Source organism: Giraffa tippelskirchi, chromosome 6, assembly GCF_054371585.1.
Source record: "Giraffa tippelskirchi isolate mGirTip1 chromosome 6, T2T-mGirTip1v1.2.pri, whole genome shotgun sequence".
Classification (NCBI taxonomy): Eukaryota; Metazoa; Chordata; class Mammalia; order Artiodactyla; family Giraffidae; genus Giraffa; species Giraffa tippelskirchi.
In genome coordinates, this window is record NC_137280.1 from 164,717,799 (window position 1) to 165,268,483 (window position 550,685).

The window sequence follows — 550,685 nt, forward strand, 5'->3', positions numbered from 1 at the left end:
GCACTGAAAATATTCTCAATGGTAAAGTTTGTCAAATAGTTTTCACCTCCTTTGAAATATTTCCTGCATTTTATTCACCATCAATCATCAAGAAATTCAAAATGCACTTCAGGGGAGATAAATAAGCCTTTCTGTCATAAGCATATGCATTCCACAAACTTCCACTCTAAGACTTCAAGTTCAACTTTGTAAGTGTGTGATAGCTTCCCCTTGAGAAATAGGCCCCTAAAATGAAACTGTACTTTTATCCTTCACATTTTTTTTCTGTAATACTATTTTACCAGTTCATGTCCATGTTTTATAATTTGAAACAGGATCTCTTCTTTCTAAAGGAGCATATAGAAGCATTTGATTTTCCCTTGCTGAAATCTATACATGGTGGTTCTACTTTTTAGATCATGAAACAATGTTCAAGTACATAATTCAAGATTAAATGACAGATATTTTTAATACTGATGATCATTATTCTTTTTACCAAATCTGTACAACACAGCTGTGCTTTACCACGATATGGAGGAATATGGTTAAACAAATAATGATATATCAACCAGTAAAATACAGCATTTTCATTAAAATTATAAGTATGTAAAATGTGCTAATAGTTTAAACGGAAATACATATACAAAATGCTGCTCATTTTCAAAGTAACTACAGATACAATGTACATGCTATTTTAAATTATTACAGTTTATTTATTAAAACTCTGCTTTCATCAGAAAAAGAAATTGGTCACTTTGAAGAATATATAGCACATAAAAGATAATATAACATGCTTTTATGAACACTATCCTTTCCATAATTTATCTGGAACCATGTTATAGTTTAGTTATAGTCTCTTACAACTGAAAGTTAATAAGATAATTAAGTATTAGGGCTGTAATATATAACATGATGACTGTAGTTAACACTGCTGTATAATACGTATGAAAGTTGTTAAGAGAGTAAATCCTAAGAGTTCTCATCACAAGGAAAAAAGTTCTTCTCTTTTTTGGCTTTTTCTTTCTACTGTATCAATATGAGGTAATGGATGCTGATTAAACTTATTATGGTAATCATTTCATAATATATGTGAGTAAAAACATTATTTTACATCTTAAACCTATACAGTGAATTATTTGAATATTATTTGAATATCAGGAGACTAAGGGCGCTGGTGTCCTTAGTAATTACACTAATTACTAAGTGTAATTCTCTGGATTGTGGGGTCTTCCTTTTGAGTGTAAATCCATTAATGTAAATCAACAAACATGGCAACCTAGTCTATGTAGGACACTGTTTCCATCTCCCTTCTACAAAAAAAAAAACAAACCACCCTTAATAATGATTAGTGTCTGTTTCACACTTTGGGGATAATTGTTCCCCCTTTGGTGAAACAAGCTTTTCCTGATTCCAACAAAGCACAGCACATTTAGAGGTAAATTACAATTGCCTGAGCAAATCACATTAAGGCCTAAATTTATCTGAATAATCCAGACAGCTAACAGAAAATAAATGTTTCCAGCTCTTAAGAACTAGCCTTCTCAATACCTCAGCAAAGTATTTTAACCCAATGAAGGGGTTCCAGAGAAGTGAAACTAAAATATATATCATCACAATCTTAGCATTTATTCCATACTAATCGCATTTCAGTCAAGGTAAGTACGAGAAGAAAATGACTCAAAGTTTCTAACATATTTACCGGTCAAAGTCACCTTCGGTTTGTTTCTTGCCTTTAATAAATTAGCTTCATCTTCCCTAAAAGAAGTCAGCTCAGCCTGTGAGAGGCCTGAGGAGAGATTGAAGGCCGTGAATAAGTTCAGCCTCTTCCAGAGGAGTCCTTCTGATGCCAGAGAAGCAACAAAGAAAGGAGAGCAGCTGTGGGCGAGGGTCCAAACAAGGGCTTCAGAGAGGCAGGGAGCATGGTCAAGGATGACCAGTTCAGCCAGAGGTCCACTGGCCCCACACAAAGTGCCCGGTCTGCCTGATGGTCATCCCCGACCGGCGTCCCTTGTATTATTGGATCATACAAACACCAGAGGAGAATTAACCCACTGGTGCCAGTCTCAGGCATCTTCTTGAATACCAGCTTATAGACCGTTTTTATCTGCTGAGTCCCCTGGACGTTTTTCAGGAAAAAAGTAGACTATCTTCTTTTTCTTTTTTTCCTTATCCTTTGGGTATTTTGGGTTTTCCTCCAACGGGATTAATACCCATTCTTTCCACAAAATTCAAAATACATGGTCTTTACTATACATAATATGAACAATGCTTGTGAGAGATCCATGGTTTAATTTCTGGCCTTTGTCCTAAAGGGCAGGTCTAATTCGCTATTATTGCTCTAAATTTTACAATTAAAAAAAATTTTGTTAGACTTTAAGCTTCGGGAAGCTCAGGGCCATGCCCACTTTGTTCACCACAGCAGAGGCCTCACTTAGCAGAGTATTGATGGAATAGTGGCTCAACGCTTAGATTCTTGAGTCAGGCTACCTGGTTCAAATACTGTTTGCCACTATGAGCTCATGATCTTTGGACAAATTAGGGAAGTTCTCTGGGGATCAGTTTCCTCATTAACAAAATTGGGATAATGATGATTTAGTGTCTATCTCAAAGAACTGGAAAGACAATAAGATAATCCATGCAAAGCATTTTTCATAGTGCCTGTGACAAATATGTAACAAATAATAACTATAATAAAAACTCATTATATGCTGGATATTAACGAAACATTTAAAAGGGCTTCAATGGGGCTGTTTGGTCTTCTTTGTTGCAAATAAACTAGGCTGATATTGCAAATATACTTCAGAGCATACTAATTGACATGTTACATTTCTAACACAGCATCATATTGGGTGTTGGTACATGTGCTATAATCCTCTTTTCATTGATCTTCATTAAAGTGAAGAATATGAAACACTGACATAAGCTACTTTTTCTGGTACCTGTGTTGCCATTTTCTTACGGCTTTATAATGCCTGATGTGTCAGGAAGATAAAGTTTACACTCATGATACTGAGTCATGGGTTCTTATCTTTGGGTAATTTTCCAGTTCTTTGGGACTATTTTAAGTATTTCTTCTATGAAAACTGAATTTATCCTCTTGAGTAAAATTGAATTTACACTTTGGAGTATTTTTGAGTAATAAGTATTGTATCATAGGGGTTTCTTTTCTTTTCCTTTTAACTTTTAAATTCACTTCCATGAGGAACTATCTTGTAGTAAGTGGATGCCTCGGAGAGAGAGCTCTTCATGCCTCGGCTCTTTACTCACTAGAGCAGTCCCGGGGGCTGGTCTCCTTGCCCTAGTGCCCACATCATCTGGGTCTCCTTTTGACTATTTGCTGACTTTTTTTTTTCTTAGTTGCTTCAATGTTTGCAGCAACCAGAACTAATCTTCACTGTGTTTCTCTACATTTGATAAATTTAAAGGATTTTCATGAGGGAAGTAACACATCTGTTTGCATCATTGCCAATAACTAGATGCTGAGTCATTTTTGGTTCTCTTTTCTTTTCACTGTATATTCTGTTATTGCTTTCTTGTTTTGATATTCTTCTATTATGGCGTCACTAGCACAAGTAACAAACCACCCCATTCTCTGGTATTGACTATGAAATCGACAGTCTCCATTTCCATTTGAAACAGGAGGAAGTTGTTTATAAGTATGAAAAAAGCATTTGACTAAAATAGGATTCCTGTCATTATAAAGGGAGATGTAAAATATGCATAGCTAAACTCCTCCTATTATTTCAGCTGAACATTAAAATCTACTAGACTATAGAGTGTGTTCTCTTTAAGCAGCAACAGGGATTTTTTTTTAATACGATTATACTTAATGGTATTTCCACTTTTATCATCTCCAAACGGCTTCAGAAAATATTCTCATATCTGCACCCATAAAATCAGTCCCACAGTCCCCCTTTCAACATTTCACTTGTGATTTTAAGGTCCAAACCAGAATTGAGATAGCCATGAAATTTCCCCCACCCTCAACCATGCACATCCAAAGAAAAACAACAAGTAAGGAAACCAGTGTCAGAAGACCTGGGTCTTTACCTCAGTTCTTGAAACAACCATCTATATGGTCATTAGCCTCTCTGGGTCTCAGTTTTCACAACTGCAGAATGAGAGAATTGGGCTCAATTCTCTTTGAGCACCACCCTTCTAGCTATAAAAATCCATAGCACTAAAATAATTTTTAACAGCAAATTCACTGAAGCAACTTCATTACAGACTCAGTCCCAAGTCAGTCTCTGCCTAGACATTAGGAAGACTTTGTCTGGTCAGGTTGTGGGGAGGGAGTAGAAGATTGGAGACTTAAGAAAAAAGAAGACTGAAGTGACTACATTTACGTGCAAGCAAGTACATTTTCATTTGGTATCTGAAACAAATTGAGATGGGCAGGAGGCATTGATTATTTGGTCCAACTCTACTTCTCTACCTTGACAGTAGATTTGAGTGCTGGGACAGTCTCCAAGATCAGATCCCTCCCATGGGTCATGATACCTCAACTAAGGGCTTTCCAGGTGGCCCTAGTGGTAAAGAACCCACCTGCCAATGCAGGACACATAAGAGGCACAGGTTTGATCCCTAGGTTGGGAAGATGCCCTGGAGGAGGGCATGTCAACCCACTCCAGTATTCTTGCCAGAAAAATCCCACGGACAGAGTCGGACACGACTGAAGCAACTTAGCACACGCACACACACCTTAAGTAAAGTTATGAAATTAAGCTTCAGTATTATGTCCCCTGCTACTGCATCTCACTTTCTGAGACTCACAGCCATTCCACTCACTGAGCAATGAAAAGTGTTAGTTGTGTCTGACTCTTTGCAACCCCATGGACTGTAGCCCACCAGGCTCCTTTGTCCATAGTATTCTCCAGGCATGAATACTGGACTAGGTTACCAGTCCATTCTCCAAGGGATCTTCCTGACTCAGGGATAAAATTCAGGTGTCCTGCTTCTTCTGCATTGCAGGCAGATTCTTTACCATCTGAGCCACCAGGGAAGCCCCACTGAGCAATGCCTACAGTTATTTCAGTAACTCAGTGCAATCTCTCCTGTTCAAATGCAAGCATCCGAAGGTGAGTGTATTCAGGTTTTCCTCAGGGCACATGAATTTATAGACCCTTTCCACAGACAACATTTTGATGAGAAAAAAGAAGAAAGAGTATTTTGCCATAAATGGATAAAAAGTGGGTAACCAAGAGGGTGGAAGGCAAGAGAAACTGGCAGTAAACCCAGATGTTCAGTTCACAGTAGATCTGCACAGGCACCACGGTGGTTACGAGGTACTGTTCTGCAAAGGATAAGAACAGCCTAAAACCCGCCTTGGAGAAGGGTGAGAATCCATATTTAACTCTCTTTAAAGAGAGTTGGTAATAAGGCTGGGCAAGAAAAGTGCTGAGAAGCTAAAATCTTATTATCTATCATTATGACAGGGTGAGGGGTGGAAATTTGCCAAATAATTCCAAAATCCAATGCATTTCTTGATTTTAACTACTTTAAACCACCTATTTTAAAGGCTCTAATCTTTCTAGGCCTATTAGTAGGGTGATCATAAAATTTATCAACCCAGTGGGGACACTTTCAAGAATGAAAAGGAATGCTATCATTAACAGCACCAGGACGTGTGTTAACCAGAACTATCTCAGGAAAATCACATGTATGGTCACTCACAGTAATTCTCCTATGTTCTTGGATGGGGTATTCCATATAAAGTAACTTTTCCACTATGATCCAAGTCATGAACATTCACTTCACCCTGTTGAAATGCAGTGACGCCCAGGGATTTAAAGTGTACACTCCCTGGTGGCTCAGACGGTAAAGCATCTACCTGCAATGCGGGAGACCAGGGTTTGATCCCTGGGTCGGGAAGATCCCCTGGAGAAGGAAATGGCAACCCACTCCAGTACTCTTGCCTAGAAAATTCCATGGATGGAGGAGCCTGGTGGGCTACAGTCCATGGGGTCTCAAAGAGTCAGACAAGACTGAGCAACTTCACCTTCTTTCTTCCTTTCTACCACTACACGAATGAACCCCACACCGTAGTCAGCAACAGAATTACCGGAGGGCTTATTAGATTCCTAAGCTCCACCCTCAGAGTTTCTGCTTTAGTAATTCTGGAGCTGGATCTGAGTATTTTTATTTCTAAATTTCCAAGTGATCCTGATGCTGCTGGCCCAAGGACCACACTTTGAGAAATACACACTATACTTAGTGATCTCAGATAGCTGTGTCTTTCTTAGTTCTTGTGCCTGCATTTTGCAGTCCTTCAGCATCTGGTCCCAGCTGACCCTCCCCCAACTTGTTTGTCTGCCCATATAACCTGTCCCTAATGAGCTGTCTTCTAATTCCTTTTATTCCTTTGAAGGGTGCTTTTTCTAATTTCCTGTTGATTAAGAAAATAAATATGCAAGTTTGTTAGCATGCTCAGTCGCTCAGTTTTGTCCGATTCCTTGTGACCCTTTGGACTTTAGCCTGCCAGTCTCGTCTGTCCATGGAATATTTTTCAGGCAAGAATACTGGAGTGAGTTGCCATTTCCTCCTCCAGGGGATCTTTCCAACCCAGAGATCAAACCTGCATCTCCTGCATTGTAGGTGGATTCTTTACTGCTGAGCTGTTGGGAAAGCCTAAGTTTATTAGAACCCTCTTTAAAATAAGTGCACAAATAGGTTCATTTTTCAACCATTTCTTCATTCAACCAACACATATTTGAGTTTTCTCCAGGTTATCACTCAGAGTAAAGGCCTGAGTCACATCTATTTTGGCTACTCACATACCTTGCTTGGTTTATTTTGTCTCCCAGCAGAGCTCCAAAGAGGTATTTTTTTTCACACAAATGCAGAGTAAGTGAGGGATAACAGCAATAATCACTTAAAGGACATGTAACTTAAAGGATATCTATTAAATTTTAAAAAATGGTTAGATGATATCGCTACAGAGATATTACTACATAACCTCACTTTACAGAGAGACTGTCATTGATTTTTCACAAAGATTTTTTTGGCCAAGTCTCTATGAAGATATGACGATAACTCATAATGTCCAGGCCATATTTGTCATAAACTCTACTCCTATCAAATTATCGTTATCCACACAACACTGTCATCAAGTTACCCCAATCCCCCTAGTTCATCCCAGGCATACTGCAGTGTCAGTTAATGTTTAACTGAGACACAGGATTCTGCTAGAAATAGAATAGAACAAACCCAGCTTTTAAATAGCCCTTTGTCAGAGACAGCAAATCTACTTTTAGCTAATAAATCCACTTTTAGCTAATCTGAGGACTTTGTGGCTGGGAAGCTATAATTATTTCTTTAGTTTTTCATTACCCTCCAACAGAAATTCCTTGACACCAGGAAGTTGTTCTGATGAAAACTGACGTGGGAGTGATGTGTAAAAGAGCAAGGACTCTCACCAGCTGTGGGGAAAAGAGAGTCCTCAGTGTTGGGTCCTTTCTAGTCCAAGACATCAAGACAGAGAACGAGGCTGTCCAGTTGAACCTCCTGCCCTTCATCCTGTGCTAAAGCTGTCAGCACGGTGCAGGGCAATGAGCAACTAGGAGGGAACTGGACTCAAAGCTCAGGCAGAGCTGGACTTAGGATTCTTCTCTGTCACCCACTAATGTGATAAAATCCCCAAGATTACCACTTCCTAGAATTGTCCTTTATTTGAGCTAAACAAAATGAACCACAGCCTGAGAGTGGTCCAGGGACCTTACCCAATATTTCTGAGGATTTTAGGAGGAGAGACATTCACGTTCCCACTCTTTCTTGCTCTATATTCTTGCTCCAAATTCAATTCTCCATCCCCACTCCTATCTTCTCTTCTGTAACGCTCCTCTTTCTCTTCCTCATTGCACTCTCAACATGGGCACACAACCAAGGCACTTCCAACACAAGACTCTTCAGTGAAACAAGGTTTGACTAAGTTCTGACTGCAACCAAGAATAATCCAACACAGCACAGAAATGGAGAGGAGTGCTTTGAATTCAATCCTTCTGGACTTCCCTGGTGGTTCAGACCACAAAGAATCTGCCTGCAAAGCAGAAGACCTGGGTTCAATCCCTGGGTTGGGAAGATGCCTTGGAGAATGTAATGGCTACTCACTTCAGTATTCTTGCCTGGAGAATCCCATGGACAGAGGAGCCTGGTGAGACACAGTCCATGGGGTCGCAAAGAGTTGAACACGACTGAGCAACTAACACTTTGAATTCAATGCAGATCTCACTGTCCCTAAAATGCCTTGACCATTTACAATCAGACAGTCTTTCTTCTCCAGGTTCTGACTTTCTACCAGGTGTCTGGCCACACTCAGCCTCCAAGCCCTCTTTCCATTCTCTTCATTCCTCTGTCTTTCAGAAATCCTGTCCTCCTTTCAAGTCACTAGTGTGCAATCTAGACATTTCAGCTACTTGCTTATGCAGAGCCATTTGGTTTCTCAAACTCCATCTTTGACTGGTTGTTGGGTCCTTTAATTATTTAAAAACAAGCTCTCTACTGCTGAAATTAATTAAATTGCTATCCTAGAATGTTAATGCAATAACCATAGTCACCCTTCCAATACCAAGTTTTCCCTTTATGTGACGGTAGCCACAGGAATGTGTACAAGCCAATTAATTCATGAGTCTTAGCTTACTCATCTGCTTCATTTGGTTGTTACAAAGACGAAATGTAAAAGCCCAGCATAACACTTGCCAAATGGTAGCTGCTGACATTATTAAGCATCATAAATTTCTATTGGAAAGGGTGATTAATAACAGTACCACTTAAGTAGTATTTGCCAAAACTCACAGCCAGTAGCTGATGTGCCAGACTAAAGCTGAGACCACACTCTGACACAAGGGACATCATTTCCTGATCCCCTGGATGCCATGTTTTTTTGAAAAAAATACATAGTTAGGAATATTAGGCAAATCATCTCATCCAAGAAATAAAAATATCACTACCACATCCCAGCAGCAAGGGATGGTATTCTCTCTGCTTCTGTTGTTTATGTCTTTCTCTCTCAAAGCAGAGTAGAGCTGGACAGAGGCCCGGCTATGTGCTACCTGTGTCGGCAATCCACCGCCTGCTATGCATCTGCTCTGAGAACAGACTGCAACACAGTGTTACAAGGATTTTAATCTCTCAATGAAACAAGAGTTGGTCTATAGATAATCTTCAAATTATTTCAGTCAACAGATGAGTTAATGTCAGTTAATGTCAATGAATTGAGTTAACTTCAACAGAAAAGTCAAATTTAAGGCAAATGTTGGACTATAAAGAAAGATGAGCGCTGAAGAATTGATGCTTTTGAACTGTGGTGTTGGAGAAGACTCTTGAGAGTCCCTTGGACTGCAAGGAGATCCAACCAGTCATCCAAAGGGAAATCAATCCTGAATATTCATTGGAAGGACTGATGCTGAAGCTGAAACTCCAATACCTTGGCCACCTGATGCGAAGAACTGACTCTTTTAAAAAGACCCTGATGCTATGAAAGATTGAAGGCAGGAGGAGAAGGGGATAACAGAGGATGAGATGGTTGGATGGCATCACCGACTCAATGGACATGAGTTTGAGTAAACTCCGGGAGTTGGTGATGGACAGGGAGGCCTCGCGTGCTGCGGTCCATAGAGTCACAAAGAGTCATACACGACTGAGAGACTGAACTGAACTGAAACTTCAATCAGGTCCCATCAGTCTAATCCTTGTTCCCAGGTTATTCTCATATCAAAATGATGCAAGGCTTTCCCTGAGCAAAAATCCATCTTTCTGTCTCTCTTTCCCATCATTTTTCCCAAGTTCCAAGATAATTCCTACTCTCACAGACCTTCCCTTGTACCATAAACAAAGCTCTCACTTACAAAGGAAGTGGCCTCAGTGCTCTTGACTTCGTGGTACATGTATCAAGCATCAGCAGTGTGCCAGGCTCCCTGCTACATGCTTTATATGCATAATTTAATTTCACAGCAACACAATGAGATAGATATTATAACCCCTTTATATACAGAAAACTGATACTCAGAGAACATAAGGTACTTGAACATGGCCACACAATCAGTAAGTGAATAAACAGGATTCAAATCCACGTCTGTCAGATGTCAAGTCTCATCCTTTTCACCAAAAAATTCTCTGTGTGCGAGACCATCAACCATCAACTCAGAAAAGATTTCTAATTAGACTCAAAGAGCTCTAGAATTTTTAGTGTGGAAATGCTCACTGCCTAAATTACTTTAAAATGTATTTACCTTTACCCAACTGGGCATAGTGTGACATTCTTATGGAAGACAGAAATACTCCACCATTTTTGGCTAATTCGATAAATTATATGGTGCAATTTGATAATACATGAGCAATTCATATGTTTAGAGCCCTAGGAACTGCCTCAACAATGGAGGAATTCCCAGCCCTTGTTCCTTCCAGTCCAGCCTACATCATGGCGCCCTTTATTGTTCTAAGGGTCAATTCTCATTATGACATCTCTTTTCTGAAAAACTATCCTTTACCCTCTGAAATGCCTCTGCTTAGCTTTCAAGCTCTTGTATAATCAGGCCCCATTGTAATGTTTCTGCTTCATCTTCCACCCACCCTCACACCTAGTGGTCCCCTTGTCAAGCAGAAATACTGAAGACATCCCTCACATGCACCAAGCCTCTGCTCGACAATTTTTAAAAGTCCCAGTTTAGAGTGGAAGTCAGCAACAGAAATTTACTGCAGTGAGATACCACTTTGCATCTACTAGGACTGCTATAATCAAAAGCGTGGAAAAGAACAAGTGATAAGATATAGAGAAACTGGGAACTTCATGCATTGCTCGTGAGAACGTAAAATGGTACAGACACTATGGTTTCTCAAACAGTTAAACATACAACTACCATATGACTCAGCAATTCCACTCTTAAGCATATATGTAAATACAAAAGTGTTGAAAGGAGGGACTTGAACAGATATCTGCATGCCAATGCTCACAGCAACACTATTTACAACAGCCAAAAGGCGAAAGCAAACCAAATGCCCATTAGTAGATGAACAGAGAAGCCAAATGCGGTATAGATATACAATGCAATATTGTTCAGCCATGAGACGGGATGAAAATTTGATTTTTGCTATACCATGAATGTACTTCAAAAAGATCATGCTTACTGAAGTAAGCCAGACACAAAAAGCCATGTATTTTATAATTTCACTTACATGAAATATCCAAAATAGGCAGATCAATAGAACAAGATCAGCGGTTGCCAAAGACTAGGATGAGGGGTTATCAAGCATGATAGCTTAATGAGGAGGGAGTTTCCTTTTGGGATGATGGGAAAGTTCTAGAACTTGATAGTGCCAATGATCACACATCAGTGTAAATGTACTAAATAGCAGTGAATTGTATACTTTAAAATGGTTTAAATGATAAATTTTGTTACTTTTATCACAATAAAACATTTAAAAGTTTATAGAAATGACTCTTAAAAAAACTGCTCCATTTATTCAGTAACTCATTTATTCAGAATGCTTGCCCTGAGGAGAAAGGGATCTCAAGTCTAATGTAGTAATTGTTATATGGAATTGATTAAAAAAAAAAAAAAGCCAGTGTCAAAGAACTAGGTCCTTTTGTTTTATGATTAAAACTCCAGACATAACGACGGACATGGTACACAGCTGTGAAGTGGTGGTATTAATATTTCAAGAAAATTTATCAAATTGGTCAAAATGAACTAGTTTCAAGTCAACTCAGTAAACAATCATCCATGAGAAATATCCAAAGGGTTTTTAAAGTTTTACATCTATATTCTTGAGAAGCTCCATGGAGCGAATCTGGGGCCCAACCCCACCATTTCAGATATTCATCCATTGCCACCAATTATCTATTAATCAGGGGTAAAGAATGAAAGACACTTTGTAGTCGATGCAAATTCAAAGAGAAGGACAGTCTTGATAAAGTCTCACTTTTTTTTGGCAACCAACCAGAAAAATTATTCAGCAAAGCAAATCCAGTACACCAGTTTCTATAAAAATGGATTTCCCTTTCAGACAACTTAAATGAGCAAACATAATCAAATGAGAAAATGTGCATTTCTCCTACCGTTCAGGGCAATGCTGTGCATAAAATCTGCAATAATTTCAGTTTCAGCCATTTATTAGGAAATAAGATATTATTCCTGGAGTCATTGCAGACAATCAGTTGGAATAGAGCTGCCAGGAAAAACACTGTACAATTTAATGTTTGGCACTCTTTCACTTTTTTTTTCTGATGGTTATTGCTTTTTGAACACCATTTCTGACTCTAGGGCTTTTCAAATTTATTCACTCAAATATTATTATCTGAAGCTCTGGTATGAGGCAGGACAGAGCATATATTGCATGGTAGAAATAGCAATGGATTTTGAAGCTGGAAGATTCAGATTAAAATCCTTCCTCTGCTTCTTCCTAATTGGGGAAAAAAGTCCCTTAAACTTTGTCCTTCATCATCCCCATTTATAAAACAGGAATGATAAAATAATCTGTTGTATCTATTTCACAAGATTGCTCTGAAGATTTAAGTGAGATGGTGACCGTGAAAGTAAATTGTAAGGGGTGATGCTGACAATAGTGGTGATGCTAATGGTAGTGATGCTGGTGAAGAAGGCAGAGCACCATAGCCCCTGACTCACAGAAATGACGATCTGCTAAGACATTCGCATTCTACTAAGGGCACAGATTCCACTCATTTTGTTCTCATTCCAGGCTGAGACGTTTTCCCTCTCAAATAAACAAAAGGTAACTTACTAGAGGAAAAGTGGGGTGAAGTTTACCTTGTGGTTAATAGTTAATAAAGAATTAAAACACAAAGTTGAAGTATTTATCTATGTTCCTATTTAATTGTAACTGCTTCTACTAAAAAAAATGGATCTTCCCTTCAGTTAATAATAATCATTTGAAATTCCTTCTCATTAGGAATAGTTTTTAATATGCCACCCATGTAAAAAATTTTATAGAAAGTGAAGTTCAAAAATACAGACAGACTCATCGTACATATTGTTTGGCATTGCTCCCTCATCCACTATAGGTCTGAAACGTCTACCATTAGAAATTCATGCAGGGTAGAGTCTTTCTCAAAGACAATAAAGTTATGCAGTCTCTTTGCCCATGATGTTCTTTTATAGAAATGGATTCTAAAGAAATATTTATAAATGTCCATCAAAGTTTAGATGTAAAGAGTTTTAACACATGTTGTCTACAATATCATAAAATTGGAAATAAACAAAATGTTCAACAGGTATATGGTCATAAACTCCAAGGTTTCTAAGACTCAAAGGGGTTGTTTTCTTTTTCTTCATAAACTTCGGCATTACCTACAGTAAGCTATCCATTGATTTCATCACAATAATATACACAAAAAGTTTTATTTTATGAAAATAAATTGATGGTCATTTTGATTGCTATAATGAATTTGGTAAATGCATGTATTTAGTTCCTTCCTGAAATCCCACTAAAATGACAGTAAAGGGACTATTTTAAGGCATAAACCTACTATAACAAAGGATAAATAGGGATGCAGCAATAGCCACAAACTTTTGGAAGCTGGAGAGCATATGGATCATTGACAACAGACTTTACAGACTTGAGGAAGCTGAACTGTAAATACGCATGGGAAAATCCAAAAAGGAACCAGATGTACATCATGGATTCTCCCAAAGGCCCAGGAATTAACAGCAGGAGGCACCTCTGGAATAAAAGGAGGGTATCAGCAAGAGAAAGGCAGCCTGCAAGTCTGTCTAATAAGCTAGGAAGGAGGTTTAATAGGAAAAGAACGTATGTATACCTATGGCTGATTCATGCTGATGTATGGCAGAAACCAATACAATATTGTGGAGCAATTATTCTCCATTTTAAAATAAATCAGAGGACTTCCCCAGTAGCTCAGACAGTGAAGAATCCGCCTGCCATGCAAGAGACTGGGGTTCAGTGTCTGGGTTGGGAAGATCCTCCTGGAGAAGGGAATGGCTACCCACTCCAGTATTCTTGCCTGGAAAATCCCATGGACAGAGGAACCTGGTAGGCTACAGGCCATGGGGTGACAGTCAGACATGACTGAGCAACTAACATGTTCTTTCTTTAATAAATTTTTAAAAAATGAAGATGCTAGGGCTCCTGGTCTTCCTTTTCCCCATTCTACACAGGCCAGCTTCTCCTCCTCTCACAAACCAGCAGAAGGCAACACAGAACCCACCCAGCAAATGGAGAATCACAAGATCCTGACGACAGGGAGAGAGACAGTCCTCATGACATGAACACTAGCCTCTAAGTTCCATGAGGGCACAGAATGTTACCTGCTTTATTGACAACAATTTCTTTTTTTTATGATTTCATTTTTTTTAATTTATTTTTTTATTTTAATTGGAGGCTAATTACTTTACAATATTGTAGTGGTTTTTGCCATACATTGACATGAATCAGCCATGGATGTACATGTGTATTGATGACAATTTCTATCACATGTGCCTGTAACTTTGACATATAGGAGGTAAATATTTGTTGAACGTATCATATGAGCCCCAGATACACATTATCTCCTGGCTTCTCAATTACATGGACTAATAAATTTCTTTTCATGGGTAAGCCATTGGAGTCAGGTTACTGTCATTTGCAACCAAGGTTGTGATATATCTGAGATATCACTCTTCTAAATAAATCTACCTTTGTCAAAAATCCAAACCCCCCAAAATATGTACTCCTTAGCTATTCCCTCCCTAGAAAAGCCCATACTCATTGCTGCTAATGCTAAGTCGCTTCAGTCATGTCCGACTCTGTGCAACCCCATAGACAGTAGCCCACCAGGCTCCCCTGTCCCTGGGATTCTCCAGGCAAGAACACTGGAGTGGGTTGTCATTTCCTTCTCCAATGCATGAAAGTGAAAAGTGAAAGTGAAGTCGCTCAGTTGTGTCCGACCCTTAGCGACCCCATGGACTGCAGCCCACCAGGCTCCTCCATCCATGGGATTCTCCAGGCAAGAGCACTGGAGTGGGTTTCCATTTCCTTCAAGGGGGAGGCTAATGAAATGCAAAAGCCATATCAAAGAGGAAGTAGGGTTAAGAAGTTGGAGGAAAAAAATCTTACTCTTTTCCCAATCTATCAAAGTCCCCCTTAGTTTTTCCCCATACTCATTAAGTCGCATAATATTCCACTTGCCGTTGTGATTGGCAAAATGTGGTTGTCTGCGACTTGAAATTAGAAATCATAGCTCTTTGTTTCCTGGGTGTTAGTTACAACTAAATCTAACCACTCACTCTTTTCATAGTTTCTTCCCTTATCATTGCTAAATTGTTACTCTTGGAAGCTTAAAGAAAAAATCTTACCGAAAGCTGATTTTACTTTGACACTATTGCCAATAACAAGAGAGAAAGCAAAGACTGTGTGTGAATTCCTGGCCTGTAGAGACAAAGGGCTGGAGAGTTCTTCAGAGCCATGATGTGGGGATCAGAAGCCACCTCTGTTTGTTAACTGCCCTCACCCATAGGAAAAGTAAACTTCCTCTGATCCTCATGACAAGAAATAGTTTCACAACTTGGACCAAGGAGTCTGAGGAAGTTAGGTCCCTACCTTCCCATTCCTTCAATGGTCACATTGCAAAGTCTTCACTCTCAGGTCCTTGAGAAAGACATTCCTGGGTTGTAAAACTGGCAAGAGGCTTTTCAAAAGATTTATTTCTCAAAGGGGCTGAGAAAGGATTTATAATGACAAATTTTCTGAGGTAAATGCTCTAGGAAATGTGAGGTTGGGGCCCCGAATCAGGAAGAAGCCTGTCCAAAGTTTCGTGAAGCTAAAGGGAACTGTGAAGCCATCTTAATCAAGAGCTTGATGAAGCAAACTACCATTTCTTATGATTCACAAAACATCTGTCCGAGTGTTGCTGTTTCACTGGGTTTCCTAAGAGAAATAAAAACCTTTCATTTTATTTATTCAGGAAAAATTTGTAAGGAGAGTTAGCCTCATGCCCAGCAAATGAAACTTCTTTACCATCTGAGCCACCATGGAAGCCTATGTGATTAAGTTAAGGGTCTTGAAATTAGGAGATTATCCAAGAGGGCCCAAGGGACAATCAAAAGAAAAGATGTGACAATGGAAGCAGAGAGATGGACTGATGCACTTCGAAGATGGAGAAAAGGGCCATGAGCCAAACGATACAGGTGTCCTCCAGAAGCTGGAAAGGATACAAATTCTCCCCTGGATGCTCCAGAAGAAGCACAGCCCTGCGGACACCTTAATGCTAGTCCCATAAGACCCACTGCAGGTTTCCGATGCCCTGAAATGAAGTGAAAGTCATTCAGTCGTCTCTGACTCTTTGCAATTCCATGGACTACACAGTCCATAGAATTCTCCAGGCCAGAATACTGGAGTGGGTAGCTTTTCCCTTCTCCAGGGAATCTTCCCAACCCAGGGATCGAACCCAGGTCTCCCACATTGCAGGTAGATTCTTTGCCAGCTGAGCCACCAGGGAAGCCCACGTCCTGAACTGTAATAAATAGGTGGCTTTCCCAGGTAGTTGCCAGAGACAGCAGAAGGGCAGATGGATCTCAATGGTTGATGCCATTTCCTGCTCACCCAGTGGCATCGTGATCAAGGAGGTACTGCTCAGCCACAAGCTGGCATTTGTGTGCTGTGAGGGCATCAGCATTTCCGGCAATTTCTACAGAAATAAGGGCAGAGCATTCAAGGTATGCTGCCCCACAAGACCAAGAGAGTAGGCTCCCTGGACCACCTCGAGGTGTTTGATGGGATCCTGCTGCCCTGTGAGAAGAAAAAGTGGATGATAATTCCTGCTGCCCTGAAGGTTATATATGAAAATCTGTCTACCTGGGGTACCATGAGGTTGGCTAAAAGTACCAGTTAGTGACAGCCACCCTGCAGGAGAAGAGAAAGGGGAAGGCCAAGGTCCATTATGGAAGGAAAAACGGAAACAAGAGAAAAGAACATGGAAAGAAAATCAACAAACACGCCGAGGTCCTCAAGAACCACGGACTCCCAGCCTGAGCTCAATAAACTGGTCATGCTTCGTGGTTGGCCTGACCTCCCCTTCCTCCCTTCCTGCCCTGGATGTGGGGATCTGGGGGCAGCCATCCAGACCACAAGGCAGGCTAGGACTTAGGAATCTGGGGGCCCAGAAGGGACCTCAATCACTGTCTCTGTGTAAGAAAGGCCTTTCTTTTAAAAATTTACTTTAAACAGCTCTAACAGTTGTGCAGACAAAACTTGTCTACGATCCACAAGTTCATGACGGAGTATTTAAAAATCAACAGCAGGAACAACCTGAGTTCCAATTTTTGCACAGCGAGCTGGAAAAAGTAACTGGAAGAGAACCCTGCCTTGTGAATGAGGCATCTGTTTCAACTTCCCACGTGGTCAGATATCATCCTCTGTAGCTGTTAGAGTGTGAGAAACGCTGGTGGGCAGTACAAGCCTGGTGTCGCACAGAGGTATTTATGGATGGAGACGGGGAAAACGCGCAACCCAGGGGCTACAGGCATTGCCCTTGATCCTTACCGGTATTTTGAGAACCAGAAATGAATCAGTTATGAATGAATGAATAAATGCATCTGTGTCATTTTAAGTCCACCAAGTTTGTAGTCATGTGTTACAGTGACAGTAGGCAACTAACACAGTTTCCAACTTCAGGTGAGTCTCCAAACTCAGAAAGAGCCACAGGGACATTTCTCAGCATTTCTCAGATTTACCTTTAGTGATCTCATCTCTTCCTCCTTCTTTCAAAATGTAATCTTTCTGAAGGCTCAGTTCCTGTCACTCTTCACTGACTCCTTTCTTTAGTCTACAGACAACCCCAGGTTAAGCCCAATCTCTTTTCTTAAAGTAACTCTTCAAGTTTTGGCCCTGTCTCTTTCCTTTTTCAGTTTTTGAGAATAGTCTACACATGTCATGCCCACATTTAAGGCTTTAGCTAAACCAGCTAAAGGATGCAATAAGGGGGAATCAGAGGCAAGAATGTATGTGAGAGTGGGACAGGGAGCATTGGGGAGGGAGGTCCATTATTTAAACAAGATCCAGTTGCCAGGACAAGTAAGTGAAGATGGGTACATGCCAAGAAGTTGGAGAAGCTTCAGGGAGAGGGTAAATCTATATGGAAAAATATTCTGTACAGGTTGGGTCAAAGTCCAGAGAAGCCATAGAGAAGGGATTCAGTCCAGCTAAGCCAGCAGGGCATGCAAAATTGGCTCCTCTGTAACTCAGTTGTGCATGACTGCCCTTGTTCCATGGACAGACAGGCCACTCTTTCACAGCAGAGCCTGGCTTCCCCAGCCTTACTGCTCAGGAGTGAGAGTCGCATGCCTCTAGTGAATGGACAACACTTCTACTTAAATAGTTAATGCTTAGATGCCCACAACAAGTCAACATTTCTAGATAAAATAACATTGAGGTAACATCGCCAAGTTAATTCCTGAAGTAGGAAATGGCAACCCACTCCAGTATTCTTGCCTGGAAAATTCCATGGACAAAGGAGCCTGGTGGGCTGCAGTCTGCAGTCCATGGAGTTGCAAAGAGTCAGACAGGACTGAGTGGCTGAGCACACACACACCCAGTTAATTACTTCAAATGATTTTTCTCTTAAGGCATGTTCACTCTGTACAATATATAGCCAAAAAGCTGCAAATCAGGTTTCCCAAAATAATAAATTCTGACATTTGTGCATTCCACTAATAGGATGAAATTGTTAAGAACATGCCCTTCAGAATTAGACTATGTGGTTTGCAGTCAAGTCCCCCAAGCCAGAAACAAAATCCATGTCTTAATGCTGGAAATCATGAAGATGTTATCTTATGTAGCAAAGGGAAATTAAACTTGCAGATGGAATTAAGATTGCTAATCTGCTGACCTTAAAATAGGGTTATTTTCCTGGGTATGCAAGAAGGCAATGTTATCACAAGAGCCTTTAAAAGTAGGTGAGGGGGGAGGTGAGAGTGACGCAATGTGAGAAGAACTCAAATTACCTTTGCTGATCTTGAAGTTGCAGGAAAGGGCCCAGGAGCCAAGGAAGGCAGGCGGCCTCTAGCAGCTGGAAAAGGCAAGGAAACGGATTCTTCCCTGGAGGCTCCAGACAGGAAGGCAGCACTGCTGACACCTTGATTTTAGTCCAGTGAGACCCTTGTTGGACTCGTAACCTATAGGAACATAATGAATTTGTGCTAAATTTGTGGCAATTCGTTATGGCAGCCAGAGAAAACTAATACTGACTATACAGTTCAAATCCTGACAATCATTTATCACTGGTGGGAGTTAGGGAGTGTTAATTTTTCTCTTCCTATTTATCTGTAAAATGAGACTAACAATACTATCTACTTAAGGATTAAATGAGATAATACATATACATTCTAGAATAACCCCAGACACAGAGTAAATGCTCAAAAGATGTCAAATATTGCTATTGTTGTTTTGTATTTACCTTGCTTTTTATCATAAGATTTCACCTGAAAACCACGCTTCAAATAATGTTTTTCCTACTTCCACTTAAATAGCACAAGAAAAATGCCCACTAAATGTCTAATAGCCTTAAGATTCTGAATCGCGTGGAGTAACTTCCTTAGGATGTTGCTTTCAGCTGTGAATATATAACTCATCTTGCTTGTTTCTAACCTGCTAGAACAAGCTGTGCTAACACCGTATTTTAAAAGCGCCTTCTTACTTCTTGAGGACTTAATTACAATGCTGCTGGTTGACAAGTTTGCATTTTAAGCCAAGACCTTGAAATAAATACAGTCATTTCAGTTCTTGATACAACTGAGTGAAAGTACATTCTCTGATTAGCTTGTCAGCTTCAGGGTGCACCATTACAATGGGATAAATTTAGTCATACTCACCAATGACCTGAGACTCATTACAGATTTTGGAAGCTTCTGAACTTTTCATTCTTTTTAAAGTATATCGTGTTTGATATATTTGGTGTGTTTACAGTACATCTAGCCATTTTATTTGAGAAATGTAATAAGCGTTTTCAGTGTTTGATTAACTTAATTCATATTTTCATAAGGGAAAATCTTTGTTAGAATCATAAAACATAAAATCCTTTTATTTTTAATAAATTCTTAGATCTCCTAAGAGATAGCAACCCTAAATAAAATCCATCTTCATTCATCAAAGCATATAAAAGAGCTGGTCTTACATTAGTCTAAAGAGTCCCACCCTTATACTCTCAACTGTGATTAATAACAGAAAGCTTTTATTATGACTGACAACAAATATACATAGAAAATATCTCAGAACATTGTTTAGAAAAGAAGTATTAGTCATGCACCACATCTTTGTTAATTTCAATGGTAGCTGAAAGAATGGATTGAGCTTCCTGGCTTGCCATTCAGCCATTGATTTATTCATTCTTTCAACAAATATTTACTAAGCTCATGCAAGGTCCCAGGAATTGTGAAATGCCCTCAAAAGCTAAATCACATATTGCTTAGGCACATTTGTGGCTATATTTGCTAAGTTGATTTTTAAAACCCGCAAAATTCAGAATAGACTCTAAAAGACAGAGATGGGATGGGCAAGGAATATTCAGGTAGTCCCAAAAATATGGGGATGCTGTTGGAGATCCAGAATGAATGGTAGGTCCTCAGGTGTTTGTTCTATTATTATTTTTATAATGTACATACACTCTGCTTATGTTCTTTTCATGTATCAAATATTTATTTAGAAAAGAAACAACCAATTTCTGCCTTGTGTGGTCACTTAATTATTTCTCATATCTTACACTGTAAACATAGCCTCTCACGTCTCCATATTTAAGAGTCTGTCACCTCTTTATAGGAAAAAAAAATCAAACCGTATGCACGTAAATTTTTAAAAATTCTTAATTAAAGAGCATTATGAATTCACATGTGATTGCCTACCTTGAATTCAAAAGCTCAAGAATGATCACCTTCTAATGAGAAGAGCAATGGCAATACCTCATGCCTAATGCATAAGGTGCAATGCAGGGCTGAAGAGCTGAAAGGTGTTTCTAGACCCATTTCTACCACTAGCTCATTGTGTGATCTTATGCAAGTAACCAGATATTCTGTGGGATTTTTTTTTTTTAATTTATCGGTGTCAAAATGTTAGCACATATAGCCTGTCTCGCACATATAACCTGGGTTTTTTAAATATATTTACAAGTATGAAAGCATTTTGAAAAGTTAAGAGCTATGTTAAAGAATACTATGATGAGCAATTGTTATTACAAGTACGTGAATTTAATCAACATTTGTAAAGGAGTATGTGCCTGTGTGAAAGTCACTCAGTCATATCCAACTCGTTGTGACCCTATGGACTGTAGCCTACCAGGCTCCTCTGTCCATGGAATTCTCCAGGCAAGAATACTGGAGTGGGTAACCATTCCCTTCTCCAAGGGATCTTCCCAATCCAGGGGTCAAACCCAGGTCTCCTGCATTGCAGGCGGACTCTGTGCCATCTGAATTACCAGGGAAGCCCTATAATCCAATACTAGTAATAAGATGCAAGAGCACAGTGTGGCAGAAAGAAGGTAGATCCGAAGCCAGACAAGCTTGGGTTCAAACTTTGGCTCTGATCGTTACTGGCTGTGTCTTCTCTGTCAAATAAGTTCATTCTTTTGAACCCCTGCTTCTTCACCTGTAAACTGGGATATTAATACTAGCCTCATACAGTAAATCCTACTACTCTGCTGGTGGGAAGAGAAACTGTACAGTTTCTGAGGAGAGATAAAAGGCAATATCTATCATGTGAAGTGACGTATTCTTTGAACAAGCACTTCCAATTCATTAAATTTATCACACAGCTTCACACAAGTCTGAAATGACATTACATGCACGATTGTTCAATATGGGACAGTACAGAAGTTTAGAAATAACCAAAACACACAAAAATCATGCACTGGCTCAAAAATGCACATCCATACAAAACAAAATTATAGAGCTATAAACCTAAATGGGAAGGAAATCTAAGAAAGAGAAGATATATGTGTACATATAACAGGTTCACTTTGCTGTACAGCAGAAACACACTGTAAAGCAACTATATGCCAATAAAAATTAATTTTGAAAATAATAATGAGGAACTTTCTATGTGTTTATATGGAATGATCTCCACAATAACTCGTTCAGTGAAAAACCAAGATACAAAAAGTATGTAACATGTCGTGATTTGTATGTGTGTGTTTAAAGAAAAATATTAGTTTTAATATGCACAAAATATTTCTGTAAGGACACACAAGGATCACATCACTTTGGTAACCTCTAATGAGGGAATTTAAGACACTGGAGGATGGAGGTGGGAGGGAGACTCTCTGTGTACCCGTCTATACTTTTCACATTTTGAACCATCAAACATACTGCCTATTAGATAAAGAATAGATGGATAAGTGGATGGATGGATAACAATATCTTGCATAAACTAAGTGTTGAAAAACTCTTAGCTTTCATTCTTCACTCCTTATCCAATCCCTACCTACCTAAACCATTTTAAAACTAAATGTATACATTTTAACTCTTTAATACTTTTGTCAATAATTTCATATATTCAGTTCCCTAGTTTCAATAAAATAAACAGCAAATATGCCAGTCAAAAATTATATATATATATTTCTCTATGGCATCAATTTCAGAAAATGAAACACAGAATACTGTATCTTTGAGCAGATTCTGATTCTTTAAAAACCATTTCAAACTCAAAGTGAACTCAAGTACATTAAAAATGAGAGAACAGGCTCGGGACACCTCTGTCTCTCCCAAAAGGGAACAAGGTGAACTCTTACTGCTGAATCCGAGCCACGTCATTGTGCGAATTCAGCCGCCTCTCCCACCTGACCTTTACAGCCACTTCTAAGTTTTGAAAAGAAATTCCCTGATGGAACTGCCAATAAGCAAGGAAACGTTCCAGGAAAGGGATGAGGCCAGCAAAGCTACAAATCCAATACCCCAAGAGGTTGGGAGGACAGACAGAGCCATTTGATTTTATTATATTTCCAATTTTTATTCCAATTTTTCTTTATGAGTAAAGCCATCTCCCTTCACGTACAACTCACCATCCTTCAACTCTCTATCTCCCAGACCACTTTTAGAATTGTTTTTTGCAGTCTTAAGATACTGGAATAGGTTTGAACCCAGCTGGTATTTTCTATTTCAATTCTCAGGTTACTTGCCTTCTGAGTACCTTTCCATCTTTATGAGTGTTGGTTCTTTAAAAAAAAATAGATTGAGATATCACTGCTATTTTCTCTTGACTTCATTTACCACATCTCTCACGCCCTTGGCAGGCTCAGTAAACATTTAACCATAAAGATATAGAGATGTATATGACATGGGGACATGAAAAAAGTAAATAACAACCCAAGACAAGGATGCTGAAGGGAAAGCAGCGGAGTCTCACCCTAAGAGCCAATGAATGGAGAGAAGAGTGGGTGCTGTGGGCCCAGAAGAGGGGTCCTCCGGGACTGGGCAGGCTTCCTGTTGGGCACTGAAAGGACAATGGATATGCCACATCAGGATAATGGGCACGTTCAGGTAATGTAGTGAAGAGGTTAGGACATCGCCGTTGGGAACAACAGTGTGAGTAAAGGTATAGAGAATGGAAAATCGAAACCACGTTTGACCAGGAGCTGTCGGCTTGAAGCAATATTTCCAAAGTGTGGACTGTAGAGCCTGGGAAGTATTAAATGAATCTGGTTGACACCAGGAAACTAATTTTCGATTTTAACAGTTAAAAAACCACACACTTAAGGAGATGGCAGGCTTACTGAAACAAGAAAGGGTAAGGCATGCCCTGCACTGTGCCTGCCTTCGGCAGTCAGCACTGCATCACACCCCAGGGCCCTCAGGAGGTGCCCCAGAGACCCTAAGTGAAATTGAAAGTTGCTCAGTCGTGTCCGACTCTTTGCGACCCCACGGACTATACAGTCCAAGGAATTCTCGAAGCCAGAATGCTGGAGTGGGTAGCTTTTCCCTTCTCCAGGGGATTTTCCCAACCCAGGGATCGAACCCATGTCTCCTGCATTGCAGGTGGATTCTTTACCAGCTGAGCCACCAGGGAAGCCCAAGCACTTGTGTAAATCCGGGGACCGAGGACACTGCGGTGGAGTGCAGCCATAAAAGAATCTTAAGACTAGAGCAGCCACTGCACTTAATTTCCCCCATTCCCGAGGCTCGCCCACATGTCCTCCCCTGCTCTGGGGAGAAGGAGGCTAGGTGGGGACTGTCACCCACACTGAAGGTGCAGCTGGGCCCCAGCGACATGCCAAGCAACTCAGGGTAGTAAATTTATTTCCATTTCAAAAGTGAGTCATTGTGGGGGGAAAAACTGTAAGGAATCATTTATAATCACAAGAAGTCGACATGGCAAAAATCCTGAAGATGATATTAGCAGTCTAGAGCAGGCCTAACAAAGTATCACACACTGAGTGGCTTCACGACAGAAATTTCTTGTCTCTCAGTTCTGGAAACTAAAATCTCAACAACCAGGTCGCCAGCAAAGTTGATTCCTTCTGAGGGCCAGGAAGGAGATAGTACAGGACAGGGAAGCCTGGCGTGCTGCAGTCCATGGGGTTGCAAAGTTGAACGCGACTGAGCAACTGTATGTCAACAATCTGTTTTCTTATTTATAACATGAAGAAATTGAACTATATTAGTGGTTACTAAGTTTTTTGGATTTTATGCAGTACAAAAGTTTCAAACAACAAAAGGAGACATGAGAAGTCTTGAAACTTAATTTTGCCAAATGGGGCAGGGATTGGCTGATTTGTCACTAATCCAGCTTCATCTTCCTCCTGAGCACACAGCTGTATTTTCCAGCTACATTTGCTGGTATGTTTGGCCACATGGTGAGTTCCAACCAATGAAACAGGAATGGAAGGGATGTGTCTCCGCTGCAGGCATGGTCAATAAAAACCTGCCTCCTGAGATCTTCCTTCTCTGTCTACATTTGCCAGCTGGATGGAGAACACTCTGGGGATCTACATGAGAGCAGAGCTACGAGAGGAAAGGAGGCTGGATCCCAGGGTGAACATGAGCAGTTCTTCCCATAGTCATATTTTACTTGTGGAAGACATGAAATATATTGGGTCAATCCATTGATATTTGGGGATTAAAGCAGCTTATATACCAAGTAAGGATGCTTTTAAAAATCATCTACTATCACAAAGAAAGGATATTTTGACACCAAAATTGTAGGAAGCATACAATCTTAGGAACAGGATCAGTTCTTCAGATTGAAAAGACAGCTCTCTGAAAAACTCATTGCCTTAAGCCTGATTTTTCTCATTTCACCATGAATGAGTGAAAACTTCATTATTGGCAGTCATTGGTCCATGAACCAACGCCGAAGTTCTAGGACAGATGACTCTCCACTCAGTCAGAACTCAAGTAACAGGCTGAATTCCCTTGCCCATGTAAAGTTGTCAAGAAGCAGCCTGTCTTCATCTGCGTTGCTTTGTTTCCAGCAGGCTCAGTTCTCACGTGGGCTATCGTGAGCATAGGTCCAGGGAGAAGAAAAGCCTGTTGCTTCCTGAAAAGCCTCAAGATCAGTCCTGATTGGATCAGCTTGTGTCCTGTGCATGCGAGCTGTCATGTCCGACTCTTTGCGACCCCATAGAATGTAGCCCACCAGGCTCCTCTGTCCATGGGATTTCCCAGGCAAAAATACTGGAGTGGGTTGCCATTTTCTCCTCCAGGGAATCTTCCCAACGCAGGGATCGAACCTGCATCTCCTGTGTCTCCTGCATTGTCAGACAGGTTCTTTACCACTGCGCCACAAGTGCCCACCCCAACCAAACATTGCAGCCAGGAGAACAGGATGTGTGTGTGTGGCCAGGCCTGGGTCACATTGAGAGCTGTTTCCTCAAGGAAAATGTGCATGTTCTGTTACCCAAAGATAGGAGAGTCAAAAGAGCAGATACCTACTACAACTTCCAACGCCTCTCCAGCTCTGAAATCCTGTTTGCGATTGGGGCAATCTGCCGTGAAGAAGCTTAGAGATTATCACTGTAGCCTAGAGTATTGTATTCCTCACAGCTGGACATCAAAATGCTGCATAAGACCTTAAACAAGAATTCTGCCCAGCTTTTCAGTGGCATGTAAAGCAAAACATGGGAGAAGCATTGGTCTTTCAATGAAACACTTTGAAGATCAAGGGGAAATAAAAACTACTTAAGCAGGCAACATATTTCAAATAAAATGTATTCTCATCCTTACCAAGGCAGATGCAGATGCCAAATTCTTGGGCGAAGGCAGGCTTATTAATTTAAAATGTGAACTCTGTTTTTATTGAGTATAAGAACAAAGGAGATAAATTTGAGATAATTAAAAACTTAGTTTCCTCATCTATCATAATGTTTTTACATGCTGTTGGTGTCATTTTCTGTGAGAAAAGATTCAAAATAAAGACATCCAGTACCTAGTATTATCAAGGTCACATAATTTGTTCTTCTCCTGAAATGTACTGCCCTCCTTCCTTTTGAACTTGGGGATTCTTAGTATAATTAAATGTGCTTTTACTTTACCCAGATTAGCACAAAGTTTGAGGCTTTCAGTCCAACTCCTGTAGAATTTAATATCTCTCCCAGTCTTTTGAGAGACCTATGCCATTATTTTGGTTCCTTTCATTCTAATTACACCAGGAGGCTGGATTTATTTTTCTATTTCCATAATCTAGCGTAGTCTCATAAAATGCAACACAGCATGTATCTTTCAGAAGTAACTGAACTCTGAAGAGCCTTCAAACCTAGCGCACATAAAAACCACAATATTATTCCCTGTTCCCCAGTGTTTTTCAGAATATTTTTCTTTTCATCTCTGCTCTCATTAATCCAGTCAAGAACCTTTCAATATGAATTCTTTAATACGGGGAACTCTACTCAGTACTCTGTAATGGCCTATCTGGGAAAATAATCCAAAAAAAGAATGGCTATAGGTATTTGTATTACTGATCCACTTTGCTGTACACCTGAAACTAACAAAACATCGCAGATCAACTTTATTCCAATATAAACCTTTAAAAAAAGGAATTCTCCACATAGTAATGGAATTGTTTCTTTTCTTTCTGTCCTTATTTTTCTCTCTCAGGAAAATTTGAAGGCTAATTCCTATCTTTGTTGCAACAAGGCCATTTCTGCTCTGAATTGCTGTGTAACACTGTACTTTCATATTTTTTTTCCTCTCAAAAAGGGAAAGAAAAAATCTCTAGTCCCACACATCCACTTGCTATCTCTAATGTATCCCAAGGCAGGCATCAAGTTCTGTTTTGGAAATAAAGCGTTCACAATTATTAAGATGAAGATCAAATGTAAAGATAAAATCAAGCTTTTCCTCCCATCCAAGCACCAACCAGGCCCAATCCTGCTTAGCTTCCAAGATCAGATGAGATCAGGCACATTCAGGGTGGTACAGTCATAGACAAAACATAGTTTTTTCTAAAGAGATGTGACAACTTTAAAGTATTGTCAACCATGAAGATATAGTTAACCATTTATTCTTTTAACAAACATTTACCGATTCCCTGAATGTGCTGGTCATTATGGTCTAGGAGTCAAGGACACAGCACTAAATCACACACTAGATCCTACCCCTCTTCCTCACCAACATTACATTCCAGAGAAGGAAGCAGGAAATAAGCACTCAACAACAAAATGTCATGTTGTGAGAAACAAAATGGGTAAAGGAGTAGACAGTGACCAGAACACCTACAGAAGTCCTCTCTGAGGACATAGCAAGCGCAGTGAGCCCTAGGCGAGGAGTAAAAGTCAGCCACGCTGCTCAAGGATATGTGGACACCTTCCAGGCAGAGGGAACACGTGTGCACAAGTCTAGAGCCTGGGAAGGTTCACCAAGGTCAGGGGATAGAAAGGAGGCCAGTGCAGCTGAGTCATATCTTCACTCACCTTACTGATCACCAGTAAATCCAGTTGAGAGACATTATTGCTTGAGTCTAAAGCACCATTTTAATTTCCTGGGACGTAACGTATGCCTTCACTTTGGTAATGACTTGTTTTTTCTTATGCAGTTAGGTAGCTCTGAATTCTCTGAATGAGTCTGTCTTCAACAGTAGAGAAGTCTATTGAGAGTCAATGTATTGTAAGCTTCACTTACCACTCCGGTGGTCAGAAAGAGTTAATACACCTTCCAAAATGTCCGGTTTACTGCCAAGAAATCCTGTCTACCCTGCGAGAATCTGGCTGGGTATTTGTAGCCATCTGGTATTTAAAATAAAATCGATTGTGCAGAACCGATCAGTATTTTTAAAACATAATGCAACCAACACAGGTTTTAAACGCACGCATCTGTTGAACTAAGCTGTCCTCATCTTTGCCTTTTAGTGTCCGGGCTTTAAAAACATTTCAAACCACCTAACAAAATGTCATGTGAAAAGGACGGAAGGAGCAGGGTTTGATTGTCTCTTTTGAGGTCAGCAGGATCCTAGCGTCTGTTCCATCTGTTTCCTGTAAGCACTCAGGGCCAATTAGGACTCAGCAGATCTGAAGAGGACAAAACGCTGAGTGCTGCCCCAGCTCCGTGGCAACTGGGAGAGGAGGCTGCCTCAACAAGGAATGGGGTAACCAGAGGATGGACAATGACATCAAGAAGTCTTAAGTACAAATTCTAAGCTGCCACTGACTGGCATTAAGACTTTAGTCCCTACGTAACTTACCTAACCTCTCCAAACTTCATTTTTAGCAACTGTAGAAAACAATAACTACTCATTCGACTTGTTGTGAGAATTAAGTACAAGAGTGTGTATAAAGTGCATGGCACACAGTAGTTGTTCAGCAATAGCAGGTGTCATTTTCATTAGTCTTAATAATAAACTTCATTTTTCAGGTGAGTAGAGGAACACCCACTAAGCCATTCCCCATTCCCATAGAGAGATGGCAGGAGTTGAGGGTATATAAGTCACAGCCTACCCAGACAAACTTGTACCAGCTCAGTTCCTATCCTGTCCCTCTTATCTAAGGCTAGGGACCTCAGAAGGACCGTGGGGTTGGGGCTCCCACTGCTGCGAGGGTCTCAGATTTAGACATGTAAGGTAAATGCCTTGCAGGATGATTCCAGAACGACATGCTCACTGCCCTGTGCCTTCTCTCCAAGGATCTCCTGGATTCCCAAGCAGAAGAAAAAGTAGTTGATAGCTACTTTCTTCCTCCATCAATTCCAAGATAGCTCTGTTAAAACCCTCCTGTGGCTCAGCTGGTAAAGAATCCGCCTGCAATGCAGGAGACCTGGCTTCAATCCTTGGATTGGGAAGATCCCCTGGAGAAGGGAAAGGGTACCCAGTATTCTGACCTGGAGAATCCCATGGACTGTATAGTCCACAGGGTCATAAAGAGTCAGACACAACTGAACGACTTTCACTTTCCAGGGTATCCAGAAATCTCACACTTTTAAAGAATAAAAAATACAGTAGCTGCTCCTCACACAGTATAAAGGTCTGAGATGTCCTGTCCTAGATACAGTGATAAACACTTGAAATGTACAAATGATTTCAGATACTCATCACTTGATGGTGCTATCTGCTGTTCAAAATGTAGCAGTAACAGCCAACCAACTTTACTAAAAAAAAAAAAAGTTTCTTCAAATCAAAACAAACTCTATTAAAATGCCAAATTTCTTGCAAAGAAAGAACCCAGGACTTGAAGCATTACTTTAAAACAAAAACACAGAAAAAAGTAATCCTAAGCTTTCTGAAGCTCCTCCTACTTGGTGCTCACACCCTCTTGGATGAGGCCTGAAGATGGGCCTCTAGGGGCTGGATCCCAGCACTGTCCCATGGGGCTCTGCCTCTGGATGTAGCTGCCTCCGCCTGGAGATGAGAACACCAGAAGGAAGCCTCAAGTCACTGGCTGTCTTCCAACCGCTGTGTACTGTTGGCCTGCATCTCAAGCCTTTAGCCCCAGTTAAAGGCCTTTCCAAGCCTCTCTGGAAAGGCATCCCCAGCAGAACCTCTCAAGGGCGTGTCCCTGAGCCATGGAAACTGCAGAGAGTCCAGGCCCAATGGCTCCAGAGTTTCTTTCTCCCTCTGAGCTCACCTCCTGCTAGCCTGTTCCTTCCTCCTTTCCCTCAGCCCTCCTGTCTTTTCCACAACCTTCTCTTGGCCGCCTCGAGTCTGAGCATCAGCTGTTCTTTCTAAATCGGAAGGCTTTCCCCCAGAACCAGTTCTGTACTTTGCAGGGCCCAAGGAAAAATGTAAAGGGAGGCAGAGGTTCTCGTTCAAAACGTACTGAGTCTTTAAAGATGGCGGCAGCAGCGCTTACTGAGCCTTTAAAGATGGCGGCAGCAGCAATTTCTACCCAGCTCGGGACCCTTCTAAGCTTGGAGACACGGAGCAAATCCGCAAAGGCTGGTGCTGCTGCGTTTTCTTCCACGCTTCATCATCATCGTCATCGAGGTCAGCATTTCTAGTTGTTCTATTTCAGTTCCTTGCTTATTTTCTTTGTAGCACATATATCGTGAGTGCAGACATTCATTCATTCATTAGCTTACATTTTTGGATCTATCCCCCCACCCAACAACAAACCCCATTTTAAACCATAAGCTGAGGTCTAACCTTGGCCACAGTTGGATGCTCAGTGTCTAGAACTGTGTCTGGCTTATGTAGACGCCAATTCCCTGGTGGCTCAGACAGTGAAAGCATCTGCCTACAATGCAGGAGGCCCGAGTTCGATCCCTGGGTCTGGAAGATCCCCTGGAGAAGGAAATGGCAACCCACTGCAGTGTTCTTGCCTGGAAAAGCTCATGGATGGAGGAGCCTGGTAGGCCACAGCCCATGGGATCACAAAGAGTTGTACACGACTAAGCAACTTCACTTAAGTTCAGTTCAGTTACAACACTTTGCGACCCCATGGACTGCAGCACGCCAGGCCTCCCTGTCCATCACCAACTCCCGCAGTTTACTCAAACTCTTATCCACTGAGTTGGTGATGCCATTGAACCATCTCATCCTCTGCCATCCCCTTCTCCCACCTTCAATCTTTCCCAGTATCAGGGTCTTTTCAAATGAGTCAGTTCTTTGCATCAGGTGGCCAAAGTATTGGAGCTTCCACCTCATCAGTCCTTCCAATGAATACCCAGGACTGATCTCCTTTAGGATGGACTGGTTTGATCTCTTTGTAGTCCAAGGGACTCTCAAGAGTCTTCTCAAACACCACAGTTCAAAAGCATCAATTCTTCAGCGCTCAGCTTTCTTTATAGTCCAACTTTCACATCCATACATGACCACTGGAAACACCATAGCCTTGACTGGATGGACCTTTGTTGGCAAAGTAATGTCTCTGCTTTTTAATATGTAGACACCCAATAAAACATTCTACCTGGATGGATTGCCTTACACTCTGTTTTCTGCTTGAAGTTACTTTTAACATTGAAATTGTCAGCACATTAAAAAAAAAAGAAAAGAATTAACTTCAGATGTGTCAGAGAGAAGGTAGGAACCTGGGAGAATAATTTAGGCTGGAGCTGAGTCACCTGCAGCACTGTTCTGTCCACATTTCCTCTGCTTTCCCCAGATACGACTTGCTTTGTAGACTCATTCAATTCCTTTTATGATTTCTGATCTACCCAAACTTTTTCTTCTTTGTGTGTGTGTGTGTGGGGGGGTGGTATATAAAGGAAACAACCTAGTCTCTCTGTGAAGCATATTTAGAAAAGAAGAAGATGGAGGTCGTGATGTCCCTGTGGGAGGAGTGAGTGAGGAGTTACCCTGACACTACGTGGTGTGCACGACAACACAAGGCTGACACTAACCACACTGAGTCAGCACAAACCTCCCCCTACCCGGGGTGCGAGGATATCCCCAGTAAGACTGCCTGCACCTCAGACACCAGAGGCAAGTGGCGTTTCCAGGCAGTCCCCAGTTCTGACCAGGTGGCTACAGATTTGGTCTATCTGGAAAAAAAGAAGTCAGGTCTCCAGCAGGTTTGAAGTGGTTTGAGAGCAGAAAAAAGGGAGACTAGCCTGGGTTCTTATTGTGGTTGGGGGTTGGGGACGGGGCGAGGGCTTCTGTGGTTTGAGTCTTCCACAAGTGCCAAAGGAGGGAACCGCAGGCTTTCTTACCTGCTTGTCCGGGTCTGGAGTACATTGGGAAGAGGGAGGGTGAGGTTTAAAAGCTATCAATAGTCCAACATGGAAAAATGGAGTCAGATTCCTCCTGACACATACGAAAATAGACAAGACTGCACCACAATCCCCATGGACACGTCACGGAGCTTCAAAACTTATCACGTAATTTTCTGTTTCTTCTAAACTGCCTCCTCCTTTCTCACCCCATCAGATGATTTTGAGATAAACCCTAAGCATCAAACCATTTTGTTTGTAAATAATTTATTACATAGCTCCAAAATACTGACTTTCTTTTTCAAATATAACTACAATTCCATCACAAGACCTAAAAAATTAATAGCAATTCCCTAATACCATCAAATATTCATTCTGTGTTCATATTTCCACAAATGGCATACAAATATTATTAAGATTCTTTTGTTAGTATTTGGATCCAAAGAACATAATTACAATTAGTTAATATGAGTTTTACACCTATAATAATTTACAGTTCCCAACTATATCTAATTATTTTTTTCTTGAAATTTTATTGCTGAAGAAACCAGGTTGTTTGTCTTATAGAGTTTCTCTGGCCTCAGCCGTTTGTATCCTCAAAGTGTCTTTCTAACATGTTCTTATCTCTCTATTTTCTACAAATTGATAGATGCCTAATCTCATTCAGGTCAATTTTTTTTTTTTTTTTTTGAGCAAGACAACTTCATCAGAGTTGCTGTGTGCTTCCATTAGGAGGAATATGATATCTGGTTGCTTTTTTGCATGTGATGTTAGGAACCATTGATAGTCGGCTCACAGGTCCATTAATTCTTTGATTGTAAAATAATAGTTTGCTAATTCTATCATTCCTTCTTGATTAGTTAATTAAGTTTTCTAAGGAGTGACTTCTCTTTATCAACCACTTGGTTACTCTGAGATTTGGTTCATGTAGGAAAAATACAATAAATGCTTGATTCTTTCCCTGTGTTTATCATTATTTAGAATGCCCTTGTGCCCTGGAAAGGCAATCTCTGACTTTATTGGAAACTTTTAAAAAAAATACTGTTTTCAACTGATGGATTTTAATGTATTTGATTCTATTATTCTTATTCATTATCAAATTTTCCAACTTAAACCAGTAAAGATCAGTTCAGGGTTGCTCTTAAATTAACTTGACACAACTTCAATAGTATTTGAGAGCTTTCTTGTTTGTTGTGTCAAAGCTAATTTTGAGTGTTTCCTTGAACCAGGTTATTTCTCCAAGATATTCGTGTCCCTTCAAAGGGAAATGGTACCTCAATATCACAGTCTAAAAGTATTCATTGCTGTTGGGTTCGTTGTAGAACTGTTTTATGTTCCCTTTTTTTGCATTCCCATTCTTATTTCAGATTGAGGGTTTTTTTTAATTTTTAGCTCCCATCTTTATTAATTACAAATAGATGGGGAAACAGTGGCTGACTTTATTTTGGGGGTCTCCAAAAATCACTGCTGATGGTGACTGCAGCCAGGAAATTAAAAGACGCTTACTCCTTGGAAGGAAAGTTATGACCAGCGTAGACAGCACATTAAAAAGCAGAGACATTACTTTGTCAACAGAGGTCTGTCTAGTCAAGGCTATGGTTTTCCCAGTAGTCATGTATGGATGTGAGAGTTGGACGGTGAAGAAAGCTGAGCACCGAAGAATTGATGCTTTTGAACTGTGGTGTTTGAGAAGACTCTTGAGAGTCCCTTGGACTGCAAGGAGATATATCCAGTCCATCCTAAAGGACATCAGTCCTGGGTGTTCATTGGAAGGACTGATGTTGAAGCTGAAACTCCAATACTTTGGCCACCTGATGCGAAGAGCTGACTCATTTGAAAAGACCCTGATGCTGGCAAAGATTGAGGGCAGGAGGAGAAGAGGACAACAGAGGATGAGATGGTTGGATAGCATCACCGGCTTAAAGGAAATGAATCTGGGTAAACTCCGGGAGCTCGTGATGGACAGGGAGGCCTGGCGTGCTGTGGTTCACAGGGTTGCAAAGAGTCAGACACAACTGAGCAACTGAACTGAACTGAAGTTATTAATTTCATAGCTTTAACCATATTTTAATGTCCTTTCAGTGGTTACTAGAGGTCATAACAACAATCTTTGACTTAGCAAAGCCTAACATAAAAGAGTATTTTATCTCCTTGCAGATGATGCAAGGACCTTACAACAATTTGATTTCATTCACCCCTTCTCTTACATCATCTTATATAATTTAATAGTATATGGATTTTATTTATATGTTTATATGTATTATTTTTTCATAGTCAATAGTCACTGAGATTTACCCTTTTCAGTGCTCATTTCTTTCTGCATCTCTAAGCTTTTGGGGGATCTTGATCATTTTCTACTTGAATAGCCCTATTTCTTTTAGTGCAGATCTTTTGGTGATGAATTCTGTCAGTTTTTATTCATCTAAGAAAGTCTTTATCGTATTTTCATTTTCCCTATGTTGAAAATTATTTTCTTTCAGTAATTTGGAAAATACTATTCAGCCTTCTGAAATTCAGTGTTTTCTAATTTTTACCCTGGCTACTTTAAAAAACATTTTTATCTTCATGATTTCTTTTCATCAGTTTTACCATGATGTCTCTAGGTATGATTTTCTTTGTGTTTACCTCACTTGAGGTTTGTTTGTAATGCTTCTCACACAAATGCTTGATGTCTTTCATCAGCTTTGGAAAAATCTTTAGCTATCATCTCTTCAAATATTTCTTCTGCCCTTTTTCTCCTGCCTCTGTAATTTCAACAAAATACATATTACTTTTTTCTGTATTTTTTTGCACCTTTCATTTTTTTTCAGTATTTCCAACCTTTTGTTCCTCTGTGCTTCATTCTAGATATCTTCTGATTAATTACTCTGCTTATTAATTCTCCCTTCAGTGGTACCTGATCTGTTAAGTACGAACTTCGAAACATTAATTTTAGATATTATTAATATATTTCTCATTTCATTTTATTTCCAGTTCTTTGCAAAAGCTTCAGATCCTGTCTTATTTCCTTAATCAAATTATGCATATAGTTTTGAATTATATTATGTAGCTTATCTGTGGATCTGTTTCTGTTTATAGTAACAGTTACACTGTCTACTTTCTCATATGCCTTTTCTTGTTGAGTGCTGGATACTGTGGTTGAAAATAATAGATGTAACTTGAGCCCCATGATGATGTTATCTTTTGCCAAAGAGAATTTACCGTTACTTCTGGTAGGGACCACGAACACTACAATTCTGGATTTGCTTAACAAAATAAGGGATTGAAATTATTTGAAGCTGGGCTTCAGTACCTGAGAAGACTAATTTCTATACACCTTTACTTGGGTGGTAGTGGATGGATCTATGGGATGCCAACTTAACATCTAGAAGTTTATCAGAGACCCCCTTCCTTCCTTCCATTCCCTCCATTCCCCAGCCACGTGAGTCTGTTGAAATACCTGCTCAGCTTTATAGGTTCACAACCAACATTTCTAGATTTGACAAGTACCACCATGGGAAAAGCAACCCCAAATCCTGAGCTGACTTTTCTGGGATTACCCGTCCTAAATCTTTACCCTACAATACTTTGCAGATTTGCTGGCTCTATGATGCCTTCAAAAAGATGATTTTCTCCCAAAATTTCCCTTGTCGTTAATGAGAATGTTAGTCCAAATTACCTACTCTGGCTTTATTAGAAGCCAAAGGCTGTTTATGCTTTTAGATTACTAGTATAGTTAGGGGGGAAAGTTAACTAAAGATATTCTTTCTGTGAAAAAAGAGACTATTCAAAAGCTTTAAATCTGAAAAACTAGGGGTATATTAAATGATTTTAAGTGACAAAGGAACTTTTTAATTTTAATAGTTATGTATTAATTTTTCTGATTAACTTTTCTCTGTGGAAAGTTAAAAAATGAGTTGATTTAAAGAAAAATATTAATGAAACAATGAACTATCAGAAAAAGAAATTAAAGAAACAATCCCATTAATAATCACATCAAAAAGAAAAATTACCTAGGAATAAATCTAACTAAGGACAAAAAAGACCTCTACTCAGAAAACTATAAGACACTCGTGAAAGAAATTGAAGATAACACAAACAGATGAAAAAAGACACCATGTTCATGGACTGGAAGAATTACTATTGTCAAAATAACCATACTACCCAAGGCAATCTACAGATTCAGAGCAATCCTTTATAAAATACCAAGGGCATTTTTCACAGAACTAGGACAAATAATTTTAAGTTTTATAGAGAAACACAAAAGACCTCAAATGGCCAAGACAATCTCAAGAATGCAAAACAGAGTTAGAAATATCATGCTCTCTGACTTCAGACTACAGTATAAAGTTACAGTAGCCAAAACTATATGGTACTGGCAAAAAAACAGACACATAGATTGATGGAGTCTATGAATAGAGAGACCAGAAATGAACCTATGCACTTATGGGCAATTAATCTATGACAAAGAAGGCAAGAATATACAATAGAGAAAAGATAGTTTTTTTAGTAGTGGTGCTGGAAAACTGACAGTTATGTGTTAAAAAAATGAAATTAGAACGTTCTTTGACACTGTACCAAAAAAAACCCTCAAAATGGAAGGTCAGAAACCATAAAATTAGAAGAAAATATAGGCAGAACGCTTTTTGATGTAACAATAATTTTTTGACCTGTCTCCTGAGGCAAAGGAAACAAAAGCGAAAATAAGCAAATGGGACCTACTTAAAAGCTTTTGCACAACAAAGGAAACCACCAATAAAATGAAAAGACAACCCACTGAATAGGAAGAAGATATTTCCAAATGACATGATCAGTAAGGGATTAATATCCAAAATATGTAAACAGCTCATATAACTCAATATCAAAAAAGCAAAGAATCCAATTAAAATATAAGCAGAAGATTTGAATATACATTTTTCCAAATAAAATGTACAGGTGTCCAGCAGAATCATGAAAAGATGCTGATCATCAGAGAAATGTAAATGAAAATCACAGTGAGATATCACCTGCTGCCTAACACCTGTCAAAATGACTATCATCAAAAAGATCACAAATAACAAATGTTGGCAAGAATGTGGAGAAAAGGGAAGCCTGTACACTGTTGGTGGGAAGTTAAATTGGTATAGCCTCTGTGGAAAATAGTATGGATGTTTCTCAAAACTCAAAACAGAACTACTATATGATCCAGCAGTTACACTCCTGGGTATATATTTGAACAAATTAAAAATACTATTTGGAAAGATACATGCAACACAATGTTAATAGTAACACTATTTACGACAGCCAAGATATGGAAGCAACCTAAGCGTCCGTAAACAGATGAATAGACAAAGAAGTGACACATGTATGTATGAAAGTGAAAGCAAAAGTCACTCAGTCCTGTCCGACTCTTTGTGACCCCATGGACTATACAGTCCACGGAATTCTCCAGGTCAGAATACTGGCGTGGGTAGCTGTTCCCTTCTCCAGAGGATCTTCCCAACCCAGAGACGGAACCCAGGTCTTTTGCATTGCAGGCAGTTTCTTTACCAGCTGAGCCACCAGGGAAGAGAGAGAGAGAGAGAGAGAGAGAGAGAGGCAGGCAGGCAATGAAATACTAGTCAGCCATAAAAAAAGAAGGAAATTTTGCTGTTTGCAATACCATGGATGGACCTGGAGGGTATTATGCTTAGTGAAATAAGTCAGCAGGAGGAAGAAAAATGCTGTATGGTATCACTTATATATAGAATGTAAAAACTAAAATGAATGAACATAACAAAATGAAAAGAGACTTACAGATACAGAGAATAAACTAATGGTTACCAGTAGGGAGAGCAAAGAGAGGAGGGGCAAGATAGGGGTATGGGATTAAAGATACAAACTACTATGGATAAAATAAATAAGCTACAAGGATATAATGTATAGCACAGAGAATATAGCCAATATTTTGCAATAACTTTAAATGGAGTATGATCTATAAAAATTTTGAATCACTATGTTGTACACCTGAAACTAATATCATATTGAAAACCAATTATACCTTAATAAAAAATAAATAAATAAGCACTAACAAAAGCAAATGTGGTAGCTTAACGTGCCAAAAATCACTGATATCTTTCACAAATAAGTGTACTTTGAAGAAACTGAATTTTTTAAAAATGATGATAGGGAACATAGGTAAGTGGGAGACATACTCCTTCTTTAGGCTTCATTCAAAATTTAAATAAGAAAATCTAGAGCCCTAGCTTGAAACCAGGTTAACATCTTCAAACTACATTGAATAAACATGTCTGCCTATCATGATTCATTTCTCCAAGCCATATAGCTCAACACTTTGCATAGGAAATGAATACTTTAGGAATCGTTATTTATTTAAATATGTTAGTTCACAGAGATATGCCTTATAAAGACAAGTGTGACTGAGTATTCCTTACAAGGATATGTATCACTGATTCATCCTAAAATGTCCACCAAAATAATGCAAACCATTCTGTAAGATCCTCCCTCCCCTGGGAAGACACAAGCAAAAGATGGGCAAAGTTCTGCAGGGCCTTTAAAAATGGCTTCTATCAGTTTCATCTGGAAGGGTCCCAGTTCCTTTCTTCCAATTGTACTCATGGAGTTTTCTCCCCAACTTTCAGATTGCTCAGCATCAAATTTTGCTTGATTATCATGATAGATAGTGTTTTTGTCTTCCAAGGTTCACCTGCAAAAATCACCTCTTTCCCATCCTCCATGGATTCCTAGTTGGATTACCAATCACTGTGGCCTTGGTTCCCTAGGTGTATTAGTTTCCCATTGCTGCTGCAACAAATTACTGTAAACTTAGTGGCCCAAGCAATACAATGCTTGATATCAGTGTTACAGTGCTAGATGTCAGAAATATTCAAATCAAGCTGTCACAAGACTGCATTCCTTCTGGAGATTGCAGGGCAGAATTCATTTCCTTGCTTGTTCTACCTTTTAGAGTCTATCTGAACTCATTGGCCCATGGCCATAGTCTCCATCTTCAAAGAACCATAGTCTCTTCCAAACTCTCTTTCACTCTGACCTTGATTTTCATCATCACACTGCCTTCTCTTTGATTCTGATCCTTCTGTCTTCCTCTTTATAAGGAATCTTGTGACTATACTGAGCCCACCAAAATAACCCAGGATACTCTCCTCATCTCCAAATCCTTGACTCCAAATCCAAATCACATCTGCAGAGTCCCTTTAGGTTTTTATGGTAACATATTCACAAAGCCCACGGATTTAGTCTATTACACTGGACCAGTCCAAGTACCAACAGCCCTGGCCACAAAGCTTTTTCAAGAATGAGCATATAGCTCAATAAGAGAATTAAAGAATTATCTAAAGATGATGCTGTGAAAGTGCTGCATTCAATATGCTAGCAAATTTGGAAAGCTCAGCAGTGGTCACAGGACTGGAAAAGGTCAGTTTTCATTCCAATCCCTAAGAAAGGCAATGCCAAAGAATGCACAAACTAATGCACACTTGTACTCATCTCACACGCTAGCAAAGTAATGCTCAAAATTCTCCAAGCCAGGCTTCAATAATACATGAACTGTGAACTTCCAGATGTTCAAGCTGGATTTAGAAAAGGCAGAAGAACCAGAGATCAAATTGCCAACATCTGCTGGGTCATCGAAAAAGCAAGAGAGTTCCAGAAAAACATCTATTTCTGCTTTATTGACTATATCAAAGCCTTTGACTGTGCGGATCACAATAAACTGTGGAAAATTCTGAAAGAGATGGGAATACCAGACCACCTCACCTGCCTCTTGAGAAACCTGCATGCAGGTCAGGAAACAACAGTTAGAACTGGACATGGAACAATAGACTGGTTCCAAATCGGGAAAGGAGTACGTCAAGGCTGTATATTGTCACCCTGATTATTTAACTTCTATGCAGAGTACATCATGAGAAACGCTGGGCTGGATGAAGCACAAGCTGGAATCAAGATTGCTGGGAGAAATATCAATAACCTAGGATATGCAGATGACACCACCCTTATGGCAGAAAGTGAAGTAGAACTAAAGAGCCTCTTGATGAAAGTGAAAGAGGAGAGTGAAAAAGTTGGCTTAAAGCTCACCATTCAGAAAACTAAGATCATGGCATCCGGTCTCATCACTTCATGGCAAATAGATGGGGAAACAGTAGAAACAGTGAGAGACTTTATTTTTTGGGGCTCCAAAATCACTGCAGATGGTGACTGCAGCCATGAAATAAAAAGATGCTTACTCCTTGGAAGAAAAGTTATGACCAACCTACATAGCATATTAAAAAGCAGAGACATTACTTTGCCAACAAAGTTCCGTCTAGTCAAGGCTATGGTTTTTCCAGTAGTCATGCACAGATGTGACAGTTGGACTATAAAGAAAGCTGAGCACTGAAGAATTGATGCTTTTGAACTGTGGTGTTGAAGAAGACTCTTGAGAGTCCCTTGGACTGCAAGGAGATCAAACCAGTCCATCCTAGAAATCAGTCCTGAATATTCACTGGAAGGACTGATGTTGAAGCTGAAACTCCAATACTTTGGCTACCTGATGCGAAGAACTGACTCATTGGAAAAGACCCTGAAGCTGGGAAAAATTTAAGGTGGGAGGAAAAGGGGACGACAGAGGATGAGATGGTTGGATGGCATCACCAACTCAATGGAGATGAGTTTGGGCAAACTCCGGGAGTTGGTGATGGACAGGGAGGACTGGCGTGCTGCAGTCCATGGGGTCGCAGAGAGTCAGACACGACTGAGGACTGAACTGAACTGGACTGAAGGTTGATATGTGGATGTTGAGAAATTTAATCTCTTTCTAGCGGTACTGTTTATCTAAGACACTATCAATGTACATCTTTCCTGACACATGGAAAGAGACTGAAACAGATTCAAATGTCTAGAAATTTCAGAAGCAAAGAGTGAATGGGTGTGTGAGAGAGGATGACATTGGCCAGACCCTTAGTGATATCCCTCAACGTTCCTTATCACATAGATTCTGAAATAGTGTTTCCACCCACAGATAGCTCAGTACCATGGTTCATTCCTTCTCTTTTTTTATTAAGGTAATTTGAATTATTTTCTTACTAATAAAATTGCTTATCTGTCAACTGATCTTTAATCTCTAGATCAGATGCCAAGTCAGTATATTACCCTGGCCTAACTAATTCAAACTAATCATAGGGAAAACATTGGATGAGACAGAGGATGAGCTGGTTGCATGGCATCACCAACTCAATGGACATGAGTTTGAGCAAAGTCTGGGAGATAGGGAAAGACAGGGAAGCCTGGTGTGCTACAGTCCATGGGGCCGCAAAGAGTCAGACACAACTTAGCAACTGAACAGCAACAACAAGGGAAAACACTGTTTTGTACTTGAGATCACAATTTCTGGTGCTTTTCTCCACATGAGAAAAAAAAAAAGGAAAAGAAAAGCTACATGTGGCATCTTTCCAATGAGAATATAACTTCACTTTCCCTCCTTATGCCAATGTTCTCTTCAATTGCACACTTCTTTATCAATTAATAGCCTTTGTGTTTTTAGCCTTAATTTCTTCCCAGAAGGATGCATTTATTGAATCACCCAGAAACTCTCATTTCTGCAAACTGAGTTGAGATATTGTCTACAAGGATCTTAACTGATTTCCTAAAAGAATTGTATTCTTTGCAGAAAACAGAATTCTGAACAAAATTTGAACATGGATTTTTTTTTTTTTTTTTTTAAGACTCTAAGTTGCTATCATAAGATGCAATTTTTTTTCTCCATTTGGGAATTTTCTTCACAGAATAGCTGACCCAGTGGAGAAATAAATATGTTTGGGTCAGTTAACTATGGAATTTCACAGGTGGTGCAGTAGTAAAGAATCCACCTGCCAATGCAGGAGATGCAGGAGTCACGGGTTTGACCCTGGGTTGGGAAGATCCCCTGGAGGAGAAAATAGCGACTCGCTCCAATATTCTTGCCAGGAAAAATCCCATGGACAGAGGAGCCTGGTGGGCTATAGTTCACAGGGTCACAAAAAGTCGGCCACGACTGAGCACACGCATGCACACGCATATTAACTACATAAGTTGTGAACCATGCCCCACCCCAACACACACAAAGACACATTTTAAATTGTTAGCATTCTATACTCTCAGTCACATTTCTAATTTAAGATTACATTTTACTTGTGATTTCTCAGGGTCATTATGTAATCAGCTCAATACGTCTACTTCAAACTTTTAAGCAACTTAAGGCTGCCAGGAGGTCCAATCTGGCTTTCTGTGGTGGCTTGGGTACTGCCCAGCCCAAACAACAAGTCACTGGCACCAGTGATTTGGGCTCTGTTGCCAGCATGTTTGCTGTTAGTCAACAACATTTTTATCTGACTTCTGCTAAAATTAACTTCACTTGGAATACAGTCTTTCTGTTTCATCAGTATAATTACTGGCCCTAGAATGTCTCCTCAAAGCTGTTGTTTATAATGATTCATGTAGCAGAAAATATACAACTTGGTTCTTGAGAGTCAAGCAATGACAATTCAATCCTGGAGCTGAGAAAATGTAAAAAGGATCCATATGTAAACCCAGCAGTACAGAAAATTTCTTTTTCTTTAAGAGAATAATTTTGGGGGAAGGAAATAAACACACACATGTGCACGCACACACACACCTGTGCCTTGAAGCATCTTTTATTCTAAAAACCTATAAACAATATCTATTTGGTAGCTCATCCCAGTCAGGTTAATTATAAACTAGGTAAATAATGTGTGAGGGAAAACTGAGGGATCCTTCTTGCATTATTTCGGGAGTAATGATGCTTCTCCAATTGCTTTCTCTGTCTTGGTGATTGATGTTTCATCATTACCACTGCATTCCTTTAGTGGCAGGGCTGGATATGGCTAAATGCAATATCTGGGGAGAGTTAGCACTCAAACCTCATCTTGCTCTGTATAGAGGATGGGCAGATGTTTAAGCACAAAGTTCAACTGGCGGCAATAGTTCTGAAGTCTGCCTGCACGCTGAAATCCCACCTGTGAAGCTGAAATCACAGCTGAGACGGCTGCACCTTAGACCAGTTGAACTAGAATCTCAAGGAATGGGGCCTGGACACCAGGAGCTTTTGAAGTTAAAGGGTCCCATGTAACATCTAAAGCGGGACTATGATTATGAAGCAGGAGGGTTTAGCTTGAGGAAGAGATGGAGAGGTAGGAGGCCAGGAATAGAGTGTGAAGCACCCTGAAAAGCTTCACCCAGGAGGAAAGGAATGAAAGAGGGCTGGACAGAGATGTGCTGTGCTGTGTGCTTAGTTGCTCAGTCGTGTCTGACTCTTTGCAACCCCATGGACTGTGCAGTCCATGTTATCCTCCAGGCCAGAATACTGGAGTGGGTAGCCTTTCCCTTCTCCAGGGGATCTTCCCAACCCAGGGATCAAACCCAGGTCTCCCACATGGCAGGCGGATTCTTTACCAGCTGAGCCACAAGGGAAGTTCCATTGGTTTGGGGTGGATCAAACTGGGCCAATCAGAACCCATATTCTTCAGATCCAGAACTGGTACAAGACTGCTAAACTGATCAAATAAAAGTACAGACCTGCTAGTAGTCATCTGACCATACAAGGGGAGAAGCTGCCAACCTAGAGGAAGCAGAACCAGGATCGAATGAGCCCACCCTAATGACATCCTATGACCACTGGGTCTTGCCTCAGATATAATCTAGAATGTACAGTTGTGAGATCTAACAAGTTCTTTTGCTTGAGTCATTGCAAGTTGAACTTTCTGTAAATTACAACAAAGAGAATAGATACATGTATATATATAACTGAATCACTTTGCTGTGCACCTGAAACTAACACAACATTGTTAATCATCCATACCCCAATGTAAAATAAAAATTAAATTTTTTCTTGTTGAAAAAAATTTACAACAAAGAGAATTCCAAGTTATAGACAATGGTGAATCCCATATGAGGCAAGGGAATCCTCTGGGTCTCAGGGTCAGATCTGTTACTGTCCCTACCCTTGAGGTAAACTTAGTTGAATGAATGAGGTAAAGGTTACTATAACCTATGGGAAAGAAATTGAGATGTTCACTGTGTTTCAAGGGCTATTTTAGTTGTAAATAAATATCACAAAGAAGAATATGCCTTTAATTATTTTCCTAATTTTAAGAAAATCTACAGTCTTTGTTTTTTCTTATTGAGTTAATTTGAGCTAGACCAATGACACTAACCATTATCTATCACTTAATCTCCTATGGTAAATGAACCTCCCAAGAAAAACTAGTTAACAGTTTTTAACTTTAGGAAAGAACACAGTTTTCTGCAACAGACATTCTAATAAATTGGTTTCTATGTATAGCATAGTCTAGTCCTGGACTTAAAACAATTCTTGAAACTACTCAAGTCAGTATCTCAATATTCTAGGAAAACTGAAGGTCCTTCATAGTAAACAGATACAAATATTCACTTTTATGAGACATAGAATATATCTCTAATATACAGATGAGATATAGAATAAGTTTATATTTAACTTAAATTTTAAACTGTTCTGGAAATATTTGTTACTTTCACTTTAGCCAAGATGCAATAGTTGATTCAAGACTTATATTTTCAAATCTCATGTATCAACAGACTCTCATTCTTTCCTGGTTCTTTATAAACAATTTCTAATTGCAACTGCAATTCCATCAAGTTTGCTTATACTTTTTAACCAAAATTGATTTAAATAAAATAGGGCTTACAGTTTTCCAAGTCTGTACCAATCTTGTGTTTTCTGTATGAGGCAAGTAACATGTAGGATAGGTTTTAGGGATAAGACCTCACAGAGTGGAGGGGTGACCTTAGGACCAAAGTCAACAAAGTCCTAGGCACAAGTCCAAACTATGACATGCAGGCGTCCCGGGTCAGACTCATCATCTGGCCTACCCCCTCCTTCTAACTGATATTCCTTAAGTTTGTTCAAAATTTCAGTTCAGTTCAGTCACTCAGTCATGTCCGACTCTTTGCAACCCCATGAACCGCAGCATGCCAGGCCTCCCTGTCCATCACCAACTCCTGGAGTTTACCCAAACTCATGTCCATTGAGTCAGTGATGCCATCCAACCACCTCATCCTCTGTCCTCTTCTCCTCCTGCCTTCAATCTTTCCCAATATCAGGGTCTTTTCAAATGAGTCAGCTCTGTGCATCAGGTGGCCAAAGTATCGGAGTTTCAGCTTCAACATCAGTCCTTCCAATGAACACCCAGGGCTGATCTCCTTTAGGATGGACTGGCTGGATCTCCTTGCTGTCCAAGGGACTCTCAAGTGTCTTCTCCAACACCATAGTTCAAAAGCATCAATTCCTCGGTGCTCAGCTTTCTTCACAGTCCAACTCTCACATCCATACATGACTACTGGAAAAGTAAATTTGTTCAAAATTTACTGACGTGTGAACTGCCAGAAAGCAGTGTTTGCTTGTTGCTTGGTCCACTGTTGAGGGTATTGGTTTAATTTCCACTTGAGGACAGTTCTTTCTTCAGCAGGAGTGGGACCAATTCATGTTTCAGTCATTATGTAAGAGGTCATATGTCGACACTTGATGTAACTGGTGCCATACCCCTGACCTATCCAAACTATATCTCAGTATACCTTAAAAACTCCTGACTTGGCTGACCTGCCTTTGGCTTTTCATCCCTGGTTTGGAGTAGGCCCTTGCTTACATTGGATCCTAGTACAGGAGTGGCTGTTGTCCTTGTAGGACTCCACCACCTGAGATAGGATGTTCTGCCATTAACCCAAAAGGAGCCCACAGATGGCCTCCAGGACATCTTTATTCCCTCTCATCCTGACATGTGCCTTTTATTCCATCCCATAGACTCAGTAAGATCATGGCAAGCAGTCAGCCGATCTCTCACCCTGAACTTTCCCTAGATACAATCAGACATCAGTCTACTGTGTCCTCCTCATGAAAGGGGATGCATAATCACATTTTCCATGTGATCTCAGGAAGCCCTAAAAAGCCTTCTGACTTCCCTGTGGGAGAAGTGCCCTCACACACACACACACACACACACACACACACACACACACACACACACATAAACCCTGTCCCCTTGAAGCATCCATTTCCAAGGAAATCCTTCTCACAAATTCTTCTTGATCCCCAACAAATGGACCCTTTTTTACCCTTGAGGTAGATGAGATGTGTTAGAATCATGTAACTGAATTTAGGATTTTAACTTGGAAATTCAGATAGGATGCTCTGCTTCACAGGTCATAGTGTTATCGGAAATCTATCCCCAGAGGGTTCAGCCAAAACTTCCATTTGAATTTCCTGTTCCCAGCAAGGACCTACAGCTAGCCTTACATAGCAACACCAAAGCCTCATAAAGTCATCTGCACAAAAAAATCAGAAGGTTCTTTACCAAGCACTTTTAGAACAACAACCCTTCTTCTTGTCTCCCCAGGAGAACAGTCAGATCATGACCACCTTGTGCTCTATTTCTCATCTCTAAGGTTACACTCCTTTTTTGGGAAAGCTTGCCAAACAGCATTACCTTGACTCATTCTAAACACAGAACCACCGTGGCTGCCTGAAATAACTCCCTCTTTGATCTACCTTAATAGAGTCAGATTCCGTCTCCCAAAGAACGCTCCATGTCCTGCAGATTGAACAGTCATGAAAGCTCAGTTCAACAGAATTTATTTATGCAGAAAGACAAGTTACCTCTCTGCTCTAGGGTTTGGTAACCTGAACTATGAATCTTGATATTTGTATCTTTTAGGAAACAGAAACAGAACAGATAAACCCATCATCTGACATTATTTGAGGCATGGATTTTCTAAATACTGATAGAGGCAATAATTTTGAAACAGCAATTGTAAAAATAATGAATACTTATCTCTTTAAGAATCAATACTGACCAGGATAAAGAACAGTGCTTTAAAAGTCACTTGAGTCCCACTATATAAATTGTCCATAATTAACAGCAGGTAAACATCAGTTCAAACATTTTTTCTGTACAAAAAAAAACACAAACAAATATAAAGATAGCTAGTTTAAGTAGCTAGATAGAAAAATGAAGAGCACTGTCCCATTCTTTCTTTTAAAAACAAGCATAAAATCTAATGTGACATCAAATACTTCCATGCTTCTTTCTAAGCAATAGGTATTTTACCCTCTATTTCATTTACTTGTGGAAATATCAGGGCTCTGATTCGTCTCTTAGGAGAAAAAACACACAAACAGCAATCTCCTTCAGAGAGTGCAGGGAAGGAGCCAGATTAGAAATCCAAGGTGGATTCTGAAATTTTCAGAAGAGCCCTAGCAGATCCTGGAGCAGACGGAGACCAGGAGAGACTGAGAGCCGAGGATGGTTGGAAACAGGAGAAGTTTGTTGGTTTGTTAGTTTGAACATGGAGAAAGTACAAAGAGATTTGACCTCTCACGCTCCATTTGCCAACTTCTGAATTGTGGTCTTGTTTTATTGATTGTTTTACTTATATGAAAGATAAAATTTTGTCAGTGACTATCCATGGCCCTATTTTCAACAGAAAACACTTGCCCGATGCTCCATCAGGCTCTGGAGACACAGGGATGAATCCAAGACCACCTGTGTACTCAAGATATTTCCAGTTCCATGGAAGAAGCAGCTCATCAGTGAACAACAATGAGAGGTTGGCAAGTGCCAAGTTTAAGTCACTCACAGAGGGTTACCAGGGTTAACAACAATAGCAACAGGGAAGTATCCTGGGCTGAGTCCCTCTAGGCAGATGGAGTGGCGTGTGCAGAACATATGGGAAACGATAATATGCGATTTACTTTTGGAATGGGAACTTGTTCCAGAGGCAGAGACGGCTGCTTGGTCGACATCCCTGATTGGGTTTGTGACTCTCATGTACATGCCCATACGTGCCATCAATTCTGTAAGCTGAGTAACAAGACGGGAAATGTCTGTGAGGGCTTACCCAGGTACCGATCAAGTAACTGACATCCTGAGCCCATCTTGGTATTTCGGTTAAATGTGCTCCACAGAGAAAACCATCTCACTTTCTTGTCTAATTCCACAAAGAAATTGCATGCCTTCTATGTGGAGGATTCTCTAGTCAACCGAAAACAATCCATTCTCTTCCTCAGCCACCATCATACCTATGCCATTAATCTCTTCATTGGCTCCTACTTGGAGCATCCAGAGGAACAATGCTTTCATTGTTTTCATGGGAAATTTTCAAATGAAATGGGCCTTGAAGATATCCTTACATAATCTTTAGAACACTTTTCTAAGAATTCTGGAAAGGGAGCAAAAAAGAAATCCAAAATACTTACAAGAAATGCCTTCCCCTAGCCAGGTTATTTTCTTCAGGCTGGTTCTTCCTGACCATCAGCAACACCTGGAACTTGTTGGAAAAGTAAAAATAGAATGCCCCGAGATAAATCCATGTACCTATGGACACCTTATCTTTGACAAAGGAGGCAAGAATATACAATGGAGAAAAGACAATCTCTTTAACAAGTGGTGCTGGGAAAACTGGTCAACCACTTGTAAAAGAATGAAACTAGAACACTTTCTAACACTATACACAAAAATAAACTCAAAATGAATTAAAGATCTAAATATAAGACCAGAAACTATAAAACTCCTAGAGGAAAACATAGGCAAAACACTCTCCGAGGTAAATCACAGCAGGAGCCTCTATGACCCACCTCCCAGAATATTGGAAATAAAAGCAAAAATAAACAATTGGGGCCTAATTAAACTTAAAAGCTTTTGCACAACAAAGGACACTATGAGCAAGGTGAAAAGACAGCCTTCAGAATGGGAGAAAATAATAGCAAATGAAGCAACAAAGAATTAATCTCAAAAATATACAAGCAACTCCTGCAGCTCAATTCCAGAAAAATAAACAACCCAATCAAAAAATGGGCCAAAGAACTAAACAGACATTTCTCTAAAGAAGACATACAGGTGGCTAATAAACACATGAAAAGATGCTCAACATCACTCATTATTAGAGAAATGCAAATCAAAACCACAATGAGGTACCATTTCACGCCCGGCAGAATGGCTGCTATCCAAAAGTCTACAAGCAATAAATGCTGGAGAGGGTGTGGAGAAAAGGGAACCCTCTTACACTGTTGCTGGGAAAGCAAACTAGTACAGCCACTATGGAGAACAGTGTGGAGATTCCTTAAAAAACTGGAAATAGAACTGCCATACGACCCAGCAATCCCACTGCTGGGCATACACACCGAGGAAACAAGAATTGAAAGAGACACGTGTGCCCCAATGTTCATCGCAGCACTGTTTATAAAAGCCAGGACATGGACGCAGCCTAGATGTCCATCAGCAGACGAATGGATAAGGAAGCTGTGGTACATATACACAATGGGATATTACTCAGCCTTTAAAAAGAATACATTTGAGTCAGTTCTAATGAGGTGGGTGAAACTGGAGCCCATTACACAGAGTGAAGTAAGTCAGAAAGAAAAACACCAATACAGTATACTAATGCATATATATGGGATTTAGAAGGATGATAATGATAACCCTATATTCGATACAGAAAAAGAGACACAGATGTATAAAACAGTCTTTTGGACTCTGTGAGAGAAGGCGAGGGTGGAATGATCTGAGAGAATAGCATTGAAACATGTATATTATCATATGTGAAACAGAACACCAGTCCAGGTTCGATGCATGAGACAAGTGCTTAGGGCTGGTGCACTGGGATGACCCAGAGGGATGGGATGGGGAGGGAGGTGGGAGGGGGGTTCAGGATGGAGAACACATGTAAACCCCTGGCTGATTCATATCAATGTATGGCAGAAACCACTACAATACTGTAAAGTAATTAGCCTCCAACTAAAATAAATTTTAAAAAAATTCATTTTTAATGAAAAAAAAAAAAGAAAGGTAATTTCTCCAGTCCCACCCCTCCCCCGACCAGCTGAATCAGGACCCCCTGGGGCTGCGAGGGGTGTCACTGTTCTAAAAGACTCAGGTGGTTCTGATCCTGGCTCAAGTTGGACAACCATCGTCCTAGAGACATAAGTAAGGCCTGGAAAAGCCCACAAACCTACACATGTTCTCATATAAGACTGTCAGTTATGTTACAAAAATGATAATCATTTAAATGTACTTCTTGGGATCGTTGCACAAACCCCTTATACTGACCATATCTTACTTCATGTAGTCACAGCCACAGACTCACCAGAGAGGTGCGTAAAGGGTCATCTGTTTCCTCCAAACTTCTTTTTTAAAAAAAAATAAAGGGCAATTTCCAGACTTTTTTTTTTTTTTTTTTTTTTTTTTTTTTTTACCATCTGACTAACAGAACAAAACCAGGCAGAGAAATCCCCTTGGAAATGATAGTCATGCTTCATTGCTGTTTGGCTTTTAGTTCTTCATTCCTAAGGACTTCTTGTATTTCCTTTTATAAACACTTTAGACATTTGTTTTGATAACAAATGCAATCCAAGTGAGAATAAACAAATTTATTATCTTTTAAGACCTCCCCCTAGGCATGCATGCTAAGTCACTTCAGTCTTGTCTGACTCTGTGTGACCCTATGGTCTGTAGCCCGCCAGGCTCCTCTGTCCATGGGAATCTCCAAGCAAGAACACTGGAGTGGGTTGCCATTCCTTTCTCCAGGGTATCTTCCCAACCCAGGGCCTGAACCCATGTCTCTTATGTCTCCTGCATTGGCAGGCAGGTTCTTTACCGCTAGCGCCACCTGGGAAGTACCCATGTTCCTTTAAATAGAAAAAGGTGCTAAATGTCTTCTGGGAAAGAAGTCCTGTTGGAACTGCTGATAGTCTCCAAAAGATGAGGATGGTACCTGGGCTGAAGGCAACTGGGAGGGATCTTCAGCAAGCAGAGGACTGTTGAGACACTGTGCTGAAGCAAATCTTGTCAACAAGATACCAGCCGATTCAGTTAGAGCTAGGAGAATGCCCCCCATCAACACGGACCCAACCATAGTTACTGGTCTGTTTCCTGCTGCCAGAACGGCTCCTTTAAGGCCGTGTGATGGAGTTCCAGGGACCATCTTTCCCTCTGACTTGAACCATACTGCAGTCAGTCACAGAAAACAGACCTCCCCAACCTGCAAAGCTAGCTCCCAATGGAGGAGCTCTGGTTTTAAGAGCTGTCAAACATCCTCATAGTCTATGTTTAACTCCCGCCAGAGAACTGTGAAAAGCTTTGAATGCTTGAAAGGTTACCACCACCCATGGTGCCTACTGCAAAGGCCCCCCACAGTCATCCTCAAAGTGCCAGGGGCAGGGCTCATGCCCATGCTCTTCCATCTTGACTCTGAGATGCCAGGCCCAAGCCTCTTCTTCATTGATGGGAAGACTGAGGTCCAGGGAGGCCAGGGAACCTGTCCAAGGATAGTCACAGAGCTGATCAGCGGAGGACAAGTCTAGTCTCCAGACCTAACACAAAATGCAACGTCTGTGCACATATATTAACATAACTGCACGAATACGTCCAGTTCCTCTAGCAAAAACTAGGGATTCAAAGAATGGAATGGATTATACTGAAAACAGTTCTATGACATTTGTTTGTTTACTATGACTTTATCTTTATTCTGCTCATCTACTGCCTGGACATAAACACACACAGTCTCACTTTTCCTTAACTTGTCAGGATCTTCGATTCTTTCTCTTTTTTTCACTAATAATTATCAAAGATTATAATTGTACAATACTGAGAGATATAGAACAAAATACAATTATTGGAGGACAATTGCTCTACAATATTGCTCTGGCCTCTGCCACAATATTTTTCTTAATGGCAAAGTAATACACATCTATTAAAATTGGGCAAAGAAGACAAAAATCAACTGTAATTATACCGAAAGTGCCATTAACATTTCAGTGCTGCATGTATGTGTAAATATGTGTGTATAGAGAGTGCTTATATAGAATAGTATGTGTTTTGCTGTGCTGTGCTGAGTCACTCAGTCATGTCTGACTCTTTGCAACCCCATGGACTGTAGCCCGCCAGGCTCCTCTGTCCATGGGGTTCTCCAGGCAAGAATACTGGAGTGGGTTGTCATGCCCTCCTCCAGGGGATCTTCCTGACCCAGGGATCAAACCCAGGTCTCCCGCATTGCAGGTGGATTCTTTACTGTCTGAGCCACCAGGAAAGCCCACAGAAGAGTATACACACATGTAAAGAGAAAGAACATACATATGGAATTTATATTGTATAATACATAGAATTTATATCTTGGCTTTTTTTTTTAACTTAACATTTCGTTAGTGAACAAAAGCACATTTTAGGGATTGATTTGTATTTCATCAGAACCCATTTAAATTTTCTTACTTTTTTACATTTAAGTTGTTTCCAGGGTTCTGCCCTTGTAAATAGGGAGGAGGATAATATGAAGTTTCAATAAAATGCAGGAAAGCAGAACTGTGTAAGCAGGTCAACATGGAGTGCCAAAGAAGGACTCTTGGCAGCTAGAGACCTGAAACACTGGACCCCTATCGAGAAACCAAGATGGGGAGGAGGAATATTCTTGGGGATATGGAAACCTCTAAGGAAAACTGACCACTCACAAGTGTTCCTGGGCATAGCCCTGCATACAGATGTGGCAATTCTGGAAAGAATACATAGGCTCATCCAAGACCAACGCGTCTACTCACCTCCTTGTGTTGCACAACTCATAGAGACAAACTGCTCTTCCAGAAGACTTCAGTCAAGAACTCATTTATTTGGAAAGGGCAATCAACAATCAATTCAATTAAGACAAATCTTCAGAGAATTCTTGAAAGATAATATACCTTTTTTCCTTTTACGATACTGTTTTAGTTTCAGGTATACAGCAAAATGATTTGTTTTTTTTTTTTTTTCAGACTATTTTCCATTGTAGGTTGTTATAAGAAACTGCATATAGTTCCCTGTGCTGTACAGAAAATCCTTGCTGCTTGTCTATTTTATATATAATGGTGTGTATCTGTTAATCCCATACTCCTAATTTATCCCTCTCCCCATACACCTTTTTTCTAAATATTCCTAATGAACGCCTATTGTTTCCTCTTATCTGAATAAAGCCCCCTCTTTTTTTTTGACTCAGTGCAAAAACTTGGTCTCAGATAGTGATGGATGACCTATTTATACCATATAAAACGAAAGTATATTGCTTCTAGCCTAAAAGGCTATGTTTAGACTGCTCAGCTGAAACGTCTTCTAGTTATAAAATATTTATAAAGTAATTTTCTCATGTTTTGCCCTTTCAACAAGTTTGCCATCATAAGGATAGTGTTTGGGTAGGAACTACTTCTGTATTTTACTAGTTCAACCATTTTCTCAAATAAATAGTAATCTTTTCTTAATGGGCCCTTACTCAACCTGATAATAATTTCATCCAAATTTTAGCAAATCTTTCAACACTTCTGTTTCAAGTGATTTTTTTTAAATTCAAATATCATTCTGATCTTCAAAGGACTACTTTAATTTTCATATTTCTCTTTTTAACTCTTTTCTTGTTTATAGCATTTCCAAGACTGGTCTCATTTTAGACTTTGGATTTTAAAGTGAAGTAAAAGTGTTAGTTGCTCAGTCGTGTCTGACTCTTTGTGACCCCATGGACTGTAGCCCACCAGGCTCCTCTGTCCATGGGATTCTCCAGACAAGATTACTAGAGTGGGTTGCCATTCCCTTCCCCAAGGGATCTTCCCAACCCAGGGATCAAACTCCAGTCTCCTGCATGGCAGGGAGATTCTTTACCATCTGAGCCACCAGGGATTGTAAATGGTTTTTTTTTTTTTTTTTTGATTAATTTTTTTTTAAATAAATTTATTTATTTTAGTTGGGGGCTAATTATTTTACAATATTGTAGTAGTTTTTGCCATACATTGACATGTATCAGCCATGGGTTTTCATGCGTTTCAAAGAGAAGATTCACAAAGATGTGACCTTGCAGAGCTCCAATGAATTGAGACAATGGTTCTTTTCTGAAAGGCCACATATTCCAACCATAGAAGCCACTGACCGCTAAAAGAATGTCAGGGAAAGTCCTTTCTGAGCTTTTCACTGGGATTTTTCTCAGAAACAAATTTTCTGAAGCAGTATTTCTGAAAGTATGTTCTCTAATTTCCCTAGGATGATACGAACCGCTTCTTAATTGAAAACAAAATGAGATTACCTGGTTACATGACTTTTGGAAATGAAGTTAAACAAAGTTAAGCAGTTCCAGCTGCTAAGGTACATGCTGAAGAAGGAACAAAGGGAAACTGTTTTAAACTTACTTGACCATGAACTCTCTTCTCAAGGAAAAATGATTAAATGCCTCAGTGAAGAATTTGAAGACACCAATGCTTCAAAAGTAAATTGTCTCTGTCTCCATGTCCTGCCCCAGTTACCTACACAGTCTCTGTCTCCATGTCCTGCCCCAGTTACCTACACAGCTTCTTACTGACTGTTGTCCAGATTCTGCTACCTCTTCAGCTCTGTATCCTCCATGGATTTCCATCAACAGGTACCCACCCTATGTGTTGGAAAGCCTTTTCTATAGTGAAAGAAGGTAACTGTTTTATTTTCTAATTCCTGAAAAAGGACAGGTAGCTGCCCCTAGCATGTTCCACGACACTATCTCCTCATACATTTCCTCCAGATGTCTTTCCCACATGTACAGAAGATCCAACCAGTCCATCCTAAAGGAGATCAATCCTGAGTGTTCATTGGAAGGACTGATGTTGAAGCTGAAACTCCAGTACTTTGGCCACCTGATGCGAAGAGCTGACTCATTTGAAAACACTCTGATGCTGGGAAAGATTGAGGGCAGGCGGAGAAGGCGTTCCATGACTGAGCGACTGAACTGACACTTAATTTTGAGTTAACATCAGTGGAGTTTTTTCCTACAGAATTTAATTGCCTCGCCCACCATTATTTTCAAATAGTGATGACTTCTTCCAATAGGAACTATGGACAAGTTACATGAACAGCCAGGGCCCTCCCATGGCAGAAGAGAAATCTACTCCACAGCAAGGTCTCTACTACCTCATATTTCTAATCCCTTTATCTCTGTCTCCTGAACCAGAATGCAGGTTTGTTGGCTTCCTGATAATTGTGATCTAGAACCTCAACAGTAACAGTTTTGTCCTTTCTCTGAATCAAGGGATCCTGGAATCTAAAATGAGAGAAAAGTACATCTCCTACGTAAACCATGCTTTTCTGATTTGCTTCCGTTGTTCCTCCCTTGCCCTGCCCTGGATAGTAATACTGTGTCCAAGACAGCATCACTTCCTGCAAGGTCCTAACCACCAGCCAGCATCAGATTCCATAGGACTCCAGGGTGACACAGATTTCCCAAGACTAGAGACCTTCCTTGCAAAAGTCAGGAAAATCCTGGACAAACTGAGGTTGGTCACTCTGTTCTCAAATTAACCACCTCGACAGCAGTCTTTCCTGGTAAGGGCACGGAGTCAGGGTAGCAGAACCTCCTTTCATGAGATTCTCATTTCAAAGCTCTTGCCTCTAGGGAACTGGTAACCAGCTGGAGCCAGGCCAAGATAATGACCCATGGGGAGTCTGGCTCCTCACTCCCTCTCTCCTCCCCTTCAGCATCCCCAACTTCCCATTGAAGCCTCCTCTTACCATCACTGTGTCCTTCAAGCCTTGATCACAGAACACCCCATCTTCATTTTTTATTTCCTGTATCATGCCTTACTGACATTTCATCCTAGTTAGGAGAGTCACCTAGAGACTTTATCCCCCTTGAGTCTGAACAGAACCGGGAGAATCAGATGCCCCCTGAGGACAACTGGCACATCCATCTCCTTGCAGGAATGCCAATGCTCTTTCTACCTGGTTGATATCCCAGACCAGTTGGGTTCATAAACCTTCCTGGTCTGGTGCAGTCCTTCCAGAATTATCTGGTTGACTCAGAGCTTCCTGAATCCACCTTTCCCCATTTACACAGAGAGATACCTAGCCGTGTTCTTTCTAAGACTGCATACAGAATAGAGAAAACTGAAGGCACACCTCTCTCTTCATTTCTTTCTCCCTTACAACAGGTCTCTCAGACTACAAGCAGTAACAGGTTCACACTGCAAGAACATGATTCCAAGAGGACAAGTCACGGTTCTTCCGTCAATGAGTCTTAAAGGTTAAATGAAAGTTGCTACATGGAAAATGGATCTGGGTTCACGTTCCAAGTGCTGCTTCTCCTGTTCCCCATGGCATGTGGGATCTTAGTTCCCTGACTGGAGATCAAATCTGCATTGGAAGGCGGATTCTTAGCCACTGGACCACCAGGGAAGTCCTGAGGCAAGAAAGATGGGTTTATATGAAAAGAAGTGATATGCTGAAACTCTTTCATGAAGACTTGAATCTACATTTTCACTCATTTATATTAACATTTCAAGCCGTGTTCAAATGGTCTGTAATTAAATTGCTATATGTGCTCACTTTAAGAACTTTTTGGTTACTTGGAACACTTCCATTCCATAAAACTTGAAAGTCTAAAGTAGGAAATTTTTCCAAAGAGGTTTGACTTAGCATTCTAAGGAGTCACCCAGCATCTCACTGTTTTTGTTGTCTGCTTTGCCTTTCATGGTTTTGCTTCATCATAACATTACCCCTGACAAAATTTGGTGTTTGTCCCAAACTAAACTGTGTGAAATCCTCAGGGCTTACTTCTTGATCCTCCCTTGTGTCCGGCTCCTACATCTGTGCTCGGATCTCTGTCTCACAAGTATAGCTCAGTCACAAAACCCTGGCTGGTCACTGGTTTCCAAACACAAACAAACAAAAATACTATTTTTCCCAAGCATTTAGTGAATCTAGCATCAGTTAAAGATTTGCAGTCAAAGGAGGGGTAGCCTAAAGCCCTAACTGGTTCACTCCCTTTAAGCAATGCTGTCTCCTGCCTCTTCCACACACATCTCACAATTCTCTTCCCTCCAGGAGTAAACATCCTCACTGGCTTCCTTCAGAGTGGCTCTTCCCTGCCTCTCTGAAGCCAGGGCACTAGTGGACAGGCCCCCCAGTGGAGAATGGAGGCATTTTTCTTTAATAAGTGCTTGGCTCTATCTTAAGACATACTCACCACACCCAGTCTGGGAGGGGAGGGACCTCTGCAGGGACTGAGGCCTGGGGAGAGGCAACGCCATCCCCAGCCCTCCCACCAGCTGTGGAGGCACTCCTGGCCCTTCCACTGTGGTGGTGTCCTGCCCGGGGAGATGGTAAAGAGTACTTTGCTGACAAAGGTCTGTCTAGTCAAAGCTATGGTTTTTCCAGTAGTCACGTATGGATGTGAGAGTTGGACCATAATGAAAGCTGATCAATTCCAAAGAATTGATGCTTTCATACTGTGGTGCTGGAGAAGATTCTTGAGAGTCCCTTGAATAGCAAGGAGATCCAACCAGTCAATCCTAAAGGAAATCAGTCCTGAATATTCATTGGAAGGACTGATGCTTAAGCTGAAGCTGAAGCTCCAGTACTTTGGCCACCCGATGTGAAGAGCTGACTCACTGGAAAAGACCCTGATCCTGAAAAAGGTTGAAGTCAGGAAGAGAAGGGGGCGACAGAGGATGAGATGGTTGGATGGCATCACTGACTCAATGGACATGAGTCTGAGCAAACTCTGGGAGATGGTGAAGGACCAGGAAGCCTGGCGTGCTGAAGTCCATGGGGTCGCAGAGTCAGACACAACTTAGTGACTGAACAACAACAACAACAACAAACTTCCTAGTGACTACTTGGATGACTTTCTACAGTCTCCATCACTTGGTCAGTGCCATGGTTATACCTTTTCAGTGCTATCAGGTAAATATCTTGTTCTCTTTCAATTTGCATACATTGAGAACTTGCATTATTAAACAGTTTTATTACTTAAATGTACAGTTTTATTTATTTCTAGAACACAGTAGGCAAGGAATTACCCACTGAAATTCGCAAAGATTTTGTTGAAGAAAATGTAAGATAAATAAGTAAATACATATTGTGTGTGTGTATGTGTGTGTGTGTGTTCAGTTGCTAAGTCCTGTCCAACTCTTCACAACCCCATGGACTGTAACCTGCCAGGCTCCTCTGTCCATGGGATTGCCCAGGCAAGAATACTGGAGTGGGTTGCCATTTCCTTTCTCCAGAGGCTATTCCAGACCCAGGGATTGAAACAAATACATACTAGACCTTCATAAATAAATCCATTCGTCCAACTTTCTTCAAAGTAGTTGAAGACTTTCCTCATAACTATCTTCAATATCCTTCTTCAATTTTATTTACACCATAAATATTAGTATTGAGACTTGAGGTTTTTAAAGAGAATTTACAGGGACTTCCCTGGTGGTTCAGTGGTTAAGACTTGGGTGCTCCCAATGCAGGGGCACAGGTTCAATCCCTGGTCAGGGAACTAAGATCCCCATGAGCCACAGCACAACCAAAAACAAACAAACAAACAAAAAAGGAACATACCAAAAAAAAGTTACCAAAAACTTCAATCCCTTCCACCCCCCATAAGAGAGTCCATGCGACAAATTTGAATTGCACTTCCAAGTCCACGCAATTGGCCCACTGCAGTGAACACTACTCTGCTCCTCAGCTTTGGCTGAAGCCAGAGTGACTGGACCCTCTAAGGGACTTAGTGACAGCGAATGAAGAGTTACACGTGAACACCAGCTCTGGGGCTTTCAGCATGAACCAAGATGGAAAGAAGGTCTCCCTGACAACACAAAGCTGTCCGAATGTTGGGGAATGAGGATAAGAAATTACCCACTTGGGCCGGTTCATAGTCTAAATTTCACTGTTTCTAACCAAGAGCAATTTAGAGTTAGATGCATGATGAAGCCACTTCTTTAAAAAATAATTTAGTCACCAGCATAATTACAATAAATAACAGACTAAAGCCATAATGAAATTTAGCCCAAAATTGCCTTTAGAGAGACTATAACAAGCAACTGGAGAGTCGCCTGGTTCAGAAATAATGATGTTTGTTTTATTAACTGGTACGTATTGTTCTGCCTGACCTATGTTTGATACAGTAATGAGAAAGGGAGACGAGAGACATAAATATGGACAGAGCACGGAACTCTGTCTCCATGACATCAAGTCAAGAACTGCCTCCTTCTCCTCTGTCTTTCACCACCATCTGGAAGAGGCTTGTGGAAGAGCTAAGCCAATCTCAGCTTCTGTACACAGCTCTGATGCCTCTGATGACATTTCCTTGAGTGACATCTTGTCCCCTGCAGAGACACTTCTGCCTCTCCATTACTTCCCAGTCCATAAGTGACCCCATAGAATAAATCATCTGTAATCCACATGTCATCACAGATGAGAGAGAGGTGAAGTCTATAGTGATAAGCACCAATGTCTTCGTGGAAAATTTTTAAAACTCACTGAAATAAACAAAACTGCTTTTGTCTTACAAATATTATTTGTATGTAGTTTACCACCATAAAGTGCATCCATTTTAGTATATAGTCAATAATATTGTGACAACTTGGTATGGTGGCAGATGGTAACTGGACTTACTGTGGTGATTATCTCATAATGCATAAAAATATTAAATCAATATATTATATACCTAAAACTAATATAACAATGGGATGACCCAGAGGGATGGGATGGGGAGGGAGGTGGGTGGGGGGTCCAGGAAGGGGAACACATGTAAACCCATGGCTGATTCATGTCAATGTATGGCAAAAACTATTACAATATTGTAAAGTAATTAGCCCCCAACTAAAATAAATAAATTTATAAAAAACAAAACAAAACAATGTCTGTCAAGTATAACTTGAAAAAAAAAAAAAAGGATCCATTTTAAGCATATAGTTCATTATAGTTTGATGGATGCTACACACCAAGGAAATCAGCACAATCAAGACAGAAAATTTGTACCATTCCAGAAAGCTCCCTTGTGTCCTTCCCTATAAATGCCCACTGGAAGTATTTTTTATTTTTTAAGTCATAGAACATCTATTTGAACATTTTAAAGTTGAGGTAGTGTAAAAGAGAATCTGTTCACTTGCCAGAAACAACATTCAGATCTTCAATTCTTAACATAAAATCAGATAACACTTCTCTAAGTATAGTGGGAACACAAACTAGCTACTAATGAGAAGACATTGCCACAGAGCTCTCAAACCTGGCTAACATTTGAAGTTTAACATCCCCCAAAAAAATCTGAGGAGGAAAGAGGCGTTTTAATCTACGCGACATTTTCTGAAGATACACAGATCTCCTACCAAGGCTGCATGGTAGGTAGTTCACATGAGTGAGAGGGCTGAGGGAAGGAAGAAGCAAAAATGAAAAGGAAAAAAAAAAAGACTTCACTTGAAAAATATGTCACTTACGCACTTTTGTTGTAGAAGTGTATATGCATAAATATGGAAATTGAATTTAAAATATAAGAAATAACTGGAGAGACTCCTCAATTCTTAAAAAAATGTTAGAAGTCTCCTAGTGAAACCTCTTCAAGACGTTTCTTATTTTTTTATGTCAGATCAAATAATGCTGTCTTCCATCTTAAAAAATAAACACGGACTAAAGTCTGAAACAAATTATTGACTGATGGAAATTGAGTCTGAGACCTGGAATGAGAAGTGCTTTCTCTCCCTGAAGCTGAATATTCTCCTCTGAAAGTGCCTCCCTGTCAGCTTCTCTGGGGATCAATAGCAGATCAGACAGGAACCGTCTCTGCTGCTTTCTAAGAGATGTGGGAATTGAACAAGTCAGGAACCCAACCACAATTCCTCATCTCAAATCCCATACCCAGCTCTGGCCGGTGGAAGCTGTGAAGGCATTCTGGAATTAGCAGGCATTTTTCAGCCTGCTCACTTCCAAAAAGCCTGCAGCCAGGAAATTGTTGATTTCTAGTATGATTTCTTAACAAAACGTAAAAGCTGGTGCACACCATTAGAAAATGAAAGTAGGACTGAAATTTTATCTCCAAAGTGACATCATTAAGGAAATCAGGGGAGAAAACAATTTTACAACAAAGGAAGAGTTGTCTCAGTCTTTTTTCAAATATAAAAGCAATTCATATTAATAAGAATACAGTAAACTAGAAAGAAGGGAAAAAATTATGCATAATCCTCCCAAAAGCTGTTAAAACTTTGATAAAAAATTTTTTGGAATTTGTCTTAACATAGTTGAAATCAAGCTATATGTAACATTTTGTATCTCAATTTTCCACTGAATGTTGTAAATATACATTTTACACATCATCAGTAATCATTTATAAACACTATTCTTAATGGTGGTCCTAATTAAGTTCTACAGAGTAATACTCGTAGCATTTCTCTCATCTTGGACAATTAAGATAAATACCAATTTTTAGTTATTTTAACACCATTATGAACATGTTTATAAGTTTTTTTCTATATTTTTGGATAGTTCCCTGGAGTATATTTTAAGATGTACAAATTCTACATTTGGGTATAGAAATTTTATGTCTCCTGTTACACATTTTCAATTTGCCTTGCAAAAATATAATTTTTTTCAGGGCAGTTTGGCAATGTGTATCAAGATTCTCACAATATTCCTACCCTTTGATACATTATTTTCTTAGAGAACAATCAGAGGTATATGAAATAATTTTGTATAAAATTTTATCACTGTATTATTACCATTATCCAAAAAGTTGGCCACAACCTAAATATCCAAAAATGAAGAAGTTAAATAGAATTATGGTTAGCCAATTATTAAAATCCTATTTTTTAAAAAGTATGTAATAACAGGTAAAATATAAAAATATAGCATATCATTAAGACTAAATGGAGAAGTCAGCATATAAAATTATACATATAATATGATCTTCAGTACACAAACACACATATACATATATACACACACATACATGTATATGTTCATAGAAAAAAGGCTAAAAGCCCATCAAAGTGTATAATGATTATTTCAACAATAATTTCAGAGAAGGTGACTGTATAAGAGTTCTGCTTGGCTGCCCAACGCCTCTGTTTTCCTCTATAATTACACTCACCATACTTCATCTTAAATGCCTATGCCTATGGACTTGTTGTATATTGCCTTTTAGAATATCAGAGAACATTTTTTATGTTTTACTCATTGCTGTATGTCTAGAAAAAAACTTAGAAATCACCCAATAAATGTTCGAATGCTTATGTGACTGACAGAGTGAGTGATTGAATGACTGAATGAATTCAGCAGAAAGCTTGAAGTATCTAAAACACAAGGTGACTGGCAAGGGGCAGAAGAGATGCCATAAAGAAGGGCGGGGGCAGAAAAAAAAGGATGAAGATCTAAAGGGACTTCAAAGATCAGCAGCTTGGCAAGATAGAAAGAGCGCAGACTTCAGTCAGCCACATTGCTGTATGACTGTCAGAAAGTTCCTCAACTTGTATCTATATAATGGGATACTATGCTCATTTAGTTGTTACGAGAATTAACTGAACTATAAATATATAAATTCACATACACCATGCCCTGCACATGGTAGGCATTCAGTAAATGTTTTCTCATCCCCTAAGGTTCCAGTTTGGACTATTTATTTTTATGCCTATGAAAAGCTGACCACAAATTTCTAGGGGAAAAAAAAGTGCACTGGACAAAATTATTTTCACTTTAACTTTTAAAAAGATAGCCAAGCTAGAAGAAGGGCAAAGGGAAGATGTCCAAATCCTTACAAGGTTAGGCATCCTAGCCGTAAGAGGATGTGAGTGTGTAGCACACGCTGAGGGAATGGGCCCCAGAGGTAAGTTTTGCACAGAACAGAATCTCATATATTTTAATGGTGGGACATAAAGGTATTCCCAGAACAAGCAAAAACTTCCCTCATGAATTTCATTACCCTCTCTACTGATGAGACCGACACTTACAATATTAAAGTCTGTCCTAGAGCCATTTGGCTAAATGTGTGGACGTCTAGGGCCAAAAATACATTCATTGATTTGGGGATTAGAATCTATTTATACGCTTTTCAAACTGATATTTCTGTTCACCTTGAAGCTCTGAGGCTGGCGTGAGGCTGGAGGTTGGGGACACTGGTCTCACCACACGACAAAAACAGGCTCCTGGAGGTCATTAGAGCAGCAGGCCCTGTGCCTGGAGAGCTGACGCCCTCAGGATGTGGAACTCGGGTTTTTGAAAACAAGCTGCTGAATGCAGGAGGCGCACTCACCTGGCAGCGCAAGAAGCATCCTTTCAGAAAAAGAGATTTTTACAGAGAAATGAGGGAAATAAGTCAGGTGACTAGAGCAGCAAGAATAAATATTCCTGTGTCGTCTCCCAGAGTTTCTGTAAACCAATTTAACAATGAGCACAAGCTTTGCTTGCCTCCACAGAAACTCGGGTCCCTGGATCTGGTAGCAACACAGTAACTTGCCACTCCGATCGTCACTGTCTTTGAATGATTAGCTTACCTACCCTTTGTCACTATCGACCACAGTAGTTTTTTAATAGTCACTGTGTTTTGTTTGTCCTGGACTCTGTTTGCACATGTGAAAACATGTGGCAGACTCTATACAAAGATGAATTCTTGTCTCCAGAGTGTATTTTTTTTCCCCTTGGCATTTTATTCCATTGCAAATTACTGAAGTTGCTATATTTTAATGCATGGTACTTAATTTGGTGAGTCAGTTGACTTGGCTGACATTAGCCAAAGCCAGGTAAGGATTGTGGGGGTTGGAAGCAGGAAACACAGCGGAGGGAGGTGGGAATTCACCTTAGCAGCTGGACTGCAATTAGGTATCTGGGGAGATGCAGTTGTTCAGAGGTGGGGGAGACAGAAGTGGTAAGGGAACCAGAGAAGGGACAAAGAGGGCCTTGCTGAGAGGTGGGAGGAGGAGCCGCAAGGTATAAACACCAGATCGACAGGCTTGACTGGAAATGGCCTGTCGGCACCTGAAGGGAGACTTCTGGTAAGGTGTGGTTCAGGCGGCTTGGAGGAGGTGCAGATGGTAATTAGGACCGGAGGAAGTTGTTTTGAAAGGAGAAAGCTCCTCCAGCACCACTGCAGTGGAGGAAAATCCACACAGACACGGAATCTAAGATGCTGATGAATGGATAGGCAGACTGGCAGGCAGGTCTGCTGATAGTTTACAGGAATCTAGTAGCAATTTAGAAATACCAAGGAGTCTCCCCAACCAAAAGTAGGTTCCTTGCAGGTTTTGCAGGGATGGATGCCACCTTTAGAAATTACATTCTTTGTGTTGTTCAGTGTGTGGTCCTTGGATTTCTAATCAAAACAAGCTTCTTTGAAACCTGTGAGGGTGTGAACTCCTCCCAGGAGTCAACAGTTTAAGAGGCTCTCCAGGCAAATTTTATACACACTGATGTTTGCAATGCCTGGACTTAGGCAGTGTCCCTTGTTGGATGCGAAGGCCATGCTGAATTGATTAGACCCTTTCTAAAAGAGAAACTGGCTTAAAGTCAGACAGGAAGAGGACAGGACAAGAAATGTTCGGTGATGGAGAGAGAGAGACCTTTCCTCTCTCCAAGTGTCAATAGGGACCTAGACAGCAAGAGCCCCTGGAGGTGTCCGTGGGGCTACTGGAGGGGCGGGGGGTGTTGGGAGGCAAGACATCAGTCAGACTTTGCAGTTGCCACTCAAACCTTAGGGACCTCCAGTCTGTGCATTTTGCAAAGTTCAGGTAAGATGCCAGCTCCTCTACAACTCTCACCACATTCATCTGCTGTCATCTGTATTTCTGAACTCCTTGGCAGAATTTTGTCCACACGTCTTCATGGACTTCATTTATTCATTTATTTAACATACACTTATTGAGCACTTACCATGGGCCATATACTATTCTAGATGCCATGGCAGAGCAGCGAACAAGGGAGATAAAATTTTCTGCCCCCCTGGAGCTAAGAATCTGCAGAGGAAACAATTAGTAAGAAAGGTAAGTGCAAATTAGATAGATACATGCTAAAGAGGGAGATAGAGCAGAAAATGGGAAGAGTGTATATAAGAGGAAACGGTAAGTTTTAGAGAGTCAGGGGAGGCCTCTTCGGAAAAGTGATAACCTGAATTAAGACCAGCAAAAAAGCAAGGGAGTGAGCAGAGGTCCTCAGGTCCACAGCAGATCTCTCCGGGAAGCAGGGCCTGAGGGCTGTTAGGACAACAGGCGAGAGGTGACCTAAAAGGAAAAGGAAGTCAGGGGGACATTTCCAATGATCACTGGCTGCTGCGGCCCAGCGCTGATTGAGGCCAGCTCAGCAGAGGACACAGCACTCTGCAGACCCCCTGAGTTGGGACGGCCACTGGCCCACAGACACTCGTGGGTGAGTCAGAAACAGGCACACTTTTCTCAAGACCTTTCCTTGACTTTCACTTGTGAGAAAGCTGGACTAGTATACTTTCCTTATTAGAAGAAGATCTCTTCTTGACATCAGCCTGAAAATTCGTCAGGCAACAGACTGAAAATTTTGCTATGCCTAACAAACATGAAAAATCTACATCGGTATTGCGTGAATGGCGCCCCCTAGGGTGGGGAAGTGCACAACAGCACACAGCGGTTCTGTCTTCACTGACCACCATCTCAAGATTATTCCTTTATGCCTACATTTAAAGTAATTTAATCAGAGCTTCCCTGGTGGCTCAAGTGGTAAGGAGGCTGCCTGTCAATGCAGGGGACACGGGTTCAATCACTGATCCAGGAAGATCCCACATGCCCTGGTGCAACTAAGCCCATGGGGCCACAATTACTGAGCCCACGTGCTGCAAGGACTGAAGGCCATGTCCCCAGGGCCCGTGCAAGGCAAGGGAAGCCACTGCAATGAGAAGCCCATGAACCTCAGTGAGAGAGTAGCCCCAGCTGGCTGCAGCTAGAGAAAAGCCCACACAGCAATGAAGACCCAGGACAGCCAAAAATAAATGAGTAAATAAAATTATATTTAAAAATTTGTCTTCTGTATGCTTCCCTGATAGCTCAGTTGGTAAAGAACCTGCCTGCAATGCAGGAAACCCTGGTTCGATTCCTGGGTCACGAAGGTCCACTGGAGAAGGGATAGGCTACCCACTCCAGTATTCTTGGGCTTCCCTGGTGGCTCAGCTGGTAAAGAATCTGCCTGCAATGTGAGAGAGCTGGGTTTAAACCCTGGGTTGGGAAGATCCCCTGGAGAAGGGAAAGACTACCCACTCCAGTATTCTGGCCTGGAGAATTCCATGGGCTGTATAGTCCATGGAGTCGCAAAGAGTCAGACACGACTGAGTGACTTTCACTTTCACTTATGCATATTAAAAAATAATACCAGAACATAATGTCATTTTTAAGTTTTTAAGGTGGAAATTGAACATCATTGGCTTCTTTGCTTTAGGCTATATTCTTGGTAGCCCTAGATAAGGAGGCATTTTTGAAGACCATTGACTTCTGAGAAGGATATTCCTACACATTTGGGCAGGCAGGAATTCAAGGGTACATATATTTGATGTGTACTGTTCTATTAAAAGACAAGCAGCCATTTAGAGAACAGACAAGTTAGACTCTCATTTCATTTGGGGCCCATTTTTCTAGCAAATCCTATGGATTTGCTGAATTTAAAGAGAGAAGGCATTGTAAGAAGTTGTTTAACAAGGTCAAATCCAGTCTTCCTCTCACACAGACTCTCATTTCTTGGATAATTTCCACCTTGTGAAATAATCACTAATAATAGCTGCCTTTTAGTGGAGCCCCAGCCTGGCACTGAGCTGAGTACTTTAAGTGAATCTTTGCACTGAATCCTCTCAACCACCTTATGAAATCAATATTATTAGCTCCCCTTACAGATGAGAAAACTAAGGCCTGGAGAGGGGAGGTAATTTTGCCCAAAGTAACTAGCCAGTAGATTGAGGAATCGGGGTTCTAACCTTTAACACGATCACCACCTGCTCGGTCACTGGTGTGTCAGTCTCACTTGGCACTCTCTAAAAATGATGATGAGCGGCGTCACCAGCACTTTAGACTGCTTGCAGACCGTGAAATATTATATCTCTAAGCTTTAAGGACTTAGCGCTAGAAGGTACACTAGTGAAGCCAAAATCATGCATGTGTTTATCTATGGGATCGGAATTTGTCACTTAGTATTCTGAAAGTCATGCATGCCCACAGAGCAAGGCAAACCAGCACCATCATGTGAAAAGTGACTCAGCTAGTAACATCATTTCTGTATATGAGGGCCAAGTGGTATTAGCAAATATGCAAATTCTAATTTTAAAAGTCAGGAAAATATCTCAGAGCTAAAACAATCCACATCTTTTTGAAACAAGCCAAACAACCAAACAAAGCCTGTCTACCCATCCACCTGTCACTGCAGCATTCTTTGTAATGCTCCACCTAGTGGCCTGGAGAAGTTCAGTTCAGTCACAGTCATGACCAACTCTGCAACCTCATGGACTGCAGCACGCCAGGCTTCCCTGTCCACCACCAACTCCCAGAGGTTACTCAAACTCATGTCCATTGAGTCAGTGATGCCATCCAACCATCTCATCCTCTACTGACCCCTTCTCCTCCTGCTCTCAATCTTTCCCAGCATCAGGGTCTTTTCCAATGAGTCAGTTCTTCCTATCAGGTGGCCAAAGTGTTGGAGTTTTAGCTACAGCATCAGTCCTTCCAAAGAATATTCAGGATTGATTTCCTTTAGGATGGACTGGTTGGATCTCCTTTCAGTCCAAGGGACTCTCGAGAGTCTTCTCCATCACTGCAGTTCAAAAGCATCAATTCTTTAGTGCTCAGCTTTCTTTATAGTCCAACTCTCACATCCATACATGACTACTGGAAAAACCATAGCTTTGACTAGATGGACCTTTGTTGGCAAAGTAATGTCTCTGCTTTTTAATATGCTTTCTAGGGTGGTCATAGCTTTTCTTCCAAGGAGCAAGTGTCTTTTAATTTCATGGCTGCAATCACCATCTGCAGTGATTTTGGAGCCCAAGAAGAGTTAGCTGCCTTAACTAGCATACTTGGAGGAAAACTTTGGAGTATGGAAGCATCTCATTTCTTTGTTTAATCTGATGGAAACTGGTCTCTTTAAACTGTGAAGGGGAAATAAGCAGAAGGGTGTAAAATATCAGTCTAAAAATAACCACTTCCCACCCATTGAGACAAAGAGGTGGGGAGGACCTAGAGATTTTTACTACAATGAGCATTAAGGAAAACACTTGAAGCCCCTAAACCTAGGATCTAAAGTGTAAGGACCCTAACCCTATTGACATCACAGTCCTTCCTGCAGTCACAATGCCACTGGGCCACCCCAAGAAGATGTCCCAGGAACATGAAGACTTTAGTCAGGATGCAATCAAAATTCCTTAGTACTTTGGCTTTCAGAGAGAGAAGATAAAAACCTCTGTTCCCTTTCCAAAAAATAAAGTCAGGAAATCAAGCATCATGAGTTCAGGTATTTATCTCATGGATTACTCAAGGACTCTACATGTCTCATTCTTTGCTAGCTTACCTATATTTCTTATTACATGCAAACAAGGTAATAAATCCCGAAGTAAATACTCAGAAGGCTTCGGTACAATGGAGTGAGGAATCATTGCCTATTATCAGTTTGACCCAGATGAGCGCCTCTTAGCAGTTTCCTGACTGTCTCATGGCAGTATCCGAGGCAATAAGCTATTCTGCAGGTGTGATGGGGATCTGGGGGAGAATGGGGGAGGAGAGGACGGAAGGAAAGACGTGTGAAACAAATTGGAAGCCTCCCCTTAAGTTTCAATGTATGTTCAGAAACTGCCATCAATTAAAAAATAAACGATTGCCACCACTGCAAAAACTTCATTTGCCGGAGTTCCTGATCTGATTCAGCATTCTGGTTGCCTAGAGACGGATGTAAACAAAAGTGCCTCCCCGACTGCCGCTGCCAAGGAACAGCCAGAAGAACTTGATGGCCCCCTTCCTGGCTCAGCCTGTGAGCAAGAAAAGAAAGCAAGTACTCTTAGATATTCATATTAAAAATAGGATATTTTGTTCAGCTTTATAGCTTAGTGTTGCCTAGAGAGATCTCAGGAGTCCAGGAAGAGTTGCTTTCCTTTTCACTCTCTCACCTTTCCTATTTGTTCTGCTTTGAAAAAAAATGACTGAGGCCAGCAGAAGCTGCAAAGAAAAATGATCTCAATTTGTCGGTACATTCATTGGACTGACTTTTAATAGGGGGAGCTAAAAATTTGATCATTATTTATTTTTGTGAAGATTTAAAAGGAAGTCAAATTGTGGATGTTATCTCTAACAAAAAAAAAGAAAATAGCTAAATAAAATTTTTATTGTTTTGTGCTTGTCATATCTTCCCCACTAATTTAAAAAAAAACACTCAAATATGCAGCGTTTTCAGACTTTGCTTTGTAATTCTGACTAGCAGATACAGCCTCTTGTGATGGGACGAGGACTGGAAAGCTAGAACAATGTCAAGCAATGACTTTGGGTATCTACTGGCTGTACCACATATTGGCTGCATGACTCAATTACTTAAAAACTCTCTGCTTCCTCTTATGCGAAATGGGCTGATTAGGGCTGTCCTAAGATGTGGAGCTTGAAAGAGCCTCTAAGGCAAAGGCAGGTAGGAAGGACCCAGCCTGACCATTATCATCACCTACATGATGTTGAGTAAGTTCCTTGCTTCTCTGATTCTCAGATTCCTCACCTACAAAAATAATCATCTTAAATTCTTTCTCGAATAAAGAAGGATTTCAGTTACTTAAGGTAACTATTGTTATCTGTAAGTTAATGATTCTCACTTTACAGAGCTGTTTCAAGAATGAAATTACATCATATGTGTGAACATATTTTATAGTCCATTCAGTTGTAAAGCATTATTACTAAAAAATGAAAACTAATACTTCTAAATGTCCTGTGATAATCACAAAGTTGTTTATGAGGCAATTTTCATATAATTATGCTTAGTTTGTAGGAAGAGCTGACTCCTATATTCAATTCAATTCAGTGGGATAGCTGACTCCTATATTCAATTAGCAAAAATATAAAAACTTAGTCTTAAATACCTAAAAAAGTGCACAAAGAGTAAATAAGTTACGCCCCAATGTTAACAGCTTTTGCTCTAGAATTATGGTTTTTTTCTGTATCTTTTACTTTTTCTATATTTTTCCAAATTTCCATGAATTGTCAGGTTTAACATTTATTACTTTAAAAGTATGTGGCTTGTAGGTATGCTTTTAAGAGAATGCTGTTTATTGTCTTCCAAAGCAAAACTTAAAAATGAGCAAAATAAAACAGATAAAAAATAAATAGATAAAACAGATATGTATCCAATTGCTTTACTTCAAAAGAAGAAAGGAAGACAATAGCCCCATTAGTCATTGTCCTTGGACACAATATTCATCACACTCTTTCTTTCCACAAGTACTCACAAAAGACTAGTAGGTGCCAAACATACAAGGCCAGGGACCAGCCCACAAACAAGCTCCCACAGGCTGGTGTGCAGCCGCGGAGAGATGAGAAGGAAAGAGCTGGCATTAAGTAGGTGAGCCCATGGCACAGCACTGTTCCAGCCAGAATCCAGAGTGAAAACACAAACCAGGGTAGAAGACCAATCCTGCTCTCTAGGGAGCTGGGATGGTTTCCATACCACAGACATCGGTGTGCTCAGGATATTAGTATAATAAATCCATTCTCTAGGGAAGACCTGGCTTTGGAGCACCAGACTCAGGGCAAACTCCACTCAACATTGGACAGAGAGGGTCTGAAGCACAATTATATGCCTCACTGACTCCATCTGCACAGCCTCCAGCTTTTTCTGGTTCCTTCCACTGAGTGGTCTGGCCAGGAGAGCCTGTTGTCAGGTGTTGTTCTATATTAGCCTCCTTGATAAGAAACTTACCTTTCTTTTTTTTTTTTTTAAGTTTTATTGGAGGAGAGAGGTCTCCAAATAAGTTTATTTAGCCCTAAGTTAAGAAGTAAGGTGTGGTCATTCTTAAGAAAGTGAAATCGCTCAGTTGTGTTCAACTCTTTGCAACCAAAAGGACTGTAGCCTACCGGGCTCCTCCATCCATGGGATTTCCCAGGCAAGAATACTGGAGTGGGTTGCCATTTCCTTCTCCAGGGGATCTTCCCAACCCAGGATTTGAACCCAGGTCTCTCGCATTGCAGGCAGACGCTTTACTGTCTAAGCCACCAGGGAAGCCAATCATTCTTAAGGCATTTGCAAAACGAATGATTTCTGTCGTGGGTTTTAACATACTCTGCTCACCATTCTAGTTGTTAGTAACAAAAACCAAGAAAAAATACCCTAGGAACATATTTTATTTAAGTTTTTAACTGGAATACAACTCATACTCTCCAGATTGAATCCAGTTCAGTGACAGGCTATTAAAATGAAGGTAAATTCATTTTTTCTTTTAATTTTAAAAAATAAAGGAACATTAATATTTAAAACACTTTCAACATAAGCAAAATAGTAAGTACATTTGGTAACCTCTTTCCTCCTAGAAATGCTACAAAATTAAATGAATTTTCATGCAAGTAGAACTTTCTAGTATCATTTTATTGAATTAGTAGTGTCCATACAGCCAATTATGTTTAACATTAGAAGTTATATACATATCTGTGCTCTATACTTTTATTTCTCATTGACTATAAGACTCTGACAAACAAATTTCTTAGAAAACAAAATTATTTGAATAGATGAGTTTTCTAGATTTTGGCTTTGTCTTTTAAAATTAGCTGATTCCCATTGGAATTCACCAGGTCAGGAATAATTCACTCTATGAAGACATCTTTAGTAACTCAGCCAGTAATCGTTTTCTATTTCATTAAAATACCATGTAAGAATAATCTATGGTTTTGACTTTTCCAGAAAGTTTTTCTTGACTATGGTACCAAATATATGAAATGCAACTGTCTAGAATCTTCCCAGAATTTGATTTGGGTTTTAGCCTCTAGCGGTACAAATGGGGCATGTGCAAGATTAACTGGGGTAGTGATCTGTGGCCTATAGCATTGATTTTGTTTTAAATTAAAACATCATAAGAAGGATAAGATTTCCCTGTAAAGTAGCTAACAACACATTTTAAACCCATGACCTTTGTTTCAGGTAAGATTTTCTCCAGCCAAAATGTCAACCAAGAATTCTACAGATCTAGTTGAATATGTTGACAAGTAAGTCTGAATTACAACAGTTTTAACTATCATTGATGATTACATTAGAAATTAAAGGGCCTGAATGAGATCTTTGAGTTTATCTAAACTAGTTCTCTGCTTTCAGAAGGACCACATTAAACCATGCCAGGAAAGCGAACCTCCCTTATTCTTCTCTGATTGACAAAAAGTGCCAATTTTACTGCTTCCTCTTTAAATAGCCCTTATAGGTTTATATAGATTTATAAATAAAATAACACAGGCAATGAAAGACATATGACAAGATAAGATATACTTAACTGTGACTTTCAAAGTAAATCAAATGAAAATGTTAACATTTCAAGATAAAAACTCAGGAAATTTTGAAATATATTAAATCAATCATCAGAACGTTTTTGTTTCTGCTATTTACAGTGCCACACCTGAATCTCATCCAGGGAAGGTATACAGAGAGTGGCAACTCTGGGGACTTGGAAATTTACAATTAATACATGCACATTGTCCAAAAGATCTTAGTTTGGACAAGTCGGGATCACAGGACAATGCATATTAGTTTGAGTTTCCATTTGAGGGATGTGATCTGATGTCTCCATTAAAGTTTTCAGGACACTTGGGATTTAGTGTCAGACCTTCCAATAATTTTCTGCATGACCTCATGCTTAGTCCCCTGTGTCTCTGGGCTCGTTCTCTCATTTGCCAAATGAAGAGGTTGAACTAGAAACTCTACGACCCATTATATACTGTACCTTTAAAATAATTCTGATCCTAAAATATACATCATGACCATAGAGGGTAAAAAAAGATTGAACAAAGTAAATGATTCCACACGAAAAGTATAAATACTGGATTTTCATTTTTTAAATTACTTTTAACAATGAAGCCAATAAAACTTTAAAAATCACTGATATTACAGTGGTTTCCAAAGTGCCACAGTGATAAAGAACCCACCTGCCAATGCAGGAGATGCAAGAGATGCGAGTTCAATCCTTGGGTAGGGAAGATCCCCTGGAGGAGGAAATGACAACCCATTCCAGTCTCCTTGCCTGGAAAATTCCATGGACAGAGGAGCCTGGTAGGCTACAGTCCATGCGGTGGCAAAGAATTGGACATGACTGAGCATGCATGCATGCCACAAATATTCCAGAATGTTCACCATTAAGAATTTCCCTGTTTCTTAGTGAACTGAATTTAATGCATTCCAAGTAGTTCAACCACAGTATTTCAGCCCTTCTTTTCATGCTACCGCTAATTTGTATTTGTTTATGGGATAATGAGGCTATAATTTAGAGAAAATGAGACCAGACAAGAGGAAAGGGTGTTTTTTTAATGTTTAAAAATAAGACATGTGGATAGATGGTATTTTTTCTTTGTTAAGGACAATGAATGAGGCATGCACAAAAATAATGACCATATTGGATATATCAGCTAACATTTCCATCCAAGGAGAACACAGAGGCCTATTCCCATCTGACTCTCCACATGACAAATAGAAAATAGAAATCATTCTTCCGTCAAATTCCAATGTGAACCCAAGTGCATTTTGTTAGCTCAGACTGGTGATTTACATCATAGAAGATGAGAGAAATTTCACGGAAGATGGCAATAAAAGGAAATCCAAAGAAATTTTTGCCATTTCTTGGATTCCAGAGAAAGCAAAATTAAAACAAAGGGAAAGAAGGATTCAGTGGTTCAAAGCAAAAGCATGATGACCTCAAGATTCATTTCTACCTTGATCTCCCCCACATCCCTTCTCTTGCTGCCTAAGTCATATACTAAGAGCCTTCTATGTACCACCTGAGATAGCTGGTTTCCCTTTGATCTCTCTCCTATAATCTCCCAGAGCAGGCTGAAAACTCCCTAAAGGCAGGGACTCTCTGGCCTTAATACTTTTCAACACACCTGCAACAGCCTATCATGATGCATTGAATTTCAATTCCTACAGAACTGTAGTTGACAGAAGTAGTGGAGAATAATGGTGGAGCAATTGAATCTTTAAGGTTCTGCTTAGAGCAGCAGATTTCTGATTAACTGGAAAAGCAAAATGGCATTTGGGCATTTCAATCATCAGTCGGATGTTTTGAATGGACGTAATGAATCCAACAAAATAAACATAAACACGATAAGTTTTAAAATAATTTCCTCCTTCAAGTGATAGTATGCATTGAGTGGTAACAAATGTATTGATATGTAAGCAGAGTACTTACACAAATACAAAACTCGTGAAACAGTCTGAATATATGTTACATATTCTCAGAGGTTCTGCCTTATAAATCTATGTGGGCATATTTATAGGTAATACTAAAAACAAATAATAAAAACAACTGAAAAGAGTAAAAAAAAATCCAGCAACAAGAGGGATAAATGCCTGTTCTATGAACAGAGCTTGGCTACAGATAAGCACATTAAAAAGGCAGGCAGACCAAGCGTGTACACGGCTCTTCTCTGCCTCAGGCAGTTGGAGCAACACCCACACACTATTAGTGCTTGCTAAATGTTAGGTCGTATTAATAATCCATGTAGCAGGGGGAGGCAGAATGCTTGCAATCATTTCTAGGACAATTATGGTGACATTATATTAAAGGCAGTAAATAATTCTGATTTCCCCATGTGTTTATAGATTCACAACGAACAGACATCCACTGATTTCACGAGAGTGCAGTCAGTGCTCATTTAAGTGTAATTAAGCAGAAAAGCACTAACACCTTTTTTCTTTTTCTTCTGCTGGTAGAAGGAGCATTGCATGGTGGCTAGGCACCAACTCTTGAATCTGCCAGTAATCAGCTATATGACCTTAAGAAAATGAAAATGTCTTTTCTCCAGGCAGTCTCTGCCTCCTCCATAAAATGGGGTGGGGTTTTAAGTGCCTGAATCCCAAGGGCTGTCTCAGTTCTAGGTAAGATTCAGAATTCATTTCTAGAATGCAGATTAGAGTCACCACTATTTGCTATTCCTCGACTCTGCCCACAAGTTACACTCATAAGCACTCTTTTATGTAATAAAGTAAGTGGTTAAGATTTAAGAGCATACATATTCCCCCAGAGGATTCATTTGGAGTGGAAAACAAATTCTGCTCATAAATTACTTTTTCATTTTCTTCAATTGAATCTTCTGAAAAAACAAAAAGGTATCTCACCACAAAATCAAATGACTCTTAAGGTCTCTTCTATCCTTTAGGTTCCTGGTCTTCAAAAACTAGTTATAGCCATTTATTCATCTAGCAAATATTTACTGATTATATACTAGATAGCAGGCATGATACTAGGCCCCTGAACAGTCTTCAGTGAACAGAACAAAGACCCTGCCCTCATGGAACATTTGTTCTAGGAAGAGGAACAGATTCACATCGTTAGGTCATCTGGCCAGGGTAGGCCTCATTGAGAAGTTAGCATTTGAGCAAAAACCCGATGAGGGAATGGACCACAGGGACATACAGGGGAAAGCAAATTTGCTAAGGCTGGAACACTCCTGCGGTGTGTCAGAAACAGCACAGGGGCAGAGAGGACTGGAATAAAAAGGAAGGGAGTATAACCCTGAACTGTGATGCTCTCTGGTCCAAAGAAATGAAGTTGTTTTGTACTAAGGAGCTGTCCAGGCTGGGCTATAGCCAATATGTATCTCAGAGATGCTCTCAGGAGTACATTTGGGGATGATGGGGGTCTGGGTGATGGCCAAAGAATGGTATTTAAAATTTGGATACATAAAACTCTCAGTGAGCCAAATGGGCAAAATAATAAATGATTAATGAGCTCTACTTGTAAGTAGAATAGGGCATTCAGGGCCTGGAAAATAGTCATGTTCAATGCTTCTTCCCAGTACCATGGCAGACATTTTATTATACCATGATGCATCGCTCTCGTTGCCACACGAAGACAGGTATTTCACATCAGGGTACACGAGAGAGGAAGACAGAACACTGTCGGCTGAATGTTTCATGGGATAGGTCGTGTTAGGTTGGAGATCTCTTGGGTTTTATTTGGCAGGATCATATCCATCTTTGAGGGCAACTAGCTCTCAGGTGAGAAAGCTCAAAATAGTCTGCATAGCTTATGGAAAAAAAAGACACACAGGGCACTCTGGGTTGGGAGCAGGTTGTTTCTTACCTGGCAGATCCCCTCCCACCCTGCACAGGTCTCTGGCCCCACTGACCACATGCAGCGTTAATGTTTCCGGCTCTTAAGTGAACTTGCTCAGTCGTGTCCGACTCTTTGTGACCCCCATGGACTGTAGCCTATCAGGCTCCGCCATCCATGGGATTTTCCAGGCAAGAGTACTGGAGTGGGGTGCCATTTCTTTCTCCAGGGTATCTTCCTGACCCAGGGATTGAACCTGGGTCTTCCTCATTGCGGGCAGATAGACGCCTTACCGTCTGAGCCACCAGAGTAGGGTTCCGGCTCTCACTCTGTGTTAATCATCTCACTGAATCTTCACAGTAACTCTAAGAGGTGGAGAGTGTTGCTGTTTTAAAGATGAAGTCACTGGCGTTCAGAGGAGTCAAGTACTTGCCCACGGTCACACAATGCAATGACAGACCAAGATTCTAACACAGAAATCTGTGTCTACATGATCTCAAAGCCTATTTTCCTAACCACTTGGCTATCCACACCCTCTGCTGGCTATCTTTTCAACACACATGCACCCTGGGACATCTTAGAATCCTGGGACATCTTTGCCTCCAGTCCATCCCTTGCAGCGTGGAAGATGTGAACGCAGCCACATCTGATCTTCCTCCATGGTGTCCATCCATGGGGTTTCAGCAGCCTGGATTCACATCTTAGCTAAGCCTGGGAGGCACTGCTGTCAGCCACAGTGCAGTCTTTTATTCTGTCTCTGGCATCATCTCACTGAGCACCCCCACCCCCATGATGGGCAAGACTCTGGCCATAGGTGGACACAGCCACAGGAAATGGGCGTTACCCACAACACCCTCATGTCAATCAAGGCAGAACTGCCCACATGAAGCTCACTCCCTCCCATCCCAGGAGGCTCCCTGAATTCTCACCACACTCAAGAGCTAGTGTGAGAACTGAGCTGAGGTCAGACAAAGGCCAGTCTCAGTTCTCTAGAGCAGAGAGCATGCCCCTCCAACCCCTGGACCACAGAAAGGATCCTTAGGACTCCAAAGAGAGATGTGAGCCAAGCACAGGAAAGATAACTGGGATGAAAAATTACATAACGTTGGAAGCAAGCTAAATATATATATACACATATATATATGCAGAGGAATATAATTATACATATGTAAGCTATATATAACATCATATATAAACATATATATCTTGAATATATACTTATATATGAAGAATATACACGTGTAAATATGTATGCCAGTTAAATATATATATAGCTTTATATCTACAAATATATATATTTATCTTGAGTGTATATATATATATATATTTATATTTCAGAGGAATAAATATATCTTATCTCTGAGAATAACTCAGGGATTTATATAAATGTAACAAGGAGAAGTACTAATTGGTCTAAACAAAGCTGCTGCAATGTAGGTAAAAGAGTCAAAGGGGCAGTCTAATATTTCTTGGCTGGATTACTGATAATCTTCAAGCTTTAGTTTCCATGTAAACTGAGAAAAATTTTACTTATACCAAGGACTGGTTGTGGGGATGAGATGAATGGATGTTTGTGAAAGTGCTCTGTTGACTATAAGCATTATGGAGAAATAAAACCGTGTGATAATAAATTCCTTATATTTCTCTTGGGCTAGAAACTCCCCTCAAATAATTTAGCATTTGTATTAGATTCCTAGGGCTGCAACAACACAATACCACAAACAGCAGACGTTTTGCCTCACAATTCCAGGAGTTAGAAGTCTGAAATCAAGGCGTCTGCAGGTTGATTCCTTCTAAGGGCTGTGGGGAGACTGTTCTGAGAGAAATTCATCTCTCTCAGCTTCTGGTGATAGCCAGCAATCCCTGGTGTTCCTTGACTCACAGATGAGTGACTCCAATCTCTGCCTCCGTCTTCACATTGTCTCCCCCTGGTGTCTCTGCCTTCACGGGGCCGTCTTATAAAAACATCAGTCAAACTGCATTAGGCACCCACCAACCCCAGTGAGTGTGACTAATCACATCTGCCATGACCTTCAAGGTCACATTCTGTGGTGCTAGGAGTTAGGACGTCAACATATCTTTTCCCATAACACCATCTAATTATTAATAATAATCATAATAAGAACACACATGTGTGACCCTTGTAGACATTACAAAGCACTTTAGATACATTAGGGCTTCCCTCATAGCTCAGTTGGTAAAGAATCCGCCTGCAATGCAGGAGACTCTGGTTCAATTCCTGAAAATCAAACTGGGAAGATCTCTGGGAGAAAGGGATAGGCTACCCACTCCAGTATTCTTGGGCTTCCCTGTGGCTCAGCTGGTAAAGAATTTTCCTGCAGTGCGGGAGACCTGGCTTTGATCCCTGAGTTGGGAAGATCCCCTGGAAAAGGGAAAGGCTACCCACTCCAGTATTCTGGCCTGGAGAATTCCATGGGCTATATAGTCCATGGGATTACAAAGAGTAGGACATGACTGAGCGACTTTCACTTTTGATACATTAGGTAAATTGATTAACTTCAGCCAACTCAGGAGGGCAGGAGTCATCTCCATAAGACAAATAAAGGAGATCTCTTCTGACTACTTATTAAGGGTGAAGGATATTAAGTGGCAGAGGCAGAACTTGAACCCCCAGTCTTCCCACTTCACATAGAGTCTTATTTCCCTTGGGGACTCACATAAATAGCACACAAATCCCAACTATAGTGCGGTAATGTGGGTCAGGGTTTCAAGAGCACTACAAAATGCTGTAAGAACTCCAGGTACCATCAAAACAACTCGCTGCTGCAGTCCACGTGTTTCCCTGTGTCACCCAGCTGTCCACCAAGCCCCCATCCACACGGAGACTCAGGAACACCTGCCCACCTGAATGTCTCCCCCAGAAAGCCAATCACAACAGGTACATTATGAAGTCTGTAATTTTACTGAAAACGTTACTGAACACGGGGAGTTTGCCTCATACTACGTAACTTGAATCTGGGAAAAGTCCGCAGCCAGTCTCTTTCTCCAGCCTCTTCTCAGAGGCATCACTGTTTAGAGTCCTTTCCTTTCCTGGTTCCTCCGCACAGGCCAGTGTTGACCTAATCCCACTGGGCTACTTCTTTCTGTTATGGATGATTTAAAATTGAAATTGCCTCCCTCACTCACCTACAGCTTTCAGCCCTGTGTGTAAAACTCAGCAAAGGAGGCTTCTAGAGCCACCAAAAACATCTGACCGGGCAACAGTTAGGAACAAGCAACCAGGAAATTGTAGAAAATACATTCTCAATACCATCACTCCACGCACATACTCATGGATTATTTTTGTGACGCAGCAAAGTATTCTCTGAAATGTCACTTTATTTCACTATTGTTTGCCAGACTCTATGCACTGAGAATGTAACTAGTCATAGAATAAATCCCACAGAAGTGAAAATTCTCTTCAGTTATGCCCCCTTTGTATTCTAGAAAGGAGTTTCAATTTTCCAATTTCTGTCTCTTGAATGTTACAGGTTGCTGAAATGGTTTTCCAAATCTCCTAAGTAAATTTAGTGCTCTAGTCACAAGAACAGAACAGGCAGAGACATGAAAGTCACTATGTACCAATGCATCTGCCAGCAACAGCACAGCTGGTGTAAGTCACACTGAACCGTAGAGAAATAGAACTCAGAGTTTGTGGAAAATCTGTTCAGACTCAGTTGTCAGCTACATAATCAATGATTTATGTAAAGTCCAAACATCCCTCTGAAAAGGCCCCCTAGGAATACTTCCTCCTGTGGTTAGTAACTCCATCTGTGCTAGTCTGGAATATTCAGTTCTATCTTTCCTTTCACAGTTAAATTTAGATACACAAGTCTCACTGGTATGCTATACTAATAAAGCAGTGAATTTTTCAAATTCAGGGTAACCACATCTTTGTTACTAGTGAAAAGCCTCAGTTTTTAAACTTTCGGATGATCTGATGTTCTGAACAACAGTGTTACCAGGAATCTCTCTTAGAAGACAGAATGTTCATGTGTTGGATGCTATTCCAGTCATTGGTTTACGAAAGTCATTTGGAAAGCAATATTCTCTTTCCTTATGGCAGAAAAATAGGAAATATATATTTAAGCTCTCTTTATCTGATAGGAATCACACAAGTAGAGCTAAACAGAGCATCATTTGGTGCTTCAGGTTGCCATTTCCCTCTCCAGGGGATCTTCCCAACCCAGGGATCGAACCCAGGTCTCTCACATTGCAGGCATACGCTTTACCATCTGAGCCACCAGGGAAGCCCATTAAACATCATTAACAAACAATAATAGTAATAATACTCCAATATATATCTCACTCTATCTCATAGTATGAGATTTACTATATCTTAGGCATGAAAAGAAATTTCAAAAAGGAACATTCTCCATTAAAACATAAAAGTTTTAAAAATAAATTTGAAGAATTAAAAGAAAATAACTACAGTCCATCATTTATATGTCACTTAAATCTCCACAGCTGCAAGCAAGCACATTCACATAGTATTGGTGCTGCCCTCCACATGCCAACGAGCAACAATATTGAGGCCAATCCTGAAGGCAGGACCACAGACTGGCATCTGAGCAGAGGTGGCAGTGCTGTTCCGCTGGTCCCTCTACTGTCTTAGGTCTGTTTCCTCAGATATAATCCTGTGGATAGAATGCCCTTTCTGGATACACTCCTGACACCAGCCGACAGCACACCCAAGGAGTGAGGGCACACAGGCCCCTGGTGAGCCTGCACTGCAGTGCAGCTATAAACACTGGTCCCACCACCCCCCACCACCCGATCAGTCTTAAACAAATCAGCGATGCTCAGCCATTAGAATATATTCATCTAAGTGTTTATTTAAAGTACAAATTCTTTTTAAAGTTTTTAAGCTATAGTGGCTTCATTTTTTAATTTCTTTTTATTTTTTTGGCTGTGCCTTGAGCCATGTGGGATCTTAATTCCCTGACCAGGGGTCGAACCTAAATCCCCTGCAATGGAAACATGGAGTCTTAACCACTGGACCACCAGGGAAGTCCCCAAAATACATATTCTTGTTCTTCCCCTCACCCTCAAAATTATGACTTAATAGGTTTATGGTGGTGCCAAAGAATCTTCATTTTGACACCTTCCTTTCCTTCCCCACCCCTGTGAAAAGTTTCTTTGCAAGAAACACTGAATCAGACTAAGTTCCTTGAGGAACAAAACCTTTGCATATTATACATGGACCAGAGTAGACATTTAGTAATATTGACTGACATATTTCTATTTCAACTGACATTTTTATTGGTAAGTTACTAGATATAGATACAGTGGTTTCAGCTACTCATTAAAACTCCAACCAAAATGGCTTATACGTAAGGATATTGATTAGTTCACATTAAAAATATAGAATTAGGTTAATTTGGAGGCTTAACAACATCATCAAGCACCCAAGTGTTTTCAGTTCTTACCAGCTATCCTTTTTCCCCCTCATGATCACAAGATGGCTTCAGCAGTTCCAGGCATCACACACAGACATGACAACAACCAGCAAAGAAGAGGAAAGTTTCTTTCTGGGTATCTCTTCTTAAGGGCTTCCCTAGTAGCTCAGTTGGTAAAGAAGCTGCCTGCAATGCAGGAGACCTGGGTTCAATCCTGGGCTTGGGAAGATCCCCTGGAGAAGGAAATGGCAAACCACTCCAGTACTCTTGCCTGGAGAATTCCAAGGACAGAGGAGCCTGGTGGGCTACAGTCCATAGGATCGCAAAGAACTGGACATGATCTTTTAGGATAATCTCTTCTTAAAGGCAAGCAACCTTACTCAGAAACCCCACAGTAGGTTTCCCCTTGTACCTCATTGGCCAGTATTGCTTCACAGGCTCCTACCTAAACTGATTGCATTTCAGCCCTGAATAATTGGGCCACCAAGAGTAGTTTGTGCCCCCCGACCCGCCCTGAAGGACCTGGGAGGCAGGAGGATGAACCAAATCAGGCAGAAGCAGGGATAGCTATTAGGAAAGTCACCAACAGTGTCTGCCATACTGAGAACACCTAAGAGAAAACAAACTCTAGACCTTGATGGGAATGCAGCATGATTTACAAAGGTCTGTATAGAAGCCACATGGACTATGCAGTCCAGGGAATTCTCCAGGCCAGAATACTGGAATGGGTAGCCTTTCCCTTCTCCAGGGGATCTTCCCAACCCAGGGATCAAACCCAGGTCTCCCGCATTGCAGGTGGATTCTTTACCAGCTGAGCCACCAGGGAAGCCCAGAACAGAAGATCGGGGATGAAATACTCTTTCACTGGCAAATCCAGGCTGCAGGTTGTCTGGAGAACAGTAAGAAGCATCAGCTCAAGGAAGAACAAGGACTAGATCTGCAGTCCACTGCTAGGCTATGTGTCACCGTCCACAGGGCCTGACATCCCCTTCTTCTCTGCCTGTGACTCATCAGTCCCAGCCAGGGTAGCACTGTCAGCACAGCGAGGGTTTAAAGGAATGGGTTTTCTATGTACTAGGTTCTATCTGGTAATTTTCCAGAAAAACATTTTTGAGCCAAGTGAGTGCTAGATGGAATCTGACTGATGAAACCCTTAGCTAAGCTGTCTCTGCTCCTCAGAAGTGCAGGTGGTAGGAGAGATGAATCTCACCCAGACCGACGCTAAATATTTCATACGGCTCGGCAAAGGAAACTGTACACCTTGAGGCTCTAACAACTTGCAGCTTTGCGGGAGCTTTTTTTTTTTCCTCCAGTTTTCTAACAACGAAGCCTTAAGGAAACAGTCCAGCTAGACAGACCAATCAGTCAACAAATAGTTATTGGTCACCTACTACGTGTCAGGCACTCTTCTCAGTGTTGGGGACACTGTGAAGAACAAGTCAAACAAAGTGCCTGCCTTCAGGGAACTGTCAGTCTCACGATGGAGGGCAGAAAATACACACAAACAAGTGAATTAGATGATGTCAAGGTAATGACAGATGTTATGAAGACGAAATGGGCTATTATGGTAGAAAGTGACTGAGCGGGAGGTTTGTCTGAGGAGGGGGGCGCTGAAGCTGATGCCCAAAGAATGGGGAGAAGGAAGCCATGAAGAGACTGTGGGGAAGAGCTTTCCCAGAAGGAATAGCAAGTGCCAAGGCTCTTAGCTGGGAACTGCGTGGCGTGCCTGAGGAACAGAAAGAAGGCCTGCGTAGTTGAGTGAGGGTGAATGGAGGGAAGAGCGGGAGGAGATGGGGCCAGGAAGGAGGAAAAAGATTTTATTTCCAGAGAACGGATGAGCCTTCAGAGGGTTTTCAGGAGGCAAGCTCTATCTTCACATTTTAGAACGACAACTCTTAGCTGTTGTGTGGAAGACGCACTCTTCACTAGGAGGCAAAAGTAGAGGAGAAAATAGCCGCCATGACCGAGAGAAGAAGAAAGAACTAGAGAAAGACAGGATATGAAGCCTGAGGACACTTTCTGCGTGTCATTTCTGTTGTCACTCTTTTAGGCCACATCAGGAGCGTTAATTAAGGTGTGTCCTCTGCTTCTGTTTTTTATATCTTAGAATGACAGGAATATATGGGAGTAGCGGTTAACATTTGATTTTGGAGGCAGACATGAGTTTTTAATTCTGACTCTTCACATTTCTGAGTTGTATGACTGCTCCTACATCTGGCTGGTAAATGTTTTCAGTCTTCTCTCCCAAAGCACTAATTCATTCTTCAGCTATCTCCTGTCTGTCATAGTTATCCCACCATTTTTGTTTCTTTAACTATTTTCATGTCTAATATTTCTACTTGTTTGTTTTCTTGTTTTTTTTTTAATTTTTCTAATATCTCCCCGTATCTTCACTTTTAATATTTTTATTCACTTTTTAAAAAAATTTCTATTGCATTAAAGTGAAAGTCATTCATTCATGTCTGACTCTTTGTGATCCCATGGACGGTAGCCTGCCAGGCGCCTCTGTCCATGGAACTCTCCAGGCCAGAATACTGGAGTGGGTAGCTGTTCCCTTCTCCAGGGGATCTTTCCCACCCGGGGATTAAACCCAGGTCTCCCACACTGCAGGCAGATTCTTTACCAGCTGAGCCATGAGGGAAGCCCAAGAATATTGGAGTGGGTAGCCTATCCCTTCTCTGGCAGATCTTCCCAATCCAGGAATCAAACCTGGGTCTCCTGCATTCCAGGCAGATTCTTTACCAGCTGAGCTACCAGGGAAGCCCTCTTATTGCATATAACTTAGTAACTCTCTTTTGTAGGAATCTATAATCCAGTAGTCCTGGAAGAGGGCATGGCAACCCACTCCAATATTCTTGCCTGGAGAAGTCCCATGGACAGAGGAGCCTGGCAGGTTGCAGTCCCTGGGGTCACAAAGATTTGGACATGACTGAGTGACTAAGCACTGCACATAATCTAGTAGATTGTTAATTTGTTGGCTAATTTGTTTTTTGAGACTGTGCTCATCAGAGTTGTGATATTTTGGCCTGTGGGTTCATTTTTTCCCTGAAGATATCAGCCAAATCCTGTTCACCAATGAAGTCTTGTCAGCTCCAATGAGCTTGGGCGGTGGGGTGTGCGTGAATGCCAGACTAAAACCATCATCAGCCACCCCCTGTCCTACGGAATAACTTCTACCATCAGGTCTTCTCCTCTTGCTCCTAAAAAAGAAGCAACATAGGAAGAGCAGTTGCTTTCCCATCCCTGGAACATGTAGATGTAGTGAGATCTTATATTATTTGAAAAATGTTTTGGCTTTGCCTTCTTTTCAGAGCTAATCTAGGACAAACTACTGTATAGGAGAAGAAGCTCTTAGCAAGATTTCTAGGGATCTGGAAACTTTCCCCCCTTAATACTAAGAGCATTTGATTGGGGTATAATTAATATGCATTAAAATATGCAAAGTCTGTATCTCGGTGGATTTTGACAAATACAGTTAACCATGTAACAACCACTCAAATCAAAATATAGGACATTCTGGAAGCATTCTGATATTTCCAAGAAGCCAGTTGGATGACTGTGACAGGGTGGTGGTCTTTGAATGACCAAAAATTTCCCGGTACTCCATTTGTCAAGAGGTGGATACTCACTCACTTTGAATATAGGTACAATTTAGTAACTTGCTTCTAGGGAATGAACTCAAGCAAAAGATACAAGGTACGACTACAGAGACTAGGTCACAAAAATAAGCAAAGAAAATTAAATAAAGAAAAATACACAATAAAAGTAACTTGTTCTCCAAAATGTTTGTCTGTGAAGGGAAGAAGTAATTTGCTCACTCCAGTAGGAGTTATTGGGATTTTATATGTTTCTTTATCCTAATAACTAAATAGCCCTAGTCTTTGTATTTTCCTGTTCTAATTTATTTTTTTCTTTTACTTTTTGTTGAACTTCTGACTCTTTTGTTAATCTTTGCCTTTGACCTATCATTTCTCTCAGCAATTAGAAGCTCACTTCTCAATATAGGATCATCAGGCATTAAATTTATGTGGATCCAATTTGGCTTGTTAGAATAGCAGGTAAAATGTAGAACAATTCCTGCTTGAGAAACATGAAAAATGGATGATACAAGATCAAGGCTTAAGTCAGACCCAGTTACCAGATGAGACATAAACCAAGATTCTCACCGTGCAGGGTTTAAAGTCCTTCCAAACTTCTCCTCTCGGGGGAGAATATACCGGAGTACAAGGGCAGCTGCAAGTTCTGGTCCTGGCTCCTCTAGCTCACCCTTGTAAAGTCCCAGTGTTGTTTCCTTTTCTGGACCAGGGGTCACTCTTTTCTTCCCGCCATTCCAAACACCCAGAGAAGTCAGCTAGAAGACAGACTGAACAACCAGGACCGCACCATAGCTTTCCTCCTTGAGCAAGCCTTCCGCATCAAGGAGGACATCTCTGCCTGTCTTCAGGGGACCCATGGCTTTCGCAAGGAGGAGTCGCTTGCCAGGAAGCTCCTGGAAAACCACATCCAGACCATCACCAGCATCGTCAAAAAACTCAGCCAGAACATTGAGGTAGTTCTTTATTTCCCATGTGTTGGCACCATTGCTTGACAAAGATTATCAACCGTCAGGGGCAGTTTTCAACTAGAGAAATGAGTCCCTGTTATTTAAGTTTAAATGATTACCATTTAGTTACCTCAGAGGGAAAAAGTCAATATTTTAACTGCTCGTGTCATTCAACTTCTACTTTTTGTAGAAGGAAATTCTGTTCAAAAATTGTTGAATGTCTCTTTGTGACAGCAAAGACAATTGTTTAACATTAAATGTCAGACATTGTGCTAAGGTGCTTATTTTAGTATAACTCCCTAAGAGTCTATGAATGTGATCATTTCCAATAGAGGTTTTCCTAAGGTAGTCGTAATGCTCGTTCATAGACACATCACATATGACCCCCCAAATCTGTGACCCCCACTTCCCGCTCCTCTCTCCTTCACTCTGGCCACACTGTGCTCCCAGTGCTTCCTAGAACACCCCAAACATGCTCCGGCTTCAGGGCCTTTGCACTCGTTATGAACTCTGGGGGATCATCTTCTCCTAGACACTTCTGTGAAGTATTCTTCATTCCCGTCGGGTCCCTGATCAGAAATCACCCTGTCAGAGAGCATTTCCCTGACATGCCAACAGTCACAATCTCCCTTAAACCCCACCCTATTTTTATCCATAGTGCTTATCACAAACCACCATAGTCTATGCTTATTGTGATTCCACTTCTAAGATATAATCTCTGTGAGGGCAAAGATTTCATTTTGTTCACTGCCAAATCCCACACCAAACTGATGACAATGTATGAGAGGTCATCAGTGATCTGTCTATATTTCCTGAACAGATGGATGAATGAATGATATTTAAGGTATTAAAGGAAAAATAGTATTTCTGATCAAAAGAGAAAATAATTGTGTTAAATCAAGATGAGTAGATTCTTACCACAGATCTTTCAGAGTTTTTAAAGTACCAATGAGAATGATGAATCTCAGATAGCAACTTTCAGGCAAAAGTTCCAGAGGAGAAACTTAAAAAATCTGGCCTAATATGTGTGGAATTATGAGAATTGACAACAATGCCCTTGCACAATACCTGCCCTTAGATAGAATAGTAGATTAGACAAAAACAAAAACCATGAGATTGATCCAGCAATGACTTACTCATGACTTTGTATTTAATCCTAAGGATATCTGTTAATTTATTTTCTATCTGTAGACCCCAATAACGCATTTGAGGGAGTGTGAAAAGTTAAAAAATCTTGATGAAACAGATCACAGAAGAAATCAAAAAAGAAATCAAAATATGCATAGAAACGAATGAAAATGAAAACACAACAACCGAAAACCTATGGGACACTGTAAAAGCAATGCTAAGGGGAAGGTTCATAGCAATACAGGCATACCTCAAGAAACAAGAAAAAAATCAAATAAATCAACTAACTCTACACCTAAAGCAACTAGAGAAGGAAGAAATGAAGAACCCCAGGGTCAGTAGAAGGAAAGAAATCTTAAAAATTAGGGTAGAAATAAATGCAAAAGAAACAAAAGAGACCATAGCAAAAATCAACAAAACTAAAAGCTGGTTTTTCAAGAAGATAAACAAAATTGACAAGCCATTAGCCAGACTCATCAACAAACAAAGGGAGAAGAATCAGATCAACAAAATTAGAAATGAAAATGGAGAGATCACAACAGACTCCACAGAAATACAAAGGATCATAAGAGACTACTACCAACAGCTATATGCCAATAAAATGGACAACTTGGAAGAAATGGACAAATTCTTAGAAAAGTATAACTTTCCAAAACTGAACCAGGAAGAAATAGAAGATCTTAACAGACCCATCACAAGCACGGAAATCGAAACTGTAATCCGAAATCTTCCAGCAAACAAAAGCCCAGGACCAGACGGCTTCACAGCAGAATTCTACCAAAAATTTAGAGAAGAGCTAACACCTATCCTACTCAAACTCTTCCAGAAAATTGCAGAAGATGGTAAACTTCCAAACTCATTCTATGAGGCCTCCATCACCCTAATTCCAAAACCAGACAAAGATGCTACAAAAAAAGAAAACTACAGGCCAATATCACTGACGAACATAGATACAAAAATCCTTAATAAAATTCTAGCAAACAGAATCCAACATCATATTAAAAAGATCATACATCATGACCAAGTGGGCTTTATCCCAGGAATGCAAGGTTTCTTTAACATCTGCAAATCAATCAATGTAATACACCACATTAACAAATTGAAAGATAAAAACCATATGATTATCTCAATAGATGCAGAAAAAGCCTTTGACAAAATTCAACATCCATTTATGATAAAAACCCTCCAGAAAGCAGGAATAGAAGGAACATACCTCAACATAATAAAAGCTATATATGACAAACCCACAGCAAACATCATCCTCAATGGTGAAAAATTGAAAGCATTTCCCCTAAAGTCAGGAACAAGGCAAGGATGTCCACTTTCACCACTACTATTCAACATAGTTCTGGAAGTTTTGGCCACAGCAATCAGAGCGGAAAAAGAAATAAAAGGAATACAGATAGGAAAAGAAGAAGTAAAACTCTCACTGTTTGCAGATGACATGATCCTCTACATAGAAAACCCTAAAGATTCTACCAGAAAATTACTAGAGCTGATCAATGAATACAGTAAAGTTGCAGGATATAAAATTAACACACAGAAATCCCTTGCATTCCTATACTCCAATAATGAGAAAACAGAAAGAGAAATTAAGGAAACAATACCATTCACCATTGCAACAAAAAGAATAAAATACTTAGGAATATATCTATCTAAAGAAACAAAAGACTTATATATAGAAAACTATAAAACACTGATGAAAGAAATCAAAGAGGACACAAACAGATGGAGAAATATACCGTGTTCATGGATTGGAAGAATTAATATAGTGAAAATGAGTATACTACCCAAAGCAATCTATAGATTCAATGCAATCCCTATCAAGCTACCAATGGTATTTTTCACAGAACTAGAACAAATCATCTCACAATTTGTATGGAAATATAAGAAACCTCGAATAGCCAAAGCAATCTTGAGAAAGAAGAATGGAACTGGAGGAATCAACCTGCCTGACTTCAGGCTCTACTACAAAGCCACAGTCATCAAGACAGTATGGTACTGGCACAAAGACAGAAATATAGATCAATGGAACAAAATAGAAAGCCCAGAGATAAACCCACACACCTATGGACATCTTATCTTCGACAAAGGAGGCAAGAATATACAATGGAGAAAAGACAATCTCTTTAACAAGTGGTGCTGGGAAAACTGGTCAACCACTTGTAAAAGAATGAAACTAGTACACTTCCTAACACTATACACAAAAATAAACTCAAAATGGATTAAAGATCTAAATGTAAGACCAGAAACTATAAAACTCCTAGAGGAAAACATAGGCAAAACACTCTCTGACATAAATCACAGCAGGATCCTCCATGACCCACCTCCCAGAATATTGGAAATAAAAGCAAAAATAAAGAAATGGGACCTAATTAAACTTAAAAGCTTTTGCACAACAAAGGAATCTGTAAGCACGGTGAAAAGACAGCCTTCAGAATGGGAGAAAATAATAGCAAACGAAGCAACAGACGAACAATTAATCTCAAAAATATACAAGCAACTTCTGCAGCTCAATTCCAGAAAAATAAACGACCCAATCAAAAAATGGGCCAAAGAACTAAACAGACACTTCTCCAAAGAAGACATACAGATGGCTAACAAACACATGAAAAGATGCTCAACATCACTCATTATTAGAGAAATGCAAATCAAAACCACAAGGAGGTACTATTTCACACCAGTCAGAATGGCTGCTATCCAAAAGTCTACAAGCAATAAATGCTGGAGAGGGTGTGGAGAAAAGGGAACCCTCTTACACTGTTGGTGGGAATGTAAACTAGTACAGCCACTATGGAGAACTGGAAATAGAACTGCCATATGACCCAGCAATCCCACTGCTGGGCATACACACCGAGGAAACCAGAACTGAAAGAGACGCGTGTACCCCAATGTTCATCGCAGCACTGTTTACAATTGCCAGGACATGGAAGCAACCTACATGTCCATCATCAGACGAATGGATAAGGAAGCTGTGGTACATATACACAATGGAATATTACTCGGCCATTAAAAAAAATACATTTGAATCGGTTCTATTGAGATGGATGAAACTTGAGCCCATAATACAGAGTGAAGTAAGCCAGAAAGAAAAACACCAATACAGTATACTAATGCATATATATGGAATTTGAAAGATGGTAACGATAACCCTATATGCGAGACAGAATAAGAGACACAGATGCATAGAACAGTCTTATGAACTCTGAGGGAGAAGGTGAGGGTGGGACGTTCTGGGAGAATAGCATTGAAACATGTATATTATCATACGTGAAACAGAACACCATTCCATGTTCGATGCATGAGACAAATGCTCAGGGCTGGTGCAATTGGATGACCCAGAAGGATGGGATGGGGAGGGAGGTGGGAGGGGGGTCCAGGAGGGGGGTCCAGGAAGGGGAACACATGTAAACCCATGGCTGATTCATGTCAATGTATGGCAAAAACTACTACAATATTGTGAAGTAATCAGCCCCCAACTAAAATAAATAAATTTATTTTAAAAAAAATAAAAAAATAAAAAATCTTGGTGAGCCATTAAAAGGCACTTTATTGGTATTTAGCACATTCTGAATTGACGGCAGTGCCTAAAGAGGCAATGTTACTTCTCAAAGTGGCCAAAGGTGTTTCCAGGCATAATGAACTGTCATGAAAGTAAGGAGAGATACATGATTCAGTGCCAATGAGATGATGAGAAAATCAAGCATAGCACCAGCACTAAAAGAAGATCCTAATTTAGGAGTCAAAACTTCTTGGTAATTGAAAAGATAACAGCATTCTCAGAAATATCAAAAGGCTTCTAGAATGTTCTATATTTTTATTTTGGTGGTTGCTACATAGTCAATTATATTTGTCAAAATCTATCCAGAAATATGCTTTGATTTATATATTTTAATAAATATTAATTATATCCCAATAAAATACTCTTAGCATTAAGGGGAAAAAACATTTCCAGATACTAGAAATCTTGCTAAAAGCTTCTTTTCCTATCTTGATTAGTTCTGAAAAATACAAAGCCAAAGTATTTTCCAAATACTATAAAATCTCAAAATATTTGCAATCCTGTTAAGGGTTTGGCATATAGAAGAAAAATGACAAAGACTGGTCTGATTGTGCAGAAAACTGAATTAGGAAATATTTAAAGTTTGTAGATAGGCTTGCTCTTGGAAGAAAAGCTATGACAAACCTAGACAGCGTATTAAAAAGCAGAGACGTCACTTTGCCGACAAAGGTCCCTATAGTCAAAGCTATGATTTTTCCAGTAGTCATGTATGGATATGAGAGTTTGACCATAAAGAAGGCTGAGTGTCAAAGAATCGATGCATTTGAACTGTGGTGTTGGAGAAGACTCTTGAGAGTCCCTTGGACTGCAAGGAGATTAAACCAGTCCATCCTAAAGGAAATCAGTCCTGAATATTCATTGGAAGAACTGATGCTGAAGCTGAAGCTCCAATACTTTGGCCACCTGATTCAAAGAGCTGACTCATTGGAAAAGACCCTGATGCTGGGAAAGATTGAGGGCAGGAGGAGAAGGGGGCGACAGAGGATGAGATGGTTGGATGGCATCATTGACTCAATGGCTATGAGTTTGAGCAAACTCCAGGAGACAGTGAAGGACAGGGAAGCCTGGCGTGCTGTAGTCCATGGGGTCGCAAAGGGTCAGACACAACTGGAGTGACTTAGCACAGCACACAGCACAAAGGTTGTAGATATGAAATTAAAACATTATGAAGAAGAAACTACTAAACTACCTTTAGTAAATAACTAAGACTATAAAGTAATAAGTATTTAGATAAACGGTTGCTATTCAAGTATTTTTTAAAAACCTAGTAAGTCAGCCCATTTGTAAATTGGCCAGCAAGATAGATTCAAGTGTTGGCAGAAGTTTGTCTTGGGTTTTTAAAAGAAATGAAATAAAATTTGTTTAACCAACCATAATTGTAGTTCAGTTGCTTGTTCTTTTATAAAATCAAAACATTTCTTTCTTAAGCTGGCAGCTCATTAAAGATTTAAAGTCAATTTATTTTTAATTTAGGAAAAGAGACTTTCATGAACAACATCATTTTATTGTGTTTTTTCCCCAAGTTACATTAATAAAAGCAATACTTGTTCATTGTAATTATTTGCAAGTTTAGGAAATAAATTTAAAGCCTAGGAAAAATTTCTCATAATTTCACCACCAAATGGCAATCTCTACAAACACCCAGATACATCTGCCTCTGGTCTTTCCAGGCATTCCCCTTAGGAAGCTGAGGCTATTGTTTGTAAGCATACCTTTAATATAAAATTATATCATAAACTCTTTCATAAGTCATTAAAAGCTCTTTGTATGGTGCATACATCATGGTTTGCTTATTTATTCTCTTAATATTTAAATGTCTTTGTGCATAAATGTATCTATATTTGTATTATTTCTATTGTATATGTTCTTAGAAATGGAATTACCAGGATAAGAACACTGTAAAAACTCTTGACACTTATTGTCAAATTGGTTTCCAGAATGTTTATATCTATTTATACTTCCATTAGCCTTATACAAGAGTTCCACTAGCTTCCATTAGCTTTTTTCACTATACCTATGCCAGCATTGAGATTTATTGATTTTAATCACTGCAATTTGATGGGATAGAAATGACATCTTTCTTTTTTTCACCTTTTAAAAATGACTATAACAGTTTACATTTTCTCTGTTGATAATCTGTTAATATCTTTTGCAGATTTAGTGCTTTTTAGTTTTTATTTATGGGTTTTTTATTAAAAATAATAAGCAGGGATGCTTCGGTAAGTGTTTAAAAATCAGCAGTTTTTTTTCTGGGGGATAAAAAACCTGGTTTATAGTGTTTGCCTATTTCCATGGTGTCAATACACTCACTGATTGATTTCAAAAACCAACTGATGGGAGCTTTCCAAGTGGCTCAGTGGTAAAGAATCTGCCGGCCAATTCAAGAGACACGTGTTTGATTCCTGATTGGGAAGATCCCACCTGCCGTGGAACAACTGAGCCCATGCACCCCAACAATTGAGCCTGTGCTCTAAAGCCCAAGATCCACTAGTGAGCCCACGTGCCACAACTACTGAAGCTCATGAGCCCTAGAGCCGTGCTGCAAAACAAGAGAAGCCACTGCAACGAGAAGCCAGAGAGTAGCACCCTGCTTGCCGCAACTAGAGAAAGCCTATGTATAGCCATGAAGACCCAGCACAGCCAAAAATGAAATAAAAAATAAATAAAAATATTTTAAAAACCAGTTGATGTTACTAAACAAAAAGATGGGAAGAGACATACATATGCAATCGGCTCTCAAGAATAGACGTATACTGATTGCAACACACAGTTGAAACCCTCGGCGGTAACTCTTGTTACAAATGTTCCACTAGTTTGTTGTTTATATCTTAATTATATTTATAATGAATTTTTAAAAATTTTTATATAAGGTTTAATATTCCAATATTTTGCTTTTTGATGTCCCTCATTACTTTTAAGAATAGAAATTTCTCTCAGAAATTTCAGAGATGAAATAATCTCCTCCATTATCTGTTTTATGGCTTAACTTTTTAAATATTTTGAATCTATTTTTTTCTAAAGTCTATATATATTCATGCATGATGTGAGCTATATATCTAAACTGATTGTTTTCTGAGTGCATGTGTGCATGCTGAGTCGCTTCAGTTATGTCTGACTTTTTGCCACGCTATGGACTGTAACCTGCCAGGCTCTTCTGTCCATGGAATTCTCCAGGCAAGAACACTGGAGTGGATTGCCATGCCCTCCTCCAGGGGATCTTCCTGACCCAGGAATTGAACCCAAGTCTCATGACTTCTGCATTGGCAGGCAGGTTCTTTACCTAGGTAGCACCACCTGGGAAGCCCTGTTTTCTGAATAAGTAACCAGAAATCTCAACAGCGTATAAATTCCTTCCTCATTGACTTTGAGTCTGATATATGGCATATTTCTTTCTTACATTTACCAAGATCTTCACTAAATTTTAGCTATGCACAGTTATTTAGCTGCACTCATTACAAAATGCTGTACTATTTAATACGGCAAGTTTTCTTTTATCACTATTCTTTACCAAAACAAAGTAAAACAACACTGTTAGAATCTGAATGTTTGTATCCCCACCAAGATTCCTATGTGAAATCCTAAGGTCCAACGTGATGGTATTAGGAGGTACTTGGGTCATGAAAGTGGAGTCCTCAAAAAGCAGATTAGTGCCCTCATAAAAGAGATTTCACAGAGCTCTCTGGCCCCTTCCGCTATGTGAAGATGAAGCAAGAAGTCAGCGGTCTGCAGCCCAGAAGAAGGCTCTCCCCAGAACCCAACCATGCAGGCACCCTAAATCTTGGACTTCCAGCTTCCAGAACTGTGAGAAATAGATCTCTGTTGTCATATAGGCTTCTTAGTCTGTGGTTTTTTGTCATGGTGGCCTGAATGAACTAAACACCTATAGGTATGCAAAAATAAACAAGCCAAAACACATACACACACAAAAAACCCTCTAGCTGGTGTTCTTGACACTTGTATATCTTCAGCCAAAGCTATATTTGCTCTTGGCGTGTCTCAATCTGCCAGTTTACAAACGGGCAAGATTCTGTACATAGTCTTTGAAATTTTCACAATTCGTTTCCTATAAAAATCCTTCTTTTCCTCCAAAAATTCATAATCATAAATTTAACATGGTTCAGGCCTTGGTAACATCTAGTAACTAACCTTTTATGTTCCCCTAAATCACAAAGTTTTTTGTGCTTCAAAAAGTCCTAGTCTCTTAGCACTTTTCTGAATAAACATATATTACATTTTACATGTCTTAACTTTACACTGGTATTTGTTCGAATGTCAAGCAAGATAAAATTTTCTTCTATGGACAAGCAAAAAAATTCTTAGTTTTTATGTATGAGTGCCAAAAATTAAAACCCACTGTCTGGGGGGCCACCAAGCTGGTGGAATAGGGTAGTCGGCTTCATTTCAGAACACTAAGGCATAATGAAGACATGATGATGGATACTCAAGGCAAAATCTGGATACATTCAAGCCATAAATTTCTCATGTCCTCTAAAAAAGTCTAAGACAATAAACCTTTTTCACTCCATGTAAGTGAAACAGTTTGATTCAAATTTGCTTGTTAGTTGTATTAGCTGCATTGCGGTTCCAACTCAACCTATAAAGGGCCTTGCCTAATGCCATATGAAAGGTCCCTTTTTCTAAACCTGACCACCAATTCTGAAAAAGGTTTTTGTGAAAAGTTTTTATGTCGAGGATGGTCATGTCCATACAGCACAGTAAATAAGTTTGGTTTGACCCATATGGTATTTATAAAAGAATTTGAAGAAGATGTCAATGTTTTAAAATTCAGAAATTTAACATACAATCTGGATTTTCAGCTTCTGCTAAGACACTGTTGAACCATCGTGCCCACATGGCAACTGTCAGCAGGACTCAAGCCATTACTGCCTCCCTCGGATATAGCAGGGATGGCTTCCCATACAAGACTCGCACTCATTTGCACTATCAGCCTAAGTAGGGAAATGCATTCAATTTTAAACCTCTACTTTAAATGATATTTTCTTATCATGTGTGATGGGAAATTAATGGGAGCTTTAACTCAAATATTGCAGATGATAGAAGAACAAATAAAAGCTCGGGATCTGGTGGCCACAGGAACTAATTTCGCGGTACAGGACCTAAACAACAAACACCTTCAAGGAGTTGGAGATCTTCGAGGAAGAGTAGCCAGGTGAGAAGAAACGTGTTAACTAATGCTTAGCAGTCAGTTTTGGCCACTGCATTCTCATCCCTAAGTAAGTTCTAAGTTGTAGAAAACAAAATACTGTCTTTAAGCTAAATGATAAGATAGTAACTGAAAAAGTGTATCATGAAATTTGAAAGTCTCATGCTACCTGTGAGATCCAAGGGTTCTATTAAGAACCTCTTATACAGAATGCCTAGTTTGGTTTCATCTGCAAATGACAAATCTTGTCTTTACAGCCCTCAGCTGTCCAAATGCCAACATCTATACAAAGACATGCCCTTAAAACCACATACAGAATCCCCAGATTCCCCCAGAATCCCCAAATTCTAATGATTTAAACATTTAAGATATATAAGAACTGCATATAAAAGCCTAGCAAAGGGATTTAATGGTCAAGGGAATAAAATTTTGAATGATATCTTTTATATGAGACTGAAAAAATTCATGGTATACAGCTCAGCAAAAATTTGTAGGTATTGACAATGGCAGGACCATTCTGGTTGACACATCAAAGATGACCCATGAGTGGCTGACCATGGACACCTTTCCATCTCTCCGTTTCCTGCCAGCATCTCATTCCTCTCTCCAGAAACACCTCCACTTTCATCTCATTAATCTGCTCTGAATAATTAGGCGATTAACACCAAAGACAAACCTCTCCTAGGGTATCCATCCATTCAATTCAACAAAAAATGTACCAAACACTCACCAGTGCCAGGCAGTGTTCTACGATTCAGGGATTCAGCAACATGATCATCTTCCTATAACTTCACAGTCTACCTGGGAAAACATAAGCAATAAGGTGAGTGCTGTAATGAAAGCCTGGGGTGCCATCAGTTCAGTTCAGTTCAGTCGCTCAGTCGTGTCTGACTCTTTGCAACCCCATGAATCGCAGCACGTGGAATATGCAAATCAGATTGGGGCATAAGAATGGCTTCCTAGAGGAGGTGACCCTTGAGATGAGTTTTGAAAGACTGTAGCAGTTAACCAGACAGGGATAGGAAATGTACTTCACATAGGAGGAATGATGTGTGCAAAGGCACTGTGGGATAAATTACTGTGACGTGTTCAGGGCTTCCCTGTGAGGGGGCTATTTTAGTTGTGGTATTTAGGGAGAGATGGGAGATTGGGAGATGAAGCTAGAGAAATGATCCAAAGTTGGATGATGAGGGATCTTTGGCCAAAGTAAAAAGTTTGAATTTTATGTAAAAGGTTATAAGTAGCCATGGGAAGATTTTAAGTAAGGGGATGACATTCACCAAACTTTTCGTAGTAGCTGAATTGGTAGAGTACAGAAATAATATATGAAGATGAAAGAAAGCCTATTGAAGCAATCAAGGTGAGAAGTTTTAGTTTAGGCCATGCATGTCCAGAGCAGGTAACAGACATTAGGAAAACAGAATCTACAGGATGAGTACATGTGCGTGTGTGTGTGTGTGTGTACACACATGGGTACTATATTCATACAAATATACACACATATACAAGGTTATGTGTATATATATCTTATTTCTAAAATGCATAGAATTATATATACTTTATTATATAACATTTGATAAATAGAATTTTTACAATATTTGAGTAAATGATGAAGGAAGATAATAAAACAACCCACCACTCTACTTAGATGCGCCACAATTTTACAAAAAAGATAAGCACCAAAAATCTCCTTTGAATCAAACTTGGAATCTGGTTCAATTTGGTGATGCACTGATAACACTATCCCAGGCAAGAATACAGGAGTGGGTTGCCATGCCCTCCTGCAGGGGATCTTCCTGACTCACGGATCAAACCCCCTTGTCTTACATCTCCTGCATTGGGAGGCAGGTTCTTTACCACTAGCGCCACCTGGGAAGCCCCTGGGTTTTTTAGATTCCACATATGAATAAGACCATGCAACTTTTTTTTTCTTCCTGTGTCTAGCTTATTTCATTTGGCATAATGTCCTGCGGATTTATACATGTTGTCACAAATGGCAAAGTCTCCTCCTTCTTTGAGGCTAAAAATTTTGTGACTCCACGTATATCACAATTTCTTTATTTCTTCATCCCTAAATGGCAACCCATTCCAGTATTCTTGCCTGGAGAATCCCATGAACAGAGGAACCTGGTGGGTACATAGGGCCGCAAAGAGACAGACAAGACTGAGAGACTAACACACACACACACAAGAAGACACTTAGGTTGCCTCCGTATCTTGTTTATTGTGAATATCGCTGCAGTTAACATGAGAGCACATATTTCTTCCATGTATTCATTTCATTTCCTTTGGATACATATCCAGTATGGGGATTTCCAGATGACAGTTCTATTTTTAACTTTTCAAAGAGCCTCCATACTGTTTTATATAACGACTATACCAATTTACATTCCTGCTAACAGTGTGGAAGGATTCCCTTCTCTCCACATCTGCACCAATACTTTGTATAATACTCATGCAGATGACACCAACCTTATGGCAGAAAGTGAAGAAGAACTAAAGAGCCTCTTGATGAAAGTGAAAGAGGAGAGTGAAAAAGTTGGCTTAAAGCTCAACATTCAGAAAACTAAGATCATGGCATCTGGTCCCATCACTTCATGGCTAATAGATGGGGAAACAGTGGAAACAATGGCTGACTTTATTTTTCTGGGCTCCAAAATCACTGCAGATGGTAACTGCGGTCATGAAATTAAAAGATGCTTACTCCTTGGAAGGAAAGTTATGACCAACCTAGACAGCATATTAAAAAGCAGAGACATCACTTTGTCAACAAAGGTCCGTCTAGTCAAGGCTATGGTTTTTCCAGTGCTCATGTATGGATGTGAGAGTTGGACTATAAAGAAAGCTGAGCGCTGAAGAATTGATGCTTTTAAACTGTGGTGTTGGAGAAGACTCTTGAGAATCCCTTGGACTGCAAGGAGATCCAACCAGTCCATCCTAAAGGAGATCAGTCCTGGGTGTTCATTGGAAGGACTGATGTTGAAGCTGAAACTCCAATACTTTGGCCACCTGATGGGAAGAGCTGACTCATTGGAAAAGACCCTGATGCTGGGAAAGATTGAGGGCAGGAGGAGAAGGGGACGACAGAGGATAAGATGGTTGGATGGCATCACCGACTCGATGGACATGGGTTTGGGTGGACTCTGGGAATTGGTGATGGACAGGGAGGCCTGGCGTGCTGCTATTCATGGGGTTGCAGAGAGTCGGACACGACTGAGCGACTGAACTGAACAGGTATGAGGTGACATCTCATGGCTTTGATTGGCATTTCCCCAATGATTTGTAATATAGAGCTCTTTTTCATGTACCTGTTGGCCATCTGTCTGTTATTTTTGGATAAATATCTAGTCAGGGTTTGGCCCATTTTTAAAACCATGTGCCCATTTAAAACCACTTGATTTTAGGAAAAGGTCTTATTTTTCCTTAAAATATCTGCCTTTTATGATAATTTCTTAAATCTAGTGATTTGAGACAGAATCTGGCTAAAAGCCAGGAGATTTAAATTCACTATTCCTCTTTTTCCTTTCCATATTTTTGCAGGCAAGTGACCCATGGACCAGCTGAGGCAGAATAATTACTTTCCTCCTACATATGTTGACCTTAATTCCAATTAGCATTTTGGCATAAGAGTGAACTAAGTTGATTATTTTAACATAATTCCTAGCAAACCTTTTACTGCTTCATGAATCAAACTCAATATTTGATAACAACAATGTACTTTTGAGTTTTATACCTTATTTCCCACTCCAGTATAGTGTCAGTTTAAAAGCAAGTACTTCCAATGAGACAAGGTTCTCAAAGTTCTCTGCCTGATTTTGATATCTTGTACTCTATTCAATAGATTAGTCTCCTATACAAAAAAGAAAAAGGCAAGCGTGTGAAGGGCTGCCATACAGGCAGCTGTGACAGTCTATAGAAGCAGCCAGAGAGACCAACTCTCTATCCATACTTAACTATTTGAGACCAAGGCAAATCTGCCTATCAGTTCAGTTCAGTCACGTCTGACTCCTTGCGACCCCATGGACTACAGCACGCCAGACTTCCCTTCCCATCCAACTCCTGGAGCTTACTCAAACTCACGTCCGTCGAGTCGGTGATGCCATCCAACCATCTCATCCTCTGTCATCCCCTCTCCTCCTGCCTCCAATCTCCTGATGCCTCCAAAATCCAGCATCAGGGTCTTTTCCAATGAGTCAGTTCTTCGCATCAAGTGGTCAAAATATTGGAGTTTCAGCTTCAGCATCAGTCCTTCCAATGAATATTAAGGACTGATTCCCTTTAGGATTGACTAGTTGGATCTCCTTGCTGTTCAAGGGACTCTCAAGAGTCTTCTCCAACACCATAGTTCAAAATCATCAATTCTTTGGTGGTCAGCTTTCACATTTCAACTGCATATGAAATAACTAAATTGTGTTGATGTGCAATTAAAAGCGTAAGACATGCCCTTTGAAGAGGCACTAATGATATTATTTGGATACTGTCAACTTTTGAAAAAGAATGCGGAGTTCTTGTTTAAAATACTTTTACTCCACTCATCTCACCTGAGACATCTCCATGCCAGTAAAAATAAAAGGAGGAAAACAAAAATGTCACCTTTAATACAACATGAATTTGCTGCAACCAATAACGACAAACAGAGCATGCATACCAAACACAGAGACATGTGGACAGAGTATCCTCCTCAGACCCGAAATACCATGATTTCCTCCAAACCAAGAGGCATCATCCACAAAGGCATAGACCAAATCTTTTGAATACAGGAGTATTAACCTAGGGGATGGGGTGAGTCACAGGAGAAATAGGAAATATCCCTTGAGAGATTCAAGGCAGCAACACAGGATAGCAGAGAAGGCAGCGCTGAAGAGGCTCTCATGACATTATCGTCTGGGACCCCCCTTCTTATCAATTTACGCCTAAGAGAAACTGACTGAGGTGCAACAGGCTGAGGAGAGAGAAAACGTGGTGGTATCACGTTGAAGAATCTATGATGATGGGGATGTGCTGGGAGATACACCGATCTGGTCGTCGAGGAGAAAACGTGGAGATGCACCCCTTCCCTGGGCCTAAAGGAGCAACAGACTTGATAGCAACGAGCCTGAGTAGAGGAGCAGGGCTACTTCCCCACGAAACACACCCTCGCTGATCGGCGGGTGGCCAGGACCACAGAAGATGGGAGAGTGGGAGTTACGAAGAATCTGTGCGTGAAAGCCACCACCACCACCATCCAGGGAGAGATGGATCGATAGACAGATGGATAAAAGCACAAGGCTGGTGAGTACACCTCAAGACAGGAATTATCCGGAAAAATACAGGAACAGTTCAAATCCAAGTTTGAAACTTGGATTCTTGAATTCTTGTAAACTCCTGGTTTCCAAGAATTCATGAAGAGCAAAAGAAAAAGAATGCTGATTGAACTGTCGCACATAATTTTGCTCCTTCCAAAAGCCTAAGTCTAAGTAAAAAAAATATTTTTCTCTTTAAAACATAAACCTACAAAGACAAGGAATATCAGCCTAGAAATGTTGGAATCTAGCAGACAGACATGTGGAAACTGACTTAGCAGGAGAAATGAGACTGATTTTCTAGCCGTGGGATAAGCCGATGATGACCTGGTTTTACCCCCACGGAATTCTCACAGGCTTAGGGGTGGGCTGCACCAGGCACCTCTGAGAGTGTGGGTGAAGGTGGGCACTTGCCTCCAGGGAGAGGAACTAAGAGACACAGGGAGAGACGGAGCCAGGAATTACTGCGGTGTGTTCTTAGCCTTCTCACTATAACTGACTTTCAAACTACAAACATGCTTTACTTTGATTAAAAATAAGCGATAAAAAGGTTTTCCCCAAAAAAGAGATTATCAACTAACAAACAGAAATAGATAAACCAGAATTGCTCAGGCATAGGAGAAAGAAAAAAATTAAATATTACAGAGATTCAATCTACTTTAGAAGCCCCCTCCCGCAAGAGAATACATACAACTGAAAACAAATTATTTCTTTAAAAACCTGAGCAAGTCCCACAAACAGAAAGAAAATGCTTCTTCATATAAAAATGGTTATGAAGAAATGATGTATAGGGCAGAAAACAGAGACTTCATTCAGCAGAGAACTAAGAGGAGCTCCTAAAGAAGAAAAATAACAAATTCTTCTTCAGAAAAAAAAAAAATATATGGATATAAGAGAAGAAAGATTTCTTGAAACAGAGATTAAAATTTGTAGATCAAAGGGGAAATCTGCAACACCAGAAAAATTTATATGAGAACAATTAAACCAAGGTATCCTGGTTTGAAGTCACTGATTATCAAAAAGAAAGAATCACTAGAAGAAAGCAAAGCGAAAAAGAGTCGTTAGACATCTAGGTAGACTAAACAGATCACATTAAGAAAGGAAAAAAACTTAGTCATCTCAGACTTGCCCACGTCAAACTCGGTCAGGTAAAAAGGGAGAAATGTCTATCCTGTTCTAAACAAAAGAAAAGTGACTCAATAATGTTTTCTTAACCAAATTACCTTTCAAGTAGAACAGAACAGACAGGCATTCTCAAGCATTCAAGAATGTAAACAGTCCAATGCTCATGGCCCCTTCGTTTGAAATCTAGATGACAAAATCTGGTTAACCAAGGAATAAATCAAAATAAAGATCTCAGATAAGAAATCATAGTTTTAAAACACTGGGACTGCCCTGGGGGTCCAGTGGCTAAGAGTCCACACTCCCAGTACGGGAAGTCTGGGTTCAATCCCTGGTCAGAGAACCAGATCCCACATGCGGCAACTAGGGGTTTGTGTGCCTCAGCGAGAATCAAGTATCCCGTGTTCCACACCTGGGACTCAATGCAGCCAAATCAATGCATAAATTTTAAAAAGACTCTCACTGAACATAGAGTCTAAACATGGAATGAAGGCTAAAGAGTGGGAACTCTAGTGGCAGAACACACTGTAAACATTTAATCTGATATTTTTTAAAATAGAAAAATATTAACAAAAACTGTTGGAAGAGCAAGTATACAAACATTTATTTTCCATTTTTTTTTTTCCTTTGGCATAGGGTCAACGGAGAATGTCCAAAGTTGAAATGGTAGTTGTAAAAAGTACAATGATTCCAATCTATGATAGCTTTTTATAACTTCATTTTTAGAAATATCTCTTGTAGCAGGGGTGTGTGTGTATATATATATATATATACACACACACATACATATACACACATACACATATACGCATACACCTGAAGTTCAGCAATTGCTTCATTTTTCACTACAGTTACCTTTCCTTAGGTTAAATTAAGCTAAAATTCAATGTAATGTTTTTAACTAAAACTCATACATATAATCTGAATATTCTAAACTTATTTTATTTCTTCCTATCTCCATGTGTCTATATATGATATATGTATATATTATATTGGTGAATGAAATAGTAACCAAATGTTAACAATGATTATTTCTGAAAAGTGGGATTTGGGATGATGTTAATGCTTTTCTTTGTTCTTTTTTTGTATTGTGTGTAATTTTTTTATAACAGGAATTTGTTATTTTAATAAAAGAATTAAATCACTTCAAAGGAGAGGAAGAGAAACTTCTTTTGAAATATGGAATAGAGCCTTGAAAACCCATCAATCCTTGACCTTCGAGTGGAGTTAGGCTAGTTGGGTAGGAATGGGATGGGGTGAAAATAATTAGATGATAACTCTCAAGCTGAGGAAATAAATAATAACTGCTGATCTTGTGTGGGTGCTTCCTCCATGCCAGGCACTGGCTAAATGCTCGGCATTCATTATCTCCTTTTATCCTTAAATGACCCTATGCAGGACCACCCTTCAGGACAGCCACTTAGGGTTTGGAAGGCTGAGCACACGGCATTCCAGGAGACACTGTTCATATTACCCCCACATGTCTGGCACACCCTGGAGTTTTGCAGGGGACAAACTCTGCAGCTACATGCAGGGCCCGCAGCATTGGTCCCCCCTTTTCTCAGATAAGGAAAACTGAAACTTACAGGTGCTAATGGAATTGTCCCAGATCACAGACCTGGAAAGCAGCAGAAGCCAGACTCAAAGCCTGGTCTACCTGACTAAATCCTGAACCACAGACCTACATCACACAAACCAGCGGTCCCCGAGTGGGTAGCAGGTGGGCTGGGTGAGAGGTGGCTGGCAGTGGTGGTAGCAACAACTATTTCCCTGTGCGTGCTAAGTCGCTTCAGTCGTATCCAACTCTGTGTGACCCCATGGAGTGTAACCCGCCAAGGCTCCTCTGTCCCCGGGATTCTCCAGACAGGAATACTGGAGTGGGTAGCCATGCCCTCCTCCAAGGCGTCTTCCCAACCCAGGGATCGAACCCCCCTCTCTTATGTCTCCTGCATTGGCAGGCAGGGTCTTTACCACTAGCCCCACCTGGGAAGCCCATTCCCATATTGCCTTTGATTCCCATGTAGCCTTTGGATATCTCAATGTGGACTAACATAAGAATATTCTAACCAACAGTGAGGTTGTTATGACTATAACAGTTTATATACACAAATGTGTGAAATGACTTTTCCCCGTGACTTAGGTGCTTCCATTTTAAATCAGATTAATTCCTGATTTTTCCTCCTGGCAGTCTGCCCACTGCTCACCAGTTATCTGGTATCCTTTCAAGAGGTTTCTCAAGAGGTTAACTCACCTTTAGCTCAAATTTGACACCAAAATTAAGAAAAAGAAATTCATTTTTGGATCCTAAAGAAAATGTTGACAGCCACAGAACAATGTTTATAGCACTTAACATGACAATATGAAAATGTAGTTCCTAATAAATGTTATTTGATGACAGTCAAAATGGTTACTTGATAAAATGACAAACTTCAAAGTGATGTCTGGTAACTCATTTATTAATACACAAAACACAATCCTACAGCGCTCTCTGTCCTACCCTTTACAGAGACATGAGTGCATTGAAACTGATAATACAGTAAGTAACCTGCTGTCTCCTAAGGGAGGCCTTGAGTGGAGTAGTGGGTGGGATTCCCTGACATGCGGGGAAGATGGTTAATCTGAATTTCAATGCCATTTCACTAGGGTTCCTCCCTGAAAATGCCAAATGCCACCTTACGCACCAAAGCTTCATACACAGGTTAGTGTGGATTCTTTTTGTCCTAACCTAAGACAACACTTAACTGAGGCCACTCAAGGAGCAGGAGTTTTCACTGGGGCTAAGAGAAAAGATGCTGTCTTTTGAAGATGGGTTGGAAACCTCTAGTAGGCTGGGAGACTTTATCTAGCCAAAGGGAAATTGATGATCTGGGAGCCAAGAAAAGAGGGCTAAAGGGAAAAAAGAGAATTCAGAACACAATATAGAAGAGGAAAAAGCTTCAATTTTGCTTAACCACAGGTACCAGGGAGTATGCCCCAGACATCAAAATCTATTGGAACTCCTATAACTGAGTTAATATATCTTATGGCTGAAAATCTGTATCTACCGAGTTTCCCCCAATGTCTTCATCTACTCCAACTCAGTGCTTTAATTTGGGCCAGTGTTTCATTCAGGAAAAATGAGGAAAATGAGGGAGATTTCTGTATATGCCCCTACATCTGCCAAGTCACTATTCAAAGAAGTTTAGAACTTTTGCCATCAAATGAATGCATAGATTCTACTACAGTGTTAAAAAATGTTATTGATCTCACATCTAATTTTCATCTTGCCACAGATGTGATTCCAGCATCGTGAAGCTTTCCGGAGATATTCACTTCATTAGAAATGAGCACCAGCAACTTGAAAAAGCAATTCAGGAGATGATGTCTTCCCTACAAACTGTTTCTAAGAACTTGGATATGAAGGTAACTGAAAAATTTGGAAACTCTTACGTACTACTGCTAGAAGTAAGGGCTTCTCAGATGGCGCTAGTGGTAAAGAACTGGCCTACCAACTCGGGAGATGTAAGAGATGTGGGTTCGATCCCTGGGATGGGAAGATCCCCTAGGGGAGGAAATGGCAACCCACTCCAGTGTTCTTGCCTGGAAAATCCCATGGACAGAGGAGTCTGGCAGGCTATGGTCCATAGGGTCACAACTGAAGTGACTTAGCATGCATGCATGCCGGAAGTCAGATCATTATGACTTACCAAAATGCTCAGTCAAGCAGCAATTATTCAAAAGAACTCTTCCTCCAAAGGGTTTAAATATGACAGCTCATCCATATACACTATGTATACTGCCAGGTTTATCAACAAATACTTAATGAGTGCCTTGAGGAACCTGGTGGGCCATAGTCCATGGGGTCACAAAGAGTCGGACAGGACTGAGAGACTAATACTGTCATATTTTCTTATGTTCCAAAACAGCCATTCATTGCAAGCATATGCTACCTGATTCTAGGGTTGCCATCATTTCCTTACTTTCTAGGTCCCTCTCTCTTTTCTTTTTCTTCTTTTTTTTGGCCTTGCCATGTGGTATGCGGGATCTTAGTTCCCCGACCAGGGATTGAATCCTATTCTTGGACTGCCAGGGAAGGCCCTCCGTGTACAACTGGAGAGAACAAGCAAAGGAATTTTCCATAGCAGATATTACTATTAAAGGTTCAGCATAAACCTGAGTTCATCATATTACATCCTAGCAATGGGTTATGTTTCTTACAAAATAATACACAAGTCCTTTGGCCTGGGTTTTAAAGATCAGCTCTACACTGGCCCCTGTGTATCTCTACAGCTCACCCTCATGCTTCCTAGCTCACCCTTTATACCAGTGACGCTGAACCACCTGTAGTTCACTCACTCCAGAATACTGCACTGCCTCCATGTTCTCTGTGCTCTTTTTGCCTGAAATGTCTAAAGAATTCACCTGCAATGTGGGAGACCTGGGTTTGATCCCTGGGTTGGGAAGATCCTCTGGAGGAGGGAACAGCAACCCACTCCAGTATTCTTGCCTGGAGAATCTCATGGACAGAGGAGCCTGGCGGGCTACAGTCCATGGGTTCGCAAAGAGTCAGACATGACTGAGCAACTAAGCACAGCGCAGCATTTTCACCTTCACAGGCAATGGTTTAATGAAAAGAGCCAATGCAAACTCTTCGATGCCCTACTTTGCCATGTACCTGGTGTGAGACAAGCACATCTCCTCTGAAGGCATTTGGGCAGAACAAAGTGGAAACCCTTTGGAAACTGGGGGATATGAAAGCCTGGTGCTTGATTATTTGTTCACGAGAGTCAGTTTATAGAAAGCAGAAGGTAGACAGGAGGCACAAACTTTACAGCAGTCCCATCAGGTTTTTCCATCTCCCTACAAACCCACCTAAATAGTCCTAATAGTTTCGGGGTTGATTATCTTAGTTTTTCAAGGTAATCATATCAACAACAAATCATAACAGCTTTATCTCTAGTTTTCTGATGTAAAACTTCATTACTTAAGGCTTTGACCACAATTTCCAGAACACTGTTACATAAAAGTGGTCAAAGAAGGCAGCTTATCTAGTTCCTGATTACACTGGAACTAGATATAGGCTATTGGTTTGATTTATTCTTAATTATATTAAGAAAGTACCCATCAATTTACTTTACTTAAATTTTATTAGAACTGAACATTTAACTTTATAAAATGCCTTTTGGACATTAACAAATGCCTAATTCAGCATGATTAGTTTTTTGGTTTGGGTTTTTGTTGTTAGCTTGTTTATTTTTTTGGCCTTCTAATGTGCTATGTCAAAGCATTTCCCAATGCTGAAACATTCTGGCATTTCTGTAATGAAAACTGTACAGTCTTTGTAATAACTCAGTATTTAATTTTGCATCTAACTTCAAAGGTGATATTAGATTCTAGTATGTATTACCTTAAAAAAACTAAGAGAGAAACATGATTCAAAATCAAATCTATTTGAGAAAATACATCCTGAGAATTTTCACTTCCATTTCTGTCACCAGTAATCACACCTATTCATGCTACTCACAGGGAACCATTTTTATTAGCCTATGATGAATCCTTTCCATATGCCTTTATAGGTAGTTCAGTCCAGTTCAGTTGCTCAGTCGTGTCTGACTCTTTGCGACCCCATGAACTGCAGCACGCCAGGCCTCCCTGTCCATCACCAACTGCCGGAGTCTACCCAAACCCATGTCCATTGAGTTGGTGATGCCATCCAACCATCTCATCCTCTGTCATCCCCTTCTCCTCCTGCCCTCAATCTTTCCCAGTATCAGGGTCTTTTCAAATGAGTCAGCTCTTCGCATCAGGTGGCCCAAGTATTGGAGTTTCAGCTTCAACATCAGTCCTTCCGATGATCCCCCAGGAGTTTATAGGTAGAAGCAAATACAAATTCATATTCTTATTCCTCCTTTTTACACAAAAGATAACATATTATAAGTGTATTACTATGCACCTGTTTTTTTCTAAACAAACATATCCTAGAGACCCATCCTATCAGTACATGGAGGGCTTCCTCATTCTTTTTCACAACCGTGTACTCTTCCTCTGCATATAATAGCTCATTTAATCAGTCTCTCATGGATCAACATTTGGATTCTTTTCACTAATTTGCTCTTTCAAACAATGCTATAGTATGTAACCTTGCACTTATGTCATTTTGTATGTCTGAAGAATAAATACCCAGAAGTGGGATTGCAGGGTCAAAGGTACTGTGCTTGTTCTCTTGAAAGATCTTGCTCTCTGCAGAGTTTTTACCATATTACATACCCACCAGCAATATATAAAATGTCCTATATCCCCAATGCCTCACCACTGAGTGTTGTTTGACTTTTGAATTTTACCTTTCTTAAAGGAAAAGACATCTCTGTTTTAATTAGCCTTTCTTATTACATGTTTTCATTTATTTAAGAGCTAGTTGTATTTATTTTCCACTAAGCTACCTGTTCATATCTTTTATCCACTTCTCTATTGGACTACTGTTCTCTTTCTTTTCAATTTCCAGAAGCTCTTTATATGTTAGCAAGGTGAGTTGATTCCCGATAGTGTGAGCTGCAAATACATTTTTACAGTTTTTCATGTGTCTTTCGACTTTTGGTTTGTACATGGTCTCTATTTATAGCTGAATTTATCAGTCTTCTTTTTATGTGTGTATGTGGCTTCTGAGATTTGAAGTCACAGTTAGAGCTTCCTCACACAAAGGCTTGAAAGAATTGCTTATATTGTCTTCTAACACTTTCAGGGCTTTATTGTTTATATTCAAATTCTTGATCCATTTTGGAATTTTTTTCTAAAATAGGATTGCCTTCATTATCATTTTAATTATTGAGACCCTGTAGTGTTTTTAATATCTGATAGGGCTAGTCTCTCCACTGTTTCTTTTTTCCCTTTTCCTAGTGATAATTGTTTTTGCATATTATTTTAAGATTAGTCTACATCCAGCAAGTAAACTGACAGATAACTCTGCTTTAATTGTAATTGAAATCATGTAAAATTTATAAATTAACTTTATAACTCACATAGCATAATGCTGAGTGTTTTATCCAAGAACATAGGGTACTTTCCATTTGTTCAGGTTTGCTTTTATATCCTTCAGGAGTGGTTTCAAATTTTCCTCATGTAGATTTGTCATTATCTTAAGTATATTTTGAGATATCATCTTTTTAGTTAATTGTAATAGGGGTTTTAATATATCTTTTAACTACTTGTTAGTTGTGTATTATAAAGGCTGTATTAATTTCATACTTATGAATTCTCTTCTAGATTATAGTAATTTTTCAGTTGGTCTTTGGTTTTTCCAGGCACACAATCATATGATTTGTAAATAAAATCATTTGGCCTCACCTTTTTCCATTTTCATACACATAATTTCTTTTCTCTGTTTTGAATAATAACTCTGGTACAATAGTAAATAATAATGCAGGGACAGAGGGCATCCTGGTCTTGCTCCTGACTTCAACAGAAATGTCCCCAGTGTTTCTCCTCTGATGGAAGAAATACACTTTCTCAATAAATATGTTTCCTGGTGACTCAGACTGTAAAGAATCTTCCTGCAATTCAGGAGACCAAGGTTCAATCCCTGGAATGGTTAGATCCCCTGGAGAAGAAAATGGCTACCCACTCCAGTATTCTTGCCTGGAGAATTCCATGGAGAGAGGAGCCTCGCAGGCTACAGTTCACAGGCTTGCAAAGAGTTGGACACAACTGAACGACTAACACAGCAGCATTCCTATTTTACTAAGGTTTTGAAAATCAAGAAAGTTTATAAAAATAAATGCCTTGTGATATAATGGACAGCATAATGACTATAGTTAACACTACTGAGTTGCATACTTGAAAGTTGCTAAGAGAGCAGATCCTATGTTTAAAATGTCCTAAGTTATTTCACTTGGAATTTATTTGTGCTCATGTCAGAATTCTACCTAGAAATTCCTGAGGCCTGATCTTAGATGACTCAGGTGTTTTCTTTGCAGAGCCCAATTGTGCATTGCAGCATTTATTCAATAGCATTTGGTGAGCCTGTACCATTGGTCATCTATCGTGTCCTGAGGATATAGTGGTGACAGAAGATAGAATGGCTTACATTGTAACTGGGGAGACAAAGTAAAGCAACAATCAAACCAACAAACTGATAAACCAATGCCAATAGCATGCTTTTGTTATATCATTAGATGGTTTCTTATCAAAAAGATTATTATAGACAGCAGAATGGAACACGCCCCCATTGTTCTTTCCCTGAAGGTAGTGCTACAACTGTTGAATCATTCCTTTGACAAAAATCATTTTCAAATGCAAACATGTTTTAGGCTCAAGTCTTTATTGCAGGCTCCTTTAGGAACAAAGTATAATAAATGTAAGTGCTAGTGGTTTTGTTCACACACAAAAAAGCTCCCTTTTGTACTTTCATTAGGTAATGCAGCTCTTAGAAAAGATAGAGGCTTCCAGTTCTGAGCAAATCTCAAATTTAAAGATGGTCCAGGGGGATTATCGCCACGAAATGAACCTTTTGGAGTTCAAGTAAGTGAATGGAAGATTTTCAATTCTGTTTAATGCATTCCAAAGGGTTTTGCCTAATGAAAGCATTAGCACTGAATAAAATCCTATTCCAGGAATTTGAACCTGGCCAAGAAATAAAGCAATACACTGATGCAGAGAATATTTTATACTAAAGGGATTCATACCATATTTTAATAGAAGAAATATGCATATTAATTTGCCATTCTTATTTGCATAATATCTCAACTGAAATGACACTTTCTGATAAGAGTATCATTTTAACTTATCAATTGTACACTAAAATGCCTCAATGTAAAGCACAATTGAACTTACATAGATTCCATGAAGTTATCAAATAATTTTTTTTAAGTTTGATTCATTAGCTTTTCCTTTAAGATTTCTTCTAAGACCCTCTGCTTGCTTCTTTTCAGTATCCCTATTTGAATACTATTTGTAATCCCACATTACACTGAGTTTTCCCCTGTACAATGGAGAAAGCAATAAAGGAGACAAGATTCCACATTCAAATTATTGGCCTCCTTATCGTCAACTCCTCCTTTCTTATTTAAATAACCTCCATTTCCTGGCATCATAGTACCAGCAAAGGAAATTCTAGGTACTTAGATGATACCACCTTGTTGTTGAGTCACTCAGTCCAGTCTGACTCTGCAAACCCATTGACTGCAGCATGCCAGGCTGCCCTGTCCTTCACTATCTCCCAGAGTTTGCTCAAACTCATGTCCATTGAGTCAGTGATGTCATCCAACCATCTCGTCCTCTGTCTTCTCTTTCTCTTCCTGCCCTCAGTCTTTCCTAGCATCAGCATCTTTTCCAGTGAGTCAGCTCTTCACATTAGGTGGCCAAAGTATTGAAGCTTTAGCATCAGTCCTTCCAATGAATATTGTGAGTTAATTTTTTTTAGGATGGACTGGTTTGATCTTCTAGCTGTCCAAGGGACTCTCAAGAGTCTTCTCCAGCACCACAGTTCAAAAGCATCAGTTCTTTGGTGCTCAGCCTTCATTATGGTCCAACTCTCATATCCACACATGACTACTGGAAAAACCATAGCTTTGATTATATGGACCTTTGTTGGCAAAGTGATGTCTCTGCTTTTTAATATGCTATCTAGGTTTGTCATAGCTTTTCTTCCAAGAAGCAAGTGTCTTTTAATTTAATAGCTGCAGTCACTGTATGCAATGATTTTGGAGCTCAAGAAAACAAAGTCTGTCACTGTTTCCATTGTTTTCCCATCTATTTGCCATGAAGTGATGGGACTGACTGAATGCCATAATCTTCATTTTTTGAATGCTGAGTTTTAAGCCAGCTTTTTCACTCTCCTCTTTCACCCTCATCAAGAGGCTCCACCCTTCTATTCTTGTTCTTTCTCCTCTCTGTCCCACATCACTTGAGTTTAATGTCTTGGTCAAATCATAATCATGAATATACTTTCTCTCCATTTTCCTCCATCTCTACCATATTTCATTAAATCTAAGTGCCACCGACTATAAAATGTACCAATATATGCTTGTACCTCTAAGACTTGAAGCTAACAACTAAACAATGTATGCTAAGTCGCTTCAGTCATGTCTGGCTCTACAACTCTATAGACTATAGCCCGCCAGGCTCCTCTGTCCATGGGATTCTCCAGGCATGGATTTGCCAGGCAAGAATACTGGAGTGGGTTGCCATTCCCTTCTCCAGAGCATCTTCCCAGACTCATGGCTCGAAATTGGATATCCCACATTGCAGACAGATTCTTTACCATCTGAACCACCAGTGGTCATCACTAAAACTCAAAGAGAAACAGATGTCTTGGGTAAACAGAAAATACCTACTTTCTTCATTCTCTAAAAATGCTTGTCTAGGTTCTTAAATTCTAGCACAGTGAGGGTGTTCAGTAAATATCTATGTCATGATTGATCTAATCTCTTCAGTTTAGAATTAAGATAAAGTGTCCAAAGGAGAAATAGAAAAGTAAACTGTTTCTAGAAGTACAGTTTAAGAATGGATTTTATTGGGGGAGAAAAGGAACTTATTATCTGGAGTGGAAGACAGGCTTAAGGGGTCAAGAATATTAACAAACAGAAAAGAGGGGAAAAGTAAATGTTTGAGAACTAGGGATGACTGCTTTGCTGATGTTGTTGCCTACTTTTTCCACTTTCAGTCCTGTGGGAAATTGGCTTATAGATGAATCATCTAAATAGTTAAATCTGAATCTGGACACTTTTATAATAATATAAACTGGAGTCCTTTCTCACTTGGAATAATGAAGTCTTAAAATTTCATTAGTATTATAGTACTTAATAGTTTACAAGCCAGATTTTTCCCCAGGCAAATACTTATTAGTCTATAATTCAATAACACCATAGATTTTTATTTAAAATTTCTCCACTTATTTTTTAAATTAAAAAGTAGTATCCATTCATTGTAACAGATAAAATAAGGTATAGATAAAAATAGAGGTCACCATTCAGGCTTCCTAATGTAACCAGTACAAACACCAGGGATATATTTTTCCTCCCTTTCCCCCTTGTAGATATAAATATGTAACAGAAAAGGGAGATTTTATGTATATACTATATAATATGTAATATACTTAGCATAGATTACATACAGAGAGAACATGGGTTTTTAAAATAAATCCTATACACATTACTCAATAACTTTTTTTTCAGTATATATTGGGTATCTCTCTAGATCAGTGAATATTATTCTAGCTTTATTTTTCACAGCTGCATAATATTTTAACTTACAGATATAATTAATTCAACTATCTTACTGATGAATAGATCTTTTCCAGTTTATACCTACCAATTTATACAAAAATTTCCAGTTTATACAAATAAAAATTATTCTATGTATATCCTTAAATTTCCTTAGATATAGGTGCTTTTATTTCTACAGGCAAAATTCCTAGGTCAGAGTTTATGTTCATATTAATTTTTATAAATTTCTTTCTAAAAATGTAGCAATTTACTCATACAAGCAATGCCTGACGGAGAAGGCAATGGCAACCCACTCCAGTACTCTTGCCTGGAAAATCCCATGGACAGACAGAGGAGCCTGGTGGGCTGCAGTCCATGGGGTCAAGAAGAGTCAGACACGACTGAATGACTTCACTTTCACCTTCATGCATTGGAGAAGGAAATGGCAACCCACTCCAGTGTTCTTGCCTAGAGAATCCCAGGGATGACGGAGCCTGGTAGGCTGCTGTCTATGGGGTCGCACAGAGTCAGACATGACTGACGTGACTTAGCAGCAGCAGCAGCAATGCCTGAGAAGGACTTTCTGTGCATTCTTATCCACACTGAATATTATTTTTAATATTTGCCAGTTAAAGGATGAAAAATAGCATCTCTTTCTTTCATTTGCATTCCCTTCACCCTTTGAATTTCTGTGAATTGCCCATTTTTTTACCATTTATTTTCAACACTTTCTTATCTACTGGTAGGATTCCTTCACATTAGGGATATTAACCCTTTGAGCTACATATTACAAAATATTCTGCTCAAAGAGAAAGTGAGGTAGGTAGGGCTTTTTTTTTTTTTCAATCAGAGCATTTCTCAAAGCAAAGTGGGTGGAGTATAGTATTTGCTTTACTTTTTTAAGAAAAAAGAAAACTGTTTCTGAGCAAAGAGACTAAAAGCTTTTAATAACATTAAAGGGTAAGTTTAACTGAGCAATTTTTCCCATTTAGAAACTTTAACAAATTCAAGTTTGATGGTAGATGGAACATATTTTATTAATATATTGAACTTAAAAGCCACAATATTGTCTGGGGGTTTTCTAGTGAGTTCATGGGGCTTTGGCAAGGAAGCGATCATTTGATCTGACAAAGGATACGCACAGGCTGTGTCATCTGGACCTCTGCACTGAGCCTCCCCTTTCCTGAAGGGCCTTAGTCAGATGTTCAGCTAAGTAATGTCCTCAGCCAACAGCAGAGTGCTTACAGAGCAGGTCTCAGCCATCATGAACTATGGCTGCCTGTCAGCAAGGGGCTGGCAGAGGCAGCGCTCCCTCGATAGCACTTGCTGCTGATGCTGTTCAGCTGATACTGAATTATAAGAAAAAGCATTTGGCCAATGAAGCAGATTCATGGTCAAGTCTTACTACATAGCTTTGAAGGTGCTGCCACAGGAGAAAACAAATCAGAGCAAGGACCTGTCTCATTCCTCTTCGTAGCCTCAGCACCCAGCACATTTAGGTACAAATAGAAGCCAAAGAACAAAGGAATGTTTTGAGCATCTATAATACTTAAGTTGTGTTTCGGAAAATCCAAAGATATAATCATGACCATAGACAGTAGGGGAGAAAACACATAAATAAGTGAAAAGCTCATGAACAGGTAAAGTGAAAGTTGAGATACTAAATGAAATATATCAGTAGGCAGAAATAATAAATATTCATTGTCATTTATAAACACCTACCAATCACTAACAGCTTCCCAGGTGGTTCACATGGTAAAGAATCTGCCTGTCAAGGAGACGTCGCTTCAATCCATGAGTTGGGGAGATCCCCTGGAGAAGGAAATGGCAACCCACTCCAGTATTCTTGCCTGGAAAATCCTATGGACAGAGGAGCCTGGCGGGCTACAGTCCATAGGGTCATAAAGAGTTGGACACGACTTGATGACTGAACCACCACCACCACCACCACCCACCAATCACTAAATGCTTATGCAGCTCACGTGCACTCAGGTCTGCCAGCTGGGACTTATAATCATTTCAAACACAAGGTAACTCATAATCATGGAAATTAAACAATTTGCCCAAAGTTACACAGTTAAAAAGTGTCGGACTCCAAATCTCAGGCTATTTGTGTCGATCTGTGATGCCTCCATCTCATAATTCCACACATTATAGTAAACTAATTGTGCTATGACCAACCTAGACAGCATATTAAAAAGCAGAGACATTACTTTACCAACAAAGTTCCGTCTAATCAAAGCTATGGTTTTTCCAGTAGTCATGTATGGATGTGGGAGTTGGACCATAAAGAAACCTGGGCACTGAAGAATTGATGCTTTCAAACTGTGGGGTTGGAGAAGACTCTTGAGAGTCCTTTGGACTGCAAGGAGATCAAACCAGTCCATCCTAGAGGAAATCAGTCCTGAATATTCATTGGAAGAACTGATGCTGAAGCTGAAACTCCAATACTTTGGCCACCTGATGCAAAGAACTGACTCATTGGAAAAGACCCTGATACTAGGAAAGATTGAAGGCAGGAAGAGAAAGGAACGACAGACGATGAGATGGTTGGATGGCATCACTGACTCAATGGCCATGAGTTTGAGCAAGCTCCAGGCGTTGGTGATGGACAGGGAAGCCTGGCGTGCTGCAGTCCATGGGGTTGCAAAGAGTCAGACACGAATGAGCAACTGAACTGAACTGAATTGTGCTACTGAAATTTAGGAAAGGGAATGATCAAGTGCTCAAAACTGATGGTGTGAGGCTATGAAGATACTGGAATTTAAACTCAAGTACAATTGGGAACAAACAATAAACAAAGTCTTTCTATCAGAGTGAAGTTGAAATTGCTCTTTAACTAGTGTCATTCACTAGAAACCACAGAATACTGAGAAGAAATTAATTCGAGGTTATTAGTATAAAGGGCTTCCCTTGTGGCTTAGCTGGTAAAGAATCCGCCTGCTATGCAGGAGATCTGGGTTTGATCCCTGGGTTGGGAAGATCCCCTGGAGAAGGGAACAGCTACCCACGCCAGTATTCTGGCCTAGAGAATTCCATGGACTGTATAGTCCATAGGGTCACAAAGAGTTGGACATAACTGAGCGACTTGCAGTCAGTCACTATTGGTATAAATTTAGTTCAGAAAAATGTTTCTTGAAATTTATTTCTTGTCTGTGACATGAAACTTAGATTCTTAGATTCAATCTCTAAAGAAATAATAGTACCTAATCTAAAGGACTTATTCAGATAGGATTCCAAAAAAATGAAGACATCTTCTGTGTTTATAGCCCACCAAATGGCACTGAATCTTTCTATATTCTCGTGTAGTTAAAACCACCATCTGAATTCTCAAAAGCCTGGTAATAGTAACAGCTTTCAAGAATTCAAACTATTTATGTCTCCTAAAAACATTCATTCAACAGATTGCTGAATGCAAGACCACTGGGTCTGAGACAAAGGAGAGCTGGTAAAACTAGCCAGGATGGAGCTATGTCCTCAGTGATACATGTCACCTGCAACCAGGAAGGTCACCGGGATGCTTGTCCCAAGCCCCGCTCTCTGCCCTCACCATTCACTCTCACCACAGCCGTGGGTTTCCCAGGTGGTTCAGTGGTTAAGAATCTGCCTGCCAACACTGGAGACACAAGAGATGAAGTTTCGATCCCTGGGTTGGGAAATCCCTCCGAGGAGGAGATGGCAGCCTACTCCAGTATTCTTGCCAGGATAATCCCACGGACAGAGGAGCCTAGCAGGCTACAGTTCATGGGGTCACCAAGACTCAGATGTGAGGGAGCACACCTGTGCACATGCACGTTCATGCACGCACGTGCACGCGTGCACACACACACACACACACACACACCCCTCTCTACCCTGGGCTCTCGTGGTGTCTATAGAGCCCCATTAAATTTTCTTTTACTCTTCTGTAACTTTCTGCCTTATAATTGCCCTTGGTGTGCATTTTAACCTGATTCCATCAGTATTAAAAAATGTTAAAAATCAGCCTTCATCTCATGTTTGTGCTAATGAGGTCTCTGGCCATAATTTAAAAGTCTGATTTATGATTTAAGGAAAAGGAAAGAAAAAGTTACCTATCACTCCATCTATCCATCTATCTATCTACTTACCTATGTAACTACATCTAACTGAAATACTCCCATAACCAGTGATATAGAGGATTTGAGAACTAAAATGTGTCACCTAAGATAAATTCATCCTATTGAGATTATAACTGTATGTTCTATAATTAACAGAACAATAATTCTTATATGGCAAATCATGTCCACTATGTTAGGGAAAAGTCAAAAGAAAGGAAAACATTATATAAACCACTATTTTTATACTTTTTACCTTTCAAGGAGAATGCTTTTAAATAATGCCTTTCTATTTTAATAAGCTAACAATAGACAGGATCTGACCTCTGACTGTTACCAGGAAAGTGAGTTTCCAGTTATAGGCAAAACCTTGTGATAAGAAGATCATAAAAAGTAATTCATTCTTTATAGTTTATTTTAATTTCAGAATTTCAATTACTGCCATGTCCTTCCAGAGATATTACCTGGGTACATTTAATGGTTCCTTCATTTTCAGAGGGATTTTAATATTTTATTACTGATGAGAGTAAATGTTCTCATTTATTTACACAGTGAAGGTGAGAACTGAAGGATGGATTCTTGATGGTAAAGCTATCTCTTAGTTATCTGGGGATTTACTCTCCCACTTAACCATCACAATTAATCCTTCCACGAGAGAGAAGGGAAGATGAAAATCAAAGTTTAGGTCTCTAAATAGCTTGACAAGTTTATGATTTGCTATTTGTTAACAGCCCTAATAAAATGTATTCAATGAGAAAGAATAAATCATCTATTCAGCCTCTGCTTAACTGAGCATTTCTATATTCCAGGCATGGTTCACAGCCATGAACAAAGCAAAATCCTTGTCTTCATTTTCTAGTGGAGAAGACCTACCTATTATGTATCATATGATTGGCATTTTGAAGAAAAATAAAGAAGGGTAAAGGAATAGGGAGTGTCAAGAAAAACTTCTGTGATAAGGTGGTGCTTGAATATAAATCTAAATGAAATTAGGGCAGGAGCCATTGTATATTCTCAGGAAGAGTGTTCCAGACAGAGGCAGCCATTGGCTAAACAGAGATTGTCCACCTATCCGTTGAGGGGCTTATTTATCTGAGATCCAGTATCTGTCATTAGCCAGCAGCACAAGTGTTTAAAAAGCATGCTTAAACTAAGAACAGGAAGAATAATCAACTTCATCTTCTTCATGATTGAAAAACTTACCTGCATCAAGGATAAGTTTCTACGCTGACTGTTTCTATGTGAAAAATATTCCTCTCTGTATCAAAAAGTGTTCATTCAGAAAGATGGAGACCAGAATTTAGCTATTACGCTACAACACATATAAGTACTGGAAAAGTAACTACCTTTCCCATTTCTGGATTTAATAATCCAAATCTAAGTTTCTCAACCTTGGCACTATTAGCATTTTGGCAGGATAATTCTTTGTTGTGGGGCTGCCCTGTTCACGGTAGGATGTTTACCCACCACAGCTCAGTAGCACCTCCCATTCGTGACAACCAAAAACATCTCCAGACATTGCTAACTGACCATGAGTCTACATAAAAATGGAAATGACCTCACTAACATCTTTTCCAACTGATAGTTCAAACACTTTTTCAGGAGAGCTAAAGAAGCATGCAATATGGTACTTGTCTAGCACACCTTAGGCAATTTCCAGTGATAAATGTCACACACCAAATTAGCTGCATGTAACTTTTCCTGAAATCATTAGAGTAACTATTATTTCAAGTCACCCCACAGTTGAAGGCAGTCTGAATATTTTCAATAACAAATGGCATGCCCTTTTCCTGCAATCTAATATTTAGCCTAGTCTAAACAGAATTTGAACGTAACATCTTATCATGAGCAAGTCACAAGCAGAAAACATCTTCAGAAACCACTCCCCAGGCCCTATCACCCCTCTTCTCAATCATTTCAGATGAGAACACCCCTCTCACACTCTCAGCCACTCTGCAGTGAATTTTCAAACTGATGCCACATGATTCCAGTCCTTTTAATTTTAGCAAACTCTGGGAGATAGTGAAGGATAGTGAATCCTGGCGTGCTACAGTCCATGGGGTCGCAATGAGTTGGACATGACTTAGGGACTGAACAACAACAATGACATCTACTTCTGTGGTTTAAATCCTTCACTCTGTTATTTAACACTCCTATTGTGCATCAACTTGATGTGAGCAGTTCCTTCCTGCACACTTCTTGATTTGTCTGATTTTGCCCCACTTGAGTAACTCAGCATCTCTCTAAATCCACCCCCCACCCCCGCAAAGAATAAAGAATCCACTAACAGAGATCCATTGGTGACACACGGGGATTTCACTGAAGTTTTGCTGGAAGCAGAGATGTCACCGAGGAGCATCTCCCTTGGACATTCTGCTTTCCAAAATCCTTTGGGTCTCTCTCCTTTCTCCCTTCCCTATTTCTCCCTGTGACTGTCCTCTCTCACCCAGTTCCTTCTCAGCTTCAGAGTGACCCTAGTAGAGAAAAGATTTGGCCAACTACTGCCCTTTGCCAGTCTGCCCATAGCTAAGAATGGCTTTAACACGTTCTAATCATTTTTTAAAGGAAAAAGTATCCTTTATGACCTCACATGAAATTTAAACTTCATTAGATGATAGCCACCTCATTTGCTCATTATTTCTTTATAAAAAAAAAAAGCCTATAATTTGTATCATGTGGGGCTGCTTTCCCACTGTGCCGGCAGACAAATGGTTGCAACAGAGACTATATGGCCTGAAAAGCCTGAAATATTTACTATGTAACCTTTCAGAGAAAAGGTGGTTTGCTAACGTCTACCGTAGAGTAATACCAGCCAAGTGACTTGTTGAAGTAATTCTTCTGTGCACACACACTGTGGCCTGGGCACTGAGAGGAGATGGCACACACCTTTCTGTGTGTGTGTGTGCGCGTGTGTGTGCGTGTGTACGCTCCTGCCACTGCGTGGACGTGCATTTCAGGGTGTGCAACAGGGTGCTGTCGGCAGGAAGGGACCCAGCGTGTGCTCCCTTACCCACCCCTCTATCACCCCTAGGTGTTTGCTGGGCACATGGACTCTCATCATCCAAAAAAAAAAAAAAAACGCAGTTTTCAATAAATGTCGGTTTTATGCGTAAATTTACTTACCAAAATAGAACTACTTTCCCCCCTAGATTTAATTCCCTTTCATTGAATCTATATGAGGAAATGGAGAACCATCAAAAACGGACAGAAAACCAGGTCATTAAATACGAACAAGAGCAGCTCAGCCGCGCAAACCAGTGTCTGGCCCTCCTGGAGGAGAAGCTGGTAAGGGCTCTGTTATCCCCTGTCTAGATGTGAGCGGTGAGTCCGAGTCTTGAGAGCCACGCTTGAAACCTCACAGTAACCTTCAGCGCCTCAGTAACTGACTTTTTAGCCTGGAATAGGAATCCAGAGGCCTGCCTTCTGGTCCTGTCAGCTACTCCCCAATTCTGTGAACTCGCAGGCCTCCCGGTATCTCTCCCTGTACCAGAATAACACAGAGAGCTTTCTAAGGTACAGATTCCTGGTCCCAACCCAGAGCTGAAGCATCAGACCCTCCAGAGCCTCCCCTGGGGATCTGCTCCCAGATAAGCTCCTTGGGCGATGCTCAGATACGATAAAACCTGAAAACTGCCTTAAACAAATCGTTTTTACCTCTCTGGAGATCCACTGGTAGATCAGAGGTTTTCAAAACTCCTTCTCCAGGTCAGACCTTGTAGAGACACCCCCACGCTTCGGGGTGAGGCGACAGGCACATATCGCAGGCTCCCTTCTCCAGCCAGCAATGCCGGCCACGCTGCTAAGCCCCGACAGGAGGGCAGCACGGCCAACCTTACAGGTGATTCAAGTAAGACGATTCTGGAACTTCAGGAGAGCGGCTTTCGGCAGCCCAGGAAAGGACGCTCCCATTACCCAACCTGAGCTTGTTGACATGGTTGGAGGCAGGAGTCCCAGAGAGGGAAGTCAACATTACAGCTTTATCACTCATAAGCTGTTGAAGGACGTGTGGTCTGATCTGCAGCCAAGCAGCCCGCTGGTTCTGGTCAGGGTTTAGGCAAGACTCCTCCACCAGTTCTAGGAGGCACTAGATGAGAACGCGGTCATCTGCGGGCAGAAGGCGCCTATCACAAGGAAGAGAGGCTGGAACCCACCATTTGTGAGGCAAGTGGGACCAAAAAGCATCAAAGGGGGCCAAGTCTCCCACATTTCTCTCTTCCCTGGAGGGGAGTGAGGAGGGGCAAAAAAGCTCGTTTGTCTCAGGCTATCTCTGCAGCCCCCACCCTGCTGCACGTTAGAATCACCTGGAGAGAGCTTGTAAATGCCATCAACTCCTGGGTTCAACACAGCCCCATTAAATCAATTGTGTGTAGGGGTAGGGTGGGGTTGGGGGGTGGATAATGGGCCAGGTGATTCTAATAGAAAGCAGAGATGGAGAATCACTATTCTGTTTGAAGCCTGTTCACATAGAGATAGGAAGCTCAGGGAATAAGAACGTCTAATACTTAGGAGAATGTCCCAGGAGCTCAAGTCAAGCAGGATGTAAAATGCCTTCCTTGGCAACACTTCTTTAAATGCTACAATTCCAAATCCTCCACACATTTCATAAGGACCACAGCCCTTTCTCTTCTCCCATAGCATGTAGAATTTCAGAAACTACCAACGAACAAGGCCAAATAAAGGAATTAACCTACAGTTGTGAATAGCTTTAGATACAAGGGCACCTGGTTTGGAAACGTATGTTTATCACAGGAAAGCAAACTTGTTAAAACGCATTCTCTAAGATGAAATTCAAATCCACAAAGGTTTTCAGCAGTTTTATCACAAGACCTCTTTTGTAGGATATGTCTGAAAAAAAAATGGAAGAAAAATTACTGAAGCTTTCAAGCAAGTTAGAGAATTTCATTAACACAGAGAAGTATGAAGCAGATCTAAACAAAATGAAGCAAACAGAAAATAAACTGTCCAAAAAGATGATCCAACTGGAAAAGCACATCTGGGATGAATTAGAGAAAACGCAGGATGAATATCAATCAGGTGAGCAGATACCTTTAACTGAGTCAAGAACATCAGTCCTTTCTTATCCAGTCCCTCAGGGTTTTCTACTTTGAGCTAATGGCCAGGGAGCAATCCTGTCATCAGTCAAGTGACATCCTTTGTATTTCATCGGCTTTCCTAAATATCCCATAGAATGTCAGCATACCACCGGGAGGGAAGGTAAATATGCAAATTTAGTTTCTCATTCACAGGTTGCAGGGTCACAAGTTGCCATTGCTGTGAGATTTATGTTTTAGTCTCTAAGATCATAGAATCTTAAAATTGTCAGACCTGGAAAATCCTTGAAGATCATCTAGACCTTCCTTGTGGTTAGATCATGAAATTAAGAGTCTAGGTCAGATGTCCCTCACTGAACTGCAGGTAATGAGCCTGGACAGTTGTCAAACTGGAGACATGACCTTTAGAAGTCAAGGGAGAGAAATGAATGAGCAGAGTCCAGTACAATGACTGCTTTTCTTCTTAAGGAGGCTAATGGCAGCAGTGTCAAGCTGAGCTAACATCAAAGAGGATTAATTTGAAAGGCTCATCTAATTTGTCAAAAGGAAGGATGGGAGGATAGGTGTAGCAGAGCAGCCATCTGCCTCGAGCCACAATTTTGAGAATTACCAGGAATCAGAAGGTTTCTGTATGAGAGACAACCCCAATTTAACTGACCCAACTTTTAGGGCTCTGCTTGCTATTTACCCATTAAAGATGGAATGTACTCATTCTGTTAGTACAATCCCAGTATGAACTAAAGAGTAATTTGTAACCTTGATGTTTCTGTGTTTTACTAAATGAGAGCTTAACAAATGGGGACTCCCAATCAACAGTTTGCTTTTATGCCTTTAACAAAAATGTGTTGAGAAATGACTATGCAAAAGCCTCCAGTGAGTCAGCAATGGGCTGTACTCTGAGAAGCTTGAGGTCTGGTAGGCTGTGGTCCTGAGTGGCTGGACTTGTATAACTGAGACACAAAGTGCTGGGGGCAGGGATGGGGGAGCAACTGGCAAGGGACCATTCCTTAAGTCCTTCAAACAGGTTGCTTTCAGAGAAGGTTTCACATCTCATCTGTGGCCTCTACCTGCAATTTTGTAACAAGAATAAAAAAAGAGATCATCCAAATTTCTTGTCCAAGTGGACAGAAAGAAAATGTTTTCAATTTGTTTCTTGAAATATAGAATTATTTCATTATGCAATCTATGGGGATGGAGGGGAAGGACAAGAATTGAAATTTCACAATGAAGCCAGATACTAGTTGATACACGGTTGCTAATGCATTTTGATGACATTATAAGAAAAGATTATTATACATTTTTAGACTGGTCTTAATGGTCACAATGATCGATTGTGACAGGACTGCTGACTAGTAACTTCTGTTAAAAAATTTTTAAAGATCCAATGCTTTGTTTAGCTTCAATATACCTATTTTCATATCCTCTTCCAGGATTTAAATCGATTCATGACTCTCTCAACTCCCTCCAACGAATACAGAAAACAAAGATGGATTTAGAAAACTATAAAGTACAGAAAGACCTAAAGAAATTGCAGCGTAAGATAGCGGAACTGCAGGAATCATAAACTTTCCAGTCATCTTCTTTTTCACCAGCCAGTGGAGTGGTTTCCTGGGAAAAGTTGGGGAAAAAAATCTCTTTGAGATGTTTACTGCTTCTATTTCTTACCACCTTTCTAAGGTAATGAATGTACCAGAAAACCCAATAAAGTAGGAAATTTTATGATGTCTTGACTAATTTATTAGTGAAAAAGTTAGGGAATTTCTTTCCATACATGCCTTTATGTTTTTATTTGTCCACAAATCTGTATGTTATTCCTATAGGCCTGGTGAAGTAGGCCTGGTGTAATATATTAAAGAATGGCGGAAACTGTGGAAAATTGGAGACAACTTACTTGTCTAAAAAGAATAGCAACTATGCAGTTCCAGTCCATTATTTACATGTATATAATCCATTATTGTCCAAAATTTTATTTTTCAAAAAAACAAAAAATCTGATTTTATATGAAACCATTTATAAGCATTAGCAACTAGTTCTTAAACTATGAGGGAAATGTCTCTGGGGCAGATACAGCCAAGTGAACTGTCAGACTGCAACTTCTAATGCAGAGGTTTTAATTTTCTAACAGTCCCAATATTTATACCAAGTCTAACTTCGGTGTATTTAAAATATTGATTCATTGTACTCAGTATGTATCAGAATTATGAGCAAGTAAGAGTTAACCATCTAAAATAATATAAGTTTCCATGAAAAACATCCAACATAATTTTATCCTGGTGCTAAATTTAGAAGCACTGCAAAAATATGAATTAGTTTCCCATAAAGTTAAACTATCTCTAACTTTTGTAGATATAAATGTTAAATGGAGAACCTGATATTGGACAGTAAAATCAGGAAAAATAAAAACAAACTATTCATGTTTTGTACTATGTAGAGAACTGCATACTCTTACATTATTGGGGAGTCTACAAATTGGTAGAATAATTTAAAGGGTAATTTGGAAACATTCGTTAACATTTTAAAGTGTATATAGCCTCTGACCCTGGAATTCTACTGCTAGAAACTCATATTACAGGAGGAAAAAACTTCCAAAATATGGAAAGATATATGAATAAGGATGTTCATTATAGCACTGTTTCTTATAGAAAAAATGAAAACTACCCAATCAAAAGGACCTGACTGACTAAATTAATATCACCACCAACAACAAAAAAGTGCTATCTAGCCCTTAAAAAGAACACAGAAAGAAATCCAAGATACTTTGTTAGGTAAATAAAGCAAATTGCAAAGCTATATGAATGTGACCCCACGTGTGTCAAAAAAAACCTTAAAATAAGTTAAAATACACAAGCAGTATGCAAAAAAAGTAAGAATTTACAGCAGACTAGCAGAATTATGACAAATTCTGTTCTTTACACTAAGTGGTTATTACTGCTTTTATATTATTACAATAGCTGTTACCAGTAAAAATGTTTTAAAAAAACAATCACAACAACAAACACACAAGGAGGCTCACAGAGCCACTCTTTGTAATGAACTTTCAAATAAGTGGTTGCAGGAAAAGTTAAGCTAGAAATTCACACAGATTAAGAGCCAAGTCAGATCCACGTTTTACTTTACACATTTAGCAGCAAAAACAATGACAACATACAGCAAATAGAAAAAAAAAAAGTTGATGCATTTTTTTCATTGTAAGCTAAAATGCTCTAACTTGTAATTCAAATAATAGGGCAAGATCAAGCCAAAAGCTTTCCTAGAATGGGTCTTTTGTATTGGCATTGACAGGGTAGAACCATGAAGAACTGAATGTAATGCAATCGAGTAGGGAGTCAAAGGATCCTCTGCTAGGATTCTTCACTGGGGACCCCAAGTTGGGGTATTCAGAGGTTTGCAGACACTAGATGGCTTGAAAACTATGCCTTATGAGAAGGTGGATCACATTTAGTAGGGCCCTGATGCTCGTAAAGATTGAAGGCAGGAGGAGAAGCGGACGACAGAGTATGAGATGGCTGGATGGCATCATCGACTCGATGGACATGAGTTTGAGCAAGCTCCAGGAGTTGTTGATGGACAGGGAAGCCTGGCGTGCTGCAGTCCATGGGGTCTCAAAGAGTTGGACATGACTGAGCAACTGAACTGAACTGAACAAAAAGCCTATACAGCTTTAATTTGTTGTTAATGTCTCGTCCTGATGAGTGGGCTCAGTATTGATAGGAATATTCCTGGAAGCCATTGTTACCTCTGGATAGCAGCAACTTAACTCCAAAGAGAAATGACTGTGAACAACATACACATAACCCTCTGACCCCAACATATCCCCCAGTTCAGTTCAGTTCAGTCGGTCAGTCATGTCGAACTCTTTTCGACCTCATGAACTGCAGCACGCCAGGCCTCCCTATCCATCACCAGCTCCCAGAGCTTGCTCAAACTCATGTCCATCGAGTCAGTGACGCCATCCAACCATCTTATTCTCTGTCGTCCCCTTCTCCTCCCGCCCTCAATCTTTCCCAGCATCAGGGTCTTTTCCAATGAGTCAGTTCTTTGTGTCAGGTAGCCAAAGTATTGGAGTTTCCACTTCAGCATCGGTCCTTCCAATAAATATTCAGGACTGATTTCCCTTAAGATGGACTGGTTGGATCTCCTTGCAGTTCAAGGGACTCTCAAGAGTCTTCTCCAACACTACACTTCAAAAGCATCCGTTCTTCGGTGCTCAGCTTTCTTTATAGTTGAACTCTCACATCCATACATGACTACTGGAAAAACCATAGCTTTGACTAGACGGACTTTTATCAGCAAAGTAATGTCTCTACTTTTTAATATGTTGTCTAGGTTGATCATAACTTTTCTTCCAAGGAGCAAGCGTCTTTTAATTTCATGACTGCATTCACCATCTGCAGTGATTTTGGAGCCCAAAAAAATAAAGTCAGCCACCGTTTCCATTGTTTCCCCACCTATTTGTCGTGAAGTAATGGGACAAGATGCCATGATCTTAGTTTTCTGAATGTTGAGTTTTAATATACCCCCTACTCAACGTTATTTTAGCTGGTTCCGAAGATGTCCGTGGCCACTCCAGGGGCACATGACATCAACAAAAGTGGGAGTGGAAAGAGTGGTCTGAATCAATGGATTTATTGTAGTTAAAATGAGAATTTTACAACAGCCTAGTAAACATGTTGGTAAAGCTCATGAAAAAGTTGGCTTAAAGCTCAACATTCAGAAAACTAAAATCATGGCATCCGGTCCCATCACTTCAGGGCAAATAGATGGGCAAACAGTGGAAACAGTGGCTGACTTTATTTTTTTGGACTCCAAAATCACTGCAGATGGTGATTGCAGCCATGAAATTAAAAGACGCTTACTCCTTGGAAGGAGAGTTATGACCAACCTAGACAGCATATTGAAAAGCAGAGACATTACTTTGTCAACAAAGGTCTGTCTAGTCAAGGCTATGATTTTTCCAGTGGTCATGTATGGATGTGGGAGTTGGACTATAAAGAAAGCTGAATGCAGAAGAATTGATGCTTTTGAACTGTGGTGTTGGAGAAGACTCTTGAGAGTCCCTTGGACTGCAAGGAGATCCAACCAGTCCATCCTAAAGGAGATCAGTCCTGGGTGTTCATTGGAAGGACTGATGTTGAAGCTGAAACTCCAATACTTTGGCCACCTGATGTGAAGAGCTGACTCATTTGAAAAGACCCTAATGCTGGGTGGGATTGGGGGCAGCAGTAGAAGGGGACGACAGAGGATGAGATGGTTGGATGGCATCACCAACTCAATGGACATGAGTTTGGGTAAACTCCGGGAGTTGGTGATGGACAGGGAAGCCTGGTGTGCTGCAGTTCATGGGGTCACAAAGAGTCGGCTATTACTGAGCGACTGAACTGAACTGAAAGCTCATGTAAGTGAAGGGTCCTGGAGCTCAAGAGTCAGCATTTCACAGCAGCTTCAACTCTGCTCCGAGAACCAATAGAGCCCTGGGTTTCCCTCCTTCTACATTTATTTTGCCACAGGCCCCAAGAGATAACAAAAATGTACAGTTCCCCTAAGAAGCTCAATATATGATGCTTTATTATTTATCAAACACCAACTCTCAATCTCTGGAAAATGTCAGACATCTCTCCACAAATACAGGAGAATGTTTGAATATGTTCAAAGCATTTTGCTTCCCTATAGAAAATGAAGAACAATCCCACACCTTATGTTATTTCAGGTATCTTCCTTCTCAGCCCTACTATGAGATGGATATACTCACACATGAGAGCCAGGACAGCAATAAGGCTCAAGGTCAAAGAAACAGTGTCCCCAGAGTGCTGTGGACACCATCAACTCTCTCCTCTTCTGCAGAAACTTACCAAACATCAGCTCACTTCTATGGTGTCACCAACAATACCAGGAAGAAGCGTCCAAAACTACCAAGAAGGAGAAACTTGATCCATAATATATATGTGTTTACCTTATAAATGGGGTCTCCAAACTTTTGTGAGATAGTACTTTTTATATTTTCAAAGCCTTCATTCATTCATGTGCCAGGCACTGGGGACACAACACAGAACAAAATAAAAATGGACTCTGCCCTTAGGGAACTTACAGTCTAGTGGAAAAGACCAACAATCAAACCTGCAAATACTCAAGCAAATAAGGAGTACAGTGGAAGGACACGGGAGAGGCACCGAACATAAACATGGGGAATCAGACACGGGGTCTACCAGAAGAAGGAAAATATAAACTGAGACCTCTAAAATATAAACAGATGTTAGCCAAGGAAAACGGGCTTGATTGGTAGAGGTGGGGGTCAGGCAGAGTGAACGTGAAAGTTGCTCAGTTGTGTCCGACTCTTTGTGACCCCCATGGATTATACAGTCCAGGGAATTCCCCAGACCAGAATACTGGAGTGGGTAGCCTATCTCTTCTCCAGGGGATCTTCCCAACCCAGGGATCAAACTGCGTTCTCCTCATTGCAGACAGTTCTTTACCAGCTGAGCTACCAGGGAAGCCTTAGGCAGAAGGTGCAGCCTAAGCAAAGGCCTGGAGGCCAAAAAAATTCAACCCAGGCCAGGAGTTGAAGAAGTTCAACAAGGTCAGAACCTAAAGAGTGTGTGGTAGGAGGTGGGGGAGGGCGGGGGAAGGTGAGCAGGAAAGAGCAAGTTGGAGAAGTTAGGGGAGTCGGGTGCCTGATCACAAAGGACCATATAACTCATGTTGAGGAACATGGGCCTTATCTTCAAAAAAAAGTCCTTTGAAGGATTTTGAATGGGAGAGTGACACGATTTGCATTTAAGTGAAACCCCTCTGGCTGCAGATTACAGACTACAGACACAGTGGGAGAAACAAATTTGGGTGAAAAGTAGGGAGATAGTGCAGGAGAGTGACTATGCTGAGTTCAGCTTTAAATTAACTGATTTGAAGATATGATGAGATGTCTCAAGGGCTTCCCTGATAGCTCAGTTGGTAAAGAATCCACCTGCAAAGCAGGAGACCCCAGTTCGATTCCTGGGGCAGGACGATCCGCTGGAGAAGGGATAGGCTACCCACTCCAGTATTCTTGGGCTTCCTGGTGACTCAGCTGGTAAAGAATCTGCCTGCAATGCGGGAGACCAGGGTTCGATCCCTGGGTTGAGAAGATCCCCTAGAGAAGGGAATGGCTACCCACTCCAGTATTCTGGCCTGGAGAATTCCATGAACTGTACTGTCCATGGGGTCGCAAAGAGTCGGACATGACTTTCTCTTTCAGTTGAGATGTCCCAAAGGAGGTGTCCAGTGGTTAGTGAGATGTAAGGACCTGGAGCTTGAGACAAAGAGCGGAACTGAGGAGTTAGCACAGAAATGGTTAGTGAAGATATGAGTGAGGAAGGAAGAGATTGCCTAGTCTTGGGAGGGCGGGGTGGGCGTGGGAGACATGAAGACTACATGAGAAACACAGACCAGGGAAGAACCTGAGGACACCTAACACTAAAGGAACAGGCAGAAGAGGAAGCTTGGTGAGTGTAGAAGAGGAAGCATCATAGTCTGAGCGTTTCAATCTTCCCTGGGAGTTCCTGCTAGCATATGCCACCAACCATCAACTTGGGAGTTCTACCAGCAATAGAACTTCAGATCAGATCTTCAGCTTCAGATCTCTCCTTGTCAACGAGGCCCCTGTTCTACGATGTAAATAGAAAGTTGGATGTATCACACAACTGAGTAGAGAAAGGTTATAAATGCTTTCCAGACTGCTCTTCCATATAAAATAAATGTGTCACATCTTATCAGATGCAGAGACGGAGGTGAACCCTCCCAGAGAGAGGTAGGATTATTGTCAGGAAAAAAACAAGAGGCTGTTTCAGCCCCTGTGCAGCTTGGCATTCCCCTCTTCAGGAGATTCGAGTCACACACATTTGTGGTTAAGTTCTGCTGTTTAAGATCTTCCCTTTATTATATAGTCATGAAATTTTCTAATTCCATAGACTAAATTTCCATAAGCCCAGGTTCCTTGGTAGAGCTTTTCTTACCTAATTTGCAGATGGTATTTGTGAGATGTGAGGTAAAAATGATTGGTGTGCACAGTAGGATGTCATAAACCAGGCCCTCCTTTACGATCCCCAGAGACGGAAACTGAGAAAACAAGCCAAACAAAAATCCAACCTTCCAATGCTGGGAAGTCTGGAGGGATCTTGAGGTCTGACACACCTGAGTTTAAAAGCAGCACCCCAGTCCCTGTATGTGCAACTTTGGATATGTTCTCTAACTTTGGAGTCCGTTCACTCATTTTAACATGGGAACAATGCCACTAAAAATAAAAAAAATTTAAAAAACTGAGACGTTACCAGCTATCAGAGACAACTCCAAGCACTTTACCTAGATTAACTCATTTAATCCTCCAAACAGATGTGTGTTACTGAGGCATAGAGAGATGAAGCAATTTATGTAAGTATGAAGTGCTAAGTATCCAGTGCTGCCAGTATGAAGTGGAGCCAGAATTTGAACTCATCAGTGCAAGAGAATTTACTCTTAAACATTCTGCTATATTGTTTCTTTAAATATATGTCTGATCCATTGTAGGTATTACACCTGATAAAGGTACTGATTAATAATAATAAACACAGTTTTAGATCTTAATGGAAAAAAAACAAGTTCCGTAGTACTCTTTTATGCAGCTCTGAATCGAATCAGTTCAGTTCAGTTCAGTCACTCAGTCGTGTCCGACTCTTTGCGACCCCATGAATCGCAGCACGCCAGGCCTCCCTGTCCGTCACCGACCCTCAGAGTTTGCCCAAACTCATGTCCATTGAGTCGGTGATGCCATCCAACCATCACATCCTCTGTCGTCCCCTTCTCCTCCTGCCCCCAATCCTTCCCAGCGTTAGGGTCTTTTCCAATGAGTCAGCTCTTCACATCAGGTGGCCAAAGTATTGCAGTTTCAGGTTCAACATCAGTCCTTCCAATGAACACCCAGGACTGGTCTCCTTTAGGATGGACTGGTTGGATCTCCTTGCAGTCCAAGGGATTCTCAAGAGTCTTCTCCAACACCACAGTTTAAAAGCATCAATTCTTCAGCACTCAGCTTTCTTCACCATCCAACTCTCACATCCATACATGACCACTGGAAAAACCATAGCCTTGACTAGACGGACCTTTGTTGGCAAAGTAATGTCTCTGCTTTTAAATATGCTATCTAGGTTGGTCATAACCTTCCTTCCAAGGAGTAAGTGTCTTTTAATTTCATGGGTGCAATCACCATCAGCAGTGATTTTGGAGCCCAAAAAAATAAAGTCTGACACTGTTTCCACTGTTTCCCCATCTATTTCCCATGAAGTGATAGGACCAGATGCCATGATCTTAGTTTTCTGAACGGTGAGCTTTAAGCCAACTTTTTCACTCTCCTCTTTCACTTTCATCAGGAGGCTCTTTAGTTCTTCTTCACTTTCTGCCATAAGGGTGGTGTCATCTGCATATCTGAGGTTATTGATATTTCTCCTGGCAATCTTGATTCCAGCTTGTGTTTCTTCCAGCCCAGCGTTTCTCATGATGTACTCTGCATATAAGTTAAATAAGCAGGGTGACAATATACAGCCTTGACGTACTCCTTTTCCTATTTGGAACCAGTCTGTTGTTCCATGTCAAGTTCTAACTGTTGCTTCCTGACCTGCATACTGGTTTCTCAAGAGACAGGTCAGATGGTCTGGTATTCCCATCTCTTTCAGAATTTTCTACAGTTTATTGTGATCCACACAGTCAAAGGCTTTGGCATAGTCAAGAAAGCAGAAATAGATGTTTTTCTGGAACTCTCTTGCTTTTTCGATGACCCAGCAGATGTTGGCAATTTGATCTCTGGTTCTTCTGCCTTTTCTAAAACCAGCTTGAACATCTGGAAGTTCACAGTTCACATATTGCTGAAGCCTGGCTTGGAGAATTTTGAGCATTACTTTCTAGCGTGTGAGATGAGTGCAATTGTGAGGTACTTTGAGCATTCTTTGGCATTGCCTTTCTTTGGGATTGGAATCAAAACTGACCTTTTCCAGTCCTGTGGCCACTGCTGAGTTTTCCAGATTTGCTGGCATACTGAGTGCAGCACTTTCACAGCATCATCTTTCAGGATTTGAAATAGCTCAACTGGAATTCCATCACCTCCACTAGCTTTGTTCGTAGTGATGCTTTCTAAGGCCCACTTGACCTCACATTCCAGAATTTCTGGCTCTAGATGAGTGATCACACCATCGTGATTATCTGAGTCGTGAAGATCTTTTTTGCGCAGTTCTTCTGTGTATTCTTGCCACCTCTTCTTAATAGCTTCTGCTTCTGTTAGGTCCATACCATTTCTGTCCTTGATAGCCCATCTTTGCATGAAATGTTCCCTTGGTATCTCTAATTTTCTTGAAGAGATCTCTAGAATCAGTGTTGTTCAAAAAGGTCCCTGTACTGTGTATATTGTGTTCAGTCACTTTAGTCATGTCAGACTCTTCTGTGGCCCCATGGGCAGTAGCCTGCCTGACTCCTCTGTCCGTGGGGTTTTCCAGGCAGGAATACTGGAGTGGGTTGCCATGCCCTCCTCCAGGAGATCTTCCTGACCCAGGGATCAGACTCGAGTCTCCTGCATCGCAGACGGATTCTTTACCACTGAGCCACCGGTGAAACCCAGAACCATACGCTGTGTATATTGGTTTGCAATAAATCTAGCACTGGACCAAAGCAGTAAGAAGTGCACACTATAGATGTCTCCTGGAACAAAATTATACTAAGTTCCTCTACTTTAAAAGCACTTCTTATTGTTTCTGGGGACGGAGGCTAACAGCTACAGAAACATTTCGGACTCTGACTGGAGGTGGGTGAGGTGCTGGTGTCCGTGTGCAGTGAAGCGTATTTCCTCCAGAAGTTCTGGCCAGCAAAAGCAAACCCAAGAGCTATAAATGCCAGGTCAAAGTCATTAGTATTCAACTACCAAATGCTTCTCCAAAAAAGCTATGTACTACATTCACAAGAGTAACATTCAGGGTTGGGCTTCAAGTGCACAAGGCCTACATAGAAGGATAGGAATGATGCTGGATAAACCTACTCCTGCAGTCCAAGCCCACTCCTAAACCAAGGAACCTACCTAGTCTTTATTCTTAAATTCCATTGCTTAGTGCTTAGAGGCTTTTACATATTCACAACAGCACAGTCCTCACAACACAAAAGTCCTCAAAAAGAACAAACACACACCCATGAGCCTTTATGGATACTTCTCTGCAAGGACTGGATGATAACTAAGGAGAGCAAGGCTTTTCAAAGCCAAGGAGGTGCTAGGTACCTAAGACATAGGAGGGTCAAAAGAAAGTTGATGGGAGAGAGGTTAGAAAAGTCAAAGAGAAAACCAAGGGCTGGCACCTGGGATGTTATCAAAGATAAACTGAAATAATTAGCTCACTGTTGGCCTCAGTTTCCATCAAGTTCAAAATCTGGCAAGAGTGGAGTATTCCTTATCATTGCATAAGTTTGTTTACATGTGAAGCTTGAGAAAAAATAAACTTGCAAAGTTAGTCCTTTGGAAGAGGTTCCCTTCTTCCTAAGGTTCTTCCTAGAATTCAGACAGTGGTAGCAGGTAAATGGTAGCATCAAAATAGACCCTGGAAGGAGAACTCAGTCACAAACACCTCCACTTATGTACATATCTTTTGATGACAGCAAATTATTAACAAAATTTGATGATAACATTGGAAATGATCTTGGAAGCCAGATTCTATTTGCTTAAGTTTATAGACAACTTTAGAAGAGTGAATCACTTGTGCCCTCTCTCTGTAAAACGAGGTTAATATTTACCGTAAAAAAATTATATGAGAATAAAATGAGGTGACCATATAAAGTGCTTGGCATATAGTAGGCATTCATTCCACTCCTGCCAGTAAGTCCCTGACAGCTTAGGCCCATGCGGTAGAGACTACTACCCCATCGACATAAGAAGTTCTCCTGTTGAAGTCAGTGGTACAGTACTAGATCCTCTGCAACGCTAGATCTTATTTGGGCTTTCTTAGACGCTACTTAATGTGTACAAAACCTTATTGCTGCCGACATATTTCTCACTGTTCATAGCTATCCACCACTGCCTGAATTCAGGTCAAATGAGTTAATAGATCATTCTGCATAATAGTTCTTTGACAGAAAAGCCATCCAACCACATACAGAGCACTAGCTCTGAGGCAATATAAGGCTGACCTCAGGCAATTCTGGAATATATTTGTTTCCACCTTATTGAAGCTGCTTTATGACAATATACATTTGATTTCTCAGCAGTGATTTTCTCTGTAATCTTCTTTCTACACAAACTTCTGTTCCATCTGGCTTTTCTCTTATGCCTATAGACCCTTGTGTCTCAAACATAAGAGAAATCAACACCACCAGGAATGTACATAGGCAAAAAAAAATCCCACACAATTCACTCTGCCAAGATATAACCTGCAGTTGTCTTTTTTCCATACCACCTGATTTCTTTACAGGCTAATTTCCAAACTTCTAAGACCAGGAAATATTTTTAATATTAAAATTATTTAGGGCCTCCCTAGTGGTCTAGTGGCTAAGAATCCACCTGCCAATGCAGGGTGTGTGGGTCTGATCCCTGGTGGGGACAATCCCACATGCCACAGAGCAACTGAGCTCAGGTGTCACAACTACTGAGCCCATGGCGCAGCAACTACTGAAGTCCTCGTGCCTAGAGCCTCTGCTCAGCAACAAGAGAAGCCACCACAAAAAGTCCACACACTGCAACAAAGAGGAACTGCCACTCACTGCAAATGCAGGAACAAAGACCCAGTGCAGCCAAATATAGATAAATAAAAATTAAAAAAAAACTATTTGTACACGATTTCCCCTTTCTTGAGCTATAAATTGGACAAGACAATTAAGATTAAAACTTTTAAACCAGACATGATAGCTTTCCAAAATAACTCCCGATCTCCTGATACTAAATTATGCAGCATTTTTCTTTCCACAGAGATTAAGCAATGACCATATTTTATATGATCAAAGGGAAGGAAAGAGCATTAAAAAGGCAGAGTTGCAAATACTCGAGTTATTTAAGCCATCTGGGAGTCAGACGGACAATATGCTTATTCTACTTAATGAGCGTCCATTGGAGTACAGATGAAGCAGGGAAAAGGCTAACAAAGTTTTGCCAAGAGAATGCACTGGTCATAGCAAACACCCTCTTCCAACAACACAAGACACAACTCTACACATGGACATCAACAGATGGTCAACACCAAAATCAGATTGATTATATTCTTTGCAGCCAAAGGTGAACAAGCTCTATATAGTCAGCAAAAACAAGACTGGGAGCTGACTGTGGCTCAGAACATGAACTCGTTATTGCCAAATTGAGACTGAAATTGAAGAAAGTAGGGAAAACCACTAGGCCATTCAGGTATGACCTAAATCAAATCCATTACAATTATACAGTGGAAGTGACAAATTGATTCAAGGGATTAGATTTGATAGAGTGCCTGAAGAAATGTGGACGGGGGTTCATGACATTGTACAGGAGGCAGTGGTCAAGACCATCCCCAAGAAAAAGAAATGCAAAAAGGCAAAATGGTGGTCTGAGGAGGCCTTACAAATAGCTGAGAAAAGAAGAGAAGCTAAAAGCAAAGGAGAAAAGGAAAGATATATCCATCTGAATGCAGAGTTGCAAAGAACAGCAAGGAGAGATAAGAAAGCCTTCCTCAGTGATCAATGCAAAAAATAGAGGACAACAATAGAATGGGAAAAACTAGAGATCTCGTCAAGAAAATTACAGATACCAAGCAAACATTTCATCCAAAGAAGGGCACAATAAAGGACAGAAATGGTATGGACCTAACAGAAGCAGAAGATATTAAGAACAGGTGGCAAGAATATACAGAACTATATAAAAAAGATCTTAATGACCCAGATAACTATGATGGCTTAAAACTCAACATTCAAAAAACGAAGATCATGGCATCCGGTCCCATCACTTCATGGCAAATAGATGGGGAAACAATGGAAACAGTGACAGATTTTATTTTCTTGGGCTCCAAATTCACTACAGATGGTGACTGTAGCCATGAAATTAAAAGATGCTTGCTCCTTGGAAGAAAAGCTATGACCAACGTAGATAGCATATTAAAAAGTAGAGACATTTCTTTGCCGACAAATGTCCGTCTGGCCAAAGCTATGGTTTTTCCAGTAGTCGTGTATGGATGTGAGACCTGAGCACCGAAAAATTGATGCTTTTGAATAGTGGTGTTGGAGAAGACTCTTGAGAGTCCCTTGGACTGCAAGGAGATCCAACCAGTCCATTTCCTAAAGGAAATCAGTCCTGGGTGTTCATTGGAAGGACTGATGCTGAAGCTGAAACTCCAATACTTTGGCTACCTGATGCAAAGAACTGACTCATTGGAAAAGACCCTTATGCTGGGAGAGATTGAAGGCAGGAGGAGAAAGGGACGACAGAGGATGAGATGGCTGGATGGCATCACCGACTCGATGGACATGAGTTTGAGCAAGCTCTGAGGGTTGGTGATGGACAGGGAAGCCTGGCGTGCTGCAGTCCATGGGGTTGCAAAGAGTCAGACACGACTGACTGAGCAACTTAACTGAACTGAACCAGATGGTGTGATCACTCACCTAGAGCCAGATATCCTGGAATGTGAAGTCAAGTGGGCCTTAGGAAGCATTACTATGAACAAAGCTAGTGGAGGTGATAGAACTCCAGCTGAGTTATTTCAAATCCTCAAAGATGATGCTGTTGAAGTGCTGCACTCAATATGACAGCAAATTGGGAAAAATCAGCAGTGGAAAATCAGCAGTGCCTACAGGACTGGAAATGGTCACTTTTCATTCCAATCTCTAAGAAAGGCAATGCCAAAGAATGTTCAAACTACTGCACAATTGCACTCATTTCACACGCTAGCAAAGCAATGCTGAAAATTCTCCAAGAGAGGCTTCAACAGTACATGAACTGTGAACTTCCAGATGTTCAAGCTTGATTTAGAAAAGGCAGAGGAACCAGAGATCAAATTGCCAACATCTATTGGATCATAGAAAAAGCAAGAGAGTTACAGAAAAATATTCACTTCTGCTTTGTTGAATACACTAAAGCCTTTGATCGTGTGGATCACAACAAACTGTGGAAAATTCTTCAAGAGATGGGAATACCAGATCACCTTACTTGCCTCCTGAGAAATCTTTATGCAGGTCAAGAAACAACAGTTAGAACCAGACATGGAACAATGGACTGGTTCCAAATCGGGAAAGGAGTACGTCAAGGCTGTATATTGTCACTCTGCTTATTTAACTTATATGCAGAGTACATCATGTGAAATGCCGGACTGGATGAAGCACAAGCTGGCATCAAGATTGTGGGGAGAAATATCAATAACCTCAGATATGCAGTGGAGAAGGCAACGGCACCCCACTCCAGTACTCTTGCCTGGAAAATCCCATGGACGGAGGAGCCTGGTAGGCTGCAGTCCATGGGGTCATGAAGAGTCAGACACGATTGAATGATTTCACTCTTGCTTTTCACTTTCCTGCATTGGAGAAGGAAATGGCAACTCACTCCAGTGTTCTTGCCTGGAGAATCCCAGGGATGGCAGAGCCTGGTGGGCTGCCGTCTGTGGGGTTGCGCAGAGTAGGACACGACTGAAGTGACTTAGCACCAGCAGCAGCAGATATGCAGATGACACCACCCTTATGGCAAAAAGCAAAGAGGAACTAAAGAGCCTCTTGATGATAGTGAGAGAGTGAAAAAGCTGGCTTAAAACTCAATATTCAGAAAATGAAGATCATGGCACCCGGTCTCATCACTTCATGGCAAATAGATGGCAAGACAATGGAAACAGTGACAGACTATTTTATTGGGCTCCAAAACCACTGCAGATGGTGATTGCAGCCATGAAATTTAAAGATGCTTGCTCCTTTGAAAAGTTATGCCCAACCTAGACAGCATATTAAAAAGCAGAGACATTACTTAGCCGACAAAGGTCCATCTAGTCAGAGCTACTGTTTTTCCAGTAGTCATCTATGGATGTGAGAGTTGGACTATAAAGAAAGCTGAGAGCTGAAGAATTGATGCTTTTGAAGTGTGGTGTTGGAGAAGACTCTTGAGAGTCCCTTGGACTGCAAGGAGATCCAAACAGTCCATCCTAAAGGAAATCAGTCCTGAATATTCATTGGAAGGACTGATGCTGAAGCTGAAACCCCAATACTTTGGCCACCTTACGTGAAGAACCGACTCATTAGAAAAGACCCTGATGCTGGGGAAGACTGAAGGCAGGAGGAGAAGAGGATGACAGAGGACGAGATGGTTGGATGGCATCGAATCAATGGACATGAGTTTGAGCAAGCTCCAGGGTTGGTGATAAGACAGGGAAACCTGGTGTGCTGCAGTCTATGGGGTCACAAAGAGCTGGACACGACTGAGAGACTGAACAACAGATCGGAATGAAGTATAACCTTTTTCACCTGCACACACAATTCCATTCAAGTATTTATAGAAGCTGGCTTCCATTAAATCATTTTCAAAGTAAAGGTCTACTCATGTACCTAGAACTGATTACCCACCTTTCTATGGTGAGGATCTTTGAAAAGAGCTTCTACCCTAAGGTTTGTAAGCACTGGTGAAGGGGGTGTGGCTGGGGGGAGGGGCAGCACAACTGCTCACTGAAAACCAGAGTCGCGGCTTTGCATGTGCTGCACTAAGCAGATTACTTCAGTGTTTTGCTTTAGCTCACTCTGGACTTGGAAAACTTTGGTAGCTTTAGAATAATGGAATGCTTCCATTAGAAATCTAGCTCAAGGCCCTGATTTTACACATTCACATTAAAAATTAAAAGGTCAGGGACTTCTGGTGGTCCAACGGTTAAAGGACTCTGCAGTTCAAATGCAGGGGGTGTGGGTTCGATCCTTGGATCAGGGAACTAAGATCCCATGTGCCACGTGCTGTGGCCAAAAATAGAAATAAAATATCACTAATTGCTAAAAAAAACACAAAAAACCTAAAAGGTACAACTCAACTTTTTACATCACATGACCAGCCAAAAGTATTTCACTTCTCAAGTCTGGAAGTAGGGTATATAAAGCATTTTCTCAGACTTTCACCTTAAAAATAACAATAACAAAAACTATCACATGGAATGCATAAGAATGGGTTAGAAAGTTCTGTAGATCTTTTTGGTGCTGAACTATGACATAAGCCTTATAGGTTGTAAAATAGTTGGAACTAATGTACAGAACTAATTTTTTTATACTTTATTTGCTGCTGAATGCTGTGAAGTTTCACTTATAGAAAATAAACATACACAAATATGAAATGTAACGTTTCAGATTGCAAGGTAATATGTAGTGTTTGTAAAATACTCATATTAACTGGTGGTGTTTTGACTTGCATAGTTATAATTTGTTAAAATGACTTCATTTTAACATCCACTGATGTAGATTAATAATCTAGGTTCAGATTTAAAGACTGATGGAAAAATGGCACATGTATACTTTTGCAAGTTTTAGGAGTTTGCTATGTTTTAAAAAGAGTAATTTAACTTTTGGGGTTGTTAGGAAATGGGTTTTCTCACAGTCCATTGCTGGCAATTGGCAGCTGTAGTAACATCGGCACAGAGCATTAACTGTACACCTTATTAACAGTGAGGTGAGTAACTCTGAATACAGTTGTAGAGAAAGAAAAAAAAGACTTATCCAGGCACATCCCCATTCAATATTGAAACTGAGTTTGAAATATATCCCTTAGGTTTTGTGAGTATAATCCAGTGCAGTTTCTTTTAAACAGAATTAAGAGAAGCATAATATGTAATCAGCTAAGTCGGTGATACTGTGTTCTAAGTAGAATGTTGCGTGTGAATACTTCAGATACTTATTACAGAAATAAACAGCCACATATTCCTAAGAGCCAAGTACTTTTCACAGTAACCATTTTTAATAACTCATTATCTTGTATCTGATGACCCCCCTTTGGGCAACAATTTAGACAATGATCCTCAACTGCAGTGATCTGGTGAAATTCAGATTCAAAGGTACGAGTATTCATTTTAACAGCAATCACAGTGAGCGACGTACTGATTTTCTACTGCTGCCCTAACAAACTACCACAAACTCGGTGGCTGAAAAATATAAATGTATTATCTTACAGTTCTGTAAGTCACAAGTTCATCATGGGTCTCACCAGGCTACGATCAAAGTACCAGCAGGGCCGCATCCCTTTCGGGAACTCGGCAGGAGAGAATGTCCTGCCTTCTCCAGTTCCTGGAGGCAACCCTTATTGATGTGGCTGCTGCTGCTGCTGCTAAGTCACTTCAGTCATGTCCAGCTCTGTGCGACCCCATAGACGGCAGCCCACCAGGCTCCCCCGTCCCTGGGATTCTCCAGGCAAGAACACTGGAGTGGGTTGCCATTTCCTTCTCCAATGCATGAAAGTGAAAAGTGAAAGTGAAGTCGCTCAGTTGTGTCCGACTCCTAGCAACCCCATGGACTGCAGCCTACCAGGGTCCTCTGTCCGTGGGATTGCCCAGGCAAGAGTACTGGAGTGGGTTGCCACTGCCTTCTCTGCTGACGTGGCCCTCTTCTTCCATCTTCACAGCTGGCAATCTTGAATCTCTCTGACTTCCTGCTCGCACGTCTCTCTGACAGGCTGTCTACTTTTAAGAACTCTTATGAGTAAACTGGATTCACCCAGATAATCTAGGATAATCTCCCCATCTCAAAGTCCAAAACCTTAAGTCACATCCGCGATGTATTCAGATTTCAGGGGTTGGGACACAGACACCTTATTCTGCTGCCACAAACAGAAATAACAAGATAATTATTTTTCCATTATTTTTCTTCTCTCCAGAATAAATATAACTTAAGTATTTTTGTCATAGGGATTATATATAGGGAAAGTATGTGGTAAATCATGAAGCCCAAATGAACCTGTGTACCAATTCAAACTCGTGATCATGACATAACAAATTATTTCAACAGTCCGGGGATATTGTATGTAATCCAACACCTTTTTTTCAGTGGACACTCCAGTTTCAATGATCCCTCTCCTGGCATCATTTCCCTTCATTAAAATAAACAGGTATTTCAATTCTAAGTTCAAAATACAAGAAAAAAAGTTTTAACTATTATAACACTGTTAAAGAGATTCTAAATTTCTTCAAAACGTTGTGAAATTTAAAAATAGCATTTACAAAAAAATAAGAGTTGTATAAGGTATTTGTTCAGGTAATCAGAATTTAAAATACTGTTATTCAAAAAGTTCCTAATCATCCAAAGAGAGGAAAAACCCATTATTATATAGTATGCAGACAGCTAGACACTATGAATGGTCTTTAGGTCCAATAGATCTAAGTGATTACATTTTCTAAACCAAAAGTTATGTGTATGCTGTAAATAAAGGTATTTTCTGACTTTTTACTTTTGTTGCTGTTGTCCACTCAGTCATGTCTGACTCTTTGCGACCCCATGGACTGCAGCATGCCAGGCCTCCCTGTCCTTCACCATCTCCCAGAGTTCGCTCAAACTCATGTCCACCGAGTCAGTGATGCCATCCAACTGTCTCATTCTCTGTCATTCCCTTCTCCTCCTGCCTTCAATCTTTCCCAGCATCAGGGTCTTTTCTAATGAAACACCTCTTTACATCAGGTGGCTAAAATATTGGAGCTTCAGCTTCAGCATCAGTCCTTCCAACAAATATTGATGGATTTCCTTTAGGATGGACTGGTTGGATCTCATTGCAGTCCAAGGGACTCTCAAGAGTCTTCAACACAACAGTTCAAAGGCATCAATTCTTTGGTGCTCAGCCTTCTTTGTGGACTTTCTAGTTTATCTGTATAAAAAGTACCAGGTGGCTCAGTGGTAAAGAAACCATTTGCCAATGCCGGGGACATAGGAGACACAGGTTTGATCCCTGGGTTAGGAAGATCCCCTGGAGAAGAGAATGGCTACCTACTTCAGTATTCTTGCCTGGAAAATTCCATAGACAGAGGAGCCTGGCAGGCTACAGTCCGTGGGGTCTCAAAGAGTTGGACATGACTGAGCAGAGACTGAGCACCCATGCAAAATAAATATATATCACTTAAACATGAAAAGATCTGGAGAAGGAAATGGCAACCCACTCCAGTATTCTTGCCTGGAAAAGTCCATGGACAGAGGAGCCTGGTGGGCTGCAGTCCATGGGGTTACATGACTGAGCACGCGTGCATGAGGGTAGAGGGAGATGGGTTGGTAGCAATAAACTTGTAGAACTAAAAAAAAAACCAAAAAAACATGAAAAGATCACTCTACCTGTATCTGATACACAAATGTAACTTTCTAAAGCAAAAAAAACAAAAACAAAACAAAACAGGCAAAACAAAAAACATCTCCTGCAAATTGAAGGTCAGTTTATAATCAGCAGCTGAATGCTATGTCTTACAACAAGCAGTTTGGGAGTCCGAGTTTTCTATCCAATAAAACTAAAGTGGCAAAAAGGAAGACCTGTCCAGAGACAAGGGTCAACTTTGCCAAAACAAAGTTTCCACATTTTTTAATGCAAAAAAATTAAAATGAATCTGAAAGACACACTGATTCATAAATAAAATATGCTTCATTTTTGTGTTCCTATAAAATTCCCTGAAGCAGATAACTAATTTTCTGTGGAGAAAACAAATATGTGTATCTTTTCATATTTGTATATGACTTAATACTAAATATTTACCTAACTAAAGTTTCATACCAATTTAAATAACCACATCTATTAATTCCTGTAATATACGAGTATTTTTGACCAATCCTGTTTTGTGTAAAGTCCCAGATTAAATGAAGCTTGTCAACTCATTTGTAAAGTGAAAAAAGAGCAGAGTAATTTAAAACCAAGGTTGTTTTTTTAATCCTGACCAGAAATTAACGCAAGGGGCACTTTAAGAAATATGACAAGTGATCCCAAACAGACTGTACTCCAAAAGTTGACTCATAAGCTAAAAAATGACTTTCCAACTGGAAGTGACTATCAGATGCCAAGCTAGCCTATATGTATCTAATCAATAATAATTAATAATTATTAAAGTTGACTAATAATAGTTAATAACAGCAAATGGTAAATAAAAATTCCCAGAAAATACACTATACTTCTCAAAGAGATAAAAATAATGAAACACTTACTATGAACGCTAAATATTGATATGTCATGAAATAACTTTTAATGTACTCTAATTAAACTTACATATAAACTCTGAAAAGAAATTTCAGCCACTTCTTAGAATCAGGTAACACTGATTCACCTCAAATTTTCTCTGCTTTAACTATGCTGTTTAGCATCACTCTTCTTTACCAACTGCGATTAAATGACAATGTTTAAAAAACTTCACACAGGTCTGGCATAAAGTTAGTTCTATAAATCATATGGTCAGGAATGACTTGAGACTCACAGTAACTGGGGAACAATTTGAAGAGAAGGATGTGGATGAGAGGATGAATATACAGCTATGCAAAAAAAAAAGAGAGAGAGAATTACCTGAGATAGTATTTACTACAGAACTTTCTAATCTTATTTTCTAAAAAATCTGTGTTTGAAGTTCCTAGAGGCCAGAACTAGGCAATGGAGTCAAAAGCTTACTCCTTGATTATAGGCTTGGAGCAAAAGCTAGCCAAGTCCACACTGTAGGTGCCAGTGACCTTGTGAAGCAGTACCAGCCCAAGAAAGCAAGTGGAGAACAAGAACTGACTCATAAACAGTGCTGCGATGGACACTGAGGTATACATGTCTCTTTCAATTCTGGTTTTCTCAGTGTGTATGCCCAGCAGTGGGATTGCTGGGTCGTATGGCAGTTCTATTTTCAGGTTTTCAAGGAATCTCCACACTGTTCTCCATAGTAGCTGCACTAGTTTGCATTCCCATCAACAGTGTAAGAGGGTTCCCTTTTCTCCACACCCTCTCCAGCATTTATTGTTTGTAGACTTTTTAATAGCAGCCATTCTGACTGGCGTGAGATGGTACCTCGTGGTTTTGATTTGCCTTTCTCTGATAATGAGTGATGTTGAGCATCTTTTCATGTGTTTGTTAGACATCTGTATGTCTTCACGCTGTTTACAATAGCCAGGACATGGAAGCAACCTAGATGTCCATCGGCAGACAAATGGATAAGAAAGCTGTGGCACATATACACAATGGAATATTACTCAGCTATTAAAAAGAATGCATTTGAATCAGTTCTAATGAGGTGGATGAAACTGGAGCCTATTTTACAGAGTGAAGTATGTCAGAAAGAAAAACACCAATACAGTATATTAATGCATATATATGGGATTTAGAAAGATGGTAACGATGACCCTATATGCAAGACAGCATAAGAGACACAGATGTAAAGAAAAGACTTTTGGACTCTGTGGGAAAAGGCGAGGGTGGGATGATTGAGAGAATAGCATTGAAACATGTATATTATCATATGTGAAATAGATCGCCAGTCCAGGTTCCATGCATGAGACAGGGTGCTCAGGGCTGGTGCACTGGGATGATCCTGAGGGATGGGATGGGGAGGGAGATGGGAGGGGGGTTTGGGATGGGGAACACATGTATACCCATGGCTGATTCATGTCAGTGTATGGCAAAAACAACCACAATATTGTAAAGTAAGTAGCCTCCAATTAAAATAAATAAATTAAAAAAAAAGAACTGACTCATACACGTGTAAGCAGATGGACAAGTCCACTGTGGGGGTGAAGGCTAATGTGCCCTCGAAGGAGTAGGAGGGCGTGGGCATGGGGCTGCGTGGGCACAGGGTTGCGTGGGCATGGGGCTGCGTGGACAGCCTCTCTAGCACAGCCTTGCCAAGCCTGAGGACCAAGCTGTGAAAAGCATGAATCGGTTTGACAGTTGTGAGGACAGAACACGCGGGCAGAGAATGGCAAGTGCTTGGTCTTATGAAAGAAAGAAGTAAAGGGCAGGGTTATCATTGCATTAATTCAGTGGTTCACGAGTGTCAATGGCCCAATATTAGAATTTCTTAGGCATGCCTTTAAAATGCAGAGTCCTAGCACCTATTGTTAAAGATTCAGATTGAATAGGTCTCAATGATGATAATATTCAGCCAAATACAGGCATTCAATAGATTAACCTGTGGAGTAAAATTTAATTACAGAATATTATCAATTTGTACTATCTCACAAAGTAACACTGTGAAGCTGATGGTTCAGAAAAGCTACATATATAAATTATACCACCCATTTTCACACAATAAATAATTTATGTAAATAGATGAAACACTCTAAAACCACAGATCCAAAGCAAGCGACATATAGCTTCTTCAAATTAATATAAATGGCTTTTTGAAAAAAAAAAAAAGGAAACTATACTTTCAAGTCTTCAAATTGGAAATTCTGAAATTATATCTGAATTGATACTATAAAGAAAACAAGACACCATTTTTGTTTTTATTTAAGAAAAGTTCATCTTTTTAGCATAAATGAAGGAATTGCATGATCGGTTAAATACTATCAGCATTATTTCTGAAAAATTCTCGCCCACTTTTGAAATGCAGCCTTACACTTCAGTGTTTTGAATTCTACCAACATATCCATTAGCAGTCTGTGCTGTGCTTAGTCCCTCAGTCGTGTCCAACTCTTTGCAACTCCACGGACTGTAGCCCACTAGGCTCCTCTGTCCATGGGATTCTCCAGGCAAGAACACTGGAGTGGATTGCCATGCCCTCCTCTAGGGGATCTTCCCAATCCAGGGATCAAACCCAGGTCTCCCACATTGCAGGTGGATTCTTTACTGGCTGAGCCACCAGGGAAGCCCAATTAGCAGTCTAGGACTCACCTAACATTTATATTATACTTCTTCAACAGAATCCAAGATGAACCACCAGTAAAACAGATTATAAGATTATTTGGATATTGGATGAATTGGTCTGCTGAACTCTAGAATTCACAGAAGGAATTAAAACTTTTGTTTTTTAACAAATAAAATTCTGCACTGTGCTAATCTCATTTTGCATATAATTTAGCAAATGGCTATTAAGGCTTTATTGTAAGGGATTACAAAAAAAAGTCCTATTGTGCACCATGCAAGATACAGAAAATAATGATTCACAAATAACTAACGAACAACTAAGGGAATCATGGTTTTTCCTTTCATTATAGACTTCTCAAAATCAAAAATGTTTTCAAGTTAAAGTTATATTAAGAGTTTATGGGAAACTACATCCCCAGCTTAAGAACTTAAAGGTCTTTAGATTTTAAAAAGGAATGGATGATTATAACCACAGCTTTTTAAAATGTTGCTTTGGGGAAAAGTCTTGATTCTTTGTTTCATTCTTTCTAATAGCTTTTTCTTTGCCTGCTTACTATAAAATAAAGCACTGTTATTCTGAGGCCAATTTCTGATTCAGTTCCAACGCTCTTGTATCTCCATGAGTTTTGGCATTGTTTATCAGCACCTGTGGGAGATCACAGATAGGAACATTAGTATTCTCTTTATTAACAATACCTATATCTAGATTCATAGAAACGAAGTAAGCCATAGGGCAGTAGGCAACATCAAACTACACAAGAAGAACTGACTCTGTGCAACCTTTCAGTCATTTTTGCTGAAATAAATTTCAAAGCTAACATCACACAAGCACTATTTATTCAAATACTCAATAGTAGAGATGTCAACATTTTGATTGTTACCGCTGACAGCAGGGCATAAAGTTAAAGGTTTTGATTGGAGGCTTTTTTTACAACACTGTTATCTCTAAACCCATACCCCAAAGACCATTTTATGCACAGGGCTGTCCAAATGACACTGCTCTCCTTTAAAACCGCAGCTTAAGATCAAGGTTTGAGGTTCTAAGTTCAATTAAGAACCTTTCCATATTTTTCCATATTTTCCAATTCCACAAACTAGAAGCTTTGATTTCTGTTGCTCATTCGATTACTAAAACATTTTTTGGTTGTTCATTTTCAAACACTGAGAAGGGTCTGAGATGTTGCTCTATTTGCAACCTAACAAGCTAGCCTGCCACAGTTTCACAAATACTGCTAGAAGACACAGGACACGTGGGTCAGAGACAAATGTCTTCATCATTCAGGGTGTAGCAAACGACACAAGTATCAGTGTATCTGCATCCATTCCCCTCACCCTCTAAGTCTCACAGGGGTGACGTGGATGGATGCATGTGGTTTCCCACACACACAGTGTGTTGCATGACAAGAGGGGAACCCTGAGCCTAGGAGACTTGAATCTTTTATAATTGGCAGTAAACATGCCTACCCTGTGCTCTAGAGGGAGACACTTTTCTCTTCTCCCAAGGCTGTGGGTGTTAAAAAAAAAAAAAAAGCTTCTCAGTTTTCATTGTGTTTTAAAACTGTTCGCTGAAGTTGTAAGAATTTAGACCTAATACATGTCTTACGTACTCTATCTTTTTAAAAAGAATCCACACACACACAGCTGACCCTTAAACAGCATGTGGATTAGGGATGAAGACCTGCTATATGCTCAAAAATTCACATACAACTTATAGTCAGCCATGCATGTAGGCAGTTCTTTGGTATCTGTGGATTCAACTAATCAAGGATCATGGAGTATTGTAGTATTTATTACTGAAAAAAATCTGAGTGTAAGGGGAACCACACCATTTAAATACACATTCTTCAAGAGTCAACTGTATATGTCTACATATTTAGAAACGAGAGCCATCCCATGAGAAGTGGAGTAGAAACTGTCATGTGCATTTTATAGCAAAGACAATAAGAAGCAAAATAATTTTTCCAAAGATAATATGGACATCCCATTAACTTCTGCTATTTCTAAACGTATTCTCTCTCTCTACTGCCTCCTTTGCATTGGTTATAAGAAATACTACCACCAGAACCCAGAACCTTCGCCTATATTTTCTTATGCTACCTAGCACTTTAGAAGAGTGTATTTTCTACAGGTTAAATTGGTGGTTCTCAACCAGGGGTGATGACACCTGAGATATTATTAGGCAATTTCTAGAAGACACTTTCAGCTGCTGTAAGTTGGGTGGAGGACGCTGCTACTGGCATCCAGTGGTTACAGTGGTTAGGGATGCTGGTTAGGCATCCTACAAAGCACACGACAGCAACACTCAGCCCTCATACAACAAAGGTCCACGATGAAATATTTTTAATAAAATCAGGGTCTTACATCAATGAGCTCGTAGTCATTTTTGGCATGTAAGTGTCTCAGAAGGTACCAACGTGCTGTTGAAACAATAGATTTGGGATATCCAGGCTGATACACAACTCTCTCCAAAAGTCGCCGTGTCTCTCTAGGAAAAAGATACTCACACTTTTAGTCCAAAGCATACAAAGATACTTCATCTACTAGTCTCACACATAATATTATCTTTCTCATTCTTCTGCAGACGACATGCTGATTACTTCATAAATTTTTTATACGTGTAACAAAAAGGGTAATAATAATGGTTAACATTTATTAAGTATTTATTATGTGCTATGCCGTAGTATGCCAAATGTTTTACACATATGGTCACACTTAACATTTACAACCTTGTAAGGCTAGTTGCTGCTTACTCTCACTTTGCAGACAAATAAGGCTCTTTCCAAAAAGAATGGGAAAATGAACCTTTTTATGAGCACTTCTGACTGCTCTATTTCTAATCCTTCTTCAAAGCAGGCAGAAAATAAAGATACAAAGATAACATACATGGAAACAATTTGAAATATTTAACATCTACAATAGAGGCTAAGTGTACAATATCAGACTTTTAGCATATGCTTTCATGTACTAAACCTGTACAGTATGTGAACTTATGTAATAACAGGCTGATTTAGAGTTGTGTTCTAATTTCTTCTTTCCAATTTTAATAATATTTATGACTCCAAAGACTTCTGTATGGGTAGAAATAACACAAATTGTGGTAACTTCGGGACTGCTGAACAAGATTTTGTAAGTAGCAACTGGTTAGAAGGAGGAGCTAAAGAACTTGTTCTTAAGATGTGTTTACATAGGAATCAATAGTAAAGCAGTATGTTTATTTGAGCTGCCTTTGCTGCTCACAGAGATTACAGGAGGCTGGGGGTTAAGGCTCTCTAAGTCAGGAGCTCCAACCAGTCCATCCTAAAGGAAATCAGCCCTGAATATTCATCGGAAGGATTGATGCTGAAGCTGCAACTCCAATACTTTGGCCATCTGATGTGAACAACTGACTCCTTGGAAAAGACCCTGATGCTGGGTAAGATTGAAGGCAGGAGGAGAAGGGGAGGACAAAGGACGAGATGGTTGGATGGCATCACCAATTCAATGGACATGAGTTTGAGTAAACTCCAGGAGTTGGCGATGGACAGGGATGCCTGGAATGCTGCAGTCCATGGGGTCGCAAAGAGTCGGACACGACTGAGCGACTGGAACTGAACTGAAGTCATGTATACTGAGCTTCAGCAGAAAGAGTTCATTAGGAACTTCAAATTATAGCCTAAAACATTTCTTGGTGAAATTAGTCATATAAAAAAAATGGCAAAATAAATATATAATAGAAATGAAGATGGGACTGCTAATTAGTCATAGGTCTTTAACTCTTCCTTCACTTCTATTTTGTGATGTTGATGTGACCTTTGCCACATATTTGTGTGTTGAGCTCTATGTCTACAATACCTAATTCTGTTCCAGTAATATATGCTCCTAAACTACTGTTTTACTTATGTTTTGTATTATGTGTGATATCCATTAGACTAGATATTATTCTCAGAATTTCAAAATATTCTTGCCATTTTTTTCATCCATATAACGCTTAAGTGATTTTCTTTAAATTTATTTCTGACCTCATACCCCCCTTCCAAAGAAAAGATTGCTAAAATTTCTACATTTAATTCTGTGAAGCTTCTGGATTTTCTAGGTATAAAAACCACATTATTTATAACATCTCTGCCTTTTCAATATTTATTACTTTTTTCATAGCTTATTGTGCTCTGAAAGAACTTATGTCAATCTAGCTTTGAACTTGAGCCTTTTGGATTTTGCTTGTTACTAGAATCCACATTTATACTGTTATCTCATCCTAAAACACTAAAGAACAAAAATACCAAGGCCTTCTTCACTTGAAAGACTATCATGCAAATCTCTCATATTCTATATCTGTGTACCAAATTACTTTTTTAAAAAAAATTTAAGACTTTATTTTCTTCCTTATTGGGTTACTAGAATCAGCCTTTCCAAAGCAGAAATACATATATGAATAACATCAAAGTTTGTTAAATTCATTCTAAACTTTTGTTTCCTAGAAAGAGTAAAAGTGAAGAAACATTTTAAGAAAAAAATGAACAAAGATTCTTTATACCTTGCTCCCATTTTGCGTTTGAATTGTAACAAAGCTTGTAAAAGGACAGCCAGTGGACAAAAGCAAAGTTTCAGGGCCTCAGCTGTAGCTTCTTGAACTAAGGATGGCCAGTGATTATTGGAAACATTAGCCTATAAAAATAAAACACAAATATTAAATCATTGCACTCATTTAACATGCTAGGAAGGTAATGCTCAAAATCCTTCAAGCTAGGCTTCAGCAGTACATTGAGAACTTCCAGATGTAAAAGCTGAATTTAGAAAAGGCCAGCGATCAAACAGCCACCATCCGCTGGAAAGCAGAGAAAGCAAGGGAATTCCAGAAAAACATCTACTTCTGTTTCATTGACTAAAGTTTTTGATTGTGTGGATCACAACCAACTATGGGAAATTCTTAAAGAGATGGGAATACTAGACCACATTACCTGCCTCCTGAGAAACCTGTATGCAGGTCAAGAAGCATCAGTTACAACTGGACATACAGCAATGGACTGGCTCAAAATTGGGAAAGGAGTACATCAAGGCTGTATATTGTCAACCTGCATATTAACTTATATGCAGAGTACATTATGTGAAATGCCAGGCTGGATGAGTCACAAACTAGAATCAAAATTGCCAGGAGAAATATCAATAACTTCAGATATGCAGATGTTACCACTCTAATGGTAGAAAGCAAAGAAGAACTAAAGAGCCTCTTCAAGAAGGTCAAAGAGGAGAGTGATAAAGCTGGCTTAAAACTCAGCATTCAAAAAACGAAGATCATAGCATTCAGTCCCATCATTTCAAGGCAAATAGATGGGGTAAAAGTGGAAACAGGGACAGATTTTATTTTCTTGGGCTCCAAAATCCCTGTGGATGGTGACTGCAGTCATGAAATTCAAAGACACTTGCTCCTTGAAAGCTATCACAAACCTAGACAGCGTATTAAAAAGCAGAGACATTACTTTGCCAACAAAGGTCAGTATAGTCACAGTTATGGTTTTCCCAGTAGTCATGTATGGATGTGAGGGCTGGACTATAAAGAAGGCTAAGTTCCGAAGAATGGATGCTTTCAAATTGTGGGGCTGGAGAAGACTCTTGAGAGTCCCTTGGACAGCAAGGAGATCAAACCAGTCAATCCTAAAGGAAATCAACCCTGGATATTCATTGAAAGGACTGATGCTGAAGCTCCAATATTTTGGCCACCTGATGCAAAGAGCTGACTCGTTGGAAAAGACCCTGATGCTGGGAAAGATTGAGGGCAGGAGAAGAATGGGGTGACAGAAGATGATAAGGTTGGATGGCATCAACTACTCGATGGACATGAGTTTGAGCAAACTCTGGGAGGTAATGAAGGACAGGGATGCATGGCGTCTCAAAGAATCATATACGACTTAAGAGACTAAACAACAACATTAAATCATTAGACATCTGACAGGCTTACTTTAAAAAATACAATCAGCTCTTACTTGTTGAGTGTCCAAGTTGCCACATAAATGCTATAGGGAGTAAAATTCTACAAAATTATTAAGACCTGATTCCTGACCTTAGGGAACTACAAAACAAGGCTGACAGGGATTAAGAAAGGATTCAAAAAGGAGATACCATTTTTAAAACACTAAAATATTTGCTAAAAGAAAACACACTATTCTATGAGTGAATGAAATCTATCAATTACTAAGCCCCTGGTCTACCAAATATACAAACCTTAATTCTTTAACTGGTAATGATAAAGTTCCACATTTCAAAAATTGTCTAAGGAGAGAAGAAAGCCTAAAGTGAAATACGTTAATAAAATTCCAATATAGGAAACAAGGGCAAAGCCAATTAGAGATAAATAAATCAAAGTCAACAATTTTGAAAATTTTATTCAGAATTTCATTATGTGGGGAAAATGATAAGATTACTTCAGTTTCAAACTTTAGTTTCTTATAGTGTGTACTGAGTCAGAAATAACATAGATAAGTATTTCCTAAGAAACAGTAACTAAAAATAAAACGGTGAACACTCTACTGAATTATACAGGAAGAAAAAAAATGCATTTAGAATCTTTTGTTAAAAACCTCAAACTGTAACCAAGATTTCCTAATTACAGGTGTCTAGAATACACATTTTAATAAAGTCAATATAATAAGTGAATACACTGCTGTAGTTCAGTCGCCCAATCGTGTCTGACTTTTTGCGACCCCATGCACTGTAGTTCCTTTCAAATACTAAATTATTCTTTTCAAATGTTAGAGCAATGAACTCTGAGTTCAGTACAGCCAATAGTAATTTGTGTAATCAAGGAAGAGGAAGTCATAGGGATAATGAATTTCAAAATAGAGACCAGAGGTTGTGAGACATCTTCTATAAAGATGGGAGCAATGACAACTTGCTCCCATCTGGCAAAGAATTTAAGGCAAAGCCCATACTAATAAAATTATTCCTAGTACATTTTTAAAAAGCCAATAGTACAAAACTCTAACTGGGTGGCTTTACAATGCATTGCCTAAATTCCAAGAGTTCATATAAAGTATTTTGTAAAGTTAGTGCATGTATGGGTTGGCCAAAATATTTGAGTTTTTCTATGTTATAAAAAAATTCAAATGAACTTTTGGGTCAACCCAACATTATTATATAATAGTTTCTATATGTGCATGCTGTGTGTGATTAGTCGCTCAGTTGTGTCCGACTCTTTTTGAGACCCTATGGATTGTAGCCCACCAGACTCCTCTGTCCGTGGGTTTTCCCAGCAAGGATACTGGAGTGGGCTGCCATTTCCTTCTTCAGGGGATCTTCCTGACTCAGGGATCGAACCTGCATCACCTGCATCTCCTGCATTGGCAGGCAGATTCTTTACTGCTAAATAACTAGGGAAGCCCTTCTATATATAACCAGTATATTAAACAATGTGATTGGAATAAACTTTTTAAAAAATATACATAGATTTATTTCCCTGCGCCTGGTCTTAATCACCACATGCAGGATCTCTGATCTTTAGCTGTGGCATGTGAACTCTTAGTTGCAGTGTATGGGATCTAGTTCTCTGACCAAGGATGCAACCCAGATCCCCTGCTGTGGGAGCATGAAGTCTTTGCTACTGGACCACTATGGAAGTCCCTAGAATGCACTTACTTTTGTTTCCCATTATGGTTTTAAAAGTTATTATATGAGGGAAACTTTTCCTTATACATAAGGATGTAAATTACAGTAGATCCCATGACTCTGAAGAAAAGTGAAAGTATACATAGAAAGTATACATAGAAAAGTGAAAGTAAAGTCACTCAGTCGTGTCCGACTCTTTTCAACCCCATGGACTGGCTCCTCTGTCCGTGGGATACACAGAAGAACTGTACAAAAAAAGGTCTTAATGATCCAGATAACCACGATGGTGTGATCACTCACCTAGAGACATACATCCTGGAATGCGAAGTCAAGTGGGCCTTAGGAAGCATCACTAGGAACAAAGCTAGTGGAGGTGATGGAATTCCAGTTGAGCTATTTCAAATCCTCAAAGATGATGCTGTTGAAGTGCTACACTCAATATGCCAGCAAATTGGAAAAATCAGCAGTGGCTACAGGACTGGAAATGGTCACTTTTCATTCTAATCCCAAAGAAAGGCAATGCCAAAGAATGTTCAAACTACTGCACAATTGCACTTGTTTCACATGCTAACAAAGTAATGTTGAAAATTCTCCAAGAGAGGCTTCAACAGTATGTGAACTGAGAACTTTCAGATGTTCAAGCTGGATTTAGAAAAGGCAGAGGAACCAGAGACCAAACTGCTAACATCCAATGGGTCATAGGAAAAGCAAGAGAATTACAGAAAAATCTCTACTTCTGCCTTATTGACTATGCTAAAGCCTTTGACCATGTGGATCACAACAAACTGTAAAAAATTCTTAAAGAGATGAGAATACCAGATCACCTTATCTGCCTCCTGAGAAATCTGTATGCAGGTCAAGAAGCAACAGTTAGAACTGGACATGGAACAATGGACTGGTTCCAATTTGGGAAAGAAGTACATCAACGCTGTATATTGTCACCCTGCTTATTTAACTTATATGCAGAGTACATCATGCGAAATGACAGACTGGATGAAGGACAAGCTAGAATCAAGATTGTGGGGAGAATTATCAATAACCTCAGATATGCAAATAACACCACCCTTATGGCAGAAAGCAGAGAGGAACTAAAGAGCCTCTTGATGAAAGTGAAAGAGGAGAGTGAAAACGCTGGCTTAAAACTCAACACTCAAAAAACGAAGATCACGGCATCTGGTCCCATCACTTCATGGCAAATAGATAGGGAAACAATGGAAACAGGGACAGACTTCATTTACTTGGGCTCCAAAATCACTGCAGATGGTGACTGCAGCTATAAAATTTAAAGATGCTTGCTCCTTGGAAGAAATGCTATGACCAACCTAGATAGCATGTTAAAAAGCAGAGACATTACTTTGCCAACAAAGGTCTAGTCAAAGCTATGGTTTTTCCAGGAGTCATTTCCAACTCCATACAGAGTTGGACCATAAAGAAGGCTGAGCACCAAAGAATTGATGCTTTTGAAGTGTGGTGTTGGAGAAGACTTGTGAGAGTTCCTTGGACTGCAAGGAGATCAAACTAGTCAATCTCAAAGAAAATCAGCCCTGAATATTCACTGGAAGGACTGATGCTGAAGCTGAAGCTCCAATACTCTGGCCACCTGATGCAAAGAGCCAAATCACTGGAAACGACCCTGATGCTGGGAAAGACTGAAGGTGGGAGGAGAAGGGCATGACAGAGGGTGAGATGGTGGGATGGCATCACCGACTCAATGGACATGAGTTTGAGTAAGCTCCGGGAGTTGGTGAAGGACAGGGATGCCTGGCGTGCTGTAGTCCATGGGGTCACAAAGAGTCAGACACGACTGAGTGAATGCACAACAACCATGACTCTGACATCCATTCACAGTATTAATCAGAATGTTCTCTTCTCTTCAAAACTTCGATCTTCATTCAAAGGTAATATTCACACCCTCCTCCCATCTCCTCAGCTCCGAGCTAGGGTGTGCTTACAGACAGCAGCACATGGCTTGTTCCTCTGCCCAACACTCCCACCTTTTCTTGCTAATTGTAGTTTCAGGCCTCAACTGAAACATCACTAGTCTGACAGGTGCCATTGTAAGGTGCTGTCTGGCTCCTTAGGCCTGATAGATACTTAAAAGATCTTTGTCTCATCATCTGGACTTTCCTGGTTCTTTCAGACTTCCAGCTTTGTGGGTAGCCTCTTACTGCAGAACTGACTTTGTCATCTGTGGGGCTCAATGCAGAAAGTAAAACATGCAGGGCCCTTTGTGTCAACATGGTGACTGCAGAGTGCTAAACCCAGGGGGAGGCCTGTGCAAGAGCACAGGACCAGACGCACAGCTCCAGGATGCCAGGTGAATGGACTCTGCTCCACTCCCTCTCTTCACATGCTCTGGCAATCTGGAGACCTCCAGCTTCCTTTCTGCTGAGATTCCATCACTCCTCTACGTGGCTCTGCAGGTCAGGACCTAAGATAATTCCAATGCCAGTCCATCAGCCCAGGTGGCATCACCCATTCCTGGATTGAACGAACTCCAGGAGTGCTGCCCACCTCACAGTGCAGCAACTCTTTTGTAAGATGGAGGGCATCTTGTAGCCAAGCGTGCACTCCTAACTACCTTTGGGATTCACCCACTGCTGACCACTGTCTCCCAGAGCAGGCAGTCAGTTTCCAAACCATGAGCAACTCTGTTCCCAGCAGGTGGAGAGCTGCAGTTTTCAAGGCATGTGTCAGACACCTGTCCGTATGCTTCTGGACATGTGCCTGCACGACCTCCGAGGCCACACATCACAGCCTCCCTCTCTCTGGCAGCATCCCCTTCCTCACCTGGGGAGCACCTGTGTGTGTGTGTGGAAATGTGCCAGGGAGATGATGGGGGAGGCAACAGCTTTCTGCAAAAAGATTTCTTCACAGTCCTCCAACTCTACTCTCCTAATCTTTATATAGCTTCCTTATGGGTTAAGTCTTCTACCTGCTTCAGAAATCTGTATCTTGATTTGCTATCCCTCTTTGGAATCTAAGATATTTAATATCTTATCAGAACCTTTCAGTTCAATAATCTATTCATATATTATCACACATAAAACAGCCTAATTTTCATATACACATCCTCCATACCCTGCCAGCTGTTTACCAGAGAAATACAACATCTCCTTACAATAACTGTTGGGTATCAAATCTTATAACAAGCAAATCAAATATGGACAGCACTTTGAAGTTTACAAAGGCATCTGTGTTGCTTCATTTGATATTCCTAACAACCTTAGGCAAAGTAGTTATTACCATCTCCACTATTACCAAAAAAGTTAGGAGGGGAGTTCTAGACAGCTTAATTGGCTGAAGTTTTCACAGGCAGAACCAAATTTCCTAGAGAAAACACTTTATGTGGTGGTAGCAGTGGTGGGGGGATGGAGGAAGGTATACACGGGTATTATTAAACTGTAATCTAATCTCGCCATCTGAAAAACAGGATTCTTATGAATATAAGTGAAGTTAATACATATAAAGCACTAGAACAGAACCTAGCACAGGCTAAGTGTTCTGTATGTTTCCTATTATTATTGCTGTTTTTATTTTATTCCAGGTCAGATTTAATTTCCCAGCATGAAGAACAAACAAATCAATAAACAAAAAACACATCACTAAATAATTCTTATTAATGAACAAATAATAAGTTAGACTAAAAGGGCTAAAAAAGAGTAAAAGGGCTGAAACAAAAAATAAGTTAGACTTCTCCCCACATTCAGGAACAGTTATAGGTGCCACATGTTGCTTCCACAGCCCACCAGCTACCAGTGTCACAGAGACTTTTGTTAAATATAAATATGGGACAAACAAAACAACATTTTCAGTGGTCCACAATTACCATTAACCACCATTTCTTTCTGGCCAAATTATCTCAAATTTGACCACCACTATTACCTGCCCATTCATTCAAAATTACTGGTGGAAGTGCTCCTATGTGTAAGGCAGAGCGTAAAGCAAAAACATAATGAAGAACAGAACATGGCCCCAACCTAAGGAGCTCTGAAATGTGCTCCATAATAACAGCACCAAAGCTAAACACACTTCCTAAATTTTGTACTTTTTTGTCAAAATGCCTAGTGAAAGCAAGTAAATAAAGTTGGCAATGGACTACTATGGCATAAGCAACAGTTCATTCAGTCCTGTCTAGGAAAATTTAATTTTAAAAAAATTACATTTTATCTTTTAATTACAGAAGTAATATGCGTATGATAAAAAATTCAAACACTAGCAAAGGAAAGACAATGAAAAATTTTCCTCCACCAATCCTTAAAGACCCCCTAATACCATTCTCCAAAGTAACTGCCATTCTCCAAATACCATTCTCCAAAGTAACTGCTTTTGTATCATTTCATATCTTTCTATGTGCCTTTTAACATGCACATGTACACAGTGTCTTTACAGATAAACATTCTCAAAACTATATACTATACATATATACACTCAAATAGGATATCATATACACTGTTCTGGAGTTTGCTCCTCCAGACACCCACATAAATATTTACCTTGAAGAGTTTATAAGACCTTACTTGGTATCAGAAAATACATCAAGTCAAAAATTACTAGGAATCCCTCTTACAGAACATCAAATTGAACTGAGAAATGACTGAAATGCTAATTACTGGCATCTTTGTCCCTAACGGGTAGCTGGGTTAATTCTAACTTAAGTCACCAAGAAACAAAAATGTATGTATATTCTTTCATAATTAACCTTTTAAGTTGCAATCTTTGTTTTTTTCTCCTAAATGATGGCAATCAATGTCCTGCTAGAGTCTATGAGTTTATGTTATGTTACTCTTATGCCCATCAAAACCCCAAACACAAAGTCTACAAGGAGCCCACAGTAGAAGGTGATGAAATGATAGGAACTGAATGGCATATCACTATGTAAAAAGCTTTTATCTTAAAGAAAAATAAAAGAAGCAGTTTTCCACATCATAACTATAACGAGATCTTACCATGCAGACTTCCAGTGCAAGCAGTGCTAGCCTCAACAGGCTTGAGAGCTTCCCACTCCAGCTGCCCTGTTGGGATGCTACTTGTAGGCTCTTCCTGTAACACATCTCTGCAGCACCCATCATTCCTTGGGACTGATATATGTGTGCCAGCCACTGACAAATAGCAAGAGAAAAGGACCCAAAAGGTTTTAGTTCACTGCACAGTCTACTTCTAACAAATTCAATAAACTTTGGAGTTAAAAATTTAATTTAATTATTGATAAATTTTGTGCCCCCAAAACAAAAAATCACAGGTTAAGAAAGGGGACAGCCCCATATAACCCAGCAATCCCACTACTGGGCATATACCCTGAGAAAACCATAATTCAAAACAACACGTGTACTCCAATGTTCATTGCAGCACTATTTACAGTACCCAGGACATGGAAGCAACCTAGATGTCTATCAGCAGATGAATGGATAAAGTCGTGGTACATATATACAATGCAATATTACTCAGCCATAAAAGCGAAGGAATTTGAGTCAGTTCTAGTGAGGTGGATGAACCTATAAAATAAGTCAGAGAAAAATAAATATTGTGGAATCAAGAAAAATGGTATTGTTGTACCAATTTGCAGGGCAGGAATAGAGAACAGACTTATGGACATGGTGGGGCAGAGGGAAGGAGAGAGTGGGATAAACTGAGAGAGTAGCATTGCAACATATATATTATCATATGTAAAACAGATAGCTAGTGGGAAGTTGCTGTATAACACAGGAAGCTCAAACTGGTGCTCTGTGACAACCTAGAAGGCTGGGATGAGTTGGGAAGTGGGAGGGAGGTTCAAGAGGGAGAGGATGTATGTATTGCCATCTTTCCCATTCCATTACCGACAGCTTCCTGGCCACATCTAGTCTGAAGTCTTAAAAAGTCTCCCAAGATGGCAAATCAGGAACAAAATCAAAACACAGAATGATTGTTCATATGTGGCAGACACATCATGTAAACACTAACTAAAAGTTCACATAACTGTATTAATTCCCAACAAAGTAGACTTCAAGACAAGAAATGTTAAGAGATAAACTGGGCTGTTTCATAATGATGAAAGAGTCAGTCAACAGGAAGATATAACACTCCTACGTTTATATATCCCAATCACATAGAATTTATGAAGCAAAAGTAGATAGAAATTTAAGGAGAAATAGAAAAATCCAGAGTCAGAATCGGAGATTTCAACACATCTATCTCAGTAATGATAACAGAAACAGACAAAAAAAATAAATAACTAAGGATGTAGAAGATTTAAACATAATTAACCAGCTTAACTTAAATGACATGTTTAGGAAATTGAGATACTCTGCACAAATTCCTTGCAACTCACAAATGCTAAGAAAACAAGAAATCTTAAAAGTCCTATATGTATTAAGAAACTTAACGTGGAGTTTAAAAAGACACAAACTTTCCCATAAAGGAAATTCTTGGTCTGAATAGCTTCAATAGTGAATAGCTTCAATAGTGAATTCTTCCAAACATTAAGGAAATAATTGTCCTTACATTTATTTTTATTATTATATATATTAATTTTTTGGAGAAGGAAATGGCAACCCACTCCAGTATTCTTGCCTAGGGAATCCTGTGGACAGAGGGGCCTGGTGGGCTGCTGTCCATAGGGCTGCACAGAATTGGACACGACTGAGGCGACTTAGCATGCATGCATGCATTGGAGAAGGAAATGGCAACCCACTCCAATATTCTGGCTTGGAGAATTCCGTGGACAGGAGAGCCTGGTGGGCTGCCATCTGCGGGGTCGTACAGAGTCAGGCATGACTGAAGCGATTTAGCGGCAGCAGCATAATAATTTTTATATATTATAATAATTTATATGTAACAATAATAAATACATTATTGTATAATAATTATTACTTATTACATTTATTATTATAACACAAACTCTTTCAGAAAAACAAAGAAAAATGGAATAATAACAGAGGTAGCAAAACCTAACAATGACCTTGTGAGACTGAAAAATTACAGGCCAATCTCTCTCATGAATATAGGTATACACATTGTAAACAAACGTATTAACAAGCCGACTCTAGCAATATATAAAAGAAATAAAACATTATGATGAAGTAGGGCTTCTTCTAAGAATCAAAGTTTCATTTAGTATTTGAAAATTCATGCAATCTACCACATTAACAGAATAAAGAAAAAGAACCATTCTCATGGACCCCCTCCCCAAATCCACTCATTCACAATAAAAAACAAATATCTCTTGAAAAAACTCAGAAAAAGATTTCCTTAATCTGAAAGATAAATTGAACAGCCATTTTAGAATCTGTTGCATGCATGAATGCTGAGTTGCTTCAGTAGTATCCAACTCTTTGCAATCCTATGGACTGAGCCCATCAGGCTCCTCTGTCCATGGGATTCTTCAGGCAAGAACACTGGAGTGGGTTGCCATGCCCTCCTCCAGGGGATCTTCCTGACCCAGGGATTGAACGTGCATCTCTTTCGTCTCCTCCATTAGCAGGCAGGTTCTTTACCATTAGCACCATCTGGGAAGCCCTTAGAATCTGTTAAATGCCTATAAAAACCTAAAGCAAATACTGTAGCTGAAATTATAAATGCTTTCTATCTGAGGCAGAGAGTAAGACAAATATGTTCCCTTATCACCACTTCTGCTTAACATTGTATTTGAGACTCTAACAGTGCAATAAGTCAAGAAAAATTTTAACTTAAAAATATTAGAAAGAAAAAGTAAAATTTACTCACAAAGGAAATACCTGTATACAGAAAACCCAAAACCATTTCAAAAGAATAAGTGAATTTAGCTAGGCTGCTAGAAGGTCAAAATATAGACATCAACTATATTTCTAAATGTTTGATGCTAATGTACAGGAAAAAAAATATGACTTGCAATGGAACAACAACAACAAAAAATCAACTACCAAGAAATAAATCTAACACAAAAATGTAAAAGATCTCTATGGTAAAAATTTTAAAACACTGCTGAGAGAAATTCAGAACTTAAATAACGAGAACTATAACAGCTCAGTCAGTAAAGAATCTGCCTTTAATGCAGGAGACCCAGGTTTGATCCTGGGAAGATCCCTTGGAGAAGGAAATGGCAGCCCACACCAGTATTCTTGCCTGTTCCAAGGACAGAGGAGCCTGGCAGGCTACAATACAGTCCATGGGGTCGCAAGAGTCAGACATGACTTAGCAACTAAACCATCACCTCCATAACACATTTATGAATAGAGAAACTCAATATTAATACTTTGTTAATTTTAATTTTCCCAAATTAAACTATAGATTCATGTAACTCCAATCAAGACCTCAGTTGGACTTTTGTTTGGCAGGGAGAGTAAGGGTAAATGACAATTTACATGTAAATGCAAAAGACCTAAAATGATAGAGGTAAACTCGAAGGAAAACAAAAAAGTCAGAGGTCTTAATATTACTTCCACACATCAAAACTAATTATGAAGCTATAAGCAGTAATAGACAAATAGGCCAATGAAAAAGAAGGAAGTATTAAAGAGCCCTAAAAGACCACACATACCCAGTCACCTGATTTATGACAAAAGAATCATGACAATTCAGTGGAGGATATAATGATCTTTTCAAAGGATGGTACTAGGACAATTATACATCCATATGGAAAAAAATGAACCTTGACCCTACAACACTCACGAAAATTAATCCAGGATGGACCATAGACCTCTTTATGAAAGATGAAAAAACAGTTTCTAAAGAAAAACAGAGAAAATCTTCATGAACTAAAGTAGAACACCCCAGTAAAGCATTAACCATTATAAAGTAATAAACTGGACTTCACTGAGATTAAGAACTACGCATCAAAAAATAACATTAAGAAAATATTTGCAGTACAAATACCCAAAAATGTGCTTGTAGCCAGAAAATATAACGAAAGTCGCTCAGTCTTGTCTGACTCTTTGCGATTCCATGGACTATACGGTCCATGGAATTCTCCAGGCCAGAATACTGGAGAGGGTAGCCTTTCGCTTCTCCATGGGATCTTCCCAACTCAGGGATCAAACCCAGATCTCCCGCACTGCAGGCAGATGCTTTACGAGTTGAGCCACAAGGGAAGCCCAAGAATACTGGAGTGTGTAGCCTATCCCTTCTCCAGCGGATCTTCCCAACCTAGGAATTGAACTGGAGTCTACTGCATTGCAGGCAGATTCTTTACCAACTGAGCTATGAAGAAAATATAATGAATTCCAAGAATTCAGCAAGATAACAGCCCATTAAAAACTACAGTAAAGAAAAGGTACTTTAAAAACAAGACATCCAATGATCCAATAAACATATGAAAAATGGCTCAACAACATTTGTCATCAGGTAAATTCCACTTAGCTACCAGGGCTTCCCTGGTAACTCAGCTGGTAAAGAATCCACCTGCAATGCAGGAGACCCCAGTTTGATTCCTGGGTGGGGAAGATCCACTTGAGGAGCGCATGGCAACCCACCCCAGTATTCTTGCCTGGAGAATCCCCATGGACAAGGAGCCTGGTGGGCTACCATCCATAGGTTCACAAAGAGTCGGACACAACTGAGCAACTAAACTCACAAATTCCACTTAAAACCACTGTAAGATACTATTAATATTACCTACATATCCACTGGAAAGGGAAAATAATAACCTCCATCTAGCAATATCAGCAATTGGAAGGCTTATAATTTGCTGGTGGAAACATAAATTGGATAACCATTTTAAAAAACCATTTGACAGCATCTACTAGTGCAGTAGTCATATATGGATGTGAGAGTTGGATGGTGAAGAAAGCTGAGCGCTGAAGAATTGATGCTTTTGAACTGTGGTGTTGGAGAAGACTCTTGAGAGTCCCTTGGACTGCAAGGAGATCCAGCCAGTCCATCCTAGAGGAAATCAGTCCTGAATATTCATTGGAAGGACTGATGTTGAAGCTGAAACTCCAATACTTTGACCACCTCATGCAAAGAGTTGACGCACTGGAAAAGACCCTGATGATGGGAAGGATTGGGGGCAGGAGGAGAAGGGGGCGACAGAGGATGAGATGGTTGGATGGCATCACTGACTCGATGGACATAAGTTTGGGTAAACTCCGGGAGTTGGTGATTGACAGGGAGGCCTGGCGTGCTGCGATTCATGGGGTCGCAAAGAGTCGGACACGACTGAGCGACTGAACCGAATTGAACTGAACTAAAGTAAATACACATGTACTCAAAAAAAGGGGGAAAGTGCTAGTAGCTCAGTCGTCTGACTCTTTGCAATCCTATGGACAGCAGCCCACCAGGCTTCTCTGTTCGTGGAATTATCACCCAAAAAAAGGCATATCCCAGCAGCATTTTGACAGCCAAAACCTGGAAGCACAGTTGACCCTTGAACAACATGGATGTAACTTACACTCAGTCTCTGTATCCATGGTTCCAAGAACTGAACCAAGCATGGACTACTGAAAAATATCCATGTATAATTGGACCCATGCAGTTTAAATCCATAAGCTCAAGGATCAACTGTAATTCAAATGTCTATCAACAGTAAAAGGGATATCTAACAGTATATTCATTAAGATAAATGGAAAAAAAACCAAAAAACTATGGCTACATGAAACAACTAAATGAATTTCCTGGACGTGATGTTGAATGAAAGTAACCAGATACAGAAGGATAGTCCATATATATCAAGTTCAAAAGCAAGCAAAATTAGATAGAAGTGATATAAGTCATAATAGTGGTTCTGCTGCCCCCTTTTTTTGACATAGGGAGAGTCACAAAGGGAGAGGCATGGGGGAAGCCACTAGGTTGCAGGAAGTCACAGAAATTATGATGCCCAAAGATGACAGAGGGCCAAACAGGATGGCAGGTCAGATCTTAAATGGTTTGTAATTATGGAGAAGAGGTAGCTAGGAGATCATGAACTGGAACTATTTCAATATGGAACAGAAATCTCATCTGAGGTTTCAATTTTGTTTGGATCTAGCACAGGAGATAATGGAAGACAGATAAGCCTGGCGTGCTACAGTCCATGGGGTTGCAATGAGTCGGACACGACTTAGAGACTGAACACCAACAACAAAGCACAGACTCTGAAGACAGCAGTTCATGAGTCATTAGATGTATAGTTATAGGGAGAGTTTGGCCATGGAATTTGGCATATTCTATAAAGCAAACATAGAAGTCTAATAGTGTGAAGGTGAACAGTATGTGAAGTAAGCACTGTACTTAAGACAAATTAGTGATCTTTAGCATGATCTTATTTCAACAATATACCATTGCTTATATGGTACTTCCATTAAACTGTTGAACAGTGAGTATTTGCTGATAAGTTTTTAAAAGATTTCTATAGTAATTATATTATCTAAAGTTCCTCTCTCATGTTTCAGATGAGGATTCTGGAGCTTAGGTGGGTGTACTTGGACTAAAATCACATAACTAATTAGTAGCAGATTCAACTTCAAAACTTTTTGTTAAGGATTTGCGTTAATACCAGCAACCATGTCCCAATCTTTTGACAGCAGAATACACATAAATGAAGACTCTGCAGATGCAGTTAAAAATCTGGCCTCCGTGCAAGGTATACTAATTCCAAAATGGTAGTATAATTGAGGTGCCTATTCAGTAGGGATGTAGGGAAGAATTTTGTTTCTAGAATCCTATTCATTTTTATTGCCAACTTATATGCAGAGTACATCATGAGAAATGCTGGGCTGGAAGACACACAAGCTGGAATCAAGATTGCTGGGAGAAATATCAATAACCTCAGATATGCAGATGACACCACCCTTATGGCAGAAAGTGAAGAAGAACTAAAGAGCCTCCTGATGAAAGTGAAAGAGGAGAGTGAAAAAGCTGGCATAAAGCTCAACGTTCAGAAAATTAAGATCATGGCATCTGGTCCCATCATCTCATGGGAAATAGATGGGGAAACAGTGCAAACAGTGTCAGACTTTATTTTTTGGGGCTCCAAAATCACTGCTGATGGTGATTGCACCCATGAAATTAAAAGACGCTTACTCCTTGGAAGGAAGGTTATGACCAACCTAGATAGCATATTTAAAAGCAGAGACATTACTCTGCCAACAAAGGTCTGTCTAGTCAAGGCTATGGCTTTTCCATTAGTCATGTATCGATGTGAGAGTTGGACGGTGAAGAAAGCCGAGCGCCGAAGAATTGATGCTTTTGAACTGTGGTGTTGAAGAAGACTCTTGAGAGTCCTTTGGACTGCAAGGAAATCCAACCAGTCCATGCTAAAGGAGATCAGTCCTGGGTGTTCATTGGAAGGACTGATGTTGAAGCTGAAACTCCAATACTTTGGCCACCTCATGCGAAGAGTTGACTCATTGGAAAAGACCCTGATGCTGGGAAGGATTGGGGGCAGGAGGAGAAGGGGACAACAGAGGATGAGATGGCTGGATGGCATCACCGACTCGATGGACATGGGTTTGGGTAGACTCCGGGAGTTGGTGATGGACGGGGAGGCCTGGCATGCTGTGATTCATGGGGTCGCAAAGAGTCAGACACGACTGAGCTACTGAACTGAACTGAACTGAACTGAACTGATGGTTTCTTGCAGGAGCTTTATATGTACAGGATTTAATGGCCAGTTAGAAATATCCAACCTTAATTCCAAGGTGTCTTCAGTCCTGTACTGCTAGAGAAAAAGGCTAACACCATGTTTATCAAAGTGAAAGTGAAGTCGCTCAGTCGTGTCTGACTCTTTGCAACCCCATGGACTGTAGCCTACCAGGTTCCTCTGTCCACGGGATTTGCCAGGCAAGAGTACTGGAGTAGGTTGCCATTTCCTTCTCCAGGGGATCTTCCCGACCCAGGGATTGAACCCAGGTATCCCGCATTGTAGGCAGACGCTTTACCATGTGAGCCACCAGGGATATGTTTATCATGTCTTGCAATATTCCTTTTTTCCCTAAAATCATACACAACTGTGAAACTAACACACTTCTGGGCCAGATTAATTCAGAAACCAAGACAATTTGCCTTCAATTGTCAACAGAAGAAAACACCAGAGCATCTTAAGATATAACCTGACACTTGCTCAATATTCCACTATATCTAAAGCTAAGTTCTTTCAAACCTTGGTGAGGTCAAATATTTTAAAAGCATAAAGGTAAGGTATAAAGTAGTGGCAGTGAATTCTAGCAAATAATCATATGGCTCTCTGTCCTTATCTTTAGTTTATCCTGACAATCATTCTTTCTAGAATTAATTTATATGGGCTTCTCTGGTGGCTCAGCAGTAAAGAATCCACATGCCAGTGCAGGAGACGTTGGTTCGATCCCTGGGTCAGGAAGATCCCATGGAGAAGGAAACGGCAACCTACTCCAGTATTGTTGCCTGGGAAATCCCACAGATAGAGGAGACTGGGGGCTACAGTTCATGGGGTCACAAAAGAGTTGGATACACTTAGCAACTAAACAACAATGGAGGAGACCACTAGGTTGCAGGAACTACTCTCTACCTCGATACATGTGTGTGCTCAGTCACTAAGTTGTGTCCAACTCTTTGCGACCCCACTGACTGTAGTCTGCCAGTCTCCTCTGTCCATGGGCTTTCCGAGGCAAGAATACTAGAGTGGGTTTTCACTTCCTTCTCCAGGGATCTTCCCAACCCAGGAATCAAACCCAACTCTCCTGCGTCTCCTGCATTGGCAGATTCTTTACCACTGAGCCACCTGGGAAATCCCTACATCTTGATATAAGTAGTGGTTAAAAAGGTATATATATATAATATATGCTTATTTAACTTATATGCAGAGTACATCATGAGAAACGCTGGGCTGGAAGAAACACAAGCTGGAATCAAGATTGCCGGGAGAAATATCAATAACCTCAGATATGCGGATGACACCACCCTTATGGCAGAAAGTGAAGAAGAACTAAAGAGCCTCTTGATGAAAGTGAAAGAGGAGAGTGAAAAAGTTGGCTTAAAGCTCAACGTTCAGAAAACTAAGATCATGGCATCTGGTCCCATCACTTCATGGGAAATAGATGGGGAAACAGTGGAAACAGTGTCAGACTTTATTTTTTTGGGCTCCAAAATCACTGCTGATGGTGATTGCACCCATGAAATTAAAAGACGCTTACTCCTTGGAAGGAAGGTTATGGCCAACCTAGATAGCATATTTAAAAGCAGAGACATTACTTTGCCAACAAAAGTCCGTCTAGTCAAGGCTATGGTTTTTCCAGTGGTCATGTATGGATGTGAGAGTTGGACGGTGAAGAAAGCCGAGCGCCGAAGAATTGATGCTTTTGAACTGTGGTGTTGGAGAAGACTCTTGAGAGTCCCTTGGACTGCAAGGAGATCCAATCAATCCATCCTAAAAGAGATCAATCCTGGGTGTTCATTGGAAGGTCTGATGTTGAAGCTGAAACTCCAATACTTTGGGCACCTCATGCGAAGAGTTGACTCATTGGAAAAGACCCTAATGCTGGGAAGGATTGGGGGCAGGAGGAGAAGGGGACGACAGAGGATGAGATGGCTGGATGGCATCACCGACTCGATGGACATGCGTTTGGGTAGACTCCGGGAGTTGGTGATGGACAGAGAGGCCTGGCGTGCTGCAATTCAGGGGTCGCAAAGAGTCGGACACAACTGAGCGACTGAACTGAACTGATATATATAGAAAGATTTTTACATTCTATTCTTTGTGAATTATATCATGGTATAAAAGAAACCACATACGCTATATCTTAAGACTTTACTTACTGCATAATTTATCCTTTAATTTTTCCCTTTTAGTTTGACAAAGTGTTTTTCCCCTAATAAAGAACATGAGATCATCAATATCCAGTTGACCTTAGAATTAAAGTATCTTAAGTCTCATATGGCAAATTTACTCTGAGAAGGGGAAAAAGCACCATCTTTCTTTAAGGATTAGAGTAAAAAGGAAGCTTAATGTGCATAATCCAACTATTTTACACCATTAGATAATCTTTTTAAGCAGGACATCAAAACGTTCATAGAACAAAAGATCAAATGAAGAACTGTAGTAAAACAAACTTCTATAAAACCTGTGTCAAAAAGTCCCTTTTACACTGTCTTGGGGCACAGAAAGAACTGTAACAAGTTGAGTAATTATATATGCTTCTTGTATTTCGTATCAATAAGAACAAAGTACACAGTGATCATTATGTATCTGTCATTGTGGTAAGCAGAGCCAGCTAAAAGGGCTGACAGTTTATTGATTCAGGCATCAATCCTGAAAATAACTATTTCTGAAGGCACTGAAAACCCATTAAAATCTTAGATACAGGTTACCTGAAAAGGAGCTAAGGAAAAACTACACACATCCCCTCTCAAGGGAGAGTTAAGTACCACTATGGCAACCTTATTATGTTTGCAACACTTAGCTCTCTTATATCAACTCCTTATAAAAGACATTATTTTCAACACTGTTTTAAATGGAGAAGATTTACAACTAACGATTTTAAACGCTTTGAAGCCATGCAGCAGCAGATCCTTAATGAATAATCAACTTTTTTAGTTTCTCTAACTATCGTGGTTAATGAGAGATATTAACCACATATTAACTACTGTGTGAAAATGAGAGATACACAGTGGGTTTAAAGGCAAGATAAAAATGGGGCACCTCATTTAACATCACAGAGCATTTTAATTCAGGACTCACATAACAAAAGAGGAAATTTACCTGCCAAGCTAGAACAGAGGTTGAGTTGGACATGACTGTTTTTTGCAGCTCTTCAAGTACAGCATCTGGGAGAGGTTTTCGTGACTCCAGGAGTGGTTTACATTGAACTTGTCTCAAGAGTAAGATAACAGCAGGTTGATCAGGGTTACTTTTTAAATTCTAAAAATCAAACCCCAAACAGAAATACGTGAAACAGGTTCTAAAATGTAAAATGTAAAAGGCAATTAAGCTATCCTCCATACTGGAAAAAAAAACACCTGAATTTAACCTTTTCTTATTTAAAAATAACAGCAAAAGTAAAAAAAGAACACTGATCACCTTGGGAATATCAAACTCTATACTTATACTCTAAAAATCAGTAATACTACTACTGTAGTTTATAAATTGTTACTCTTAGATTCAGTATGTCCCTTTGACTTGGTTTATTTTAGGTGACAGCCTGAAAAATTTAGGTTCTGCATATAAATAGCTGAACTAAGAAAATATAAAATTAACAGTGAAGGCTAATATTATCCCTTATTTGGAAGAAACTGTGTTATGTAAGAGGGGCTTCCCTGGTGACTCAGAAGTAAAGAGTCCGCCTGCAATGTCAGAGATTCAGGAGACATGTGTTTGATCCCTGGGTCACGAAGGTCCCCTGGAGGAGGGCATGGCAACCCACTCCAGTATTCTTGCCTAGAGAATCCCATGGACAGAGAAGCCTGGTGGGCTATAGTCCATGGGGTTGCAAAGAGTTGGACATGACTGAAGCAACTGAGCACGTGCATACTATATAAGAAAGAAAGAGCTACAATTTTTTTCCTTTCTCAACATCTTAATAAAGATACACATTGTCCTTCCTCCAGGCACAGACTTCTTACACACATTTCCCTAAGCCAGTTACTTATACCTTAAAACACATACATACACACATAAAAGTATTGTATGTGTGTATATATATATTTACAAATGTATATGCTGTATATGTGTATATATATTATAATTATATATACAATATGTAATATATATCTGCAAAATACACATACGAGAAGTTAAGGATAGTTCTCCAAGCAAGTCCTTCCACTATGGTTTTAGACATATCTTTCTTTATTGTCTGTCTCTCAATAACCTAATCCTTTATCTTTTATTATTAGATCATAGTTCTAAATGTCCTTATTTCTGAAAGGTATGTGATTGCTTTCTTCTAAGTAAGAGACTAGAACCTTAAAATGATGAAGAAAGGCTCATAAAAGTATCCCTTACTCTGTCACAGAGAGTACAAAGCAACTGCCAATTTATGCTCACTAAACATTCACTGTATTATACCGCACTGTCCTGAACCTAGATGGAATTTCTTAAATAAAAGAGATAATGTATGATTCTGCTTTTCAGAGAGTTCAAGGACCAAAAGCATCTTCAAAGATCCATTCCTCTCTCTCTGTAAAATTCATAGTGATCTTTCAAAAAACATTTCTAGAAAGACAACACAATCTCCCAGGTAAGTATTTATGAAAAAAAAAAAGGTGTTTTCAGGAAAAGTGATGTTTAAAACTCTCCTTACTCATTAAGTTATTTCTGAGTAGGTTTATAAAACTGATTTGTTCATTCAATAAATATTTATTGAGCCTCTACTATGGGTCAGGCAGGGTCTAAGAATTTACTCACAGAGACTACAATCCAGGTAGGTAAAAACTGACTACTCAATAATTCCAGTTGCCCATTTAACAATCCCCAGAGTCACTTTACGTGGTTCAAAACTTTGGAAAAATGCAGGGATGCTGGAAAACATAGCATTCTGAAGAGACTAACTAGAAATCAAAGGAAAATACTACTTCCATAAGAAATACCCCAAATAAATAAATTAAACTTTGAGTCTCGAGTCGGACACATGTGAGCTTAAACAGTAAGTCTGTCAATTTCTACCTGTGAACTCTTATGCAAATTACTTACCCTCTTTAAGCCTTAGTTTTCTCTTTTGTAAAAATGGGTATAATAATAAATACCTACATCACAGGATTGTTGTGAAGGTCAAATACAAACCGCAAAATGTATTAACTAGCCTATAGTAAGTACTCAGTTAATATTGGGTATTATCTTCATCATTATCACCACCACCACCACCACCATCACAACCAAATGCTCTCTAAATAATGTGTACTCTATTTTTGAAGTTATTTTCCAAGTAGGATAAGAATTCATCAATCTCAATTCCATAAAAATACCTTTGTGCAGAGGGCTTCGGCTTCAGATATTCTTCCTGTGTCTATTAGACCAGTGACAGCTTGAGAGACAGACCACCTTTCAAGAGACTGGTTGTAATTTTCAAAGAATTCTTTGTCTTTAACTACAATAAAACAAGTCAATCTTAAAACTTTTTTCTGCAGTTTATAATGTGTTCTCTGAGAAGTAATTAATTATTAAGTATGACAATTAAACTTACCATGCAATACAACTTTTACACATACCACTGGAATATCACAGACTATCTCAACATGAGACAGGTTTCTGAAAAGTTTCATAGTAGGAATATTTGTGGCTGAATAACTTAAGACTTTATATTGTGACTTATGTTTAAAAAAAAAAATCACTGTCTTCAGTAAAAGTGAAAATGATTCAATGAAAAAAGTAAAGATTTATTGCAATATAATTGACATATGATAAACTGCACATATTCAAACTATAAATCTGATAACTTTTGACATAAGCATCCATCATGAACTTATCACGACTATCAAGATAATAAACACATCCACCATCATGAATAGCTCCCTCCTACTCCTCGGTAATCCTTCCTGTCCCCAACCCACCTCTCCTCCTTCCTTCTGTCCCCTGACAATCACTAATCATTTTCACTCATAATAGATCAGTTTACATTATCTGAAATTTCATATAAATGAAATCATAAAGTATAATCTCTTTGGCATGTTTCATAGCATTTAACATGGTAAATTTTACATTCATTTTCAAATATTAAAGCAACCTTGCATTCCTAGAATAAACCCCACTTGATCATGATGTAGTACTATCTTTTTTGGCTGTTACTGGATTTGAATCGTGAAAGTTTTGTTATAAATGTCTGCATCTGTAGTTCCGTAGTTTGCTTGTAATGCCTTTCTCTAGTTTTGGTATTTATGTAATGGTGACCTCATAGCAGAAGTTAGAAAATGTCACCACCTTTTCAATTTTCTGTAAGAGTTTATATAGAGCTGGTATTATTTTTTACTTAAATGTTTGGCGGAATTCTATCTGGCCCTGGAGTTTTCTATATAAGATTTTTAACTATAAATTCAGTCTCTTTAATAGATATAAAGCTATTCAGTTTATTTCTTCTTAAGTGAGCTCTGTGTCTTTTAAGGAATTTATCCATTTCATCAGCGTTGCCAAATTTATGGGCATAAAATTGTTCTTAAGATTCTCTTATGAGCCTTTTCGGGCTTCCCTTGTGGCTCAGTTGGTAAAAGAATCTGCCTGCAATGCGGGAGACCTGGGTTCAATCCCTGGGTTAGGAAGATCCCCCGGAGAAGGGAAAGGCTACCCACTCCAGTATTCTGGCCTGGAGAATTTCGTGGACTACAGTCCCTGGGGTCACAAAGAGTCAGACACAACTGAGCCACTTTCACTTTCACTATGAGCCTTTTAATAGCTATAGTGATGTAGTCTCTCTCATTCCTGACAATTTTTTCCTGATGCCTGGCTAGAGGTTTACCAATTTCATTGATCTTCTCAAAGAACTAGGTTTTGCTTTTGTTGATTTTCTGTTTTCTATTTCACAGATCTCTACTCTTTATTTTCTTTTCTTCTGCTTACTTTGGTTTAATTTCCCTTTCTTTTTTCTACTTTCTCAAGGGAGAAGTTGAGATCACCAATTTGAGGCCCTTCTTATTTCCTAATGTAGACATTTAATGCTAAAATTTTCATATAAGTATTTTAGTAGCATCGCAGAATTTTATATATTGATTTTTCACTTTCATTCAGTTCAAAATACTTTCTGATTTCCCTCCTGCTTCATTCTTTGACCTGGATTATTTAGAAATCTATTATTAAATTTTTGAATATTTGAGAATTTTCCAGATTTATTGTTATTGATTTTTAAATTAATTCAATTGTATTAAGATAACATACTCTGTATGATTTGAATTTTTTTTATTTATTTAGATTTGTTTAATGGCTCATAATATGATGTGTGGTGAAAGTTGCTCAGTCGTGTCCAACTCTGCAAACCCATGGACTACTATACAGTCCATGGAATTCTCCAGGCCACAATACTGGAGTGGGTAGCCGTTTCCTTCTCCAGGGGATCTTCCCAACCCAGGGATCAAACCCAGGTCTCCAGCATTGCAGGTGGATTCTTTACCAGCTGAGCCACCAGGGGAAGCCCCATAATATGATATACATAGGCAAATAGTCTATGTATACTTGACAAAAATACACCTTCTGCTATTGTTAGGAGTACTTTCCTATAAACAACAACTGGGTCAAGCTGGTTGATATTGTTCAAGCTTTTACTGTATCGTTACTAATTTCCTGTCCAATTTTTCTATCAATTATCAAGAGTGTTGAATCTCTATATTATGAATTTGTTGGTCTCTCTTTTCAGTTCTACAAGTTTATTTCAGTTCCATAAGTGTATTTTTCCATAATTTTTCATTTTTTCTACCTATTTTATTGGGAAAAACCACATGGATTTTATGTGTTTTGAAGGTTTGTTACCTGGTGCCTAAACTGTCCTATTGATAAACTGATTTCAATGTGAAATGTCCCTCCTTATTACTAGAAATATTCTTTGCTCTGAAACCTTAATTTGTCTGAAATTTCTTTTCTTAAATATTTATTTACTTACTTGGCTGCACTGGGTCTTAGTTGTGGCACTCCAGCTTTCTTCTGATTAGTATTGGTATAGTGTACCTTTTACCATTCTCTAACTTGTTAGATCATTTTTATCTTTTTTTTAAATCTTTTTTTAAATAGATATATAGCTGATTTACAGTGTTTCAGGTATACAAAGAAGTGATTCAGTTATACATATCTACATATACACACACACATATGTACATATATATAAAACATATATATTCTTTTTCACATTCTTTTCCATTATAGATTACAAGATATTAAAGGGCTTCCCTGGTGGCTCAGTGGTAAAGAATCTGCCTGCGATGCAGAAGATGCAGGAGACCCAGGTTCAATCCCTGGGTGGGGAAAATCCCCCAGAGGAGGGCATGGCAACCCACTCCAGTATTCTTGCCTGGAGAATCCCATGGACAGAGGACCTTAGTGGGCTACAGTCCATAGGGTCGCAAAAGGTCAGACACGACTGAAGTGACTGAGCACACACGCACAAGATATTAGATATAGCTAACCTGTTTTATAAGGCAGGTCCCTGCTTCTCTATTTTATATAAGGCAGGTCCTTGTTGCTTATCTATTTTATAGATATTTTATAGATAGCATGAGATTACCTTTGTCTTAAAATATAGGTCTATATTTTGCTATGTTTCCTTTAAGCAGTACATAGTTAGCTCTTGCTTTTTTAGCCAATCTGTCAATCTGTGCCTTTTAACTGGGGTACCTAGACCATTTATACTTCACTTGATTACTGATATAGTTGGGTTTAACTCTATTGTGCTGTTGTTTTCTCTTTATTCAATGTTCTCTTTTCTTCCTTTCTTGGATTATTTTTTATACCCCATTTTTTTCTACTTCGGTGGCTTATTACAAAGTTATAACTCTTTTTTTTAGCGTCTACTTTAAGGCTTAGAGTATTTATCGTCAGCCTGTCACCATCTAACTTTAAGTACACTTGGCCCTCTGTATCTGTAGATATGGAATCCCTGGACACGCAGAGTCGACTATTATACATCATTTTATATAAGAGTGGATTTTGATATTTGAGGGGGGTCATAGAACAAATCCCCCATGAATACTTACAGATGACTAGTATTTTATCACTTATAGTATAAAACCTTTATAACAAAATACTTCCATTTTCTCCTCCTGGCTTCTGTGCTACTGTCACATGCGCTTTAAACAGCTAATTACACGTTAAAGAGACTTCTATCTTGTGTCTTTTGTGTATCTGTTTCTATTGATTGGTTTTTCTCATCATGGGTGGTATTTTTCTGCTTGTTTGCATGCTTATCAAGTCTTACCTGGATACCAGACATTGTGAATTTTACCTTGCTGAATGCTGGATATTTCTGTTCCTATAATGTTCTTGAGCTTTGTTCTGTATGCAGATAAACTCCTTAAAAATGATTTGATCATTTTGTCTTGTTTTTAAGCTTTGTTAGATGAAAATATAATAGCCTTTCATGCAGGGTTAATTCTGCCTATTACCTTTTGGCAATATCCTTCTGAATACTTTATCTTGAATGTATCATGTATTAAATGCTTTCTCAAACTTACTTGAAGCAGAAACAGCAGACAACAGTGCCAAGTATAAATGCATCCTCTTTGGCTGAGTGCTGCTCACTAGGGCCAGTATATCATCAGCATGACAAGCTGCCATCAGGCCAGCCCAGACAGCAGGATCACCTAGACGTAAGAAATACAATTAGGAAGCTTGTCGATAATCAACATGCTGCTGAAAAACTACCAAAACTGAAAGTAAGAGTTTATAAACACAAAAAAATAAAATAAAAAAATGTTATCTACAGAAAAGTTCTATTTTCTTAAAGAAAAATTAACTCATAAGACACAATACTATATTCATCCTTCAAGATTTGCCGTTTTTTCCAAACACATCAGAGGATAAGAAATACCCTATTAAACTCTTCTTCCACTGCTGGTTACATGAGCAGTGCCTAGAGTACTATGCTGTTGTGGAAAGGTTAATTATAGTCACATTCATTGAATTCCAAGGACAAGTCTCAGTTGTGTTCATCACTCCGTCCCTATACAAAAGGCTGAGTCATAGGAAAAGCTGCTGCTGCTGCTGCTAAGTCGCTTCAGTCGTGTCCGACTCTGTGCGACCCCATAGACGGCACCCCGCCAGGCTCCGCCGTCCCTGGGATTCTCCAGGCAAGAATACTGGAGTGGGTTGCCATTTCCTTCTCCAGTGCATGAAAGGGAAAAGTGAAAGTGAAGTCGCTCAGTCGTGTCCGACTCTTAGCGACCCCATGGACTGTAGCCTACCAAGGCTCCTCCATCCATGGGATTTTCCAGGCAAGAGTACTGGAGTGGGGTGCCATTGCCTTCTCCGATATAGGAAAAGCAAGGTAACACAATTTCTCAGTTCTTAAGAAAAGTTTGAAGCAAACAAAAACCTCAAGACAACTCCATTTTACCTATGTTCTAACAGCCAAACATGAAAGTCACTTTATCATTCCAAGTGAAGCAATTTTGATTATATATCCCTTCATTTATTTGATCTTTTTTTCCTTCCTTCACACCTTGATAGCAGCTTCAGGGCAGTGGGTTGAGAGGTAATTAAAGAAATTACGAGTACAGACTCTTTTCAAGAGTTAATTGTGAAAAAAGACAAGCTGAACTTGGATTTGGAATTTAGGTTTTTTAATTTGCTTGGTCTTTTATTTCACAAATCATATTTTACAGGTTAATATTCTCAGTCCATTTGCCCTTTAAAAAAATGGATAATTTTAAAATCTTACAAGAGGTTCCAGTTAACAATACAGTCATTTAAACATACTCCTTAGCTCTAGATTTTAATTTTTTCTTATCTAACTGCCCCACCCAACATATACACCTTCTATCAAATGTCTGAAGTAGATCTATTTCATTTATAGATGGTCAGTATTACTGTTAATTATAAAAGAATCATTAGAAATGTTATGCAGACCAAAAATTTTTACAAAAAATTAAGTAGATACCTTGATATTACAAAATAGTTTCTGCCCAGATAATGACTACCTTATTTTAAATATCATAGAACATAATCAAATCTAGAATAAGAAAATGGGGACCATTTCCTAGAATTTATGATGTGATCTGAATACTATATAATGAAAGGCACATGACTGAGTCTTAGGTCTGGATTTTAGGTCTAACAATGCCACTAATTAACTGGGTAGTCACCTCTCCTTTGGAACATATACTTGTATAAAACAAGGCATCTAAATTAGATGACGGCTCAGGTGCCCTCAGGTCTAATATTCTGTAATTTCAACTGAAGTGGACTCAATTTCTATATTTCTAAGATTAAATGAACAACTCATTTAAGGATCTTAGGGTATTCTATAGTCTAGACTTTGGGGGGAGGGACAGATATTAGCTGAAGCAATTTCTCTTGCCACAATTCAGAAGAATTGCTGTTTTCTCTTCTAGAAATAACCAGCAACTCAAATTCCTTATGAAACAAGTGACATTATACATATATACAAATATGTATACATATACACACATATATACATATACTAGAAATCTAAAGTTTTTCATATACTTGGCTAAACATATCTTTTAATATCACAGAATCATTAATCTAACAGATATTGGATTTCTTTCCCTTCAATTCTAAATTCTTGAGATTACATTTAAATTTCTGAAAAGATTCCTTGGAGTACCATCTATCAAAACTTGGTTTAACTAAAGATCAATAGAGCCTAGGTATACAGCCACTACACATAACTACAATTACATTCACTTTCCTGGGCAATCTCACCTTTCTTAAGTGTATCTCACTTACATAATCAAAGACTTACATCAATCATTCTAGATCCACAGTAAGAATTCTTGAGAGCAATTCTATACCTAATAACTTGTTTGAGAACACTTTTAAAAATCAGAAACTTACCTAACATGTAACACAGACAAAACCAAATATTTAGGTTTCTTTTTATTCTATTTCAAAAATGAAAGAAAAATAAACAAGGACAGGTCTACTTGTTTTATAAAAAAAATCTCTGAAGTTTAGTTCAGATCAGTTCAGTTCAGTCACTCAGTCGTGTCCGACTCTTTGCGACCCCATGAACTGCAGCACACCAGGCCTCTCTGTCCATCACCAACTCCTGGAGTCTACCCAAACCCATGTCCATCGAGTTGGAAGTTTAGTTACAAGCTTTATAATTTATTGTGAAGATGACATCAAATCTGTTCTTTGTACAATTTGTCTCCCCACAGTCCCTGTCCAAAAGCAATAGCATTCTGATCAAACAAATGTTTGAAGTGCTCTGGTGGAATATATTGTTTAAAGCTATGTTTACATATTATTATTTTTAATATAAAACATATAAAAATATATATATGTTTTATATTAAAAATAATAATATGTAAAAACACACCTCATAACCCTACTTTGCCAGACTTTCCAGTCCTCTAAAGCATTTTTCCAGTAGTAGTAATGGAAGAATGCTGATGCCATCTATAGCAGTTCCTTGGGCCTTTGGTGATCAATGGTACACATACAGTTCTCATTAGAACTAAGAAGAAGTTAGTTCAGGTGAGGTCCACACCCTGTCAGTTCTAACAGTTACCACAGAATACATATCTCCACTCTTCAAGAAACTAACTACACATAAAAGTAACTAAACATATTTATTAAGTAATTTAGTAGCTATAGATAAACCTCATTAAACTTGACTGATGGGAAAACAGAAATAAAACTACTTCTTGAACGTATATAATTTAGATTTTCAATAATAGTTAATGACCTATCTTTAAAGAGATAATCCTCTGAGCCTACTTCAATAACTAATTATCTCTTAAGTATCAGTAACTGAATGCAGATAATCAAATAATATGCAAGATCTTACAATATTTTAAAATTCTCTCATTTCATAAAAGTACAAACTTTGCTTCACAAATGCAAGATGGACAGAATCCTATGCAATGAAATGGATTATATTTTATTTACCTGGAGAAAGGAGAGCTGCCTTCTGAATGGTCTTTAGTGCAGTATTTTTCTCATCTTCTGCTGAGTTGCTTCCCATCGCCAACTGATTGACTGCAGTGTACAGTAATGCCTTCTACATAAGAGAAAAGAAGAGTGTTAACCGATTCTCTTTACAGCTCCTTGACTTTCAAAGTGATGAAAAACAATACTATACTGAATATGATGTGACCCCTGACCTTAAGAAAAAAAATTACTCATTCATCAATATTATTTAACAAGTAAAACAGTCGCCTGAATTGGGGCAAACTAACCTTTCCATGATTTGAGTCCAGAATATGAGACACGTTTCCTGCCACTGCACCTCCCTATAATAGTAAACAAATGATTACTTAGATAAATGCATAAACTTTCATGAAAAAGTAAAAATTAAGACTGATAAAATTTTTACCTTAAGTCATTTGAAAGGTTCGGTTTTATCACATTTATATTAACTTTTAAACTTCCTGAGAAAGTGAAAGGGTTAGTCACTCAGTCATATCCAACTCTTTGTGACCCCATGGACTGTAGCCCACCAGGCTCCTCTGTCCATGGTATTCTCCAGGCAAGAATACTGGAGTGGGTTGCCATGCCCTTTCCCAGAGGATCTTTCAAACCCAGGGATCAAACCCAAGTCTCCCGCATTGCAGGCAGACTCTTTACCCACTGAGCCACCAGGGAAGCCTTTAAGCTCCCTAAGCACCAACTTATTACCACTGTTTCAAAAAACCAGTTAATGTTATTATAAAAGAAAATCTTTTCTACTATGAGAAACGGGCTTCCCTGGTGGCTCAGAGGGTAAGGCATCTGCCTGCAATGCGGAAGGCCTGGGTTCAATCCCTGGGTTAGGAAGATCCCCTGGAGAAGGAAATGGCAACCCACTCCAGTATTCTTGCCTGGAAAATACCATGGATGGAGAAGCCTGGTGGGCTACAGTCCGTGGGGTCACAACGGGTCGGACACGACTGAGCAACTTCACACTTTCGCTATGAGAATTTCAACTCTGCTCTTTTACAATTTTCATTAAAGGTCCAAGAATTACATGATTTCACAGTGGTAACAAACAAACATACAATTTTCTAACAATATACAAGACTGTGAAACAAAGACTCAGTGAAAAAAAGAGAGTCCACAAAACTTATTTTAAGATAAACTAATATAACTTCACTCCAAGAAAATATAGTATTTTTTAAAACATCTATAGACCCTAGCAAAATGAGTAATTAAAGTTCAGAGCATCATGAAACTCATCACAGCCTCAATAATCTACTCAATACTAAAAATAAGGAAAATCTATGCAGAATCTGAGGTTTCATAAAGTTGGCTTGAAATTCTTAATTTTTAAAAATTCAATTATATGTTTTACCTGGTAAAGAAAGTAAGTTGTAAGAATGATCTCATTTTAAATTAGAAGTATACTTCTAATGTATACTTCATTTTACATCATTAAGCATATCACAAATATTTTTAAAACCATATTTAGCAAATAAAGAAAGCTAAAAATAAACTTTTGAAAAACATGCCAATATAAAACAAATACAAGATGAATTAAAAAGAAGGACAACACAGCAGAGCGGAAGGAAGGTTCATGAGTAAGGTCTGAAAATGATCCATCACCACAACTACTAACGGTGATTTTGCTCAAATTATTGAATCTTTATGTCTCAAGTACCCTCCTCTACAAAATAAACTTAATTGCAGTTACTTCATAATGCTGTTGAGATTAAATGACAAGATAGATAAAAATGCCAAGCACAGCAGTTGGCATATAAATGCTTCATTCCAGAGCCTAATAATGATGGTCTTCCAGGTTCTTGGAACAAAACATTCACTGAAAATAACAAACTGTAGGATAAAACTTTGCTACTCAAAGTATGGACTATATACTGGCATAACTGATATTCTCTGGGAGGCTGTCAGAAACACAGAATATCAGGCCCTACCCCACATCTACTGAATTAGGTTTAAACAAAATTATCGAGTGATTTCATTTCACGTTAAAGTTTAATAAGCATTGGGATAAAATATAAGAAACATGTATTCTTAAAAGCATTGGCTAGCTGACAAGATATTAAGGATTTTTCAAGCCAAAACTAAAAGGGAAAACTGAAATCCACAGAGGTAAGTGAAGGAAGTCAGTTTGAATTCCTAACAAATTTTAATTTTCAGTTTGAAGGACTTGTAGGTGAGAAATTAGAGCGCAGGGCTCACAAAAGGAGCAAGTATATAGGAAACCTGCATCAAAATAAGCTGAGATTCCCCTACTCCTGGCCAAGGGGCTACATACTCAGATCTAAGGTCAATCAGAACTAGACCAGAATTCAAGTGACCCTGAAAATCCAGGCACACAGTAGCCTGTATGGTCCAGCAAGCTCAAGCTATAAACCTTCTTTAAGGTGGTTCCAGATTGGTGGAGCTCCCAAGTATTGGTATTAAAAAGTACAACTTCTTTCTGCAGAAAGGTACCTTAATACTAGGCCTCAAATTATTTCCACAAACAATCTTCAAGTTTACACAGTCAATCAACAAACAAGGCCAGTATGAAAACCAATAGAAATAAAAACATATGTACATAGACTTCAGATATTGGAAATACTAGACGGTAAGTGTTCAAAACATAGTAGCTACTACCATTATGTTTACTAACTAGTTATGTAAAGTATAAAAGGCCATATTAACCATAAAAATTAACAAAATACTTTACTGACTCCTGAAAATATATTGCTGTTACAAACTAACAACAGTGAAAATTCCCTTTATGGAACATCAATGACTTCATATTTATATTTACATTTTTAGACATAAGCACTGTTCAAGTTGCTATTTTCTTATCTTTAAGAAACTTTTAAATAAAATTATTTTGGGGTATTCTGAAACACAATAGCAATGCTTCCGAACTATGCACTGTGGTTAGTTGCTCAGTCGTGTTCAACTCTTCAAGACCCCATGGACTATAGCCCACCAGGCTCCTCTGTCCATGGGATTCTCCAGGCAAGAATACTGGAGTGGATTGCCAGGCCCCCCTCCAGGGGATCTTCCCAACCCAGGGATCGAACCCAGGTCTCCTGCATTGCAGGCGGATTCTTTACTGTCTGAGCCACCAGGGAAGCCCAACTTAATCTATATATATTCAAAAGAGTCCGCCTCCTTCTTTGTATATATAACACCCCCAGCAGCACAGCAGCACATGGAAGAAACTCAGTGTACCACTTGTTGAATAACTAATGGAAAACTTCATTACATAACAGAACTCCCTTGCTGTATTAATCATTTTCCAGAATGATAATAGTAGTACTTTAAAATTACATATTACAAAATAAGCTACTTTACGTTTGGTCAGAATTTAGAACATTACTCACCTTTGCATTTCGTTGAGTATACTGGGCAACCACTCGGGACAACAGGGACCAAAGAGCAGGATCAGCTGGGTTACTGTAACAATCATCAAAAGCAGCGGGCTTAGAGATGGGAGTTACTTTAACCACAAAAAGTACCAAAAAAAAAAAGCCAATCAACATTTTACTTAGTACATGAGTTAAAAATCTTTTAAACATCTAGAACAAGTTCAAATTAATTGTCCATGTGTAGTTGGAAGTGTCTGAATTTTTAGAAAGAATATTTTATCTCTTTATTAAAATAAGAAAGAAAAATCAGCAATGTGGTGAATACAGAGCCATGAGATCCAATTAGGAAAGGTTAAAGAAATTTAATATGTCAAGTTCAAGGCAAACACAAAGATCAGAACAATGGAAGGAAAATAAACTACAGATATAACACTTTACTGTTGAAAATAAAACAAAAAACCACTATGACTAACGACAACAGTTTTCTACTTTCCAAATGTTGAATATATTACTGAATGCTGAGTGGCCAAACAATTCCTCAAACCATTAAAGTGAACAGTATCAAATAACAAACTAACAATAACTTGAGAGTTTGTAAGAATTTTCATACAAAAAAGATTTGGGCCTTAATCTGAATAAAGGAAAATTTTCTGTTCTTTTTTTTATCAACTGAATTTTGTATTTAAATCACTAGATGTGAAAAAACTGTCAATTACCTGGTCCTATATACGGTTTCATAAAACCACAACCTGGTTTCCAAATATATACAATTACCTCATTGTATAATCTTAGTTGGGAAGATCCCCTGGAAAAGGGCATGGCAACCCACTCCAGTATTCTTGCCTGGAGAATCCCATGCACAGAGGAGCCTGGTGGGCTACAGTCCATGGGGTCGCAAAGAGACACGACTAAAGCGACTTAGCATGCACGCACATAATTTTAATAAGGTCCAAATATCAAAGACAATCTCATCAAGGACAACTGGACCCCAGGTTCACAAGTACAGAATTTACCTATGAACAGCTTTGGATGCTTGTCTCTGCACTGCCACGCTGCGGCCCTGCAGGGCATAGATGGCTGAAGTAAGAAGGCTCCTCTGATAATCACTGTTCTGTTTGCTGTGCTTCAGTAACTCATTAAGTGCAGCCTTGGACAGTGTCGCATCCTGCATTGCCAATCCCAGAGCACACAGGGCTTGAAGGCTCTCTGTTGTTGGTTCCTTTAAGATAGAGCTGTAAACATATTTTTATTTGCCTATTTGCCGTTAGTGCAATAGTCTGTAATTATTAGAACACACTGACCAGCAGAAAAAACAGTGTACTTATAGATTCACCAAACTATGGCCCAGCTTTAAGATAAATACAAAACTAAGTTCCGTGGTTTCTAGGCACCGTCATTTCCCTGAATCTCTGAAGCAGTTAGAAGGTACCAAGGGCCTTCACAGAGCATCAGTAGCCAAATTCCTTTTCTGGTCATTTTATCTACGTTTATAAACAGATACACAGCACAGTCTCTTTGGGTCTCACAGTTCTAGGTAAATAATTAAAATAATTTTGCTAAAATATTTTGGTTTCAATAAAATCCTAAAAGGTATGAATAATAAAGAAAAATCCTTAATCTAAGATCTGATTTTTATCATTGGCAAAAACATTCTGTTTTACTGCTCTGTGATATTTGAAACCAGATCTAGTATATATATAAGTACAAATAAATCTATATCCACCACATTCCAAGCAAGCATATTTATAATTGAAGGAAATTTAAATTTAAATTTTGTATGTAAGCATCCAATTTTTTTTTCCTTCTTCAACTGTGAAATTTTATGCAGGTAAAAGTCACTAATGTTAGGAATCCTTATTAATTTAAATGAAGAAAATGAGCTCTTTACAAACTTAAAAGAACTTCTAATAATTATGAATGTGTACTGTAATAAAACAAAGAAATTTTGAAAAATTTGTTAAACAAAATTCATTAAAATATAATAGAAATACTTACAACATTACAAAATATCACACACCTACCACTATGTCTTTCTATTATTGGGGGTGGGAGGATAAATTGTTTAGAATCTGACTTGGACAAACAGGTACAAAATCATGAATTTTCATGGGCAGCTCTGGAGTAAACGTAAAGTATCCACAGGAACTCTTTTTTACCATAAGGGCTAATGGAGGCATCTGAATATGGAATAGTATCAATTAGTAAGTCATTTCCATCAATACAAATAATCCACACTGTAAGCTGGACAACAAGGAGATCAAACCAGTCAATCTTGAAGGAAACCAATCCTGAATATTCATTGGAAAGAAATATTCATTGGAAAGACTGATGCTGAAGCTGAAGCTCCAATACTTTGGCCACCTGATGCAAAGAGCTGACTTATTGGAAAAGATCCTGATGCTGGGAAAGATTGAAGGCGGGAGGAGAAGGGGACAACGGAGGATGAGATGGTTGGATGGCATCACTGATGCAATGGGCATGAACTTGGGCAAACTCCAGGAGATGGTGAGGGACAGAGAGGACTGGTGTGCTGCAGTCCATAAGGTCACAAAGAGTCAGACTCAACTAGGCGACTGAACAACAACTAACAACAAAAGAAGACATTCTAATTTGTGTCTTGGTTCAAAAGGGAAAACACCTACCTACTCTAATATTTTTAATATACAAAATCTAAATTATTACTGGAATGAGTACATCCCATTAGGCTCACATGTGCTGAATACATAGTACCTGTAAGCTGTCCTGTACCACGTGCTATGGATTTTACATGTTCTATGATGCTGGTAATCAGATTTTTTTCCCCCTTATATATTGAATTTATTCCTATTCCCCTTGAGCACCTAGGACACTGCTTAGTTCCCAACATATGAATGCCAAATAAGATCAATAAAGAACTGGAATCCGAATTTTTCACAGAATGGAAGTCACAGACCAGAATTCAAGTGGCAAGAAAGGGAGCAGTCTGAAAGACGACACACAGAGAACCAAACAGAAAGAGACACAGATCATACAAACTGCCTCACCGGGGATTCAGTAACACAAAGAAAAGGTGGCAAAGGCCTTCCCCCACACGAGAATGAGACAGGAATAGGACAATATTCTATGATTTTTCTCTACTTCCTCCAACGTTCAAAATGGTTTTGGTTACTGTTTTAAATAGTAACCCAATATTAATCTGAGTGAAAGTCAGTAAGTCATGTCCAACTGTTTGCGACCCCATGGACTATACAGTCCATGGAATTCTCCAGACCAAAATACTGGAGTGGGTAGCCGTTCCCTTCTCCAGGGGATCTTCTCAACCCAGGGTTTGAATCCAGGTCTTCACATTGCAGGTGGACTCTTTACCAGCTGAGCCACCAGGGAAGCCCAAGATTAATCTAATCATACCTAATTTGGGGTTACTTTTGCTCTTGATAATTTACAGTAATATATTAGCATCTATGATTCTTTTGGGGGCTTCCCAGGTGGCATCAGTGGTAAAGAACAGGTTTGCCAACGCAGAAGACATAAGAGATGCAGGTTCAATCCCTGGGTCGGGAAGATTCCCTGAAGGAAGGCATGGCAACCCACTGTAGTATTCTTGCCTGGAGAATCCCACAGACAGAGGAGCCTAGCGAGCTACAGTCCATGGGGTCACGAAGAGTTGCACATGACTGAAGCAACTTAGCATGCACATAATTCTTTTTCCCAAGCTATTTGCAAATTTGGGTCTTCTGAACATGAGTGTATCCATGTAAAGTTACAAGATTTTTAAAATTCTGACTGGTTTTCTCAAGAGAAGCTAAAAGAGGGAGAACGAATTACCTACTTATTATACAAAAAAATTACTTTAATCAGGATGAGACAAAAGTATCACAATGAATAAACTAAAACAAAGCTTATCCTGTAAGAAGTCATTCTGAACTAGTTACCATCTAATCATCTCTGTCCTCCTACTTGGCCACCTGATGCAAAGAACTGACTCATTTGAAAAGACCCTGATGCTGGGAAAGATTGAAGGCAGGAAGAGAAGGGGACGACAGAGGATGAGATGGTTGGATGGCATCACCGACTCAATGGACATGAATTTGAGTAAACTCCGGGAGTTGGTGATGGACAGGGAGGCCAGGTGTGCTACAGTCCATGGGTTGCAAAGAGTCACACACGACTGAACGACTGAACTGAACCTTTGTAGGGGAGCATAATTTGGAGATGCATGAAGGCACTTTTTTGGTTTTCACAATGAATGAAGAGAGCAATTAGTGTGACGGGAAACAGGGATGTGATCTTCCTGCAAGGGGTGGAAGATTTCTGTACTATGAAGATCTGTACCACTAAAAACGCCAATAGAGCATTCACTAATAACCACTGTCTAATAGCATAAATTAATCATCTACTGCTTTTTAAGGAATTACGGTCAACTTTCTCAGAAGAATTTTCCAAAAGTCAAAAGCACCATACAAACAACCACAGATATCAGAGACTACTATTTTATTAAATTATCCCCAAAATACAGAAATAGTTACAAGTTATACTGGTACATATACTTGCTTTAAACTCAACTTTAAATTAACTTTATCAGGTTAACCTGAAAAGGGAAGAGGAAAAAAAATTTCTTTGGGCACCCACTGGGCTGAAAACAAGCCAGTTATGACTGCCTTCATTAAAATTTTATAATCCTAAGAGAACAGCTGATCAATTACTGTTTTAAAAAAATAAATGATAAACACAGAGTACAGGATGGTTTTGAAGAATTGAATGAATTCAGAATTAAGAATGAAGCTACGATCTCTACCTAACCAGGTAGGTCTGATCCCTTTTGTTCACCAAAAAGTACCTAAAACATTAAAAACTTCACTTTACATTGTTTCCAATTTTAATCCAATATTTTTAAGTATCTGGTCATTTGAGTGTTGATGTCGACTATACATACCATTTGAATAGCAATGTCTTGGCTACATCCATTTTCCCTTGTTTATACTCTGCTATCGCCAGAGCTGTCAAGATATGAGCTTTGTCTTGCTCTGATTCAACAATAGCCAAGGCTCTCTCATAGGCTGTTACACAGAATTGGAAACAAAAACAAGACAATATAAAAGCAATCCTGATCGACAAATGATGGGATTTTTCCTTTCCTAATCCTATTTTTTAAAAAGGACTAACTAAAATTACACTTATTATTCCCTTGCTCTCAAGTAAACAGGATAAAAATTTATAATAACCCAACTTGGTTTAACTGTTCCAAGGTGATTCTGGGAATACCATTAGGATTATTATGTGATATTTCTCAATTCTCATCTTTAGAATCTATAGACAAGTCTGAGTCACTATCTTCAAAAGAAGTGGAGGCCTATAATCATTGAGATAGCACCCAAATACCCATGAAGAAACCAGCAACTCCATGAAGCAGCCCTTACAATGAGCTACGCACACGTAAGCTGGGCCCATACATGGGAAAAAGGACTCAAGGAACATTTTTGGAGAAACTGAAATAATATGTTATCACTAACAAGGTTGGGGTCTTCGTTTACCAGGAAAGTACATGGAAACACCGTGGAGTAGTAAATACTTGCTTTCAGTGAAAGTGAACGTCACTCAGTCATGTCCGACCCTTTGCGACCCCACAGACTATATAGGCCATGGAATTCTCCAGGCTAGAACACTAGAGTGGATAGCCTTTCCCTTCTCCAGAGGATTTTCTCAACCCAGGGATCAAACCTTGGTCTCCCGCATTGCAAGCAGATTCTTTACTAGCTGAACCACAAGGGAAGCCCAAGAATACTGGAGTGGGTAGCCTATCCCTACTCCAGGGGATCTTTCCAACCCAGGAATCGAACCAGGGTCTCCTGCATTGAGCAGGCAGATTCTTTACCAGCTGAGCTATCAGGGAAGGCCATTTGCTTTCAAATGCTACCTTAAACATGTACCATAAGTGATCCTGGGTCTCAGTTTCCTCATCTAAATAATAAAGGTAACATTCAGTTCATAACACTGCTAAAAGGACTATTTATCATCATGTACTAAATGAAGGAACAGATAAAAAGTACCTATTATCATGCCTCTTGTCAGATTTTTAATAAACACTACAACTCCGACCACCATCTTAATATTACACCATTCTGTGTATAAGCTCATTATGATTCAAATTCTCAGCTCTAGAAAAGTAGGATATATCCTTAAGCTTTAGACAACATACTTACCTTTGCTGCTCTCCTTATACAGACCCTTCATAAACAAAGCTAATGCGAAACCTATGATGTCTTCTAACTCCTCAAGGGGTGTTGACTTAAAAGCCTGGATAGCTTTATCATATCCACCAATGGAACTAAGAAGCAAAACATAACTTACTTTTAATATCAAAAATCATTTTGGCTTATATCATCAAAATTCAGAAATATAATTATACTGAGGTTCTTTTTAACAACTTAACCTACTTCATCTCTCAGTGTTAAAGCCACAGAAAAGACTTACATTAAAATAGAAGGCATATCACTTATTTCAAACAGGATATACCAGAGGAATTTAACTTCACACTTTGCTTCTTTGAAATTGTATGTGAAAATGAACAGTGCTGCTGAACTACAAATGGTCTTTTTTTTTAGACAAACTTGAATTAAACTCTTAAGTTATAAAAATAATTTCCAGCTGACTTTTATAATAATTTTTAAGCTTAATACATTAGCTAAAAATTACCCTGTGACCATGAGTCTAGCATCTTTGAAAAGCTTAGCAAGTCATAATCAAGCCCAGCCTTTGTGTAAACTGTTTATCTACACATCTATTTTTTTTGAAGGGCATGGATATACTAAATTTCCACAGACAAAATCATACATTATCTTCTCTGTATTTAATATGAATTAAAGTAAAAGCTGCAATATATGATATTAAAGTAGAATGCTTTTTAATAATAACAAAAAAAAAACACCCTTTTTTTAATTTAAAAATGAAGAGATATTGCCATCACCTGGAATAGACACATTGTACCTTTGAGACTCTTATTTCTGGTATCTATCACTATACTCAGAGGCTTGCTCCTATTTTTAATGTGTTTTTGGAAATCTTTTCATAGAATCTTTTTAATCTTGGAAGAGTGGCTGGGAGCTAAAAATATGGGCAATATTTGCTTCTAAAATTAACTTTGTGAATGTAAAAGAATGTAAAAATCAAACTCAAATTTTGACAAATATTTAATGAAGGGAAGCGGACTTCCTTAGATGTTTATGGATACACACATGTATTTTAAAAGTATTTTTTTAATGAACACTATCTTCAAACATTGGATTACTTCTGTAGAGAAAAGAATGAAACTAGAGAAGGACACAAGGGCTTCAACTTTATTTATAACTTTTTTTCTTTTTAAGGAAACCTGAAGCCTATTAACAGAATTTTAGGATCTTTTATATCTGAAGGGTAACTATTCACCAAATTATGCTCCATACTCTATTACTGTATTTTGCATGTTTAATATATTTCATAATAAAAACAAATTTAAAAGAAATCAGATGACCTATTTTTAATGGGTGGTATAAATTTTCTTCTAAAATAGTTACATTATATGAAACATCTAAGTAAAGAAAACAGATACTTTGTTCCATACAGCTTCTAACAACAAAATCTTGGAAGTGACAAAGTTCTATCAACTCCTAAACACACAGTTTAATGGAATAAAAAGGAAAAACAATCAAAACAGGGAAAATTTTTATATCTACAGATATCAGATATGATTCAGTTACACAGTTACAAAAGAACTGGCTACCTCTGATTTCTACTGTGCAGCTCCTTAAAAAGATGTAATTGAAAAATACCAAACTATAGATCTAATAAATAATGTGTTTCAAACGGGAACACTCAATTTTGGGCACAGCTTTCAATTTGAGGTGAGTCTCCTTAACTTGAGCCCAAAACCATCCTCCCATTAATACTCCTATTGTCCAGACCTAGTTCTATCCTCTGAAACAGCTGGTTTCCCACCTTTTTTAAAAATCTTTTTCGAAGTCAGAAGTCACTGAGAATCTAAAGAAAGTTCTATTGCTCTCTCCCCACGCCCAAAATGCACACACAAAAATTTCTGTGTACTATCTCAAAAGGGTTTCTGGACCCTTAATCCCACTCCCAGTTTAAGAACAGACATCAAATCAGAATAAACCTAATCCACTTCCAATTAACTAGGCTTCTGCTATCAGAAAGAGTAACTACCTCTTCTGTCTTGTTCACAACCCTCAGTTCTGAACCTGCTCCTCATAAAGGACGCTGAGGCTGGGTATCATCACAGGGACAGGAAGCTGTTAACACAGCTTGGGACAGTAGGAATGATGCACCCTGGGCGGATGTCATCACTGTACTTATTCACACTCGTCCCACTCTTCTGGAAACTGGTCATCACTCAATAGTTCCACGGCTCCCACCAGAAAAACCTGACAGATTCACAAAATCAATGGGGAAAAATATGCTTACCATAACAATCTGCCATAATTTCTTACTGTAACATTATAAGCATCTCGGTCTTCTGCAGTCTGTAACAACAAAATTGCCCTTTAAAAAAAGGACAAAGTGTTTAAAATTATCTATGTGCAATAGTATTCTTTCACTCTTCCTCCTTAACAACCTACAGATTTTTGTTTTCACTTAATTGTACTAATTACTTAACTATTTCCATTATAGCTTATTTATATTTTATTAAATTGGTACCACAAAAGCACTTAATAGATTTTAGACTGTTAAGAAAATAATAAAGTGGCCTCTTAATATGTGAAATCACTTACCATACTTGAGTTTTAAATATTCCAAAAAATTTAATCTAAATGTGGGAAACAATTGTGTCGATGTTTTAAAATTTTGACATGTTTGAAGCACACAGAATTTGATGTACATAGTACGCTATTAAAATTATGTATATACTAGTAGCTTGAGGTAGGAAATCAGGAAATTGAGTGCTGTCACGTGCCTTTACCTGTTACATACAGAAAGACATTCAGGTAACCCTGAATTCAGAGAAGGGAATGAGTCATCAGGAGTCCCGAGAGGTTTAGGATAAACACAACCACATGCTGACAGCCCATATTTTTACCTTCTGATGCTCAGTCCCCTTTGGGCAAGCAGGAAAATGTCTCAACAACTAAAGGAGTTGGATATTTAATAATACTTTCTATTTCTTTTTTTCTGTTTAAAGATTAGCCTGGGAGAAATATCCAAGAGAAGCTTTCAATGCCTCTGATATTACAAGAAAAACAAGACAGTATTATAAAAATAGTAATAGTAAACTACCTGTCATAGTAAAAACTATACCTGTGGTTAAATACCTAATTTGCAATTTCAAGTCTCAAATACTTGTTTAAGGCAGAAAACAACCGTGGTGATAAGTCAAGAATGAGTGGTGTATATCCAGGTGACTGAGAAGTGAAGTGAAAGTTGTTCAGTTGTGTCCGACTCTTTGCGACCCCATGGACTATACAGTCCATGGAATTCTCCAGGCCAGAATACTGGAGTGGGTAGCTTTTCCCTTCTCCATGGAATCTTCCCAACCCAGGTATTGAACCCAGGTCTCCCGCATTGCAGGCAGATTCTTTACCAGCTGAGCCACAAGAGGAAGTCTAAGAATACTGGAGTGGGTAGCCTATCCCTTCTCCAGGGGATCTTCCCGATTGCAGGCAGATTCTTTACCAACTGAGCTATCAGGGAAGCCCAGGTGACTGTGCAGTTGCCATTTTAGACAAAGGTATAACCAGTGTTAGACTCGGGATATTTGTGATTAAAACGTATACCAAAAAAAGGAGCAAGCATTCCAAAACTTCCTGGTTTCTCTGTTTCGGCTTCCCTGGTGGTTCTGACAGTAAAGAATCCACCTGCAATGCAGCAGACCCAGGTTCGATCCCTGGGTCGGGAAGATCCCCTGGAGAAGGGAATGGTTACCCCTCCATTTATTAGGGGCTTCCCAGGTGGCACTAGTGGTAAAGAACCTGCCTGCCAATGCAGGAGACCTAATGAGACGAGGGTTCGATCCCTGGGTCAGGAAAATCCCCTAGAGAAGGGCACAGCAACCCCCTCCAGTATTCTTGCCTGGAGAATCCCATGGACAAAGGAGCCTGGTGGGCTAGAGTCCATAGGATGGCAAAGAGTCGGACAAGCCTGAATTGAAGTACCATAGCATATTTCTCTGTTTAAAAATTCTGCTTGTTGTATTCTATCAAATTTCTACAATTTCTTTATTGGTAACTTTAAGGGTGAAAGAAATAGAATTGTGGGTACACCTCCTCTGCACATGCACCTCATCACAAATACACACCTCCCCCCAACATGCACCTCTCCCCACACGCACCTCCCCCCACGCGCACCTCCCCCCACGCACACCTCTCCCCACCACGCACCTCTCCACACACACACCTCTCCCCCCACACACCTCTCCCCATGTACACCTCTCCCCACATACACCTCTCCCCACATACACACCTCTCCCCACACACCTCTCCCCACACACACATCTCTCCCCACACACCTCTCCCCACACACACATCTCTCCCCACACACCTCTCCCCACACACACATCTCTCCCCACACACCTCTCCCCACGTACACCTCTCCCCACATACACATCTCCCCACATACACACCTCTCCCCACACACCTCTCCCCCCACACACCTCTCCCCACGTACACCTCTCCCCACATACACATCTCCCCACATACACACCTCTCCCCACACACCTCTCCCCCCACACACCTCTCCCCCCACACACCTCTCCCCCCCCGCACCTCTCCCCCCCCGCACCTCTCCCCCCCACACCTCTCCCCCCCCACACCTCTCCCCCCACACACCTCTCCCCATGTACACCTCTCCCCACATACACATCTCTCCCCCCACACACCTCTCCCCATGTACACCTCTCCCCACATACACATCTCTCCCCCCACACACCTCTCCCCATGTACACCTCTCCCCACATACACATCTCTCCCCACGTACACCTCTCCCCATGTACACCTCTCCCCACATACACATCTCTCCCCCCACACACCTCTCCCCATGTACACCTCTCCCCACATACACATCTCTCCCCACGTACACCTCTCCCCATGTACACCTCTCCCCACATACACATCTCTCCCCCCACACACCTCTCCCCATGTACACCTCTCCCCACATACACATCTCTCCCCACGTACACCTCTCCCCACACACCTCTCCCCACATACACACCCCTCCCCACGTATACCTCTCCCCCACACACACCTCTCCCCACGTACACCTCTCCCCACATACACCTCTCCCCACACACCTCTCCCCCCACACACCTCTCCCCACATACACACCCCTCCCCACGTATACCTCTCCCCCACACACACCTCTCCCCACGTACACCTCTCCCCACATACACCTCTCCCCACACACCTCTCCCCCCACACACCTCTCCCCACATACACACCCCTCCCCACGTATACCTCTCCCCTCACACACCTCTCCCCACACACACCTCTCCCCCCACACACCTCTCCCCCCACACACCTCTCCCCACATACACACCCCTCCCCACGTATACCTCTCCCCCACACACACCTCTCCCCACGTACACCTCTCCCCACATACACCTGGCAAAATAACTACAGCCTTCAGTACCATCTAGTGACCACTTCTGTGAACTACAGAGAGAGCCACACAAGGACGGCAAAGCATCTGGGATATCTTATTTTTTATCTGACAGGTTTCTATTGATTTAGGGTAATGATGTACCTCAGAAGTTAGGCATTCAGGTTTTTTTTTTAACTTTTCATCTAGTACTCATGAGATCAGTGTGGTTTTCTTATTCACAGATCAATGAATTTGCAGAGAAGAAAAACCTCAGGTTGATTTCACTTCCCACCACTCTCCTGGCTGGTCGTTTGCCTCGTGCACACTGTCATTTCCCCAATGTCAAGGCCGCTCCTGCTTCAGAACACTTGCTCTGGCTGTTCCCTCTGCCTGGAATGCTCTCTCCCTGAGGACCAAATGACTTATGGCCACCTTCAACTAGGCCAGACCTCAACTGCCTGCTTAGGAAACCTACCTCTTACACCTATCTCAAATTCACTGTTTGTCTCTCCAGTGTCTGGCCTTTTACTCCTCTCTGATTTTCTTTCTTAGCATTTGTTACTATCACAGATGTCTATTAGCTTACCATGTACCTCACCCCCACCAGAACACGAGCTCCACAAGAACTGAGCCTACGTTTGTTTTAATTCACTGCTAAAGTGCCACGGCCAAGGACACTGCGTGACACACAGCAGCAGTTCAACAAATATTTACTGAATGAATAAATACTATGTAGTCAACATTAAAATGATTTAAACAAACGCATAATTTCTTCTCATTTCTGAAATCTCACTTCTTATCTGAATAAATACATGTATTTAATAAAGCAAGACAAACTATAAATGGACAGATTTTTCTAAAACAAATCTGAGAGGGTTTTTTGTTTGGTTTTAATTTTTTTGTTCTCTCTCTCTCAGGTTGAGCAACAGAAACCAAAGCACAGTTGAAAATTTAGAACTGCATTTTTTCACCTTCAAAATGTAGTAATAATAAATAATGAAAGGTCAGGAAAGGAATCAGAACATTTTATTTGTACCTTCCTTCTTCAAGAAAATGAGGCTGTATTTTAAAAAGGCCAACTGAGCAAGAAGGACAATGTTTAAATTTAAGGGAGCCTTTACCTTTGGTACGCATTTGCTGCTTCCTTCTTCAGCTGTAGATGTTCATTTAAGTAACCCAACATTGTGAAAGCTGGAGCATAATTTTGAATTCTCTCTAGAAATCCAAAAACATCTTTTCTCAATATGTGCATAACGGTTATATCTGTAAAACATTACTTTTATTTTCAAGTTTTTCGATACTTTAAACAGTAGAATATTTCCTGAGGTCATGAGCATTGGTAAGAATAGAAGTTGAGTTTATCTTGACTATAAATACCAGTAATCATTCTATAACTCTTTCAAATTATTGAATAATATCTATAGTTATACATGGCTTCTATTCATGTTTCAAAGTTTAAATACATTTTTATTCCCAAAGGTTTTATTCCCTTTGAATAAAGGGAATAATACATTTTATTCCCAAATTTGAAATCATAGCTCATGTTAAAACTAGTCATCTGAATTACAAGGAGATTCAGTTCTTTGGCTAATCACATAAACCTTCCTTGATTAAATTTAGCAATAATTTATCTTGGTGGTTCTGTTCCAATTTTTATGGACATTAAAAAAAAAATTCATTGTTGTATACTAGAAAGAAAAGATGACTTGGGCACTTTCAGTGCAGTATTTTGAAATTCTAATATCAAAAAACATCATATAACTATAAAGGAAGTGTACAAAGGAAAAAGAAATGCACCTAAACTATGAACTACTTAACTTATGCTGGGAAGCAAGCCTTCAAATCTCTTATTGAACTGTTTAATAAGGTGGAGCATAATCACATGTTATGTGATGGTTAGGTTCAAAGTATAAGATGAAAATCATAAAAAATAATTCTTGAAAAATTTTTAAGTCATCACATAAGGAGAAGGTAACCAAACTGAGTCAAAGTGAATGAGGAGATTCAGGCCCTTTATCTACACTCACGCTGAAGCCGATAGTCAGCGACAGATGATACCTGCACTTTTCTTGTCCCCCTTTCTTGCCTTTCTGCTTCTAAATTAATTTTTTTGGCCAAGCACATATAGGTGAATTTGCTACATGAGTATATGACATGGCTCCCTCAGAGACTCAAAAACCTAGCTATGTACAACTGTCAGAGAAAGTTCGTTGTTCTACGCATCTGAATTTTGCAGAAAGCTAAATGTTTCAGTTCAGTTCAGTTGCTCAGTCGTGTCTGACTCTTTGTGACCCCATGGACTGCAGTACGCCAGGCCTCCCTGACCATCGCCAACTCCCAGAGTTTACTCAAATTCATGTCCATTGAGTCGGTGATGCCATCCAATCATCTCATCCTCTGTCGTCCCCTTCTCCTCCTGCCCTCAATCTTTCCCAGCATCAGTGTCTTTTCAAATGAGTCAGTTCTTTGCATCAGGTGGCCAAAATATTGGAGTTTCAGCTTCAGTATCAGTTTACCTCTATGTAACTCCTTCACAAATGTTTCCCATTCTGTAAGGAAACCTATCAGTAAAATTTCTGATCCTACACTTTCTCAGAAAGGCTCTAGGAGGTATTCATTCACGTCTCTCATTTGGGCACACTGCATAACACGTTAACGTCTCAAAGTGCTGACGTTTACAAACGAACCGCCTTCTCCTCAAGTGCCCCAGGCTCAATGCAGGAAGAGTATTACCAGCCTGCAGATTACAATGATGCTGCATATCTCTTCTGGTTTTCAGTTTATCTGATTTCTTCATACTTGTTCATGGGGAGAAAAGGGCAAATTCATGTCTTAAGAACTAATATTTAATTTGGAATTAACTTTAAATTCTTTAAATTATCTCAACAATTATTTATATATCTTGCCATATAACGGGTGCCATACCCACGTATTTACTCAAGACCACTTGTGCTGCTGGAATTGCATTCATCTGGAGGATGTTATACCGGTACAGCTCTGTGTCTCTGTTGCTCTTATCTTGCAACGTTGTACAGACCCAATACGCATAACCTAATGCTCCCTCAGTCTGTAAGAAAAGCCAAAGTTAACAAGCAGACACAGAGTAATAAATCTGCCAAGAAAAATTAAGAAACAAAACAATGTACTTCAATACAGTAAATATTGGATCTTCATCTTCTAAGTCAGCTATTAAGTGCCTTTAAATAAAAGGTCACTATGATTCAACACAACTAAGAATATATTTAAATCACTTGCCTCAAACCTAAGTGGAGGAAACAAGTGGGATAAATAAAGAGGAGGAAACAGAGTTCCTCCTAATGGTTTGGTATGATTCTCAGCATCATTCCCAAAGGTCAAACAAACAATTACCAATCAAAAGATCTCTAAACATTTCACAAATAATCTAGAAATGTCAACTAAGTCTAGTGTTTATCTCAGTTTATTTTTTTTTGTTGAGTCTGTTTCTATTCTGCATGACTACTGCATCTATTAGATCCCAATGTCATTTCTTTATCAGCTCTTGAAGTTCTTTAATGAACTTTTATCTGTTTTTTAAAGAAAGAATAAAGAGTAGAGACAACTGCTATCATCAACATCTGACACCATCACGTATTTGTTTTCTCTACAAGGGTAGTTAAAAGTTTATTCATTAATGAATCCTGAAGAATGCTCAAATTCTTACGTGCATACTGAGTTCTGTAGTGTGCCTGAAGAGATCCATGGTGTCATAACTTCCAACTGTCTCTGCAATTAGAGCCTATAAAAGGAAACAAGGGTCTTAATATGTTCAAAAGAAATACTACTACTACTACTAATAATAATAAATGAGTTTTTGGAGGAACCAAAGGTTTTTCTAGCTGTGCTTAAAAGCAAAGTTAATTTCTTTTTCAATCTTGCCTAACATATTCTATGGATCAGAGGACCAGAATGGCTTGTTAAATGAGCCTTTAAGCTGATAGACGCTTGAAGAACTCCATTTGCAATCAGGCTGTGTTGGAATAATTCACATGAAATTCCTCAGAACACTGATAAACCTAGGCTACCTTCTCTCTTCACTACCCACCACGCCCCCCCCCCCCACCAGCCCATCTATTCATACAGGTAACTTGGTTAATCACAGGGTCACCTCAGATTCAACTGGAAAGTTTTTTAAAAAGGAGATCTCACCCCTCGAAATCTAGCTTCCATAGATCTGGGTAGAGTCTCAACATGTTTATTTTTAAAACTGCCTCAGGATTTCAAATAGTAAGATTTTGTGATAGTTAAAATTACTTTAAAGCTCATTTATCTTTTATAAGAAAGCAGGTTTTTTTAATTATCATACATTACTAATTAAGAAATTAATATTAAGCTTCACTCTATCATTACCATTTTAATTAAATCTACTAGTTACCTCCTGAAACAAATTATTTGTAAGGCCAAAAATAATTTAAAAATTAAAAAAAAAACCTTAAATGACTCTGATGAGCATCTAAGATCTACTGACCTCCATCAGTGCTACTCAAAGTGAAGTCCCTGGACCAGCAGCACTGTTCTCACTTGGGAGTAATCAGAAATGCAAATTCTCAGGCCCCTAGCGTCCAAAACCTTACACAGAGATTACTGTAGTAATGCTACTGTTCTCAAATGCTACCACCGCTAATGGGAACAGGAGTTTGCCTTTTCTAACTCTGGGAGTTTCACCCATTCAATTAACTAGAATCAGATCCAAAAGCCAAGGTACAATAGAAGATACCTAATCACTGATTAATGATTTTCTAATAAGGGTGATGCTCCCACTATTCTCTGAAGTGAAACAGACAAAATCCTGGAGGTCACTTAGACCAATCCCCTTCTTCTCTAGGTGAGAAAAGTGAAATTCAGCAGTGATAAAACAATTAGTCAATGACAGACTAGTAACTTGATTCCTATTTGGCAGGGCAAAAATCTGAACTTTTCAGGGGGGTGGGGAGGGACACTCAAAAACAAATACCAAATTAAATATCAAGATTTTAGAGAAAATGAGAAAATATAATCAACATGATCTTTGTAAATGTTCATTTTCTTGGTAAATGTATGTTAACAGAATTCCAAGTTTATTTTTTCAGGTATAATAATGCAAGAGTGATGGTGTTCAAAGCTTAATCATTGTAAGTTGTATGATCTAGTGTATGAAACTCAGGATCTCTGAGCTTCAATTTCCACATACAAAGAGCCTAGCACGTGACTGGCACAAAGTAAGCCCCCCAGATGCTCTCATTATCAGTGTTGTTTACATTAACAGGTATTTATACCACTTTCTATTAATAGGTTATTTGTATCACAGGTTACTAATAACTATATGTTATGTATCTTACTTGTCCAATCCAGCACATTAAATAAGATGGATCAAGGGATTGAGCCATTTTGAAAGCTTCATGAGCTTGCTAGGAAAAACAGACAAAAAATAGTCAATTTACAAATCTAATATTAAATCACATATTTAAAAAAGCACAAGAGAATAAGAAAAATCAGACTTGTAAACATAAATAACAAATGAAACAGTGAACTAAAACTTCACTGTTTAAGCACAATTTGCATGTGCATGCACAGCAACACTAAAAACAATGTCTGAAATACCTAGTTCTAAAAGAGCTCTGGAGGCTTCCCAGGTGGCTCAGTGGTAAAGAATCTGGATGACAATGCAAGAGACACAGGTTTGATCCCTGGGTCAGGAAGATCCCCTGGAAGAGGAAATGGCAACCCACCCCAGTATTCTTGCCTGGAGAATTACATGGACAGAGGAGTCTGGCACGCTACAGTCCATGGGGTTGCAAAGACTTGTACACGATTTAGCGACTGAGCATGCACAAAACAGTTCTGAATACAACGGATTTCTCTACAGGCTTGGGAGTTCTGGTCCTCAATGAAAGGGCACTGTAGGTGTCTACCTCTTGGTCTGCAAAATTTTCAGTCAATCACCCAGCTATTTGCTAAGCCACGGGTTTAATGGAGGGCCTCCTAGGTGGCTCAGACGGTAAACCATCTGCCTGCAGTGCAGGAGACCTGAATTCAGTCCCTGGGTTGGGAAGATCCCCTGGAGAAGGAAATGGCAGCCCACTGCGGTATTCTTGGTTGGAGAATCCCATGGACAGAGGAGCCTGGAGGGCTACAGTCCATGGGTCACAAAGACTCAGACACGACTGAGTGACTACCACAACTTAGGTTTAATGCAAATACTTAGAGAAGACTGTATCTATTCCCCTTGCCTTGAACTTAACTGGGAAGATAAAAACTATTAATAACAATCAGTGAGGTCTGAGAATCGCTAGTGGGTGAAAAGGAATGGTCAACATAAATCTGCACTAAGCATTTAGGAAACTTTCAAGACACCCCACTTAAGACACTTAAAATCACATGTTTTTTTTCTTTTTTCTGCTATGAAGAATAGCTTATTATGTGTTGCTTTACACTGTTTTCCCAATAATCTCTGCATGGCTGGATACTGTCTTTTCTTCCTTACGAGAATGTAGGTTCACGGGCAACACTACCATAAAACCACAGCCATAGCTTATTAACTAAGACTTGGCTTTGCTTAAACTTTTTAAAAATATTTTCACATATTTTAAGATCCAAATTAGTATTTTTCTTCACTTTACAGTCTTCCAAAGCAGTCTTTGCAGAGACTACATGTATCCCTGAGAATATCACTGAAGCTATTTTAAAAGGATGATATTCAATATACTGGCTGAAACACAAAACAGTATAGCTGTGTTATTACCTACAGATCCATGGAAACTTCTGAAAGTGAAAATCGCTCAGTCGTGTCTGACTCTTTGCGACCCCATGGACTGTACAGCCCATGGAATTCTCCAGGCCAGAACACTGGAGTGGGTAGCCTTTCCCTTCTTCAGGGGTTCTTCTCAATGGGGGGATCAAACCCAGGCCTCCCACACTGCAGGCAGGTTCTTTACCAGTTGAGCCACCAGGGAAGCCCAAGAACACTGGAGTAAATAGCCTATCCCTTCTCGAGCAGATCTTCCTGACTCAGGAATCGAACCAGGGTCTCCTGCATTGCAGGTGGATTCTTTACCAACTGAGCCACCAGAGCAGCAAACAAGACCCACAAACAGGCTCCCCATTACTGTAGCTCCAATTCTCTTAACATACAACCGTTCGAGTATGACAAAGTACACCATACATATAAAGGGATTAATACCCGTTAACGGCGAATCTAAATCACCAAAGCAAAGGTTAAATTTAAGTTTCTAGAGAGTACTAATCATTGCCCTTACTTCATCATCCCACCCCGAGGACATGTATGAAAGATAAGAAGAAAAATACCCAAATAATTCATAACACAATTGTTTTAATCTCTAAATGAAAATACAATGTAATTATAAAACCAGAAATTTCTTGGGACATGGAAAGGAAACAAATCTTACACATTCAATGTTCAATATAGTAAATGCTATCCAACATCTAGTGTATCAGCGAGAATGCTAGATAGATTAACAACATGCAAAGTATTTCTCCACAAGAAGCTGAGATATAATGAAGAGATCATACATAGAAAACGTTCTTTACTTAGAATACAACAAAGCAGACAATATAGTATTTACCTCAATTTTTTCATTTGCAAGGTATAACACTCCCAAGTTGGTCCATGCAACAGCATTCTAAAAAACAAATAAAATTAAGTCCCTTGTCTACATGGCTATCTCAGAAAATTATTAACACTAAATTTCAATGTTCTTTTTCATAGACAGAGACACAGAACACTCACAATTTGTTCTGACTGGATTGATTTGATGAAACAGTGCTGAGCAAGGGCATAATTTCTAATACCTGAAAAATACAGACTTTGATAAAACTGAACTTTACTGTCTAAAACAATCAAAAAATATTGAAGCGTTAACTCAATTCTTACCACTGTAACAGGAAACTACACCAAGAGCATTCCAGTATAAGTGATTATTACTGTCAAGTCTCACAGCTTTTTTCAGACACTGAAAAGTAAAATTAGATACATTTTTATTTCTTGGAATATCAGCATTTATATATAGATAAGTATGAGTTTATGTGAAAACACTCTAGTATTTACTTTATCAAAAGCATCTTTCAGAAAAGACCTTAGTTTTGTTTTAAAAAGTTTATAAAAAATTTCTCAAAATCATACATGCATAGATTTCTCCAACAACTCTTGAAGGTCATCTGAGTTGCTGCCTGTGTCTGCTAGATGTTGCGCTTGACGATAATAATTAATTCCAAGGTCACACCATGTATTAGATGTAGACATCAGTTTTAATGCACGACCGTAACATCTGTGGAAATATAAAAGTGAATGTTATATTTTGTTATGGTGTTCTAATTTAATTTGAATGTCATCAAATGACCATCTTTGTAAATTACCTTCCTCCAAGATGGAGGAGCTCATTTTTCTTTAATACTTGTTTTCCTTCTTTCTGCCCTAGAAGGACTCCTAAGACACTGACATTCACTTTAGATGGTGAGACGGCAGACAGACTGGTACAAGCATCCCCAACTAGCTTCCAAAGGCAAGACACATCAGCTCGATGCTGCAGAGCCCTAAAAAAAGAAACTGTGATGCTTAAAAATTATTTCCAAAAAGTATGGCATTTACCTCCCTCACTACTACATACAATTAAAACAGGAAAAGTGTACATATATACAGTCTTTAGTTCCTTAATTAAATGCAGCAAATGCTTTACTGAATTTACTAACCATCTTATATCTTACTACATCCTTTTTAAGAAGAAAGGAAGAGGGGAAGGAGAAGGAATTGTTTTAAGTGACAGAAAGTGTGCAAACATTTCTTTGGTACTCTTTATCATTTTTCTTAGAAGCAGCAGAAATCCCATAAATAAATCAATAAATTATCCAGGACCATTAAAATTTATCTTTAATACTGGATCTTTTAAATTATGCTTTTTGTGTTTGTCTATTTAAACAAAAACCAAACCATTAAAGTCGGTAACTCTCAGTTGATTATCATAAACTTAGGCTTTGCTTGATCGCCCTCAAATTTAAAAAAAAGAACTAGTAAATGTATAACACAGCAAATATATTTGGTGATCCAAAGGAGTTTTACTTTCTGAGTTCAAGAATACCAAAAATCTAAATATGAAAGTGTGAAAAATCCCTATTTATTGAAAGAAGTAAGACTCAGTGGACAAGCTCAAAAAATAAATAAAAATATTAATTATGGTGGCAAAGGGCACTTCTTTTTAGAATGAGAAAATCTCAGCTATTCATTTCTCTTCACTTTTCTCAAAATCTTATAAATAAAACACAGCAATTGCACAATTAAGCCAAGTCTCGGTAATCAGCCATCACAAATAGCTATGTTACTGGCAGATGGACAAGCAGATGGAACATTGTTCATAGCCTTTTCTACTCATGGAGTCCAGCCAAAAATCATTTTCCAATGTCTTTCTGAGAAACAAGATTAATTATTGCAGTCATCACTAAAAGCCCAATGTGAGGATCACGAGGAAGGCCAACACTATTTGTAGCTCCTTTGCCTAGGTTCTTAGTGCAGTTTCCAAAATTGACAGCATGAAAGGTGAAAACAGAGAGGAAAAAAAGAAGAGAATCACTGGCAGTTTTAACAACCCAAACTCTTACCTCCTTTTAAGTTCAGTAAAAAATAAAATATCTGTAAAGTGAAATAACTTCTATTGCTTTTACACAAGAATTGAAGTCATGTGAACATTCAAGTATAGAAGTAAATACAAACTTGGGGCTATCACTTTAAAAGTTCTATATACCTCCTTGTAATTAGCTGTGAGTGCTACATGGTATCCAGAACAAAATTCTCCACTCAGAAAGGCAGCATTTGGAGCTGAAGCATCACCACTCAAAGGCTCACATTTACCCTTAAACGCTAGTTCAAACAAATTACACCCTCTTTACAATACCATCCTCTATGGAAAGAGTTTTGAGTGTTATGAAAGACTTGAAAAGAAATTACACAAACCAGAGGGAGAAAAAAGAATGAAGCTTTCACTTCAAATTTGGTTCATATTCAAAGCAAATCAATTCGAGAGCAAGGAAATCAATCAGACACAGAGGAGAAGGCAAGTAGGAAAAGAAAGGAAGTGAAGCACAATAAAGATGTTTAAGAGCAAAAAAATTAATTCTGCATCTAACTTGTATACCTTTTACAGCCATCTATCACAAATAACATTCAACTTAAATAATGAACGTAGTTCCACAAAATAACCAGATTTGCTGAAACGTTTCTGTCTTCTTTCTTGTTATTAGATACCACTTTTTTTCCTACACAGATTCTCTCCAGGAACAATCAGACTGCTACTTCACCTTTAGTCCTACCCTTAAGTCTAACATAGGCTCTAACTACTGAATGTAAAGCCAGTTGTACACCTAAAGCACCATTTGCCAACCAGTTCCAATTAGATACTTGTACCTCTATGTCTCCTGAAAGAGTACCCAAGCTGCTGCTCCACTAGCTGACTACTTCTTCCTTCCCACTCCTCTATGCATCCAGCATTTCAGCTGCTAAAAGCAAGAAACTATATCTGTTCCTCAGTGCAAAATCAATACAATATGTATGTTGCAGAATTAATTGGTTAGTCTGTCATTCTTTACATTTGTGATTCTGAATAATGACTGCTATAGCTAATAGGATAACCAGAGAATGATTTTCTAAATTTGGCTTTATTATAATACTAAGAAAATAAACACAATAAATAATGATACTAACCGAGTAAAATATTCCAGTGCTTTCTCTATGTAGTCTACAGCTTTCCCATCAAGATAATCGACTAGAGCTGCTTTTGCCAACAGGAGGTGGCATTCACCCAATCCTAAAATCAGGTAAGTTTGTAGTTGTTAAAATATGTAAAAGAAACACTGAAAATGAACAGCAAATAAATTTATTGGTGGAATATTACAGCCACCCTCCAGAAGACAAAATTTAATGGTATTTTATAAAAAGTATCTTTAAGCATGGTCTTGCATACATTTATTGAAGAATTCAAATGGCAGGGTTCTGTTGGAGTAAACATGTATCAAAACATAATATCTATGGAACCTACGAATTTTCATGATTTTGGACAAATTACTTAACTCTTAAAATCTTACCTTTGAAAATGGGGATATTACTTAATAATACCTAATATGATGCTACTTGCTATCACATTATTATCATCTGGTGTCGTGAAACAAGATTTGATCTCTCTACATTCAAAACATTCACTGGGCTTCCCTTGTGGCTTGGCTGGTAAAGAATCCACCTGCAATGCGGGAGACCTGGGTTCAATCCCTTGGTTGGGAAGATCCCATGGAAAAGGGAAAGGCAACCCACCCCAGTATTCTGGCCTGGAGAATTCCATGGACTGTATAGTCCATGGGGTCGCAAAGAGTCAGACACGACTGAGTGACTTTCACGTTCATACTATAAAAATTAAATGAAATAGCAATTTCCTGTATTGCCTAGTAAACATTTAATAAATATGAATTCTCCTTCTGTTAAGGAATTTCATAAAATATTTTTTCTAAAGGATTTCATGGTCTAAGTTACATGTCACTTATAACATACAGTACTTCTGAATTAAACTCCCCACTGATTCTTTAAAAAAGAAAAGGAAATGGAGGAAAGCAAATACAATGAACTCCAGTGCTTTTTTTAATGGTTAGAAATAATCATTTAAAAAGTAATTAAACATGGGTGGTGGTGTTTTACTTTAAATTACAAAAATAAGACGGAATAGATACCTGTAAAGGAACTAAAATTAATTTAGATAATTACAAACAATGAAAGTTGCCTCTAAAGTTCAAAAATTGAAAAAAAAAGATGTTCTATAACTTACAAAGTAACTAAAACCTACAGATATTCTGAGGATATAGTGAATTAATAATCAAAATACAAGAGTGGGAAAACTCCTGTTTTAGAGATCTAAATTTTAGATACAGTACCTATTATGCTATTTATCTAAAAGCTGTATCTCTATCACATTATTATTTATTAACTGTCACGAAACAAAATCTGACCTTTCTAGCTTCAGACCTAAATAACAAGCTATACTATAAAAAGTTCTTACTGGACACATGTGATTGACTAAAGAAGTTCTTTTCAAGTTACTCAATACATTTAGAAATTTATTCAAGGATTTTATACTTTGGCATCCCAAAAAGTCAAAGGAGCTATTAAAAAGCAATTACCTTTCAGAGCAGGCACATAATCTTCTTTCTTTTTAATGATCAGCTGGTACTGAGCTACCGCCTCTTTATATTTGCCAAGGGTTTGCTGTATTGCCGCCACCTTAAACACACTGTATGTGGATTCTGGGTTCAGCTCACTGGCTTTTGTGAAGGATTTCAAGGCTGTTGTATAGCCACCTCTGCTTAAATATGCCTCTCCTAATGACTCCCAACAATTGAAGTCCTTTGGGTCTGCCCTTAATGCTGCCTGTAAACTAAGAATTTCAAGAAAGAGTGAGAGAAGTAAAAGTGATAAAACTACTTCCACATCTGAAAGAAAAATACAAAGTAATTTAACTGAATCACACATATCCATGGTTTCCCTTATGGATAAAAGGGAAAACCTGTAATTATTTAAAGCAGGTATACCTGTTCCTTTTATGACATGAATTTTTTAATAGTAAGAAATTTTATTGTAATTTTGGAATGAATAAAAATAAAATTTTTTTTGAAGAAATGCTTACCAAAATTTCTTTTCCTTGACCATGTGGGAGAACTTCAGTTTCCTATCCTACTAGTAAAGGTATACATCTTAACATCACAGTCTATAAGCCCTCACCAAGAAATATGAGAGTTGAAAGATGGGAATAACAAGCATACTTTTAATTTCAGATCAAATTCCATATCCATGAAAATTTTAAATGCCTGTATTCTAATTATTAACATAAATCAGAAACAACTTTGATTCAAACACATTTTCTTTATACAGTTCAAACCAAACTACTAAAAATGCCCCATATGCCCTTCAAGCTACTAATATCTCTCCTGCCCCAAAACAATGCTTGTCAGTGGGAGAAAAACAAAGATACTGACCTTGGCTTATTATTACTCCTTAAATTTCTATTGAGAACCTACTATATAAATGATATTATTAAGACTTTACTTGACTGGATGTCTCTCTCTCTCTCCTTAACATGAGGACATCAGTTAATCCTGTTTTGTAATTCCAGTGTGTGTAGATAATAACAACCAATAAACCATAAATAAATTTTGCTACTTCTTCAATTAAAATACAGTCTGGTGGGCAGCAACTTGTCAGTTCATTTTGGATACAAACGGAGTTTAATTTAGGGAAGCATTAGGCTAACAGAAGTTAAATATAGAAAGGCGCCTTACTCAGCCACTGCTTGGGAATGTTGACCAGCTTTCAGATAGTAGAGGCCTCGCCGAAGCCAGGCCCACTTTGCCGTCCCAGCACTTGCCTTTTGAGTGACTGTTGTCAGGATAGCTAAGGCAGTTTCCTAACAAAAAGAAAAGACTAATATTAGAGATATTAAATACTATAAAAAATACTGAACATTTATGTAAACAGATATATTTTCATTTACCGCTTCTGATTTTTTAAACTTAAACTGGTATATACTGAACCACACTTTCAACATTAAGCAACTTAGTATCTGCCAATAAAAAGAAAATTTACTCAATTTATAAGCAGTGGCACAAATTATTCTATAGCATCTAAAAATGAAAAATAACATTCTAATACACATATAAAAATATTTCTATTTCTATACTCAGAATAAAAAAAAAGACAAAAGTGTTTAAATTATTAGACATACCATCTCTTCAAGCTCAACACTTAAGTCAACTGCTGCAGCTCCAGATTCAGCATCGGTGTCATCTAATTCAAAAGCTTTCCTGTAACATCCACGGGCCCTATTTTTATCTCCCACTACATCTCGGTAATAATGACCTAAATAGCAGAAAACTTTGCCCATGTATGTATCCAGTTTGGCAGCCTTTAAAAAAAAAATTGATAATTACAGAATATTAAAGTTTGTTAGGATGGGTCCCTTTAAAAACACACACATACACAAATACACAGACTAAAGAAAAAAATTAAATATATCCTTTAACATAAGATTAAAAGCAGACATGAAAGCTAGCCATCACTACTTACAGAAAAGTAAGCATAAAAATACTATTTCTTTGCTTTAAAAAATGTGAAATTGAGTTATTATTTCATCAATTTGACTATATGAATTAAGATAGGGATGCAAAACTTGTAGATGTTACACACCTAAAATATAAGAAGTTAAACATGGAGAAGTACATAAGACTCACATGCTGATAAAAGCAGAGTAGAATTACCTAAAAGCAATATTGTTTTCCAAAGGTAATTATGTTTCATTTTCTATAACATGTGTTTCTTAAATGAGTAACTTTTACATTTTTATGGTTTAATTTTCTCCTTGAAAACCCATACAACATTCTCACAAAACCTTAGGTGTGAGAGATGAAACACAAAACAAACAATTCAGTAGAGAGCAATCTTAAGTATCTAACTTATTTGATTATCAATATTTATGACTTTATAATGAATCCATTTCAACTAAGAACTAAATAATAGAATGAGTTACCTTTAAAAAGTGGGTAAGAGCCTTTGTTTTATCTTTTCTTGTTTCTTCACCCATGGACCAATATGTTAACCCAAGTTGGTAATGATATTCAGCAACTTCAGCATCTTTCTCAAGAGCTTGCTGAAAACTAAGTCACAAAAGGGAAGGATGGAATATTTAGATAGGGACGTAGGTCGATACATAGATTAAAAAAATTAGGAGATCCTTAACTGGAACACTGAAAGTTTGAGTGATTCGAGGATGCCAAATTAGAAACAAGTTGTGGCTTCCTTGGTGGCTCAGTCGGTAAAGAATCTGCCTGCAGTGCAAGAAACTCAGGTTTGATCCCTGGGTCTGGAAGATCCTCTGGAGAAGAGAATGGCTACTCACTCCAGTATTCTTGCCTGGAAAATTCCATGGACAGAGGAGCCTGGTGGGCCACAGTCCATGGGGTCGCAATGAGTCAGACATGACTAAGCAATGAATATTGGGACTTAGGACTTAGATAGTGACGGGAAAAAAAAAAAGATTTAAAGAAGAACTTAAACCCAAACAGCTACACAGGCTTATTGAACATTTTGATTAGCTAATGAGATGTCAAAAATCCACCATGAAACTTTCCATAGTTACTGTGTTATGTAAAAAAAATACATTTTTTAAAAACAGTAAAGCTTACAAAGATCAAATTTATGCAAAACCAGATCTTTATCTGGACATGAATTTGAGCAAACTCTGGGAGAGAGTGGAGAAAAGAAGAGCCAACAGTCCACAGGGTCACAGAGAGTTGGACACAACTTAGCAACTATACAACAAAAACAACAATGAAGATCTTTATCGAACCCCTTCACTTCGAATTTTCAAGAAATAATAAATGAAGACATGTCTAGACTTTTGAGCAATCTAAATATATCCTCACCATTTTTCTGCTTGTAGATAGTCCTTTTTGGTAAAATGAATCAAAGCCTCCAGGGCATGCACTTCAGTTAGGTCAGGGTAAGAAGAGAGAAGGTCTTCCATAATCTATAAAATATACATCTATCAATTCCATATCCAGACAAAAATAATTTTTAACTTAAAAACTCAGTTTAAATGAAAATACCAACCTTTGAAGCTTCATCTAATGAGCCCTTGTTCAGATAGGCCAAGCCTTTGAGAACCAAAAGTCCTGGGATATTATTTGCATCAGAAACCTAGAAAGTAATTTAAAGAATCGCTATAAATCTCCCACAACACAATGCAGCAGAGTTTGCTTTAACTAAAGAATGACCAAAGTATAAAGACTCAGATAGAGGTCCTGATTTCTATCACTATTAACACTTTCATTCTTTGTAATCTTCTCATTAAAGAAAATTTCAAATATATCAGAAAGTTAGAGAATAACATAATAAACCCACATCTACTTATCATTCAGTTTCAAAATTATTAACTCAAAGCCAATCTTTTACCATTTGTATTTCTACCCATTTCATCAAACTCCTGCTTAGATTACCCCCAAAATATAAATTTTCACCTGATACTTCAGTATCTATACCTAATAAAATAAGTGTACTTTTAATAACATAATATACTACCATCATAAACACGTATGCAAAACCAACAATACATCCTTAACATCATCAAATAATTAGCCAGTGTTCAAATTTATCATTTGTCTCATAAAATATTTAAATAATTTGTTTTAATCAAATCTAAATAGGATGCATACATTTCAACTGGCCTATATGTCTCAAGTCTCTTTTAATCTACAGAGTTCTCTCCCATCTCTTTTTTTTCTCCCTTACTATCAAAAATAGAGGCCACTGTCATATTTTCTCAGAGTCCGGCATTTGATGAACGTGCTCTCATGGTGCTGACATGTTACCTGGTCCCCTGTATCTTCCATGAGTCAGCAGGTCTAGAAGTTTGATCTGATCAGGTTTGATGCTCTGACAAGAATACCTCATGTGTACCTGCACCCAGCTATGTCTAGTTGTCCTTTTTCTCATGATGTTTTAATCCATTTCAGACTGCAAAATCATGATTTTCTGATTCTATCATTCCTTCTTTCCTTACTCAATGGCATAATTCAACAAAGAGAAGATTCTCCTCTCTCATTATCTATTTGATTATTCTGAAGAACAGTTCATAAAGGACATACAGGGTACCTCTTTTTTCATAACTGGTTCCTTACCATCCTTCAAAGATTCACTTTATTGAGGACATTTCATTGAATTTTTGGTATCATCATTAACATAAGGATTTAAATACAAATGATGTCTTTTAATCTACTGCAGTTACTAGTTCCCGAAGCATCCCCTCTTTAGTCAGCAAAAATCAATTCATGCTAGCTCCTGAACCCTTCTGACATAATTCTAATAGTCTTTTATTGTTTCTTTGATTTCTTGCATTGTAAGAAGTTCTGGGCTCTTCTTGTCCATTATCTGTCTCAGACTGGATTCTACCAGTTCTTCCAGAAACTTATTTTTTCTTTTTTGTAAAAAAAAAAAACACAAAAACCGTGGAAAGACCTTTCCAAAGCATTCACACAAAATACACTGTTGATGGAAGACAAGAAGACAAGTAGAAAACAAGAAAATAAGATACTAGGTCTTGAAGGATTCTGACAGCTGTTCTAATTTTAAAGAAATACTATGAAATGCAAAGCCCTTTGAAATATACAAAACAAGGATTTTTTTTATAAAAATTCAAAACTCTGCAATATACTGAGTGATATAATTTCAATTTTACATAAAATGGCCTTTATCTGAAAAATATCTTTAAAGGCACCATGAAGCTACTAGTGTCTTTAATAATTCTTGTCAATAGTCTATGAAATATTATCTGAAGGGCAAAATTTAGAATTTCAAACTAATAATAATCAAGTAATGATAACCCCAGAGGGAAAAAAGTGAAAAGGAGAATAAGAGCAAGAATAAGAAAGAAACTGCGTTATATGAAAAACATTGTAAGTACTTAACCAAGAAGCAGACAAATAACTTGAGGAGTTTCCAACTGTGTAAATAACTTACAGAAGTGCAGATTTAGTGAATTCATAGCTCTAACACAAAGTTTTTCTAAGTAACTATTTGTGGCAAGAAGAGAATGGTTGATGTCTGGTTGACCAGAAACTAAATATTAATAACGAAGGGAAAATTCGATGATAAGACTACCTGATCAAGGGTACGAATTGCTTCCTCTGAAGATTCATAATCTGAGAGTTTAATCAAAGCCTCTGCTTTCAAACGAAGACAAAGGTTCTTCTGATGCAGACTGCCACTAGACACACCAATATTATCTATATTCTTCAGAGCTGACAAAAGGAAGGACATCTGAATGAAGACAACCAAACCACTTTTTTTTCTTTTTTAGGGTAACATAACAAATCACAGATATAGTAAGCATAAACTGTTGAAACAATATACATGAAGAACAATTCAAAGCTAAATATAAATTCTTCCCTGAACTCTTTATGAAAATACCTGAATTTAAAACAGAACAGATCAAAATTTAAAACGTCTATCTTCACGTAACATATAATAAAACGGAACATTTTGAAACACAACAATGGTTGTCTATATCTGCTACATAACAGAGGTTAACCCTCAGCCAAAGCATCTACCACAAAAATAGCCCATTAAAGATAACGGAAGGGAAAAGAAGCTGAATTAGGATGAACCATGGTAAATTATTTCTCAGCTGCAGAAGCCAGGTCACCAACTAGGTCAAGAGCAGTCAATCACTTTCATGATTTCTGACACCCACACTTGACCCATGTGAACATATTCAAATAAGCTCTAAGATACCTCTCCTTGTCTATTATCTATATTAAAGCAATCAAGAATCTACACTGGAGTGAAGGTTGCAGGACACACCAGAAACTTCCCTATTACAAACAGAGAGCATCACCACACAAGCCTAAACTGACTTTATATCAAAATTCCAAGTATAAGTAACCTTGGAAAAATACTCACTGTCAGTTTGAAAATAAATAGTAGACATGCATACAGACTTGATGGGCTTTTTTTGACCTCCCCAATAAAATTTAAATTAGCTGTCAACTTAGAATACAAAATAAAGCACCACCATTGTTCTTCCTTAAGACGAGAAGCAGCCAAGTTGGCCACCCTGAAAGGTGTCAGGAATACCTTGATTGCATGAAAGGACAGCTTCCTTAGGTTTATGCATTCTGACTTGGGCTTCTGCCAGATGATACCATCCAGCTGTGCAGAGGGGGCTTTCCTTCACCCCTAAGAAGACAACAGCAATCACAAAGTCCAAGGTTTCCGTTACTACTGAGGTGAACAGCCCCACCACCCACTCCCCAAATCAGTCTCCTCCCCTCTCCCTTGTCGCCCATATCCAATTAGTCACAAAGTCACACTGATTCCATGCCCATCACTTCAGTCAGGATCTCCACCGTCCATCTCAGATCGGTGCAAGAGCTTGCCCTCTACTCAAATTCGTTCTCTACACTGTAGCCAAAATATTTCTAAAAATACAAATGGGATTATGAAATCCCTATACTTAAGACCTTCCAATGGGTCCCAGTCGGACAACACATAAACTCCTGAATGAGGTTTGCAAGGCTCCTTTCCAGCCTTCATTGTTGTTCTCATACTTCATTTTCAAATCTTGCTGAATGACCAGGAGTTCCAGGAATACTAGCTCTTCTCTCAGCTCAGGCTATTTCAACTCTCGGCCTAAGATACCCTTCCTACTGCCAGGTTTTCTATTTGTCACTCAGATCTCAATTTGAATGAAAGTTCATCCAGAAACATCGTACTGGGTGAGACTAAATTAAAGCCTCCTAAGGATGGAGATATTATCTTTATTTTACAGATAAAAACAATGAGACACAAAGTTCAATGAACTTTCCTAAGGTCTTGAAATTTGTGAATGGTAGAGTTGGAATTCAAACTTAAGCAGACTCCAGAACATGTATGTACATTTTTTTTCTTTTTGCTTCTATCCTAAATATATATATATTCCTTAAAGAAAGGCCCAAAGATAAATAACTGCTGACTAACAACTACACCTCATGTTGTACGCTGCACACCATACACTTACCTTCTGTTAAGTTCCTAACAGCATCTTCATACTTTTTGTCTTGTAATGCTTTAATGCCTAAACCAATGAGACCTGTACCACTCTTGGGATCCATTTCCACTAGTCTACAACAATACTGTTCTCCCTCATCAGTAAGACGGCCTGGAATTAAAAGAAAAAGTTACTAGCGTATATATATACCAATACGTGCCAAAACCTACACACCATAAATCTTTTTAAGTTCTTGAAACCTTAAATCTCAAAAGCTGGCTTATACATACACCTCCACATTCTGATTCCAGGAATTCAAATTTTAAATAGACCAACAAATCTAGAAAATATTAACATTTCATTTAAAAAAAAATCATGTTCCTTCTTCTTCTTAAATACCAGAAGTAGAAGCCACTTTATTCACAGCAGTATCAGTAAACCAAACCTGCTGTCATACTCAAGGGTTTGAAATAAGAAAACTATGGCTAATAAGGCTAACACTCAGTCACCGCTTGCCACTGTGTTTCCCTTTTCTATTCAGCAGTAACAATTTTGGTTGTTAGATGAAGGAATTCTTGTCAAAGGACAGTATCTTCATTAATTTCTCCCTGGACAACAATGTGGTGCCAGAGATGTGACATCCAAGATGCCAGATGCAGTGGACTCGTCCAGCACATGGTACCCTGTACAAAGACTGAGTCACAGTCTTCTCAGGCTTACATGTTCAGCACTACATTTCCGCATTCTTTCAAAACTTCCTTTCCCTATGTAAGTTAGTTAAGCTTACGTAGTAATCATTCAATGTCTGCATTTTGAATTTATTTTGGTAAAAAAATTAGCTTAGAAAACATTGTAGGTTCTGTTATATTTCCATTTTCTCCAACCACAATCAATCTCAAGATTCCTGTTCCCAGAAAAGCATAAAAGCATAAAAACACGTGGAAAAGATGGCTTCTGTTTTGAGAATAAACTGTGAATACCATTCACCACTTTAATAAATTGTTTAACCACATAAGAAAATTCTTAAAAAGTTATTTAGACAGTAATTTACAACTTGAAGCAATAAATAAGGGAATAAGTAAAAATAGGTTAAAAAATAGGTTAAAAAGACCTGATGCTTATGTATCTATGTAAAACAGACAGTCACAAACCACATATGGAATCACTGTTTCAGCAACAGATATTAAAGGTGAATTCTTTGCATGATACCATTTAGCTTACATATTTCAAAATTTTCAAAACCAAATATGTAACAATGCATAATCTCTAAATAATATTTTACATATTAATTTAGAAGTCCAAGTTAGCACCAAAAATTCACAGAATTCATAATGGCTAAAGTATTAAAATTTCAATACTGTTTGGTGAAATATAAGAATCAATTGGGAGAAATATTACTTTGGTTAATAAGCCAGAAAAAAGAAGCCTGCTTCTAGACAAGAATTCCCCTTCTGTCAATATGTTCTATCAGTTCTATAAAGATGAATTCCAAGAATAAATATGCCTAGTTTCATACACCCTACATCCTCCAAAAGCAAATCACTGGAGTTCCCCTCCCCCCATTTTATCCAGTGGTATTGTCTAAACTAGATATCAGAATAACCTGGAGGACTTTTTAAAAACCCAAAATGCTGAGCTTCACTCTCAAAGTTTCTGGTTCAGTAGGTCTGCTATTAGACCTGAGAATCTGCATTTCTAACAAGTTCTCAGGTGATACTGATACTCCTGGTCCAGAGATCATACTTTAAGAACCACCAGTCTAACAGTATTTATCAGTGGCATATGCCAACTGTATTATTAGCTTTATAACATGTATACCCTGCCTTTGCTGTCTCCGTAGCTAAACAGTCATTTCTGAAAGATAGGGACCAGTATAGTAACTTGCATATGGCAGACATTCATTAAATATTGTAATAATCTTTTTAAAACACCGTTATGGGGCTTTACTAGTGGCTCAGCGGTGAGGAACCCACCTGCCAGTGCTGGAGACATAAGTTCAGTCCTTGGGCCGGGAAGATCCCACGTGCTGCGGAGCAACTGGGCCCATGAGTCACAACTACTGAGCCTGTGCTCTAGAGCCCGGGAAATGCAACTGCTAAGCCCACAAGCCACAAGCTGAAGCCAGGAGCCCTGGGGCCCATACTCTGCAACAGGAGACGCCACCACAGCAACAGGCCCTCACACCACGGCCAGGGAGCAGTCCCCGATCGCCGCAACCAGAGAAAAGCCCACACAGCAGCGAAAACCCAGCACAGCTAAAAGAAAAACCTTTTAAAAAATTAATACCATGATACACAGATGTCCCAAAAGGCTGAGTCTATGACTAGGTAAATGGCTGAGAATGACTATGGAAAATTAAAAACAGTCACCATTCTAAAAAAGAAAATAAAATGGCTACTAAAATTTATCTTCAATTTCTACTCAACTGAGTCAAAACTCTCTTACTCAATAAAAACACAATTCGTGACAGGCTATCCTGGCTATTAAAACTGCCCGATTACAGAAAACACACCCAGGATGAAAAGAAGACAAGCCAATCAGGCATCTTTCTAACGATCATGCACACTTAAGGTAAGTAAAAACTGCACACACATGAGCCAAGTGTGACTAGTAGATGAAAACAGTTTCCAAAAGGTCCAGGAACAACATGAAAACCTTTTAAAACAAGGTAAATTTTTCTAACGTATTCCCTTTGTTAACATCTGGGAGCACAATTATAGAAACAAAAAGATTTGGGGAAACTATATTCATCTCAAGCCCTTGATAACATACTCTCAACATACGATCAAGTGGCACTTACAGGATTTCTCTACAGTGTTCACAAAAACCATCAACAGTAGTAACAACACTAGTGATCCTGTGTAAAGAGACACGGAATATCCCAGCTTCAACTCTCAATACACTTCTCCACACTAATGTTGAAGACAAAACCAGAGAGGAAACAGACTTCATTAATCTGACTAAACAATCATTTATTTAACTTACCTGCTCTTTTTAACATTTAAAAGACTCTAAGATTCCAGACTCACTGTCTTTAAAACAGTTTGGCAATATTACCTTTATTTATCAAGAAGGCAAGCAAGAGGGACTCCCCTAGTGGTCCAGTGGTTAAGTCTCCATGCCCCCAATGCAGGAGACCCGGGTTTGATCCCTGGTCAGGGAACTAGATCCCACATGTCACCACTAAAGATCCCAAACACTGCAACAAAGACCCCACAGAGCCAAATAAAAAAATAAACAGGGCAAGCTAGACATAGAGCTGATAAAAGATGTTCTGAAAAGGTTCAGAACAGGTGCTAAATAATAGCTATAAGAATTCTGTTTCCTAAAGTTTATCACACAAAAAAGGCAAGAGCTATTTTTTTAATAACCATTTTATTTCTGACATCCCAAAGAAATCCATCAGTGCTATAGAATTTTTTTTTTAAATAACCTAGCTTGGGAGGGAGAAAAACAGCATGTACTCATTTCTTTATTTCCACCTGGATTTTCTAATATTTCTAGAACACAAAATCTTAAACTCTTTTCTGTTTGAAGAACCAAATCTTTTTTATCTTCCCGCATTTCAGCAATAAAGCAAAACAAAATAAATCAAAAAAGGTCATTTAGCATGATATAACATTTCATCAGATGATGACTGTGAAAGCTATTCACTACTTGTTATGTGAAGCTTTATAAACAGAGTCATTTTGAAAACACATCTTCAAGCCTCGACATGCAAAGGAGGACAAAAGAGAATGGAATCTATTTGTTCTCAGTGGAAAAGAACCCAGTGATTAACTGTTGTGAAGTAGCTAATTCTGCAGGCACTGAAGGACTCTGGAGGAGGATAGATCAGCCTTCAGGAGGCCTTCCAGATTTTCAAAAGTTCTTAATATACAGAAAGTTCAGCTTCAAGGAGCAATGAAAATATGAAAAAGAAAGAAAGAAACCATTAAGTACAGCTTTCTACTGACTTAACTACTGAGCTCTCACCCCAGAATAATGCTGCACCTCCTGTATCTAACATGTCCAAGTCTGCACTGCTCCATTCTGCAAACCCTCACAACCAACATTCCAGCAGGGAAAGAAGCTGTCCCACGTGGGTAGATATCCACTGACCCACTCCCCTTTGCCAGGATATAGATCTCTCTTTCAATTCTGCAAATTACCCATCCTCATAACCTCTTTGAGAATGATTTTTTTTTCACATAAACCAACACCCTCTCTAATCATATAGCATAACCCCTTTGCTATCTCTTACTAAAACACTTTGTCAAATATTGAATTTATAGGCAAAAGTCTGCAGACTACTTTTTTTTTTGATCTTTGTTTTTTAGTTCAGTTTTAATTGAAGGATAATTGCTTTACACACAAACTACTTGTTGATCCTACTTCTACAATTTTGTAGGCTTTTGGGGATATGAAGGCATATTTACTCAACAAATCCACATTAGAGGGTTATATGTGCCTATTAAGAAAGCATTTAATCAGTCTTCAAAAAGAAATGTCAGAGTATCTTCACATGAGCAGTTCAAGAAAGAGGGAATGGCACAAGTCGTTAATGGCTGAACAGGAACAGAAACAAAAGGGTGAACTCCAGGCATGAATTTCTCAATCACAATTGTAATTGCAGAAAAATGGCTGGAGGATGGACACCAGAGGCGACACAAGAAAGAGAACCAGTTCGCTTATCTTGGGAACACACTGGCCTCAAGTTAAAATTTGAAGGAACTGGGTGATTTAGAACTATGCTTCCTATTTGAGGAAAACAAAACAAAACAGAAAACCACACACACAAGCTCTAAGCATGCTTCTTGTACTGAAAGTCTCTCGGCAGGCATCCTCCTCCTTGACCTCAAGGCAACGTCCACAACATTAACTAGCTCTTTCTTCTTGAAACTCTCCTTCCAGGTGACACCACTGCAATTCCCCTTCCGACGCTTCCTCCTCCCCTCCTTAAAGGAAGTCAGTCCGTGCCTGGATTGCTTCTCTTTACACCTGTTCACCACTTCTTCCTACTCTTTTCCCATCATGTATTCTAAGTTTCAATTCACTCACTTTGATGAAAAAAGATAGCCCTACTAAAGGCCTCTTAATCATAAAATGAGTTGCTCAATCTCTCCCTTGTGAAATGCTTTCATTGCCTTCCGTGTTGCTTTTTATCGAGGTCCCCACCTTCCTCTCTAATCTCTTTACTTCTTTGCCCTCCATTTCCTTCTTTCCCCTCTTCCTCCCTTTCCATACAAACAACATTTTACATGTTTATGCCCTTCAGGCATCCTCCAAAGTCATCCACTACATTCCCTCTCACCTACATGCAAATGGTGTCCAAGCCTTAAAACTAGCCTTTGTACTATCTCTTGTGGGAAAATCCTGATAAGCATTCCCCTCTGAATACCCGTTAACACCTCCTCTCAACAACTTACCTTTGTACAAACCATCATTCCATATTAGTGCAACTTTTCAGGAAAGCCCAAAATTAAAATTGATTTCTCCCTCCCTTCACTTCTAAAAAATCTCTTCTATTTTTTTCATTCACCTGTTACTTTCAGTTGCTATCATATTCCCAGTTCATTCATTCCTATAGTTCATTCATTCTTAGTTTCATGTATTTTATCCAATCTAGTCTGTCTTCTGTACAGTAGATCCTGCATACCATGTTAAAGACTTTATACTTCATAAAGCTACTCACTACAACACTTTCATGCTTCCCAGGTGGCACTAGCAGTAAAGAATCCGCCTGCCAATGCAGGAGATGCAAGAGATGCAGGCTCGATCCCTAGGTCAGGAAGATCCCCTGGAGGAGGAAATGGCAACACACTCCAGTATTCTTGCCTGAAAAATTCCACAGACAGAGGAGTCTGGTGGGCTCTAGTCCAAGGGGCCGCAAAGAATCGGCCACAACTGAGCACGCACAACACTTACAGCATTTGCTTTTCTCACGTTAGAGCAAAGTGTTCTTCCATGTCTATCTTAGACTCGGTTAAAGTAAGGAAAAGGGGATCCATTTACTTCTCACCATAAAAAAATCAAAGACTGAAGGTAAGAGTTCAGGACTTCAACTCAGACACTAGGGGGGAAAAATACAAGTTGGACTTATAAGGGGAAGTCAGAGTAGGGAGAGTCAAGATTGGTGTAATGAGATTTCTGTAACAGGAATTTTCCCTCTATTATCTTTAGCAGTAGTTTTCGACCATTTTTCAATTATGGAACATGTGACGGTCAGTAACAAACAAAGTATTCCCAAGTGTATACTCATTTAGCAATAAAGTAAAAAAACTTAGCTTAGGAAAGCTCTGCACTAACTCACAATCACTACTACACTGGTATGGTACTGTTAATTCCATCCCAATGACTGACTTCTATGAACTTTATTTGTATCAGGTGAATACAGATATGGACAGGAGTGATATTCAAGTTATTTTTAAAGGACCTATTCAGCACAGACCCTGGCAAAAAAGGACAGCAGCTGCTGTGAAAACCAATATAGTCAACATCCTGTAAACTGACAGGCACAAGACACCTACAGCTTCAAGTCGTGGCAACTCCCAGCAGGCTAGCTGTCATCACTTCTCTCTTCCCCCAAACAAAGTACACAACAAAGCAAAAGCATGAAGCATACACTAAAACATGCTCTCTGACTTGAATTCTGCTCTGCTTTATTGAAAAAGATCATTCGCAAACTTCATTACTTTATCATATTTAACAATGTACTTGTGTGACACTGACATATGACATAACATCAACACTGAGGATGCAGGACATTCATATCCCTATGTAATACAGTCTAAACTACTTCAGCAAAACAGATCTTAGTCATTCTTTCTACTACAGCAAATAAAACTATTCTACTCTTCCCCCAAACTGCACCTAGCTCCATACTTCTGCTCATGCCATGGGGAGTACCTTTCACCTCCTCCTGTTCATCTCATTTCTATGGAAAAGACCTTCTCCAATTCCCACCTTCCAAAAGACCTTACTTATCAACAATGAACTCTGTGGCTCACAATTCCCTGTGTCACTGTACTTGGTTGTATTTCCCAGCCTGGCACCCCACTCCAGTACTCTTGCCTGGAGAACCCCATGGATGGAGGGGCCTGGTAGGCTGCAGTCCATGGGGTCGCGAAGAGTCGGACAAGACAGAGCGACTTCACTTTCACTTTTCACTTTCCTGCACTGGAGAAGGAAATGGCAGCCTACTCCAGTGTTCTTGCCTGGAGAATTCCAGGGACAGGGGAGCCTGGTGGGCTGCCGTCGATGGGGTCACACAGAGTCGGACACGACTGAAGCGACTTAGTAGCATGTGCATAAAGACTATGTATTACACTTTCTCTCATGTCCAGAAATACTGAAACAATACTTTACACACGACAGACAACAAAGCAATTTTTGATTGACAGTAACATTACTCTCACATCTCTAGGATACACAATACAATAAAGAAGAAATTACCTGATTCAATTAAATGTAAACAAAGCACTTCTAATGGATACTGTACAGTGGGATAGATGTTTATCATTCCTTCACAGGCCTTCTTCAACCTAGCAGTCTCATGAGGAAACTTGAAAATAAAAAAAAGTAAAATAAACTGAGTAGCAGCAAAATATATTTATGCTTACTTTCCTAATTAGAATAGAAAAGTCATGTCAGAGATTTTAAAAATCAACTTACTTTGGATAAACACTGAATGAAATGTTTATATAGCACTTGGTGATCTTCACTAGGAATCTTATCTGATAAACCCAGGGCATTCTCAAAAGCAGTTAAAAGCTGAAACAGAAACAAAAAAGCTATCATCTGTAGTTTACTTAAGTGACAAATGTAACAAACAGGTGAACACAGAAGACTCACTTTATACAAAGGACACCTTCAACTAGTAACTGCAAATATGTTTCTTGTCTGGCCCTGACAATTTCAAGGAGGGGAAAAAATGTATAAGTAAGCTTGGAATACATTCCAACTCCAACTGGCCAGCAGACTGCATTGAACTAATAAGGGACAACTATAAATTGCTTAACAATATTAATGAAACATTCTCATAAGTGCTTGCTGCTCTCTACTAAGTAGTTGAGAGGTGCAGTCTCATATGCCAGTGTAGCTTCTATTGCTCAGATCACTTTTAAAACAGCTCTTCTGAAATCACCAGTACAGTCTTTGGAACATCTTCATAATAGCAAATCTTCAATTTCAAAAAAAAATGTTTATGAAGTCATACTTTTGGTAAAAGAAAATCAGAGATATGACTGAACTATAATGAGATCATTTCTTTTATACAGTACTATTAACTGACTTTGAAGAAAATTTCTAAAGAAGCCTTCTAAATGTTTCCTCAGCAAAACCAGCAATACCTGAATCCAAGGCAAGCATTTTTTAAAGAGTCCCAGTCATTTGGTTACGTAAGTTACACATTTTTCAGAATGAATTTCCATGACTGTATAATGAAAATTCATAATACAGTTCAGCATCTCAAATACTCTTTGTAAAGGATGATATAAAGTCTATATAAATAAGTAAAATTTTACTGCTCTGATAAAGTTAATGATCTTGAAGAAAATAAAAAAAGAAGCCTAACAAAGTCTAGCACACACAACAGGTTCAAAAACATAGTAAAGAAATTAATCCACATGTAAAATATATGACAAATTTTTTTTCTGAACACAAATAAAGCAGAGTATCACTAGCATTCAGGGTGAAAATAACTGCCCCCCAATACTTTTATCCTATTTTTAACAGTTAGAAGTTAATTCTTAAAATGAAAAGCATAATTAGTTCTCTTTCATGGAGGAGTACAGTATGGATTTTTTTATTAATTTTAGTTATTTCAGCTTGTCTCTGATACTCTGGTAACCTATACTATTTTAAAGAAATAATGAAGTCAAATATGAAGACATGGTTTAAGAGAAATCAATAAATCACCTAATTTTGTCACCATTCAATTTCTTTCTACAAGTGAATCTATACACCAATAAATCAATATATACAATGGAGATAAGACAGTCCTTTCAACAAGTGGTGCTGGGAAAACTGGACAGCTATGTGCAAAATAATGAAATTAGAGTACTTCCTACACCATATACAAAAATAAACTCAAAAGGGATTAAAGACCTTAATGTACGACCAGAAACTATAAAATTCTTAGAGGAAAACAGGCAGAAGCATCTCTGACGTAAATCACAGCAAAATCCTTTATGACCCAACTCCTAGAGTAATGGAAATAAAACAAAAATAAACAAATGTGACTTAATTAAACTTAAACAGCAAAGGAAACTATAAACAAGGTGAAAAGACAACCCTCAGAATGGGAGAAAATAATAGCAAATGAAACAACTGACAAAGGATTAATCTCCAATATACAAATGAATGAACATCTTATTCTCCTATTTTCATTCCTAGCACTTAGGACATTGCCTGACATACAGTGATAGTTTCCCCATAAACACTTTCTGATTAAAGGAACAAATGAGTGAGTGGACAAATGAAGAAATGAGCTTCCAATCTTATGTAGAATCTATAATTGTTAACATTTTTAAATTCTATTCAATTTAACAACTGTACATTGAGTGCTTATTTACTATAATAAGAAATTAAGTTTACCTTTAAACTTATAAAAAATAGAATGATGAAAATATTTTTCATTTACAGTTCAAACGCAATGGTTTTTTTTATAGTCTTTTAAAAATTCTTTTCAATTACTCGAAAAGCTGCAGTTTAAAAAGGAATATTGCTAGGAATAAGCAATCTAAATACTAAAAATAAACACTCTAAATATAATAGTCTATTACTGACAAGAGATTAATCTCAAAAATACATTTAATACAAACACTTCATGCAGCTCAATAACAACAACAAAAAGAAAAACCAAATAACCCAAGCAAAAACTGAGTGCAAGATCTAAATAGACATTTCTCCAAAGAAGACATACAAAGAAGATGGCCAAGAGGCACATGAAAAGACGGTCAACATCACTAATTGTTAGAAAAATGTAAATCAAAACTACAATCAGGTATCACCTCACACCAGTCAGAAAGTCGTCATCTAAAGGACTCACTTCAGTTCAGTCGCTCAGTCGTGTCCGACTCTTTGCGACCCCATGAATTGCAGCACGCCAGGCCTCCCTGTCCATCACCAACTCCCGGAGCCTACCCAAACCCGTGTCCATCAAGTCGGTGATGCCATCCAACCATCTCATCCTCTGTCGTCCCCTTCTCCTCCTGCCCCCAATCCTACCCAGCATTAGGGTCTTTTCCAATGAGTCAACTCTTCACATGAGGTGGCCAAAGTATTGGAGTTTCAGCTTCAACATCAGACCTTCCAATGAACACCCAGGATTGATCTCCTTTAGGATGGATTGATTGGATCTCCTTGCAGTCCAAGGGACTCTCAAGAGTCTTCTCCAACACCACAATTCAGAAGCATCAATTCTGCAGCACTCAGCTTTCTTCACTGTCCAACTCTCACATCCATACATGACCACTGAAAAAATCATAGCCTTGACTAGATGGACTTTTGTTGGCAAAGTAATATCTCTGCTTTTAAATATGTTATCTAGGTTGGCCATAACCTTCCTTCCAAGGAGCAAGCGTCTTTTAATTTCATGGCTGCAATCACCATCTGCAGTGATTTTGGAGCCCCCAAAAATAAACTCTGACACTGTTTCCACTGTTTCCCCATCTATTTCCCATGAAGTGATGGGACCGGATGCCATGATCTTAGTTTTCTGAACACTGAGCTTTAAACCAACTTTTTCACTCTCCTCTTTCACTTTCATCAAGAGGCTCTAAAGGACTACAAAACAATAAATGCTGGAGATGGTGTGGAGGAAAAGAAACCCTCCTACACTGTTGGTGGGAATGTAAAATGATACAACCATATGGAAAACAGTACGGAGGTTCCTTAAAAAAACTAAATACAGAACTATCATGTGATCCAGCAATCCCACTCCTGGGCATATATCTGCAGAAAATCATAATTCAAAAAGATGCATGCACCCCAGTGCTCAATGCACCACTATTTACAATTGCCAGGACACAGAAGCAACCTAGATGTCTATCGACAGAGGAGTGGGTAAGGAAGATGTAAACATGTATACAATGGAATATTACTCAGCCATAAAAAAGAAGGAGATAATCCCATTTGCGACAACATGGATGGACCCAAAGATTGTCATACTGAGTAAAGTTAAGTCAGACACAGAAAGACAAATATCATATGATATCACTTATATGTTGAATCTATAAAAAGTGATACAGAAATAGAGGTAGATGGAGAGAACAACCTTACCGTTATCAGGTGGGGAATGTAGCAGGGGAAGGATAAATTGGGAAATTGGGATTGACATATACACAGTACTATATATAAAATACATAACTAATGAGGACCTACTGTATATAGCACAGGGAACTCTATTCAATACTGTTTAATGATCTATATGGGAAAAGAATCTAAAAAGATTAGATATATGTATATGAATAACTGATTCACTTTGCTGTACACCTGAAATGAACGCAACACTGTAAACCAATAATACTTCAATAAAAACTGAAATTATAAATAAACAAAATACTCTAATTTCATTGTTAAACCTGAAAGCAATTTAGTACTCTTAGTCCAGAAATATGAAGAAACATACCTTTAACATACAACTTTTTAAAAACAGCAGTTTTGTAAAAGTCAATTTCATAGTTTCTTTTTCACAGTTATTAAGTAACTGATATAGTGTGAATTCTTGTGAATACAAGGACATAAAATTTTGATACCCTGAATACCATTTCCACTCTGTCCAGACTTAGTCTGAAACTGCTGCTACTGCTAAGTCACCTCACTCATGTCCGACTCTGTGCGACCCCATAGATGGCAGCCCAGCAGGCTCTGCCGTCCCTGGGATTCTCCAGGCAAGAACACCGGAGTGGGCTGCCATTTCCTTCTCCAATGCATGAAAGTGAAAAGTGAAATTGAAGTCGCTCAGTCGTGTCCGACTGTTAGCGACCCTGTGGACTGCAGCCTACCAGGCTCCTCCATCCATGGGATTTTCCAGGCAAGAGTACTGGAGTGGGGTGCCACTGCCTTCTCCAATGCATGAAAGTGAAGTCGCTCAGTCGTGTCCGACTCTTAGCGACCCTGTGGACTGCAGCCTACCAGGTTCCTCCATCCATGGGATTTTCCAGGCAAGAGTACTGCAGTGGGGTGCCATTGCCTTCTCCTGCAGGCCTGTAATTATGACTTTATCAGGAAGAGCCTCTATGAATTTAAAATGTCTAGTCTGATATACATTGGTTTTTCTATATTATATCATGTTTCCATTTTATAAATTCAACTGAATGATCAATTTTCATGACACAAACTGTGGGGAGTACATGGCTCAGTACCAATTGCTGGGTCTCATTATTCTGATCCTCAGTACACTCAGCCAGCAACTGAGTCAGTTTCCTCCACAGCTGATGAAGCTCCTGGTTGTCTGCACCTTCTTCCTGTCGTGTCTTTATCAATTTGTGCCATGTTCGGGCCACCTATCAAGGAGATTTAAAACGGTTACTACATCTAAAATACTGAAATGCTATTAAAAACATTTAAATCTACAAATAAAAATAATTTTATTTACTAATACATAAAAATTGCAAAAGCAGAGAACTCCATTACGAATTCCATAAAACAATAGGATGATGGGGCAAGCCCACATAGTCCTTACATGAGAAGTACGACTCAAATAGCAGAGAACACACAGGAACGACTACATGCCCCAGTCTGCATAACTTACAGTATCAGTCAGCAGTGGGACACCATAAATGAGTCACTAAATTCTACAGGTTATATCAGTTCAGTTCAGTTCAGTCGCTCAGTCGTGTCCAGCTCTTTGCAACCCCATGAATTGCAGCACGCCAGGCCTCTCTGTCCATCACCAACTCCCGGAGTCTACCCAAACCCATGTCCATCGAGTCGGTGATGCCATCCAACCATCTCATCCTCTGTCATCCCCTTCTCCTCCTGCCCCCAATCCTACCCAGCATTAGGGCCTTTTCCAATGAGTCAACCCTTCGCATGAGGTGCCCGAAGTATTGGAGTTTCAGCTTCAACATCAGACCTTCCAATGAACACCCAGGATTGATCTCTTTTAGGATGGATTGATTGGATCTCCTTGCAGTCCAAGGGACTCTCAAGAGTCTTCTCCAACACCACAGTTCAAAAGCATCAATTCTGCAGCACTCAGCTTTCTTCACTGTCCAACTCTCACATCCATACATGACCACTGGAAAAACCATAGCCTTGACTAGATGGACTTTTGTTGGCAAAGTAATGTCTCTGCTTTTAAATATGCTATCTAGGTTGGCCATAACCTTCCTTCCAAGGAGTAAGTGTCTTTTAATTTCATGGCTGCAGTGACCATCAGCAGTGATTCTGGAGCCCAAAAAAATAAAGTCTGACACTGTTTCCACTGTATCCCCATCTATTTCCCATGAAGTGATGGGACCAGATGCCATGATCTTAGTTTTCTGAACGTTGAGCCTTAAGCCAACTTTTTCACTCTCCTCCTTCACCTTCATCAAGAGGCTCTTTAGTTCTTCTTCACTTTCTGCCATAAGGGTGGTGTCATCCGCATATCTTAGGTTATTGATATTTCTCCCGGCAATCTTGATTCCAGCTTGTGTTTCTTCCAGCCCAGCGTTTCTCATGATGTACTCTGCATATAAGTTAAATAAGCAGGGTGACAATATACAGCCTCGACATACTCCTTTTCCTATTTGAAACCAGTCTGTTGTTCCATGTCCAGTTCTATACTTTTACTTATTTTATTTATCCCTGCCCAGTGTCAAAAAAGTTTGGAAATTATGATACCTGAATTCCAAGTTACAGTTTTCAAAGCACTGTAATTTGTGTTGATGCCGTACCATATGTTAACTTTTTAAATGTTTCCTTAAGCTAAATGAAAGCTTCCTTTTAGTAATGGTTTTATTAAAAGAAATTTACTACCCAAGCAAATCATTAACCGACCTCTACGTGTTTCTTTTCTTGGTAATACAGATCCACCAGCTTCTTACAGACATCACACCACTTCTGCTTGTCAACACTTAGAATAGAAAAAGAGGATTTTGAATCTGATTAATGGAAAAAACTGAGGACTTAAGACAAAAAAATTAAAATATCCCCAAAATAATACTAGCCACTGGAACATATCCTCTATCACACTACAGCAAAATTTTATAAAATGAGTCTCTCATAAAAAGGAAAGGTTTAAGAAACATTATGTTCTACTATATTGACTAAAAACAATATCAAAGTTCTCAAATTAGTCAACCCCCCTACTATTACTGTTTCAATCACAATTAAGATTCTGTAACAATAGTTTGAAAGAAAAATAATTTCTAATTCCCAGTAAATGTGTGGAGTACTTCTATATAATTTTAATCAGTTTCTTCTACTTCAAGCCTTTAAAGAAACTAGCCTTTCCCCACACATTGATTACCTTTCATACAGATCCAGGAGCTTTTGGTAAACACCAGGTAAGTCATCTTTAGCATTTATGTGATTACATTTCTCATACAAACTTGCTAACCCCTAAAAGAGGAAACAGCAGCGATTACTCTTCCAAAGACATCTAGTATGCTCACATTTATTTTGCTAAGTAAAGTGACAATCTGTAAAGATTATTTATGATAGAGATTATTATAGTTTACAGATGAAATGAAACATCTGGGATTTGCCTCCAAATAATTGGGGGTAGGAGGGAGTGGGTGAAAGTACAGATGAAAAATCACTGGCCGTGAGTAGGTTTTTATTGAACCTGGATGATGGGCATAGAGTGGTTCATTTCATCATTCTCTTAACTTCTGAAAATATATTTCACAATAAAAAATACTTTTTTGATAAATTAATATGCAATTTTAACCCTTAAGATGTTACTACACAACACTATTTTCACATGGTCAAAAGAAAGAAATCCAAGTACTCTGTGGAAATTATCATTTTTGCTTCAAATAAAGATAGATATCCTAAACCAATCAGTACACAATAAAAGCTGGCATCAGAGAGATGTTACCAGGTAACCTACTCATGTTCTTGTTCGTGTGAACCTGAGACAAACAGGTTCATGTTCTCCACTCTTCTACCTTCTATTAATCACAGTTTCTAAGATGCGATTAAGATAAGAAACAAAGTCATTAAACGTGAAAAAGCTGGAGAAGCCAAGTAAAAAATAGAGACCATTAAATAAGAAAAAAGAATGTAATTCATATTCATAGATACAGAATTTCAAATTTTTTCATATTATTTTTTTAAAGACACATTAATATACCATCTTTTCCCTCAGATAAGCATAAAGAATATTCTTGATAAGTCTCTCATATGCATACATAATTAAGTTAGAGATTTATATAATCATGTTTCAATTTCTGTCCTAACATTTGGAAATAATCCTTTGGATTAGACGTTAAATAGTAGCAAACAGCATCCTTGGCACCGAATAACTTTCAAGTTTACAAGATCAATAAATTTAATTTCCTCTCTCTAATACTGGGTAAATGGAGGTCTAAATGCTTATTGTAAAGTGGTCACCTGTATTTTGAAAAAAGTTCTTTGTTATAACATAGTAAAAAAAAAAAAAAAAAAGAATGTCTACATACTACATACCTGCCAAGCTAGTAGCTGATCTGGCTCTAATTCAGCAGCTTTCTTGTAGGCACCCTGGGCCTGATCAGGTTGTTCTAGCTCAGCTGCAGCAACGCCAATAAAAACCCAGGCATTATAGTTATTCTTCTCTTGTTTTAACACTGTCTGGTTGAAAAAATTAAAAGAGACGGTCGTTACATTTTGGAAGCTCATGGACAAACAACAATCAAAGACAGTCTACCTGACAGTCAGGAAATCTGGACCTACCACTAACTGGGTGATCTTCAGAAGACCACTTAACCTCTCCAGTCCCCAGTTTCCTCAAGGAGAGGGGGAGCTGGACTGGATCAGTGACTGCGAGGGGCCTGAAATAGGAGGCACGTTTTTCAAAGATGCCCAAGTAATCCTCATGCCTCAGCCAAATGCCTCCCTCTGCCCCTTGAGAATAACACTAAGTATAAAAAGCACAATTAAGACTATTCTTACCACCCAACCATCCTGCTTGCCTCCACGGCACACTGCTATTGGTCACTTACAAAACTATTTTCCATATTGTTTCACCTTATCCAACTCCTGTATTTTCCTTCCCTATGATAGCATCTCCCCATATTAAACAGATAGATATTTTCATTGAAATTATATGCTAGGAAAGTATTTTGACTCCAATGTGACTGCACCAAATATGTTCAAAAGAAATAGTGGCGATGAATGTTTAAACAACACCTGTCAACTAGAACAAAAATTATATACAGAGCTACTGCTTACAGAAGTAACAACTACTTGCTAAGGTAAAACAGTTTGAAATAGAAAGCAAAGATGTTCCAGTAAAAGGAACACAAAACTACTAGCTAAAACTAAGTTATCTCTTAATATTTTACATATTCTAGAGAAAAGAGGAACACTTCTGAGTTGAAGCAGGCAGATTATTAGTCTTACGTGCAACCACATGACACTTCCAGCAATGTCGCCAAGATATAGCACAAGCTCCATTCTATCTCATAATGCTACCTCCCAAAAAACCAGCACCCATGAGGTAAGCACCAAAGCTAAGCTCCAAACGCTGAAGTCTTATTAACGTTCCTGTTCCCAACACCAAGGGCGATGACTAGCATACAACTGCAGAGCAAATGATAAACGCCATAGTCAATGCACAGTCAGGAAGGACCTGCTATGTGCCTAATCACTGGGTTTTTCAAGATAGGAAACAGACTTTTAAGGAAATAATTGTAACAGTGCAGTGAAAGCAGGTATGGAATTCTGAGATAAGGAAAAAAGTACCTGACTCCCAACTCTATCCGCACAAGTCAGACAAGGCTGCCTAAAGGTATGTCACACTGAGTTATAGGCGCACCAGAGATGAGGTGATAAACCAGACCAGACACAGCAAATACACTAAGGAGCAACTTCTCTTAAAATTTCATCAACATTCTAGGTTACTACACATTAAGACATCACACATTTGCCACTGACTAGTTCCCCATCTTTGGCTTTCCAGCTGAGTCTCTCAGGTGTAAATTATAAACTGCTTGGTGGAATTCATATGGGAATCAGAAAGAAGGAGGCGGCGGTACTTCTGTATATATTAACAGAAACAGATTCACACGTGTGTTAGATCAGTCTAGTGCTGAAGGAAACAACCCCTCCCAGCACCCCGCCACCTCCTCCACTTACTGCAAGTCTCAACAGCCTGTCCACCTTCTTCTATACAAGGGTTAGTTCTGGCATGGCCTCCACCCCTGCTGCGCTCACTAGAAACCTAACCTCTCCAGGGCATCCTTCACCCCTTAAGACTCTCATTCTACACCGCTATCTATTTCCCCCAAGTTTACTCAGTTCTCTCCCTCCCACTGTCCTGAACTCTTTAGTGCAACTGCTGAAACTCCTGATCTGAACAGCCAAGGTCCCTACGTTCAATCTTTCTTTGAACTGTACCAAGTTCTGTCTCAACGAAACTGGGCTGTGGCCCTACAGATCTTACATGCTGCAGCTGATTTCTTTTCACGTACATCCCACGTATCACAGGACAGGAGATAAGACAAGGGTTTTCATTGCCACACTTGTCACCTGTAATATTTTCTCTTCTGCTCCCCGCACCCCAGCACCTTTGAAGATCAAACCACCAGCTATACTACAGAAAATATCCTTCTTGTTGCTATCATCTACCAACCTCCTAGGAATCCGCTTTCCTTCAGTGAAAGTAGTGTATCCTTCCTCCCACTTCAATGCCTGTATTCATTCTATCAATCATGCAGATGACCCAATGAATGTCACAGCCTCTCAGTTACTTATCCTCAGTAGTCAGCCATCCAAAACCTGGGTTTCCAGCATGTACCTCTCCTATCCTCCCAGTTCAATTACTGCAATGGTAACAATTCTTTAACCTCTATTATGACCAACTTTTTTTTTCACCCTCACCTCCCTCCAACTATCACCCTGCTTCTCCATTCTCATCTCTCATGTCCCGGCTTACACTGTATTACCCATCACTGTCATCACTCCCTTACAAACATCCTCAACTCCTTGGTCTCTCTTTCCCCTACGCTTCCTTACCACCTATATACGGAATTCACCATGTGCATCTCCGAGCCTGAGAAGGGTAACATGAAGGAAGACACTACCCCACTGAGTACACCGATTTCACTTTAATAACATGAAGTTTCAAAAGGACATTGATTAGAGTCTGGTAATCCTGCTAATCCTCACTAACAAATTTCTTCTCTCATGGCGAATGACGACTGTATCATACCTTTTCTTGTCTCAAACCTCCTACACAACTCCTCTTTCAGCCTCTGCTGCTGCTAAGTCGCTTCAGTCGTGTCTGACTCTGTGCGACCCCACAGATAGAAGCCCACCAGGCTCCACTGTCCCTGGGATTCTCCAGGCAAGAACACTGGAGTGGGTTGCCATTTCCTTCTCCTTTCAGCCTCAGCTTATACCTAAGAACACAGGAGCCATCAGAGGGGGACATTTATCTTCCCACCACCCCCCTGCCCCCAATCTACAAACCTGATGGCTACGGACCTGCATCTATCTTCTCTCCTGTGAAGACAGAAGAAGTGTCAAAGGCCCTCCTCTCAAGCTTTGGATCCCATCCTCACTCCCCCTCCCAGGGACTGCACTCCTGCTACCAGCCTGAATCTCTCCTGCACCTTCCGTTCCTCCTTCTGGACTCGAACATTTCCATCAGCACAAAAAAGAAAATCTTAATGCTCACAACCACACACCAAACTGATTCTCCTGTCAACATACCATTAAAGAAGGAAAACTTTAAGATACAATAGTGTTCCATAGTACAACCCATCAAAAGACAGCTAAGAGACATTCAAGTTTTGGGAACTTGGCTTTGTTAAGTTACCAATACAGAGAAAGAAAAAATCAAGTAGCAAAAATAGCTTATCCTGGCGCAACTACACTAACGAGTCTACTATAAGGCCTTACCATTTTTGTTGTATTTAGACAGAAACGACTCACATATTACAGATCAGTGATGCTGACAGATGTGAACATTTCTATCTTGGAAGGAAAAAAAAGTATTAATTACCTTGCAATGTTTCAAAGCTTCCTTGTATTCTTTGTTTCTGATCGCATCTCTAGCACTTTTCAGAGCAGTCTTTACTTCTTTGCTGGACATTCTGTCAAAACGAAAAGTCTGTTTATACTTAAATGAAGGCAAAGGACTATGCAAGAGGACTATATACTAATTTCAGCCTGAATGAAACTACAATGATACCTGTCTAACTGTAACAGTTACAACAAATTGAACAAACTTAACCTCTGAAAGAGGCATGTGTAATTCCTCCCACATGGAACATTCTTTCCCCTTAAAATAAACATATTTTATGTATAAAAAACAGAAAGTCAGATCATCTCTTCAGATTTTTAGTCAAATGTCACTTCTTCAATAAAACCTTCTCTGGCCACACTATTTAAAATTTTAACACTTTATTCTTTCAACTCCCAACCACTCAACATTCTCTTATTTTCTCTTTAATACTGCATTTATTTTTCTTCAAAGCACTTATCACCATCTAATATATTATATTAGATGGGGCATCTGGTCCCATCACTTCATGGGAAATAGATGGGGAAACAGTGGAAACAGTGACAGACTTTATTTTGGGGGGCTCCAAAATCACTGCTGATGGTGACTGCAGCCATGAAATTAAAAGACGCTTACTCCTTGGAAGGAAGGTTATGACCAACCTAGATAGCATATTTAAAAGCAGAGACATTACTTTGCCAACAAAGGTCCACCTAGTCAAGGCTACGGTTTTTCCAGTGGTCATGTATGGATGTGAGAGTTGGACGGTGAAGAAAGCTGAGCACCGAAGAATTGATGCTTTTGAACTGTGGTGTTGGAGAAGACTCTTGAGAGTCCCTTGGACTGCAAGGAGATCCAACCAGTCCATCCTAAAGGAGATCAGTCCTGGGTGTTCATTGGAAGGACTGATGTTGAAGCTGAAACTCCAATACTTTGGCCACCTCATGCGAAGGGTTGACTCATTGGAAAAGACCCTAATGCTGGGAAGGATTGGGGGCAGGAGGAGAAGGGGACAACAGAGGGTGAGATGGTTGGATGGCATCACCGACTTGATGGACATGGGTTTGGGTAAACTCCGGGAGTTGGTGATGGACAGGGAGGCCTGGCATGCTGTGATTCGTGGGGTCGCATAGAGTCAGACACGACTGAGCGACTGAACTGAACTGAATATATTATATACTTATTTATTTATTATGTTTTTCCCAACCTCACCAGAATATAAGCTTCATGTAGGCAGGGATTTTTAATCTGTTGTTGGGTTGTTGCTGTTGCTTAACTGCTGTGTCCTCAATACCTGGTATCTGAAAAACTGTATATATTAACAAATATTTGCTGAAATTACATTGTATTTGAATTATATGCATTCTCTGTATAATAGGCTAAAACACAAATGATCTTATGGGCCAGGACCCAAAGCACACACCAATCTCAATAGAATTCTACACAAAGTAAGTGCTAAAATAAATCCAAGTCACAGAGTAAAAACATTAATACAAATAAATTTCAGTAACTATGATGTAAGTTTGAGAAAGCATTCTGTTTTGATGTTAGTTTCTATAAAATATAAATCAGGATTTTAACTTTTTTCACAGTAAGGATTTCTTTAGGATGACAGTAGTATAGTATTCCTTGTAATATAGTATTCCTTGAAGAGAAGTAAACGTAATGTTTATACTTAAATGAAGGCAAGGAATATTCAAGAAGACTGTATACTAATTTCAGCCTAGATATTTCAATTTGTAGACAAAATATTCACTGAAGATATGTTAGTGTAATCTTAAATAAACTAACATATCTTAAGATGTCACAACTTATTCCATTTACCAGTAAACCAGTCAAATTCAATCACAACTTGACCTTGAAGAAAGACACATCTGTATTTTTTTTTGCCAATTCCACTGAACTCTAACCTCAAGAACGTAAAACAAAGCTATGTACATATTAGGTCATTATAGATCGCCGATGCTCAAGGTAGCAAAATGAACCAAGAAGATGGCTCACTGACATGGTAGCTGACAGTTCTTTACATCCAAACAGGCTGAGGCACAAGCATAAGATGAAAGAAATTTAAGAAGCCAGGGAATTAAGAAAAAAAAAATCCTTTTGACTTAAAGAATTTTAGATTCAAATAATACAAAAATTAAAATATTAAAATATAAATTTATCTATAGCCAAAACAAGATTTCCTAAATAGACACAAAAGGGATTTTTTGCCTCGTTACAATAATTAGACAATTAAAGCAACATATTTCATATGCTCTTATTTCGGACACTGCTCTATTATCTGAAATTATACTGGCATAAATTTACAGATATAAAACATCAGAAGGATTTTTATATAATCTGCAAGTCTTGCTTGAAGCAACCAATAAGTCTCTATGCTGATGCTACATTATATTTCTCACACCAAAGTTTCTTTGGTAGATAAACCTGCAGACTGAAAGAAGAGAATGACAGTGATGATGACAACTAATCGGGACCAACAGAAAGGGATAAAAAGAGACACCCAAGAAAAAAAAATAATCACGAGATGCCCAAGTTAAAAAAGAACAAAAACAGTTTCAAGATAAGACCAAGCAAAAGCAAACAGAAGAATGTAACTTTTCCAGGACAAAGATCACCATCTTTTCTATCACCCAACATACATGTAAAAGCACATCTGAACAAAACAGAACCAATCAGCACCAACCCAACATGCAGCTCCCAAGCTATGTGCTGCATTTGACAGAAGACATAGAAAGGAAGGCCTCTGCTCTGAAGAATACAATCTCAATCTAGAGAAAGACCTAAGGCATATGAGTCATTGAAGAATCAAATTCTAAACTAAAGCTAATGAGTACAAGTACAATACGAATGTAGAAGACTGAAGTGTGATGTGAAGTAATCAACAGCTATGAGGTGGAGAAAGGATCTGAGAATGGACGGAAGAAGGAAACTTACTCCAGCCAGAGGCATTGCATTAGCAAAGTCGGAGAGAGAGCAATGAGTGTGGAACGCGTAGGAAACAATAAGGAAGCCAGGCTGAATGGAAGAGGAAGGACTTGCTGAAGAACAGAAGAAAATTAGGCTGGGTAGGTAGAGCAGCAGTTTACATAAACTTTGAAAATGAGACAGACAAATCTGGACTTAAATGGAGCAGCCAACATGGAGCTGTCAAATACCTCTAAGTGGGTTATTTTTAAAGACCATATGAGACAAATTCTATTCTTCTCTTGATTGCCAATTCAAATATTCAATACCCTTCTTTTTTTTTTTTTATAAATTTATTTATTTTAGTTGGGGGCTAATTACTTTACAATATTGTAATAGTTTTTGCCATACATTGACATGAATCAGCCATGGGTTTACATGTGTTCCCCCTCCTGGACCCCCCACCCACCTCCCTCCCCATCCCATCCCTCTGGGTCATCCCATTGCCCCGGCCCTGAGCCCTTGTCTCATGCATCGAACATGGAATGGTGTTCTGTTTCACATATGATAATATACATGTTTCAATGCTATTCTCCCAGAACGTCCCACCCTCACCTTCTCCCTCAGAGTCCATAAGATTGTTCTATGCACCTGTGTCTCTTATTCTGTCTCGCATATAGGGTTATCGTTACCATCTTTCAAATTCCATATATATGCGTTAGTATACTGTATTGTTGTTTTTCTTTCTGGCTTACTTCACTCTGTATAATGGGCTCCAGTTTCATCCATCTCAGTAGAACCGATTCAAATGTATTTTTTTTAATGGCTGAGTAATATTCCATTGTGTATATGTACCACAGCTTCCTTATCCATTCGTCTGCTGATGGACATGTAGGTTGCTTCCATGTCCTGGCTATTGTAAACAGTGCTGCGATGAACATTGGGGTACACGCGTCTCTTTCAATTCTGGTTTCCTCGGTGTATATGCCCAGCAGTGGGATTGCTGGGTCATATGGCAGTTCTATTCCCAGTTTATTCAATTTATTCAATTCAGTCTATTCAATACCCTTCTATAGCCTGACATGTCTCCACAGGTAATTACATCTGCTCTTGCTGTACAAAAAAGGTCTTGATGACCCGGATAACCATGATAGTGTGATAACTCACCTAGAGCCAGACATCCTGGAGTATGAAGTCAAGTGGGCCTTAGGAAGTATTACCACGAACAAAGCTAGTAGAGGTGATGGAATTCTAGTTGAGCTATTTCAAATCCTAAAAGATGATGCTGTGAAAGTGCTGCATTCAGTATGCCAGCAAATCTGGAAAATTCAGCAGTGCCCACAGAACTGGAAAAGGTCAGTTTTCATTCCAATCCCAAAGAAAGGCAATGCCAAAGAATGTTCAAACTACCACACAATTGCACTCATCTCACACGCTAGCAAAGTAATGCTCAAAATTCTCCAAGCCAGGCTTCAACAGTACGTGGACCGTGAACTTCCAGATGTACAAGCTGGATTTAGAAAAGGCAGAGGAAATAGAGATCAAATAGCCAACATCTGTTGAATCACAGAAAAAACAGGGAAATTCCAGAAAAACATCTACTTTGGCTTCACTGACTACACTAAATCCTTTGACTGTGTGGATCACAACAAACAATGGAAAATTCCTGAAGAGATGGGCATACCAGATCACCTTACCTGCCTCCTGAGAAACCTGTAGGCAGGTCAAGAAGCATCAGTTACAACTGGACATGCAACAATGAACTGGTTCCAAACTGGGAAAGGAGTACATCAAGGCTGTAAATTGTCAACCTGCTTATTGAACTTACATGCAGAGTACATCATGGGAAATGCCAGGCTGGATGAAGCTCAAGCTGGAATCAAGATTGCTGGGAGAAATATCAATAACCTCAAATATGCAGATGATACCACTCTAAAGGCAGAAAGTGAAAAGGAACTAAAGAGCCTATTGATGAAGGTAAAAGAGGAGAGTGAAAAAGCTTGCTTAAAACTCAACATTCAAAAACGAAGATCATGGCATCTGGTCTCATCACTTCATGGCAAATGATGGGGCAACAATGTAGACAGTAACAGACTTTATTTTCTTGAGCTCCAAAATCACTATGAACAGTGACTGCAGCCATGAAATTAAAAGACTCCTGGTCCTTGGAAGAAAAGCTATGATGAATCTAGACAGTGTGTTAAAAAGCACAGACATCACTTTGCCGACAAAGGTCCATCTAGTCAAAGCTATGGTTTTTTCAGTAGTCATGTATGGATGTGAGAGTTGGACCATTAAGAAGGCTGAGCACTGAAGAATTGATGCTTTCAAACTGTGGTGTTGGAGAAGACTCTTGGACAGCAAGGAGATCAATCTAGTCAATCCTAAAGGAAATCAATCCTGAATATTCACTGGAAGGACTCATGCTGAAGCTGATGCTCCAATAGTTTGGCCACCTGATGCAAAGTGCTGACTCACTGGAAAAGACCCTGATGCTGGGAAAAACTGAGGGCAAAAGGAGAAGAGGGAGACAGAGGATGAGATGGTTGCATGGCATCATCGACTCAAAGGATGTGAGTCTGCGCAAACTCTGGGAGACAATGAAGGACCGGGAAGCCTGGTGTGCTGCAGTCCATGGGGTCACAAAGTGTCGGACACAACTGAGCGACTGGACAACAATCTTGCTGCAGTGGAATCCTCTGTTCTTCTGCTATCCTTTGTTCATTTTATTTGGCATTTAGCATAACAAGCTAGCACTAAAACCCTCTCTCTTCACCTAAAATATAATGCACATATATAAATAAACATTAGTTTCAGGAGATTATATTTTTCTGAAAGAAAGAATAATCTGCCTCCTTCTAGCCCTGAAAATGTCTTCCTCTTTTTTGGGAAGTGTTATGGAGAAGGAAGAGGCTCATTCCCCCACTTTCTAAACAAAGCTTTACAGAGCACTAATCATCTACCCATTTCACAGAGTAAAAACCTACTACTCACAAGGATTCCACATAACCTCATATTCCTCTGTTTGGGATACTTCCTTCTATTACAGGCATTTCCAACACCTCAAAGAAAACCCTAGCCCTTTTACAAGTATCTTTAATATTCTTCCATAGCCCCACAAACTTTATCCTTATACCTCTCCTCCCATTTTTTATCCTCAATCTCAATGATAAGAAAAGTGTTTACTTAGCACATCCTCACTTAATGAAGGCTTTTTTTTACTACCACTAAAAGGTTTTGATTCAGCATATCAAGCATAAAAAGCAACAACTGCACCTAATAAAAGGTTACAAAGTGACAACCATACCAAAAGACAATGATATACCTCAAAACTAACATTTAGATGACAGGCAGATGAACTGATATGTCCTACACACCCCAGCTAAAGCTATGGAAATTGAAGCCACATTCAGCTGTGCTACATACAAGGATTCCACATGCAAAAATAAGAAGAGGAAACAGAAACGATTAACAACAATGGAAGTTAATTACAGAAAAGCAAAAAAATGATACCTTTAAATCTAACTACAAAAGTCAAAAGGTGCTTTGTGATGACCTATAATCTGGGATAATAACCTGCACCATTTAACCTTCCTTCTCAAAAGAATAGGTAATATCAGTCATTAAGCAAAAGTAGAGTCCAACTACCTATGATTTAGCATTCTAGACACTTACCTTTTACCTATTATCACTCACTACCTCTATCTTCTTTGTAAACTGAGTTTCAGATTGCTCCTTAAATGTTTATCCATCTAGATTAAATAAAACATAAGACAGTCAGGCACATAAAAAAAGATGACATATATCACCCACAACATGTTGAATTTTTTGACACATCAGATACAGGTTCAATTTTCATAATTTATAATTTAAAACATGAGAAATAATTATGTACAATTTTCCAATTTCTTTCTTTCCTAAAAAGACACTAATTATAATCTCCAAATTTCTGAAGTCATCTAAACTGTGTTTCCATGGCCTTAAGGTGACAAAAGAAACTTCCATAAGCAATCATATTTGGAAAAAAAATACAGAAACTAAAAATACACTGACTTCAATGTAAAAAACTCAGCCAGAAGAGAATATTATCCACTTCTACACTTTGTTTTGAATCTAGGACAATTAAGGGCACTTGTGTGTGTGTGTTAGTTGTTCAGCCCTGCCCGACTCTTTGTGACCCCATGGACTGCAGCCCACCATGCTCCTCTGTCCATGAGATTCTCCGGGCAAGAACACTAGAGTGGGCTGCCATTTCCTCCTCCATTAAAGGCACTTACTTACTCCCAGTTTGCAACCTAATTACACTGAAGTGAATCTTGTTCTAAGCCACATAAAGAATTTTAAATATGAAAAAAAGCTGCCCACATCAGGCAACTAGTTTGTAAATTTAATTAAACAGACCAAACTTTTTCTAGATATTAACAATCCATCTAACTAGCCATCTGAAATACTAACACAAATTCTACATGACTACAAACTCTAAGTATCTTCTGATACTATCTCTGGAATGGATTCTGTCAAACAAAATTAATCTAGAATGCTTCCTGGAGAGAATAGAGGTGGTTTTGAAAAACGGAATAAAGGAAAAAAAGGAAAAAAAAATGCTTCTCTAGAACTAGGAAATGAACAAAACTTAGGTGAAGCAGGTGGAGATGAATAAGAAATAGTAAATTTGCTAAACTATGCACTAGTGATATACATACTTAAATAAAAGGGTTAGTTCCATAGAAGAGGGTCTTACTGGAAAGAAAAGAAAGTATTGTGATCCTCACAATGTCTAGGAAAGTAAAATAAAAGTTAAACAGGAAGTGGGGAGGCAAAATAAATGTTAAAACCTGACTCTCCATGTCACTAACTTCCCTAAGCCCCTATTCAGCTACAAATGATTACCCTCCTCACTCAACTTGATTTTACTGATTTACTCAGTCATTTCAACTTTGTTCTTAGAAAATATCTGAGATTTTGTCAGCCCCTTCATTCCGCCACATCCACCCCCCAAGTCAACAAAGATGAATCTGGATTCAAGTCTCCACAGATCTTGGGCACCTTACTTCACCTCCAAGTCTATTTCCTCATTGGTAAAGTGAGGACAACATCACTTACCTGATATGTACATAGATGGAATAGCGGAACACAGTATCTGCTAGTTCTGCAGGCCTTATCCCCTACCACCCTTTCAATCAACTTCACCACTTTTTTCCCATTCCTAACTCACAAAGGTTATTATATACTTTTTATACACATGTAAAACCCCCAATCCTATATTCCTTGATCCCTCAAGAAGTAACCTTCTCGTCTGTGTTCCTCAAAAAATGTCTATCATCAAACACAAGTATCCTCTTCAAATTAGTTACTACACAAATACTAAAGACTACAACTTAACAGATGCTTCATGTTCTGGAGCAGAAAATGGCAACCCACTCCAGTATCTTGCCTGGAAAATTCCATGGACAGAGGAGCCTGGCGGGCTACAGTCCATGGGGTCACAAAGAGTCAGACATGAGCATGCATATATGTTCTAAACAAATGTATTCTGTCTCTCAGGTCAAAAAATCCCTATGTAAAGGTAAAACCCCTATATAAAGGTCAAAAACTCCCTATATTTTTGGAGTTCCTTATGTATCCAACATCTATCAAGCATTATGACCTTTCAGATTCCAAACCCTACTGAACTACATTTTGTTTTCAGTTTCCCTACATTCAAAATGCAGTGATTCTCAATTAGCTAAAGTGAGAAAGGAAGAATCCCCTTTTCAGTATTACCTCATATTTACTTTTTCCACCATTCCCCAATGCTTTTCACATCTCCGTCTTTACTTCCCCCATTCAGCCTGTTCACATTTGCTTCTGTCTACTCAAATGCTACGTGTAATTCAAGGTCAAATTCAAGTGTCAAGCATAAAGTCTTCTCAGAAAAATCTCACACAGGTCTTAACTTATAACACTTACTGTCTAGACTAACATTTTCACAAATATATTTGGAACATTAACATGCTTAAAGGTGTTACCATATCTAGCAATTTTGTGAATACTGCACACTATATATCACTTTTTTAAAGTCACAGTGCATTTTAAAGGCTCTGAGAAGTTCTACAGTAAAGACCCAAACATAGTTTAACCTTAAAACTCTGAAACTTATATTAGTATGGAACATTTATTTCAATGAACAGCAATTAACACTGTGAAACACACCAGCGTGCTCCAAAGTACTATTTGGGATTTTCTGGTTTGGGGCTTAGTTTGGCAGCTAACTGTACTTTTTGATATCTTTTACACTGTTATTAAATTTACAGGTGTGTGTGTGTTTATTTCCCACAACTAGAGTGGAAGTTTCTTAGGAACAAAGACTTTCCTATTCTCCCTTTTATTTCCCAGTGTCTGGTACACTTCAGATATTCAGTAAATAGTCACAGAATCACAGCAGGTGAAGGCTGAATTTATTCCACACAGTCACTAACTGCACACTTAGCCTCCTTTTCTTAGAGCAGAATATAGTGCTGCTGGTATTTTGGACACTAAAAGACTATGAAGAACCAAAACCTACATCCAGACTTTAAAGTGAAGAATTTTCTGAACTGCAAAGTTAAGTATTTCACTAAAGCAATTAACCCTTAACATAGGATCTTTAACTGATGACTTAAACATACACATAATGGAGCCCTTCCTTCAGTGCAACACACTATACACACACAGGTACAGAGAGATGTGTACACAGAGAGGTGTACACACACAACTCAAAAGTACCTTTTCTGATATGGTAAGTTACTGGTTAGCAAATATGCTTTATGTCCAGAATAGAGTGTTCAAAAAACAAACAAACTGAAATTACAAGATAATTACGCAAAGGAACCAGGAAGGCCTGGGGGGGTGGGGTGGGGAAGCTGGTGGGGAAGGTGAAAAGGGTAGCTGAAAAGGAGCGATTACCCATGTAAAAGTGAAGATAACTGGACTAATGAATGGTCAAAAGTATACACAGAGTGACTTCAGCTCAAAACACGAGCTTATAATAATTACACCAATAAAAATATGGAATAGGCTCCTCAAAGAAGTGTGTTTCCCATCACTGGAGATGAAAAGGCACAGACTGCACAATCCACTTGGGAGGGATACTGGAGAACAAACCGAATGTCGGAGGAGAAGCAAGACGCCAAAGCCTCTTAAGAGTCTTCTAGAGCTATACGTCTGGGGCCCTAAAATATCCATCTTGCTCCAAACCACTACAGCACCTGCTCCCACTACACTGCCAGAGGGAGAGCCAGGAAGAAGAAGATGTGATTCAGTCACCTTGATCAGCAACTATGAATACACGTCCTAAGAAAACAAGGCCACAGAGAGTAAAGGGTTCACAAAATCAATACTATCCCATAGATAAAGTTAAATATATTTTTAATGACTCTAAATGTCAGTCAACATTGTTTCTCTGACAAAATGTGTTCTATATTCTGAATTAACTCAAAACAAATATTTGAAACAGATCCTGTTTGTGAGGGAGCTTATGTGTATTACCTCTCAGGCTGTAATATTATTTGTTTTTCCCTAGGGTGTTAAGTTCTTTATGGTCAGGGACTATTGTTTCTGTATCTGTCTGCTCCCACAGATGTTTAGCATGCTGCCTGACTAACAGCGCTGCTTCACTAACTAACATAGATTAAATTCATCAGAATGCCATAACATCCTACAATTTGAGACAGCAACGCAATGAGTCGGGACAGACTACTCAAATTCAAGTCCTACTCAGACTGATTCCCTCTGTAACCTTGGGCAAGTCATTCAACTTGTCCAAGTCTCAGCTTTCCTATCTGATGGTGAAAGTGGGGATAACAGAAAATACCCCACGTAAAAGTACTTGGCACACAATAGGTGCTCAACAAATGCTTAGTATAACGCTCAGCACATAATAAGCGCCCTGTGCATATGAAATAAGTAAAGTCTGTCTCTTTTTGTAATTATTTTCTGCAAAAAGCAATGTCCGATATTAGTATGAAAAGTCGATTTCACAGAAATACTACAACTCCTCCTTTTTCGTATCAAAAGATTAAAGCGACTAATGTGATGCACAAATTATACACCTGAAACTATAATAACCACATCAGGAACTTGGCTCTGGGACCAGAAACCTGCTTTTTTTTTTTTTTCTTCCCCTCAGATTTCTCCAAAGGAGTTCAACAGTCCAGAGAACCAGAGATCTTTTAAAAACCACGGCAGCGGAACAATGGTATTCTGAATCTATGTCGGTTATTCGAATAAGCCACACAGCCCAGCCTTTCTTCCTCTGAGGGCCCGTCCAGCTCTTCTCTCCTTCACACTCTGGAGGCAAAGGGCACCTAAGCTCATCCTCACCCCAAAAGATGAAACTTGTCTTACTAGGCCGCAACTCTCACCCCTCCGGAGCGCATCCCTGCACGGGAAAAGCGGGGAACAGGACAAGGCAGGTTGGAAATACTCTTCGGGGGAAGGTGTTCGAGGCGCCTCACGGTACCCGCATCCCGCGTGAGGCGGTCCAGACAGACAGACAGACGCCCCACAAGGAACCGGCCGGTTCAGCTTCAGTGACAGACGGGCTGCCACCTCACCGTCTCCCGGTCTCGCCTGACACTTGGCCAGGCTCGCCCGGCGCCAAACCGGCAGCCCCCGGCACCCTATCCTTTCTCGCCCTAGGTAACAATTCCACAGGCCGACCGTCTTCGACTTCGGCAAAAAGCGACAGCGACCAAAAAAAAAAAAAAAAACCCACCTGGGAAAGGAGATGCTTCTCTACTACAAAACGCCCAGGATCAAGGCAGGGCGCATGCGCATTTTCGATCACGTGACTGGAAGTGGCTTTGTCGGGGAGAGCGCTAGTTCGCTCGGTATTTGATTAAAAGGTCTTAACGAGAGTTGGAATTCCCTGGTGGCTCAGACGGTAAAGCGTCTGCCCGCAATGCGGGAGACCCGGGTACGATCCCTAGGTCTGGAAGATCCCCTGGAGAAGGAAATGGCAACCCACTCCAGTACTCTTGCCTAGAAAATTCCATGGATGGAGGAGCTTGGTGGGCTACAGTCCACGGGGTCGCAAAGAGTCGGACACGACTGAGCGACTTCACTTCAACGAGAGTTGAGACGGCGCTCCTCCTTTGCGCATGCGCTCGCCTCGAGCCTCATGGGAGTTGTAGTTCTGTGGGTGAAAGCAATCCCCTCCCTCCTCTCCTCCCGAGGAACTTCCTAGAGGGAGAGGGAGGGGGTTCAGCGCCCGGAGGCCAGGCTCCCAGAAAGCGGAGGGAGATGTTGCTGCTGTGGGTGTCGGTGATTGCAGCCTCGGCGCTGGCAGCACCAGCTCCCGAGGCAGGTGGGCAGAGGCGGGTAGCAGTTCAGGCTTGGCCCGATGCTCCTAACGTGGTGCTAGTCGTGAGCGACTCCTTCGTAAGTATGGAAAGGCAGGGGAGGGGGCGCCCTGCTGCACAGCCGCGATTGGCCCAGCCCTTCTCCTGCTTGCAGGCTTCGGGGAGCAGAATCTGAGACTTTTAAAAACGTTTTGTCCTGATACAAAGCAAGAAATGCATTTTACCTTGACGCCCCGTACAGACCTACGTGCACCACATAGATATACATGTAACACACATAAAAACATACTTTAGTAAGATGCACTCCGATTCGCATCTTAGCAAATTTTTTTTCATTGCTGGCCCACTAGATAAATTACTAATAAACTTTCAGTCCATATCCCCGCTTGATTCAGTTGTGGGGAAAAATAACATTCTGCATCAACATAAAAGCCTGTTAGCTTTCCAGCGATCAACGTTCTTTTATTACCCAGTCGTCTGATAATCCTGTTTGTGCTGATTTATATTCATTACTTGACATAATTTGATCCATTCTCCCATATTCCAGATAACCTGTATGCGTGTGTGTGTTGTTGTTTAATCCCAAACTTAAACAGTCTTTGTAACTTTCCCAAACCATCAACTAAAAACAATAGAAATATTAACATTACCTGTTATTTTTAGTATTATCCATGACATTAAAACTACTGCTTGGACAAATGTTTGACTACTAATTATAATACTAGTTTATTATAACAGGGTGTTACTGTGGTCAGGTAGATTGTTGGTGTTAAGCACATCTGGCAGCAAAGAGCGCTTGTAATGACTATGTTGTATTGCCTTCCTCATAAAATAACCCAGGAAAATTAAAGTTACATAATCTGGATATACCCCTAGAATTTATTGAGAATATTAGTTAAAGTAATCTTTATGATTATCTAAACTTAGGATCCTAACAGGGAATCTTAGAAAGTAACGAGAAAGAGTTTATTATCAATGCTCTTGAGATTAAAGGGAAAGGAAGGAAGCAGGATTGTGCAAAAAGAGAACTGACTGTTGTCACTGTCCCAGTGGAGGCCTCAGCTGACCTTGTGGGTAGTTCTCAAACTAGTATGATGCTTCGGAGCTGTTTCCAGTTTGGGGGAGGAGACCAGGCCTTTCTGCCTTCATGTTTGATGGCTATTATGTGTGGAATGCACCCAGAATGGGGCACCATTTGGAGCAAGACAGCTATCGTCAGCAGAGGCAATCTTTACTCTAAAAGGGAATCTGTGTGGTGTGTCACAGCATCCTAGAAACTTCCGAAGATGACTGGCATGTTTGGGGTTTGTTTGTCTGTTTTTAGTATAGTATAAACACATAGGTTTTTCTGTATGTGTGTATGTAAATTTTGATGCAGATTAATATCTCTTATGAATATAGAAGAAAAGGTCCTGAAAATACTAGCAAGTCACATTCAGCAATATACAGAAAGGATTATACACTGTGACTAAATGTGATTTATCCCTGAAATGTAAGGGAGTTTAGTCTGAAAACTAGTCAATGTAATAGACCATGTTGATTGTATAAAGGACAAAAAACATGTGATCATTTTAATAGATGCAGAAAGAGCATCTGGCAGAATTCAATAACCCTTCATGATAAAAGCACTCAACCAAGTAGAAATAGAATTTTTTCAACCTGATTAAGAATATCTGCAGAAAATCCACAGTTAATGTTATAGTTAACTATAAAAGACTGAATGTTTTCTCCCAAAGACCAAGAACAAGACAAGGCTATCTATTCTTACTGTGTTTATTCAGCAGTTAAGCTGGCGTTTTCTAGGAAGGGAATTAGACAAGAAAATGAAATAGAAGTCATCTAGATTGGAAAGGAAAAATGTCTCTATTTGCAGATAACATAACCTTGTGTAAGGAAAATCCTAGGGAATCTACTGCAAAACTTTTAGAACTAATAAGTTAGTCTACATGGCTGTAGGATATAAGATCAATATATAAAAATCAACTGTATTTTTATATCCTTGATTGATGAACAAACTAAAAATAAAATTAAGAAAATAATTCTATTTAAAATAGCATCCAAAATATAAAATACTTAGGAATAAATGTAACCAAAGAAGTTCAATTCTTATACTCTGAAAAACTATAAAACATTGTTGAAAGAAATTAATGAACACCAAGATAAACATCTTATGTTTATGAAATCGATTTAATATTGTTAACATAGTAATAATCATCAAATTGATCTATAAATTCTATGCAATCTCTTCAGAAATCACTATGACATTTTTGCAGAAACAGAAAAAAACCATCCTGAAATTCATATGGAAATTCAAGGGACCCAGAATACCCAAGGCAGTCTTGTAAAAGAACAACAAAATTGGAGGACTTAAACTCTCTAACTTCAAAACTTACCTTAAATTCAAAACTATAGTAACCAAGATAGTGTGTCACCGGTATAAAGATAGACATATAAATCAATGGAATAGAATTGAAAGTAGAGAAATAAACTCTCAAACTCTCATTTGATTTTTCAATAAAGATGCAAAGACCATTTACTGGGGAAAGAATAGTATTTTCAACAGATAATGCTGGGAAAACTGATTATCCACATGCAGAATGTCTCACACCATTTTTAAAAAGTAGCTCAAAGTGAACTGATGAATTAAACATAAAAGCTAAAACTTTTAAACCCTTAGAAGAAAACATGGGTGCAAATCTGTGACTTCGGGTTAGACAATTTTCATGTGTGCTACGTCACTTCAGTCACGTCTGACTCTTTGTGACCCCATGGACTGTAGCCCACCAGGCTCCTCTGTCCATGGGATTTTCCAGGCAAGAATACTGGAGCAGGTTGCCATTTCCTGCTCCAGGGGATCTTCCCGACCCAGGCATTGAACCCATGTCTCTTTTGTCTCCTGCATTGGCAGGCCGGTTCTTTACCACAAGCACCACCTGGCAAGCCCTTAGGCAATTTAAAAATGGGCAAAAGATCTGAATAGACAGTTCTCCAAAGAAGATATGCAAATAGTCAATAAACATATGAAAAGATACTCAACACTGTTAATCATTACGGAAATGCAAATCAAAACCACATGAGACACCAGTTCACACCCACAAAGATGACTATAATCAGAGACACACTAGAGCCATGAGAATACAAGAGAAGTGCAACCTTCATATGCTACTGGTGGGAATGTAAAATGGTGCAGCCACTTTTGAAAACAATCTAGCAATTCCAAAAATGTTAAACATGAGTTTAACATTGATCCAGCAACTCCACTTCAAGGTGTATGTCCAAGAGAAATAAAAAAATACGTCCACACAGAAGCTTGCACATAAATATTAATACTTCCAAAAAGTGAAAACAACTCAAATATATATCAGGTGATAAATGGACAGATAAAATTTAGTAATATTTTTCAACAATAAAAAAGAAATGCAGTATTGTTACTTACATACATACGTGGATGAACCTAAAAGTCATTACGCTAAGTGAAAGAAGCTACTCAGAAGGGATGACATACTGTATGATTCCATTTGTCCAAAGAAAGCAAATCTACAGAGACAGAAAGTAGAGACACACCGACAATTACCTAGATTTGGGAGAACAGGAGGATTAGCGAGTGACAGTTAAGGAATACTATGTTTCTTTTGGACATGATGAGAAAGTTCTAAAATCAATTGTGATGATGCTTGCACATTCTCTAAATATACTAAAAAACCACTGAATTGTATAAATTAAATGGGTTAGTTGTATGATGTGTGAATTATATCTTAATAAACCCATTTATTAAAAGAGAAAATAAACACCTCAGCCTGAGTCTTAAAGGTTTAAGGGTGTAAGCATCCTCTCTGCCTCCCTCCTTCACCCCTACAACTGTGCTGTTTGTAGTTTTGATGAGGTTTCAGGAGTACTATACACAGGACTGTGTAGCAGTGTCTAGCGAGGCTCTCATTCAGTCTGATAAACAGATCTGAAAAGAATGCTCTAAACAGTCTTGCTTGATAATAAATCAGACAGTTAAGATTACTATTATATTCTTTCATTAGAATGATGTCTTGAAATCTAAACTTCACTGGTTTTCCCTGGCGCAGAATAAGGAGTTGCATACCAAGTCATGAATATTCATTGGAAGGACTAATGCTGAAGCTGAAGCTCCAATACTTTGGCCACCTGATGCGAAGAACTGACTTATTGGAAAAGACCCTGATGCTGGGAAAGATTGAAGGTGGGAGGAGAAGGAGACGGCAGAGGATGAGATGGTTGGATGGCATCACCAACTAGATGGACATGAGTTTGAGCAAACTCCAGAAGTCAGTGATGGACAGGGAGGCCTGATGTACTGCAGTCCATGGGGTCGCAAAGAGTTGGACACAACTGAACAACTGAACTGAGCTGAACCAAGTCATGGCTCTAGAAGGTTCAATCCAGATCACAGAATTATATCTACCAAAAAGCTTATCCATCCCAAGAGGGGAAATGCCTGCCTCCCAGGAGAGTCAAGAATAATCGCAGAATTCAAAAACTAAGGCAAAAGGCAGTTGGTATCATTTCTGGCACTTTTATGCAGAAAGCCAATTCATTTCAGTTCAGTTCAGTTCACTCACTCAGTTGTGTCTGACTCTTTGTGACCCCATGGACTGCAGCATGCCAGGCTTCCCTGTCCATCACCAACCCTCAGAGCTTGCTCAAACTCCTGTCCATCGAGTCGGTGATGCCATCCAGCCATCTCATCCTCTGTCATCCCCTTCTCCTCCTGCCTTCAATCTTTCCAAGCATCAGGGTCAGTTCTTCTCATCAGGTGGCCAAAGTATTGAAGTTTCAGCTTCAACATCAATTCTTCCAATGAAAATTCAGGACTGATTTCCTTTAGGATGGACTGGTTTGATCTCCTTGCAGTCCAAGGGACTCTCAAGAGTCTTCTCCAACACCACAGTTCAAAAGCATCAATTCTTTGGTGCTCAGAAAGCCAATTATTGAGTCTCTTTTTCTTTTTTAAATGCCCAGTTTTAGGGTACTGTATTTGTTTGAACTGTAGCAATAGCCTTAAGGAAACTAAAATGGGCTATTATTAAATTATGAAAGTTATTCTGAAAACCATTCTGTAAGATTTTCTCTCCCAACAAAAATGTGCTGGAACTGTACTTAGACCTATGGCTGACTATTCATTGTGAACTACAGTACCACACTATAGAAAACTTACTTTCTCTGTGGTTTTCATCTAACCATGTTAAGATCCATTTCAGTTCAGAATGAATTACTATGGGAACCACCTCCCATTGATAACCATGAGCAGTGGTACCACTTTAGCCTATTTTTAAAAGTATTTGCTAGCGTGTAAAAACCACATGAAGTTAAAAAGCCAAAACTTCTAGAAATGTTCAATATCTTCTCTAATAATATAGTTTTGATCTTCATTTAAAGTATTAGTATGCTTTTGACATTGAGAATATGTGTGGCATAATTTAAATATTTTCTCAGAAACTAATCAAATATAAATCTTTCCATTGGTGCACATAATCCAGGTTTATTAAGTTTTACAAAAATGCAGTGTTGCATTTTGACCATATTGAATTTGTCTTTTGTAAATTATACAGCTCTGAATTAAAGACTTGTTTCATTTCACTCACTGAATATTTATTGAGTGCCTTTGTATTGTAAGCAGTAATCTTTACATGGACCACCTTTTACATATTCTGTGTTAGAAACTTCCCGAAGTGAGGTAGTTATTCCCTCCCCCATTTGCTATCCTTGCTGTTCTGCTCTTTAAAGATACCTGCTTTCTAGTCTGCTTTCCATGGAAATGAGTAAGAAATTGCTAACATGAGTTACAGACACGCTTCTGTAGCCATTCAGTGATTGTTACACCCGACTGAAACTAGCCTGCAGGAGTTGGAGTCCAAGCCTCACTGAACTGTATGGCATCCCAGTGCTTCTGCTACAAGACCTCCTGTTCCACCCCTCCAAAAGGATGAACCTGGGCCCATGGGTTGTCTAGAATCCAGCCAGTGACCACAAATGGTTATTATTCCTCATGTCCAAAAGATTGGAGGAATAAGATCTGTAGGCATTTGGGTTTTATGAGGATAAGTTTCTGAGAGTTTCAATTTATGGATTTAGTGAAATTCTTACAAGGGTAGAGTGTGCACTTTTGTCTTGGGCTCCCTAGTTCATCATTCGGGAAATCAGGAGCTACTTGCTTAGTATTCAGTGATTACTTCTGCTAGAAGTGGTATTTATTTCAACATATAAGCATGCCCTAATTTTCCCCATCTTTTTAAAAAAAACCTGACCTTAATCCCACATTTCTCCTGTATCTAACCCTCTATTAGCTAACATCCATCCTTTTTTTTTTTTTTTTTGCTTTGCAAAACAACTACTTAGAAGCTGTTTCTTCACCTGCCATCTCTCCTCCCATTCTCTTTTCCCTTTCTGCTTTAGGAGTCCATTCTTACAGCTCCAATGGAAATGCTCCTGTCAACATCACCAGCTACCAATTCCAATATGCATTTTCTGACCTTATTTACATACCCTCTCAACACAGCTATTCCCTCTCTCTTGACACACTGTCTTCTCTCAGCTTTCATGAGACTCAGTCTCCTGATATCTTCCTCCCTCACTAGTCATTCTTTCTGTTTCCCACACTGCCTTCTCTTCTTATCTGGGACTCCTCAGGGCTTCTTTCTTTCCTCTCTTCGCTCTCTCCCTAAAAGATTTCATTGTCTCACAGTTTTCAATACCATGAATATATTAAAGCCTTGTTTCACCAGGATAAATCTCAAAGATTTATGTATGCCCTGTGTTTTGGATAAGCTCACTTTTAAACTGTATTTTATTTACAAAATTAAATTGAAAACATACAATAGATATAACTCCAAGACTGGAACATTGTTTTTTCCCTTTTTGCTCTTTACCAAGAAGAGTTCTTCAATTCCCAATTCAATTCCAAAATGGGTATCTCCAACCCAAACATCTCTTCCAACCTTCCGGCTCATTTCTCTAACTGCCTAGTTGTTATCTCCACTTAAGTCCTGCAGGCGTCTCTACTTTATTTGAATGGGTGATCCTCCTCATTCTTTAGGTCTCACTTCCCAGAGAAGCCTTCCCTGTTCACTCTTATAAAGTAGGTTTCCTTTGTTATTCTGTATCTTAGATATTTTTTCAAGGCCATATCGCAGTAATGGTATTGTAATTATTCTTGGTTTATTCTTGGTTTCCCTGATGCTGGGAAAGATTGAAGGCAGGAGGAGAAGGGGATGACAGAGGATGAGATGGTTGGATGGCATCACCAACTCAATGGACATGAGTTTGAGCAAGCCCCAGGAGTTGGTGATGGACAGGGAACCCTGGCGTGCTGCAGTCCATGGGGTTGCAAAGAGTCGGACATGACTGAGCGACTGAACTGAGCTGATGTTTCTTGCCTCTCCCACTAGACTATAAGCTTCATGAGGCCAGGGACTCTGTTTTTATTCACCATTGTATCTCCAGATCTTTCCTAGTGCCTGGCACATACCAAATACTCAACAAACATTGGTTCAGTCAGTCCATCCAACTTTCCATTAATTTCTTTCATTTATTTTCTGTATTCAAATGGATCCAAGTGTCACACAACATGAATTTGCACTGTTATGAGCCAGAGAATGATAACACTTTCTCTACTTGTTTTCATCATTTGAAGGTTCTTAGGATCATATTGAAGTTTTCTGCTACTTGTGAATTTTTTTTAATATTTTTTTTATTTATTTGGCTATACTGGGTCTTAGTTGCAGCAGGCAAACTCTTAGTTGTGGCATGTGGGATCTAGTTCCCAGAGCAGGGATCAAACCTGGACCCTCTGCATTGGGAGCATGGAGTCTTAGCCTCTGGACCACCAGGGAAGTCCCAACTACTTGTGAATTTTATGGTTAAAATTAAAGGAAAGTATTTTCTTCTTTTGCAATGTAATCAATGCTTCACAAACAGTTAAATTTCTTTATTCCAGGATGGAAGGCTAACATTTTATCCAGGAAGTCAGGTAGTGAAACTTCCTTTTATCAACTTCATGAAAGCACATGGCACTTCTTTTCTAAATGCCTACACAAACTCTCCAATCTGCTGTCCATCGCGCGCAGGTACGAACATGCTTAATATTACTGGAAATACCCCCACACTGAAAATGTTTTCACACTTTAAAAGATTATACTCCAAAATAGGATAGTAAATCATATTTGGCATCTAATAAAAAATTTTAATATATGTGAGGTGTGTTTTAAGGTATGTATTGGGTATTGGGGTCTTCCCTGGTGGCTCAGCAGTAAAGAATTGGCCTCCTAATGCAGGAAACGTGAGTTTGATCCCTGGACTGGGAAGAGTCCCTGGTGAAGGAAATGGCAACCCCTCCAGTATTCTTGCCTGGGAAATCACATGGACAGAGGAGCACGGCAGGCTACAGTCCATGGGGTTGCAAAGAGTCAGGCATGCGTTAGTGACTAAACAACAACATTGGGTATTGGGCTTTTCTAAGAGTAGAAATTTTATCACCTAAAACGGTGTTTAGTTCAAGTGTTATTGTTTCATTTCCTTATGACTGGTGACTAAGAAACTCTTGACTCTCCAGGAAAATTTGGAAATGCTTATATTTCCTAAAAGGGTTCCATTTAAATTTTCCAGTAAGAGATAAGTAGTTGAGAGGGGACTTCATAGTAAGGAACTGAACTGAAGTAGTGTTAGTCACTCAGTCCTATCTGACTCTTTGCAACCCCATAGACTGTAGCCCACCAGGTACCTCTGTCCATGGGATTCTCCAGACAAGAATACTGGGGTAGGTTGCCATTCCCTTTTCCAGGGGATCTTCCCAACCTGGGGATCGAAGCCAGGTCTCCTGTATTGCAGGCAGATTCTTTACCATCTGAGCTACAAAGTAGATAAAACTTCTCAGACATACCTGGATTTTTCTGTATTATTTCAGATTAGATATTTTTTCCTTTAGTCTCAATTCACTTCTATCCCATATCTAACTGTTTACTTTTATTATAGTAATTTAAGAAGTAGGCAGTTTTAATAGCAAAATATCGGTGATATTAAGTCATGACTAACTGAAAAATAGAGGAAATTGACATTTTTATAAATTCTGTTCTCTGATAGAGTTTTCTTTCTCTTCCACTTTATGATGGCTTGCACTGGAACTCATAAATAGCACCCAATGGTTTTCTTTTGTCCATTAAGTTCCTGACATCATATTCTCTGTGATTTGAGCCACACGTTTTGTGTGTGTGTGTGTGTGTGTGTGTGTGTGTGTGTGACTACATTTTCAGCACTACCAACTATATAATCACTGATGATTAAAAGAAACCTAAAGTATATTATAAATGATATTTCCATGATGAAGGACCAGGTGTATTACAAACACTGTTGTTCATTTTTTGTTCTTTATTGAGCAAGTGGAATGAGAGATGTATTAGGGTGAGGTGAGGTGAGGACTGGGTTCCAGTCCTCAATGGACTATGTCAGGCCTGTCCCTCAGTTTCCTAATCACAGAATGCTGTATGTGCTGTGTCCCTCGCAGGGGTTGTTTCTAGCATCAAATGAGATAATGGATTTTAAAAGTGCTCAAGGAACTCTAAAGATTTCAAAGATGTTAGGTAGTGCTTTTCCTGGAAGAAGTATATTTTGAACAGTTTGAACAAAGAGAAGGGAATAATTGTAATAAAAACTCACATGTATTGCATTCTTACTGTGTGCCTGGCCATATTCTAACTGCCTTGTGTGTCTTGATTTATGTAATTCTCCACATTTTCACAAAGTGGAAATTGTTATTATAACCATTTTGCAGATGAAAGCTAAAGTACTGGAAGGTTGTATAACTTATCAAAGGTAGCAGTGTTGGGATTCCAAAGCCAGGTGATGCCCTATTCCACTTCTTATAAAGAAAGCATTTTGTTAGATGAGAAAAGGATTCAACCCTACTACATGTGTACACAGAAAAGGGAAAAGGCTTTTTTTCCCAGCTTTACTGAGATATAATTGACATAAAACACTGTGTTAGTTTAAGGTATACACCATATTCTAAAGAGAATAAGAACACTTTCATGTGTTGAATCAGTCAGATTAGGTTTATATGCATCACCCAATACTTCTAGCAATATACAGCCATAATGCTACCTCCAAAAAAACCAACAACAATGAGGTAACTACCAAAGCTAAGCTCCAAACACTGGGGCCTTATAAACCGTTGTGTCCCCAGGACCAAGGTCCATGACTAGACCATAGCTGCAGAGCAAATGATTTTAAAAAAAGAACAAACTAACCCCAAAGTCAGTAGAAGAAAGAAAACAAACAAAGATCAAAGTGGAAATAAATGAAGTAGAGACTAAAAGCACAACAGAAAAGATTAATACAACTAAGGGTTTTTTTTTAATAAAATGGACAAATCCTTAGCTATACTTTCCAAAAAAAAAAAAAAGACTCAGAAATTAAAGAGGAGACATTACGACTGATACCACTGAAAGGTATTTATAGCTTTGACCTTCCCTCTTAGAAATGCTTTTTTCTGCATGCCATTTGTGTTGCTATGCTGTATTTCCATTTTCATTTGTCTAGAAATAGTTTATTCTCTTTTCTTCTTTGGCCCATTGGTTGTTTAGGAGCATGTTGCTTAATCTCCACATATTTGTGAGTTTTCCAGTTTTCTTCTTGTAATTGATTCTAGTTTCACATCATTGTGGTCAGAAAAGATGCTTGATTGATTTCAGTCTTCTTAAATTTACTAAGACTTGTTGTATGACCCAACATATGATCTTCCTGGAGAATATCTCATTTGCACTTGAAAAGAATGTACTTTCTGTGTTTGGATGGAATGTTCTGGAAATGTTAAGTCCATCTGCTCTAACATGGAGTCTAGTGTCTCCTTTTTGAGTTTCTGTCTGAAAATACAAACAGAAAGATATAGACAGATCTTTCTGTCTGCAAGATCTATTTGCTGTTGAAAATGGGGGTATTGAAGTCCCCTAGTATTATTGTATTTTTGTCTATTTCTCACTTTTTTCCTGTTAATATTTGGGGAAAGATTCATTGACTAAACACTCATAGCTGTAGAAAATAAGAGAGAAGACATAGTACACTTAACTTTTTTGTGGCAAGCCGGTAACAAGACAAGAAACAAGGAAAATCCTTGGGAATTTTGGGGAAATGAGATCTGTACTTCATTTGACCAACATGGAAAGTTGACCAATAAATAAATACATAGTGATTATTTTTATGATTGATCTAAATTAGTAATCTCTTTTCTCTCTTGGTATAATTGTCTCAGTCATTAAAACAAATTGTTAAGCTTTATTTACACTGATCCCATTTTTTTCCACCAGCAATGTGGAGTGGGCTTTTCACTCACTTAACAGAATCTTGGAACAACTTTAAGGGCTTAGATCCAAATTACACAACATGGATGGATGTCATGGAGAAGCATGGCTACCGAACACAAAAATTTGGAAAACTGGACTATACTTCAGGACATCACTCCATCAGGTAAAAAATAAAATAAAAGTGATTCTCTTTGGCGGAGAATGGATATGTATACATATGACTGATTCCCTTTGTTGTCCACCTTAAACTGTCTTTACATTGCTGATCAGCTGTATGTCAATCTAAAATAAAAAGTTTTAAAAAATGATTTTCATAGACAGCCCACTACTGTAATACATACATGTTGTGGTCCTTTAATGGACCGGAACTTGGGGGTACAGAGTCGACTGATAAGAAAAGAAGGAAGAAAAGAGGCTGGTATTCCCTGGTTTACACAGTATGCCAATATAACTCTAGGACAAAGAGCTAGCACCGTCTACGTAGGCTCAGGGCGCCCTCTGGAAGAGGTCTTGAAAGCCCGGGCAAATAAGTAAACACGGTGGACACCTGTGCTCCGTGGAAACAGCCTGAAACGGAGAGAGGGAGAGAGCGAGAGGGAGAGAGGGAGAGAGAGAGAGAGAATGAGGAAAGACAGGGTGACCATTGCTCTGGTGGAACAAAGGCCTTTATTAAACATATTGTGGGCATATATATACTCTCTTACCAGATAGCCCTTTTTAGCAGAGATAGGAATCAAAAGTCTAACAAGTCAAAAAAAAAAAAAAAAGTCTAACAAGTCATCTAGAAAGCTGGAGGTTAGAATTATTCTCTAGAGAGGGGGTTGTAACAGTTACTTTACATATCAGAAAGGAGGAGACTTGTAAATGGATGCTGTTCACCATATGGAATTTCCATATGAATGAGATACATGAATTTCTATTATCCCCAAAAGCCGGCTTGCCAGCTCTCTGGCACCTGTATTCAGGTGCTGTTAAGGAACATAGAATTCATGCAAGACTGAAAACAGCACACAGGAAGCCTCCTATTAAATGTATCCTGACACATACATGTACCCTTTTTGACTTCTTTTATTTCTCCACAAAGCTGAAAGTAAATCTCTTAATCCCTAGATTGTGTTAATTTGGCTAAATCTTTAGCTTTCTTTAATCTTCTTAAAATATTGAAATTACTTATATGCTAGTAATTTTGTTTTCCTTAAACATTAAAGGTCTATAAAATTGTGTAGTTCATGAGTTATTTTGATTTATATATCCAATGGCTGCTTTTATTTACTTTAAATTTGTTCTATAGACTATAAGCTTCTTGTTACTTGCTTTTGTCAGTTCTCTCCAACTTTAGTTTTCTGTTGTAATATTTTTCTTTCATTTTACTCAGTCCTCAAAATTAGGCAACCAGTCATAGGGGGTAAGAGTGGAAATCTAGAATCAGATTGCCTACTTTTGAATCCTAGTTTCTCGGTTTACTACTAACCTGCAGTATAATCTTAGAGCTATTAGTTAAGCTAACTTCTTTAAATTTAAGTAATTTTTTAAATAAAATTTAAATATTAAATAATACTATTTAAATTTCTTTGTTGTGAATACTAAATGAAGTAGTATGTGCTCATTTCATGGAGTTTTACCAGTTTCTCTTTAAAATCCTTCTACTTTTTGGAAAGTAAGGTTAATCCAAAGTCAGATACAACCATTCGTATTATCCTATTTGAAATGGGTTTTTTGTTGTTGTTGTTTCCTCAGTCAGTCCAATAATGAAAAAGAATCTAAGATTGAATGCCATGTACTCCATATCACTATCACTCTGTGTGAGGTGGTTAAACTTTGATCTAAATTTTATTCCTCAGTGGGATAATAATTCTTGGAGTGCACAGATCCTGTTTCTCCTTTGTACTCCTTTTTTTCCATTGCCAGCATAGTGCCTGTACATTGTAGGCACACAGTTAAATGTTTTGTTTAATGAATAAATGAATGGAATAAAAAGTTATAGCTTATTATTTGATAAACAATGATATTCTATTTTACCTAGGGTTAAAATCAATAAAAGGAAAAGAGCCACTTAAACATTGATATTTGGGAAATCAAAGATGGTTTTCAGTGTAATAATTGCTTATAGCATATTTTCACTTACTCATCCTCTCACCAGAGCTTAGGAAACTTAAATAAACTGTCAAGACTATTTGTATTACTGCTGTATGTGCCCACATACAGTACTTGACTGACACATAGGTCAAGGCTGCTGTTAATGGCATGTCTGCATGACTTACAGCACAGTATCTTTCAGATTTTTCTGTGCAAGTTTAAAGATGAGTTTCAGGGGGTATAAAAAGGTCTCTTGTATTGATGTTTGGTAGAAACCAACACAGTACTGTGAAGCAATTATTCTTCAATTAAAAATAAATTTTAAAAAAAAGTCTCACTATCAAACATCATAAATAGGTACATTCAATGTTTTTGTATAGACTGACTCTCAAAACTACTTTTTGTAACGTTGTGCTACCTTTACTACTGAAATTAGCAATTTTTGAACCTGTTTGTATTTTCAGCCAGAATTACAAGTCCCTTTAGTTTATTACTCTAACTCTCTGTCTTGTCTCAACATCATGTGATGCTTTCTTTTTGTACCAGTTTAGGGACACTAGTCCAGCTATGTGTCCCTTCCTATATATACTACAGTACATCAGAATGGGAACTTTAAAGGCTACAAGCTTGTTTCTTCCAGAAAACTGTTAATTAAACAAGTATTGGTGGTACCATTTGTTATGATGCCACTTATTAACTGTAAGACCGGGGCAAGTCATTTATCTACTCAGGAAACCAGTTTCACTGAATGATCTTACACTAGATGACTCTAAAAATTCTTCCTTTCTGAAGTTCTGTGACATCAGTGGAGTAAAGTTATGTGGTTTATAAAATCCTGATATTAACCTCTCCCCTCACATTATAGGTATTGTGCTCATAATAAGTCTAATTAGGTTCAAATTTTCTGTATCTTCTTAGCAATTGAAAGGAAACCTGTACTTAATTCTTAAGGTGTTTTGATCATTTTCTCTATGGGGTAAAGCTTTTGTCATCATATCCCCAAAGTCTCTCTCAAACAGTGGTCTCAATCAAGGGCAATTTTTGATACCTGCCCCACCCCCCACCCCCCACAAGACTTTTGATAGTGTCTCCAGACACTTTTGGTTGACAGCACAGGAGAAATGCTACTGCCATCTAGATGGTAAAGGCCAGGGTTGCTGCCAAACAATCCACAATGCACTGGACAGCACCCACTTCCCCAAACAAAAGATTAACAAGCTGAAAACTTCAACAGTGCAAAGGGTGAGGAACCATGATCTCAAGCTAAATACTTTATACTCATCATCATGGCCTTAGGAATGTCACACTGCAAGGCATCATTAACATTTTCAGTTTAGTTCAGTCGCGCAATCCTGTCTGACTCTTTGCCACCCTATGGATTGTAGCACACCAGGCTTCCCTGTCCATCACCAGGCTTCCCTGTCCATCACCAGCTCCTGGAGCTTGCTCAGACTCATGTGTATCAAGTCAGTGATGCCATCCAACCATCTCATCCTCTAGCATCCCTTTCTCCTCCCACCTTCAATCTTTCCCAGCATTAGGGTCTTTTCAAATGAGTCCATTCTTTGTATCAAGTGGCCAAAGTATTAGAGTTTCAGCTTCAACATCAGTCCTTCCAATGAACACCCAGGACTGATCTCCTTTAGGGTGGACTGGTTGGATCTCCTTGCAGTCCAAGGGACGCTCAAGAGTCTTCTCCAACACAACAGTTCAAAAGCATCAATCCTTCGGTGCTCAGCTTTCTTTATAGTCCAACTCTCACATCTGTACATGACTACTGGAAAAATCATAGCTTTGACTAGATGGAACTTTGTTGGCAAAGTAATGTCTTTGCTTTTTAATATGCTGTCTAGATGGCAACCCACTCCAGTGTTCTTGCCTGGAGAATCCCAGAGATGGGGGGGCCTGGTGGGCTGCCATCTATGGGGTTCCATAGAGTCGGACACGACTGAAGCGACTTAGCAGCAGCAGCAGCTAGGTTGATCATAGCTTTTCTTCCAAGACACAAGCATCTTTTAATTTCATGGCTGTAGTCACCAACTTGCATTTTGAATTTTATTTATTGTCCCATATTCTAAGGGTTAAGATCCACTTAACACTAGTATTTCAATTTTTTTTAGAATCAACAAAATCAAAGAAAATGTTAATTTGGAAGTGTATAGAATTAGAAGGTCTTGAGTAATTGATTTTTACAGACATTTTAAAAACTAGATTTCTAAGCTCAGTACATTAAAGAAGATAAACATTAAGTAACATTCCTTAAAATACCAAGACTAAGATGATCCTTACTAAAGTTACAAGAGTAAAATCATGTATGGAACACCCATTCAGAAAATACCTATTAACCCACCTACAGAGTGTGTTAAAAAAAAATTACGTGAAAAAATATTTCTCAAGCAGATGAGGAATTAAAACTTGGTATCTGTCAACACAGGAAGAACAAAACTCATTAATGGCAGACAAAAGAACTAAAAAAAAAAATTGAGATCTAATGTAGTCTCAGGGCAAATATTATAAACCAGAATAATAGCTTGTTTTCATCGTGACAATCCTTAGTTATTAAAGTAGTTAGGAAGCAAAACACAGTGCTAACCCAAATGATTAACTCTGTGTGAGGGAGTTTGTGTGTTTTTTAAAGAACCTAAGCTGCAGGAAAATTCAGCTTTCTAAAAATGACTGGCCCCACACGACCTCTATAGAACTAATTTTATAATCAGTGGCAAAGGATATTTATTTATTTATGTCACATGCTTTTATAAGACATTTTAAAGAAATGTGTTTATTTTCAAAAATTACTTATTATTTTCATTACTTCATTAAAAGTACCCAAATCTTAAGTGTCAAATATTCAATACATGTTTAAAAAATTATTGAGTAGAGAATTCATTAAATAAACTGAGGTAGATCTATTACAGTAAAATATTTTAGAAAGCAATTAAAAACTGATAGAGAATACTTAATGGCATTTGACACAAAGGTATTCCAAAAACATATAATTTAGTTGAAAAATTATAAAACAGTATGTAGCATGTCCTTTTTTATAATATATATTACACATACACACACTAGATAAAACTGGGAAGGCACATGCCAAAATACTACAGTGGTTGTCCCTCTGGACTAGAATTAGTGATTTTTTATTTCCTTTTTGTTAATCAGGTTTTTTTTCTAAATTTCCTAATGAACTTTTTAAAAAAAAATATATTGCAGAAAGAGATCTGGGAGAAGGAAGATTATGAGAGTTTAATAAATTCTCTCAAAGCTGACTGAGAAATAACCTACCATGACCTTATAGAGAGATCTGGCTTGGAAAGTTGGAAGAATTGGAGGATGCATTTAGACTTAGAACTGGCCTGAAAATAAACCAAAAAGTGACTGTTTCAAGGACAATTTTTTGTAATCAAACCTTGGAGATATTTGAATTTCAAGAGAATCACAACAGATATTATTTATCTTTGTAAAATTTGTAAAGTAATAAAGAGTTGTAAGTAAAGGCCAAAGTGAGAAAGCTGAATATAGAGAAATTGAATATTTAGCATATGAAATATCCATGTTTGGAATATGAAAATTAAAATTTCTTTACTTGCAAAAAAAAAAAAAACCCTTCAAGCAACAATTCCTGTAATGTGTTTCAGTCTGAGATCACTTGTAGCTTTTTTCTGTATGAATTCTCAGAATTCTCATTGTTATATGCAGTACTTTTTTTTTTGTTGTTTGCATACAAAAGCTCCAATTAGAATCTAGTCTTTTCAAGCTCTGAAAGTATGCCTTTCAGAGGACAGTATGTCCAGTCCTTCCCCTGACATCTCTTACAGACTCCTAAAAGTACCTTTTGCACTAGAGAAAATGTCAATCCTATTTGGTAATAGTTTTGTAAAGTTATTTATAGGTATCAAGCTTCATAAGAAGTGGAGGATTACGACAGCAAAACTGTCTCAGAATATCTACACAAAGTTGCTGGATTCTCCAAAATTTAGTGCCTATTTCTGTATTGAGCTTGACTGTTGTTTCTCTAAATTGATTTTTTGAGCAGTTTTGGATATATATATGTGTGTGTGTGTGTGTATATGTATGTGTATGTGTGTGTATGTATATATATATATATATATGTAGATGCACAGATAAAAATTCTGATCCACTTTAAAGTATAAAACTATGAACTTTTGAGACTTCCCTGGTGGTCCAGTGGCTGGCACTCTGCACTCCTAATGCAGGGGGCCCAGGTTCCATCCCTGGACAGGGAACTAGGTCCCACATGCCAGAGCTAAGACCTGGAAAAGCCAAGTAAACAAATAAATTTTTAAAAAAACTATTGAATGAGTGATAGTTTTGTGCTGACCCTTTAACCCAAATGACAAGGTTTCTAAGGTAGTATTCATGTTAGAAACTGCCCACTAAGATCCTGGGTTACCCTCAACTGAGTCCTGAGCAAGAAATGAAAAAAACAACAAAAAAAATGCTTAGGTCACTCATAAGAGTCAACAAAGCTGGATACCTAGACTCAGAAAACAGGAATCAGATAAGGCTCCAGGTCTGAGAGCACCCCAAAGTCATGCCCAGAAACAGGCCGGCCAGAACACTGCTGCTATGGCACTGCTGCTGTCATGCATCTCTAGCTAATCCTGTGTCTTTGTCACTCTCTCAAGATTCAGAATCCCAGGACCTGAGTGTCAAATGGGCAGCCTAGGTCACTAGCCTACTCCCCAGGTGCCTGGGGTCATAGCGAGAGGGCTTATCACTCACACTTCAGCTTCTGAGATGGACAATGGCATTTCCCCTTTTATTAGAACCCACATAATAGGAAATTCTGCCCCCACAAGGGCAGGTGGGTTTGGAAAACATATCATAGCAACAACTTGGCTGTCTTAGTATACCATTTCCAGTAACTCACTGAGCTAATCTGCCAAGTTTTAGTTACCTAAGAGATTTTAAATAATTCACACAATAATATCACTCATACCCCCAATACCACGAAAGTTACCCAGTTTAAATGAATTTCTTTGATCAGAGTGACCTAGAGAATAATGATATCTCTCATGATTAAGTTCTTCCTACCTTTTAGGCACTGCATTAGGTTTAAGATAAAATATTTCCAAAAAAGTCACTGTGTATCTTCATAGGCTTGGTAAGTCATATATTCAGAAACATAGATTGAAGATTTGCAAATGGATCAAAAGATTAATTAGGCAGTGAAAAGGAATTTGGATTATCAGCCTAAGAACAGTGACTGTAGTTAAACTAATCTCGAGAGATGGAATGAATGTATGTGTTAGTCACTCAGTCATGTCCAACTCTTTGTGACCCCATGGACTGTAGCCCACCAGGCTCCTCTGTCATGGAATTCTCCAGGAAAGAATACTGGAGTGGGTTGCCATTCCCTTCTCCAGGGGATCTTCCTGACCCAGGGATCAAACCCAGGCGTCCTGCATTGCAGGTGAACTCTTTACTGTCTGAGCTACCAGGGAAGCTTCAAAAGATGGAACTGGGAATAATTCTGATTCTAATACAGCTTTAAGGACCTCAGTAAGCCGGAGTCAGGAGAACTTTATCCTGGTTCTCTGTCGTTAACTTATATAACTTGTTTGTCTCCTCAGCTCTGGGTCTTTTCTCAGCTACATCACTTCCAACTAGAACTCTGACCTGCATGGTGCTTTTTGACTCAAGCTCCATCTCCTTTTAGTGACTTTCTCAACCTCATAGCTGCATTCTAGAGAATCACCAGTTACCTCTTTTTCTTTCCAAATTCAAATTCTATAAACAAGGATGATGGGCTCAACACATGCTTGATCCCAGACTCCATCATAATCACTGACCAGGTTAAAGAACCAAGGATCTGGTCCTCCGGTCAGGTGCCCACCCCTGGCCAGTCAACAAGATAAGAGAAACCGTAAGTCCTACACAGCGTAGTCATCTGGGTCACCTCCTCAGCAAGGGTTATGGACATGGTGACATGTTCAGTGCAGTGACTACTTAGTTAATTATTAATGAAAGATTTACTGGGGGATAATCCACCCACTTTATTTTTCAGATATGATGACATTTTGTCCAGGTTGTATTTTCTGTATAATACTGAAAGATAAAGGCTTACAAAAAATTTTAAATGTTAGAGTCACTTAAGTTGAGATCTTAAATTACTCTAGAAGTGTAATGAAAATCTTCTCCTTATCTGATGTAAGTAGTCAATGTGATCTAAACCATGAGAGGTGTAATCAAAACCAAACTATTTAATGCCAGTTGCTTTTTCTGCAAGGTAGCAAATCATCTTTTAATTTTTTGAATTATAGTAGTAGAAGGAGTTTATGCTTGAGTAGATATGAGGTGGTAGTATTATTTTGGTTGATAAGGGAGTTACCTCAAGTTCCAGTCTAGCACAATGCCTTGCACGTGGTAGACATTCAGTAACTATTTCTTGAATTAAATCAAAAAGCCTGCCTTTATTTAAAACCGAACTGCAGCAAATATTCTGTTAAGGGCTACAGTCACTGTCACCTAGGAATTCAAAGTTCTAAATATTGATGCTTCCACAGTGATGAATTCACTAACAGTCTAGAAAATGGTTACATAGAAGTTCACAACCTCAAGTCCATGAAACCCCTGAGTACCCACCCCCACATCAAGCAAAACAAACCTTTTGTTTGAAATTTATTTACTATTATACAATTGTATAATAATGTATAATTGCATAAATGTATTTACAATAACTATATCATAAAATAAAAACACAGAATTAATAACTATTATTATTCATTCAACTAAAACAGACTGTTTTATAAGTGATCATAAATATATGCAAAGATAGATGACAGCCTTGTGAGTCCCTTTTAAAAAAATGGTGTGTTTCTCAACTTTGAGAGAAGAACATTTAATGAGAATGAATATGAATTCCATTTTCTCTCACTGAATTTATTAGGTTGATAGTGAAATTTGCAAGGACATGATTCAGAATTGTAATTTTTCCATGCAAGAGACTTATTCATGACACATTAGCTGTTAAAGTCCTATCAAGAACAATGATTCTTTGTGTGAGATAGAGATCCATCTCCATGTAATTGTTAAAGTCTGAGACACTTTAATTATTTAGTAATCTTAGGAAGCTGAAGGTTTATGTCTAGGCTCCTAATTCATTTTGAAAGAAAACTGTTATATTCTCATCCATTTTAATGTGTGATATTTTTTCAAAGGTTATTGTTGCTATGTAAATTCACCCAGTGCTACCTGTGGGCTGACTGTATCCAATAATACAGCAGTAGAATTTGGCACATTGACACAAAATACCCACACAGCAATGGCACAGATACAGAGTTATGCAATAATTAGTTGCTAATATGTTAGTTTTATTTTCCATTCATATTAGGAGATTTTGCTGTTAAAAAGAATTAATAAAACTGCTGATCGTTGGACAGTGCATTTAGCTATCACCTTGTTTTTTGGAAGAGCTAAAGAGCCTCTTGATGAAAGTGAGAGAGGAGAGTGAAAAAGTTGGCTTAAAGCTGAACATTCAGAAAACTAAGATCATGGCATCCAGTCCTATCACTTCATGGCAAATAGATGGGGAAACAATGGAAACAGTAGCTGACTTTATTTTTCTGGGCTCCAAAATCACTGCAGATGGTGACTGCAGCCATGAAATTAAAAGACGCTTACTCCTTGGAAGGAAAGTTATGACCAACCTAGACAGCATATTAAAAAGCAGACACATTACTTTGCCAACAAAGGTCCATCTAGTCAAGGCTATCATTTTTCCAGTGGTCATGTATGGATGTGAGAGTTGGACTATAAAGAAAGCTGAGCACCAAAGAATTGATGCTTTTGAACCGTGGTGTTGGAGAAGACTCCTGAGAGTCCCTTGGACAGCAAGGAGATCCAACCAGTCCATCCTAAAGGAGATCAGTCCTGGGTGCTCATTGGAAGGACTGATGCTGAAGCTGAAACTCCAATATTTCGGCCACCTGATGTGAAGAGCTGACTCATTTGAAAAGACCCTGATGCTGGGAAGGATTGAGGGCAGGAGGAGAAGGGGACAACAGAGGATGAGATGGTTGGATGGCATCACCGACTCAGTGGACATGGGTTTGGGTGGACTCTGGGAGTTGGTGATGGACAGGGAGGCCTGGCGTGCTGCGGTTCATGGGGTCGCAAAAAGTTGGACACGACTGAGCGACTGAACTGAACTGAACTTTTTTTTGGAATAAATCCAGTTCTTATTCATGGGCTGCTATGGAAACTATTTTAATTATCTCATCTAAAAATTGAGGCTCTTAGGCATAAAAATTCATACACTGTTATGTGGAGCAGTGCATCTCAAAATGTGACATGCATGCAGATCCACTGGGTGTCTCATTAAGTGCCCTTTCCAGTTCAGTGGGTCTAGGATGGGGCTCGAAATTCTGTTTATTTAACAAGGCGGGGCTAATGCTGCTTGAAGTAGCAAAAATGTAAGGAATTGGACCTCAGAGGGAGGTAAGCCAAGGTATAGTCAATTGTGAATGCCTTTATCAGAAACATGTGGTTACTTTTGTATCCCTTTGAGAAGGCTCACTTGCATTTCCTCAAAGAGGTAAAATAAACTTTGGACCACTTAGGAGGGGCACTTGGTATATATGCACAAAATGACACATTGAAGCCTAAGTTTATAGAGAACAATTTCCTTTGAGATAGGTGTATTCCACATCTAGTCTCCCATGTGAGGCTTCATTACAGTGGCCTTCGCTACTGTATACTCAGAAGAGTTAAAAAAAAAAAAAAGTCTTACTATCATTATGACAATAGTTTTGACCTTGTGGACCTCCTGAAAGCCTCTTGGGGACCTCCCAGAGATGGCTGGGCCACACTCTGAGAAATGCTCTCATGTAGGAAACTGTACATTGTATGACTGTGCCTATTTTCAAGTAAGAGTGTAAATTTATAATGAGAGGAGTCAATGAATCAAAGTATCTAAACCAGGGATCCCCAAGCTGTGGCCCAGTACGTCCTGTCAGATCAGTGGCAGCATGAGATTAGAAATAAAGTGCAAAATGTAATGTGCTTGAATCATCCTGAAACCATCCCCCACCCCCACCCCTGGTCTGTATAAAAACTATCTTCCATGAAATCAGTCCCTGGTGCCAAAAAAAGCTTAGGGACCGCTGATCTAAACCACAGGTAGTTTTCATTCCTCACCATGAATACAAGCCTTCTTTTTATTATTATTATTGTCCTGATTGAAACCACACTCTTAATATTCCAGACAAAGTACACGGAAATGGAATGAAAAGAAATTTGTCCAAAATACCCCCAGTGACCAACTAATTAGAAAGTTTTATATTTGGAGGCAGTTATAGCAAGTCACGGTGAATAGGAGATTAGGGGAGGCAACACTGAACAGTAAGACAAAGTAGGTCTAAGCACATGGTCAAAAGATAATGTTTCCTGGTGCAACAGTTTGACCTGGTTAAAAAGGGGTGAAAACATTGGTTGTTTAGTAGAGAGAATTATAACTTTAAGAGTTATCTTGCTGTCACAGTGAAAGTGAAAGTCGCTCAGTCATGTCCAACTCTTTGTGACCCTATGGCCTATACAGTCCATGGAATTCTCTAAGCCAGAACACTGGAGTGGGTAGCCTTTCCCTTCTGCAGGGGATCTTCCCAACCCAGGGATTGAACCCAGGTCTCCTGCATCACAGGCAGATTCTTTACCAGCTGAGCCACCAGGGAAGCCCAAGAATACTGGAGTGGGTAGCCTATCCGTTCTCCAGCGGATCTTCCCAACCCAGGAATCAAATCGGGGTCTCCTGCATTGCAGGCGGATTCTTTACCTACTGAGCTCTCAGGTATTGATGGCAATTCTGCACAGTAATTGCCATCAATTGTGCGGTTGTATATTCACACTGTCTTTCCATATTTTCCTCATTAGTATTACTTGCCAGGGGAACTTTGGGCTGGGAAAAGGGACTCTGACTGAGAGGGGCAGCTCCTGGAGCACCTACTGCTTATACTGCATCCACGTAACAAGGGCCCACGCTGGCTCAGGGAGCAGTGAGAGCAAAACAGTGAATCAACATTGATTATAACTGTTAGTATGTGTTGGGCTTCCCTGGTAGCTCAGCGGCGAAGAAGAATCCGCCTGCCATGTAGGAGCTGCAGGAGGCAACGAGTTCAATCCCTGGGTTGAGAAGATTCCCTTGGAGAAGGAAATGGCAACCCACTTTCGTATTCTTGCCTGGGAAATCCCGTGGACAGAGGGGACTGGTGGGCTACAGTCCATAGGGTCGCAAAGAGTTGGACGCAACTGAAGTGACTTAGCATGCACGCATGCATTAATATGTATTGAATATATAAAAAGTGCTAAATGTTTTTAAGTTATAAAAAAAGTTATTACTTTATATTTAGACACAATGCTTGAACATGGGTCAACTAACCAATCAAAGTAGTACCCTCTTGATCAGCTAGGCTACTCAAGAGTCTTGGGATAGACAGAAAGAGGCAGAAGGGAAAATTAGGAGAGAGGAACCTTTACCTTCAACCATAATCCTGTCTCTGCTGCCTGAGCAGTGCTGAAAGCATTTGTTATACTCCACTTCCAGCAGTTAGAGGAATCATGCCAAAAGCCCACACATTCAGAAACAGACAAAAGAAGATGCCTCTAAGATAGGAGGGTAAATCGCATGTTATTTAGAAAAAAAGGCAAAAATGGAGCTAAGTTTGAATAAACTGGGCCAAAATTAAGTTGATTTGAGCCTTTTTATCCTTAAGGGGACCAACCTAGGCCAAAAAGAACCTCAGAAACAAAGAACTATTAAAAGGAAAAAAAATGGAACGGGGCATAACTTTGCCAGAAAGATTAAATGAAATCACACTTACTCATTGCTGTGGCAAAAGATGGTAATCTGGGTTCAATATGGCCATCTTTCAAGCATGATCTTTCCTTGAGATGTTTGAGGCTCACTCGTAACTGCCTTGTAAGCTCAACTGAGGAGGTTGGTTAGCCCAACCAGAGCAACAGTCTACACCTGTGTCAATCCAAAGCCAAGTAAAGGCTCTGATCACCATTTAGGGCTCTGCCCCCAACTCCAGAGTGCCCTAAAATTTAACTCAATTCCGAAAGTTGAGGGTTCAGTATACAAGACAGCCCCCACTACCCCACTTCAGATGCAAATCACATGTCCAGGTTTGTCACCTATGCTTGTGACTCAACCAACTGTAAAATCAGAGGGTCCAATGACCTCTTCCTTGGGTTAATTTGCTACAGTGGCTCACAGAACTCAGAGAAACATATGACTTACTAGGTTACCAGTTTATTATGAACCAGTGAACCAGTGAAGTTGTTCAGTCGTGTCCGACTCATTGCAATTTCATGGACCGTAGCCTACCAGGCTCCTCCATCCATGGAATTTTCCAGGCAAGAGTACTGGAGTGGGGTAGCCATTTCCTTCTCCAGGGTATCTTCCCAACCCAGGGATCGAACCCAGGTCTCCCTCGTTGCAGGCCAATGCTTTACTGTCTGAGCCACCAGGGAAGCCCAGTTTAGTATAAAAGGATATAATTCAGAAACAGCAAAATGTAAAATATGCCTGGGGAAAGGGCACGATGCTTTCATGCCTTCTTCTAAGCCCACCCCTCTTCCATCCCTCCCTCAAATCTCTCATTTTTTGGATTTTATAGGGAGATATGTGTGTGTGTGCTAAGTCACTTCAGTCATGTCCAACTCTTTGCAATGCTATGGACTGTGGCCTGCCAGGCTCCTCTGTCCATGGGATTCTCTAAGCAAAAATACTGGCGTGGGTTGCCATACCCTCCTCCAGCGGATCTTCCCAGCCCAGGGATCAAATCCGTGTCTCTTACATCTCCTGCATTGACAGGCAGGTTCGTTACCCCAGCACCACCTGGGAAGCCCTTATAGGGAGACATGATTGATTAGATCACTGACCACTGGTCATTGAAATCAATTTCCATTCCCTCTCCAATCTCCACCCTCCCTGGAGGTCAGAGGCAGGCAATAGGACTAAAAATGTCTTTGTTGTTTAGGGCAACCAGGCCCCATTGTTAGGTAAGGTGCAAAAGTAACCCCATTAACATAACAGAAGACACTTTGGTTGCTTTCATCACTTAGAAAATTCTGAGGATTTTAGGAAATTGTATCAGAATCGGTGATGAAAACCAAATATATACTTTTCGTTATAAATCACAATATCACACTGGACAACTAATTAGGTTGCATTACAAGGTTTCCTGTAATTTCCTTGTTCCCTGTAATCATTTCTCAGCCATTTGTTCCCATATAATACTCCCTGGTTGAAAAGAAACCACTTTGGTTCCTAAACATCTTGTATGAATCTCAGTGAGCTATTTCTGCTTACCACAAAATCATAGAGCTCTACCAGAAGTATTGCTGGTGTGATAAACCCCTAGCATCCCACTCTTCCGCAATAATAATGATCACGCAGGCTTTTCTCATTCAGCAACAATATAAACGAAAGACTGAGAAACTGTTACATTGTTTGGTAGTATGATAACTTTTACCAAACTTACTGTTTCAGGGATTTCCATTTGCTATACAGAATTACTCAGAATCTCTCAGATGTAATTCTGCTGAGATTCTGGTTTTCATTACTTTTATCAAACTATATTGAATATCTGCTTCCCTGGTGGCTCAGTGACAAAGAATCCACCTGCCAGTGCAGGAGACGTGGGTCTGATCCCTGGGTTGAGAAGATCCCCTGGAGAAGGAAATGGCAACCCACTCCAGTATTCTTGCCTTGAGAATCCCATGGACAGAGGAGCCTGGCAGGCTGCAGTCCATGGGGTCTCAGAGAGTCAGACACGACTGAAGTGACTGAGCATGATACTGAGTATCAACTGTGAAAAATTATATTTTTATTATGGTTGCTTAAACTTACTTATCGGTCTTCAAGAGGCAGATAAAATTTCTATTTAGTTCACCTATGAACCATTAGGCACTCTGTGTGGTTTGAAATTTCCCTTATGTGGACTATTATGTTTTAATATAAAAAAGTCTTTATTTTTATGTTGGTATTTGAGTTTTTTAAGCTCTTTTCTTAATTGATAGGGTATTTCAGAGGTGTTTGCCTTAACAAAAACTTATAAAAACAAACAGGCTTTTTAGAAATTGCTTCTTAAACAGTTATGCCATTCAATATCACAGTAATCCAAGTCTATGCCCCAACCAGTAAAGACGAAGAAGCTGAAGTTGAACGGTTCTATGAAGATCTACAAGACCTTCTGGAACAACCACCCAAAAAAGATGTCCTTTTCGTCATACGGGACTGGAATGCAGAAGTAGGAAGTCAAGAAACACCTGGAGTAACAGGCAAATTTGGCCTTGGAGTACAGAATGAAGCAGGGCAAAGACCAACAGAATTTTGCCAAGAGAACCAGTTATAGCAAGCACCCTCTTCAACAACACAAGAGAAGACTCTATACATGGACATCACCAGATGATCAATACAAAAATCAGATTGATTATATTCTTTGCAGCCAAAGATGAAGAAGTTCTACATAGTCAGCAAAAACAAGACCAGGAGCTGACTGTGGCTCAGATCATGAACTCCTTATGGCCAAATTCAGACTTAAAGATGAAGAAAGTATGGGAAACCACTAGATCATTCAGGTGTGACCTAAATCAAATCCCTTATGATTATACAATGGAAGTGACAAATAGATTCAAGAGACTAGATCTGATAGAAAAAGTGCCTGAAGAACTATGGATGGAGGTTCGTGACACTGTATAGGAGGCAGTGATCAAGATCATCCCCAAGAAACAGAAATGCAAAAAGGCAGAATGGTTGTCTGAGGAGGCCTTACAAATAGCTGAGGAAAGAAGAGAAGCTAAAGGCAAAGGAGAAAAGGAAAGATATACCCATTTGAATGCAGTTCTGAAGAATAGCAAGGAGAGATAACAAAGCCTTCCTCAGTGATCAGTGCAAAGAAATAGAGGACAACAATAGAATGGGAAGACTAGAGATCTCTTCAAGAAAATTAGCGATACCAAGGGAACATTTCATGCAAAGATGGGCACAATAAAGGACAGAAATGGTATGGACCTAACAGAAGCAGAAGATATTAAGAAGCGGTGGCAGGAATACACAGAAGAACTGTGCAAAAAGGATCTTAATGACCCAGATAACCATGATGGTGTGATCACTCACCTAGCCAGACATCGTGGAATACGAAGTCAAGTGGGCCTTAGGAAGCATCACTATGAACAAAGCTAGTGGAGGTGATGGAATTCCAGCTGAGCTATTTCAAATCCTAAAGGATGATGCTGTGAAAGAGCTTCACTCAATATGCCAGCAAATTTGGAAAACTCAGCAGTGGCCACAGGACTGGAAAAGGTCAGTTTTCATTCCAATCACAAAGAAAGGCAACACCAAAGAATGTTCAAACTACAGCACAATTGCACTCAGCTCACATGCTAGCAAAGTAATCCTCAAAATTCTCCAAGTGACACTTCAACAGTACATGAACTGTGAACTTCCAGATGTTCTAGCTGGATTTAGAAAAGGCAGAGGAACCAGAGATCAAATTGCCAACATCTGTTCGATCATCAAAAAAGAGAGTTCCAGAGAAATATCTACATCTGCTTTACTGACTACACCAAAGCCTTTGACTGTGTGGTTCATAACAAACTGTGGAAAATTCTTCAAGAGATGGGAATACCAGACCACCTGACCTGTTCCCTGAGAAATCTATATGTAGGTCAAGAAGCAACAGTTAGAACTGGACATGGACAACAGACTGGTTCCAAATTGAGAAAGGAGTATGTCAAGGCTGTATATTGTCACCCTGCTTATTTAACTGATATGCAGAGTACATGATGCAAAATGCTGGCTGGATGAAGCACAAGCTGGAATCAAGATTGTCAGGATAAATATCAATAACCTCAGATATGCAGATGACACCACCATTATGGCAGAAACTGAAGAAGAACTAAAAAGCCTCTTGATGAAAGTAAAAGAGGAGAGTAAAAAAATTTGGCTTAAAACTCAACATTCAAAAAACTAAGATCATGGCATCTGGTCCCATCACTTCATGGCAAATAGATGGGAAAACAATGGAAACAGTGACAGACTTTATTTTGGGGGGCTCCAAAATCACTGCAGATGGTGACAGCAGCCATGAAATAAAAAGATGCTTGCTCCTTGGAAGAAAAGCTTTGAAAAAGCAGAGACACTACTTTACCAACAAAGGTCCATCTAGTCAAAGCTATGATTTTTCCAGTAGTCATGTATAGATGTGAGAGTTGGACTATAAAGAGAGCTGAGCACCAAAGAATTGATGCTTTTGAACTGTGGTGTTGGAGAAGACTCTTGAGAGTCCCTTGGACTGCAAGGAGATCCAACCAGTCCATCCTAAAGGAAATCAGTCCTGAATATTCATTGGAAGGACTGATGCTGAAGTTGAAACTTCAATACTTTGGCCACCTGATGCGAAGAGCTGACTCATTGGAAAAGACCCTGATGGTGGGAAAGATTGAAGGCGGGAGGAGAAGGGGATGACAGAGGGTGAGGTGGTTGGATGGCATCATCGACTCAATGGACATGAGTTTGAGCAATCTTCGGGAGTTGGTGATGGACAGGGAAGCCTGGTGTGCTGTAGTCCATGGAGTCGCAAAGAGTCGGACATGACTGAGTGACTGAACTGAAACAGTTATGCCAACTACAAACATATATTGATTGAGAAAAAGCAGTAGTACCACTACTTTCTTATCAAGTGGTAAGATGAAATATTTGAAGAAATTTAATTGATCAAATCATTTAGCTTTTAAATTACCAGCTAAAGAAAACATACCTAGTTTATCATGGACAAGAAATCTGCACAACTTTTTTAGCTTAGTTAGCTTTGTTGTTGTTTAGTTGCTAAGCCGTGTCCGACACTTTGCGACCCTATGGACTGTAGCCCTCCGGCTCCTCTGTCCATGGGATTCTCCAGGGAAGAATACTGGAGTGGGCTGCCATTTCCTTCTCCCTAGTTAGCTTTAGTCATAGTCAAAATTGTTCTCATAATAAGAAAAGATATAGCTGGAAACAATGTAGAACATGAGACTTGAGAAACACATAAGGTACCCATGGGAGGTAAGAATTTTTTAAATATAGAGATTTGGTGATAGGAGGAAATTATAGTAGCTTTGGTTAGAAATACTACCTCTCTTACTCTAACAGGAAAAAAATGTTAAAAATCAGAAGAAATACAAGGAGTTTGAAGTATTTTTTTATTTTACTAAATATTATGTTAGGAGAAAAAGTAACCTTCATAAATAGTCTGTCTTAGTTTTGAAGAACATATAAGGTCATATTTAATTCTTGTTATTTTTTCTTGGTTTTTGAATTTGCGATGCTCAGTATCTTTCTTAATGAGATCTCATACAATCAGTCCGAACATTTACATGACCGAGTCTAAAAATTCTTTTCCATATTGCTCTCTTATATTTATGCTTAGCCAGTTTTTAAAACTTTTCAAACACCTTACAGTATATCTGTCCTGTTTTGGCCCCTCAGCAATCGTGTGGAAGCCTGGACAAGAGATGTTGCTTTCTTACTCAGACAAGAAGGCAGGCCTATGGTTAATCTTGCCCCTAAAAAGACTAAAGTAAGAGTGATGGAAGCAGACTGGAAGAATACAGACAGAGCAGTAAACTGGTTAAGAAAGGAAGCAAATAATTCCACTCAACCATTTGTTCTGTACTTGGGATTAAATTTACCACACCCGTATCCTTCACCATCTTCAGGAGAAAATTTTGGATCTTCAACTTTTCACACGTCTCTTTATTGGCTTAAAAAGGTAGGTGTATACTGTGTGTGCTCAAAAGTAAAAGCTAACATTTTATCTATATGGTACTGTTAACTTGCCCACTGTTTATTATAGTTTTAAAGAAAATTTGAAAACTGTATAATCACCTTGAATCAAACTTGATAAAAACTAAAGGGACCATTTTACAGAAATGTAATGTGTTAAAACTCAGAACTGCTTCTAAGTTGAATACATCGCATATACTATGTCTGTTATATGCATTGCATATATATGTTTAAAAGACATTCTCTAAGAGGTCCAGGCAGTCTTCACTTTGCATGGCTAAGGAGCATAATAGTGACTGTGCAAACTGAAATTGTACAAAGAGATCTTAATAGTCTATTGGGAAAATGACCATTTTTCTAGGACACTAAAAAACATTTGTCAAAACATTTAAAACTCTTATTTTGGATTATAAATGTATAGAGGAATGACAGAATAGTAAAACTAATGTTTATTTAATACACTGCAATCGAAAACACTGGAAACATTAAGAATTAAAGTTTTTTTTGTTTTTTGTAAAAAACCCAAATCAAGAGTAGTTTGAAGAGTGCTTGCCTTCCCATTGTGTAACTTAAGATATAGAGCAATCATCTTCTCTGTGTCTCGGGAATTTGTCATATTTCTTTCTAAATCTGGGTCACCCTCCATATTTGACCCTTTGCACTTTCATATTTCGGAGAGTTCCTTTAAAGTGAAGATTTCTGCTAGTGTCACTTCCTCAAGGTCATGTTCATCCTTTTCTCCAAAAACACCTACCTCATTGATGTCAGTGTTTTCACTGAGTTCCTCTGGCTGTGCATCTTGAGTCCACTGAATGGTGGCAGAGTCAGCATTTCCAGGTCAGCTATTTTGTCTATAACTCCAGTTAATGTTTGATTAGAATTTCACTTCCATTGTTACTGCTTATTTCTTTACTGTATATTCATCTCCGTTGACCAATTTCCTCTTTTGATTATCCATTTTTATGTCACATGGATGTATCAGTGGGAGACAAGGAGGCAGGCCACCTACCTACTTTGCAGTCTGTTTATGTATGGAATAAAAGATGTGCAGTAACCAATCACCGACAAATTCAAAAGAAATGACATGATTAATCACTGTGATACACAGATGTAATCTACACAGGGATTTGTAGACTAAAGAACTAGCAGCACATGAATGTGAAAGTTTCTTCTGTATGCAGTAATTCACAGTTAATACACCTTGGTAATGATGACAAATTGATATTATAATAGAGTAGTCAAATCAGTCAGGCATACAAACTGGAGTCCAGCAGCCATTGAGGATCTGGTCTCAGACACATCTCTGCACCACTGAAAACTTGAACTGTCTTTGAACTGTACTAGGTCTAAGACACCACCAGCCACATTCAGAACAACACATGCCAGCTGCAGCCTTCTGCTCTCAAGGTCTGCCCTATGCAATCATTTGCATATCATAACTAAGCAATCATTTCAAACCCCAAACAACCTAAACATCCTTACTGCTCACCAAATCCAATTACAACTCTTGATAAACAACTCATGTAACTGACCGTGGCCTTGCAGCTTTTTGCCTTTATAAGCCTCCCCCATTTTGTAATCCTGTGAAACTCTGGAAAGTGCAAACCCCAAATAAACACATTTTTATTTCAATCAGGTCTCCATTTCTGAAAGTTTGGTTCACAGTAGCTAAAATTTGAACCCTGCTATAGGGGAACTGGTATTATTAATATTTAAACTGCGGTAACGAATATATGTGCATACCTGAATTATGCAAAGTAAGGACTGCCTGTGTTTTGAAATGTGTCACCTTAAATCAAATTTAAGTTACTTTAAAACCTCTATCCAGAAACTATGTAGTGCATCCTATTTTAAAGGAAATAATGTCAAAGTTTTAGATACTTTGTGTCTTCTTAAAAACTTCCAACTGGCTCTATCTTGAAAAACTTGTCAGGGGTCAGTACTAGCCTAATGAAATGAGTCAAATAGTTTTCAAGTAACCAGTTAAGTAGATATTTGAATTTTTTAAAGCTATCTGACTAGAAGATATATATGACTTAAGTCTAGTCTTAATGATTTTCACCCAAACTGTAAGCGTTTACGCATGTTAAAAAGTTGTATTTGTTCTTAACAAATATTTGGCTATCTCACTAGATATTGGCATTTTTACTAGTGAACTACTGGAAAAAATATGCCAACCTAGATAGCATATTTAAAAGCAGAGACATTACTTTGCCAACAAAAGTACGTCTAGTCAAGGCTATGGTTTTTCCAGTGGTCATGTATGGATGTGAGAGTTGAATGGTGAAGAAAGCTGAGCACCGAAGAATTGATGCTTTTGAACTGTGGTGTTGGAGAAGACTCTTGAGAGTCCCTTGGACTGCAAGGAGATCCAATCAATCCATCCTAAAAGAGATCAATCCTGGGTGTTCATTGAAAGGTCTGATGTTGAGGCTGAAACTCCAATACTTTGGCCACCTCATGCGAAGGGTTGACTCATTGGAAAAGACCCTAATGCTGGGTAGGATTGGGGGCGGGAGGAGAAGGGGACGACAGAGGATGAGATGGTTGGATGGCATAACCAACTCGATGGACATGGGTTTGGGTATACTCCGGGAGTTGGTGATGGACAGAGAGGCCTGGCGTGCTGCAATTCATGGGGTCGCAAAGAGTCGGATACGACTGAGCGACTGAACTGAACTGAACTGGAAAAAAAAGGGCCTGGATTCTTACGTTATTGATTCTGAAGTTTTGAATTGATCACACAACTATAGTAAAGTGATTAGACACTTATTATGGATTAGAATACTGTCTAATATAGCTCATGTTTTTCACTGATACGTATAATTTTGTTTTTAACTGCTACAAAATCACTTTAAACAGGTTGAAGGTAGGAGTATGGCTTCATTCTGCTGTATCTCAATCACATCTGGCAGTTTTGCTTACCTAATTCTGTTTCTGAAATAAGCAACATCAAAATAGACAAGAGTCAGGAATGTACCGATGTCTCCAATGTTTCCAGGAGCTCCCTGATAACAGCCCTTCTTCCTGGCATTTCTGAGCTTTCTGTCCCTGATTCTCCCACCATTAGGTGGACCAGTTCCTTTCTCTGAACTGACACAGGGGTCATCAATCATATGCACCCAAAGTCTTCAGTCGTAAGAATGACTTTAGAAGAGGGTGCAGGGCTATTCACCCTGGTATACAACCTCCATGGGGGGCAGGAGTCACCCCTCATCAGGAAGCAACCAAGGCTGACATAGAGGGCGTGATGCTCTGTAAGTTCTGACCAGGATCAGACTACAAAAATTATCCTTCTGGTCTCAGAAAACCAATCTGAAGTCAAGGTGATCAGCTTAAGTCAGGTTTAAATCCCTTATGAGTTTACCAATGGCTTTTTGTTGATGCTGATAACCATGATTCTTCCACTGAACTACCATACTACAATGCCCTGTAACTTAAAAAAAAAAAAAAGGAGTATTAAAAATGGACTAATTTGTTTTTTTAAGATAATTCCACATAATGCTACCAGTGAGCTAACAATGGAATTCAGCTTGCCACCCCACAGGCCACACTCCAAAGCAAGCTGCTTTATAGAACTTTCCCAACTGTGCAAGAAAATTTTAGAGTTAACTAGTAACAAGCCTGAAAATTTAGCTACGTATATAAGTACAAAGCTGGTTCATCAGATCCCTGTTCTGGCCCTGGACCCAATGCATTTCAACTAGGGCATCATCTACCTCCTTTTTAACGTTTGTCAGACACTTGAATAGGTGATGTCCAGCCACTCCTTGGAGATGGTTCCCCTTTTCAGACCCTGGGTTGCTGAACTGCTCAGCAGCCTTGTGGTCCTGGGCTCCATTGCTAGAGCCTTTACAACTTTCCAGAACCTCGATCTCTCCCTTTTCCTCCCTCCTTTCATCCTCCGTGGGTTCTGGGTTTTCCTCCAGGGAGAGTCTGCCGTGGCCCTCCACAGTGGCAGTCTCTTCTTCTGGTGGAACAGGCCCTCCCAGGGCACTCTCCTGAGGGCCTTGAGTCACATCTTGGCTACTGCTGGACTTTTTGAGGGGGGACATTTTCTCTTCCAAGGCTTCAGTGACATTCTTGGGAGCTAGGGGAACCTCTCACTTATCTTACTCAGTCTCTTTTCTTCCTCCTTAAGTGAATCCAGGAGTTATCTATGGCTGCTAGAAGCAAAGGGCTAATTTCCTCCTTTTCACAGGGAACTCATTTATGCTGGACCTTCATATCGGTGAGAAGTTTTTCAGTCCATGTCATCACAGCCACTATGCTTTCCACTGTCTCAGAGCCCAGAGATGATGCTTTGAGGGCTAGTTCTTTCATCACAGACTCCAGTACTACAAACATAATGGGTTTCCTTGGCTTCTCTTATGTTATTCGCTTACTTGGTGGTGATGGTACTGTTACATCAACATAAAAACTCCAAGCCAAAGCCCATCTCATTGTCTGACCTTGGCAGAATTCAGTGTAAGTGATTTTAGGAACCCCTTATATGCAAAGTTCTTCTTTCAGAGCAACCAGGCAGCATTTCTTTCTCAGCATACAGTTAAACCACCTTAATCTCTTTTTAAGTTGTAAACTGTCATGGATGATCCTTCTAACAAACTCTAATTCACCTCCTTCTGCCATGATCTCTGTGATACCTCCTGTATTTACAGACCTTGGTGGGGGGTCTTCAAGGATTCCAAGAGTTTACTGCCTGAGAATAGACACAACCAAGGACCAGGTCAGAGCCAAGGGGAACCTGGATAAAACAGTCTCAGCCTTGATATTATGATGAACTCCTTGATCAAACTATTCCTGAAATCCATGCTATTGCTGGATTTCTCAGATACATAAACCAGTAAACTTTCTTGTGAAGTCAATCTGAATTGGATTTTCAGGTGGTTGATACCAGAAGCAGCCTAACTGATACAACTTCCAAAATAAAAGCTGCTCTTATTTTTGCAAACAAGGAAAACTTAGATAAATATTCAACTACTTTAAAGGAGAAGATGTTTTACCTTGGCTTCCAACTGACTGGCAAAAAAGAGAGGGTTGCACAGGCAAAAGTCATGGATTATCTCAGATTCTTCCTTAAGAGCATTCATTAGGAGTGTCTTTTGTGGTACTTTTACCACTTTTATAAAATCAGATAAGTTATTCTGCTCCACATTCTTTTTTGCATAACTGAAGCACATATCATCTACTTCTGTTGCAACGAAATACTAGCCATTTAAAGTTGTTCCACGTAAAGGAGAGATGAAGGATGCCCCAGTATGGATGTCAGTTCCTCTTCAAAGAGTACTTTTGTCAGAGCCTGATGACCGACCAGATCCTCTACCCAATGAATATAGTTGAGTCTTAAGGAAACTGAAGGAATTATTCTCTCCAGCAGAATATCCATAGAAAGTCCAAAATCTTCCCTTAGGAGAGTACAAGTCAGACCTCTCACTGCTTTAGGGTCTTTAAAATTAAGACTCACTCTTCCATTCAGACTTATCTGAACATACTGCTTAAAATCTGGATATTTGGTTGCCAGATACGCAAAGTCAGGAGGTTTGTCCTTGTATCTGTTTCTTGCATGCATTGATTTACTCAGAGCCACCTCTGAGGTCAAAGTTCCTGCCAGACGACTAGTCTAGTGTGGGGTTCTACAACCTCAGAGTCATAAGCCACCCGCAATGCAAAGACCCTAGAAACGCAGATGTTATGCTCCCACTGTGCCACCATCTTGGGCCTCCATTCAGCCTCCACACGTATAATCTTTAAAATAATTTCACAGCTGTCTTACTATGTATACAGATTGATATATTGATATTTGTTGTTACTGGGAATACTAAAAATCTGTTCCTAATTTATGTGTTTGATTTGCTGTTTTCTTTACATAATTCATAACCATTCTTTTCTGCTAACCTAATTAATGAAACGTTGTCTGGTATAGCTTACATTCTAGCTGGAAGGGAGGAATATTACAACTTGTTTTCTCCCCCTTTAGGTGTCGTATGATGCCATCAAAATCCCAACGTGGTCACCTCTGTCAGAAATGCACCCTGTAGATTATTACTCTTCTTATACCAAAAACTGCACTGGGAAGTTTACAGAAAAAGAAATTAAGAATATTAGAGCATTTTATTATGCTATGTGTGCTGAGACAGATGCTATGCTCGGTAAGTAGTATAATTAAAATGCAATTACATGAGGAAAAAGTATAATATTTTTCCAACAAACTGTGATCATGCTGGTTAGTGACTTGTATGAATATCCTCAGATAATTTCTCACAACAGCTGCTGAGATACTTCAGACTTAGAATTATAAGATTCCTGACACATATAAAAATTGGATAATTTGTATTATTAATAGAATAAAAGTCTTTTCTATTTTAATTATTCATAAATTCACAGATACTTAGATTTGTTCATATATTTTTAAAAGGTCATAAAAAATTATCATCTGCTGGAAACAAGACGTCTTACTGGATTTAATCAGGAATCAGTATTCAGCGAAACACAGTTAATTATAAGGCAACTTCAGTTCTAGGAGATGAAACAGATTAGACATAGAATCTTGTGACTTCTCCCAGACTTGTAATAATTGCAAAACACATCCATTCTCCCTCGGCCAGTGAGAGCAAGACTTAAGCTGAAATCAGTTTCCCCATGTACATTAAGGTCCAGAATTATATTAAATTTCCTTCCCTAACTCAGCTCAAAACCAAACTTGCCTCCATGAGATAACCATCAAGAGAGTGTTTTACTTGTCCACTTATAGATTTATGGCAATTTCCCATTCAGATGTGGAAAAACCCTGGTTTAAAAAAAATCTCCATTTTTAGGACAAATTATTTTTATAAAACCATGTCATTTATTTTGCTGCACTTTGGAGTGGAAAATAATTATAATTAGTGAAGTGTGGGTAGCACTTCTTCTGAACAAAGTAAACCTTGGGAGTGAACAAATAAATGGCTATTTCTTAAAAAGCATTCATTGGGCAAAAATAGAAAAATATAAAAAAGAAAACAAAAAAAGCCTATGGATAAACTATAATAAAGCGAGTATAATATGTATTAAAAGTTCTAAGGACTTTCCAAGTACTCTTAATTTAATTTAAGTACTTGATTTAAGTACTTTAAGTACTTGATTTAAGTCATTTACTTAAAGTACTTTAGGTAAAATTTAAGTACTTAATTTAAGTACTCCAAATCTTAAATACAAATAAGATTTTAAGTGAATTTCTTCAATCCTAAATCCATACAGTTACTGAACTATATTTCAATATTTTCTAATATTAATGAATATTCACTCATTTGCACCATGGAAATCACTTTTGAAGGTTTGCAGCTATCCATTCAGCCAGATCAACAAAAGTGAAATATATATATATATATAAAATATTGCTGCAAGCAGTGTGGGAATACCTCTTGAAGTCTCTTAAGAGAAAAAAAATGCAACAGTTCACTTAATGTTACAAAATTTATGGAATATATTCTATCTCTTTGTTACATCTATACTAGTCTGGTCCCTAAACAGTATTCATTACTATTCACATTGGGCTTCCCAAGTGGCATTATTGGTAAAGAACCCACCTGCCAATGCAGGAGACACAAGAGACATGGGTTCAGTCCCTGGGTTGGGAAGATCTCCTGGAGGAGGGCATGGCAACCCACTCCAGATTCTGGCCTGGAGAATCCCACGGACAGAGGAGCCTGGCGGGCTACAGTCCATGAGGTCGGAAAGAGGCAGCTATGACTGAGTGACTGAGCACTGCCTGGGATACCCTTCCCTTTGGGGTATCCCATGGGGATAAGTTACATGGCTGGCTTTTTTTTTTTTTTGGCCCCACAAAACTGCTTGTGGGATCTTAGTTCCCTGACCAGAGACTGAACCCAGGCCCCTGGCAGTGGAACTGTGGAGTCCTAACCACTGTGCTGCCAGGGAGTTCCTTGAGTATTCTCAGTCTTTAGCTGTCAGCTCAGATAGTACCTCCTCAGGGCTATCTTCCCAGCCACTCTAAATTAGTACAGCAGCTCCATCATCTTAGTTACTCTATACCATATCATCTTGTTTGTTTACATCATAATCTTTAATGATTTTGTCCACTCACTTCTTTACTGTCCATTTCCCTTGAAGAATGTGGACTTCATGAGGGCAGGGACATTCCTTCTCATTCATCCTTGCATCCTAGGTGCCTAGCTTTGCATCCATGCTGCCTGGCACATAAGTAAGAAGTCGGTAAACATTTATTGAATGAGTATAAACACCAGCGGTTATAACATGGTATTGTAACTACAGTAGTATACAAGTTGTAGGGTCCTGGGGACAGAGGACTTCACTCTACCTGGAGGAACAGGGAATGCTTCACCAGGGAGGTGATGCTTGAGCTGGGTCATAAAGGAAGAATGGGGATTTGCCATGTAGAATGTGGAAGAAAGGGCATCCAACACAGAAGACAAAAAGTGTATACAAAGGCAAGAAAGTCCAAACTAATTATTATTAGTTCAGGGAGTTGTAAGTCGTTCAGGATTGTGAAAGGTAAAGGTTTAGGGGGTGGCTAGCTGAAGATGCTAAACTTACACAAGAATTAGACAGTGGGAAGCTGTGGAAAAGTTTTAAGCTGGGGTGACATGATCAGATAGTTTAGAAAGATATTTTGAAGGGGAAAAAGGAGTGGAGACAAGAAAACCAATTAGGAAGTGAGTACAGTTGTCCATTTGAAAGATTCTGATGGTCTGAACCCCATGAGTAACTCCTCAGAGACTGGGTCTCAGATCCGACTGGCCCTCGGAATTGCCTGTGGGTTTTGTATGGTTTTTCTTTCTGTTTTTTTTTTTTTAAATAATACAGACCCCTGTAGGCCAGATTCAGGAGCTGCCAAAATAGAAACGATGCTTCTCTCTTGAGTGTGCTTCTCTTTTCTCTCACTGTGAGAAACGATGCTTCTCTTCTCTCTTACTGTGTTCTGTTAATTAAAATGAGGAAGTTTCATATCCTGGTCAGAGGAATTTTACCGTCCAAGAATATGCCACATCACATTCATATATCATCTGTACTGCTAACCAGCCCTTTTTTCAAAGGTGGGATTTCCGTAAGACTCAGCCAGCTTCATGGGCATGATCTAGTGATGGGGAATTTGAGAGAAAGGGTATCAGGAGGAGGAGTTCTGACCCTTTTTATCCCCTCCCGTTGGGCAGCAATTATGGGTTGATGGTGACTCCAGTCCTTCCCTGAGACATGCACAGCGCTGATACCCAGGCATGCCTTTCTTTCCTCATTTGAGTCCCTGGAGGTAATGTTTTCCCCTACTCCCTGACAGAAACATGGAAAGCAAGCCAGGATGATCTCCAAATAAAGGAACTTACCCTTAGGTACTGCATTTTCTCTTTCCTGTCTCTAGTCCATTCACTGGGAAGCAAGCACATGAAATCTGGCATAAGTTATTTACTGAAGAACAGTAGATAACATCCAGATGTTAAGAAGCATCCTGACAAATTCTTAGAGGGTAGAATCATTATGAGCATATTATGATAGAAAAAAAAAGTGAGCTAAAGGCTAATTAAGATTTACTTCGATTTATATTGCAGGTGAAATTATTTTGGCTCTTCGCCAGTTAGGTCTTCTTCAGAAGACTGTCATCATATACACCTCAGACCATGGGGAGCTGGCCATGGAACACCGACAGTTTTATAAGATGAGTATGTACGAAGCTAGCTCCCATGTCCCACTCTTGATCATGGGGCCGGGAATTCAGGCCAACCTACAAGTATCAAGTGTGGTTTCTCTTGTGGATATTTACCCTACTATGCTTGGTAAGTAATGCCATTCTGTGAATATTTATTTGTAATAATGCTGGGAAATGAATAAGCAAGATAGGTTAGGGGCCCCTGCTGACTTGTTCATAACTTTGAGCAACGGATTTAACTGTGAGTCAAATCTATATCTGAAGAATGAGGATAATATTCCTCAGGTTCCTTTGGCCTTCACTTCCTCTAGTCCTTCCTCCAAAAGATTCACAACCAGGATATGACAATAAGGTAAGCCACATAAGATATTCAGTTCTATAACTTTACAGATATGATTTGTGTATCATTTGATTCTCTATCATCCCCTACCTAAAATGCAAGCATTTCCCTTCTGGATTATTCCACCTACTTTGAAACTACTAATTTTTCACAATGTTACATATGTCCCTTAATGTTGATACTATGTGCATATTTCTCCTCAGAATCTTTAGATTGTTCTGTATGATTTATTTTACTACCTTCTTAATGTCTATAAGCATAACCATAGGTCTAGAACAGCAACATTTGGATGTGGGTATTTAGCAATTTTTGTTAAAGATACTAGAATAAAGCCATCACAAATTCAGAAGAAGTTATATAAAACTGTTAGCTTCTAATTTAGAGGGAACTTTAAATTCAATAACATCAAATACTCTGTTCTAAGGCACCATAAATTACAAAAAGTACCATCAATTTATAAATAGATTTTGGTGAAAGAAAAATGTAACATAGCATAAGATATATGTGTTTAATATGTATACATTAAAATGTGAAACAAACATATCTGGAAATTAAGGAAATAAGAAAAATCTTATTATCTCCTTTGTTTTCTGCTACAAAGTCTTCACCTTCATTTAATTAAAGACTTTATTACAGGGTCTTAAATTTCTTTATTGTGCATTTAAATCAGTGCCTGGAATTCCCTGGTGGTCCAGTGGTTAGGACTCTGCACTGTCATTGGCAAGGTCCCAAGTTCAATCCCTGGCTGGGGAACTAAAATGCCACAAGCCTCACGGCCAAATTGAAAAAAAAAAATCAGTGCCCTCGTTTTCTCTTTCACATCACTTGCATATTTGACCATACTTCTTTGTTGTTCTTTGGCCTGATGTGTATTTTTAATCTCTTCATTTTCTTACTCATCATTTGCTGGTTCCCTTTTGTCCCAAAGCAATTGTCACACAGTCATACCTTTGCCACCTTCTGGCTCCATCAATTTCCAGGCAATACCTGTTACTTTTCCTCACTGCTGTTTTTCATTCATAAATGTGTGTGTGTGACTATGTATATTTTAAGTGTCTCCCTTATTACCATCTTTGTAGCTGTATGAAGATGTAGCTATATGAATGATTCTTTACAGTGACATTTCCTTAGTTTCCTCCCCTAGTTTTTTCTCATGTAGAACTTTCCCCACCCAAATTTGCTGAACTTTTAACCCTTATTCTGCTTTCTTGGGTACAGTGATCAGAATTGCAAAAGATTATTAAAGGTGGGATGATTCTTTCTCAGTTTTCCCTCAATGTATTTCATAGTGATAATTTGGCATTTTGTCTTTTTTGACTTAGCAGCTAAATAGTCCAGTATCTGTAGGAAGCTGTCTGTGATGAGTTCTCATCTCTTTCTAGTCATTCTATCACTTTATGTGTTAGTTAATTAATAGGCACTGTTTAAATAATTTTTCTTTGAATATTGTTTTATATTTGACTATAATGCAAATTTTCTCTACAATCTCGATACACCATTATCACTACTTGCCAACCTCATGAAAGTTAAAAATCATCTGCAAACTGGAAGATTTCATAATGTATGTATCTATATCAGCTTATTTAAGAAAATACTAAATAAAGTTGTTTGGAATGAGGGAATTGTCATTTATCCACCTAGGGGGACACCTTCCTATCCCTGCCTATTTTATGTTATGTGACAATAAGCATTTCTTTAGCCAAACAAAACGTTCCCAGAACCTCCTTTGCATTTCTTCCATACTCTTCTGGAAATTATGTAAGTTCCCTGAAATTGTAGATTTTTTTCCTATAATTTGTCAGTTATTACAGTCTTTAAAAACTCATAGGTCTACATAGGTTTTTGTTGTTTTTATCTTTGGCGTTTGTTAATAGACTCCTTCTGAGTCACATTTCCCAGCAGAATATCTTGTATTAACAGCATTTACATCATGTGCTGATTAGACCTGCCCAATTCAAGTAAGTAAAGCCCAAGATCAGTGTCTCTCCAGTTCTAAACAGGCAATTAACATCTTCAAGGTTTAATGTGTTTCATAACAAATATTTTTTTATGAAAAGGGAAATATTACAGTTATATGGTTAGCGGAGGAGAATGAAGAGAATATCTAGGCATGGAACTTTATATAAAACACTGAAGCATCCTATTAACCAGATATTAATCAGAGATGAGGTAGAAACAGAAAGATGCAAGGGGGAGCCTTAGGGCACTTCCCTAGAGATCCACTGGTTAAGACTCTGCACTTCCACTGCATGGGGTGTGGGTTTGATCCCTGGTCCAGAAACTAAGATCCCACACATGCCACACATCAAGGGCAAAAAATAAAAAAAGCAAGAACCTTTGCTGGAGCTGGGAAACAACATGTAACATTATTTATCTAAAATTAACCTTTTTATAAGTGATAAAAAGTTAATATTAATAGAACTCTCACAAATCTATGAAAAAGAGATACCCTATTAACAAATTGACCAGAATATATAAATAAGCATTTCACAACAGAAGACATACAAATGGCCAAGATATTTTTAGAGCTTCAAACTCAGTAGTCAGGAAAATATTAAAACAAGAAGACACCATTTTTCTTTCACACATAGAGTTTGCAAAGATTCTTTTAAAAAGCAGAAAAGCTCATATTGGAAATATGCCTTCTCATGTTCTGCTGCTGGGAGTACAAACTGGCACAGATTTCCTGGAGGCAAATGTGGCATTATGTTCCAAATTACTTAGAAATATGCATATATTTTTGACCTAGAAAATTCCATTTTTAGGAATTAACCTATTCAGTTCAGCTCAGTTGCTCAGCCGTGTCCGACTCTTTGAGACCCCATGAACCACAGCACACCAGGCCTCCCTGTCCATCACCAACTCCTGGAGTTTACCCAAACTCATGTCCATTGAGTCAGTGATGCCATCCAACTATCTCATCCTCTGTCATCCCCTTCTCCTCCCACCTTCAATCTTTCCCAGAATCAGGGTCTTTTCAAATGAGTCAGTTCTTCACATCAGGTGGCCAAGGTATTGGAGTTTCAGCTTCAACATGAGTCCTTCCAGTGAATATTCAGGACTGACTTCCTTTAGGATGGACTGGTTGGATCTCCTTGCAGTCCAAGGGACTCTCAAGAGTCTTCTCCAACACCACAGTTCAAAAGCATCAATTCTTCAGTGATCAGCCTTCTTTATGGTCGAAGTCTCACATCCATACATGACTACTGGAAAAACCATAGCTTTGACTAGATAGATCTTTGTTGGCAAAGTAATGTCTTCTGCTTTTTAATATGCTGTCTAGGTTGGTCATAACTTTTCTTCCAAGGAGCAAACGTCTTTTAATTTCATGGCTACAGTCACCACCTGCAGTGATTTTGGAGCCCCAAAAATAAAGTCTCTTACTATTTCCACTGTTTCCCCCTCTATTTGCCATGAAGTGATGGGACCAGATGCCATGATCTTAGTTTTCTGAATGTTGAGTTTTAAGCCAACTTTTTCACTCTCCACTTTCATCAAGAGGCTCTTTAGTTCTTCTTCACTTTCTGCCATAAGGGTGCTGTCATCTGCATATCTGAGGTTATTGATATTTCTCCCGGCAATCTTGATTCCAGCTTGTGCTTTCTCCAGTCCAGCATTTCTCATGATGGACTCTGCATATAAGTTAAATAAGCAGGATGACAATATACAACCTTGACATACTCCTTTCCCGATTTGGAACCAGTCTCTTGTTCCATGTCCAAATTAACCTATAGATGCACACAAAGATTTATCTCCATGGATAGTATTACATTATATTAAAGAATTAGAAATAGTATGAATATCTAGTAGTGATGAACTGGGTGAAAAATAGTCAATTTTATTTTAAAAAATGAAATGATAAATGACAATGGCCCCCTTGTATTATTGAAAAGAATACTGTAGGCTTTTAAACTATATAAATAGTTTTTTGTTTTGGTGTGGTTTGTTGGTTATTGAGATAAAGTATCTACCTAATTTATTGTCCAAATCAGGACATTTTTTAGAGTAAAAGGATATTATTAACAATTAAACCAGGATTAGCATAAACTGAGTCTGTAGCCTTGTTGAAACAGCCTTACCAGTCAACAAGGCAAAGATAATTCTGATGGTCTGGATTTAATCTGATGTTTAATTCAGCCTTTTATAATGAAAGTACTTAGAGTTTAAACCTACTTTTAGTAGTGATTAATAACTCTAAAATTAGACCTATGAGACAGTATATTCTATCTAAGCTTAATAAACATACAGATTTTGATAAAGTGTCTATAAAGGACTTCTTATTTTGTGACTCTTCCTAAGCAGTTAGAAGCTTAAAACAGACATAATCTATTCTGAGACTTCCAAAGGTCCTTTCTATATTACCTTAGCCATAGCTGTATTGTTTTGTATGAATCCAGTTTATACAGAATATGGGATTAAATTTCTCCGATCAAAACCTCAAGCCAGACTTCCTCTTCTCTTCCATTCTTTGAACGTTAGAAATATATAAAAGATGGTGACTCAAAAAACCTTAAGTAGAAATATATTAAATAGGAAAAACCAATTGGTATTCCTATTTTAGTAAAGTACCTTACTATAAAAAACTGTTGAAGTTTAAGATGGTGCAATGTTTTTATTAAAAACATTGAATTTACGAACAGTTTTTAAAGATATTTTGGAAGAGTGATTATTTTCTATGAAATGATATTTGATGATAAAGTAGGAAGAGTTCTTTTAGTCTAAGTATCTTTGTAGGCCCTATCCCATTGTCATTTTTCTAGGACTGGCAGAAAAGTGCCATCTCTCTGAATAGGAATTCTTTATACTGTTTTAAAGTTAATATCATTAATTCAGAGATTATGCTTTAAAAATTACTCCCCAACCTGTGATAAACCATAATGGAAAGGAATATGAAAAAGAATGTGTATGTATATGTACAAGAGAATCACTTTGCTATACAGCAGAAATTGACACAACATTGTAAGTCAGCTATACTTCAATAAAATCGTTTTTTTAAAAATAATTATTCCCCAAAATATTTTCTTCTCTAATAATCTAGTATCAGCATCCTTTAGCTCAGTTAGAAATAATATCATTTTTAAATTAAAATTGTCTTGACATTCTCTTTTAAACTTCTTATTTTCATGTGAATTTTTTTCACTTAATAGTTGGCCTTTTTTTAAATACCTACCTTCTTTTCACATAAAGGATAAATCCAGGATCTGTTTAAACTTTGAAAATGTAATTGTATAAAAATGCAGTTGTGTTTAAAAGAATGCTTCAATACTAATGATTTAAATTGCAAAACCTTCCTTGTTACAGGATCTTAGTGGAGGGTTGGGAGGGTCATTCTACATAGATTATTTGGTTTTTATTGGCTGAAAAATACTGTAAAGTTGAATAACTACAGTAGATCCAGACTTGTGGAGCAGTATTGAAGACTCCAGAGATGCTGGAGTCAGACTACCTAAATTCAAATACCTCTTTCAGCATTTACCAACTGTATATCCTTGAGACAGAAACTTAACATGTCTGGTCTTCAGTTTTCTTATCAATAAAATGGAAATAACAGTGACTGTTCCAAAGCCTAGAACAATGACTGGAACATGGTAAATGGTTAAATGTTAGATATTATTAACATTAATGTTTTTATATTAATATTATTTAATATTTTATGTTATTTAATATTTTTATATTAATGTCACTAAGCTGTGTCTGACTCTTTGTGACCCCATGGACTGCAGCCTGCCAGGCTCCTCTGTCCATGGGATTCTCCAGGCAAGAATACTGGAGTGAGTTTGCCATTTCCTCCTCCAGGGGATCTTCCTGACCCAGGCATCGACCCCACGTCTCCTGCAATGCCATGCAATAGTTACCATCTAAACCATGACATGATTCTGTTCAAAATCACTTAGAGTAAAATCCAGAATCTCTGATTAGACCTGTGAGTCCAACAGGATTTCTTCCTCCCCCCAACTCATCTCACACAACTTTACCCTCACGTACTCTGCTCCAGCCATCCTGGACTCCTTAGTGTTTGGGGAGCGGTATGGAAGGAAGCAGCTTCCTGCCTCACTGTTTACACGTGCTGTTCCCTGGGGGAAGGCCCTTCCTCTCCACTTCCAGACATCTGCTGGGCTCACCGCAGCCCTTTCTCCTCAGGTCTCTGTTTATGTCACCTTATCACAGAGGCCTTCCCTGGCCATCCTATAAAACACAGCACACACACACATTTCTGCCATTACTCTCTAGCCCTCTTACCCTGCTTTATTTTTCTTCATTGCACTGATTACCATCTGGCACATTTGTCTGTCTTCCCACGTTAGAATGTAAGCTCTTAGAGTCTGAGAGAGCTTACCCGCTTTGTCCACTGTTGCTTCCCTACATCTGGAATAGCAACTAGCTTGTTAGTAGGGTACTGTGCTCAGTAGCTCAGTCGTGTCAGACTCTTTGCAACCTCACGGACTGTAGCTGCCAGGCTCCTCTGTCCATGGGATTTTCCAGGCAAGAATACTGAAGTGGGTTGCCATTTCCTGCTCCAGGGGATCTTCCCAACCCAGGGATCGAACTTGCCTCTCTTGTGTCTCCTGCACTGGCAGGTGGATTCTTTACCACTGTGCTACCTGGGAAGCCCCTTGTTAGATGAGTTAAAAAAAATTAATACTTAAATGGATTCTTATCCCAGTTTAACACAAACTGGGATAACACAAACTGTTATCCCAGTTTAAACACAGGAGAATTATTTAAATTTTCTTAGTCTAACAAGTTTCTTTAGGAAAATTAGGCTAAGATTGATCTGAAATAAGGCATTTCTAAGTATTAAAGTTGATTAAGATGCTAAATACAGGAAACTCCCCAGTCATGGGTGTATGCCAGTTGGTCCCTGCTTTCCAGCCATCTCCAAAGCCCTTCTCTCCCTTCCTGTGCCTCCCAGTGGTGCCCGCTGATGGCTGACACACTGACCAGCCGGACCCAGCGTATTCCCGGGCCACTTTCTTCTTACAGTGAAAGGGAAGTCACTCAGTCGTGTCTGACTCTCTGCGACCCTATGGACTGTAGCCCCCCAGGCTCCTCTGTCCGTGTGATTTTGCAGGCAAGAGTACTGGAGTGGGTTGCCATTTCCTTCTCCACATCTTACAGTAGACCTTACAGTAAGTAGCCTACTGTGTTGCAGCTCAATTAGTTTCATCTTGGGCCATCCTTTTCTTTTTCAAAATTATTATTTATTTTTTAATTATTTAATTAAGCTTTGGCCACACCAGGTCTTCGTTGCTGTGCATGGGCTCTCTCTAGTTGCAGCCAGCAGGGGCTACTCTCTAGTTGCAGTGAGCACATGGGTTTCTCATTGCCTTGTGTTCTCTTGTTGCAGGGAACAGACTCTAGAATGCAACTCAGTAGTCGTGGTACAGGGGCTCAGTTGGCGCGTGGCACGTGGAATCTTCCCCCACCCGGGAAGGAACGCAGGTCCCCTGATTGGCAGGCAGATTTTTAACCATTGGATCACCAGGGAAGTCCTGGGCTATCTTTTCTCTTGTGCGTCTTGTGCATTTTCTCTCTTTAACATCTTTGCTCTTTTCTTCTTCTTTTGTTTTTAACCAGTTATCTCAAATATTTCTCTTCCTTTCCTTCTTTTACTTGTCATTCTTTCTCAAAAAAGTCCCTGATGATGGATGGTTGGCAGAAGATTAGCACTTGTAATATGCCCCTTCCAAGGAAATAGAAGATACAGTTTTTTTTAATTAAGTTATATGTAAAACAAGTCCCTTTAGAAGATTCATAGAGGCCTTTGTCTACTTCCTTATTCTCTTTTAATTAATCTGTTTTGCCTCACATACCTTTATGTGTGTGCTCAGTTGCTCAGCTGTGGCAAACTCTTTGCAACCCCATGGACTGTGGCCCGCCAGGCTCCTCTGTCCATGAAATTTTCCACCCAAGAATACTGGAGTGGCTTGCCATTTCCCTCTCCAGGGGATCTTCCCAACCCAGGGATCGAACCTGGGTCTCCTGCACTGACAGGTGAATTCTTTACCACTGAGCCACTTGGGAAGCTCACTCAAATATGTACAGTCAAGCTAAAATATTTTTCTTATTAAATTTTGTTTAATTTCTAGCATTGCAGATATATTACTTTCTATTTTTCATTGGAAATATAATTATTTCTAAATTAATGTTTCTAAAACATGGAACATTGAAACCAGAGAAACTGTGGGGGAGGCAACTGCCGATTCCTTTTGGAACTATCCCAAGTTCCCAGCCATAATTAACAGTAATTTTTTTTTTCATGGCCTGCGAGATCTTAGTTTTCCTACCAGAATTGAACCTGGGTGCATGGGAGTGAAATCACAAGAGTCCTAACCACTGAACTCCCAGCGAATTCCCTATTTTTCTATAGGAAAAAGATAGCTTGAATTCCAAGCAAATGCTTTTAAATTACTTTTAAAAAATACTGCCTCTTTTTTAAGTCAGACATTTCTTATGCTTTGTTTTTTGTATCTATATTTGATAAGGAAAAAATAGATTATTTTTCTCTAAATCAGTATGATCCAGGATTTCCCAACATATGTTCTGCAAAATATTAGTCCCTCAAGATGCTACTTAGGAATAAACAGAAATTCTGTCATCAAATAACTGTGGGATACATGGCATACTATATACCTTGAAGATTTATGATACTCATCAACAATAAATTTACATCTACAATAAATTTATCTATTTAATTTTAACCATTATTTGCAAACATATGGTTTTAACCGTATGTTTGCAAACTACTAGACTCCTTTCTCATATACATTTTGTTAATATTCTGTGGAACAAATCTGAGAGATACCTGTGATCTCTTAATCATTCAGAAATGAAGGACTTATGCTATTATCTAATATTTGTTGAGGGTTTCCTATGTGTCAGGCACTATTCTCAGAATTTTACATAAGTTATCAGATTTAAACCTAAAATAGATCTGTGAGATACAGGCACTATTTCCCTTTTACAGATGAAGAAACTGAGGTTCAGAATGGTTAACAACATGCCCAAAGTCACAAGGCTGGGAAGTAAGCATTTGAGTCTAGGCAGTCTATTTACAAAATCTGTATACAATCTCTAGTCTCTGTGACCTTTAATGATGTCATTTATCAATGTTCAAGACTGAACATTGAATGAAAGAATGACTTATTTTAAAATCCTGTGTTATTTTGGGACTTCCCTTGTGACCCAGGGGTTAAGACTTCATGACTCCAGTGCAGGGGTCACAGGTTCCACACCCTGGTCAGGGATCATCCTGCATGTTATGGGATGCAGCAAAAAAAAAAAAAGCCTTATTTTTGTCACATAGATATTGCTGGAATTCCTCTGCCTCAGAACCTGAGTGGATACTCTCTGCTGCCATCATCGTCAGAAATGTTTAAGAATGAACAAAATTTTAAAAACCTACACCCACCCTGGATTCTGAGTGAATTCCATGGATGCAATGTAAATGCTTCCACCTACATGCTTCGAACTGACCAATGGAAGTATATAGCCTACTCTGATGGTGCTTCAGTATTGCCTCAACTCTTCGGTAAGTTTGCTGATATTATTTTTTATTTGCTCAAGGGAGCCAATAATCTTTGTTCAGATGGTTGGATGGCATCACCAACTCGATGGACATGAATTTGAGTAAGCTCCGGGAGTTGGTGATGGGCAGGGAAGCCTGGCGTGCTGCAGTCCGTGGGGTCGCAGAATCTGACATGACTGAGCGACTGAACCAAATCTTTGTTAAAGTAAATAAATACCTGCAGTTTCTCACACTGGGTCAGTTTACAAAACATTGCCCTGGAGAGAAGCCGCTTCTTTGAAAAATCAGCATCTGAATTCCAAAACAAGTGCCCTAAGGCTTTTGATCTGTGTCTCAAGACTGACACGCTGTATTCTCTGATCAAGGTGTCTCCTGATATTCATGGTTATCTTCCCCAATCAGTAGTCAGCGCCCTCTCATTGCACCTCAGATTGAGTTGTTCTGGAAGATTAACTCCTCTATCTTAGGGAGGCTGACATCCTACGTCTATTATTTAATGTTTCCCTCAACCCTGCAAGATGATGTGCTGTGTGCTCAGTCGCTTCAGTTGTGTCTGACTCTTTGCCATGGACCGTAGCCCGCCAGGCTCCTCTGTGCAGGGGATTTTCCCGGCAAGAATACTGGAGTGGGTTACCATGACCTCTTTTGGGGGATCTTCTCCACCCAGGAATTGAACCTGCATCTCCTGCATCATAAGTGGATTCTTTACCTGCTGAGTCATTGGGAAATCCCCTCCAAGATGATATTATCATCCTTATTTTATAGAGAAGACAAGGGTTTGAAGACTAGGGTTCAGATACCTATGCAAAGTCTCACAGCTAAGAAGTGGAAAAGCTTGGGATTTCAACCCAGGTCTGACTCTAAAATCCATGCTCCTTCTCCCCTACAAAAACCTGGTAGAATCACTACTCTGAATTTGTTTTCAAGCAGCAATATTAGATTTATGGTTTTACTTATTCTTTGCCACCTTTTTGCACATAAAATATGTGCTAAAGCTATTTTTAATATTCCTTTCCCCCTAAGTTTTTTTCCCAGTTATAAATGCCAAAATTATTAATTCAAAATAAGTCTTTAGAGGCTAAACTGATTGACCCCTCCTTAACTCTAAAAGGAGGAGATTCTTGGCTTCAAAAATGTACTTCCAAGTTTTCATTCTGTTGAGTAATGTGCATCTCTTGTTCATTCATTGTTTATGTTCTGCAAAAAGCAGATGTGACTATCAAAAGAATCAGTGGGGGAGCCTGCCTTTCCTGTATTCTCTAGGGTTTATTCACTGATTTCCCTTTCTCAGAGAGGTGCGATCTGAAATCACCCAGCAAAATCATGAGTGTCATCAGCAATCTTCTGGCTAATGCACTCAAATAAGCCTGTAGGGGTTTTTCCCTCACTGTGCATTCATTGTTCATTTACTGTCTTAGGCAAATTGTCATAAGAGCTTCGATTTGCTATTTTTCCAATTAGGTTGGCATTCTAGTTATATCCTTTGTCTTCCTACATTGTAGGTCAAAGGAGTGTTTATGTTATCTGAAATGTTTATCATTATTTTCTCGATAGTAGTGATTGAGAGTTTTTATTTCCTTAACTATTTGCTCAAATAGTATCACTGAATGTAATTTTCAAAAATCCAAGCACAAGATGCAAATGTATTTTAAAACAAACAAAAAATCTAGGAGTAAGGGAAGTTGCAAGAACATGACTCGGCTATATAAAGAATTCCTACAGCTGGAACATTTGGGCCTGTTGAAATGGAACAATATAAGCATTAATATATATTTTTTTGCAGTCAAAGTAAGCAAAGTATCAAAAACAGAACTGAAGCTAAGCCAGCTTACTAGTTTGACTGTTTCTGCCATCTAAGAATAGATAAGGGGGAAAATGTGATAGTAGGATAATGATAAGAAGGAAGATAATTTGGACATTCATTTAGAAAGGTGTTTAACTTTTAGTATATTAAGTTTCCATTTATACCATCTTTAAGCTTACTATACTAAGAAGAACTGAAAATAAAAATAAACTATACTGCATTATCTGTTACACAGTAATGACATTCTAAAAATGTTTTTTAAGCAGGTAACTGTTTTGACAGTTATTCAATTTTTTTTTCTTTCAGATCTTTCCTCAGATCCAGATGAATTAACAAATATTGCTGCAAAATTTCCAGAAGTTACTTCTTCTTTGGATCAGAAGCTTCGTTCCATTATAAACTACCCTAAGGTTTCTGCTTCTGTCCACCAGTACAATAAAGAGCAGTTTATCAAGTGGAAACAAAGTATAGGGCGAAACTATTCAAATGTCATAGCAAACCTTAGGTGGCATCAGGACTGGCTGAAAGAACCAAAGAAGTACGAAAATGCCATCGATCAGTGGCTAAAATCCCACTCTGATCCAAAAACAATCTGAACAAAAAAGAAAATAATGTTTTAGAGCTATATAGAAATATGTTACAAAATCATGATTCATTACGCATTTTAAATGTTAGTTTTAATAATTACTGATTTTAAATTAAAGAATGTACTCTTTTAAAATAAGATACCAATTATTATAGAATAATATATTTTCAAAATGATTACTATCAAGACCTTATTCTTACCAACTTCTAACAACTTAATGGGAGTATTAAAAGGATGGAAACAAATACTAGAACATAAAATAGTGTTCCTCTGAATATTATGGAATATAGAATATTTTAACAATTACTAAAATTATTACTTATGAACCATAAAATAGTTATTTTTGAGTATCTGATGGAGTCTGATGAGTTATTTTGAATGTATTTGATGGGAGAATTTGGAGTATTTTATGGGACACACAGACCAGGGATATGGCTGATTTTATTTATTTTTTTTAAATAGGCAAAATATATGCACAAGGTATAAATTTCAAAAAGGTACTAAAGGGTTAACAATGAGTGTGACATCTCCTTTCTTTTCCAATCCCTCAACCATCCAGTTCCCCTTTTTGGAGACAACTACTGTAACCACCTTCCTATGTATCCTTTGAGAGACAGCACTCCCCCACCCCCAACAAATGGTAGCATACCATGCAAAATGTTCCACAGCTTGCTCTCTTTTTCTCCACTTTAACAAAGACACCTAGAAGTGAAATTGCTGGGGCAAGACTACATCTAGCAAAATTACTCTAGACACTACGATATTAACCCTAAAAAAGTTATACCAATTTATACTCTCACTAGAAACATGTATCCTCACATTTATTGCCAATTGGGCAGATATAAAATATCTTGTTATTTTCCTTATTATGTGTAAGGTAGATCATATTTTCATATATTTAATAGCCACTGGAATTTTCTTTACCATGACCTTTTCTATTTCAGTACTTTACCTATTTCTGTTGGTTATTTGTCTTTGTTATTACAGGCATACTTTAGATATTAGCTCTCTGTCTGTTAGAGAAGCTGCAAATATTTTTTTCCTTTTCACAATTTGTATTTTGACTAGTGCCCTAGTGTTTGTTGACATGTAGAAATTGGTATTTTCATGCAGTCTGATTTATGAATCTTTGCTTTTGTGGCTTTGGGATTTTGTGTCATATTTAGAACGGCTTTTCCTACCTATCTTCATTTAGAGTTTTATTTTTCACTCTTAGATTTTTAACCCATGGGAATGTATTACATATTAGAGATCTAACTTCAGCTTGTTTTTTTTTAAGATGGCCACCCAATTGACCTCTTATTGACAAAAGTAATATTTATTCCATCGGTTAGAAAATGCCACTTTGCTATATAACAACTTTTATTGAATAAATGATCTTTTCCTCTATTGATCTGAAATGACATTTTTATTATACACAAGTCACACTGACATTTGGGTCCTTTCAAAACATTTCTTACTTTGCAGTGGACCATTCTATTTTGTTTATAAATGTGGTAGGCAATATCTGGTAGAACTGTTTCCCGTGAATCAGTTTTCTTTTTCAGAATTGTTCGGCTATTCTTGCTTATTTATTTTTCTCATATAAATCTAGGATCAACCTGTCTAGTTCCAAAAATGAAAAATCTTGGTACTCTTTTTATGATATCATATTAAGTAGCCTAATTTAGGGAGAACTGAATTTTTTATGATATTCAGTTATTCTAAAGAATATAGTATACTTTCCCCTTTAAGAGTTCTTTATATCACTCAATAGTATTCTAAGTTTTCTTCATACAAATCAGTTTCTTCATAGACATTTTTAGAAAGTAGGGACCTTTAAAAAATGCCACCTAGGCCTCATCCCTGTGCTTCCAAGGTGGCGCGAGTGGTAAAGAACCTGCCTGCCAATGCAGGAGACATAAGAGACATGGGTTCAATCCCTGGGTCGGGAAGTTCCCCTGGAGAAAGTCGTGGCTACCCACCCCAGTATTCTTGCATGGAGAATCCCATGGACAGAGGAACTTAGTGGGCTACAGTCCATGGGGCCGCAAAGAGTCAGACATGACTGAAGCGGCTTGGCTCAGACCCCATCCCGCAGCAGTGGGATTAGAATTCCAGGGATGGCACCTGCGCAGTTTTGTTCTTGCTACTGTTTTGTTTGTTAAGCCCCCCAGCAGATGATCCTAATGTGTAGCCAGAGCTGACTTTATTCCTAGCTATTTTATCATTTGATGGTATTTTATTATCTGTGCTATTTTAAATAGATGCTTCTTCCATTGTATCTTCTAACCAGTTATTTATATATGCAAACTCTATGTCTATATATTTACTTTATGCCAATAATACAATATGTTTTTGTACCAGTAGTTTTCCAGTTGGTATCTTATATTCTTCAGGTAAAAAGTCTATCTGCAAATAACAATTTTACCTAATTTCCTTTTTTTTTAACCTAACTTCCCTTTTCAAACTGTCTTCGAAGTTTTCTTCATGAGGCAGTTCATCTCCTTTGTTTATTGTTCTTCAGTGAATTTGTATGAGCTTATATTTGCATTTATGTATGAATTTCTCAGAAATAAATTTCACTTCAGATGTATTCTGAAGTAAAACTATTAAGAGAAAGATTTCAGTACTAGATACTGAGGTTAAAATTAAAATATACAAATCTACCTCCTATCTCCTAACTGAACCTAAGGGATATAAAAATATCTAATGTGTCGTATATATGTTATTATAGGGAAAAATAAAGCAATAATAATAGAAATGTGATTCTAAAAACATGGGCATATAAAGATAAATATAATCCACCTCATTCTATTCAAACCCTTTAAGATGCATTCATTGTTAGAATTTACCAAGCATCTACAATGTTTTAATCATATTCAACATAGCTTCTCTGATGGCTCAGTTGGTAAAGAATCCACTTTCAATGCAAGAAACTGCCTGCAATATAGGAGACCCAGGTTCGATCCCTGGTTTGGGAAGATGCCCAGAGAAGAAAATGGCAATCCACTCCAATACTCTTGCCTGGGAAATCCCATGGACAGAGGAATCTGATGGACTACAAGGGGTCACAAGGCTGAGACACAACTTAGCGACTAAACCACCACCACCAACATAGGATCATAATTAGGTAAAATTGTGTTTTAGGACTATATCTAATCCAAAATGGTATCTTAACAACCAAGAAAGCAAAAAAAAGGAAGAAAAACTTGCAAAACCAAGACAAATCATCTAATGCCAGAGTCTAAGAGGACCTGACACTAATTAATAGCTGGATTGAGGACAATCTTTGGGCTTCATCTTTTACTGCTACCATGCTCTTCCAGTCCACCATAATCTGTTGTCTGGAATTTTGCTATAGGCTCCTAGGAGATCTCCCTTAGTCTGCCCTTGGCTTTCCTCAAGTCTCTTCTCAACATAGCAGTCAGAGTGATTCTGTTAAGATAGAGCAGATCACATTGATGGATACTCAAACCTTCCGCTGGTTTCTCACTTTACTCTGTAAAAGCCTGTTGACTGAAAAAAAAAAAAAGCACAACCTAGAAGCTGAGAATTATATTTTATTGGCAGACTTGCTGAGGACCTAAGCCAAGCAAGCAGCCTCTCAGATAGCTCTGAAGGAGAGACTGCTCCAAAGAGGTAAGGGAAGAGCCAGGTTATATAGGAATTTTTGCAACAAAAAAGCAGGCAGTAGGAACATCAAAAGATTACTGTTAATTAGAGAAAAACAGACATTTCAAGTTAATAAATTTAGCACTTTTCTATGTACTGTTGTTGTTGTTCAGTTGCTCAGTTGCGTCCAACTCTGCAACCCCATCAACTGCAGCACACCAGGCTCCCCTGTCTGTTACCATCTCCCAGAGTTTGCTCAAACTCATGTCCATTGAATTGGTGATGCCATCCAACCATCTCATCCTCTGTTGTCCCCTTCTCCTCCTGCCCTCAGTCTTTCCCAGCATCAGGGTCTTCTAAAGAGTCAGTTCTTCGCATCAGGTGGCCAAAGTATTGGAGTTTCAGCTTCAACATCAGTCCTTCCAATGAATATTCAGGACTGATTTCCTTTATTATGGACTGGTTTGATCTCCTTGCAGTCCAAGGGACTCTCAAGAGTCTTCTCCAACACCACAGTTCAAAAGCATCACTTCTTTGGCGCTCAGCCTTCTTTATGGTCCAACTCTCACATCCATACACAACTACTGGAAAAACCATAGTTTTGACTATATGGACCTTTGTTGGCAAAGTGATGTCTCTGCTTTTTAATATGCTATCTAGGTTTGTCATAGCTTTTCTTCCAAGGAGCAAGCATCTTTTAATTTCATGGCTGTAGTCACCATCCTCAATGATTTTGGAGCCCAAGAAAATAAAGTCTGTCACTGTTTCTCGTTTTTCCTCATCCATTTGCCTTGAAGTGATGGGACCGGATACCATGATCTTCATTTTTTGAATGTTGGGTTTTAAACCAGCTTTTTCACTCTCCTCTTCCACTTTCATCAAGAGGCTCTTTAGTTGCTCTTCGTTTTCTGCCATTAGAGTGGTATCATCTGCATATCTGAGGTTATTGATATTTCTCCTGGCAATCTTGATTCCAGCTTGTGTGTCATCCAGCCCAGCATTTCGCATGATGTGCTCCTCATACAAGTTAAATAAGCCGAGTGACTATATACAGCCTTGATGTACTTCTTTCCCAATTTTGAACCAGTCTGTTGTTCCAAGTCCGATTCTAACCATTGCTTCTTGACCTGCATACAGGTTTCTCGGGAGGCAGCTCAGGTGGCCTATGTATTGGGAGATGCAAGAATCTGGGCTTAATGAAATCATTTCTTTGATACGTACTTGAACTATCTAGGGCCTGTATCCTATTTTTCTAGGTCCTGAATACCTTCAGGGTACTCAGGAAGTGGGGGCAGCTGCGGTGGCTGATGGCTTGATGGTCATAACATCCTCTGTTTATTGATATGGCAGGTGACATTCTCGGTCACAAGCCCAAGTCATTACAGTGGCCTACAGGGCCCTAAGTGATCTGACCTGCCCCTCTCCTCCCTCACTCCAATTCATTCACTCTGCTCCAGCCACACTGGCCTCCCTGTCCTTTTCCAGGCATGTCAGACAAGCATGAACTCAAGACCTTTGTGCCTGTCAACTCTTTTGGCCTAGAATGCGACTCTTCTCTCACCTTTCAAAATGGCTCACTTTGTTATCTCCTTCAAGTCATTGCTAAAATGTTAACCTCATCACAAGGGCTTACCTGCTTTATTGTTCTGCACATAAATCATTCCTCTCCAGCTTAGTGTACGTTTTATAGACCTAATTTGTTGATACTGTCTCCCATCCCTCCTACCCCACTAGAATGGAGGCTCTGTACAGGAATGGCCTTTGGTCCTTTTTTGTTTCCTAAAGTACCCCAAGGACCTTACACATAGTAGAAGCTCAGCAAATATCTGTTCAATTAATATGCTAGGAATTTGAGTTTTTCAGATATTACATTGTATTAGAAAACCAACCCATTTGTCCATGATGGGGCAAGGGGTGAAAAGGAGTTGCCTGCTCAATAAAGCTGAGCCTTCTAGAAAGAGTAAATTCTAGCAAAAGCCTGCATAGGAGAATTTGACAAAGGAACTCTATCCCTCGTTTTTCCTTTTTCTATGAAAAAGGCCGGATACTAAGTATTTTACACTTAGTGAGCCATATGGTCTCTTTCACAACTGCTCAGTCCTGCCGTAGCAGCATGAAAGCAGACAATACGTGAACAGATGAGCCTGGCAACGTTCCAGTGAAGCCTTGTTTACAAAAACACAGGATCTGACCTGTGGGCCACAGATTGCTAACTTCTAGTCTCGAACAAAGGTTCACAGCTTGCTGCAATTTGGAATCACCGGAGGATGTTAAAAACTATTAATGCCTGGCTCCTACCCCTAAATGCTGAGATTTTTTAAAGCTCCCTAGGTGATCCTAATGTGCAGCAAAATGCAAGAACCATGGTCTGGAACCTTGTTATACGAACTATAGTCTTGGACCAGAAGCATCCACATCAACTGGGGGAGCCTTATATGTTTTTATTTCTCTTTGTAAAAAGGAAAAAAAAAAGTAGATCTGTATTCTTTCTACTGTTTGTGGTTTTCCATTTCATAAAACCCAAGGGATCCTACTAAAAACTATTATAATTGATGAGATTTGTTAGATAGCTGAGATGAGATTTGTTAAATAAATACAAAAATCAATACCTATCTGTAAGGATGTTAATTATCTGTAAGAACAATCACCAGATAAAAATGGAAATTAGGAAAAATATTCCACTCACAATATGACATTCTATAAAACAGTTTAAAGTTTAACAGGAGGCACGAACCTAGATGAAAAAAATTATATTAAGTTTACAAACAAGATATGGACATGGAATGACAGTATGTTCTGGGATAGTAGGATCTAATACAAAAATGCTCTTTTCCAGAATTAATGCATACATTTCACAAAATACAGCTTTTAATCCCAATAAGGTTTTTCTTTCATTGGACTAACTGACCTTAAGGTTTTCAAGGAACATTGAATGTCTGAAGTATCTAATAAATTATGGAGAGAGAATATTGAGATCGGACAATCCTTACTGGCTATTAAAGCATATTGTAAATCACTGAATCAAACTAGAATTTGGTGATGAAGGGCCATGAGCAAATAAGAGAGATAATTACAAAGTAGGTGAAAGAAGCTCAGTGTGGAAAACAGATTGATCCCTTCTACGCTGGTTAGATATTCTGGGTTTGTGTGTGTGATGCTTACAATTATATACATTAAACTCTCAGTAAAGATTTTTGGCCCTCTTTCTTCTCTTAATTTTAAAGTTAAAAAACAGAATCTTAAATTCCTGGGTCAAAAAAATCAAAGTTATAGGCTACTTTTTACATAATGAAAATGAGACAATTTAGAAGAATATGACATAACCAAAGCTGTACTCAGCCTTAAACTTTTTATTATTAAGAGGAAATAAAAATAAATATTCAAGACATTAGAAAACAAAACAATCATAAATGTTGTAACACTTATGGTAAAAGATTGGTATCCTTAAATAATGTCTGCTTCCACATAGGATGGGGAATATTGCTCCCACAGTAACAGAAATCAAAGAGAAAAGAAAAAAGCTAGATAATCTGCAAAATTAAAACCCCTTTGAGCCTCTCATAGGACATGGGAACTGAACTGGAAAGGGAAGCAAGCCCTTCTTAGGAGAGATGAGACACCCAAACTGTCCTACATTTTGCAGGAGACAGGACGAAAAACCACCAGCAGAAAGAACAGGTAAGAAAGCAAACTATTTTGACAAACTCATCAGAGCCAAATACATGTGAAAATAACAGCAAAAACTAAGAGCTGCACATACAAGGGAGACCCCCCCAGTAATGATATTTATTTTCACAGACCTCCACCAGCACTCACGAGAAAGACGGGGAGCAGGGCAGGGGACTAGACGGAGCCTCTTCAGCAGGACAGACATACAGATGGGGAGGGGCTGCCTCTAGAGGAGAAGCATAAAACCCAGAACCTTCTCTCATACAAAGCAGAATTCATCTGCCACTGGGGGAGTAGAGGAAACACTCTCAGCCCCAGTCCTCTGCAAAAGGTCAGCTATCACCGGGAAGGGACAGACTGTAGCAAAAGGTCTCTGCCGCTGAGGAGAGGCAGAGCCCCAGTCATGCCCAGGATCCTGGACTGAGAGAAATCCAAGATCCCTCCCAACAGGGGTATGGACAAGAAACTGGCTCTTTTGCATGTTATAAGACAAAGTTCAGCTGCCACAGGGGAAAGTGACAGAAATGTGGATAAGCCCCACTCTTGAGGCTCAGGCCCCCAGGGCCTACATAGACTGAAGCTAGAATAAAGGAATTTCTTTAAAAAGTCAGCCTTCCCCCACAATGAACAACAGCACACTACTTCAGTTCAGTTCAGTTCAGTCGCTCAGTCGTGTACGATTCTTTGCAACCTCATGGACTGCAGCACGTCAGGCCTCCCTGTCCATCACCAACTCCTGGAGTTTACTCAAACCCATATCCATTGAGTCGATGATGCCATCCAACCATCTCATCCTCTGTCGTCCCCTTCTCCTCCAGCCTTCAATCTTTCCCAGCATCAGGGTCTTTTCCAATGAGTCAGTTCTTCGCATGAGGTGGCCAAAGTATTGGAGTTTCAGCTTCAACATCAGTCCTTGCAATGAATATTCAGGACTGATTTCCTTTAGGATGGACTGGTTGGATCTCCTTGCAGTCCAAGAGACTCTCAAGAGTCTTCAACACCACAGTTTCAAAGCATCAGTTCTTCGGCACTCAGCTTTATGTTCCAACTCTCACATACATACACGTCTACTGGAAAAAACCACAGCTTTGACTAGATGGACCTCTGTTGGCAAAGTAATGTCCCTGCTTTTTACTGTGCTGTCTAGGTGTCACTGCTTCTGAGAGAAGGGTAAGAAGCATTGAGAGAGAAACCTCCCATCCCACCGCCCATGACCATGATGTGTGGAAAGGTAGGGGTGAAGCAGGAACACTGAGAAAAACCTTCCAGCGTTCCAGACCTCTCACTAAAGCAGAACAGCAGCAGGATGGAGGGGACTGGAGTCTGTAGTAGAATAATGATAACTTCAGCAACATCAAAACTCAAACTTAGCTCAGCTACTGCCTACATTTAGTCAATCCCACCCTAAGCCTGACGGCTAAAGAGGCATGCCCGTTCTCAGGAGTAAATACTATTTACATCAGTCACTTGTGTCTGGCATATGGTCAAACTGACATGGCAAAGAAACAACACAAGACTCATCTTGAAGAAATAAGTCAGAACCAGACTGAGGGATGGCCCAGAAATTGGATCTATGAGAAAAATGACTTGAAAATACTATGATTAATCTATTGAAGGATCTGGGGAGAAATGTAGGTAACATGCATAAACAGATAGGGAATTTCAGCAGAAAAGTGGAAACTATTTTTTTTTTTTTAAAAAAAGGAATAAAATTGATTTACCAGGAATGAAAAACATGCTATCATGGATGAAGAAGTCCTTCAAACAACTTAGCAACCACCTAAACACAAAACAAAAAGTTAGTAAACTTGAAAAAAAGAATTGGTAAACTTAAATACAGGCCAAAAGAAATTTTTCAGAATAAATTTCTGAATTTCATAGGGTAACAAACTCCTCTGAGGAGACATGGGATAGGAAAAAAAAGAAAGAAAAAATGAGGAAAAATAGAGCAGAGCATCAAAGAACTGCGGGACAATATGAAAAGATATGTGTGCACTTGAAGTAACAGAAGGTGAATAGAGGGAAAATGTCACAAGAAATAGAAAAGATAATTTCTGAGAATTTTCTGAAATTAATGAAAGATAACAAGTCAACCTAAATGTTTACCGAAGCCCAAAAAGAATATAGACAAAAATACACACAAGCACATCCTACTCAAACTGCTGAAAAACAGACAAGGAGAAAAATCTTGGAGGCAACCAGAGGGGGGAAAAAAACATTCCATATGAGAGAACAAAGATAAGAATTAAAGCAGATTTCTCATCAAAAACGGTAAACTAGTAGACAATGGTGCAGCTTCTTCAAAGACAAACTGTCATCCTAGAATTCTGTATACCTAGTAAAAATTTTTCAAAAATGAAGAAGAAGCTGAGAGAATTTGTTGCCAGCAGATCTGAACTATTTAGAAATATTAAAGGACCTTGTCTAAGCAGAAGGAAAATTGCGTCATATGGGAATCTGTATCTACACAAAGCAAGAAATAGAAACACTTATATATGACTAGTGGGAATGTTAAGTGGTATACTCTGGAAAACAGTTTGGAAGTTCCTCAAGAACTTAAACATAGAATTACCATATTACCCAGCAATTCCACCCCTAGGTGTATATCCTGGAAAACAGAAGCAAGAGGTTCACAGAAAAACCTGTATACAAATGTTCACACTAGCAGTGTGCACAATATTCAACAAGTGGAAACAATCCAACAGTTGCTCAAAGATAAGTGGTTTTGTGTAACTCAAAATGTATCATCTGTACAATGGGATAGTATTTAGCCATAAAGAGGAATGAAGTACTGTTACATGCTACAATATGGATGAACCTTAAAAACATGTTGATAAGCGAAAAAAGCCAGACAGAAAGAACACATACTATTATTACTGCATTTATATGAGATGTCCAGAATAGACAACTCCATAGAGACAGAAAGTAGACTGGTGATTGCCAGGAGATCTGGGATGAAGGCAATGTGTGAAGGGTTTCTTTTGGGAGTGGTGAAAATGTTCTAGAATTAGATAGTACCACAGTTGCACAAACTTCTGAGTATGTAATACTAAAAAGCACCAAACTACACTTTTAAAAGCTGAATTTTAGAGTTTGTGAATTGTATCTGAAGTTTAAAATGATGAACTAACTGTGAAACATTATTTTTTCATCCAAGAGCATGACAAAAATTTAAAACAATAATTAGGCTCATTATTGCAAAGAATATGGGGAAGAAGTCTTAGGCATTAAAAGACTATCCATTGCTTGTGCCCTCTGTCAAGGGCATTTCAGCACCATGTATTAAAATGCTTCAAAAATGCATGTGCTTTACCTTAGCAATTCCAATCCTAGGATTTTACCTTAAGGGTAATTGAATATGTGTGTAAGGATGTATGTGAAGAGATGTTCTTCACAGAATTATTTATAAAGTGAAAATTGGAAAGCCTTTGTCCCCAAATAAGGGGTTATTTAAATAAGTGTAATTCACTTCATGTTAAACAGATAGTTATATATCACACTTTTTACTGACTGCCATGGAAAACTGTCCAAATACAATGTTAACTGGAAAAAGAAGCATGATATAAAATACTGTATATAGTATGACATATTTCTGTAAATAAACAGACCTGGTCTCTATAGCCTGAAGGATATATATCTAAGTATTATATGTAGGTGATGTTTAGTGATTGTTATTGTCTAATTTTTATGCAATATGTGCTATTTATATAATAAAAATATTTTATTTTAAAAAGATTATGTCAAGTTTAACATCACCAATATTAAGACAAACTAACACCGCGTGCCCAAAAATAATGCACTGATAACACATGTAGTATTTCACCCCCAAAAGTCTAATCAAAATTTAATATTATGGAAACAAATACAACTTTACAGACATTCTGCAAAACATGTGTCATGGGCCCTTCAGACCCCTGTGTGTCATAAAAGGAAAAAGAAAGTCTGGGAAACTGTTCTGGATAAACAACCACTAGAGCAATATTACAATCAAATATAATTCATGAATTTTGGCTGTGTCAAGCACAAAGAATGAAAATAAACTCACTGCAAACCACATCTTTGTGAAATCCATCAGTGACAAAGAGAAGAATCAAGAAGCTTCTAGAATGGAAAAAGCAATCACATCCAAACCAAGACTCAGAATAACTTTAGGCTTTTATACACAAACACTTAGAAGACAGAAGGCAATTGAGAAATGCCATCAAGATTTAGAAGGAAAATATTTCCAGTATAAAATTGCAAACACACCCAAGTCATCAGCGAAGCATGAAGGTTAAAGACAGAAATTTTCAGACATGCAAGGTCCCAAAAAGTTACCCTTTTTCAGGAAGCCACTGAGGGATGCTTTCTGCCCAAGCAAAGAAATAAACCAAGAAAGAAGAAAACACATGAAATTGGAAAGCAGGAGAACTAACCAAAGCTAAGTGAAAGGAGTCTCTAGGGTGATGGTGAAGGAGGTGCCCAGATGCATCTGGGCCAGAAGGCAACCTGTCCAGGTTGAATCCACGTGACTGTACCAGTAACAGGTACATTGAGGGCTCTCTCTGCTCTCTCCTCAGCCTCTGTCCAGACTTTTCACTTTATGACACACTGGATGCTATGTTCTACCAAAGGGGAAGAAATCAAGAAAAAAGAAAAGAGATCCAAGAAACAGGAACTCCAGCTGAAGAGAAAGGCAGAGAGTTTCTGTGATGACAACAAAGGGACATTTCTGGGATTGATCGTTAGGCAGCAGGCCTAGAGAGAAACCAGCCCACGCTGGGAGGAAATGGAGGTCTTTGGTAAGAAGGTTTCCAAGAAAAAACAGGAAAGTGCTATATCATGTTATGAAACCCACGTTGTGAAAATTATACACAAGGGACTAGCTTGTGAGGGAATCCTTAAGGTACAGGAAGAACTACCTATTGTAATAAAGAAATTTAAGAAAAAGTAATTATTAATGTAAAGGAAAAATGATGATACTCATAGTACATTACTATGGGGCTTCCCTGGTGGCTCAGATGGTAAAGCATCTGCCTGGAAGGTGGGAGACCCAGGTTTGATCCCTACATCGGGAAGATCCCTTGGAGAAGGAAATGGCAACCCACTCCAGTATTCTTGCCTGGAAAATCCCATGGATGGAGGAGCCTGGTGGGCTACAGTCCATGGGGTTGCAAGGAGTCGGACACGACTGAGCGACTTCACTTTTTATAGTACACTACAACATTCAGCTGTGAATATTTTCATTTCAAAATAATGTGAACACTGAATATAGATCTAACCCAAAATTATAATATTCATGTATTAACAGTATGGGAAAAGAGAAACCATGGGGACAGGGTGTGAGAGCTAAATCTGTGTCCTTTCTAATGAGAAACAGATAATATCTAAAATCAATGAAGCAGTAAGTAGTATTACACATTTACTATTTCGAATTATGAAGTTAGGTAAATGCCAGAGCAGAAATAGAACTAAATTGGCTCCTCTCTAGAAGAGGGGAGGGAGACATGAGGATGTGTGGATGGGAAACTTCACATTGTTACCAGACATCTAGTTCTAGCTCATTTTCCAACTATGTGCAGGTATTACTTTGAGAAGAATCTATGTTTTTAATTTTTCTTTAAAAGCTTTTGCCCATGCCACATCGCTTGCAGGATCTTAGTTCCCTGACCCGGGATCGAACCCAGGCCCTCGGCAGTGAAAGCACAAAATCCTAACCACTGGACCACCAGGGAATTGCCTGGAGAATCCCTGAAGCATTCCCTGAAGAATTGGGGTTTTTTTATATCAATGTTTTACCAGGTCTTAGCAAAGTTCTGTAAAATGTAATTTTGCTGGTAGTCTTGTTTTGCTGTATGAAAGCATTTCAACAAATTTGAGACGAACTATAGAATTATCTTGAGAAATATTACGGTGATATTGGCTAGAAGAATCACTGAGTTATGAGTATTGCTCAGAGACAGCTCCCTGGAAGCAGTGGCTCATAAGCCAAAATGACGCCTGTGATACAGAGAAAGGCCGTGGGCACAGCCCTCTGAGGGGAGAACGTGAAAATTAAACCAGGAGTTTCATTTCCCAAGGCTGTCACCCTACCTCTTAAATGTTCCAACAATAATGGCCATTCCTGTACCTCCCCGGAGCTTCCCTGAGCTCTTCTGGGTCATACCGGCATAGGTATAACAGGCATTTTTTCCCCTTAGGTTGATGGATTTATAATCAAGGTAGACACATTGCTCAAAATTTTCTGAAATGCATCACATATCCATTAATTCATCAACTCAAAAAAAAAAATTTACTGATACCTACCATGTGTCAGGTCCAGTGATAGGCACTAGGGGTATAACAAAAATGGCAGAGTTCTCTGGTCAAAGGACAACGGCTTGGGAAATGAGATTCCCACTGCAGCTGGCAGAGACATCCTCTGCGCCCACCAAACCCACCTATCCCGCACATCTCAGCCTGGGAACGTGAACACCAACAGACACCCAGACCAGGAAGCACAGGAAGTCTACTTTCACCATAATTAATATAAAAGACAAATTGATGCTTCCAACAGGAAAACTAAAATTTGTGAGGAGGTAGGGCTGAAATAAAAAGAGATAGCATTTAATCTAAACCATTTCCTGTGACTTGGATGTTTTTTTAAAAAATTGGCCGCCTTATCATTTTCTTAGTCACCTTTTCTCTAGGCTTATTGGAGGCGTAGTCACTCCTAGCAACCTCCCATCTGCTGAAAAACAGAATCAAGAGAATGAAGAGCCATGATGATACACCCAGCACTGAGTGAAAATATTAGGAGAAAAGCAATAAATGTACTACCCCATTTGCATAAAACCTATTAATGCCCTCTTCAGACTAATGACATGCATTTTACATCAAGGAAAACAGCTGTAATCTGCCGTTTCTAGTAATGGGGAGTATTTGAAACAATCTGCAAACGACTGCTACTCCTAATTGCCAGCCAATACCCTTGACTTGAGCTCTCTCCAAATCAAACACTCTGGTTGTTGGCCAGAGGAAGATCTATCTGTTGGGCTCCTCGGCTCAAAACGCCGTTTGGTTTCTTGTGTTCCTGTTTTTCCCACGCTAGTGCAGATACATTGCGTTTCAAATCTTTCTCTTTTTAATCAAAACCAGTGCCTTTTCTATTTTTCTCCTGCTGCCAATCTGATACCATTTTGAGGGGTATAGCCTCAATCAGGACCTTAGGACCTTCCTCCCCAGTGTGCTGGTCCGGGTTAGCGATGGCCGGGCAAAGCGACCTTCTGTCTGACTGTTCGTTGTTTGGTCGCTAAGTCGTGTCTGGCTGAGTTCTATGTAAACAGCCAACCGGAGAGGTTCCTAGAGCCCAGGGGTTTGCGACTCCCGCGAGGGCAGCGCGGAGCTGCGGTAGAGATTGGAAGGAGATCTACCCGGATTGGGAGGGGAGACGCGCAGAGGAAGGTGGAGAAGAGGGATCATGTGTGTGCCTCCAGTGTACAACCCCCATTTGAGTGACAAATGACGAGGACAACCTATAAAAACAACTAAGCGCAAAGCTATCCGCATCCATCTCCCTCTTCGCGCGTGTGCGTTTTCAACTAACTTTGGGAACTCCGCGCAGCCTCGCCGCCACCTCGGTTTCCCGCGCCCTGCCTGCCCTTTTCCGTACCTCCTCTTCCTCCAGGCTAAAGATGGAGAATCCCTTCAGCCCCTCAACTCCGTCGCCGGCGCCCAACCTCTCCGTACCCATCTCGCTGGGCTGGGGTCTCAACCTGACTTCCGGACAGGGAGCCCCTGTCCCCGGACCCCCGCCGCCTCCCCCGCCGCCGCCCCTGCCGCCGCCCGGGCTGCCCAGCCGCCGCGTCCGCCTGGTCTGCCTGGGGGTCATCCTGGTGGTGACGGTGGCCGGTAACGCCACGGTGCTGTGTCGCCTGTGCGGCGGCGGCGGCGGCAGGCCCTGGGCGGGTCCCAAGCGTCGCAAGATGGACTTCCTGCTGGTGCAGCTGGCCCTGGCCGACCTGTACGCGGGCGGGGGCACCGCACTGTCGCAGCTGGCTTGGGAACTGCTGGGCGAGCCGCGCCGGGCCGCGGGCGACCTGGCGTGCCGCTGCGTCCACCTCCTGCGGGCGTCTGGCCGCGGCGCCTCGGCCCACCTCGTGGCGCTCATCGCCCTCGAGCGCCAGCGCGCCGTGCGCCGTCCGCAAGGCCCGCCGCTGCCCGCGCGCGCCCTCGCCGCCCTGGGCTGGCTGCTGGCGCTGCTGCTGGCGCTGCCCGCCGCCTTCGTGGTGCGCGGGGGCGCCCCCTTGCCGCCGCCGCCCGCCGCGCCCCCAACCGCCCGCGCCTGGCTCGGAGAGCGCCGCTGCCACGACATCTTCGCGCCGCTGCCGCGCTGGCACCTGATGTTCTACGCGCTCTACGAGGCCTTGGCGGGCTTCGCGGCGCCGGCCGCGGTCATGAGCGTCGCGGGCGGCCGCCTGCTCCGCGCCTGGCGGCCGTGCCCGCCTCGAGCCCCATCGGCGGCGGCGGCGGCACCTAGGTCGACCAGTCCGGGTCGGGCCCCTGAGCCCAACGTGCTGCCCCGCGCCAAAGTGCAGAGCCTCAAGATGAGCCTGGTGCTGGCGCTGCTGTTCGTGGGGTGCGAGCTGCCCTACTTCGCGGCCCGGCTTGCGGCCACGTGGTCGTCTGGACCGGTGGGGGACTGGGAGACCGACGACCTGGCGGTGGCGCTGCGCCTCGTCGGGGTGGCCAACAGCGCCCTCGATCCCTTCGTCTACTTGTTCTTCCAGGCGGGCGGCTGTCGGCTCCGGCGGCGCCTGCGGAGGCGCCTGGGCGTGCTGTGCTGCCCGCCGCAGGGGGTCGCGGAGGACGAGGAGGGGGCCCGGGGCCATCAGGCGCTCCACCGCCACCGCTGGCCCCACCCGCATTATCACCACGCCCGGCGGGAGCAGCCCAAGCTGGGTTACCTGCGCCCACCGCCGCCGCGCCCCCGGCCGCCGCCCTGCTCCTGCGAAAGCGTCTTCTAGGCTGTTCGATGGCCGAGGACGGGTCATCTGTCGCTGCGGCGCCGCCTCTGCGCAACACGAGGCCGGCCAGGGTCTTTCTAGCTCACAGCCAGCAGGAGGGTCTCTGAGAGCCTCACCCTGAAACTGCCCCTGCCCTCCACCCCCCTATTGTAATTTCTTTATACTGTTTACATTTTACACTCTTCCAGGTTTTCTCCTTTCCTTGTCACATGTCCCCCATTTGGAGACGAGAGAGTGACCCTTTGGGAATTTGAAAAATTGAAGGTAGAGTTATTTTTGCAGTTCTTTTTTGCTCCCTTAGTCTTCTGCCTAAGATCATTGGTTTTAGCTAAAGTGCCAAGCTTTCATTCTTTTATGTGCCACCCCCTGTTCTCATTTATTTGGGATAGTGTTTAACTTACCTTCGGGACCAGAGAAGGCGCCTCTGGTTCCGGGAGGAATAGCCTCACATTGTTCTCCCTGGGGAGCCTGGAAACTGTACGGGTGATTCTATCAGAAATGTAATCTTACTGTCACTTCAGAGCCACAGAGTATTTGTGAAATAAAAACATTTCCCACAGAGCAATTAGGACTTAAAAAAAAAAACAAAAACAAAAACAAAACATGGTACTGTGTTTTCTCAGAAAAAAAAAAAAAATCAGTGTGGTCTTTATTTTTAGTCTAGCTTCCACTTCAGGAGAAGCTGGGATTGTAGGAGGGAGACATAAAAGCTTCCCTTGGAACCTTTTAAAGACGCCCAGTTTCTGTAGGAAATGGTTCCTGTGTCCAGACCAGCCTCTACAGCTGCGATGCTGTGAACAGGTGGAGCCTCTCAGCACAAAAACCCCAGCAGACTAGAGAAGGGAAGTACCTGGATGCTGCATAGGGGAGAGGCTCAGTCCCAAGTGGATCTTTAGGGAGATTAGCAGCTAGGAAGAAATCTGCAACCTCCCAACGCTGCACGGATATATAAAACTCTTTTTTTTATAAAGGCAGTGTCTACTAACGTGGACTGCTGAGAACAAAGTCAAGGAGCAGATTTAGTCCGTGACCTCCTCCTCCTGTCCTTGGTTCTAGAGAGAAGCAGCAGCGCTGATGAACAAATATCCATGTGTTTACCAGTGTCTTTCATCTGAGAAACTGCAAGCTCTCCATTACAGTGTTTTGGGTTCATGCACAAATGCAGGACTAAGATTCAGAAATAGGAAATGACTGGTAAAGTTCACGGGCGGAGCTAATGCTCTTTGAGGTCCTTCTTTGTTTTGATCACTGATGAATCTCACGATCTTAGACAATGTTTGATACATAGTAGGCACCCAAAACACATTTGTTGATTAATCATCATATGAGTCAGGCATAGACTGGAATAAAAGATTTACAAAAAGATACCTTCATTAAACTTGGCTTACCTCCCTCCAAAATCTTGTCCAAAAATGTTATAGAGTTACAGATTTTCCTTCTTCTCTTTAATCCTTCTTATCCTGCTGAGGCATGCAATATACCAAGAATAAGACACCTAAAGAGAAAAGGACACAATTGTCTTCATGAACCTAAATCTGGGTTATAGCATTACTTTTATTCATTAATAAACACTTACTACTTGCTTATTTTGTGCCAAGCAACCTGCTAGGCATTGGAGATGCTAAGGTGAATAAGACACATCTTTCCCTCAAAGACTTTGTAATCATACGTAGGAGACAATCTGACAAGTACAGCACAAATATAGTCAGGTGGGATTTAACAGGGGTTCCAGGCAGGGTGTCAGGGCACTGAAGAACATCTGACAACTTTGAGAGCCTGGGGGTAGGGGGCTGGCCCATCAGATGTGCATGCTAAGTTGCTTCAGTCCTGTCTGACTTTTTGTGACCCTATGGACTGCAGCCCACCAGGATCCTCTGAACATGGGATTCTCCAGGCCAGAATACTGGAGTGGGTCGCCATGCCCTCCTCCAGGGGATCTGCTCAACCCAGGGATCATTTCCTGCGGCCCTTGCATTGCAGGGAGATTCTGGATCACTGAGCCACTGGGGAATAGACAAAGGTATCCTATGCAGTTAAAAAGAGCCAGCCACACAGTTCTTGCCTGGAGAATCCCAGGGATGGCGGAGCCTGGTGGGCTGCCGTCTATGGGGTCGCACAGAGTCGGACACGACTGAAGCGACTTAGCAGCAGCAGCAGCAGCAGCAGCAGCAGCAGCAGCCACACAGGAACATACAGCTAAAATGAGTAAACAAGACCTATTACATAATTTGAAGCAGAGAGTATGTAGCAAACGGCCAGGAGTATAACTAAAACCACAACTGGCTATAAATTATTTACTAAAAATACAACAGTCTAGCTCATTTGTGAAAGAGAAGATAGATTTAAAACATGTTTTTGTCTAAGCCACTTCCTAGGAAACACTAAAGGAAGTAGAAAATTTGAGGAGTTTCTCTTTCATTCCTAAAATGTTCTGACTCAATCAAAGGGAAGATATTAATAAAATACTCATACACATGAATAGTTTAATTAAGTGAAACATGTTTTGCAAAGTTGAGAAGCAATGTAACATAATGAAAAGAGCAGTCTTTGGAGCCTAAAGATTTGGACTTGTTTCATCTCTACAACATAGTAGCTTGTGACTTTAGTCTGTTTGCTGAATCTTTTTGAGTCTTAGTTTTCTCATCAATACGATGATATTTACATTACCTTACTTCTTAGGACTCATGTATGTAAAATAGTTGATTGGTGGGTAGGGGGATTGTCCTGTCAGCTTGTCTCTTTAGATTCACCCTAGTATTCAATATACCATAGCTATTGTTATCCTCCAATTCTGGGCTGTGAGGAATAAAAGCCAGTTGAGTAATATTACCTGAAAGGAAGCAAGAGATCTTGGAGAATCTATGTAAGGTGAATGCACTCAATGGTGCTACACGGTAACAGAGAAATCAGGCCTTTCAGCAGGTAGTATGCTCACAGTAATTGTCAGTTGCCTTCCTTGAATCCAATTTTTCTTTTCTAGCAGTTCTCACGTTCTTATTATCTATGCCTCTTATGAACAGTCATGTTTTGAGGGAAGCTGATTCCTCCCCCACTCCAAGACTGGGCCTTAATGACTCTAAGCACATCAAAATAAGTCCACACCCGCTTACCACCATGTCCTGCCCAGAAATGGTTATGTGGTCCAGTTAAGATCAACGAGACTTGGGGGATGGGTTGTTGAGGGGCATCTAGGAAGGGGGTCCTTAACTCTTCTGAGAGAGCCATGGGAGCCAGCAAGCTCTCTCCATCTCTTTCCCACTGACATTAAATGAGGGAACATGTTGTGTGGCTGGTGGCTGGCAGTCCACCTCTCACCACAAGGGGCACCAGCCGTAAGATGAAGCCAATACTGGATACAACAAGATGATGAGATGAAAAGAACTTAAGATTCGTAATGACACTTCACTGAGTTGTCATGTTAAACACCACGGAGGCACACCTACTGGAGGTCCTGTTAAGTAAACCTACACATTTTCTTACTGCTCAAGGCAGTTAAACTAAATTTTCTGTTATTTGTAGCAGCAGGCAGCCTCTAAGTGAAGAAGTCTGGCAAGAAAAAGTATCTCATTTGATTCTCTTACTGCGTGTTTTTTATCAAAGAAATAGGAACATTTCAAGTGTAATTTTATTTAGTTCATTAGCCAGTAGGTATTGAGGGACTCATATTGGGCATAGTGGGACAGATGGAAGAAAATCAAAGATGTAACTCTTGTATTTTAAAAATTTATATTCTATGAAGAACTATAATTTTTATGTTAAGAACTTTATTGAGACATCTCAACCTGTAACTATTAATGTTATAGAAAATTTGCAAATTCTTGCCATTGGTAATTTTACTGATTTATTTGTTCATTCATTCTTTTTGGTATTTACTAATTAAAGATCTATCTTGTGCAAGATATTGTATCACTTATCATAGACATATATGTCATTTAAAGTTTAGGTTTTGGGTGGAACTTAGGCCAACTATTACTATATTTTCTTTGACCAGATCTGGAAGTGACAACCCTAAATGTGTTGTGGTAGGGCTTCCCAGGTGACTCAAGTGGTAAAGAACCCACCTGCCAATGCAGGAGATATGAGTTTGATTCCTGGGTCCAGAAGATCCCCTGGAGTAAGAACTCGCTCCAGTATTCTTGCCTGAAAAATTGCATGGACAGAGGAGCCTGGAGGGCTACAGTCCATGGGGTCTCAAAGAGTCAGACACGACTGAGTGACTGAGCGTGCACACATATACACACACACACACACATTAGTGCACATTGGTCCCTTGAGAGTCCCTCTTTTTGATATCCAGCCCTTGTGTAATCTTTTCCCACAGAGTCTGGGTTTGGCCATGTGTTCTGCTTTGGCAATGGACATCAGCAGATGTTTCGCAGACAAGCTCTTGATAAGCATTTATGCATAGGGCTTGCCTTCTCAGAAAAGCTGCTTTGAGACAACCGTGCCATGAAACAGCCAAGAATGAAATATCATAGGGAGAGTAGAAGCCAGCTAGTCAGCCATTCTAATGGGGCTCAGTTCCAGCTAATTGCACTCACATTAGTAAGCCCAGGGGAGAGCAAAGGGAGAGCTGCCGCGCTAACCCACAGACTTGTGAGAAATAACAAATCATAGTGTTAGAGTGGTGCTTCGCAGCAATTGATAACTAAAACCTGGGTGGAATAGTAAAGTGGTGTTGAACGCATTAAAAATGAAAGTCAAAAGACCCAGATATCGTTAAGACCTGGGTTGTAGTCTCCTACCACGTGTCAAATTGGGATATTTAACTGCTTACCATACAATCTGATGAGGCCTCACACAAGCTTGAAGTGAGAGAAGCCCAAGCTCAGGGAACAGAATTAGAGCCCCAGCTCTAATCTCTTTTCCAAAAGGTAAAATCTTCTATGGCCAAACCCTGGCAGTTCTGGGTATAGTTTTACTAAGGAAAGGACTATTTGTCTGCCTTCAAAATGCTCACAGATAAATAATGGAGACTGCAACAATAATAACAGCTAAAATTTATTAAATAATTTCCATGAAGCTTGGCACTTTACAAGCATCAATTCATTTAAACCTCATAACAGCTAAAAGGAAAGTATCATAACCACCTTCAATTTATAGATAAGGAAATCGGGGCTAAAGAGGATAACTTGCCCAGGATCAAAGAGCTAGTCAGTGGTAGAGCTGTGAGGGTTTGTTTGTTTGTTTGGGGTTTCTTTTTGTTTTTCTTCTCATCATCTCAACAGATAATAGCCAAGAAGTTTATCTCAGCCTCAAACACAGGTCTTGCTTTACAGACTTACGTGTCTGTTAGAGACACAGCCTAGACATTTACAAGTTGGGGACAGGGGAGAGGGATGTCAGATTTTTCAGGTTTATCCATTTGGATGAGGACAACATCCTAGAGATTCCTTCAGGATCTTGTGGGGCACAGACAACTTAAACTGGCCAAGGAATTAATGTGATAGAACTACATTTCGGTCTTCTTTAAGCCACTGAACTGTTTATTACAGCAACTAATATTTTGAGCTTGTACTAAATTAGATAGCAAACAATATTTTGAGCTTGTATTAAATGAGACTAGGAGATGGTTTTGCTCGTCAGTTTTCTGTTCCCCAGGTCCTGTGTTTCCAGGGGAGTTTGGTGTGAATTTAGGTGGAGCCAAGCCTAGAATGTGAAATCCGCAGAGATCCAAGACGTCTGAGTCAAATCATGCCTGTGGGATACATCTTATATTTTCCCCAAAAGAAGTCCTTAACCTCAGGAAATGCTTCTTTTTTTCTAATCTAAAAGCTGAAAGTGTTAGAGAAACCTCTTGCTCTGGACATGAGTCCAGAAGCAGGGATCCACAATGTAGCAGGACTTCTGGTTGCCCATGTTAACATTTCTTATTCTCTTTCCTTGCTAGAAGAATCTTGACTGTGTTCACAGGGCTGGAAATCATCTGGGTGCTTCTTCTTTACTTATATGTCTGATGCCTTAGCTGGGATATTCAAAACTGGACTCATCGGGAACATCAACCAAAGTGCCTACATATTGCTCTCCAGGTGGCTTTGGCTTTCCCACTGCATGATGGCCACAGAGTAGTCAAACTTCTCCTAAGGCAGCTGAAGTTTTCAAGAGCAAGTGTTCTAGTGAATAAGCCACATGGCTCTGTACAGTCTTGTCTCAAAAGTCTCACAGAAGCATATCATCCGTACTCTTCTAGTCAAAGCAGCCCCAAATCTGCCCAGATTCAAAGGCAGAGAACATAAACCCTACCTTCTAAGGAATGAGGTGTCAAAGAATTTTCAGTCATATTTTAAAACTGCCACACCATCCACCAAGATAATGTTATCCGTAGCTCTAGGATATATATCCAAGAGAACCATGGTAATTCCAGTCCTCCTGCTAGTTGATTGGTTTTGGACAATGAAACTAGAGGTAAGAGCTTCTGGGGGCTCCTGGACCATCTGCTATACTCTACCAATTCAAATGCTAATCTCATCCAGAAACATCCTCACAGGCACACAAAGAAATAATGTTTAACCAAATATCTGGGCAGTCACAAGAAACTATGGGGTCTCCCTATAACTTAATCCCTACTAAGAATCATCCATTAGGCTCACAAATTTGTTTTTCTTCCTTACAGTGCTCTAATAGATCCCTCACTTCATCTAATTCTTTAAGCACAGAAGGATACAGATGATTGACAATTTAGCCTGTGCTATCATCATTGAGGTTACCCTAAGACAAAGGATTTGAGTAACACATACGGGATATTAAAGAATCACTGTGCAAGTTGTAACCTTCATTCCTCTGGCCAGTGAAGTCATACCACTGCTGAGAGCATTGGAATGGCCCCATTATAAGTGATATAGCAAGCATTTCCTCAGTTAGCTGGATGGAGCTTTTAACACATATTTTGAAATTGGCCACTGGAATGGCCCCATTGTAGTGATATACCAAGCATTTCCTCAGCTAGCTAGATGGAGCTTTTAACACATATTTTGAAATTTTTTTAAGATTTTTACTCTTTACTGAGCATTTATCAGAGTATATTTTTAAAATGAGAGCCTGCCCTAGGCCAACGTGTCCAAGTGTACTTTGTGAAGCACCAGATGCTTCCATATTAATCTATTATAAAGGAAAAAAGAGTTTCCTAGTTAAATGTTTGGAACACTAGGTTAAATAGGTTTCCCTCTTCTTTTTTTTTTACTTTTTATTCTAAAATAGATAGAAAACTTGAAAAATAACACAAAAGAACACCCACATATGCACCACTGAGATTTAATAGTTGTTAACATTTTGCCTTCTTTGCTTTGATACATATTTTTTGTTGTTGATTTTGAATAACTTGAGACTTAGTTGCAAACATTATGATATCATTACACCTCACCTATGAATACTTGAGTGTGCACCTCCTAAGACATTCTTGCATAACCACAAAAGCCTCATCAAAAAATTAACCATAATTCCCTAGTATCACCTAATATCCAGTACAGATTCAAAAATTCCCTTTTGTCCTCAATATACTTGAACAGATTTTTTTCTTTTGAAGCAAAATATAATTACATTTGATCACTATGTTTCTTTAGTCTCTTTTATTCTAAATTATTCTCACTGACCTGTTAAAAAAAAAAAAAAGATACTGTGTTTTTGAAGAGAACAAGCCAGCTGACTCACAAGATATCACACATTCTTAATTTTTTTGAGTATATCCTCACAATACCTTCTAATTTGTTCCTCTCTTCTGAACCAGGTTTCTTTACAGTGGTACCTTTCAGAGCCCTCAACATGTTAATGGGCAAAATGATTCCCTTAGTTGGCACCTTTTCTGAGCCTCTGTCATCACAATATCTCTTTCGCTGGGAAATGTTCCCACCTCACACACACACACACACACACACACACTCTCTCTCTCTCTCCCTCTCTCAGGCCTCCAGCAGTCACATCTGGACTTCATAATTCCATCTTCAGGGCTACTCAATCAGAATCACCTCCTTAAAGACTAGGGCAGGTATGACAAGAAGTTTGACAGATTTAAGGAGGGAAAAACTAGGAAAAATAGGGTACATTATGGGTGAGTTTGAAAGAATTATAGTTGTTGTAGCCGTTCAGTTCAGTCACTCAGTCGTGTCCGACTCTTTGTGACCCCATGGACTGCAGCATGCCAGGTGTCCCTGTCCATCACCAACTCCTGGAGCTTACTCAAACTCACGTCCATTCAATCGGTGACGCCATCCAACCATCTCATCCTCTGTCATCCCCTTCTGCTCCTGCCTTCAATCTTTCCCAGCATCAGGGTCTTTTCAAATGAGTCAGTTCTTCACATCAGGTGGCCAAAGTATTGGAGTTTCAGCTTCAGCATCAGTCCCTCCAATGAATATTCAGGATTGATTTCCTTTAGGATGGACTGGTTGGATCTCCTTGTAGTCCGAGGGACTGGCCAGAGTCTTCTCCAACACCACAGTTCAAAAGCATCAATTCTTCGGTGCTCAGCCTTCTTTATAGTCCAACTCTCACATCCATACATGACTACTGGAAAAACCATAGCCTTGACTACATGGATCTTTGTTGACAAAGTAATGTCTCTGCATTTTAATATGCTGTCTAGGTTGGTCATAACTTTTCTTTCAAGGAGTAAGCATATTTTAATTTCATGGCTGCAGTTACCATCTGCAGTGATTTTGGAGCCCCCCAAAATAAAACCTGTCACTGTTTCCAGTTTCCGCATCTATTTGCCATGAAGTGATGGGACTGGATGCCATGATCTTAGTTTTCTGAATGTTGAGCTCTAAGCCAACTTTTTCACTCTCGTCTTTCACTTTCATCAAGAGGGTCTTTAGTTCTTCTTTGCTTTCTGCCATAAGGGTGGTGTCATCTGCATATCTGAGGTTATTGATATTTCTCCCAGCAATTTTGATTCCAGTTTGTGCTTCCTCCAGTCCAGCATTTCTCATGATGTACTCTGCATATAAGTTAAATAAGCAGGGTGACAGTATACAGCCTTGATGTACTCCTTTCCCTATCTGGATCCAGTCTGTTGTTCCATGTCCAGTTCTAACTGCTGCTTCCTGACCTGCATACAGATTTCTCAAGAGGCAGGTCAGGTGGTCTGGTATTCCCATCTCTTTCAGAATTTTCCAGTTTGCTGTGATCCACACAATCAGAGGTTTTGGCATAGTCAATAAAGCAGAAATAGATGTTTTTCTGGAACTCTCTTGTTTTTTCAATGATCCAATGAATGTTGGCAATTTGAGCTCTGGTTCCTCTGCCTTTTCTCACTCCAGCTAGAACATCTGGAAGTTCATGCTTCATGTATTATTGAAGCCTGGCTTGGACAATTTTGAGCATTACTTTACTAGCATCTGAGATGAGTGCAATTGTGCATTAGTTTCAGCATTCTTTGGCATTGCCTTTCTTTGGGATTGAAATGAAAGCTGACTTTTTCCAGTCCTGTGGCCACTGCTGAGTTTTCCAAATTTTCTGGCATATTGAGTGCAGCACTATCATAGCCTCATCATTTAGGATTTGAAATAGCTCAACTGGAATTCCATCACCTCCATTAGCTTTGTTCATAGTGACGCTTTCTAAGGCACACTTGACTTTGCATTCCAGGATGTCTGGCTCTAGGTGAGTGATCATAACATTGTGATTATCTGGGTCATGAAGATCTTTTTTGTATAGTTCTGTGTATTCTTGTCACCTTTTCTTAATATCTTCTGCTTCTGTTAGGTCCATACCATTTCTGTCCGTTAGTGTGCCCATCTTTGCACGAAATGTTCCCTTGGTATCTCTAATTTTCTTGAAGAGATCTCTCGTCTTTCCCATTCTATTGTTTTCCTCTATTAATTTTCACTGATTGCTGAGGAAGGCTTTCTTATCTCTCCTTGCTATTCTTTGGAACTCTGCATTCAAATGGGTATATATTTCCTCTTCTCCTTTGCTTTTCACTTCTCGTCTTTTCACAGCTATTTGTAAGGCCTCCTCAGACAGCCAGTTTACTTTTTTTTTTCATTTCTTTTTGTTGGGGATGGTCTTGATCCCTGTCTCCCTGCCTCTTGATCCCTGATTCATGTACAATGACACGAATCTCCATCCATAGTTCTTCAGTCACTCTGTCTATCAGATCTAATCCCTTGAATCTATTTCTCACTTCCACCGTATCATAGTAAGGGATTTGATTTAGGTCATCCCTGAATGGTCTAGTGGTTTTCCCTACTTTCTCCAATTTAAGTCTGAATTTGGCAATAAGGAGTTCATGATCTGAGCTACAGTCGGCTCCCAGTCTTGTTTTTGCTAACTGTATAGAGCTTCTCCATCTTTGGATGCAAAGAATATAATCAATCTGATTTCAGTGTTGACCATCTGGTGATGTCCATGTGTAGAATCTTCTCTTGTGTTGTTGGAAGAGGGTGTTTGCTATGACCAGTGCATTCTCTTGGCAAAACTCTATTAACCTTTGCCCTGCTTCATTCTGTACTCCAAGGCCAAATTTGCCTGTTACTCCAGGTGTTTCTTGACTTCCTACTTTTGCATTCCAGTCTCCTATTATGAAAAGGACATCTTTTTTGGGGTGTTAGTTCTAGGTCTTATAGGTCTTCATAAAACCATTCAGCTTCAGCTTCTTCAGCATTACTGATCGGGGCATAGACTTGGATTACTGTGATATTGAATGGTTTGCCTTGGAAATGAACAGAGATCATTCGGTCATTTTTGAGATTGCATCCAAGTACTGCATTTCAGACTCTTTTGTTGACTATGATGCCTACTCCATTTCTTCTAAGGGATTCTTGCCACAGTAGTAGATATAATGGTCATCTGAGTTAAATTCACCCATCCCAGTCCATTTTAGTTCGCTGATTCCTAAAATGTCAACGTTCACTCTTGCCATCTCCTGTTTGACCGCTTTCAATTTGCCTTGATTCATGGACCTAACATTCCAGGTTCCTATGCAATATTCCTCTTTACAGCATCGTACTTTGCTTCTATCACCCATCACATCCACAATGGGGTGTTTTTTTTGCTTTGGCCCCATCTCTTCATTCTTTCTGGAGTTATTTCTCCACTGATCTCCAGTAGCATACTGGGCACCTACCAACCTGGGGAGTTCATCTTTCAGTGTGTTATCTTGTTGCTTTTTCATACTGTTCATGGGGTTCTCAAGGCAAGAATACTGAAGTGGTTTGCCATTCCCTTCTCCAGTGGCCCACATTTTGTCAGAACTCTCCACCATGACCCATCCATCTTGGGTGGCCCTACACAGCATGGTTCATAGTTCATTGAGTTAGACAAGGCTGTGGTCCAGTTGTAGCTGTAGATATTGATAATGCCCACACCTTAAGGAAACAAGTAAGAGAATTGTGCTGAGTTAGGGCCCTAGAGAAGACACAGCCAAGATGACATAAACAAAGATAAAGCCAGGCTGAACACAGCAGGGCACGTACAGGTCTGGCTTATATGTTGATCTGATCGAAAGTTATTTCCTGTTGTGATCAGTCAAGTAAAGAAAAGTTTGTTTTTGCACAGAGGATCATTATTTATATGGACTCAGAAAAAAACAGTCTGGGCTAGAAAACAGAAGAAAGTAAAAGGAAGCAAAGAAGGCACTCAGTTTGGCACACACGTGTCAAAGAGAAAGAAAGAGGTCAATGTAAGAAGCGAGCTAAACTGTCAGGAAGTCATCCAAGCCTTCCTAGAAGGGATAGGACACAGCAGAGGGGACTGAAGCACTGAAGGCATATCCCGCCATGCAAAGCCCAGGACCCTGCACACCTGAGGAGGCAGTGTCTTAAAAAGCAGATGGCAGAGGCAGTCTGGCTCCCAAAGACCTGAGGAAGTCAAATTCAGAAGCAACAGCAGAGTCAGAAATGTGGACAAGTAATATTCCAGGTGGAAAGAAGGTGAGAAATACTGGGTTATCATTCCTGGAAGGAAGTTGCATAAACCTAACCAATTCCCTAACAAGAAAGGGTGAAGTTAGCCACTGTGTTCAAGACTTAAAACGCTGCTCACAAATGATGTGGAGACCTTGACACTATACAGAGCCCCCACTCCAAGCAGCACATGCATGACAGGAACTGTGGGCTTGACGGGGTGTTAGTAGGGAATACACAGCCTCTAAGCCATGGGTCTCATGTGAAGGGATTTCAATTAAGACTAACACTCTTGGACTCTCTTCCCTGTTGGAGTTGTGTGAGTGTGAGAGAGTGTGTGTGTGTGTGTGTGTGTGTGTGCCCATTCAGTCACGTTCGACTCTTTGCAACCCCATGGACTGTAGCCCACCAGGCTCCTGTGTCCATGGAATTTTCCAGGCAAGAATATTGGAGTGGGTTTCCATTTCCTTCTCCAGGGAATCTTCCTGACCCAGGGATAGAACCCACATGTCTTGGGTCTCCTATATTGGCAGGCGGATTCTTTATCACTAGTGCCACGTGGGAAGCCTGCTGGGGTTAGAGGAGCCCAATTGAAAACAAACAAAAAAACTTTTCCATATCTGTGTTCTAAACCAATATCTTGGGAGAAAATGAAGATGAAACCCTCTTGCAAGGTAAAGCCCAAAGATAACAAAATCCAAAGAATTAAAGTGCACGTCAAAATGCCCTGCCCTTGTTTGAAAAAAATTAAAGACGTCCTTGAATGTCAACTCCGTGTAGTCTCTTCTGGGGGTGTTCCCAAGCCAGGGAGAGCTGTAGGTCCCTCAGCAGAGTCAGCTGCAGCCTCCCTGGAATAAGTCAGTTCTTTAGGACCTCTTTGGTTCCATCTGTTCAGTTCCCATATTATGATGAGTCTCATTCTTTTAAAGAGTTTGAAGTGTTAAGAGGAAGCAGAATATTATTGCAGCATGGCCCCTCACATACCTATCAAAATTAGGAAACAAAGCACTTCCCAACCGTAGAACAATAGCTAAACAAAATGGTTTTCCCAGAATCAAGTACTTGGTGTCCTCAGAGATTTCCAGTAGAGACTTAGGATCTGAGAGAAGGAAAGATCTTGGTCTCAGCTTCCCAGGCTGGCTGTCAGTTTGCCAATGCAGATGGCCCACTGTGAAGGTAAACTCAATTGGGAGAAAATCTTTGCATTAGAGGTTTACTTGGCATCATGTTTAAAAACCTCAGATGAGAGGAAGATCCATCTATACATCTATGCAGTTATCTGAGACAGAGGGAACTGACTCACTCCTGCCTTCTTGCAAGTTTACAAATGTAAAAAAGTACTGTAGAAGCCTCAGTCTTTCTCTTAGTGATTAAAGATCTCTTCAAGGCCATTTCTACTCTGAGCCCTCCTATGGGATTGAGTAGGGCCTCCATCATGTTATGGGGCTTCTTAGAACATACGTTTTCAGTCCTTTGCCTCAGCAGCTGTTTTCCATGACTTTGGCGAAGCAATCTGCTTCTGGGCAGGCTTTCTCCAGAGGTCTTGACTCTGCTTGGTGCAGAGTGACTGAGCATGTGACATCCTACAGGAATCCAAGAAATCCCTTCATGTTTCCCTCTCTGAGCCAGAATGCAAAATGGAATCTGGAGCAGCCCACGCAGTGCCACCTTACACATGCCTGTCACAGCCAATTTCTTGTTAAAAGCTCTTTGGTGGTCTTCAGCAGGTGAAGCGGAGAAGGCAATGGCACCCCACTCCAGTGCTCTTGCCTGGAAAATCCCATGGACGGAGGAGCCTGGTAGGCTGCAGTCCATGGGGTCGATAAGAGTCGGACACGACTGAGCGACTTCACTTTCACTTTTCACTTTCATGCCTTGGAGAAGGAAACGGCAACCTACTCCAGTGTTCTTGCCTGGAGAATCCCAGGGACTGGGGAGCCCGGTGGGCTTCTGTCTATGGGGTCGCACAGAGTAGGACACAACCGAAGTGACTTAGCAGCAGCAGCAGGTGCAGGGCCAGCTACCTTGTAGATTAAATGCAATTAAGGACTCATCTCACACGTTAGTAAAGTAATGCTCAAATTCTCCAAGCCAGGCTTCAGCAATACGTGAACTGTGAACTTCCAGATGTTCAAGCTGGTTTTAGAAAAGGCAGAGGAACCAGAGATCAAATTGCCAACATCTGCTGGATCATCAAAAAAGCAAGAGTTTCAGAAAAACATCTCTTTCTGCTTTCTTGACTATGCCAAAGCCTTTGACTGTGTGCATCACAGCAAACTGTGGAAAATTCTGAAAGAGATGGGAATACCAGACCACCTGACCTGCCTCTTGAGAAACCTGTATGCAGGTCAGGAAGCAACAGTTAGAACTGGACATAGAACAGACTGGTTCCAAATAGGAAAAGGAGTACATCAAGGCTGTATATTGTCACCCTGCTTATTTAACTTATATGCAGAGTACATCATGAGAAATGCTGGGCCGGAGGAAGCACAAGCTGGAATCAAGATTGCTGGGAGAAATATCAATAACCTCAGATATGCAGATGACACCACCCTTATGGCAGAAAGCAAAGAAGAACTAAAGAGCCTCTTGATGAAAGTGGAGAGTGAAAAAGTTGGCTTAGAGCTCAATATTCAGAAAACTAAGATCATGGCATCTGGTCCCATCACTTCATGGCAAATAGATGGGGAAACAGTGTCAGAGTTTATTTTTGGGGCCTCCAAAATCACTGCAGATGGTGATTGCAGCCATGAAATTAAAAGATGCTTACTCCTTGGAAGATAAATTATGACCAACCTAGACAGCATATTAAAAAGCAGAGACATTACTTTGTCCACAAAGGTCCGTCTAGTCAAGGCTATGGTTTTTCCAGTAGTCATGTATGGATGTGAAAGTTGGACTATAAAGAAAGCTGAGCACCGAAGAATTGATGCTTTTGAACTGTGATGTTGGAGAAGACTCTTGAGAGTCCCTTGGACTGCAAGGAGATCCAATCAGTCCATCCTAAAGCAGATCAGTCCTGGGTGTTCATTGGAAGGACTGATGTTGAAGCTGAAACTCCAATACCTTGGCCACCTTATGCGAAGAGCTGACTCATTTGAAAAGATCTGATGCTGGAAAAGATTGAGGGCAGAAGGAGAAGAGGACGACAGAGGATGAGATGGTTGGATGGCATTACCGACTCAATGGACATGGGTTTGGGTGGACTCTGGGAGTTGGTGATGGACAGGGAGGCCTGGTGTGCTGTGGTTCACGGAGTTGCAAAGAGTCAGACACGACTGAGCGACTGAACTGAACTGAAGGATAGATCCACATCATAATTGGGTACACAAAATAATTAAAAATCCGGTATGAAAGTAAATGTTTATTTAGAATTGGCAGATAATCATAAAAATATAAAATTAAAACATGACAGTATCATTCATTAATCAATTGCCAGACATATCTCTATAAAACTTTTTTTCCTACATTTTCTGTCTACCTATTCTTTAGTCATTGCTTCACGTATGTCATTGCTTTATGATATTTTCTATAAAAAAAGATAACTCAATTTTTCTTATAGTGTAGTTAATCTTAAAAAGTTGTTATAGTTGAAGTATAGTTGACTTACAATATTATATTAGCTTCAGGTGTACAAAATAGTAATTCAAAATTTTTGTACATTATACTCCATTTAAAATCATTACACAATATTGGCTGTATTTCCTGTGCTGTACAATTTATTCTTGTAGCTTATTTATTTTATATATAGTTATCTGTGCTTCCTAATCCCCTACTGCTAACTTGGCTCTCTTCCCTTCCCTCTCTTCACTAGTAACCGCTAGTTTGTTCTCTATATCTGTGGACCTGTTTCTGTTTTGTTATATTCATTCATTGTTTTCTTCCACATATAAGTGATAACATATAGTATTTGTCTTCCTCCGCCATTTCACTAAACATAATACCCTCTAGGTTCATCCATGTTGTTGCTAGACAGAATTTCATTCTTTTTTTATGACTAAGTAATATACCACTGTGTGTGGGGTATACCATTCTTTATCCATTCATCTGTCAATGGGACACTGGTTGCTTCCATGTTTTGGCTATTGTAGATAACACAATTATGAACACTGGGATGCATGTATCTATTCAAATTAGTGTTTTCATTTTTCTTCAGATATATACCTGGGGTGGAACTGCTAGATCATATGGTAATTCTACTTTTAGCTTTTTGAGGAACTTCTACGGTGTTTTCCATAATGGCTGCACCAGTTTGTATTTCTACCAACAGTGCACAAGGGTTCCCTTTTCTCTACATCTTCACCAACATTTGTTACTTGTAGACTTTCTGATGATAGCCATTCTGACAGGTATAAGGTGACAATACGCTGTGGTTCTGATTTGCATTAAGCATTTTTTAATTGACAGGAAGCATAAAACAGTTTGTAGTGCTAATGCAGGTTTGTATACTCATAGGAATTCTGATAAATTCTGTTTCCTATAATTCCCATCAAGAGAGGTATATGGTGAAAATTTACAGTTTAAATGCTGTATTATTGAGTATATCCCATGTGTACTATGTCTATGAGAACAGAACCCTGTGCTGATGACAGAATTTTCCTTAGAGTAGTTTCTGGCTCTATCATTTCAAATCTTTTTTTTTTTTTTCCCTCCAGAACTCCCATGCTTTCTGAGCCAGATAGCATAGCATATACTCACATTTTGATAGAACCCTACCTGTGACCTCCACGTCAGCCAATGAGAAGAGTCATCACAGTGGACTGTGAGAGCCATTTCTAACTAGGACAAGCAGCAGAAACGTAGCTATACACAGAATTGGGTGCAAATCATATAAATAGATCCCACCAAACCCATGTATTTCCAACGCAACCACCTCTTAGCCAAATCCCTAAAGTGCCTGAGTGATTGAAGGGAAAGAGACAATGGCCTCAACCCACTGAAGTGAAATCATCTTACTTTTGTACATTTTACAGAAGCATATGACCACTAGCCGTCTTCTCTTTCCTTCCTGAACAGCTTATTCCTAAAGCCAGCAAGTAGGACAGTGTAGAGACATGCTGGCTGGCTGGAGGAGTAGGGTGATGCTTGGTGGCTCAGGGTGGTATAGATAGCAACATGGTGGTGGAGTGAGTCTCACTTGTGCTGAGAGAGAAGGGAGTGGATGGGTGGCCTTACAGAGGCTTAGAGCTCGGTCTCTCTGACGTTCCTGCCACAAATGCATAACCTAAATCTAATCACGAGGAAACACCAGACAAACTTCAACCGAGAGACATTCCATAGATAAATGTCAATGTCATGAACATTAAGGGAAGCCTGAGGAACTACCCCAAAGAAGCGAAAGAGACAGGACAACTAAACACAACATTGTAAGGCAACTACACTCCAATAAAAATGTAAAAAAGAGACATGACAACTAAAGCCAACTTGATTCTGAACTAGATTTGAGGGTTAGACAGGAGATTTGAGGGTTAGTAGTTTTATTTAGTGTTTACTTCCTGATTTTGAGGGCTGTGTTGTGGTTCTGTAGAAAAATATCCTCTTTTGGAAGAAACACACACTAAAGCACTAGGAGCTGACGGAGCATCAGATTGGCAACATAACCTCACTGGTTGTTGGGAGAAGGAGTTCCCTGTATTACTTTCCTGTAATTTTGTATGTTTCCAAATTACATTAAAATGATACAAAGGATGACCATGTGAACACATGGTCCCTTAGGACCTTGGCAAGGGCCCACAAATGTGAGGGGATCTGAAGGTTAAGTTTCATTAACTTTACTGCCTCCAACTGCAGCCAATATTCTATCCAGTGTTGTCTGAAAAGCCAACACAGCAAAAGACAGCTTTCCTATAATTTAGTCCTTATCTTGGGTAAGGATTTCTGAGGTCTCTGCAGCCTCCCTACCTTTGCTGAGACCCAATGCAGTAGAATGAATATGTTCGGAACAAGGTTCAAAGTCAAGGAGCAACAGTCTGCACTCTGAGGCCCAAATGACCTAAGGCCCTCTGGGTTGTACCTTTGCTGGGCCCACATAGCTCTGTACATATTTGCTAAGCCTATCATGTGTGTGTTAGTCACTCAGTCATGCCCAACTCTTCAGACCCCATGAACTGTAGCACACCAGGCTCCTCTATCCATGAAATTCTCCAGGCAACAATACTGGAGTGGATTACCATTCCCTCCTCCAGGGGATCTTACCGACCCCGGGATCGAACCCGGGTCTCCTGCATTGTAGACAGTTTCTTTAAAGTCTGAGTCACCAGGGAAGCCTCTTAAAAAAATATGGGATGCTTCACAAATTTGCTAAGCCTGGCTTGGTACTTACGGCCAGTGTTTTGCTTGTGGTTCAGGGCAGACTATCTGATATTCAGTGACCAAACTCCTTTCTCCACCCACCACTTACAGCCGGCTTACATATCATTTGCTTCATGCCCAGGACTTGGTGTTCTACCTGGAAGACAGAAGTTAGAAGTGAGCAAGAAACCTTCTAATTTTTTCTTTAAATCACCACCCTTCACTCCCTTTTTGGTATGCTCAGCTCAGCCCCCCCCTCCTTTCTACAGATCTGTATGTCTGCAGAGTACAATCTCATCTGTCCTCTCAACGAGGCACCTTGAAAGCAGAAGGCAGCAGTTTGGGTATGTAAATTAAATCCAGAAGACTGTGAGAAAGTCCATTTGGCTGCACATTTAAGCCACTCCAACCTGCATGGTAAGTCACATGTCAGACTCTTTGCGACCCCATGGACGGCAGCCCTCCAGGCTTCTCTGGCAGCCCTCCAGGCTTCTCTGTCCCTGGGATTTCCCAGGCAAAAATACCGGAGTGGCTTGCCATTCCCTTCTCCAGGGGATCTTCCCAACCCACGGATCAAACTCAGGTCTCCCGCATTGCAGGCAGATTCTTAACTGACTGACCTACCACAGAAGCCCAAGAATACTGGAGTGGATAGCCTATCCATTCTCCAGGGGATCTTCCCAAGCCAGGGTTTGAACCAGGGTCTCCTGCATTGCAGGCAGATTCTTCACCAGCTGAGCTACCAGGGAAGCCCAGGTCATGGTTAGCATAAAGCATATTGCCTGTACAGTTTAAGCATGGCGAGTCACCTTTATTTCTTAGGGAAATTTTTACATCAGTGTAGGGAATGTTTACCAGCCAAGTTTCCAGACACCAGCCAAGGGCAAATATGGAAACAGAGCTTTTTAAGGATTGTAGTCTCAGGTCAGATGTGTTAACTGTTCTGCACAGGAGAAGTGAGGAGAAGGGAGATCTCAAGAACGGTATTTAAGTTTCTACCTTAAGCATGTCAATATACAGTGTTATCACTTACAGAGGTGGAGGAGACAAAGGAAGCACAGATTTATGGGAGAATTTGAATATTTCAATTTTGAGCATATAAAATTGGAGACAACCGTATATAGGATATCAGGTTAAACTATGCTGTTGCAATTGTAAACAACCTTAAAATTTCAGTGGCTTAACATAACAAAAGCTTACCTCTCACATAAGTTACTTGTCTTTTATGGCTTGATGAAAGTCGGCAGACTTTGTGGGGGTGGTGACTGATGGAGACTCCGCCATCTAGAAATTCAGTTGTTACAGAAAAAGACACAACTGGTGAGGTCTCATGCCTGGTTTTCTATGCTTCAGTCTGGGAGTGACACTGCATTTTCATCCACAGCCCACTGGCCGAAACGAGCCACACAGCCTCAACTGACTGTAAACGGGGCTGGGCAATGCAGGCTAGGAGATGGGATGGCTGAGGAACACTACTGTTTCTGGCACAATATCCAGGTGGGAATAGTATGCAGACATCCACAAAGTAAACTTTCATTTTGGAGTTTTAAGCAGACAGATGATACACAAAGTCATCGTCACTTTCTCATGATCATAATCCCAGTGGCCAAATACAGGCTATGTTATTACCCTTTTCTAGTTTGTTGCTGCTGCTGCTGCTAAGTCACTTCAGTCGTGTCCGACTCTGTGTGACCCCATAGACGGCAACCCACCAGGCTCCCCCGTCCCTGGGATTCATCAGGCAAGAACACTGGAGTGGGTTGCCATTTCCTTCTCCAATGCGTGAAAGTGAAGTCGCTCAGTCGTGTCCGACTCTTAGCGACTCCATGGACTGCAGCTTACAAGGCTCCTCCGTCCATGGGATTTTCCAGGCAAGAGTACTGGAGTGGGTTGCCATTGCCTTCTCCGCTTTTCTAGTTTGAAGAAGTAGCAAATCCAGATTGGTGGATACTCTTCAAACTTTCCTGTAGTGATACTAGCAACATACAAAGGTTTTCACTGGCTCACAAGATGAACTTTGGCTTAGTACTGAAGGCAGTTTTTGAACCTCTCAGAAGGAAAGGTTTGGTCTCAGAAAAGCTTACCTAGAAACAGCTTGATGCTAAGAGCAGAGTAGGGGATGAGTTCCCCAGTGGTCCAGTGGTTAAGACCCTGTGTTTCCAATGCAAGGTGTGGGGGTGGGGTGGGGGGCACCAGGTCAATCCCCCGTCAGGGAACTGGATCCCATGTGCCACAACCAAGAGTCTGCATGGCCCAACTGAGAAAAAAAAAAGGATCCTACATGCCACAGTGCTGGGAAAGACTGAAGGCGAGAGCAGAAGGGGACGACAGAGGATGAGATGGCTGGATGGCATCACCGACTCAATGGACATGAGTTTGGGTAAACTCTGGGAGTTGGTGATGGACAGGGAGGCCTGGCGTGCTGCAGTCCATGGGGTTGCAAAGAGTCAGACACGACTGAGAGACTGAACTGAACTGATATGCCACAATGAAGATGGAAGACCCAATGTGCTGCAAATAAGACCCAGCACAGCCAAATAAATAAATTAAAAAAAAAAAAGGAGCAGAGTGTTCACAAAGGTGGGAAGGGACATTTGAAAGTATTTATAGACAAAGATATTGAGGGGCAAGATGACAGAGGAATAGGTGTTTTTGGTGATTGGGAACAAAACTCCTTGCCAGGGCTACCACTAGGTGTCACTAGTAGGAAAGGGAAGGCCGAAAGAACAAATGGACGAAGGCACAGACACAAAAATTAGTCTCCAAGGAGAGAAGTAGAAACTACCCTCCGATGCTCTCAGGCAGAACTTTGTGGAAGCGTTGCCCACACTGACTGTGCTATTGCAACAAAAGGAGGGGGTGAGGGGGAAGAAGGGGAGAGGACGGGAGAGAAGGAGAAAGGAAGGAAAGGAGGGAGTGAGGAAAGGAAAAGGAAAATGACAGTAGAAGTCATGAATTTTATTCTGAATGTAATGATTCTGGGGCTTCCCTGGTGGCTCAGATGGTAAAGTATCTGCCTGCAATGCAGGAGACCCAGGTTTGATCCCTGGGTCGGGAAGATCCCCTGGAGAAGGGAACAGCTACCCACTCCAGTATTCTTGCGTGGAGAATTCCATGGACAGAGATGCCTGGCAGGCTGCAGTTCGTGGGGTTACAAAGAGACACAACTCAGATACTAGCACATTTTCATAATGACTTTCAAATGGGCTTTATGGGTTCCTGCTGTTAGCTCATGCCCTGTGCCAGGTAGGCTGGGCACATACCTTTGTGTGTGTTTCAGAAGTTGAGAAAGGTAGTTTATTCTGCCACCCACTACAGTTTTCTAAGCATTTCATATTTTCACATGACCAACCATATTAATACTTTAGGTAAAGGTATAAGAAACTTTCATGTCTTTCACTTTTCTTGTGTACCCATGAGTACATATCTGCTGTGATCCCAACCCGACCACATATCTGCTGAGGTCTTCAATTAATTCAAAACCAGATTTAAGATTAGTGGATCTAAGATATGTCTTATTTTAAAGCCACTGCGTGCATGCATGCATGCTAAGCTGCTTCAGTCACGTGCAACTCTTTTTGACCACATGGATGGTAATCCTCCAGGCTCCTCTGTCCATGGAATTCTCCAGGCAAGAGTACTGGAGTGGGTTGCTATTCCCTTCACCAGAGGATCTTCCAAACTCAGGAATCAAACCCGTGGTTCTTACGTCTCCTGTATTGGCAGGTGGGTTCTTTACCACTAGAGCCACCTGGGAAGCTCCTTAATGCCCAAATTATAACAAAGCAAAAAAGAACTTTTCATTAAAAGTTCTTATATAGTTCTTCAATGACACAAGCTGAGTATTGCTAACACACTCCATGTGCTGGTAAAATAATTTGAGACAGTTAACAGATAATTCAAATTATAATAAATCCAAATATATTTTATTATCACTTTGGTAAAGCAATTCATCAAAATTAGATGGTTAGGAAGCTTCCTAGTGGTCCAGTGGCTAAGACTTTGTATTCCCAAAGCAGGGGGACCTCATTTGACCCCTGGTCAGGGAACTAGCTCCCCAGTGCTTCAGGGTGTGGCCCCCTAAAAAAATAGCTAGGTACACAAATTCATTATTCTGAGCTTCTCAATCTTTTACATGTTTTGGCTTATAAAGGGGAAAAAAGGCATTTATATGGCATACTGGGGTCAATGAACGAGGTCCCGGGGTTTCAGCTGCCCCTGACCCATTGGGCCTCTCTAGGATCTGAGATCAGTATGTCAGCATGTTAAATGCAGACTGTGGCTTTCAACCCTAAAGTTGCACTGGAATCACTGAGGAACTTAGAAAAAAATATGTTGATTCCCTCTCCTCCCATGACCCCTAGAGATTTATTTCATTGGTCTAGAATCATGACCCCCAGGTGACTAACGTGTGACCAAAGAACCACTGCATTAGAAGACAGCCAAGGAAACTTTAAAAACCTATCAGACTCACACATGTACCCCAATAGTCACAGCAGTATTAATATGCGAGTTGGACTATAAAGAAAATTGAGCACCGAAGAATCAATGCTTTTGAGCTGTGGTGTTGGAGAAGACTCTTGAGAGTCCCTTGGACTGCAAGGAGATCCAACCAGTCCATCCTAAAGGAAATCAGTCCTGAATGTTCATTGGAAGGACTGATGTTGAAGCTGAAACTCCAATACTTTGGCCACCTGATGAGAAGAGCTGACTCATCTGAAAAGACACTGATGCTAGGAAAGATGAAGGCAGGAGAAGGGGACGACAGAAGATGAGATGGTTGGATGGCATCACCGACTCAATGGACATGAGTTTGAGCAAGCTCCAGGAGTTGGTGATGGACAGGGAGGCCTGGCCTGCTGCAGTCCATGAGGTCACAGAGTCAGACACAACTGAGCAGCTGAACTGAGGACATGGAAGCAACCTAGATGTCCATCAACAAATGAATGGATAAAGAAGATGTGGTACACATATACAATGGAATATTAGCGATAAAAAAGAACAAATTTGAGTCAGTTCTATTGAGGGGGATGAACCTAGAGCCTGTCATACAGAGTGAGGTAGTTCAGAAAGAGAAAAATAAATATAGTATATTAACGAATACATATGGAATTTAGAAAAATGATACTGATGAACCTATTCACAGGGAAAGAATGGAGACACAGGTATACAGAAGGGACTTATGGACACAGTGGAAGGAAAGACTGGGACAAAAGCAGAAAGGTACACTGACATATGCACTACCACGTGTAAAAGAGTTAACTGGTGGGACCTCGACTTGACACTCTGTGAAGACTTAGATGGGTGGGAAGTGAGGATGGATCGGATGCTCAAGAAGGTCGGGATATATGTATAATATGGCTGATTTTTATAAAGCAATTTTCCTCCAGTTAAAAAAATAAAAACCTATCAGACTCATCTAGCTTCCAACTTTGAACACATGCATGTGTGTGGGTTTTTTGTTTTTTCTCACAGAAATATAAATAGAAAAAAACAAAGCTGCAAAGTTCAAAAGATCAGAGTGAAACCCATCTACCCCCCAAGTTTAAAGACCCAATTTTTTAAGCTTATATGCATATATTTACATTATTTGTATCTAGAGAAATAACTTTTACTTACACCAAAGAAAGCATACTACACAGTATTCCATACTTTGTAACAAATTCATTCATTACATCATGAGCGTGCTGTTGAGTGTGGTTAGAAAGTACTTCACAGGTCTACACTGTATTTAACCACTTCCCAGCTGATGCTCATTTGAGCTATTGTCACTTTTCTGGCAATAAACACCATTATACATTATATGCATCGTGACAAACTCTAGTAAATATTTTTATGAGGTGAATTACTGGGAGACAGACTCCAGGTGAGTTGAATAAACACCATTATACATTGATTATATGCATCGTGACGAATTCTAAATATTGTTATGAGGTAAATTTCCCGAGTTCAATAAACACCATTATACATAGATTATATGCATCGTGACGACTCTAGTAAATATTTTTATAAGGTAAATTTCTAGAAGACAGACTCCGGGTGAGTTCAATAAACACCGTTATACATGATTATACGCACTGTGACGAACTCTAGTAAATATTTTTATGAGGTAAATTTCTAGAAGACAGACTCCCGGTGAGTTCAATAAACACCATTATACATTGATTATATGCATCGTGACGAATTCTAAATATTTTTATGAGGTAAATTTCTAGAAGACCCCTGAGTTCAATATACACCATTATACATAGATCATACGCACCGTGACGAACTCTAGTAAATATTTTTATGAGGTAAATTTCTAGAAGGAAGACCCCTGGGTGAGTTCAAAATCTAGATAAATGTGGTGAGCTCAACAAACGTTTTAAAATGAACTGGGGGAGCCTACGTCTGTAAAACACGACTGAGATGGTCAGTTCGGAGGCCCCGGCAGAGCACGGTGGGCCGGCGGTCGCGGTCAGGCGGGGTCCGCAGCCGGCTACGCCCCAGAGGCCGCCCAGGGGACGGGCGCGCTCGGGTCACGTGGGCGGTGGCGCCCCGCCCCACCCCGTCACGCGGAGCGCCACGCGGCCGCCGGCTGCCCTCGCCGGCTCAGTATCCTCACGCGGGGGCGCTGCGGCCGGGTCTCGCGGAGGTGGGGCAGGGACTCGGGGAAGGTAAGTTCTGTTCCCGGCGCGGGGTTGGGCGGCCGCGCGCGGGGCGGGGCTCACTAGACTCGCCGCTTCCGGCCGGGCGGCGGGACCCCGGTCTCGGGCTTCCGGCGGCGGCGGAGACCTAGAGTGGGCGCGCGGTTGTAGTGCTGCCTTTCTTCGCGGCTCTTCTGAGCGCTGAGGCCCTGCCGACCTAGACGATGCTTTTCTTAACCGTTAACCTCCAGCGCAGGCTTTCGCCCGGGCACTGCGGACCCATCGAGCTTGTTCACCGGTCAGGTGTGGGCCGCACCCCAGTCCTGCCGCTTCCATTCAGTTCAGTTCTGCTCAGTCGTGTACGACTCTTTGCAACCCCATGGACTGCAGCACACCAGGCCTCCCTGTCCATCACCAACTCCTGGAGCTTGCTCAAACTCATGTCCATGGAGTCGGTGATGCCATCCAACCATCTCATCCTCTGTCGTCCCCTTGTCCTCCCGCCTTTAATCTTTCCCAGCATCAGTGTCTTTTCAAATGAGTCAGCTCTTCTCATCAGGTGGCCCGAGTATTGATGTTTCAGCGTGAACATTCAGGACTGATTTCCTTTAGGATGGACTGGTTGGATCTCCTTGCAGTCCAGGGGACTCTCAAGAGTCTTTCCAACACCACAGTTCAAAAGCATCAGTTCAGTGGCACTCAACTTTCTTTATAGTCCAACTCTTACATCCATACATGTCTACTGGAAAAACCATAGCTTTGACTAGACAGGCCTTTGTTGGCAAAGTAATGTCTCTGCTTTTTAACAGCTGCTTCGGTAAACAGCTGGGCCGTTTTTTAACAAGCTTTCCTGCATTGGGCTTCCCTGATAGCTCAGTTGGTAAAGAATCCGCCTTCAATGTGGGAGACCTGAGTTCCATCCCCCGGTTGGGAAGATCCCCTGGAGAAGGGAAAGGCTACCCACTCCAGTATTCTTGGGCTTCTTTGGTGGCTCAGCTGGTAAAGAATCCGCCTGCAGTGCGAGAGACCTGGGTTCGATCCCCAGGTTGGGAAGATCCCCTGGAGAAGGGAAAGGCTACCCACTCCAGTATTCTGGTCTGGAGAATTCCGAAGAGGTGGACAGGACTGAGCGACTTTCACTTAATTCTTAACGTAAAACCTGCCCCAGGGTTGCCGCAGCCCCAGCCGTCTTGGGTATCCGTCTGTTGAAGCCTGCAGGCTGAAGGATCGGCCACATCTTGACAGCCATGCTCTGGGTGTCTCTTCCCTTCTTGAGCTCAGTGTTGACAACTGCAGGCTGTCTTGACTCAAACTTTTTAACACAACTTGAAGTCCTTGCTCACAGGCTGTCAGAGCTGGCGGGATACTTACGAGATGACTGCCACGGTGATTGCAGAGTTTCCTATGGCACTTGACTACCCTGAGACGTTTGTCCCTCACCACCGCCCTTGGTGCAAGACTTCGTTATAGCCGGGCACACTGCAGCACAGCGAAATTAGGCAACTTCTCCCAAGTCACGCAGAGCTGGGGCTCAAACCCAGGTGAGTGCACCTGGTAATCTAAGGTCTCCAATGTCGCAGTCGACACTTGCGGTGTCCAGGACTGGCTGTGCAACTTTTATATTATTAGGGAAGATGGTGATTGCTGCCTTGAAATTAAAAGACACTTGCTCCTTGGAAGAAAAGCTATGACCAACCTAGACAGCATATTAAAAAGCATAGACATTACTTTGCCAACAAAAGTCCGTCTAGTCAAGGCTACGGTTTTTCCAGTAGTCGTGTATGGATGTGAGAGTTGGACCATAAAGAAAGCTTTCTTTATATAGGAAATCAGTCCTGAATATTCATTGGAAGGACTGATGCTGAAGCTGAAACTCCAGTACTTTGGCCACCCGATGTGAAGAACTGACTCATTGGAAAAGACCCTGATGCTGGGAAAAGTTGAAGGCGGGAGCAGAAGGGGACGACAGAAGATGAGATGGTTGGATGGCATCACCGTCTCAACGGACATGAGTTTGAATACACTCCGGGAGTTGGTGAAGGACAGGGAGGCCTGGTGTGCTGCAGTCCATGCGGTGGCAGAGTCAGACACGACTGAGTGACTGAACTGAAGTGATTCCGTATTAAACATTTGTTGACACAAGTCTTGCACATTGGCTTTCCTAAATTTAAAAAAATTCAGGACCATCATCTGAGGATATGTATATGTGGCGTATACACACAAACATCTTTGCTAAAAGGTTTTGTACCTTCAAGATAGTTTATATGCATGCCACCTATTTTTATAAGTCCATGGATGCTACTTAGGTATAGTGGTAAGATTTATATATCAGTGTTCACAAAGTTTAGACATAAGATCTCGGTTTGAATCTTCACTGCGATTTTGTGAGTTTGGGCAAGCTTTTGTTAAAGTCCTTTACCCTTAGTTTCCTCATCTGGAAAATAGGCATTTTTTCTGAGGATTAATGAATTCATATATGCAGATTCCAAGCAGTTGGCACTCACTGAACAGTAGCTAGTTTTATCTATTATTATTCTACCAGACAAAAAAATCTAAAGTTATGGCATTTCTTGTCTCTGAACCTAAAGGAAAGGTGTCACCTTGGAGCTTTGCATTCTGATAAGAGTCGGCCAAGTCCCCAGACTCAGTAAAAGCAACTTGGTGCTTTTGTGCTCAAGAATAAGAAGAAATTCCTTTAATTTCTTGTTTCTTTTGTCCTCACTGTCTTATAGAAACTTAAGTTATGCTGAAAAGATTCCCTATGCTGGAAAGGTATCTAATAGAGACAGAGGATTCATGTAGCTAATTAGTAATTTTATGCGGTGTTAGCACCGTTAGAAACCTAATTTTAGGTACAGTCCAAAAAATATTTCTTGAAGAGAACTGTGGAACAAAATAGCTCAACATTTCTTGAAGCAGTTTTCTTCTAGCTCCCATACTGAGTAATGCAGTTTAATTTTTCATTTTCTTAGTTTAAGGGTCTACTATCTTAAAGTTGACTCAACACAGAGGAAATGTGTAGGAGTATATGAGTAGTGCATCAAAGTAACAGTAATTAAGGTGAACACAGTGACTTGTATTGCTGTCTGAATGGACTGTGATATTCACATTATTTAATTAAGAATAATATGGGTGTTAATTATAGTCACCAGATATCATAAATAGTACCGCCTATGATGCTTAGAGGGAACAATTATTTGAAGGATGAGATAATACTTTTCTAAGCAAAATGCAAAACTGATCATATTTCTCTGAAACGTTTATCATTTAGCCCCAGGTTTCTCTGCTCACTTTTTATCATCCCATGCAAAGTTCCCTACAATTTTCCTTGGTTGAGGGGAAGACCCTGCAAAGTCTCTTAAGAGACTTTGAAAGGAGAAAAGATATGAAATGAGAAAGGATAATGTTTGGTTCTCATTTATTTGGGAGTTTGATAGAATTTAACTAACTTCTGATGCTAATCCATATCTCATGTATTTTGGTACTTGATTGAGTCATGTATTTCTTTTCTATTTGTTGCCTGGAAAAAGAAAAGTAAGAGGACTATAGATTTATTTCTTCCTCTATGGCAAGTCTTGAAATAAGCTGTACAAAAATTTCAAATAGTCCATTCATGATCTGTTTACATATACATTCTCTGAGGACAGAAAGTACCATTTTATCCCTTTTCTTGGATTGTGGATCATTTGTTACAGAAAGTAGGATACCACTTAAAGTTTGAGGGAAAAAAAGTAATTTTAAATATAAGACTAAATGTAATACATTGATAAACACTTAAGAAAATTTGTGTTTATTATCCCCTTTCTTTTCCTTGAAATTTTTCCTATATACATTAATCCATGAATAATACATTGTTTTCTTTTGCCTCTTTTTGCACTTTATAAAAATAGAAGCATACTCTGAATTCTTAAAATTTTTTTTGTTTAAAGTTACATTTTTGAATAATGCAACTTGACACAGCCACACATTTTTCACTGCTACACAGCATTGCATTGAACGAGTATAAAAAATCATCCAGTCTACTGTTGATAGATTTGACTTGTTTCCTATCTTTTGCTGTTATAACCATTCTTGTGCACTTTTCCTGGTGTACCTGTGCACACTTCTATGGAATATATCTGAAGTGGGACTATTGGGTCATGAATGTGTTCAGCTTTGCTAGATGATGCTAGATTGTTGTAACTCTAATTGATGTCATCACTAACAGTTGCTCCATATCCTTGCCAATACTTGTTATTTTTTGCAAGTCTAGTGGATGGAAAATAGTATCCTATTTTGACTTTGCTTTATATTTCTTTTACATTTTCCTACTAATTAGGTTGAGCATCTTTACATGTGATTTCTGGCTATTCAGATTTCCGCACCTGTGAAATGTTGAAATGTTTGTTTGTGTCTTTTGCCCATTTTTCTAATGGTTATTTGGCATTTCTTTCTTGTTTATAGGAATGCTTCATGTTTTCTGAATCAATCCTTTGTTAGTTATATGTGTGTTTCATATTCCATATTTTTCTTTTTCTTCACCCTATTCCCCTCCTTTTCAATTCATCTGTCTGTCCCCATTTTTCTTATCATTATTGCCCTTCTGTCTCTTCTGTCACAAAATGTGATAATGACTGCACATGCAGCAGTGTGGAGGTAAATGTTAACATTTGAGTAGTTTGTATACTTTGGGCACCTGCCAAAATCAAGTAAAACCAGATACTTGTTTAGAAATGTTGCAATCCAGCCTCTGGTCAAGCATGGCTAATCCAGAGAATCTAAATTTTGGATGTTCTTCAGAAATTGTATTAGACCTCATTCCCTATTGACACTCCCACTCCAAGTGATTCTGTTGAATTCTGTAGTTTGAAAACTTCCAAATTTATCTCTGTAGTGAGTCTCAATTCTAGTCTCATATATCTGACTTTTGACTTGATATTTCTTGAGTACCTCAGACTCATTCTGTACAAAATGTAACTAGTTCCTGATTTTTCCTTTCTTTCAAAATATTCCTTTCTCAGTCTGCCCAGTCACAATCACAAACCACATAGCTGCACAAACCTAAAACCTGGGAGGTAAATGGCAGCCCACTCCAGTATTTTTGCCCTGAGAATCCCACGGACGGAGGAGCCTGGTGGCCTGCGGTCTATGGGGTCACAAAGAGTCGGAAATGACTGAAGCGACTTAGCACATCCTTCTTTCTTTCTTTTCTGTAGCTCCTTCATTACAGTTCCTCAGCCCAAATTGAGTTTGTGCCTCACTCAAGTTTCTTACTGGGGAGAGGCAGGAACTTTGAATTCAATGTATAAAGGAAAGCACTACACTAATCAAGTTTAGGAGATTACAGAGATGTCATATTTGTACCCTGAAGTTTGCATTGTTAACCGTTGCTCTAATTATTAGGAGATAAAGGAAACAAATATAGAAATTCTTGGCAAAACAGGATATATAGTTTTACTTAGAAACTATCATGGAAAAAATAAAAATACCAACATAAGGGAGGCCCTCAGGAAAATCCTCTACATGGGGCCTGAAACCCCTGACAATGATATATCTTGGATGTTTCTTTCTCAAATGAAATTAATAGACCATGGCTATGTTCTTGAAGTATACAGAAGGTCCCTTTGGAAGGATTGCTTTCAAAGAAATAGACTGAATATCTGTGCTAAGAAAAAAAAAATATTTAGAATACCTTACAGATTCTCTAAAATTTATACACTTCTATAAATTGAAGAGAAAGTCACCATTTTGCATGCCCAAGTAAGACAGAAGAAAGTAATGACATTTTCTATGTGAATTAAGAAAATTAAAGGCATCCATTCACACTTCTCTGTTCTACTAGAATATGGTTATCTGGTTGATCTGTATGAGCTGGCTGTCTACACCAGGCAAAACCAACTTAGCCACCTTTTAACCAAGAAGTTCAAGACTATTCAGACTGTTGAAGAATCCTGTTGTTCATTCGTTAAGTCGTGTCCGACTCTGTGACCAGGCACGCCAGGCTCCTGTGTCTACCACTATCTCTCGGAGTTTGTGCAAACTCATGTCCATTGAGTCTGTGATAACATCCAACCATTTCATCCTCTGTCACCCCCTTCTCCTTTTTGCCCTCAATTTTCCCAGCATCAGGGTCTTTACCAGTGAGTCAACTCTTCACATCAAGTGGCCAAAGTATTGGCACTTCAGCTTCAGCATCTGTCCTTCCAGTGAATATTCAGGGTTGATTTCCTTTAGGATTAACTGTTTGATCTCCTTGCTGTCCAAGGGACTCTCAAGAGACTTCTCCAGCACCACAGTTCGAAAGCATCAATTCTTCGGTGCTCAGACTTCTTTATGGTCCAACTCTCACATCCATACAAGACTTATGGAAAAACCATAGCTTTGACTATATGGACCTTTGTTAGCAAAGTAATGTCTCTGCTTTAAAACACTGTCTAGGCTTGACATAGCTTTTCTTCCAGGGAGCAAGTGTCTTTTCATTTCGTGGTTGCAGTCATCATCTACAGTGATTTTGGAGCCCAAGAAAATGAAATCTGACACTGTTTCCACATTTTCCCCATCTATTTGCCATGAAGTGATAGGACCAGATACCACGTTCTTAGTTTTTTGAATGTTGAGTTTTAAGCCAGCTTTTTCACTCTCCTCTTTCACCTTCACCAAGAAGCTCTTTAGTTCCTCCTTCTGCCATTAAAGTGGTATCATCTGCATATCTGAGGTTATTGTTATTTCTCCCTGTAATCTTGATTCCAGCTTGTGCTTCATCCACCCCGGCATTTCACATGATGTACTCTGCATATAAGTTAAATAAGCAGGGTGACAATATACAGCCTTGACGTACTCCTTTCCCAATTTGTAACCAGTCCATTGTTCCATGCCTGGTTCTAACTGTTGCTTCTTTTCCTGCATATAGGTTCCTTAGGAGGCAGGTCAGGTGGTCTGGTATTCCCATCTCTTTGAGAGTATTCCACAGTTTGTTGTGATCCACACAATCAAAGGCTTTAGCATAGTCAATGAAGCAGAAGTAGATGTTTTTTTGGGGATTCCCTAGCTTTCGATCTCTGGTTCCTCTGCCTTTTCTAAATCCAGCTTGTACATCTGGAAGTTCTCAGTTCATGTACTGCTAAAGCCTAGCTTGAAGGATTTTGACCAAAATCTTGCTGGCGTGGAAATGAGTGTCATTGTATGGTAATTTGAACATTCTTTGGCACTGCTTTTCTTTGGGATTAGAGTGAAAACTGACCTTTTTCAGTTCTGTGGCCACTGCTGAGTTTTCCAAATTTGCTGGCATATTGAGTGCAGCACTTTAACAGCATTATGGTTTAAAATTTGAAGTAGCTTAGCTGGAATTCTGTCACCTCCACTAGCTTTGTTCGTAGTAATGCTTCCTAAGGCCCCCTTGACTTCACTAGTGGTTCAGGATGTCTGGCTCTAGGGGAGTGACCACGTCATTGTGGTTATCGGGGTCATTAAGAGCTTTTTTGTACAGTTCTTTTGTATTCTTGCCACCTTTTCTTAATCTCTTATGCTTCTGTTAGGCCCTTGCTGAAGAATCCTACCTTCAACAAAAGCTAAAAACAACACTGATAATATGCAGGTGTTGTTTAGCATTGAATTTGAGAGGGAATAAAAGGACAATGAGACTTTAGTATCTGTCAGGAGTTCTGAAATATCTACCTTAGGCAATGAAGTGAATCAAATACAACTCCAGCCTCAAAGTGGTCAGTCCTCCCTAATTTTGGCAAGCTTTAAGAGTTCTAACTTACAATCATGACTGACTATAATCCCGTATTTTTAAAAGTGCCTGCATCAGTTTCAGGGAAATCAAACTTCTCTTATGATTATCTCTGTGAGTTAAGTGTAATGAAACTAGAGAAGACCACTTGCAATTTTTTTCTTTCTTTTTTTTGTTTGTGGTTTTGTTGTTCTACTAGCATGGATCCTGATGCCTCTGAACAAGATCCTGAAATGAAGGAGCAATATGCTTCTGTCTATGTGGGTAGAGAAGAAGACATTAAAAGATCTGAAAGAATAACAGCTGTTGTCCATGACAGAGAAGTGGTCATTTTCTACCACAAAGGAGAATTTCATGCTATGGATATTCGCTGTTACCGTAAGATTTTATTTTTCATTTGTAAACCCTGTATTTATTTACTGTCCAGAAAACTATTAAAATTTCAGTTTTTTAGATATATGTTCAATTTCTTTGCAGACTCAGGAGGACCTTTACATTTGGGAGAAATAGAGGTATGTAAAAGTAAATCTGTTTTCAGCAAATTCAGATGTTTCCTATTTATATTCCTACTATATTTACTGTCTCTATTCACAAATAATTTATATTTGGGTTTGAACTATATTTTCATGCTTTGAGTATAATTACCAATATTCCTAGGAATTCACAACACTAACAATATAAAGAAAACCATTTTACAGGTAAAGATGAGAAATATACATGTTTTCTGACCTAGCAAATATACTTTGAAAGATCTACCCTGCATATTATTGTACAAAAGTATATATATACACTTACATATGTGCATAAGTGTATATATATGTACACTTAAACATTTGGTAAGTACATACTTAAGAAATTCATTGTGGTATTATTCATTGTAATGAAAAATTGAAGGAAATGTAAATGTTGTAACAAGAGGAAACAGTTTAAATTAGGACTCGCCATGCTGTGGAATAGTATGCTGTGCGGTGCTTAGTCGCTCAGTCGTGTCCAACTGTTTGTGAGCCCACGGGCTGTAGCCCACCAGGCTCCTCTGTCCATGGGGATTCTCCAGGCAAGAATTACTGGAGTGGGTTACTATGCCCTCCTCTAGGGGATCTTCCTGACCCAAGGATTGAACCAGGGTCTCCCACACTGTAGGCAGATTTTTTACCATCTGAGCTACCAGGGAAGCCTGTGGAATAGTATACAGCTAGTAAGTTAATGAGGCATGAATGTCAACAGTGAATTTTTGAGTGGAGAAAAGCAAGTCAAAGAATAATAGGTCTAAAGAGGTCCCATTTAAAAAAAATAATATTTACTTTTTATAATTCTACATAGTTTGAATTTTTCCAATGTGTATACATTACTTTTATGATGTAATAAAAATATCAATATATATATTTTAAGAAAGAAAGAACACTTTGAAGGCTTAACTGAGGGTGAATGGGGGCACTGTTTTACTTCCTTCCCTTCCCAAACTAGCTGCCTGATTTCTTCTTTTCTACCTCATGAAACTGATCTCTCTCTCCCTTCCCTGTCTCTATGTCTCTGACTGGCACAAAGTACATACTTAAATTTAGTGTTCCACTCTCTATACAACTCATACCTACCTACTTCCACACCTGTCCTCATGTTAAAAGATCTGTGCTTAAATTATGAATATGAACTTATGAATTATGAAAATGTTTGCTGACAGTTCTGGCAGGGGAGGTGGTACGGAACAGCATTTCTGCACTTCTCGTGTGGAGATAAAAATGTCAGCATCTGGATGATAGAGTGGAAGAATTTCCCTCAGTTTCAGACCATCGTGAGAGCTACAAAACCTTGCTGCTCAAAGTGGGGTTCACAGACCAACGACATTGGTGACACCTGGGAGTGTCTTGGAAATGCAAATATTGCAGCCTGTTCTAGGACTACTGAACTTAAACAAGAGCTCCACTTAAACAAGATCTGGGTGGTTCCCATGTCCTTTAAAATTTTCGAAGCACTGCTTTAGGACAGCTAAAAGTTTGAAATGAACTACTTTGGATCATAAATTGCTCTTTAGTTAACATATGTACTTATGCCTTTAGTAACCTCTCTTGAAATTACATCTGAGGCTTACCATTTTTCCACCAGCTTGTGAAGATTCGCTTAGAAGCACTTGAAGCCCTTGACCCATTTCTGTCACGGAAGTGACATTAATATCTAACAGATAACTGCATACTGGGGTCACATGGGGTAGTGCCTGGGCTGGTTATCTGCTGATAGAGCTCTAACACACTGGGTTTCTTATCAACTGCAGACGAACTTGATGAACTGCTAAGATTAGGTTCTGCCTTATGCTGAATAATTTGCAAATGGGAGGAAAAAAGAGAAGCCTGTTTTGCAGCCTGGTTCTTCTGCAGTAAATTCTGTTCTGAGTCTGAGATTTATCGTCAGCATTGGAAATGTCATATTATAAAATCAATTACTTCTTTCCCCAGGAATTTGATGGACGAGCATGTATAGTTTGCCCCTGGCATAAGTACAAAATTACTTTGGCAACAGGAGAAGGACTGTATCAGTCTATAAATCCTAAAGACCCATCAGCAAAACCCATGTGGTGCTCCAAAGGAATAAAGCAAAGGATTCACACAGTGACAGTGGACAATGGGAATATTTATGTGACTCTTTCTAATGAGCCTTTTAAGTGTGACTCTGACTTTTATGCCACTGGAATCTACAAAGTAATTCCGAGTTCCCTCTGATAAAATTACATGGCAATGAAAAATGTTGTGTATGTTTTGAAAGTATTTTCAGAATAACCTTGCTAAGTACCAAAGATGACTAACTTTTTCCAACACAAGCACATTTATCATCTTTAACAGTCATATTTATGAAAGGTTCAAAAGCACATGTACTTAGTATGATGTAAGGATCATCATCGGGATCTATAGAAAACGTCTCAGCCAATCCTCTGGATTGATTGGAACCTCAAGGTTACAGGTTTGAAATGTGCATTTAAAGAAGGATAAAAATAATTTGGAGTAACCAGAGTGAAGAAAAGGTTTAAAAAAAATTAGATCTACTAAGAAAAATTTAGGGGGAAAATCCCTACTTGATATAGTAGACTTTATCATGGAAAAATTTTAATGTATAGAAAGTGAAAAGAATAATAAACTCCCAGCACCCACCTTCAACAGTTATCAGCATTCTTCTATTCTTGTTTCATTTTTTTTTCTTCTTCTTGTTTCATTTTTGCATGCATTCATTATTGATTATTATAATTTTTAAGGTAAAATTTAAACACGTTGAAATATTTAAGTTTTAACTATTCAGTTTTTCCAAATATATAGCAGACCTTTTACACTTGAAAAATACTTCCCAAAATGGGGTCAGTGTACATGCTGAATTTAAAAATAGGAAACAACTTGCCTGACATCGAAACCAAGTAAACTTTAGCTCAGTTTCTCTCGGGTTTCAAAGTAAGGAAGAGCCAGTTGCTGTTAGCCATGAGAGATGTGAAATCTGTTCAGCGAGCCAAAGGGCTCTGAATGCCAAATGAAATTCCTAAATAACATTTTTTTAAAAAATTTTTACTTGTATTGAATTTTGCACATACATGTACAACCAAGTGTCATATAAATGTCACAGAGAGGAGAGATATAGGGTGTTGCTCCTCAGAGTCTTTTCTTCTGAGTTCATAGGCAGGTGGTAAGTTAGTTCACCCTGCTTTTTCCATGCCAGTTATTTATGACCATCACTTTTCTGGTTGCCTCATGCCCACGCTGTACTATAAATCCCTGGGTACTGATCCTCTAAAACTCAGCAGCACATGGTAGAATATAAGGATAAGTGGGACCAGAAAGAACTATGAGGAACAGATTATGAATTCAGAGTGAGAAAAGCTTTTTGTCAACGTTGGAACTTAGTCTCAAACCGCAGTAGTCTTCTTAGTGACACAGGGCTAAATTAAGGCTGAGTATTCTAAGGGGTCCACTTGGATCCTTTCTCTTGGCTATTGTAAAAATAATAAGTGAATAAAATAGGTATCATTAAAAGTATTTGTATCCTGAAAAAAAAAATAGGTATCATTAAGGCTGTGCTTACAGAGCCTTTTGCTATATATTATATTTTTTCTGATATATTGCTGCATGCTACCCATATTCCAACACTTGCTTTCATTAGACAACTAATGAGCCAGGCCTGGGTGTTTTATAAATACTATTTACAGCAGCAGTTACCCACCAGGTACAAAAAATGTACCATCTCTGGAATGGGTACATCCCAGTCTATTATATCAGGCGCTGATCCTCCAATGACTTAACACATGTCCAGAATTTAAAATGCATGGAAGAAACCAAAGTACCTCCAGCAGGCAAAAACCATGACCCTGGTTTGTGGGACCAATCACAGAAGCATTTTTTTCCTGAGGATCCAGTGGCAACAATGAGTAATACGGACTTGGTTTCTGGTTTTTAATTTGTTCCTCTAGATGGGGAAATAAAAATGTCATGTCACGTCCCATTCTCATATACAGACGACATCTCACCAGATTTGTAAACAATATAAACTTACATCTATGAATTTCAAGTTCTTCACAACTTTATAGATGAGTTTTAAAACAACTGATAATAGGGAAACTCAAACTATGCAGCCTTTAGATAGAAAATATATATCCTTTTATTATCTCTGAAAAAGATAATGTAGCATTATAATAGGGTTTTTTTCCCTCCCAGATAAATAATTGGAAAGATACTCTAAACAAGTCTTTAATACAAACATAAATGTATTATAAACATGTCCATATTATAAACCATCGCATAGTCTAACTCACCAAAGAGTACATTTTCTTGTTCATTAAAAAAATAATCACATAGTCAACATTGATTCATTTTATTTTCTCTACCATATAAATACTTGAGAATGACATTTTAGCAATAGTCCCTCCCCCGCCCCCAATTTTTTTCCAAAGCAGAGCAGTCAGAACATAAAAACTAGTTTCCTAGTTATGTCATTAGATAACGTTTAAGCTCTGGTCAGTGATAAAATTTAAGTTCAGATTTGTTCATTCATTCATTTCAGTTGATTGGTCAAACACAGAATGTAAAACCTGAATCTTATTACTCAACTTATTAGCAGGAAGTTGGGGGCGATCTGAAATACTGTCTGGCTTCTCTGGTAATGACCTGTAAGGTTTTGCTTTGATTTCACCTTCAGGAAACAGAGGCTCAGAAAGCACAGGCTCCGAAAAGGCATTTCTAAAATTTTCACTCTCCTCTCTGTTTTGCCTTATGGATTCTTCTTCTTGGGAAATTTTCATTATCTTCTCCAGCACAGCATTAACACAGACTGTCTAATAATTTTAAAAAAAGTTAAGGTTTCTTTTTTTGATTGGAGTATAATTGCTTTACACTACTAAACTTAACAGATAAAAATCCAATAATGCAATAAAACATTTAACATAAAATCATTAATCTTATATTCTAATAAAGAGGTGTTTTCTTTCAGCTTTCTCTGGCACATGATAAATGTGAGGAGATTGATTCCTAATTATAAATATACCATAATCTAGAAGGAAAATTAAAACATAGTATGCTTTAATAAAAATATGCTTCACATTTCTAATTCATATTTTACATCTTTGTTTTCTAATTAAATGAAACATTCCTTTATTCCCATGACTTAATTAAACATTTTCTGAGAGATGGAATTTATCCTCAAACATGTTAATATCTCAAAGTAGGTTTTCTGTTTTTACTTTTTTCCCCATATAGACTTTGCTTATACCAATTATGTTCCATTGGAAGGGCATAAACATTTTGGTAAGAATTTAGTAAATTAATGGGTCAGTGATTTCTAAACAAACTTGTGATCCACTTTCCCTCAAAAATGCCATTCAGTACTTCAAGGTGTCAAAACAAAACATAGATTAAAAAAAAAATAACTTCTAAAATTGAGAGTCACTAAGAGCTGTATCGGAGAAGGCAATGGCAGCCCACTCCAGTACTCTTGCCTGGAGAATCCCATGGACGGAGGAGCCTGGTAGGCTGCAGTCCACGGGGTCGCTAGGAGTCGGACATGACTGAGCGACTTCCCTTTCACTTTTCTCTTTCATGCATTGGAGAAGGAAATGGCAACCCACTCCAGTGTTCTTGCCTGGAGAATCCCAGGGATGGGGGAGCCTGGCGGGCTGCTGTCTATGAGGTTGCACAGAGTTGGACACGACTGAAGCAACTTAGCAAGAGCTGTATCTGTTAAACCTTAAGTTTACTGATGGAGATGATGATGCCAAGCATTTAAGGCAAGCAACACGAATAATAAAAATACGAGAACACCTAAGCTAGCTTCTTTTACCAAAGTGATGATGCCTCCAAGGTGACATAATAGGCGACAAATGCTCAGATGTTCCTAAAGAGGAATAGGAAGGAGGGCGGCCTTGGCTTGAACAGCCCTTTCTTCCTGACCTCCTGCCTCCTCTTCTTGCCTGTCTCCCACCTCAGAATGGGAACACCAGATGCTTCCCTTCACTTCCCGGCGTTACTGTCTGGCAATGTGACCCACTTCTGGCCAACGCAATAAAATTTGTCTGCTGGAGAGGAAGATCGGAAGGATTTGGGGGAAAGTGTTCCCTCCTTTTTATATAGAAGAAAGACTGTCTTTTGCCTCTACTCTCTCTTCCTTGCTTTGGATGCTGATATGGATGTAAGGTACGAGCATAAGGCAGCAAACCTAAGAACCAAAACCAACCAACACGACAGTGGGAGAGAGAGAAGGAAAGGCCCTGTGTTCATGATGACACTCTAGATCCACTATACAAACCCAGGAACTGCCTGACTCCAGACTTCTAATTAAGTGAGATATTTAAATATCTGTATTGATTAAGCTACTATCAATACTATCAATTGATAGTATTAAGGTGCTATCAATGTTACTTGTATCTGAGTACACCCAAATCTAGAGTTATAAATCTTGAGGTCCATCACTTCCAGCTACAGACAGCTTTAACCATTTATCACAACTATGATGGTTTTCTATGTACGCCATGCTATCAAAAGAAGGTTGGGAAGCCCTATCCTGTTTGATACATTACTTCTTCCCTCACTTACAACATTTTATCTGTGCCCATCCTAACCAATTCTGTCCAAGTCTCAGAAAATGAAAGATCCTGATCAAGGTCAGTATTTCTCCGTCTTTGCTTATAACCTATACCCTACCTATCATTTTGTCTATCAATTATTGCCTGCCTCTTCAACCTCTCATTCTAGCTCCTCCCCTGCAACCTGTAACATACTAAAGTATCTTCTATTCTGAAATTTAAAAATGTAAAATCCCTATGGCTCTGTTTCCCTCTTGACTACTACACACTCTTTTCTTGATCAAACCAGGACATACATTCATGGTTTCCATTTTATCATCTCCTTTTCACTCTTTCTGCTAAAGTAGTTCTCAAGATGATTAATTCCAACTTTACTACTAGATCTAGTGCACACTTTTCAGATCTTCATTTTACTTAACTTTTTTGGTAGTATGTGACTTTTAACCACTCACAACTTCCTGAGTCTCTAATTCCTTGACAGCGTTTCTCCTGATTCTCTTCCTACTTTTCTTATTATTGGTCCTCTGGCTCCTTCATGGATTTCTTCTTAGCTTATCTTAAACAGAAAGTGTTCTTCACACTTCTGTCAACTTTCTACTTTTTTCTCTTGGCGTGGTTCCACTCTCGGGGCATTAACTTCTAACATAGATGTTATTTGCTTTCAAAACCATAATTCTAGCTCTGACCTCTCCTAGGTCTTGGATGAATATATCACCAATTATTAGAGGTCACCAAAAGAAATTGTTTCTATTCTTAGGTTATAGCATAAGTCATGTAGGATGATTTCAAAGGTCTTTGAAAAATTCAAGTAATTTTGGTTTTAATCTAGTTTGTTTTAGTTTCACCATAGCCATTTCATCCCACTCATTTTCTGCAGTGTATTTGCATCAATCTTGTATGAGATTCACATTTAAGATACTGAACATTTCTCGAAATTTTAAAACATTTGCAAAATATTTGATAAATTCAGAGTTTTTAAAAATTGTAAATATGTTTAAAATGAACTCTTGTACACTTTTCTTTCTAAGTTGTCTTGGCTATTCTTTACCTTTGGCATTTCCTTGTAAATTTTAGAATAAACTAGTCAATGTACACATACACACTTGCTCAAATTTTAACTGAGATTGCACTGAATCTGTGGATTATTAGGAAAATTTAACCTTTATTCTTGTCTGTTTCAATATGATCAAAAAAAAAAAAAAGGTAAAAGACCTCTAACAAAAAAGCCATAAATTTATTAACAGAAAGAAGATTAAATAAATAGAGAAATATACCATGTTCATAGATTAGAAGGAGAACCTATTTTACCAGTTATGAAGACTTAATGTAAAGCTCCAGTAAATAATACAATGTTGAATTGGTATAAGAATAGACAAACAGATCAGTTGACTAGAACAAAGAGAATATAAACAGACCTACATATATAAGGACATTTAAGTTATCTTAAAAAAGAGGTGTTCTGGGGCAATTTACTTTTTTCCCAGATAAATTGAGTTGGATCAACTGGGCGTCCCTGGTGGCTCAGTTGGTAAAGAATCCGCCTGCAACGCAGGAGACCTGGGTTCAATCCCTTGGTTGGGAAGATACCCTGGAGGAGGGCATGGCAACCCATTCCAGTAATTCTTGCCTGGAGAATCGCCATGGACAGAGGAGCCTAGCAGGCTGCAGTCCATGAGGTTGCAAAGAGTCGGACACAACTGAGCGACTAACCACAGCACAGCACACTGAGATACCCGTGGAGGAAAAATGTGACCCTTGCCTCATACCAACTCCAGATGTATTATAAATCTAAAAGTGAAAGGCAAAGTAACAGAGCTCCTAGGATATATCAGAGGGAGTAGTTTCATGACTAGGATGTAAGTCAAGATTCCTTAATTAAGACATAAACAGCACTTAATATAAAGAAGATTAATAAATGAGACTTCATTAAAATTAAGAACTTCTGTTTTAAAAGACACTCCTAAAAATGAAAGGCTAGTCACAGAGTAAAAGAAATCTGCCCAAATTCAACCAAAGAAAAGGGCTTGTTCCAATAATATAGTTAAAACTACAAATTTATAATAAACCAATGGACAACTCCAAGTAGGAAAATGAGAAGAGACTAACAGAAATTAACAAAAGAGGATATCCAATTAATGTATAAAAAGGTATTCAATCTCAATAATCAAGAAAATGAAAATTAAAAACACAGTATGATAGTACTACATACCCACAAAAATGGCTATACTGTAAAAGATTGATAATACCAAGTGTTAGTGATGATACAGAGCAACTGGGATTTGTAATCTGCTAGAATGAACTGTTAAAACCATTTTGGAAAACTTTGGCAATTTATACTAGAGACGAACATATGCAAAATCTACAGTCCAGACATTTCACCTAAACATATATACAAGAACATTCACAGCAACCTATTCACAATAGCCAAAGTTCTAAATAATCTAAATATTCAACAATAGAATAGATAGTTGTATATTTAATCAATGGAATACTATACAGCAGCGACAGTCAGCAAGCTACTGCTATAGGCAACAAATGAATCGCACAATGATAATGTTGAGCAATACAAGACCTACAAAAGAACATATAGTATACGATTTCATTTATATACAAGTCAAAACTGACTATGGCATTAGAAGTCAAAATAGTGCTTGCCTTTACAGAAGAGGTTAGGGATCATAAGGGGGCAAGAAAGAGGCTTCTAGAATGATAGTATAATGTTTTGTTTCTTGATTCATATGATACATCAATTAATAAAATTTCTGATAATTCATCAAGTTGTGTACTTTTCTTTTTGTATGTTGTAATTTTTTTCAATTAAAGGTAAATATAAATGGCAATGAATTAAGAGAAAATAACTTTATAATTTATAAAAGTCTTTATATTTTTGTCATACTTTTTAATGAACACTTTTGTAATTCAAAAAACAGAACGCTGAACTTTAACCAACCATGGTACAATGGCAGAAACAAAACACCAGTAACCTGATGAAAGCAAAACCAAGATGTTTTGACCAAATAGTAATACATTTTTTAAAAAGTAAAATAAGTTTTGTTACTTAAGCAACTTAGTTTTTGGTGGATTGACCTGGCTCCTTAGAAATGTAATTTTTAGTGTAAAATTATTTTGTGTAACAAGAGAATAATATCTTGGTTTAAGAATAGACTATACAGTATTTCTTTACATAAAATAATTATATTTCTAGATTCTAATTATTTTCTTAACTTACCAAATAAATGAGTGCTGCATACGAAGCATACATTATGCTAGTTAAAGCAGTCTTTGCTGGGAAAGAAATGATTTCAAACAAAGATCCCTTTCTGACCTGAAAAAACAAATGAGTTTTCTTATTAAAACAAAAAATTTTCAATGTTACAGTGTTAAATCTTATAATGTTATTGTAAAATGAGAATTCGAATATTGATAGTCTATACTTTAGATCTGAGTTTTCTCACACCCTGAAAATATAATGTCTTCCTCCTTTACAAAAAGATACTTTCTTTTGCTAATTAAAACCTATGTCAAATCTATTAAAAAAAATATCTCCAATTTCCAAAATCTGATTTTTAGTTTTTTACGTTTACCAAGTGTGCTCACTAGGGGGTGCTGCTGTGCTTATTAGGAAAACAGTCTGTTGCAATTCATGTAGTCATCCTTTACTAAATTATTCACCTCTTCAATTAAGCAAACAGCAAAGAAAATACTGAGCATTTCCTGGAGATTAATGACCTGCCTGGAAATGTTAATCATGAGACTGCTGAAGGCCAGCATTAATCTTAGATGATCATTAAGCTTCAGCAAATACTCTGTGCTCATATCCAGCATGCTTTTTGAAATGTAGAGGTTTACACTAATAAAGAATTTGCCTCTCAGATTTTTCTAGCTTCTAGAATGTGTCCCTGCCTCACCATAATATATTCAGTTTAAGGGAACTATTACTCTTAGAGGCCATCTCTGTTGCTTTGAGCTATAAGGATATGAAATGATGACAGTAGGAAGAACATTCCCTTCTCCTTTAGCAGTGAAGGGGCAGTTAGTCATACTTCTCTGAAGAGCCAAGTCACTCAGAGGCTTCAAAAACTCCCAAAAGGTATAGGCTGTAAATATAAAATCATGTAAATGCACAATGAAGTGAAGTGGCTCAGTCATGTTCGACTCTTTGCAACCCCATGGACTGGATGTAGCCTACCATGTTCCTCCGCCCATGGCATTTTCCAGGCAAGAATACTGTAAAATTGCACACAAATGAGAATGGTATATATATGTATATATGATCATTAAAAGGTTCAGTTCAGTTCAGCTCCTCAGTCATGTCTGACTCTTTGCGACCCCATGAATCGCAGCACGCCAGGCTTCCCTGTCCATCACCAACTTCCAGAGTTTACTCAAACTCATGTCCATTGAGTCGGTGATGCCGTCTAACCATCTCATCCTCTGTTGTCCCCTTCTCCTCCCGCCTTCAATCTTTCCCAGCATCAGGATCTTTTCCAATGAGTTGGTTCTTCGCATGAGGTGGCCAAAGTATTGGAGTTTCAGCTTCAACATCAGTCCTTCCAAAGAACATTCAGGACTGATCTCCTTTAGGATGGACTGGTTGGATTAAAAGGTTATAACACTGAAAAACTGAAACAATGGTAGCAGAATGGCTAGGTGAATTATGCTGTATCCACCCAATAGTAACATTGCAGCCTTTTAAATGGTGCTTCTGAAGAACACGTGGTAGCATTTTATCGAGCAGACATTTGTATGGTCGCATTTTATCGAGCAGACATTTGTATGGCGCTGTACACCAGCTCCTGATTTAAGTGCTTGTTGTTGTACTCAGTTTTTGCTTACTGCTGTCCCTACTGAAGGACAAAGGTGTCCATCACAATCTCCCTTCTCCTCTCAAGCGATGTGTGGAATGCTGAAGCCAAGAATACTATCTAGCCTAATAGCTGAGAGACAGTGGGGTGAGGACGGGGAGGGGAGGGGGGTTTTCCTTCTTATCCCCCATCCTTCAGGCCATACCAGCTCCTACACACAGTAATAGGCAGGGGCAGTTTTAGCCCACTCTCTCCACAAGTCAGTCTGGAAAACTTCCCAGACTTCCTGGCTTCTGGAAAGTGCTTCCAGGAAATGAAGCTGCTGCTACTCTCTCACTCTTGCTGAAAGACTCAGATTGATAGCATGCCTTTGAATCCCACCATTAAGCTAAAGGAGACAAACTCTGTAAGTAGGGAGCAGGCGTTAGGAAGGAATTCAAATGCACACCAACAGAATGCCTCCTGCTGCTGCTGCTAAGTCGCTTCAGTCGTGTCCGACCCTGTGTGACCCCCATAGATGGCAGCCCACCAGGCTCCCCCATCCCTGGGATTCTCTAGGCAAGAATACTGGAGTGGGTTGCCATTTCCTTCTGCAGAATGCCTCCTAGTAGAGTAAAATATTCATGAGTTTGTGAGTATATGGATGTAATGGAAGATTCAATAATGGGTAGGTCATATACAACAACAATTAAAATGGGGTCTGCAGGCAAGGAAAATTACTCTGTTTCTGTTTCACTGCATCTTTCTTTTTCAGATTTTTGTCCTTCACCTACAAGTAATTAAAATAGATTAGTTTAGAAATAAATGTGTATTTGATATATGTTATGCTTCTGAATGACAAATCTGTATATTGCCTGAGGGTAACTTTTTCACCATTTTAATGCTTTTAATAAATATTTGCTGTTACTATAATAAATCACCCCTGTAAAATTACATATCCTCCAAAATTTATGTGGCTACTGGCTAAGTAGCCATTTTTCCATTTTATGACTCATTTGCAATACATGTTTTTCATATTATAAACCACACTGTTTCATTTTTGGTTTGCTATGAGTAGGAATAGTATATGGCAAAAACTGAGATAAACAAACTGGAGAAATTTGGAAAAAGGGAGGCTTTGTCTAGACTGTCTTGACTAATTTCAAAAATTTTATCTTAACCTTGTTGTTACATGAATTTTATTTTATTTGCTTTTAAAAGTACTGTGATATCAATATTATATCCATATATTTCCTTTTTGAATTTGGTAATATTAACATATAAGATACGTGGATATTTCAACAGTAAAAACATTTCAGTTTTAAATTTCTCCCACATAATTTCATGTTCTACTTCTCCCACATAATTTTGACTGCCTTGTCTCATGGAAGAAATATCCAGATTCATCTTATTTTCACCAACAATGAGATAAATCACACAAAAATCAGACTATAAGCTGCTTAGAAAATAGAGATTCACTTACAGGTAACGTGAAGGTTGGAGAATTACCAGGTCCAATTTAATCTATGTTGTCCAAAACCATCTTGATGAAATAAGAAGGGAGTTATAGGGGAAACTCTAACTCAGTGATTCACAAATAAGTGTTGGAAGAAATACTGCTTTTACAGGTCCAGAAAAAAGTGTTTCCTATAAGTTTGGAAAAGCTACTTGATCATGAATTTCCTTAGCAACCCACAATACTCGTGAATGCAGGGAAGACTCCTAGCAATCCACAGTAAAGAAAGCTTTCTGACTTTGTTTATCCCAGTACTGGGGCTTCCCAGATAGCTCAGTGGTAAAGAATCCACCTGCAATGTAAGAGATGTGGATTCGATCCCTGGGTTAGGAAGATCCCCTGGAGGAGGAAAAATGGCAACCCACTCCAGTATTCTTGCCTGGAAAATCCCATGGACAGAGGAGACTGGCAGGCTACAGTCCATGGGGTCGCGAAAGAGTGGAACACGATTTAATGATTAAACAACAGTGTGCCAGTATTAACAGCCTGTGGAGCATTACCCTTGAATGAGCTCTTAATCGGGTGGTCCTATAAAAGCTCGAATGTCTCACCCTCTTGGCCAGCCTGCCAAAGTATGTCTTCAAGATTCCAATACTTCTGCTTTCTAGGAATTGTCCTTTTTCCCTCCGAGTCTTGAATTACACCACCCAAGGTTGCCTCATGGCAAGCCCCCTTCAAGGAGCTAAAGAAGTTCCCGCTATTTATGAGGTTTACAGTTTAAACCCCAAACTGGAGTCTACCTTGGAGGGTTGGGGGTGAGGAAGAAACTTCACTTAAGTAAGCCTTTGTGATTCTTCATCCTGAAAAAGAGAGCAACACTTCCCTGGGGTCCACTTATGGCACAGGCATTCCTGAGGCTGAGTTTAGTTTGCCCATCTCTTGACTATGCCACTCCAGAGAGTGTGTACAAAGTAGAAGCAAACCCCTCTAATGTCACTATACAGAAGATTCTATCATAGACAGAGCTTCTGGTCCTGTGGCCCTGCACTGGGGTGCCAAAGTCAGCAACTATGTCTGGGAGCTGACGTGTCTTGGCTGAAGTCAGCATCTAAGCTGATTATGTAGGTCACTTCAGCCTAGAGCAGCTGCAGGCTTCACGCAGGCAGGCAGCTTCCAAGGCTAAGCAGATGCTGCATTCTGAAAGTACTGCTGCTGGGGATACTGAAAATCACCAAGAAAGTCTCAGTTTTCCATTCCTAAGGCCCCCTGTAGAAGAAGCAGGTATATATCACTAACCTAAGCCCTGCACAACAGGGAAAGGTTTGGGGAGCAACCTGACAGCACCCACAGAGCCAGGTGCCAAGGAAGTCTGTCAACAAGATGGCCAGTTGGACAGGCCTGACCCCAACTCTCCACATTTCACTCCTTTTATTTTCACACACCACAGAGTTCCATCTTTATACAGGCAGCCTGACCATTCTTGAAGGAATTCAGGCTGGAATCCACTCTGGGTAAGCTGAACTCTGTGATATGCCATTGACCTCTTGGCACGGTCTGGTACCATGGATACATTCCATTCACAGACCAACCCACTGACCTCCACCGCACCTCACATGTTACTCTGCTGTTCCTTGGATTCTCCAGGCCACTAAACTTCACTACTCAAAACTTCTATGTCTATCCTCACTGAGACTTTCAGATTTGATACATGTTTTCTTCCTTGCTACAACTTTGGTTCCTTTCAGTGGCAATTCCAAATCTCCACCCTAGCTAATACACGTTACCCAAGAAAAGCTTCCTCCTCACTCCTAACCCCCAAGGACCCCAGAGGCTCTGACTTGGGGCTGTTCCCACTTGTCTCACTTCAGCCATGTGGAACTACTTATATTTCCTACGTAAGTCATGCTCTTGCCTCAGCTGCTTAATATACATTGTCCACTTTCTCAAATGATTCTCCTACTTCTTCACTGGGATAATTTCCCTTCCTCCCAGCCTCAGATCCAGACTACACTGACTACTCTCAGGAATTACATCCCCCTTGTTGTTGCTTCCATAGTCCACTCTGCACACTTTCATCATGCACTCAGTATACTCAGTGGTCACAGCTTACTTGCCCATCATCCCTATAGTCCACAGGACATTTATGAATCCATATTAAAAAGCAGAGACATTACTTTGCCAACAAAGGTCCATCTAGTCAAGGCTATGGTTTTTCCAGTAGTCATGTATGGATGTGAGAGTTGGACTGTAAAGAAAAATGAGCACCGAAGAATTGATGCTTTTGAACTGTGGTGTTGGTGAAGACTCTGGAGAGTCCCTTGGACTGCAAGGAGATCCAACCAGTCTATCCTAAAGGAGATCAGTCCTGAGTGTTCATTGGAGGAACTGATGTTGAAGCTGAAATTCCAATACTTTGGCCACCTGATGCGAAGAACCAACTCATTGGAAAAGACCCTGATGCTGGGAAAGATTGAAGGCGGGAGGAGAAGGGGACGACAGCAGATGAGATGGCTGGATGGCATCACTGACTCAACGGACATGCTGCTGCTGCTAAGTCGCTTCAGTCATGTCTGACTCTGTGTGACCCCATAGACGGCAGCCCACAATGCACATGAGTTTGAGTAAACTCTGGGAGTTGGTGATAGACAGGGAGGCCTGGCGTGCTGTGGTCCATGGGGTCACAAAGAGTCAGACACGACTGAGCGACTGAAATGAACTGAACTGATTTAGGTTGAACCATTTGAAATCAAAAGTTTCATTTAGTTCAATCGAATAACAAGGGAGAAAAAAGTCTGCATTACTTTCTATTTCAGATATATTTAAACCAGACAATGTACTATACTGAAAAAAAGACCCATACGTTCATTTCTCTTAGCCAACTGTTCTTGTTTTACATCTAGGATAGTCAAATGTGCTACATTTTCATTTTTCATACTGTGCAATTTCAGAATATTTCCTACAAAAAGACCCACATCCTGAGCAAATGCAATGTTCACTTACCTGTATGTTATACAGGGGTTGCCTTGGTGCATTAACTTCCTTGAGCAAACGATGAGATATGGCCCTTAACTCTAAAAGTCTGCAAGCAAGCTGAGGCTGCAGAAGTTTGGCAACTGATTTGGAGGATCTGGAAATGCTGTTTAATCCTTGAATTAATGTTCCTCGGTTGATCTTGGCTAAAGCGATAGCCATTCTGATTTTGGATGGTTTTTGCATGGGTTCTCTTTTCTGGAAAAGAAGTCTTTGAAAAGTGACTGATGTGTGATTCTCCAGTGTATTATTTATTTATTTAAAAAAATTTTAAATATGAAATATAGTTGATGTACAATAGTATGGTAGTCTTGGGTGTGCTACACAATTTGACATTTGCAAACAGTATGAAACAAACACCGCAATAAGTCTAGTAACCATCTATTCCCATACAAAGTTATTACAATATTATTGATCATATTCCTTGTGCTGTATATTGCATCCTCATTACTTATTATATAACTGGAGAATTGTACCTCTTAATCCCCTTCATTTATTTCACTTATACTGCTCCCTTCCTCCATTCCACCCCAAGCCCCCACAACCACCCATTTGCTTCCAGTACATTTTAAAAATCTTCTTTAGGCAGAGACAAGTGCCACATAACTGTACATGTGCCTGATACTGAGTGTCCAATAATTATCTTCTACCCTCCATACAACTCACGGATCCCATCCATGTATTTAAGTATTTATCTGAATATATGATTTTTTTCCTTAGGATGTGAAAGTGAAAGTAACTCAGTTGTGTCCAATGTTGGGACCCCATGGACTGCAGCCCACCAGGCTCCTCTGTCCATGGAGTTTTCCAGGCAAGAATACTGGAGTGGGTTGCCATTTCCAGAATTAACTTATGAGCCTAAAGACAAAAACTTTTCATTTTGTCTCTGGATTTATTTATCTGTTTTTGCATTTTTTAAAAAGAGCTCTTTCAAAAGTAAACAATTCTTCTTCAAATATCATTCAATGTTTGAATTTTTCAAACAATCCTTATTCAAAACTCTTACAAATATTTTCCCAGCTTACTTTAAAACTTCAAATGATAAAATATAGCATATATACATAATGCACAATTTACTTGAAAAAAATTTTTTATTAGTTAAGGTGCAGAGCAAAGGAATGATGTTAATGAGCCCAGGTTCTTCCATCTTCCCATCCACAGTAAAGTGCTAAATTTGTTAACTTGAGATGTCTGGTTTTCCTTTTTTTTTAATTAAATGAAAAGATCTTTAAATTCTACAGTGCTTTACAATTTATGGTATCATATAATCCCATAGTAACTCCTTTTCAATCTGTTAACCTTATTTTGCCCCTCTCCTTTCCTTCTCCCCACTGGTAACCACTAGTTTGCTCCCTATACCTGTAAATCTGGTTCTTTCTTGTTTTACTCACTAGTTTGTTATATTTTTTTAGATTTCACATGTAAATGATAACAACAGTATTTGTCTTTCTCTGTCTGACTTATTTCACTTAGCCAAATGCCCTCCAAGTCCATCCCTGTTACTGCAAATGGCAAAATTTCATTTTTATGGCCAAATAGCATTCCACTGTGTAACACATCTTCTTTATCCATTCATCAGTTGATGGACACTTAGGTTGCTTCCATATCTTGGCAATTGTAAATAATGCTGCTATGAACACTGAGGTGCAGGCATCTTTTTGAACTAGTGTTTTTAACTTTTTGGATGTATACTCAGGAGTTTAATTGCTGGGTCATATGGTAGTTCTATTTTTAGTTTTTGAGAAATTGCCGTATTGTTTTCCACAGTGGCTGCACCAGTTTACATTCCCAACAACAGTGTAGGAGGGCTCCTATTTCTCTACACCCTCAGCGACATTATTTGTGTTCTTTTTGATGACAGCCATCCTGACAGGTGTGAGGTGATGTCTCATTGTTGTTTTAATTTGTATTTCCCTGATGATTAGCAACGATGAACATCTTTTCATGTGCCTGCTAGCAATCTGCATTTCCTCTTTAGAAAAATGTCTGTTCAGTTCTTCTGCCAATTTTTCAAATCAGATTGTTGACTTTTTAAATGTTGAATTTCATGAACTATTTATATATGTTGGATATTACCCCTTATCAGTCACATCATTTACAAGTATCTTTTCCCATTCAGTAGATTGTCTTTTCCTTTTATCAATAGTTTCCTTTGCTGTGCAAAAGCTTTTAAGTTTAATTAGGTCCCATTTGTTTATTTTTGCTTTTGTTCCCTTTGCTTTAGGAGATAGATCCAAAAAAAATATTGCTGTAAATTATGTCAGCATGTTCTGCCTATGTTTTCCTCTAGGAATTTTATAGTATCCACTCTTGCATTTGGGTATCTAATCCATTTTGAGTTTATTTTTATACATGGTGTTAGAGAACACTAATTTTATTCTTATATAAGTAGCTGTCCAGTTTTCCTAGCAGTGCTTATTGAAGAGACTATCTTTTCTCCACTGTATATTCTTGCCGCCTTTGTAGTATAGTCTGAAGTCAGAGCGCATGATTCCTCCCATGTGTTCTTCTTTCTCAGGAGTGTTTTAGCTATTTGAGGTTTTTTGTGTTTCCATATAAGTTTTAAAATTATTTGTTCTAGTTCTGTGAAAAAAAATTCCATTGGTATTTTGATAGGGATTATGTTGGATCTGTATGTTGCCTTGAGTAGTATGATCATTTTAATAATATTAATTCTTCCAATCCAAGAATATGGTATATCTCTCCATTTGTCTGTATGTCTTCAATTTCTTTCATTAGCGTCTTATAGTTTTCCAAGTACAGGTCTTTTACCTCCATAGGTAGGTTTATTCCTAGGTATTTTATTCTTTTTGATGCAATGATAAATGGGATTGTTTCTTTAACTTCTCTTTCTGATGGTCTATTGTTAGTGTATGGAAATGCAGCAGGTTTTTAAATATTAATTTTGCATCCTGCAGCTTTACTGAATTCATTGATGAGCTTGAGTAGTTTTCTGGTAGCATCTTTAGGATTCTCTGTGTATAATATCATGTCAGCTGCAAACAGTGACAGCTTTACTTCTTCCTTTCCAATTTGGATTCCTTTGATTTTTTTTTTCTTCTCTGATACCTGTGGCTAGGACTTCCAAAACTATGTTGAATAAACGTGGTGAGTGGACATCCTTGTATACAATATATAGCATACATACATAATGTATGATTTAAATTTTAAATGTTAAAATATAGTACACATACAGTATGCATTGTACAGTTTTAAAAAAACAAAAGCCCTATATACTAATCAACAAGCTCACAAAACTTTTAGTTCTGAAAACCTCAAATCTTCTATGAACATTCTGACAGAAAACACTTCTGGCATTTCTAAAACACGACATGTAGTTCTCTGTTCTAGCAGAAAATGAACCACAGGGAACTTACTTACAATGTAGTTAGACTGCATTCCAGGCAACAGACAATTTCCATTATTCATATCAGTAATTTTATGAGCTGTTCTGGCTTTTCAGTATATAACTTGGAGGAAAGAGTTGGTTAATAACAAAAGAAGCAACTTTGAATCTCATTAATTTGTTGAGTCCAAATACATAAGTTCAAAACATCTTTTGGATTTTTTGACCTACAATAAACATATTTGTTTAAGGGCTAACATGATATATATTTATTTCAAATGCCTCAACTTTTATCCTGCAGTCATAATTTTATTAGTGCTGTTTTTGTCATCAAATTTCAGTACTTCTCTTATTCTTCAGCATTTGTCATTGGAGATAATCAAAAGCTGTTCTAGCCTGTCAATGAAGATGTATTTCTGCAACATCTGGTGTCCTAGTGTGGCTTAGTCTATTAACTCTGCTGAAAAGTCCCATTAGCCCACCTGTGGTCTCAATCCTCCTAGTCAACAGAACAGTAGAGGATGGGCTAAGCTGCTGCTACAGTTGCTATAATTCCAAGCCTCTTTAGAGCACAGCAGTCCTTACAAGCAGTTATATGGTAGGTAGAACAAGCACAACAAATACACAGGTGCAATCACTTGATATTATCTAAGCTGGCCGCAAGCACACCTTGACGAGAAATCACATGGTCTGCAGTATCCCAAGTTCCTGCACAAACAGATTCAATCTCTTGTGACCTTACGCTCAGCTGCTCTGACTCTTCCTCCCAACTCCTCCTCAAGGCGGAGCAGCTGGAAAAAGTTTGATTTTACTTCCAATTACAATTTACAGCTGTCCCTGGGTATCCCATGTGGAAGAGTTAGTTCTAGGACCCCCAAGTATCTCAAAATCCGTGGATGCTTAAGTCCTTCATATAAAACGGCACAGTATTTGCATATAACCTAGGCACATCCTCCTTTATACTTTAAATCATCTCTAGATTACTTGTAAAACCTCATACAATGTGTTATGTAAATAGTTGTCTGCAATCAGCAAACTTAAGTTTTGCTTCTTGGAACTTACTGGAATTTTTTTTCCTAAATATTTTCAGTCAGAGGTTTGTTGAATCCCTGGTACTGAGGGCTGACTGTACTGTGTTTTCTCTCATTATAATTTATAATCAGATGGTGAGGGCCATATTGCCAGGTCAAACAGAAATGGGGTATGTGCAGTCCCACCGTTACTGAAACCTTGTCTATGTGGTCACTAGTGTTTTAGGGACCTTCATTTTTTCAGCTGCAAAATATTAACATTCTGTAGTTTCCCTGTCCTTATTTTGTCAAGTTCCTTTACAAAAGCTTGGTGATCTGTATTGGCCTGGATTCAGTGACTTTGTATGCTTACTTCGATTAACCAATCTTGATGCATTCTTTCAAACATTACACTAGATTGATCTATTCAACTTTCCCCTCTTTTACAAAATTGTCTGAGTTTTTATGTCTGTAGAAAAATAAGCCTATTTGTAATTGATAATCTACTAATCAAAACTCTCCTGTAAGTTTCATAGAATTTGTGTTGACCAAAAATACAGCATTTATTATAAACAATATTTTTAAAAATTCAAGTGTGCATTATAGTAAAGCTTTATTGCATTTTTGGTTATCTTTCTCATTTTAGTCTCCTCCTGAGTTTATGGCATTTTCCAACAGACTCAGTCTCTTCCTAATTAATATCATCTTTGTTTCCTTTAATGCTTAAATGGTTACAATTTGATGACTCCATTTCCATTTTAAAATGCCTAAGGAAGACATTTTGATACTTTCCTAGGTAACTGAAAGAATTATTACTTTTAACAACAAAATGTTTCTGATCCCTTTTATTTTCCCTGCCACAAAACATGGAATCAGTTTGTTCCCAAGAAGACCATCATTGCTTTTAAGAAGAACAGTATTAAAAACCAAATCTGGGCACAGGGGTGCATGTTGAGTGGTTCTTCATGGCTCTGAGAATACAAAGGTGACAGCAGAGAAAAGGCTACTTATATTTCTTAAAATGCAGAAGGAGATATTCTTTAAAAAAAAAAAAAGTCACCAGTTTATGCTGATGGTTCCAATTCACTCTTACTTTCAGTGAGTTACTTTTTAAATTAGCTCTAGCAGAAAATTTTAAATAAAAGGTTCTTCCCCATTGAAGTGCCAGCTTTTCCTTTTTGTCTGCTATCAAGGAAATGGCACCCCACTCCAGTACTCTTGCCTGGAAAATCCCATGGATGGAGGTCCACGGGGTCGCAAAGAGTCGGACACAACTGAACGACTTCACTTTCTTTTCACTTTTATGCTATGTATTTTCTTATCAAACCACATGTGTAAATTTAAATGTTGAACCCAAATTAAGAAGTCCTCATTTCTTTCTTTTTTCTTTAAAATTTTTTGACTCTCAGCCTAAGCATCCTGGAATCAGTTGCAAAGTGTGCACATTCAGATGATTCTTTTTGTCACCATCATCTGAGCAAACCACCAAATGTCAGAAAAGAAAGTCCAGCTCCCAACCACCACCACCACCTCAGAGATAAACAAAGGGACTTAAAGACCATTTACCAAAGAAACTCAGCATCAGTTAGATTGATTCAAGAATCCTGCTCCAGATTCCACTATTTGAGCTCCATTCTTTGAATACACATCCTGCTTTCCTCTTTTCTTTTTTCCAGAGTGGTGCCCATTTTTCTGTCATCAGCAGTTTTAACGCTGAACTCCAATTTCTACTAACACCGGCTTTTTACTACCCTACATCTCTGAAACCAGTCTGTCAGCAAATCTTATTCAATTCTTTCTCTGAACAGTCCCAGAATTTGACCACTTCTCACCAGCCCCAGTACCAACAACTCATTCCATTAATGTTCATATGCCACTATCGTCTTTTCTCCAGACTTGAAAATTAGCCTCCTCAATGGACTCCCTGCTTCCACCCTCATCTACTTTCTTTCTGTTCCTCAACACATCAGCCATAGAGACACAATTAAACCTTACATCAGACCCGATCTTGGTTTTCTACTCAAGCACTTCAGTGGCCTCCTGATACACTCAGTGCACGTGTCTAAGTACCTACAATGGTCTACAAAGACTGCCTTTCCTTTCTCTCCCTGGCCTCATCGTCTTTTTCTCTCCCTTGCCCTCTTTCATTACTTGCTGAACTTGTTAAGTACACCCCCATCTCAGGAACTCTGAACTAACGATGCCATTCTAGTCCTCAAGGACACCAAGGTTTGCTCCTCACTTCCTTCAAGTCTCAATTCAAGAATCACTTATTCACTAAGACCCGCTTGGTCACCCTACCTTACTCATCAATTGTTCTCCCATCCCACCCCTACATTCCATATCCCTTTTTGGCTATATGTTTTCTTCTCCTTAAGACCTACTATTAACATAGTATGTAGTTTATTTTCCTTGTTTACTGTTCTTATACTTGACTAGGATATAAGTTTGGGGGTTTTATTTTAGGATATAAGTTTTATGGCAGCAGTGTTTTATATCTGTTTGGCTCACTGATCCTTTGCCAGTGCCTGGAATAGTGACTGTCAAACAGTAGATGCTCTGTAAATATATTTATTCAAATGAGTGAATGAAAAATATAACAAGTTAATGTTGAGAAACATTAGGAAAATATAGCAAATATTAAGTAAGAAACCATCTAGGAAGTTTTTAGTATACAATGTGCTCTGCAACTTTCCCAATAATGATAGTGCCCCACGAAAAAAAAAACAAACCTCATCAAGGACAAAAATACAACTGAATTACAGAACACTCTAGCTACAGTTCTACTCTCATTATACTTAGAAACTCCAATATATACCAATACAAGCAATTTCCAGACATCACTGGTATATCCCCAGTGAAACTGTGCCCCATGGGGTTAAAAAGCCCACTCTGAAGATGTACCCCATAGGGTTAACAGAAACTGGCGACTAACAATTCCTGAGCTAGTCTTACAGAAAAGCAGGGAAGTACTTGTTTGTTTTAAAAAAAAAAAGACAAAACAAAACACCCTCTGCTTCATTGATCTGCCTTCACTGATCAAGCTTGCCTTAACTGTTTCTGCAAATTGTGTACCTTCCAAGTGTCACATGGCTTAGACAAATATATCACAAGACTCCTTTAACTGCCCCCTATAGATCACACCTCTGACATATGGCTTGCTAGGAATGGTTGCTTCAGGAACATGGAGCTAATCTTTCCCAGTTCAAACTAGTCAAGATCACACGGCCATTCAACTGGGCCTGTTCGGGTGTGCAATGGGGGCCAAAAGCTGCACCCTCAGATCATGCTAACACCAACATTTTCTCAACAGGCATCCCGTGAAGAATCATATAACTCAGATATGCCTACAGACAGCAGACATTACCTCACCTTTTTCCTGCCTCCAAACACCCTCACCTGCACCTCTGACTACCCAGTACTCTTCACCATGTACATCCCAAGCCCCTTGCCTTTGGGGAGATGGATTGGAGATGTGTTCTTCTGTCTCTGTCTTAACGAATAAACCCCTTCTCTGCTGCAAATTTCAGCATCTCAGCATTAGGCTTGCTGCACAATGGGAAAAGAAAACTGATTTGGTCGTACCAGCCCTTTTTGTACCACATGTTTAAAAAAAAAAGAGAGAAAGCATAGAGTTCAGAAAAATGTATCTACAGATGTAAAAATCCAGTTTTTGCATGGATCCTAATGTGCTCTGTCTACAATCCTCAGTTTTATAGTACACAGTTAAGTGCAAGATAATCACAAAAAAGGGGGTTATGTAACTACTTTTCATAAGTAAATTTGACCTTATTTACCATAAAAAATTTCTCTTATCCAAGTAAAGATTATTTGAACTAAAAAATTTTAATTCCCTAATTATAGCTGCATTTTTTATTTGTTCAAACTTAAACGTTTAGTATTTTAAAGTCCTCATATAGAAGTCACTTGCAAAAAAAAAAAAAAAAAGAAGTCACTTGCAATTTGCAAGTGTAAACCTTAAAAACTTACTTTTTACTAAAAGATATGGATACTGAACATTTTGGGGTCTGGGCTGGTTGGAAGGGAGGAAGTGGACAGTACAAGACTTCAGAAGCCAGAACCTTAAGCCAAAATTCTAAAATTAACTTTCCCCAGCCCCAGGGGAGAACAACAATGTCCTTAAAAATCTTTAGCCATGAAGAACTATTTAATAACCATTATTCTGGGTATATTCTTCTATAAAAATTCTACCATCACTCCCATCAAATCTTTTTTTTTTTCCCCAGGCCAGCAACATAGCTTTTTCCTAAACAGGTGCCTAAAATTAAAAAAAAAAAAAAAAGATTTAAATACTAATCAAAAAATATAGAAATTTAAAATACAGCCCAATTACTAAAACCCTCTAAGCAGTCTTAAAATCAGTCCTTTCAGGATGTTTGGGAGCTATGGACCATACTAGAAATAAAATCTGCAACATTTATAATCTGACTTTTAACAATAATCTAGTCAAGAACAGAATATTAGCCTTGTTTTCTGGATAATTTATTTTTGAAGAGCAAATAACCTAATGTGCTACAATATCCCCTAACTACTCAGGTTTCCTGCCAATCTCAGCAACATATTCTTCAGAGTAAATGGTAGTAAAAGAACAATGTGCTTTGAAAATGAGAAATAAAATAACTTTAACTATGTTCATATTCTTCTTTGCAACAGTGGGGCGTGGTTCTTACAAGGAAATGGCTTCAGTGAGTTGGAAATAGGAACTTAGAGTTCTTTGGGGATCAGACTATCAATCTATTTCACCATAAAGCATATTTATGGCTCCAGTGATAATAAGGCTATGCAGAGGATAGGAAGGGATGAAGGAAACTAAAGAAAGTTGCAGCTTTAATTAAATAAAACCCAGTTTCTCTAATGTTGGCAATGGTGGGAGAAGCACACCTTGGAAGGACAATAGGACTTTCCAGGCCTAAGCTTCCTTGACTTTACTTTGAAGTTTTCTCAATAATTACTGCCACTACTGTGCTGACCATAACCATTTTATCTCCTAGACCAAGCAGCTCTTTTCCTTAATAATCCAGAGCATAGCCAAGAAAAGTCTCTCATGTTTCAAAATAATTTATATCAAGACTATGGGAATACACATAAAAGGAAGCAATTTGTTACTAAGACTAAAATATAGAATTACAAAGTCTGATTTGCCCACTAGAGCCTTAAGACTTATCCTACCCTACTTAGCCAACCACCATCTAGATGCCATGTTACCACTGTGCATCCAGATACTTATATTTCAGTATCACCCGTTCCCAAAGTTAAGACCCTAAGGGTGATGCCATTTATTCAAATTTACTTGACATTCTGGAAACATGCTATAACATTTCATACTTTTTTGGCACGACAGTACTTCCATTGGAATATTTTCCCCTGTTCCTACCCACTTATTTTATCCCTTTCTTCACCTTGAATACTCCTATTCATTCTTTGAGACCCAGTTTAAGCATCTTTCCTCCATGAGGTCTTCTCTGCTGTATGTAGAGTCATTCCTTCGTCTAAATTGTATATGCCTCATACCATATTGGAGAAGGCAATGGCAACCCACTCCAGTGTTCTTGCCTGGAGAATCCCGGGGACGGGGAGGCCTGGTGGGCTGCCGTCTGTGGGGTAGCACAGAGTCGGACATGACTGAAGCAACTTAGCAGCAGCAGCATACCATATTTCATTGCGATTACTTGTTTATAACTCTGTATCCATTAGATTAAGCTCACTGACTGAAGGAATGCTGTCTTGTGTATCTCTGTATTCCTTCTTCCAGATCCAGGCACAGTATTTATTAAATGTCTAATGCCAGCTGTCTGAATGAATGGTTAAAGGTACCTCTCCTTTGGAACGAAATATACAGACTTTGTGATTACTGTATTACTCAGAGTACTCTTTTGTTTACTTTCAGGTGTTATGTTCCCCATGTTGACATTGCCAAAAGCCTGATTTCTGGATAAGCAGGTTGTTACTGTACCATATAACTTTACGACATATTTTATTCTGACTGTGGCCAAAATGACTGAAACCATTCTTCCAGTAAGAGTTGTGTACTTTTGAGTAAATTAGGTTACATGTGTCCCCTAAATAAATGTTACCTTTTCCTGACCAAATGTCTTTATGATTCTCTACCTAGCTCCTTCCACCCCCATATCTTATCTAAAACCTTTTTTGGAACAGGTGTTTAAAACATATGCATATATACTTTGTTGAAATTGATTATCGCTATTTTCTTGCCACGTTAAAACACACACTCAAGCCATAGTTACCTCTCCAGTGATATAATTTATAACAGTTATATTTCTTCACTTACTTAATTACCACAGATTTTAGTCAAAGTATATCCAGGTATTTTTCTGATTTTTACATTAAGCAAATATTAAGTAAACTAGGTTGTAACTGTAGCTATGAAACTGTTCTAGATTTCCAATCTAATGGTACAGTGATTGTCCTTAAACTTAATTCCTCTATCTACCTCACTTCCTTGCCCACAATATTTCTGCTTTACATAGACTCCTTCCAATGAGTCAGAGTTGAAGTGGTGTTTTTCTGAGGTGAAAGGAATGTTTTCCTGAGTTTCAAATACTGATCTCATAATCACAAATTCAATAATTGGTATGATACTAAAAATACAATATACATTTTACAATCCTTTTCAAAGTTATAAAATCACATTACCTGATTAGACTGTGATAATCTGAGGATGGTAGGGAATTCATCTTTAAACTCATCTATAAGGTCCATGATTACTTTCTGGATCCCCTCAACTAAGACAAAAAGAAGTTAAGGGGTAAAAATAGGCTTAACTAAAAATCTCCTAGACATAATTCAAAAGAACACGGAACGCTGGGTCCACCTTGGGGATTTAACTCCCAGTTTCCATACCCCCATCCCCTTCACAAGAATAGCGTGCATACTTCTTCCAGAAAAGTTCTTCAACACCTGCCCACATATCCACCCAACAGGTTTGATTGGCATGTTGAGTTCCTAGTTCACAGCAAGCTTGCAGGCCTGGGCACTGGCCATCCTCCTCTGCCACTAGTGAGGGGTGAGGGTAGCCTTCCCACTCAGGAAAGCAAGTGAGGACAGAACCTGCAGTTCTAGCAAAGAATTTGCTGGAATTCTTTGTTACTGCACAATGGGCCTCTAGGAACTTGCTACAGAATCCTCTGAAATCATTCTGGGCTTAAAAAGAGGAAGAGTGTGTTTGGAGACACAAGGGGAGGAGAAATGAGAGTCAAAAATGAAGCACACTAAGGAGCTCTGCAATACGAATTGAATTTTGTCTCAATTTCTGCAGTGATACTTCAATTATTGGATCATCTGAGAACAAAGCTCCCTTTGGAAAGAGTTGGCACACGCTTTAGAAGAAATGCTTCACCTTTGATGCCAAGCGGAAAAGAAACACCAGCAGTTAACTCAGAAAGCATCTTCTGCACAGGCTGTTTTTCCTTCACCCAGATGAGGATCACTAGGTCAGACCAAGGCAGAATCATGAAGTCTTTGGTTTGCCTTCTTTAAAATCTCACCTTTTTGTTTTCTTCATCCTTGTCCCTTCGAGTACTTTCCCACTTCAGACGACCATTATTTTCCCCTTGTCAAAGCTGGAAAGAACTGCATGTCATGCAGACTTGATTATATTTTGGGCTTCCCAGGGGGAACCAGCGGTAAAGAACCTGCCTGCCACTGAAGGTCAACTTAGAGACACGGGTTCGATCCCTGAGTTGGGAAGATCCCCTGGAGGAGGGCATGGCAACCCATTCCAGTATTCTTGCCCCTGGACAGAGGAACCTGGCAGGTTACAGTCCACAGGGTCACAAAGAGGTTATATTTTAGTGTGGATGAGCTAGTTGGTCAACTCAAATCCATTTTAATTTGAAGCTTTTATATTTAACTGTAGCTAGATGGATTTCTTCAGCAAGCATAAAACTGGCTGCTGGAGGTCTGTGTAAGGGAACGACCAGGAAAAGAGAAATCATCGTAGGATCCTTCCAGCTTATGATGCTTGCCAGATCCCCAGGTTTCACCCAGTCCAAGATGTGATAACACTCTCCATCACGGCATAACCACCTCTCTGTCCCTGAACAGCACCTGCTTCCCTCCATCACAGAGCTGATGCTAAAGAGAATTTGGAAAGTGAAATCTACTGCCAGAAAGAAAATATTATTATACAGTGACAAACACACGAACTGGGAGTCTACAAGAAAATGAAACCCTTCATTTGCACTATTAGGATGCCTGACTATCAGAGCCTACCAGAGAAACACCCGTTAGGACCTCCTTTCTCTCTTGGCCGCCGTGTTCTCCACTCCCATCAGCTCCCGAAATCTCTTTTCCATCTACCATCCTCAATGTCCGAGCTCCCAATTGTCTCACCTAGTTTTCTTTTCATCCATTCTCACCCTCCTAGGCATCCTGTAAAATTTAAAAATCTATAGGAAAACATATCATGTTAATATTTCCCGTACTCCAAGTTTACCTGATTCTGTTCTTAGTTATGCTAATGAAATTCTTTTCATCTTTTCTTTCTTAATGGCCTTCTCCCTGGAAAGGAAGCAATGGAAAAAGATGGGGTGATAAGTAAAAAAAAAAAACAAAACCCCATCTTCCCTTACTTACATTTGTGGCCATATCTGATAATATTTAATATTTTGGGCTTTATTTAATCATATTTTATGCCTATATCCTTACATATATTACATTATTATAGACAAAGTTAGATGAAATAATGTCAGTGGCTATCTTTAATTATTTGTTATTATTTACAACTCATGATTGAGTATTCCCATACTTAGAAATTTGAATTACAATTTTGAAGTAGCTTGTATGTAAATAGGATGTTTATAAATTGAATTATTTGAAATGTACTAAGGGAACTTTAGTCTTTAAAAGTATAATAACTAACCCTAGATAAATCCTCCTGTAAGGTAAAGAATCATCTTTTTTTAGAGTGACTGCAAATGTTTAACTTTTAGTCTAACAATATCCTCTTTTTTATCGGAATATAGTTGCTTTACACCACTGTGTCAGTTTCTGCTATACAACAAAGTGAATCAGCCATATGTGTGTGTGTGTGTGTGTGTATATATATATGTGCTAAGTCTCTCCAGTCATGTCTGACTCTTTGTGACCCCATGGACTATAGCCTGCCAGGCTCCTCTGTCCATGGGATTCTCCAGGCAAGAATACTTAAGTGGGTTACCATGTCCTTCTCCAGGGCATCTTCCTGACTCAGGGATTGAACCCAGGTCTCCTGTATTGGCAGGCAGATTCTCTACCATTAGCGTCACCTGGGAAGTCCTCATATATATATCCCTTTTGGGGGGATTTCCTTCCCATTTAGATCACCACAGAACACTGAGTAGATTTCTCTGTATTATACACTGGGCTCTTATTAGTTATCTATTTCATACACAGTAGTATTTATATGTCAATCTTGATCTCCAAATCATCCCACCACCACCCCTTTCTGTCATACAATGTCTGTGTCTCTATTTCTGCTTTGCGAATAAGATCATCTATACCATTTTTCTAGATTCCACATGTATGCATTAATATTATATGTTTTTATCTCTCTTACTTACTTCACCCTGTATGACAGTCTCCAGGTCCATCCATGTCTCTGTAAATGAGACATTTCGTTCCTTTTAATGGCTGAGTAATATTCCATTGTATATCTGTACCACATCTTCTTTATTAATTCCTCTGTCGATGGACATTTAGGTTGCTTCCATGTCCTGGCTATTATAAACAGTGCTGCAATAAACACTGGAACTCAGGTATTGTTTTGAATTATGGTTTTCTCTAGGTATATGCCAGTAGTGAGGTTTCTGGATAATATGGTAGTTCTATTTTTACTTTTTAAAGGAACTTCCATACTGTTCTCCATATTGGCTATGTCACTATCAGTTTACATCCCCACCAGTAATCATCTTTTTAACATGAAAAATAAATACCTGCTAACATCTTGTAAATACAGATTTTCAAAGGTATTTCATTTTGCTTCTCCTTTAAAATGATTTAATAACTATATTCTATAATCCCAGTTGAGTACCATTAATATGAAGTAGACCTGGAAAGACTGATGGAAGTCTTCAGATAGTTCCAGTAAAATGACAGACCACACAGAGGACAGAATTAGCAACAATAGTATTGGCATATAGTTTAGGAACTTCTGAAGTTGGTTAGATGATAGAAAACTGGGCAAGTCAGATTTCCTGTTGTCTGTTTCTTACATCACAATATAAACTTCACGAGCTCAGGGTCTTTGGTCGGCTCAAGTTTATATTTCCAATACTTAGATAATGCTTTTACAGTTTTACAAAAATATGTCCTTAATGGGGCTTCCCTGATGGCTCAGCAGGTAAAGAATCCTTCTGCAATTTGTTACTTATGTCTTAGGCAGGATGAAAATTTTAATCATTAACAAATTCTGTGTAAATGATTGAATGCGTGAGGGGGAGGTGGAATCTTCCAGAGGGATTGAGGGGCAGCGGCTTGCTGTGAAGGACACAGGTCGTGGAGTTTGAGCCTTTTGGAAGACTGAAATCATGGGGGTCCAGAAACTGATGCCTAGTTCCATTTCACTGGTATCAAAAAATATTTAAACTCTTACACTCTCACAGGGAGAATGAATTGTGTGCTGGCCACATACAGAGGTATTGCTTTGATATCCTTAGACTTCAAGGTAAGGTCTAAAAAAACTCCAGCTGTAAAAGCAACATAAACAGATTCTGAACTGTACATTATCTGTTAAGTTCCATGCTTGAAGAAGCTAATGTGAAAACTCACCATGTGATACTCAATTTGTATAATGAATTATGAAACTGGAAAAAAAAAGTCTGTGTGTGTCTGTGTGTGTGTGTGTGTCTGTGTGAGTCACTCAGTTGTGTCTGACTCTTTGCAACCTCATGGACTATAGCCCGCAAGGCTCTTCTGTCCATGGGATTCTCCAGGCAAGAATACTGGGGTGGGTTGCCTTTTCCTTCTCCAGGGGATCTTCCCAACCCAGGGATTGAACTCAGGTCTCCTGCACTGCAGGTGGATTCCTTACCCTCTGAGCCACCAGGGAAGCCCTACCAAAATCTTCATAGAGTCAATTAACTGATATGTAAATGCAAAACAGTTAAGATACATTACATACAAACAATAATGTTTGTTAAACACCGTAGGAAGAAAATGTTTTTTCTCCACGTACAAAGTACTACATTTTATCTGAGTTTCCCATGATAGTGACATAACCCAAATAATTAACTGGATTAATTCAAGATGAGCTCTATAACGAAATAGGTACGCTGAGAACACTTGTCTTTGATTTTCCTTTACACTTTTTTTGCTAAATAATACTGAGTAGATTAACTGCAGTCTACTATTTTATATACCTGAGAATGGAAAATAAAATAAGTGTACCAGCTCATGGATTTAGTACTGATAAATACATGCGTAAGTGAAAATATACAATGCAGTAAAGATCAAAAGACTATATATGTAAATTTTTTCAAATATTTCCTTATAAAAAGTAATCCCCAACTAAAAATTGAAAATAATTTGGAAAAAATTAGTTGTATATCAAATTGGTTACAAGATCTACAAATGATTTGAGTGGCTTTATATTTTTAATTGAAGTATAGTTGATTTTCAATGTTTCAGTTATACAGCAAAGTGATTCATATGTGTTTATGTATGTGTGTGTGTGCATGTTCTTTTTTCAGATTATTTTCCATTATAAGCTATTGCAAGATATTGAATATACCTCCCTGTGCTATACAGTAGACCCTTGTTTTTATTTATTGGGTTGACCAAAAAGGTCATACTGGTACAGAAAAACCTGAATGAACTTTCTGACCAGCCCAATATTTTATATATAGTAGTGTGTATTTGTTAATCCTAAATTCCTAATTTATCCCTCCCCTTCCTTTTCCCTTTGGTAACGGTAAGTTTGTGTTTTAGGTCCGTGAGTCTATTTCTAAGTAAGTTCGTTTGTATTAATATCATATTTTAAGATCCCATATATGTGTTATCACAGAATATGTCTTTCTGTCTGATTTACTTCACTTAGTACGATAATCTCTAGGTCCCTCCATGTTGTTTCAAATGGCATTATTTCATTCTTTTTGATGGCTGAGTAATATCCCTTTTTTTTTGCTTGTGGAAAGACTGTTTTCATATTGGAGTGGGCTGCCATTCCCTTCTCCAAGGGATCTTTCCAACCCAGCGACTAAACCTGAGTCTCTTGCCTCTCTTGCACTGCAGGTAGATTCCTTACCATTTGAGCCACCAGGGAAGCCCTTTTCATATATTATACTCTGATAAAGAACTTAAATGGAATTATGTATAAATTAATATAAAATGATACCTCTGGTATTGACAGGTTTGAACTTGTACTCCTTAAGGAACAACCATAATCCTTGAAATGATTGTATTAATGACTTCCTGTCCTTAGTCCATTGGAAGCTTTTGTTTATAGGAATTCATAGGGCTCATTTTTGTTTTATTGAAATGCCATGTAGTTATAAATTAGTTGTAGATATCAGGTGCTTCAGATGAACTGAAAATATATATCTGACTTTTGGGAAACTTCATAGGTTTCTTTATCTATCATGTAGGTGATTATATATATATGGATACATTAAAAAAAAATAAGACTGGGTTTTTTTTCCCTTCAACTTGAAATATTATCCTTGTATAGATCCAACCAGTCCATCCTAAAGGAGATCAGTCCCGGGTGTTCACTGGAAGGACTGATGCTGAAGCTGAAACTCCAATACTTTGGCCACCTGATGTGAAGAGCAGACTCATTGGAAAAGACCCTGATGCTGGGAAAGATTGAGGGCAGGAGGAGAAGGGGACGACAGAGGATGAGATGGCTGGATTGCATCACTGACTCAATGGACATGGGTTTGGGTGGACTCAGGGAGTTGGTGATGGACAGGGAGGCCTGGCATGCTGCGGTTCATGGGGTCGCAAAGAGTCGGACACAACTGAGCGACTGAACTGAACTGATATTGCATGAATGAGAGATTTTCCCATATTTCCATCATAGTAATATACTTGCTTTAATTCTTAAGCATGAGTGAACATGATACAAAAATATATGCTGACTTACTTGTGAAGAATGCATTTAAAGCTATTTTAAATGTATTTTAATTTGTGAGACTTTACTTATTAAGAAATTGGTTATTATACTTAATGTTCTAATCTGGTGGTAAAGGTATTCTTAAGAATTTGCAAGTAGTTTAGATTTTCAAAATGGAATGAGAGAGAACACTGTATAACCATCCTGCTGCTCCTTTAGTACAATACAGTAAAACTATGAAATTAAAAAAAAAAATCAAAGAACAAAGTAAAACACCATAGTGTTAACCAGAATTGACAAGATCATCATAAACTCATGATTTTTAAAAATACCTTTTTTCTAGCAGTACGGTTAGAAACACTGCCCCCCTCCCCACCCCCACCCTCCCACCAGTAGAAAAGAGCACATCTAACACCCAGATCCTAGGCTTTAAAATACCACCCCCCCTTCTACTAGGAACCAGGATTCCTTGAAGAAATAGCTGATAGCAGTGTGCAGCAGCAGAAATACAAGATGAAGCAGGGAGATCTCAGGCCAGAAAGGAAGAAGGCTTTTTGAAGATTAATGGGGCCCTATGAGGAGGACATGGAAGCCAGCTTGAAGGAACTACAAAGGCCTCTGTCGTCATTATTTGGGCTTTACAAGGGAGGACTCAGGCCACGTGAATGCTCAGTGCTGCACTAACTGTAATACCAAGAAATCGTGAACAACTCAAACATCCATTCTTCAACTACAAAGTTAATAAATAAATCATAACAGTTCCATTATGGTTACTCTACAGCAGTAAACCTGAATGAATTATAGCTACATACAACATCATGAATGAATGAATCGCAGTAATGCAGTAATTTTGAATGGGAGAAGCAAGATACAGAAAAAAAAAGTCAAGCATGGTTCCACTTATATGAAATTCAAAACCACTCAAAACTAAGCAATGTATTAGGCGTACACATACGTGTGGTAAAACTACAGAGAAAAAATGAAGGGAAGCATAAACGTAAAATAGTGGATAGTGCTTGCGACCTCTCAGGGAGGAATGAAGAGATGGGATTGCACAAGGGCATACAAGGATTCTGAAGGTAATGGCAGTGTATTTTTTCTAAAACTTAATCAGGTATCAAAGTATTATTATCTTGATCTCTTGCAGCAATTTATAAATGTATCTTCTCAATATTTAATAAAAACAATGAAAGGAAATAACCTGATGAACAAACTGCTGTAACAACTTTGGTAAAAAAATGATCATTAAGGTTATTCCAGTAATAACGGTAAGGGTATGTCTTTCAGTCATTAGATATTAAATAAACAACTATTGTGTGATAGCGTAGTGAATAAAATAGATGAAAACAGCTGCTCTACTGGAACTCACATCCAGCGGCACAGAATCAAATTATTTGCTATCTTCTGTGGACCAAGAAAAGCCATTTCTTTCATTAGTAACTTGCTCGGATTTTGAAGTGAATGTTTCACAATTGTATTCTATATAACCCTTGAAAAAAGTAACTACATATGAGATAAAATATTCTGATTGAAAAGATCTTATTTTAGCCTGAGAAAGGTTATGTTATAAATCTGTTTTAGACTGAAATCTTTTCTTACAGCTCCCTCATCAAATCTGTAGACATAACTGCAAATAAGAGTTTCTGAGTAGCTGTGTATCTTCTGATAGACATCTTCACCTTGGAAATAGGCAATCTAAAATTGAAGCCTTTCAGGAAAAGCAATATTAAACACATTTAAGTATCCATAGTCCACATATTTTTATGGCCTTTGGTTAGAGTCTCAGATTTATCTACTTCATGTTGTAATGTCTGCCAAGCATGACTAAAAATACAGATTTTGTATTTTGGTCCCTTCTCCTGTAGTCACAGAATGTACAGCTTAATTGCCTAGATGCTTAAGCAGATCGCCCTGGTCAAAGCAATAATATTCAAACAAGATGAAAAAGAAAAAATTGGTCATTCCATGTAATTCTACTTAGGTATAAAAAAGAAAACTGTTCTGCGCTAAGAAAACACTAAAGGATGCATTTCACTCTTTCTTTTACCCAACACATCTACAGCAAGTTGATGACATTTCTTTAGAGCTGAGCCTAGACAAGATATAATTCACCATGTGCAAATTTATCTAAATTTGCCACGAGACAACACTGGTGTTCAGTCAGCAACAACAAATTCTCTTTAAGTATATCTAAGGTACCTTGTACAAAAATAATTCTTACAAGTTAAAAGTATAATAAATTGCCTACAGTCATAAACTATGAAGACTATAGACAATAATTATAATAACAATGCCCTTTAGTTTAAAATGAAGTCCCCTCGACCAAGGACTTAAATTGCATCTGCCCAGTTTGTAGTTGGTGGCTTCCCTCATAGCTCAGTTGGTTAAGAATCCGCCTGCAATGCAGGAGACCCGGGTTTGATTCCTGAGTCGGGAAGATCTGCTGGAGAAGGGATAGGCTACCCACTCCAGTATTGGCCTTTCCTTGTGGCTCAGCTGGGAAAAAATCTGCCTGCAATGTGGGAGACCTGGGTTCGATTCCTGGGTTGGGAAGATCCCCTGGTGAAGGAAATGGCAACCCACTCCAGTATTCTTGCCTGGAGAATCCCATGGACAGAGGAGCCTGGCGGGCTACAGCCCGTGGGGTCACAAGAGTCAGACATGACTTAGCGACTGAACCATCACCATCAGTTTGTAGTTAGTACTCAATTTTCACACAAACAAGTTGATAAAACCCCAAACTAAACATACCTAAAGTGCATTATCTAGGCAGTTAAAAGATTGGAAAGGCAAGCTTTTTCTTTTAAAGGATGTAGTAAAGCCAGACTATTTCTTCAGATTCTATTTAAAGATAGAAAACAAAATGATTCTGAGGGCCATACATAAGTTCTACTATGTCTGTGTGTGTGTGTATGCTCAGCTGCTCAGCTGTGTCAGACTCTTTGCGACCCCATATAACGTGGCCCGCCAGGTTCCTCTGTCCATGGAATTTTCAGGCAAGAACACTGGAGTGGGTTGCCATTTCCTACTCCAGGGGATCTTTCCAACCCAAAAGTGAACCTGCATCTTTCACATCTCCTGCATTGGCAGGCGGATTCTTTATCTCTGCATCAGCTTGAGGAATCAAGCTCTGAGGAATTTAAAAAGTGTCCCCACCGAGGAAGTGGCAGGGCAAAGTCTAGATTCTGTTTTCAAAATTTTGAATTTTCTTCTCTAACATGCTGCCTCTCTTACTTGGAGTGAGTGACTTTCAAGAGCAGAAAGAAAAAGGAGACAATAACAATAGGAGAAATACTCTAAGATGGTCTAAGAAGTTTAGGAAAAGATTCATATGATCAGAAATTCTATTATGGACAGCTTTCATTTTTTCAGTCAAAATCTGAGTGCCCACTGTATACCAGGGACCTGGGACACAAAAATGAACAAGAAAAGTCCTCATCACGGGTAATATAAAACAGTTTCAAAGACAATAAAAATAAAATATTATGAAAGCAGTAACACAAAGTCTCTATGCAAGCATGAGAAAGGGTGTCAACTGTGGGAGGCCAGAGTCTGAAAAGCTTTTGTTTGGTAAACGCGTCAGACACTGTGCAAGAAACTGGGGGCAGTGGTAAGTAAAACGGGGGATCGCCGCTCTCATAGAGCTTGTATTACAGTAGGAGAAGACACAGCAAATAAATGAGGTCATCCCATGCAGTAATAAATCCCGTACTATAACAAGTGAAACTGAGCCATGTATAAACTGAGAAGGTTAGGCCACCACTTTATGGAATGTCAAGGAAGCATGCCTGTGAGACAGTGAAAAACAACTAAGTCAAGGGCATACGCCCCTTCATATAGTTATTGCTTCATCTCTGAGGCAAAATCAGTAAGTTGTTTTTTTGTTTTTTTAAAAAAACTCAGCACTTTTATTCTGTAGGGCTTCCCTGATAGCTCAGTTGGTAAAGAATCCGCCTGCAATGCAGGAGACCCCAGTTCGATTCCTGGGTCGGGAAGATCTGCTGGAGAAGGGATAGGCTACCCACTCTGGTATTCTTGGCCTTTCTTTGTGGCTCAGCTGGTAAAAAATCCACCTGCAATGCGGGAGACCTGGGTTCCATCCCCGGGTTAGGAAGATCCCCTGCAGAAGGGAAATGCTACCCACTCCGGTATTCTTGGCCTTTCTTTGTGGCTCAGCTGGTAAAAAAAAAATCCACCTCCAATGTGGGAGACCTGGGTCCAATCCCTGAGTTGGGATGACCCCCTGTAGAAGGGAAAGGCTACCCACTCCAGTATCCTGGCCTGGAGAATTCCATGGACTATAAAGTCCATCAGGTGGCAAAGAGTTGGACACGACTGAGCAACTTTTTCCCTTTCACCTTGATTCTGCAGAGAGTTTACCCTCAGGCTCACTGTGTAATTCTCCGTAACTCACACCATCTTGGTTGAGTTTCCATCCTCGCCCAGTATGAAGAAGAAAGATCCGTTTCTCTCTCCATCATCAAGATGACCGCTCTTGGCGAGTCGTCGGCCCGCACCCACCCCGCTGAGCACTGTCCCCACCTGGACCAGCTCTCCCGGAAGAGCAGGCTCCACATGGGGCTCCGGGTGCCCCTCGACCACCTGCAAGCCAGGTGCCCGGTGGAGGCTGCCCAGCCGCCCGGGTGTGCAGACACTACCGCGGCAGCTCCTTGGGGCTCTCGCCGGCCTCCCGACCGCAGCCTTTGCTTCCACTGCAGCCTGGCTGCAAAGGGGCACCCCAATACCTGCCTGTGCCCCCTTCCACACGTCTGTGATGAGAGACCTGTGGGCCGGTTCCACAGAACGTGCCGCAACGTGTGATGTCCACGTGTCGGAGCTGAAGCCAGGCCTGGGATGAGGAAACCCAGGACAGGGTCCAGTCGCCAGCCTCCAGCAGGTTCTAGAACCCCTGGAGTTGGGGGTTCCAGTCCTCAGGGCCTGTGCAAAGGTACCCCGCCCACAGCCGGATATGGCACAGGCAGCTAGCAGAGGGTGTCTTGGCCTCTCGTCCAAGACCCTATTCCTCCCCAAACTTTGCATGCCCTTGAAGGCTGAGCGCCATCCCAGAGAACTGCTCTTCTGCCTAAAATCCCAGACACTCAGGCCCAGGTGTTTGCACCTGGACAAGAGCAAATGGTGGTGAATGTGCTTGACTTCATTTGTGATGAAAACTGTAGGCCCAAGGGATAGAGGTCCTGCCAGACATCATTTCGAAGAAAATGGATGATGGTTTTTAGGGAGAAAGCCTAGCAACAGTATCAGAAGAAAGATTTAATCCCCAAAGCTAACACCTTTTCAAATTTTGTCAACTCAGTAAAAGCTTTATTTTTCAGAGATTTCTTCACCCTCAATCCATTCTCCCACCTAAAGTATTGAGTTTTTTGTTAAATCACACCAGTAATAATTTTGGAAAAATCATAAAAAATAATGTGGTATGATGTGATGTGAATATGGGAATCCTAAGATTTAAAGTCAAGAGACCCTGGGATATTAGTGACAGGCCTGATCTGACCACCTGTAGGAACTACCGTCACTTAATCCCTCAGCTCAAATTTATTAGTCAGTAAAGTGAGGGAGTTGAAATAGAGATCTTCAAAACTTTGTGAGTGTCTGACCTTAGCAACTGTCCTATATTATCACTGATAGTCATTACATATCTTGGTAACTGTAATTGTCCCAGGATCAAAGCCAAAAACTAGGGCACTTAGTGCAGGGAAATCAGGCGTGCTGCAGTCCATGGGGTCGCAAAGAGTAGGACACGACTGAGCAACTGAACTGACTGAGGCTTCCCTGTCCTTCACTATCTCCCAGAGTTTGCTCAAACTCATGTCCACTGAGTCAGTGATGCCATCCAACCATCTCATCCTCTGTCGTCCCCTTCTCCTCCCTCCTTCAATCTTTCCCAGCAGCAGGGTCTTTTCCAAAGAGTCAGCTCTTCTCATCAGGTGGCCAAAGTATTGGAGTTTCAGCTTCAGCATCAGTCCTTCCAATGAATAATCAGGACTGATCTCCTTTAGGATGGACTGGTTGGATCTCCTTGCAGTCCATGGGACTCTCAAGAGTCTTCTCCAACACCACACTTCAAAAGCATCGGTTCTTTGGCGCTCAGCCTTCTTTACAGTCCAACTCTCACATCTGTACACGACTACTGGAAAAACCAAAGCTTTGTCAGCAAAGTGATGTCTCTGCTTTTTAATATGCTGTCTACGTTTGTCATAGCTTTTCTTCCAAGAAGCAACCGTCTTTTAATTTCATGGCTTCAGTCACCATCCACAGTGATTTTGGAGCCCAAGAAAATAAAGTCTGTCACTGTTTCCATTGTTTTCCCATTGATTTGCCATGAAGTGATGGGACCAGATGCCACAATCTTAGGTTTTTGAGTGTTGAGTTTTAAGCCAGCTTTTTCAGTCTGCTCTTTCACTTTCATCAAGAGTATCTTTAGTTCCTCTTTGCTTTCTGCCATAAGGGTGGTGTCATCTGATCACCCTCCATAATATTGGTGAGCCTCATCCAATGAATCGAAGGCCTTAATGGAACAAAGACTGACTTCCCCTAAGAAGGAAGTCTGCCAGCAAATGGCCTTTAGACTTGATATACGCTCTTCCCTAGGTCTCTAGACTGCTGGCCTAACCTGCAGGTTTTGCATTTATCAAACCTCCACAACTACATGATGCAATTCCTTAAAATAAATCTCTCTCTTTTATATATAGTATTTTTTGTATGTACACACAAATTTACGTATCCCGTTGTTTCTATTTCTCTGGCTAACCCCAGTGACTGAAACCAGCCTAGTGAGCCCTTGGAGAGATGCTGTAGAAGCCAGGGAAGGAATATATCCTTTCTCATCCTACTCCCTCTGATCTCCCCATTGACTATATGCAACTAAAAGGCAGAAAGGAAAAAGAGCCTATGGATATAGTTTACACAAGCTAGGTTTCCTGGAGAAGGAAATGGCAACCCACTCCAGTGTTCTTGCCTGGAGAATCCCAGGGACGGCGGAGCCAGGTGGGCTGACGTCTATGGGATCGCACAGAGTCAGACACGACTGAAGCGACTTGGTGGCAGCAGCAGCAGCTAGGTTTCCAGCATACAGAGCAGGGTGGAGATGAGAGACGGGCAGGACTTCGGCAAAGAAAGAGTTAAACTCATTAGAAAAAAAAAAAAGCTTAGAAATCATTACCATAAAATTCAGAAAAGTGGTCACCTTCTGAAGTGTGAGAAGGTAAGGATCCAGAAGGGATACGTGGGTTGGGGGTATTTCCTTATTAGAATGTTGACTAAATGACTGCTTGTCTTATAGTAAACTTTACATTTATGTTTTGTACTTTTTATATATTTCATAATTTAAAAGTTTAAAGAAGAAAACAACATTTAACCATAAGAGCTGTTAGAATATATGAATTCTAACAGTCACAATCATTTTCCAGGTGAGCAAGTTTGTAGCACTTAAAACGAGTCTCTTTAAAAGACTAGAAAATTTATTATAGACAGTATACAAGGCCTGACAAGTTAAAGAACTAAGTATCTCAGAACTCAAAACTTTTTTTAAAAAGTTGCTTCCAGCCAGAGGGGGTGGAAAGAATAGTACCTGGAGACTTGGACATGTTTACTAACAAATGCTGAGAGTAAAGAACAGTAGGGAGGTAAACGGTGAAGACAGGAGAAGAAAAGGGACATAGAAGGCAGTCCCTCCAGTGTCAAAAGGGGAAGCCCATACAGCAGCACCAAAGCAACTAGCCTTGAATAAGATAAAGGGCATTTACTGCACTGTGACTGAAGGAAAAAGAAAAGGATATATGTGGCTGCATGTAAATTTGTCAGCTTAGCAGTGGGAAGCTGAGACAGTTCCCTACCTGATGCTTCCTTTTTCTCCCTGATGAAGAGATGGTGGACAGTGAGAAGGCTTGGACCACTTTGGAAAACAGCAGCATCAACTACGGTTGCCAGGCAGTACCGAATGCCCGATTTAAGAATGGAGACCATGAGTTTGTAGCACCATTAATCTGCAGAGCTTTGTGGCTTTCTATAGTAATATTTAGCCACTCAGAGACAGCAACAGGAGAGAGAGAGGTGAGAGTTTAGTTTCTCTTGGATCTCAGAGAACAGAAATTCTTCAGGAGGATGGAGAAGTAATGGTCTGGTTCTCCTCCTCCACTCAGATTGGAATTCCACAAGGTAAACTGAAAACTTTCGGTACAAAGCAAAGTATGGGCAAACCTAGATGATCAGGATAAGATATAGTTGGGCCGGTAATAAGGATATCAGGAGACGGGGCATGTTGGGTTAAACTGGCTATAAAGTTTTTAAGAAGAATTTGCCCGAGAAATGCCCTTCTATTGAGTAGTGGGTGGTGATGGCGTCCAGATTGGCTCTGGAAGACTCCAAGTTTTTAGGTCACTCCTTGATATGAGAAGCTAGAAGTACAAAATACAGGTGCATTATACACAGTTGTTTGCATACCTGTTCAGCAGGTTATCAATTCCTTTGAAGTATTTGTTAAGAAGCATACTTAGAAGGCGGCTGTGAATGTGATGCCTTTGAGAATTCCATGATTCTCAAGAGCTGACTCATTGGAAAAGACCTTGATGCTAGGAAAGATTGAAAGTAGGAGGCGAGGAGGGGGACAGAGGATGAGATGGCTAGATGGCATCACTGACTCAGTGGACATGAAGTTGGGCAAACTCTGAGATGGTGAGGGACAGGGCAGCCTGGTGTGCTGCACCCATGGGGTCACAAAGAGTCGGACACGACTGAGCGACTGAACAACAACAAAACTGTGAATGGCTACTGGATAATCTTCTCAGCTAATCCCATTATGCAGACAGCTATCAGCCCTTTGGGCTTCCCTGGTGGCTCAGAAGGTAAAGAATCTGCCTGCAGTGCAGGAGATCTGAGTTCAGGAGATCTGGGTTGAGAAGATCCCCTAGAGAAGGGAATGGCTACCCATTCCAGAATTCTTGCCTGCAGAATCCCATGGACAGAGGAGCCTGGCAGGCTACAGTACATGGGGTCGCAGAGAGTCAGGCAAGACTGAGTGACTAACACTTTTACTTTCAAAGGGCTGAACCTGTCAATCAGAAGATAGAACTTTAGAAAACTGATCAAGGCATACATTCACTAACTGCAGTTTGCTCCGGAAAATAATGTCTCCATACACAATTTAATGTTGCCATAATTCTAATTAAAGTGTAAACTCTTTGGAATCAAAAGGTCCTGTACCTTAGGAGCTTTATAAATGTCTGTTGAACTGAGAAGGTAACAAAGGGCTTCCCATGTAGATTTACCTAAAGGGAAAAGAAAATGCTGGCCACATATCCTAGATTTCCAGGCCCGTTGATAGTTAACTTTGTGATTATAAATGAATAAATAGTTTACACACTGGCCTCGTGCATTGGGTTAGCACAACCTTCAACCCTTGTGTATGATCAGCTCTGAACACCCTGACAAAATAAAGCTTCTGGGCTTGCAAAAACCAAGGAATAAGCCCTCGAAAATGTGACTCACTGAGGCCATGTCATCCTGAGACCAGCTTGAGCAGCCCAGCTGGCCTCTCCCTGTGACATTTCTAGCATGGTCGTTTAGAACAGTGACTCTATTTAAATCAATCTGCCCTCCTACAATAAAAAAATCTTTTGAGATCATGGTGGAGTCATTAGCAAAACATTGTTGTAATCATCGTTTATGCAAGAGGACTGAGTAATTTATTAGAAATCACAGTGAGTTAATAAAAAGCACTGGCTGAAAATGCCTCCTAGTTCTAGAGTCCAGCCTGGGGAGTTACGAATTGTATACAGTTTGTGACTGTTCATGGGTAGCGACCTAGTAACAGACTGTTCCATTTCAAGGCTACAGCTAGTGAGTACTAAAACACGTGTAACGAAACAAAACAAAACTCTGCTTTTGTGTCTGTCTTGTATTTTTTACATCATGTTATACTTCACTGCTTCTTGCGTTATGCCGGGGTTGCACATTTCTGAGTGTCTCATTCTTTTTGTTCATAGAGCCATCGACCTTTCTCACGATTCTAAAGAGTTAGACATAATGACCCATAAAAACAAGATCTTTTCCAATGTGGTAAGCATTCCAATTACTGATTATTCTTTTGTTTCTGTTTGCCCACAAAAATATAGTTTTTTAACTAATCAGTTCAAAAAAATGTTGCTTTCTAGATTTCACTAGAGTTTTCTTGCCCCTCAGAATTTCATAAATTCTCTTTAAGTCATAATGTAAACAAGGGCCTATCCTTTCATGCTACCTGGTGCCAAGTAATTTAACCATTACCTTTACATTAAGTCAACAACGATATACCATGGCTTAAGGACAATGTTTGAGAAGACAAAAAAAAATCCTGGGCTTATGGTGGGCAACTTATGCTGTTACCTGGGTGGCAGGTTAGGCATTGGGAATATTAGGGCTTTACTCTACCTCTCATTTTGGGGATAGTCAGTGGAAAATTTGAGAGGCTCTGCTTGCCACTGGGATTAATCCAGAACTGACTTTGCTTTTAGCTTCCCTATTTATCACTTCACGGAGGAAGGTTTGAATGCCACTTAAATGTAGATTGAATTGCCTGGTCTCACCCTAGTCTTAACTGGGAAGGAGCTTATAACACTAGAACATCTTGAGGAAGTACGTGAAACAAGCCCCTTCATTAGCAGGAATTGTATTTGCCCTGTAGAAGTAGGGCACTTACTGGTTGAAAAGGGGGTTGGATCTGGCTACAGCGGGGGTGGGGTGGGGGAGAAACTGGTAGTACAGCCGGAGAGATGACAATAATCACCCAAGTCCAGATGTTTTCATTTAAAGGTGAGAGGAGACAATACCCATCAATAATAATTCTCCAGTCTCAGATTTAGACTTTTTAAATGGAAGGGGCTCTAAAAAAGGAGTGTGGAGAGCAATGCTAGTAAAAATGTGTCCCCAGGGATCTCTGGAAAAAGTGACAGAAGAAGGAAACAAAGGAAGAGAAGTTATCTTTCTTCAGATAAGTTGAATGATCTGTTATAATGCCAAAAGGACTATTCCCCGAGAATACAAGTTGCTGACTTAATAGTTAATGGTATCAGTAGGGCTTGCCTCAGAAAAAATATCACTAAGAAAATTTCAATAGTTGTTCACCATAAAAAGTGTTTAGTTGCAGACAGGGTCACAGACACAAAAGTGGAAAGTAAAAAGCAAGTTTCTAGAAAAATAAGGACCAGCAGTACTGCATGAAGGCAGAAATCATGTTAAGCAACTTGTGATAGCTGTTGAATGAAATAGGAGAACGCTTGAAAGCATGCTTGTAAATGCTCCCATTAGGACAATGCCTAATGGATGGCCTTGGCAGGCATGCACGTACCTGAACAGGTCAAATAAAAGGAGTACAAGAGATGAGGAAGACTTAGGGATTTACCACTGGAAACTGCATAACTTTTATTACAGTTAAAACTGGAGACACATGATAGGAATATTGAAAACAATCTATTTTTTAATATATTTCAGTTCTGCAAGAAGGAAGGCTAGCAACAAAATATTACACCATTCAAATTTAATATCCTATATTTCTGTAGGTCTGCACATGGAAAACTTCACAAGATATTATGCATAAATAAATTACACAATCAATATGCTTGATTAGGATATTTACATTTTTTTTTTTCCCAGGGCCAAGTAACAGAGCAGGCATAGTAAAGGCCAAAAACCAAGGTTTCTTTGAAGTTCAAACCTTTGAAAAGTGCTGGTAAGAAAGAGGCAAACCTGATTCCAAGGAATATATGTTCTGACATTTTAAAGCAACATTTTAACTGAAAAACAGAACAATTGTTTGAAAAACATGATTGGGCACAATAACACAGGTGAATAGATATGTTCAAACAAACACACAAGTGAACATTTTAGACCTTTTCTGAAAGAGCTTACAGTAGTTGGCTTTTGTATATACATAGTACGGATTCTCACTTCAGCGTCTCCCAACAGAATGAATGATATTGCAGCCTTGTAGTTTAGAAGAGATCCAAAAATTTAGAAGAAAACTGCTGACTGTTTCTCTGAGAAGAGTTATCCAGGTAATAAAAAGAGGAACATCAACTTTTCTCAAGACTGACTGTATGGTTACTGACCCTGCTACCTGACTTTGCTTGCATTACTTATGTGAAGTACTGCAAGCTCTGGTGGTTTAAAAAAAAAAAAAGAAAGAAAGAAAAAGCTAATCTTGAATTCTGTGATTTTTGTGTAAATTTGCAAATGTTTATCTTTCATTAGATTAGTTAGTACAATACAAATACACGTTTCACTGGGCTGATTTCTAGGCAAGTAGGTCTGCGGTTTATCTGTGTTACCTTCTCCTCTCTCCCCCTTACTTCCTCTCACAGCCGCCTTGCAGCAGCAGCCAGCCCAGCGCCCTGTTCTGCTTCCTGCCAGCCCAGGACTCCACCGTGGTATCCGAAGCTTCCTCTCTAAGACACAGCCTCAGACGCCAGACCAGTAGTCTCCAAATTTTTTGACTGAGCACCCTATCATAAGAATTTTGAGTACATCCCCAATATCTTTATAAATGACAAGCATATATTACTGTTAACATATTGTGACCACAGTAAAACACTTTGAAATAGAAAATTTTCAATAGATAAGGATGAAGTAAATCACATTAAAAAAAACTTTTTAAATGTATTACTAATAATACAAAATAAATATACTTTTCTCTAGGAGAATAACAACTGAATATGCTTCATGAAAAAACTAAGTTCATGGCATCCAGTCCCAGCACTTGATGGCAGATAGAAGGGGAAAAAGTGACAGGTTATATATTTTCTTGGGCTCCAAAATCACTGCGGATAGTGACTGCTGCCATGAAATTCAAAATGCTTGCTCCTTGGAAGGAAAGCTATGACAAACCTAGACAGCATATTAAAAAGCAGAGACATCACTTTGGCAACAAAGGTCCATATAGTCAAATCTATGGTTTTTCTGATAGTCATGTATGGATGGGAGACTTGGGCTCTAAAGAAGGCTGAGCACTGCAGAATTGATGCTTTTGAACTGTGGTGTTGGAGAAGACTCTTGAGAGTCCTGTGGACTGCAAGGAGATCAAACCAGTCCATCCTAAAGGAAATTAACCCTGAATATTCATTGGAAGGACTGATGCTGAAGCTCCAATACTCTGGCCACCTGATGCAAAGAGCCAACACAATGAAAAAGACCCTGATGCTGGGAAAGATTGAAAGCAAAAGGGGAAGAGACCAACAGAGGATGAGATGGTTAGATAGCATCACTGATTCAACAGACAAAATTTGAGCAAACTCTGGGAGTCAGTGGAGGACAGAGGAGCCTGGCGTGCTGCAGTCCATGAGGTTAGCGACTGAACAACAACATTATCTTTTAAATCTTGGTTCAACATTTTGTGATACAGCAACACAGATGTCTGCTTTTATGTTCAGTTTATTTAAAGGCTCTCTGAAAAGAGCTCACAAAGATATGAGAATTTAAATGGAGGAACTGCTCCATTAGCTGGGTTGCCAAATCATACTTATATATTCCAGGAGATAGTGAAGGACAGGGAAGCCTTGCCTGCTGTAGTTTATGGGGTCACAAAGAGTTGGACATAACTTAGTGATTGAACAACAACAATTTATTTTTCAGTCTTATCACTTATTATGCCAAGATTTTGGTTAAATCTGATGGATACATTTCCATCTTACCTAATGTTATTCAAGTGGTTTAAAAAAACCTATAAGATAACCAGAGATTTTGTGGGTTACATGCGTTTTCAGTCACAAAACACATAGTGGGTGAGGGGTTGCTAACTGAAGCCAGTTACCTAAGTTTGAATCACAGCTCCTGGATTCTCATTGTTTGTATAGCTGTGGGCAAGTAAATTAGCCTCTCTACGCTATAATTTTCTCTCCTGTAAATTAGGACAGTAATAGTAATAGAACATACTCAATAGGGTTATTTAAAGTTTAAAAAGTCAATATTTATAAAGCACTTAATATATCTGGCATATGACATGACATGTGTGTGCTTAGTTGTGTCTGACTCTCTGCAACCCCAAGGACTGCACCACGCCAGGTTTCCCTGTCCATCACCAACTTCCGGAGTTTGCTCAAACTCATGTCCATCGAGTTGGGGATGCCATCCAACCATCTCATCCTCTCTCGTCCCCTTCTCCTCCTGCCTCCAATCTTTCCCAGCACCAGGGTCTTTTCCAAGGAGTCAGTTCTTCGCATCAGGCTTTGCTTGGAATAGGCCAAAACTAGAAATAACCCACACGTGCATCTAAAATGGAATGGATAGGTCAATGGTAATTTATATATCCACTGAATGCTATTCAGCAATAAAAAAGGAATAATAGGGACAAACCACAGCTACAACAACATAAATAAATCTTACAAATGAAGATGAGCACAAGAACCAAGACACTAAAGAGTATACAGAGTGTGTAGAGTATATAGAGTGTATATATAAGACTCAACTCATATAAAGTTCAGAGACAAGAAAAAACAGAATATCAGCTTAGGAATGCACATATAGATAGTAAAACTGTAAGGAAAAATAAACAAATAGTCATAACAAAAATCAGGCTCATGATTCTAAGAAAAAGAATAGAACTGTAACTGAGTAGGGGCAGCTGTGAGTGGGGGGCAGTATGTGTGTGTGTGTGTGTATGTGTGTGTGTGTGTGTGTGTGTGTGTACCCTTGCATGAGTGCTGATAAGGCTCCATTTTCTGGACTGGGAGATTGCTTAGGAATGCTTACTTTATAATTATTTATTAGCTACATGCATCGGTATTATGCACTTTTCTGTATGTGTTATATTTCACAGCAAAGAAGTATTTTAAAAAACTGCTATACCAGTTTTGTTTTCACAAAATTAACCTTAGTTTCTGGCTCCAGCTTCTTTGCTGGGAAAACTGCTTATGAGAAATGCCGCAAATGAATTCCATGTGGTTGCTCTCATTGTAAGCTTGGAATCCTTCTTTTCTTTAAACATTTTTTTTTAAGTAACTCATTCACTTACAGAAGTTTTGCATAAAATAAATTTTGTTTTTTTAAAGTCAATTGTTGAAAATAAGTTGTATTAGAGAAAGAATATCTTCTCTACTGTAGCTTTCCTTTAGTGGCTCACAGAATTGTCATTTTAAAATGTATTTCATTACTGAAACACAATCTAGTAAATACCACACTGAAACAGAATCTATTCAACACCATGAGACATATTGAAAACATCTGTGCTTTTTGTGTAACATTATAGTAAACTTCCCACATTGCGTAACATATTCCAATACTTGTGTCTTTAGGTCTTTAGCAATGTTTTATATTCATATTCTCAAGGTATTTGCTATCAATGGAATGCAGTTTTTTTCCCCCATTTGTGTTCCATGTGTTGCTGGGAATAACAGTTATCTTCACAAGAAGAAAACTATTTTCCAAATGGTATGTTGCTTTTTGACTTTTTATTTTTAAGGAAGCTCAGAAAAGACTTCATAGCATTTATAATTGGTGAATTTTCTCTAAAGTATTGCTTGAATTGCTCATTTCTTAAACATTTTAGAAATATCATTGAGCTTTATCTTCAAGTTTGGATGTCCAGTTTTTAGTTCAGTTCAGTCGCTCAGTCGTGTCCGACTCTTTGCAACCCCATGGATTGCAGCACACCAGGCTTCCCTGTCCATCACCAACTCCCGGAGTTTTCTCAAACTCATGTCCATTGAATCGGTGATGCCATCCAACCATCTTGTCCTCTGTTTTCCCCTTCTCCTCCTGCCTTCAATCTTTCCCAGCATCAGAGTCTTTTCAAATGAGTCAGTTCTTCGCATCAGATGGCCAAAGTATTGGTTTCAGCTTCAGCATCAGTCCTTCCAGTGAATACCCAGGACTGATCTCCTTTAGGATGGACTGGTTGGATCTCCTTGCAGTCCAAGAGACTCTCAAAGAGTCTTCTTCAACAGCACAGTTCAAAAACTGGACTTAAAAAGTCCAGTTTTTAAGTGATTAGCTAATTGTGATAGGGCTTCCCTGGTAGCTCAGCTGGTAAAGAATCCGCCTCCAATGCAGGAGACTCCAGTTGGATTCCTGGGTCAGGAAGATCCTCTGGAGAAGGAATAGGCTACCCACTCCAGTATTCTTGGGCTTTTCTGGTGGCTCAGATGGTAAAGAATCTGCCTGTGATGCAGGGGACCTGGGTTTGATCCCTGGGTTGGGAAGATCCCCTGGAGAAGGGAATGGGGAATGGCTACCCACTCCAGTATTCTGGTCTGGAGAATTCCATGGTCAGAGGAGCCTGGTAGGCTCCATGGGGACACAAAGAATCAGACACGACTGAGTGACTTTCACTTTCACTCAGAACATTATCTATTAACTGTAATGCATCCTTCAGGTGAAGATGTTAGCAAAAGTAACTATAAATCCATACCTAAATAGAGTTTTTTAAAATTTACTTTTAATTGGAGAATAATTCCTTTACAGTGCTGTGCTGGTTTCTGCTGTACAATGTGAATCAGCCATCAGTAAACATATACCCCCTCCCTCCAACCCACCCCCTTAGGTTGTCAGAGCACCGGGCCGAACTCCCTGTGATAGACAGCAACTTCCCACTACCTATCTATTTTACACATGATAGTGTATCTATGTCAAGGCTACTCTCTCAGTTTGTCTTACCCTCTCCTTCCTCTGCTGTGTCCACAAGTCCATTCTCGAAGTCTGTTACAACCGTTTTTAACGATTATTGCCAACTGATTGTCAATCTGATTAGTCATTAGTTTTTCACCTTGCAGTGTGATTCCTGAAGACTGCCCAAAATATCAGCTCAGTCCATTGTGTTTGCTCATTCTTGCATTATTAACATTGTCTCCATTGATCCATGCTGTAATAGTTTACTTAAATATCATCTATAAATCCATTTACTCAGATAGAGAAACTGCAACATGTGGCAATATGTTACCTATACATATGTATATCTATGGCTGATTCATACTGATGTTTGGCAGAAACCAACATAATTCTGTAAAGCATTTAACCTTCAATTAAAAAAATAAATTAAAAAAAAAGTGAACAAAGGAGAGAGTCCTCCCTTCTCTCTGTGCTGTGGTGCTCCCACCGTCTCCCCGGAACACCCTGAATGCCTGCCCACTTCGGAATCAAATCAGGGTGCCATCACCAATCCTCACATTAAATATCAGCAGAGCTTAATTTCTTTCCTTTTTGGGGGGGGGCGATAAAAAATAAATGAAGATAAAAATTCAAATACCTTTTCTGGAATTTCAGGGGTCAATGTCGGCTCCCCACTTTGGAGATCCATCTTACACTCATATGCGGTTATATTTTATCTCAGGATAAGAACATCTATCTATCTGAATGAATATGAAATGATGGCATGCCAGCCAGGAAAACAAAAACATACTGTTAAGGCTGTAGGTCCTTCCTTGTCTGTTCTGCAGTGACCTTGAGGTTGGAGGACATAAGATAATCCAATTTGTTACACCCTGGCAAAAGTGAAAACAAACAAACGCTTAATGCTACTAATGAGGGAAACTACAAATATATAAACCCAATAAAAATTGTACATAAAAGAGAAATGATTATTTAAAAGGTAGTCTTTAAGATAATTATGAAAAAAAAAACTTTCTAAGATATCAGGAAATGGACCATCAGTGATATTTTGTGACTACCTCCTGTAATAATTGACCCCAAAATGTCTGGTTTAATTCAATAAAGATCTATTTTCTCACTCATATCACAGTACAGTGCATGCTGTGAAGAGGCTCTGCTGTAACTAATCATTCAGACACTCAGGTTGCTTCCAAGCTGCAGATCAAACACATTCAAACACATGGCTTCAAGGCTGACCTGGCTTCATCCAGTTGGTAGATGGCCAGATGGAAAAAAATGGAGATGGTACACTTCTTAACTGCTCAGGAGGGATCATATTCCACTAGTGAGAACTAGTCTCATGGCCCTATCTACATGCAAAATCTCTGGCAAATGTCCTTTATCTACGGGGCCTGGAAGAGAAAATGGGTTTGGTGAGCATCCACCTAGTCTTCGTCAAATAAACAGAATTGGTCTAGGGATCCCAAGGTTATAACTTGAGTATCACCAAGTCTGACTTTGGAAATCTCTTGGGAAGCCTCTACCACTCTCATTTCTGCCTGCTGTAATGAAGGCATCAGAACACCAGCACTAATTTTAGCTCTTGCTGTTCCCTGAATAAGCCATGATCATCCACATCCCTACATCTTTGCATGTGATTTGCATATAAGGTCTGTCCGTTCTTTCCAGTATTTCTAACCTCCCCTTGCTGCCAAGCTAGCAGGCTTATTCTCCTCTTCTAAGACCTAAGACAGTGGTTACTTCCTCCATGCACTTCTCTCCGATGACAAAGAAGGCACAGATCTCTTAATGTTCACTGAACTTTATCCTTGTACTTTGTTCCTACCTCTATTACTGAATGCATATGCCTGCATGATAATTTTTAAGGAACAAGTACATTTTCAAAAGGATCAGTATTGATCCTCAGTATTGCATCAATATTCACAGCATAGTAACCATTAATAATAGATTTAGCTTCTCAAGGATAAGGACTGGGTCTTATGTATCTTAGTATCTCCCGTGCATACCAGCACTGGCCTGGCTTACAAACTCAATAACTGAGGAAAAACTGAATGCTGTCTGCCACTTTCCAGCAACTTCCCAGCTTCCCAGCCCTTCCTACCACTTTCCAGGAACTCTAACTCTCTCTCTTTCTGCCTCGTGGTAAAATGCATTAAACACAACATTTACCATTGCCACCATTTTAAAATGCACATTACCATATGCACGTTGTTTGCAACAGTTCTTTTCACATTTTCATCTTACAAAACAGAAACTCTACACATTGAACTCCGAATTTTCCTCTCCCAGAAGCCCCCTTAAAACCAGAGTTCTGCTTTCTAAGAGTCTAACTACCTGAGATATCTCATGTAAGTGGAATAATGCAGTCTTTGTCTTTCTGTGACTAGCTTATTGCCCTCAATTCATTCATGTTGTAACATGTGACAGGATTTCCCTCTTTTCTTAGACAGAATAATATTTCTTTCTATGTACATACCACATTTTTGATATCCATTCAACCATTCCAATGTCTTTGCTTTTGACTTGTGGTTACTGGCAGTGATTGATGACCCATGAGAAAAGGTGATCTTGTACTATTTCGGGGTGCTTCTAGAGACTAAAAGAGAAACTATACTGGGTGCAAAGGGAAATAAGATTTTTAAACATAAGTGACTTACATAAAGAATGCCCCCCATTATACCCTATCTGAGCATGATTAACTATTAAACCCCTTTCCACTGAGCAATCAGGGCCCACAATAAAAAGCTGTTCACATTCCAAAGGCCTCTCACCCTCGGGTTGTCACTGCCCTACTCAGCACCTCCTGTTTCATAGCCTCAAAATAGCTCTGTTGAGAAAAGAAACAGCAACATTTTAAAGTAGGGCAAAATAAATAAAGGCATAAACAAGAACTCTTTCAACACGGAGCACTTGGAAGGATTTTCATGTTTATGGAGAGGCAGAGCCCCAGAGTAAACAAGGGCTCCTCTTCGAATCCAGTGGATTCCAGCGTTCACTTGCATCGAGGCAGTTTGAGGCCCTTTGGGGACACTCACAGCCTTTAGTTCAGGGCGTTATCATGAAAGAATCTAAAGTATCCTTGCATTAGCACGATGGTTATTTTTTCAGCTGGTCTGAGAAGCTATTATTAAACATGTAGCCATAACGGCGTACCGAAAAATCCCCCACGTAAGCTCGCATTTGGTCTGTAAACACATTAAACCACCTCACGCGTAACGACTTCCTACAGCTATCACAATCAGAACCTCCACACTTATACAAAACAGAACAAAAAATCCTCCGGCTTTTGGTCAAAAAAGATGCCAAATATAGCTTGAAGTAGTAAATAATCCTCCCAAGAAGCGACGTTCGCGAATTAATTGGTGCGTGAACAAAGAACCCTTTCTGCACCACGATGAATGTTGCCTTTCTTTTTTTTCTCACAAGTATGACTGTAGAAAACAGCTGTACTACATGTTGACAAATGACCAAGCGGCAGACTTGGTAAAAACACTTTTGGTCAAGGCCAAGAAGGGGGGAGGACAAAAAAAAAATTGGGCTGCTGAAGCGGCCAGGGGGCTGGCTTCCCTGGCTTCCCTTACCTTTTTTTTTTTCCTTTTCTTTTTCCCCTAGTCTTTAGGGAGCAGGGGCCGCACCGCCCCATCACCACCCCCCGCCCCCCCCTTTCCCCGGCTCGGCTCCGGTTACAGCCTTTCGAGTTGAACAAACTTGCTGCAGGCGGATTGGTGACCGGGAGCTGGCGGGCCGGGGCGTCGTATTTATTAATTTATATTCCGCAGCGCCCCGCGCGGGCCGTTCCTTTGTATCCGGCCCGCCGCCGCCGCCGCCGCCCGGGCTCGGGGAGAGGGCGCCTCAGCGGGGAGCGAGGCCCCCGCGTCCGCCCGAAGACACCCCCTCTCCAAGGCTGGCACGTGCGGCCGCCGCCCGGCCCGCCGAGGGGGGCGGAGGCCCGGCTTCTCCCCCACCCGCCGCTGAGCCAGAAGCAGGAGGCGCGGCGGCGGGCCGCCCGGCCGGGGGAGCGCGGCGCCCGGCGAGTCTCCGTGGCGGCGGCGGGGGCCCGGGAGCGGGAACGGCGGGTCCCCCCCGCCCCGGGATGCGCCCCAGCACTTCCTGACTGGCTGGCGGCGCGCACGCGGCCCCCGGAGCTCGCCCGCCCGCTCTGCGTCGGCCGCGCCGCGCTGGAGGCGCGCGAGGAGGGGGAGACGCGGCCCGGGATGAGCTGATTGCTGGGGGGGCGCGCGTGGTGGTGGGGGGCGGAAACCACGCCGCCGCCTGGCCCCCGGAGGCCGCGAGGAGCAGACCTTTCTCCGCGTTGCCGCCCGGCCCCGGGGGACTCGAGATCATGTACGTACGCGTCGCGGGCCCGCTCTGGTCTCCAGCCCCGGCGCGTGCCGTGCGCCCCACCCCGGGCCCGGAGGGCTCTCGCGCGCCCGTCCTCGCCCCGCGCTCACCACGCGCCCCTTCTCCCCCCGGTCTCGGCCGCCTTAGGTCCATTCACATCGTGGCGCTGGGGAACGAGGGGGACGCGTTCCACCAGGACAGCCGGCCGTCGGGGCTCATCCGCGCCTACCTGGGGAGAAGCCCGCTGGTCTCCGGGGACGAAAGCAGCTTGTTGCTGAGCGCTAGCGGCGCGGCCGCGCGGCCCGTGTTCACCGAGTATCAGGCCAGCGCGTTCGGGAACGTCAAGCTGGTGGTCCACGACTGCCCCGTCTGGGTAAGGGGGCTGACGGAGCTTTCCTTTCCTTTCTTTCCTTTTTGCCCGCCCTCCTCCCCTTTCATGAATGTCAACGTTCGGGTCACCTGGGGAGAGTTTTCTTTTTTAAAAAAAAAAAACATTTTGGGGAAAGTCTTTGGTCCTTCGTTTCATGGGGCAGGGGCCAGCCTAATCAAGGAACACTCTTAGAAGGCAAAAAAAAAAAAAAAAAAAAAAGCCCCAGTGAGAACGTGAAGCATTTAGGCGTACGTTTCATGATTGTGGGTTGTCTCTTGGTTAAGACAGCTGACCCTTAAAATGTCCCAACCCCAAGGGACGGGGGTCACTAAGTTTCACCAGCAGAGAGCAGTGGATTTTTTTTTTTTTTTCATGCTTACCCTGTGTGGGTGATATAGTAATATGAGTGTTCTAAAAATAAAGATCTCTGAAAGCTCAACAGAGCCAAAATACATTTCACTGGGGGCCAGCTCAGAAATAGGACCCCTGGAAAGGAGGGGGAAAGTCAGGGACTGAGAATTAATTTTAAACGACTCGTTTATAGCACTTTGAAAAATTTTTTAATTAGTTTTTAATTTTAATAGTGCAGATGTTCCTGATATATTTAGCCATTTCTTTTTCGTGACCCGTAAATCAGAAATATTACTGATACTATTTTGAGACTTGAAAAAAGCTTTAAAATTTGCGATGATTAGAAGAAATTGTAATGAAGTTGATAAATGCTAGTCTAATTCTTGAGTGATAAAAGAAGAAAGAAATCTACACCCTGATGCTATATAAATGTTTTTCAGTACACAGTAGCATCAAAAATGTTTTCATGTAATCTTATTTCAAAGTTTCTGAGTCTTTGCTAGTATAGAATCTAGATTGCAGCTAAGTGTTATATTTTATAACGGAAGAAGGTTTAAGGTCCGAAAAAAATACAGGTTATCATTATGTGAGATTTACATTTAAACCACAGTTTAAGAAAAGTGAATTAGGGACTATAGGCTACTGATACACCTTTCCAAAGAAATGTATAAAATGTCCGCAAAAACATTTCTTATGTGGATTTCCATATTACAGAAAGAAAAGATCACTTGTCCAAAAAAATTTTCAGCTAAAAAGTAAATTTATGTTAGTACACTAAAATAAATGAAAAATAGGCTTTTTCATTCTAACAGGGAGGCTATTAAACTCCTAATTATGACATTGATGATGCTGATCATAAGAAGCACGGGTAGAGAACTTACTGGCTGGAGTCCATGCAAGCAAATGAAACCCTTCTTCCCCTTTGATCATTTCATTGTGAAAAATCTTACAGTCTAAAAACTTATTGGGTCTACACTCAGTTGAACAAATATTGAGTGGAAAGAGTAAATAAATGTAGGGGAAATAAAATAAGCTGAATTAGGATGTTAGGATAACCTTTCCTGTTTTTTTTGTTTTTTGTTTTTTTTTTGAGCAGTTAACTCCTGTTGATGTTATTATTAATAATTTAACAAAAAGCAATACTTGTGATCCCGTGTATTGTAGTAAATGAAATCTTCCAAGTTAGTTAAAATTAACCTTTGTCATCTAGATTTTTGATTGTTATGTTTTATTATTCTAATCACCTTTTGTTTGGTTAGACTCTGGCCCTTTTTAAGGCACTGAGTTTGTATGTAGCCAGGCACAGTTTTCTGGGTTATAATGGTCTTCAGGCATAGTAAAAAGTGTTTGTAGAGCTACTCCTTATAAGATGCTTTTCTTCTCTAGGTGGTAAGTAAAAGCCCATTGGAGGTATGAAAGTTGATTGTATTCATCAGCTGGTATTTGACATGTACTGAATCAGAATATTAGACACAGCAAAGCAGATAGAGCACAGGTTTTGCTATCAAAAGGACCTGATTTCAGATCCTCAGCTTGGTACTTAGTGACTGTGTTCCTGGGTAAAGTCGCTCATCCTCTTTTGGCCTTATTTTCCCTGTGTGTAAAATAAACATAATAATCACCCCTCCACCCCCTGCTAGAGCTATGCCAAAGAGTAAATGAGAGAATAGGGTAGAATTCTTAGCATCCAGACTAACATGTAGTAAATACTTAATAAGTGGTAGCTATGATAATAATAAAGCATTTATCACAACTTTAACATAGCCATGTATTGCTTACACTAAGCAAAAGTAAAGTTTTCCTACATATCATTCAAGATTTACACACAAGTACACAGAGGCAGCTTGTTAGTACTTAGGCCGTTTGTTAGTACTTAACATTAATAGATGCTGTAAGGCAGCCCCACAACCAAGTAGAACGAAATTGTTGTTTCACTGTAAAAATTCAGATTCTTTTTAAAAGATGAGTTCCATTCCCCAAATGTGGCTCCAAGCCTCGTGTTGCATAACTACCCAGAGGAAATCCTGGAACTGATTTATGAGGGGTGGGAGAATTTGATTTCCTTCGTATTTCTAGAAATCAGTGGAACATTTTCTCTTTGCGATAGTTTGAAGAAATGTGGTGTTGTTTCCTTGGAGTTAGAATGAGATAGTTGTGCTCCTTTTTCTTAGTTTTCTTCTGTAGGTGTGTGCCCTACTCTGGATCTTTGCCATTTATACCTGGCACTTTAAATAAATGTGCTTCAAATTCATTTTATGTAGCTTATTATTTATTAATAGTATGTCTCTCAAATCCATGTTTTTTTAAATTTTATTATTTCATTTCTAGATCTTTTCCTGTTTACCAGAAATATTCCATAAAAAGCAATGAGGTAATATATGTGCACATTTCTTGTGCAGGGTTTGAAGTTCTGATATGTATTAAAAAATAAAATTAGTTATAGTCTTTATATCCTCATACCACAGAGTTAATGAAGCCAAAACCCATTTCCTCATAATATTTTCCCTTAAATGTCTCCTTTTTCCTTCTACACCTCTCCAGTATTCTGGAATTTTGAACCATTTGGAATGCAAAGAGCAGTTACTTTTGATTTGTTCTCCCAGAGTTAAATGGCTGCTTGATATTGGTCCCTTTTCTTTAGTTTGTTCATCCCACTCATCTGACTTTGCCCTCTTTCTTTACTGTACTTACATACCCTGTTGTACTTACACACTTTGAGCTTGAATACTATAACAGATACAGTTGGAACTGAATGGGTTTTGTGGTTTGGGATTTGGAAATTAGCATAGAGCTCTGCTGGGAAGCTTTCACATTTTCTTGATCTGTGTCCCATTTCACTTTTCCCTCTTCTTACATCCTCCACGATGTTCAAGGTTTTGCCTTTGCTGTTTGTATCCCCACAGTTGGCCTCTTTTTTTTCTGTTTTGTTTTCAAGTCTTCCTCTAAAAACACTGTGTCCGTCCCACTTTGAGTAAGGTATTCATATATAAAAATTCTGTGATTCTTGTTACGCAGAGTATACTTTTGGTAACGGGCAGGTTGTGAGGGTGTAGGGAATTGGGAGAGGCTTTGCCGGGGGATGGGGGTGTACTGGTTGAAGAAACTCTGCAAAAGGGCATTGCTGTGACCCTTCTCCAGAATTTTCTAACAGAATAGAAGCTCTGTTGCAATTGATTGAAACCCTGTTTTGAACTCCTATTTCAAAGTGCAAACTTTCATAGGCCAACAGTTTTTTGGACTTGTGAGCCACATCTAGCTATTTTCTTAATCTAGCTTTATTACATCCTAAGAATACATACCAAAGGCCACATGAAGGGACAAATAATGGTTAATAGTTAACCAGAATGGAAGAAGGAGGCCACTTATGCATATTTAGCAATGGTTTTAAGGTACATACAGATGTTTTTCTTACACCACTGTTCACGCAATAACTTTGAAAAATTATTTTTAAAATATTAAAGTGCAAAGTTTTATCCTTAAAAACTTTATAGGGTCCATAATAAGTTTCTTTTGGCCTTAATTCTAAATATAAATATTATTAATGTGCGTGCTCCGTCACTCAGTCTTTGGGACCCCATGGACCAGAGCCCACTAGGCTCTGTCCATAGGATTTCCCAGACAGGAATACTGGTGCAAGTTGCCATTTCTTCCCCCAGGGGATCTTTCCAACCCAGGAATCAAACTGATGTCTCCTGCATTGGCTGGCAGATTTTTTACCACTGTGCCACCTGGGAAGCCTAAATATTATTAACTGTAGTCCAGAATAAAGATTTCAAAACTGGAAAGGTTTAACCTGGATTTTTAATTGACATGAGGAAAATACATGAATTGCAAGTATATTCCTTACCGTGTTAACATCGTAAAATACACACTATCTTTTTATGAAAGCATACCCTCTCCCTGCCCCATTCTCCTCCCTTAAACCACTACATATATGTAGTACTGTCCAAAGAATGGATAAAGTTGAAAGATATATATGAAATTTGTGTATATATATATAAAATACGTGGAGCTCCACGGCATTCACAGTAATTATAATCCAAAACGCTGAACAATCCTGCACTAAATGGGTCACAGAAAATCCTCTGAAGCTTCCTTACTCACACTGATGCTCTTGTATCTAAAATGCACAGAGTTACATTTTTGAAACTATAGTGATAAAGCTATGGCATAATTTTAAAACAAAGTGCTTATTTTTAAGTACAGGTGTTGAAAGAGGTTGCTTATTTCATCAGAGTCTCAGGGATCCTCTAGGTTCTGTTTTACCACTACATAACTCTCCAGGCTAAATGAATATAAAAAAAAATTTAAGAGTTGATTGACTTCAAACGTTTTAAATTTCATGTAGTTACTTTTTAAAAGATAAATTTTTATTTATTTTTCATTTTTGTTCTTTTTGTTGATAATTTTTTTAAAGAATTCAAAAATTAAAATGTAGTGAAAAAATTAAACTAATATGTTACAGTTTATTTCATGATGAATTTAAAGATAGGCAGACTAAAGATTGCTCTTTACATTTTGGTTTAGGACATTTTTGACAGTGATTGGTACACCTCTCGAAATTTAATTGGAGGTGCGGACATCATTGTGATCAAATACAATGTAAACGACAAGTTTTCATTCCATGAAGTGAAGGATAATTATATTCCAGTGATAAAAAGAGCATTAAATTCAGTTCCAGTAATCATTGCGGCTGTTGGTACAAGACAAAATGGTAAGTAGTTTTCTTTTATATGAGAGTGCAGGTACCATGATAATTTTGAAAAGCATTAAGTTTATTGATGATTAGTAATGTTTTTTTTTGAAAGCAAAATGATTGGGTTCAAATGCCAGCTGTCATCTCTTCATCATTGGCTATGATAATGAGACGTCAAACCTAAGTATCACAAACTACTGTGATTCTCATGGGTACAAGGTTTTCTTTTAAACTGCTCTTATACAGAAGTGAAATATCAGTATCAGTTCAGTCGCTCAGTCATGTCCGACTCTTTGCGACCCCATGGACTGCAGCATGCCAGGCCTCCCTGTCTATCACCAACTCCTGGAGTTTACCCAAACTCATGTCCATTGAGTCGGTGATGGCATCCAACCATCTCATCCTCTGTCATCCCCTTCTCCTCCCGCCTTCAATCTTTCCCAGCATCAAGGTCTTTTCCAATGAGTCAGTTCTCTGCATCAGGTGGCCAAAGTATTGGAGTTTCAGCTTCAGCATCAGTCCTTCCAATGAATATTCAGGACTGATTTCCTTTAGGATGGACTGGTTGGATCTCCTTGCAGCCCAAGGGACTCTCAAGAGTCTTCTCCAACACCACAGTTCAAAAGCATCAGTTCTTCAGTGCTCAGTTTTCTTTACAGTCCAACTCTCACATCCATACATGACCACTAGAAAAACCATAGCTTTGACTAGATGGACCTTTGTTGGCAAAGTAATGTCTCTGCTTTTTAGTATGCTGTCTAGGTTGGTCATAACTTTTCTTCCAAGGAGTAAGCGTCTTTTAATTTCGTGGCTGCAGTCACTATCTGCAGTGATTTTGGAGCCCCCTAAAATAAAGTCTGTCACTATTTTCACTGTTTCCCCATCTACTTGCCATGAAGTGATGGGACCAGATGCCATGATCTTAGTTTTCTGAAGTGAAGGAAGTCAGTCATTGTGTTCTTTTTGATATGGGAGAGTTATTAGGCTGACACTGAGCCCTGGAAAACTGTTTTTGACAATCTAAGGGACTGTTCAGTTGGGAAAGATAAATTGTCCCTATAAGGATGTGGGGTTGAGAGCTGAATTTTCAGGTAGATATGCAGTGAATGAGTTGAATATGTTGACAACACCACCTCGAGAGTATTGTTGACTCCTTAGCTGGTGGGTTGTTTTGATTCAGTCAATTTCAGTAACTGCTGCTGTGTATATTATTGTCAAATATCTCAGGGTCTGCTCAGAATTCTCTTTGAATGGATGATGTTTTCTAGTTCTTAAGGATTATTTCCTCAGTAAAACTGTCTTTAAATTCTGTTTTTATTCATTTTTCTCTTCCCTTTTATTGAAATAGAGCAAAATAAAGGACATTAGACTTCACTAATTTTAGAACACAGTTTAATGCGTTTTTACATATGTGTGCATCTATACAGCCATCTCATACAGATCAAGATATATAGAACTTTTGCCTCATTTCAGAAGCCTCTCATGCCCCTACCCACTTAATAACACCCCTCCCCAGAGATAACTGCTATTCTGACTTCTAACATCATAAGTTAGTTTTATCTATTCCTGACCCTCATACAAATGGAATTATATAATATGCAGTGTCTTGTGTTTGGCTAATTTCAGTTAGTGTGATACTTTTGAGATTCATGCATGCAGAACTTATCTGTAATTTGTTCCTTTTATGGCTGTGTATTGTCCCATTGTATGAGTACACCAGTGTTTATTTCTGCATTCTTTTGATGATGCTTAGGTGGATTTCTAGGAGGATTTTTGGTTCCCACAGTAGATGTGTGTTTAGCATTAGTAGATGTGAATAAAGCAGGCTTGACCCTTCTTTGACCCCATGTCCCCTCTACTTCCCTAACTTTCTTTTTATTGCTGGTCACGGTTCTTGAACGAGTCATCCACACTTCCTGAGTCCACTTCCTGACTTCCCATTCATTCTTGAGTCCACTACAGTCTGACTTGACTTTCGCAATGACACTGGGTTTGTTTTCACTCAGGGCTGCCAATTATATGCCTGTCGCCCAATTTAATTGACGTTTTAATAACAATCTTGCCTTTGAAGTTATTCAAACACACCTCTCTCCACTCAGCAAAGCTACTTTTGCTTTTCCTGGTTGTTGTAATTCTCTGTCTTATTTCCTGGCTCCCTGAGCCTTCCTCACACACGTGCACCAAGTCAGTACATCCTGTGGCTGTTGCCCAGGGTCCCATCCTTTTTCTTCACCTCTTCTTGCTGTTTCCTCTGACCTGAACCTGCTAATCTGTTGTCCTCACTTCCCCTGCAGCAACACGGTGATTACCCAGTCTCTTTCTCTGGCTCCAGTCTCTCTCCTGACCCATGTCTCCACAGATACCTTCCTCTTTCTACTGAGTTCCCCAATCTTTTTTTTTTTTTTTAATTGAAAGATAATTGCTTTACAGAATTCTGCTGTTTTCTGTCAAACCTCAATGTGAATCAGCCATAGGTATACATATATCCCCTCCCTTTTGAACCTGCCTCTCCTCCCCCCCCCCATCCCACCCCTCTAGGTTGATACAGAGCCCCTGTTTGAGTTTCCTGAGTCATACAGCAAATTCCCCTTGGTTGTCTATTTTACACCTGGTAAAGTAAGTTTCCATGTTACTCTTTCCATACATTTCACCCTCTCCTCCCCTCTCCCCATATCCATAAGTCTATTCTCTATGTCTCTTTCTCCATTGCTGCCCTGTAAATAAGCTCTTCAGTACCATTTTTCTAGATTCCGTATATATGTGTTAAAATGCAATATTTATCTTTCTCTTTCTGACTCACTTCACTCTGTATAATAGGTTCTAGGTTCATCCACCTCATCAGAACTGACTCAAATACATTCCTTTTTATGGCTGAGTAATATTCCATTGTGTATATGTACAACTTCTTTATCCATTCATCTGTCGATGGACATCTAGGTTGCTTTCCCTGTTCTAGCTATTGTAAATAGTGCTGCAATGAACAATGGGTACATGCGTCTTTTTCAATTTTGGTTTCCCCAGGGTATATGCCCAGGAGTGGGATTGCTGGATCATATGGGAGTTTTATTCCTAGTGTTTTAAGGAATCTCCATAGCATCTTCCATAGTGGTTGTATCAATTTACATTCCCACCAACAGTACAAGAGTGTTCCCTTTTCTCCACACCATCTCCAGCATTTATTGTTTGTAGACTTTTGTTGGTGGCCATTCTGACTGATGTGAGGTGATACCTCATTGTAGTTGTGATTTGCATTTCTCTAATAATGAGCGATGTTGAGCATCTTTTCATGTGTTTGTTAGCCATCTGTATGTCTTCTTTGGAGAAATGTCTGTTTAGGTCTTTTTCCCACTTTTTGATTGGGTTGTTTGTTTTTCTGGCATTAAGTTGTATGAGTTGCTTGTATATTTTGGAAATTAATCCTTTGTCAGTTGTTTCATTTGCTATTATTTTCCCCCATTCTGAGGATTGTCTTTTCACCTTGCTTATAGTTTCATTTGCTGTGCAAAAGCTTTTAGGTTAAATCAGGTCCCACTTGTTTACTTTTGTTTTTATTTCCGTTACTCTAGGAGGTGGGTCATAGAGGATCTTGCTTTGATTTATGTCATCGAGTGTTCTGCTTGTTTTCCTCTGAGAGTTTTATAGTTTCTGATCTTACATTTAGGTCTTTGATCCATTTTGAGTTTATCTTTGTGTATGGTGTTAAGAAGTGTTCTAATTTCATTCTGAGTCCCCCAGTCTTGATAAATGATGCCAAACCTATCTGTTCACACACACTAGAATCATCCAAGCAGTCTTTCTTTCGTGTTCCCCATATCCAGTTGACTCGGAAGCTCTTTTGATTTGTATTTTAAATAAACCTCAAACTCATCATCTTCACTGAATTTCAGATCCTAGTGATTTAATTATCTGTCAGAATGACTTTCTTTTTGGGCTAAGTAGGTAGTTCCAAATTTTGTAGGATTTGAGATCTGTACAATTGTAGAGGTTCTTTGTAAGAAAAAAAAACAACTACAAAATAACAGACATACATGTATACAAATGAATCTTTACTTAGAATGTGAAAAGAAAGTCAAAGAAATTACAACTCCAAAAAAGCTGTCAAATACCACAGACATTAAAAAGTTTCTTTTATTTTAAAAACCTGGCACTTCTCTAACTTTTCTTATATTTTTTTGCCTCCAGATTCTTTGATCAAGTCTTCACATGATAACCACTTTCTGAGATTTTCTGTAGAGCAAAAAGAATGATAATTGGTTTTGTTTTGTTTTGTTTTTGGTGCTGGCACCACGGTTTGTGTTGTGTTTGCTTGTCTCTCAGCTCTGCCTCTTTGTGTCCTGATGCCGAACTCGTCTGCACTGTGGGCGGAGGGAGCATTCCTGAAGGCCGTTCACGTACCGAGACAGCTTGCAAACACTTACAAGGAAGTGACTACAGACCACAAATAATATCTCACTAAACCTAAATTTAAATTCCTCTTTAGCAGCATCCTAAAAATGTCCACAGCTACTCCAAAGCTGCCTGATGCAAGGTGAAATGAGTTGGACTGGAAAGAGGCCTGTGTCTTCATCAGACATAGTCAGAATATCTCATTTTTCATATTTTACAAAAGCATATGTCATGTGAAAGAACCCAAGGCCCAGGTTTCTCCCAGGACTTTGGAAACAAGCCATAAGGAAGGGCTTTGAAACTTAGGCTTGCTGGTAAATCAGCCTCTGGTCAATTTTTCCTGCTTGGCTTCTTTCTGAAATAGATTCTCTCAGAATAACCATCCTAGAATATGTCAGATCATAATACTCAACTCTTTCAATCCTCTTTTCATCTTTTTACAAATTACCATCAAATGGTTCCAACAAACAAAACAAAGTGTGTGTTTATAAGTTCTGGAGCTTACTGTCCTATTCTTGTCAAGTTCTTAGGTTTGAAATTTTGCAAATAGAAAAAAAAAGATGAAAGAGTTGAGTATTATGATGGTAAATAGTACACATTATGGAATGTCTTCAATCCTGATTAAGCATGTCTCATCTAAGAACAGAACCATTTTCCTATTAAACATAATGCAACCGTCACTCAAGAAACATGCTATTACCTGTTACATTATTATTTAAAATATAATCCATATTCACATTTTACCATGTATTCTAAAGCTCTTTTTCTTTTTTAAAAAATTCGGTATGAAATTAAGGACTGAGTGTTGCATTTAGTTCTCCTGTCTCCCTGGTCTCTTAGTTGAGAACAGTTCCCAGTTTCCTAGCTGTTTTTTTTGGAGGGGGGCAGGAGGGGTATCTTTCATGACACTGGCATTATTAATAGGAATCCAAAACCCTTATTTTGCATGACCCCTTCAGTTGTGATCACTGGGGTTGCAAAATAGTGATTTCCCATCTTTCCTTCTTCGTTGATTGGTTAGCACGCTACTGTAGGTAGAGTGGAGCTTCCCTTGTGGGTCAGCTGGTAAAAAATCCGCCCGCAGTACGGGAGACCTGGGTTGATCCCTGGGTTGGGAAGATCCCCTGGAGAAGGGAAAGGCTACCCACTCCAGTATTCTGGCCTGGAGAATTCCATGGACTGTATAGTCCATGGGGTCGCAAAGTGTCGGACACGACTGAGTGGCTGTCACTATCACTGCTGTAAGTAGAGCTCTCCCTTTTCTCTGCTCCTGCATCTTTCTTTGAAATCATTATGAAAAATTCATATTTAAATTCAGTGTTTCAGAATCTGTTCTCATTATGCTTTCTGATACTCCAGGTACCCCACAGTTGGGTCTTCACACTCGCTCCAGTTAATTCTTGCGTCCTTCCTCCTCCTGGTACAGAGGGATGTGCAGACTCACCTTAGACCTGCCCTGCCCCAGGCCACTCGGGTGTCCATGTTGCTGCAGGGCGTGAGGTGCTCCCTGTCCTCTGAGCCTTCAAGTTCCTCTTTGGTCCTGTGATTGCTACCTGCATCCTCTCAGGACCCCTAGTTTATGGTCCTACAAGAGTCTCTCCTCTAATTTTTCAGTAGGTTCACCTCCCTTTTTCTCTTCTCTCCCCCCTCCCTTCTTCCCTTCCATCCCCCCCCCCCAATTCATGATTTCTGTGGTTTGGCAGGAAGAGGAGATTGCAGTGTGGGCTTAGCTTGTCCTCTTGAAAGTGGAAGTGACGTGTTCCTTTTCTCACATTCAGGCCTCCGCATGTGCCGTGTTGGGCTCCATAGAGTACCCCTCTGCACAACCCCTGTCCCTGTCCGCATAGTGACTTTGTCCTTACCCTTGAAATCGTTCCCTCTTCTGTGAGGCCCTCCCCAGACCCCCAGGCAGAGTTAATTTCTCTTCTGTTCCTATGGTGATTTCATACACCTTTATTTCAGTACTTATTATAATGGTCCGCAGTCGCGTCTGTCTGGGCTCGGTTGACGATGAGTTTCAGTTATCTGTGTGTCTTTATTACCCTGCTATTTGAGGTGCGGTAGCTGCTCAAAAAACGTTTGTTCAACACGTGAATGAATGGCTTTATGAATGATGTATACAGATGTGAAAAATCATTTTCACTAACTGGGTGAAATTAATTCACCATGTGAGATGTGATTGCAAGGTAATTACAAAGCTAAGTCTGGCTCTTCGGACACGGATTGTTCCTCCTTCCTGGACTATTCCTCCCTCCTGGAATCCCTTGCAGTCCAGTGAAACTGTGCTGGGTCTTCTGTAACTCCTCTCTCCAGCTGCTTCAAGAACAAGTTCAGCAAGCACAGTCTCATCTCTTTCCTTTGTTATACGTGTTTTGACAAGCTTGGCTGTGTGTGTGTGTGTCTTCATCGTACTTGGCTTTGAATAAATTTTTGGCTTTTATTAAATATTGAATTTGTCTTTAAAATTTGGCCAATTTTTTTTCCGAACTTGGCAAAGGTGTATCCGTCGCCTTAAGCTCCTGAAAGCAGGCATCCTGTTTTGTCTTTTTGAAGCTCTGAGAGAGCCTAGTACATTGCTAGGCTGGAATTCCTAAAAGGATTTCTAATGCTCTCAAGCATTGGCAACATTGTAAGCATCATCCTATCTGTTCTCAAAGCCACTCTTTTGAAAGAGATGCCATTCATCTTAATTCCAGAGTTACATTGTGTTTGCTTTGAAAAAAAATTAAGACATTTTGTGATAATACCTTGAAAGATAATATTTAAGGGGGGGAAGGGGAAGACTACAGTGTTAACTGGAAATGTAACACTGATTCCCAGAGTTCCGGGCCTCTTGAGGAAGGCTCAATAGGCGTGAGTCCTGAAGAAGGCACTGCAATTTAAAATTATTTGGGGTCTCCTGATTGTTGCTGATGAAATGCTAAATGTTGGTTTATTTAATCCATAAACATTATGCTGATTCTCCTACCTAATATGTAATGGCTAGACATTTTTTCCTTTTGGGCGCAAGTGAACAAAAAGAAATGTCTTCTGTGACACAAAAGAGATGTAACGACTGGACGTAAGGAGACACTTTCTGGATTGGTGAGATGCTTGTGGCTGCACAAAGTGGAAGACCCTGCTCAGCTGGGTCAGACCTGACGCTAGCTGGATTTTTCCCTTAAACCAAGATTGTTTCCTCGCAATTATTTTACATTATGCTCGCTAATTTTTCATTCAAAATGGTACTGATTTTATTTTTGTCCCAAAATAATGTTTAATGAGATGATCTGCCTACCCACCCCATTCCATCAACATAAGGAAAGCTTTGTAGACATGAGAAGATCTCTGTCTTCAGAGAGTCAAAGGCCCTGTTTATGACGGCTTTGTACAGAATGTGAAATGCCAATGTGTTCTTTTTTAAGATAGGCTAACTTGTGTATGATAACTTTATTTGCTCTGAACCTAATATGATCTTAGAAAAAAAATAAATGAAAAAACTCAGACTAGGCTTATTATTTATTGCATACTTTAGAGAAACCAAGCTTCATTTTTAAATCACGGCATTTTTATGCAAGTTAAATTTGTATCTTATCTTTTGATGGCTCTTTATCAGGTGTAGCAAGTAACAGGTTTTTTTTTTTTTTTTTTCTCCAACTCTAACACACAAGGAGACTTAGACATGTCACAGCCTCTCTGAGCTTCAGTTTCCTCTTCTGCGAAAGGAGGATGTGAATGCATGGTTTCTGAGCTCAGAATGCTTTCAGTGAATCGAAATTATCTAATTCTTATGTGTATGTGTGCACATGGGTGTTGCATACATAGTATGCACATGGCACTGAATATCCTTGGTATACATGCCATGTGTCTATAGATGCTCCATCTCTGTGCTGTTTGTTGGTAGGACGTTTGTTGTGTGTGCTGTGGGAGATGGAGGGAGTAGCCTAAATGCCCCCGTCAGGGCCACTGTACTTTCAGTTGCCAGGTCTTTTGGCCCCCAGGCGTCACAGCTGAGTCCCTTTCCAGGCATTACCCTATGCTGATACAGGCTGCTTGCCGGAGGTTTTGCTCCCTCCACAAGGCAGCCCTCCTCTTAATTACTGGTTGATTTAGGGAGACAGAAACCCAGCTTTGTGTGAGGAACCCCTCTCAAGGGCCATCTAAGCTCCAGAGTCTCCTGTCTGGTAACTGAAGTGTCTGTTGCAACAACATTGCAGTTTGAGTTCTTTGTGGAGTGCAGCTTCCTGCACCCCTGAGAAGATCTGTTTCCAAGATCACCCCCCACCCCCAGAAAGCATCCTCCACACATTGTCTCCATGTCAGAGTCTGTTTCTTGGGGAAGCCAACCTGCAGCAATGTGATTTCTTGGAAATGGACTTGGCTGCTTTTTTGAACAATGACATATCTGAAGTATAGCATGAAACAGAACAAAGCTGGCCAGCAAATATGGAGTTGAACATACACGTTTAGCCTTATTAAGACATAGTCTTACAGACAGGTTGGTGTACCACCTTCCCAGCCACAGGTCTGTACGTGATTCTTGGGGCAGTTCACACTTTGAGTAATTACTTTTTATGCTTTCAGTTTTTAGTTTTATGATCTTGGAGCAAAAGATGAAAAGTGATTGAATTTGATCACTGCAGTTGAATGCTTTAGAGTTCAGTCATTGAAATATCTGGATTAATAAGAATGTACTTCATATGAAATTTGCAATGACTAACAATTTTGCAGCCTTGGAGATTGAGGTCAAATTGAGGATTCTGTTAAAGTAAAAGATGTATTCAAACTTAGTGAATATATTTAAAGTTTATTACAATAACAACAAAAAATGCCAGCCCATTTTTTTCATGGAAGTTGTATAAAAGGTAGCAGGCCTGGCATTTTAATTACTGTAATAGCCTTGGTAGTATTCATTCACTTATTTAAAAATTCATCTGTTTTATAAGATCTTGTTCATTGTTCTTGCATTTAAAGCTTATTTATTTTAGGGACCTTGCTATTATCATTGACACTTCTCATTCAGAGTCTAGTGGATAGTGGCTATATGAAATGACCTTGAACTGTGATTCTGGTGTGAGCGCTTAATTTGTTGTTTAGTGTCCAGGTTGTCTGTGCACATTTGTGTGTGTGTGTTTAATTTCAAAACCCTTTGTTCCATCATGTTTGTTTTCTCAGAAGAATTACCCTGCACATGCCCACTGTGCACCTCAGACAGAGGAAGCTGCGTCAGTACAACGGAAGGGATCCAACTTGCTAAAGAACTAGGAGCCACCTACCTGGAGCTGCACAGCCTCGATGACTTCTACATAGGAAAGTATTTCGGAGGCGTGGTAAGTGGAAATCCCAGTCACATAACTTAGTCATTTGTCAGGTCGGCTCTTTAGCTGTTTCCTAGAACCACAATTAGAACTTTAGTTTTAAAATCAAGGTTAGTTTTAATCTTGTGAAATGGTGGTTGTCGTTGTCACTGTTTCCACTTTCCCTCTTTCTGTTTGCCATGAAGTGGAAACAGTGACAGACTTTATTTTCTTGGGCTCCAAAATCACTGTGGACAGTGACTACAGCCATGAAATTCAAAGACGCTTGGTTCTTGGGTGGACTTCCCTGATAGCTCAGTTGGTAAAGAATCCGCCTGCAATGCAGGAGACACTGGTTCAATTCCTGGGTCGGCATGATCCCCTGGAGAAGGGATAGGCTACCCACTCCAGTATTGTTGGGCTTCCCTTGTGGCTCAGCTGGTAAAGAATCCGCCTGCAATGCAGAGACCTGGATTCGATCCCTGAGTTGGGAAGATCCCCCGGAGAAGGGAAAGGCTACCTACTCCAGTATTCTGGCCTGGAGAATTCCATGGACTATAGCCTGTGGGGTTGCAAAGAGTCGGACATGACTGAACGACTTTCATTTCACTTGGTTCTTGGAAGAAAAGCTATGACAAATCTAGACAGCATATTAAAAAGCAGAGACATCATTTTGCCAGCAAAGGTCAGTCTAGTCAAGGCTATGGTTTTTCCAGTAGTCATGTATGGATGTGATATTTGGACTATAAAGAAAGCTGAGCACCGAAGAATTGATGCTTTTGAACTGTGGTGTTGGAGAAGACTCTTGAGAGTCCCTTGAACTGCAAGGTGATCAAATGAATCAATCCTGAAGGAAATCAACTCTGAATAGACATTGGAAGGACTGATGCTGAAGCTCCACCCCTTTGGCCACCTGATGCGAAGAGCCAACTCATTGGAGAAGACCTTAATGCTGGAAAAGATTGAAGGCAAAAGGAGAAGGGGCAGCAGAGGATAAGATGGTTGGATAGCATCATTGACTCAATGGACATGAATTTGATCAAGCTCTGGGGGACAGTGGAGGACAGGGGAGCCTGGTGTGTTGCGGTCCATGCGGCCACAAAGAGTCAGATACAAATTAGCAACTAAACAACAACGAGAAAAAAGGTTTTGTCGGAGTAAAATAATGATTTTTCTTCGCTCTCCAAAGAAAAGAAATGTTTTCTATTGACTAATAAGATATTTTGGAATTTTCCATTTGATGACTACACAAACCTGTGTTAAGTGACTTCTGTCACTTTTAGTAAAAGGATTTAGTAGTCTTCATACAGCTTGGTGAGCTTGGCAACCTGAACCAGCAGGGCCTTAAAGATCTCCTTCATTTCAGTCTAGGACTGGAGAAGAATGATTTTTCTTGTTTATATGTGCTTTGGCAAGATTTTGTACACTCCTGATTTTGGTGTGGCTCAAAAAATAGCCCAGAGGAACTACTCACCCAAGTTGCTTCTTGTTGGACGGGTGGGGAGCCAGGGTCTGCTGCCCTGTTGCATGCATTGGGTCTTGCAGGCGGTATGAGGCTCATGTTAGCCCATAGCACCTACCCTACAATATTAGGACTGTGTGGTCCTTGGAGAGTACTGTCGAGTTGTATTGTTTGAGCGCTAACTGACTTTGGAACTACCTTTCCAACCCTCTAAGGAGTGACTCCTTTCAACAGACAAATCTAGTAAACATTGATAAGAGGCTTAAACCAAAGTAAACCCTACACTAAGCAGGAGCACTTTGGACTTCTCCATCAGTTCCTTTAGCTCTTCACTTTATCCAACATGCCAGAATATTCACTGTACAGATTCATGTTGAAATGTAGAGGTTTCTTCAGATGACCAGAGCAGTTTCATTTTTTCTGGAGTTACTCAACTCTTAATAAGAACCAAAGATAAAATAAGAGCTCAATATAATAGCTTTGATTTCTGTCACATATAAATGGCTGTTATTAACTCAGTAATGGAAAGAAACATTAATAATATAGCATTAAGGAAGATACATTCACAATTGATGTTATCAGTGACTATGAGAAACTTTTGTCTTACTTGTTTATAGTGTAAGCGGTGGGTAGAAAGGTAGAGAGGGGTGAAATCTAATTTTCCTGTCAAACTAATTATATTGTAGTAGCTTAAAAAAATATATGTGTTAGTTTGTTTGAAGAATGTTACATCTCCCTGAAATCCACCTGATGTGAAGAACTGACTCATTAGAAAAGACCCTCATGCTGGGAAAGATGGAGGGCGGGAGGAGAAGGGCACGACAGAGGATGAGATGGTTGGATGGCATCACTGACTCAATGGACATGAGTTTGAGCAAACTCCGGGGGATAGTGAAGGACAGGGAGGCCTGGCTTGCTGCAGTCCATGGGGTCACAAAGAGTCAGACACGACTGAGCGCCTGAACTGAACTGAAAGGGAAAAGGACAGTTTGGTTTCATTTGTTGGAGAAGATGGAGCTCTTGGCATCTTTGGTCTCATGGTTCACTTTCCAGGTTCCTGACCCTGCGGTTCTCAGGATCACTCTTCCCATTTCCCAGCTCCCACGTTCTCTTCTTTTCCCTTGTTGTTCCTCTGTGTTCCTAATACCTAGTGTTGGAGGCATGATGAGAATCAAAGAAGTGATCAGAGTCTGGAGAAAAGCTTTGTGGTTTCCTTTTGCCTTAACTCAAGACTTAATGAGAATATGAAAATAAGGTCAGAATGGTCTCCTTTAGAGCCTTTAATAGTAAAATATAACTGGGATCTTGAGCGTATAAACAGTGGTATTTGCAAGAATGTGGATGGAGTGTTAATGTCAGAGTGAAAGGTGCATTTCACTATTAATATCTTGTGTTTAATAGTCAGGGAGGAAGAGCAGTGCAAAGTTACCCTCAGACCTGGCCAAGGGCAGCCTGTGCCCGTGAGCTCTGGAAAGCCTCCTCTGGTTGCACCCCTCCTCCTGGGGCACCAGTTGATAGAGCCATAGGGAGATGCCCACTGCAGCTAGTAGCTCCCCTCCTGACCTGCACCATCCCTGTGGTAGCCACTAGCCACATGTGGCTATTTATATTTAAATTAATTTAGAAGTAATGCAGGAGACTTCCAATTCAAGATGGTGGAGTAGGACATGCTCTCATCTCCTCTTTCAAGAGCACTAGCTGCTGAACAGCCATCGACAGGAGGACACTGGAACCTACCAGGAAAAGATGCCCCATGTCCAAAGACAAAGAAGGAGCCGTGGCGAGACGGTAGGAGGGGCACAATCACAATGAAGTCAAATCCCATACCCGCTGGGTGGGTGACCCACAAACTGGAGAACAGTTAACACCAAAGCAGTTCTCCAACTGTTGTGAAGGTTTGGAACCCTCCGTAGGGCTTCCCAGCCTTTGAACCCAACAAAAGGACTGGGAATCCCCAGGGAATCTGACCTTGAAGCCCAGTGGGATTGGATTACAAGGCTTCCACAAGACTGGGGGAAATGGAGACTCCAGACTTGGAGGGCAGAAACAAAACCTTGCACGCACCAGTGAAGACTCAGAGGAAAGGAGCAGTGATTCCACAGGAAACTAAACCAAAACTACCTGCTAGTGTTGGAGGGGCTCTTGTGGAGGCGTGGGCCAGCAGGGGCTCATTGCAGGGATGGGGGGATTGGCAGCAGCTGTCTAGGAAGGTCCCCTTTGGCTTAAACACCCTTGGAGGTCCCCATTAGCCAGACCATGGAGCCTGTAGACCAGCCTGTAGGGCTGGGTTGCCTTAGACCAAAAAACTACCAAGGAGAGAGTGCAGCCCCACTCATTAGCATGGATTCAAGCTTTACTGAGCAAGGTCCTGCCCACCAGAGCAAGACCCAGTTTTTCGCATTGCCAGTCCCTCCTGTCAGGAAGCTTACACAAGCCTCTTAGCCTCCTGCATCAAAGGGCAGACAGAAGAAGCAAGAAGAACCACAGTCTTACAGCAACTAAAACAAAACCGCGTTATAGAAAGTAAATCAGCATGAAAAAGCAGAAAGTTATGTCCCAGATGAAGGGACAAGGTAAAACCCCAGAAAAACAACTAAATGAGGTAGAGATAGGCAACCCTCCAGAAAAAGAATTCAGAATAATGACAGTGAATTTGATTCAGAATCTTGGAAAAGGGGTGGAGGCAAAGGTTGAGAAGATGCAAGAAATGTTTACCAAAGACCTATAAGAACTAAAGAACAAACAGAGGTGAATAATACTCTAGAAGGAATCCATAGCAGAATAACTGAAGCAGAAGCACAGATAAATTACCTGAAGGGCAGAATGGTGGAAATCACTGCCATAGAACAGAATATAGAAAAAAGAATGAAAAGAAATGAAGACAGTCTCAGAGACCTCTGGGACAACATTAAACACACCAGTATTCACATTGTAGGGGTCCCAGAAGGAGAAGAGAGAAAGGACCTGAGAAAATATTTGAAGAGATAATAACTGAAAACTTCCCTAACGTGGGAAAGAAAATAGTCGGCCAAGTCCAGGAAGCACAGAGTGTCCCAAACAGGATGAACCCAAGGAAGAATGCACTGAGACATAGTAATCAAATTGACAAAAATTAAAGATAAAATACTAAAAGCAACCAGGGAAGAATGACAAATCACATGCAAAGGAACTCATATCAGGCTATCAGCTGATTTCTCAACAGAAACTACAAGCCAGAAGGGAATGGCATGACATATTTAAAGTGATGAAAGGGAAGAACCTACAATCAAAAATACCCTACCCAGCAAGACTCTCCTTCAGATTTGATGGAGAAGTCAAAAGCTTTCCAGACAAGCAAAAGTTAAAAGAATTCAGCACTACCAAACCAGCTTTACAACAATTGCTAAGGGAACTTCTCTAAGCAGAAAACAAGAGAAGGAAAAGCCCTGGGCTGTGCTGTGCTCTGCTGAGTCACTCAGTCGTGTCCGACTCTTTGCAACCCCATGGACTGTAGCCCGCCAGGCTCCTCTGTCCATGGGGATTCTCTAGACAAGAATACTGGAGTAGGTTGCCATGCCCTCCTCCAAGGGATCTTCCCAACCCAGGGATTGAACCCAGGTCTCCTGCATTGCAGGCAGATTCTTTACTGACTGAGCCACCAGGAAAGCCAGGAAAAGCCCAATCTACAGAAAATATATCCAGAACAATTAAGAAAGCAGTAACAGAATCATAAATATTGATAATTAGCTTAAGTGTAAATGGATTAAATGCGTCAACCAAAAGACACAGACTGGCTGAGCAGATGAAAACACGTGCAAGTATGCACTTCCACTTACCACATCACTCTCCTTCATGCCCCAAATTGTATGTAATTATTTCATATTGATAGTGTAATCATGTTCCCATTATGGCGTGCAATTGTAATTATCTTTTATTCTTTGGTTATTAATTGTGAAAACTGATAAACATCTTTTAACATTGTGATTGTGTAACTATTACTTAATAACACCACATCACGATTGGTCAACAGAAAAATTATAGAATTCTATATCTCCAAAACTACCACTTAATAGGAAAACCTGTAATGACTTTTTAAAATCCAGATGCATATCAGAATTATCTTGGAATTTTTTTGAAAAGTTCAAATGCCTAGGTAGTGCTTTTTTTTTTTTTAACCAGAGCTCCAGCTATGTTTCTAATGAGCAGCCATGTTTGTTTTTAAACAACTGAACTATGTGAGAATCTTTTACTTTTATTTATCTTGTTTCACTTTTTCTATCTCATATTCAGTGCTCCTCTGTCCATGGGATTTTCCAGGCAAAAATACTGGAGTGGGTTGCCATTTCCTACTCTAGGGAAATCTTCCTAACCCAGGAATCGAACGTATGTCTCTTGTATTGCAGACAGATTTATTGCTTAGCCACCAGGGAAGGCCATACAAACATAAATAATTTTTGCTGTTCAGTCGCCAAGTCGTGTCCAATTCTTTGCAACCCCCGGGACTGCAGCACACCAGGCTTCCTGTCCTTCACTGTCTCCTGGAGCTTGCTCACACTCAGGTCCATTGAGGTGGTGATGCCATCCGACCATCTCATCCTCTCTCATCCCCTTCGCCTCCCTTCAATCTTTCCCAGCATCAGGATCTTTTTGGAGCTTCAGCTTCAACATCAGTCCTTCCAGTGAATATTCAGGACTGATTCCCTTTAATATTGACTGGTTGGATCTGCTTGCAGTCCAAGGGACTCTCAAGAGACTTACACATACATACCTAAATAATAATAAAAAATTCAGTTCCTCAAGTGTGCTATCCACAGTTTAGGTCCTCTATAGCTACGTTTAGCTATGGCTACTGTTCCCGTGATTAGCACAGATGTTATAGGACATTCCCATCAACATAGAGCATTGCATTCTGTGCTGTGACCATGCTCCAAAACCCAGCATCCCGAGTCCTCTGACCATCTGGTGCTGAGTCTGTTTGCCCAATCTGTTCCAGTCTCTTCCCTGGGTCCATCTACCTGAAGGTGGCCCACATGGCTGATAATGTGCACCCCGAGGCCTGAGAGGTGACCAAAGGGTGGCTGGATATGAGAATTAGGGGAGGGGAGAGTGGCTGGACCTCGGTTATGCAGGTGTGGATGTCTGCCTGCATGCATCAGCGCCCTCAGGTAGGGGAGTGTGGGGTGGGCAGGCGGAGAGAAGAAGGGTGGTCTTGGGTCCCAGGAGTTAGGGACCGGCCCTCTGTGCTGCAGGAAACTCTGAGGAGTCTCAGAATTTAAATCTGAACCAGGCCTTCCAGTTTAAATGATGACATACTTGGCAAAGCAGGAGGATAGAATATATTTTATGTAGCAGTTTGTTTTCTTGATTTGCAGCACTTAAATATTTAGGTGGGTGGTGTGTGGACCTTCTTGTGTACGTTTGCCCCAGGCGTCACATGCCCAGAGCTGTGTAAGTAAGTGCATGTGGTTAAGATTTTTAATTTATGAAATGACGGATGCGTTTCAAAGAAATTTCAGGAAAAAAAGTACAGCACATGTGAGCTTTCCAAATTGTTGTGAGCATATGTGACCCAAAGCTAGAGATCTGCTCATGGTTTGAATTTTTCTAGTGTTAGTTGTTATAGTTGCCCGTGAGATGGTTATTGACAGTCACGTGGATGTACTGCTTGGCTTTCTTGATTATTCAAGAGAAAGTACAGTTTTTTTTCTTGAATGATAGTTTGTTTATGTTTAGACAAGGCACAGGCTGTTCTACTTGATAGATTTTTTTTTTAAAGTGAAAAAAATTTAAAAGCATTGGCTAAGGCCTACATGCAGATGGTACTGGCAGCTGTGATTTGGGGTCCAAATAGTCATGTCAGATACATAATTTTGTCAGCACTTTAATTAACATTTGATTCTTGTTTTAGTTGGAATATTTCATGATCCAAGCCTTAAATCAGAAGACAAGTGAAAAAATGAAGAGAAGGAAGATGAGCAACTCATTTCATGGAATTAGACCACCTCAGCTTGAACAGCCAGGTGCGTTCATTAGCCCATGTCTAAACATTCCTTTGATATTTATTGTAGATCATTTCAAAAGCCTGGGGGCAATTGTTCTCAAATTTGAGTGTGTTCAGGACTCACCTGGCATTCTGATTCAGTGAATCTGGGATGGAGTCTGAATCTGATTTTTAAATAAGCCTCCCAGATGATTCTGAAGCAAGTGGCACTGGATCACATTTTGAAGACTATTGTCTTGAAAACTTGAGCCTATAGATTCTTAAAAATAGTGTGTGTGGTAGAGAGCTGCTCTAACCTACAGTCCAATGAGAAATAATCAGATGTGTTGCATCAACCTTGAGTGGATACAGTTTCCATAAAAATGTCTAAAAGATGTTCTTGGGACAGTTGGGTAAAATTTCATTATGGATTGGAAATTAGATGATACTATGGGATTACTGTTGATTTTCTTATGTATGATAATAGCATTGTGTTTAGTAGAAGAATGTCCTTATTCTTAGGAGATAAATATGAGTTATGAGTAAATATGAAAGTATTTAGAAGTAAAGTATCCTGATGATTACAACTTACTTTTAAATGGTTCCTGAGTGAAGGAGAGAGGGAGAGAGAAAATGTAGAGATAAGGCCAAGAAGGAAAGTGTTAATAATTATAGAATTTAAGGGCAAGCAAGATATATGTGTGCTCATTGTATCATTCTTTGAGGTTTTTGACTGTTTGAAAATGTTCATGATATAGGGTTAGAGGAAAATAAAGTTAAAAATAAATTATATCAGCTTACCAGAATTTATTGCATAATCTTGTAATAGCAGTGGTAAAATAGGACTCGATTCAGATCAAGTAATTATGGATATCGTTTGTACTTGATAAGTATTTGGTGAATGAATGAATGTACATGAACAGCCAAGAGGGTGTCATTTTGTATGGGAAGTCAGTTCCAAAAATGTGGACATACAGACCGTAAAATTGGCTGTGAACTTCGTGATGTGCAGGGTGAGAGGGGTGATGTGGTCTGTTACGTAGCAAACCCTGGAACCTTAATTACTTCCTGGATGTGAAGATGAGTGGGGAGTAGCCAAGTCAACAATACCGATGCATAACTTCTTAGTTCTTATTAATCAAGAAGAGAAAACATACCAGTTGCTCAGACAAGGCAAAATTCTTCAGGTCATTTAGCACTACAACCTGTGGGTCTTCATTTGGGGCCACCAGGTGAGATGGTGGGCAGGTGTGCCCTTCCCATAGGAGAGCTGTGGCATCGCACTGGTGATAACTCAGGGTCCACACTAACCCAGTCAGGGTGCACGTTTGCTCCGGTGCTGACTTCTCCGAAGGACTGATCCTGGGCTTTGGGGCATATGGTTTTTATAAACTGTTCTCAGACAGTCAGGGTCTGTAGGGTACCTCTGGTGATGGAGAGAAGAGGATGGATAGGGTGTAGGGCAGAAAGAGCCCTAACTTACCCCCAACTTACCTTGGCCCCCAACTTACCTTGTTGTCCAGTTTGTAGACTGGAGTTTTGCTTTAAAATAAAGAATTATTTTTATTCCTGAAGAAGGCTGAATTGTACTGGTTTAGATGATTGTATATCCTTCAGACGACCCTTCCCAGGTCACACTTCCCTCGGCGTAGCTTTAGATGAAAGTTAGCAGACTGTTCACGATTAGGGTCTATGATGAGGGCCTGGGCTGTGGTTCTCTGGGCCGATGTTCTGAATTGATGGAGGCTAATCTAATTTAGTTAGTGGTCAAACTAGGGAATAGAAAGTTGCATCCCCTTGTGGAAATCACGGAGCCTGGCCAGCAATCTCCCTGAGGTGTGCCGAGAGGAAGAAGCTGGTTGTGGGGCAGCATAGTGTTTTACTAGGAGGGAAAGACAAACTTTAGCATCATATAAAATGGTCAAGATGGTTTTAAACCATCGAGTCCAAGGCTCTGAACCCTGACTTTTGAGAGGCTGCAGTTTTAACAATTTATTCTTCTGCCTCCAGTCGTTCCGGGAGGAAAACAACTTTAGATGTGAGGTTGGTCTCTTCAGAACTTACTCAGAAATTTCTTTGGATTTTTTATCAGGTGAAGAATGATGACAGCCAACATACTTAAAATCCAGTATTTGGAGAAATATTTCATGTGGGGGCACACATAGTGAGAAATGCTCTTTATCACATTGGTACATTTTTCATTTGTACTGTAAAAAGCAAATACAGTATTTCTGTGTATCTGTGTCATTCCTGGATAGTTTATAATTAGAGGAAGCTATAGAAAAAGTGCTGTTTTTGGGGGTCCAAAATGGCCAAATATTGGCAACTTCCTGTGATTCAACCTAGTAATATTAAAAAAATATTGTTTTGTTGTGTTTAAACCTGAAGTGATGGGGGTCTGTAGACCTAAAGAGCAGTTTATTATTCTTACTTTTCTTCTGAAACAGAAAAAATGCCCGTCTTGAAGGCTGAAGCGTCGCATTATAACGCCGACTTAAACAACTTGCTGTGCTGCTGCCAGTGCGTGGACGTGGTGTTTTACAGCCCGGATTTGCAGGAAGTGGCGGAGGCCCACAAGATCGTTCTCTGCGCCGTCAGCCATGTTTTCATGCTGCTCTTCAGCGTGAAGAGTCCTGCCGACATTCAGGATTCCAGCATCGTCCAAACTACCCAGGATCTCTTTACCATAAACAGAGACCCTGCGTTTCCAGGTGCTAGCCAGGAGTCTCCCGGCAACCCGCCCTTACGAGTCATTGTTAAAGACGCCTTCTTCTGTTCCTGTTTATCGGACATCCTGCGCTTCATTTATTCAGGTATCTCGTCAGACGGTTCTGGTACAGCCTCATAAGCTTTTGAAATGAAGTATGCCCGTGGTCTTCATGTGTACCGGTTGGTTTTATCTTTCTCTTATTCATACTATCTGAGGTGAAGATTGTAAATGATATAGTATTTGCTTTATCCATAGGAACTTGTCCGAGCTTTCTCTCTCCTTACAAGTTTCCTTGCCTTGGTTTTATATCCACCTGTAGAAACAGTAACCTCTTTTCCTATTGAGCGAGTATGTTAGTATTTTATGTAAGTGTTAGTCACTCAGTTGTGTCTGACTCTTTGCAATCTCATGGACTGTGGCCCTCCAGGCTCCTCTGTCCGTGGAATTCTCCAGGCAAGAATACTGGAGTGGGTAGCCATTCCCTTCTCTAGGGGATCTTCCTAACCTAGGGATCGAACCCAGGTCTTCTGCATTGCAGGCAGATTCCTAACCATCTGAGCCACCAAGGAAGCCATTATATTTAAAAGAATATTCAAAATTCATATTTTTTCAATTCAATATTCAATTGAATTCAATATTTTTTCAATTTTCAATTCAATTTTTAATTGAAAAAATTCAGTATTCAATATTCAAGAATTCATTGTCTGGTTTAACTTTAAAGAAATAAAAGTCCTCAAATATATATGAAAATAAGTGTCTTTACTTACTTATTCTTGTTTGACTCAGATTTTGGAGGGATTTGAAGGGAGAAATGACTATGATCATTGCATTCAGTTTAGCAACTAGAAACGGTATCTAAAGTTAGTTCAGGCTGAAGTCTAATTAACTTTGACTGTGACTATTTCAAACTACTTTATTTACTTCTGTGCTGTTACCGTTGTAAGATTCAGCTTATCAACTGTTTTTCTTCTTATCCTTTTAAAAGCTAAGTATAGCACATATATTCTAAAGATTAGACTTTTTAATCTGAGTTATTTTAGCAGGGTGGCTTCCTGGGTAACTCAACTGGTAAAGAATCTGCCTGCGATGCAGGACACCTGGGTTCAGTCCCTGGGTTGGGAAGATTCCCTGGAGGAGGGCGTGGCCACCCTCTGCAGTATTCTTGCCTGGAGAATCCCTATGGACAGAGGAGCCTGGCAGGCTACAGTCCATGGGGTCACAAATAATCAGACACGACTGAGCGACTAAGCACAGCATTTTAGCAGATAAATTGGGCACTCACATTTAAGTGTCCCATTTAAGAATAGAAAAGAATGGATGTCAAATGATTTTTAAAGTAAACATCTAAATACAGGTTTTCTGAAGATTTCTCTCTTCTTTAATTTTCTTTTTTCTGCTTGGAACCATGTGCTGATGAATTATTAGGTTAAGGTCGCTAATTCTCTGGAACATGTCTGGAGAAACATTTATAATCTGTTTTTCGACTTTAGAATTGCAGACTGATGAAACGTTTGCAAATAAAGAAAAAAGTATTATTTAGCATCAGAGATTTGCGTAGGCTTCAGTTCAAATGATTGATGATAAGATTTTCCTTTTTTTCATTGAGGTTGTGTTTAGTTTTGCAAGTTAAGAAGTTAATGGTTGTGAAAAATACAGTTGTAGCATGCAGATTTAAGTGGATTAAAAATGTTGAATGTGGTGATATAAATCTTAAATCCATTAAGTGACTATTTGCTTGGAATATTCCACCCCTGCAGAGCATTCCAGCACAGTCAGTGCCTTCCGCATGGCAGCTTCTCCGTAAGTGTAGGCTGAACTAGTGAGTGGACTCTAGAAGCTGTGAGTCATCATGTGAACAAACCAGATAAGCTAGAGACTTCATTTAGTACAACAGATTTTTGTGTTTAAACTTAGAATCTCACAGTTCAGAATTAGGACTAATTTTGAAAAGCCAAAATGTTTACACATTAGAAGAAAAAGAAAATGTCTTTAATGATATATCAGAGAACCATGATGGAAGTGTTTGTCTTTTCTTTTCAATGAGCCTCCTGTTGAAGTCATGAATTATTCAGAATGTTTCCCACAGTATCCATTAAATACTTTCAAAGGCACATGAACACTTTGAGGTCAGTTCTGTCCTCTTTAATATGGGAGCAATAAAATAACTAAATGTATGTCCAATGACAGAACCTGCTTATCTTTCTCCTAGGGAGTAATTTTTTTTCAATTGTAAAATTCATACATACAGATGGGAAAGGGAGGAAGAGAAAAAAAGAAAGTTCTTACTCCCTAGTACCCTTCCCCAGAGTTGGTTACTTATTGTAAGTAGTTCATGTTTCACTGGCTAATGCTTTTTGAGAGAAGTGAAAATGTTGAGAAATTTGCACTAATGAAAGTGTAACCTTTGGTGACTGCTGTTTCCTGGGAACCACAGGTAGTTTCCATGGGTGGAGCATGGAGTGAGAGGTGATGGCTGGAAGGAGATGAGGCTGGCAGGGCTGGTGGGAGCTGCTCCTGCTGTTCTTAGAAGCTGTTCTAGAACTTTATGCATGATCAGACTGAGCTTTGGAAAGATCCTCTCTTGTGACTGTGGGAAGGTGGAAGAGCAGGCAAGACAGTGCAGTCAGGAGGCACTGTTAATTCTGGAGCTCAGCCTAAGAAAGGCCAACATTCTGAAAATAGGTGGTTGGTCTTGCAGCCTGTCTATCACCTGTACCAGTGCTCTTCAAACCTTAAAGTACCTGCCAGTCACCTGGTGATCTTGTTAATGTGCAGATTCTGATTCGCTGGGCCCCGATGGGGCATCAGTTCAGTTCAGTTCAATCACTCAGTCGTGTCCAACTCTTTGTGACCCCAGAGACTGCAGCACACCAGGCTTCCCTGTCCATCACCAACTCCTGGACCTTGCTCAAACTCATGTCCATAGAGACAGTGGTGCCATCCAATCATCTCATCCTCTGTCATCCCCTTCTCATTCTGCCTTCAGTCTTTCCCAGCATCAGGGTGTTTTCCAGTGAGTCAGTTCTTCGCTTCAGGTGCCTAAAGTATTGGAGTTTCAGCTTCAACATCAGTCCTTCCAATGAAGATGCAGGACTGATTTCTTTTAGGATTGACTGCTTTAATCTCCTTGCGGTCCAAGGGACTCTCAAGAGCCTTCTCCAACACCACAGTTCAAAAGCATCAATTCTTTGGTGCTCAGCTTTCTTTATGGTCCAACTCTCATATCTGTACATGACTACTGGGAAAACCATAGCTTTGACTATATGGACTTTTGTTGGTAAAGTAATGTCTCTGCTTTTTAATATGCTGTCTAGGTTGGTCATAGCTTTTCTTCCAGGGAGAAAGCTGAATTTCATGGCTGCAGTCACCATCCGTGGTGATTTTGGAGCCCAAGAAAATAAAGTCTGTCACTGTTTCCACTTATTCCCCATCTATTTGTCATGAAGTGATGGGACCAGATGTTATGATCTTAGTTTTTTGAATGTTGAATTTAAAGCCAACTTTTTCTCTTCTCTTTCATTTTCATCAAGAGGCTCTTTAGTTCATTGCTTTCTGCCATAAGGGTGGTGTCATCTGCATATCTGAGGTTATTGATATTTCTCCCAGCAATCTTGATTCCAGCTAGTGCTTCATACAGCCTGGCATTTCACATGATGTACTCTGCATATAAGTTAAATAAGCAGGGTGACAATAGAAAGGCTTGACGTACACCTTTCTCAATTTGGCACCAGTTCATTGTTCCATGTCCAGTTCTAACTGTTGCTTCTTGACCTGTGTACAGATTTCTCAGGAGGCAGGTCAGGTGGTCTGGTATTCCCATCTCTTTCAGAATTCTCCACAGTTTATTGTGATCCACACAGTCAAAGGCTTTGGCATAGTCAATAAAGCAGAAATAGATGTTTTTCTGGAACTCTCTTGCTTTTTCGATGATCCAGCAGATGTTGGCAATTTGATCTCTGGTTCCTCTGCCTTTTCTAAAACTAGCTTGAACATCTGGAAGTTCACGGTTCACGTATTGCTGAAGCCTGGCTTGGAGAATTTTGAGCATTACTTTACTAGCGTGTGCTGCTACTGCTGCTAAGTCGCTTCAGTCATGTCCGACTCTGTGCGACCCCATAGACGGCAGCCCACCAGGCTCCCCCGTCCCTGGGATTCTCCAGGCAAGAACACTGGAGTGGGTTGCCATTTCCTTCTCCAATGCATGAAAGTGAAAAGTGAAAATGAAGTTGCTCAGTAGTGTCCGAGTCTTTGAGACCCCATGGACTGCAGCCTGCCAGGCTCCTCCGTCCATGGGATTTTCCAGGCAAGAGTAATGGAGTGAGGTGCCATCGCCTTCTCCGTACTAGCGTGTGAGATGAGTGCAATTATGTGGCAGTTTGAGCATTCTTTGGCATTGCCTTTCTTTGGGATTGGAATGAAAAGTGACCTTTTCCAGTCCTGTGGCCACTGCTGCGTTTTCCAGATTGGCTGGCATATTGAGTGCAGCACTTTCACAGCATCATCTTTGAGGATTTGAAATAGCTCAACTGGAATTCCATCACCTCCACTAGCTTTGTTCGTAGTGATGCTTTCTAAGGCCCACTTGACTTCACATTCCAGGATGTCTGGCTCTAGGTGAGTGATCACACCATCGTGATTATCTGGGTTGTGAAGATCTTTTTTGTACAGTTCTTCTGTGCATTCTTGCCACCTCTTCTTAATATCTTCTGCTTCTCTTAGGTCCATACCATTTCTGTCCTTTATTGTGCCCATTTTTGCATGAAATATTCCCTTGATAGCTCTAATTTTCTTGAAGAGATCTCTAGTCTTTCCCATTCTGTTGTTTTCCTCTATTTCTTTGCATTGATTGCTGAGGAAGGCTTTCTTATCTCTTCTTGCTATTCTTTGGAACTGTGCATTCAGGTAGATATATCTTTGCTTTTCTCCTTTGCCTTTCGCTTCTCTTCTTTTCTCAGCTATTTGTAAGGCCTCCTCAGACAACCACTTTGCCTTTTTTGCATTTCTTCTTGGGGATGATTTTGACCACCACCTCCTATACAGTGTAACAAACCTTCGTCCATAGTTCTTGTTAGGCTGTCTTATCTATCAGATCTGAACCCTTGAATGCATGACGGTCTGCATTTCCAGTAGTCTCCAGGCAGCGCTGATGTTTAGTACCACAAGTTGCTGCAGCACCTGCTCTTGGAAGAACGGGGACCACCAGCCACAGCCAGGTGATGAAGGCCCGAATTCAGCCCAGAGGCCCTGAAGAGGAACCCAGTGATTAGTCTCAGGGCACAGGGTCAAAGTGGAATCACCTGCCAGGATGACTGACACAGAGCTCTCTGGAGCTGGGGCTGTCCATGCATCCTTGCACCCCCTGCCTCAAGTTAAGGAAAGTGAATGCTTACTGGTTGGGTGGAAACCAAGTGAGCCTGGCAATAGTGACTAGAGGGCAGAGGTGCGTGACGACAGGGAGAGCTTACTGAGCCGCAGACCCCCAACCAGTTCAGGGCATGGACTTCTTAGTCTGACACTTAGCTGCTACCTTTCTGCTCTGAACTTTGTTTGCATCTGACCCAGTCAAGAGGGAGTGCCAGGTACACGCTGGCCACAGGCCACTGACCTGGGGCTACAGGGAGACCTGGATGTGGGTGGAGGTAAAAGGAAAACAAATGCTTCAGCAGGTGCCTAATAATTATTCTTTAATTATTTACTCAGTATAATCTCAGACTCAAGCAAAAGTGATACTGTTCGCTGTGTTTAAAAAGATGACAGTCTCAGAAAAATACAATTTATTGAGAAGAAAAATCAACCAGATTCCTGATCTCAAGTGTCTAGACGTTTTCTGATGTTTTGTTTTTGCCCTTTGATCTTTCGATGGTGCATAGGTTGTTTATTTAAAAAAATATTTTTTTAATTAAAGCAAACTAAAATTTGAAACCTAATTTTTTTTTTTTTCTTAGAGACTTAAGAGGCCGGGCTTGTGTATTTTCTGTTTGTTTGTCTTATTGTTGTCCAACATCTAAAGACTTTTGAACAGAGCACAAGTCTTAAGACCCAGTTTCACGCTGGTTTCTTCTTGCAGCCCAGCCTGGCTGCAGGTCGTGTTGGGAACCGTGGAAGACAGGAGCCGGTTGTGCTCATGTCAGTTGGACTGGGAGGCAGAGGCAGAACCCATGATAGGGCGTGCTCCGGAATGTTTGCCCTGAGCAAACACGGGCTGAAAAACCCTATTAAACCTGTCTCCTCCTTTAAAAAAAAAAATGAACCACATGAGAGAGAATGTCTCCATTCTTTTTAAAATTTTCTTCTAACCTTTAGGTATTTGAAATGTTGTAGATATTGTCTCTCCCATGGACATATTAGTCGTGTATTTAGAAAGGGCCTTTTAATACTCTGGTTAACACTTTACCCCTGTAATGAAGGCCTCTGTTCATTTTCGTATTCAAATTTCTGAGCAAACAGACACAGTAAAAGTGCATATGTTAATTTCCTCTTGGATAGCTGCTAACATTGCAAAACGTCTGAGAACTTCATGGCTACCACTGACATTATGTGTGCATGCTCAGTGGTGCCTGACTCTTTGCAACCCCATGAACTGGAGCCTGTCAGGCTCCTCTGTCCATGGGATTCTCCAGGCAGGAATACCAGAGTGGGTTGCCATTTCTTTCCCCAGGGGATCTTCCCTACCCGGAGATCAAACCCACGTCTCTTGGGTTTTCTGCATTGCAGGCAGATTCTTTACCACTGAAGGAGGAATAATCTGAAAAGTGAGGCCAGCAGTTTCCTGGTCTTGAGGAGTAATCCTTAAATGGCATACAATTGTAACATTCTTACAATACTCTGTACAGCCTTTATGCTGGCAAATTCCTGAGTCACAGGATCTCAGATGGATAGCAATTGAAATCTTTGAAAGAGCATCAAGAATTTAGCTTTGAGCTCTTCCTGCTACAGATGGCCCTTAGAATTTCACATCACATACTGAAATGCTGCCAGGGTAAATGAATATGTGGAAATGAGTGTAGTATTCTCCAGCTCTTGAGATTATTCTGTGATATGCTCTTTTCTGCACTGCATAAAAGAACCGCTGAATGCGTATGAGTAGATCATGCTCTCTCAAACTAAGTGACTAAGTGCTCTAAGAAGTTAAAGAAAATCACAATTGGTTATGCAGGATGACATCTAGAGCTCTGCTGTAACATACAGTACCATGTTATTGTTAGCAGTAGTGTAGTGAGCACTTAAAACTATGTTAAGAAAATAGAACACATGTTAAATGTTATTGGGGCTTCCCTGGTGGCTCAGATGGTAAAGAATCTGCCTGAAGGCAGGAGACCTGGGTTTGATCTCTGGATTGGGAAGATCCTCTGGAGAAGGGAATAGCTACCCACTCCAGTGTTCTTGCCTGGAGAATTCCATGGGCAGAGGAGCCAGGGGGCTACACTGCATGGGATCACAAAAGAGTCAGACATAGCTTAGTGCCTAACAGTAAATGTTATTACCACAGAAAAAGAAAAAACAAATCTCAGTCTGATTATTGCTTTATTAGGACCTAAGTGTCAAAGATAATTTGATTAGCATTTCTAATTATGTGAAGAACCCAATCATTAGAGTGCCCTTATAACCTAGGCTTACTTTTCTTTTCAGTTATTGGATTTTTCTGTGTCTGTTCTCAAACAGATTGATAGCCTGTAGGGATTTACCTGTTGCTAATCTTTATACACTTAGATTTGATGCTTGTTTTCTTTATGATACTCTTCTGAATGGAGATACTGTGTAGGTGTTCTTTAGTTAATGTAATTTTACTTTTAAGAAACAATATCTGTGGTCTCCTTTAACATGCGTGAGTATCAGTCAAAACTACTTCCACGTACTGTTTGCTGCATGCCACTGACCCTGGGGTTTGATAGTGGATGAAATGTCCAAAGGAAGAGCAATAGTTGTCAGCACTCAATGCACGCTAGAATTTCCTGGAGGCTTTTAAAACTGATGTCTGGGCCCCATCCCCAGAAATGCTAATTTCATTGGTCTGGGGATGGGACCTTCTCCAATGGTATTTTATGAAAGATCTTCCAGGTAAATGTAATACATACCTAGGGGTGAGAATCACTGGCATAGAGTGAATTTACTTGATCTGAGGTCCCTTGGCTTCTAAGGGATTCTTCTTTTTTTGTATAAACTTTAATGGCTATGTGTGCATGGGAAATTTTCTGGAGTAGTGATCCAGAGAATTCATCAGATTGTGAAAAGAGTACGTGACTTGAAGTTAAATATCATTTGTTGAGGAAGAGGAAGACAAAAAGCATAGGCTTGTTCTGGACTGTACGCCTTAGGGAATTTGAGGAGGGAAAAGAGCTAACAGTGAAGTCAGAAAAAGAGCACTCAAAGGTAAGAAGAGGCAGGGTGCCCTGGAGCTAGCTAGCGCTGACGTGTGAGAGGCAGTGGTATTTACCTGTTCCTAAGGGTGTGTTCTGTGTTGTTGAATTGATCTTGGCCATGGTGGGAGCATGTACCTCACAGAATAGCAAATGCCTCAAATCAGGGCTCGCCTTCCCCCAGCCCTCTCCCAGGATACACCGTAGTAGTCATGAAGGGCAGGTAAGGAGAAGTTTAAGATAGGCAAGGTGCCAAGTGCTGCAGGGCTTAGCTATAATGAGGCCTGAGAGCAACTGGACTGCCAATCTGATTCTAAAAGATTAGTTTTGGATCTCCTTGGTACAGCCTGGTGGCAATTGCCTAATCTCACTGGTTCAGTAAATATTCACTCTGTGCCCTGTCCACTCCCCAGTATTCATGAAGGCACCTGGCAAAGTTCTGGATACCTGAAGGGAAATACCAGAAGAGAAAGATCAAGAGCAAATAGAAAAGGATCTCAAGTTAACCCAGAGAGATAAAGCAGCTAAATTCGTACCGGTCGTTAATGGCAGAGTTAGAACTAGAACCTGGGTCTCCCAACTGTGCCCACCCACTCTGTATCTTTTTGAGTTGTATTTTTGGGATTTAGGACTGTCTATAAGGGATGGGCTGGATGGGAGTAATCTCTACAGACATGCAATTTTGGAAACTTAGCTGTGTTGATAATAAGATTCACTTGATGCGGAAAAGGCCATCTGGGAGTAGGAAGGCTGGATAGGAGACTGCTGTAGGCCAAAGAGAGAAGTGTTTAGGGGAAGGGGAGACGTTTTGCTGATCCTGGAATAGGAAACTGTAAGACCCAGAGGAAAAGGGGCTGACAGGAGTGAAGTGAACCTAAGAAGTGAAGTCGCTTAGTCGTGTCCGACTCTTTGCGACCCCATGGACTGTAGCCCACCAGGCTTCTCTGACCATGGGATTTTCCAGGCAAGAATATTGGAGTGGGTTGCCATTTCCTTCTCCAGGAAACCTAAGAAGAGAGGGCTTAAAAGTGGATTGGTATGAAAAGGGAGAGAGGGAGCGGGTGGGGTGATTTTTTTTTTTTTTTTTTTTAATGTCACAGTTGTGTAGTTCTACAGAAAATTATCCAGCTCTCTTCTTCCGGTTGGTTCTGTGAGAACTGGCTATGGAACATCCTGATCTGACCCTGACAGTGCAGGAAACCTTCTGAATGCCTTCCGTTCCTTTGCTGATGGTAGTCACTGCCCTCCATGATTGGTATCATTGAATCCAGCCTTAGAAAGGACCAATCCGCCTCTTACTCAGAGCAAGTAAATAAGTTGAGTGTTGGCCCTCTTGTGATGGGAACTCATATTCTAGCCATTGCTGTTATCATTAGCTGATCACCTGTTATATAAAGAGGTGGCAGCTGTTCAGGAAGAAGACTCCAGCTTTTGAGAAATAATTTAGGTGAAGGGAAACTTTTTTTTTAATGTGAGAGCTGTTTAAATGTTTTAGTGTAACTGCAAGAATATATGTTTGATAAATAAAAACTTTAAAAGAAAATAGTAAAAAAAAAAAAAAAAAAGGAACATTGATACCCAGTAAAATATTTGTTTTTCTTCTTGCTTTAACAAAAACTTCAATATATATTGATTTGTTTACAGGTGCCTTCCAGTGGGAAGAGTTAGAAGAAGATATCAGGAAGAAATTGAAAGATTCTGGAGATGTTTCAAATGTAATTGAGAAAGTTAAGTGCATTTTAAAAACACCAGGAAAGGTAAATTAGTATATTGTAAGTTAGATTGCTTTGACTTTCTCTGAATTATAACTGCTATACTAAGGTGAATATACTATGGAGTCGTGAGGAAAGTCAATAATATATTTTTTTCTTAAGTATATTTTTTGCTGTTTAAGTGTTTTAAATATAAACACGTGATTTCTTGCTATCTCTGATTTTAATTCATGTAAGAATTCAAATGTGTATGAGTCATGTCTTTAAAATGTTGGTTTGTGAATTCTGTTCCCTGAGACATTCCCCTGGGACGCTGGGAACATGCAGTCTACGTTAAGAATGAAGGCTGTTGAATTTGTCCAGTTACAGTCAGGCTTATTGGAGATGATGCTTTCTCACTGCTCACAGTTTCGTTCCAAACAGTTTTCAGGAGCCTGGCAGTTTCAGTGTGTGTCTTTTTCAACAGTTCAGAGAAATCTCCTTGACTAGATGGACAGCTGAGGATTTGTTTCTCATCCAGTATAGAGTTAAAATCATATTGATAGGTTCAAAGATTATAGAAATATAGACTTTGTATATGGTCATAAACTACTGCACATGAAAACTCTAGTAACTGAGATTTTGCAGAGTCTATAAGAGCCTTAAGAGTAAATTTGTTCGCTTTTAAGATGACTACATTATACAATTTAGCCAGAATCTTATATCAGATTCTGTGATAAGCAAATCAGCTACAGTAGATAAAAAGGTAAGTTGTGTGCACTGCTTAGCAGAATAGAGGTTATTAAATGTAAGAAAAATGATTATTTCTTTAATTTTTTATACAGATGACTGCTAATGCTACAACCTAAGTTTATTAACATTTTAAGTTAATGTTTCAAAACTGCACCAAGTTTTTATAAAGATTCCCAACTATTCTTTAAATAAAAAAATGAATTCTTTTTAAACAAAATATGGAATTAAGGGATAAGACCATCCTTTTTTTGTTTTAATAGCACATTAAAGCAGGTATACAGAAGCTGGCCACTTGTACAGGTGTATGGCAGGGTGGTAGCTCTTATAGTCTAATTCAGCTAAATAATACTTTTGTAGAAATGTACATTATAAACTTGCACTCTGCTTTTCAAAAGTTCTCTAGATGAACTTGCGCACAGACCAGTGAAAATACACATACTCTCTCCAAACTTCTGCCCTCGCATTTTTTTTTCCCCCCAAATTCAAGACATAGTTGCAAGTTCTTGGTGGCCTAATAGTTAGAATTCTGGGCTTTCATTGCTGTGGCCTGAGTTCAGTCCCTGGTCAGGGAATTAAGATCCTGCAAGCCGTGTGGTATGGCCCCACTCCCCCCAAAAAATCAAGGCTTAGGTGACAAGGAAATCTGTTATACAGATTCATAATCTTTATATATTGATACCTAAAATACATCTACATGTATTCATGGTGTACAGATTCATAAAGTGAAAGTGAAGTGAAAGTGAAGTCGCTTAGTCGTGTCCGACTCTTTGCGACCCCATGGACTGTAGCCCACCAGGCTTCTCTGACCATGGGATTTTCCAGGCAAGAATATTGGAGTGGGTTGCCATTTCCTTCTCCAACAGATTCATAACCTTTACCTAAATGGTTAGGACAGAAGTGTCGCCTGTTGTTCTAAACCTGAGCTTTTCCTTGGGTTGGATTCTGAACAGTCATTCCTTTGAGCAGCAAGAATAAAGCAACTTCTTCTTGGGGAAGGGAAAGCTGGGGCCTGTATTATTCTATGGAAGTGAACTGAACTCTTCCTTTGCATGGGAGGACACACGAGTTCTGTGTTTTCTTCCGGTGCTTGCCTGGGGGGTCTCTCTTCTTTGAGTATTGGGATTCAGGAAATAGCCGTTTAAATTGTGTCTGCCACAAATTACCTGTGGCTTTAAATAAGTCTTCTCAGGGCTTTCTCTAAAATGAGGGATAAACTAGGCATAGTTTAACCAGTTTATCAGGCATAGTTTATAGGATTTACTGAATCCTAACCATTCTAACCAGTCTTAACCACTAAGAACTTCCGTCTATGCCTAGTTTATCTCTAGACTGATTTCTGAAGCCCCTGCTAGCCCTCAGGTTCTGATGATGCTTTTTGCCTGTTCCTCTCCTTAATGTGTTGGAATCCCCCAAGGCCTCACCCCCAGTTCCTTCAAAGTGTATTAAAGTATGTTGTGTATAAGAACTTAGATTATAGGAGCAGGGTTTGTATAATCCTGTTTTGGTTGTCTGTTTTGCTCATGGATATCATCCTGGAGTGTATGTTCTTCTTTGAGAGGAAGGATAAGTTTTTTTTCCTTCTCACCAAACCTTTTAACGTCCCACCCTAGTAGATTAACTCAGAGTGGGGAGTAGTGTGCCTTTTATTCTTATGGCTAACGTTGTATGCCTGGTTATTTCTTGGAGATAAAGCTTTCTGAATTTCCTGTCTAGCTGACCAGAGGGTCAGAGTTCTGACCCGGCCTGAGATTCTGAGAGTCAGCCAGGGAAATGGGTGATGGGGGAAGGGAGAGGGGCTGGCCCTTGTCTCCTGGGGTTCTTTCCTTCAGAAAGGATTGTCTCAAGGATCACAGAAAGCGTACACAGAGTACCAGCTCCTGAGAGGGGAGCAGAGGAAGGTTGGAGACCCCAGGTCAGACAGAGGCACTGTTAACTGGATGCTCCAGCTAGCAGTTCGGAGAGGATAGTGCGGTGTGGTCATGGGACAGGGTTTCTAGAGCTCCAGATGACAGATGCAGGCAGCCTTTGATGGATTCCAGCCATCACGACTGTGGGCAGGACCAATATTTAGGATTATAAGGTGGTAGATCAAGATGCATTAATCCCTCACCCCCAGGTGTATTAATGTTGAATCTAGTGAGCAGAAGAACTTGATGTGATAGGTGAAAAATATGTATGTTTTCTTAATTGCAGATTAGATTTTGTGTATATATTTTCTGAACTCATGAACAGACAAGCAGGTTGTATATGCAAACTGTTTTACTCGGCGTTCATATGAGGTCACCCTACTGTTGTCTGTTTCCCAGGTGACAGAGGTCCAGGAATTCAGGACCCCGCAGCTTCTCAGGTGTAGAGTTTTCACTTAGCCAGCTCCTTCACTGCTGTGAGTGCTGCGTAGTACGGTGTTGCTCACTGACAGGTAGCAGATGTAGTTCTCGAGGGTAGGTTTCCACGAAAGCTGTGACCAGAGATGCCATAGAGGAGGTAATCATTACTCCTTTAGACACAGCAGAGATTTCCACGTTCTCTAGGCAAATTATCAAAGCATATTGTATAATATTTCCTCTCGTATTTTTATTTCTCCTTGTAGTTTAATTGCCTAAGGAACTGCAAAACCTATCAAGCCAGAAAACCTCTGTGGTTTTATAACACTTCCCTCAAGTTTTTCCTTAATAAGCCAATGCTTGCTGATGTTGTCTTCGAAATTCAAGGTACGGTTCAGTTTTTACAAAGTTCATCATTTGTTTTAATTTCTTTTTTTTTTTTTTAACCTAACTTTTCTATTTCAGTTTCGAATATTTCGGGAGAAGGAATGACTATTCTCTATTGTAGGATGTAGATTAATACTGCTTGAATTTCTACAAATTTCTACAATTTCTAGAAATTTTCATTTTCTAGGGAAATGAAATAGTTTATTAAAATAAGAAAATAAATTTATATTTTCATTAGTTTGTTGTTACTGTTACCCAGTGCTTCGTTAACTTTTAGGGACTAGCAGGGGATAGAGTGATGTTACAGATCACCCAACTGTGTATTTTGTTTGTGTGTTTCTTTTTGAATCATCTGAAACTAGCCCCCTCAACATTTTACATTATGTCTAGTTTGTGTTTTCAGCTCTTTTCCTTTTTAATTGAGCAAAAAGAACTACTCTTGCTGAGGGTCATGCCTGGCTTACATCAGGCATCTGTAGTTATCACTACATTTACTTCTTAATGACATTCAGAAGCTATTGCTGCTTTTTAGCTCTGTTGGAAAGTAATGCTACCTAATTTTAATAAAGATGAGCTATTTTAATGCCCATTATTGTTATTCACTTGGATGCTTTGTCACTTTAGTAGATTGAAAGCATAGTCTTAAAAATGAATTGTGAAATTCCTTTAATTAGGCAAGAAGGCTAGAAGGAGTTGTTTCAAATGAATTAAGTACACCTACCTTCTGGTGGGCTGTTACTAAAAGGAAGATTTAATTTAGTTTTATGGTAGAAATGTATGACAGCTAATAGTACCCTACTTTTTAAAAATGTTCACCAGAAAGATTTGTTTTGCTTTTAACTCTGGTCACTTGCCAAGACAAACAGTGAATTGGAAACTTTCCAAGGTGCCTTTGGGTAAGTGGCTGTTAGTAGCTGCAGCATGAGTGTGGGCTACTGCGAATGGGACAGTAAGTGACCTTGAAATTATATAAAAAGGGATTCGGAGAAAAGAAGGTTCACAGGGGACCATATTTGCTTATAATTTGCATAGGAGGCACTGACACCAATTATTTTACACTATTATTTTGCAATATTATTTTAACAATACTGTATATTATTTTGCAATGTTACTTTAAAATAATATTTTAAGTATTTTTAAATAATATTGTAAAATATTATTTTAATATTTTACACTATTATTTTAGTGTAACCTGTTGAAGAGTTTTTGTGGGGAATATGCAATGCATGAAAATATGTTACATTGAGAGAAAAAAGAGAGCAGTGATACAGAGAACTCCTCATAGTCTCCTGCTTTTCTTCGGTGATCCCACCTACCGACCCTTCACAGGCACCTCCTGCTTGCACCCCCGCCATGGCAGAGGCCGGACCTGCAAGGGCCCCCTGTAATGCCTGTGCAGATACTGCGTGGCAGCTGCGCTAAATGCCCTTTGTAGCCTCCTCAGCTCAACACCCGAGGCCTCCAAGGGAGTCAGGAGCAGAGAGGAGCAGGAATGGGTGAAAGCAGGGTCCAGAAACAACTCTGCCATCCGCTGGCGGAGAGGCTCCCTAGCTCGGAGGAGTGTGGGGAGGGCAGCTTCCAGAGCTGTGGTCACTGCTCTGCGGAGGGTCTGCAGCCCTAGCTCCAGCTTTGCTTTCCAGCCAGTGTGTTTCCTTGGGCCGGTCCTCCGTATGTCTGCCTGAAGTCTTCTCATTTGCAAAGTGAAGACCGTGAATCATGTTGATTCTAAAAGGTCCTTTTAAGTGTTAAGCTTGATAAGAGTGACAGACCAGGTCAGGGTTTTGCTTGGAAGCATTTTTACTGTTTAACAGGTTTGGCTGTATTGCTTTACTTTTCGAATCCTCTGTTTCCTCACCTGTAAAATGGGGATACTAGTTTCTACCTGGGAGAGTGGTGAGTGGTCATGAGGATGGAGATGATGGTGCATAGAAAAGTATATTTAGAGGCCTGAAGGGCAAACCACACTGCGTTTTTCCGTGCTGAACCCAAGGGCTGCAGCAAATCCTTTTTAAAAAATGCTCAGACATCACTGACAACTGACTGGAGTTGACGTGAGATATAAAACTATGATTGAAATAGTCGTCAAATGTACACATATACAAATACATTTTGTATATAAGTTTGTGTCTTTTTCCATTAAATAAAACTAGTCACAGTAAATGTTTGGATCTGATGTAGAAAGATATGTTTCCTTTTGACATTTGAATCTGTGCCTTATGAAAAATACTATTACAGACCTACATTCTGTCTTGTTTACTTAGTACATATTTCTGAACCTCTCTTGAGCTAGACAAGTTTCCTGTTTTCAGAATAAAACAAAAGAATGATTCTAAAAATTTCATTTTCGAAACTTGGCAAGTAGTGTGAAGAAGGTATGAAATATGTAGTATTTTAGTATGTAATAAAAACAAGGATCCTTGATAATCTGCAAAGTTACTAGAAACTGGGCTTTCAAATACTGTTTCACTCTTAAAACTCCTTCCTTTAAAAAAAAAAAAAAACAGTAACAACAATTTAATACTACAAAGGAAAGTTACTTTAGGCCTTGATGTTGTCAAAGGACATATTCATCTGTTAACTAGAAAACTGATGTCTTTTTCCCCCTAGTAATTCTTCAGCTCTATCCTATTGCTATTGTGTAAATAATTGCTACATTATTTTCATTTAGCATGTTTTATACTTTGCTTATATATGTATGTGTATGTATGTGTATATATATATATATATATATATATATACACAGTGTCTAAAAATGTGGCTGTACTGAGGTATTGTATTACAGTCTCACAGTAGAACAATTTGTAACAATTTATAACACCAGAACAGTAGTTTGAAAGGGTGAGAAACAGAAATGGGTATTTTCTTGATTGGAGGTGTAATGGTTTTTCAAACTCAATTCCAAGCTTGAAGTGGGCCTTGAAAATGCTTGAAGGTACTAAGTGTTCTGCTCTTGGTTTTGTAACTCCATTGTAACCACATTATCAACAGGAAATTTCTGTTCAAGTTTCAAGGTTCCCATCAAGTTTCTTTCCCATCTACTACTATCTACTAGGTGTTTGTTTTTTTTTTGCCAATCTTAAATTCCTCTGCTTAACCCAAATTATAGTTTGTTTAAGCCATACTCCTATTTTTTTTTCTTTTTTCGTGGTTCCTTATTTAAGATTTTAGAATCTTCCCATTAGAAGTCAAATCGCATTGCCTATTTGAATTCTTTGTTAATTGCTGTGTACAAATATATCCAGCACACTTTCGTTATGCAAACTGGTCACCCCCCACCGATGGACACTGTAACACTGAGGGCAGGTGACCCAAAGGCAGAGACGGGGTCAGGAAGGGAGGCTGCCTGCTGGTAGGTGTGAGGACCTGGCAGGAGAACTCCTGAGACTTCTCCCTGCACCCACGGGAGATGGGTCTGTGCGGGTGCCGGGCAGTGAGCGCAAAACTGGCGCAGTCGTGTGTTGCGTGTGGATCCTGAGGGGTTATTGGCTTTGGAGAAAGTCACTAGGCTTACATGGAACTTTTTTCCTCTTTCTTCTGAGCCAAAAGATATTTTGCTTGGATATTAAAGAGCGTGAAGAGCCCGGTAATTGTAAATATTATGGAGAAGAATATATGCCCCTGAGAAGTATGAGATTTAGGGGCTGCTGGATGCAGAATTGTGGGCAGGGCAGAGTGGTCTGGCTCATAAAAGTTACTTTCTGGAAGGGGAGAGTTTGTCACTCACACTGGCTGTTGTGTCTTCCACCAAACTAAAAGTCTGGTGTCTCCACACAGATATAAAGAACAGACTTTTGGACTCTGTGGGAGAAGCCGAGGGTGGGATGATTTGAGAGAATAGCGTTGAAACGTGTATATTACCATATGTGGAATAGATCACCAGTCCGAGTTTGATGCATGAAGCAGGGCACTCAAAGCACTGGGACAACCCAGAGGGATGGGATGAAGGAGGGGTGAAAGTGGGGTTCAGGATGGGGGACGTGTACACCCGTGGCTGATTCGTGTCAGTGTATGGCAAAAACCACTACAATATTGTAAAGTAATTAGCCTCCAATTAAAATAAATTAATTTAAAACAAACAAGCAAAAAAACTAAAAGTTTGGTGCCTCCAAAGCGAGGTACGCTTTGTTTCTCATCTCTGTATGTTCAATACCAAACACGGTGGCTGTCACATGGCAGATGCTTGATGGTGATCTGTTGATCTGATTTCGACTGAGCTGAAGGCTGGCTGTAGATTCGTGGTTTCCTCAGGTGGTGGGAATGGTGAGCCCCAGGCTACCTGAGTCCCGTCTGCCATAGCCGTGGTCCCTTGGCTTGGTGGTTGGAGGGCTTAGCAAGTTTCACTGGATGGTCAGTTCAGTTTCATGCGCTTCAGTGAGGGATATAGGCTGAAAAGTGAAAGTGAAGTCGCTCACTTGTGTCCGACTCTTTGCCACTCCATGGACTGTAGCCTGCACCAGGCTTCTCCATCCATGGGATTCTCCAGGCAAGAATACCGGAGTGGGTTGCCATTTCCTTCTCCAGGGAATCTTCCCGACCCAGGGATTGAACCCAGGTCTCCCGCCTTGCAGGCAGACGCTTTACCCTCTGAGCCACCAGGGAAGATTTGGCGGAGGGGCCTTTAAAATTTAAAGCAGACCTGGCCCTCCCACAAGCAGGCATTATTCATCTAGGAAGGGGAGGTTCCCTGTGGAGCTACTGTGACAGGGAGGAAGCAGGGGACTAGGTCATCCATCCTCCTCTGAATTTTCCATGAAGTCTGAAATATTGCCTTTGGCCCCACAAGAGTTTCCCTTGCCATTCTTGCTGCGATCTATGAACTGCTTAGGCTAAGCATGATTTATTTTCCTGTTTCTGATACACGGAAGCCTGGACAAGACTGTACTGTGAGTAATGGCTGTGTTTCCTTGGGAAGGCACATGGGCAGGGGTGGGTAGTGGTATTTCAAGCCAATTGTAGAGGAATGGATGTTTCGTTATAAAAACATGTAGCAAAATATTTCATTTCAGTGTTTCTAGCTTCAGGAGATAAAAACTAAGTAACAAATAATTGCCTGACTTGCAAATTGTTGGTTTCAAAGTCAACTTTTGAACTCTCTTAATTTTTCAATTTATTTAAAAAACTAAAAAGTCTCTGAATTTTAATGCTGGTTATCACGCCCAGATCTGGTTTCTGAATGTCAGCTTAGCTGTACCTAATGCAGTACCACTCTGATTAGAAGGAAAATTGCTGGAACAGTAGCTCGGCAAGCTTACCTCCCTTAGCTTTGTTCCCCTGTTGAACCTTACAGGTACGACGGTGCCGGCCCACAGGGCCATCCTGGTGGCCCGGTGTGAAGTGATGGCAGCCATGTTTAACGGGAATTACATGGAAGCAAAGAGTGTTCTGATTCCAGTTTATGGTGTTTCCAAAGAGACTTTCTTGTCATTCTTGGAATATCTATACACAGACTCCTGTTGCCCAGGTGAGCCATTATGCATGTTAGATGATGTTGTTGTTCAGTCGCTAAGTCATGTCCAACTCTTTGTGACTTCATGGACTGTAGCACACCAGCCTCCTCTGTTCTCCACTATCTCCCAGCGTTTGCTCAGATTCATGTCCACTGGGTCAGTGATACTATCTAACCATCTTATCCTCTACCGCCCTTTTCACCCTTTTCTCCCTTTGCCTTCAATCTTTCCCAACATCAATGTTGGGCTTCCCTCGTGGCCCGGTGGTAAGGAATCTGCCTGACAATGCAGGAGACATGGGTTCAATCCCTGGGTCGGGAAGATCCCCTGGAGAAAGAAAATGGCAACCCACTCCAGTGTTCTTGCCTGGAGAATCCCATGGACAGAGGAGCCTGAGGGGAGGTGGGGGGCGTGCTACAGTACATGGGGTTGCAAAAGAGTTGGACACAAGAACGAAACAACAAGAACATGTTAAGTAGAATCTCATAATTCTTTCTTTCCTGGTAATCCATTTTGAGACATTGCTTTCTATGAAACCTCTTTTCATTTAAGGTCTGTGGGAGCTGACATCATGGAATGTGCCAAGCAGGTGGAGGTGATGTTGGGACAACAGAGAATTTTTATAGTCAGTTCAAGTGAAAGAGTGGTGATTGGGTGCCTCTTGCGGGCCCTCCGACCCTGGGATAAGTTCACGTGTCTCTGCGGCACCAACAGCAGGCTGATCACTGCAGGCCCCCTGAAGTGGAGGTGTCTCATGGTACTCAGCGGCTACTCCACTGCCACAGATTAGGGCGGAGAGCTCCCCAGAACACTGTCCTTTCATGAGGGAAATAGGGCTGGGCAGCCGCTTTTATGGCTCTGACTTCCGATTGAGGCACTTTTAAGAAATTTCAATATTCTGAGATTCCTGTGGTTGTCACTTTAGCCCAGAGGATGGCCTTTTTCCAACTTTTAATACTAAAAAGTCTGACTTTTTTCTAACTTCTAGAATCATACTCTCCTAAAGCTGACTTATCCAAAACCTTTTCTTCAGTGGTTTAGAATGCCCAGTGGACTGTAGGATTTATTTCCCTGTTCACCGACTGTTGACTGGGAACTGTCTGTGGCAGCTGCAGGGTGGACCCGATTTTGCAGGTTCCCTGGACCTGGAGCCATTTGGAGAAATTGCAGAATCCTTTCCACAGACCCAGAGCTTTGGGATGCCAGCATGGAAGCCCCTTTTAACTAGTTTTTATCCTTTGACCACCAGATGGCTCCCACTGCAGATACAACCAGAATAAGCCCCGGTGGTGTAGTTCAGGAGCCTGAGACCTTGGTTACAAGGACCTGGCCAGGCACCCTTGCCAATATAAAAAGAAAATACACCTTTCAGGTGATACCTCTCTTCAGGCTTACTGCTTTAATTTTACATTCAAAAATGTTTGTTATTGACATCTCCTAAGTTTTAAATAAGTCATGAGGCCTCTAGTGAAAAGTTTTAGAAATTCCAAGACAGAAAATTCTTTCAATTGAATCAGTTCTGGTCTTGCAGCTATCTGTAGAATGTTTTGGAGCCAGATACAGTTGTTAGTGTTAGAGACTGGCTTATCATTGCTGTTTAGTAAAAATGAAAGCATTGATTCTCATCAGAATGTCTGTTACTGGGTATTTTATTATTTTGGTATTGGAAAAATCTGTATATTAAATTAAAATATTTGACTGGATTTGGAATAACAATGAAATTTGTTTTTTCAGTCACCTTCTCACTAGAGTAATCGAAGCTTTGGATTTTAAGTTTTATCTTACTAATTAGAAAAAATGCTCAGAAAAGCAACAATAACTGTAAGACAAAATACTTTAAAAATGGTAAAAGGTGTCGTGTGGGGGGAAAATGAGTCAAAATGAATACATAGAAAGTTTACCTGGATACTGGAATATTTTCACTGGGAAATTGCAGAAAGGAAAGTAATCTATTCATTTTGATAAATATTTATCATACACACTATTGGTTCCTTGCTACATTTAAAGAGGGACAAAGGAAAAATCATTCAACTTACAGAGAAGTGTTAAAAAAAAAAAAAAAACTAACAAAAAAACCTGGGTGACTTCCAGGGGTTTAGGGAAGGGGGAAATTTTAGTGCTTAATGGGTACAGAGTATCAGTTGAGGAAGGAAGTAGTTTTGGAGAAGGCAGTGGCGATGGTTACTCACCAATGTGAATATACTTCATGCCACTAAATTGGCACTTAAAATTTAACGTTCTGTTTACACTTAAAACTTTTTGTTATGTTTATTTTACCACCATAAAAACCAAACAAACCTGGGGACTTAAGCCAGAAGAAAAATTGCAAGGATTTAGTATAGCTAACAGACAGAGTTACCCAGTAGCCCTGGAGTTGATTATCAAGGGCAATGGTAGAATCTCTTTCTCTGGAGCATTAAAAACAACAGCAACAACAGAGTCGCTTCTGAGTCTGAAGGCTTGACTGAATTCCCTTTAAAATGGAGTCATCCTTTAGATTGCTGACTCAACCCTTCAAGCCTTTTTTGAGGCATTCTCTTCGGCACTGGATGGTACGGTCAGCGCTTTTTCGTTTTTGCTGCTGTTCTGCGGCTGGGTCAGAAAGGAGACGATGTTATTGCCCATTCTCTCTTCTTTCCCTCCCTTGCGTCAGCCGGCATTTTCCAGGCTATGTGTCTCCTGATCTGTGCGGAGATGTACCAGGTGTCCAGACTGCAGCACATCTGTGAGCTCTTCATCATCACCCAGCTGCAGAGCATGCCGAGCCGGGAGCTGGCATCCATGAACCTCGACATAGTCGACCTGCTCAAAAAAGCCAAGGTAATTGGCCCCTAGGTTTCTGGTTGGTTGATTTTTCACACACACAAGAAAACAATTACGAAAATTATATTACTCCAAACATTTTGTTTGTTTGTTTCTCAAGAGTTGTATTACCCTTAAGAACTAATGAAAATTAATGAAAAAAAAAATATTTGGAGGAGGAAATGGCAACCCACTACAATACTCTTGCCTGGAAGATCCCATGGATGGAGGAGCCTGGTAGGCTATAGTCCAAGGGGGTCGCAAAGAGTCAGACACGACTGAGCAACTTCACTTTCACTTTTTCAGTAATGACAATTAGTTTGGAGATTTTGCTGCATGAGTTAAATGTGCCCTGACAACACGTCTGCAGCTAGGTAATTTTGGAGCATAGTGTTTTTTGAGCAGTCGTTTTCTAAGGCGATAGTGGCCAATATGGAATTTTCCCAACTGAATGGTGGTCCTTGTCAGCGTCAGTCACATGTGATACTGTGTTGTTCCGTATAGGCAGTAGAGAAAATAGAACTTCCCTTGAATTTCCCTCAAATGATCCCATCTTAGGATTCCTGAGAGAAAAATGGGGTCATCGTTTAGATTGCTGATACATTCCTTCAAGGCTTTTTCTAGGCATTCCCTTAGACACTGGATGATTCATACATACTGATAAGAGATGGTTAGGCTGAACTCGTGTATTTGTTCATTCATTCATTCTTTCATACATCCGTTCACTTTATGAGCATGTTTAAAAGTTCTGGTTGTTTGTCAGAGGTGTTGATGTATTTCACCAGTTCCTTCAAACATCTTTTATTGAAATGTCTCAATGTATGAGGAGTTACTCCAGTATTCCATCACCTGCCCTAAGACAGGCATCGGCGCAGTGATTGATTCTGAACTTACATTAAACTGAACCTTCTAAGTCTTTTTCACAAGAATGTGTTTGATCCATCATTATGGATGATCAGGACTTTGTGAAATATTATCTGGCATACAACATATTGGTTTTGCCTATCAGCTATGACAGCCAGAATTAGAAAAAATGACAAGTTTGTCTTCATCCAGGTTGCTAAGATAGAGCCACATAAGGGGGCAAAGGACTGACTCTGTGGCAACTAAAAGCTTACCTCCACGCTGTGTGCTAGTCACTAAGTCGTGTCTGACTCTTTGTGACCCCATGGACTAGAGCCCACCAGGCTCCTCTGTCCATGGAATTCTCCAGGCAAGGACACTGGAGTGGGTTGCCATGCCTTCTCCAACCTCCATGCTGAGATGAATTCATTAATCCCTGTGCCCATTTCTGGGAATGGAAGGGAATTCATTTAAAGCATCTAGGTCTTCTCTTATTATCTCCATAGCTATTTTTCATTTCTCTCATAATCAAGTCTTTAGATCAGATGTATTTAATATTAGAGAAAAAACAAATTTTAAAAAAGACAGTAACCTTTATCTCTCTTTGAAATATAATTACATTGAGCTTGGGATTAATAGCTATTCTCTAGATTTAGGTTAAAAATTCTTTTTTATTCTTTCTAGCATTTTCACATTCATTTTTGATGTATCATTTTCATACATTCTAACAAGTCTTTCATACTTTCAAAAAAGTGTGCACAAGCTTTGTTTTCCTTATCTTGTAGTATCCTTTTACATAGTTCACACATAAGAGAGCTTTCTGCTTGGTTGCATTGATTTCTTTTAAGTGCCCCTCCCCCCAACACACACACACAAACACACACACACACACACACACACACACGGTTCCTCATGAGAATCATTTGTGATAGTATTGTCAGAAATTCTTCCTGACCTGTTTTCCCTGAATGTGCAGTTTCTGACTATGTGAGTAGTATCTTATTTTTCCCCTTGAATTTTTAAAGTCTAAGACACCAACTCTGCTTGAATTTTACTGTTTCTGAAGACTTTTCTTCTTTTTTTTTAAAATTAGTTTATTTTCTATTTTTAATTTTACAATATTGTATTTGTTTTGCTATGCATTGACATGAATCCACCATGGGTGTGCATGTTTTCCCCTTCCAGAACCCCCCTTCCACCTCCCTCCCCATCCCATCCCTCCAGGTCATCCTGGTGCACCAGCCCCGAGCACCCTGTATCATGATACATTGAACCTGGACTGGTGATTCGTTTCACATATGATAATTTACATGCTTCCATGCCATTCTCCCATATCATCCCACCCTCGCCCTCTCCCATAGAGTCCATAATACTGTTCTATTTATCTGTGTCTCTTTTGATGTCTCGCATACAGGGTTATCTTTACCGATTGACTAAATATCATATATATGTGTTAGTATACTGTATTGGTGTTTTTCTTTCTGGCTTACTTCACTCTGTATAATAGGCTCCAGTTTCATCCACCTCATTAGAACTGATTCGAATGTATTCTTTTTAATGGCTGAGTAATAGTCCATTGTGTATATGTACCATAGCTTCCTTATCCATTCATCTGCTGATGGGCATCTAGGCTGCTTCCATGTCCTGGCTATTATAAACAGTGCTGCGATGAACATTGGGTACATGTTGTCTCTTTCAATTCTGGTTTCCTCAGTGTGTATGCCCAGCAGTGGGATTGCTGAGTCATATGGCAGTTCTCTTCCCAGTTTTTTAAGGAATCTCCACACTGTTCTCCATAGTGGCTGTACTAGTTTGCATTCCCACCAACAGTGTAAGAGGGTTCTCTTTTCTCCACACCCTCTCCAGCATTTATTGCTTGTAGACCTTTGGATAGCAGCCATTCTGACTGGTGTGAAATGGTACCTCATTGTGGTTTTGATTTGCATTTCTCTGATAATGAGTGATGTTGAGCATCTTTTCATGTGTTTGTTAGCCATCTGTATGTCTTCTTTGGAGAAGTGTCTGTTCTTTGGCCCACTTTTTGATTGGGTCGTTTATTTTTCTGGAATTGAGCTGCAGGAGTTGCTTGTATATTTTTGAGATTAATTGTTTGTCCATTGCTTCATTTGCTATTATTTTCTCCCATTCTGAAGACTTGTCTTCTCAATGTTTGCTAGCATTAAGCCTGCATTTGCTCATTTTCCTTTAGTCTGTTCCTGGCAGTCCCTAATTTGCCAATATGAATCACAGAAACAGGATCAATTTTCTTCCCAGTTCTCTTTGAAGTTCCTAGATTGAAGTTCAGCTTTGCCAGCCAGTTTATCTGTCGGTCAGTCTTTGGTTGACCTTTCCCTCATTGCTTCTTTGACTTCTGTCTTTTGGCACAATTAGACTTCTAGTGGCTCTCTGAATAATTGAAATTTCCAATTCCTCTATCATCTCTGCCGGTTTTGTATTGTATATCAGGAAAGCATCAGTCACATTTTTAAAAAAAATTTTAATAGAGAAAGGGGTCACAGAGAGTTTTAGGCAGGAGATGATTACTTATTTTTTAAAACATATTTATTTATCTTGGCTGCGTCGAGTCTTAGTTGCAGCTTGTGGGGTCTAGTTCTCTGACCAGGGATTGAACCCGGGCCCTGTGTATTGGGAACGTGGAGTCTTAGCCACTGGACCACCAGGGAAGTCCCACATCATTCACAGTTTCGGTTCAGGTAAGAAGCTTTGGTATTCTCTCACTTCTGCTGGAACTTTCCTCTAACCTCTCTCAGTTCTTTACCATGATTCTCCCTTTAGATTCAGATATTTCCATCAAGTTGGAATCTTAACATGCAACAAAGGCTCCCCCCCCACACCCCTTAATCAGATCAGTTCCTTTGGATCAAGGTAGAAATGCCCTATTGCTCCTCTCCTTTAAACCTTACCTCGGCAGACTTTGGTGATTCCTCTGAAGTCCTATTTACTCTCATATTAAAGTGTTCATTAAGTTCAACTTCTTATAATCTGTGCATTGATGTTTGACTTCTTCAAGCCACCATTTTTATTTCTGACAGTTTCCTTGTGAGTTTTGGGGCGGGTACTTTCTCCATCATTACTATTCTTCACAGGGCTGTTAAATGCTGTAGCATTTGCTTTATGGTGTTTTTTTTAAATGTCTTTAAAAATTCCATTATTTATTTCAGTTTAAACTGTCCTTTCGAGTCAGCACATATTCTTCCCAAAATGTAGTTTTTCCAGTGGGATGCATTTCATTTCTTGCCAAGAGCCCATAATTATAAAATCTTAAATCTTACTCAAAAATAAAATTCTGCCCTTGAACTATGTTTTTTATAGCCAGCTATTCATTTCTGTGATCCCCCTCTCTCTTGAAGTCACAGCCTGTAGGCAGTGTTCAAATCAGCAAAAACATAAAGTGAAAAAAGACTGTTAAAATGTGATATAGTCTTAGATGAACTATAAAGTCTCTTATAATTCAAAAATTCCGATTTTGTATAATTAAAATCAGGGCTTCCCTGGTGAATCCACATTAAAGATTCCACCTGTCAATACAGGAGACACAGATTAATCTCTGGGTCAGGAAGATCTCCTGGAGGAGAAAATGGCAACTCGTTCCAGTATTCTTGCCCGTAAAATCCCATGGGTAGAGGAGCCTAGCAGGCTATAGTCCATGGGGTTGCAAAGAGTTGGACTCAACTTAGCAACTGAACAATGCTGACATAATTAAAATCAGAGGGACATTTGAATTTACATGTTAAAATAGTCCCACATTATGACTTAAAAAGAGCGATACTTCAATTTCTTCCTTGAGATTTGAGATTACAAATCTGTTTTCAGTGTAATATTACTTATAGCTTACATGGGCTTCCCTGATGGCTCAGATGGTAAGGAGTCTGCCTGCAATGCAGGAGACCCAGGTTTGATCCCTGGGTTGGAAAGATCTAGAAAAGAGAAGCTCCCTTAGGGACACTCAAAAATAGTATATAAACAGGAATACTGGAGTGGGTAGCCATTCTCTTCTCTTTAAGAAAGCTGGGGCTTCCCTGATAGCTCAGTTGGTAAAGAATCTGCCTGCAATTCAGGATACCCTGGGTTGATTTCTGGCTTGGGAAGATCCACTGGAGAAGGGATAGGCTACCCACTCCAGTACTCTTGGGCTTCCCTTGTGGCTCAGCTGGTAAAGAATCCACTTACAATGCAGGAGACCTGGGTTTGATCCCTGGGTTGAGAAGATCCCCTGGAGAAGGGAAAGGCTACCCACTCTAGTATTCTGGCCTGGAGAATTCCATGGACTACAGTCCATAGGATCACAAAGAGTCGGGTACGACAGCAACTTTCACTTAGGAGAGCTCTTAATATATTTAGCCCAAGTCAGTCAGTCAGTTCAGTCGCTCAGTCGTGTCCAACTCTTTACGACCCCATGGACTGCAGCACGCCAGGCCTCCCTGTCCATCACCAATTCCTGGAGTTTACTCAAACTCATGCCCATTGAGTCGGTGATGCCATCCAACCATCTCATCCTCTGTCGTCCCCTTCTCCTCCTGCCTTCAATCCTTCCCAGCATCAGGGTCTTTTCCAATGAGTCAGTTCTTCGCATCAGGTGGCCAAAGTATTGGAGCTTCAGTTTCAGTATCAGTCCTTCCAATGAATATTCGGAACTGATTTCCTTTAGGATGGACTGGCTGGATCTCCTTGCAAACTGAAGGAGTCTCTAGCCTAAAGGTAGAAACAACCTAAATGTTTATCAGCAGATGAATGAATTAAACAAATGTGATACATGCAGTGAAATATTACTCAGCCTTAAAGAGGAATGAAGTTTGTGTTTATATTGTGATGTGTGTGTGTGTGTGCTCAGTCGCTCAGTCATGTTTGACCCTTTGTGACCCCATGGACTGTAGCCCACCAGGCTCCTCTGTCGAAGGAATTTTCCAGGCAAGAATACTGTAGTGGGTTGCCATTTCCTCCTCCAGGGGATCTTCCCAACCCAGGAATCAAACCTGGGTCTCTTGCATCTCCTATACAGACAGGCCAGTAGTGTCACCTGGGAAACCCATATGTGTGTGTGTGTGTGTGTGTGTTTTAATTGGAGTATAGTTGCTTTACAGTGTTGTGTTAGTTTCTGCTGTACAACAGTGTGAATCAGCTATATGTGTATATATATCCTTTCCCTCTTGAGTCTCTGTCCCACCCACACCCCATCCCGGAGCACCTAGGTCATCACAGAGCACTGAGCTGAGCTTCCCATGATATAGCAGCTTCCCAGCAGCTATCTATTTTACACATGGTCGTGTGTCTATGTCAGTCCTAATCTCCCAATTCATCTCAACCTCCTCTTCCCCCACTGTGTCCACACGTCTGTTCTCCGCATCTGCATCTTTTTTCCTGCCCTGCAAATAGGTTCATCAGTACCATTTTTCTAGATTCTGTACGTATGCATTAATGTATGATATTTGATTTTTCTCTAACTTACTTCACTCTGTATGACAGACTAGATTCATCCATATCACTGCCAGTGACCCAGTTTTGTTCCTTAAAAAGTCATGAAGTTTTAATGCGTGCTGCAACATGGATGAGGCTCAGGGACCTTATGCTAAGTAGATTAAATCAGTCAGAAAAAGGACAGACACTACATAATTTTGTATAGCCTATATGAGCTACCTGGAATAGCCAAACTCATAGAATATAGAATAGTGGTTCCCAGAGGCTGGGGGTAGGAGAGGGGGGAAGTTATTGTTTAATGAGTACAGAGTTTCAGTTTGGGATGATAAAAAATTTCTGAAAATAGATAGTGGTGATGGTTGCACAATGATGTGAATATACTTAATGCCAATAAATTGTACACTTAACAGTAGTTAAAATGGTAAGTTTCGTGTGACGTATATTTTACCACAGTAATACTGAAAGAACTAGACTCGTGTTCCAAAGTTGCCTGTCAGCAAGTTACTGTAGTCTGAATTGCGTGGTAGATGGATTAGACATGGGTTGGAGGTGTAAAGGTGATGATGTCATGGCCAAGTTTCTGAGTTTCCCTTTTATCAGCTGTTGGAACTCGGATGATAAATGTGCTGGAAATCCTGCTCAGTGTAACATACATGCCAGTTATAAGCAGCTATTCATCCATAACCTCATGGAAATACCTGCATGTTGAAACCCATACCCTTAGATCGATGACATTCCCTCCTCAGAATATTCTTTGGTTTTCTCTGCAGGTGAATTTGTTGAGATATGACCAAGTGTATACCTTTGTTAACCCTAATCATCTCTCTGCTACACAGATATAAATGTAGTTCATGAAGGCCATGACCTTAGATGAAAAGCTTAAATGAAAATCTTCAAGAATCTCCAGTAGACTTTGTTACCCACAGATGTAGTCACGCATCTGCTTAAAAGCCTTTAAGCTCCTGTGGCCACCATAACTGTTTCTTCATTTGATTTGGTTTCTTCGTTAATGTGATTTTATTATGATTTGTTAATAAAGCTCCCTTTTCCTGCCTGCTGTCGGAGTGGGCTGAAGGCTGCATCATGTACAGACACATTAAACATGGAATTGGGCCCTGCGTGAGTTCTCCTGGACCATTCCCTCAATCCTATCATCATGTTGGCGGTCATTATGTACAATATTGTTTCACTTTCCATTTTTCTTGCAGTTTCACCACTCTGATTGCCTCTCAACCTGGCTGCTTCATTTCATCGCCACTAACTACCTCATCTTCAGTCAAAAGCCTGAATTTCAGGATCTTTCAGGTAGATCGCTAATTAATGTTTTTGGTGAAAAATGATACTCTTTTTCTTAGATTTGAGACATAATTTGTAGGAATAGTAGTTTTTAAAAAATAATTCAGTGTAAGACATTCCTTTTAAGTATGCAGTGTGGTAATGAGGATACTTATAATGCCTGTGTTTCATAAGAAGCTTGACCTGTGTTGCACAAGACACTTTCTAATGCTGGTTTTGCAGCTGCCATCCATTTTTAAGTGCATTTTTTGTGTGTGACTTTAGATAAAGTGGCCTCCCATGGTATTTGGTTGTGATAAATGAGATTTGGTTTTAACCATCTAAGTCAGAGCGACATTTAAATAGTTCAGCTTTTTAAGTTCTCTTCTTATAAAGAAAAATTGATCCTGACTTGTACCGGTATCTCCTATCTCTGTATTCGTCCATCATATTACTTGGCAATAACAATTTTTTACTGATCAAAGAGCGTTGCAAAGTTTTCTGAGCAAAGAGTATACTTACTGTGATCTTTTAAGGTAAATTATAAAGATTAAAACCAATCAAACAATGAGCTTCTGAGTGCTGCATCAGATCAAAGAAAATGAAAATAGAAGAGTCATCAAAGTAGTCAGTTTAGATACAATGGTTCGCTCATGTTACTGCCTAGAATAGAGTCAAGGAACAGTCAAGTTATTGATAAAAAGGAGAAGATAAAGATCTCCCAGTCAAGTAGTTTCAAACACTAAGTGGAGAAACCTCCTTGGCGATGGCCAAAGGTCTTGCGAGGTGGGCGGGGAGTGGGGTGGGCAGCAGAAAGGAGGGAGGGAGGGGTAGGGGCCAGAGCTTGTTGTTGGACTCCTGCCAGCCACCGTCATCCAGAGAACTTCCCTTTGACCTGCGGAGATCTTAGAATTCTCTGTAAAAATTGGCTTGTAAAAGAGAATCTGATGCTAGGGGAGGTGGACCTCTCGTTTTCATTCGCCTATTCATTGCCTAGGTAGGGAAACCAAGAAACACACAGTCAGTTTTGGGCAGATGTATTCAGCCAGTCAGCACACATTGGATGCCTGTTGGGAGCCTCTTTCCAAAGAATCTTAAGAGTGCAGGAGAGGAACATAATAAATCATAGCAGGAACAATAGATATTTACTGTTTACTTTGTGCAAGAACCAAAGTTCATTCTTAAACATAAGGCATACGTCCCCTTGCTGTTAGTAGGGGCATTCTTACACAGTTATTCTTTAATCAGGCAATTAAAAATGAAATAAATGGACATTTTGATTTTAGGGCCACCTTCATTATGCCACCTTAAGTCACCTTCACTCGTGAAAGACAAGATGATTTTCCGATTCCTGTTCTGTGTAGATGTGTGATACATGTGGGCTTCCTAGGTGGCGCTAGCAGTAAAGAACCCGCCTGCCAAAGCAGGAGACTTAATAAGAGACATGGGTTCAATCCCTGGGTTGGGAAGATCCCCTGGCGGAGGGCATGACAACCCCCTCCAGTATTCTTGCCTGGAGAATCCCATGGACAGAGGAGCCTGGCGGGCTACAGTCCAGAGGGTCACCAAGAGTTGGACATGACTGAGTGACTGAGCATGCGTACCCACGGAGCACCATTGCAACCCAGGGAGAAGGGTGTTCTCTGAGTCCTTTGAGTTATTCATTTTTATTTTATTTTATTACTTATACAATTGCCTATGAAGCATGTTACGACCACCTGGCATAGTGAGAAGCAGGACTCCAGGGTGTAATTTGAGAAGGCAGGGTAAGAAAACCAGACTGTGTCAGGGACTGTCTAATGTTCCTTTGAGGGAAATAAAAATAGTATCCTGAGTGCTCTGATTCAATGGTGCCTGTTCACATCCAGGACCTGTTTGATATGTCCTCTTGGGCAGAGAAAAAAAAAAAAAGCCCCTGTGTATAAGGGAGAATTTGATGGTCTGTATCAGCAGTCACAAACTGACAAGTCTATGGGTTGAATGTAACTTGCCCAAGGATCTTATTTCGACCACATGGTATTATGAATTCTTTTAGTGTCAACATTTAAACATTGTAACGTGTCACATTTTTAAGAAACGAAATTTCTGGCTTCTTTTGAAAAATTGGAAGATCTGGCTCTCTGGGCCCATCTTCTGAACTGGCAATACCCTGAAACGGAACATGACTGTACGTGTACCCTACAAAGTGCCACAGTCTCCTCTCCTCCCAGATGCCTGACTCTTGGCCTATTTCACATGGTCCTTGAAATTGAAAGGCTTCATGTCACAGTCCCTTTACAGCTTACTTAAAGAGTGGCTCATTTTCAACCTCAAAAATTATCAGATTATGATTGGAATTATAAGAAGTGTTTTCCCTTAACTGAGAATTTTTCTTCATTAGAGGTGTTTAGAAATTGAAAAGTGAGACTGGAAAAGATATTATGTTAATGCTGCCACCGATACATCATAACTCAGTGAAAGAGCTCATTAAATACTAGGTGTATTTTACATACCAGGTTCGTATGAAAGCAAACAGCAATGCATAGGAATATGTTACCCATGGCACTTATGGATTCATTATTCTGTTTAATTTATGTCAGTTTATGTTTTATATTGTAACAGTTTTTTTGTCTTGTTTTGATTTTTGCTGGCTACCAGAGCTCATCTATGATAAATTTTTTCTCTCTCTTTTCTTTAATGTTAACTGAGGGAGCAGTCTTATATCACCTTTGCTTCCTATTGAAATGTACAATTAATTTCCCTGAGCAGCTAGGCCCCGCAGCCTGGATCAGGACCTTGCTAATCCAAATAGATGGGCTCAAAAGTAGATGGAGAAGTGGAAACTGGCTTAGCAGAAGGAAACCTAAATGCCCACAGAAGGGAATACTAACGAGAAACAAGCTGATCCAGCCAGCAGAATGCTGTAAAGCCTTAAAAATGTGCAGGACCTGGTATTTCAGAAAGCAGAATGAGACTTGAGGCTGAAAGCCTCAGAGCTAGTTGAATGCTTCTGCTACACTCTGTCCCACCCAGGCAGGGAACTGCTCCCTTGTCATCACAAGAATTGGGGGTTTATTCCTGGAAAAGTTAAAACCGAAAAAGCTAGAGAATCATAAACTCAGAGTGTAGCTGAGATTGAGGCAAGGAGCTGGACTGAAAACAGAGATCGTGTGAAAGTGCACACATTATGCACTAAGCCTCCAGCCTCCTTCCCATCTCCAGGTTCTAGAGTTTTGGCAGCCAGGTACTTGACTCCCACCGTGACTCTTCACCAGTCAGCAAGTCCTGCCCATGCCCAGAAGATCTCCAAACAGCTTTCTAGCATTTCACTTTTAAATATGAGGATCAACTGATATTTGAGGCACTGTCCAATGGGAAAAATGAATACCAAAACAAAATGAAAAAAAAAAAGAAGAGAAGGAATTTATAGGAACAAAGAGTAGAAGGCAATCTTTTAAAAAAAAAGTATAATTAATATCCTCAGAGAATAAGAGATATACTTTTGTAAAACAAAGATAAAATGTTGTAAAAGAGAAAAAGCATTCATAGAGACCGAGTGTAGAATAATGATTGCTGGGATGTGGGGGATGGGGAAAAAGAAGTTGATTTTTGATGGGTGTAGAGTTTTAGTTTTGCAGGATGAAAAGAGTTCTGGAGATGGGTTGACAACAATGTGAATGTATATAGCACGACTGAACTGTACACTTAAAAATAGTTAAGATGGTAAATTTTATATTACATGTATTTTAGCATAATTAAAGAAAACAATAAAAGAATAAGAAGTTGCTCTTGAAAATTAGAAGACAGCAAAAAAAAAAAAAAACCCGTAACAGAACAACCAAACAACTAAATCAATAAAAGAGTAGAAATATCAAGGTAAGGAAATCTCCTAGAAAGTAGGACAAAAAGAAACAAGAGAAAAAGGTTTCTTAAAAAAAAAAAAAAAAAAAAGTTGGAGACTCAATGCAGGAGTGAAGTATCTGAGTAATAGAAGTTAAAACAGAAAGAAAAAAACACTGAGAAGGAAACTATCAAAGACACAATAGAAGAAGTTACCTCAGTACTGAAGGAGCTGAGTCAGCATATTAAAAGGCTCTGCTAAGGGCTCAGCTTAATGAGTGAACAAGGTCCATCACTGGGATACGCAGGAACACCAGCTTATAAAGATAGGAAAATCTAAATGTTTGTAGAATAAAAAACCCCACAGATGACTTATCAGCAGCTGTGAATCTGCATGGTAGTCGAGTTCTTAACAACCTTGAAATCAGGAGGCAGTGGAGAACTGTCTTCAACATACTGAGGGAAGATTCCATACCAGACCAGATGGTCTGTTGAGTGTAAGATGCTTCATCACAAACAAGGTCTCAAAAATACTTCTTACGCTTGCCCCCCTCTCAGGAAGCTAATAAAAGTTGTGCTTCACCAAAACTAGAGAAAACAAGAGTGAAAGACCTGAAGTCTAGGAGCAGAGGGGAAAAGAACTGAGAGGACTTGAGAGTTTGGAAGGTTGAGTTAGCAACAAAGAAAGCTAATTAAATGAAAAACACAAAGTCCTTTATCTCCGGGAAAAAGAAGTCTTACTTGGGGAATAAAAAAGGACATAACCAAATACTACTTGATGAAGCAGTGACGTGATGTATATAATTGTAAATCGCGGGATAGCGTGAATCCTGATGACTGGCTGAGAGGAGGGGAGGAAGTATACGGCAGAGCTTGGATCTCATCTGTTACACAGGAAACCAATACTTAATGTTGCAGGTTGATTCCAAATAGAATATATGCAATTAATACTCTTTTTCTAAAACTTTTAGTGGAAGAGCGCAGTTTTGTTGAAAAGCACAGATGGCCATCGACTATGTACTTGAAGCAGCTCGCGGAATACCGGAAGTATATTCACTCCCGGAAGTGTCGATGCTTAGTAATGTAACCTGGAATTTTTCTATACATGCATTTTTTTCTTGTTATTATGAAGAATGGGGTACTTCTGGGTTCCAGGAAAATTCTTGCGCCCGAAATCAGTATGGGAGTTTAAAAATATCACCATTCAGCTTAACGTGCTTATTAGATCTTGTTGGAAAAAACTACTATTGTGATCTTAAAAGGGAACAAAATATACTGTAGGTTAAAATGAAGACTTCACCCTAGCATATAAAGCTGTGTACAGCTACTTTTTCCTTTAAGATTCCTTATTGGTTTAATGATATGAATACCCCTTCCATTTAAGAAATGTTCAAATTTTTAAAAAATCATGTAGTATTAATGCAGAAATTTCATAATCTGATTAATTGTTCTATTAAAATAAGGGCCACTTAAAGACCCAGTATGACTGTTTCTATGATGAGAAATCTAGAAGACTGATTAGACTGAGATCTTAGAAATAGAAATTTTCCTGGGATTTTAAACATGAAATGCCACTTCGTTCCAAATAAGTGACAATGTTCGAACCATAATGAAAAAAAAAATCTGTTTTTTATCTGAACAACCCACCTGATCCACCTTGCCTCTCCTCCATGATTGTTATTAGCCAGGAAATCTGTGTGGGGCTGGCTTTGTGGCCATGAACCTGTGTGCTCACACAGGGCCCCCTGCTTAGAAGGGCACCATGCTTGGTCCACTACCCTGCAATCGCTGTCTTAAAATTCATGATGTTTGAAGGAGGGCCCTGCATTTTTCACTCTGTACTGGCCCCCCCAGATTATGCATATCTCCTCGCAGGGTATGTTGTCTTGCTCAGAACATTGTCTTCTCTGAAAGCAGAAAAGAGGCACTGACATCAAGCAAAGAGAAGGAAGCTTGCTGCGGAAAGAGATCACATGAGGTTTCCCCCACGGGGAAGTCTGTGCCGCCCAGGGCCTCTCTCGTCTGCCACCTCAACTGGCAAGTGAGAAATGCATCATGTCGGCTTCACCTTGAGACACTCAGAGTCCTGGCTCCACACAGATAGATACTTTCCTGATCATTCGCTAAGACTAGGATGTTGGTAAAAGTGACTGGCCGGTGTGACTTTAATATGCATTTATGAAAATGCTCATAGGAAAAGATGCTTTCTAGAGAATTTGCAATCAAAAGCTCAAGAATTTTCTTCTTTTAGTGTATTTACTAACATTAAGATGTCAGTGGCTTGAACTGTGTGAATTCTCTCTGTGGACTGAAAGGGTATTTGATGAAGAATAACATGAATATTGTCCTTCAGGATTTTATCTTGTAAGTTCAAAGAAAGGATATAAATCAAGACTTGTTACATGGAAAGAAAAAGGTACTAAGATAGAGAACAGAATTATATTTCTTTTGAATCACATGTCAACAGAAACAATTATATCAGAAGCTTACAAGCTGAAAGATGGAAAACCAGATGACTATTTATTGTTAGCATCCTTTTCATCTGTAAAGAAATATTGGAATATATTTTTATTTTAATTTCCAGTGACTTTATAATGCACATAGTTTTTGCCCACCTATTCTAAGGTTTGTTTAAACAGTTTTATGCCATAGATTAGACATAATACTATACAGTTAATCCTTGAATGTTTGCCAACACTGTCAGAATAAAACAGTAAAAATCCCCTACAAATATCTTACAGGAAACCTGATTTTAATTGGATTGTGTTGATAAAGATTACTGGATTGCATTTTTAGTTTTTGTATTTAATTCATTTGAATTAATCGACTCTCCCACTTGACAAGGATTAGCATTGTAAAGAATAAATACTGAAGTAGATTTTTAGTAATTCATTCACATTTAAGGCCTTTTAAAATGTAATGATAGCCTTTTGCTTTTCATAAGCATATCCTTACCCATACATTAATTACAGCATTATGTCTAAGTAACTTTTAATCTAGGAAATTGAAAAATATAAGTGCTAAAGTAAAACATTTCCTTGAAAATACTATCTAACACTTCGGTAGACTGTAGTTTCTAGGTTGTTGGACCGGAGTGGAAGTTGGGTCTGGGAGCTGCTGCTCCGTTGGCATTGAGCACGTAGTTTTTATTATGAAAGTTCTTTGCCACCTGCGAGTGACTCAAACACACAAATGTCACAGTTCTCCTGTGCTAGTCAGAACAGTAATCAAGTTAGTTTTTAAACCTAGACTCTTCGATACCTTTGGGTTAACTTGATTTAAAATAAAAAGAGGTTTTAAAAACACAAAAAACTTACCAACTATCTTGGAAAATGAGTGCTCTTTTAGAGTTTTTCTAATTGAAAGATTATTTCTAGATGAATATATGCTTTGTGCTATCTCTGCTTCAGTATATTTATCAGTCATTTTGTTTAGAGAAGATACTGTATTGTATCAATAGAACTAAGGCCTTTTCTTTCTGGGCCAGATTTTCACCTTATAGCACCCTTTATGTACTTCTGACTCCTCCGTGTTCACATTATAGGAGAACAGGCGTATAATGTAGAAGGTTCCGGTGACCTAACTGAAATTCACCCTGTCTAATCCAGCATGGTGGTTTGCTGTTGGGCCAAAGCAGAAAACTGAAGAATTAGGTAAATTTGACTTTCTGGACAGCTGACCTTCTCAACTGTAATTTTAAAAACTACACTACACTGATACAGCTAATCAGACAAAAACGTCCTCGGGTATTTTATTTAATTTAAATCATCTGTTTAATTCTGTCTTTAATAATTTTGCAAAGAAAGGTATGTGTGTATTTTAATATAGCCTGACCTGAATTTATATGTTTTTAGTTTTAGTATTTAACACTTTTGTAACAAATAAACTTTTTTTTAAAACAAGCTTCACACAGTGTCGTGTAGTTATTTTCACTTTGGATGTGAATTGCTAAAGTAAATTTGGGAATCCTGCCTTATATTTCTTGAGCATAATTGTTTCATGAAAACCATTATGTGCAAAATATTTAGAATATTTGTATCTTAGCTGTGATGAGATAAAGAAATTTATATTATCTTTAACAACTGGTAGAATTTCTCTTAACAAAAATATCTCATTTCTTTTTTAAAAAATACTTTGATAATTATGTAGCATCGAAACGAGCACTTATATGTTGTTTGGGGGGCAAGACTTTTGAGAAACAGAGGCAACTCCACGTAATAGTGGGTTAAGAATTTGGGTCTTTCCAACAAAATGAAAAGACACCCTACTGACTGGGAGAAAATACTTGCAAGTTCTATATCTGATAAAGGGTTAGTATCCAAAATATGTGAAGAACTCATATAACTCAATAGCAAAAAATAAAAAACCCAAATGAGCCCATTAAAAAGTATGCAGAGGATCTGAATAGACCTTTTTTCAAAGAAGACATACAGAAAGCAAGCAGGTACATGAAGAGATGCTCAGAATCATTAATTTTCAGAGAAATGCCAATCAGAATCACAATGAGGTATCACCTCACACCTCAGAATGGCTATCATCAAAAAGACAGGACATAAATGTTGGCGAGGATGCGGAGAAACGTTGTGCACTGTTGGTAGAGATGTAAACTGGTGCAGCCACTATGGGGAACAGTGTGGAGGTTTCACAGAAACTAAAAATGGACTACCATATGACCCAGCATTTCCACTTCTGGATGTTTATCTGAAGAAAATGAAAATATACAAAAAGATAGCTGCACTCCCGTGTTCATTGCAGCATTGCAATAGCCAGGATATGGGAATAACCTCAGTATCCATCAGTGGATGAATGGATAAAGAAAACGTGCCATATATATGTATATGCACATACAATGGAATATGATTTGGCCATAAAATATAAAATCTTACTATTTGTGACAACATGAATGGACCTTGAGGACATGGTGCTGAGTGAAATAAGTCAGAGAAAGACAAATACCATATGATCTCACATATGTATTGCTGTTGTTCAGTCGCTAAGTCGTGTCCTACTCTTTGTGACCCCATGGACTGCAGCACACCAGGCTTCCCTGTCCTACACTATCCCCTGGAGTTTGCTCAAACTCATGTCCATTGAGTTGGTGATGTCATCCAACCATCTCATCCTCTGCCGCCCCCTTCTTCTCCTGCCTTCAGTCTTCCTCAGCATCAGGGTCTTCTCCAATGAGTCAGCTCTTCCCATCAAGTCGCCAAAGTATTGGGGTTTCAGCTTCAACGTCAGTCCTTCCAATTAATATTCAGGGTTAATTTCCTTTAGGATTAAGTGGTTTGACCTCCTTGCTGTCCAAGGGACTCTCAGGAGCCTTCTCCAGTCCCACCGTTTGAAAGCATAATTCTTCAGTGCTCAGCCTTTTCTATTGTCCAGCTCTCACATCCATACATGACTACTAAAAAAACCATAGCTTTGACTGTCCTGACCTTTGTTGGCAAAGTGATGTCTGTGCTTTTTAATATGCTGTCTTAGTTTGTCATAGCTTTTCTTCCATGAAGCAAGTGTTTTAATGGCTGTAGTCCCTATCTGCAATGATTTTAGAGCCCAAGAAAAGAAAATGTCAGTGTTTCCACTTTTTCCCCATCTATTTGCCATGAAGTGATGGGACCAGATGCCATGATCTTAGTTTTTTGAATGTTGAGTTTTAAGCCACGCTTTTCACTCTCTTCTTTCACTTTCAGCAAGAAGCTCTTTAGCTCCTCTTCACTTTCTGCCATTAGAATGGTATCATCTGCATATCTGAGGTTATTGGTATTTCTCCTGTTAATCTCGATTCCAGCTTGTGATTCATCCAGCTTGGCATTTCACATGATATACTCTGCATAAAATTTAAGCAGGGTGACCATATGCAGCCTTGATGTACTCCTTTCCCAATTTTGAACCAGTCCATTGTTCCATGTCTGGTTCTAACTGTTGCTTCTTGTCCTACATACAGGTTTCTCAGGAGACAGGTAAAGTAGTCTCGTATTCCAATCTCTTTAAGAATTTTCCATAATCTGTTGTGATCCACACAGTCAAAGGCTTTGGCGTAGTCGGTAAAACAGAAGTAGATGTTTTTTGAATTCTCTAGCTTTTTCTATATTCCAACAGATGTTGGCAATTTGATCTCTCATTTTTTCTGCTTTTTCTAAATCCAGCTTGTATATCTGGGAGTTCTGAGGACACATGCTGTTGAAGTCTAGCTTGAAGGATTTTGAGTATTACCTTGCTTGGATGTGCAATGAGCACAATTGTATATGTATATGAAATATTAAACTAAAAAGCCCTCAGAAACTGAGCTTATAGATCTAGAGAACATATTGGTGGTTCCCAGAGGCAGGGGGTAAGGGGAGTGTGAAATGGGTGAGGGAAGTCAAAAGTTATAAACTTCGAGTTATAAAATAGGTCGTGAGACTATAATGTACTGCATGGCATCTATAGTTAATAGTACCATATTGTGTGTTTGAAAGTTGCTAAGAGAATAGATACTAAAAGTTTTCATCACAGGGAAAAAAATTTGTAACTAAGTGGTGATGGATGTTAACAACTCATTGTGGTGATCAGTTTGCAATATATGCAAATATCAAATTATGATGTTGTATACCTAAAATGAATATAATGTTGTATGTCAATTATATCAGTTTTTAAAAATTGGAAGTTTCTAGGGTTGAGGAACACAGGTAGAAGGAGGCGAGAGACCAGGCAGCCATAACATGAGATGGAATGTGCACTATATATTACAGCCCCTCCCTAGAAGGTTCTCAAATTGCCGGTTAAGTCTCCTGAACCCATAAAGGCCTCCACAGTTCCATTAGGATTATATTCCTAACTCAAATCTGACCTGTGAACAAACCCTTCTAAAAGACACCCAGTGCCTGTTGAAGAACCTCCACAGTCCTCACTGCCAGCAAGGTCTTTCATAACCTAGCCCCAGCTTTTCTGCCTTGACAAGGAGAACTTCCATCCATACTATCTGTGTACTTAACTTGCACACCTCATATTCCCTATTGGCTTGGATTGGGTTACCATTTCCTATCTACTTTGCAAGCTCCAGCATATCCTGTAGTGGAGGTCGTCATGCTCAGTCATGTCTGACTTTGCAACCCCATGGACTGTAGCCCGTCAGGTTCCTATGTCCATGGGATTTTCCAGACAAGAATACTGCAGTGGGTTGCCTTTTCCTACACCAGGGGATATTCCTGACCCAGGGATTGAAACTGTATCTCTTGCTTTTCCAGAATCAGAAGCCCCCATATCCTGTAGAGTCCCACGTAAATGATATATCTCTCTTACTTTCCATGCCTCTTCCAGGAAGAAGTAATTCCATCTGCATGTATCTTTTCTTAGTTCTTTATTTATGCCTTTCTTATGGCAGTTGAGCTTCCCTGATAGCTCAGTTGGTAAAGAATCCACCTGCAATGCAGGAGACCCCAGTTCAATTCCTAGGTCGGGAAGATCTGTTGGAGAAGGGATATGCTACCCACTCCAGTATTCTTGGGCTTCCCTTGTGGCTCAACTGGTAAAGAATCCACCTGCAACGTGGGAGAGCTGGGTTCGATCCCTGGGTTGGGAAGATCTACTGGAGAAGAGAAAGGCTACCCACTCCAGTATTCTGGCCTGGAGAATTCCATTGGCTGTATAGTCCATGGGGTTGCGAAGAGTCGGACACAACTGAGCGACTTTCACTTCACTTCACTATGGCAGTTAGTGCGTTTTAGGTATTTACATATTAGTGGTCTGCCTTTGGCTACAACTTGAGAGCTGGGACCATGTCTTGGTTTATGGGGAGGCGATGAACAGATAGAATGGAAGAGTGGTAAGTGATAGATCATTGAGGGGATACAGAACATGTGCAAAGTGATCCTTGGGAACATCTCTGCCTGGGAGTCCCCACTGGAGATTAGCAGTGAGTTGGGCTCTAGGGACAGAAAGGTTCCTGTTGTGCATACTGAAGGAGAAACAGCTCCAATGTCACACATAATGTTTGTCTGCAAATGCTCCTTTAACAGCATGTAAATAATTTCCTGGCACATGCTGACTGTGTTCTAAAAGTCTTTGTTGTCCTACTCTACTGTCGCAGCTTAATGTTGAGTTATAATCAGATTAGTATGCGAGTGTCTGAAATCCTCTTACCCATTCAGAGCAAGGAGCTCTCTTATTTACTCCTTTTTAAGAAAATATCATGCAATTTAGTGGACACAATATATTCCCTACTTTAAAAGATTAAGTGAAAAGGAGATGGAAACTCAGCCCCTCTTCCTCTGTTGGAAATTTGGACCGAAAGATCAGCAGGAGACCTCTTTTTCTTTTTTTTTTTTTAAGGACAAAATTAACTTGTTGTCTTTCAGTATGAGGGGCTAGAAATCCAAATTTAAGGTGCCCACAAGGCTGTGTTCTCTCTGAAGACTCTAGGGAGGCTTCTTCCCTGCTTCTTCCTAATTTCGGGCATCTGCTGGCAGTCGCGGGTGTTCCTTGGCTTATTGGTAGAATAGCATCAGACTGTTCCTCCAGCTTCACACATCCGTCTCCCTCCATGTGTGTCTTTGTCCAAGTATCTCTCATAGAAGAACACCAAAGTCACTAGATCAGAGCTCATCCTAACAGGAGGACCTCATCTTAAATTGATTACATCTGTGCAAGACCCTATTTCCAAGTAAGATCACATTCTCAGGGAGAGGATTAAGACTTGCGTATAGCTTCTTGATGGGCACAACTCAACTTCAACACCTTCTCTAGCACAGTCAGTGCTTTTTTCCCTGATTTATCCTCGTCTGTATTGAGGGTGTAAACTTTTGCATATGTGTAAGCCAGTATGGTATTACAAGCGTTTGACTTTTAATCTTTCTGATTTAGATTTATCATGTATATACAGCCCTGCTTGGCTTTTGCTTTGTAATAGAGACTGAGTCTCTTCTCTTTCAATAAGTGTATGCCATTTATATTAAAAATGTTTGATTTTAGCATCACATTATGCTTTCTCTTATTGCTTTATTTTTTCTCGAAAGTTTTGTATACATTTTTGTTTTATGTGGCTTGGGTAGGTGACTATGCCTTGGAAGCTTTCTATCCTGTTTTGGGACATATTAGTGTTTTATTTTACACATATAATATTTTTAATGCTTAATATTTTATTTTGGAAACACTAGGGACAATGATGATTTCATAGCTCCAATTCCTTTTCTCCAACAGCAACTTAGTAGGTACTGGTATAAGTATTATTTCTTCTCATGCTTACTTTACACCTTAAACTATACTCAGTCCCAAACTGTTTGAATTATCAGAATATAAATGAGACTTTAGAGTTCTGATCATAAGAGATGAAATAACCAATATTGTTACACAACCATCTAGTTCTACTCCCAGCTTTGATTAGTTTTATTGTTTCTTTGTTGTCATTGATTCATATTATAGACCAGAAATGTGATTCCAAGAGTTGTTTCTTCCTTAGTTTTCAAGTTAAACTAATTTTAGGCTCACTTCTCTCCTTCGGTTACAGTGTCTCTATTCAACTTGTGTGCAATTGAGGTTTATCTTTTAACAGTTTCTTCAAGGTGCATATATAGGAAATACATTTTTGTAATCCTCGTATGGTCAAAAGTACCCACTGTAGCCTTTCTGGGCTTCCCTGGTGGCTCAGCCTGCAATGTGGGAGACCTGGGTTCAATCCCTGGGTTGGGAAGATCCCCTGGAGAAGGGAAAGGCTACCTACTCCAGTATTCAGGCCTGGCAAATTCCATGGACTGTATAGTCCATGGGGTCACAAAGAGTCGGACACTGCTGAGCGACTTTCACTTGCTTGCCTTTCTAGTTCAACAATCTGTCTGGGTATAACATTTTGCTCACACTTTTACTTCTTGGAGGGTTGTGCATTTATCCCTCCACTGCTTTCTAATTATATATACATATATATATATATATAGGTTGTGAACCTTAATGCCAGGCTGATATTTCTCCCTTATAAATTATTTGACCTTTTTGCTGGCATTCCCAAAGAATTATATTCTGATTTTTTCAAGGTCCATGCTGTTCTTACTTTGCAGGATATAAGCAGACAAATTTTCTGCATATTTTCTGGCACTGATAGTATGGAAGGTAAATAGAAAACTTCAGCTGTATCTCTCAGCTCTATTCAGTAAGCTAAAATGACCTCTTTGATTTGAAAAGGTTCTTAATGAATTTTAGATCTGGAATTGTCTTTTAAAATTCTTTTTTGAATTTATTTTTAATTGGAGGATAATTGCTTTATAATGTTGTGTTGGTTTTGCCCTGTGTGCATGCTAAGTCACTTCAGTCATGTCTGACTCTTTGCGACCCTACAGACTGTGGGCCACCAGGCTCCTCTGTCCAAATTTCCTGCTTTGCAGGCTGATTCTTTACTGCTGAGCCACCAGGAAAGCCCCGGGTTTCTGCCGTACAACAACGCAAATCAGCCGTGAGTATACATATGTCCTCTCCCTCTTGAACCTTCCTCCCACCCCTGTAGGTTGTCACAGAGCACTGGGTTGAGCTCCCTGTGTTATACAGCAGCTTCCTACTAGCTTTCTATTTTACATATGATAATATATGTTTTACCGCTCTCAGGTCAGGAAGCAACATTTAGAACTGGACATGGAACAACAGACTGGTTCCGAATAGGAAAAGGAGTACATCGAGGCTGCATATTGTCAGCCTGCTTATTTAACGTATATGCAGAGTACATCATGAGAAACCCTGGGCTGGATGAAGCACAAGCTGGAATCAAGATTGCCGGGAGAAATATCAATAACCTTAGATATACAGATGACACCATCCTTATGGCAGAAAGCAAAGAAGAACTAAAGAGCCTCTTGATGAAGGTGAAAGAGGAGAGTGAAAAAGTTGGCTTAAAGCTCAACATTCAGAAAACTAAGATCATGGCATCTGGTCCCCTCACTTCATGGCAAATAGATGGGGAAACAGTGGCAGATTTTATTTTTGGGGGCTCCAGAATCACTGAAGATGGTGACTGCAGCCATGAAATAAATGCGTACTCCTTGGAAGAAAATTTATGACCAACCTAGACAGCATATTAAAAAGCAGAGACATTACTTTGTCAGCAAAGGTCCGTCTAGTCAAGGCTATGGTTTTTCCAGTAGTCATGTGTGGATGTGAGAGTTGGACTATAAAGCAAGCTGAGCACCGAAGAATTGATGCTTTTGAACTGTGGTGTTGGAGAAGACTCTTGAGAGTCCCTTGGAGTGCAAGGAGATCCAACCAGTCCATCCTAAAGGAGATCAGTCCTGGGTGTTCATTGGAAGGACTGATGTTGAAGCTGAAATTCCGGTACTTTGGCCACCTGATGCGAAGAGTTGACTCATTTGAAAAGACCCTCATGCTGGGAAAGATTGAAGGCGGGAGGAGAAGGGGACAACAGAGGATGAGATGGTTGGATGGCATCACCGACTCAATGGACATGGGTTTGAGTAAACTCTGGGAGTTGGTGATGGACAGGGAGGCCTGGTGTGCTGCAGTTCATGGGGTTGCAAAGAGACAAAAATATTGAGTTTTAAGCCAACTTTTTCACTCTCCTCTTTCACTTTCATCAAGAGGCTCTTCAGTTCCTCTTCGCTTTTTGCCATAAGGGTGGTGTCATCTGCATATCTGAGGTTATTGATATTTCTCCCAGCAATATTGATTCCAGCTTGTGCTTCCTCCAGCCTGGCATTTCGCATGATGTACTCTGCATATACATTAAATAAGCAGGGTGACAATATGCAGCCTTGACATACTTCTTTCCCGATTTGGAACCAGTCTGTTGTTCCATGTCCAGTTCTAGCTGTTGCTTCTTGACCTGCATATAGATTTCTCAGGAGGCAGGTCAGGTGGTCTGGTATTCCCATCTCTCCAAGAATTTTCCACAGTTTGTTGTGATCCACACAGTCAAAGGCTTTGGTGTAGTCAATAAAGCAGAAGTAGATGTTTTTCTGGAATTTTTTTGACGATCAATGGATGTTGGCAATGTGATCTCTGGCTTCACAAGAGTTTGACCAAAAGACCAGAGTTTCCCTTGAGGGTTGGACCTGTCTTTCCCAGGATGATTTCTGCCTGGGGGAGCATTGTTAGGGGGAGAGGGTTCAGGAGGTGTGGGCTGGACTCAAACAGTAAGCCTACAGTCCTCACCTCGCACTGCCATTGACCTTCCAGTCTCCTGTCATGCTCAGGGTTTGTTTAGGCTTATCCTTTGTGCGTGCTGAGTCGCTCAGTCATGTCTGACTCTTGGTGACCCCATGGACTGTAGCCCTCCAGGCTCCTCTGTGCATGGAATTTCCCTGGCAAGAATACTGGAGTGGGTTGCCATGCCCTTCTCCAGGGCATCTTCCTGACCCAGTGATCGAACCAATGTCTCTGGCGGCCCCTGCATTGACATGTGGATTCTTTACCACTGAGCCACCTGGGAGGCTTGCTTGCTCAGACATCCAGTCGTGTCTGACTCTTTGCGACCCCAAGGACTATAGCCTACCAGACTCCTCTATCTATGGAATTTCCCAGGCGAGAATGTTGGAGCGGTTTCCTCTTCTAGGGGATCTTCCCAACCAGGAATTGAACCCGCATCTCTTACATCTCCTGCATTGGCAGGCGGATTCTTTACCATTAGTGCCACCTGGAAAGCCCCAGGCTTATCCTGAGTGCTGGTCATTTACCTGTTGTCAACAGATGACACAAGGCTGTGAATCCTCAATGAATTAATGTAAAGTTAAATTCTGAAAGACTTAGAAACAGCCTTATGTGAACTTTTAAACAGGAAACCTGAGTTCATCAATCTTTTCTGTTAATAATGACAGATTTTACTACTATCTCAGAATATACTTTTTTTCCTGATCATCTCCTTCCTTTTTGTTTTCTTCTAATTAAAATAGATTCAGCTTCCCTATAAAAATGGGAAACAATATTGGAACACATCATAAGTAATCATTTTTAAACTGGAGACACTTGTAGGACAAAGTTTGGTTAAACCAGTTTTGTGAGTCCGGAGCATTCCTTTTACAGGTAGCAGGTAACCACTGTCTCCTTGCACAGGCTTGCTTCCAACTTCTGAGAGCTTTTCAATCCTTTCCCCTGAAAGCAAGTATCTTGTTTTTGCCTGTAATTTTAGTAAGTTTCAGGCTATCAAAAAATAACTATGAATTCCTCGGTTGCGGTTTTCATAAAATTAGAGTTTATGTAGACTCTATTTTCCTAGAAATCTCCTGTCTGATTGATTCTCTCCCCAGGGTCATCTGGGTACCCGAATGCATCATTTTTCCTGGGTCTTATGTCCCCTGGGTTGGAAGAGGAGTAGGGTTGTTTTTCTGAATTGATAGTGACTTTCTCTGAGGAATGAATCGCCTCATATCAAATTAGGACATTTTGGTCTATAGTAACTATGTACCAAAATTTTCAAGTGGCCATGCATAAAACCCCTGGTAATGGGGTAGCAAGGCAGAGTCCAATGCTGCAATGCCCAGAAGTTTAAATGCTTTCCTTGACTAGATGGAAAGAAAATGCTGGGATAACTTTCTTGGCAAGACTCAGATATAAAGAGATCACTTAAAGTAGGTACTATCAAGCATTCCCTGGGCGTTTTCCAAAGCTGCACACTCATCACCACCACGACTACCTCCAACACTTTCTCTTATATTCTTCACTGTTTTTAATGGATATGGTCAGAAAGGCTGATCTGGTGTAGGACATTAGTAGGCATCTGACTGCTTGTATCTTCATATTTATGTGTCTTTTAGCACCATTTCCAAAACATAATAGTTGTTTCAGAAGTGTGTATTGAGTGTAATGGGACACAGTTGATGGGGAACCCAGCAGTTACTGGGCTCCAGGTTGACAGCATTGTCTGCTATGGCCCATCTCTCTTAGGGACCAGAGGTTTGACCCCAGTGGGGGACACAGAGGTCACTCAAAAAAGCATAACGAGGCTCCAGCCTCAAGGGACTTGAAGGGCAGGGCCTCTAGGGAGGGGCAAGGGTAGAAGGACAGGAGACACCCCAGAAGTAACTTTGGGAGACTTTGGGGCTTGTGTTCTGCAGGCAGAGGTATAATCGAGTAAAATGTCTGTTACCACTGTTTATGTGAACTCCGTAAGCTGGTGAGGCCTGGGGAAATTGAAGTGTTGTTATTTCATCATTACTATTTATTGCCCTTTTGCTAAGTGCCAGGCATTTTGCATATATCATTTCCTTTTAGAGGAGAAAATAATGTAGCCCGGAAAAGTCTGGTGAGGTGACTACACATGAGGGACGGAGCCAGATTGCCCAAGCTGACCCTGATTGCAGCTCTACCTCTTGCTCTATGACCTCGGACAGGTGAGCTGGGGGCTTCCTCTGGATTTCGTCCACTCATTTATAAAATGGAGCTAATGGATGTGGTGACCTTGTGGTTTCATTGGGAGGAGCAAATGAGGTGACGCATGTATGGTGCTGAAACCGGGGTCTTGCGCGGGGCTAGCACTCTCTAATGATTAGTACTGTCACGTTGACCCAGCAATCCTGGGAGCCCAGTGCTGTCAGTATCTCCAATTCTAACAGGAGCACAGCGAGGGACGGCCTAAGGCCACGCAGTTAATAAGTGACGGAACTGGCTGAGCTCACACCTGACTGCAAAGCCTACATGCTCTACCAAGTAGCAAACAGCCTCCATAAGCATTCTAAGAAAAATGTCAAATCATCCAGCTAAGGCAGGAATTGGTGCTCCCTTTAAAGGTGCTATAGGTAACACTGCCGGCTCTGTGTGATGTGGGAAGACAAATGGAGACTGGACATGTCCCTGGCTCCAAGGTCAAGGAGTCATCAAGGTCATCCCTCCTCCCCCACCTGCATCTCCACCCTCCTCCCAGGAAACTTTTCCAAGGTCTAATCTGATCGTGATTCTTCAAAGGTTATGGTGAATTAATACACCACACTTGTGATTAATGTTTGAAGCAAGTAAAGAATCTGCCTGCAATACAGTAGACCCAGGTTTGATCTCTGTGTTAGGAAGATCCCCTGGAGGAGGAGGGCATGGCGACCCACTCCAGTATTCTTGCTTGGAGAATTCCATGAACAGAGGAACCTGGCGGGCTACAGTCCATGGGGTCGCAGAGAGTAAGACACGACTGAGCAACTAACACACACCCCCTGAGACGGATGACTGGAAAGCAAGCAAGCATATCCTGGTACGAGGTGTCAGAAAGAAAGGTAGCTGGTTTCAGGGTTCAGTCAGCCCCAATAGCCAGGGAATGAGGTTTCTTTGATAGTTCTCTTCTTTTTTAAATAGATTTTAATTTAATTAGTTAATTTAGTTGTTTTTAATTCTCATAGGAAGAACCCAAGCTGGAGAGGTTTGCATAGCCACAGGCACACAGCTAGGATGGCCTAACCAGGATTTTAATTCCATCCTTGTGGCTTCTACACCAGGAAAATCTATACTTGGAACAGCAAGTATCCAACTGGTCTTGGGCCAGTTCCTGTAGGAACTGAGCAGCTTAGATGAACAGTCTCTTGAGAGTCCCTTGGACTGCAAGGAGATCCAACCAGTCCATCCTAAAGATCAGTTCTGGGTGTTCATTGGAAGGACTGATGTTGAAGCTGAAATTCCAGTACTTTGACCACCTGATGCGAAGAGCTGACTCATTTGAAAAGACCCTTTTCCCATATATATATATATATATACGTTATATATATATATATAGTTATATATATAACTATATATAGTTATATATATATAGTTTCATGAATATATAAATATTCATTATATATTTATGCAAACCCCTAGAGTGTACAACACCAAGAGGGACCCCTAAAGTAGACTGCCAACTCTGGGTGACTGATGCATCCATGAAGGTTCATCAGTTGTAACCAGTGTATTACTATGTGGGGGGTGGTGGTGGATGCTGATATTGGGGGAGGTTACATACGTGTGGAGGCAGGAGGTATATGAGAAATATACCTGACTGAATTCTCTGTACCTTCCTCTCAATTTTGTTGTGAAGCTAACACGACTCTAAAAAAAAGTCTATCGGAACAACAACAACTTTGCTCTTAAACTCACCATGTCTCGTGAACTAATGAGCCCGTCAGAGGCATTCTTCAATTCTGTCACAGGGTTTTTGGTCTCTAGCACTTCTTTTCTGGTTCTTTTTAGAGTTTGCATCTCTTTGCTTAAATTGCCCATTTGTTCCTTCATGCAGTTTACTTTATCCATTGGAGCCTTTAGCATGTTCCTCATAGCCGTTTTAAATTCCCAGTCTGATCGTTGCAACAGCCCTGCCTATTGCGCTTCTCTGTCTCATCCAGCTGTGTTGTTGGCCTTTTAATATACCTATAATTTTTTTTTCTTTTTTACAAAAAGATTTATTTAGTTTTGGCCACAGTGGGTCTTCATGGCTGCATGCAGGCTTGCTCTGGTTGAGGTGCGTGGGCTTCTCATCGTGGGGGCTTCTCTTGTTGCGGAGCACAGGCCCTAGGCACCGAGGCTTCAGCAGTTGTGACACGTGGCTCAGTTGTTGCAGCGCCCAGGCTCTGGAGAGGTGTTGTGGCCCAGGGGCTTAGTTGCTCCCATGGCACGTGGGATCTTTCCGCGACCAGGGATCAAACTGGTGTCCCTGGCATTGCAAGGCAGATTCTTAACCCCTGGGCCACCCGGGAAGCCCTAGTGTTTTCTTTCCTTATGTTGCCTGGCATACAGGATCCTAGTTTCCCTGACCAGGGATTGGACCTGTGCCCCTTGCATTGGAAACTCGGAGTCCTAACCACTGTACCCCCAGAGAAATCCCACTTGTCATTTTTTTTCCTGATAGCCAGAGACGGTGTACTGGATAACTGTTATAAATAGGCAGTTTACTCACGTGGTGGTCAGACGTGTGGAGGGCGAGGAGCCTATTGTATTCCTGCGATTAGGCCTCTTGTTAGTGAGCGTGTGGGCATCACTGTGCTGCTCGAGCCCACGCCCTCCATGGGGGCCTGTCTAAGCCGAGTAGGGTGGCGTCAATGGAGTTGGGAATTTTCCTTTTCCTTGTGGAAGGCTAGAGGGGTTTGGAGTTGGGGTTTTCTTTCCCCGCCCCGGTCAGTTAGTCTCTGATAAAACCCCAGTCTATTAGGCCCTAGTTAGTTAACTCGTGAGAACAGACCTTGTTAAGAAAAACAGAATGCTCCGGTGTGTTTCCAAATAATTCCCTCTCCCCTCCCCCCATGTAAAGCTGGGGTTTTTTTCCTCCAGCATTCACTGTGAGAACCTTGTTAGAACTCCAGGTGGTAAAACTCACAACAGTGTGGGCCCCCGATGACTGGGTTCCCCCGGAGTTTTTAGCTCTGAGCGTCATCCACATGGAGCCTCAAGCCAGCTGTTGATCGCAGCTCAGGTTCCCCTCCTGCAACACCAATTCTCATGTCAGTTGAGATTCTCTGTATTTGCCTGTCAGTCTCTCCAGTGTGGGGGCACCTTGCTGCTCTTAAGGATCTAAGAAGAGTTGTTGATTTCTCAGTTATTCAATTTGTCACTTTTTGATAGGATGGCGGAGCAATTTCCAAGCTTCTTACATGCCAGATTGGAAACTGGCAGTCCTCAGGAGCGTACATTTTTAAAAGTCGATCAGATAAACAGCTGGGACTCTCAAAATGAGTGCACGACCTGCAGGCCAGAACATTGTGCAGCCCAGCATTTGCCAAACACATTTGACCATAAAGCCCCTTTCTTCATGTCCCATTTATCAACATGCCCTGGAACCTGCTTGGAGGAGCAGCAAGCTCAGCTGCAGTCCTCGCTGGAGAAATAGCAAGTCATTTCTCGAGGTTGTGGCTCAGTGCCCAGACCCCAGGGAGGCCCTCGATTGGTCATCCCATGAAACCAGGAAACACAGTCCCCTTCGCAGCGAAAGGCAGAGCAGTGGGAGTGTGTGCCCCCGATGCCTGCTGGGCTCAAGTCCTGGCTCTGCTGAGGGTCCCTGGGCAGCTTAGCTTCTCTGTGCTTTAGTTTTCCCATCTGTAGGATGGAAGTGACGATGATAGTAGTTGGCTTATTGGGCTGCTCTGAGGCCCACGTGAATGAAAACACGCTCAAAACTTAGAAAGTGCTTGGCACCCAGGATATGTGCAGCTGGGTCTTTCCAAGCTCCTTCCATCAGTGTATCCTGCAGACTTTCACATTCACCTGTTTCAACCAATGGGGACACTAAATAGCCTCTTTAAAAATGTCTAGGAAATGTGGGATAAAACCCATGCCTTGGTTTTAACCATTATGTGATACTACTTCTACACTGAAAGTTGTTTCTAAAAGTAGCTCAGTCAGTAAAGAATCTGCCTGCAATGCAGGAGCTGCTGCTGCTGCTACTGCTGCTAAGTCGCTTCAGTCGTGTCCAACTCTGTGCGACCTCATTGACGGCAGCCCACCAGGCTCCCCCGTCCCTGGGATTCTCCAGGCAAGAACACTGCAGTGGGTTGCCATTTCCTTCTCCAGCGCATGAAAGGGAAAGTGAAAGTGAAGTCGCTCAGTCGTGTCTGATTCGTAGCGACCCCATGGACTGCAGTCCACCAGGCTCCTCCGTCCATGGGATTTTCCAGGCAAGAGGACTGGAGTGGGATGCCATTGCCTTCTCCAGCAATGCAGGTGGCCCAGGTTCAATTCCTGGGTTGGGAAGATCATCTGGAGGAGGACATAGCAACCCGCTCCAGTATTCTTGCCTGGAGAATCACCATGGACAGAGGAGCCTGGAGGGCTACAGTCCATGGGGTCGAAAGAGTCAGACACAACTTAGTGACTAAACCACCACCCACCACTGCCTCTACACTAGCTGTTCTCTACATTTTGATCTGTACAAGTAGGAAGATGGAGAAGGACCACCGTCAGCCCTCTCTTTGGTACAAGGAAGTAGTCTCCAACATTGCCAAACTTGTACCTCCTCTTTTTTTTAATATTAAAAAAATGGGACGGGCCACAGCCTCTCCAGATGTAGTCAGATGTAGTCATTTTGCTTTAACCATCAACTGAGACAACAGTAATAATCAAAAGCTGTTATGAATGTTAGGATGCTTTTTAAAAAATGTTTTGAATAGATAATTGTATGTACATGCAGTGATTCTTCAAATGAATTTATATTTGATTCCCTGCTGCAAAATTATATTTTGATTTCCCTGTGAGGAAATAGACCAAGAAAACCTTGGAACTGGGTAAATACATTGTTCATCTTTGTTAAAATATTAGAAAATATAGATGCAGTGAAACACACCATGGCACCTCTTTATACCCATGGTAAATCAGAATATCTATTCTCTGACCTTCTCAGTAACCCTGAACTCCCTCCCCAGGTTCTGCAGGGTCCACTCTCCTGTAGTCAAAGCACAATCAGTGGAGAAAAGGGTCCTTTTACTAAAGATCGTCCTGTTAGTGAGAAATGCTTATCCTCCAGTTCCTAGATTCTTAGAAAGGGAGGATGCTCTGTCTCCTGCCAGTTCCGGATGTGTAAGGGAGCACTTCGCATCTGTTGACCCATCCCTCATTTGGACGATGGGAATTTCTCAGGTTAAGAACAGTTCTCAGCCATTGGGCTGCACCTGAATGCAAGGGATTTGGGGTAAATTGGCCTCAAAAGTGGACCAAGAAGAGGGGTGAGAGAGGGAAGGATTGGGAGTTTAGGAGTGGCAGGTGCACACTATATGTATATTGGGTGGATAAATAACAAGGTCCGCTGTGTAATAGCACAGGGAACTATATTCAATAATCCTGTGGAAAGCCAGAATGGAAAGGAATATGAAAAAGAATGTATATATACATGTAAAAAAGGAATAGAATCAGACTATTAAAAAACAAGAACGGTGGCCTGAAACCACATTGCACATTGCTGCCTGCCTTGGGCTTCCTGGATAAGGAGGAGAAGCAGGGCTCCTCGCTGGCTAACCTGGGGTTATCTGTCTGGGACCACGTTCTCCTCTTTGCGGAGGCAGCCTGAGACCCATCCTTTCCTCCCCTGCTCCCTCTGGTGCTCTCCAGTCATCCAGCGACCGTGTTTGTGACTGGACTCTTCCAGGCAGTGAGGTAAGGGTGCTCAGAGTCAGTGTTACACCCACTCTTGCCACACGCGGGTGTTCGTTCTAGGTGTTGGGGGGCAGCCTGGGTGGCCGCAGGTTTCAGCTGAGCTCTCGAGTTTGGTCTTCCCCAGAGTTGTCGGTCCTTCATTCCTAGAGTGGGTCCTTGGGTCCCTGTAGTCTAATCAGGGTTAGAACCCAGGGCAGATTGGAATCAAGATCGTCTAGCCTCAGCCCTCACGATGCCTTGGAAGAATCATCAGAAAGGCAGTGCAGAATCCACACCATCCCACCTTAAAGACAGCTTGTAGTTTTGGTACTGATTATTCCAAGTTTCACAGGCACACGAGAGACAAGTCAGAAGGCAGCTACTCTGCGGTCTCCTGAGATAGCTCAGCTGCAGGGTCCAGAGGCTCCAGCCCAGCGGGTGGGAAGGAAGACCCCAAAGGAGCAGGAAGAGCCACAGGGAATAAGACCCGAGGTGCAGCAGGTGAGGCCCCAGAGGGATCACACAAAGTTCTGCTTTCGCTGGCTCTCCTTTACCCCTTCAGCCCGCTGCCCTTCTTCCACTCTGCACAGCTGGCCAGAAAAGTCACCTGGGGACAGGAACTACAAATGGTGTGTAAATATAGACCCGTGTTTAAATATCACTTATGCTTAAAGGCACCAGGCCAGAATTCTCTTCCACGAATTAGTAAGACTAAACTCTGCCCCTTCAAATATCCAATGTACTTAATAAGAAAAAAAAATCACTATTAATGTAACAAAAAGATTTTAATTAAAATATCTCAGGAGCGCCAAGTCTTTAAAATATTTCCCAGGACCCTGGGAAAATTGTTACCGTACAGTGAATTAGGGACCCTGGCTTTCTCTTACAACCAAATGTCATGATGATGGCCTAGTAATACCCACTGAGGATATAAATAGTGTGAGCTGGGCCACACTATTCCCCCTGGCTGTTGTTTTCCCATCAGGATTGTCTTTGGACAAGTTCGAATTGGAAAGAATGGCTGTTGGGCGTCCCACTCCAGGGGCCAGGCTGCAAGAGGCAGACAGAAGGCAGTTTTAAAAGGAGACACCTGTAGGAGATTGAATCACTTGATTTTCAAAGTAAACCAAAGTTATAGAGCCTTGGCTATGGATTTTTTGCCTGGTTACTCGTTTCCCTCTGCCAACTCCTTGCGCCAACTTATTGATGCTTTTTGGATGATAGTTCTTTCTTTTCCTGCATATCACTCAGAATTACTCAGCAAGGAACAGACAGAAAATAGACGATTACGTGAGAGTCTGCACACTGGTTGGGGGCTGCCAAATCCCTTTTCCCTGCTTGGCAGTGGGAACCTGGTGGCAAGGCCCACCCCGCAGCTGAGAAACTGGAGAGACTGAACAGCTGAAAAGAGAAACATCCAGGAGCTGACAGCTGGGCGACCTGCATCTCATCATTCACTCATTCATTCATTCATTCAACCACCTAACAGACACTTATCAAGTGCCTGCCACATGCACACAGTCTTTAGGTGCTGTAGCTACAGCAGTAAGTAATTAGACACAGATGAGGGGCTTAGCAGTAAAGACAGACAGTAAATAAAATAACCAAATTATATGACATGTTAGGTGATAAATGCTATAGAAAAAAAGCCAAAGAAGTGGGATAGAGAATGCCAAGTGAAATTTTAAACAGGGTGATGGGGAGGACTTGCTGAGAAGGTGACATTTAAAAGGCTCTGTGGTGAAGCCTACCAGTTGACAAGGCCAATTCCTGCAACAAATCTGCCAATCTGGTTCTGGCCTCATACTTAAGTGTTTACACACAGCTCGGTCACAAATGTTCAGTGCAGAACATTGGAAGGTCTTCCAGTGTCAGCAGAAACAGAATATAGGAACTCGTAGAAAATGCTGGAATTGGAAGACCGCTTTTTAAAAGGCCCTAACTATAATTAATATTCTATGTGTGAGAAAAGACTGCATCCAGAGAACAAGAATAAGAAAAACAGTTAAAAAGGAAATAGCTGAGAACAAGGAAAAAATCTTTTATGAAATAAGGAAAAAAAAAATCACAGTTGGAAAAAAAATTCAGTGAAAGTATTTTTAGAACTCTCAATAAACTCAGCAAGTACTGGGCATTTACAAAGCAAAAATAATTCTAGAAGGAAAAAAAAGGAACACTCAGGCAATGTTGAAGAGCTATTGAAAGTTAAAAACATTATCAGAAATGAAAAATTTGATAGGGAAATGAGATAAAAATGAGTAAGTCCTTCAAAACAAAAAGTAGAAAATATAGCGAAAATTAGAGGACAAGTCTAGGAAAGCCAGTATCTGATTGCTAGGAGTTCCAGAAAGGACACAAATAAAATGGAGGGAAGGAAAGTATCCATAAAATAGCCCAATAATAGTTCCAAAGGCCCTTCAAACCTCCAAGTAGCCCCTAAAATGTATGAAAAGAGACCATCCCAAGACACATCACCGTGATATTTCAAAGGGAAGGTTTTGCAAGTTTCCAGAATGTAAAACAAGGAAACCAAACAGGTTAACCACAAAAGATCAAGAATCAGGTTGGCTTCAGACTTCTTAACAGCAGCACTGAAAGCAAAAGACCACACACCGCGTCTTTAGACTTCCAGAAGAAGACGACTTCCAACCAGAAGCTCCATCCAGGTGAACTATTAGTGAAAGTGTTAGCTGCTGTTGTGTCCTACTCTGTGACCCCATGGACTGTAGCCCACAAGACTCCTCTGTCCATGGAATTCTCCAGGCAGGAACACTGGAGTGAGTTGCCTTTTCCTTCTCCAGCGGATCTTCCCGATCCAGGGATTGAACCCGGGTCATACTGGAGCTTCCCTGGTGGTTCAGATGGTAAAGCATCTGCCTGTAATGTGGGAGACCCAGGTTCGATCCCTGGGTCAGGAAGATCCCCTGGAGAAGGAAATGGCAACTCACTCCAGTGTTCCTGCCTGGAGAATCCCATGGACAGAGGAACCTGGTGGGCTACAGTCCATGGGGTCACAAAAGAGTCGGACACGACTGAGCGACTTCACTTTCCTTTTTTTCCTTCTACATTGTAGGCTGATTGTTTATCATCTGAGCCACCAGGGAATATCAATCAAATAAAAGCACTTTCAGACAAGCAAGGTTTCAAAAAGTTTACTTGCCATCCTCTCTTTCTTAAGACCAAAGAAGGATATATGATCCTCCAAAATGAAAAAGACTATTGATAGCTTACAGTGAACGATGTCAGATTTGTGATTTCCGAAGAGGCTTTAGCTTCGGGACCAGGGACCAGGCTTGATCACTCAAGAGCTTTTGCATAGCAGAATTTTATTAGAGTGAAAAAGTGACGAGAAAGTTTCTGACATAGACATCAGAAGGGGCATGGAGAGTGCCCCCCCCGCTAGTCTTAAAAAGGGAGTTACATACTTTTTCAGTTGGTTATTACAGTAAATCAAAAGAATGTCTTAAGGTTGTAAAGGTCATACCAGACCCACTCCCATAATATATATTTTAAGATGACAGGATTAGTCAGAAGGTTCTCAAGAAGGAGAAACATGTCCTCAAGCAGGATACATTGTTGTCATTTAATCATTGGAACAGAGTTTAAGAGAAAACATCCTTGAGCAAGATGGGTTGTTTTGTTGTGCAATCATCAGCTCTGGGCTTAAAGAAAAAAGGTTTGTCCTTTCCTCCTCCTTGAGAATTACAGACCCCTATCTCCTCCTCGAGAGCCCCAGACCCCTTTCTCTTCCATGGGGACCCCGGACTTATCAAACTACCTAGGAATTGTCTCTCTCACTATGAAAAAGAGAAAGATACAATTCAGTAATTTCCCTTCATATTCATTCTCACCTTCTTCCATTTTTTTTTTAGCATTTATTTATTCAGAACAACTGTTTTATTGAAGTTTAGTTGATTTACAGCATTGTGTTAGTTTCAAGTGTACGGCAAAGTGATTCATTTATATACATACATATATAGATTTTTTCAGATTCTTTTCCGTTCTAAGTTATTATAAGATATTGCATACAGTTTCTTCTGCTATACAGTAGTTCCTTGTTGTTTATGTATTTTATGCATAGTAGAGTGTATCTGTTAATCTTAAACTCCTAATTTTGTTTGAGCGTAGACCTCCCTGAGTTTTACCTGGGCAAGGGGCTTCCCAGCAGGAACATCATTGCCTCGCGTCATCCACAGCTAAGCGGGGCCAGAGACTAAGTTCTGGGTAATGGGATGTGAGAAGTGCTGGGTGCATCCTGGGTTGATCATGACTTCACAGAGCAAGGCCACCTGGCTGCCTCTGAACTGTTAGAGAAAATAAGCTTCTGTGAGAATGTGATATCTTTGTTACAGCAGTTTAGCTGCAACAGATATCTGTGGGGTACAGGAAACAGGAGATCCAGCTCTGCATGGAGAGCAGTGGAATCCCAGGATGACAGTGAAGGGAGATCCCAGGAGGAGAGCTGTGTTCGGACTTGGATGGCAACCAGTCTGGACTGGAGCACCGAAAGTCCCCACGTTGAGAGCTTCTGCTGTTGTCTTTTTTTTTTTTTTTAACTTGAGGACAGAGTCCTTAAATGAGCCTGAGTACATCCTTATCTGAAATTAGCTTGCCTTGTGCTGACATTTCTGTTCTCCAGGCCACACCCTTGGCTGGTGGAGGGAGTGTGGGCTTGCCACACAGGTGTAGACGTAGTGTGCTTGGGCCCACTCCTGAAAGCTGGTGGTGGGCCATGGATGCAGAACTGCCCGTTTCCATGACAGATTTCTGGGGGATGCCCGGTACCTATACATACTCCCCAACCACGGGGTGCCTGGGGTTTCCAAGGACTCATTCGGGACCACCCCTGTGGCAAGCTCCCAGGAAACAGAAGCCAGTCTATGGCTCAGAGCCTCTGTTCAGCTTATCTTCCCTGGGGCCCTTCATCTGATACCCCTTTCCTTACCCAGCAAGGTTGGTGTTTGTTAACTGCTTTTCAACACTTACGTGTGCTGCTGAGGGATATCCTGCAGAGTACAACCGTAACGCATCGGAATTGCTCTCAGAGAAGCAGCAGTGAGCAGTAGCTTGAAGTGAGATCTCAGTTCCGTGCCCAGGAATGGAACCTGGGTAACCTAGATGAAAACCAGGGATCCTACCTGCTAGTCCACCAGGGGCTAGGGGCTAGAAGCAGAATTCCCTTGCCCCTTGCCCGCATTTCTCAAGGAGGCAAAAACTGTAAGAACAGGTCCAGGGTTTATTATTAGAGTCACAGTACAGCAAGTGGGAGAGCACGCAGAGAAACAGCTTGTTTAGACAGAAGAAAGACAAAGACACACACCTGGATAGAAAGGGTGAGTGTTTTCCCAGCGAGGAGAAGCACAGTCAGGAGGCAGCAGGTAAATCATTCATATGGGACAGTTCTTCTGGGTCTTTGTTTACTTTTGGCCAGTTGCCTGGTTTCTTTTTCCATGCCTGACCTGCTCTAGAACCCTGCTCCACATGTGTGTGCAGCTTTTTTCCAAGATGGATCCCAGCCCGGAGGCCTATGGGAGGCCTTGGCATCACCTCTTCTGGGGTGGTGCCCCCTCATTTTTGACCCCCAAAGGTCCTTTCTGTGCATGAGCATTGTCTGCCTTGCCCCAAGGATGGGGAAAATATGACCTCTTGATCTTTTACTCAAACAGAGTTTAGCCCCTCTCTGTTCCTGCCATCACTGTTACCTTTAAGCATCCTCAGGAGCCAAAGCTTGCCTATTTACTCTGTTTCTTTTGTTATTTCTATCTCAAAGTACAAACAGGAGGCTGGGTGTAAATATCTAACCTGGAGCCCACCTGTCTCCTGTCTCAAGAGATGCAAATAGGAGGCTAGTTATAAGTGTCCAGCCTGAAGCCCATCTTTTTCTCACCCCCCAGAAGTGTCAGCAGGAGGCCAGTTGTAAATGCCTAGTCTGGGCCCATCTGTCTCCTGCTTAGAATGACTACAACAAAAATGAACTAGAGGGAACTTCCCTGATGGTCCAGTGGTTGAGAATCTGCCTTGCAATGCAGGAGACGCATGTTCAATCCCTGGTCAGGGAGCTAAGAGGCCACATGCCATGGAGCTACTGAGATGGAGCACCATAACTAGAGACCCCTAGTTGTGGATGAAGAAGATAAACCATAAAGAAGATGCCTCGTGCTGCAACTAAGACCCAGGGCAGCCAAATAAGTAAATAAAATTTGAAAAAAGAACTAGAGATCATCTCAGTGAAGGGAGGAAGGGGCTACTTTGGGAAGGGGCATATGGGTCTCGTAATTTATCAGTACCTTGGAAGCACGCTGTGATATAGGTGCTCTATTTCTTAACAGAGGAGGCAGACACATAGGTGTTCATTTAAAAAGCGCTTCCCAGGTGGTGAGCGGTGAAGAATCCGCCTGCCAATGCAGAAGACACAGGAGACTGTGTCTGATTGAGTTTGATCCCTGGCTCAGGAAGATCCCCTGGAGGAGGAAATGGCAACCCACTCCAGTATTCTTGCCTGGAAAATCCCATGGACAGAGGAGCCTGGTGGGTGACAATCTGTGAGGTCACAAAGAGTCAGATATTACTGCTCACACACACATTCATTGTATATATTCTTATATATCTAATACATTTTATAATATTTCTAAATAGCTTAAATACCTATGAAAATGAAAAATGTGTGTGCAGGACTGGGGTTTGGGAGGGGTGGGGAAGTGTTTTAGTGTTGTTTGACATTTTAAACCACATAGGTATGTTGCTTTGATAAAATAGACGCTCTGCGCTTGAGCCTGGGCATATGAAAATGTTTACATGGAGGCTCTTGCCTTTGAGTATTTCTGAATCTGGTGGGAGACCAATAGAGATGATTAACTACAATGTAGCCTGATGAGAGTTGCAACATATGCAGGGCCCTTTAGGATTGCAGAAGAGGGAGCAGTGACTTGTTTTTTTAGTCAAGAGGCAGTGAGGTGAGAGGGTAAGTCTAGAAGGGAGAGTCTGTAAATCGAGCCTTGAAGGCAGGGTTTGAAAGATGAACAAAGAAGGGTATCTCGGGAGGGACATGATGAGCAGGGGTACAGAGATGGGAAAGGAAGAGCAGGCAAGTGGTCGGGACGTGACTGGGGACTAAGTTTGCACACTGCTCTTTGCACACTGCACAGCCTCGGGGGTGCGTTCATAGTGTTGTGTGACCTGTGGGTCATCCACAGCCATCTGGTTGAAGGGAGGGGTTAGGGTCCCTAAGGGAAGGGAGAGGAAGCCCAGGGTGCAAGAGTATTAGGAGAGAAATGGGAAAATGGAATGTGGTGTGAAAAAGACTATTGAATCCTAAACATTATTCAATAGGCTCGTGTTAACATATTCAAATTATGAAATTTACAAAATCACACCAACAGTGTATACTCAGTGAAGGACAATAGCATGTGCCTTTATTTATAATGGCAGGGGGGACGGATGTGAAAAAAAAGCCTGAAATTGGTTTATTTTGCATCGATGACACTCCTTAAAGTCTTGAGAACGAAGAATTGGGCAAAAGTCACTGTGTGATCCATGGGTACTTTAATAGAGAAGAAATTAACCATTCATACTTGAGTCTACAGAAGGAAATTAACTTAATCTTACAATTCTAGAATCCTTCACAATAAGGAATTCTTAAGTTCTCATAGAATGAGGGGGAGAAAAGGGAGAGAAAATCATCTAGAATGGTGTTTCCGAACTTGGCTATTTTCACAGACGTATTTTTTGGCGTAGGGGGATACAGGTTTTCTACGTAACATTTAAATGTTTGTTTTCCTTCTGTGTGTCATCTAAACAATACACACTTGTTCGGGATTCCCTGGACACCATCTGACCTAACAGTGTTGCCCTATGATCACCACATCTACATTTAGACCTCTGATCCCTGTAGCACAAAGTGAAGACCATCCGTGCTTAACTTTTCACATGGTATCTCTCGGATTGAGACACAGAACAGACAGAACTGTTGAACATTTCCTGTGAGATCTGTGAGTTGTTAGGGTTCAGGGCAGTGGTTCACAGCAGTGACTCTCAAAGCAGGCAGGGGTAGGGTGGGGTGGAGATGGTGGCCTGGGAAGACACCTTTTGAAAAAGCACATTCAGAATGCCTGTTGATTTCATAATAGAAATTCTAGGAAGTCAAACTCAACAAAATAATTTTCAGGCAGTAGCAGAAAACCAACTCTAGCTTCGTGCTTGGGGGCCTGAGATACACTTGGTTGAGAAATACAGGCGTTAGAGGTAGAGGCATCCCAGCTCGAGGAGAATACTTGGTAAGACCATGTGCCAAAGAGAAAGACCATCTTTTGGGTGACAGAATCCTAAGCATATCTTGTCATGACCCCTGGGAACCCAAAGGGCCAATCCACAAGAAACCCGAGACATCCATCAGACTGCTCAGACCTGTTATTTTGGGCAAGTTGGTCCATTTTTAATACTGAGTCAAAAGAAGCTGTTGACTTCCCTCCCCTTTTATTGAGGTTAACATGTTTCAGAATTTTAAGTAAACAGTTGCTGTAACTGGGTACAGTCGCCCCAGGTCCATCCATCCTCCAGGAACTGCTGTCATTATCTGCAATGCCATCCAGTCCCCAAGGGGGATATCAGCCTGGGTCTGCTCTGCTAGGAAAAAAAACAAAGAATTGGATCTTCTTAGAAAGAGCAATTCCCCTCATTTCTCTTTCATTATCACAACACTGACTCTTGCCATTTAAACACAATCGGTTACAGATGGTCTTGAAATGCAAGTTGCCAGTGGAATAGTGAGAGCATAATATGCTGAAGGACAATGCAGATAAAGAGATCTGGAGAATATGGGGGACTCTAATACCCACCCCAGCCTAGAGGTCGATGGGGGTGATGGTATTTCCCACCTTCCCAGGAAGGGCACAAGTTTTCTTGCATTCTGAATCTAAGCCTGAATTGTTAAAAACTGTATCGAATAGGAAGCATTTGGCACCACAAGGGGTGAGGCCAGAAAGCTAACCCAGAGAGACACAGTCTGTTTACTTGCTAGGATAAAGTTGTAGAACTGTGATTCAAGATTTGTAAAACTGACTGTTTGCTTTGAAAGGGATTCAGTTGTGCTTTTCAGACCTTGTGTTTTCACTTCTGTGGCTGTCCTGAGTAATCCCTGCAAACTCTGTGTACTCATTGCTCAGGGATTAATTATTAAGTAGTGGGCAATAAATACCCTTCAAAGAACATTTCAATTTGAACACCCTAAGTTTCTCCTTTGGCTTAAAACAAGCAAACAGTCTTTCCACGGATGAGTCAGTGGAATTGGGCTGGTTCGAAGCTGGTCTGCTCCAACAAGAGCTGTTGGGAGGAGGACCCATCAGATCCCAAAGGTATCTGATTCCTTTCTGAAGAATCCATCACCCTGTGGTTTTCCATTCAGTCAAAGGTCTCCTTCAGGTTACAACTTAAAACTTTGGTTGGTCATTTGGGAAGCCAATTGGATTGAATTGGTTTGCAGGGTGAACACAGGTACAGCAAAAATGACCTTGGTTTCGCATTGCGTTTAGGAGATCTCAGGCTGCTTCCATGGCCTGTGAGCCTGGCCCCTGCCCACATTTGCTGCTATTAATACCTTCCCTTCTCACTGCCCTTCACTCAGTCTGCTCTTGCTTGCTTTTGGTTCCTTGAATATTCCATACTTGTGATCGCCTCAGGACCTTTCTACTTTCTATTTCTTCTGCCTGAAAAGCTCTTCTGCTTCATCATTATATGGTTGTCTCCTTCTTGTCAATCAGGTCTTGGCTCAGCCAGCCCCTCTGAGAAAGGCTTTTCCTTAACACGTTAGCTCAGTTTGCTCCCTACCCCTCTGCCATGTTCTATCAGATTATTCACTTGTTTCAGGCATTATTTAACTTACTTGTTTTTGATCCATCTCCCTCTCTAGCATATAAGTTCCATGTTATCTTTTTGTTCATCTCTGTATTTCCGATGTCTCGTACAGTGTCTGGCCTATAGTAAGCGCTAAATAAATATTTGTTAAACGAAGGTTGAGTGAAAAGCTTTCCTCCCATTGATGCACTTAATCCGTTTGTAAAAGGGAAACTCGTACATGACATCACAGTTCCCCAAATCACTCCTTCCCTATCTCGGGTGCCTTCCTAGATTGTAATAAAACATGGCAGTCGAGTTCCACCATCTGTCAGTGTTCCTGGCACAGTCCCACCTGTCACTCACCTGTAATTATTGCAGAGCTCCAATTTGCTTCAGCCGTATCAACAGCTCCCCTCTCTCGTGCATACTTACTAGATCAGTGCACCCACCTATGCACTCTTGACCGATGAAGACCCGAGGTACCTGAGAGGCAAACAAACCGGGACATTTAGGGAACTTCATTATTAGGTTAGACGCTTTTATCATTCTCTGAATATCCCCCACAGTCCGAAGCTTTTCAGATCACTTTACAACCTCCTCATGTATATTCTTTCAAGTCAGAACTTTATGAGAAGCATAACATAATTCACTCAAGAATGCTTTTCAACCAAGATGCTTTTCAAATGGAATGTTCTGTGTGTGTGTGAGATTGTCTAACTTGTCAAAATGATTTAAAAAAATTTCACTCTGCAGGAACACCTTTCCAGGAGAGGGTTTTGGTTGGCTGCAGCCAGACCACCCTGATTGAATTCTGGTTTCTCTGCAGCTGGGACCACACGCGAGCCCTTAAACTGAACCATAGCAACCAGAAAGGAGTTTGTTTAAGTGCAGCTGGACCAAGTATTTCCATCAGTTCTGTCCCTGACTTTTAGACTCACAGTTTATGAGAGTTGTTATCTTTCTTTTGTGAGCCCTGCCCTCAGCTAGGGAAGAGATGATGGTGTTGGAATCGCCTTCTTTAATGCATGGCCCATTATAAGATGTTGAAGTGCCACAGCTCTGGGAGCAAAGACATGCATCTGCTTTGGTTTCACAGCTGGCATGAGTGGGTCACCCAGGGCCACTCAGACTGACACAGTCACTCTTCCCGCTGAGGGCATTCATCTCGAGTCAAGCTCAGGCTCCCTCCCTGATGATAGGTAAGGCACATTCCAGGATTCCAGAGGGCTCTTGGAGGAGGAAGTCCTTTCACTGTGGCTCAGACAAGTTCCAGGCCAAGGGTGTTGCAGAAAGGCTGACTGGCAGTGAAGAAACAAGCCCAGTACAGGCTCCCTGAGGGGTCAGGAGCAAACAGGTCCTCTCCCAATACACTAGGAACATAGTAGAAGGGGCAGGAGAGGTTAAGAATATTTTCACAGCTTTTGCTTTTCCTCTGAAGGCACAGTTACTCAGATGCATTTCTTTATTGGGGTATAGTTGACGTCCAATATAAGTTTCAGGTGTACAATATGTTGATTCACAATTTTTATAGATTATATTGCACTTATAGTTACTATATAATATTGGCTATACTCTCTATATTGTAGAATATATCCGTGTAGCTTACTTTGTACATAATAGTTTCAACCTCTTAATCTCCTACCCATGTATTCCCTCTCCTTCTCCCTCCTCACTAGTAACCACTAGTTTGTTCTCTGTATCTGGGAGTTTGTTTCTTTTTCGTTATATTCACTAGTTTGTGGTGTTTTTATAAGATTCCACATACAAGTGATATCATGCAGTACTTGTCTTTCTCTGACTTGTTTCACTCAACATAATGCCCTCTGAGTCCATCCACATTGTTGCAAATGGCAAACTTTCATTCTTTGTTATGACTGAGTAGTATTCCACTGTGTATACATACACCGTCTTCTTTATCCATTCATCTGTTCATGGACACACTTAGGTGACTTCTGTATCTTGGAAATTATAAATAATGCTGCTATGAACATTGAGGTGCATGTTCAGATGAATTTTTTTTTTTTTTTAAAGGAAGAGAGTTGAGGAAAAGGGCTGAAGTATTTCAGAGAAGTCCTTACCATATTTCTGTTAAGAAGGGGATCTGGGAGGAAGTAGGCTTTACAAATTAAGGCCCCCAATTGAAAGAATCCTGCAGTACATTGCCTTGGCCACTTCCTGTGTCCTGAGTGGAAGGAGCATACAGGATGGTGTTCCAGTGAGAAAGCCTGGAGGTGCCCTCCTCAGTCACACACGGGGCCGCCCCCCACCACCCACACACATGCCTGTGTGGGAGCTTTGCACGTGGAAGTGCCATCAAGGCCACATTTTTTTTTTTAAACCAGCTGAAAGAATTTGCAGAAAGATGAGCTCAGAAACCTAAAGTTTCCCCCCTGGATCCTGGCTTATTTTAGAGAAAATAAAGAGCCTCTCAGATTGTTGGGGGTCTTTTGGCTTCTGTCTCCCCAGGAACAGTTGGCTGTGGTCAGTTGCAATGGTAAAGAATCCTAATGGAATTCTAATATAATTATAACACAGGGCTCCTTCTGTGGAAAGCATTGCCTAAAGGAGTAAAAGTCATCTGAGCTTCAAATAAGGAAGCTTTCATTCTTTTTTTTAAGGTTTTTTTTTTTTTTTTTTTAATGTGAACCATCTTTAAAGTCTTTTTTGAATTTGTTACAATATTGCTTCTGTTTTATGTTTTGGTTTTTTGGAGAGGAAGCAGGAAGCATGTGGGATCTAGGCAGCTGAGATCTTAGCTCCTCTACCAGGCATCGAACCCATACTCCCTGCATTGAAAGGCAAAGTCCCAACCATTGGACTGCCAGGGAAGCCCCATGGAAGGGATGTGTTCATTCGTGAACTTCTATTATTTTCAAAAAGAACTGAGTGATTGTCACTCCTCCTGCTGCTTGCCCCATCTCCACCTTAGACCAGGGGCTCTTGGTTACGTTAGTTTGAGAGAAGCCCCTGAGGAGGAAGGAGGCCTCCCCTTCGACAGTTCTCAGACCTGAACCACGCATCAGAACCACGGTGGGCTTGTTAAAACATAGATTTCTTACTCCTCCCCACCCCACATTTATGATACAGGAGATCTGGGCAGGGGCTCAAGAATGTGCATTCTAACAAGTTCCCAGGTGACTCTCAAGAAGCATATTTGCAAACCACGGGTTGGTGCTAAGAGCAGTTCCTTCCTCCCAGGGTAACTAATTGAGGCTTTAGAAACCCACAGCTCTATGGCAGCCCCCAGACCCCCAAAGGCAGGCCCGGAAACACGATCAGATCAGATCATCCAGGCTGTCCCCAGGGTGGAGTTCTGTGCATGCCATCTGGCACATAAGCTGCTTGGAAGAGCTGAGAGCTGGAGGGCTCCATTGCCCTTACACCCCCTCCTCTGGTCTAGGCAATGGTTAAGACCACTGTAAAGCCCATCAAAGGTCCAACAAAGGTCCGTCTAGTCAAGGCTATGGTTTTTCCAGTGGTCATGTATGGATGTGAGATTTGGGCTATAAAGAAAGCTGAGCGCCAAAGAATTGATGCTTTTGAACTGTGGTATTGGAGAAGACTCCAACATTGGAAGGACTAATGTTGAAGCTGAAAGTCCAATACTTTGGCCACCTGATATGAAGAGCTGACTCATTTGAAAAGATCCTGATGCTGGGAAAGATTGAGGGCAGGAGGAGTAGGGGACGACAGAAGATGAGATGGTTGCCATGGTCCAAGGGACTCATGTCAAACTCAATGGACATGAGTTTGAGTAAACTCCGGGAGTTGGTGATGGACAGGGAAGCCTGGCGTGCTGCGGTTCATGGGGTCACATAGAGTCAGACATGACGGAGCGACTGAACTGAACTGAAAGGCCGTCAGTTATCAGCTCCCTCAGAGGAAGCTGAACTTGCAGGCTCCACCAGACGTTGTGGGAGGCTGTGGTGACAAAACAGGAAGCTGTTGATGCAGCTGAGAAGGAAGATAAGGCTGGTGCTCTGTGCCCTCCCCTCCCAGCCCACCCCCTTCTTTGGAGGAACTTGAGTCTGTTAACATTAAAGAAGTAGGGAGCTGCCACCAGAAAAGCGAGCCCGGGAGTTCTGCAGCCCTCCTTCTCCAGGAGGAGGCCTTTTTCCAGCCCCAGCTTCAGCTGGAGTGGTATCTTCTGTTCTCTGTACTAAGTCACTTCAGTCGTGTCCGACTCTGCCACCCCGTGGACTGTAGCCCGCCAGGCTCCTCTGTCCATGGGATTCTCCAGGCAAGAATACTGGAGTGGGTTGCCATTTCCTTCTCTAGGGGACCTTCCTGACCCAGGGCTTGAACCTGCGTCTCTTATGTCTCCCGCATTGGCAGGCAGGTTCTTGACCACCAGTGCCACCTGTGTTGCTCAGAGGCTGCTCCTCAGCTGATGGCCAGCCCTCTGCAGCACCTCCTTGGCTGCTCCCTGGTGTGGTTCCTTCCTCATCAGAACTGCTGCTCTAACCTCCAGAGGTCCTCAGCTTCGGTCCTCATCCTGGCCTTCCTGCAGACTCTTTTCCCACAGCCACTGGAGTGACCCTTTCAAAATCGTGTCAGGCAGGATTACTTCTCTGCTCCAAACCCCTCAGCTGCGTATCATCTCCTGTCACATGCCTGGTCCGTGTGTCGTGTGATAGCTTGAAAGGCCCTGCCTACCTATTCCTCATGATCTCAGACCACACCGGCTCATAACTCACAATGCTTCACCCACACAGGCCTTCTTGCCAGGCAGGCTTCTACCCCAGGACCTTAGCACTTGCTGTTCCCACTGCCTGGAATGTCCTACGCCTACACTGCCTTGCTCCCTCAGTCCCTTTAGAGATCTGCAAAACTGGTGAGACCCTGCCGGCTCCATGTAAAACTGTCCCTTGCTGCCTACTGCCTACCTCCCTTTCCTACCTGGCTTCTCCATACCACATATCACTTACACTTTCCAACATACTACTTTATTTATGGCATTTACTAGAATGTAAGTTCCACAAAGGCAGGAATTTTTGTTTGCTCTGTTCAGGGCAGTATTTCCAATGTTCAGAAAAGTGCCTAGTACAGTGGGTGCTTAAAAATGTTTGTTGTATTTCGCAAAATTATCCTTCAAAAGCAAAGGAGAAAAAGACTTCTGCACACAAACAAAAATGAAGCAAATTTGTTGCCCAAAGTTCTGCCTCGTGAGGAATGTTCAAAGGCATCCTTCAGAGAGGAGGAGAATGACAGAGGTTAGGAAACTTGGATTTACCTAAAGAAAGAACTTTCGGGAAGAGTAAGTGAAAGCACTGATCTAGGAGCTGTGGCTATAGTGAAACCAAAACCAGTGTCTCCAGTTTGGTGGCCTATGTTTCTGCATCAGTCAAGTCCACTGGGCTGCCGCTGTTTGCACAGCACCTCAGGCATAGCAAGATAGCGACAGCTCTCAAGGTTTCCAGTCTCTTTGAATAGAAAGCCTTCACCGTTAGGGATGATGAAGTTATATGTCTTTAAAAGACGTGTTCTCCCCTTGGAGGAATGCATTCAGGACTTGAGAACCTTTGAAAAGTATCTTGAAAAATTCAAAAGCAAACTTTGAAAGATCACTAGAAAAAAGAGCGTTAGCTTTACAATGAATGGGGTGGGGGGGCGTTGAGCGGGGACGTTGTTGAATGGTTGTGTGGAGAGGTTTGTTTTTCCTGCTAGAGGATAGGTACTACTGGTTGAAAGATGTGGCTCCAAGACCTCCCTAAGACCAAGGGTCCTCAGCTCCCAGTTGGGGTCCCTGGAAGCAGTAGGGTTTTGCCTCCCTCTGCACCAGAATACTGATTTCTGATTGGAGCAGTGGGGAGAAATGGTCTCCCAGGCTTCCCCTTGAGAACTCAGGAAAAAACACCATCAAATCCAAACTAAACCTCAAGTAGGACACGTGTGTCTGCAAACACTGTATCCCAGAATGTGCATCCTGAACGGGAGTTGGTGGGACATGACTTGCCCCCACGCTCCCACCCCAGCACCTGCTGATCTGGTGTCCTGGCTGGCGGGCCATTGCACAGGAAGCCCAGGGTGCTAAGGAAGAGGAAGTCCTTTCACACAGAGGAGAGAGGGCGTTAGGGGCCCCCGCTGTCTACTCAAAGCAAAAGGGACCGTCGAGGTCACCTCTTCCGGCCTGGTGTTGCAGCCAAGGGGTGCCCTGAGGGTCACAGGTGGGGTCACTTGCCAGGATCACACAGCCAGCCACTGTGAGAGCCCGTCCGGAACTCTGTCTCTGACCTAACTCGACACGCCTGGAAATATCCCGTCATTTAGGTCAAGGAGCCAAAACGAGGCATTAGTTTTTGTGTTTTTTTTTTTTTTTTCCAGTGGGAGGAACGAGATAAGATACGGAAGAAGGGGCAGATTTAAGGTTAAAGAGAGCCCAGAGGAAAAGACTGAAGGAGAGCAAATGCCACTGGGCCCTGTGAACCCGGAGGAAAGAGCGCTCTGGGTTCTTGTTCAACAGCAGACACGGAGGGCTCACCCGTGGCCCCTCCACCCCTCCTTCCACCGCCCAGCCCTGCAAGCTCAGGCTGTCAGTGCTGAAAACAAAGACTGCAGAGAGCTCCTCGGTGGCGGCGATTCCGGGACACAGTGCCGGCCGGCCTGCCCGCCCTGACGCCCAGCACAGGTCAGCTGCGCTGCCTCCTCCCGTGGGGCGAGGTCCGCTGCCCATTCAAGGAAGCAGCTCTTGTCTCGGGCACCCTCCCCCACACCCGCTCAGAGCGAGGGAGCCCTAGCGGTGTCCCCGAGGAAGGCACAGGCCACCCTAGTCACAGACAAAGGCATCCGGGAGCCTTTTCCCCCCCAGCCTTTGAGCACGAGACCCCAGGCTCACCGTTCTGGCTCCGGTGAGCTGCTGCAAGTAATCCTGAATCTCACTGGTGTCACCGTTGGCTGTGATATCGACAAATTCCAAAAGCCCTTGTTTGAAGGGCAGTTGGCTGAGAAGCTCCTGAGTCTTTCTGCAGTAGGGGCAGGTGGGCTTGATGAACACGACCACCTTCCCAGGCTGGATCTTGCTGTCGACGAACGCTTGAGCCATGCTGCCGCCCTCCGGGGAGGACACCTCCAATGCAGGTAGAGCTCGGGAGTAAAAACCGCGGCCGACCAGCTGGCTCTCATTTAAAGGAACCTCCCTGGAGGAGGAGTTTGCCCCCGCGGCGTGCTCGATTTTTAAAGGGCCAGCCCTGAAAGTCGTTTTAGTCTGGAGCGAGGCACTGGCTAGAGCTTCGGAGCATCAACAGCTACATCCCGCGATGTCATTGTCCCCAGCCCTTTTAGGGGCTCCCACTCTGGAGAAGAAAACAGAGCCAGCTCACTCTCTGGAGAAGCTTGAAGGATGCAGACCAGCTCCAGGGGTGGGGCCCGAGCAGGCAGGCAGGCAGGCACCTCTTAGAGTCAGTTCTTATTGTCACCAAGGGTTTCCCTTGTGGCTCAGATGGTAAAGAATCTGCTTGCAATGCGAGAGACCTGGGTTTGATCCCTGGGTTGGGAAGATCCCCTGGAGAAGGGAAAGGCTACCCACTCTAGTATTCTGGCCTGGAGAATTCCATGGACTGTACACTCCACGGGGTCACAAAGAGTCAGACAGGACTGAGCCGCTTTCACTTCTCTTATTGTCTCTCAGAGACACGGTTTCTAAAAACACAGACAAACAGAATCATTCAAGAAGCAGAACACGCTGAAATCTATCTAGAAGTGAAATTCAGATTGTGACCGTCTTGCCTGCCCTGTTTGTTCTCACTGTTTAATGGAATTGCTCCCCCACCTTCAAACATCTGGAGATTGCACAGAAGAATCTGGCCCTGTGGCCTCTCCCTGAGAAGTCAGGTCACCTTCATGAGAGGCAGCAGCTGGGGCTGAGGCATGGTTGTCCTTTGGAGGGGGCAGAAGCTGGCTCCCGGCTGGCTCACGCCTTCCAGATACCCGCTCTTCATCCATAAGCTTTTGAGTTTGTGACCCTCGAATAGCAGTTTAGCATGGAAGTGAATTCTAGCACAAACCTAATTTCAAACTGCAGATCCAGTGGGGGTCTTTTTCTCTATTTGATCTCTTTGTTGTCACTGTTTGTGAGTCTGAGTGGTGTTCAGTTCAGTCGCTCAGTCGTGTCCGACTCTTTGCAACCCCATGGATTGCAGCACGCCAGGCCTCCCTGTCCATCACCAGCTCCCGAAGTTTACTTGAACTATGTCCATTGAGTCAGTGATGCCATCCAACCATCTCATCCTCTGTCGTCCCCTTCTCCTCCTGCCTTCAATCTTTCCCAGTGAGTTAGCTGTTTGCATCAGGTGGCCAAAGGATTGGAGTTTCAGCTTCGACATCAGTCCTTCCATTGAATATTCAGGACTGATTTCCTTTAGGATGGACTGGTTGGATCTCCTTACTGTCCAAGGGAGTCTCAAGAGTCTTCTCCAACACCACAGTTCAAAAGCATCAGTTCTTCAGTACTCAGTTTTCTTTACAGTCCAACTCTCACATCCATACATGACCACTGGAAAAACCATAGCTTTGACTAGATGGACCTTTGTTGGCAAAGTAATGTCTCTGCTTTTTAATATGCTCTCTAGGTTGGTTATAGCTTTTCTTCCAAGGAGCAAGCATCTTTTCATTTCATGGCTGCCGTCACCACCATCTGCAGTGATTTTGGAGCCCCCCAGAAATGCAGTCTTTTATTGTTTCCATCGTTTCCCCATCAATTTGCCATGAAGTGATGGGGCCAGGTGCCAGCTGTTGTCACCGTTTGCGAGTCTGAGTGGTGTAATAACTCACTTATTTCACATTCACCTGAGTGTTATGACACCCTGTAGGACCTGCTGCTCTGTCCTGTGGGGCCCACGCTCCCAAGTGGGGTGAGCGATGCCCTTTGTTCTAGGGCCAGTTCTGCCCCCTCTGTGTGTGGTAAGTTAAATAAACAAAACAGGGACAACCACCTCCTCTAAAAGTGGACTCTTCTTTTCCCCCAGGAAGCCGGAGCCGTACACTCAGTGATTGTCATGTCAGAGTCCCAAGCATAGTGTGACTGAGAGAAGGAAGGAAAACTGGCTCCTGGAAGCAGCTCTCATTATTCCTGAAATTAAGCAGCCAAACAGGAACCCAGACTCTGAGTCACAGAGAGGGACTCTAAGTGACGTCTCTGTCACCGGAAAGAATGTGCTACAGGCACGAGGGCTGAGGCGCCTGGTTCTTGTCAGGCTTGGGAGTTCCCAGCCCACAGCTTCGTTCTCTCTGGAATAAGCTCCCGGCAGAGTCCTTGTCGTCTGTCTCCATCTCCTTCTTTTCAGTTGGACTCCTGCGGCCAGGCCCCTCGCTGAAGCCCAGGGTCTTCTCAGGGCTCGCCCACCCAAGGGTCCTCAGCTCGCCTGGCACCCGCTGTTTCCCTCAGACCCACTGTCCTCTCAGTGTCTGGGGTCACCGCTCCCTGTTCTGCCAGCTCCTTCTCCTCAGCGTGTGACTCTGGGCCAGTCACTCCCTTATTTCAAACCACCACCTTCGGTCTCCTTAGACCTTCCTGCCCTCCTCCCTAACAGCCAGGTATTGTAGTACTTGCTGTTATGTTTGCCATCTGGACTTCACCCACGTCCCACCCTCTCCTCTCCTCATGCAACCTGACCTCCTCATCAACCGTTCCGCTGAAACGCCTTTGGCCAACATCAATCATGACCGCCACCTTGTTGCTAAATCACCTCGTAGCCAGGTGTCCTGCCTGGGACCATCCCAGAAGTGTGAGTGTGGAGGTTTTTGGTAAACTGGTGGAGTGAAACTCCCAAAGGATCTGTTTGCGTAGGGTCCCTGGAGGGGTTGGTTCCCTGGGGCAGAGATCAGGGTGCAGGGTGGTGGGGGGCTCTGTTGTCTGTCCTAGAGCTCAGGCCCAGGACAGATGGCCAGAGAACACAGCTGAAGAAGGCCTTTTCATGAGATGTGCAACACAAACAGATGGCAAAGAGGGGTCTCCTCCACTTTGCAGACAGTGCTGTGGCTTCACCTCAGGGAGGAATTCAGACCATAGGACACTCTGTTGCCTTGGCATCATGAAAGTTTGTAGCTTTGGCACATGAGGAGATGGAACCCATGGATCTTGGGAACAGTTCAAGGCAGGGAGCCACCACGGGAGCTGCCATCCCCAAGTGCCGTGGACATCAAGATGGGGTGTGTGTGGAAGAGACACGAGGACTATTGGTGGGTTTGTGCTCAACATACATAGGCACTCCCAGAAACACTGAGAAGCACGGACGTTTTTCAAGGGAGTGGAGATGCCTCTCTGCAGATAGTTGGCAGTGAGCTGGTGATACATGCGAAATATGAAATACGGGCTGCTACTATTAATGTGATCTCATTTGTACTGCAGGCTGACCAGGGTGGGGACAGTTTGGCCCACAAATGAGTTTCTCAGGCTCTTTTGCTTACTTGCCACTTTGCAGGATTTGACTCTGTAGATCACTCCCCGTCACGCCTCTCCCCCACCCCTGCCAGCTCCCTTCTTCCTAATATCATGTGCAACTTGATCTCTCTTTTCTTCCTGTATCCCTGGGTATTCTGTCTCAGCTTCTGCCTCAGGAATTTTGCCTACACGTGTGGTATATCCTGGGGCTTGGACTTCTTTTCACTCTGTGTACACCCTCCATGGAAGATTTCATCTGCATGCATGGCTCCAGCTATCACCTTTTTGTTGATGAGTTCCACGTTTACTTTTCTCATTGAGAACTCTTTCCTGAGCCTCAGGAATGGGTATAGTTCTTTGCCTCCCAAGAAGACCCACCTGGGCTTTCTCAGCATCTCAGCCTCAGTGTGACCAAAATGGAAGCCATCTTTCCCTCTTCCAAATACCTGCTCACCCTCCCGGGGTACTGTCATCTACCTGCGGGCAGAAACCTGGGAGGCATCTTGACTGTGGCTTCCTCCCCTGCCCCCTGCTTTTTATTTACGCAGAGTCACCAAACTCTAACAGCTAAGTTGAATCTGAGCCATTGCCACACTTCCACTGCTCACACTTACATGGCTCTGAACCTGCTCCTCTCTGGGTCCAGAGTGGCCCTGACCCATCTTTCTTTCTGTGTGGCCGACTTCTCTGGTCCAGCACTATCCAAATCACATGTAGAGTCCTCTAGGAAGACCTCTGAACACAGCTCTCTTTTCCCCACTGGATTGAGTAGCCCCTCAGCTGAGCTCACACAACATGCCATACCCTGACTCCTGCCACTTCATTGTTGTTTTTTAACTCCTTTTCTGTCATCTACAGTGAGCTTCCTGAGAGCAGGGAAAGGGCTTTCATCCCCATGTTACCAGAGCCCAGATGCGCACTGGTCCTTACCCACCCACCAGTGCATCCACCCCGTTGTTGTTCAGTCGCTCAGTCGTGTCTGACTCTTTGCGACCCCATGGACTGCAGCACGCCAGGCCTCCCTGTCCTTTACTATCTCTCAGGGTTTGTTCAAACTCATGTCCATTGAGTCGGTGATGCCATCCAACCATCTCATCCTCTGTCGTCCCCTTCTCCTCCCGCCTTCAACGTTTCTCAGCATCAGGGTCTTTTCCAAGGAGTCAGCTCTTCGCATCAGGTGGCCAAAGTATTGGAGCTTCAGCTTCAGCATCAGTCCTTCCAGTGAATATTCAGAACTGATTTCCTTTAGGATGGACTGGTTGGATCTCCTTGAACTGCAAGGGACTCTCAAGAGTCTTCTCCAACACCACAGTTCAAAAGCATCAATTCTTTGGCACTCAACCTTCTTTATGGTTCAACTCTCACATCTGTACGTGACTCCTGGAAAAACCATAACGTTGACTGTCCTGATCTTTATCGGCAAAATGATGTCTCCACTTTTTAGTACGCTATCTAGGTTTGTCATAGCTTTTCTTCCAAGGAGCAAGCATGTTTTTATTTCATGGCTGCGACCACTGTCTGCAGTGATTTTGGAGCCTAGGAAAATAAAGTCTGTCACTGTTTCCCTTGTTTCCTCATCTATTTGCCATGAAATGATGGGACTGGATGCAGTGATCTTAGTTTTTTGAATGTTGACTTTTAAACCAGCTTTTCACTCTCCTACAAACATTTATTAATCAGCTACTCTGGGCCAGACACAAAGATCACGTGGAGCCCCAGCCCTTAGGACTTTTTAGCCTTGTGGTGGAGGGGAGGGTGGGGGGATACAGACATAGACACTAAACCCAGTGTTAAGAGTATTCTATATGGTATAATAGAAGTCTATATGGTATAGTAGGGTAACCAAAAGAGAGTGGTTATTCTTGCCTGGAGGGTGCTTAGGGAAAGGTTGACGAAGATGAGCTAGGCTGACTCTTGAGAGAGATGCTTTTGCGTCTTCAGGGTAGGGAAGTGCACTTCAGCCAGAGGGAACAGGAAACGCCAGGATGACACAGAGGGTTCTTGATGTCAAGTGTAGTCCCCTGTGGATAGAGCGTTAGGGGTTTGAGGTGGGCAGTGGGGAGAGAGACAGCTGGAGAGCGTGCGGATCGTGGGTGTCTTTTACCAAGCTGAAGAGTAAGGACTTTACATAGAGGAGTGAGTAGCCTAGCAGGTGTATTTCAAGCATAAGTAGATTTGCAATTCAGTGTTCGATGAGATCAGCACATTGTGACCTCTCTCTGGTAACACACTGTGGTCAAAACACAGTTTGACCACAGAAGGAGTGGCAGGGCTGGTTTGAAGCAGACACGCCTTTAGAATCCTTCAAGACTCACCTTGGGACCTGTCCTGGCTTCCACAAGCCTTGGAGTTTGCAGAGGGGCAGCTCAGCAGGTGATGAGCCACCAGCATTCTGAGCTGCCGTCAAGACTTCCTAGACTCATCGCGGCTGGCTTGGCCCTGTCGGTGGTGCATGAGCCACGTTGCCAGCAGCCCTTTCCAACCTCAGACTCGTGAAGATCCGGGTTGGCGGCTGTGCCCGTTTTCAGAGTCTGATCTTGTCTGATGCCCTTTCTCTCTCTGGATCTCTCTAGATCTGACCACAGAGGACCAGGGTGACTCTCATTGCAGACTCTTACTCCCATTTGACCACAGAGGATTCTGGCTGACTCTTAACTGTGGTCCTTTTCATACTGTTCATGGGGTTCTCAAGGCAAGAATACAGAAGTGGTTTGCCATTCCCTTCTCCAGTGGACCACGTTTTGTCAGAACTCTCCACCATGACCCATCCGTCTTGGGTGGCCCTACGTGGCATGGCTCATAGTTTCATTGAGTTAGACAAGGCTGTGGTCCACGTGATCAGATTGGTTGGTTTTCTGTGATTGTGGTTTTCATTCTGTCTGCCCTCTGATGGATAAGGATAAGAGGCTTATGGAAACTTCCTGATGGGAGAGACTGACTGAGGGGAAAACTAGGTCTTGTTCTGATGGGCGGGGCCATGCTCAGTAAATCTTTAATCCAATTTTCTGTTGATGGGCAGGGCTGTGTTCCCTCCCTGTTGCTTAATCTGAGGCCAAACGATGGTGGAGGTAATGAAGGTAATGGCGACCTCCTTCAGAAGGTCCCATGCACACACTGCTGCAAGCAGGGCCCCCAACCCTGCAGCAGGCCACTGCAGAAGCTCCAATACTTTGGAGCTGAAACTCCAATACTTTGGCCACCTGATGTGAAGAACTGACTATTGGAAAAGACCCTGATGCTGGGAAAGATTGAAGGTGGGAGGAGAAAGGGATGACAGAGGATGAGAGAGTTGGATGGTATCACTGATGCAATGGACATGAGTTTGAGTAAATTCCAGGAGTTGGTGATGGACAAGGAGGCCTGGCTGTTACAGTCCATGGGGTCACAGAGAGTCGACACGACTGAGCGACTGAACTGAACTGTGGTCCCTCACTTTCCACCTCTAGGGGGCGCTGCTTGGTACTGAACTCAGAAACACGGCCGCTCCCATTAACTACAGACCTACTGTGCGCTAGGCTCAGTGCTAGGAGCTTTACGTACATTACCTCTCAACCTCACAGCGACTTTGAAAGGTAGATACTTTGAACCCCAAACCAACTAGAGGAATAGGGAGAGGGTCTCTGACTTGGAGGACCTGAAGTTCAGCCATGGTCAGGAGTAGTGGCTGCTCTCTCCAACAGGCTCCACCACATACTTGGAGAGTCTCTCTGAAAAGTTGCCACCTTTTCTGAGATCCAGACTCAGTTTGGTATAATAGCACATCACCCACTAATACTGGTGCCCTCAGGGTCCCTAGTCCCACTGAACTTTCCTGCTGTCATTTGAGCTCAAGATTGTATCCTTCCACTTTTCCAGGTGTTTCATCATAGGTAGTTGTTACTTTTTCTATTGGATTCACAGGAGGGCTTTTTCTCCTCACCTTAACCAAGTAACATCAGGCAAACCTAACTGAGCTCTTTATTAGATATCTCTTTATCAGGGGCAGCAGGAAGGAAGTGGCATGTTTCTCTCTTGTCCCAGCTCCTGGTGCTAAGGTAGCATATCTCACAGGGGGTCTGACCTGTCTCCTGAGGGATGGATGTGCTGGGGAAAGATGGAGGGTTAAGGACTCCTCTTGGGCTGTGAATCCAAGGGAACCCCTTGGATTCCCTCTAAGGGGTCCCAGGGTACTTGGAGAGAAAGCACATAGATTTAGACTTCAGAGCATCATATAAACAAGCAGAACATAATACCCTAGTTTTTTTATAGCCCCAGCCTCTAATTAGGTTGAGCTGTTTGGATGTTTTAGGTGCAAAGTGATGAAATACCCAGTTTAAACTGGTTTTCTTCTCTCTTTTTTCAAGGACTTCCTGGTGGCTCAGACGGTAAAGTGTCTGTCTACAATGCAGGAGACCCAGGTTCAATCCCTGGGTCGGGAAGATCCCCTGGAGAAGGAAATGGCATCCCACTCCAGGACTATTGCCTGGAAAATCCCATGGACAGAGGAGCCTGGTAGGCTACAGTCCATGGGGTCACAAAGAGTCAGACACGACTAGGCGACTTCACTTTCTTTCTTTCTTTTTTCAAGATACTTATTTATTTATTGCCAGGTCTTCATTTCGGCATGCAAGATATTCAATCTTGGTTTCGGCATGTGGAATCATTAGTTGTGGCATGCAAACACTTAGTTGCTCCCTGTGGGATCTAGTTCCCTGACCAGGGGTCAAACCTGGGCCCCCTGCAGTGGAAGCGCAGAGTCTTTGCCACTGGACCACCAGGGAAGTCCCTGAACCGGTTTTCTTTAGAGGGCTTTGGTTTTCTTGGCTATCAGTAAGTTGGAGGTAGGAAGCTGGCTCAGAGGCTCAGGGATCCAGGGCTCTGGGCAGGTGTTTCTGAGATTCTCCTGGTCCTCCCCTCATGACTGCAGGTTGGCTGCAGCTGGTGGAAGCATCCGTCCTCACAGAGGAAGAGGGTGGTCCAGGCAGGGGTGGCCCAGGCAGGCATGCCTCCTCCACCCACCCGCTGCCCCCAGCACACTTCCCTTGTGTCTCCAGTGCTGGAAGTGGTTCACCTGCCCACCCCAAGGTCAGGGGCTCTCTTCCCTAAGTGCGCCGATGTGTGCTTGATACCTGGGTTCTCTGGGCCAGCACAAGGAGACCTCACAGCTGATGGATCATCGATCCGCCTTTCTCTATCACATGTGGCACTCGGACTTGACTGTCTTCACTCCCTTTCACCATCAAGAGCAGGTATCCTCTTTTCACTGGTGCCTCCTTCCCAAGGTAGCTACACCAGAGGCGAAGGGCTTTTCTGGACTAATCCATCACTCCTGTATGGGACGCCTTTGGCTGTAAGGAACAGACACCCCAACTCAAACTGGCTTAAATAACAATATTTTTTTAAAAATCGGACTTTCTTGGTGGTCCAGTGGTTAAGAGTGTGCCTGCCGATGCAGGGGACACAGGTTCGGTCCCTGGTCTGGGAAGATTTCCACGTGCCACGGGGCAGCTAAGCCTGTGCGCCACAACTGTGGAAGCTGGCACCCCCTAAAGCCTGTGCTCCACAGCAAGAGAAGCCACTGCAATGAGAAGCCTGTGCGTCGCAACTAGAGAGTGGCTCACAGCAACTAGAGAAAACCTGTGCACAGCAGTGAAGATGCCCCCCCCAATTTAATTAATTTTAATTTTAAAAATTAAAAAAATAATATTCAAAAAAATCAAAAGTCTGCAAGTAGCACAGCTTTGGAGCTGGCACAGTTGAGTGGCTTCGGCTCCATTCACCTGCCCTTGTCCATGTGATGGCTTCACCCTCACCCTGGCAGTGGAGTCCCTCATCTCTGTGAACAACAGTGTCCAGAGGAAGTGAGAAAACTTCTCACGTCTGAAGTTTTCCCACACCTCACTGGGTGTTGGTCCAGACTGCCCCCCAGGCTCATTCCTGACCCATGGATCGGCACAAGGAATGGAATGATCTCTGTGCCTCTCTAAAGACCTCCACCTTGAAGACTCAGGCCCTTACCTGGAGTGGAGATGGTTTAGCCTCTCCTGAGGGAAGGGGCCGTGTTGGGGAGGACTGGACTTCTAGGCAAAGCTGGGAGGAGGAAGGGGAACACGGGTGTCAGGGAGGCAGCCACCACACTCACCACCAGCTCCCAGGACAAACCTCTTGGGAGCAGAGAGCCGCCAACAGGGACTTCATCTTGTTTCATCAAATGAAGCTGAAAACCCTGAAATAAAGGATGACAGCTTCTGCTGTTGAATACATGGTTTTAGCCACTTCTTTGATACATGCCATCTGAGCCTAAATGTTCTCAGCAGTTTCAGATCGGTCAGGTTTCTTCCTTTCTGAAGGCAAATTGTCAAGATGATATTTATCTGATAAATATCCCCTCTACAGTATATGTACTACCGTTTGCAGATAGGAAAGCGGCCCCAGCCAGGTTTGCAGGCCATCCAAGGCTCTCCAGCTGGGAAAGGAGAGGCTTGGGAGTCAAGGCCATGTGTGTCTGAGTCCAATACAGGTGCTCTGGGCTCCACCCAGCAAAGCCCACGGTCTTAGAGGGAGGCTAGGACGGTCTGGAGGGGGCCTCAGAGGCACCTCCCCGAGCCCTGTTGTGTGCTGGCATCCCCGCCAGGGCATTTTTCTGTTGTATTTTTGCAGCCTGCCCTTGAGCCCCTCTGCGGAACAGGCAGGCATTGGAGTCAATGAAAGGAGTGCCCAGTATCTCCCTTGGAGGGTGGAACCTCTCCTGCCTGTGAGTGCCCGCCTCCACCCCAGACACAACTTTCAAGTAAGACAGAACATTTTATACTTTCATGCAGATTATAGAGCCAGGACAAGGAGGAAAACGGCACATGTGTTCGAGGACATCGTGGGAGAGACAGTCACAGCCTTGCTGGTGAGAGAGAAAACAGTGGTTCCAAGTGGGAGTGAAGATAAAATCACATTGCCGGACTTTTCTGAAAGCACACATGAGCACATTCTGCTCTCACATGGGACTCTCTTAGTGATGTGTCTCCCTGCTAATGGCGTTACCTAAGCACCAACTCCCTCCTTGAAGCTCAGCTTGACTCCACAAAGCTGATAAAAGCCCAGAAAGCTTAACTGAACTCACTTTAGGACACAGATTTGACTTTCATTCCTGTTATCATCTAAGTTCGAGTCTAACTTTTATCTGGATGCCTCCTTTTTTTGTTGATACATATCCACTTCTGTGAGTGGTCTACAAGCTGGTTTTTTTTCTTGCTAATTCCCCTGATGTCAGTACAAAAGAAATCACTGATGAGTGCCCAGCTTGAATATCCACCCAGAGGCACTAGTTTAGAAATAATATATAGCAATATGATGGAAGACTTATGAAATGTTTTTTTAAAAAAGAGGCAGACCCATGTGAACTGGTATGGGACAGTCTCTTATTAAGACACAGCAAGATGACTGCAGTTTGCTACTTTTTGTCTAAAAAAAAAAAAAGCTTTGTTTTTGTGCTGGAATCGGGAGGCCAGAGCTGGGGGTGAAAACTGTCAACAGCTGGCGAGCCTTCCTTTTCAAGGCTTGCCCAAAGATGATGGAACTGACCCTGTGATCGTCAGCACGCTGTCCCCCCCACCTTTCCCCACCCTGGTTGGCCCAGAAAAGCATATTGATGTTTTTCCTTTTCTCCCCCAAGCCTAGTGAGAAGGGCTCCAAGAGAAACATTCTGAAAGATTGGCGTGCCCCTGCAAAAGGGAGACGGGTAGCTCACTTGCCAGTTGGACAGGCACTCAGATTGTCAGTACCTCTGTCTGCCCTCTGCCACTTACCCAGGAGGGTGAAGAGCCTTGGGAGAGATGGGGGATGCGTGGGTTTCCCATGGGACCAATGGGCATCAGGGAAGGTGACAGCATTGATCTGGTCGTAGTAGCAGCAGGAGCCTGAGGACGTCGGAAGAAGTTAGCCTGCAGCTGGCTCTGCCGCACCGGGGAGACTCCGCGGGAGAAACGCTCTCTGAAGAACTTACCTGGGAGCCCCAAGTGAAAGTGAAGTTGCTCGGTCGTGTCTGACTCTTTGCAACTCCATGGACTGGAGCCCGACCAGGCTCCTCCATCCATGGGATTTCCCAGGCAAGAATACTGGAGTGGGTTGCCATTTCCTTCTCCAGGGGATCTTCCCCACCCAGGGATCAAACCCAGGTCTCCCACATTGCAGGCAGACGCTTTACCCTCTGAACCACCAGGGAAGCCCCAGGAGCCCCAAAGAGCCAGCCACTCAGGGGCATGGCCGAGGGCCAGTGTTGGCCAGGATGCTGTGACCATTCACAGGGAGAAGACCACAATGTAAGCAGCTAAGAAACATTTGCCTTTCTTCCCTGTTGTCCCTCTCAGTCTCCAGCCTTGAAAAAGGAAGGGGAGAGAGATCATAGAGCCGATCATGTGTCCGCTCCAAGGGGCGGAGCGAAGGAGCAGATATGGAGGTCCCTCCCAGCCAGCAGTGGGAGTGGGCTTGGAGCTGATATGAGATTGGAATTATAACCTAGAGTAACTAAAGGTGAACAGAAAGCTCCAGGATCTGTTCCTCTTCTGCCTACCCTGTAGAGAAGGGAGATTGGACAGAGCACTGTAAAAAGTCATAATCAGTGAAAAATAAAAACACTCCAGATTAGCCTCCTGCAGCTTCGTATATTTGAATATATATAGACTATCTCTCAGTCATGTCCAACTCTTTGTGACCCCATGGACTGTAGCATGACCAGGCTCCTCTGTCCATGGGATTTTCCAGGCAAGAATACTGGAGCGGGTTGCCATTTCCTCCTCCAGACTATCTCTGGGCTTCTCAGGTAGCAGGATGGTAAAGAATCAGCCTGCTAATGCAGCAGACTCAGGAGATGTGGGTTTGATCCCTGGGTCGGGAAGATCCCCTAGAGAAAGAAATGGCAACCCACTCCAGTATTCTCGTCTGGAGAATCCCATGGACAGAGGAGCCTGGTGGACTATAGTCCACAGTGTCACAAAGAGTCAGACACGACTGAGCATGTGTGCGCAGAGTGTCTCTAGAGGGACACACAAGAAATGGGGAGCAGAGACTGACTTTGGGGGGAAGTGGACTTGGGACTGAATGCGGGTCAGGGATGAGAGGAAACCTACTTCCTGTGTACCTTTTGCAGTGTTTTTTGTTTGCTTGTTACTGTGTAAGTATATTACACAGAATTGGCAGAAGGCACGCCCACAGCAGTGAGATAGGAGTGGTGGAAGAAGTGGCAGTGGGACCCTTACATCTCAGAAAAAGTTGGCCTGTTTCGCCTCTTTAAGAGATCAGTTTCACACTGAGGTGCAAAACCCAAATTCCTTTCTGCCCCAGCAGGGACAGGGTGTAGGGCTGGTGGAGGCTACTCTGCACCCAGCTTGTTTCCTGAGAAGCAGAAGAGGATGAACCTGCATGCTCACACACAAGCCACGTGCTGGAAGCCGGGGACAGAAGAGGGACTGCAGGGCGTGAGCCCTCCATCTGTGCATCCTGCACCTGGAGGAATCTCTCACCCACATCCTGGATCATGAGGATATTCCAGAAGGCTTGGACCTGACCTTGGTCTTCTCCTTAAATGGATCTCCTGCAAGTGCTTGTCTAGAAAACCTCACCACGTGCAAGAGTAAGTCAACAAAAAGGAGCCATCACGAGATCTGTGTACGGACGAAGCAAGAGGAAGAGTCTGGAAGCCAGAAGAGAGGAAATGTCCATAGAACATTACAAAGTGTATGTATGAGGATTTTCCTTGTGGCATTGTTGGTAAAAACGACAACCACCACCCTAAATCCTGAGAACCACCCAAACACTCATGAGTTGTTGTTTAGTTGCTAAGTCATCTCTGACTCTTTGCAACCTCATGGACTATATGTAGCCAGGCTCCTCTGTCCATGGGATTTCCCAGGCAAGAATACTGGAAAGAAAGTGAAAGTGCTAGTCACTCAATTGTGTTTGACTCTTTGTGACCCCCTGGACTGTAGCCCACCAGACCCCTCTGTGCATGGGATTCTGCAGGCAAGAATACTGGAGTAGATTTTGCATTTCCTTCTCCAGGGGATCTTCCCAACCCAGGGATCAAACCTGCATCTCCTGCATTGCAAGTGGATTCTTTACTACTGAGCCACCGGAAGAACTTGAGAATGACCCAAACACATAAACAAGGAAGTAATTACACAAATCATGATTAATCTATGTAACTGACTTGAAAGCCTTTAAAATAGCAAGTTATATATGTATTCCTAAAAAAGGTATTCAAGATATGTAATTTTAAGTGATTTAAACAGGCAATATGAGGACATATTGCAAAATTCTAATAATACAGAATGGTGTTAGTATACAGTAAAAGGCAAGTTGCTCCTTCACCCTGATGTCCCAAGCTGCTAAGATCCTCTCACCAGGAGCAGCCACTGTTTCCAGATACTTGTGCCTGGATATATTAATGAACTTTTTAAAAAACTAAGGTCAGAACAGCATGCGATTCTATTTGCATAAAACTTTAAAATATATATATATGCATATGTATGTATATAAAATGTATCATGTATGTAATGCATAATATGTATATATATACATACACACTGGAGTAGTAAATGGCAGCCCACTCCAGTATTCTTGCCTGGAGAATCCCATGGACAGAGGAGCCTGGTGGGCTACAATCCATGGGGTCACAAAGAGTCAGACACGACTAAGTGACTAATGCACACACATACTTACATACAATACAGTATAAAGCAATATATATTGTTTTTCTGAAAAGCAACTCAGGACCCTATTAATCAATCAATCAATTAATTTCTACAGTCATCTTTAGGGACGTGACCAGCAGTCAGATGAGGGTAGGGTAACTTGATCAAGTTGGTATTATTTTGTTTTGAAAATGTTTTCAATTATAAGACACATTCTCCCTGTAAGAGTTTCAAACAATGTAAAATTATCTGAAGTCACAGGGATCACTATTCAGGTGGCCGTTTGAGGCTGACTGGGCAGAAAAAGTAGGATGCCGGCCAAGAACCAGCAAGGACTGGTGGCACTCAAGGCCCCGGGCAGAAGTGCTTTGGTAAAGCTGCGGGAGGGGGGGTCTCAGCTGGCCCTGGCGACAGGGGCCTCCTGGAGTGCAGTTCGGTCTCACGCTGCACGGGGCTCACCTCTATGAACAGGACAGGGTGGGAATGATGGGCATGACTTTGCAGTTAGGACTTCCAGGACATTGCGGTTCTGCCTTGCTCTTTCCTGGATCCGTCGCTGTGCCTACAGCCGCGCTGTGAGCCCCCCTCAGGCCTTTCCACATGCAAGTCCAGGAGGCACGGACGTGGTGGGCCAGTCTGCAGCCGTGGAGTGAGCCGTCTGGGAGGTGTGTCCTGCAGCCCTGCTTCAGATAGACACAGCCTCAGCCAACACCTCGACTGCAGCCTCGTGAAGGCCTGGGCCAGCCAACTGTCTGTGGACTCCTCACCCTCAAATGCAGGGTGGGAATAATAAATGCCTGCAGTTGTAGGCAGATAAGTTTGGGGGCAAGTTGCTGTGCTGTGATGGAGACCTGGTAAGAAGGCCTAAGCACCCGGGGGAACTTGATGGCTTCTCGGGCACTGTTTGAAGGTGGGGGTAGGGCTTCTGCTCAAGGGCTCCCTCGGGGTCAGTGTAGGGTGTGATCAGCTTTCAGCCTAAAGGTCTTCAGAGCTGCCAGGTGGGAAAGGGTGGGGTGGTTTGGGGCGTGTGTATGTGTGTGTGTGTGTACAATATGTGGGTATTTTAATCAGCATTGTTCCCTTATGCCTTCCACAAAGCAAAACCAGAGCCTGTTGTCTATGCCTTTTGCCCCCAGAGTGACTGTGAATCCTACTTTAGTTATGAGACCTTTTCAGTTTTTTTTTTTTCCTTAATAGACTTTTTTTTTTTTAAGAGCAGTTTTAAGTTTACCAAAAAACATTGAGAGGAAAGTGCAGAGATTTACCATATACCCCCTGCCCCCGCACATACAGAGCCTCCTCCATTATCACCATCCCCCCCCCCCCAGAGTGGTAGGTTTGTTACAACCGATGAACCTACATTGACACATCATCGCCGCCCCAAAGCTCGTAGTTAACATTAGGGTTCTCTCTTGGTGTTACGGGCTTCCCTGGGTAACTCAGCTGGTAAAGAATCCGCCCGCAATGTGGGAGACCCCAGTGTGATTCCTGGGTCGGGAAAATCCCCTGGAGAAGGGATAGGCTACCCACTCCAGGATTCTTGGGTTATACATTCTACAAGGTTGAACAAATGTAGAATGACATGTATCTATCCTTCAGAGTCACTTCACTGCCCTCAGAATCCTCAGTGCTCTGCTACTCCATCTCTCTCTCCCAAGTAGGAGCTTTTTATTCCATGTTATACTTTCTTCACTGAATCTTTACCATCTGCATGAATCACTTTTGTGTTTAATTTTTTACTCATTTAAAGTAGTATTGGGCATTAGAGAGTGGAGGAAAGCAGTATAGAATAAGTTTAAAGAGCTTTGGCAGGACAGAGGGAAGTGAGGAAGACAGGGCAATAACTTAAGGAAATAGGAGAGAGAAAAAGTATCTTTAATGAGAAAAGGTATCTTTAATGATGGAGCGTTGAGTACTTTTTTTTTTTGCACAGGAAGTCACCAATTGAAGGAGGGAAATATAGTGAGAGAGTAGACAGAGCTGAGGGTAGGGGACAGAGGACCAGGAGGAAGGACACATCTTTAGGGGAACGCTGGTGTTGGGGAGCAGGTTGGGGGGTGGTTCTGAGGCTGGGGGCCGGGGCAAGACAGGGGGCAGCTGTGAGAAGCCCAAGGGAGACTGCAGGCTCCAGGTGACACATGGCTGAGACAGCAGACTGTGGGCTCCAGGCTGGAGAGGAGGCAAATGACGCCAGGAGAAGATGGTGAAAGAACAGAGTGGGGAGAGGTTGATGCCAAATGAAGATGAAAAACTGGTTCAGTGGCAGGGATTGAAAACCAGTAATTTTTTTTTTAAAGTTATGCTCAGTAACAGGAAAGTCAGGCACATCAGCAAGTATTATGGACATTTGACTGTATGACTAAATGTGAGCAGCAATGTCAGAAATACTGAACCAAGCTACTGAAGCTTTAAAAAAGCAGTTTCAAGCCTTTCTTAGGAAACACAGCTTTCCTTCAGTTAACATCACACTACAGGTAACCTCGGTCTTTTTGACCAGGAAGGCAGCACTAGAGGAAAACCATCAGAAGCCAATTAGCTACCGATGCATCAACACATTCATCTCTTCAGATTACCAGCTGTCCAACACCTGCCTCTCACAGAGGCAGGGAGCTCTATTCAGGCACAGCTGGCTCTGAGAAAAGTTCCTTATACATGAGCTGAGATGCTAAAGGAAATGAATCACTCAGGGACGTGGCACCTTGAATGGGAAAAGGCAGCTTGTCCCACCTGGAGACAGACACTGGGCACATGTATATGGAGCTGTCATTTGAAATGACTTGTCCAAAGTGCTTAAGGTAAGACTAAAAGAAGCTGAAACTGAAAGATAAAGACATGAGCTGACAGAAACCGTTGGACAGCATTCCCAGAGTGTTAGGAGACGAATCGAGAGACGCCAGCGTCTTAGGCATTCCTCGTTCTGGAAGCTTCCTTTCTGTTTCTTTCTATGCAGCCTCCTTTCATGATTTCTCCATAGGTATGGAGTTCTGTTCAAGATAGAAAAATGTTCTTCAATGGACTTCTGATTAATAAATTTCCATCCAAATGCTGGAAGAGGATGCAGTTGTTAATAATAAAAGTATATCTGTCTATCTCTCTGTGCTAAGGTTTCTAGGGTCTAAAAATTAAAGTGCAAGAACTTCCCTGGTGATCCAGTGGCTAAGACTCTGCCTTCCAATGCATGGGGTGTGAGTTCAATCCTTGGTTGGAGAACAAAGATTGCACATGCCACACGATGTGGCCAAAAATTAAATAAGTAAAACTTGATAAAAATCAAAGTGCACAACCATGTGTAATAGGACGATCTCCTTTGTTTTTCTTTTTTTCCTGTGGTGCTGTGCTAAGTCACCTCAGTCATGTCTGACTCTTTGAGACCCCATGGACTGTAGCCCACCAGGCTCCTCTGTCCATGGGATTCTCCATGAATACTGGGGTGGGAGTGGGTTGCCATGCCCTCCTCCAGGGAATCTTCCCAACCCAGGGATCGAACCCAGGTCTCCTACATTGCAGGCGGATTCTTTACTGTCTGAGCCACCAGGGAAGACCTTTTCCTGGGGTGGTTTTTATTTATTATTATGTTGAAGCTATTGATAACATAGCATGACAGAAAGATTACATCAGGAATGTGATATAATACAACTGTTTTTCACCGAAGCCTTAGACCTTACTATTCCCTAAGCGGGTGGGAGTGTCCCCCTGCCCCGCCCCCGCCCCCACAAAGTATAACTATGATGCCTCTACTGCCTCTTACAGTAAATAGGAACATATGGCACTGCATTGAAGGTATATTTTATAATTATCGTTAGCATTACTGAGCTTTCCATAATGGTGGCTCTACAGATTTAAATACTTTAAAAACATGAGTAGATTTTTTATGATATCAAACACTAACAGTAGCACTAGCAAACTGACACCCAGCTTTTGATTGATCTGTCCCGCCTGTAAGACATGAAGAAATGTTTCAAGTAGTGAATACATATGAATATGTATGTATACATATGCTGACCAAGAGAGACGTTTGCAGACAGCTCCAATAACCTCTGTGGCAGCAGTGGTTGTGTTTTCACACATGTGCAGGCACCGTTCCTAGGCACTGTGTCAGTTGCTCAGTCGTGTCCGACTCTGCGACCCCATGGACTGTATAGCCTGCCAGGCTCCTCTGTCCATGGAATTCTCCAGGCCAGAATATTGGAGTGGGTTGCCATTTCCTTCTCCGGGGCATGAAACCAAAGTTTTGCATCATTTCTACAGCGCTTTCAAAGGCATCAGTTTCAGCACCATGCTTGGATGTTATTCAAACTTCCATGGTGTTATCCGAAACCACAAGCCACTTACTCTGCCTTCCAAGGTTGTCAGGGGCGAGTCTCCTTTGTATGAAAATTAAAATGTAGGGTATGCGATTGTGCCCTATGTGTGCATTTATATTATATATCTGCATATGAATGAGCTAGATCTTTATATCCTAACATGAACAGTTTCCCAATGAAAAACACTTCAAATTTTAAAAGTTACAAAATAATACCTAAATCTTAAATCTTAATATCTAAATCTAAATCCACGTGTGCACGGATCCATATACTGTTTGTGGTGTAACTGTCCAGAAAGAAGGCTGGAAGGCTATACAGCAAGCTGTGGGTGATGTGGCCTCTGAGCGTGAGAGTGGGGGAACCATGCTGGTTTTCAGCTTTGCTCTGTAGACTTCTATATTGTTGGAAACTGGTGCAGTAAGGATGTATTCATGTAAGAAGAAAAAAAAAGAGGGACTTCCCTGGTGGTCCAGTGGCTAAGACTGTGCTTCCAATGCAGGAGGCCTGGCTGGGTTCGATTCTCTAGATCCCACATGTCACAACTATGAGAGCCGGCACAACCAAATAAATAAACAAAAATAAATATATATATATATTTTTAAAAAAAGACCAAAAATGAAAGCAATGTGATCAACCCTTGATGCTTTGCTGGGAAATGAGAGAATCAGAGGCTGGCGATCCAGACATGAAGTGACACATCCCAGCAACTAAGCAGAGCTTCGCTGGGAGCTGCCCGACAGAGGGACGTGAGAGACACAGGGAACAGAGCTTGGCAGGCCCAGGCCCCTCACTTCTGAAGGTTTGGGGGAAACCAGAGAGCTGAGAGCAGACTGAGCTTGAAGGTTGTCTCCAAAAGGCATGACCTGTCAGCGGCTCCAGGGCGGCGGGGTGGGGAGAGGCCTTTTTAAGGTCGCTGGGGAGTAATTTCTCGACACTTCTCAGAAGTCACAATTGCAGGGCTTCCCCTTTGGCCTCTGAGTTACTAAAACACAGAAGTGTCTGTGGAGAAGACGGACCATCCCCCTGCGACTGGCCATGCCTGGGTGCTCTGGCCGGAGGCGGCCCGGCGACTCTGGGACGTGGGCCAACACGTAGGGACAGGCGGTCTCCTTACGATAGAAACAGCGAGTGATCAGAAACCGAGGGGATATTCTGAGAACGAAGCTGTCACCCCGAAGGAAGGCACGTGGGAATCTCAGCTCAGAGACCCAGCCTTCCAGATCCTCCTTTTGCTCATGGGGGGCATGGCCTGATGGTAATGGGATTCCTGAGACCCTCAGGCACCCAGCACGCTGAGAAGGGGTGGGCTTACGAGTCAGTCATCTGAACCTCTGCCCTCCCAGCAGATTTCAGGGAAGAGGTGTTTACCCCAGCACAAAAGTTAGAAATCACTGATGCAGAAGATGCCCATTAAGGAGGCCAGAGGGGCACCTAACTTCAGGACCAGGCCTGTCCATGTACGATAGGAGTGACAGGGCCACCGTGAGTGACATCTCTGTTCTCAACAGAGCTGACTCGCCTGGAGCCCTTGCTAGGGCTTCAGGGCTCCGGAAGTCACCTGCCCCTTGTCTCAGGATCAGGACAGTGTCGTTGAACTCCCAGCTAGTGAGACGGGTGATGGAAGGGAAGAGAGACGAAGGGCTTATCTCCCTCTGTGGATGAAGGACGTGCATCCAGGCCCTGCCTGCTAGGGAGAAGGGCTTACACTGAGGCCATGGAAACCCTGGACCCCTAATCTGCAGCTTCCCCAAGGCCTGCTGTGGCCTTGCTCTCCCACATTGCCTCTGGTTACCGGGGCAAAGGGCCTCAGCGGTTACTGGTAGTGCCAGCCACCCCCCTCTCTAATGCCCAGTAAAGGGTGACTGGGGGCTCCACCTCCAACATCCAGGATACCACAAGGGAGACTCAGGAGGAGGAAGGCTCCCGACCCAAGAAGGGGGTATGTTGGTCTGGAGATGGTATGGAGCCTGAAGACTCCAAGAACACACGGAGCGGTTCATCTGAGGATCATGATGGAGAGATGGAGACGGGCTGGGAAACCAGCTCACAGCCCTGGGGGGATGTAAAGCCTGGCTTTGTATGTGATGAGTTTTCAACCTGTCTACACAGGAGATGTAACGGGCAGCTTTAAAAATATATGTCTGAATTCCACCCCCCCAGACCTGCTGAATCAGAACCCCTGGGGTTCATGCTCCCACCAAAGACATTCCTTCCTTTGACCTTTCCCTTGTGGAAGGCTAGAGGGGTTTGGAGTTGGGTTTTTCTCTTCCCCCTGGGTCAGGTAGGCTCTGATAAAACCCCAGCATGTTAGGCCATAGTTAGATAGTTAACTCTTGAGAACAGACCTTGTTAAGACCTTGTTAAGATGCTCTGGCATCTCTCTGGGGAAGCTTACCTCTCCTGTGCTGCTGCTGCTGCTGCTAAGTTGCCTCAGTTGTGTCCAACTCTGTGTGACCCCATAGACGGCAGCCCATCAGGCTCCCCCGTCCCTGGGATTCTCCAGGCAAGAACACTGGAGTGAGTTGCCATTTCCTTCTCCAATGTATGAAAGTGAAAAGTGAAAGTGAAGTCTCTCAGTCGTGTCTGACTCTTAGCGACCCCATGGACTGCAGCCCACCAGGCTCCTCCATCCATGGGATTTTCCAGGCAAGAGTACTGGAGTGGGCTGCCATTGCCTTCTCTGCCTCTCCTGTGAGGGGCTATTTTACTGAAAAGGTACTATCCTGTGACATGAAATCCATGAAACTGGGTCTCTGTTATGCTGGCTAAGAAGTGCCCTTGCCTCCCTTTGGAAATATTCCCATGTACACATGGGAACTATTTTCCCTTAAAAAGCACAAAGATTGTGCTTACTTTAGCAATGCAGATATACTAAAATTGGAACAAGACAGGGATGATTAGCATGGCCCCTGCTCAAGGATGACAGGCAAATTCGTGAAGCTTTAGGTATTTTTTTTAGCTGCTTTTGTAACCCACTTTTCCTTCATGTTTTGCTTCAGAGAAGCCAAACCAAATAAAATATAAAAGATCAAGGTCCTTTTTAAAAAAGCTCAAAGATCTGTTGAGAGGAGGATGTAGCAGACTTGCAGGTTGATGATTCCTGTATGGAGTTTTCCCCTGCCCCCCTCACAGGAACAATGCTCAGGCCTTTGTGTTCTGAGTTCCCAGATCCCCTTGCCTCGCGTGGAGAAGTGGCCAGTGTTCAACTGTTTTCTATGTTAGAATGCAGACATTAATTCTGAAATAGAAGGAAGCACTGGAGAGAGTGAGGGGGCGGGACTGGGCTTTGAGGGCAGGAAGTGGGCGTGGCCTGGCTCCATGGTGGGGTAGGGTTGAGTCCTCAGTAGTAGGGACCCCTGTTGCCTCTCACCATCAGCATCTCGAGCTGTGATACACCCGGGCTGAATCAGGTGAAGGGGGCTGTGGACACCTGGGGGTGAGGACCTGGGGGCCCGGCTCCTGGCTTTTAAACTTTTTCTTTTATATTGGGGTTCAGACAGTTAACAGTGCTCTGATTGTTTCAGATGAAGAGTGAAGGAACTCAGCCCATCCATGTACATGTATCCATGGACTCTTGAGAGTCCCTTGGACTGCAAGGAGATCCAACCAGTCCATCCTAAAGGAGATCAGTCCTGGGTGTTCATTGGAAGGACTGATGTTGAAGCTGAAACTCCAATACTTTGGCCACCTGATGCGAAGAACTGACTCACTGGAAAAGACCCTGATGCTGGGAAAGATTGAAGGCTGGAGGAGAAGGGGACAACAGAGGATGAGATGGTTGGATGGCATCACTGACTCAATGGACATGAGTTTGAGTAAGCTCTGGGAGTTGGTGATGAACATGGAGGCCTGGCATGCTGCAGTCCATGGGGTCACAAAGAGACACGACTGAGTGACTGAATTGAATTCTCGCCCAAATGCCCCTCCCATCTAGGCTGCCACTAACATTGAGCAGAGTCCCCTGGGCTGTACAGTAGGCCCTTGTTGGTTATCCATTTTAGATATAGTGGTGTGTAGATTTGTGGGATCCTTGCGCTATAGGATGATGGAGTGATTCCCACCACACACAGCTTTGTGGTTTTTTTTTTAATTATTATTAATTTATTTATTTTAGTTGGAGGCTGACAGAGGATGAGATGGTTGGATGGCATCACCGACTTGATGGACATGGGTTTGGGTAGACTCCGGGAGCTGGTGATGGACAGGGAGGCCTGGCGTGCTGCAGTTCATGGGGTCGCAAAGAGTTGGACACAACTGAGCGACTGAACTGAACTGAACTGAATTACTTTACAGTATTGTAGTGGTTTTTGCCATACATTGACATGAGTCAGCCATGGGTTTACATGTGTTCCCCATCCTGAACCCCCCTCCCACCTCCCTCCCCATCCCATCCCTCTGGGTCATCCCATTGCACCAGCCTTGAGCAGTTGTCTCATGCATCGAACCTGGACTGGTTTTCTGTTTCACATATGATAATATACATGTTTCATTGCTATTCTCTCAGATCGTCCCACCCTCACCTTCTCCCACAGAGTCCAAAAGACTGTTCTATGCATCTGTGTCTCTTTTTCTGTCTCGCATATAGGGTCATTGTTACCATCTTTAAAATTCCATATATATGCGTTAGTATACTGTATTGGTGTTTTTCTTTCTGGCTTACTTCACTCTGTATAATGGGCTCCAGTTTCATCCACCTCATTAGAACTGGTTCAAATGTATTCTTTTTAATGGCTGAGTAATATTCCATTGTATATATGTACCACAGCTTCCTTATCCATTTGTCTGCTGATGGACATCTAGGTTGCTTCCATATTCTGGCTATTATAAACAGTGCTGCGATGAACATTGGGGTACACGTGTCTCTTTCAATTCTGGTTTCCGCAGTGTGTATGCCCAGCAGTGGGATTGCTGGGTCATATGGCAGTTCTATTCCCAGTGTTTTAAGGATCTCCACACTGTTCTCCAGAGTGGCTGTACCTCATTGTGGTTTTGATTTGCATTTCTCTGATAATGAGTGATGTTGAGCACCTTTTCATGTGTTTGTTAGCCATCTGTATGTCTTCTTTGAAGAAATGTCTGTCTAGTTCTTTGGCCCATTTTTTGATTGGGTCATTTATTTTTCTGGAATTGAGCTGCAGGAGTTGCTTGTATATTTTTGAGATTAATTATTTGTCCATTGCTTCATTTGCTATTATTTTCTCCCATACACAGCTTTGTTGGTAGATCATTGAGGAAGGGCATTTCATCCAGTGGCTTTAAAGGACGGGATAGGATTGACGTTTGGTGTGTGCATAAAGAACGGTGCGTGAGCACGTAGGTCCAGCAGAGCTGGAGGTGTGATGGGGAGGCCGGCAGAGGAGCAGCTGGCAGCAGGTTAAAGAGGGATGTAGGGACCGGAAACCTCTGTGGTTTGCTGTGGGGTGTGGATTTGGAGTCCTCCGCCGCCGCCTCCAGGACACCTTGAATGAAGCCGCAACTGGTTCCTGATGCTTCCAGGAGGCTGCCTTCTCCTCCCCCTCCTTCCTCTTAGATATTTATTTCTTTTGGCCCTGCTGGGTTTTCATTGCTGCGTGGGCCGTTCTCTAGTTTCGCAAAGCGGGGGCTGCTCTGTCATTGCGGTGTGTGGGCTTGTCCTTGTGGTGGCTACTCTTCTGCAGCCCGTGGGCCCAAGGTCTCGTGGGCATCACTGGTTGTGGTTCCTGTGCTCTTGAGAGCACAGGCTCAATAGTTGTGGCTCATGGGCTTAGTTGCTCTGCAACTTGTGGGATTCTTCCCTGACCAGGGATCGAACCCATGTATCCTATGTTGGCAGGCGGATTCTTTACCACTGAGCCACCAGGGAAGCCCTTAGAAATGTTTTAAAGTAACTCTGGGCCTGTTCCCGAAGGTCATGCAAAGACACTTCCTCTTGTTCCTGGCCTCACGTTCCTCTCTCTGATGCTATGCTATGCTAAGTCGCTTCAGTCGTGTCCGACTCTTGTGCGACCCCATAGACGGCAGCTCACCAGGCTCTGCCGTCCCTAGGATTCTCCAGGCAAGAATACTGGAGTGGGTTGCCATTTCTTTCTCCAGTGCATGAAAGGGAAAAGTGAAAGTGAAGTCGCTCAGTCATGTCCGACTCTTAGCAACCCCATGGACTGTAGCCTACCAGGCTCCTCCGTCCATGGGATTTTCCAGGCAAGAGTACTGGAGTGGGGTGCCATTGCCTTCTCCAAAAGCAGCCACAATTCCCTGGTTCCCTGGTTCTTGTTGGTGGAGATGTTTGTGTATGTATTTTCTCTGCAACAGTAGCATATCTTCTAGCAGTTCTGCCCTTGTTGTGGTCACAGAAACATTTATCCAGAGTGTATGGAGCTCCAAGGCATCTTTATAATGCTACTTTGTATTCCATTTTATGAGTGGACTGTGATACATTTAACCAGTTTCCTGGGTTTGGGGTTTGGGGTTGGTTCAGTCTAGCAGGACTGCTACAATGACTCTCCTTGTCCCTCGAGTGTATTCTTTCAGGGAACTCGGGGCACTCAGAGAGAGATCCAGAGCCCACAGTGTTGCAGAGACAGCCACAGGGGAGTCAGGCGTGAAGTCAGAGGACCAGGAGAGATTAAGTGCCAGGGAATGTGAATATTGGGGAACCTTGGGGGCTTCTCCAGCCTGGGAATTGGAGATTTAAGGGATCCTGAAGAGATCCCCGGGAATTCCCTGGTGGCACTAGTGGTAAAGAACATACCCGCTAATGCAGAAGACATAAGAGATGTGGGTTCGATCCCTGGGTCAGGAAGATTCCCTGGAGGCGGGCACAGCAACCCACTCCAGTATTCTTGTCTGGAGAATCTCATGGACAGAGGAGCTTGGCGGGCTACAGTCCCTAGGGTCACAAAGAGTCAGACGACTGAGCAACTTAGCACACACGCCTACAAAGATCTCAAGGGCTGATCGTTTAGTTTCTCTCTTCTCTGAATCCCGGGAATCCCTTGACTACCCTGATCTATAATGTGCCTGCAGTGGGGTCTTGAGAAGGAAAGCTCACTGTTACAGTCCCTGCATTACTTATTCATAGGGCCTCCAGAAAATCTGATTTCATTGAATCTTATTATTATTGGGGAACAAAAGTATAGCATCTGCTTCACTGTTGCTGTTTTTCTTCCCCTGAGAGCTGCAGTCCTTGCAGACACCTTCCATTTATTTCTAGGGATCAACAGAGGGTGTTTTGCATACACTTAGTAATAAGCCCTTTCAGCAGCTGCTCGATGTCCCTGGTACTTTTCACCTCCTTCCTGACACTGGCTCCATCTCTTTTGGGTCCTGCTGCTGTTTCGCTGGGCTGAGCAGTGTTCCATACTTTGGACATCACTTCTGACATTACTTCTGACTGCTCTGTGCTGTGAGCCTTGCTCATGTCCTGTAAATCTCTGCCATGTCATCATGCTCCATGCAGGAATTGGTCAAGTTTGGGTGTGGCTTCATCTTCCACAACTGGCTCAATGTTCAAGGATTATGAAACCCAGTACCTCACCCCATCATGACCTAAAAAAGCAAATGGGAATTCCCCTGGGAGGAGTAGCAGGGGTGGCTGTTGTGTAGACATCTGCCGAGTCTCTTCATAGTTGAACATTAAGGTGAGCAGTCAGCTGACGCCACCTTAATGGATGTAATGGATGATGCAACTTAATGGACTGGAGGGCCTCAATCTGACACAGTAATGCACCTAGCTATTGTTACTCATCCTTGATAATTCCATCCATTGTGCAGGAAAAAAAAATTAGGAAGGAAGGTTTACCTCAAAGAAAGGAGAAAGAATTATGCAATCTTTCCTTCTCACCTAGTGGAGTTCTGTGGCAAACTAGCAGAAACACCAGGTCCTGCTTCAGTTATGCCCTGCTGGAACTTTCCATTGTGCTGTAAGGACCAGAAGTCGCTCTGATTGGGTGGAGCCCATGCCATCTGAGATGTTAAATATTTTAAATATGTCTGGGCATGTATTCTGAAACTCCTATTCAATATTACACCATCATTTTATATATGGAAAATGAAAAAGGAGGATTTCTTTTGTGAGTCAAACTACAGGAACTGACTTTTGGCAAAATCCTTTGGTGGGCGACATGGGGAAAATGCAAAAGATGGCGTGGAGGGAAGGGGACCAAACCAGAATTTGGGGCAGTGGTCGTTAGAATTTTTCACTTGTCTGAGGGGCACATGGATGAGGAAACATTTGAGAAACACTCAACCATGTAAAATCAAGGTGATGGAGGTAATTCAGTTTAGGTGCCAGCTGGGGTAACGCATGAAGAAAACCTATTATCACCTCCCCTGTGTATGCTGGCTGCAAGCATGGATCATTAGGCATCAAGCCTGAAGGCACTCAGTCCTGTGGTCATTGGAAGTTCCCGTGGCTGCCTGTGCCCCTGTGGGGGCCTGAGTATTCTTCCAGCATACCTCTGTTTGTTCTTGTCACTGTGCCTTTTGGCCTCCATGCTGGAAAAGGACTTCCTGAAGCAGAGGTCCACGGGGAGCAGTGTGTAGAGGTTGAGAGCAGGGCTTCAGGGTCAGGACGACCTACTTCCAAATCCCTCAGCACCCACTGAGACCAGGTGGATTCAGGCAAGTGACTTCATGTCTCCAGCCCCAAGTTCCCTCTTTGCTAGATGGTGTTAGATGGGGTGGTGTTGGAACCACCCTCAGAGGGGAGATGAGGATCACATGAGATGTTATCCTGCAGTATTTTCCATGGTGCCTGGCCCAGATAAGTCTTCTCGTGGTAAGTGGTAGCTGGTACTGCTAATACACAGGAGCAGGAGAGATACTACAAGTCTGACTTCATGCTAGAAAGAGGAGGCAAGAAATGTCAGGTAGGCTCAGGAAAAGGTGATGACCTTTTGGAACCGGGAAAGGGTGATGACCAGGAATAAAGACCATAAGAAAACTGTAAGACTTCTGAATTTTGAAGTTTTCCCAGTCCTCAGTTCTAATGAAGAATAGAATCTGTTTCCTGGTTTTCAAGAATGTCAGAGGTAGCTAGAAAGACAAGTCCGTCCTCTGTCCTAGACCGGGCCAAACTTGGGAGCAGAGAAACTTCCAGGAAAAAGACAGAAAAATGAAAAGGCTGGTATCCCAGGGCCTGCAGGAATGCAGAAAAAGTAGCTGATAACCAGACAAGACTCAGAATATGGCCCTAGGGGCTTGGCCGGCCTGTGGTGCTTCCTGATACAGTGGCTCCTGGAAGCCAGTTTACCCAGGAACACTCCCTGCCTGTGCTGGGTCCAAGTTTGTGGCTTACTTGAAATAAACATTTACTTAGTGAACATATCAGTGAACAGACAAGCTAGCTTCGTGAGCAGTCTCTGTTATTTAACTGCTCTCCAGCCCACCAGAGACATCTTGTGTGCAGTATCTGATCAACACAGCAGCAGACAAGAGCTGGGCCGATGAAGAGAGGACACAGCTGTGGTTTCTGCCAGAGCAACATCCCTTCTTCCAGCAAAGATTCTGTCTTTTCCTTTTGGGGAACCACCCCTCCTCCTACTCTTGATTTGGGTTTCATTCTTTAAGACTCAGTTCTAGCAGGAGGTGACCTCTGCTAAATTCTTCATCCCAGCTCGGGATGGTCACATGACACAACTAACCAATCAGAACCAAGCCATCGTGTTCAAGGAGGGACACGTGATCCAATCCGAGACAGAGATGCTGGTACCTGGCGTACTGGGACACAGATTCTCTTTTCCTAGAAGGCTTGTAAGTCTGTATGCCTGCAACCGTAGGCATTTTGCCTTCCCTCTGGGAGGGCCCAAGTGAAGATGGAGTTGGTCAGAATAAAGAGGGCCCTTTGCTGTCCTGAAACTCTTATATGTGTGCATGCTCAGTCTCTCAGTTGTGTCCAACTCTTTGGGACTCTGTGAACTGTAGCCCGCCAGGCTCCTCTGTTCATGGGGTTTTCCAGGGGGTTGCCATTTCCTTTAACTGATGATTCAGTTACTTTGCTGGTTCTACCGGTGTGCTTTGGGGTTTAGTCAGTATTGTGCGTTGCATCTGAGGTTCCATGTCTTTGTTTCTGGAAAGAGAAAAAATGTATCTCCTAATTGAACCTGAGAGGCAAAATGCAAACTGTCTTGAGTTTTACGTGGTTTGACAAACCATGCTTTTCTAACCTGTGGGTCAGATGAGTTGCGGTCCTTTCTGGGTCCCGCACGGACACTCTGTCCTCCCTTCTTCAGTGTGTCTGGAGTGTCCCCCACCGCTTGTGGCTCTGGGAAGGTCCCCAGTGAGCTTCAGTGCCCTCACCTGTAAAACAAGCAGCTTGGATTACATCAGCGGTTCCAACTTAGAGAAAAAAGCAGGGGGTTGCTTTGTTCAAAGCTTGTGCAGAACCCTACCAGCTGGAGCTGCTGGGGCTGGGGTGAGAGTGGGGTGCTGGGACTCCTCCATTCCTGGCCTCCGGGGTACTGTGTAAGCTGAGACACGTACTTCATGCAATGTGATTTCATTTCCTACGGCTTTGTCCAGTATCTTGCCTAACCTAGGGCTAGGGAACTGAAACCGGTTTCCGAGGCTCATAGCGACATTGTGGTTGGAGCACCACCTAGTGGCAGCAAAGCATAGTGCTTGTGAGGAATCTTTCGAAAGGGTGGGTGGTGAGATTAAACAGCAGGCTTTATTTGATCTCCACAAACAATTTCATTGAAAATATGCTCTCAGGCAAAGTTATCCTGAACATAATTTTTAGCCTTTTTAAAATGATTCCAAAGATATGTCTGCATCACCATAATGAATACTTATTATTACGTGAAAGTCGCTGAGTCCTGTCCGAATCTTTGTGACCCCCATGGACTAAACAGTCAGTCCATGAAATTCTCCAGGCCAGAATACTGGAGTGGGTAGCCTTTCCTTTCTCCAGGGGAATCTTCCCAACCCAGGGGTCGAACCCAGGTCTCCCGCATTGCAAGCGGATTGTTTACCAGCTGAGCCACCAGGGACTAGTGGTACTTATTATTATAGAGTACTGTAAATATACGAGACTGGGAAAAATCTGTATGAAGCTTAACATCCCATTTAAGTTTCTATTTAAAAATATTTGGTATATCCAGAACTAATATACCATGTAATGATTAAAAAAGAAGTAGGTTGTTATATAGAACTGGATAAGAGATATTAAAAGAAAGAAGTAGTTTATAGAACAGAATCAAAAGAATGCTGCAATTTATGTGAGAAACACATTAGAAAATATGCATATAAACTTGGTCTGCACAGAACTTTTATTAGTAAAGGTAGAGACTGAATCATTCAGCTCCAAAGAGCAAGGGACACTTGTTCCTTCCAGCCACAAGATATTCTCAGGTGACTTAGAACCTAGCAAAGTGTCTGAGGATCCATCCTCGTGACATGCAGGAGTCCTTTCGGGGACCCCACTGAAACCATTAAGTAAATGCTGCTCTTCCAGGGACCCACAGGGTGAGGACTGATCTTAGTGCTGTGAGAACCCACAGTGTTTTTAAGACTGTCACAGACACCAGGACATTAGAAGAGTCTAACTGACCCAAGGGCTCGGAAGCAGCGCACATTCACTCCATCACACTATTCTCAGAAAGCTGTTGAGATCAAATCTCATATCTGAGTTTGACCACTGCACTGATAATGGGAAATTTTTATGCCTCAAAGGCTAAACAGCTCCTGGATGGTCAGCTACCTGTGGGGATAGCAGCTGGCTTCATTATGTATGCCTTCAAGGACTTAATCGGGAATTAAAGGAAATCTTGCCCTGAAATGGCAATGATGGGGTTCTTTTGACCCTGCAAAGCTGACTTTTGTGTGCACAGAGAAAGCCAGCAGAGAGCAATTTCTTATCGAGTCTGTCAGTCAGCCTCCTGGATCCCTGCCTGCAGGGTCTGCTGGAAGCAAGAGTGTTAAGAATTTTTCTCTGTTCTAAAATTAGATGGGCCAGAGAAAGTATTTGTAGGGCTTAGTTCCTTGGATCCTTTGGATTGAAAAGCCTTCTGGGCTCAGTCACTCAGCCGTGTCCGACTCTTTGCAGCTTCTTAGCCCACCAGGCTCCTCTGTCCATGGGGTTCTCCAGGCAAGAATACTGGAGTGGGGTGCCATTCCCTTCTCCAGGAGATCTTCTCGACACAGGGATCAAACCTGAGTCTCTTGCTGTCTCTTGCAGGCGGGTGAAACTCTCATCTTAAAATACTGTACCTATTTTAACTGGAATGCAGAAGACCCTAAAGTCTTCAAAATTCCAAATTAGCCTTATCAAAAGATCTGTTCTAGAAGGCTAATGAAAGATTAATGATATGAAGAGTACCTAAAACAAACAAAAGCTTAAGACTGATGTATTGATCTCGGATGGCCTGCAGTGGCTTGAAGCAGGCTTTCAGTTCCTGGCCAGAGATTGAAGTCAGGTCACAGCAGTGAGAGCATCAAATCCTAGCCGCTAGACCAGGGCGGGTCAGGGACAAGGCCCTGGCCCTTTGGCTTTGCAGAAAAAGAGTTCCCACAAAGACAAAAGTAGTGAAACGAGTGAAGTGATTAGAAGGAAAAACTACAGTATGTGTGGATAGAACACAAGGCGACTCAGAGAAAGACAGCTGTGCCCTCATGGTAGTTTAAATCACTTCTATGGGGCATTTCTTCCAGGTCTCCTTTGGCCTGTCATTTTGATTTGCTTGGTTCAGAGTCTGTATCTGGTATGTCTCAAGAGTCTCTCGTGTGTGCATGCATCTCTTAGTCAAGATGGGTTCTCCTGAAGAGGCTGTAGGTAGTTAGCATGCTGAGCATCACTCCCCTTTTGACCTCCAAGGAGCCTGTCTTTGCACCTGTAGTCGGGGAGGTTTCCTGACTTTGAGAACAAGAACTATGGAGTGGCTTATCTTCAGTCTGTGCAGGGCTCAGCTGTTTGCCCTGGGGCCCATCTATCTCTTGCCTCATAACTATCTATCTATTCCTCTCTATCCTTCATTTGAGTGCTCATTCTAGTAATCCTCTGAGTTGCCTGTCCACCCGGACAGACTATTAAATGATTGCTTTAGAAATGGGACTGCTTGAGGCTATAGGCAGAACTCTTAGATCAAAGGCCAAGCTGAGGGCCATAATTAAAGAATTTTTTAAACCCAGGGAGTATCCTCAAAAATTTTTGTATATCAATTACCCAGATGAGAGGCTAACTGAACTCATAAATTTAGCTGATATTCAGAGCCTGATAGAATTTTTTTTTTTTTTTTTGGCCTTCTCCTCCTGAGCTAAATGAGGAAAAGAAAAACATTCCAACATAGGTGAATTAGTATGTCAGTCCTTTGGTATTATTAAGGTGGCCACCCAGTTTTTTGAGGAATTAAAAACAGCTGTCCTTGTTTTAGAAATCTTATCTTTTCAGAACTTGAAGTGTGACTCCAAAAACAATTGGAAGCCTACCAATCCTTTTACCACTCCCCAAACCTTCCCTGTTTATCTTAAAAGGCCTTTAAGTATTGAGAAAGGTCAATAGAGTCATCAGCATTAAGTGTAAAACTTGTTGTTGTTATTTTGTTGTTTTTTAGTTGCTAAGTTGTATCTGACTCTTTGCAACCCTATGGACTGTAGCCCACCAGGTTCCTCTGTGGGATTCTTCAGGCGAGAATACTGGAGTGTGTTGCCATGCCTTCCTCCAGGGGATCTTCCTGACCCAGGGATCAAACCTGTATCTCTTAGGTCTCCTGCACTGACAGGCAGGTTCTTTACCACTAGTGCCAACTTTGAGTTTTGTCTACAATATTACTGGTTTTAATCTGTGTTTTGCAGATATAAGGAAACTTTTCTCCTCAAGCTAACTATGACTGACAGTAGTTTGGTAAATTATAACTTTGTAAGTAAAATTGAAACACTTCTCTTTTCTCTCTACTGGATCCCTCCAGAAATTGGAAACTCTTAGGTTTCCAGCAGCCTCATCAGGAAGATGAATAAGAGAGGCTGCCTCCTAGCAGATGGAACTCAGTGAGACCTCAAGAAGAGAGGAATCCACCCAAATCTAAGAGATACTGCAAGCAACTCTGATGGAAAGTCCTTGCAGCTTTCCTGGCTTGAGAGAGGCATTTTAAAAGTTCAATTTGAGATTCTTTATAAAAAGGTCTAGCCTAGCCAACTTCAAAGAGCCTGTATGATCAACTACACTTATATAAATAATCAGGCCAAGTTTATTGAAACGACTTATTTTGCAAATAAATTAATCTTAACTTGGCTATATTTGGTAGAAATTGGGAGCCTGGTGGGCTGCCGTCTATGGGGTCACGCAGAGTCGGACACGACTGAAGCAACTTAGCAGCAGCAGTAGCAGCAGCTTTATTTTAGAGGGGGAAATTATATTTAGTGGACGTTAAGTTGCAGGGTTATCGTTTTTTGAGAGTTTTTTTTTTTTTGGTGTGTGTGTTTACTGCCTAAGATTCATTTCTCAGACAGCGAGCTCCTTGTTGCTCTGTTACATTATTATAAAGTTTGTTTCTGAAGCTTAACACAATAATCTTATCTTCGGGGGATGATCAGATGCCCCAAGAGCCGCAACCAGAAGGTTATGCATGGTCACAGCTATGCCGCTCTTCCTCCGTAACTGCAGAACCCAGTTCACTCTTGAAGGGGTTAAGGTGACAGCCTCCAAAGGGTCTGAAGATACAGGGAAAGGGAAAGGGCTCGATGGCAAACACGCGCACTTAATTTGCATTTAGAAAATGTTCCCTGTGTGAAATTTTAAAGTGAGGAAGTAAGGCAAGGCTGAGGTGAGAAATGTAAAGGAAAGTTTTCTGGAACAGCAGCCCTTGCCTAGGAGAGATAACAACCGAGGATGTGTTTCTCACAGTTGGCCCCGACCAGTTGAAGCTGATGAAGGACCATGAGCTCGGGGAGAACCTAGCCTACCAGACTCTCACTGGTCCTAACTGAAGAGTCTTCCTTAGCAGTGAGGAATGTGGTTGTTTTAGCCAACTGTGTTTATTTTTGTTTCTTGTTTTTATTGCAGTATAGTTGATTTACAATGTTGTGTGAATCATTTCTGTTCAGCAAAGTGATTCAGTTATACATACATGTGGTGGATTAGTCACTAAGTCGTGTCCAACTCTTGTGACCCCATGGACTGTAGCCAGCCAGGCTTCTCAGTCCATGGGATTTTCCAAGCAGGAATACTGGAGTGGGTTGCCATTTCCTCCTCCAGGGGATCTTCCTGACCCAGGGATTGAACCCTGGTCTCTTGCACTGCAGGCAGATTCTTTACCGACTGAGCTCCCACGGAAGCCCCTATACATACATATACATTCTTTTTATAGTGTATTCTTCTACATTATTATTTATTGTAGGATGTTGAATATAGTCCTCTGTATTATACGGTAGGACTTTATTGTTTCTCCATTCTATTTATAATGGTTTACATCTGCTGACCCCAACCTCCCACACTCCAGCCCTCCCCCTGTTCCCTCACCCTTGGCAACTACAGTCTGTTCTCTTTGTCTCTCATCCTGTCTCTGTTTCATAGATACATTTATGTCATGTTTTAGATTCCACAGATAAGGGATATCATATGATATTTATCTTTCTCTGTCTGACTTACATCACTTGGTATAATCTCTAGTTGCATCCACGTTGCTGCACATGGCATTATTATGTTCTTTTTTATGGCTGAGTAGTGTTCCATTGAATATATATACCATATCTTCTTTATGCATTCCTCTGTTGATGGACATTTAGGTTGTTTCTGTGTCTTTAGTCAACTGTGTTTAGCCCTGTGGATTCATTCTGTCCTCTCCAGAGAGATCCAGAGTACAGGATCTCTATCCTTCGTTAGCAATAACCACGTGAAGCCTGCTCCTGGCCAGTACTTTTTCCCTCTCAGTGAACTTCTACTTCCTCACCAGCTTGTGTTCCTCTCTGTCTGACAAGTCAGTAGACTTAGCTTTTTATTTTCATCTATCCACTCCTTCGGAGAAGGCAATGGCACCCCACTCCAGTACTCTTGCCTGGAAAATCCCAGGGACGGGGGAGCCCGGTGGGCTGCCGTCTGTGGGGTCGCACAGAGTCGGACACAACTGAAGCGACTTAGCAGCAGCAGCAGCAGCAGCATCCACTCCTTCACCCATTTTCCATCCATCTCTTTTGCTTATTATTTGTTTTTTAGCTCTGGTGGTCTTCATTTTATTTGTTGACAGGCATAAATAGATTAATTAGTATATGTAAAGTACTGATAAGTGATAGCTGTTATTATCTTTTTCACTCACTAGTATCTTGTGTGTATAAGAACAGCATGTCATTGAAACATTTTAGTTCTATGTCTTTGGAAGTATAATGAATGAGAATCCTTGAGTTCAGCTGACAGGAAGTTTCTAACCCAAGTTGGTAAGTGACCATGTGGTATCCAGGAATGCCTCATCTTGTATCTAGAAAGAAGCCTGGGAATATTCTGAGCCTTTTCAGTGGGAGAGAGGCTGATAGATTCAGATCTAAATTTCGGGTCAAACACTGATGTTTGAAAGCCTACTCATTGTGATGCTAACTGAGTGGACTTTGGCAAATCGTAACTCTGAACTCTTTAATAAAACAGGTTAAAAGGTACTTTGTTGCTGTATGCATATCTGGAAGGCCTGTTTCTAGAGCTCAGGCTCTGCCCACATGTGCCCACATGCACACAGCCTTGATCTCACCCTGTAGACTCCAGCACACCACACAAGGGTGGGCCCTTGGTACCAAGGAAGTGACTCTGTCTCAGAGCAAAGAGATACTGAGGACGCTTCTCAGTAAGTGGTACAGAATAAGGCCTGTTTTTTCTTGGAACTGCCGCTGTGTGTCAGCAGAAGCTCTCTGTCCTGCCTCTGATGCCCTGGTCCGTCACTGCTGCAGTGGTAGCGGGCAGTCCAGGCCCTCCTGGTGAAGACCAGCCCAGAGCTCGCCCCATTCTCCCTCCCTCCTGCTTGCCTGGGCTGTCGTGGCCCACGTTTGAACTGGCCAGTGAAGGAAGGTCATGGGTCATTTTGAACCAGCTGCCAAGTGCTCCAGAAACTTTAACCACCAAAAAATGGGGGGCGGGGGGACTCTGAGGTCAGGACTCTAGATGCCGCTGCCCTGCTTCTGCAGGTGGGGAAAAGGCCACTGGGGCCTGGCTGACAAAGATGACAGCAGGGGCATCGGACAGAGGCCGCAGTCCCAGCCACCACAAGCTGGGAACCCTCTCTGCTTCACGCGCAGGCTCCTCCTCTTCTGAGCGTCCTTTCAGCTGGAATGAATTATTCACTTGTGATCTCTACTTGTGCCCATTGTCCAGCCGGCGTGGCCGCAGCTCCTTTCTTCATACCAACACTGAAGAACCTGCAGAAGCAGGAAGGAAGCGTGGGTTCTAGACGTTATCAGCTAACCACCCTCCCCCAATGTGCTTCTTCCGGAGATCAATGCCTTGAGCTCTCATGTTACTGTCAAGAGGATGTTCGAGTGTCCTTTCCTTCCTGCCTGTGATGTGTCCAAGGGACCCCAGAGGCCTCCTGGTCCTGTTGCTTTCCGGTGAGCCCCATCGGTGCTGCTCTGGGGCCTTGTGGGTTGTGCCAGGAACTGCACACAGGCCCTGCCCTGTGCTGTGGTGGTGGAGGCTTGGGGTACACACTGTCCTGAGAGTGGCCCGTGACTGGTCCACCAGTAGCTGTTAGTGTTGTATGAGTGGGAGGAAAGGCCCTTCGCCCCAGCCTCTTCCTGGTGTCACAGCTTTTTCTTAACATCTCTTTGGTGCGCACACACACACACACACACACACACACACACACACAGCCATTGCCCCCAAGGCATCCCCCTAGTTCAGGAAGGACTGGCTCTTCCAGGTTACAAAACCAGGTAGTAACAAACTCTTCTAATACTCTCAGATGTCAGAAGTCATCATTTATGGGCTAGTTTGCCAAGAATTAGGAACTGAGCTAAAGAGTTTTCCTGGCATAACTGTCTCCAATTCTCAAACCAACTCTCCTGCTGCAACTTCTACACAGTAAAGTCGGTGCCTCTAGCTAAATTACACAGCATCCTGGGATCTTGCTTTATATCAGCACCCATCACTCTCTGCTCATTGAAGGTATTTAATAGATGCTTCTCAAGATAGTCACACAGGATACTTAAGAAGAGATTTTCAGTTTACAGTCACCCACCCAGTTATTCCTTGAAGGCTTGGATTCCTTTCTCTCATAGTTATTGCTTTAATCTGCTGCCTTCTCCTGACCCACGAGACAGCAGATTTTCAGCCTACAAGGCTGAAAGAATTGAAGGCATTATCTAAAGGTGCAAAATGGATTAAGTTCCTACGGGCAAAAGAGAACTACACAACAGGCTGTCTTGTGCGAATCCAGTTTCTGCCTCAGAGAACAGTCACTCAGACAAGATTTTTAAACTGTACCTTTGTTTTACCTGATTGATAAAATGACACATAAATACAGACAAAATGAGAATGTGGGAAATTTGAAAAGTAAAACACAAAAGCAGTTAGGCATAATCTCATCATCCAAAGATGTGTACTATCCAAAGATAGTACTATTAACATTTTCTTTCCTTCTGGGTATTTATTTCCACTTAACAAAAGACAGATTTCATTTCTTAAATGATAGTTTTAGGCTTACAGAAAAATTGACCAGAGACTTCCCTGCTGGTCCAGTGGTTAAGACATCACCTTCCCACACAGCGGGTACAGGTTCGATCCCTGGTGAGGAAGCTAAGATCCCACATGCCTCTTGGCCAAAAAGCAACAAAAAAAGGAATATTGTAACAAATTCAATAAAGACGTTAAAAATGGGCCACATCTAAAAAATCTTAAAAAATAAATTGAGCTGATAGTAAAAATATTTCCCATATGTCCTCCCTTCCTGCCCTCACCTTACCCTGTTACTAACATCTGCATAAGTTGGCACCGTGGTTGCCATTGATGAAGCAATATTATTATTAACTAAAGTCCAGCAGGTGCACTAAGGTTCACTCTCCGTGCTGTGCGGTTCCATGGGTTTTGATGCGTGCCTGGATCATGCATCTGCCCAGACAGCCTACACCCATCAGGTTCCCCACTTCCCTTCTATCTTGTCAGATCCAAGCAGCATGCGCTTCAGCAAGCAGCTGCTGCTCTCTGCTTTTCATGTCGGAGCCTAAAAAGACTCCTTTACCTTATTTGCCCTCTGCCTCTCCTTGTCGATAAACTCATAGACACCACAGGACACAGCAGCCTATACTTAGCCAGTCCCCTGCTTTCATATTGTGGATGGTTTTCCCCCTTATATGAAATATTTAAAAATCAGTTCCTGGAAACAGCTTTCCGTGATCTCGATAACATTCAGAAACAGTTGAGGAAGACGCAGCGCCGTGTGTTGTCCCCCAGCACCTCCCAGACAAAAGGTGTTTTTTTTTTTTTTGCTCCAAGGACTTGAGGCCCGTGCTGAGTGCAGTTTCCACCTGGCCACCTGCATTGCAGCACGGGATGGGCCTCCCTGAAGTCCGGGAGTAGGAGGGGGACCCCCCGCCCCCGAGTCCCAGCTTCCTTGCTCCTCCAGGGAGGACCGCGCTTCAGCATCACTGCCCTCTCACTCCCATCCATCTGCACCCCTCAGAGCCTTTAGATGGAAACCCAGCACTGTTTTCTTTTGCTTTTAGGATTGGTTGGCCTCCTGGGGCAGTGAGCACTGGCCTTGGTGAAAATGGACTAGGGCCGTGTGGATGGCTTTAAGGCACACGTCACCCGGCCAGGACAGACTGCCTTCTGGAAATGGCAAACTACAGAATGCTTTTGATGCTTTCCATCTGTGGTGTTGGAGAAGACTCTTGAGAGCCCCTTGGACTACAAGGAGATCCAACCAGTCCCTCCTAAAGGAAATCAGTCCTGAATGTTCATTGGAAGGACTGATATTGAAGCTGAAACTCCAATACTTTGGCCATCTGATGTGAAGAGTGGACTCATTTGAAAAGACCCTGATACTGGGAAAGATTGAAGGCAGGAGGAGAAGGGGATGATAGAGGATGAGATGCTTGGATAGTATCACCGACTTGATGGACATGAGTTTGAGCGAGCTCTGGGAGTTGGTGATGGACAGGGAGGCCTGGCATGCTGCAGTCCATGGGGTCACAAAGAGTCGGACGCGACTGAGTGGCTGAACTGAACTGAACTGATGGAACGCTGTCCAGGAAGTTTTCACCCAAGGGTGAAAGACTGGCAACGTCTCTTTGGCCGTTTGCATATAAGCGCACGTCAGAATTAACGAGAAGAATAGTACTTTGTTGTTGTTGTGGTGGTGGTGGTGGTGAAATTGTTAGAACCATAAAACTCTGTATCTGCAGAACCTGGCCTCCTGCTCCGGTCATGTTAGCTCAGAGCTCAGTGTGGCGGGGATGCTGTGGCCATAACACAGGGCCAAGGGGGGATCTCTGAAGTCTTCAGAGGTGGCGCTGCCAGAGGTGGTTCCTTGCGTCTGTTTCAGGTGCCACAGCTGGTTTGTGGCAGAACTGGATGCTGTATCCAGGACAGCAGTGTCCACATCCCCCATGCAGGCACGCTAAAGCTTCTTTAAGAACAGACTAGGCAGCCCTTCAACCTGGGTAGACCCCTTTCAGAGATGCCTCTGCAAGCCTGGCTTGTCTGGGGGTCACCTCATGGGACCAAGAGCCCAACTGAAAGGCCTTGTTTGATTTTCCGTCCAGAGTCCAGTCTATCCCCTGACCTCTGGCCCACAACTATTTATTCCAACCATTCCTAGCCTGTTGCCCCGGCTCAAAGCAAAGTAAACGAAAGGTTAGCTCAAGCCCTCGAGCCCTGCTCAGGGGGGTCAGAGAAAATGAGTGCTGTGGTCATGTGGTTGATGAGTCATTTTTGCCCCTGAAACAAACACTAAAATAGACTCCAGTGCAGGGCCAAGTAGAGCTTTGAGAGCTAAGAGGCAGCAAACGTTAGAAATGTAGTCTTTGGGCCAGAGACACCTAGGTTTGAATCTGGTTTTGACTCCTCTGAGCTGTGTAACCTTAGGCAGACCTCTCAACCTCTCTGGGCCTTAGTTTGCTGTTGTTTAGTCACTGAGTCATGTCTGACTCTTTTGTGACCCCAGGACTGTAGCCCACCAGGCTCCTCTGTCCATGGGATTTTTCAGGCAAGAATACTGGAGTGGGTTGCCATTTCCTCCTCCAGAGGATCTTCCTGACCCAGGGATCCAACCCGCGTCTCCTGCATTACAGGCGGATTCTTTACCACAGAGCCACCTGGGAAATCCCAAACAGGGCTGATGATAGTGCATATCTTATACAGTAGTTGTGAGGATTACATGTAAATAAACAAACAACAACAAACCCCACAAAGGTAAAGTACTTAGCCTGCTGCCTGACCTAAGTAAGCTCTTGCATGCACGCTAAGTCATCTCAGTTACGTCCAGCTCTTTGTGACGCTATGGACTATATAGCCCGCCAGGCTCCTCTGTCCATGGGATTCTCCAGGAAACAGTACTAGAGTGGGTTGCTGTGTCCTCCTCCAGGGCATCTTCCCAATGCAGGGATCGAACCTGCATCTCTTTGCATCTCCTGCATTGGCAGACAGGTTCCTTACAACTAGCGCCACCTGGGAAGCCCAAGTAAGCTCTTCAGTTCAGTTCAGTTCAGTTCAGTTGCTCAGTTGTGTCTGACTGTTTTCGACCCCACGGTCTGCAGCACACCAAGTCTCCCTGTCCATCACCAACTCCTGGAGTTTACTCAAACTGATGTCCATTGAGTCGGTGATGCCATCCAACCATCTCATCCTCCGTCATCCCCTTCTCCTCCCGCCTTCAATCCTTCCCAGGATCAGGGGCTTTTCAAATGAGCTCTTTGCATCAGGTGGCCAAAGTACTGGAGTTTCAGCTTCAACATCAGTCCTTCCAATGAACACTCAGGACTGATCTCCTTTAGGATGTACTGGTTGGATCTCCTTGCAGTCCAAGGGACTCTCAAGAGTCTTCTCCAACACCACAGTTCAAAAGCGTCAATTCTTTGGTGCTCAGCTTTCTTTATAGTCCAACTTTCACATCCATACATGACTACTGGAAAAACCATAGCCTTGACTACATGGACCTTTGTTGGCAAAGTAATGTCTCTGCTTTTTAATATGCTGTCTAGGTTGGTCATAACTTTCCTTCCAAGGAGTAAGTGTCTTTTTATTTCATGGCTGCAGTCATTATCTGCAGTGACTTTGGAGCCCCCCAAAATAAAATCTGTCACTGTTTCCACTGTTTCCCCATCTATTCGCCATGAAGTGATGGGACCAGATGCCATGATCTTAGTTTTCTGAATGTTGAGCTTTAAGCCAACTTTTTCACTCTTCTCTTTCATTTTCATCAAAAGGCTCTTGAGTTCTTCACATTCTGCCATAAGGGTGGTGTTATCTGCATATCTGAGGTTATTGATATTTCTCCCAGCAATCTTGATTCCAGCTTGTGCTTCATCCAGCCCAGCATTTCTCATGATGTACTCTGCATATAAGTTAAATAAGCAGGGTGACAATATACAGCCTTGACATACTCCTTTTCTTATTTGGAACAAGGAAAGTCTGTTGTTCCATGTCCAGTTCTAACTGTTGCTTCCTGACATGCATACAGATTTCTGAAGAGGCAGGTCAGGTGGTCTGATATTTCCATCTCTTTCAGAATTTTCCACAGTTTATTGTGATCTACACAGTCAAAGGCTTTGGCATAGTCAAGAAAGCAGAATAGATGTTTTTCTGGAACTTTCTTGTGTTTTTGATGATCTAGTGGATGTTGGCAATTTGATCTCTGGTTCCTCTGCCTTTTCTAAAACCAGCTTGAACATCTGGAAGTTCATGGTTCATGTATTGTTGAAGCCTGGCTTGGAGAATTTTGAGCATTACTTTGCTAGCATGTGAGATGAGTGCAATTGTGTGATAGTTTGAGCATTCTTTGACATTGCCTTTCTTAGGGATTGGAATGAAAACTGACCTTTTCCAGTCCTGTGGCCACTGCTGAGTTTTCCAAATTTGTTGGCATATCGAGTGCAGCACTTTCACAACATCTTCTTTTAGGATTTGAAATAGCTCAACTGGAATTCCATCACCTCCACTAGCTTTGTTTGTAGTGACGCTTCCTAAGGCCCACTTGACTTCACATTCCAGGATGTCTGGCTCTAGGTGAGTGATCACACCATCGTGATTATCTGGGTCATGAAGATCTTTTTTGTACAGTTCTTCTGTGTATTCTTGCCACCTCTTCTTAATATCTTCTGCTTCTGTTAGGTCCATACCATTTCTGTCCTTTACTGAGCCCATCTTTGCATGAAATATCCCCTTGGTATCTCTAATTTTCTTGAACAGATCTCTAGTCTTTCCCATTCTATTGTTCTATTATTCTAAAGTAAGCTCTTAAGATAGTGTAATTTTTATTATTCAATCACGAGGAAAATCCTGAAGTCTCAATATGCTGGGTCACTGGCGTCTCTCACACGGTCTGTGAACACTGTTGCCAAAGCAGCAGCCCCCTTCATCTGACATCTTCGCCTTGTTTTTCAGGCCTCCTGCTTCCACAAACACCCCTGCATTTAGGTCCTTAACCTCTTAGGCAAGAAAAGTTTCCTATGAGTGTGACATATATGAGCACAACTCTAAAGAGCCAGAGAGGTTCTGGCAAAAACCCGCACAGTCTGTAAATTTCCATGAGTTTCCCAGTACCTGCCACCTGGAAGCCGCTGAGCTGTGACTGCAGACTGCTCCCTCCCGCAGCTGGCAGCAGTTGACTTCATCTCGCAATCAGCCGTTGATCTGCTCCACGCTGACAGCCTGTCCTGACCAGCTGGGGGATTGTGACAAGCCTTTGTTTCCATGTGGGCGAAGTCTTTGGAAAAGGGGAAAGCTCCTTAGTGAGCCGTCATCCTCAGATGTGGTTAGGTTATGAGTAATTCTACTAGCAGAGCCAGGGAGCTGGCGGTTCTTAAGTTGAGACTGTGTTACCAACTTGTACAGAGTACAAGTGGGAGAGGAATGGGGATACTTGATGCAAAAGCCTCTGTCAGCTGGGGAGCTGCTTACCACCCCAGCAAGGCATATGCCGATGTCCACTCTGGGAGGTCAGTGCAGACACTCCTGAATATGCAGCCTCCCTGTGTTCCTCCACACACGTGTGCACACACACACACACACACACACACACACACCAGCTGCATGCTATGGTGAGGAAAGGGGGGTGCGTGTCCTCGAGCATTGATTTGGATAAAGGGTGCACATTCCTGCTAGTGTTTTCATTCTCTTTCCAGAATGGACTGTAGCCCGCCAGGCTCCTCTGTCCCTGGGACTCTCCAGGCAAGACTAACTGGAGTTGGTGAGGAAAGGGGGTCATGTGGCCTTGAGGATGGTTTGGATAAAGGGTGCACATTCCTGCTAGTGTTTTTTTTTTCTCTTTGCGGAGTGGACTGTAGCCCGCCAGGCTCCTCTACCCATGGGATTCTCCAGGCAAGAACAACTGGAGTTGGTGAGGAAAGAGGTGGTCGTATGGCCTTGAGCATGGTTTGGATCAAGGGTGCATATTTCTGTTTTTGTTCTCTTTGCAGAATAGACCGTAGCCCGGCAGGCTCCTCCGTCCCTGGGACTCTCCAGGCAAGAACACTGGAGCGTGCTGCTGGGCCCCCTCGGCGGTCCGGGCAGGAGGCTCTGGGGTCCGCGGTCAGCTCGAGTCCGCCGCGCCGTCGCCGGCGTCCGGCAGGGGGCGCTGCGCCCCGACCCGCCGGCTGTCTCTCCGCCGCCGAGGCCGCCGCGACGCCGGCCAGTCCGGGAGCGGGTCCGCGCGCGCACGTCCTGGGGCTGCCGCCGTGGCCAACGCGCACGGTGACACGCCGCCTGGACGAGGCCCTTTGTCAGAAGCCACGGGGACCTGGCGTTTCCGCACGACGGGAAAAACAAAGGGCTTCTGCCTGCCTGGCCGGGGTTGACATTGGCTCACCCACTGATCCCCAGGCGTTTGCAGGCAGAATGAGTTCGTGCGAGATCGCAGGACGTGGCCATGAGTCACACTCACTTTCTGTAAATCCGAGTCAACAGCACACTTCCCCTCACTTTGGGCCATTGCTTGAAGTTTTAGGTCACCGGGTGCTGTTTGCGTTAACAAAAGACTCAAATATTTCATAAGTCTTTTTTTTTTTTTTTTTAAGGCAAAACCAACTCGGGGGGCAGATCTGCAGTTGGAGAGTTTTGGTCGCTCTTAGCTCCCAAAATAGGTTGGCCTTATATATTATTTACATGTTTCAGAAGTATGCCATGTAAAAATTCAAGGGAAACTTGCAAAATATTTTCTGGCAGGAGGCCCAGGAGGGGTTATTCAGGGAGATAATGATGACTGGACCAGGCGGAGCAAGACACGTAGGTGAGGAAACCAGCCCAGAGCTTCTTTTTTTTTTTTTTTACACCTAGAAAAAAAATGTAGACACCTGGAGTTGATCTGTTCTGAGGATTATGGGAAACAGACAAGATGGGATTAAAAGTAAAGAGACAAACAAGAGACCTGGGAGGGTTCGGAAAGGTTTGAGCCAGTGGACAAGGAGCCTGAATAATACCTTGGAGCCCGAATGAAGCACCTGAAGAGAATTAACTTGGAAGGCGTGAGGGCTCGGGAAAGCTTTTCATTGGCCACTGGCCTGGAGCGTCCCTGGGCCTTGCGAAGGTGTTTCCCTTGCCAGCCTTTCCAGCAGGCTGCTCTGGATCCTTCTTTACTACATTTAGGGGGAAATACATCCCCAAGAGAGTATGAGGTGGCGCTAGTGGTCAAGAATCCGCTTGCCAATGCAGGAGACGTGGATTCTATCCTTGAGTCTGAAAGATCCCCTGGAGGAGGCAATGGCAACCCACAAAAGACAGAAAGTTTAAAGGTATGAACTGGAAAGTTCTTCTTGCCTGAAAAATTCCATGGACAGAGGAGCCTGGCTGGCTACAGTTCATAGGGCTGCAGAGAGTCGGACATGACTAAGCACACACACGTCCCCAAGAAGTTCCCTGCACCCTCACTCCTAACTTTTAGCTAATTGCCCCCCAGGACTTTTTTCTGTTGATATCCAATCCCCTTTCTCACCTCGAGAAATCTCAAATCTGATTGTCTCCTGAAAGTTCTCCTTCAGAAATCTCTGTGCCTGGTGAGATTTTTGTACTTTTGTGTGTGTGTGTGTACTATTATTATTATTTTTTAAATTCTTTTATGGTTTTATTGAGAAAAAGGATCTTTGGGGGCCAGAGAAGGTAGGAAACAGTTTGTGGTCTTTCTTGAGCTCCCTTTTCCCTCCAGGCCTCACGGGGGTGGGGTCTCCAGCTGCCCTGCTGACCTCTTGCTTTGGTGGGATTAGGGTTGGGGGCTGATGGGAGGGACGTGAGGACACACACGGAGCACCTTTCGGACACAAGGATCTGGACTTGTCAGGTAAGTGAGCAAACAAATAACCCCAGATAATTAGAAAACCAAGTCCAGCAGAGTTTAGCCTCACCCAACTAAACTCACCCCCAAACCCCCCCCTCGAGGCACACAGGAAGAGTGATGCTCCTGTGTGTAATATATTCTCATGAATGTGTGCAGCCTTATGAGCAATTCTTGGCTTGTAATATGAATTCTACCCTTTTCTTCTTCACTCAGAGAAGCATACTGGGATTGAAGAAAATGAAAAGATTTGCATTCTTTCTGAGTGTGTGTGTGTGTGAATTTTATATATGTATTTTATGTGAAAGGGGAAGAAAATGCCCACTGACACTTGGCTAAGTAACAGGTTATAATTGATCCCAGTACATCAGGGCAGTAGGGAGCAGTAAGGCCACACACACCTACGTACATGCACACACACAGGTTGTCTGTTCTGCATAATTTTGAAAATGGGGAAATGGAAATTCCTTGAGAACTTAAGTGAATCTCTCGAGACTGTAGTATGTCAGAGGTGCAACTGAGTCTTCCAGTTCATACCTTTAAACTTCTGTCTTTTGTCCTTTGTGAGGTGCCTGGGGATGGCCAGGTGCCTGTCTGATATGTGCCACGTTCTGTTTTCAGAGGAGCTGAGATCAGATACCCCCTACCAGTCCATCCTAAAGGAGATCAGTCCTGAATGTTCGTTGGAAGGCTTGAAGCTCCAATACTTCGGCCACCTGATGCGAAGAGCTGACTCATTTGAAAAGACCCTGATGCTGGGAAAGATTGAAGGTGGGAGGAGAAGGAGACGACAGAGGATGAGATGGTTGGATGGTGTCATCGACTCAATGGACATAAGTTTGGGTGAACTCCGGGAGTTGGTGAAGGACAGGGAAGCCTGGCGTACTGCAGTCCATGGGGTCGCAAAGAGTTGGACATGACTGAGCAACTGAACTGAGCTGACAATTCGAGAAGGCTTGCGAGGACCACCATTCCCCAGCGCGCTGGTGAGTATTCCTCTCAGGATGATGGCACCTGAGGAGTCTGGCATTTGTGATGTGGGCCGATGCATTGCTCAATCTTCTCAGGTTGATAGCATTGGTTTTCTGTAATTTGAGAGGAGGGTGGCATGTCAGCTCAGCTTTTATCACGCACCCCTCTCCTCTTCCTGAGGGTTGTTGGCCTTCTGAGATTTCCTGGCGGTACTTTTAGTGTCTGAGCTTCCATGGTTGCTCAGGTATCTGGGGCCATGATTTAATGACTTGCACAGATGCACCTGATAGAACTGCTGACTGTTGACTGGAAAGCCCGGGAATTGTCCGACAGCTCGCCCTATTGCTTTCAGCTGAGTTATCACAAGTGTTCTGATAACTGACCTTCCAGAATTACAGGGTTTCATTAGCTACCCGTCTTCATGCTGAATCAGAAAAAAAAAAAGGATATGTTTTGGGGTAAAGCAAGGGGAATGGATGCAGCGAACATTCACACACCACTTTTTGCCATGGTCCCCTCTCCGTCTTTTTGTTTCATGCCAGCTGGACTTCCCCAAGCCTTGTGTCTGTGGGCAAGGCTGCCTGGGGAAACAGCTGAGTCACAGCTTTGCTGCTTCTCTATAATTACAAATTTTATCACCTCATCTGACATAGAAAGGGTGTTGGTTGGAAATGAAATACACACTAGGAATAAGCTCTTTAGAAACAGCAAAAAAAAAAAAAAAAGAGCCTTTCATAATGTGAAGGCTATTTTTTTAAGAGTCTGGAGCTAAGGTTATGACGAGACAGAGGAGTCATCTCCCTTTCTTACCCCTACAATCATGGAGCCCAGAACATTCAAATCAACAACACTGTACTTTTTCCATTCTATCAACTCATCTCCTGGTTATTTTGCTTCATGTCCTCAGCATACGGGTCCGGCTAACACACCATACCAGTCACCCCCTCCCCATCTCTTCTCCCATCTCCTTTGCTGTCCTCACTATCACGCAAGACTCTTCAAGATCACCTTCACTATGAAATCTTTTTGTCCTCCCATATATACTCCTTCACACTGTATTATTTTGCTCTAGGAACTTAAAAAGCAACGTTATTGGGTCATTTCTCTGTGTCCATCACATCTCCAGAAGGTTTGTTGTTGTTGTTTAGTTGCTCAATTGTGTTTGACTCTTTGTGACCCCATGGACTGTAGCCCCCCAGGCTCCTCTGTCCATGGGGATTCTCTAGGCAAGAATACTGGAGTGGGTTGCCATGCCCTCCTCCAGCTGACCTTCCCAATCCAGGGATTGAACCTGTGTCTCTTGTATCTCCTGCACTGGCGGGCAGATTCTTTACCACCAGCGAAGGACCTTTTTATTCTCCTTGTGGTTCTTCCTTCCACGGGGCAGTCTTCAGTATGATCTGATCTCAGATCTCCCTCGTTTCCAACTTAGAACAACCAAGTGCCCTCCCAGCCAAGCTAAGAACAAGGCCCCCTTCCCACATGCACATGTGATAGCCAGAGCCTGCCAACTAACGACGTTTCCCCTTCCTCCTCTGCCCAAATGTGACCTTGCCGATACCATCTCCTATTAGATGACCGATCCGGATGTTTCTGTGGCCTGGTTGCTATTTTGCCACAGGCTTCCTGGACAGGTTTCCAGGTAACCTTAATGGCTGTGCTTCGGGGGAAGGAGGAGTAGAAAATAACTCACCTCTTCAGTAAGTGGCTTTCAAAATATAACAGCATTTAAAAGCTCTTAAAGAGCAGCTCTCTCCTTCCGGCCGCTCGGGCCCTGTTTGCTTTGTGATAGGAGCCCCCGTAAGGCTCCGTGCTTGGCAACCTCCAACTCGGACAGAAGGCAGATTTAAAGGCCGGGGGATTGATTTTTCTCTGGAGGGCTTTTCCATGAGGGGCGTGGGAGGGGAGTCTCTCGGGGAAGCGGTGGTCAGTGAGACTTGCCTGTCCGTCTGCTCCTCACTCATGTGTGAGGCTGAACACACTCTGTCTCCACAAGCCAACCCCAAACCACAGAGGGGGGCAGTTTGTCTTGGAGTGGCCGAGACGACCGGAGGGACCCGGAGGGTAAGAGGTTGGGGCTGTCACAGCCTCTCCTCCCACTCGCATTTCCATCCGAAACTTGCAGGGGAGACGTCCCCGAAATTGCTTGGTGTTTTGCTTTGATGTGGCCACGGTGTGGCCATCCAGCTTACTGCGGTGCGGCTGGGTCCCGGGGCTCAAACATGGCCTGACTGTCCACTTTTGGAAACTGGGAGGCGTTTTGGCCTCTGCCAGGGCTTGAGTTTCCCATCCCTAGAGCCTTGAGCAAGACTCTCACGTTTACCAAATCCTAGCCTCATGGTTTCCTCCTGTCGGGGCCAGAGGAGAAGTAGGCACATAATATCAACTAGACTTGCAACTTGCATCCCTTCGTCTCTGCCCAGCATAAAGTTACAAGGGAGAGGCTAGGTAGAGGTGGGGTGTTGGGGCTGAGGGGATGGATTGGTCATCTGAGCTCTGAAAATACCATCTGGAAATTCTCACTGCAAATTAAATCATTAGATCTTCTGTATATAGTTTTTACTTTTTTTCAAAAGTGAAAGAAAGTGAAAAGTGAAAGTGAAGTCTCTCAGTCGTGTCCAACTCTTTGCGACCCCATGGACTGTAGCCTACCAGGCTCCTCCGTCCATGGAATTCTCCAGGCAAGAGTACTGGAGTGGGTTGCCATTTCCTTCTCCAGGGGATCTTCCCGACCCAGGATCGAACCCAGGTCTCCCGCATTGCAGGCAGACACTTGACCGTCTGAGCCATGGGGAAGCCCAAACTATTTTTTAATTCAAATTAAAAACCTACACTAGTTTTTAAATGCTTTGGACAATGTAATGGATTTTTTGTTGTTGTTTAAGAAGTGCTGTTCTGAGTCCTTTGAAAGAGGTACAGTCTCTACCTGGTTTATTTTCTGTGCAAATTTATATATCGACATATCATATCCAAGCATTCCAAAATCAAACGCTCACAAGCATTTGACAATATCTAATAGCTGCTAAATCAACCCCAAATCTTCTCCAGGATTTATTTCATCCTTTGGTGTTGCCTTGAGCAGAGAACTACTTAAGAACAGCAGCTGGTGCCCATCTAGTTTCACTGTCATGGACACAGAGGTGGTAGGCTTCTCCACTTTGGTGTGCGAACTGCTTTTCAAGGTTTAGGGAGAGCTTGGTTACATAGCACCTCCTGTCTTAAAATTAAAAAAAAAAATCAATGTCCATTTTATGTATTGGGTCTTGGGGGACCTAATTAAAATATGCACATAAGTCTTTCAGGAGACAGGAGAGGTAAGACTCATGTGCTGTTTTACATGTGTGAAGAGATAACCTGGTTTATTTTGGTGTTCATCAATTCCTTGAAAATAGATTGCAAACCACCACCGCTAGAAGTATCATTTGACTTTAAAGACTGAATGTACTGCAATTTCCTTGGGTTTTTGGCATGAAAAGGTGGAACCAGAGGAGCTAAATAATTCATCTTAAGGCAGACTGAGGCTCAACAAGTCCCTTTTTCCAGCAGGATTAACTCCCTGGATCACATCAGTTTTGGATGGAAGATTCACTGGGGGGGTGAAAACCAGTCTGTCAGATGTTAGAGAGCAGGCCATGATGATGACTGTGGAGTTCCCACAAATCAAAAATATGAAGATTCATTCTCCCCTAGCATATATAATTCACAGCAAAGCCTGTGCAGAGCTACAACATAAATATTAAAGATTCTCCTATGATAACTTCCCGATTGATTAAAATATTTTGAATCTTTACTTGCTCTTTGGATCGCTACCATCCCAAGCACATGCTCAGTCTTCCTGTTAAGCTACCTTGGCATACCTGGCAAGGTGGGAAAGGGAAGCTATGGAGATGATCATTTGAGAGAACGTAGGTGCGCAGAGAGAGCAGGGTCCCAGTCCAGTCACAGGGCAAACAGAGGAAAGAGAAGACCCAGCATGGCTCTGGAGTGGGTGAGTTTCAAAATGTATAGAACAGGTCCTTGTAGGTCCCAAGCCCTGGGGACTCAGTGTATGATCTGCACACATTCATTTTCTGGCTGGGAGGCTGGAGGCAGACAGACAGCTCATTAGGAAAATAACCGAAGAGCTAAATATAATGGTGGAAGTAGGCAGCGGGTCCCAGACAGATGAGCGTGGCTCACCGTCCTTCATGGGAGAGCAGAGACCGACGTGTCTGCCCCTCGAAGGTCAGTCGTTGAGGGCTTTGTCAGACTGGGAAGGGAAGGGAGTTTTTTCAAAGGGCCTTTTGTGGAACGCACACAGCTCTGGCCCCTGAGAATCAAATCAAGATCTGGAAACCTCTGTAGCAACCGCTTGTATGCACGATGCTTAGAAACCAGCCTGGGGCCTGCCATCCTTTTTCATTTTTTCTCCCCCCTTTTCTTTTTCTGAGTGCTAAGATCTCCCTGTCATTGGGAAAGAGATCATGAAAAAAACAAAACCAGATTAAAACTAACCCAAAGCTGAAGTTATTACCTTAGTTTCGAATAAAATCAAAGACTGTCACAATATTTTTGTTAGAGATTATTCAGAAAGCTCTATAGGAAGTATATTTTACAAATTCAAGACATTATTATTTGTGTCATAGGCTGTTTAGTGGGTAATGCAATATAATGTTTCAGCCTATATATTGAAATAAAACCAAACCTAGGAATAGATCAGCAATAAACTTCTTAAAAATTGAAATATAACTTAGAGTCTCAATGTTTTTGACCTCTAATTTCTTTTGTTAGATCCTATCTTCCATGTATATTACAGTTTCTTTCTTTTGCTTAGAGTGGTTACGAATTCTTCCCTGTCCTTTTTTGTCTTCAATGAGTGTTATAAACATTAGGAACTTTCTCAAGAAAATCTGATATTTGTGCCTGTATTTACAGCTTTACCCTCTTCCCCCACAGTATCATTTCGTTTTCAACCAGCACACAGTTCTTGTGTGTTTCGTTTACTTAGTTTTCCTAGATCTGCACCCTCAAGGGCTCTGGGCTCTTCAGATTTTGTGTTTTGAGAAGAAGCCCACACCCCAAGGGCAGAAAGCTTAGGTCCCTGGGCTGGCTGGGGCCCTGCTTTCTAGTCTAGGGCCTCTGGCCGATCCTTTAGGTTTTCTGAGATTTTCAGCTTTTCTAACTGTTTACAGAGTTGTTTTGGACATCGAACAAAATAATGACTATAAAAGCTCTACTGAGATGCAAATTATGTGTTGTTATTAGTACAGTTTCTATTTTATTCCGAGACAAAGGAATGGTAGTAGTCATTCATTTGGTATTTCTTTTATTCCTGCCCGTCATTTTACATGTTTTCCTCTTCTATTCCTGTCCCTGGTTCTCTTCAAATTTCATGAGCTGAAAATGATGTCATCATTATTGAGTCATGACGCTGAGTCAGGCATTGAGAATATGAATCAGCTGAAATTAAGGGAAGAGTCATCTCAAGTCCAGTAGGACCTAACACTATGGAGTCAACTTCTGTTGAAGACAGAGAGCTGTCTTTCACTGTAAAGTTCTAAGTGGAACCATAAGTCAGAGTAATAAGCTAGGGCTTCCAGGGCAAAGAACTGGGGAACTCAATAGGCAGTGAATAAAGAGTCAGAGGAATTTACAAATAGCTGCAGAGGGCAGTTTTGAACCTGTAGGCCTGGTAACCTATAATCATCCTTGAAGACAGGAATATCATAATCTCAGCAAGCTGAATAAAGGCGTCCAACCAGTGAATCAAGGCTGTAGTTATGCAATGGCTTGCCTTGCAGTTCCAAAGCTTGCTGACAATAGGTTCTCTTTTTCTCCACCCTTTCATTGAAGTTTCTTGACCCAAGAGGGTTGAACACCTGGTAGGAGCCCATGCCTAAATCAGATTCTTTAAGCACTGGTTATTATCATCCACCGTTTCAGTGGTGATTGATGTATTTGTAAGTCAGCAATTCAAGTTTGTCTGTGAAACTCTAGTCCACAGAGTCTCAGTCTTTGATTTTAAGCCATAGCCCCTTTGGAAGTCTGGTAGGGCCTCTGGATCACTTCTCAGAATGATTCTTAAAAGTAAAAAACAGAATACAAAGGAAACCAATTATATTGAAGAAGTGATAAAGTAACATAGATGCTTCTTAATACATTAAGTAAGATGTATTAGTGGGTTTAGTAAGTGTTGTACCTTCAAAGTAGTGATGAATGTTAATGATATTTCAAGGTATTGACAACAATGGTTGGTGACTGTAACTCTTACGGTTTGTTACGTATCTTCATAATTGAAAGAAATACTAAATTTCAGTGACAGGTTAGTGAAAACAAACGAGTCTTTGCCCGATCCAAACATATAGATCCCTGGAATACCATATAGACGCCCCATTGGATGTCTTTGGACCCAAGGTAAGCACTCCCACCGGAGTGGCCTCGTTACCTCTGGCCCCAAGGACAGGCCCATGGACTGAGATGAATAGTGTTACTTGTATCTTCTTGGTGTATCTGCGTATAAACCCAACTTTCTCGGCTCCTCTCCAAATGGCATTCATCTGTGTAATGGCAAGAAGGAAACATAAAATTCATTTGGGAACTAGAGGAAATGTGTACCTGTTTTGTGCTTTTGCTCAGATGAGCAGATATCCTTACAACAGGTAGTCAGGGTTTTAGCGTACTTGTCAAAATAAACTTCTGGAATCATCTTGACTTTAGGTGAGGGTTGCCAGGGCCTTCAGGGAATCCAAGAAGACTCGTACAAAAGTGGGCTAACAGCAAGATCAAGAAAAGCTAAGGCCCACACTAGTGTGACATGAGTGGGAGCAGGAAGAGGCAAGGAGTGTTTGGGCTCGGACGTTGGAATAAGCCCAGGCTGGGCAGAGTTTAGCACAGCTTCACGCCTGGGAAGTGAGGGCCAAACAAAGTGATTTTTTTACCAGTTTCACAGTGAGTGAATACATTTTTCAGTCACTCCCCAACATGAGTAGAAACGGGAACAAAACTCACTATTTTGATTTGGGGGAACTAGTTTTATTTTAGAGGCTTAAAGAAGCAAAGAATGCACTAATGTCCACAGTTAGGCAGTCTTGATATACAATGTGTGCTCCAGGAAGCAAGAGGATTAAAAGAGCTTAGAAGTAATATGCTTTAACCTTTCGGTGACATAGATTTTTATTTTGGCATCTTTTTTTTTTTTTAAAGGAGAGGGTGTTGCTATAGTGTTTTCCTTTCAACGTGTACAACTTTTGCAGTAAATTGTATTGGCATGAGCCAGATTTTATACACATACATGTGTTAGATGTGTATGTGTGTTTGTATGTAGGTAAGTCTAGTTTTATTTTTGTACATGTTGTTGTCTGTTACCTGGATAAAGAAGCATTTGGAAAATAGAGGGAGAGTGAATCAAAGGGCTGATACCTGCATGCTCATTTACTTACTTCTTTGTTCCTGAGTCACAGGCACAGTATTTCCAAACAAATGTCTGAGGGAGCGATGCCTGCCCTGATAAAGGTTGCGTCAAAACTGGATGAGGGAACTGCTACTTCAAGCAGTATGGTCGGTTTTAGAAATGAAGACATGAAGCCATATTCAGAGAACAACAGATTTACTTATGAAAATACCTGCATTTCTGAAGCACGTATTGTCTGTCTGGTGGACAGTCCTCAGGCGGATGGAGGAACTGCTGGTGTGTCTGGCAGATAGACCAGGTTGGCTGAAGGTGGAGATCTGGGAGCAGCTTCTGCTCCTTGTAAGCAGTGGGAACATCGAGGGGGCAAGGGGCAGCTCTCCAGGTTAGCCTCGTGAGTATCTGTGCCCTTTGCTCTGGGGCACATCCTTCACGGCAGCCTGAAGCTTCCCCAGGGCGTCCGCAGAGTTCCTTTTGGTTTCTGTGTTTTCTGAGCAGCAGCATCGTCTCCCTTGGGCCCCAGCTCAGGCCACGCTAATGCCGTTCTCTGCACTCGTGTGTAGGGACCCTGACCCACGGAGTCCTCTCCATTTTCCATCCCCTTTCTCAAAAGGATGATGGTGAAAGTCCCAGCCAAGGTTCTATCCAGGGATGTGGTCTCAGAACTTAACTATAGGAAAAATACCACCTTGAATTTTTCCCAGAACTCATCTTTGCAGGGTTTTAAATGGAATTCTGAAACACTTGGGGGTCCTTTGCGCTCAAGAAAAAAAAAATGTGTTCCCTGGTTTTCTTTATGGAAGTCATTTCCTTCCTGGAATATTTAAAAACAAAACAAAACAAAACATTGCACACCGCGTTCTGGGAGCTGCAGGAGGATTAAGAGTGACCTTTAGCTGAGGAACCAGGCAGCACAACTACAGAAGATTCTGACCTATTTTCTTTTTATGTGTATAATATTGCACCTCTATGGAAAACACTGGCAAGGTTCTAAGCCAGCCTCAGGCAGACGCTAAATATTCTCAGAGACATGACCTTGAATTGGTAGAGAAACTGTCTAAGTACATACCAGGGTAGACCCATTTCAAATCTGTTACAGGCATCTCCCTCTCAAAGGGGGGGTTAGGATTTCTGTTTAAAAGACAGGATGTAAGATAAAGTGTACATTATGGTAATACCATTTCCTTATACCGGCTTTATATTACTTGACGGCTGGTGGCTCAGACCAGGTAAAGAATCTGCCTGAAATGCAGGAAATCTGGGTTGGATCCCTGGGTCAGGAAGATCCCCTGGAAAAGGGAATGGCTACCCACTCCAGTATTCTTGCCTGGAGAATTCCATAGACAGAGGAGCCTGGTGGGCTATAGTCCATTGGGTTGCAAAGAGTTGGACATGACTGAGTGACTAACACTTTTAGAGATGAGGTTCGTAGAGCAGTGATATAGTTGAGTTATACAATTGCGTAACAGCTATAATAAACACAGGTTGATAAGGACATTCATCTTTAAAACAAAATCTTCCTTTGTGTTAAATAGTTAATACGACAGAATAAATATGGCAATCAAATGATGAAGCATGATAAACAAGTAGAGTTAATTCAGAAAGAAAATAAACATTTATGAAATAGCTACTATGAGCTGGGCACTGTGTAGGGACTCTGGCCTGCATTATTCTACCTGATTCTGACAACAGCCTGGAAATATTAAGTATTTTAACAAACAGAAAACTGACAGTCAGAGAGGACTGATTTCATTGAGGGCATAAAGTCATTGTAACATCAGAGAGGTGAGCCCATATCTGTATTGAAGAGCCCACTATCTTGTCATCCTAACCCCCTACCTCAGGTTACTTAGGATAAATGTGGTTCATCACTTCTTCTCTTTCCTTTTAACTTTTATCATGCCTTCAAAGGGCATGGGCACACTCTCCATAGTGCCTTTTTTTTAAAAAAAGTATTTATTTATTTGGCTGCACTGGGTCTCAGTTGTAGCATGCA

General features: G+C 40.7%; 8 protein-coding genes, 4 long non-coding RNA genes, 4 other non-coding genes and 3 pseudogenes across 41 annotated transcripts; 10 read left to right on the plus strand and 9 right to left on the minus strand.

Moving 5' to 3' along the window:
- Nucleotides 1-50,648: 50,648 nt before the first annotated feature.
- LOC145509412 (mitochondrial import inner membrane translocase subunit Tim17-A pseudogene) lies at nucleotides 50,649-51,201 on the minus strand (annotated as a pseudogene).
- Nucleotides 51,202-68,085: 16,884 nt separating this feature from the next.
- FAM81B (family with sequence similarity 81 member B) lies at nucleotides 68,086-124,185 on the plus strand. Of its 2 annotated transcripts, XM_081498751.1 has the most exons (10): nucleotides 68,086-68,197; nucleotides 68,624-68,727; nucleotides 71,846-71,910; nucleotides 85,664-85,907; nucleotides 95,643-95,761; nucleotides 105,432-105,561; nucleotides 110,546-110,652; nucleotides 120,562-120,697; nucleotides 122,251-122,446; nucleotides 123,894-124,185. In XM_081498751.1, the coding sequence occupies exons 1-10, from the start codon at nucleotides 68,188-68,190 to the stop codon at nucleotides 124,025-124,027; spliced, it is 1,245 nt and encodes a 414-aa protein (XP_081354877.1). In that variant the 5' UTR covers nucleotides 68,086-68,187; the 3' UTR covers nucleotides 124,028-124,185. The 2 variants fall into 2 exon arrangements, with proteins under 2 accessions (XP_081354877.1, XP_081354878.1); XM_081498752.1 differs by lacking the exon at nucleotides 68,086-68,197 and having other exon boundaries at nucleotides 68,656-69,498.
- Nucleotides 124,186-141,369: 17,184 nt separating this feature from the next.
- Nucleotides 141,370-145,108, minus strand: LOC145509611 (uncharacterized). The gene is made up of 2 exons (XR_014056237.1): nucleotides 142,579-145,108; nucleotides 141,370-142,412 (listed from the first exon to the last, which is right to left on the minus strand). It is a non-coding gene; the product is annotated as an uncharacterized LOC145509611 (long non-coding RNA).
- A 708-nt stretch (nucleotides 145,109-145,816) lies between these two features.
- Nucleotides 145,817-244,435, minus strand: SKIC3 (SKI3 subunit of superkiller complex). Of its 7 annotated transcripts, XM_081498755.1 has the most exons (43): nucleotides 244,389-244,435; nucleotides 239,330-239,406; nucleotides 232,745-232,835; nucleotides 232,210-232,242; nucleotides 229,225-229,368; nucleotides 228,062-228,153; nucleotides 227,590-227,665; nucleotides 225,969-226,109; nucleotides 221,275-221,373; nucleotides 221,056-221,164; nucleotides 213,652-213,792; nucleotides 212,730-212,831; nucleotides 211,755-211,894; nucleotides 209,709-209,795; nucleotides 209,522-209,625; nucleotides 208,627-208,753; nucleotides 207,826-208,005; nucleotides 207,383-207,507; nucleotides 206,228-206,481; nucleotides 204,768-204,870; nucleotides 202,433-202,609; nucleotides 202,200-202,344; nucleotides 201,951-202,029; nucleotides 201,807-201,868; nucleotides 201,643-201,699; nucleotides 199,399-199,467; nucleotides 197,745-197,819; nucleotides 196,988-197,129; nucleotides 195,184-195,277; nucleotides 190,955-191,032; nucleotides 188,701-188,825; nucleotides 187,434-187,557; nucleotides 183,535-183,753; nucleotides 182,537-182,609; nucleotides 179,453-179,506; nucleotides 179,163-179,274; nucleotides 175,760-175,888; nucleotides 171,578-171,699; nucleotides 169,377-169,535; nucleotides 158,719-158,871; nucleotides 150,705-150,835; nucleotides 148,553-148,676; nucleotides 145,817-146,837 (listed from the first exon to the last, which is right to left on the minus strand). In XM_081498755.1, exons 4-43 carry the CDS (start codon nucleotides 232,228-232,230, stop codon nucleotides 146,763-146,765), a joined length of 4,623 nt encoding a protein of 1,540 aa, XP_081354881.1. In that variant the 5' UTR covers nucleotides 232,231-232,242; nucleotides 232,745-232,835; nucleotides 239,330-239,406; nucleotides 244,389-244,435; the 3' UTR covers nucleotides 145,817-146,762. The 7 variants fall into 7 exon arrangements, with proteins under 7 accessions (XP_081354881.1, XP_081354885.1, XP_081354879.1 ...); XM_081498759.1 differs by lacking the exon at nucleotides 232,210-232,242 and having other exon boundaries at nucleotides 229,225-229,364; XM_081498753.1 differs by lacking the exon at nucleotides 232,210-232,242.
- TRNAR-GCG (transfer RNA arginine (anticodon GCG)) lies at nucleotides 174,477-174,556 on the plus strand. Its single transcript has one exon. It is a non-coding gene; the product is annotated as a tRNA-Arg (tRNA).
- A 63-nt stretch (nucleotides 244,436-244,498) lies between the features above and the next one.
- ARSK (arylsulfatase family member K) lies at nucleotides 244,499-298,466 on the plus strand. 4 transcript variants are annotated; one of them, XM_081498765.1, is made up of 8 exons: nucleotides 244,499-244,589; nucleotides 252,938-253,067; nucleotides 256,299-256,458; nucleotides 274,864-275,146; nucleotides 281,138-281,309; nucleotides 284,721-284,945; nucleotides 294,466-294,690; nucleotides 296,798-298,466. In XM_081498765.1, exons 1-8 carry the CDS (start codon nucleotides 244,575-244,577, stop codon nucleotides 297,085-297,087), a joined length of 1,500 nt encoding a protein of 499 aa, XP_081354891.1. In that variant the 5' UTR covers nucleotides 244,499-244,574; the 3' UTR covers nucleotides 297,088-298,466. The 4 variants fall into 4 exon arrangements, with proteins under 4 accessions (XP_081354891.1, XP_081354889.1, XP_081354890.1 ...); XM_081498763.1 differs by lacking the exon at nucleotides 244,499-244,589 and adding an exon at nucleotides 244,879-245,053; XM_081498764.1 differs by lacking the exons at nucleotides 244,499-244,589; nucleotides 296,798-298,466 and adding exons at nucleotides 244,879-245,053; nucleotides 295,453-295,517.
- On the minus strand, nucleotides 278,595-280,885 carry LOC145509413 (RNA N(6)-adenosine-methyltransferase METTL16-like; annotated as a pseudogene). The gene is made up of 3 exons (XR_014056073.1): nucleotides 280,862-280,885; nucleotides 280,164-280,780; nucleotides 278,595-279,859 (listed from the first exon to the last, which is right to left on the minus strand). The product of XR_014056073.1 is annotated as an RNA N(6)-adenosine-methyltransferase METTL16-like (transcript).
- LOC145509610 (uncharacterized) lies at nucleotides 283,244-338,104 on the minus strand. Of its 4 annotated transcripts, XR_014056233.1 has the most exons (8): nucleotides 337,718-338,104; nucleotides 332,656-332,739; nucleotides 331,487-331,612; nucleotides 314,713-314,819; nucleotides 296,992-297,083; nucleotides 284,499-284,541; nucleotides 283,986-284,098; nucleotides 283,244-283,349 (listed from the first exon to the last, which is right to left on the minus strand). It is a non-coding gene; the product is annotated as an uncharacterized LOC145509610 (long non-coding RNA). The 4 variants fall into 4 exon arrangements; XR_014056236.1 differs by lacking the exons at nucleotides 283,244-283,349; nucleotides 283,986-284,098; nucleotides 284,499-284,541 and adding an exon at nucleotides 287,663-288,886; XR_014056234.1 differs by lacking the exons at nucleotides 283,244-283,349; nucleotides 283,986-284,098; nucleotides 284,499-284,541 and adding an exon at nucleotides 292,621-292,842.
- TRNAD-GUC (transfer RNA aspartic acid (anticodon GUC)) lies at nucleotides 285,839-285,911 on the plus strand. Its single transcript has one exon. It is a non-coding gene; the product is annotated as a tRNA-Asp (tRNA).
- Nucleotides 311,993-313,926, plus strand: GPR150 (G protein-coupled receptor 150). The gene has a single exon (XM_081498768.1). The coding sequence runs from the start codon at nucleotides 311,993-311,995 to the stop codon at nucleotides 313,322-313,324; it is 1,332 nt and encodes a 443-aa protein (XP_081354894.1). The 3' UTR covers nucleotides 313,325-313,926.
- RFESD (Rieske Fe-S domain containing) lies at nucleotides 338,005-348,935 on the plus strand. 7 transcript variants are annotated; one of them, XM_081498779.1, is made up of 5 exons: nucleotides 338,005-338,111; nucleotides 338,602-339,622; nucleotides 345,992-346,170; nucleotides 346,270-346,304; nucleotides 348,240-348,935. In XM_081498779.1, the coding sequence occupies exons 3-5, from the start codon at nucleotides 345,993-345,995 to the stop codon at nucleotides 348,501-348,503; spliced, it is 477 nt and encodes a 158-aa protein (XP_081354905.1). In that variant the 5' UTR covers nucleotides 338,005-338,111; nucleotides 338,602-339,622; nucleotide 345,992; the 3' UTR covers nucleotides 348,504-348,935. The 7 variants fall into 7 exon arrangements, with proteins under 7 accessions (XP_081354905.1, XP_081354900.1, XP_081354906.1 ...); XM_081498774.1 differs by having other exon boundaries at nucleotides 339,414-339,622; nucleotides 347,471-348,935; XM_081498780.1 differs by having other exon boundaries at nucleotides 339,414-339,622.
- A 1,680-nt stretch (nucleotides 348,936-350,615) lies between these two features.
- On the minus strand, nucleotides 350,616-400,522 carry SPATA9 (spermatogenesis associated 9). 4 transcript variants are annotated; one of them, XM_081498770.1, is made up of 9 exons: nucleotides 400,475-400,522; nucleotides 398,894-398,949; nucleotides 398,599-398,718; nucleotides 396,913-396,994; nucleotides 374,937-375,001; nucleotides 373,136-373,224; nucleotides 362,075-362,302; nucleotides 356,064-356,159; nucleotides 350,616-351,091 (listed from the first exon to the last, which is right to left on the minus strand). In XM_081498770.1, the coding sequence occupies exons 6-9, from the start codon at nucleotides 373,199-373,201 to the stop codon at nucleotides 350,804-350,806; spliced, it is 678 nt and encodes a 225-aa protein (XP_081354896.1). In that variant the 5' UTR covers nucleotides 373,202-373,224; nucleotides 374,937-375,001; nucleotides 396,913-396,994; nucleotides 398,599-398,718; nucleotides 398,894-398,949; nucleotides 400,475-400,522; the 3' UTR covers nucleotides 350,616-350,803. The 4 variants fall into 4 exon arrangements, with proteins under 4 accessions (XP_081354896.1, XP_081354897.1, XP_081354895.1 ...); XM_081498771.1 differs by lacking the exons at nucleotides 398,894-398,949; nucleotides 400,475-400,522 and adding an exon at nucleotides 399,704-400,001; XM_081498769.1 differs by lacking the exons at nucleotides 374,937-375,001; nucleotides 396,913-396,994; nucleotides 398,599-398,718; nucleotides 398,894-398,949; nucleotides 400,475-400,522 and adding an exon at nucleotides 373,375-373,534.
- On the plus strand, nucleotides 377,016-377,183 carry LOC145509414 (ATP synthase F(0) complex subunit k, mitochondrial pseudogene; annotated as a pseudogene).
- RHOBTB3 (Rho related BTB domain containing 3) lies at nucleotides 400,101-462,709 on the plus strand. Of its 2 annotated transcripts, XM_081498761.1 has the most exons (13): nucleotides 400,101-400,466; nucleotides 400,611-400,836; nucleotides 405,712-405,898; nucleotides 415,421-415,575; nucleotides 422,892-423,003; nucleotides 425,411-425,776; nucleotides 435,675-435,787; nucleotides 439,065-439,185; nucleotides 444,473-444,646; nucleotides 447,286-447,452; nucleotides 454,922-455,018; nucleotides 459,779-459,890; nucleotides 460,725-462,709. In XM_081498761.1, coding segments are annotated over exons 1-13 (2,019 nt in total). In that variant the 5' UTR covers nucleotides 400,101-400,464; the 3' UTR covers nucleotides 460,912-462,709. The 2 variants fall into 2 exon arrangements, with proteins under 2 accessions (XP_081354887.1, XP_081354888.1); XM_081498762.1 differs by lacking the exon at nucleotides 460,725-462,709 and having other exon boundaries at nucleotides 459,779-460,287.
- On the minus strand, nucleotides 443,281-444,665 carry LOC145509609 (uncharacterized). Its single transcript, XR_014056232.1, has 2 exons — nucleotides 444,438-444,665; nucleotides 443,281-443,570 (listed from the first exon to the last, which is right to left on the minus strand). It is a non-coding gene; the product is annotated as an uncharacterized LOC145509609 (long non-coding RNA).
- Nucleotides 462,710-472,988: 10,279 nt separating the features above from the next.
- Nucleotides 472,989-497,547, plus strand: LOC145509613 (uncharacterized). The gene is made up of 2 exons (XR_014056238.1): nucleotides 472,989-473,107; nucleotides 494,943-497,547. It is a non-coding gene; the product is annotated as an uncharacterized LOC145509613 (long non-coding RNA).
- Nucleotides 486,173-495,717, minus strand: GLRX (glutaredoxin). 2 transcript variants are annotated; one of them, XM_081498782.1, is made up of 3 exons: nucleotides 495,454-495,717; nucleotides 488,982-489,101; nucleotides 486,173-487,406 (listed from the first exon to the last, which is right to left on the minus strand). In XM_081498782.1, exons 1-2 carry the CDS (start codon nucleotides 495,658-495,660, stop codon nucleotides 488,988-488,990), a joined length of 321 nt encoding a protein of 106 aa, XP_081354908.1. In that variant the 5' UTR covers nucleotides 495,661-495,717; the 3' UTR covers nucleotides 486,173-487,406; nucleotides 488,982-488,987. The 2 variants fall into 2 exon arrangements, with proteins under 2 accessions (XP_081354908.1, XP_081354909.1); XM_081498783.1 differs by having other exon boundaries at nucleotides 486,173-487,409.
- A 6,136-nt stretch (nucleotides 497,548-503,683) lies between the features above and the next one.
- Nucleotides 503,684-503,756, minus strand: TRNAG-UCC (transfer RNA glycine (anticodon UCC)). The gene has a single exon. It is a non-coding gene; the product is annotated as a tRNA-Gly (tRNA).
- Nucleotides 503,757-516,810: 13,054 nt separating this feature from the next.
- Nucleotides 516,811-516,915, plus strand: LOC145511771 (U6 spliceosomal RNA). The gene has a single exon (XR_014058152.1). It is a non-coding gene; the product is annotated as a U6 spliceosomal RNA (small nuclear RNA).
- The last annotated feature ends 33,770 nt before the right edge of the window (nucleotides 516,916-550,685 follow it).

What these genes read in the sequence shown, in the direction of transcription:
- FAM81B (XM_081498751.1), top strand. An exon ending in AACTCAGCCAGAACATTGAG is followed by an intron (nt 85,908 to 95,642) that starts GTAGTTCTTTAT and finishes CAAATATTGCAG; the next exon opens with ATGATAGAAGAACAAATAAA. An exon ending in CCCTCCTGGAGGAGAAGCTG is followed by an intron (nt 120,698 to 122,250) that starts GTAAGGGCTCTG and finishes CCTCTTTTGTAG; the next exon opens with GATATGTCTGAAAAAAAAAT.
- SPATA9 (XM_081498769.1), bottom strand. Translation starts at nt 373,435, where the DNA reads ATGCCAATCAAACCTGTTGGGTGGATATGTGGGCAGGTGTTGAAGAAC. An exon ending in GAAGAACTTTTCTGGAAGAA is followed by an intron (nt 373,225 to 373,374) that starts GTATGCACGCTA and finishes TTTTTGTCTTAG; the next exon opens with TTGAGGGGATCCAGAAAGTA. An exon ending in GATTATCACAGTCTAATCAG is followed by an intron (nt 362,303 to 373,135) that starts GTAATGTGATTT and finishes CTTCTTTTCCAG; the next exon opens with AAAAGAGAACCCATGCAAAA.
- GPR150 (XM_081498768.1), top strand. Translation starts at nt 311,993, where the DNA reads ATGGAGAATCCCTTCAGCCCCTCAACTCCGTCGCCGGCGCCCAACCTC.
- ARSK (XM_081498763.1), top strand. Translation starts at nt 244,916, where the DNA reads ATGTTGCTGCTGTGGGTGTCGGTGATTGCAGCCTCGGCGCTGGCAGCA. An exon ending in CTGCTGTCCATCGCGCGCAG is followed by an intron (nt 253,068 to 256,298) that starts GTACGAACATGC and finishes TTTTTCCACCAG; the next exon opens with CAATGTGGAGTGGGCTTTTC. An exon ending in TATTTACCCTACTATGCTTG is followed by an intron (nt 284,946 to 294,465) that starts GTAAGTAATGCC and finishes TTTGTCACATAG; the next exon opens with ATATTGCTGGAATTCCTCTG.
- RHOBTB3 (XM_081498761.1), top strand. An exon ending in ACCTCAGCTTGAACAGCCAG is followed by an intron (nt 423,004 to 425,410) that starts GTGCGTTCATTA and finishes CTTCTGAAACAG; the next exon opens with AAAAAATGCCCGTCTTGAAG. An exon ending in CACAGACTCCTGTTGCCCAG is followed by an intron (nt 444,647 to 447,285) that starts GTGAGCCATTAT and finishes CCCTTGCGTCAG; the next exon opens with CCGGCATTTTCCAGGCTATG.
- GLRX (XM_081498782.1), bottom strand. Translation starts at nt 495,660, where the DNA reads ATGGCTCAAGCGTTCGTCGACAGCAAGATCCAGCCTGGGAAGGTGGTC. An exon ending in AGCTCACCGGAGCCAGAACG is followed by an intron (nt 489,102 to 495,453) that starts GTGAGCCTGGGG and finishes TTTGCCTCTCAG; the next exon opens with GTACCTCGGGTCTTCATCGG.
- SKIC3 (XM_081498754.1), bottom strand. Translation starts at nt 232,834, where the DNA reads ATGTCCAGCAAAGAAGTAAAGACTGCTCTGAAAAGTGCTAGAGATGCG. An exon ending in AATTATGGCAGATTGTTATG is followed by an intron (nt 188,826 to 190,954) that starts GTAAGCATATTT and finishes TTTGCTTCTTAG; the next exon opens with TTCCATTGGTGGATATGATA. An exon ending in AAACGCAAAATGGGAGCAAG is followed by an intron (nt 148,677 to 150,704) that starts GTATAAAGAATC and finishes TCTTTTTCCTAG; the next exon opens with AGAGACACGGCGACTTTTGG.
- RFESD (XM_081498773.1), top strand. Translation starts at nt 340,280, where the DNA reads ATGTATATGTGGCGTATACACACAAACATCTTTGCTAAAAG. An exon ending in ACAAACATCTTTGCTAAAAG is followed by an intron (nt 340,321 to 345,991) that starts GTTTTGTACCTT and finishes TTGTTCTACTAG; the next exon opens with CATGGATCCTGATGCCTCTG. An exon ending in TACATTTGGGAGAAATAGAG is followed by an intron (nt 346,305 to 348,239) that starts GTATGTAAAAGT and finishes TTCTTTCCCCAG; the next exon opens with GAATTTGATGGACGAGCATG.